Source organism: Geotrypetes seraphini, chromosome 8 (assembly GCF_902459505.1).
Source record: "Geotrypetes seraphini chromosome 8, aGeoSer1.1, whole genome shotgun sequence".
Lineage (NCBI taxonomy): Eukaryota > Metazoa > Chordata > Amphibia > Gymnophiona > Dermophiidae > Geotrypetes > Geotrypetes seraphini.
Window position 1 is genome coordinate 64,245,806 of NC_047091.1, and position 416,089 is coordinate 64,661,894.

General features: G+C 43.9%; 5 protein-coding genes across 10 annotated transcripts; 3 read left to right on the forward strand and 2 right to left on the reverse strand.

Annotated features, from left to right (window-relative positions):
* The first annotated feature begins 36,510 nt into the window (after nucleotides 1-36,510).
* CCDC85B (coiled-coil domain containing 85B) lies at nucleotides 36,511-40,975 on the forward strand. The gene is made up of 2 exons (XM_033953807.1): nucleotides 36,511-37,137; nucleotides 37,441-40,975. Exon 2 carries the CDS (start codon nucleotides 37,604-37,606, stop codon nucleotides 38,219-38,221), a length of 618 nt encoding a protein of 205 aa, XP_033809698.1. The 5' UTR covers nucleotides 36,511-37,137; nucleotides 37,441-37,603; the 3' UTR covers nucleotides 38,222-40,975.
* Nucleotides 40,976-86,387: 45,412 nt separating this feature from the next.
* On the reverse strand, nucleotides 86,388-110,134 carry FOSL1 (FOS like 1, AP-1 transcription factor subunit). The gene is made up of 4 exons (XM_033953867.1): nucleotides 109,886-110,134; nucleotides 96,944-97,183; nucleotides 90,827-90,934; nucleotides 86,388-87,962 (listed from the first exon to the last, which is right to left on the reverse strand). Exons 1-4 carry the CDS (start codon nucleotides 110,117-110,119, stop codon nucleotides 87,444-87,446), a joined length of 1,101 nt encoding a protein of 366 aa, XP_033809758.1. The 5' UTR covers nucleotides 110,120-110,134; the 3' UTR covers nucleotides 86,388-87,443.
* A 46,453-nt stretch (nucleotides 110,135-156,587) lies between these two features.
* On the forward strand, nucleotides 156,588-185,749 carry LOC117365707 (transmembrane emp24 domain-containing protein 10-like). The gene is made up of 5 exons (XM_033956406.1): nucleotides 156,588-156,937; nucleotides 175,827-175,950; nucleotides 176,422-176,495; nucleotides 180,671-180,797; nucleotides 184,713-185,749. Exons 1-5 carry the CDS (start codon nucleotides 156,758-156,760, stop codon nucleotides 184,832-184,834), a joined length of 627 nt encoding a protein of 208 aa, XP_033812297.1. The 5' UTR covers nucleotides 156,588-156,757; the 3' UTR covers nucleotides 184,835-185,749.
* An 11,005-nt stretch (nucleotides 185,750-196,754) lies between these two features.
* On the forward strand, nucleotides 196,755-293,044 carry LOC117364971 (cathepsin W-like). 4 transcript variants are annotated; one of them, XM_033954732.1, is made up of 12 exons: nucleotides 196,755-197,136; nucleotides 197,479-197,566; nucleotides 238,826-238,895; nucleotides 240,307-240,420; nucleotides 240,867-241,021; nucleotides 241,201-241,294; nucleotides 241,387-241,464; nucleotides 251,919-252,038; nucleotides 258,059-258,123; nucleotides 259,639-259,723; nucleotides 277,931-277,989; nucleotides 292,900-293,044. In XM_033954732.1, exons 3-12 carry the CDS (start codon nucleotides 238,835-238,837, stop codon nucleotides 293,008-293,010), a joined length of 942 nt encoding a protein of 313 aa, XP_033810623.1. In that variant the 5' UTR covers nucleotides 196,755-197,136; nucleotides 197,479-197,566; nucleotides 238,826-238,834; the 3' UTR covers nucleotides 293,011-293,044. The 4 variants fall into 4 exon arrangements, with proteins under 4 accessions (XP_033810623.1, XP_033810622.1, XP_033810621.1 ...); XM_033954731.1 differs by lacking the exons at nucleotides 196,755-197,136; nucleotides 197,479-197,566 and adding exons at nucleotides 208,786-209,554; nucleotides 220,947-221,065; XM_033954730.1 differs by lacking the exons at nucleotides 196,755-197,136; nucleotides 197,479-197,566 and adding exons at nucleotides 209,500-209,554; nucleotides 220,893-221,065.
* Nucleotides 293,045-293,083: 39 nt separating this feature from the next.
* Nucleotides 293,084-398,920, reverse strand: BBS1 (Bardet-Biedl syndrome 1). Of its 3 annotated transcripts, XM_033954728.1 has the most exons (19): nucleotides 398,425-398,443; nucleotides 390,678-390,817; nucleotides 390,365-390,474; nucleotides 383,175-383,251; nucleotides 381,194-381,228; nucleotides 378,895-379,167; nucleotides 374,312-374,358; nucleotides 365,986-366,024; nucleotides 365,735-365,807; nucleotides 365,127-365,258; nucleotides 351,757-351,863; nucleotides 342,436-342,556; nucleotides 341,264-341,422; nucleotides 340,817-340,886; nucleotides 335,320-335,478; nucleotides 312,907-313,040; nucleotides 302,074-302,208; nucleotides 298,752-298,838; nucleotides 293,084-297,179 (listed from the first exon to the last, which is right to left on the reverse strand). In XM_033954728.1, exons 3-19 carry the CDS (start codon nucleotides 390,436-390,438, stop codon nucleotides 297,093-297,095), a joined length of 1,809 nt encoding a protein of 602 aa, XP_033810619.1. In that variant the 5' UTR covers nucleotides 390,439-390,474; nucleotides 390,678-390,817; nucleotides 398,425-398,443; the 3' UTR covers nucleotides 293,084-297,092. The 3 variants fall into 3 exon arrangements, with proteins under 3 accessions (XP_033810619.1, XP_033810617.1, XP_033810620.1); XM_033954726.1 differs by lacking the exons at nucleotides 390,678-390,817; nucleotides 398,425-398,443 and adding an exon at nucleotides 398,767-398,920; XM_033954729.1 differs by lacking the exon at nucleotides 390,678-390,817 and having other exon boundaries at nucleotides 398,425-398,519.
* Between the last annotated feature and the right edge of the window lie 17,169 nt (nucleotides 398,921-416,089).

Below are 416,089 nucleotides of genomic sequence, written 5' to 3' on the forward strand. Positions count from 1 at the left end.
GGCCTTGAGTGCACAGTGTGTTTATTCGCCGCTTCCGGGCATGGCGCTTCCTACGGACTCTGAGCTTTCAGAGGTGGTCCTGGCTAACACCCCTGGAGATCCGATGATTGAAATTTACAATTGGATGAAGGAAATCTGTGAGGATTTGAAAGCTGTGAGATCAGAGGTGACTACCCTGGGAGCTGATTTCCGGGTGGAAATTCATGAGTTGGGAGCTAGAGTCGAGGAAATGGAACATCAACTTGATTCTCAGGCCGAGCTAACACCTCACGGGATAGTTCTCAGTCTATGCAAGACAAAGTGGAGGATTTGGATAACAGGAGCCAGTGCTCCAATCTTCGTTTTCGGGGCTTACCGGATTCGCCAATTTACAAAGTCTGTGAGCATGTGGTTCAACAAATTGTGGGCACCTTATTGCAGAAAGAAGCGTCTTCTATTCAGCTTGATAGAGCGCATTGCGCCTTGGGGGCGGCTACTAGTAATAGACCTAAGGACATAGTGGCCTGGTTTACTAATTACAAGATAAAGGAACGCGTATTGCATGCCATTTGTAAGGTGGAGAATTTTCCTTGGGACTCCTATTCTATAGAGGAATATCAGGATCTATCCAGTATGACTCTGCGCCAGAGAGCTGATCTTAGACCTTTTATGCAACATCTACGGGAGCAGAATATTCGTTATAATGGCACCATCCTTTTGCATTAGTGTTTTATAAGGATGGCAAATTGCATCAGATCCGTACTCTTCAGGAGGCCCAGCAGTTTTCATCTCTGGCAGATTCTTCTACTTCATCAGCTCCGGTTCTGCATCCTACAGTGCTGAATGTGCAGCCTCAACCCAAATGGCAGCGTGTTACCCAGGGGAAAGGTAGGCTGAGACGCCAACAATCAGCTTCATCTGCAGGACCCTTGAAAACTGGCACTTGACTTTTGTATGATGGGATTGCTGGGGGATCGCTTTTTTTATGGTCACTTTTGATACAAGATGTCCAGGGCGGTACTTGGAGAGACCTCCCAGGAAAGGGACTTGGGAGTTCTGATCAACAAGTCGATAACGCCATCCGTGCAATGTGCGGCGGCGGCAAAAAGGGCAAACAGAATGCTAGGAATAATAAAGAAGGGGATCACGAACAGATCGGAGAAGGTTATCATGCCGCTGTACCGGGCCATGGTGTGCCCTCACCTGGAATACTGCGTACAGCTCTGGTCGCCGTACATGAAGAAGGACACGGTGCTACTCGAAAGAGTCCAGAGAAGAGCGACTAAAATGGTTAAGGGGTTGGAGGAGCTGCCATACAGCGAAAAATTAGAGAAACTGGGCCTCTTCTCCCTCGAACAGAGGAGATTGAGAGGGGACATGATCGAAACATTCAAGGTAGATAAGGGCAGGTTGTTCACCCTCTCCAAGGTAGGGAGAACGAAAGGGCACTCTCTAAAGCTGAAAGGGGATAGATTCCGTACGAACGTAAGAAGTTTTTCTTCACTCAGAGAGTGGTGAAAAACTGGAACGCTCTTCCGGAGTCTGTCATAGAGGAAAACACACTCCAGGGATTTGAGACAAAGTTAGACAAGTTTCTGCTGAACAAAGACGTACACTGGTAGGGCAAGTCTCAGTTAGGGCGCTGGTCTTTGACCAGAGGGCCGCCGTGTGAGCGGACTGCTGGGCAGGATGGACCACTGGTCTGACCCGGCAGCGGCTATTTTTATGTTCTTATGATACCTTGATTTATATTTGTTGGTGTGATTTTAGAGTGGCTTTATTTTATTTATTTATTTTTTTTACATTTTTATTTTTGAGATGGCTTGCTGAAGGTAGCGGGGTGTTTTTTTTGCCCATGCTCCTCCTTTTTCCTGGTGGTGTCTCGAACCATTTGAGACACTGCTGGTTTGATTTTGTATTTGTATTAGGGATGGGATGGGTTGGAGGTATAGGGGTGGAATGGATGGTCCTCCTGGGGGATATTATTTTTATTTTTTGTATGTGTGGGTTGTCATAAGCCATTGCTTACATTGTTCTATTTATAGGAGGGGTGGGTTTCCAATTGTTTTTCTGTTTTATATATGAGTAGTTCTATGGCTGCTTTTATAGTGTCATGAAATGGTTAACTGTTGTTTAAAATATTGCTCTGGCCTACATAGCTGAAAACAGTGTACAATCTATTGACCTCATCTGCCTGAAATGTATGTCCCTGCCTTACCACATTGTAAACTAAATAGATAAGAGTTTGAGCCATGATGTACCCTGCCCTTCTGTACATGTAACATTTAGACCTGTAAGATTTAGATAAGCAGAGAAATGAGCTAGTTTCCTATAGGACTATAAGTTGTATCCCTGAACCTATCAAAAGTGCTGGCTTAGGACCAATAATAATTGTAGAAAAGTTATAGAAGTAACAAATGAAAATTGTAGGTTTTGCATATATTAGTTTGCGAAAAGGGCATAAAAGTCCATTTATTTCCTGTTTCTGACACTCTAGTAGGCAGGCTGTTAACTGCACTAGAGTCCGATATGCTGTAATAAATCTTTTGTACTTTCTTCATGCCTCTGACTTTGTGTGTCCAAGTGACCTTTCACTTTGACTTGTATTTCTATGAATGTGAGAGGCCTGAATTTGCCTCTTAAGCATTATCTATCTATTGTTTCGAGATGTATTAAGAGTTAAAGCACAAGTGGTATTTGTACAGGAAACCCATTTATTACCATCACATGAAAAGCTTTATCACCATAAGTCTTATCCTTTAGTCTATTTTGCATCTAATCAAGTGGGTAAAAAATCTCGTGGGGTTTTAATTGCATTAGCCCGGGATTTTCCCTGGCAGGTTCATAAGGTGATCAGGGATAAAGAGGGCTGTTACCTCCTCCTTCAGGTTACTCTTGGTGGGCAGAAATTTACTTTTGTGAATGTATACCTCCCTAATGAGGGACAGGCTGGTTTCTTTGACAGTCTTATGCAGCTTTATTTACATAATGTGGAGGGTTCCTTATTATTGGGGGGAGATTTTAATTTAACCTTAAGCCCTGTCTTGGATAACTCTGCCATTGGGGATTTAAAAAAAAAAAAAAAAATTATCTAAATGGTCTTTGGTGGATCTCTTGCAGGAGTTGCATCCTCATACCAGGGATTATACTTATCACTCCATGGTCCACAACTCCTTCTCTCGCATTGATTTTTGTTTGGGGATCCCCTTATTTTGGGTCATCTTCGTGATATAGTGATCTTGACCCGTACTTGGTTGGACCATGCCCCATTGTTGCTGGAATTCATGCTCTTGGAACTAAATCGTAGATTGTTTCGCTGGCGACTTGATGATGCTTTATTGTTGGTTCCGGAGTAGGTATTGCAGCTTGAGAACGAGTTGTTGGATTATTTGGACTGTAATGATACTGGGGATGTGGCTCCTACCACTCTTTGGGAGGGTCATAAGGCAGTGATGCGGGGTCGCTTGATATCCTTGAGGGCCCATTTGCATTACACCATGCATGCAAGGGAAACTATTATTGGATCGGCTGTCGGGTTTGGAGGCCCGGGCTAAGGGGGGGGATTCTAGTCCAACTCTGCTCCAACAACTTCATGAGAGGCATCTGCAGCTCCACCCTATTCACCTTGAGTCATTGGCAACTCGACTAGAAAGAATGAGGCAATCTCATTCTGAGTTTGGTAATCGGGCGAGTCGGTTATTGGCTTACCAACTGCAGACTCAAGAATCTAGGAATTTTATTCCTTCGATTCGTGGAGCTGCAGGTGTCTTATATAATACTGATGTCTCCATTTGTGAGGTGTTCACTCAGTTTTATGTTGATATTTACACTCCTTATCATGCTCCCTTGGAGGAGGATATGAGGGTTTTTTGGAATCTCTTGATTTGCCATGCTTGCAGGGGACGGCAGGAGAGGACATTTCTTGGTCTATAGATTTGGAGGCGGTACAATGGGCTATTGGGGACTTGCCTTTGGGAAAGTCTCCTGGACCTGATGGTTTTTCTAATCGATATTATAAGACTTTCAGTAATATTTTGGCCCCCTTTCTTCTTTGGGTATTTAATTCTTTGGATCAGGTTGCAATTCTTCCCTACTCTTGGAGATTGGCTGCTATAACTCTCTTGTTGAAGCCAGGAAAAGATCCTTATGCTTGTGCTGATCTCCTTGCTCGGGACTGATTATAAAATATATAAAATATTATATTATAAATAAAATATTATAAAATATTCACTAAAATTTTAGCTAAACCTTTGCAGCGGTATCTACCTGATCTTGTTCATGAAGACCAATCTGGATTTGTGCAGGGTAGACAAACATTTGATAATATTCGACATGTTATTCATGCTATTCAGTATGCCCAGGATACTAGCCTTCCGTTATTGTTTTTATCTTTAGACGCCGAGAAGGCATTTGATAGGGTTTATTGGCCTTTTTTGTTTTCTGTTTTGAGAAAAATGGGCATAGGGGGTCATTATGTGATTTGGCTTCATTTGTTAAATGCTGAGCCTTTGGCTTTTTTGAAAGTGAACCGATCTCAGTCGGATACCTTCTCTTTGCAAAGGGGTACACGGCAGAGGTGTCCTCTCTCACATCTCCTGTTTGTCTTGGTTATGGAGCCTTTGGCTCAGGCTATTTGAGCACTGTCAGCCTAGAGGCCTATGGGAGATTATATCAATCTGGCTCTGGCATGGGAAGGCAGATAGACCCTTAGTGCAGGGAGACTGTGTTAAGTTTCCCTGATTGAATCATGACTAGCTAAAAGGTGTTAATGTCTGATTAAGAGGGTGCTTAGGACAATGGTGCACAGATCAAGCCAGAGACTTAATCCCATCACCATGCTTGCAGGTATCTCACCCTCCTTTGTCAATTAAATTGACCATTGTCTCAAACAGTTTGCAAGTTCTAAACAGAAAGATACTGGGAGATACAATATTTTCTCTAGTCAGAATAAGATTCCAAGGTATAAAAGCCTGCTCTTTGCTCTATCAAGTTATCTCTCTTTTTCTATGGAGCTATCAATCTATCTCTTTTTCTATCAAGCTATCATGAGAGGGGTCTTGGCTCTCTCTCTCTCTCTCTCTCTCTTTCTATCTAGCTATCTCTTGGCTCTTTGCTTGGCACTCTGGTTCTGTCTTGGCTCTCCCTCTCTCTGTCTATCCTTCCCTTTATCTATGGAACACGAAGCTTCCTAGAACTGCAAGCTTCTATGTCCCTCTTTGCCTCTGACCTCTGTAAGGCAGGGAAACTGCTATGCTCTCTATTTAATTGTAATGATTATAAATATTGCTTTTCTGTAAGGCTATTTCTATAATATATTCTTTATGCAAACACCTCTGGCTATGCCTTCTTTATTCTTCTTTCTGGTGAGTCATCTGTGAGGGAACTGAACCTGGGACCTGGCGTTGGTCAGTGTGCATTTCACTTAACCCCTACCACCTAACATTGTTGGGGTGCGACCATCCTTACATTTTATTAAACTGACAAGCACATGCAAGTATTAGGTGTGTGTTGTGGGACGTGTATTCTTTAAAAATAAATTTATTTGCTGCTGATGTCTTATTGACATTCACTCAGCTGGAAATATCTTTGCCCCCCCCCCCCTTATGTCTTTGTTGACTTCTTTTGGTCACTTGTCTGGTTTTAAGGTGAATTTGTCTAAATTAGAGATTCTGAATGTTTCAATTGATCAGAGGACTGAAACTGCTCTTCATGTCTTATAACCGTTTTGTTGGGCCTCTTCTAGCATTAAATATTTGGGAGTTAATATAACCTGTAAGGTGGAGGACTTATATGCTGTGAATCTCCCTGCTAAATTGAAGGAGGTCTTTTTGTTGCTTGATAAATGGGAGGGTTTAGCCCTTACTTGGTCGGGTAGAATTCAGGCTCTTAAGATGATGGTCTTACCTAAATTGCTTTTTTTATTTATGGCTTTATGCTTCCCTATCCTAAGTTGTTTTTTCAGCAATTAAAATGGAAAGTTTATAGCTATATCTGGAATAAGTGGCCTCCCAGGGTGCGGGCAATGACTATGCAGCAACCCCATGTGGCAGGGGGCATGGCAGTTCCAGATTTTTTTGCTTACTATCAAGCTGCCCATTTGCGTATTTTAGCTGAATGGCATCGCATTCTTCTAAATTGTGGGTGAGGTTGGAGCAGAGTTGGATTCCCTCGACCCCTTTGTGAGTCCTTCCTTGGCTTCCATTGCCTTCTCTCTAGGCACTCCTTTCTCGGGTCCCCTGTGCACTTCAAAGCATACTGAGTCTATAGTTAGCTATATGGGGCAAGATTTTTCCACAAAGGGTTTATTTCCACCTTATCTATTTGGGGTATTTGCCTGATTTTGGTCCTGCTTACTCTGATCAGACTTTTTTGGAATGGGGAAAGCGGGAACTTTATGTTATACGACAGGTGTGGGAGGAAGAGCAGATAATTCCCTTTTGGGCTTTACAGGAAGAGTATGGTTTATCAGCTGTGAACTTCTTTAGATATACGCAGTTACGTATCTTCCTGGCTCATAGGGTGAGAGATAATTTGTCTCTTTCAGAGACTAATTTGGAGTGAGCATTGGGCCAAGGGAGAGGTCGGGGAGCGATTTCTAGATTATATTTGGCTTTGTTGGACTTCTCTGACCCGGTTTCTGTTTATCGAGAGCATTGGGAGAGGGATCTTCATTTAACATTGTCACCAGCGGGGTTAAGGCAATGCGTCCTGTGCCGCTGGGACATAGAAGTTTTGGCTCCTGTGTGCTGTGGCTAGCAACACAGGGATAATTAATGTCAGGATTCAACACGACCAAAAAAAAACACACTGCAAACTGGTAAGTATGGAAACAAACAAAAACTGGACTGGATTTAATGGAGCGATTCCCCACACAAAATGGTTACTTCACAAAACAACTTGATATCAGTCTTCAAAAATAAAGTAATCAAGCACATTAAACTTTGTCAGGTCATAGCCGCTCATCGGTAAGTCCTTGAACCTCCAGTTTAAGTAACTTTAAGAGTCTTATTGCAAACCAGTATTTCTCCAAACAGCAAAGAGGTTTTAAAACTCAAAAAGAAAAAAAAACAACAAATTTCTTCATCCTTTTTTCCCAGTAAAGGATTGCTGCACATCCAAAATAAAGTCCTGGCCTAAGTCTTTATTTTCTTTCAACAAACAATCAGACTTAAGCTTGAACCAGTGCACCCGCACTGATTCCTCCAGCCGCAGTAGTGCTGGAGAAGGTGGTGTGCTCCACGTGCTGGAATATTGCCAAGATATGGCCCTCTATCCCTCCACAATTAACGTGGGGCTAATCCCCCACCACCTTTCAACAAACACTGTCAGACTTGCTCAAGAATAGTCCATACTGAAAAACTGGTACATTTGTAATCCACAGTGACCACTTGCCTTTGGTTAGCAAACTTCCATGGGTGGTGGGTTGGCAGGTACCTCTGTGCAGGACTCCGGTACAAAGTCTAGTTCCATTTCCTGGAACTCTGAGAAAGGCTCTTCAGATGGCTCTGCCCCGGCCTCTACCAGTTCCATCTGCTCTGGAACATAACAGCCTTGCAGAGCCCTCAGCCCTGAGCTTGGTGACTGTTTGCCTTCACTGCCTGCTTCCTTCTCCCCTTCCAGCCAGGCAGCCCTGAGGTTTAGGAACTTGGGACCACGCTCCAAACTCTCAGGTGTGCCGGATATCCTCCCTTCCTTTCCCTGCCTAGGTGGGGGAAGGGAAATCTGCCTTCTGACACCTGCACTCCCTCTGCTGGACACAGGAGTAATAGAAGGCCCAGGGATATCCGCTCTAACAGTGGGATTTCTACTATGCACAGCCCTAGCAGGCATACCTTGCATATCACAACATTTACATCTCAACAATGGCGCAATATCATTTCCTATTTACTTAAGGTTTCCGTAGCTAGCCATTTGAATGAAAATGGGTATAAAGTACTTTTCCGTTGGTACTGCACCCCTGTCCGTTTGAGGAACTGGTTTCGCAGAGGGGATGGGGGATTGTTAGCGCCTTTGTGGTGCTCAAGGAGATATGTACCATATTTGGTGAACTTGCCCGAAGGTGGTTCCCTTTTGGCGATCAGTTCTTGATTTGGTTACCACTGTTATTGGGATGCAGTATCCGGAATGGGCGGAACACTGTTTGTTGAGTGACTGTCTGATGGGGATTTGCTCTCGACTTCATAAATTAACCACTTATATTTTTGTTTATCCCAGGACAAGCAGGCAGCATATTCTTTACGCATGGGTGACGTCACCGACGGAGCCCCGGTACGGACCTTTTTAACTAGAAAGTTCTAGTTGGCTGCACCGCGCATGCGTGAGTGCCTTCCCGCCCGACGGAGGAGTGCTTGGTCCCCAGTTTCTTCATTTCCGCGGAGCGAAGAAGACGCGTGTATGTCAATGACCGTTGAATCCAACTTTTTGCCTTCCCGCTCGCGATTTTCTCTTATTTTTTCTCATTTGCCCTTCGGGTTTTTTCTTATTTCATTTCTCAAAAAAAAAATAAAAATTTTTTTTGCTTTTTTTACTTTGTTTTCGATTCAGCCCCGGCGGGGCCTGTTGTCACCATACAGGCCTCCGGGTTTGATTTTGCGGAGGCCGTGTTTCCATTCATGCCCCCGCAGCCGGGTTTTAAGAAGTGCCAGCGGTGTGCACGCCCGATCTCCCTCACTGACCCACACAATTGGTGCCTACAGTGTTTGGGTCCTGAGCATCGGGCGGATTCCTGCACCCGCTGTGCCACTCTTAAAAAACATACTCTGAAGAATCGACAAATCCAGCAGAACATCCTCTTCGGCACCGCATCTGCTATGGAGCCGATTCCGTCGACTACGGTACCGCCAAAATCGGCACCCACCACTTCGACGACGCCCGATCCTTCATCGGTGTCGCTGGCGCCAGGTAAGCCGGCTAAGAAGCCTTCCACCTCCCTTGAGCGCCCTCCGGCCACAGTGGCGACACCGGCCCTACCGGCTTCACGCCGACCCCGGAAACGCTCCGCCCCGATCTCGGTGAGTGCCTCGTCATCGGCCTCCTCATCACCAGGGCGTGGAGTGACACCTAAGGAACCGAAGCAGAAAAAAGCGGTTCCGGTGCAACCCCTGGATGACCGCATCGCGACCATCCTCCAGGACAAATTACAGGAACAGCTGCAGCAACCACTCCAGCACCTGTTACCGACCCTCCTGGCACCGCTCCTTTCGGTACCAGACCGGCCCAAGCCTCGTGCCGTCCAACCGGTATCCACCCCATCGGTGCCCCTTAACTCTTCCATGCCGATTCTCTCGACTGAACACCTTCGTGCCCACCCCGTAGATCATACGCACGCTGATGCCGATCCTCCTCGGTACCAGGCGGGGCACCGGTCCTCCCCAGACCGAGACCGGCACCGTTCTTCCCGGGACCGAGACCAGCACCGATCTTCCTCTCCCAGTAATGTCTCGGTGCGCTCTGGCAAGTCTCTGTCTAAGACTGAGCCTTCCACCCCGATATCTCGACATGCGCACACTGATGTCAGGGACCCGGACCTATGGGAAGACTCCCCTCCCGGTACCGAGGAGGACGCATCATCATCGGACGAGGAGCCCTCAGCGCCCGATACCACTTCTAAGCCTGAGCAATCCTCCTTTTCAAGGTTCCTCAGGGAGATGTCAGTGGCTCTCTCTATCCCCCTAGAGTCTGACTCCAAAAAATCCCAGGCCTTTCTGGAGGCCTTGGATTTTGAACAACCTCCCAAGGAGTTTCTCAAGTTACCCGTCCATGACATACTTCGGGAAACTTTTTATAAGAACTGGGAGAACCCACTCACCGTCCCCGGGGCCCCCCGTAAGCTGGATAGCCTTTACAGGGTCATCCCGATCCCGGGTTTTGACAAACCTCAGCTGCCCCATGAGTCTCTCCTGGTTGAGTCTACCTTGAAGAAAACTCAGGGCTCCAGTGTTTATGCCTCCACCCCTCCTGGCAGAGAAGGCAAGATGATGGACAAGTTTGGCAAGCGCCTTTATCAAAACTCAATGCTGGCCAACAGGGCGAACAATTACACATTTCATTTCTCATTTTACATGAAACATCTGGTACAACAACTGTCCGCCCTTCAAAAATATATTCCGGAACGCAAAGTTCCGCTCTTCCAGCAGCAAATTTCCAGCCTTCTTCAACTGTGGAAATTTATGGTGCGCTCTATTTATGATTCCTTTGAGCTCACCTCCCGTGCATCTGCCATGGCCGTTGCCATGCGCCGCCTGGCTTGGTTGAGGGTATCTGATTTGGACATCAACCACCAAGACTGCCTAGCCAACGCTCCCTGTCTTGGGGATGAACTTTTTGGGGAGTCCCTAGACTCAACCACCCAGAAGCACTTGGCCCATGAGACCAGATGGGACACCCTTGTTAAACCTAAGAAAAAGGCCCCACCTACTCGCCCTTACAGACCACAGTCCTCGTATCAGCGCAGGTTCTCTGCCAAACCCCTCAATCCGCCTTCACAGCAACCACGGCAGCCCCGTCAACAACATCAACACACTCAGGCTCGTTCTCAGTCTAGTCAACCTGCCAAGCCTCTCCCTCCTTCGAAACCCTCTCAGCCCTTTTGACTCCTCTCTCCAGGGCATAGCCAGTCTTCCTCCCTCGTTGCCTCTTCCTCAACCTATCGGAGGACGTCTACAAATCTTCCTCAGCCGTTGGGAGGTCATCACATCAGACCAATGGGTCCTCAACATCATCCGCCACGGCTACTCTCTCAACTTCCAGACTCTTCCACCAAACAATCCTCCCGTAGAGTCTGCTTCTCACTCCCCCCAAACCCCCCTCCTCCTGAGGGAGGTCCAATCCCTCCTTCTTCTCAATGCCATCGAAGAGGTGCCTCCGGCCCAACGGGGTCAGGGATTCTACTCCCGCTACTTCCTGGTTCCCAAGAAGACAGGAGACCTTCGTCCCATCCTCGATCTCAGGGACCTCAACAAGTGTCTGGTCAAGGAGAAGTTCAGAATGCTCTCCCTTGCCACGCTGTACCCTCTTCTCTCTCAACACGACTGGCTATGTTCCCTGGACCTCAAAGAGGCCTACACTCACATCCCAATCAATCCGACTTCACGTCGCTACCTCCGGTTTCAGATACAGCACCGTCACTATCAGTACAAAGTGCTACCTTTTGGCCTCGCTTCATCGCCCAGGGTGTTCACCAAGTGCCTTATTGTGGTGGCAGCCTTCCTCAGGTCTCACAACCTCCAGGTGTTCCCCTACTTGGACGATTGGTTGGTGAAAGCTCCTACATCGCCGCTTGTGCTACAAGCCACTCATCACACCATCTCGCTCCTCCATCTCCTGGGGTTCGAGATCAACTACCCCAAGTCGCATCTGCTTCCTACACAGCGACTTCAGTTCATTGGAGCAGTTCTCGACACCACACTAATGAGGGCGTTTCTCCCCTCCGATCGTCAACGGACCCTGCTCCACCTCTGTTGTCAGGTGCTCCTTCATCACTCCATTCCTGCCCGACAGATGATGGTCCTCCTGGGCCACATGGCCTCCACGGTACATGTGCTTCCTCTGGCACGACTCCACCTCAGGACACCTCAATGGACTCTTGCCAACCAATGGTCGCAGACCACGGATCTTCTTTCTCATCCCATCTCTGTGACATCGTCTCTTCAGCAATCTCTTCAATGGTGGTTGAACTCCTCAAATCTTTCCAGGGGTCTACTCTTTCATCTACCCCCTCACTCCATGATCATAACCACGGATGCCTCCCCCTATGCGTGGGGAGCTCACCTAGGAGATCTATGCACCCAGGGACTCTGGACCCCTCAGGAGCGTCAACATCACATCAATTTCCTAGAACTCAGAGCCATGTTCTATGCTCTCAAAGCCTTCCAGCACCTTCTCTACCCTCAGGTTCTTCTCCTGTGCACAGACAATCAAGTCGCCATGTACTACATAAACAAGCAAGGCGGCACCGGATCTCACCTTCTTTGTCAGGAGGCTCTCCGCATCTGGACCTGGGCCATGGCCCGCAATCTCTTCCTCAAGGCTGTCTATATCCAGGGCGAACAGAACTCCCTGGCTGACAATCTCAGCCGCATCCTTCAACCTCACGAATGGACTCTGGACCCTTCAACACTCCACTCCATCTTTGCTCGCTGGGGCACTCCGCAGGTGGACCTCTTTGCAGCGCCTCAGCTGCCCCAGTTCTGTTCCAGACTCTTCTCTCCTCATCGTCTGACCCCAGATGCATTGCTGCTCGACTGGACGGATCGGTTCCTCTATGCCTTTCCTCCACTACCTCTGATGTTGCGGACGTTAGCCAAACTCCGCAGGGACAAGGCCACCATGATTCTCATCGCTCCTCGGTGGCCTCGCCAACACTGGTTCTCCCTCCTGCTTCAGCTCAGCTCCAGGGAGCCCATTCCTCTTCCTGTGTTTCCTACTCTACTTACGCAGCAACGTCAGTCTCTACTGCATCCCAATCTGTCTTCGCTCCACCTGACAGCTTGGTTTCTCTTGGGCTGACCTCTCCAGAGAATCTGTCTCAGCCTGTCCGTCGCATTTTGGATGCCTCCAGGAAACCGGCCACCCTCCAATGTTACCATCAGAAGTGGACCAGGTTCTCATCTTGGTGTCTACTGCATCATCACGATCCCACCTCATTAGCAGTGGAAACTGTACTGGACTATTTGCTCTCTCTGTCCAACGCTGGCCTCAAGTCTACCTCAATCAGAGTCCACCTCAGTGCCATCACTGCGTTTCATGAGCCTATCCTCGGAAAACCTCTCATGGCTCATCCACTGGTTTCCCGCTTCATGAGAGGCCTCTTCAATGTCAAACCACCTCTGAACCCTCCTCCTGTCGTCTGGGACCTGAATGTGGTTTTATCAGCCCTCATGAAACCCCCTTTTGAGCCTCTTGCCACAACTTCGCTCAAATTTCTAATATGGAAGGTGCTTTTCCTCATTGCCATCACCTCTGCCAGGAGGGTTAGTGAGATGCATGCACTGGTCGCCGATCCACCGTTCACTGTTTTTCACCATGACAAGGTGGTTCTGCGTACCCATCCTAAGTTCCTTCCCAAGGTGGTCTCGGCTTTTCACCTCAACCAGTCCATTGTGTTGCCTGTCTTTTTCCCTAAACCCCATTCTCATCCTGGGGAACAGGCATTGCACACGCTGGATTGTAAGCGTGCCCTTGCATACTACCTTGACCGTACCAGGGCTCACCGCTCGTCTCCTCAGCTCTTTCTGACCTTCGATCCTACCGTCTAGGTCGTCCTGTCTCTAAACGGACGCTTTCCAACTGGCTTGCTGCCTGTATTGCGTTCTGTTATGCTCGGGCCGGTCTCTCACTGGAAGGTGCTGTCACGGCCCACAGGGTCAGAGCTATGGCTGCTTCTGTGGCTTTCCTCCGTTCCACGCCCATCAAGGAAATCTGCAAGGCTGCCACTTGGTCCTCAGTTCACACGTTCACTACTCACTACTGTCTGGATGCCTTCTCCAGACGGGATGGACGCTTCGGCCAATCTGTGTTGCGAAATTTATTTTCCTAATGGCCAACCATCCCTCCTCCCCCTCTGTTAGCTTGGAGGTCACCCATGCATAAAGAATATGCTGCCTGCTTGTTCTGGGATAAAGCACAGTTACTTACCGTAACAGGTGTTATCCAGGGACAGCAGGCAGATATTCTTACGTCCCACCCGCCTCCCCGGGTTGGCTTCTTAGCTGGCTTTTCTTAACTGGGGACCACGCACTCCTCCGTCGGGTGGGAAGGCACTCGCGCATGCGCGGTGCGGCCAACTAGAACTTTCTAGTTAAAAAGGTCCGTACCGGGGCTCCGTCGGTGACGTCACCCATGCGTAAAGAATATCTGCCTGCTGTCCCTGGATAACACCTGTTACGGTAAGTAACTGCTATCTGATCGGTTAGTGTTGGCTCGGGAGTGGAGGAAGCATTCACTGCTGGCTTTGGCAGCTGTTTGTTGTAAATTAATTTTTGATGTCTAAATTGACAGCCTTGAAATCTAATAACCTGGCAACTTTCTCTAAGGTTTGGGATCCTTACATTGTTTGGAAAGCTACTTGCTCTCCCTCAGTTGTATTGTGAATGTATAAATTTTCTTGTCCCTTTTTGGGTTCTTTGTCTCGTTGGCTAGGGTATATTGCACTGGGGAGGACCACCCTGGGGTGGGAGGGGGGAGGGGTTTTTAATTTGTTTTAGTATGCTTCTGGGAACTGTGATATTTACTGTATTATTTTTGTTCTATGCTTTTGAGTGTTCTGAACTTGTGGATATTTTCCTTGTTGTGCTTGTTATTTTTGAAAATTTTAATAAAGAGTTATGCAAAAAAAAAAAACCAACAACATGGCTATTCGGTGAATTAAAAATTACGCATTATCTATCGTTAGACATTAGGCAGTGAAGAGATACCTGATGATTTGTGGAATTAGGGTTGGAAGGGAAATCAAAATCGTAAATAAAATAGTGGTAAATTCAGTTGTCTTTCCTTAAATTTCTTCAGTATAAAAGAGTAGTTTTTTAAAAATTTTGAAATTAACCTTGAATGTTGTAATTGTTTATAACAAAATAATTAAAAATGTGTTCAAATTATAATAAAGAATTCAATATAAGAAAAGAAACTGAAAGTTCAGAAGTTATAGCTATTTTATGTGAAATGTAATTTCCCATGTAACATTTAAAAAATTTGCCCACATTTTGGCGTAGATCAGCGAAAAATGCCTGCAAACAATGTGTTAATTATGACTATTGTTTGTGAAATGGGACATTTGAACTTGCTGTATTTTTTTAATTATAATTTAAATTTATCAGGAGTTGGAGTCGGTACATTTTTATCAACTCTGATTCCAGGTACCCAAAATTGTCTCTGATTCCTTGACTCTGACTCTACAGCCCTGTCCAAGGTGACAACTATAGGTGTGGTCCCCTGGGTGAGGACACATCTACGTGCTCTCCAGGATGTACTCTTGTCCCATTGGTTCTGCAAATGGATGCATTGCAGATGCCTTAGACAACAGGTAAATCACGGTTTGAACTGTTGGCAAGAGCCACAGTCTCATGCTAGATTCATGCCAGTCACAGTCTCTATCCCAGGGAATGCCTCTTTTCATCTCCCCATGGGTGATTCTGATGACCGATGACAGCCTATTCAGCTGGAAAGTGCAGGGATGCTGGTTCTCCTCACAGAGGAAGTGGCCAATCAACCAGTTGGAGCTGACGGCCATCCATCCACCTGGCATACAGGTACTCGGAAGCTTTCTGTAGGGCAAAGCAGTATGAGTTTTCTCAGACACTGTAACGGCAATAGCCTATGTCAACCCAGCAGAGAGGCATCAAGAATGCTCCACTAAATTTGGAGGCCCAAATATTGTTTCAGTGGGCAAAGGCCCACTTAGGAGCACATGTAGTGGGAATGGACAATGTGCAAGCAGATTTTCTCAGCCGAAAGACTAGATCCTAGAGAATGGGCTCTATTTCAGGAGGCGTTCAACAGCATTGTCAGTCGTTGAGGGTGCCCAGTGTTCGATTTGATGGCGTCAATGGCCAACAAGAAAGTGACTCAGTTTTTCATTTGAAGGTATGAACAAGGAAGCGCCAGCTTGGACGCCCTGGTTAGTCATGGCCACAGGCAGGACTTCTGTATGTGTTCCTTCCATGTCCCATAGTCCTGCAGAGAATTATGTCACACCTGGGGCTCTCCCCCCAGGAAAGGAGGGTGTGCAAGACCCAGAAAGCCAGTCAGGTAGAGACTGGAGGGATTCGGGGTCTCATTATATGCCTTTATTGTCCCAGAGTGACTAGTTACCCTTGAGAAACTCTGGTTCTCAGGCTGAGAGTCAGTCAAGAGGTGGTGGTAGCCCTTGATCTTGATAGGGGGAGGAACCCACAGTGCAACGGATTTTTAAGTCATCCATACTGTTGGAGATTATTATAGTTCCATTGCAGGAATTAAAGTTAGAATCTCCACAGACCTCGGTTGCTTAGTGCTCAGTTATGAGTGGTGCCAGGTATTTGACCACGTTTTTTCCCCCTCGTATTCAGACCTCATGCTGTTATTCACAGAGCATTGGGACACCCAGAGAGTTCCCTGCGGGTAGCTTAGACAGTGGCTAAGCTTTACTCCATAGATCCTGATTTTCAAAAGCTCTTTGTACAGCCTAAAGTGGACATAATGGTGGTGCAGGTTACCAAGTATACTTCTCTACCTAATGAAGGAGGGGTAATTTTAAACGATGCACAGGATCAAGGGGTGTTTTTTGTTCTTAAAAGACAATTTGAGGCCTTGGCTCTGGGGACCAAGGCTGCAGTGGCAGTCTCTATGGCATGAGTTTGAGTTTGTGAAGATGGAATGGGGGTGGGGACAAAGTTTGTCCCCATGTCATTCTCTTCTCCACTGTTCAATGTTGGAATTAAATGCAACACGCAACATTGTATGTTGGCACATTTGTTATTTGAGTTGTGATATCTAATAAAAATATGTAAAAACAGTATGAGGATATGAAGGGGAGATGTTGACTGTACCAAATCAGAAAGGATATACAGTACTGTGTTTCCTCTCTGTGCTTCAGACAATTGTTAGAAGCTCAGGCCCCTGTTCGGTATTATTGGTAAGCAGAGAGCAGCTCTTGGCAGTTCTGAACCCCTTCAGACAGCTTCCCTATCTTTTCATAGTTATTTCTTGGAAAAATGTTGTGATCATCCAATTTTAAAGGTAATTAAATAGAAATAAAACAAAATAAGATAACATCTATTTATTGGACTAAATACATTTTTATTATATTTTCAAGGCAATATCTTTTTCTTTAAATCACAAATGTAGCTATTTCTTGAAAGGATGGGGGAGGAGGGGTGGCAGTGTCTGCAGATTAGATTAGAGCCCTGAGGAAGCCGGCTAGTCTCATTGTTCGTGCAAAAGGAAATTAAACAATGAAAGCATCCTGGCTATTCATGGTTTTAATGCCATGATACTGGCCAAAACATGATCTTCCAGGAAGCTCCGCTGCAGCTCCTTCCCAACATACAACTGGATTCTGGGCAGACGTATCCAGCTGGAGGCCTCTAATGTGAGCTCACTGTTTCCGGCCTTTGTTAAGTGCTCTTGGGGTCTTACTCCTGGGTCTCCTGTTTTTGTTGGCCTGAATACATTTAATTCCTTATGATAAAAGGTGTATACAATATTATGGCCACACCTTCTCTTTTTAAGTAATCTTAATACAAATACAATATTTTTATTATTTAAATATTTTTTAATTGAAAACATTACAAAACAAAGACAGTGAACCCATGCAAAACAGGTAAACATTATATGAAATGTTAATTTGATATGTGTTCTTGTACTTAAGTCATACAATTGTAAATTCATATTTTATTTCCCCCATCCCTTTTCTTCTTAATAATAATTTTACTGTGTAAATGTGCTAATAATCTGAAATAAAAGAACTCGTAAAATCTAAACTTTATGGACTGAATTATTTGTGCCCTCCCCCTACCGTATCTAAAGTCTAACAGTCAAAGCAAGTGAAGGTATAGTAAAAAAACATTTTTCCATACACAAGAGGCTGGCTTGGCTGCCCAATCTGAAGGTGGAAATGATTGTTTTGTTAGTTGTTACTGACAACAAGGAGATTTGGGGTTTTTTTGTTTTTTTTAAATCTTCCCTTGGAAAGGAAAACCAGATTCCAGCTTGGCATCCTCAGTCAACCATATAATATAACCAGTCAATGCACTGAAAATTGCTCTACTAATTTATAACAAGAAAAAAAACCCTCCCTAAAAGCAACTAACTAGCTTTCAATCCTTAACCCTACTCCTCTGCCCACCAACCCAGCCAGCTGTTTAACCATTCCCCTTAACTATATCCATGGCATCCTGTTTGTCTGTCTTGTCTCTTTAGATTATAAGCTCTTTCAAGCAGGGACTGTTTTCTTCTTTGTGGCTCTGTACAGCGCTGCATACGTCTGGGGGCACTATAGAAATAATTAATAGTAATAGTAGTAACTTGTAAACTGAGATCTCCTTTTCCTGTTATATTACTGTGAATTAAGCACCAAACTCCTAGCCCTGGGCATCAGTGACTACATATACTTCCCACATTAGAAGAAAACGTTTTTTTTTTAAAGTATGTGGGAGGATTTAGTCCCGTTTTGCTCCATCAACATTAAATTATGTAATCTGTTGTGCCAACTCCAAATGATTTTATTTTACCAATCCAAAAGTGCCCCCACCCTGCTCTGCATGCTGAAAAACTTGTACTAATCCAGAAGAAACTCTGCCACCGAAAAAGGGATTGGAGAACCCAGCAAACTTTCCAAATAACGGACCACCAATCTCCAGATTTTTATTTTTATTGTTTACTCTTGGACACATCCAAAATGCATGAAAAAGTGTAGAATCTGTTTTTATTGAAAATAAGTAGCATGAACAATAAAATTGTAATGAAAAGCGTAATAAAATGTAGCAGGTGATGATTGCAAAAAAAAACAAAACAACAGTGAAAACAAGCGGTAATGCATGAAAAAGTGAATTAGTATCTTGATTATATTTAGGCAAAGCGGAATATCTATCTTCTCCATTTTGAAAACCTGAGCTTGGGGTAAGATAGGCTCCATGTAGGATTTGGAGCTGGCACACTTGTAACATACTCCTCCTTTTACGAAACTGCGATAGCAGGTTCTAGCGCAGGGAGCTGCGCTGAATGGCCCATGCTGCTTCCAACGCTCACTGAGTTCCTATGAGCGTCGGGAGCAGCATAGGCCATTCAACGTGGCTCCCCATGCTAGAAACTGCTATGGCAGTTTAGTAAAAGAGGGGTATAGTAACAATAAATGACAGCAAATAAAGTCCTGAATGGTCCATCGAGTCTGCCCACTAGTTACACGCCTTATAAATTCATGATTAAATTGTTTTGTTTTTTTCTTTGATATTTCTGGGACATAGACTGTAAAGTCCACCCAGTATTGTCCTTAGATTCCAATTACTGGAGTTGCCGTTGAAGCTCACTCCAGCCTATTCAACCATATCGTCGTTTGCATGATACATACCGTAAAGTCTGCCCAGCAACATCCTCATATTCCAAGTTACTAGAGTTCCCATCAATGCCCTCCCTAGCCCATCCAACACTGAATTGCTATATATGGACAGAGATCAGGTAAGTCTGCCCAGTACTGGCCTTAATTCTTCCGTCGTTTATATTAGAGATCCTCTGTGTTTATTTCATTCTTTTTTAAATTCTGTCACCATTTTCCTTTCTACCACCTCCTTTGGGAGGGCATTCCAGGCATCAACCACTCTCTCCATGAAGAAGAATTTCCTAACATTACTCCTAAGTCTTATCTCCCTGCAACCTCAATTTTTGCTATCTAGTTTTACCATTTTCCCTTCTCTGGAAAAGACTTAGTTCAAAACAAGCTCCCATCCCGTTTAGGGGGAGCACGGCCAAATCGGCTGAAGCCGTTGCGAGGGGGGGTAGGAAGAAGAGTTAGGGAGAGGCAGAGAAGGGCAGACCAGGATAGGGGAGGGGAGGGGCAATGAGGAGGGCCAATCAGGGAAGAGCGGGCCAAGAAAAGGAGAGAGGATAGCAGAGGACGAAAGAGAAGTCGCCCCTTTTAAATCCGGCACTTACAGGAGGCGGACGCGACTTCCCTCCCGCCCATCCGCGGTTACTGTCGCAGCCAGAATGTCGACGAGAGTACCAGATAGGGATCATAGGCACAGCATATGAATAACAGAGAAACACCTTCACATAGGTTAGGGAAAAGGGGCATGTTTCCTTGCATGGACAGCGGGGAGGTCAGGTCATGGTATGCACGGCAAAGTACAGCATATGGAAAGGACCCATCCTTGAACGGGCTGGGTCAGGGTGAGCAGTGGGAAGCTTGTACGGCACCCCACAATGTGAGCTGATGGAGAGGCATATGCTGTGCACCTGATCATGTGGTTGTTATATTGCATACTAGTAATAAGTGATATGTACATAGAGTGGTATGTTATGTTCATATGTTCAGTCTTGATGTAAAGTTGATTACTGTTCATGATTTGTTGTATTGTGCAGTTATGGCTGTGGCCAAATAAATTCCATACTTGTTGATGAACACTGGAGTATTGTTATTGTCTCGTGCTTGACGGTGAGGTTGGGGATAGAGCAACAAGTGCTGAGTGCACGATTTGTATATTAATACCTTTCAAGTATTTAAATGTCTGTATCATATATCCCCTGTCCCTCATCTTCTCCAGAGTGTACTTATTCAAGTCCTCCAGTCTCTTCTCATATTTCTATTGGCGCAAACCCCTTACCATTTTCGTGACCTTTCTCTGGACTGCTTCAAGTCTTCTTATATTCTTGCCAGATATTGCCTCAAAAACTGAACATAATACTCCCAAGTGTGGTCTCACCGACGATCTGTACAGGGGCATCACCACTTCCCTTCTGCTGGTTATTCCTCTTTTTATATCCTTCTGGCTACAGCCACTGCCTTATCACACTGCTTCGTCACCTTCAGATCCTCAGACACTATCACCCCACTCGTTCCCACGAGGAATCCCCTCCGGCTCACGAGGAATCCCCTCTGTCCCCGCCCAGCTCCCATAAAGGTTACCTGTCTTCATAAAAATCAGCAATTACTTCAGAAAGTTTTGATTTTTTTTTTTAAAGCCTTAGTTTATTTAAACCAACAATAAAATACAATCTTTTTTTTAACACCCCCCTCCTGTTTTTAATACCCCCCTCTTCTCTATAAAAAAATATTTTTAGTAATAATCCATGAGTCACAAAGCAAAGGTGCACCTAGGAAAAGGGAGCATCATAAACACTGCAGTGAGCATTAGAACATTAATATACCCATTAGCAGTGTTCCCTCTAAGGATTGATGAGGTGTGTGCAAAAAAAAATATGCATGAGCGACAAATTACATACTCCACAAATTTATGAGCAGGCGCAGAGGACGCATTTTTAAACAAATGTAGTTTATCCTTGTACTCCTTATGTAATTTTAATCATCTATGGATATGTTTGTATGTTTATTGTTCAAATGGTTTTATTTATTTCCCAAAATTTATTTTTGTTATACACATTGAAAATATTTGATATTGCGTTTAAATCAAAATCTCAATAAACTTGAAACTTGAAACGAGTGCCCATGAGATTGTGGGAGGGTTAAATACTCAAAACTTAGAAGAATAACAATTTACTTAAAGTTTTTGCTTCGCCAGCTTTCTGGTATCTTTACATAATGCAGTGGTGTACCTAGCATATGTAACACCCGGGGCCCATCATTTTTTGGCACCCCCCCCCCATCTGTACGAAAAACGTGATTTTTAGTAACAAGCCACACGTCACACATGAGTACCTAGGAAAAGGCAGCATCTTACATATTGCAGTGAACAGTACATCAATACACCCATTGTAAAACTAAACAAGCCAGACCAGCACAGATCAATCCTACACCGTCAATCCTAACAGAAAACCATGTCTTTCGAACACACAGAACACAGAAAACACCTTCGCCTAGTAAGGAATATGTAATCACAAACTAACCCCTCCCTCTTTTACAAAACTGTAGTGTGGATTTTAGCTACGGAGGTAACAGCTCTGATGCTCATAAAATTCTGAGCATCAGAGCTGCTACCACCAAGGCTGGTGCTAAAAACGCTTCACAGTTTTGTAAAAGGGGGGATAAAATAAAAATACATAGACAAAGGTTAAATTGAACCAGCAAGAAGCTGGACTCTGCATACAATGCTTCACAGAAACAGTGACACATGTCTCCTAAAGCAATAAATAAATAGAAATTTTTTTCTACCTTTGTCTTCTGTGGTTTCTCCTTTCCTCATCTTCTTGTAACTCTCTTCCTTCCATCCACTGTCTGCCGTCTCTCTTCCCCTATATGGCATCTTCTCTCCTTCTATGCCCCTTCCAGAAACTGTATGCCTCCCCCTTCCATCTCTCCTTTCACCCCATTGGTCTGGCATCTCTCTCCTCGCCTTCCCTCTCCCACACCTCTCCTCATAGTCTGGTATCTCCCCTTCCCTGATTCTCTGGCATCTCTCTCCTTTCCTTTTCTTCCATCTTTCGCTCCCCCTCCATGCTCTCACATCTCCCCCTTCCTTTTCCCTTAGACTGGCATACCTTCCTCCTACGCTCCAAGCCCTGGCATCTCCTTTAATTCCCTCCCTCATCTTCCTTCTCCCTCCAGCTGGGTACCGCAACACTCTTCCCTGCAGCTCTGCACTTCCCCACAATTGCCATGCTTCGGTTCCTCTTCTTCCTTCCTTCCTCCCCCCCCCCCGCGGGACCCTGCGGCACCATCAACTCTTACTCCCTCTAATGTCGGCCCTGCAGCTCCAGACTTCCTCGCACCTTCTCCCCTCCCCCTTTGGATCGCTATTATTTTAAATGTTATAGCCGCGGAGCTGTATCCATCAGTGGAGATGTCTAACCTCGGCCTGCCCCGGAACTCTTACTGCAGCAGCCGCCCGTCTAGGCAGGAACAGGAAGTCACTGTTGCAGTAAGAGTTCCGGGGCAGGCCGAGGTTAGACATCTCCACTGATGGATACAGCTCCGCGGCTATAACATTTAAAATAATAGCGATCCAAAGGGGGAGGGGAGAAGGTGCGAGGAAGTCTGGAGCTGCAGGGCCGACATTAGAGGGAGTAAGAGTTGATGGTGCCGCAGGGTCCCGCGGGGGGGGGGGGGAGGAAGGAAGGAAGAAGAGGAACCGAAGCATGGCAATTGTGGGGAAGTGCAATCCCCCCAATGCGTCCCCTTACCTTACCTCCCCTTACCTTTGCGACGCGTGTGTGCGCTGTGAAGAGAAACTTGTGCGCTGCGATGTAATATTTTGTGCGCGAGCGCAGGCCAGCGCAGCTTAGCGGGAACTTTATTTTTTTCCATTGTCCCATTGTTAAACAGAAGCCAGATTAATACAGATCGATCCTGCAGTCAACGCTAAAAGAAAACAGTCCTTTTCATACATACAGAACACAACCTCCCTACCCCTCACACTGGCCCACTTGCATCCTTGTCACCATCACCACACTCTTCTTACCCCTGATCCTGTCACCATCATCTCTGTGCCCCCTTATGCCTGTTCCTGTCACCAGATTCTTTCCCTTCCCCTTCATCCCATCCAGCCTGCCACTTCACTCACCCTACCTCTCTCTCTGCACAAGGTGGAAGGCTATCACCTTGGCTGGCCTGTCTTCCACCTTATTCTCTAGCCACCTGTCATCCCATGCTCCATGTCACCATTGCCTCATTCTCCCTACCCCTCATGATGGTCATCACCTGTCTCTTTTGCTAGTTCTCTTATTAGCCATACTGCCTGCATACTTGTCTCTGCTATTTTGTGCATGTCTCCATGTCACCTTTCTCATGCTAGCTCTCACTCTTTCTTCTCCTCACCCTGGCCTGCCTGTCACTTCCTTCTCCCTTCCCCCTAGCTGTCCGCCACAATCCCAAGCCCACCCCTGCCTAACCTGTGAACCAAATTGACTCTCCTCTCTTTCCTCCCCCATCTGTCACTTGCATGCCAAGTCACCCACCAAGCCTTTCCCCCTCCCTCACTAACCTGACCTCAGCAGCACCAGCCAGCTCCTGCCAAGTGGTTTGGCAGGGGGAGTAGGCCCTCTCCCAGCCAGCCACCCCAGTGCCCAGGAACTGCAGCCACCTTCACTACAGCAGCGGGGAGCTGTGGAGGGGGGAGGTGCAGGGTTCTGGCCTGGCCCGCCCCACCTCCCGAGGTCCTTCTGTTCTCCAGACCCAGTGCCCACTTACCCCGCGCAATTTTGGCCAGCTCAGGTGGGGGCAGGGCAGAACGCAGCTGGGAGCCAGAGAGCCATCCTGCTTCTCGCTTGGGCGGCTGCACAAAGGCAATGAAAAGTGAAGCGCCGCAGCTCCCCAGAAGCAGCAACTCAGTCGCCAGCTCTCACGTTTGTGATTGGCCTGTTGTGCTGCAGCTGAACCAATGTGTACCTATGCTGAGCTTACTGCCTACGTGATGAGCTCCATGCCTAAGTGACATGCTGCTGATTCATTGGGACTTGGAGCTCAGTGCAGCGCCGGACTGGAAATAAGGTAGGCCTCGAGTCGGGATAGGAACCCCAATTTCATCCCCATGGGAGTCCCGTCGGCCTTGGAGGGGTCTCCGTGGGAGTCCCGTGTGCCTGGGAGGGATCCCCATGGGAGTCCCATTGACCTAGAGGGGGATCCCTGCGGGATTCCCTTGATCCCCGTATCTGTGCAGACCTCTACTGTGCATATCAGCCTCTTACCTCCCAGCACATATGGCTCGCTAAAATTTCTACTCCCCAAATGCATCACTCTTCATTTTTTTGCATTGAATTTTAGTTGCCAGATGTTAGACCATTTCTTCTAACGTTTGCAGATCCTTTTATATGTTTTTCACTCACTCTGGGGTGTCCACTCTTGGTATCATCTGCAGAAAAAGCAAACCTTAATTCTAATCCTTCAGCAATGTCGCTCACAAACATATTGAACAGAATCAGCTCCAGCACCGATCCTTGAGGCACTCCACTACTCACCTTTCCCTCCAAGTGAAATCTAATAATCACCAACCTCTGGTGTCTGTCCCTCAGCCAATTTCTAATCCATTTCACCTCTCTGGGCCCTAAGTTCAGCCTATTAAGTTTATTTAAAAGCCTCCTATGAGAAATCATGTTAAAGGCTTTGCTGAAATCGAAGTAAATTACTTATAGCGCACATCTTCAATCCAATTCTCTGGTCACCCAGTCAAAGAATTCAATCATATTTATTTGGCACGATTTACCTTTAATAAAGCCATGTTGCCTCAGATCTTGTAATCCATTAGATCAGTGGTTCCCAACCCTGTCATGGAGGACCACTAGGCCAATCGGGTTTTCAGGCTAGCCCTAATGAATATGCATGAGAGAGATTTGCATATAATGGACGTGACAGGCATGCAAATCTGCTCCATGGCCTGGTGGTCCTCCAGGACAGGGTTGGGAACCACTGCATTAGATCAAGAAATTCATTATCATCAACACTTCCGTTATTCTTCCAATAACCGAAATGAGGCTTACTGGCCTATAGTTTCCTGCCTGATTTCTGTGACCACTTTTGTGAAGAGGGACAACATCTGCTCTTCTCCAGTCCCACAGAACCTCTCCCATCTCTAAGTATTTATTAAACAAAGGTGCTGTTTGAGGATCTGCTAAGGGGAAGAAAAGCTCCATTGGAATATCTTACCTGCTGGCATTCAAATTTGGGAAAAGATAAAACTTGGGCTTGTCCTTCTCGTTTACTTTTTAGTTCAGTACTCTGCTTTTACAGCAAAGTCAGTTTAGGCAATAGTGTAGCCTTTAAAGTCTCTGTTAGGGGTTTTATATGTATAAAAAGTATTTTAGTCTGGATTAGTATTTTAGGTTGCATTTCAGAGCATAAGATAAAATCAGATTAGGGCACAGATAGCAGTTGAAGAAAGTCTTTGTTTAGTGTTAAACAGTTTAAAATACAGCTAGAAAAAAGTAGCCCTGTAGAGCATATTTTTTTGCAAAAGTTTTTCAGTTAGGCAGTTAGAAACTGCTCTTTTTTTAGTTGCCTTTCAGGTAACATGTACCTGGAAGACTGAGCTTAACTTGGGCAAGTAATGTTAATAATGATGGTGTTCTTGTTTTAGTTTGATATTATTGTTATTGCATTGTAGTGTTTAAGTTTTCATTGTTTTCTGGGTGAGAACTAAAGATTTGTTCGTACGAGTTGAGTATGATAGATGATTATTTTTTGTTAAATCGTACAGTTTATGAAGAGTGGTAGGGAGAAGCAATAAATGTTCCACAGAATAATATACAGGTGTGTAATGGGTTTAGCTAGATGTAGAGATTTTAAATGTTTTAAGAATGATGTGTAGGGTACCAACTAAACTTTGATGGAAGTATTTTCATACACTTTGTGCCTGTAGGCACGTTGGAAGGTGGTGTTGTCCATGGGCATGCTAGAAGCACATTGGATGGTGTATGTTCTGTTACATGAAACACAGTAAAATACAGTGCAAGTTTTATGTCAGTGCAAACAGTTTTTGCACTGTCTGAAGTTGATAGGGTTGTTTTCATGAGCAGTGGTGATAAGCAAAAGCAGTCACAGAGAACATATAACTGTGGAGAGTTAAAAATGATAAAGTGAAAAAACAACAATGCTTCTGTGTAGGGTATGCCTGTGCATAAAAACAGAAGCATACTGTCTCTCTCTCTTAGTGTGTTGTATTAAATTTGCATGGATGTTAGGCAACAGTTTGTATGATAGAGCAATGATTATGTTGTGTTTTTGAAAGTTTTTTAAACTGAAAAAATAGGATGTAGTTAGTGGTTCCTGTAGAACTGTGGTGTGGGCACATGTGTGCTGTACGGTGGTGCTGTGTTAAGTGTTATTATCTGATTAATTTTCCTCAGGTTGTATGTTGATATCATGGTTTTATCAGCCTAACTTCTCTGCTGCATGTTTTGAAGTGCCCAGGTTGTGTGTTAAAATCATGGTTCTATCAATGTAACTGCCCTCCTGTGTGTGTGTGTGTGATGTGCCCAACCTCATTATTTAATTTTCCTCAGGTTGTGTGCTGAAATCATGGTTTTATTAGCCTAAATTCACTTCTGTGTGTTTGTGAAGTGCCCAGGTTGTGTGTTGAAATCATGGTTTATCAGCGTAACTACCTTCCTGTGTGTTTGTGAAGTGCCCAACCTCATTATCTATTTAATTTCCCCCAGGTTGTGTGCTGAAATCTTCATTTTATCAGCTTAACTTCCTTCCTGTGTGTTTATGAAGTGCCCAAGTTGTGTGTTGAAATCATTTTATAAACTGTCCTCCTGTGTGTTTGTGAAGTGCCAATCTGTTTAATTTTCCTCAGGTTCTGTGCTGAAATCTTGGTTTTATCAACTTAACTTCCCTCCTTTGTGTTTATGAAGTGCCCAGGTTGTGTGTTGAAATGGTGTCAGGTCAAAAGTGCGCCGGGACAAAGGCGCGCCCAGACAATTGAGCGCAGTGCGGAGGTGCGCGCCGCTCAAAATTACTGTTTTTAGGGCTCCAACGGTGGGGGGGCGTGTTTTTAGGGAAAAAGTTAAGTTTACAGTAAAATGTGGAGGGTTACAACCCCCCCATAACGCCGGCGCGATGTCTATTAAATAAAGTGGGTGGGTTCCCCAACAAAACCCCCCGTCAGAGCCCCTAAAAACTGTAATTTTCTTCGGCACGCACCTCCGTCTTGCGCTCAGTTGTCGGCGCGCGCCTTTGTCTTTCGCGCTGTTGTCTATGAACCATTGAAATCATGGTATCAGTCTAACAAAAGATTAAGGGCTCCTTTTACTAAGTTGCGCTAGCGGTTTTAGCGCGTGCTAGATGCTAACGCCACCATTGAGCTGGCATTAGTTTTTACGCGTAGTGTGGGAGTTAGCGTGTGCTAATTGGCAGAGCGCGCTAAAAACGCTAGCGCACCTTAGGAAAAGGAGCCCTAAGTTTTTTACCTTTAATAATCTTCTTTCTGTTAGTCCCTGTAGGATTCCATATACTTGGTGTTCAATCCCAACCCGCAATCCAGGATTTGCAGAAATCCAACACTTTTCTGAGCACATGCTCCTCCCCCTTGGACTGAGAGCTAGAGCCATATCCAGTTGAATCCTAAAGCCAAGCAACATACCTGAACAAATCCATGACAAGGGGGGTACAGGGGAAGATTCCCAGCAACATAATTTCTGAGCTAGTCTGCTCTGCAGAACATGAAACAAGTAATAAACAGGCACAAAGTCAATCCAGAGAAACATTGAGGAACAATTTAGAAATAACCTGCTGTGTGTAACAAGTACCCCACATGAAAGAGCCTTCAGTTAGGCATACTCACAGAAGTGGAAAATTCCCCACAGGATCTGTCAACTGGCTGGAAAGTCTTCAAGCCTGCAAGGAGAATAGTCAAGGCAGAAAGAATCAGGCTATTCCAAACAACTGAGCGTACACAGAGAGGGCGGGTCATATGGAATTCTACAGGGACTATCAGAAGATTATCGAAGGTAAAAAGCTAATCTTCCATTCTGTTACGTCCCTTCCGGATTCCATATGCTAGGTGATGTACCAAAGCAATGGTAGCAGCTAGAGACGAACAGAAGAGCCTGTCCTTAATACCAAGGTCCCAAAAACAACATCTGAGCGAGCTGCCACATCCACTCAGTAAAACCGGGAAAGGTATGAAGAAAGGACCAAGTAGTCATCCTACAAAGTTCATCTGGATGCATTGTGTGAGACTGTGCCCCCAATGCAGCAACACTTCTAGTCATATGGGCCTTTAGAGAAACCAACAGCTGTTTGATGTGGGCGATGAAAGACATGGAAAAATGGTCAGTCAAACCCACTTAGTGATTGAGGACTTGAATGCCAGTCAACTACGGTGAGGCACTGCAGTCAGGACAAATAGTTCATCAGACAGCTGGAAATCATTAGTCTTCTCCAAATAGTGGAGCAAAACTCTCCTGACATCCAACTTGTGCAAGATCTAATCCTGTTACTCTGAACCTGAGGAAGGAAACGCAGGCACAATGGTGTACCAAGGGGGGGGGAGGTCTGCCCCAGGTGCAGCCTTAGGGGGGGTGCACAGCCAGCCAGGTCTGGAAAATTCCTGGGCTGCAACGACGAAGGCACTCAGCGGCATTGGCGCCCTCCCCCCCCCCCCACGATGGCACTCAGCGGCATCAGCGCCCTCACCCCGTGACGGCACTCAGCGGCATCGGCGCCCCCCTCCACAACAGCACTGAGCGGCCTCGGTGCCCCCCCCCCCCCCGAGAGAGCACTTAAGTTCGGCCTCCTTCTCCCGGAATCAACAGAACTTCAGATCGGCAACAGGTGCTCAGTCAAAAGCTTCCCTCTGACTCAGCTTCCTGTTTCTGCCCAGGCAGTCAGAGGAAAGCTTTTGATTGAGCACCTGTTGCCGATCTGAAGTTCTGTTGATGCCGGACGTAGAAGGAGGCCCGTTGCCAATCTTAAGCGTCATCGCGAGGGGAGGGGCCTTGCCGATCTTGTTGCCAAAATCGGAAAGGTGAGGAAGGGAGAAAGATGGGTCTGTGGTGGATGGAGAGATTGAGAGAAGGGGACAGATGATGGAAGTGGGGGGAAAGAGAGAGAAGAGGGCAGATGATGGAAGTGGGGGAAAGAGAGAGAAGGGGCAGATGATGGAAGTGGGGAGAAGGGGCAGATGATGGAAGTGGGGAGAAGGGAGAGCAAATGCTGAATGGAAGTAGAAAAAGAGAACACATACTGGATGGAAGGAGGGATAAAGAAAAAGGACATATGCTGGATGGGGGAAGAAGATAGAGTTAGTGAGATAATGGAGGGGTGAAGGAAAGGGGTGGCATGCTGTGGGTAGACATAGTGAAAAGAAGGAATTTGAGGATTGCATCGTAAGAATGAATTTAATTTAGACAGAGGCAGAAAATAAAGAAGGAAGACCAGAGAAGGAAAGGGGAGAGAGAGAGAGATGCCAGAGAACGGGGAAGGAGACAAAGATATCAGATCTGAGCGGAGGAAATGAGAAGAGAGAGATGCTAAATACCACAGGGGGGAGGAAATGAGAGATGAAAGGAGAAAGATGCCAGACCATAAGGGAACAGAGGGAAGATGATAGATGCCAGACCAAAGGGGGTGGGGTCTAGAGGAGAGATGGCAGGGGGGAGACAGACAGTTTCTGGAAGGGGCAGACAGTGGATGGAACGGGCAGATGCTGGATTGAAGAGACAGGGCAGACGCTGGAAGGAAAAGAGTGAAAGAAGATAAAAGCAGAAACCAGAGACAACAAAAGGTAGAAAAAAAAATGTTATTTCTATTTTGTCATTAGAATATATCAGAGTTGAAATATGTATCCTGCTAGAGACATAACTGGGGACTGCAAAGCCCAGGCAGTACTTCTTTAGCTTCCAGCTGGTTAAGGGCTCTATCGGACCAGGGTGCACTCCCCTAACACTATTCCTGTCATGTGTGACTGCAGTATTCTGTTAGCATGATATTTCTGTGTAGCATTCTATAATAATTTGGCTTGTTTAGTTTTCTTGATAATAGAGGGGATATATGTGAAGGGGAGGGGAGACAGGGATTTTGTTGGTCCATGCTCTGTATATTTATATTTATAAAATGACAATTGTACAGAATATTGTTTCTTTTTATACTTTAATAAAATATGTTCAATATAAAATCATAACTGAGACTTGTGCGGATGGGATCAGATGGTTTGCGGGGACTGAGCTTGCGGAGACAGGGCGGAAATGTGTTTTTTAAATTTCAGTCTTAGTAGTTTGCCGGTCCACAAAATAATTCTTTTATTTCTGCCGGTCCACGGGTATAAAAAGGTTGATGAACACTGCTCTAGAGCAGAGTTGGCAGCTGAGCTGAGGTGCAGGAAGGTCCCCCGATGACTCGTTTGCTGGCTTTGATCCCGAAGAAGTAACTTATGTCGGAGGGGACGGACCCGGCAGACGCAGTCATCATGGGTCCTTGCCGCAACTCCCTGCGTCTGCCAGGTCAACCTCCTCCGACGTAACTTACTTCTTCCGGAGCAAAGCCTGGAGTCATCGCGGGACCTTCCAGCATGTGGCTGCCGACTCTGCTCCAGAGCTAGTACATCGGAGTGGGGTGGACCGGTCGGCGGCAGCTACAGTCATCGCGAGAAAGGAGCAGGACTGCTGGAATAAAAGAGTGGTGCAGGGAGAGAAAGGGGGTAGGGTGGTGTGGAAGGGTGGTGCTGATGGAATTGATGTACAGGGAAAGGGGAGAGAGACATAAGGGGGAAGGATACTGGATGGAATTGGATCGGAGGGAAAGAAAGGGGGCAGATGCTGATTGAAAAGGGGTGGATGGAGAGAGAAAGGGCAGACATTGGATGGTAGTGTGGCGGGTAGAGGGGGAGCCTATGCTGGATGGAAGTGTAGATGGGAGAGATAAGGGAGTAAATGCAGGAAGGAAATGGGAGGAGAGAAAGAGGGGAGCAGACGATGGAAGTGGATAGAGAGAGGAGAAGGTACTAGATGGAAGGGGTAGAGAAAGAGGGCACATGATGGAAAGAGGGGATAAATAAAAGGAGGGCACATGATGGGGGGAAAAGGATTGAGTTAGGGAAATACTAGAGGGGGTGAGGGAAAGAGGTGGCAAGCTGTAGGTAGACAGTAAAAAAGGAAATTGATGAGAGGGTAGTAAGAACGTAATCTAGATGGATGCAGAAAATAAATTGAAAAGGAAAATGAGGGAAGAAAGGGATTGCAGAAAAGAGGGCTGGGAGAGGGAAGGAGAGGAGAGATATGCCAGACCAATGGGGGTGAAAGGAGATATGGAAGGGGGAGGCATACAGTTTCTGGAAGGGGCATAGGAGAGAAGATGCCATATAGGGACAGAGAGATGGCAGACAGCAGATGGAAGGAAGAGAGTAACAAGAAGATGAGGAAAGCAGAAACCAGAGAAGACAAAGGTAGAACAAAAATTTTCTATTTATTTATTGCTTTAGGAGACATGTGTCACTGTTTCTGTGGTGTTGCATTGTATGCAGAGTCCAGCTTCTTGCTGGTTCAATTTAACCTTTGTCTATGTATTTCTATTTTATCCCCCCTTTTACAAAACTGTGGAGCGTTTTTTAGCGCCAGCCGTGGTAGTAGCAGCTCTGATTCTCAGAATTCTATGAGCGTCAGAGCTGTTACCACCGTGGCTAAAATCCACACTACAGTTTTGTAAAAGGGGGAGGGGTTAGCCTGTGATGACATATTCCATACTAGGTGAAGGTGTTTTCTATGTTCTGTGTGTTCAAAAGACATGGTTTTCTGTTAGGATTGACGGTGTAGGATTGATCTGTACTAATCTGGCTTGTTTAGTTTTACAATGGGTGTATTGATGTACTGCTCACTATAGTATGTAAGATGTTGCCTTTTCCTAGGTACTCATGTGTGACATGTGGCTTGTTACTAAAAATCATGTTTTTCGTACAGATGGGGGGGCGGTGCAAAAAAATGATGGGCACCGGGTGTCACATATGCTAGGTACGCCACTGCGCAGGCAAACAAACCTCCTGGCTGATATGGAAGGCGGAAACCACCTTCAGTAGAAAGGAAGGGACAGTATGGAGAACAACTGCATCTGGAATACGGAGAAAGGATTCTCTGTGTGAAAGAGCTTGAAGCCCCGAAATATGCAGTGCTGAGACAATGGTGACCAGAAGGACAGTCTTGATCCAGAAAAGTAGCTGCCATCAGTGACTCAAAAGGGGCTTCCACAAAGCCCTGAAGAATGATGTTAAGATTCCACGAAGGGAAAGGATGATGCAAGGGAGGCCGCAAACAAAGCATCCCTCTCAAAAATCTGGTCACATCTGGATGAGCAGAAAGCGAACTAGAGCCTTTGCGTGCTTGGAAGCACAAAAAAACCTGCACTCTGAACTTCAAGGGAGGCCACTGCAAAAACCCTCTCTAGGCCTGCCGGAAGAAAAGCCTGGAACAATAAAATGGAAGCCCTCTCAGGTTCCATCTGGCCCTTAGCACTCCACTGTGAAAAGCCTTCCAGGCTGTGGCATAAGAAGCCATAATAGAGGGCATCTTTAATTGCAAAAGTGTTGAGATAACTGCATCTGAAGAACTGCACTATATCAAGGCTGAGTGCTCAAGAGCCATGCCATAAGACCAAAGTGCTGTGGATGCTCAATGGGCACCGGACCCAGACTGAGAAGGTAGCGACGAAGAGGATGTTGAAGCCTCCTGTCCCGCTGAAGACCTCTTACTCTAGTCTACCTTAAAGGTGGTCTTCTACTGGACCTTGGCAGTGGCAGTGTGGCATATGCACTGCCTGTGACCTGGTCCAGAGCTTTTCCTCTGGCCTAACACCACTTCCTGTTTCTGCATAGATGGGTTAGAAGAAAAGCTTCAGAGCAGGTCTTAGGCAGCATATGTGTAACAATATTACTGCTAGGGACCAACAAAAGACCACCATTAAGGTAGACTGATGGGGAGGGGGTTGGATTGAGGGGGGACAGATGTCAAACCCTTGGTGGAAGGAGAGGAGTGAACTGCAGACCAATGAGCAGAACTGGAGAGGCCACCAGTGGAAGCTATGGCAGAGCCAGTGTGCTCCAGCAGCTACGAGAAAAGTTTGATGCTTCTCGCCATCAAGTTTGTGTTGGGAGTAACGGAAGGAAGGGAGAGAACGAAAGAGGCAGATAAAGGACCCCAGGAAAGAGAGAAAGATAATGGACCTGGGGGAGGAGGAAAGGAAGAGAAAGGGAGAGATGTTGGATCTGGAGGTGAGAGGGAAGGAGGATGGGATATGATATACTGCTTTTCTGTGGTTACAATCAAAGCAGTTTACATATATACAGGCATTTGTTTTGTACCTGAGGCAAAGGAAGATTAAATGACTTGCCCAGAGACACAAGTTGTGGCAGTGAGAAATAAATAAATAAAATTAAATACTTTCAATTGTGCAATTGAAACTTTTAATAAAAATGCAACCCTATAGCTATCAACCAGATTGCTTGTACTTGAATAAGTATGGATAATGCAGAAGATCTGTGGCCCCATCAGTTTTGTCTACTATTTACAAGTTTCTTTGGTTTACGGTTACTGTTGAGCAGCATTGGAACAGAAAGCTCTGAATGTGTTTTGTGTTTTTTTTTTTGCTGATTTTCAGGTTTACCTCCAGTGATAAAAATGTATTATTCCCTTTGGGTCAGTGTTTTTGCTCTGTCAATTTTGGCTCAGACCTGCGTGGTTCACTTATTAAAATATATATTTTGTGTATAAAAACACTTGAACACTGAGGAAAAAAAAAGGATTATAAAGGTAAGGAAGTGTTCTGGCTTAATCTGGTGTCACTGACCAACTCAGCAGTTTCTGGTGAGGCCAGGAATCTGGCTGATGGTGTCACCCAAGCCTATAGCTTTGAAATCCTATTTCAATTGCTGGTGCCATACAATTGCTGATCATAAATGAGGAGTGATATTTTTTTTTTTCTTTTTACCATACAAAAATCAGGCAGATATGGAGCTGAAAGTCTTTATCCCTCCACTGCTGTTTGGCAGGCACTGAAGGGGAGAGAGTAGTCCAAATATATATGGGGAAAACAAAAAAAAAAACCAAAAACCTGGTACTCTACTAAGAAGAGGGATTGAAGGGAAACATGCAGAAGTCAAAAAAAAATCACTCAATAGGTGTAATAGTGAAATTAATACTTCTAGAACACACACTTAGAATTCAAAAATATGCTCAGAGACACGAAGGCAACAACATGGAGCCACAGCCCCAAGAGAAAATTGCCTCACCACCCAATCATTGCATGTTGTAAATTCCAGTGGAAAACAAAATTCTTTGCTGCAAACTAGCATAGAAAAAGTTCTTATACTTTGAACAGTCACAGGCAATCACTTAGCTGGATCAAAGGTTCCGACGGGGCCCGTTTCGATCCTGCGTCAGGGAACCAAATGGAGCACTCAGCAAAGCTCTCAAAAAGTGGTGGTGTCTCAAAAATTAAAGTTTCATTCATATATATGAGCCTCCGCCACTGATTTCTCTGTTGCCTTCGTGTCTCTGAGCATATTTTTGAATTTGAAGTGTGTGTTCTAAAAGTATTAATTTCACTATTACACCTACTGAGTGATTTTTTTGACTTCTGTGTGTGGGGAGAGAGTAGTGGCACATAAAGGGGAGGCTTTGTTTATTCAGGAGCATATACCATTCCCCGAGGCTGAGAATGAACGCCAGGCCAACCATGTGGAAATTAATCCTAGCAAATGCCCTCTCCACAGGGTCTTTGCTATTGTTAAAGCTTGCTGCCTCCTGCCCCTCATTTTTTATCTTGGCCGGGTTGGAAGGAAGGATGGAGACAGCGAGAGATGTCCAACCACTAGCGCTTCTAGAGGCTGGGAAAAAAATGCTCAGGGCAACAGCTCTTGAGTTCAATGGCAAGAAGTGGGAAGATACACTCAGCCAGAAGACTTACTAGATGAATCAGGAGGAAGCCCTGCCTTTCAAAATGTTTTGCTTAAAAGCATCTGCTGCTTTGTCTCCTCTTGATCTTATTCTCAGCTCTCCTTTCAATTATTACATATGCTTTGGCACATTTTTGTGATAGCCCTATTATTTTTGGATGCAGCCTTTCTTTTACAAGATTTGGATTTTACATTTAATAGTCACCTCTTCCTAATTCAAACTCAAGGTGATTTACATATTCAAATAAATAACTTTATTTCTCAGCCTAAACTGGCTTACAACCTAGTTGTATCTGAGGGAGTGGAGGTGAAGTAATTTTCCTAGTTGCACTCCAGTCTCTTCTGTAGCTGGCCATACTGCATGAGGCTCTGATTAAAGAGCTACACTTCAACTGTCTGTGCTGTATTCATGCTTTACATTTATGGATGCAAAGCCTGCATGAAAATCTAATCAGAATATCAGCTCTTCAATTGACCAAACATTACTTGTGCCAGAAGGACACCAAATGCATTAGAGCTTTGGAGACAGAACTGCAGCATCTCATTCATATTGACAGAGCAGCTAACCAGGCCATACTTTCAAACACTTTATAAGCAGTGATATGTCCTTAGGAAAAAATATAAGAATGGAAACAACAAAGCTTGCTGATTTACCTTGCCTGCAAACAGAATTATTGCAGATTTAGAATGAGAAATTAAATTTGGCCAAGTAGGTGACATTTGCTGCTCTTTTCCCCTACACTCAGCACCAGAAGGAAGTCACCACTCACCACTCCCTGCAAGATTTATGTTTTTATGAAAAGTTTTTCAAAGGCAGAAAGCTGAGGAGGTAAAGGGTTGGGGTGTTTTGTTTTTTTTTTTTTGCATTGTGGCCATCAACTAATGGTTGCATGGGACTTAACTAACAATATCCCAAAGAACGTGAAGGTGCAGGAGCTGAAAATACCATAAGGAGGTGCTAGAAAAATGCACATGCAAGGGTTGAAAATTCCAAAGGAGACTAGTAAAATGTTGAGAGCCCATGGAGCTGAAAAATTACAGTAAAGACTCCAAGAAAATACAGAGTGTAGGGGTTAAAAATATCAAAGGAATTTTCAGCACCATATAGAAAGTGGGAGACTCCAGAAAAATTCAGTGCACAAAGGGTGAGAATATTGCAAAGGCTCCAGGGAAATGCAGAGAGCTTAAGGGATGAAAACAACAAAAGAGACTTGACAAAACACAGAGCCGGTTAAAATGAGGACAGGACAGGTGCTGAAAATCGTGGAGGAGACAGTGGGCGCTGCAGACTGCGGGGTTGAAAATACAGGAGCCTCAAAATGTTGAGGCCCCAGAGGGTCTGAAAATACCGGAGGACACTGTCCAAATGCTGAGCAGCGTGGGCTGAAAGTATCCCAGACTCCTCTCAGCTGCCATGAGCCTTGAAAGGGTGGGGAGGCGGAACAGAGACTAGTGTAGGGGAGACTCTCTGCGTCCCTGTTGTTCTGGCAGGGCGGCCCCCTGCTCATCGCCACCTTCCCTTTCCGGCAGAGGAAGAGGTATGAAAGGGAAGCCCCCCCTCCCCCCACCTTTCTATTGTTGTACAGCATACAAGGCAGGATATCCCGCTCGCTTGGTCTTGTCTCTTGTTTCTCAGCCCTGTTAGTTCCATCCTTCTGACGTTCTTTCAGCATGAGAAGGACCAGCAGCTTCCATCAGCATTAGCAAACACAGACTCTCCTCCTCTTCCTCCTCCTCAGCTTCTACCTGCAGCCCCCCCTCCCCCCCGCGCATTTCTCAGAATACACTTATTGTACAGATACGCTGAGTCCCTTTCATTAAATCTCTCAACCTCGGGGGATAAAAGATCATATGAGCTTCAAAGGAGAAAAGGGATCCAAAGACCACTAGAATTTGTGCGATCAGCACATTTCTCCCCCCCCCCCCTTCTTAGCGTTTCTTGGCGTCACGAATTTCGTTGGTAAAGGCATCAGGATTTGTGACTTGGAAGCGGCTGCTTTTGTCCTCCCTCCGAGCGCCTCCTGCTTCTTTTTCCTGCTTTTAGACGCACGTTCGCAGCTCAGATCCTGATGGATGGGGTGACGGATGGGAGCTGGCTGTAGGATTGTGTTTTCTGGCGGCCCGGAAGGAGCAGGCAGCATGGAGACCTCCTGGCTGGGACATTAAGGAACTGGCCTGATGGATCAAGCCCTGTAAGGTGAGAAACTGGTTTCATCTTTTTTTTCCCCTTCTCCCTCTGGAACACAGAGGTTAACACCAATTTTGTTTGTGCCTCTTTCTGTGAGGGGCATTTTTTAGTCTTAGGTCTGTATCTGTCAGTAAATCACAGCTTATTGTCTACTCCATGATGGGAATTTGTATCTATGTATATATATATATATATATATATATATTTATTTGGCAAAAGAAAAGATACGAAAAATCTTGGGGATTGTGGAGCTGGAGAGAATTGTTGCTGGTGTTTATCCATTTCTAAACTGACTAATGATTTATCTTACAGGGAACCCCTTCCTGAACCTGCTGTTTTCCAAGAGAGGAGAAAAAAAGGATAAATGTAGGAAAGAGAGAAGCGAAAGGGGGTGAGGAAAGGATTACGGAAGAGAAGGGAGTGGAGAGAAGAAGCTGTTCAAGAAACATCCTTCAGCTAGTAACAGCATCTTGGTATGCAGGAGGTGAGCATGAGCAGTGAGGGGGAGATGATACTCAGTAAGGACCTATCCAAGATGTCTGATGAGGAGATCCTGGCCTACAGCAAAGAGGAGCTGGTCCAGAAGCTGAGGATGGAGGAGGCTGATAAGATCGCTGCCTTAATCCAGAGGGGGAGACTGATCAAAGAGGTCAACAAACAGCTCCAGGAGCACCTCCTGGAGATCAGGGAACTGAAGCTGGTGAACCACCGGCTCCAAGCTGAGAACCAGGAGCTTCGGGAGCTCTGCTGTTTTTTGGACGATGACCGCTTAAAAGTGAAAACCCTGGCCCGGGAGTGGCAGCTATTCGGCCACCATGCTGCCAAGATCATGCGGGAGGACTTGGGAGGTTATCTGAAGAAACTGGCTGAGCTGGAGCGGCTACAGGAGGACCTGGCCAAGGAAAATGTGGAGCTGAAGGCACTCTGCTTGGTGTTGGAGGAAGAGTGTCTGGCTCGGGCTGGTGGTAGCCCAATGGGGCCTTCAGAACTGAACTTGCCCTGTGGGCCCAGGGATTTGGGGGATGGCAGCTCCAGCACAGGAAGCGTGGGTAGCCCTGACCAGCCACATCTAACCTGTTCCCCAGATGATTAATAGGATCTCCTGGGACTACATGCCCTTACATTACCTGCATGTGGGCCAGTAGTGGGGGATTACCATCTCTCAGCAGAAGCCAGTGTAGTTATGAAATTCACTGTACTGAGTTAGTTTGTTTTTCTGTAAGGAGTGGGGATGGAGTGGAATGTTTGTCTCCCTTCCTGCCTCACTCACCCCACTGAGGCATCAGAGCAGCTCAGCCACCCAAGGCTGGAAATAATGATTTAAGATGGGCAACCCCTTCTAAGGCCCAGAGGGCTGCTCCCACCTTCCAAGGGAGAAGGAGGCTGCTTGCTGCCTCTCAAATTCAAGGGATATGAAGTTCTTTGAATGGCACTTGTATGAAAGTTTTGGTGGGTGGGGTGGGAGTGCACCATAGGCAATGGAATGGGGTGGGCCGCAGGAGCCATGGCCCCACCAATATCTTGCCCAATACAGCATCAACAGCTAGAGCAGTGGTCTCCAACCTTTTTCACTGAATATGAGAAAGGTCTGAGAGCTACCAAAAGATTTCAAGCTTACTCATGATCACTAATTTTGTAAACCACCTCGACCTACTTGTTCAGATTGGATATTAAACATTAGAAATTAATATTAATTTTCAGAGCTAAATTTGTAGACATAAAAGGAAGTGGAACTCTGGCATCGGGGGAGGGGGGTGGGGCAGCAGTAACAGGTAAAGAGGGACTGAATTAGAGAATAAAGTGCTGTGTCAGGTCCAGTCCACACTTTTGCTCCTTGGAGGCGTATTGGAAGGGAGGTACTGGAGCAGAACACTCTGCTGCTCTGGAGTCTGAAAAGATGTGGTGGAACTGCGTTCCAGGCCGTTCCCCCCCTCCCCCGAATTTAAGCCCTGTTAATATTGATTCTACAACACTTCAAGGATATATTTTAAAAACTTACTTTATTTTTGGATTGTCAACAGTAAAAAAAATTCCATAAATGAGACACCTGAGTAACACACTTAAGAGATAGTTTGCAGTTACTATATCAGGTGGGCAAGATTGAAATTAACACACTTACAGGATTTAAAGAGCATTTCAAGCAACTGTTTGAAGGTGGCATTGGAGGGCTTTGAGGACTGCATGCAGCCCTGGGTCCACATGATGGAGACCATTGAGCTAGAGAGCCTGGGAGTGAGGCTGGTTTGTTTGTCTCCTCCAACCAAACACATTCTGCTGCATGGATTTCCCTCTCTTCTTAAAGTGGGATGCTAGGTATTGCTAGGATGCTCCCCAGCTGCTGATCTGATTTCAACCGTTATACACTGTGAACCGAGAAAAACCACACCAAAATGGGTTTTCTTGTATCGGCCACAGAACTAGGCCAATTCTTATGAAATTTAGTGCGTCATGTCCTGAATGAAATTGATGTAAAATGTTGTAAATATTCTGTGGAAGATACAACCAAAAACATTTTGGTGGTGGTGGTTTTTTTTATTTCACAGTGTATATACAGATACTCAAATACACAGCATCAGATATGACATTCATAGAGGCAGGCTCCTACCACATGTAAATGCACTCATCAGTAGAGATGGGAAGCCATAAAATTTTCATTTGTGTTTGTCTTTTTTTTAAAATTTTGAAACAAATATCATTAACGGTGTGCACTATTCCTCAAATTCTACATATGGCACCTTCAAAATTGGTGCTGATCAGAACATCGCTTAGCGCGATTCTATAAAATAGGCTCCCATTATAGATAGAATCGCACTAAGAGGCATACACAACATAACATTTAGGGCCTTTTTTATAAAGCCGCGCGGTAACGGCCCCGAAGCCCATAGAGATTTAAAGGGCTTCGGGGCTATTGCCGCGCAGCAGCCGCTAGTGCGGCTTTGTAGAAGAGGGGGTTTGATGCATCCATTTAGGCCAGGGAAAACCAAGCCTAAATACCTACGCCTAAGTTGTGCGTAGATCAGGTGTATTTTTGAACAGTGTGCCTAACGTTTAGGCCAAGCCCTCTTTTGAGGGCTGCGCACTAGAAGTGACACACACCACTTATAAAATGCGCCTACAGTGCGTCTAACTTCTAATTAGCGTCATTAGGTGTTACTTGCCAATTTAGGAGTGCCAATTGGCTTGTTGAACAATTAAGTTGCATGCCCAAATCGGCTATGCGCACTGATTTGCGTGCGCAACTTAGGACACTATATATAGAATTTGGGACTATGTGCATATAGGGGGTAATCCTCAAAAGGTTGCCTAAAGTTAGGCACCGGAATATGTGTGCTCATTGGCATAGCGAGGGTGAGAGGTGCCCGGGATGTTGGCAACCCTCCCCACCCTCTTCGACCCCTCTGCCATGCCCCTTCCCATCACCTGTACCTCTTTAACTTCCCCGGCACGAGCAGCATCACCAACCTGTTGCCCGTGCCGGTGTCGGCTTTCCCTCTGATGTCATTTCCTAGGCGTGGGACCCAGAAGTGATGTCAGAGGGAGAGCCAACGCTGCTGTGAGCAGCAGGTTGGAGTTGCTGCTCGCGCTGGTAAAGAGAGCAAAGGTGCGTACATGGCGGGGAAGGAGTGAGAAGGGGCGGAGAGAAGGAGTGCCGGCGCCCAGGGCGGACCCCCCCCTCCTTACTACGCCATTGTATGTGCTAAGTGCAAAGTCCTAAGTTACGCACTTAGTTTTAGGCACAAGCACGTGCGCAAGCTCAATGGCTGGTTTAAATGCTTGTGCCGAACTGCTGTTTGTTATGCATGTGACTTGATAGTATTCTATAACCCACATGTACGAAGGGTCACTGAAAAGTTCTCAGCCCAACCAGCAAAGTTGGGGCCGTCTCCATCGAGGGCTATACCCTTAGTCCAGCGATTTTCCACTTTTTTCGTATCATTTTTCCGACGGAACGAAAAAAGTGGGAAATCACTGGACTAAGTGTATAGCCCTCGGTGGAGACGGCCCCAACTTGGTTGGCTGGGCTGAGAACTTTTCAGTGGCCCTGACCCTCTCATGCCCCTCCCAGTTCCATACTTCCTTCCAGTTGCATGCTATAGATTTTGCACACACAATTTGTAGAATACCAACTAAGGGCAGCTAATTAACACCAATTATAGCCAATAATAGGTTGTTAATGCTAATTAGCTAATAAGTGAAGTGATGTGCATAACTGGCACTATTCTGTAATGTGGGTGCAGCTTTGCACGATAAGTGTAAAAATGTGTATGCAAGTTTATAGAATTAGGGGGTAGTGCACACTCTCTTGATAGTGTGCACATACATTAACCATTACGCAGGAGCTCATATCGGAAAAGTGTCCAGTATGTGCATAAAGGGTAAATTCTATATATGGTGCTGAAAAGAAAAACACTCGGCACTATTCTATAAACAGCACTTAGAGTTAGGTGTGGTTTATAAAATAGTGCTTACACCCGGGAATCGCGCCTAACATCCATTTGCACCAACTGAAATGTGGTACTACTGCAAATCCTCCTGCCTAAATTAGTCGCGGATCCTCCTTATTTTAAAGTCCAAGAGAAAGTCCCAGCCTGTCTGGCAGACATTGCTGCGTGGATGTGTCGCCGCCACCTGAAGCTAAACATATCCAAGACTGAGCTGATCCTCTTTCCTCCTAAATCCTCTGCTCTTTTCCATCTGTTCTCCATCTCTGTAAATAACACTAGTATCATTCCAGTCTCCTCTGCTCGCAACCTTGGAGTGGTTTTCAGCTCTGACCTCTCATTTTCTATGCACATCCAACAGACTGCTAAAGCCTGTCACTTCTATCTGTACAACTTCGCCCCTTCCCTTGTGAGCACATTCTCGTAACGTCACGCTTAGAACCGTTGCTCGGTGCAAAACTCAGCTGCACAACTTTATCTACTGCCTGCCTCGCTCCGCTCACCTTACACCCCTCCTCAAATCACTCCACTAGCCCCTATCCGCCTCCGCATACTTCAAACTCCTATTACTAACCTACAAGTGTTTAAGATAGTAACATAGTAAATTACGGCAGATAAAGACCTGAATGGTTCATCCAGTCTGCCCAACAGCACACTTTCTGTAAATTAATGATTTAATTTAAATGGTCCTTTTTCTTAAATATTTCTGGGCCAGAAACCCAGAGTTCTGCCTGGTAGTATGCTTAGGTTCTATCTACTGGAGTCTCCGTCAAAGCTCACTCCAGCTTATCTAAACCATCCCAGTTGCTGAAGCCCTCCCCAGTCCATCCTCAACTGAATGGCATGCAGTCTTCAAAGCTCTCCATTGCCGTTCTCAAACCATGCAAGTCTGTCCAGTACTGGACTTAGTTCTTCAATATATACCATTATTTTCTAATTAGAGATCCTCTGTGTTCGTCCCATGCATTTTCCTCTCCACCACCTCCCTTGGGAGTGCATTCCAGGCATCAACCACCCTCTCCGTAAAGAAGAACTTCCTAAGTTTTTCAAGTTTTTATTAGGTGTTTATATACCGCCTATCAAGGTTATCTAAGCGGTTTTACAATCAGGTATTCAAGCATTTTCCCTATCTGTCCCGGTGGGCTCACAATCTATCTAATGTACCTGGGGCTATGAAGGACTGAGTAACTTGCCCAGAGTCACAAGGAGCAGCGTGGGGTTTTGAACCCACAACCCCAGGGTGCTGAGACTGTAGCTCCAACCAACTCTTGAGTCTACCACCCCTCAACTTCAAATTATGCCCTCTGATTTTACCTTTTTCCTTTCTCTGGGAAAGATTTTGTTCTACGTTAATACCTTTCAAGTATTTGAACATCAGAATCATATCTCCCCTGTTCATGCTTTAGCCCCTCAATATCTCTCCTCTCTTATCTCTCCTTATATGCCTCCCCGAGAACTCAATTCTTCAGATAAGCTGCTTTTATCTTTACCCTTCCTCCACTGCCAGTTCCAGACTTCGTTCCTTTCATCTTGCTGTCCCGTATGCCTGAAATAAACTACCTGAGTTCATCTGTCACACCCCTCCCCTTGTTTAAAAACAGACTGAAAACTCACCTTTTTGATTTAGCGTTCAATCCATAACTCTATTCCCCACTGCCCACTAGCCAGCAGATTAACCATCCCTTCTAACTGTATCCCCACCCTGACATCCTGTTTGTCCTGTCTGTTTAAATTTGTAAGCTCATTTGAGCAGGGACTGTCTCCTTTGTGTCTGTACAGTGCTGCGCATGTCTGGTAGCGCTCTAGGAATGCCCCATAACCCTCCCATTTCTGCTCCCCGTTTTGGACTTGCACGTAAAATTTAGGTGCGGATTTTGCGTCTAAATTTACCCACATAACTTTGAATCCAATTAATGCTAATAATTGCTTGTTAGGATGCCAATTGTCAGCGCTAATTGGCTAATTATTCAATTAAGTTGTGTTCGCCCAAATTTGTAATTGCAACTCAAAGCACCATACATCCAAAGTACCCTGTAGTGTGCACTCTTTGAGCAAAGTCCTTACTATATTCAAACACTGTGCAGTCTTGCCAGCAAATGATATTTGTTTCAAATGACAGCCCATCCCTACTTATCTGACCCACGTGTGCGTCACACAAACCAATCACCACATACATATGGCTGACAGTCACAGGCACATGTATACTCCTCACACACATAAACATATACCTGCAGCTCAAACACGAATGCACACATGCTAACACACAGTCCACAACACACAGACAAACAAATGTACAAAGACATACGAATGCACAAACACCCACAAGATAGCCCAATATACAAGTGCATATATACATACAACCTTGTTCAATCTTGTTATATTTAATGCTCTTTTTCATGTTTTATGGTTTTAACCATTAACAAGCTTTTTGTGTGTAAATATCTCTTTTTCTGCCACCTGAGTTTCTCTGCTTTACTCAAAGAGGAAACTCACAAAATTGGTGCCAACAGCCAGGAAAAAGAATCAAAGACAACAAAAAAATATATAAATATGATTTTTTAAATTAAAAATGTATCTTTGAGACAATCCTCATTTAGTCTGCTTTCAGATTGAAAAAAAATAGCATAATTATGTATATAAATTGGTGTGTTGTGATTAGCTGAAACATCTTGGCAGGTATTATTATTAGTAGGGCATGGCAAATTAGGATCACTGCCCAGGTACTGCGCTTTCTTTTTTTTGGGGGGTACCATCAGCAGCTTCTGACAGACTGGTAAGCAAATGCTTCTGAACCAACCAGTGCATTGCTGGTCTGGCTGCCTGTGGCAAAATCCTTCCTTGCTATGCTGCAGTAGCCACAGCCTTTTCCTTCCTCCACCCCATATGCTTCCTTCCCCTGATTCTTGCAGTGTAATCCATTCGTTGCTCCTTCCCACTGAATGCAAGAGAGCTGTTTTTCTTTCCAGGGTCTGCTTTCTCTCTGCCAGCTTCAGGCTAATGTCTGATTGGAGTGGGCCCTGCAGTGTCGCAGCATCAGTATTTAAACTTCAAGTGGACGCTGGCAGAAGACCTGAAAAATGCAGTGCACTCCTCTTGCTGGCGTTGGGGAGGGGCAAAGAGCCATGGCAGGGACGGAAGAGAGTGGGTGATACTGGAACCAGGGAGGAAGAAAAGAGAAAGCCATGAGTTAGGGGTTCAGCAGAAATTGAACATATGGGTTGATTTGCCCTATATCCTTCCCCTAATACATAGTGGCATACAGTTTGATATTCAAGGCCTGGTTAGATCACTGTGCTTGGTGTAAATGTTAATTTTCAATTGCACTTAACTAAATAGTGCCACTGAATATTAGCTTGGATTACCATGGCACTGTCTAGTTGGTTCCAGATTAGTTGTGGGGCAGAGTCAGTGCAGACCTGGAAGTTATCCAGGTACCTCTAATATTTCAATGCTGGTGCCTGGATAACTAAGCAGGAAAGTAGGACTGCATAAAGGCCTGACTAAATCCAGCTTGGTATCTGGGTACTAGCTCTGAATATCAGCTGGCCCGGATAACTTCTGGCAGTCCACAAAAACTGGATTTTCCACACCAAGCACTAAATATCCAGGTCTTAGCCTGCAACAGCTAGCAGTTTTAAAAATACTGCCAAACGCTGAATATATTCAAAACATCGAGACTGTTCCCTTTTTGAAACAGACTGAACAGGATTGTCAACTCGATCCTCAGATGCACCACTCCACGTTCAAATAGATTTCATAACGCTAAGCTTAACGTGCACGAGTCTTCACCGGATCCTATATTATATCATAAGTATTTTATATTGTATTACTCTATTTCTTAACTTAATAAATATTCATTTTATGTAAACTGTTTAACAAAAAACTGTTTGCAAAAAGAGTCCCTGTAAAAGAGAGACCACAAACTGAAAGATAAGTTAAACAGTTTACATAAAATGAATATTTATTAAGTTAAGAAATAGAGTAATACAATATAAAATACTTATGATATAATATAGGATCCGGTGAAGACTCGTGCACGTTAAGCTTAGCGTTATGAAATCTATTTGAACGTGGAGTGGTGCATCTGAGGATCGAGTTGAAAATCCTGTTCAGTCTGTTTCAAAAAGGGAACAGTCTCGGTGTTTTGAATATAGTTGAATGATTGTTGAACGAAAGTTATATAAAGAAGGTGCAGTTAGTTTGATACGCTGAATATAGACAGCAGCTAAAGGCCCATATGGCCCATCCAATGTGTCAGTAAGGTAATTAGGGCTTTAACTGTTGCTTCATGCAGCTCATCCTCTCCCCATATGTCTTAGAATTGCAAAAGTAATTCCACAATGCTGCTCTGAACTGAGGTACCCAATACTTAGTTTCCATCTTTTTGCCATTCTGAGATCCAGTGTGTATACCATTCCTTTTAAAACTCCACCACCATTTTTGTTGATAGCAGCTCTCCTGGGGAGAACATTACAAGCATCCACCACCCTTTGCTTGAAGAAATATTTTCTGATGTTGCTAGGATTGGTCCTGCATCTCAGCACTGTTTCTCTACTTCCCGCATTCCATAATTCCTCTTACTAAATACTTGGTGGCGGGGGTCACTTTTCAGAGAAGTCAATTAGCACAAAATGTGCAGTGTTTCACTTTGGTGCTTAGATGTTAGGCATTTAAAATTAAGAAGATTTCCAGTTTAATTTAGGGACTTAAATTGAAATCCCTGTCCCCGCCGGAAACCATCCCTATGTCATTCTTTAAGGAGAGAGGGAAGAATCGGAATACGAATGGGCACAACCACTGACCCTCAAGCCATGCATTGAAGAATGCTGGTGTAGAAGGACTGAGGTTGAGATAGACACTAAAGAATGACACAGGATGGTCATTATTGCAACATTACCCATCTGGCAATCACCCGGAAGCAAATGCAGAGACTACAACTGATACAAAATGCAGCAGTCAGGTTGATCTTCAGACTGAAGAAGTCCGATCATATAACCCCTTCCTACCGACTCCTGCACTGGCTGCCAATGGAGGCACGTACGAAGTTCAAACTGGGATGTCTCTGCTTCAAGGTATTATCCGGTCTAGTCCCTAAATATATAACAGACCTCTTCTCATTCCCAACCAACAGACATGAGAGAAGAGCACACCAGAAATTCGTTTCCCCACCAGCCATAGGATGCAAATATAAGAGACACCATCAACAACTTCTATCATACCAAGCAGCCTTATGGGGCAAAGACTCGGAAAAACTAATTACACACACAAACAATTATGGTGAATTTAGGAAACACCTAAAAACATACCTGTTCTCGAAATACCTAGGTGACGAATCAGGACAATAGCCCCCATCGCAATCCCTCCCCAAATTAGATCTTGTAAACTGTTAACCTCTAATCTCTAACTATGAATGTTTCTTTCAATTTATGGAATTTTTCTAATTCATTGTATACCGCATGGAACTTCACGGTCCTGCAGTATATAAACTGTTGTTATTATTTTCATTGTTGCTACTATCAGATATTCACTGCTACACTCTGTAATTCGATGTCTGCACAGTTTCTCTTCATTGTAAACCGCCTAGAAGTCGCAAGATTGTTGGCGGTATATAAGAATAAAGTTATTATTATTATTATTATTATCCGCGGGGATGGGGATGGAGACAAATTCTGTCTCCGTATCATTCTCTAGGAACCTGAAACTTAGGCATCTATCCTGACACCTACAATCAATTTTCCTAAATTTTGGCACCCAAGATAGGTGTCCAGTGCTGCAAATTACTACTAAGCTCCTTTTATCTCACACCCTGACACTGCCTCAATATTTGGCCTCTTTTGGGCTCCTAAAGGTAGAACTGAGGCACAGTGAATTTTCACTTAAGCTTACTCATCTGAAAATTCACTGCACTGCAGATTCCATTAGTTAGGCTTACTCATCTGAAAATTCACTGCACTGCAGATTCCATTAGTTAGGCTTACTCATCTGAAAATTCACTGCACTGCATTGCAGATTCTATTAGTTAGGCGTACTCATCTGAAAATTCACTGCACTGCACTGCAGATTCCATTAGCTAGGCTTACTCATTTGAAAATTCACTGCACTGCAGATTCCATTAGTTAGGCTTACTCATCTGAAAATTCACTGCACTGTAGATTCCATTAGTTAGGCTTACTCATCTGAAAATTCACTGCACTGCAGATTCCATTAGTTAGGCTTACTCATCTGAAAATTCACTGCACTGCAGATTCCATTAATTAGGCTTACTCATCTGAAAATTCACTGCACTGCAATGCAGATTCCATTAGTTAGGCGTACTCATCTGAAAATTCACTGCACTGCACTGCAGATTCCATTAGCTAGGCTTACTCATTTGAAAATTCACTGCACTGCAGATTCCATTAGTTAGGCTTACTCATCTGAAAATTCACTGCACTGCAGATTCCATTAGTTAGGCTTACTCATCTGAAAATTCACTGCACTGCACTGCAGATTCCATTAGTTAGGCTTACTCATTTGAAAATTCACTGCACTGCAGATTCCATTAGTTAGGCTTACTCATCTGAAAATTCCCTGCACTGCACTGCAGATTCCATTAGTTAGGCTTACTCATTAGAAAATTCATTGCACTGCAGATTCTATTAGTTAGGCTTACTCATCTGAAAATTCACTGCACTGCAGATTCCATTAGTTAGGCTTACTCATCTGAAAATTCATTGCACTGCAGATTCCATTAGTTAGGCTTACTCATTTGAAAATTCACTGCACTGCAGATTCCATTAGTTAGGCTTACTCATCTGAAAATTCCCTGCACTGCACTGCAGATTCCATTAGTTAGGCTTACTCATTAGAAAATTCATTGCACTGCAGATTCTATTAGTTAGGCTTACTCATCTGAAAATTCACTGCACTGCAGATTCCATTAGTTAGGCTTACTCATCTGAAAATTAATTGCACTGCAGATTCCATTAGTTAGGCTTACTCATCTGAAAATTCACTGCACTGCATTGCAGATTCCATTAGTTAGGCGTACTCATCTGAAAATTCACTGCACTGCACTGCAGATTCCATTAGTTAGGCTTACTCATTTGAAAATTCACTGCACTGCAGATTCCATTAGTTAGGCTTACTCATCTGAAAATTCACTGCACTGCACTGTAGATTCCATTAGTTAGGCTTACTCATTGGAAAATTCATTGCACTGCAGATTCTATTAGTTAGGCTTACTCATCTGAAAATTCACTGCACTGCAGATTCCATTAGTTAGGCTTTCTCATCTGAAAATTCACTGCACTGCAGATTCCATTAGTTAGGCTTTCTCATCTGAAAATTCACTGCACTGCAGATTCCATTAGTTAGGCTTACTCATCTGAAAATGCACTGCACTGTAGATTCCATTAGTTAGGCTTACTCATCTGAAAATTCACTGCACTGCAGATTCCATTAGTTAGGCGTACTCATCTGAAAATTCACTGCACTGCACTGCAGATTCCATTAGTTAGGCTTACTCATTGGAAAATTCATTGCACTGCAGATTCTATTAGTTAGGCTTACTCATCTGAAAATTCACTGTACTGCAGATTCCATTAGTTAGGCTTTCTCATCTGAAAATTCACTGCACTGCAGATTCCATTAGTTAGGCTTTCTCATCTGAAAATGCACTGCACTGTAGATTCCATTAGTTAGGCTTACTCATCTGAAAAGTCACTGCACTGCAGATTCCATTAGTTAGGCTTACTCATCTGAAAATGCACTGCACTGTAGATTCCATTAGTTAGGTGTCTAGATCACCACTTTGAAAACTGGAAGTAAAGATCACTCCTATGATTGTATCTCAGCTGCCAGCTATAAAAACTTGCCCTTTTAGAGGTTATCACATCTTATCCAAATTAGATTTTCTTGCTTTTGTCTTCTTTTGGTTCCCTACATACAGATTCTTAGGGCTCCTTTTACTAAAGTGCGCTAGGGCTTTAACGCCAGCATTAGTTCTAGAAGCGTAGCGCACGGTAATTTCCTGCATGCGCTAAAACCGCTAGCGCACCTTAGTAAAAGGAGCCCTTAGTCTTAACACCCCTGACCTCCAGATGGTGTTAAGATGGGTGTTGGATTAAGTATGGGATCTTGTATGATACATAATCAGAGAGGATAAGGACAAAAGCTGACTTGGTTTAGGATTCGCATCCTACCAGCATTCAATTTTCAATGGCTTGCGGGTGGGATGTACTTATATAATTTTGTACATCACAGTGAATGATTGTTATTCAAAGTCAGGAAAGAGATAATAAATAAATCTTTAGCAGGGAAGAGCTGTGTGGATCCATTACAGTGGTCTCAAACTCCCAACCCGCAGGTACTATTTTGAGGCCCTCAGTATGTTTATCATAATCACAAAAGTAAACTAAAACAGTTTCTTTATCATATGTCTCTTTAGCTATAAATTATATTATTATTAAAACTTAGCCAAAAGGAAAGATTTATAAACTATAAAGAGTTTTACCTCATGCAAAATTGTCATTTCTTTAGTAAGACATTAACTATTTTTTCTGAGGCCCTCCAAGTACCTACAAAGCCAAAATGTGGCCCTGCAAAGGGTTTGAGTTTGAGACCACTGATCCATTATATGGCACTGAACACTGATTAATTATAAGGAAAGGCACAAGGTGCATTAATTAGGGATTTGCTGCAGTCACATGATGCAGTCTGTCCAGTTACATTGCCAGATCCTTCTGAACTCACTCACAGAAGATTTTAAAGAGCTCAGATGTTTCATTTGGTATAGAGAGCCCAGAAAAGGTTCATTATTAACAGAATCACAAGGGTGGGGAGGTGGGGGTTAGGGAGATGTTTTTTTAATTTAATAAGATTTGTGGCTGTGAAACACTGGTTAACATTACAGATGTAGAAGAAAACAAAGGTTTTGTTACAGCCTAAAATATCCTTTATTATGACACTGAGCAATACATGGAGATCAGCTTTGACAGGGCGATCATACTAATGATGCACCCAGACCACCCTTCGATCTGCCTTTATAGATTTCAGTTGCTCTTTGGACCCAAGGAAGACCGCAGGGCTTTTGATGACATTTCTATGATCTGTTTTTAAAGATTTGACCCTGGGTGTATAAGGCAATAAAATTAGGACCACCAGATTGATCCATGCCATCTGGGGATAGAGAGTAAGCCACTGTTCACTTTATTCTAGAAATGGGGAGGGGGGGGGGTCAAACTTGGGACTGGCAGTTTGCCACTACATTTCCCTAAATTGCGCCCTGGTATATTTCATTGTTTAATCTTTGGGTATAATTTTAATAAATCACTGTTCTGAATATTTTCTTATACACAATGTCCAGAAAAAAAAGGCCCCCAACATTTTTTCAAATAACCCAAAAACTTCTGCCTGAAATTCAAGGCACTTCTGAGTACAGTCATCCCTCTGTATCTATGAGGGATTGGTTCCAAGACCCCCCTCCCCCCCATGGATACCAAAATATCTGTGGATGTTCAAGATCTCTTAATTCCCTTCTTCTCCCCCCCCCAAAAAAAAAAAAATAATGGTCTGGTATCTCTACCACTCTCAGGGGACTGGACTGCAACTTGCTCTCTCAGGTCCTCCACATGCGGTGTACCTTTACAGCCAGTCTTCCGACCTGCAGCAACAGCCGTATTCAAAGGCAGTCTTCGGTCTGCACCGGACCTTTCCCTCTGACCCGGCTCACCCCTACTGACAGAAAGGTCAGAGGGAAAGGCCCTCCAAGTACCTACAGATGGGCTGGGTCAGAGACATGCTCAGTGTAGGCTGCACATAGCCTTTGAGTATGGCTGCTGCAGGGCTGAGGACTGGCTGCCAAGTTACTTGGGAGGTGAGAGCCAGCCGCGGTCCGACTATTTTGGTTTTCAACAAGATGGAGTTCCAGCACATCAGGTTCACAAAACAGTTGAACTTTTAACTAATGAAACCCCAGAATTCGTTGAGCCAATAACTCAGCATTGTTGAAGACTTAATGAATTTGTCAAGGCTGAAAGATGACACTTTGAACACAAATTATGAATTATGAAAAAACCATACTAATCTATTTTCAAAGGTCATACTAAATGTTTAAACTCTTGCAAAGAATTTTGAAACTATGAAAGGGTTCCCATTTTTTTTATCAGACACCATGTAGATACTCATACAGATTTATTTATGCATCTCTTCCTAGATGGTCTTCCTTCAGGTGTCCTTGCTAGATTTGTACTTTATAGCCCAAATTCTATATATGTCCCCTAAAAAAATCAGTGCCGACTAGTGCGGCACTTATGTGCGGTTCTATAAAAGTTATAAGCACTGTATAGAATCACGCTTAGTGCCATCTAAGTGCCACTATGCGTCACTAAGTATCCTAACATTTAAGCACACCTTATTTATGTCAAGGGTTTCTTGGTCTTGGTCTTGCCTAATTTGTACACATAAATGTGCCTAAGTCAAAAACACACCCACTATATACCCTAACCACGCCCACTTCTAGGTACGTGCTTAGGACAAGGTGCATACTTTATACAGAATTGTGCTGTCTGAGTTGTGCGTGTAACTTTTAATTAGTCCCAATCCGCATGAATTATGATGCGTTAGTTGCCAAATTATCGGTGCCAATTAGGCCTATTAAGTTGTGCGCGTACATCGGCTACGCACACCGATGTACGTGCACAGCTTTAGGTACATTATATCAAATTTGAAGGTATATATCTCAAGGTGCTATGTTATTCTCTCTTGCTTTCTCATGATGTATTCAAGTTCTGAGTGTCTTGGGATACTTCTGTTTCCTCCCTGGAGGTATCTCTCCAGCTCTACTGTATTCACACTACAGTTGTCTCGGAGTGCTGCTTTATTTTCCCCTGAGGTTTCTGCTCTATTCATATCTTGCGTGTCTTGAGATACTGCCATTTCCTTTTCTGAACATAAGTGCAGGAATTGCACTGAGAGGGCTTTTGCAGTGGCAAACAACTGGGTTTTTAGCTGTGTCTTGAAACTAATCAAAAGAAGAATGTAAAACAGGAGAACCAAATCCACAAACTCAAAGACGTAAAACTAGGAGTGGAAATGTCCTATAAAAATGGTGGACTCAATTTAATTCTAAAATGTACTTTTATTTGTCCCCAAAAAGCAGCTCGAAAGCTCAATGACTCAACATGTACATGTTTCGGCCAAACTGGCCCTGCCTCAGGAGTCTACAATCATAAATATACATACCAGTAAATTATTAAATATTTAATAATACACAATCATAAACCATATTAAAAATAATGTACAGTTCATCAAATCTTCATCCATTTATCTTCAAAAAAGGACAAATCAATGACACATGAAATATAAACATTCATATTTCAACATTGCAACCATGAAACATAATAATGTAAAAATACTTAAAGTTAATATCGATCAAGAGTGACATATAAAGACCTATGTTAATCATTAAGAGTGTAGTATGTATAAGAGGAACCAGCAAAAAGATATAGGGCTCCTTTTATCAAGCCATGCAAGCGGTTTAACACGCGTAATAGCGTGCATTAAACTGCCAGCCGTGCTAACCGCTTCCGCATCCTCCTGATCAGGCGGTAGTTTTTAGGCCAGCGCGTGATGAAAAGTCACGCGCGTTAACCCCGCAAGCGCGGCTTGATAAAAGGAGCCCATAATATCAATGAGAATACATTGTACAATGGCAAACTAAGAAATGCATTAATATGACCAGCAGTGGATTCTAAAATATATAATCCATTGACTATAAAACACCGTTAAAATATGCAAATAAATAGGTAAGAGACAATCATAATATAAGATAAATATGTAAAAACAGAAAGTGCATGAACTAATTCATAAACAATATATACATATATTTTCATAAATCCAGCTGCAAATAAACCGATCAAGACATTGTAAACAGCATAAGGAATGTCAAGTCAAATGCAAGGTGCTAATAAAGAAGGCAAAGAGAAACCTTGAAAAGAAAATTGCGCTGGAAGCAAAAACACACAGGGAAAAAAACCTTTTTAAGGTATATTAAAAGCAAGAAACCAGAAAGAGAATCGGTTGGACCACAATACAATTCACATGGCATCAATCCACTACTATCGTCACAATGAATGCAGATGAAGCTTTGTTGATTGCATGTCACTAATGCTGCATCAACCGCTATTGTTATTACATTGACCGAATGTACCGTATCACTACTCAGGATTGCCAGAATTGTACTGACTGCTGTCATTCAATGATTAGGGTTACCAGATGTCCTTCTTTTGAGGACATGTCCTGGGGTCCAGACTGCTTTTCAAAACCCGGCACTTTGGGTTGTGAAAAGCTGTGTCAGACAGGGAGGAAGTACGCGCATGTGCGGCTATCATGCGAACATGTCACGCAGCATCCGTGCATGTGTGGGGGTGGGGCTAGGGCAGGCTTGGGGTGGGGATGGGTGTAACTAGGCAGGCCTGGGGGCGGGGCTAGGAGTCTGGATTTTCCAAAAGGAAAATCTGGCAACCCTATCAATAATCATGTTACTTGACTAATTGCTGTTACCCACTCTGAACTCTGCTTGGGAGGATTTGGCAGGATATAAGCCACAAATAACATAATACAATACAACATTTATTTATATACTGCAAATACCTTAGCAAAGTTCATTGTGGTTTACATTGGATAAGAAATCAAAACAAAATCCAGAATTACAAAATTAAAATCAACATTAAATTCACTATTCCTTTAATACATAATCATTAAACAAACACGTTTTTAAAACCCTTTAAATCTTTTATAATTACTCACTGAAGTTACATAAATCTGGTAAACTTTGCCAAGATTTTGCAGCTTGATACACAACTGTGGAAATTAACAGTCTAGTATATTTCATTCCTCTTACCTCTGGAAATTTAAATGGAGAATTTTGTCTTAAACAGGCAATCCTGCTTCAGAATAACATGGTAAAAATGACATATAAAATGGAGCTTCTCATTGATAAATTTGGAACAGTATACAAAAAAAATTGAAACCATATTCTGGCTTCTACTGGAAGCCAATGAAGCTTTATCAAATATGGTGTAATTCTATCTCTTTTTTTCAATCCAAAAATAAACCAAATCGCTGTATTCTGCAAAGTTTGCAAATTATGCAATTGATTTGGGGCAGTTAAAATAAATTGTGATACAATAGTCTTGTCATAGACAAAAACAAAGATTGAACTAATAATTGAAAGTGATATTGTTTAAAATACTTTTTTATTCTTCTCAACTTCCATAACAACACAAAAAACTTTTTGATCAATAGATTGACATAGGATTTTTTTAAAAATTTAATTTTTATTAGATTTCCAAACTTGGAGACAAGAAATGCCAGAAACAAAAATAAGAAACTAACTCCCCCTTTTACTAAACCACGATAGCGGTTATTAGCGCAGGGAGCCGCGCTGTATGTTCCGCGCTGCTCCCGACGCTCATAGAGTTCCTATGTATTTTAACTTTATACAGTATAATCTAGAACTTTATACAGTATAATCTGGACAGAAAATCAATGAACCATGTTATAATATTCCCTGTATTTCCAATATAGTCTAATAATCTTAGTAGTAATGCATGATCTATCAGGATAAAAGCACTGGAAAGATCACACAGCAAAATCAGCATTCTATTCCCCCTTGCTGCTTGAATTCTTGTATTTTCAATCATTGCTTCTAAAACTGTCTCCATACTATAATTCATTCGGAATCCTGACTATGTAAAATGCCAAATTTATCTAAATATGAGGCATTTATCTAAATGTAATAGCAGGCATACAGTACATGTGTATGTTAAGTACAGTATTATGACATATAATTGTGCATAATGCATGTAAATGTGGACCCATCCATGCCCCACCCATCCGTACCCTTTGACTTTACACTCTTAAGCATTATGTGCCAATTTTGAGGCATACCGGTGAGAACATGGCTAGCATTTCCACATGTAACTATAACAATCACATGTGTAACTGCTAGTATTCTATAACTTACACGCACTAAAGTTATAGAATGAGGGGATACGTGTGTTGTGGCATCTATGGATAATTTTACTTGCATATAGGATGAGTAATTTTCTAGCCTATTTTCAGAGGGGAAGTACTGTTTCTATTTAATATAAATTTTGATCTAATATTTTTAAAAATAAGCTTTCCCACTCATAGGGCCAGCCAAGGGTATGGGTAGTTTTGTTTAAAGCAGTGTTTCTGAACACGCGGTAGGGGTATGTGAGCCACATGTAGGGGGTATGCAGCACTTTTTGTCTCCCAACTTCCTTCTTCCGTTGCATCTATGTAGCACCTGCGCTGTATGTCTCCCTTCTTCCTGCCATTGTTTATCTCCCGCCTTCCTTGTCTTCTCTCCCTAGCCTCCCTCTCTTCCCAAACAGTAGTAGCAGCAGCTCACTGTGTGACCTTTGCTAGGCCAGCCCGCCTCCGACAAAAGAGGAAGTTGCATCATCAGAGGCGAGCTGGACTAGCAAAGGCCCCGAGCTGCCTGATGGAGAGGGAGAATTAGAAGGCCTTGAGCATGCGCAGAGGCAGGAAGATCTTCTAGTGGCACCGGCACGTCCTGTGGACTGCATGCCGGTGCCAGATGGGGGGGTAAGTTCAAGTTGTTCGGGCGGGGGGTGCCGGTTCGAGTGGGGGGGGAGCCTTTGCGAGCGGGGGAGAGCGATGCCGGTTATCGGGGTGTGTGCTCGCAAATCGAGTCAACACTCAGTTTGCGAGACAAGTTTTGTGAGAATGTTTTGCTCGTCTTGCAAAACACTCGCAAACCGGGTTACTCGCAAACCGAGGTTTGACTGTATTTTCAAAATAATAAAGAAAGAATTTAAAAAAAAAAAAGAAGAGCACTTATCTTTTCAGCCTGATGGCTATCCAGCTGTTTCACTGTTTTCCTCAGGGGCTCCTATTCTTCATGTATCACCTCAACCTTTGTTTACATTTTTAACATGCTCTCCTCATACCACAATCGGCCCGGAGAGCATGTTAAAAATTTAAACAAAGGTTGAGGTGATACATGAAGAATAGGAGCTCCTGAGGAAAACAGTGAAACAGCTGGGTAGCTGTTGGGCTGAAAAGATAAGTGCTTTTCTTAAATACATTAGCTCACCACATAGATGTAATAAAAAAACTATTATGCCCGCATTGAATCAGAATAACATTCACGCAAAGACCGATGGTGAATATCCAACCATAGTCAGAGCACGAAAAATTATATAAGTAGTGCTTTGGGTGTTTGAGGTCTTGTGATAAATAGGATTGCATATACAGACTGTTCAGACCAAATACGGGACTAGGACATGACTTAAATATTAAGAGACCTCAGGGTAAATCTACTCTGGTAGATATTCCTGAAAAAAATGTGCTGGAAAATAATTTATCTTCATATCTGGAAAGCTCATTTGAGGTGGTCACGGATAGGACAACCATGCTGATTACTCTTGCCTTAGAAAGTGATAGGGAATTTTTACTTAGATTGTATTTTTGGCATCTTAATGATCAGTTCTTGGGCTCTAATGTAAAAATATTTCCAGACTTAGCTCCAAAAACCCAGAAACGTAGGAAGGAATTCTTGGCCATGAGACCAACCGCCTGTTTTACAAAGCCGCGCTAGCGGCTGTGCTGCGCAAATGGCCTCGAAGCCCATAGAGATTTAAAGGGCTTCGGGGCCATTTCCACGCGGCAGCCGCTAGCGTGGCTTTGTAAAAGAGGCAGCAAGAGTCCTTGCTCTGGGGGCTACATTTCTCCTTAAATTTCCTGTAAAATGTTATGTATCTTATTTAAATAAGATTTTTTTTTTTTTAGCCCAAGCAATTGATAGAATTTCTTGAGTCAAAGGAAAAGTTGGTAACCATGCTGGATGATATTGGACCTTCCATACAGCTGTAGGATAGGTAGTCCATTGCCGTTGTTCTGAATCCTAAATAATAAAACCCTAGCCGCGCATGCGCACTCCTACCTGCGTGTTCCATTTTCTATGTTCCGTGAGATGTAGGTCCGCGGTGGCAGGAGTGCGCATGCGCGGGTCCCCAGCCTTACAGCACCTAACTACACTCGCCGGCAGGACTGGCCGCCAGCGCTGGACTCCCTGCTCTGTTAAAAGTAAGTTCTTCACCTTGCCGCCCCCCCCCCCCTTCCCTTCCCTTCCCGCGGTCCTGACTCCAAACCTGCCAACTTGAGCAGCGTCTGCATCACTCTACACACGCTGCTTCGGGGCCGTAGAAGGCCCCGAAGCAGCGTGTGTACAGTGCTGCAGATGCTGCTGGAGTCGGCAGGTTTGGAATCGGGACCGCGGAAAGGGAAGGGGGGCGGCGGTGGCAAGGGACTACGAGAGCCGACCAGACTTCTAGCACCCATTAATGTAACGGGCTAAAATACTAGTTGTATATATTTTCCCTCCAAGTTTGGATGTGTTTCATTTCTTTTCTTGATCTCCTTTGATTGTGTAGTGGGCTAAATAAAGCTTAACAATATATTTTCTTGATCTGTAATCAAGTGGTGAAATGCTTGTAAGAACAATTTAAAATCTTATAAAAAAAAAAAAAAAAAAAGAGAGAGAGACAATGCTGGCTTGATTGTGGTTTATTGTCCTCCTGGCAAGTGGAAGAAAATCCAAGAAAGATTCAGAGTTTTTATTCAATCGGTTTGGTTTACTTCTCTCATCTTATTAGGTGATCTTAATTTACATTTAGAAGACATATCTAATCCTGATGTTACAGTTTTAAATCAATATTAAAATCAATAAATTTAACAGTTTGTCTCTTACAACCCACTCACGAGAAGGGTCATAGTTTAGGTTTTATAGCTGTTCCTCCGAAGTCATCCTCATCTTTATCAATCTCTGATGTGAACTGGAAACCTATTCCTTGGTCTGATTGTTATCTATCTGAATTTACTCTGAACTTAGAATCTGATTTTATTTATTCTCAAGGTGTTTCTAAACTCATTTAACGCTCGTTCTCTGGGGCCAGGTATAAAAAAATATTAACAGACTCTTGCCAGTATCAAGCAGTTCATTTTTGGCTTTCTCTTCCATCTGAGTTATGAGCTTTGTCTTCCAGTAAAATTTAAAAACTTACCCCCACCCCCTTTTTGCACAGCTGCATTAGACTTTATCACCGGCTGTGGTACTATTAGCTCTGATGCTGATAAGAATTCTATGAGCATTGGAGCTAATACTGCCATAGCCGGCGATAAAAAAAGTCTAACAGAGCTTCGAAAAAGGGAGTTGCTTATTTAATAGATTCTTCTTCTAATTATGTGATGTCTTTGCTGAATATTTGGTTGCATTCTTTATTATTTTGTAATCTGCTTTGAACTACTGTTGGTGAGAGTTGGCAGAACACAAAAGCTGTATAACATAACTAGATGCAGCATCAGTATCTGTACTGGTTAGTGCCCATCCATGTTAACATCTTGCCTACCAAAAAATCAATCTTAGCTCAGTCCAAGTCAAATCATTTGGGGAGGGAAGAAGCCAATCCCTTTCTCCATTATCTGCCTCCAGCCAAAGTGAGAAAATGTATGTTCATAGGGGGGATGGACACAACAGCCCCCCTCCCCTTTTCTATATGATTGAAATTGTTTTAAATGTTTGTGAAGGAAGGGAGTTGCCAATAACATCTTTCTATCCTCCTTCTCTCTTGCCCATAAAGTGGAGGTTGGCTTGGGGTGTCAATAGCCCCCCCCCCCATCCTTATGAAAGCAATAAGTGGAATCTTGCCATCCTTTTTTCTTTCTCCAAAACCCTCTGTACCCATAAGCCTGTATCTTCCCAGCTTTCAGGAATATGGAGGCAGGGGGCATGGAGCCTTTGTGGCCCCCATTTCTACTTTTTATATTACAGTAGATCCTCTGTAAGATGAGCACCCAAAGGACTGGTCAACATATGGAGGTGGTCAACATAAGGTCCATAGGAGGGGCCTTAGGCGCCTGGGCCAATCAGGCCCTCTGCCCCTGTGGGTTGGGCAGGGGAGAGGCGGGCCCGCTTCATTTGGACGGAGGCGAGGACCCATCCAGCCAACCTGCTAGGTGAGCACAGGGGGGAGGGGGGTGGTTCGGAGAGGGGGGTTGGGGCATTTCGTTGGGGGGGAGCTTGGGGACAGGGGCTCATGGGGGGTCCGGCAGGAGGGATTGGGCACCCTCCTGCCGCGATCATCTGGGGGGTGGGGGACCTGCCACGATCATCGGGGTGGCTGGGGGGCTTACCAGCAGGAGGGGTTGGACACCCTTCTGCCGGCGATCGTCAGGCTGGGTGGGTGGTCTTTTGGCAGGAGGGATTGGGCATCCCTCCGGCCTCATTTGTTTAGGGGGAGAGGGGAGACTGGCGGCTGCAACCGCTATACTAATCGTGGCAGGGAGATCCCTTGCCACGATTAAGTATAGCGGCCGCATCTACTTACAATGTAGGCCAGTATTTTGCTGGCCTACATTGTAAGCATCTCCCGCTCTACTAAGGAGATGCAAAGGGCCGCCTAGGTTCACCTAAGGCTACCGCCTAGCCTTAGGCGAGCTTAGACGGGCTTGCGGGCCTCCCTAGGCTCCCGGAGGTGCCTTCAATATAGGCGGCCTACCTGGGGAGAATTAAAAAAAAACCAAACGTGCATCCTGATTGGCTGATTAGACAGAATCCGGGCCTTACTGTTTTCTCATGGTTTAATCATTCTTTCTGGAAAAAAAAAAGAGTAAATCTTGGTCTGCTTCTTATTCTTATTACAATGATAAGTGGAGAAAGCACTCTCAATACTGGCTACACCACTCAGCATACCTGGGCATTTTTCCACACAAATGACTTCAACTGCATTATCAGATGCCTGACATCCTCTTCTTTTGGAGTCTCTGCAATTTCTGTGTCATTCTCACTTGTTTCTTCCACTTTCATCAGCTGCTTCATGCACTTTTACTCTGGTGTGTAATTTGGTCAAAGTGTTCTGCCATCTTTACTTGGCTGTTGCTTTCCAGAAAATGTAGAAGATCAACCTTTTCCTTCAGTGTCAGATCTTTGAGTTCTTTCTTTTGAGCCATCATCTATTGATTAACTGTAAAAATTTTAAGTAATTGTTGGATGTACCTACAATTCAGACCAGTCCTTCAGGTTAAAAACATTTTCAACAACATGTGATAAACAATAGGACATTAAGCTTAATCCATCATGTGGTAATAATAAAACATGAAAAAAAGAACTTATATCAGGGGTGTCCAACCTTTTGGCTTCCCTGGGCTGCATTGGCAAAAAAAATATGTTTCTGGAGCCGTGCAAACGCTGCAGCAAGACAAAGGAGGGAGCAGGCAAGATGGTAAACACCCGGGGGCAGCAGAGGAAAACACTGCATCACCCTCGACCGGGGCCGCACAAAATACTTCATGGGGCCGCATGAGGCCCTTGGACCGCAGGTTGGACACCCCTGACTTATACTAAGGGGCAAAGCCCACACCTTCTACCCCTTGGTGTAGACTCAACTGGTCAGGCTATATAATAATAATAATAATTTTATTTTTATATACTGCTAAAGCCGTGATAGTTCCAGATGGTTTACAACAAGAGGTGCTGGACAATCAGCGAAGTAGTTACATTACAATGTCGAGGAAGTTACAATGCAAAGTCATCGAAAATAAGGTACAGGTTGGGAGGAGAGATATACTAGATTCATAGGTTACAATCGGTTAAACAAATTCATTTTTATTGATTTTCAAAAGTTGAGGTAAGATGAGGAGTGGTTGATGATGTTAGCCAGCCAGTCGTTCCATTTACCTGCCTGGGAGGCAAGAGTTCTGTCCAGGAATCTTTAATGATGGAAAGGAGAACAAATGAATTCTGCGTGTGGACCTAATGGAACTGTCCAGATTGAATTGAGAAACTAGATAGATAGGGGCCAAGCCAAAAATTGATTTATAGCAAAGACAAAAAAATTTAAACAAAACTCTTGCTTCCAAGGGCAGCCAGTGAAGTTTTTGATAGTAGGGACTGATGTGTTCCCATTTTCTCAACCCCAAAATCAGTCGAACAGCTTAATTTTGAATGATTCGGAGTTGTTGTAGGTTTTTTTTTTAAGGTACCCAAATAGATGATGTTGAAGTAGTCAAGTGTGCTTATAATGGAAGATTGAACTAATAAGCGGAATAATACTGTGTTGAAATATTTTCTGATGGTTCTGAGTTTCCATAAGATCGAGAAGCGTTTCCTAACCAAAAAGTCCGTGTGTACATTTAGGGTGAGGTGTCGGTCCAGGGTCACTTCCAGAATCTTTATGGAATCTTCAATAGGGAAGGCCTGACCCTTCACAAAAATTGTTGAGTCTTCAATTTTGTCATTTGGGCTTGCTAAGAAAAATTTGGTTTTGTCCAAGTTGAGTTCTAGTTTGAATTCGGTCATCCATGATCAGACCTGATTTAAAATAAATGACAGGTGATTCTTTGTTTCAGATGACAGGGATGTAAGGGGGATGATTATAGTGATGTGGTCTGTGTAGATGTAGAATTTTACTTTTAAGCTTTGCAGTAAGTTCCCCAGTGAGGCGAGGTAAATGTTAAACAATGTTGGGGAAAGGGGGGAGCCCTGTGGTACTCCGCAAGAGTTTACCCAGCTACTGGATTGTTTATTATCACTGTAGACTTGATACGATCGTTTAGTCAAAAAGCCCTGAAACCATTTTAATACATTACCTGAAAGTCCAATTGACATCAAGCACTCAATCAGAATGATCGACCAGATCGAAGGCACTGCTTAAGTCTAATTGTAGAACTAGAGCACTTTTGCCTTGACTGAAAAGGCTATGGAGGAAATCTAGTAATGAAGCAATGACAGTTTCGGTACTGAACCCCAATCGAAAGCCTGATTGGTTGTCGTGTAGTATGCTGAATTTGTCTAAATATATTACTAAGTCCTGATTGACCAAACCTTCCATCAGCTTTATAAATAAAGGAGTGCTCGCAATGGGTCTGTATAGTGTGTCACAGTCCAAGTGGTCAAAATACAACTTTTGGAAATGGTCAATATATAGAGGTCAGTCTTCCATTGAATACATGTGGTACATGTCCGGCCTATGAAAATTAGGTCAACTTAAGGAGATGGTCAACTATGGAGGGAGAGTGAAATAGAGCCAATGAGTTCCTTGTTAGGGGGGTGGAGATGGAAGAGATGTCTGTACCCCAGCTGATCTTTGTTTTTCATGTAGGAAGAGAATAGAATGGGGCTCTCGAGCTTAGATTCTCTAAATGGCGCCATTGTCAGTGGCCGCCTTAAAAGCAATCATGCAACAGTGCCATTTAGAGAATCGTACCTCCAGCATAGATAGGCGCTGGAAATGAAGACCAGACAAGGCCTACATTTCTGGCGCCTGTCTTTGATGTGAATCATACCTCTGGAGATGTCAACCAGCACCTAACGTCACTCCTGGCATTAGCCATACCTAAACTCTGGAAGCACTAGTAAGTACCTCTGGAGCTGCGATTCCGGCACCATTTTTTAGGCACCAGGAAAGTCATATTAAAGTGTAATTTAAATGGTGTTTTTCACTTAGGTGCCAGTAGGGCACTTACCAGTACCTAAGTGTAGATGCTGTTATAGCAAACGGGCCTCAGTGCTGCTATGCCCAACCTTTACCTCAGCTGAAAGAAGTGATAGCTCCACGTTTTAAATTTAATTGGAAAATTAAAAAGGGACATAGTCCTCTAGTGCCGAGTTTCAGTGCTAGTTAGTTAAGGGGTCCCTTTATCAAGCTGCAGTAGGGGTTTAACGCACGGAATACCGCGCGTTAAACCGCCTGCCGCACTAGTCGCTAAAGTCTGCATTGAGCAGGCGTTAGTTTTTTAGCAGGCCACGGGGGTTAGCGCGTGATGAAATGTCCAACGCGCTAACCCCACTAGCGCGGCTTGATAAAAGGACCCCTAAGTTTAGGAAGGCATCCTGACATGCCCTAATACTTTCTGTCAAGATTCAGCTGCATATCAGCTTAATTTAAACACACAGGTTCTGGCTGGCTCAGTTCAGTGCTCCTGCAACCTTTGCAATACTGATTTTCAAAAGCCTAGTCCTACATCCTTGTGCTCTGACATTGTGTTTGCCACTGTAACCTCCACTGGAAGTCTGTTGCAAGAGCCCAACCCAGCCCAGTGAAAAAGTATTTTCTCTCATTCCTGTACAGCTTCCCTCCTTTCAGGATTATAGGTTGAGCCCCTTGTCCCTGAGCATCTTATTCTACAAAAATTTCACTTTACGAAGCCTGCCCCTAAAGTGAATATTTGTAGCTTATTTCCCCCATTTCTCTGTGTATGGCTTATAGTGCTGGCCATGGACTGTTGTGGTGATCCTCTTCTGAATTAGCTCCATCTTATCAATGTCCTTTTGCAGATGTGTTCTTCAGAATCACACACATTATTCAAGGTCAGCAGAGATTGGAAGATGCTAAAAAAAAAAATGGGAGGAGAGCAGGTGGCTTCTGCTGCTGAAATGAACTTTCCAAATCTTAGATAAACAAAGATCTCAGGGAAGGAGACAGCGGCAACCTGGGACATGCAGAATAGGAACACAGCATGAACAAATGAAGAGAGGCCTCAGAGACAGAGGCATTAGGAAAGTGTTTATTGTGAATGCGGAAAAACCCTTTTGAATCTTATACTTAATGCAAGTCAGTATTCCTATACTTCATGATCTGGGATGCTACAGGACTTTCAGTGCAATTCCTGCACTTATGTTCAGAAAGAATACCTCCTGTACTTGAGTGCAACTGTCTTTGAATTATTAAGAAAGGCATGAGCTAAATCCAAACTCCTTCACTTTTATATGACATCCAACATAGTTTAGGAGTTTCAAAAGTTTGTATAGTCTAGTCTGAAAAATATTTGCAGGTTGGCTATTTTAACATAGGCATGTTTTGAGTAAAAGTTCATATGTAATTTCAGTTTAAAAACTGGAGCATAGACTGTAGATACATAAACTGTGCAGTCTTGTAGGTGGTTTGAAAACTAGCTGCTTGTATGCAGCAGGGGGCACTCAAGTGTAAGGAATATTAATGTTCTGAGCTAGACACCTTCTTAAGTGCAAACGAATACTGGGGTCAGGGCACAGGTCCATCAAGCTCAGTAAAATAAAAGTATGAAAATCTGGACTTTTCCAGTCCATATTTTCTGGCTTCTTGGGTAGTACTTTTAAAATTCAAATTTAAGGAAGAATAAAGAAGAGATGAGCATGCACATTTACAGAATGCTTAATTTATTAAAATTGGTATATTTTTTTTTTCATTTTCATGTCTCTAAACTAAACTAAACTAAACCTTAGGTTTATATACCGCGTCATCTCCACGGAAGTGGAGCTCGACACGGTTTACAGGAATTAAAATAGAGAAAGGAACTCCAATGGGAGGAAGAAGGGCTGTTAGATAGGAAGGAAAGAGGGCTTTGAATAATGGGGGATGGGGGGGTGGTTACATTTTGGAGAAAAGCCAGGTTTTCAGATGTTTTCTGAAGTGTTGGAGGGAGGTCGAACTCCGAAGATGGGCGGAGAAGCTGTTCCACAGCTCGGTGATCCTGAAGAGGAGGGATGTTCCAAGTTTTCCTGTATGGGAAATGCCATTTAGAGATGGGAAGGATAGTTTAAATTTCTGAGTGGATCTGGTGGAGTGAGTACTCGAGAGCCAGGATAGTGGAAAGAGGGGAGGAAGGATGCCGTGAAGAGATTTGAAGGTGAGACAGGCGCACTTGTAGCGAACCCTGAGGGTGACTGGGAGCCAGTGAAGTTTAGACAGAAGCGGGGAGACATGGTCGAATTTGCCCTTTGTGAAGATTAGTTTAGCCGCGGTATTTTGAATCCGTTGGAGTCTGAGGAGACTTTTCTTTGTTAGGCTTAGGTAGATGGAGTTGCAGTAATCAAGTCTGGATAAGATGATGGATTGGACTAGGACAGCGAAGTGTTGTTGGTGGAAGCAGGATCTGACTTTTCTTAGCATATGAAGATTGAAAAAGCATTTTTTTACTAGGGAGTTGATGTGGTCGTTAAAGGACAGTGTAGAGTCGATGATGATTCCCAGAACTTTGCTAGAGTGCTCAAGCTGCAAGTTGGTGCCAGAGGGAAGTGGGATGTGGGAGGGTAGCTGATCCAGTTTCGGGCCGAGCCAAAGTAGTTTTGTTTTGGTCTCATTTAGCTTCATTTGAACGGTGAGGGCCCAGGATTGGAGATTTGTTATACAAGATGAGATGTTATCAGAGAGATTGGTGAGGTTAGAGTCGGTCTCTAGAAGTATAAGGATGTCATCGGCGTAGGTGTAAAGTGTTTCAGAGGTGGATAGTTGGAGGAGTTTCAGGGAGGACATATAAACATTGAAAAGAATCGGGGATAGAGGTGAACCCTGAGGGACTCCGCAGATCGGTTTCCAAGGGGAGGATGAGGTACCATTCGTGCTAACGAGGTAGGAGCGGGAACGTAAGAATTTTGAGAACCAGTCTAGGACTGTGGAACTTATGCCAATTTCAGAAAGTTGGAGGATTAGTATGTCATGGTGGACAATGTCTCAAGGGGCTTCTGCCCAGGAAGGGTTAAAACAGCTGTTGTAGTTGAAGATTTGATCATTAGGCATGTAGATAGCTGGGTGGCTGGTAGACCTGAGGTTCACCTGGTCACTTGCCTGCCTGGTGCAAAGGTGGTGGACCTCATGCATCACCTAGATAGGATTTTAGATAGTTCTGTGGTGGAGCCTGCTTTCTTGGTACCAATGGCATAGGAAAATGTGGGAGGGAGGTTCTGGAAGCCCAATTTAGGTTCTTAGGTAGAAAGCTGAAATCCATATCCTCTAGGTTAGCATTTTTGGAAATGCTCCCTGTCCAAATGCAGGACCTAAGAGGCAGGCAGAGTTCAGAAGTCTTAATGCATGGTTTAGATCAGTGGTCTCAAACTCAAACCCTTTGCGGGCCACATTTTGGATTTGTAGGTACTTGGAGGGCCGCAGAAAAAAACAGTTAATGTCTTATTAAAGAAATGACAATTTTGCATGAGGTTAAACTCTTTATAGTTTATAAAACTTTCCTTTAACAGTTTTACCTTATGCAAAATTGTCATTTCTTTAATAAGACATTACCTATTTTTTCTGCGGCCCTCCAAGTACTCTATTTTTTTCTGCAGCACTCACATTTAAAGTTTAATATCTTTTCTTTCTCAAAAATGGCACATTTCAATTACTAAATTGAAAATAAAATCATTTTCCTACCTTTGGTAATTTCATGAGTCTCTGGTTACACTTTATTCTTCTGACTGTGCATCCAATATTTCTTCCCTTCTTTCAGCCTCCTGTATGCTTCCTCTCCTCCAGACCTCATTCCCTCCCCCAAGACAAAGGCAAAGCCAGAGAAGAGCGTATCAAATGGACTAATGAGTGGCTTCGCAGATGGTGCATAGAGATGAACTTTGGATTCCTAGACCACGGAGAGGCGCTACAGGGACTACAGGGACCAGACGGACTCCACCTGACCAGGAGAGGTAAAAACGTATTTGGACATCGACTAGCCCGCCTACTTCGTAAGGCTTTAAACTAGGTAAGTTGGGGAGGGTATACACTCACATTCCAGAGCAGTAAGAAACTATCCTGAGGTGGCGAGCCACAACCACACTTCTGAGTCCAAGGTAAGTACCCATACTATACACGATAAAATGGGAGTCACACTAAATCAGAAGGGAATCTCTTCACAGGGACTTAACAACAATAAGGTATGGAGGGCAATGTATGTTAATGCACACAGTTTGAGCAACAAAATTCTGGAATTTGAGACTGAAATAATGAACGCAGACCTAGATGTGGTGGCAATATCTGAGACTTGGTTCACGGACTTGCACGGGTGGGATATGGTTATACCGGGCTACAACTTGCTTCGTCGAGACAGAGAGGGAAAGTTAGGAGGAGGGGTAGCACTATACATTAAAGAAAACATCAAGACTACCAGAATCACAGATGTTAGATACTCCGGGGAATCCTTCTGGGTGAACCTGGCCAGAGGGAATGAAAAATGCTTATACCTTGGTGTGGTATATAGACCTCCTAGACAACAGGAAGACAAGGACATAGAACTGATCGAGGATATAGAGAACATCACTTTGCGCGGGGACACAGTTCTGCTAGGAGACTTCAACATGCCCGATGCAGATTGGAACATACTCTTTACGACTACCTCTGGCAGCAGAAGAATATTAACCTCCATAAAGGGTGCACGACTCAAACAAATGGTACTGGAGCCCACTAGAAACCAGGCGATACTGGACCTGGTACTCACCAACGGAGACAGCGTCACAGAAGTATTGATAGGAGATACGCTGGCCTCCAGCGACCATAACATGGTATGGCTTAACCTCAGATGGGGTTTCTCTAGATCGAATACAGTGACGAGAGTCCTCAACTTTAAAGGCACAGACATGGGAGATTTTGTCCATCGGGAGCTGAAAACCAAGCACAAACCGACAACGTGGAGAATATGTGGTCGACTCTGAAATCCACCCTGCATGAAGCAACAAATTGCTAAGTAAAAACGGTCAGCAAAAGTCGGAGAAACAAGAGACCCCAGTGGTTCAGTACTGAAATTTCGGACCTCGTTAAGGAGAAGAAAAAAGCATTTATCGCCTACAAACATTTAGGAAAGCAGGAGGCAAAAGAAGACTATCAGGACAGGTCTAAAGCTGTCAAGAAGGCAGTCAGAGAGGCCAAGCTCCAAATAGAGGAGAATCTAGCGTGGAACATTAAGAAAGTGGATAAATCCTTCTTTAGGTATATTAGTGACAGGAAAAGAAACAAAGATGGGATAGAACGACTCAGGAAATCGGACGGGAATTATGCAGAATCGGATTCCACCAAGGCCGAACTACTAAATGAATACTTCTGCTCGGTTTTCACCTGTGAGGCGCCGGGATCCAGTCCACTTTTACAGACAAGGGAAAGCCAGAAAGACCCATTTCAAGACTTCAAGTTTACGCCCAGTAGCGTCTACTGCGAACTTTCAAGACTCAAAGTGAACAAAGTCATGGGACCAGACAACCTACACCCCAGGGTGCTCAGAGAGTTGAGAGAAGTCCTGGTGGAACCATTGTCTGTGCTCTTCAATCTCTCCCTAAGCATGGGAAGAATCCCCCTGGACTGGAAAACAGCTAACGTTATTCCACTCCACAAAAAGGGCTGCAGGACAGAGACGGCAAATTACAGACCGGTAAGTCTCACATACATAGTATGCAAACTCATGGAAACACTGATCAAACAGAAACTTGATACAATCCTGGATGAAGAAAATCTATGTGATCCCCATCAACATGGATTTACCAAGGGCAGGTCCTGCCAATCAAATCTGATTAGCTTCTTCGACTGGGTAACAAGACAACTGGATGCCGGGGAGTCCCTGGACGTAGTGTATTTGGACTTCAGCAAAGCTTTTGATAGCGTCCCACACCGCAGGTTATTGAACAAGTTGAAATCGCTGGGATTAGGGGAAACACTAGCTGCATGGGTTAAGGATTGGCTGAGCGGTAGACTTCAGAGGGTGATGGTAAATGGTACCCCATCCAAAACATCAGATGTGACCAGTGGAGTGCCACAGGGCTCGGTCTTGGGTCCAAACCTATTCAACATATTCATAAGTGATATGACTCAAGGGCTCAGAGGAAAAATATCATTGTTCGCCGACGCCGCCAAATTGTGCAACATAGTAGGTAAAAGCACTATGCCTGACAGTATGACGCAGGACCTACTACTATTAGAACAATGGTCATCAACTTGGCAGCTCAACTTCAATGCTAAAAAATGCAAAGTGATGCACCTGGGTATAAGAAATCTGTGCAGGACTTATACGTTAAATGGTGAGACCTTAGTTAGGACCACAGAAGAACGAGATTTAGGAGTAATAATTAGTGATGACATGAAAACTGCCAATCAAGTGGAAAAGGCTTCCTGCAAGGCAAGGCAAATGATGGGTTGTATCCGTAGAGGTTTTATCAGTAGGATGCCAGAGGTCATAATGCCACTGTACAGGTCCATGGTGAGACCTCATTTGGAATATTGTGTTCAATTCTGGAGACCACATTACCGGAAAGATGTGCTGAGTCAGTTCAGCGGATGGCCACCAGGATGGTCTCGGGGCTCAAGGATCTTCTGTATGAAGTAAGGCTGAATAAATTGCAGCTGTACTCACTTGAAGAACGAAGAGAGAGAGGGGACATGATTGAGACATTTAAATATATCACGGGTCGTATCGAGGTGGAAGAGGATATCTTTCGTCTTATGGGACCTTCGTCCACCAGAGGGCATCCGCTGAAAATCAGGGGAGGGAAATTTCATGGTGACTCCAGAAAGTATTTCTTCACTGAGAGGGTGGTCGATCATTGGAATGAACTCCCACGGCAGGTGATTGAGGCCATCAGCGTGGCAGATTTCAAAAATAACTGGGATATTCATGTGGGATCTCTAATGAGGTAAGGGCAGGAGGTTGGTGAGCAAACTCAGGGAGAAGGGTCACTGGAGTGGGCAGACTTGATGGGCTTTGGCCCTTTTCTGCCGTCATTTTTCTATGTTTCTATGTTTCTAACTTTTTCTTTCTTTCTCTATGTCTGTCTTTCTCTGATTCCGTGTCCCATTTTTTGCTTTGTTTCTGGCTCCCTGTCCCTCCCCCTTCTTTCTTTCTTCCTTCCTGCCCTCCCCCTTGCCACCGCCGCCGGGGAATAGGCTGCTGCTGCCGCCATCGGGAACAGGCCGAGATCTCCACGCTTCTCTTCTCCACGGGGCCGACCAACTCTCGCCACCCGACGTCAATTCTAACGTCGGAAAGGACGTTCCGGGCAGCCAGGCAGTGATTGGCTAGCCAGAACGTCCTCTTGACATCAGAATTGAGGTCGGGCGGCGAGAGAAGCAGGGAGATCAAAGAGCATGGTGCCGGCCTGTTCCCCGATGGCAGCGGTGAGAAGGGAAGGGAAGCAGGTTGGGCACCACTGCTCTAGACGAGCCGCACTCTAGGGAGAACAGTGGAGGGTGGCCAGCTGTGCGGACCGCCCCCCCCCTTGGTACGCCACTGGAGCAGCAGCGTGTCTGGCCGGCTCATTCCGTTCAAAGCCGTGAGTGGCGGCTCCTTGCGAGATCCGCGCCTGCGTCTGAAGCCTCTCTGATGTTGTGATGTCAGAGAGGCTTCCGATGCAGGAGTGGATAGCGCAAGGAGCCACCAACCCGCGGCTTTGAACGGAACGAACCGGCCAGACACGCTGCTGCTCCAAAAGGAAGAGAATGATCCAGTCCAGACTGCGGGCCGCAAATAAAACTTGGAGAGCCACATGTGGCCCGCGGGCCGCGTGTTTGAGACCGCTGCCCTAAGCATAGCTCTTCTGCGCCTTTAAATATAAGCTTTTCAATTTTTAGGTTTTTTTTTACTTGGAAGGCTTATATTCAAGTACAGAAAACAAGTGTCAATGTGTGCTTTCACTTTCAGGTTTGCTCAGACTTGCACACATTTATTTCTCAGTACAATGAAGAATTCACACAGGAGAGGCAAGCACATGTACAGGTGGGAAACACGGAGCAGACCAATAGTACCAGGAAAGTTGAGCTTTATTAAACAAAATCTGACATGGCCACATTTCACCTTCTGGCTGCGTCGGAGTAAATGCTAGTAGGGGATAAATACATACTCCCCCTTACAAGCAAAGTCTTTTATACACACAATTCAGGCAGCACTCGTCCTCTCTCAATCTACAGGCTTGTACGGGTTTTCTTATGCTTCCCCCCCCCAAAAAAAATCTAAACCATCAAATTTTAAACTGGAAATCATAAGAAAGCCTCTCTTCAAACTTTCCATCGCCAGCTGGCATTATTTTTTCAGTAGTAACAACAGGGTTTATTTATGCGCTTTTCTGTGAGCATCGGGAAGGCATAGCAAACGATATTAACTTATGTTTGACCATAGGATCACTGGCGTAGCGAGGATGGGAGGCACCCGGGGTGGTGGTGCCATCCCTTGCTCTTTTCTATGCCCCCCCCACTCCCCTGCTGTGTGCATCCCTTCCCTCTTACCTGTTTAGCTTCCTTGACGTGAGCAGCTTCTCCAACTTGCTGCCCACGCTGGTGTGGGCTCCGCCTCTCACATCACTTCGTAGTCATGGGACCCAGCAGTAACAGCAGAGGGGAGCGCCGAGGGCGGTGCGAGCAGCAGGTTGGAGCTGGCGAAGAGCTGGAGGGACATGAGGAGGAAGTGAAGGAACACGTGTGGCAGGGGAGGAGTGGGAAGGAGTAAATGATGGAGGGGAGAAGAGGTGTGCTCCCACCAAGATGGTGCCTACAAAAAAAGAATTATTAATCTTCAACACAATTTTTTAAATTTTATATATTTTTTTAAAACCATAACAATCAGTGTACCATACAAGCTTATAAGCACAGGATACCAGAAAATCACCAACAATACTCCTTACTTATAGTAATAAGAATCAGTCAGTTCATCATAATAAAGGAGTACTTATCTTCTGAAATCATCGTATCATCCTGGGCTCAGCTGCAAATTCCAAAGTGCTCAGTGCTCCCAAACGAAATCACAAGTGAAGAAATCCATCCAAAGACTGAACTGGTGATTTTCTGGTATCCTGTGCTTATAAGCTTGTATGGTACACTGATTGTTATGGTTTTAAAAAAATATTTAAAATTAAAAAATTGTGTTGAAGATTAATAATTCTTTTTTTTGTGTCTAAATATGACCATATTTCACTACATCTCAAAAAATTATATTGGCTTCCGGTTGCCTTCAGAGTCCAATATAAAGCAGTAATGATTTGCCATCAATTGCTGTATGGAAATATACCAGAACTACTTAAAAGTAATATTCTCAGTTAAGCACCAAAAAGATCTTTGTGTTCGGAGAGTTTAGCCTTACTGAAGACGCCCGTGAACCCATGACTCGTTGAGACTGGTAAAAGGACTTTCTGTTGCGCAGGATTTAAGCTATGGAACTCCCTGGTGGGTCAGATACAAAATTGCTGTGAAAAGGGTAGGTCCAGAAAATTATTCGTTGATGCCTTTTTTTAGGTATTTTCACTAAAATTGATGAATTATCTATGATCTCTACTATCCTCACCATGGTAATTTCCCGAGGATTGGATGTATATTCATTTTATTACATGTGTATTTTATTATGTACTTGCTTTTATTTTGTCCTTATTTTAATATATGTAAATTATGTAAACCATTTAGTTTTAAACGGTATATAATTTTTTAAATAAATAAATAAAAATAAATAATTATTCACCTTTTTCAAATTGGAGCTTTAGAGATGTTGCAATCAGGTTCACAAGCTCAAGTGAGCTTAAAATTAAGTGGTACCTGAGACAACAGACGGAGAATGAAGTGACTATGGAAGACATACGGGAGGGGGGGGAGGGGTGTCTGATTTGTAGTGGCTGTGTAGACCAGGGGTCTCAAACTCGCAGCCCGGGGATCACATGCGGCCTGCCAGGTACTATTTTGAGGCCTTGGGTATGTTTATCATAATCACAAAAGTAAAATAAAAGTGTTTTTTATCATATGACTCTTTAGCTATAAATTACAATATTATTATTAAGACTTAGCCAAAAGGAAAGATTTATAAATTATAAAGAGTTTTACCTCATGCAAAATTGTCATTTCTTTAATAAGACATTAACTATTTTTTCTGAGGCCCTCCAAGTATCTACAAATCCAAAATGTGGCCCTGCAAAGGGTTTGAGTTTGAGACCACTGGCTTAGGGTTACCAGAGCTCCGGGTTTCTCTGGATATGTCCTCTTTTTGAGGACTGTAGCGAGAGTCCAGGCAGCTTTTTAATTTTCTAACTTTTGTCCGGGGAAACCAGACATATAATACTCCTTAAGCAGCTAGTGCACCTATCGGGAGTCCTCCCTCCCTCCCCCACCCCCATCCTTGCGGGATCTGGTGCTTGCTCACCCGGCACTGCTGTAAGTCTTCGGGCCATCGGCAGCATGACTGAAGTAAACATGCTGCCTTCAGCGACCCGGAAGCTTCTCCTCTACTACTGCTTCCTGTCCCCGGATAGGCAGAAAGCAATAGCAGAAAGAAAACTTCTATATTGCCGAAGGTGGCATGTTTACTTCAGTCATGCTGCTAACGGCTTAAAGACTTACAGCGGCGTCAAGTGAGCAAGCATGGATAGATGGGAATAAGGGAGAAGAAAAAGGGAGGAGATGGCACACATAGATGGAGGAGAAGGGCAGAAAGAGGGAGGAGCAGGGCCAGTTTTAGACATGCTGGGGTCCAGGGCAGAAATTAAGGAGGGGCCCCTCTTCTACCTACTCGTCTCCCAATTTCCCCACCCACCTTTAAATGACTTCTTCACACACAAAACAGACAGACCTTCGCCAAATATAGAACAATGGATCACAAATTAGAAATAAAAATATGAATACCAAAGCTGAACTGGAAATCCTAAAAAAGTAAAATTTGGCAAGTATTATACTTCATTTTGACCACAATCAGTGGCATAACCATGACCCCCTACTATGAGCTTAATCCTCCTCAAAATAAACATCTCCCTTGCTATAGCTGCTGAGGATCCTCAAGCCTCACCAACTGACGGCTACCTCCCCCCCCACTTTCTCAGGTCCAAGTTCTGCAGCTGGCAGCAATATTGCAGAGTTGTTGCTGCTGCCTTCCCTCCTCCCAGTCCCCACTTGGCTTTCATACATGCAGTGGCAGCTTGAGGATACTGTATTGCCATTAGCTGCAAAGTTTGGAGATTTCTTGTTGCCGGACTGGAGGAAGATATGTTCAGTTGGCAAGGCTTGGGAATCCCCAATAGTTCAAGTATTCATATATTTTACTCAGGCCAGGAGAAACTTTGGTGCCCACCCACTAATTATGGGCTCCAGTCTCTCCCCCAAATCAGCTGTAAGACTATGCCACTGAACACAATATGAAAATAATTGTGATGCACATATCCCAAAGCTAACATATTCCAGTTAATAAATTCAAAATAAAACAATTTGTTCTATTTTGCTGTCTGGATATTTTGTTATTCCATGATCTTGATCCCAGTTTCTCTCTCTGCTTTTTATCTATCTTCTACTAATTCTCTTTCCAGTGTCTACTGTTCATTTTTTTTGCCTCTTCTCTCTTGTTCCATTCCCTCCAACATATTGATTTTTTCTTTTCAACTTTCCTAACTTTTTCTTTTCTGCCTCTATCCACTCAAATCTTGCCCTTTCTCGCCCTTCTTTTTAAATTTTGAACTTCCTCTCAATTCTCCATTTCCTCTCAGTTCCTAGCTCTCCCATTTCCCATCTCAGTCCTTTCCCAGCCTCATATTTCCTTCTGTGTACTCCCCATTACCACATTTCTACCACTGTACTACTCACTATTCTCTCACAAGATGTTGTCATCTCCCTTTTGACCTCATTCAAATGGCTCACCACTTTCAGAATACCCCACCCTCTCTCCACTGGTCAGGCTATATCTCCCTGTCCCTTTCTCTCCATCCTCTGGCATCTTCTTATCCCAGCTCTCTTCCCTCCTGCCCTCCCATGGGTCCATTTCCCCTCCCCCCCCCCAACCATGATCCAACATTTTGCTCCCTCTCTTTTCTGTTGTTGTTCTTCCCTTCCCCCTTGGATACTGAACAATAAGATGGGTGGGAAAAATAAATGTTGCATCTCTCTCTCCCTTGTACTCTCATACCTAACATTTCCCTCTCCCTTCCATTCCCAGGTCCAACTTATCTCCCTTTTTCTTCCCAATTGCCCCCCATCCCATATCTCTTCCTATCTGCCTTCCTCCCTCCCTTCCTCAGGTCCACCATCTCTCACTTTCTCTTCCCAACAGTCCTCCCTTCAACTATCTCTTTCCCCTGGTCCAACTTCTCTCCCTTCAGACCATTGCCCACCATCTCTCTCTCTCTCCTCTGTTTCTGGCCCCATAAGTTCTCCCTCTATGCCCAGTCTGGCACTGCTTTTAATACTCTTCCCCTTCATACATAAAAAAAGTTAGTCCAGGGGGCTTCTTTGGCCCAGCATGTTCTCCCTATTCTCCCCGTGCCGGTCCAATGTTGCCCTCACTTTCTGTCTCGCTGAAAAATCCACCAGCCTTGGCAGCAATTCAAAAACATTGCCCGCATCTCCTCTTCTTGCTTTCCGTCTGCCGCAGTCAGTTCCCCAATGATGCAACATCCTGTTTCTGCCTGGGTGGACAGCGGCAGATGGAAAGCAAGAAGTGGACCCTGTGGAATAACGATGCTCCTGAAATTGACTTTAATATAGAGTCAAAGTTCCAATTAGATAATAAATTGCTCCACATAAAATAATAAATAGTAAATAATCCACGTGCAAATCATAAGGATCTAGTCTGCTAGTAGCGCAGGACCCAACACAGTCCACGTTTTGACAAGATGTCTTCTTCAGGGGTCCCTATTTGCTTTGGTTTCAAGCAGCGTTCGTCTTTCCATACACCAGTTTTTCCACACATTTATCATCATAGGACTCTCAGGGACCCCTGAAGAAGATATCTTGTCGAAACGCGGACCGTGTTGGGTCCTGCGCTACTAGCAAACTAGGTCCTTATGATTTGTATGTGGATTATTTACTATTTATTTTTTATGTGGAGCAATTTATTGTCCAATTGGAACTTTGACTCTATATTAAAGTCCATTTCAGGAGCCTCGTTATTACAGTGGGTTTTTTTGCTTTGGTTTGGATTCTTCTCTCTGTGGACTTTTTTGGGATCAGTTCTCTTTGGTTTGAAGCAAGAAATGGAGCCACGAGCAATGTTTCTGAATTGCTGTCAAGGCCGATGGATTTTTCAACGAGACAGAAGGTGAGGGTGACATCGGACTGGAGCAGAGAGAAGGGGGAAGACATGCTGGGCCAAGGGGGCACCCCCAGAGCCTTGGGGTCCAGAGCAGCTGCCCTGTTTGCTCCCCCCTAACGCCAGCCCTGGGAAGGAGATAATGCGAATGGATAGATGGGAAGGGAAGACATGGAAAAGTAGATAGATCTGAGGAGGAAGCAGAAAACTGGAAGAAAATTGAACATTAAAAGTTAATGCCAAAGATGGATGTAGTCCCCCAGAAAAGACAGGGAACTAGTATTCAATACTAGAAGTCAGAAAGACATATATATGAAATCATGAAACTGACCTCAGTGAGTGAAACGGGGCCACGTTGGGACCCCCAGAGGATTCAAAAGAAAAGTGGAGTTTTTTCTACAGCTGGTGATATCTCTGTTTGTACGCAAATCAATATAAATTATCTATAAAGCAATATAAATTAATATAAAGAAAAGAAAAGCTTTATCAAGAAGAAGAAAACTTTAAACATGTGTTGTTGTCTCAGAGAGTGATTCAACATTTAGAAGTTCGCAATGACTGGACGGTAAACCTATTTTGAGAGCAAGGGTATCCCTACTCTCTTGGAGTTTCATATCTCTGAGCGGACCAAAATATCTTGTTGATCACTCACTGGGGACATTTCACTCACTGAGGTCAGTTTCATGATTTCAAAGATGGATGTAGGGCAGAAAGTGAAGAAGAGAAAATAGAAAATGGATAAGAAGGCCTTGGAAATAGAGTTAAGAGCACAGACAGAAGGAAGTGCAAACAGAGACTAGGAAAATATGAGCAGAAAAATAAAATCACCCGGCAACAAAGGTAGGAAAAGTGCTTTTATTTTCAATTTGGTGAATGAAATGTATCCGTTTTCAGAATTTACATCTGCTGTCTGACATATTTTGCACTGTTCAGGAAGAAATGTATTTCTGTTTCTCTGTTGTTGTACTGCATGTAGAGTCTGGCATCTTAGGGTTTCGTTTATGGCTATTAGGACTTTTAGATAATGATCCTATATTTGCATAGGGTTTATCTGGTTCTGCATGTGTGACCAAGGCCAGGTGTCCTGGTAGGAATTTATTTATTTATTTACGGTACTTGTATAGCCCGTCCTCCTCAGGAGCCCAGAACGGGTTACAGCAATACATTCACAATATATTGGGGGCAAAGCATCAAGAGTACATTCACAGTACAATGGGGAAATGGAGTGGGGGTTACAGAGGTATATTCACTCTATGCTGGGGGCTTTAAACTTAGATCGGCACAAGTTATAGAGGTATCTTTGGATGTACTAGAGGCATATAAGGATGTATTTACAATGAATTGGAGGCATTTGATTAGATTACGATCACATAGATTCGAATCAGGGCATTGGGGACATTTGGTTAGAGTACTTTTGTCATATATGAGTATTTGAGTCAGTACTAATGGTGACAGCCAGGGCCGCCATCAGAAATTTCTGGGCCCCTTACTGAGCAATCCTATTGGGCCCCCCCCACGCACCCCTTCCCCCCCACTTTTGTCCGGGGGAGTGCTATCAGGAAATCGGCAGGGGACAAAAAAAAGTATGACAGCAGTGTTTATTGTTTATTGTTGTGCACAGCAGAAGCATAATACAGGAATTTGTGCTATGGTGGCCTAGGACCAATGTTTCCTCTAAGGATTGATGAGGTGTGTGCAAAAAAAAATATGCATGAGCGACAAGTTACATACTCCACAAATTTATGAGCAGGCACGGAGGACGCATTTTTAAACAAATGTAGTTTATCCTTATACTCCTTATGTATTTTTAATCATCTATGGATATGTTTGTATGTTTATTGTTCAAATGGTTTTATTTATTTCCCCAAATTTATTTTTGTTATACGCATTGAAAATATTTGATAATGCGTTTAAATCAAAATCTCAATAAACTTGAAACTTGAAACGAGTGCCCGTGAGATTGTGGGAGGGTTAAATACTCAAAACTTAGAAGAATAACAATTTACTTAAAGTTTTTGCTACGCCAGCTTTCTGGTATCTTTACATACAGTGGCGTACGTAGCATATGTAACACCTGGGGCCCATCATTTTTTGGCACCCCTCCCATCTGTAAGAAAAACATGATTTTTAGTAACAAACCACACGTCACACATGAGTACCTAGGAAAAGGCAGCATCTTACATATTGCAGTGAGCAGTACATCAATACACCCATTGTAAAACTAAACAAGCCAGACCAGCACAGATCAATCCTACATCGTCAATCCTAACAGAAAACCATGTCTTTCAAACACATAGAACACAGAAAACACCTTCGCCTAGTATGTAATATGTCATCACAAACGAACCCCTCTCTCTTTTGCAAAACTGTAGTGTGGATTTTAGCCACGGTGGTAACAGCCCTGACGCTCATAGAATTCTGAGCATCAGAGCTGCTACCACCACGGCTGGCGCTAAAAAACGCTCCACAGTTTTGTAAAATGGGGGATAAAATAGAAATACACAGTTCCAATGCTCTAGCTCAGAGATGCCCAAACTTTTTGGGCTTGCGAGCTACTTTAAAATGACCAAGTCAAAATGATCTACCAAAAATAAAATTAAAAAACACAAAGCACACTATACGCTGAGAAAATGTTAATTATCATTCCTATTCTGGGTTTTTTAAAGAGGTCAAGGCAGATGACTCTATGCATTGTCACCTCAGTAACAACCATACAAAAATAGACAAATATACCCCCCATCCTTTTTATTAAACTACAATAGCTCTGCTTAAATCCCAGCGCGGGAGAAGAAAATTCAGCTGTCTTGCTTCAGATAGGCTTAATTTCAAAATTTCAACTTTCTGGCTGCTGAACAGCATGTGAGATTGCTCCGCCCCTGCACCTCGCCAGACACTGGCTTCAGTTAGGCTAAAGATAGGCTTCAGTTAGGCTAAAGATAGGCTTCAGTTAGACTAAAGATAGGCTTCAGTTAGGCTAAAGATAGGCTTCAGTTAGGCTTCAGTTGGGCTAAAGTTAGACTAAAGATAGGCTAAAGTTAGACTAAAGATAGGCTAAAGTTAGACTAAAGATAGGCTTCAGTTAGGCTAAAGATAGGCTTCAGTTAGGCTAAAATAGGCTTCAGTTAGGCTAAAGATAGGCTTCAGTTAGGCATCAGTTAGGCTAAAGATAGGCTTCAGTTAGGCTAAAGATAGGCTTCAGTTAGGCTAAAGATAGGCTTCAGTTAGGCATATGTTAGGCTAAAGATAGGCTTCAGTTTGGTATCAGTTAGGCTAAAGATAGGCTTCAGTTAGACTAAAGATAGGCTTCAGTTAGGCTTCAGTTAGGCTAAAGATAGGCTTCAGTTAGGCTAAAGATAGGCATCAGTTAGGCTAAAGTTGGCATCAGATAGGCTAAAGATAGGCTTCAGTTAGGCTAAAGATAGGCTTCAGATAGGCTAAAGATAGACTTCAGTTAGGCTAAAGATAGGCTTCAGATAGGCTAAAGATAGGCTTCAGTTAGGCTAAAGATAGGCTTCAGTTAGGCTAAAGATAGGCTCCAGTTAGGCTAAAGATAGGCTCCAGTTAGGCTAAAGATAGGCTTCAGTTAGGCTAAATATAGACAGCATATATAAATTCAGACACATTTTGATCACTAAATTGAAAATAAAATCATTTTCCTACCTTTGTTTGGTAATTTCATCTGGTTGCACTTTATTCTTCTGACTGTGCATCCAATATTTCTTCCCTTCTTTCATCCTCCTGTATGCTTCCTCTCCTCCAGACCTCATTCCCTCCCCCAACTTTTCCTTTCTTTCTCTATGTCTGTCTTTCTCTGATTCCGTGCCCCATTTTTTGCTTTGTTTCTGGTTCCCTGTCCCCCCTCCTTCTTTCTTTCTTCCTTCCTTCCTCCGTGCCCCATTTTTTGTTTTTTTTTCTGGCTCCCTGTCTCTCCCCCCCACACACACACCTTCTTTCTTTCTTCCTTCCTGCCTCCCCCATGCCACCACCGCCGCGGAATAGGCTGCTGCCATGCTGCAATCGGGAGCAGGCTGAAATCTCCCTGCTTCTCTTCTGCACGGGGCCGATCAACTCTCACCGCCCGACGTCAATTCTAACGTCAGAAAGGACGTTCCGGGAAGCCAGGCAGCGATTGGCTAGCCAGAACGTTCTCTCGACGTCAAAATTGACGTCGGGCCGCCGCGAGAGTTGGTCAGCCCAGCAGGGAAGAGAAGTAGGGAGATCAAAGACACGGTGCCGGCCTGATCCCCGATGGCAGCAGTGAGAAGGGAAGGGAAGCAGGTTGGGCACCACTACTCTAGACGAGAACAGTTGACCGCCCCCCCCTTGGTACGCCACTGGAGCAGCAGCGTGTCTGGCCGGCTCATTCGTTCAAAGCCGCGGGTGGCAGCTCCTTGCGAGATCCGCGCCTGCGTCTGAAGCCTCTCTGATGGTGTGACATCAGAGAGGCTTCCGATGCAGGAGTGGATAGCGCAAGGAGCCCCCAACCCGTGGCTTTGAACGAACGAGCCGGCTGCTGCTCCAAAAGGAAGAGAATGATGCAAATAAAACCTGGAGAGCCACACGCGGGTCACGTGTTTGAGACCGCTGCCTTAGAGGGAACACTGCCTAGGACCCTGGGGGAGCCCGGGCCCCCTGTCACCTCCGGGCCCCTGAATGCAGGACTGGTAGTACTGCCCTGATGGCGGCCCTGGTGACAGCAGTATATTCACTACTAAACTGGAGACATAGAGCTAGTGGACAGGTACCCTTGGTGAACAATACCTGGCCATCAGCAATGAGTCTTAAATGATCAGTTTTGGTTGCATACTGTAAGAGCCTGTGGCCTTTAAGGTTTCAGGGAGGATGTGCTCCGGTTCGAGAATAAAATGTTTTTTTTTACCACTTTCTAGAAGGTTAGTAGGTTATCTATAGCTTGAATGTCAGGGGAAGCTGGTTTCCGGGCAGTTTCTAGTTGAAGCTGATGAGCTGGTGTCATGGCCCCAAGTAGGAAGATATTTGTCGGCAGTTTGTCTGGGAGGCCCCAAGCTCGGGACCATGTCTGGAGGGCCTCTGCACATGTGCAGATGTCAACATGATGACATCACATGCATGCACTCGAGTGTGATGTCATTGTATTGACGTCCATGCATGCGTCAAGGCCCTCTAGATGCGGACCAGAGCTCGGAGACACGAAGTTTATGTGGGGGCGGGGCTGAGGGCATAATGGGGCAGGGCCAAGGGCGGAACAGGGTGGGGCTGGGGGCTGAACAGGGCAGGGCCACGTGTCTCTCTCTTTAAAGAAGAAATCCGGTAACCCTAGCTGTACTGATGTGTGCTTCACGGTTGGGTTTGCCTGGCGCATGCGCACAAGAGCTGTGTTTACTGCAAAACTCTTCTGTGCATATGCCAAGCCCATTTCTCCACCTTGCTTTCACTTTTACAGCATGCATATAATTTGAATATAATTTTTTGAGCATTGGAGTGCTGTTTTTCTGCGTGGTTCCAACAATATAGGATCTGCAAGGTTGGCTTGACTGCAGGAGTTCTGAGAATTAGCCTGCTGGCTCTTAACCCACTATATTAACCATTAGGCTATATTCCTCTAGTTTATAACTGTCACGTATAGTAACATAGGGCTCCTTTTACTAAGGTGCGCTAGTGTTTTTAGAGCACACTGCATTGCCACGTGCGCTAACCCCACGTTACACGCCAAGAACTAAAATCACTAGCGCAGCTTAGTAAAAGGAGCCCATAGCAAATGACAGCAGATAAAGATCCGAATGGTCCAACCAGTCTGCCCAACCATACACTGTCATTCCAAGCAGGCAAATGGAATAAATGTCTATCCATCCTCATTTCAAATACTCCCTCCTACCAATCCTTCAGGAAATCAATTAAAACCCACCTCTTTGATAAATTTCTCTAACCTCCTTCCTGCCTTGTTGTATCACCGAAATACTTGTGGTATCTCTGACATGTTCCCGACTTTACCTAACCACTCTCGTCTTCCAATGTAATTGAAATATAATTGGAAAAATTGGAGTAGATTAAATTATACTTTCTGGTGGAATTCCTTATGTCATGTTTATAAAATGGAGAGATTTATTGCAATACAACGGGGATGTTTCAGGAAATTTCAAGATGTGTGGGAACCATTAGCAAAGTATTGTACTGATTAGATGACATTTTTTCCCTTAAATTTACGAGTTCAATTGTGAGGGAAGGAGGGGAGTAATTTTATCATTATATATTGTACAAGGTATTTGATTATATGATAGGAATGGGTGGGAAGGATGGGAGGTTAGAACATATCATTTGTACCATTGATGATTATTAAGTGATATATTTATTGTTAATTTGTTTGGATATATTGTCACACTTATTGTAAGTTTGAAAATGAATAAAGAAAAAAAAAAAAAAAGAAATATTTTACTAATGTACCTGACAATATTTACTGTAACATCACTGTATATGTACAGTCTCTTCCTCTGTAAACCGCTCTGAACTGCTTGTGGTATTGCGGTATACAAATAAAGTTATTATTATTATTACACGCTCTATAAATTAACCATTTAATTTAAATGGTCCTTTATTCTTGGATAATTCTGGGCCAGAAACCCAGAGCTCTGCCTGGTAGTATGTTTAGGTTCCATCTACTGGAGTCTCTGTCAAAGCTCACTCCAGTCCATCTAAACCAGTGGTCTCAAACTCAAACTCTTTGCAAGGCCACATTTTCGATCTGTAGGTACTTGGAGGGCCTCAGAAAAAAATAGTTAATGTCTTATTAAAGAAATGACAATTTTGCATGAGATAAAACTCTTTATAGTTTATAAATCTTTCCTTTTGGCTAAGTCTTAACAATAATATTGTAATTTATAGCTAAAAAGACATATGATCTAGAAACTGTTTTATTTTACTTTTGTGATTATGATAAACATACTGAGGGCCTCAAAATAGTACCTGGCGGGCCGCATATGGTCCCCGGGCCGCGAGTTTGAGACCCCTGGTCTAAACCATCCCAACCGTCCTCAACTGAATGGCTATATACATCAAAACAGAACATGGATAAATTCAAGAGTAGTTTAAAATGCTTTCTTTTTAAAGATGCCTACAACTAATTTATCCTTTTTAAATAATCTTTATCTTTATTTAATTTTATTTCTCTCTTTCTTGCAATCCCTACCTGCTTCTATCCATTTCTCATAAATTGTAGTTCTCCCCTTTTTTCCCTTTTTGTTTTCTTGTCCTCTTCCCCTCCAAATTTGTCTGTCTCGTATGATTATGTTTATTTGTAGTTTGGTCCCTAATTAATATTTTAAACAACTTTTACTGTACAACGCTTTGAATTTTATGTTAAGTGTTTAATCAAATTTTAATAAACTATGAAATATTTGCGACATCCTTGCAAGTGTATAATTTGCTACCGTTCACTTAAATATGTTTTCTTTGAATTACAACAGTTAACAGCTTTTCTGGCTATGTCCAGACTGGATAAAGAGAAACCATCAGCTCCATAATTAATATATCTGCCCTATCTCAGTTTGTCTGTAATTTATCTTCTAATAATATTTCTTTAGCTCGCTTTAAGAAATCTTGGATCCACATTTTGAGGACTTGAGTTGAGTTGGTTGGAAGACTTTTCCTGTTTTAATTTTATTTGGATAGTTTATGATTTATATTGTTATAGGTCATATCTCTACTAACTTACTTTCTGTACAAATGATTACTTGTTGTGTCATTTGAAAATTAATAAATAATTATAACAATAAACTATGAAACTATGACACAGACTGTGCAAGTCTGCCCAGTACTGTGCCTGTACTAGTGACACTTAGGGCTCCTTTTATCAAGCTGCGGTAGGCAGTTAACGCAAGGAATACCGCGCGTTCAACTGCCTGCCGCGCTAGTCGCTAACGCCTGCATTGATGAGGCATTAGTTTTTTGGTGTGCCGCAGGGTTTAACGCATGATGAAATGTCCGACGCGCCAACACCCGTAGCGCACCTTGATAAAAGGAGCCCTTAGCGACTGTATTGTGTAGTTTGCTACTGGTTGCTATGTGTACACTTCTCCCTCCGTATTCGCTGTGATAGGGGATTAACAGGCCCGCGAATACAGAAAAACCGCGAATAACTTATCATATGTTATTCGCTGTCTTCTATTAAAAACTATCGTGAATATGGTGAAACCGCAAATAACATGGCGGGAGACCTGGCCTGTTGCTGAAGGAGAGGCAAAATACGGTAAAGAACACGCTGGGAATCGGCGATTTTCTATGTAAGCGCTTGGAATCAGCGATTTCTCTACGCAAGCTGACGTCATTTGGGGGGAGGAGCCAGCAAGCTAAAAACCGCGAATAATCGAAACTGCGATTTCTGAAACCACGAATACGGAGGGAGAAGTGTATTGCCTCACAGAGGTGAAGCCATGGAAGTCTAAGAGAACGTGAAGAACCATGGCGATACTACGTCACAAGATAACAGGTACCCTTTGGTAAATTCAAAATCCATCTTTGTTACATCTGATGTTTTGATATATTCACAGTTTTATTATTTTATTCTTTTCACAAACACACTCCATATGTTATACCCACTTTTTCCACTTTCTTCCTAACCTATCCTTCTGAAATAGATTATATACAGACACAGACAACAGTTCTAGATTTCAGTTTTTTTTAATGCTCATGGAGACATTTTGACTTTTGCATCGCAATGAGCAGTTTTAAAAATAATTTTTCAAAAAAATAAATTATATAAAAATATTTTTTTACATCAGCAAAATATAAGCTTTGAAATGCTGGTACATATTACACACATCAGCTAGATACAGTTTGGGATTTTTAACATTTCCTGCATAGTACCTTCCCTCTGCTAAAACAAGAGACATAACTCAGACCAGAAATGTCTTTTTTTTTTTTTTTAGTGAGAATGATCATGAATTCACTTTCTTGCCTGGATTACCTTTCTGTCAATCAAATATTGCAGATCTCAGGGGCTTAGTGTGTGTGTGTGTGTGTGTGCGTGCCTAGCTATTTCTGGGCTAGTCTGTGTGTACCGGGATATTTCTGGTGTTCTCATGAATGATTGTTTGTATCTGTGAAATACTGGTGCTTGGATATATTAAGAGGGGAAGAGGGGAGAGGGTGTATATTGAGGAGTTATATGTGACAGGTTCTGGGCTACTGGGAATTATTGTATATACTGAGGAGTATCTATACATGTCAGGGATAACTAAGGATTTTAGGGATATCCAGGAGAATCTGTTGGTATTGGAATTACTGTGTATCCCAAATCCCTGTGATTTGATCAGCCACCAATGAAAAGCATGGTGGGTGGGGGGAAGGACCTTGCAGCCCCCAGGACCATTCTGTGCTTGTCCTGCAAGGATCTGCCAACAGGGTAAACCTCGTGTGGGTTGATCACCACATTCCCCAGAAGTGGAATCATTCCAGTATAACGAGATGTACTACATGTGAGCTGACACAATTACAGTATGTCTCATCTTAGCAATGCTGAGCTGTTATGAGGTAAAATTTCAATAAACTGCCCAGTGGTAAGTTTGTGTTTGAAAATCTGGCTCGAAGTTTTACAGGTATAATTTTACTTTCTACTTTCATGTCTTACACAACAAAAAAATTTTGTGCAGATGCTGGAAACTAATACAGGTAGTTTTTCCCTGCTCTAAACACACCTTGAGGGATGCCCATTTTCTCTGCAGATAAAGTCTCTGAAATATACATGCACTTTTTACCCACCGAGTTAAGGATAAATTGTGAACTCTATTCACTTAATGCCCCAAATTACACAGGTCATCCCTGTTTAATGTTTTTTTAGCAAAGTGCTCCTCTCAAAACTATTTGTTGCATTAAACAGCAGGCTAGAGAATGACATGGGGGACAAATTTTTCACCGTCCCCGCAGGAACTCAATTTCCCTGTCCCGTCCCTGTGAGTTTTGTCGCTGTCTTTCTCCCTGCCCCATTCCTGTAAGCTGTGCCGTAGGCCTTGAACACTTATGATTTTAAAGTGTTTGTGGCTTGTGCAGATGAGGAAAGAGCTTGCAGGAATGGTGCAAGGACAGGAAAAGAACTCACGGGGACGGGACGGGAAAATGAGTTCCCGCAGGGACGGAGAAAAATGTGTCCCCCGTGTCATTCTCTACAGCAGGCTATGAATGTCAGCTGATTGGCTGGAAGCTGTTCTCCTCACTATGGCAGGATATACTACATGTAGGCTATTCTACAACATGAACACTTTCAGCCACACCCAATGGATCCATTCCTGGGAGCATTTTGGGCAAAATTTTTAAATGATGCATGTGGATTGTATTTTCATTTGCATTCCACAGTTTTCTTTTGTCTGGGGATCCTCCTTTTCACTGTGGAATCTATTGCGTTGAAAATCTACCTGCACAAAAGCAGGTGCTCAAATGATCTTCCTTGTGGCTAATTAGAAATTCTCCCGCACGCGTGTCACTACAATTCAGCCGTGGGTTTACAGAGCCTTCTGAAAATGGAGAGAGAGCACGGCTCTCCTGTCTGGAGCGTAAGGCTTGCTTGTCAGTGAGAACACAGGTTTCTCTCACTTGTGAATTATTTCCGCTGCAGTTTCTGATTTGTTGCACAATGTATTCTATCTTGGTGCATCCAGCATGTACCCCTCTCCCTCTGTTTCTGCCTCTGTGTAGACTTGATATAGTACAGCTACAATGGTGAATTCATGTTTTGGGATTTGGAATGTTTTCTTTCTTGGTTGTATGGATCATACTCTCACAGCCATAGAAATTATTCAGCTGCTGTAACAAGTTTGCGAGATTATAAATAAAAAAAATAAAATACACGTCTCATAGACCTGCCATCTTCCTGAGAGACAGGGTCACTTATTACATTCAAACCTGCATAACAATCCATCCGGAAAAGGAAAGGGACCCAGTGCTTAGTCTTTTGTCTCATCTAGAGGAGACAGCATAGTAAAGAGAATACAGGAGGGCAATACAAAAGAGAAAGCATTGATATTCTCTAGCTGAGATTCTTCTATGTTGAGGCACATGGAGGAATGTGGATTGGGCTGGGACTGGCCTGCTGAGGCCCACTCTAGTTTCTCACAGCGCCAGCAGTGTGGGTGAGTTCAAGTTGTCAGGTGAGTGGTCGCTGCTACTGCTGCTTCTTCTGTGGGCAGCAGAGCAGAGCTCCCTAGGGTAGGAAGAACTAATACAGGGCTCCACCTCTGGCAGGCCAGGATAAGTAAAGACCAAACTTGGTGTGAAGGGTGTGATGGAAGGTGTAATCATCAGGGTGGGTGTGTGCAGAGACTCTGGTTCCAGGAAGGTGCTGGTGCTCAGGTCGATGGCAGGCACTGGCTTAGTGGGGTGCTTGCGGGGCTGCTGGGTCCCAGATGTGGAGGGCCCCTCGCTGTCCAGCTCATCTTTGACAGCAGAAGCAGCGGGTGAGGAGAGGAAGGAAGAGAGTCCATTGGTCTCACCCTCTGATTCAGAGTCATCAGGCATCTTGCAGGCAGGTTTATGGGCTGCAAGAATCAGCTCTAATCTCTCTTTCTGCTTCTGTAGCTCGGAGATCTCCTTCTGCAGCAAAGATTTATCATCTTCCAACTTGTCTGTCTCCTATAAGAAAAAAAAAAAAGAACCGAAGGGAATAAGAACTATGGGGGCTAAAAGCATAGACAAATAGCCTGCATGAGTGCTGTGGCTTCCTAGAGAACAAACAAGTTTTGTCTGGGGGTCCAAACTGATGCTTGAAGAGAGCACAAAACTGGAATCATGTGGTTAGCATGGGAGGGGTCAGATTTGAGCTGGGAGAGGACAGATTGTTTATGATTGCTACTTGATGTATAACGAGAGGCAGTATAGCACAGATGTTTATAATCAAAATCAAGAGAAAAGAGCGCCACTGAAATGATAGAAAAGACAGGTAAAAAGAAAAATAAAATAATGGCAAAAGTATAGCTCTTTCTAGCTGTATGCCTAAGGGCTGCAGGCTGCACCCCAATCAACCTACCGTATTTTTACGCATATAACGCGCGCGTTATACACGATTTTACAAACCGTGCATAACCATGTGCGTTATATGTGTGAGTGCGTTGTACAAATTTTTTTTTTCATTCTGATCCGGCATTCCCCCTGCGAACCGGCGTCATCCCCCCTCCCCCGCAATCCTACATCCCCCCAGCACCGCAAAGACAACTCTTACCCGATTGGGCACCGGCACCAGCACCAATGCACAGGATATGCCAGTGCCCAAAGATCCTCCCTCATTTGGTTGGGCTGGGCTGGGCAGTGCGAGAGAGATCCTCCTTCTTCCTGTGCCGGGCTGGACTAGGCTTTGAGATTATCTCGGAGAGAGCGAGACCAGAAGGCTTTGAGCATGCGCAAATGCTCAAAGCTTAGTCCAGCCCGGCACAGGAAGAAGGAGGATCTCTCTCGCACCGCCCAGCCCAGCCCAGCCCAGCCCAACCCAACGAGGGAGGATCTTCGGGCACTGGCACATGCTGTGCATTGGTGCTGGTGCCGGTGCCCAATCGGGTAAGAGTTGTCTTTGCGGTGCTGGGGGGGATGTAGGATCGCGGGGGAGGGAGATGCCGGTTCGCAGGGGGAATGCTAGATCAGATTATCTCGGATCAGAGGGGGAGGGGGGTGACGCGAGCGGGGGGGGGAGGATGCCGGTTCGGAGTAGGCGGGAGGAGGTTTTAGCATGTGTGGTATACATAAGAACATAAGCAATGCCTCTGCTGGGTCAGACCTGAGGTCCATCATGCCCAGCAGTCCGCTCACGCGGCGGCCCAACAGGTCCAGGACCTGTGCAGTAATCCTCTATTTATACCCCTCTATCCCCTTTTCCAGCAGGAAATTGTCCAATCCTTTCTTAAACCCCTGTACTGTACTCTGCCCTATTACTCCCTCTGGAAGCGCATTCCAGGTGTCCACCACTCGTTGGGTAAAGAAGAACTTCCTAGCATTCGTTTTAAATCTGTCCCCTTTCAACTTTTCCAAGTGTCCTCTTGTTCTTTTATTTTTCGAAAGTTTGAAGAATCTGTCCTTCTCTACTCTCTCTATGCCCTTCATGATCTTATAAGTCTCTATCATATCCCCTCTAAGTCTCCTCTTCTCCAGGGAAAAGAGACCCAGTTTCTCCAATCTCTCAGCGTATGAGAGGTTTTCCATCCCTTTTATCAAGCGTGTCGCTCTCCTCTGAACCCTCTCGAGTAACGCCATATCCTTCCTAAGGTACGGAGACCAATATTGGACGCAGTATTCCAGATGCGGGTGCACCATCGCCCGATACAATGGCAGGATAACTTCTTTTGTCCTTGTTGTAATACCCTTCTTGATTATGCCTAGCATTCTATTTGCTTTCTTAGCGGCTGTTGCGCACTGTGCCGTCGGCTTCATTGTCATGTCCACCATTACCCCCAAGTCCCTTTCTTGATTGCTCTCATTCAATAATATCCCTCCCATCGTATAGTTGTACCTCGGGTTTCTGTTTCCAACATGCAATACTTTACATTTCTCAACGTTGAACTTCATCTGCCATCTCGCCGCCCATTCCCCCAATTTGTTCAAGTCCCTTTGCAATTCTTCGCATTCCTCTTTAGTCCCAGCTCCACTAAATAGTTTTGTATCATCCGCAAATTTTATTATCTCACACTTCGTGCCTGTTTCTAGATCATTTATGAATATATTAAATAGCAGCGGCCCGAGCACTGAGCCCTGCGGAACACCACTCGTGACCCCCATCCAGTCCGAGTAGTGGCCCTTCACCCCTACCCTCTGTTTCCTACCCGCCAACCAGTTTCTGATCCATCTATGTACGTCTCCGTCCACTCCATGGTTCTTCAGTTTCCGGAGTAGACGTTCGTGAGGCACCTTGTCAAAGGCTTTTTGGAAATCAAGGTGCGTGTGCGCGCTATATTAAAATTTTATTACATAAATTTCTGTTCCCCGCGCGCTATACCCGTGTGCGCGTTTTACACGGTATATGAGTGAAAATACGGTACTCACATGCGGCCAGATTCTGTATATGGTGCCACTATTGGCGGGCACCGATCATGTGTCAATCACACGACTGCCATATTCAGAATCACGCCTCCGGGAAAGATAGGTGCCAGCAATGTAGGCGATTTTTAGTGCCTATTGTCACTTCTGGTGTTAGCCTTGCCCATAGTAGCATTAGGCACTGGACAGCGCTTATGTAGGCACGATTCTGGCACCCTTTCTTTAGGCACCGGTAGGTGCTTGAACATCAGGGTTTTTCACCATTTCTTACAGCGTTTGTCAATTAACTTAGGCGCCTAAGTTTCGGCACTGGTTACAGAATTTCCCCCCCTGGTGGCTAAAGCTAATGAAAACTTTACTTAAGAAAGGTCTGCTGTACGGCTGAAAGGCAAATGAAAGGCCAAGAATCTCACTGTTGGCTTGAAGTGATCTAGTTGACACTAACAAGGGCAGAATTTGACTGGAAAAGACCTTACCGCTTGCAGGTAATCAGTCAGCTCCTTCCTGCGGTTGCGACACTTGGCAGCTGCCAGCTTGTTGCGTTCCCGCCGTACCCTGCGACGCTCTTCTTCCTCAATACTCATCTTTAATAGAGAAAAAAATCCTATTTTACCAGTTGTTCCAGTAAAGCCTTACTTATCGGAGTTTTTCTCTGTGCGCATAAAGATACAAGTTTAAAGCTTGAATTTTAATTGCTACAGCACCATCTAGTGGATAAACTCCAACTGAAGGCTGAAACACGGACCTTGTAGGGTCACTAAAGACAAAGGACATTATATTTATATATCTATCTATGTATTATATGTGTTCAGTTTTTAATTGAGTTTACATTAATAAACTTGTTGATTCTAAGGTTGATGTGCACTTTCCTACTCCCCACTTGGTGTTCTTTTCATTTTCCCCTTGCCCTCCATCACATCATAATAATTTATGCTGGGACCTGGAGAAGAGGGTTTTTTAATAGAAGAAATTCTTTCTTTGCTGGGTGGAACATTTCTTATTCAGAACCTGCAGAGATCACAAGCAAGATGCCTCCTGCAAATTAGCCCTGACATAAGTCACCCATTTGGTGAGTCATTCCAAGGATGCCTCATCCATGCTTGAACAGGGACTGCTGCATTTTTCTACACTGAGAAACGTCCTGCCTTTTGGAGCCCTGGAAGCCGACCTGCTCCCGCTTCCCTTCTGACTCAGTCGTGGTTGGGTGAGTTATCAGGCAGACATTTCCTGGCTCCCTGAGGAACTCTGCTTTGTGCCTGGCAGAAGGAACAGGAGTGCCACTCAAGAGCAGCAAGTATGAATCCTCCCCACCCCAACTCAAAAAATGGGACTTTTTGAAAACTTTCAATTCATTACATACTAGTGAGTGTAGCACTTTGACTGCTTTGCACACCTTGGCATCTAGTTCTGACCTCAAAGCTCACCTCCACCAAATAGAAATAAGTGTCATAGGGCTACTAACTCACTCTAGTTAATCTGAATAGTCTGATGTGCTCCAACCATGCAGGTTGAACAATATTGCCTTAGCTGCAATGGATCAAAACAAGGGCTCTGATTGACCCTGGGTGAGCTGGCAATCTCTGGCCCACTATACAAAACTTGAGCAGAGTGTCAAAGAAACTCCCTTCACTGACTGGAAAGATCAGTGGCCTTCACTCCCAGTCCAAGGACTGCCAAGTGGCCAGGCTTTCAGGCTATCCCTAATAAACAAACATTCATTGAGGCAGGGGGTTCTCAACCCAGTCTGTGAGAAACATTAAATTAATGTACACTTCCCCCTCCGAATCTGTGGTTTCAGTATCCGCGGATTCGGTTATTCGTGATTTTAAAACAAATAAAAACATTTTCATTTTTCGGGCCCTATAAGCCTTACCTGGTGATCTAGTGGGTTTTTGGGGCAGGAGCGATCTTCCCACGCTCCTGGCCCATGCAGATTGCTCATAGGAAATGGCTGCCTTGAGCTCCCGTAGTCTCTCGAGACTACGACGGGAGCAAGGCAACCATTTCCTATGAGCGATCTTTACAGGGCAGGAGCGTGGGAAGATCGCTCCTGCCCTGAAAACCCGCTAGATCATCAGGTAAGGCTTAAGGGGGGGCTTACAGGGCTTAAAATAGCCAGGGGGAAGCGGGGGTTAGGGGCAGAACCAGCCTGAATATTATTTGCATTTTTTTAATATTCACGGGCCGGCTCTGCCCCTAAGCCCTGTGGATACGGAGGAAGAAGTGTATTTATTTATTTGGTTTTATATCCCATCCTCCCAGGAGAACAGGTTACAAGATTACATGCATAACAAAGCATGTTAAAACATAACATGATAAACATGGTATGGTGTGATATAGCATGACGAGTATTGTATGACAAAACATAGCATAGCAAAAATAGCAGTATATATACAATATATATATATATATATAGAGAGAGAGAGAGAGAGAGATCCATAAATATGCAGAAGATAGATTTGCATACAATGCAGGAGGTGCATGCAACTCTATCTCGTTTATATTCATTGTGGGTATCCTGAAATCTGACTGTCTGGGTATTTCTCGAGGACTGATTTTAGAACCCCTATATTAGGTATAGCTTAGAAATATGATCTGTTGGCAACCCTGAAGAATTGTAAATGAGGACCAAGGCCTTGGCTATGACCATTGTCTTCAGCAAAACAGGCAATATAGTCAAGTATTTGCACTACAGTCCTGTGCTCCAATGACTGCATGTGCCTGAATTCTGATCCACAGCTCTACCCCTAACTGCATAGCTTAGGTGATCTGTCACGTTAAACCAAGTTTTCATTGGATAATATTGTTGTGGCATATAGAAGCTGTCTTGCAAGGTAATTTGTGCTACTCCCTCCATTCTAAGAAACAGCAACACATTATAAAAAGGTATGAAATAAGCACAGAGGATCACTATATAACAAGATGATGGAATCAAAGCAAAACTTAAATGACTTTCACTCTTCAAAAATGCATGGGGCAGGAGGAGGAAAAGGGAAAGGGAAATCTGCACACCAGATGACCTGCACATGCTATGACTTGGAGAGGTCCATAATCCCAGAATAGGCTCTGAGAGTTCTCACAACACACATAAATCACCAGGTAACATAAGAACATATGATATGATTGAAGTCTACAAAATCCTGAGTGGTGTAGGACAGGTACAAGTGGATTGATTTTATACTCCATCAAAAATTACAAAGACTAGGGGACGCTTGATGAAGCTGCAGGGAGCTACTTTTGAAACCAATGGGAGAAAATATTTTTTCACTCAGAGAGTGGTTGGGCTCTGGAGCATGTTGCTGGAGGTTATACTAGGAGCGGTTGATGTGGCTGATTTTGGGAAAGGTTTGGACACTTTCCTAGAGGAAAAGTCCATTGTCTGCTATTGAGAAAGACATGTGGGAAGCCACTGCTTGCCCTGAATCAGTAGCGTGCAATGTTGCTGCTTTATGTGGTTTTGTCAGGTGCTGGTGACCTGGATTTGTCACTGTAGGGATGGTCTATTGGGCTGGAAGAAACATTGGTCTGACCATGTAGGGCTATTCTTATGTCCTAATATAAGAATACGTAGTCTTACTGGGTCAGACCAATGGTCCATCTAGCCCAGTATCTCATCTTCAATCCAGGCCACAAGTACCTGGCAAAAACCCAAATAGTAGCAACATTCCATACTATCGATTTAGGGCAAGCAGTGGCTATCTCAAAAGCAGACTATAGACTTTTCCTCCAGGAACTTGTCCAAACCTTTTTTAAAATCAGCTACGTTAACCACTCTTACCACATCCTTTGGCAATACATTTCAGAACCTACCGTATATACTTGAATTTAAGTCAATCCAAGTATAAGATGAGGTACCTTTCCCCCCCCCCAAAAAAAAAGGAGGAAAAAAGGTTAACTCAAATATAAGATGGGGGGGTAATATTCATGTGCCCTGCCAGGATGTGTGCCCTGCCCCTCCTCACTCCCTCCCCTGCCAGGCTCTGCATTCAGCCCTCCTCACTCTTTGCTAGGCTCTACTCCCAGTCCTCCTTTCTCCCTGCCCAGCTCTTCACCCTGTCCCTCTTCCCTCCTTGCCAGGCTCTGCACCCAGCCTCCCTCCCTCCCTGCCAGGCTCTGCACCCAGCTCCCCTCCCTGCCCTGTGCCCTGTCCCCCCTCTCTCCCGCTGTCCTGCGGGCCTCCACAGGCCTGCCATATGACATGGTGATCCAGAACAGGAGGGATCCCTCCTGTCTCCTGTCCCAGCCAACTCTGCCAATTTTTTTTACCTCCCTCCTGCTGTCTCCCCCTCCCCCCGCCATGTACCTTTTTGAATTCTGCGAGAACTTAGTGCAGCCATTCAACGAGTGGCTCAATGCCAGGCTAGAGTGAGGAAAGCTCTCTCATGCCTGGTATACCACTGGGTCGTGAGAAATTGAGGCGGCCATTCAGGAAGGGGCTCAGCCCGGGGCAGGAGCGCAGAAAACTCGCTGCTGCACAGTAAACTACTGGACCACCAGAGAGATGGGAGGGAGGTAGAAAAAATTGGCAAGTCAGCTGGAACAGAAGTCAGGAGGGATCCTTCTTACCTGCAACAAGTCCGGGAGGGGGTGGGGGAGATGCCCCAAATATAAGCTGAGACCCCCATTTTTGGGCCCAAAAATCTCAGTTTATATTCGTGTATATACAGTAACTATTCTCTGAGTGAAAAAAGTATTTCCTAGTATCTTCATCAAGTATCCCCTAGTCTTTGTAATTTTTTTGGGAGTAAAAAAATCAATTCACTTGTACCTGTCCTACGTCTCTCAGGATTTTGTAGACTTTAGTCATATCTCCCCTCAGTCATTTCTTTTTCAAGCTTAAGAGTCCTAACCTCTTTAGCCTTTCCTCATATAAGAGGAGTTCTATCCCCTTTATCATCTTGGTCACTCTTTGAACCTTTTCTAGTTCCACTATATCTTATTTGAGATAAAGAGACCAGAATTGAACACAAAACTCAAGGTGAGGTCGCACCATGGAGCAATACAAAGGCATTATAACATTCTTAGTCTTGTTTACCATCCCTTTTCTAATAATTCCTAGCATCGTGTTTGCTTTTTTGGCCTCCGCCACACATTGGGCAGAAGGTTTCAGCATATTGTCTACAATGACACCCAGATCTTTTTCTTTGGGTGCTGACCCCCCAAGGTAACTGATTTGGGTTATTCTTCCCAATGTGCATCACTTTGCATTTGTCCATATTAAATTTCATCTGCAATTTGGATGCCCAGTCTTCCAGTTTCCTAAAGTCTGCCTGCAATTTTTCACATTGCATGCATTTTAATAATTTTGAACAGTTTAATGCCATCTGCAATTTAATCACCTCACTTGTCATTCCAATTTCCAGATAATTTATAAATAAGTTAAATAGCATCAGTCCCAGTACAGATCCCCGAGGCCTTCCACTATTTACTCTCCTCCGTTGAGAAGAATGGCATTTAATCCTATCCTCTTCTGTCTGATAATTCCTAATCCACAACAGAACATTGCCTCCTATCCCATGACTCTAATTTCTCAGAAGCTTCATTTGTCAAAAGCTTTCTGAAAATCTAGATACACTACATTAACCAGCTCACCTTTGTCCACATGGTTATTCACACCTTCAAAGAAGTCAAGCAAATTGGTGAGAAAAGATCTCCCTTGGCTGAACCCATGCTGACTATATCCCATTAAATCATATTTGCATATGTGTTCCACAATTTTATTTTTTTGAATTGTTTCCACTATTTTGCCCAGCACTGAAGTCAGTCTTACTAGTCTGTAATTTCCTCGATCTCTTCTGGAACCCTTTTTAAAAATCAGCATAACATTGGGCATTTTCTAATCTTCAGATACTACAATTTTAGTGACAGGTAACAGATCACTAACAGCAGATCAGCAATTTCATGTTTGAGTTCTTTTGGTATCCTGGGATGTATACCATCCAGTCCAGGTGATTTATCACTCTAACTTTTCAATTTGGCTTAGTACGTCTTCCAGGTTCACTGAGATTTCTTTCTGTTCCTCTGCATTACCCTTGAAAACCATTTCTGGCTCATGTAGATTTCTTACATTCTTCCATAAAGACCAAAGCAAAGAATTCATTCAATCTCTCCGCTATGGCCTTATCCTCCCTGAGCACCCCTTTTACTCCTTGATCATCCAATGATCCCACGGATTCCCTCACAGGTTTTCTGCTTCTGATGTACCTATAAAAATTGTTACTATGAGTTTTTGCCTCTTTGGCAAGTTTCTCTCATATTCTTTTTGAGCTTTTTTTTTTTTATCAATGAAGTCTCTAACTTGCCATTGCTTATGTCTCTTTTTATTTTCTTCATTTGGATTATTTTTCCATTCTTTAAAGGAGGTAAAGGTGTCAGAAGGTGACCAAAGTCCGCGTATAAGCACCCATCATGTGTTCTTTGCACTGCAGTTGCTGGGAGTTTTGTTTTGTTTTTACAAATGCAGACCTGTCTGGTTATGTCTGTTAACTTAGAAATCATTTCTGTGAGACCATTTTTACCTATCTTACCCAATCAGATCCCACAGCCAGGAGAGCCAAGACTGCATTAGCAGAACAAAGTAAGGTGCCACTTACGTGTTCATTGTGCCTCCTCCGTACCCCCACTGAAGGGCCGATGGCACGAATCACACCCGGTCGTGAGGAGGCGTAGGGGGAAAAGGCAAAAGGCCGGAGGTAGGAGGTGGAAGGTGAGGCGGTGATGACCGTAGGCTGCACCATCCACTGTAGATCTTGACTGGTGGTAATAGCATTGAGGGTAGGCACAAAGCCACTGGAACTGTCACTGGACCCTGCTCCCTGAGGCAAGTTATATTTCTGGGGAAGAATAGAGAAAGAATGTGTGAGTGAGTACAAGGGATCCATCATTAAAACTTCCCCCCCCCCAGGCCCTACATACTAATCATTCAGCCAACATTAAGAACATAAGAATATAAGAATAGCCTTACTGGATCAGGTCACTGGTCCATCTAGCCCAGTATTCCATCTTCATGGAAGCCAATCTAAGTCACAAGTACCTGGCAAAAACCCAAATAGTAGCAGCATTCCATGCTACTGATCCAGGGCAAGCAGTGGCTTCCCCCATGTCTGTCTCAACAGCAGACTATGGACTTTTCCTCTCGGAACTTGTCCAAACCTTTTTTTAAACCAGCTACATTAACTGCTCTTACCACATCCTCTGGCAACACATTCCAGAGCTTAACTATTCTGAGTGAAAAAATATTTTCCTCCTATTGGTTTTAAAAGTACACTTCTCCCTCTGTATTCGCTGTGATAGGGGATTAACAGAACCGCAAATGCTGAAAAACCGCAAGTAACTTTTTTTTATATTATTTGCTGTTTTCTATTAAAAACCATCATGGTGGGAGACCTGGCCTGTTTCTGAAGGAGAGGCAAAACACGGTGAACATAGTGCTGGGAATCAGCGATTTTCTCTATGCAAGCTGATGTAATTTGGGGGGGGAGGAGCCAGCAAGCTAAAAACCGTGAATAATCAAAACCGCAAATGCTGAAACCACGAATACAGAGGGAGAAGTGTATTACTCTGTAACTTCATCGAGTGTCCCCTAGTCTTTGTAAATCTTGATGCCTCTAAATCTATGATGTCACAGACATCAAAACAGTATGAGAAGAGTCATACTGGTTAGGAAAAATGATCAAATATCAAACACCAAACACTATACTCTGGGACAGGCAAACACCTACCTGCATCAGAGCAAGAGGGTTGAGGGAATCTTAGTGTTACAATATAGGGATGAGAGGGGAGTGGTACAGAGACACAGGGGAACTCCTCTAGTGTTACAGTATAAAGGTAAGCAGAGCCCAGCCCAGGAGGATGCAGACAGACAATTGGCAGCTTTAGGAGGCAAAGTGTGAATCTGCTAGCTTTCTTCCTCACTCTCCATGTCGACGATTCCCATGCCAGATGTCCTCTGTGTTATCATTATCTAACAATAAAGGCATTGCACAAGTTTTCATCATCTGTTGGCACCTTCCTGTCCTGCCAAACCTGCTCCGTCCAATGGTGGATTATGATTCCCCATAACCACAGAGCAACGCCCAGGCTCCAGCAGAGCCCCCCAGGGGTTGTGACTTAGGAGCTCCCCGTTGTGCGTTGCAAGTTAGTAAAACAAGAGACTACAACAAAACTGAGAGAGCAGCGAGGCTGAAACTACCATAAAGTTGCTGGTATAAGCTGAATTGCATTCGGGCAACGTTCCAATATATGGTTTATCTACTTCCACATTTACAAAATCCATTGACGTCTGTGTACTTATGCAATCATGCCCTGCCTTCTACCCTCCCTATGCTTCATTAAAAAAAACCAAACTTGTTATCATCAATAAAAGGAGATCTAAGGACACGCAATATCTGTCAGGGCACTGTTGGGATAATATTGACCGAGCCCCTGTGTATATTCCAGCCAGATCGTACTCATCTTAATAATGGCTTATGGACTTTTAGGAAATTATCCAAGCCTTTTTTAAACCCTGCTAAGCTAACTGCTTACTATTTGGCATATCCCCTACTGATATCTCCCTTTAAAGGAAGATCAAAAATAGAGATTAATAACACGCCCCAAACTCGCAGAGGGGCGCTTCCTACCCTTGCTACGCCACTGTTCCCAGGGCCTAACTTTGGGCGCCATTTACTAAATTCCTCCCTTTAACTCCTTGTAATTAATTTCTAATCCTCAGCTCTGCCTAAAGTCACTTGCATTAGATAATTAGGAATCAGCAGAGACTGCAATCTAAGATTACCAAGGATTTTATATGAAAAGAAAATGACCTTGAGCTCTGCATATTAGCAGAAATAATGCCACAACACTAAACTTAAACTATCCTTCCCCTCACTAAAAGGTATCCTCTATGCGGGAAAATTGGGAAAATCTCTCTTCTTCAGAATCACAGGGCTTTGGAATAACCTTACTACCCCACTACGGAATCAGGTCTCCTTCCAACTATTTGTAAGCACCTGAAAACTAAGTTTTTCACAAAAATGTAATGCTCTCCTCCCCCTATACTCAACCACCAAACCCAATGTGTCATACCTTCCTTTATTAAGCTCTTGTAAACCGTGCCGAGCTCTATAATCATGGAGAGGATGCGGTATATAAACTTAAGATTTAGTTTAGTTTAGTTTAACACTACAAAGTTTATGTCCTCTTTGCTAGCAAAAAAAAAAAAAAAAAGGCTTCAGAAAGTACGTAAGAGTTGACATACTGGGACAGACTGAAGGTACATCAAGCCTAGTATCCTGTTTCCAGCAGTGGTCAGTCCAGGTCACAAGTACTTGGCAAAATCCCAAAAGCGTAAAGCAGATTTTATGCTGCTTATCCTAGAAATGAAACAATGGATTTTCTCAAATCCATCTTAATAATGGCTTATGGACTTTTAGGACATTATCCAAGCCTTTTTTAAACCCTGCTAAGCTAACTACTTAGTATTTGACATATCCCCTACTGATATTATTGCAATTTGTCTCATACTACATGGCTTTTAATTTTATGATGGAGGGTAGTACTATCAAAAGAAATTGAGAAGTAGATGAGACATTTCTTGGTATATGCCACTGGCACCATCTGACATCATGCACAGCAATAGCAGCCAGAACACATCTCAGGTTTCCCAATGCACTTCCCCACCGTAGCATTTATGTGCACGTACAAGTGACTGTTAATGGGAAGTGAACATACGTATGAGAGCTAAACGACAGGAAGTAGCTGTACATGGGCATCTTTTGTAACCCAAAGTGTATTTTGGAGAAAGAAAGGGAGGCTTTAATCTTCACAGCAATGACAATGGATCCCTCTGCCTGGATGCACACCTTTTGGCCAGGGCACAGAGAATGGAAGTTTGCTGATACTCAGTTATAGTAAGGCCTATGGGTCAGCCTTAGAACAATGAAAACCTGAAATACACGGAAAACTCAGATGTTCCTTATTAGAAAAGAAAAAGAAAAAAGATCTCACTTGGATATTTTACAACTCATGGCACTTAAGATTTTGCAGTTATAGTAAAGATGCAGGAGAAATATACCCTATATTTATGCACAGAAACATGTGCAATGTGGAATTACTGTATTTCCCTCCAATCAGTGCTTAAAATTCCCACTCAGTCTGGTTACTTCACTGCTCGCAAGAGCATTCTGATACAATGAAAAGAGATCTCATCTGAAACTCAAAAGCATTTTAAATGATTTAAACATGATTGTTGAGATTTAGGAGCCTGTGAGAAAAAGATTCAAGAAAATCCAGAAGGAATGGAAGACATTGCATTTTGCCTTTCAGGGAGGGTGTCTTTTCTTTATTTTCAGAGAATAGAGACTAGGCTCCAGTGGAAGGGGGAGGCACCTTTGTTGCTGTAGAAGAGAACATGGCTTTATGATCCAGCTGCTAAGGCTACAGTTGGCCTGGCTTTACCTGCCCCAAAACAGTGTTGCAGGGCCAGATATGCAACAGCTACCGTATTTTCACGCAGATAACGCGCACCCGTGTAAAACGCGCACATGGGTATAGCGCGCAGAAACCACGATTTTATGTACAAAAACTTTTGTATACCGCGCTCACGGGTATACCGCGCATGCAGCCTGACTGTCCTTTCGCCCGCCCCGACTCTCCTCTGGCCACCCCGACTCTCCTTTCGCCCCCCCCGACTCTCCATGCGCTGTCCCGACTATCCGTTCACCCTCCCTGACTTTCCGTGCACTGCCCCGCCTCTCCGTACGCTGTCCCGACTCTCCGTTCACCCTCCCTGACCCAATCAGAATAGGCCCTGGAGCCTTAGGTCCCACCTGGGGGCGCGGCCTGAGGCACATGGTCGGGTTGGGCCCATGTGCCTCAGGCTGCGCCCCCAGGTGGGACCTAAGGCTCCAGGGCCTATTCTGATTGGCCCACACGCCTTAGGCCCCACCAGTAGGCGGAGCTTTGGGACGGATGGGCCAATCCGGCCTCATTCCGTCGTTGGCTGCCTGCCGGACAGGCGGGTTTGGCTCCCGTCTGTCCGGCCAACTACCAAAGGTACGGGGGAAGGGGGGTGGGGGTGTCGTGGGGGTCGGCCAGGGGGGGCGCGGGTCGGCTGGGGGGGGCGGGCGTTGGAGGGAGGGGGGTTTGCGTCGAGGGCAGGAGGGCCTGGGATCCCTCCTGCCCGTAATGTAGTGAGGGTTTGGGCTCCCTCCTGGCCCGATATTGTCGGGGAGTTGGGGAGTCGGCCGGGCAAGAGGGCTTGGGCTCCCTCTTGCTCCGATCGTGGATGCGGGTGCGGGTGGGAGCGCGTGCGAGCGGTCGTTCGGGGTGGGGGTGCGAGCGGTCCTGCTGGGGGGGTGAATCGGGCGTCGGGCGGGGTGGGAACTATGTAAAAAAATTTTTGTATACCGCGCTCACGCGTATAACGCGCGAGGGGTATGCGCGGTAGGTAAAAACGCGTATAACGCACGCGTTATATGCGTGAAAATACGGTACTTTGAAAGACACTTCTATACTCAGATGCGTAGCTAGGAAAATAATTTCCAAATTCATTCAATATACTAAAGGTATAGCACAGGTAAATATTTGAGCAATTAAATATCTTGACCCATTTCCTCACTAGCAGAAAGCAGCAAAACAGGACTCTGCTCTTTGGGATCTTCCAGGTACTTCCTAGTGGCCTAAACCGACCACTGTCAAAAACGGTGCAGGTTTTGTTGGACTTTTCGTTTGGTCCTAATATGCCATTTCTTATCTCTAAATCTAAGTTTTCTTTGTGACTCTTTACAGCGCTGTGTACGTCTGGTAGCATTACAGAAATAATTACTAGTAGTAGTAGAAGTAAATCCCTTAATATGGTAGAACTAGTCTAACATTGTCTAGAACAGTGATCTCAAACCCGAGGCCCAAGGGCCACATGCGGCCCGCCAGGTCCTATTTTGAGGCCCTCGGTATGTTTATCATAATGACAAAAGTAAAATGAAACAGTTTCTTGATCATATGTCTCTTTAGCTATAAATTATAATATTATTATTATTAAGACTTAGTCAAAGGAAAGATTTATAAACTATAAAGAGTTTTACCTCATGCAAATTGTCATTTCTTTAATAAGACATTAACTATTTTTTTCTGAGGCCCTCCAAGTACCTACAAATCCAAAATGTGGCCTTGCAAAGAGTTTGAGTTTGAGACCACTGGTCTAGAATGACAAAAAATGGCCAAAATCCAGTAAGGTGTTCTGTTCAAGCAACCCCCCTCTCTTGCCTTCATTTAGACTTCCAGCTGCTCCATATAGGTTGCTCCCAATATCTTCTCAGAAGTCTAAAAATGTAATTTCATTGCTGTTTTGAGCTGAGGTGCACATTGCTTGCTTTCTACCCTCTTGCCATTAAGAGGTCCTCTGTGTTTATAAAGTGCTGGGAACATAATTGCAAAAGATGCACATCAGGAGCGCCAGTTTAATGAAGAAACAGATCCTGTATTAGATCCAGCCCTTTGAAAGAGCCTAGATCAGAGCACAGGATGCATACAAGTTAAGATCAAGGTGGGAAAGAGGTTTTGCTCAGTAGAGCTTATAGTGATACCCTGTATAAATAAAAACAAAGCAACCGGAAGTCTATTGCAGTGGGATATTGGAGAGCAAGTGGTTAGTTTGATCTTTCTTGGAGACCTATCTCCCCTCTTTTCAACCTTTCAAAGTCCTTTAGATCATTGTAGTTTTATTAGAATGTTTATTTTCTTATTTTTCTCATCTATCTCTATTTTTATTTCTTCATTACTCTACTAATTGTCATTTTCCCAGGTACTTTAGTTAGATTGTGAGCCTTCGGGACAGTAAGGGAATTTCTAAGTACCTATCTTACTTATAATTTTAATGCACCCTATTGTCTATTTTCTGTAAACCGCTTAGAATCCTAACGGAATTTAGCGGTATATAAGAAATAAATTACATTACATTACATTACTTAGGGCTCCTTTTACGAAGCCGCGTTAGCGGCTTTAGCGCGCGTGAATTTTCATCACGCGTTAACCCCTGCGCTAGCTGGAAAACTACCACCTGCTCAAGCGGCTAGCGTGGCCGGCGGTTTAGCGTGTGCTATTACGCACGTTAAACCACTAACACGCCTTTGTAAAAAGAGCCCTTAGAATCAGGCATAGTGAGTTTGATTTGGAGGAATGTGAAATTACAGGGGACTCTAAGTCTTATTGGAAACTGGTGCAGGCTGGCTATTTTAATAATAATAATAATTTATTCTTGTACATAAGAACATAAGAATTGCCACTGGTCCATCATGCCCAGCAGTCTGCTCACGCGGCGGCCCTCTGGTCTAAGACCAGCACCCTAACTGAGACTAGCCCTACCAGCGCACGTTCTTGTTCAGCAGAAACTTGTCTAACTTTGTCTTTGTATACCGCCAAAGCCATAATAGTTCGAAGCGGTTTACAATGAGAAGTACCGGACAATCAGTAAAAACTATACAATACAAATCATCAGAAATACAGACAAAATAAAAGGATAAAAGATTAAAAACAGTGAATCAGGTTACAAATTGATCAAATAACTGTGTTTTTACTAATTTACTAAAAGTAAAATAAGATGGAGCACGCATAATAATATTACCCAACCAGTTATTCAATTTGCCTGCCCAAAATGCGAGAGTTCTATCCAGAAAACTTTTAAAGCGAACATATGGATTCTGCGTGTAGGCCTGTTAAAACGGTCTAGAAAAAAATGAGAGACCAGGTACTCAGGAGCCAAATATCGATTTAAAACAGATACAGGAAAATTTAAACAAAACTCTTGCCTCCATCGGTAACCAATATAGTTTTTTGATAATAGGGAGTAATATGTTCCCATTTTCTCAAACCAAAAATCAGCCGAACTGCTGAATATTGAATAACTCGAAGCCTTTTTCAGTGTTTTCTTATATGTACCCAAATAAATAATATTGCAACAGTCGAGCATACTTAAGATGGAAGACTGAACTAGCAGACAAAATGATGCTACATCAAAATTTCTTTCTTTTTTTTTAAATGGTTCGGAGTAACCATTCAACATATTACTGGAAATTGGAAGGATTATACTAAGCTTAATTATACCTTTTGGTGGAATTCAGTCTGCCATATTTATAAAATGGATAGAGTGCTTGCTATACAGCAAGGAAATTATAATAATTTTAAAAAGATTTGGGGGCCATTGATTACATATTCTAATGATCAGACACCTTAACCACCCCTTTTTTAATATAAGGTTATAAATAGGGTGGAATTGGGATATATGATATTTGTTTTAACTGGTTTATTACTAAGGGTGGGATGGGTGGGGAGGGATTCTTCTATGCTTTGATGATTATAAGTAAGAATATCAAGTGATTTGTAAAATTTATTTTTGATTGAATATTATACACTTGTTGTAAGATATGAAAACGAATAAAGATTTTTTTAAAAATAAATGGTTCGGAGTTTCCATTAGACCGAGAAACTAGAGTCCTGATTAAAAACTGTGCTGAGAATGTGAAGAAATGCTTTCATTTTGTTTCAATTACAACTTCTTTTGAAGAGTTAATTCCATAATATTAACACTTTTAAATGGACTTTCACTATGGTTTTCAAGTGTTACTGTTGTACTACGATGGAATGTTGAATGAGAATAATTCTTTCTGGAGATGGGGGTGCAGAGAAAGACGGAAGAAGCATACTTGCTGGAACAGAAAAATTATTGTTGAATCTCCCTTCCTTTGATGTAAGGATCTTGAGATTTGTTGGTTTATATTATTTGCATGGGTATGGATTTATCTGGAGTACAACTTCTCACAATAAACATTTCTGATTTAAAGAAAAAATGTTTAGATAATGTGGCTAGCTCCTCACATCCCTCCCCCTACCCTTTGGGGAGCCTGGAATAAGTAACAAGGATCATTAGTACGGGAGAAATGAAGGGAAAGCCACTGGACCAGGCAGCAGGAATACAATTAAGACATTCTGAGCATCCCTGTCCACTGAAGCACTACAGTAATAGCAGGGCAGAGTAACACAGAAGCAATAAGCCTAGGGTGCATCTGAGCAGCGAATCACAGAACAGATTTGCCATTTTACTTTGGCACTAACATGGATTTAGCAAAGGGAAGTCTTGCCTCAGTGACCTGTTAGATTTTTTTAAGGTGTTACTATGAGGAATTTCAGAAGGCATTTGATTAAGTCCTTTAGCAGAGACTCCTCAGGAAAGCAAAAAGCTATGGAAAAGGAGGCAAATATTTGACTGTGATTTAAGATAGTTATAAGGTACACAACAGAATAGGGCTAACAGATCAGCTTCCTCAACTGAAAACCCCAGGGATTTATGCTGGGCCTAGTTGATTTTTGGGGGTTTTTAAAAACATATTTATAAATGATCTAGAAAAGGGAGCGGGATTGTACATGTGAGGTAATTAAATCTGTAGATTGCACAAAATATTCAAAATCATTAACTTCTAACTTTACAAAGCCACGCTAGCGTTTTTAGCGCTGGCCGTGGTGGTAACAGCTCAAAGGTTCATATAAATTCTAAGAGCATCGGAGCTGTTACCGTGGCGGCTGCGCTAAAAACGCTAGCGTGGCTTTGTAAAGGAGGGGGGGGCAAATCACATGTCATTAAACCTCGCATTCTATAAATGCTGCTCAAAAATAGGCGCACGGTTATAGAATACAGGTCATTTACCGTCAAACCAATTGGCTCCTCATTGGCTTTAACTGTGTTAATTAGTACTAATTAGTAGTTATGTGCATAACTTAAAGATTCTTCTAAGTTCATGGAAAGATCTTTCCAAAGTTTCTCATTCCCAGTGGTGGAATCTAGTCTGCCTCACATATAGAACTGAAGCCGACCTGGCCAAATCCACTAATAGATTTTCTCAATTTCAGGAAAAATGGAACTCTTTAAAGTTATACTTAAATGATAACATTTCTTGACATATCGCTCCTTTTCCCCCCCCCCCACTCCATTCCATTTTACTTATTTATCATCTCCGTCTACTTCAGAATATTGCTCTACTTTGATTCACGATGTTACTGTTTTGCCGTTAGCTTTATGGCTGAGAAGTTATACTATTGTTATTTCCAGGGTTCAGAGGAGAGCGACACGTCTGATAAAAGGGAAGGAAAACCTTTCATACGCTGAGAGATTGGAGAAACTGGGTCTCTTTTCCCTGGAGAAGAGGAGACTTAGAGGGGATATGATAGAGACTTACAAGATCATGAAGGGCATAGAGAGAGTGGAGAGGGACAGATTCTTCAAACTTTCGAAAAATAAAAGAACAAGAGGTTATTCGGAAAAGTTGAAAGGGGACAGATTCAAAACAAATGCTAGGAAGTTCTTCTTTACCTAACGTGTGGTGGACACCTGGAATGCGCTTCCGGAGGACGTAATAGGGCAGAGTACGGTACTGGGGTTCAAGAAGGGATTGGACAATTTTCTGCTGGAAAAGGGTATAGAGGGGTATAGATAGAGGATTACTGCACAGGTCCTGGACCTGTTGGGCCAACGCGTGAGCGGACTGCTGGGCACAATGGACCTCAGGTCTAACCCAGCGGAGGCATTGCTTATGTTCTTATTGTTCTTCTTCATCTGCTATGTATAACTCCCTTAGACTGGTGCATCTACTTGCTCATTTATTCTACGTAAAACTTGTCTTCTAATAAATAAACCTTGACTTAAAAAAAAAAGAACTGTTCTATATACAGCACACAACTCCAAAGGGGGCATGGACAAGAGAGGGGCATGTGTGGGTTGTGGGGGAGTCCAGCATTTAGGCGTAGTGTTATGGAATGCTTGCATTTACGGGCATAAATGAGGCACAAAGACTTACATTTCTTCTGTGGTTGTGAAAAAGCCTTTGTTGCATTTTCCATTCATAACTCTGCACTAATGTTACCATTAAAGGGGAGAGTGTGGCGCAGAGGTTAAAACTATAGCCTCAAAAAATGTGAAAAATATATGTCAACCCACTATAAACCAGATCCCCAGAAGGTTAACTGAATACTTTCAATGCCTAAGTCAGGGATGTCAAAGTCCCTCCTCGAGGGCCGCAATCCAGTCTGGTTTTCAGGATTTCCCCAGTGAATATGCATGAGATCTATTTGCATGCACTGCTTTCATTGTATGCTAATAGATCTCATGCCTATTCATTGGGGAAATCCTGAAAACCCGACTGGACTGCGGCCCTCGAGGAGGAACTCTGACATCCCTGGCCTAAGTGAAGGAAAAGATCTCAGAATACCATCCCAAGGATCATAGTGCTATTCTCCTTTGCTTTTTCGGTGGTAGAGGGTATCTATCATTGATCAAAAACCTTTACTATTATAAAGACTATATAATTTAATCAGTCTTATACATTCCACTACTCAATTAAATATTAGACTTTTTCATGAGAATTTTTATATTTTCTGTTATATTGTATAAATCTTAACACCACTAATTAGAAATTGTGGGAATCTGGTTTATAGTGGGTTGACATATATTTTTCACATTTTTGGAGGCTGTAGCTTTAACCACTGCGACACACTCTCCCCCTTAATGGTAACATTAGTGCAGAGTCATGAATGAACAATTTACCCTGTCAAATAGACTAATGGACATTTCGCAAAGGAGGCAGCAGATTTTAAATAAGCCTCAAGCAGTAGATTTTGTTGCTGGAAGAGGTGATCAGGGCAGTTAGCTTAGCTGGGTTATGAAAGGCTTTAGACAAGTTTTAGGAGGAAATATTCATAAACTATTACTAGCCAGGCAAACTTGGGAAAGCCACCATCAATTTCTGGGTGTGAGGAACAAGGAATGGAGCTGCTCCTGGAATCCTTGTTCTTGTCTCATACAGTGACTAACTCAGGTCACAAGAGGCTAGACTTGATTGACCTTTGGACTCTCCCAATATGGCACATCTTATGTTCCTATTAGCAAAAGACTTTTGGAAAGATTAGTAACTGGGAAAGCTGGAAGTTGTTGAAGAGATACAAGATTTCCAATAGATATACGCAGCGTCAGACATTATTTGGAAAGGCAGGTTTTAAAAAGAAATGGCACCCTGACCTTGAGATGTTAGGAGCTCTCTTTAGGCCAACAAATCCTTTACACTTTATGAAACATTGCACAGATTATCCAGAAAGGATGTTGAGGGCAAAATTAGGGAAGCAGACACTACATCCTTATAGTAACAGGATCTTTCCTAGAGAACACGTATAGGATTCTACATAAATGCCTTTACCATGTGAGTTCTGGGGTAGGAGTACAACCTTCTCCTAACAAGACAGAATCTGTTACAAAACTTCTTACCAAGCAAAGTGTCCGAAACCTTGCTTCACCTGCCACAACTCAGTTTTAGTGAACCATTCTACATTGCACTGAAGATCCACATCAGAGAATAGGAGGGCCACTAAACAGGCAAATGTGACAGTAGTGACCCCAAGTGTGTGCTGATTTCTGGCCTGGTCCAAGCTAGGACATAAGAACATAAGAACATAAGAACATAAGCAATGCCTCTGCTGGGTCAGACCTGAGGTCCATCATGCCCAGCAGTCCGCTCACGTGGCGGCCCAACAGGTCCAGGACCTGTGCAGTAATCCTCTATTTATACCCCTCTATCCCCTTTTCCAGCAGGAAATTGTCCAATCCTTTCTTAAACCCCTGTACTGTACTCTGCCCTATTACTCCCTCTGGAAGCGCATTCCAGGTGTCCACCACTCGTTGGGTAAAGAAGAACTTCCTAGCATTCGTTTTAAATCTGTCCCCTTTCAACTTTTCCAAGTGTCCTCTTGTTCTTTTATTTTTCGAAAGTTTGAAGAATCTGTCCTTCTCTACTCTCTCTATGCCCTTCATGATCTTATAAGTCTCTATCATATCCCCTCTAAGTCTCCTCTTCTCCAGGGAAAAGAGACCCAGTTTCTCCAATCTCTCAGCGTATGAGAGGTTTTCCATCCCTTTTATCAAGCGTGTCGCTCTCCTCTGAACCCTCTCGAGTAACGCCATATCCTTCCTAAGGTACGGAGACCAATATTGGACGCAGTATTCCAGATGCGGGCGCACCATCGCCCGATACAATGGCAGGATAACTTCTTTTGTCCTTGTTGTAATACCCTTCTGATAGGCCCAAAGAAGGACAATATTCCAAAATGTCACCGAATCTGAAAACCTTGGAAAAACACCCTTTCCAAGGCAAACACAGAAAATCCAAGAGAGCCTGTATGGCACTCATTCCTCCTTCCATCTTTGTTATACAGTATGTGGTGCTTATGTTGGGTACTTGTCACTGGCTCCTGTCTTAAAACAGGGACACTTATATAGGAAGGGGACATGGAATATGAAAAGATGTTCTGCCTTGAAGATGAATATCGATATGGCTGTTAATAATAATGTTCAAAATAACACAGACGAAACGTGTTAAATATAGCATCCTTAATACTATCATTAGAAATCATAGAAGAAATGTTATGCCCCCATATAAAGCGAAGATTATAGCGTGCATTAATTTAATATAATCATAACCATGCCTGGAATAACCCCTCCAATATTGAAAGATAATAAATACCTGCTGCTGAGGGGTGCTGGGAGGCAGGATCCCGCTGCCCCTGTGGGCAGGATGCTGGGAGCTATCACTGCTGTAGCCTGAGCTCACGATGGGGTAAATGCCCCTGTAATCCTGGAACATCTCAGCTCTGCACTGGCTCTGGTGCTGCAGTCTCCCGCCTCTATCGTAGCTGTCTCGAGGCCAGACACTCATTCGCTCGCTAGGTTCCGCTTTCCTTTTTATGAATGATACCATGGGGCAAACTACTCTACCACTTCGGGTTGAGAGAGAAGTTGCGCTCATTGTCTAAACTGCCCCCTCTAAACAAACCCTTATTATTATTATTCTTATTTTTTATTATAAACATTGGTATATAGATATTAAGCGTCATTTGACGCTTTACAGACTATTTCTAACCTTAAATCGTTTGAGGAATAGACTTCTATTGGGTTATGCTCTCCCCTTTCCTTACTAGGACTTTGGTACAGTCTTTGGGAATGACTAATTCAGGATGACGCAGATGACCTAATATGGTATGATTTCCTCTCCTGCAGTACGAACCCCGGCAGGATTCCCCTTCCCGAAACCTGGGAGGGGGGGAAGAGGGGTTCTTTCTCCTCCCAGTGCCTGGCTGGAGTCACTGGCTTCCCCACCTTTCAAGAAGTGGGGGTCCTAGGCCACCCCATCACCTCCTCGTCAAGGGTGATCTCATTACCAATCTCTGATAGAAAGGCTGATTCAAAATAAGTACACAAGAAGCATACCGGGATTTTTTTTTTTGGGGGGGGGAGGGGTCTTAGCACACTATCAATGCGATGTATTCTTTTGAGTATTATCTTTAATTAAACATCATCTACGGTATGTATTAACGTCTATAATACTCTTCAAAACACCTATTAACTGTTATTATGTACCATAAGAGAGATCCCTCACACAACAGTTATTAACTTCTTACACACCATAAGAAACAATCATCGCAGTGCACAACACATTTGCAAAGCAGTCTTTTACACTGAGACTGTCACTGCTTTCAACTCTCCCCATATTGACTTTATTTGAAAGGGAGCAATGCAAGATGGCCACAGTTGTTTAGACTATTATTAACCTATTTTCTGTCTGTGTCCCTTTATATTTTTATTTTCTTTCATGATTTGCCTGTCCAGAAAATAGCATGAGGTACAATAAAAAAATATGAGGTGTATCGTCTATGAAATAAAATTACCATATTTTACATATTGATATTTCATTTAAGATTGTAATATGGAAATCTTTAATTCTTCCAATTACTTTGATATTGATAAACATATTTTTACTTTTTAATTTCAATTACACTGAAATGAAATATTAATTGCTGATAAAATAACACTTCCCTGCCCTTTTCTTCAACAAATATGAATACATTTCAAAAATTAAATAGCCGAATCTCAGTGCTTTTGTTAATAAAATGGAAAATAACTGGATAATTATATCTTGTTGACCTTGAGATAAATCTGTAGTGTATGCATCATTACTCATGTTTGTTATTCATTTGATGTTTCTGTTATATTGTGAAAAATAATTTTAAAAATTAGCTCTAAAATGAGGGCATAATCAAACCATTTTATTCCCAGGATCCAAGTGCTATATGCATAGCCAATATTATAAGAACAGGGCTAATCTATAGATATCTGAGATCATGTTCATGCCAGGTTACCCTGGTATTCCATAATGGAGTCTGGGCACTCTTTGTGTGTCTGTATTCTGTGCCAGGAACCAGTGCTGATTGTGTCACCTGTTTGTGTCTGGAATGTGTGAGGGAATGGGGTGCCTGAGGATCGTGTGCCAGGGGAGGGGAACACTATTTGTGGAAAATGTAGGCGCACACAGTATTTTTGGTGGGGATTGTGGGGGCACACCTGCGGTGGTGGGGAATGGATGCACTCAATGTACTGGTGTGAGTGGAAGCTATGCTGCAGGCGGAAGAGTTTTCAGGCCCCACTCCTTCTTGCTGGACCTCACAGACCAGGAATGCATAGACAGATATTGCTTTGACAGGGCAGCCAAACAGGATCTCTGTGAGCAGTTCAAACCCCTCCTCCAAGCCTGCATCTGTACCACCTCACCGCATGGTTACTGCTTCCCTCGCATTCCTGGCACTAAGAGCTTCCAGTCAGTCCTAGCAGCCAACAAAGGCTTCACCCAGCCTACCATCTCCAACTGCTTCACCCAATTCCTCTGAGCCTTCCTTGCCCACATTCCAGACTACATTACCTTCCCCAGCACCCTCCTGGCCCTAAAGAACACCATGGCATTGATCTATACCAGGAGTGTCCAAAAGGTCGAGCACGATCGACCAGTAGATCTCATAGGCAATGCAAGACGATTGCGGAGCCCAACCCGAGCTCCGTGATAGACTTGCGTTGCCTTTGCATTCTGTTCTCCCTGCTTCCCTGACGCCAGGTGGGTACAAGCACCGGGTCTACAGCCTGCCCCCCACGTCAATTCTGACATCTGAGAGGAAGTTCCGGGCCAGCCAATCACTGCCTGGATGGCCCGGAACTTCCTCTCAGATGTCAGAATTGACAGGGGGGGAGGGGGAAGGCTTGTGGGCCCAGCACTTGCACGGGCCTGGTTTTGCGGTGTCGGGGAAGCAGGCTTAAATAGATGGCGGTGCCTTAAATCGGTGGTGGTGGCTTGGGGGCAAGAAGAGAGAAAGAAAGGGGGGCAGGGAGAGAGAAAGAAAGAAAGGAGTGGTAGAGAAAAAGAAAGAAAGGGGAAGGGCAGGGAGAAAGGAAGAAAAAGTTGGACTCATGGAGAGACAGAGAGAGATGTTGGTTGGGGAATGGAATGAGGTCTGGAGGAGAGGAAGCATCCATGATGCAGAAAGAAAGAAAGAGAAATATTAGATTTACAGTCAGAAGAAGGAAGTGCAACCAGAGACTCATGAAATCACCAGACAGCAAAGGTAGGAAAAAAATGATTTTATTTTAAATTTAGTGATCAAAATGTGTCTGAATTTATATCTGCTGCTGACTATATTTTGCACTATTGCCCCCTTTTACTAAAATAGACAAATATACCCCCTCCCCCTTTACTAAACCACGATAGCGGTTTTTAGTGCAGGGAGCCTATGAGCATCAGGAGCAGCGCGGGGCATTCAGCGCAGCTCCCTGTGCTAAAAACCACTATCGTGGTTTAGTTAAAGGGGAGGGGTATATTTGTCTATTTTTGTATAGTTGTTACTGAGGTGACATTGCATATTTTAAAGTTATCTGCCTTGACCTGTTTGAACCCCCTCTCCCCCACCCCCCCGAATATAAATGATAATTAACATCTTCTCTGCGTACAGTGTGCTTTGTGTTTCTTTTTAAAAAATTTATTGTTGGTAGATCATTTTGACTTGGTCATTTTAAAAGTAGCTCGCAAGCCAAAAATGTGTGGGCACCCCTGATCTATACCATAGTTCACTTCCTCTCAGTCACAGGCATCTTCGACTGCACACACATCCCACTCAGACACCCCTGCTCCCCTCTCCCCCGGCTGGATGAGACCATCTACCACAACAGGAAAGCATTCCACTCCATGAATTGCAGGTTTCAAGTTCAAGTTTCAAGTTTATTGATTCTTAATGAATCGCCTATTATAAATTACTAGGCGATGTACAAAACCATAAAACATGTAAAATAAACAATGGTGATAATATAAAAACTGATTTTTGTTATAGATTAAAACAAAACAAAACAAAACAAAAAAAAAAAATGACAAATAAAAATACTTATATATTAAAACAAATATTAGTTTTAGACGCAATACATACAAGAATTGTGAGGAAAAATGGGGGAGAAATTACAATATTTTAGCAAGAAAAAGAGGGTTACAACTATGGTAAAAAAACAAATAGGAGGGGAAGTTAAATTTGGTAAAAAAAAAGAACAATTTGGTAAAAAAAAAAGAACAAGAAAAAAAAAAAACTTTAAGAATCATACGCATCTTTAAAGAAGAAAGTTTTTAATGCTTTTTTAAATACGGCTAAGTTTTTTAAGTCCCTAATATACTGAGGTAAAAGATTCCATGATTGAGGGGCAAATACTGAAAACATATCATTACGCCTAGTACCAATTACCTTTAAAGAGGGGACCGTAAGAAGGTTAGAAGAAGAGGAGCGAAGTGAACGAGAAGTATTGTAAGGGATTAACCATCTATTTATAAACTGTGGCTCATTAAAATTTATGGCTTTATGTGTGTCATGCTCTTGGAGAGAGAATGGAAATGTGTGCCTGATACCAAGGCTCCACTTATGATGCCTATATCTTCCAGCACTCTGGGATCTAAGAATATAAGAACATAAGAATAGCCTTACTGGGTCAGACCAATGGTCCATCAAGCCCTGTAGCCCGTCCTTACGGTGGTCAATCCAGGTCACTAGTACCTGGCAAAAACCCAAGGAGTAGCAACATTCCATGCTACTGATCTATGCTACTGTCTTTCTCAATAACAGACTATGGACTTTTCCTCCAGGAAATTGTCCAAACCTTTCTTAAAACTAGCTACGCTATCCTCTCTTACCACAATCTCTGGCAATGCGTTTCAATCCAGAGCTTAACTATTCTATGAGTGAAAAAATATTTCCTCCTATTGGGTTTTTTCTTCTTTTTTTTTTTTTAAGTTCAAAAAGTTTTATTTATTTTCAAGCATAAAATAAACAATAAGTAATGGTTATGTCACAACAGAGCAATCAGAAAACAGTAATAATTGTATACAAAACATCACAAAGGATTATACATCAAAATATTATAAGCAAGCGGTTAGCTATTGGTTTTAAAAGTATTACTCTGTAACTTCATCAAATGTCCCCTAGTCTTTGTAATTTTTGATGGAGTTAAAAATCGATCCAGTTGTACCCTTTCTACTTCACTCAGGATTCTGTAGACCTCAATCATATCTCCCCTCAGCCGCCTCTTTTCCAAATTGAAGAGCCCTAACCATTTTAGTCTTTTCTCATACGAGAGGAGTTCCATCCCATTTATCATCCTGGTTACTCTTCTTTGAACCTTTTCTAGTGCCGCTATATCTTTCTTGAGATAAGGAGACCAGAATTGAACACAATACTCCAGAAGAGGTCGCACCATGGAGCAACACAGTGGCATTATAACATTCTTAGTCTTGTTAACCATCCCTTTTTTAATAATTCCTAGCATCCTGTTTGCTTTTTTGACCGTCGCCACACATTGGGCCGGAGGTTTCATCGTATTGTCTACAATGACACCCAGATCCTTTTCTTGGGCCCTAACCCCCAAGGTAGACCCTAGCATCCGGTAACTGTATTTCAGGTTATTCTTCTCAATGTGCATCACTTTGCATTTGTCCACATTAAATGTCATCTGCCATTTGGACGTAGAGTCTTCCAATTTCCTAAGGTCTGCCTGCAATTTTTCACAATCCGCATGTGTTTTAACAACTTTGAACAGTTTAGTGTCATCTGCAAATTTAGTCACCTCACTCGTTGTTCCAATTTCCAGATCATTTATAAATAAGTTAAACAGCACTAGTCCCAGTAGAGATCCCTGCAGTACTCCACTGTTTACTCTCCTTCATTGAGAAAAATTACCATAACCCTACTCTCTGTTTTCTATTCAATAATTAATTCCTAATCCACAACTGAACTTTGCCACCTGTCCCATGACTCTTTCATTTTCTCATGAGGAACTTTGTCAAAATCTATAGGAGATTGAACTGAGGGGAGATCACTGGTGGCTGGCTGCTAGGTAATCACCACATGGACATACCAACCCCTGACCCTGTCCTTCTTACCATCCCCTGCCAGGTGGCCCATCCTCCCCTCTCTCCAGGTTAAGCAGAATTGACAAACTGCCCTCTGTTTCTCTCCACAGGTTAAAGAGGCTATTCCAAGTGAACCTGGCTCATGACCCCATGGTACACCTCCAAAAGATGACAGAGGAGGAGTATGATCGCCTACACAAGAGCACAAGAGACATCATTGAGTGCACCTTTGGTCAGTTGAAGAACAGAGTCCGATGTCTGAACTGTTCTGGGAGGGGGAACTCCTTGACAGATCTGAGAAGGTGGCCCAAATCTTCGTAGCATGCTGCATGCTGGAACAAGATGGCCCAGAGAAGAAGACAGCCCCTGCCAGACCCCACACAGCAACAACAGCAGCAGCAGCCACCAGACTCAGAGGGTGAGGAGCTCCACCACCACCAACCCTGTCCACAGAGCTGAGCTGAGCGCATTCCAGTGCATGTGAGGAAGTGCATGCGAGGGTGAGAGGTGTCCAGGGTGATGGCACCCTTCCCCCACCCTCATCTCTGCCTCCCCTCTCCTTCCCTAATCCCTCCTGCCCCGCGCGCCTACCTTCCCCCCATACCTCTAGTTGAAGTTGTTGATTGCCGCGAACAATAACTTCAACTAGAGGTATGGGGAAGTGGAAGGAGGGTGAGCGCATGGAGGGGAGGAATGGGAAGAATTTTCCTGGTGCCTACCTTTCACGAAGCTGAGTTTCTATAAATGGCACTGTTGCCTTTTTGGCACGCAATTGTTGGCCATTTCCTAGGCAGCCGCCACCTATGGAATCCGGGCCTAAGTGAGTAAAACTAGGAACAAAGTCAGAACATATTTATTCACATAAAGGATGATGGATGCCTGGAATTTGTTCCTGGAATATGAGCACATGGTGGAAGCTACATAATAAGAGACATCCCAAAATTAGAGCATAAATACAGAGTGGACCCCAAAAAAGTGACAGATCAAATTGAGATGAGATTATTTGCAAGTAAAATGAGGACACTAGGCTAGCAAAAGGGTAACATGCCAGTCCTTTAACCCAGTGTTTTTCAACCTTTTTACACCCGTGGACCGGCAGAAATATAAGAATTATTTTGTAGACCAACTACTAGGACTAAAATTTTAAAACCCCGTTTCTGCCCCATCTCCACGAGCTCGGACACCTCAGTAACTATAGAAAAATAGACAAATATAGTGCAAAATATAGACAGCAGATATAAATTCTCAAAACTGACACGTTTTGATCACTAAATTAAAAATAAAATAATTTTGCTGTCTGGTGATTTCATGAGTCTCTGGTTGCGTTTCCTTCTGTCTGTGTATCTTCAAGTTTCTTTATTTTTGATATACCATCTATCAAAACAAGTGTCTAGACGGTGTACAATATAAAAAGACTTTAAGGGACAATTAAAATAGGTAAATGAAAGAAATATTTTATCAAATATTAAAAATACTAGACGAATTCGGATTAGCTTACATGAAACGGAAGGAAAGTAAGGGAGGGAAAGGTTGTTTAAAATATATCAAAGTAAAATTAATAAAAAAGGACGGTAAATGTATCCTTTCTTTCATTTCTTTCTGCTCTCAGGCCCAAGAATTGTCCCTTTCTATTCCCTCCCTCTTTCCTTCCTATGTCCTTAATGTCCCCAGTGCCTCCTTCCCATGTCCTTAGTGCCCCTTCCTGTCTTTAGTGCCCCCAGTGCTTCCTTCCCATGTCTTTAGTGCCCCCAGTGCCTCCTTCCCAAGTCCTTAATGCCCCTTCCTATGTCTTTAGTGCCCCCAGTGCCTCCTTCCCATGTCCTTAGTGCCCTTTCCTGTCTTTAGTGCCCCCAGTGCCTCCTTCCTATGTCCCTCTCACTGCCTTCCAGACTTTGTCCCACCCCACCCCCGAAGACAGCCTGCCTACCTCCCTGGCCAAAGCCAGCCTGCTTGCCTGCCTACCTCCTTCCCCACCCTGCCACGCAAAAAAAAAAAAAGCCTCCTTCCTTCCTTTCCCCGGTCCGCTGCTATCTTACTGTTCTGCTGCTGCTACTGCTAAAGCCGACACGAAGGATGGTCTCAGGGCTCAAGGACCTATCGTACGAGGAAAGGCTGAAAAATTTGTGGCTGTACTCACTCGAGGAACGTAGGGAGAGAGGAGACATGATCGAGACGTTTAAGTATATTACCAGCCGTATCGAGATGGAAGAAGAGATTCTCTTTCTCAAAGGACCCTCAGCCACAAGAGGGCATCCGCTCAAACTCAGGGGCGGGAAATTTCATGGCGACACCAGGAAATATTTTTTCACCGAGAGAGTGGTTGATCCTTGGAACGAGCTCCCGGTACAGGTGATCGAGGCAAACAGCGTGCAAAAATTTAAGAGCAAATGAGATGCCCATGTGGGATCCCTTAGAGCAGGGGTGTCGAACTCAATCAGAGAAGGGGCCAAAATCTAAAATCCAGCCTAAATCGCGGGCCGAATGGTTTACTGAACAGTCATAAACTGACAATGTTAACCAGAAATGTGAATTTAAAATGAGTGGAACAATCTTTTCCTTAACAGTGCTGTTAACCAACTCACATGCTATCAAGCAAAACAGTAATATTGGTATCAAGCAAAACAGTAATATTGGAATGTACCTAAAATGCTCATTGTTTTGTTTTCTGGCTAGATGTCTGACACCGTTTTCCCCGTATCAATGAGTCAATGTTCGGTTTTATTTCTTGGGCTGTAGCAACCCGCAAAACAGCATGGAGGTTGTCATCAGTAATGCGTGATCTGTGCTTATTTTTGTTCAGATTCATTATTGAAAACATCTGTTCACAAAGATAGGTGCTCCCGAACATGGATAGAATACGGGCAGCATGAAGTCGGAGCTCTGGCATTGAGTCAGGGGGTAGTAGAGGGTAGAAGTCCTCAATTTCAACATCCTGAAACCTTGATTTCAGGCCACTGTCAGACTGAAGCTCGATTATCTCCATCTGAAGGTGATGGGGCACATTGTTGACATCAACTGTAAAAGGATTGGCAAAGATGTCAAAGCCTGAGTGCTGTGTTCTAAAGTCAGAGAAGCGCCGCTCAAATTCACTTAGTAAACGGCTAACTTTGGTAGCCAGCCGACTGCAAGGAAAAGTACCAGAAATAGTGGTTGAGATACTCAAACAAACGGGAAAGTGGGCAAGATTGTTCTGTTCCAGTTGGGACTTCCATAGTTGAAGTTTACGCTGGAATGCTGTGATCATGTCAGACATCTTCGTGATGACTTGTTTGCGTCTCTGCAGCTTCAGATTCAGTTGGGCGAGATACTCGCATATGTCACACATCATAGCAAAATCACATAGCCAGGCGGGATCCGACAGTTCAGGCAAGGGCTTTCCTTTACTTTCCATGAAAAGAGCAATTTATTCTCTGAGCTCAAAAAATCTTTTGAGGACTGCGCTCTTGCTCAGCCATCTTACTTCTGTGTGGTATGGCACGTCTCCATGCTCTGCACCCACCTCCTGTAAAAACTGCTGGAACTGGCGATGATTCAGGCCACGTGCCCTTATAAAGTTAATAGTTTTAATGACTGTGGTCATTATGTCATTCATGTCCAGAACTTTTCCACACATAGCCTCTTGGTAGATAATGCAATGATAAGTAATCAAGGGTGTGTGGCAGTGACTTTTTTGCATTCTTTCCTTCATTAGTCCAACCAAGCCTTTCTTTTCTCCGCACATTGAAGGTGTGCCATCGGTAGTTAGCCCCACCAACTTTTCCCAGGGTAATTTAAAATTATTTATAGATTTCTCCACAGCCTCAAATATATCTCTACCAGTCGTCGTCCCATGCATGGCAGCTACATCCAAAAGTTCCTCAGTGACAGAGAGGTCGGTCTTCGTAGCACGTATAAAGATGGACAGCTGCGCTGTATCAGTGTTGTCTGTGCTTTCATCAATAGCAAGTGAAAAAGCGAGATAACTGCATGCCTGTTCGGCCAGCTGTGATGATAGATTTCCTGAGAGTTCTTGAACTCTGTCTGCAATGGTGTTTCTTGACAAACTGACAGTTTGAAAACTCTGTATCTGGTCTGGGCATACTTTCTCACACACTTTTAGCATGCATTGCTTCAAAAAGGCACCCTCTGAAAAACACCTTGAAGTACGAGCAATTTCTTCAGCCACTATAAAGCTTGCTTTCACTGCAGCATCATTTTTCGCTGTAGCCTTTGTAAACATTTGCTGCTGTGATTGTAGTTTGCCTTTTAGTTCTTTAACAATTTTATGCTTTTCTTCCAAAGTATATTTGCCATACTTAACATTATGTTTGGTGTCAAAATTACGACGTATATTGTACTCTTTCATCACCGACACTGTCTCATAACACAATATACACACTGGTTTGCCCTCACTAAGCACAAACATGTATTCATTTTCCCATTTGTCATTAAATTGTCTGCCTTCACCGTCAACTTTTCTTTTCCTGGACATTTTGGGATCAATATTGGCAGTAAAAGATGTAGTTTATTGGAAATCTGCGTTAGAATGAAAAAGTCAGTCAATAAATGCCTGGCTGGGTACAGATAGCAGATTCTGTTGCGATTTTTATGCCTACACTTTATGCCAGGAACTGGCAGCTTCTGCTGTGTATTTTTTTTACATAGTTCCCCCCCCCGACGTCCGATTCACCCCAAGCAGGACCGCTCGCATGCACCTGCACCCCCACCCCGAAGGACCACCGACTCCCCGACTCCCAACACGATCGGGGCAAGAGGGAGCTCAAGCCCTCTTGCCCCCCCGACTCCCCGACACGATCGGGGCAAAAAGGAGCCCAAGCCCTCTTGCCCCGCCGATTCCCCAACTCCCCGACAATATCGGGCCAGGAGGGAGCCCAAACCCTCCTGACCACGGCGACCCCCTACCCCCACCCCGCACTACATTACGGGCAGGAGGGATCCCAGGCCCTCCTGCCCTCGACGCAAACCCCCCTCCCTCATCAACCGCCCCCCCCCCAAGAACCTCCGACCCCCCTGACCGCCCCCCACGACACCCCCACCCCCCTTCCCCGTACCTTTCTGTAGTTGGCAGGACAGACCGGAGCCAAACCCGCCTGTCCGGCAGGCAGCCAATGATGGAATGAGGCCGGATTGGCCCATCCGTCTCAAAGCTCCGCCTACTGGTGGGACCTAAGGCTCCCGGGTCTATTCTGATTGGCCCAGGTGCCTTAGGCCCCACCAGTAGGCGGAGCTTTGAGACGGATGGGCCAATCCGGCCTCATTCCGTCATTGGCTGCCTGCCGGACAGGCGGGTTTGGCTCCCGTCTGTCCGGCCAACTACAGAAAGGTATGGGGAAGGGGGGTGGGGGTGTCGTGGGGGTCGGCCAGGGGGGTCGCGGGTCGGCTGGGGGGGCGGTCGGAGGTTCTTGGGGGGGGCGGTCGATGGGGGGAGATAGATAGCAAGTACGGCCGGTGAGATCACAAGCCTCCTATGTCACCGCGCGTCATTGTGATGGAACGCAGCGGCGTGTAGTGATGACAGCGCGGTGCGGGCCACATTGCAAGGCCTGGCGGGCCGGATTTGGCCCGCGGGCCTTGTGTTTGACACATGTGCCTTAGAGGGTTAAGCCAAGGGAACCTGTCACCATGAGTGGGATCCCTAGGATAGTAGACTTGGGGGTGGGTCAGTAGAGTGGGCAGACCTGATGGGCTATGGCCCTTATCTGCCGTCATCTTCTATGTTTCTATGAAGCCTTCTTTCCGACGTCAATTCTGACATCGGAGAGGATGTTCTGGGCAGGCCAGGCAGTGATTGGCTGGCCCAGAACGTCCTCTCCGACGTCAGAATTGACATCAGAAAGAAGACTTCCTGTCGGCTTTAGCAGCAGGGTTGTAAGATAGCAGCGGATCGGGTGAAAGGAAGGAGGGAGGCTTTTTTTTTGCACGACAGGTAGGGACAGGAAATGATCGTCTGTCCCGTTGTCCCTGAGCACAGCTTCTGGATACTGTCCCTGAAAACGGGACATTTCAGCGTCCCAAAGCTGTGTGTGGGGACAACGGGACAGGAGGTCTGAAAACGGGACCTAAGGTCACCTTAATCTTGCTGGCTCTGCGCGGAGCAGCAGAAATTTCCTGCGGACCGACACCGGTCCACGGACCGGCAGTTGAAGAACAGTGCTTTAACCGATTCTGGTCATGCGTGGGCCTGAAATGGAGAGCAGTGCGACAGAGGAAGGGGGAGGGGAACCTTTGTGAGGAAGGGAATCTATTTGCGCTTGTACCCAACATGGAAGAACTTCAGCTAGACAGACTGGATCAATCAAGTCTCTTTTTCAACTGGCCATCACTATCTTACTATGCAATAGAGGGGAAAAAGGTCAGAGCACTGAATTCCGCTGAAGCTCTACCTGCCTGACCTGTCAGCAGGTGAGGGTGAGAGAGAACTTAGCTGAGGGAAGATGGAAGGTCAGGGAGGACAGTTTGGCTCAGTCCTCTGATTCTGAACTTAAGCCAAGATGCTAGGGAGAGGACTTGTTTGCCATGAGAGGTGTTTTCTGCAGTGTTTATCCTTCACGCCACCTGTCCAGCAGGACCTGCTATTTATACCATTCTCTCTCTTATCTCTTCTTCCTGGCAAGTTCCATTAACAGCACTGACTGAGAAAGAAGGAAGAGGTGTCCACCCCTATGCTCTGAGATTTTGTCCTAGGGAAAGGCCCATGTACGCAATGCCACAACCTTCACAGCAATTTAGAGCTGGTATCAGGCACAAAATCATTTCACGTGATGCTATTTCCTGTCTCCTGTGCTTTTTCAGGCTGTAAAGTGTTTAAAAATGAAACAAGGTTGGCATAGAGTGGCCAGGTGTTTGCATGACATAAACTGCCATGAGACAGCAGAGACTCTGCAGAAGGGTTAAGTGTTCTTGTAACATGTCTTTTTGCCATGAGAAAGCATAGAATGTGCAGAAGAGCCAAGAAGTCCTACAACAGATCCTGTGCCACACAAGAAGCAGATCCCAAACACAGGATAAGTAAAAGTTGTATAGTCGTTATTAATTCATAAGAAAACAAACCCTCAATATGGCCATGTGTTGCTACACCTTCATTGAGATTGCAACTGTAAATGACAAAAATATAAGAAAATATATTTTAAAATTAAAAAATATATATATAAACATAAATTTAAAAAATGCAAAAACTATTAAAAAGGAATACAAACATATCTAATGCTCATCGATGTAATCCGTAAATATCCGTGTCTTTTTTTTAATAATTATTTAACACTATGAAACTTTTACTTTACCTACCCTGTGTTTGAGATCTGCTTTTTTGTGTTAAACTTCCATGGTGTGGTTCCCTTGGCTTCTTTTGTGTGCAGAGAGTACATAGGAGGACTGAGGTTCTTTCGCTGACAAAACAGAACTCCTCCGCACATGAAGTGACCTATTTGAATTGTTATCACCCTCCTTCTAACCCCAATCATTCTATTCCTCATGTAATATCGAAATAGAAAGCTAGAACTGTCTGCTGCCTTATAGGAAACCTCACCCTTTCTGTTTCTGTCTCTCGGATCTGACTGTAGTTTCCAGGTCCTTAGTTATTAATTTACTCCCCCCCCCCTTTATAAAACTACGAAAGCGTTTTTTAGCGCAGGCCGGTGCGCTTAATGCTCTGTGCTGACCCCGACACTCATAGAGTTCCTATGAGCATCAGGAGCAGCACAAAGCATTCAGCGTGCCAGCCTGAGCTAAAAACTGCTATCATGGTTTTGTAAAAGGAGGGGGTTAATGTTTTTTTCTGTGACCAATCAAAGTGGCTCACATGGGTTACACATGCTGTAGGGCATATAAGAACATATGAGTTGCTCTAATGGGTCAGACCAAGATCATCTAGTCCGGTGGTTCCCAACCCTATCCTGGAGGACCACCAGGCCAATCGGGTTTTCAGGACAGCCCTAATGAATATGCATGGAGCAGATTTGCATGCCTGTCGCTTCCATTATATACAAATCTCTCTCATGCATATTCATTAGGGCTGGCCTGAAAACCTGATTGGCCTGGTGGTCCTCCAGGACAGGGTTGGGAACCACTGATCTAGTCCATTATCCTGTTTTCAAGTACTTGGCAGAGTTCCAAAATGTGGCAAGATTACATGCTATTTAACTTCAGGGATATACAGCTTTTCCCAGATCTTCCTTAATAACAATTTATGAATTTTTCCTCCAAGAATTTGTCCAAATTGTTTAAATATATGTTGCGTGAAAAAATATTTTCTCCTACTGTTTTGTTTTTTAAATACTGCATGTTCTACTTTGTAGCTCAGGGGTAAGTAACTCCGGTCCTCGAGAGCCGTATTCCAGTCGGGTTTTCAGGATTTCGACAATGAATATGCATGAGATCTATTTGCATGCACTGCTTTCTTTTTTTTTTTTTTATTATGCTTTTGAATACTTTACAATATCCAATATTTCCAAAAGAAAAAAGGAAACAAATTCATACAAAGCAATACATAATCAAATCATGCATACATAATTCCTTTCAAGCCCACATCAATGGGGAGAACATGTTACTATTTCTAATCAAATAAATTTAAGAAAACTAAAGGACAATAATTCTCGGTTTGTACTAACCTACCTTGAATCATTCCTTACTATGGGATATTAAATTAATTACTCCTCTTATTCTCAGCTAGATGAAACAAAATCATTTCTATTCTCTCGCAACTAGAAATTGTTGTAATTGAATAGGGTCCCAAAAAGCATATTCAATATCTTGTAACTTAATTAAACATTTACAAGGAAATTTCAGGTAAAAAGATGCCTCCAGAGCCAAACATCTATCCTTCAATTTCAGAAATTCTTTCCTTCTCAATTGAGTGGTTCTGGAGACATCCGGAAAAATCCTAACAAGATCCCCACAAAATTTCATTAACCTGTTCTTGAAATAAAGTTTCATAATTATTGTCTTATCCATCTCACTCATGCATGTTATCACCAGAGTGGACCGACTCTGGATCACATCCTGTGTATCTTCCAAAAATTCAGTCAGATTTACCTCTGGTGTGGCCAGATGGTCCACCTCCTGGGCAGATTCTATTTTTTTTGGAGGAATATAATAGTAATTATTTATTGGAAATTTCTCCGCATTAGCCATTCCCAGTACTTCTTTAAAAAACTTCCTTAACAAAATTTCAGGTGACAATAAATGAGTTACTGGAAAATTGACTAAGCGGAGATTTTTTGCTCTATTCATATTCTCCATAGATTCAATTTTAGAATGTATCACTGTAGAATCTTTAACAGCAGATACCGAGACAGCTTGTAAATTATTACATTGAGTTTCTACAATATTTAATCGTTTGTCCAAACAACCTAAGTTAGAGTCCACATTTTCTAATTTTGAAGAAACAGACTGAGAAAAATCTCCCATTTGTTTCATCATTGTCCTGAGACACCCTTCAACTCTCGATATTCCTAACCATAAATCCCTTAGGGTAATATCCTGTGTTTCCTCTGTACGTGGACTTTCCTCCACTCCTCCTGAGAGAATCAATGGTTTAGGTATTTCAGTGTAAACTAATTTACCTATATGAGTAGAGGAGACCCCTTGTGCATCGGATATAGTAGGGTTAATATTCCTACTATCACTTGATACTGGATGAAGGGGAGGGGTCCGTTCGAGGGGACTTATTGATGCTCCTGACAAGGATGAATCTATATTTGATGATGCAACAGGTGGATTTTGAGATAGTAATGTTAAATGTCTGTCCATAGGACCAGATACCACTGGTGTTGAACTCTTTGGTTTAATTTTTCTTTTCCCCATGTCCAAACAAACATACAAATATTAAAGTAAATTATATTACCAAAATGATCCTGCTCTCAGGCTCCTCGTGGCCCCTGTGGCTGCGCAGCTGCAGCCGCAACCGCGGCAGCGGCAACTTATCAAGGAGTTGGAGACGGACCCAATGACGTCAGGGGGTCCGTCTCTGGAAATGCCTGTCGGCAATGCAAACGCTGGCGAAGGAGAGCCGCCGCTGCAGGAGACAGGACCCAGGATCCACCAAACAGCCTCCTCCCGAATATCCACCAGGCTGCAACAGCTCCCGAAAATGACCCGCAGCAGCGGCAACTTATCAAGGAGTTGGAGACGGACCCGATGACGTCAGGGGGTCTGTCTCTGGAAATGCCTGTCGGCAATGCAAACGCTGGCGAAGGAGAGCCACCGCTGCAGGAGACAGGACCCAGGATCCACCAAACAGCCTCCTCCCGAATATCCACCAGGCTGCAATAGCTCCCGAAAATGACCCGCAGCAGCGGCAACTTATCAAGGAGTTGGAGACGGACCCGATGACGTCAGGGGGTCCGTCTCTGGAAATGCCTGTCGGCAATGCAAACGCTGGCGAAGGAGAGCCACCGCTGCAGGAGACAGGACCCAGGATCCACCAAACAGCCTCCTCCCGAATATCCACCAGGCTGCAATAGCTCCCGAAAATGACCCGCAGCAGCGGCAACTTATCAAGGAGTTGGAGACGGACCCGATGACGTCAGGGGGTCCATCTCTGGAAATGCCTATCGGCAATGCAAACGCTGGCGAAGGAGAGCCGCCGCTGCAGGAGACAGGACCCAGGATCCACCAAACAGCCTCCTCCCGAATATCCACCAGGCTGCAACAGCTCCCCGCATGCACTTCTTTCAATGCATATTCACTGGGGAAATCCTGAAAACCCGACTAGAATATGGCTCTCGAGGACCGGAGTTCCCTACCCCTGATGTAGCTTCATGGAGTGCATCCTAGCCTTTGTACTTTTTGATAGAATAAATAATTAATTTGGGTTTCCCTGCTCCGCTCCATTTGGCATCTTACAGACTTCTATCATATCTCCCCACAGCCGCCTCTTCTCCAAGCAGAAGAGCCCCAGCCTCTTTAGCTTTTTCTTATAAGAGTCATTCCATCACCTTACCCATTTTGGTTGCCCTTCTTTCTACCTTTTCCAATTCCACTACATCTTCTAAGTAAGGAGGCATCGTCCCTTAATGATTTATGAGGCAATTCTATATACTGGCTCCTAGAGGTAGGCACCACTGACTTGCATCAAAAGCACCACTGACTTGAATCAAAAATAGTTCGGAACCTATATGCACTAGGCAGTATTTTATAAGGAACCACCTAAGTTTTATAGTGCCTCACTGCAAGAGGTGATGCAAGGGTGATGCAAGGGTGGGCCATGGGTGTGTCTCCCAGTTGCACATCTAGTTTATAGAATACCATAAATTACACCCATCACTTGGCACACCATCTTACTCCTACCATTGGCATGGTATAAAAGGGTGTACCTATACACGGGCACTAAAATGCTGACTTATGCTAGTATTCTATAATGCAGTCTTGGCACTAAGGGTCTGATTCTTGAAAATGTGTGTCCTGGTGGCAGTAGGCATCCTACCGCCACCTGGCAGCCAATCGGGATGCACGTTAAAAAAAAAAAAGATCCAAGGCAGGATGCCCACATTGTAAGCCTCCAGAGCGCATCTATGGAGACTCAGTGCATTTACATAGACGCACAGCAATGCTTAAACACGCCCAAGGTGGAGCTTGGGTGTGGTTTCACGCGGGCATGGCCTTGGGTGAGTTTAATCATCACTACGCATCTAGGTAGATGCAAGGCCACTCCCAATGCATCCCAGAGTGCACTGGGAAGAAGTCCTAAGACTCCGGTTGGCCCAGTTGCCTAAAGCATCTCCTGTGAGAGGGGCCTTAGGTGCCTGGGCCAATCAGGGCCTTAGGACCCTCCCCAGTGCATCCCAGGATGCACCGGAAAGGGGAAGGCCCACCATTCTGAAGAGGGTGTGGTGTTCAGGGTGGGTGCTGGCAGGAAGGCATGGGCATCTCTTCTGATGGGAATGTTGGGGGGTGCCAGCAGGAGGGATTGAGCATCCCTCCTGCCATGGACAGTGTGTGTGTGGGTTCTGAGGCGGCGGCAGGAGGGAGAGGGCATCCCTCCTGTCGGCCGACCTGCGGTAGGGTCCCCTGCCACTGCTGCTTAGTTGATCACAGCAGGGAGATTCCCTTGCCACAATCAGCTCAGCGGCAATGCGATTCTCTAAACTGACATGGATGCCAGTTAGAGAATCGGCATGGTTAGGTGTCTGTCCATTAGGACAGATGCAATTTTGTAAGGATGCCCATGGGCAATTCTCTAAAGCAACTTAGGTGGCTGCTGAGACCAGGCGTCCTATACAGAATCAGGCCATTTGTGCACAACATTGGGGCATCTAGATTGAGGTGCTAATTTATAGAATTGCCCTAACGGGGAATTCATTGGTACAACTTTATTAAAGATGGGTGGAGGAAGAGGTGTCCTTTATCATTTATTTCAGTTTTGTTATACCTCATTTTTTTGCAATACAAGTTAAGGCAGTTTATCTACTATAATAAAATGCTAAGCGCGCTTACGCACTCTTACCTGCTTGATCCATGATCCGTAGGTCATTGGCCGGCAGGAGTGCACATGCACGCTTAGCTGTGACAATGGCCACCAGACAAATTCAAAAGCGATGGTTTCCATGCTCTCCACCTCACGCAGTCCTACATCCAGGAAATATGGCCCTACCGACCAAAGTTTATTTTTAAGGTAAAACCCACTGCGGCACCTCCTCTCACAAGCTGCACATGTGTCGGAGAAGACTTCAGACACAGGCGGCAATCGTGAGAGGAACCGCGGCAGCACTGGCTAGACCGTCGAGAGGGAAAGAGGAGGGTGGGGGTAGGGGAAAATGCTGCTGCTGCACAGGGACATAGAGGGGAAGGCAATAACGCTGCTGCTGCTGCTGCTGCACAGAGAAGTGGAGGGGGTGGGAAATATCGCTGCTGTTGATGCACAGGAAAGTGGGGTGGGGGAGGGAATTGCTGCTGCACAGGGAAATGGAGGGGTAGGGATTGCTGCTGCGGTTGCTGCACATGGAAGTGGGGGGAGGAAAATGCTGTTGCTGCTGCACAGGAAAGTGGGGTGGGGGAGGGAATTGCTGATGCACAGCAAAATGGAGGGAGATGGAATGCTGCTGCAACTGCTGCACAGGGAAGTGGGGGGGGCGGACATGCTGCTGCTGCTGCACAGGGAAGTGGGATGGGGGAAATGTTGCTGTACAGGGAAATGGAGGGGGAGGGAATGCTGCTGTGGCTGCTGCACAGGGAAGTGGGGGGAAGAAATGCTGCTGCTGCTGCTGCTGCATAGGGGGCAGGGAAAGAGACAGATAGAAAGAAAGACAGACAGCAGAAGGGAGGGAGACAGAAAGAAAGGAAGAAAGACACAGGGGCAGGGAGAGAGACAGACAGAAAGAAAGACAGCGGGAGGGAGAAAGACAAAGAAAGACAGACAGACATATATTCTAGCATCCGTTAATGTTGTAGGGTCATGAAATGGTTAACTGTTGTTTAAAATATTGCTCTGGCCTACATAACTGAAGAAAGTGTACAATCTATTGACTTCATCTGCCTAAAATGTATGTCCCTACCTTACCACATTGTAAGCTAAATAGACAAGAGTTTGAGCCATGATGTACCCTGCCCTTCTGTACATTTAACTGTAAGAGTTAGATAAGTGTCCTGCTAGTGACCTGCTAGTGTGAGCTTAGAACCAATGAGTGTTAAGAAAAGTAACACGTGAAAAGCTTTTTCTAGAATTCAGTTGTATAGCCAGAAAAATGAATAAATTTCTCTGTAACTTCCTGGTTTCGGCACTTCTGAGCCAGCTTGGAGCTCAGGGGTCCAGCATGCATGCTGTGAATAAATCTCTTGTACTTTCTTCACGCCTCTGACTTTGTGTGTCCAAGTGACCTTTCAAATGTAAGGAGCTTAAAGGCTAGTAATTCTTATAAAAATAGATCAAGGAAGGGGGGGGGGGAACTAAGACAGAAACAGTGAAACTAGAAGAAAACATACTCAAATGCTAGAACAGAGAAGATAACATAACTTTTTGCCCAAAAGGAATGAATCAATCTGCAGGCTAGAGATTAATTGCAGCAGGTTTGGCTACCCCTATAGGTATCAAATGGCACTCAAAGGCAGCACCAAAAAATGTGTTTCTAGGGTTGCTCTATGTTTCCTGTAGGAAATTTCTGATCATAAGGCTAAAGATAGGCAATTCCAAAGGGAAGGTGCTGTTTCTGGTATACTCCTAATTGGCATGGGAGGGACCAATCTATGATCTATGATTTAAGGAATGTAAAAAGCATGTGAAGATATATAGGATAGTAAAAGAACCGAGATAGCCTGTGATGCCTTTGTGTACAGCTCGATGGGCTAAAACTAGTATCTTAAATTAAATCCCAGACCAGATAGGCAACCAATGGAACTGCATGAGTAAAGGAATGATATGACCCCTTCTCTTGACTTTGCCCTTCATAGAAGGCAGGCAGTTTTATTTTGCAGAGACTATAGCTTTTACGTTTGATTGGGTAACACCAGCATAAATAACATTGCAATAGTTATAACAGGAGCTTACAAATGCATGAAATAGGGTGTGAAGAGCATCATTGTCCAAGTAAATTTGCACCAACTGTATTTGATGAAGGGTCAAAAAGCCTATTTTCTCAACCGAGGAAATCTGCTGGTTAAAAGAAAGCTGAGTTCAAAAACACTGAGATACTGTACCTAAGGGGTTTGACTGTTTGGATGGGTAATCCAAAAAGTATGGCCATAAGAGAGTGGCTAGTAAGCCAGCAGTTAGTAGTTTGTGCAGAATGTTACACAAGACAATACTCGTAAAGCCAGACAGCAATGCACTTCATGCACACTTGAAGAGATTGAAGATTGAGGGACTTGGTGATTGTATAGTAGATTAGATGGCTATCATTATCATATTAGTAAGCCCTAATGCCATGGGTTTGTATGAGGGTAGCTAAAGGATCAAGAAAGAGGTTAAATAGGATTTGGTGATAGAATAGATCCCTGGGGGACCCTGAACGATAGAGGATAAAGGAAGTGTTAGGAAATTCATTTTCGCAGAGGGTGGTGGATGCCTGGAATGTCCTCCTGAGGGAGGTGGTGGAGAGGAATATGGTGACAGAATAAAAAAAAAAAGCAAAAAGCATGGGATGAATACAGAGGATCTCTAATTAGAATTTAAATGGTATAAATTTAAGTTTCAAGTTTATTTTGGTTTGATATACCGCTTATAGTACATTCAAAGCAGTTTACATAAAATATAGCTATAAAATATATTTATAATAGGGAGGCTAACATAGATCATGCTGGACTAAGGCTGGTACCAGGCAGACTTGCATGATCTTACGTCTGTCCCCGGCAAGATGATTGAATCACTGATCAAGGATAGCATAGTTCAGCACTTGGACACACACGACTTGATGAAACCCAGTCAACATGGATTCAGGAAAGGGAAATCGTGTCTGACGAATTTACTCCAATTCTTTGAGACCGTGAACAAGCAAATTGATAGTGGAAAGCCGGTGGACATAATATACTTGGACTTCCAGAAAGCATTTGACAAAGTTCCACACGAAAGACTTCTCAGGAAGCTACAAAGCCATGGCATGGAGGGAGATATACAAAGATGGATAGGCAAATGGCTGGAAAACCGAAAGCAGAGAGTGGGCATAAATGGGAAGTTCTCCGACTGGGAGAAAGTGACTAGTGGTGTACCCCAGGGCTCGGTACTTGGGCCGATCCTTTTTAATATTTATATCAATGACCTGGAAAACGGAACATCCAGTGAGATCATCAAGTTTGCAGACGACACAAAACTCTGCCGGGCAATCAGATCGCAGGAGGACAGTGAGGAACTCCAGAGCGATTTGTGTCGGTTAGAAAAATGGGCGGAGAAATGGCAGATGAAGTTCAACGTGGAGAAATGCAAGGTAATGCATTTAGGCAGTAAAAATAAGGAATACGAGTACAGAATGTCAGGTGCAACTCTGGGGAAAAGTGAACAAGAAAGGGATCTGGGTGTACTGATAGATAGGACCCTGAAGCCGTCGGCACAATGCGCGGCAGCGGCAAATAAGGCAAATAGAATGTTGGGCATGATAAAGAAAGGAATCTCGAGTAGATCGGAGAAAGTTATAATGCCGCTTTATAGGGCAATGGTCAGACCCCACTTGGAATACTGCGTCCAACATTGGTCTCCCTACCTAAAGAAGGATATAAAACTGCTGGAGAGGGTGCAGAGACGAGCAACTAAACTAGTGAAGGGTATGGAGAAACTGGAATATGAGGATCGACTTAAAACACTGGGATTGTTCTCCCTTGAGAAAAGGAGACTGCGTGGGGATATGATCGAGACCTTCAAAATACTGAAAGGAATTGACAAAATAGAGCAGAGAAGATTATTTACAATGTCCAATTTGACACGGACAAGAGGACATGAAATGAAGCTAAGGGGGGGCAAGTTCAGGACTAATGTCAGGAAGTTCTGCTTCACACAGAGAGTGGTGGACATCTGGAATACTCTCCCAGGGGAGATTATTGCGGAATCGACAGTCCTAGGCTTCAAAAGCAAACTAGATGCATATCTCCTTGAGAGAGGCATATAAAGATATGGTTGGCTATAAAATAAGCCAGGTGAATACCTAGCAGGGCCTCCGCGTGTGCGGATCGCCGGACTTGATGGACCGAAGGTCTGATCCGGAGATGGCGCTTCTTATGTTCTTATGTTCTTATGTCGGGCTTGGGAGGGCTTTGGCGGCAGCCCCAGCAATTTTGAACATGAGAGCAGTGTTGGGCAGACTTTCACAGTCTGAATCCCACAAATAATGAGATAGTTTGGAAAGGCTGGAGTGAGCTTTGACGGTAACTCCATTGGTTGGAACCTAAGGACAGTACTGGGCGGACTTCTAAAGTCTAAAGCCCAGAAATAACAAGAAAAAAGACAGTTTAATTTAATAATGAAATTGTAATGCATGTAATTGTAGGGCAGACTAGATGGACCATTCAGATGTCATTTACTATGTATTTTCTTTCCTCCTCCAAACTCGCCACCTGTTCCTCTGATCCCATATCCACCTGTCTACTGATCACCATCACCTACAGGGAGGGAGAAGCATTAGGGTCCGTCAGAGCTAAAGTGTCACAGAGGTCTGTCAGAGCCATAACCTATGGTGAGACTAAAAGTGGCGGGGTGCTGGGTTAGTCTATTTTGTATTCTGGTTCTGCTCTGTTGTTATTCCACGGTTGCCTGTACTTTGTAGGTTGCTATTCTGTTTGAAAATAAAAATTGATTGCACATAAAAAGTGGCATGGACCTCAGATTTTTAAGGACATGCGGGTTTAGATACGTGAGGTCCGTGTTTTACCCCTTCCCCCATTTATCTAACTTATCTAATACCTACTGAATCCCTATATCAAACAGGTGTGTAAAACAGATTACCCAGTTGGGTGAAGGGACAGAAAAGCACAAATGTATTGTGTGTGTAGGAAGGGGGGGGGAGTTAGAGGCATGTTGTGAATAAAACATATTAAGGGGGAATCTGCATCTCTCTAGGATGACCCTGCAATTGATTTTCAAGTTTGGCCACTTCTGGCCGGAGGATGGCTAGATGGCAGGACTGCAGCAGGGTCAGGGCCCTTCTTTTCCAGGGATGTTCTTCATCTGGTTTCTAACAATTTTTCTGTTACTTCCGTTCCTTGGTTTTGCTATCCTTTCTGCATTTCCCTGAATGCTGGATGGCCATCCTGATGCTCTGCTGTGCTGTTAATATTTCCCTATAGGTACTTGTATTTCTCCAAAGCTAATTCTACTTCAGCTTTAACTGTGTTCCCTGTAAAACAGCTTTGGGTTCACTCTAAGATTTCTGTTCAGTGTCTCTAATTGTGTGTGTCTTTTTGTCTATGTCTATCACGTGAAACAGCTCATTTCCAGGAACTTGAGATCTCGTGAGCAGTGACTAAGAAGGATTAGCCAGGTCTCTCCCAGCTATTTAAAGTAACAGTAGCCCTTTTGTATGCAGGGTAGAAGGGTTTCCTGTAATCCACCAGAGAAGGATGAAAGGCCCTCTTCCACTTCCCAAAGTTTGCCTGGCTGAGATCCCAAATCCCTTTCCTCTCCACCTCAGTTTCCAGCAGTACTCTCCTTTACATTCAAGCATTTTCTTTTTAATTTTCTGCCTTCTAAGCTGTGTGTGAAATGCCAAATGTGTTTCTGCACATTAAAACATCTTTGGAATTTAGCCAGCAACCCCAATCACATTTCTGGGCTTCCTCCAGTCAGATGTGTTGCCTTTTCCAAGAAGGGTTATGATTTTAATATTGATTGTTTGGTCTTATGTTAAAAAAAGCACTTTCCTGTAGTGCAAGGTAATGAATCAACCCCTTTAAAATAAACCTGAGATTTGTTCGGTGCCTACAGAGTGGGAAATGCTGTCTGAGGGGTCACAGAGGCTGTACAAAGTTACAGCAGCATGACTTCCCAATATTATATTGCCTTCTGGCCAGGTGAGAGTGCCCAGAGCAGAGTTGACCTAAGAATTAGGCATAGGGTTACCAGATTTTACTCCAGTAAAATCCAGACCCATGGCCCCGCCTCCGAGGCCCATCCAGTTCACCCAGCCCTGCCCTGTTCCACTCAAGTCACACCCCATTCCGCACCAGCCCTGGCCCCAGCCCAGCCCAGCCCAGCCCCCCTCAACCTGTTATGCTCAGCACCGTGTCGGGAGGGCATCTGCGCATGCGCAGGTGTGACGCGGTGACATCACATGTGTGTGATGTCACCGCGTTGCAGCCGCCCAAGCGCAGATGCCCTCTTGACGTGATCTTGAGCTGGAAGCTTTTCAAAACCTGGACAAAGTGCCGGGTTTTGAAAAGCCGTCTGGGTAAATCTGGATGTCTGATAACGCTAATTAGGCATGAGTAGGTAATCACCTTGGGCAGCAGCTTCAGGGGGGGGGGGAGCAGCAAAGAGCAACTGTAAGTGAAAGCAAAACAATACATTCTTTCAGGAAACAAAATAGACAATTATCAAATAGTTCATATCCCTGAAGAAATGACTTTTGGAAATAGCCCTCATGATGGGGGTGATTTCTCAAAATTGCACTAAATGTTAGGCGCCTAAAAACACTTTAGGCTTGACCACTTATACCATGTCTATGGCAGGTGTAAATTTTGGCACCTAAATGATGCGGTTGGTTCATATAGATAGGATCTACAGCCTTTTCTATTTTCATTGCCAAAATTTCTTTGGAATTCTTTTAATTGTTTTTGGTTCAGTTTTGAGCTTATAGACTAACCATTTTTTGAGGCCTGAACTTTTCAAGACCAGAGACCATTTTGTCAGAGCCCTCAAAAGTTTAAGCCTCAATAAACTGGTTATGTATAAGGTGGCCTCTGTCACTTTTCTTATACTGTACCACACTAACATAGCTACTCTTTTAAAACCTTTTTCAATAGTAATTTAAAATCAGTTACATTCAGGTACAGAAGGTATTTCCTGTCCCCAGAGGATTTACAATCTTATACTGGTAGCTGATGCAATGGAGGATTAAGTGACTTAACCTGAGATAATAATAATAATAATCAGTTTATCACAAGGAGTGTCAGTGGGATCTGAACCCTAGCACTGTATGGAGTAAGTCACATAGTGTCACATGATGATAGTGTTCCTGCCTCAGTCTGCCCTTTTCATATCAAGTGGATGGTCTACTCTGATGTGGTAACAATGCTTTTTAAGATATACCTGTATATGTATGTGTAACCTCAGGTCAAGATCCTTTTTCTCTCTGCACTAAAGCCTAAAATTTGTTTTATTCCTTGGGATCTTGCCAGGTACATGTGACTTGGGTTGGTCACTGCTGGAAACAGGATATTGAGCTTGATGGAACCTTTGGTCTGTTCCAGTATGACAACCCTGTGTAGAGTTTTAATCCCAGCTCTACATTATCTGCAGTTAAGGACACAATCTATGAGAATTAGGCACTCCCTTACTTACATTCAGTGATACTTTGCTGTGTCTAGCTCAGGGGTGCCCAATACGTCGACTGCAATCAACCAATAGATCGGGAAGGCAACACGAGTTGATCGTGGAGCCCATCCTGGGCTCCTTGATAGACTCGTATTGCTCTCCCAATCTACTGGGCCAATCAGCCTTCCTCTCTCCGACGTCCCCCACCGCCGCCCCAAGCTCTCCCTGCAGAAGCGTCAGACCGACCAGCATTCTGCTCCCTGACGTCAATTCTGACGTCGGAGAGGAAGTTCTGGGCCAGCCAATTGCTGCCTGGCTGGGCCGGAACTTCCTCTCCGAAGTCAGAATTGACATCGGGGAGCGGAATGCTGGTCAGCGTGACGCTTCTGCAGGGAGAGCTTGGGGCAGTGGTGGCTTGGGGGCCTGTTCCCCGATGGTTGCGGTGGCGGCAAACCTAGTGGCTTGGAGGAGGGCAGGGAGAAAGAAAGAAAGAAAGGGGGCAGGCAGGGAGACAGAAAGAAGTGGGGGCAGGGAGACAAAGAAAGAAGGGAAACAGAAAGAAAGGGGGAACAGGGAGACAGAAAGAAAGGGGGCATGGAGAGAGAGAGAAAGAAAGGGAGGCAGGGAGACTGAAAAAAAGAAGGGGGCAGGGAGAAAGAAACAAAAAGTTCGGGGAGAGAATGAGGTCTGGAGGAGAGGAAGCATACAGGAGGCTGAAAGAAGTGAAGAAATATTGGATGCACAGTCAGAAGAATAAAATGCAACCAGAGACTGATGAAATTATCAAACAAAGGTAAGAAAAATGATTTTATTTTCAATTTAGTGATCAAAATGTGTCCGTTTTGAGAATTTATATTTGCTGTCTATATTTTGCACTTTGGCTCCCTTTTACTAAACCACAATAGCGGTTTTTAGCGCAGGGAGTCTATGAGCTTCCAGAGCAGCGCAGGGCATTCAGCGCAGCTCCCTGCACTAAAAATTGCTATTGCGGTTTAATAAAAAGGGAGGGGGTATATTTGTCTATTTTTGTATGGTTGTTACTGAGGTGACATTGCATAAAGTCATCTGCCTTGACCTCTTTGAAAAAAAAACCCAGAATATGAATGATAATCAGCATTTTCTCTACCTTTCAGTGTGCTTTGTGTTTGTTTTTGGGTTTTTTTTAATTTTATTGTTGGTAGATCATTTTGACTTGGTCATTTTAAAAAGTAGCTCGCAAGCCCAAAAAAGTGTGGGCACCCCTGGTCTAGCTATTGCTGGAGTGAAAGAGAAAGTGAGCCAGCAAACATCTTCAAAATTCTCCCTTCCTCTGTGTCCACAGCTCCTTGGCACAGGACCTAGTAGCAGGACACATGAGAAACCAGGAACAGAATTCAGAAAAACAGGAAAGACTTATGATGTTGGAATGACAATTTCAAGGGGCATGGGGTGCGGGAAGAGAGGAAGATGGGAAAAGGAGGTAGGGAGGAAGACAAAAGATGGAACATATGCCAACTATGACTTTACTCCACTAGTGATATTCATGAAGCACTGTCTCTATTCAAATAAATTAAAATTCAGAGAGAAGAAAACATTTTAGTAATATATCCCAGGCATATGTACATTCTTATCCCTTCTATCTTACGGTATCATACACTGTAGGGAATAAAGATTATCTCCATGCGTTTCTATCCCTCCCATCTCATTGTATCACATGGTACAAGGAATAAAGACCATCCCTCCGCATGTCTACCCTTCCAGTATTACTATACAAAATACTGCAGGGAATAAAGACCATCCCCAGGCATTTCTGCCTCTTCAATCTCACTGTATCACACACTGCAGGAAATAAAGATCATTCCTGGGAATTGCTGTCCATTCTTTCTCACTGTATCACACACTAAAGGTGATAAAGACCCTCCTTAGGTATTTCTATCCCTTTTTTCTCACACTGGTAAGGATTCTCCATAAGTATTTCTATTCCTTCTATCTCACTGTATCACAACTACAGGGAAAAAGATAATTTCTGGGAATTGTTTTTCCTTCTTTCTCACTGTATCACACACTGCAGGTGATAAAGACTCTTCTTAGGCATTTCTATTCCTTCTGTCTTACTGTATCATACAGAGCAGAAAAGTCACAATATCAGAAACCTGTTTTTGAAAAATTGTTATAAGCTGAATGCTCCTGTAGCAGCAGGAGCCAGTGCTCCAGACTTGATGCTGGAGTTCACCTTTGTTTCTCCCCAGCAAAATGGACACCTTTTGGGTTCTACTTTGCCCGGGTGAAAGGAGCTGTCCTTCTGTTTCCTGATTGTGACCGAGGCCAGACTAATACTTTATTGGGCCCTAGTCCAAAAATGCATTTGCAGGCTCCTGCCACAGATTCCCATTCATTCTTTTTCTCCTTCTTGTTCCTTGTGCTTTCCCTTTCACTCTCAGTGACTTTCATTTATGGCCTTTCTACCAGCTCACCTTTCTTAAAATACACTTCTCCCTCTGTATTCGCGGTTTCAGCATTTGCAATTTCGATTATTCACGGTTTTTAGCTTGCTGGCTTCTCCCACCAAATTACTTCAGCTTGCATAAAGAAATCACCGATTCCAAGCGTTTACAGAGAAAATCGCCGATTCCCAGCAATTTCTTCACCGTGTTTTGACTCTCCTTCAGGAACAGGCCAGGTCTCCCACCATGTTATTCGCGGTTTCACCATATTCACAATGGTTTTTAATAGAAAACAGAGAATAACATATGAAAAAGTTATTTGGGGTTTTCCTGTATTCGCGGTTCTGTTAATCCCCTATCACAGCGAATACGGAGGGAGAAGTGTAGTCCAAAGTGGAAGAGTAGACAAGTGTTTAGAAGAATAGGTTAAGAGCCAAGGAAGCCATAATTTGAATTCCAGTGACCGTGAACAATTTATTTATTTAGGGGTTCTTTTACTAAGGTGCCCTAGTCGTTTTAGTGCAAGCTAAATATTAGCACGTGCAAAATGCTAATGCGTCCATAGACTAAAACGGCTAGCGCACCTTAGTAAAAGGATCCCACAGTTAGTTATGTATTCAATTTTCTATACCGTTCTCCCAGGGGAGCTCAGAAAGGTTTACATGAATTTATTCAGGTACTCAAGAATTTTTCCTGGCAGGCTCACTATCTAATGTACCTGGGGCAAGTCTGACAAAGATGGCAAAACAAAGTTTACAAAGCATGGTAAAAATATAATATGACAGAACATGGTTCAGCAAAACAGCACGGTAAACATAATATTACAAACCACGGCTAGCAGAAATGGTTAGGCAAGCATGCATGACGAAACATAGCATGGAAGACATGGAATGGCAAACATGGTATGAGAGATCGTACACTGGTAGGGCTAGTCTCAGTTAGAGCGCTGGTCTTTGACCAGAGGGCTGCCACGTGAGCGGACTGCTGGGCAGGATGGACCACTGGTCTGACCCAGCAGCGGCAATTTTTATGTTCTTATGTTATGTTAACATAGTATGGTAAATATGGTGTACATTGTAAAGCATAATAGGACAAGGATGGTGAACATTGTGACAGAGTGTGGTAGAACACTGGATGACAAAACATGGTATGGTCTGACATAAGGTGAAGAACATCAGTGTTTGAGATGGTGGAGAGTTGGGTTCTTTGTCATAAGGTCCGGGGAATTTGGGTTGGCACACTCAAGGTCAGGGAGAGAGGGTCAGGGATAGAGGTCAGGGAGATAGAGGGTCAGGGGATACAGGGTCAGGGAGAGAGATGAGTTTTTACTGCCTTCCTGAAGTTCAGTAGATCTTGTAACAATCTTATGCAGGTAGTAGGTAGTTTGTTCCAGAGGTGTAGTAGGTAGTGCAAGATCTTTTTTGGGTGTTCTCAAGATGGAGGGCACGTCCCAAAGGAGCGCATAATCGCTTTTCTTCTACCATCATTGCCCTCTGTACCTTAAGCTAAAATGTCATTTCAATATAAACTCGGATGCAAAATGAGTCCCTATGTAGCCTTAGAGCAGGGGTAGGGAACTCCGGTTCTCGAGAGCCATATTCCAGTCGGGTTTTCAGGATTTCCCCAATGAATATGCATTGAAAGCAGTGCATGCAAATAGATCTCATGCATATTCATTGAGGAAATCCTGAAAACCCGACTGGAATTCAGCTCTCGAAGACCGGAGTTCCCTACCCCTGACTTAGAGGCATGCTAATTTACTCCTTGCATGCATTTGCCATGCCCTGGACCATTCCCTTCAGCTTCTCTGGGCTGCTCTGAGGAGTTCAGCTGCTGCAGGAGTGGAGGGGCGAAAGAGGGAAGCGGGCAGGCAGTGAGGCAAGATATGAATTCAAGAGGTCTGCAGAGGGACTAGAGAAAAGTATAAGGGAATAGTATCTTTGCTTCTAGAGACACAGATTATTGGCAATTGTATTGCTGACTGACAAGATCTGCCAGTCACTGTCCTCCGTAATGAAAACTGCTGGTTGACAATCTTACTTCAGCCCCAGATTTCCCACATCTGTCAGGCTTCCATTCATTCTCATGTAAAAGATGTGCTTTTGGGCCCTAAACATGCAATTTTTATCACCAAACATTGTCTCTATGTTAATCCTTCCCTGTCTATGATGGTCTCTGTGGTGCTGAGTGGTGGGACTGGAGAGGGTGAGTATGCACCTCTGCTGCTGAGACAGAATGTGGTAGAGCAGCTAAGTGTGAACCTGACAAATCCTTGCTTCCTATTTTCCTTGATGCTCCACTGTTCTCCCTCTATTCTTTCTCCACATTCTCATTTTCTCATTCTTCCCATTATCTCCCTTCATACTTTCAAATATTCTGATTTCTTCTTTATTTCCCTCCTTTTCTGATCTCTCTCTCCCTCCTTTTCTCTTTTCTGATCTCTCTCTGCTCTTCTCTGTGTCTCTAACCCTTCTGGTTTTTTTCTACACGTGTGTGAGACCTCTTGGGTGTGACTCACACACCTGGCACAAACTATCGGGCACAGTCATCCCTCAGAAATGCTAAGAATATGTCCCAGAGAAAGCGACTGAGTCACAAGAGAGGAAGGAAAGGCTCTGGGAGTGAAGAGATGTTGGGGAAGGAGGGGGGGGGGAGAGAAAGGTTTCTGTATGTGTGCTTGTGAGGCTTGCAATGCTTCTGCCTGGGTGTTATCTGCTGTGTTGGGGCACCTTGTGTGACTGGGAGAAAAGGGCAGTCTGAAGAAGGAAGAGAAAAGGGGAAAAACAGACTGGGTGTGTGAGATCCCTTGCTCACTCACACATGGCATCACACAAGCACGTGCATCTGAACACACTTGATCATGCCCTTTGCAGTTTCTACCTACCATTTCACTCCCAAGGCTGCATATGCTTTGTAAATAAAGCAAAAGGTGAGAGAGGTTTCCTGTTGAGGAGAACAGTTTTGTTTCATAATTAACCTGATAATTCCTTTCACATAACATGCTATTCTGGGCTTCCTCATGAATGCTTTTGGAAGCCAGAGATGGCAATATGTTATACTGGTGGTAGTAATGGGATTATTGGAGGCTGTTCTGTGCGTCTACCTGCTTCCCACCTCAGCAGCTTCACGCTCCAAATCCAAGAAGAAGCCATTTCAATTCAGTACAAACTTTTACTCTGGAAAGACAACAGTTAATACTTTGAAGGGAAAAATATAATGGGCTTTTCAGGGGCAGTGTAGATGGGGTGAATGAAGCTATAATATTATATTTCATCTTTATGAGTGGCACATCCCAGCCAGCATTGACTGGTTTTAACTCCATTCATTCGAGTCCTGCCCAAAGATCTGAGCATTACTACTACTACTCACTAGTGTCCCCCCCTTTTCTCCACCCCCCTTCCGCTCACGCTCACATCCTTCCCCTTTCCCATACCTGTATAGCTTCCCCGCCGTGAGCACCATCTCCAGCTTTCTGCCCGCCACCAGCGTTGGCTCTCCCTGTGACCCAGAAGTAATATAGGCGGGGAGCGCCGAGGCCAGCGTGAGCAGCAGGTTGGAGCTGCTGCTTGCGCCGGTGAAGAGCTAGTGGTACAGTAAGGGAGAGGTGAAGGTGCGTGCGTCGCAGAGGAGGAGTGGGAAGGAGTGGGGGAGGGGGGCAGACAGGGGAAGTGCTGGCACCCCCACCAAGATGGTGCCCAGAGTGGTCTGCCTACCCTTACTAAGCCACTGCTACCACTAGTGCTGAAGGGCATACTCATCGCTGTATATTTTGACATTAGACACTCCCTTTTCAGAAGAGCTTACATAGTAACATAGTAGATGACGGCAGATAAAGACCTGAATGATCCTTCTAGTCTGCCCAACCTGATTCAATCTAAAAATTTGTTGAGGTTTTTTTTTTTTTTTTTTTTCTTCTGCTTCTTCTCCTTAGCTATTTCTGGGCAAGGATCTAAAGCTCTGCCCGGTACTGTTCTTAGGTTCCAACTACTGAAGTCTCTGTCAAAGCTCACTCCAGTCCATCTACACCCTCTCAGCCCATGCTCCCCCCAAACAGCGATATACAGTCACAGACTGTACAAGTCTGCCCAGTACTGGCCTTAGTTCTTCAATATTTACTATTATTTTCTGATTCTAGATCCTCTGTGTTCATCCCACACTTTTTTGAACTCTGTCACCGTTTTTCTCTCCACCACCTCTCTTGGGAGCGCATTCCAGGCATCCACCACCCTCTCCGTAGAGAAGAATTTCCTTACATTGCTCTTGAGTCTCCCACCCCTCAGCCTCAAATTATGCCCTCTGATTTTACCATTTTAATTTCTCTGGAAAATATTTTGTTCTATGTTAATACCTTTCAAGTATTTGAATATCTGAATCATATATCCCCTGTCCCTCCTTTCCTCTAAGGTATACATATTCTGGGCTTCCAGTCTCTCCTCATACGTCTTTTGTCACAAACCTCCTATCCTTTTCGTTGCCCTCCTCTGGACCGCTTCACAATCTAACTTGGATTGACAAACATGACATAGAGGGTTGGGGATGCAGAACCCAAGGTGAGAAGAGTTAGGAGTTGAAAGCAGTCTCAAAGAGGTGAGCTTTTAACTTGGACTTGACACTGGCAGAGATGGAGCCCACCGTAGGGATTCAGGCAGTTTGTTCCAGGCATATGGTGTAGCAAGACAGAAAGGACGGAGTCTGGAGTTGGCAGAGGAAGAGAAGGGCACAGATAGGAGGGACTCACCAGCTGAGTGGAGTTTTCGAGGGGGGGGGAGACGGGGGACGGACATAGAGGGAGAGAAGTGAAGAGAGATAATGAGGGGCAGTTGAGTGAATGCATTAGTAGGACAGTAAGAGGAGTTTGAATTGCATTCGGAAAAGGATGAAAGCCAATGAAATGACTTTAGGAGAGGGGTAATGTGAATATAGCAGCTCTCATGGAATATGAGTCATGCAGCTGAATACTGGACGGATTGAAGGGGTGAAAGTTGGCAGACCTGAGAAAATGGAAGACCTGAGAGTAGTAAGTTGCAGTAATCTAAGCGTGAAGTGATGAGGGTGTGGATAAGGGTTTTGGTAGTGTGCTCAGAGAGGAAAAGTTGGATTTTGGTAATATTATAGAGGAAGAAGCGGCAAGTTTTTAGCAATATGTTGTATCTGGGTGGAGAAGGAGAGAGAGGAGTCAAAGATGACCCCAAGTGTGTGAGCAGACAAGACAGGGAGGATGAGAGTGTTGTCTACAGAGAATGGGAGAAGTGGGGAGGTGGGTTTTGGCGGGAAGATGAGCAGTTCTGTTTTAGCCATATTCAGTTTTAGATGGCGGTGAGACATCCAGGCAGCAATGTCGGACAGACAGGCTGAGACTTGGGTCTGGATTGCAGAAGAGATGTCCAGTGCAGAGAGGTAGATCTGGGAGTTATTACCATATAGGTGATACTGGAAATCATGGAAGGAGATTAGCACTCCAACTGAGCAGATGTAGATTGAGGAAAGGAGTGGTCCCAGGACAGAGTCTTGAGGTACACGAACTGATAGCAGGATGACTGTAGAGGAAAACCACCATTGCATACATTGAAGATGCGATGGGAAAGACAGGAAGAAAACCAAGAGAGAGCAGAACCCTGGAATCCCAGCGAGGACAGTGTATCAAGGAGCAGGTGGTGATCAACAGTATCAAAGGCAGCAGGTAGATTGAGAAGGATGAGGATAGAGTTGAAGCCTTTGTATCTGGCCAGGAACAGATAGTTGGAAACTCTAATAAGGGTGGTTTCTATGGAATGCAGCAGGCGAAAGCCCAACTGAAGTGGATCAAGAATAGGCTATAGCTTGGAATGAGAGGAAGTCCAGTTAATAGCGGTGAACAGCACGTTCAAGTAACTTGGATAAAAGGGGAGGTGAGAGATGGGGCAATAGTTGGAAGGGCATGCAGAGTCTAGTGAGGGTTTTTTGAGGAGGGATGTGACAAAGGCGTGTTTGAAGGCATCAATGGAGAGTGATAGGTTGAAGGTGTGACATATGGGAGGGATGACAGCAGGAGAGATAGCACTGAGTAAGTGAGTGAGAATCGGATCAGAGGAGTAGGTAGTGGGTTTGGAAGATGAGAGATGTGTGGTTTCCTCTTTAGTAATCTCAGAGAAGGAGAGGGTGGCAGGTGTTGAGGGGAGGCTAACAGAAAGGACAGATGGAGGGAGGAGAGGGGAGAATTATAGGGATAGCCATAACAGAGTTTTTTTTATTATTTATTTATTTGCTGAATTGATAGTGTTTTATGTAGTTACAGAGTAATATTTCAAACATTTTGGGAGTCCAGTTATAATTGTTCCAAGATCTCCAGTCACAACTGGTATAATACTTTTGCTCCAAAGTTTTTCTCTTTCATTTTGTAAACCACATTATTTTGTTATTTTTTTTCCAGCTGTTTTTCATTAATTCTACCAGCTGTTTTTCATTAATTCTACCACTAACTATTGCCACATCTACAAATCTTACTTTTTTCTTTTCTGTGACCATGATGTCAGGAATGTAGTGCTCCAAGGGGACAATTACATAAGTGGGTGCTTCCTTTTAGGTGCCACACAGTAAGAGCCTCTCTAGAATGTCATCTGGGTGCCCACATTCTCTTATACAATACTAGCATAACCCAGAATCTGTGCATCTTACATTCACATGCCTGAAGTTACATCAGTCATAGACCTGGCATTCCACCCAAGTGCAGAGAGTGGAGGGGTGCATGGAGTGGTTGTGAGACCATGGTCCCATGTCCATTGTACCCCTGACATGGGGCAGGGGACCAACAGATCCGACAGCCAAGCGTATGCGGACCATGGCCCCGCGACCGACCCTGAGGAGAAAGGGTGCTCCATCCTGGGTAGCCACCATACCAGGTATGCCGCAGGTATTTTGTAAGTTGCACATGTAAGTGGCAGCACTGCCCATGCCCCCTTGCATTTATGTGTTGTCCTCCAGATTCTATAAATGGTGCCCACGATCCTGAGCTCCAAGCACAAATAAATTGATGAACTATTAACAATCAGTAATTGATATTAATTGGCTCTTATTTGGTGCTGAAAATTAGGAGCTGGGAGAAATTCACTCATAGTGCTATTCTCAGTAGTGCTCAGCTCAAAGTGCCCTTTACAGACTGGCACTATGTGTAAATTTTTCACAGCTAACTTTCAGCACCATTTACTGAATCCAGTCCTACGTCACTTAAATACACACCTTACAGAATAGTGTTTTATCGCTTTTAGCTGTGAAAATGCTAGTATTCTCTACATTTCTGTGTGCAGATGGCATGTAAAGGTGGGCACCCAGTTATAAAAGTGCTCTTCATGCGTCTGTCAGTTTGTATTTTAAAGACCCACAAGTGCTTGATCTGTTCATTACCTTCTGTATAACGTTTTTAGAGGTATGATCCAAATAGATGTTTGCTACAGTAAAACCATACTTTTTGCAGAGATTCCAATGGATTAATTTAGCCACTCAATCAAAGCATTGTTTATAGTCTGGGCTATTTTGCTACTGAGACTTATTATTATTAGTATTTCATTATTAAATATCACCATTTCCACATAGTGCTTACAGCAATGTGCAGCTGTTACAATAAAACAGACATCATTTGTAAGAATCCCTTTGTAAAAATAATTGCAAGAATCCATTGCTCTGTTAGATGGAGAAATCTTCCATGCCTTTCTGTGAAATATTAGACCATGAGTATGTTAAAATGTTTATTTCCTGAGCTACTTTTTTGCAGAGGTTGAAAGTCTTCAGTTCTTTGAGCCTCTGGTAAGTACTTTATACTGGGCAACCTTCTTCCTTTTTGAAAGCTTTCAGGTTGTGCACATTTTTGATTTTAGTGTCTAGTGCAGTGGTCTCAAACTCAAACCCTTTGCAGGGCCACATTTTGGATTTGTAGTACTTGGAGGGCCTCAACAAAAAGTTAATGTCTTATTTTAAAAAAATGACAATTTTGCATGAGGTAAAACTCTTTACAGTTTATAAATCTTTCCTTTTGGCTAAGTCATAATAATAATATTGTAATTTATAGCTAAAGAGACATATGATCAAGAAACTGTTTTATTTTACTTTTGTGATTATGATAAACATACCGAGGGCCTCAAAATAGTACCTGGTGGGCCGTATGTGGTCCCCGGGCCGCGAGTTTGAGACCACTGGTCTAGTGTCACCTTACCCCTCCCCAAGCCTCCCAGAAACATACCTCAAAAGAGGTAGGAATGATGCCCAAATGCTCCTGCCTGCGGCTCTGCCATCTTGAGAAATGGTGGCACCTGCCTGGCCTCACATGTTGCAAGCTGGGAAACATCGGGTGGGTGTTAGTCTGCCATATAAGGGAAAATTACCATGATAAGGCAGACTGACCCCACCCAGTATATCCTAGGATGCACCGCATGGGGCTGGACTTCCATTTTTCAAGATGGCAGAACTGGAAGCAAGAGCATGTGGGCTTCACATCTACCTCTTATGAAGTACAAGTCTGGGAGACTCAGTCTGGGGGGCTCAGGAGAAGCTTTGGGAGAGGTTGGGGTGCTTCTAGACACTAGGAATTTTATTTTTTTTTTTTTGCTAAATTGGGGTCAGGAGGTTAGGTTGGGAGGGGAAGAGAGGGGGCCACTAGGCTACCAGGGATGTATAATATGGTGGGGGGGCGGTGGATGGAGGGATGGATGAGAGGGGCATCACTAGACTAATGGGAACTTTTAGTTATGTTGGGGACAGGAAAGGGTCATCAGTTTGGAGGTGGGAGAGGGGGCACTAGATAACCAGGGAACTATGCAGAAGGCTACTGGGGGCAGGAGGTTTGGTTGGGAACTCCTCCTAACCCTTCTACACTGCCTCAATAAATTTCTTGGTCTGCATGAGTCTCATAACACCATTACAGAAGCTCATGTAAACTGCTCTGAATTGACTCCCCAGTCATTAGTAGCGGTATAGAAACTTACAATAAACAATAAACCATACTTATAAAATCTATACTTCCTATAATTAAGAAGATGTTCTTGTAGCAAAGTATCTAAAGCTATACGAGTAGACTGGTATTCCTCAAATGTCTTATCAGTGGGATGATGAGCACATTTTCTCCTTGCTTTATGCAAAAGTTTTTCCATATTAACAAATACTTTGTGTTAGTTTCTTATGTTGTGCAATAACATAGGCATTACTGCTTTGGCCATGAACCAATATAATATGGGATTATCACTATGTTTGGCATTATTGGACTCTTAATCCTCCCACTTTTGAATAACATACCTTTGGAAAATTTTTATTGGCACCTCTTCATAAGTAAGATGATCTTTCTTGGTGCAATATTTCCTCAGTATTTCCACCTTATGTGCACAATTGAGAATCTTGGCAATCACAACACAAGATCTGGACTGACCATCCTGTCAATTTCAAAGACCATGTGCTTGCTCACTGACAAAGAGTTCCAGATGATCTGTTATTGTGAATTCTGATGAACTGCTCCAGTATCTAAGGGAAACGTTATTCAGGACAGTTTCCGGGAGGCCCACAAAGCGCATATTATTGTGCCTTGATCTATTCTTCAGGTCCTCCAATTTAGCAGCCTGCATTGCAATTTGGACATGTACTTCTTTAAGGGCTGAAGTCGTTGGCTCCGTGGTGTCCTCCAGAATGGAGACTCATTGTTGTAGCACAGATAGTCTCTGTGTTGATTCTATCATCAAAGTCTCCAAGGTCTGAAGCTGTCTGGAAAGTTTTTCCAATTAAGGCTCCAAAACCTGGACTACTGTTGTGGGAAGTTGTGAAATCTGAGCTTATTTGCAAAACCAACTGAAAATTCCCAGCCACCATATTGTCTTCTTGTGGCCTTTCTTTTTGTCTTTCTTCTGTTTTGAGGCCTTAACTCCTGATTTCTTAACAAATTTGTCTATAAAGCGAAGTCACATTTTTAAATGCAGTCTACTGTCTCAATTATCAAGCCAAAAGTTCTGATTATGCAAGATTAGGTAGGGAGGCTTGGGAGTGAGACACAGACCAGTCTACATCACATGATCTCTCTCAAAGATTTTAAAAAATGCAGAGGATACTGATGGAAGAGTGAATCAATTTTTCACTCCATCAAAAATTACAAAGACTAGGGGACACTTCATAAAGTTACAGGGAAATACTTTTAAAACCAATAGGAGGAAATATTTTTTCACTCAGAGGAATAGTTAAGTTCTGGAACGCTTTGCCAAAGGTAAGAGTGGATAGCGGAGCTGCTTTTAAAAAAGGTTTGAAAAATTTCCTGGAGGAAAAGTCCATAGTCTGTTATTGAGAAAGACATTGGGCAAGCCATTGCTCGCCTTGGATCGGTAGCATAGAATGTTGCTACTCTTTAGGTTTTGGCCAAGTACTAGTGATCTGGATTGGCCACCGTGAGAACGGGCTACTTGTAATTGATGGACCTTTGGTCTGACCCAGTAAGGCTATTCCTATGTTCTAAGAGGGAAGAGGAGGTGGGGAGAGTGGAAATATCAACACTTAATCTCAAAACCTGAATGGTAAGCTTTGCACCCCACAGGTAGCTGCACATCTGATGCTGGGTTCTACTGAGCTACACAGCTCCTTATGGATTTAAGAATCTAATTCTTATTGCAGCATCTATGTCAGTTCATGTTTCAAAAATCATAGTGGGGGGCTGATGTTTAGCAGGAGTTACTGGTCAGAGGCTGATCCTTTCCAGTTAACTCTCACTGACCAAGTTCTGACATTCTATTCACTAGTTACCTAACCAGATAGTGCCTCTGAATACTAAGTCTGATGGCCATGGCACTATCATATTAACCAGTGTGAAGCCAGAAGTTATCTGAGCCACCACAATATTTGGTGCTATATTAGTGGTAGTCCTAGCCTGCCCTGGCAGCTGAGTATTGGGGTAAAGATCTGGAACCATTGCTTATGCCTACTACTTATGGGGAATTTAGGAAACACGTAAAAACATATCTGTTCCTGAAGTATTTAGGCAACTGACCTGTACAATCTTATTCCACAATAACTGATCTCTAGAGCTGTTAATCACTAGCTTTTAACTTTGTTAATTCTACTCAATTTGTAGCATCTTTTAATCATTGTAAACCGCATAGAACTTCACGGTCCTGCGTTATATAAACTGTTATTATTATTATTATTATTATTGTGTTGAGTAGCCAGATGTGACCCAGTAATGAATATCTAGGTCTAAATCAGCCCATGGCAGGCAGCATTTAAAAATGCTAACTGTTGTGGTCTTCAATTCCCACAGCAGCTCCCTGTGGCTCTGGGCAAGTCACTTAACTCTCCATTGTCCCAGAAACAAAATAAGTACTTGTATTACATTACATTACATTAGTGATTTCTATTCCGCCATTACCTTGCAGTTCAAGGCGGATTACATCCAAACAAAAACAAAAATTACATACAAAATTTGAAGGAATAGAATAAGCGATGACATAGAATTTTTAAGGTAATATACGTTGGGTAAAGAGTTACCAAAGGGAAGTGGAGGTCTTTAGGAGATAAGAATAGGGTGAAATTATGGGTTTTAGATAACGTTTGGTAGATAAAAGAGAAATTAGAGAGATCTAAGGGTAAATAGAGTGTCGGATATTGGGTTGGGATTGGTTGTGCTGGATAGGTTTTATGTGTTTTTTGAAGAGTATGGTTTTAATATCTCTCCTGAAGGCTTTGTAGTCTGTAGTCGAAGATAACAGAGTGGTGATTTATCTGTCCAGTTTAGCTATCTGATTGTAATTACAGAAAGGTGGTATATCAAATCCCTTCACCCTTCCTTTCCCCTCCTCATATGTACCAGTAACAATCAATCACTGCCAGCTTTCTAGATTATGTACTTGTCTGGGCCAGTCATTTTGTGATTCTTTATATGGCATATCTTGCTACCTGTGAGGTAAACACTAAGAAGATTTCAGATTACCAGCCTGTTCCAGACATGCAAACCTGCGTCATTCATGAGCCCTTTGTTGCCCCACCCTACCTGTGAAGGAAGTTGAGACACTGAGGCAGCACTTTACAGTGACATAAACCAGAAGTCAGGAATTGCCCTAAAGGAGGGGAGGGAGCTCCTGGCACCGGTAAAATGATCTAAGGTGTAATCTTCAGCCTGCTCACGCTAGGCATACAAGAAAGCAATGTGTTAAAACTATTCCCAACCTATAGCATGATAATCACCATGTATAGAGGCCACTTTCAACAGTGCTGGAATCTTCAATTGTTCACCCAGATCTTCAACTAACCCCACTTCAACTAACTCCTCTCATATGAGGAAAGACTAAAATAGTTAGGGATCCTGAGCTTGGAAAAGAGACGTCTAAGGGGAGATATGATTGAAGTCTACAAAATCCTGAGTGGAGTAGAATGGGTACAAGTGGATTGATTTTTCACTCCATCAAAAATTACAAAGACTAGGGGACATTTGATGAAGTTACAGAGTAATACTTTTAAAACCAATAGGAGGAAAAAAAATTTCACTCAGAGAATAGTTAAGCTCTGGAAAGCATTGCCAGAAGTAGTGGTAAGAGCGGATAGCATAGCTGGTTTTAAGAAAGATTTGGACAAGTTCCTGGAGGAAAAGTCCATAGTTATTGAGAAAGACATGGGGGAAGCCACTGGTTGCCCTGGATTGGTAGCATGGAATATTGCTACTCCTTGGGTTTTGGCCAGGTATTAGTGACCTGGATTGGCCACCATGAGAACGGGCTACTGGGCTTGATGAACCATTGGTCTGACCCAGTAAGGCTATTCTTATGTTCTTGTACCAAAATACTATAGACATATCTTCACTGAAATTTCCCTCCCTGCAGACATTAGCATATTCTTTTCTGTGGGCACTTTTTCTAACCACAGCAATGTGCATATGTGGAAAACAGAAAAGTAGATAAATAGAAAAGTATGATCTAACTCCAGTCTGTGAATGGGAGTAAAATTACACCAGCTCTTCCACAGTGTGTGTACTTTAATCAGCATACAGGCAAAATACTGTTTCACCTGCAGGAATGATTTTGAAAATTGTTCTCAGGAGGATTTTCTCACAAGGATCACTTCTATAAACTTGAACATGTTGGGGCTATAGTAAGATACTCTTATAAGGGAACTGTTGTTATAGTGGAGATTACAGCCATAAAATGAGACAATTCTTAGATTGCACTGTGATATACAATTAGGGTGCTAAGCCTTGCAGAAGGGTACTGCAGTATTATAGAAGCTGAGAATGAGTCATGCTTTATTTTTCTTGGCTTCCAAGGGCTTAAAGATGACAATGCAGAACAAAGTGAAGGGAGTGATTTCCTTTGATCCTGACATCTCTTGGCTGACAGAAAGGGGGAAGTCCCACCCGTGTGTAAGGCTCCCCAGCCACCAGTACAAATGCTTCCAGTTTTTTTGTGTTTGAATTAATGGCTCAGACTGTGAGTCACTGGATGTACCTGGGGCAATATGATGATACCAAAGGTAACAAGGTTCATCTGAGTGCATTTACCATCAAGGGCAGAGGGACGGAGTATATAACAAGTGTCCTTGTGTACTGGGCACAGCTGCAAGGAACAAGGGTATATACAGTATTTGCCTTTTCTGAGCCTTTTTTTTTTTTTTTTTAAATTGTCTGTGCTGTATTTTGATGGGAGACCATTGTGTACTTGTTGATTTCGTCCTTTGGATTTTCTATGAGCCTTTCAAATGCTCTTAATATTTTTTTTTAGAATTTTTATAGTTTGTATTCTCAGCACTGGAGTGACACCTAGTGGGCCAACAGACACACCACTGAGGCAGGCCTCCATCTGGGGGCCGAAACATGGACCGTGTCGGGTCATTGGCTGAATCCTTTCAACATAAGGACATTATATCCATAGGACTTTTTATATATGTGTTTTTATTCATGTGCTCTTGTATTTAATTTGAATTCACAGATACAAAAGTTTGTTTGTCCCAAGGTTGACGTGTTCTCAGGGCCGCCATCAGAAATTTCTGGGCCCCTTACTGAGCAATCCTATTGGGCCCCCCCCCACGCACCCCTTCCCCCCCACTTTTGTCCGTGGGAGTGCTATCAGGAAATCGGCAAAAAAAGTATGACAGCAGTGTTTATTGTTTATTGTTGTGCACAGCAGAAGCATAATACAGGAATTTGTGCTATGGTGGCCTAGGACCAATGTTTCCTCTAAGGATTGATGAGGTGTGTGCAAAAAAAAATATGCATGAGCAACAAGTTACATACTCCACAAATTTATGAGCAGGCACGGAGGACGCATTTTTAAACAAATGTAATTTATCCTTGTACTCCTTATGTATTTTTAATCATCTATGGATATGTTTGTATGTTTATTGTTCAAATGGTTTTATTTATTTCCCCAAATTTATTTTTGTTATACGCATTGAAAATATTTGATATTGCGTTTAAATCAAAATCTCAATAAACTTGAAACTTGAAACGAGTGCCTGTGAGATTGTGGGAGGGTTAAATACTCAAAACTTAGAAGAATAACAATTTACTTAAAGTTTTTGCTACGCCAGCTTTCTGGTATCTTTACATACAGTGGCGTACCTAGCATATGTAACACCCGGGGCCCTTCATTTTTTGGCACCCCCCCCCCCCATCTGTAAGAAAAACATGATTTTTAGTAACAAGCCACGTCACACATGAGTACCTAGGAAAAGGCAGCATCTTATATATTGCAGTGAGCAGTACATCAATACACCCATTGTAAAACTAAACAAGCCAGACCAGCACAGATCAATCCTACATCGTCAATCCTAACAGAAAACCATGTCTTTCAAACACACAGAACACAGAAAACACCTTCGCCTAGTATGTAATATGTCATCACAAACGAACCCCTCTCCCTTTTGCAAAACTGTAGTGTGGATTTTAGCCACGGTGGTAACAGCCCTGACGCTCATAGAATTCTGAGCATCAGAGCTGCTACCACCACGCTGGCGCTAAAAAACGCTCCACAGTTTTGTAAAAGGGGGATTAAAATAGAAATACACAGTTTCAACGCTCTAGCTCAGAGATGCCCAAACTTTTTGGGCTTGCGAGCTACTTTAAAATGACCAAGTCAAAATGATCTACCAAAAATAAAATTAAAAAACACAAAGCACACTATACGCTGAGAAAATGTTAATTATCATTCCTATTCTGGGTTTTTTAAAGAGGACAAGGCAGATGACTCTATGCATTGTCACCTCAGTAACAACCATACAAAAATAGACAAATATACCCCCCATCCTTTTTATTAAACTACAATAGCAGTTTTTAGTGCAGAGAACTGCGCTAAATGCCCAGAGCTGTTCTCGACACTCATAGGCTCCCTGCACTAAAAAACACTATTGCGATTTAGTAAAAGGGGGCCATAGTGCAAAATATAGACAGCATATATAAATTCAGACACATTTTGATCACTAAATTGAAAAATAATTTTCCTACCTTTGTTTGGTAATTTCATCTGGTTGCACTTTATTCTTCTGACTGTGCATCCAATATTTCTTCCCTTCTTTCATCCTCCTGTATGCTTCTTCTCCTCCAGACCTCATTCCCTCCCCCAACTTTTCCTTTCTTTCTCTATGTCTGTCTTTCTCTGATTCCGTGCCCCATTTTTTGCTTTGTTTCTGGTTCCCTGTCCCCCCTCCTTCTTTCTTTCTTCCTTCCTTCCTCCGTGCCCCATTTTTTTTTTTTTTCTGGCTCCCTTTCTCCCCCCCCACACACATACCTTCTTTCTTTCTTCCTGCCTGCCTCCCCCATGCCACCACCGCCGCGGAATAGGCTGCTGCCGCTGCTGCAATCAGGAACAGGCCGAAATCTCCCTGCTTCTCTTCTGCACGGGGCCGATCAACTCTCGCCGCCCGACGTCAATTCTAACTCGGAAAGGACGTTCCGGGCAGCCAGGCAGCGATTGGCTAGCCAGAACGTTCTCTCGACGTCAAAATTGACGTTGGGCCGCCGCGAGAGTTGGTTGGCCCAGCAGGGAAGAGAAGCAGGGAGATCAAAGACACGGTGCCGGCCTGATCCCCGATGGCAGCAGTGAGAAGGGAAGGGAAGCAGGTTGGGCACCACTGCTCTAGACGAGAGCAGTTGACCGCCCCCCCCCCCCCCCTTGGTACGCCACTGGAGCAGCAGCGTGTCTGGCCGGCTCATTCGTTCAAAGCTGCGGGTGGCGGCTCCTTGCGAGATCCGCGCCTGCGTCTGAAGCCTCTCTGATGGTGTGACGTCAGAGAGGCTTCCGATGCAGGAGTGGATAGCGCAAGGAGCCGCCAACCCGCGGCTTTGAACGAACGAGCCGGCTGCTGCTCCAAAAGGAAGAGAATGATGCAAATAAAATCTGGAGAGCCACACGTGTTTGAGACCGCTGCCTTAGAGGGAACACTGCCTAGGACCCTGGGGGAGCCCGGGCCCCCTGTCACCTCCGGGCCCCTGAATGCAGGACTGGTAGTACTGCCCTGATGGCGGCCCTGTGTGTTCTATCCCACTCCTCGCTTGTTCTCTTTTTGCTGTATTTATGCTTTTCATGTAGCACTGTGATACCTACATGGGATGCTAGTTGCCCATGCTATATTCATAATTGATGTGGTTCAGTCTGATGCCTACATGGGATTCTAATGAAGATCTACTCTAGAACTGTCTGTGCTATATCCTTGATTTCTGATTATTACTGTGATACTTACATGAGATTACAACAATTTGCTGTATTCATGCTTTCCTTGTACAAGTCCAAAAATCCAGACTGCTCAGGGATTGGGTTAATCCAGATTTTCGGGATTCTCAGGCAGTATCTTTAAAATTCAGTCTTTTCCCCATCCAGTGTCTGTCTCTATTCCCCATTGAGCATCTCTTCCTCTCTACAGCTTAAGGACAGTACTGGACATGCCAGAGCCCAAAGGAGAAGGCCCAGGTCCCTGCACAATCCAGCATCTCTTCCTCCACTCCCAGCCCTGTCTCTCCACCTAACTCCAGTGCACCTTTTCAGAAGTACAGTAAGGAAATCTTCTGTGGTATAGCACCAGTGGCAGCCTTACTCACAAGCTGCCTCTGGCATGCACCAGGCCTATCTCTCTGACCCGTTCTGCCCTTTCTGATGCTACTTTCTGTTTTCAGAAGGGTAGGACAGGTCAGAGGGAAAGGTGTGGTGCAGGCTGGAGGTAGCCTATGAGTAAGTTTGCTGCTGCACTCTGAAAGACTCGCTTGTTCTGACTCCTTGACTCCTTCTTTATTCTCAATTGATGACAAAGCCTTTGATATCTCTGATTCTAATGAACAGTTAAGGATTTGGAATACCGCCTGTCGTTCCCTTCTAGACAATATTGCCCCAATTGTTACTCGCACTATCTCTTCAAAAAACTAACAAAATCCCTGGTTTAATTCATCATTACTCCTTCTTAAACAGCAGTTGCATTCCTTAGAACACAAATGTCGCTCCAATTTCAAAAATCGATTATTGTAATTCACTATACAAAGGGTTATATCAAAAGAATATTAGACATCTTCATTTGATCCAATACACAGCCATAAAAATTATTACGAATTCAAAAAAATACCATCATGTCACTCCCCTGCTAAAGAAGGCTCATTGGCTTCCCATCCCTCATTGGATTACATATAAAATTGCTCTCTTAACTTTCAAATCTCAAAAGACCAATGAGCCTGCATTCATTAATAGACTCCTGATCCCATACGAGCCTCCTAGAAAGAGACCTGGACCCAAAGGGGATGGGGTTGGAGAGAGTCCTGGGGCTCCTTTTATGAAGCTGCGGTAGGCAGTTAACGCGCGAAATACCGTGCGTTCAACCGCCTGCCGCACTAGTCGCTAATGCCTCCATTGACGAGGTGTTAGTTTTTTGGTGTGCCGCAGGGGTTAGCGCGTGATGAAATGTCTGATGCACTAACCCCCGTAGCGCACCTTGATAAAAGGAGCCCCTGGACACAAAGGGGATAGGGCGAAAGAAAGAAATATTGGATGCACAGTCAGAAGGAAATGCAACCAGACTCATTAAATCACCAGACAACAAAGGTAGAAAAAATGAATTTATTTTCAATTTAGTGATCAAAATGTGTCAGTTTTGAGAATTTATATCTGCTGTCTATATCTTGCACTATATTTGTCTATTTTCTATAGTTACTGAGGTGACATTGAATATTTTAAAGTCATCTTCCTTAACGTCTTTGAAAAACCCCCAAATATATAAATGATAATTAACATTTTCTCTGCGTATAGTGTGCTTTGTGGGTTTTTAAAATTTTTTTTATGGCTACCATTACGAATAAGGTATTATGTATACATGAAAAATGAATGGAAGAAATTGGGGGCAGGACTGAAAATGAATAGATGTCCCGTTTTGATGAAAAAAATAAATGGCCACGTTAATAAACAGAAATTAAGAATAGCAGGGATAAATTTATGCAGCTAATCTTTCTGTCAATGTTTACAGAAAATTATTGTTTTATATATGCATTGCACTTTGTTACATATTCTTAATAAAACATACATCACAAAAAAATTGCATACACATATCCACAGTTTAACATGTAACAAAGGAACAGTCATTCCGGAAACGATGCTTGGTGATATCCGCGTTACAGACGCGAAACGAGTCCTGACCCGGAAGTCCTCAATTGCATTCTACCGGGAGCAACACCCGCTTACTTCCTCTCATTGCAGGTATCATCGCGATAGCTCATTGGCTGGATGGAGGCGCGAGGAGAGCGTGGATCTGCGACCCAGAGGGAGGCTTGGAACGCGAAAGTGGGCCACAGACACAAGGCCACGTTAGCAGTGCGGAAGAAGGAGTAATCGGTGGTGGAGCCCGCAGTCTCTTCTTTGGCGTCACCTCATGGAGTGCGTCGGTTTTGTGCTGTTGCTGTCAGTCTTATCTTTTTCAGGGGTCGCCGCAATCTCTTTTCATCTACCGGCGCAGAGCCGCAAGTGCTTAAAGGAGGAAATCCACAAGAATGTGCTGGTGACTGGCCAGTACGAAGTGTCAGAGCAACCGGGCCTCAAAACCCACCTACAGGTAACAAAGACGTCATACAATTGGGTAGTGATGCCATTTATTGTAATGGCACACCACGGACGTGGATTTGTTTCTTGTGAGCTGGGGAAGTTTTGGAAGACTCTGAATAGAGAAGAATAGTTGCCATATCAATCAATTTGAATTGGTGGAATTAAAGGACTGCAAAAAAAACCCCCAAAACTGTAGGTGACACTATTTTATTGTACCAATTTAACAGTGGTCAGAAATTGATTAAATTATTTCAGTACAGTAAAATGGTATTAAAATAAATAACAAGGATCATCTAGTTTCTACTCACAGACTTTAGTTCATATCTGTATTGCCCCTCATTTTTATAACTTATTTCCTCGATTCTTATCCCTAGATTTACCCCTCACTCCCCCACTGCTGAGGACTCTCTGTGCTTATCCCTTCTCTCTCCCCACCCCACCAAGTACTGAGGATCCATTGTGCTCAAAGAGCCATACCCGAGTCCGGGGTGGGGGATGGACTAGAGCAGGGGTGCCCACACTTTTTGGGCTTGCGAGCTACTTTTTAAATGACCAAGTCAAAATGATCTACCAACAATAAAATTAAAAAAAAACACAAAGCACACTGTACGCATAGAAAATGTTAATCATCATTCCTATTCCAGGGTTTTTCAAAGAGGTCAAAGCAGATGACGCTATGCACTATCACCTCAGTAACAACCATACAAAAATAAACAAATATACCCCCTCCCTTTTTACTAAACCACGTTAGCAGTTTTTAGCGCAGAGAGCTGCGCTGAATGTCCAGCGCTGCTCTCGACACTCATAGGCTCCCTGCACTAAAAACCTCTATTGCGGTTTAGTAAAAGGGGACCTTAATGTAAAATATAGACAGCAGATATAAATTCAGACACATTTTGATAACTAAATTTAAAATAAAATCATTTTCCCTACCTTGTCTGGTGATTTCATGAGTCTCTGGTTGCACTTTCTTCTTCTGACTGTGCATCCAATCTTTCTTCCCTTCTTTTAGCCTGTATGCTTCCTCTCCTCCAGACCTCATTCCTTCCCCCAACTTTTCCTTCCTCTTCCCTGCCCTTTCTTTCTCTCTGCCTCCCTTTCATTTTTTACTGTTTCTCTTCTTTCCTTCTGTCTCCCTGCCTGCCCTTTTTCTTTCTTTCTCCCTGCCCTCCCCCAAGCCACTGCCACTGCCATTACCATCGGGGACCAGGACCCAAAGGCCACCAATAACAGGCCCCAAGCTCTCCCTGCTTCGGCCAACCAGCATTCCTCTCCCCGACGTCAATTCTGCCGTCGGGAAGAGGAAGGCTGATCAGCCCAAGATCGTGATCAACCTATTGGGGGAAATGCTGCCGGGTCCTGCCTTCGCGGAAACAGAAAGTAGGCAGGAAGAAGAACAAATGCTTCACTAACCTGTCTCCCGCATTAGCCCGTAGCGAACGCTTGCTTCAGGGCTCTCAACATGTGCGTGCCGGCTTCCCTTCTCCCCCCATCCCCCCCGGACATAACTTCCGGTTTCGGAGGGAAGAGAAGAGAAGCCGGCACGCACACGTTAGAGCCCGGAGCATAAGTTCGCTACGGGCTGAAATCTCCAAGCTGGTTTTTTGGGGGGGGTTTAATGTTCAGCAGCGGCAGATGACAGCTGGGCGGACCGCCCAGCTAAAAGGCCCTAGGGAGAACACTGGAGAGGAAGGCTGATCAGCCCGTAGATCAGGACGGCAACACGAGTCTATTACAGAGCCCGGGATGGGCTCCGCGATCGACTCGCGTTGCCTTCCTGAGCTACTGGTCGATCGCGATCGACGCGTTGGGCACCCATGGACTAGAGAGAGCAAGTCCAAAACCTGGACATACTCCCTCCAGTCCAGGAAACCATCTGCACATCTGGATAGTCCTCTGAAAAAATGACATCCAATTAAATTCAGAAACAGGGCTTGAAAGACTTCAGCACGTGCAATCTATCCCTAGGTCCACTGCCACAGGGCCTGGAAGGCTTCAGGTTCTACCTAAGGAGTGCAGATGGTGCTGATTCCCAATATAAAAGAAGCTGGCAGGAACTAGAGTGGCTGACTGCAGTCTAGGTAGGACATGGGGGTGTAGGCTTAAAGTCTACATGCTGTTCCATCACCTATCTCAGGAACCACCAGCACAGAACTTGGCAGGTAGCATCTACATGTTTCCAGTCAAAAGAGAACTCTATAATATTACTAAAATCTAACCTCTCCGAAAACACTACCAAAACCATTATCCACGCTCTCATCACTTCACATTTAGACTACTACAGGTCTCATGCGCATCCATCTCTCACTCCTTCAGTCCATTCAAAATGTTGCTGCATGATTCATGTTCCGTGAGAATCGCTATGCTCACATTACCCCTTTCCTCAAGTCACTTCATTGACTCCCCATTCATTTCCTTAATACAGATCGGACTCCTCTTACTGACTTACAAGTGCATTTACTCTGTAGCCCCTCAATATCTCTCCTCACTTATCTCTTCCCCACCCACCCACCCGTTAACTCCGTTTGTCAGGTAAGTCCCTCTTATCTGTACTCTTCTCCTTCACTGCCAACTCCAGACTCCGTCCCTTCTTTCTTGCCGCACCGTATGCCTGAAACAGGCTGCCAGAATCAATATGTCGTGCTCCCTCTCTAGCAGTATTAAAATCCTAAGCTAACTCCCACTCACTGTCAGATACCTGTAGTATCATTCCTTCTTCCAAATTAGATTGTAAGCTTTTCTGAGCAGGCACCATCTATTGAATGTTAAATTACATTTCTGTGTAAGCCTTTCAGCACTATAGAAATGATAAATAGTAGCAGAACTGCCCAGAGACATCTTTTTTCATCTAATCTCATCCAAGCCTTTCAGTTACACTGCCTGAGGAGTTTAGAGTGCAGAAATGGAGTGTGGCCTCTTACTCTTTTGGGGGAAGAGAGAGAGAGAGAAAGCTGTAAAGTTTCAGGTTTGATATAGAGTCTGAGATCATCCTATGTGGCTTCTGACTTAGGCCCTTGATCTGCTGGTACGCCAATCTCAAGGGAACTTCTAAATCTCTTTCAAAATGCATACCCGACAGTTGCTTAAAACTTCAAATGACTGCATGTATGCATTTTCAAAGAGATTTAGAAGTTTCCTTGAGACAGGCCGTTGATCTTCTGATACATTGGTGTTGGAAGATCAAATATTTTTACAACAATGACAATAATGCTGAGAAATGGGCATTGTTTGCAAAGTTATTGATTGAAATATCGCAGATCTTGCCAAGTTCTTTTGGACCTTATTGGAATTGCTTTAAGGGCTTCAGTTGATGGGACTTCATCCCGGGCCATTGTATTATTTTTGTTTGTACTGAATGTTGATGCAACAGTGGGCAAATTTAATCTTTTATTTTATTTTACAAACCTAGGCAGTTTGTTATTTAAAACATACACAGTAAAGTAAAAACACACAACACTCCCAGTTTTGTTGTTGTAAAGTTGAGCTGAGGACATATGGATACTTCATTATGCAAGTTCATCTTGGACAATTCTTCATGCAACACTTTGTCACTGCATCAGTTTATCATTCTGACACGTGACCCCCTTCATCAGCACTTCAAAAAATAGCACAAAACTTACCTTACATTAAAAATGCACTGTTTCAGAGCTGGTTTCATTATACCAAAATACTCTCTTCTGTTGAACTGTTTTAGGAGCCAGAAAAGACTAATGATCATATGGCATATATTTTCTCATGTCCAAAACTAAATAAATTGGTTTCTCATAGGAGGTCCATCACTGGACACTATAGGAATACTTCTAAGTGGAGAAAAAAGCCTCAAAGATATCACTCAGCAGCATTTTACAGTAAATAAGGTTGCCTGCTCTTTATCAAAGGAAAAAACCTCCACTAAAATGGTCTCTAATAATGTTTGAAATGAAAACAGCAGCCACTACCAGTGTTCACAAACAGATAACTTATCTGAAATCGCCAGAACTTGCTGTGGATCGATCAAAATTTTCCAACCTTTATTCTCTTGCTCCAATACAAAAAAATCACTTAAGTTTTGACAACAAATTTTACCAGCAGATCTCTGGGATGGCGATGGGTGCGACATTCACCCCCTCTATCGCAAATTTGTTTATGGTGAAATTCGAGGAGACATGGATCTACTTGGTTCATGAGTTCAAGTATGTCAAGATGTGAATTCATTATATTGATTTTTTTTTTTTTTACTGTGGACTAGGTATGTGGAGAATTTGCAGAAGTTTGTAGAGTATTTGAATGATTGCTATTCTACGATCAAATTTGAACTGAAATACTATGCTGGTGAAATTCATTTTTTGGAAGTTCAGATTCATCGTAAGAATAATGAGTTTTTAACAACAGATTATCATAAACCAACAGATCGAAATACTCTGTTACACTATTCAAGTATGCATCCTAGGCAGTTGAAAAATAGTCTCCCAGTTTACCAGTTCTTAAGATATCGAAGAATTTGTCATTCAGACAATAATTTTCATGAACAATCCACAGTTCTCAAAAAAAAACTTGTTGACTGTGGATACCCTGTGGATGTGATTAAAAAGGCAAAGAAAATGAGGGCTGACTGAAGCTGTTGCCAACATCTCCCTTCAGTCAGGCACCCCTGCAGCCACCACCCGGCACTTGCCATCGGGAGGAGAGGTCCTCGCTCCCAGGATTAAAGTCAGCTGTGAGCCGCGGAGAAAAGAGGGCTGACTGAAGCTGTTGCCAACATCTCCCTTCAGTCAGGCACCCCTGCAGCCACCACCCGGCACTTGCCATCGGGAGGAGAGGTCCTCGCTCCCAGGATTAAAGTCAGCTGTGAGCCGCGGAGAAAAGAGGGCTGACTGAAGCTGTTGCCAACATCTCCCTTCAGTCAGGCACCCCTGCAGCCACCACCCGGCACTTGCCATCGGGAGGAGAGGTCCTCGCTCCCAGGATTAAAGTCAGCTGTGAGCCGCGGAACACGGCCTGCGGACGCGACTTCGCAGCCGCGTGGCCAAAGGGGCAGGACACGCCCCTTTTGAGCCCCTTCAGAGCCCAGGAGGAGCAGGGAGCAGATTTGAGAAGTTATGGGCAAACGGAAGGCAAAGATTATTTCTACTACAAATTTAGGTCCAATGGATCGTCACTTATGCCATATTCCTGTAACAGTGTTGGAAGGTAAGCCTGATTTACAGACCCAATCTGTCTCTCTCTCATCTGGGGAACCCACGCCTCCACCTCAACCTGTTCAATTTTCTTCAGAGAAAGATGACTCTGATTCCATAATAGATTCGGACTCATCTCCTCTACACTCATTCGAACTTGAACTGGATTCCAAAAGCATAATAAAGGTGAAACAATCGTTATCTGTATCTCCTGTTTCTATGCCTACTGGACCTGTTAATAGGCCCGAGTTGGGCAATAAAGTGGTTACTCTTCAAGATGTTTGGACAGTTGTGAACAGAATTGAGAACTCATTACAAGGCACAGTAGTAAAATTATGTCAATTTTCCTCTGAGATAACAAGTAAAGTGACTGACCATGATGCTCAATTGGCTTTAATTGAGAAGAAAATTGATAAAGTGGAAGCATCTGTCTCTGTAATGCAATCTTGCGCAGTTTCTAATGTAAAGGATAATACTTTATTACATTTACAGATGGAAAAAATGGAAAACGCTATGAGATCTAGGAACCTCAGATTTCTGAATTTTCCTATATCTCATTATCTTTCTCATTTGGAGTTATTAAAAATGTATTTAAAGGATATACTCTCCTATACTAAGATAGAATCTTTTATATCAGATAATCTTTATTATATTCCTAGTGGAGTAAAAGTGGTTTCAGAAGAGGGGGAAAAGGATCAGTTAGTGTCTCCTGACAGTTTAAACATTTCTCAATTCCTGGAATCATCGAAGGATTTTATAGCCAAAAGAGCAACATTATTGTCACTTTTAAAACTGACATAGAAAAACAAGACATTCTTAAATTATATTTTATAAATAAGAATGCCCTGTTTTGTGGCCAACAGATAAACATCTTTCCAGATGTCTCTAAACAAACACAATACAGGAGGAAACAATTCCTACAACTCAAGACTCAAGTCTTGGGTGTGGGGGCTTCTTTCTTCCTTAAATTCCCATGCAAATGTTTGGTGACTTATCAAAATGTTAGATATGTTTTTGTAGAACCAGCTCATTTAGAGAATTTTCTTCAAGATAAAAGTAAAGTAAATATTTTACCTGAAACTAATACAGAGATTGAGGTTGAGTGAATATAGAAGTTATTCTTTTTTGCCTGATCTGAAGATTATTGAATAATTTATTTCCTGTTAATCTTTTTCTTATGATTTGGTGATACCAACAGAATAAGCAGCCCTCATATAATGTGGACTTGAAAAGATTTTCTTTTATGTTGAAGTATTTTCCTTGATTATTGTTTTCATGGAATTGTTATAAGTTGTAACAAATGAATAAATTTATAAAAATAAAAAAAAGGCAAAGAAAAGAACATTTTTCAATCCATGAGATCAGCTGTTATGATACAAGGCAAAGAAGGCTGATACATCTACATTTCCCTATGTATTGAAGTTTTCTTCACTCTCCCATTTGATTGGGAAAAATGTTAAACAAAATTGGCAGGTGTTGCAGATGTATAAGTGTTGTAGAAATGTGGAATGTTTCTTGTCTTATAGTAGGAATCAAAACCTTAAAGAGCAATTGTGCAAATCAGATGTGTGGACACATGTAGTTGATGATCAAACGGGACACTAGATGTGGGCGCTGCACCGCCTGCTGTATCATGATGGAAGGGGCAGACAGTACAAGTTCCGAACAGAAAAATAATGCTCTCGCACTACTTGCGTGGTGTACCTTATGGTGTCCCTGCCAATTGAGTTATATAGGGCAGACCATGCGTCCATTAAAAACGAGGATGTCGGATCACTGCTATAATATTGATCACGCAAGTGGACCACTTGAGTGAACACTGTTATGAAATGGGGCATGCTTTTCAAGATTTGAAATGTTCAGTCCTGGACTTGATCATGCATACTCAACGTTGTGGTAATTTAAAACGTAAATTGCACCAGAGAGAACAGCAGCTGTTTTTTTTGCCTTGAATACAGTTTGGCCCACTAGGTTAAACCAATGCGTTGAATGGAACACATTTTTTTAAGGTTCACATTTTTGCGGGCCCGGAAATGACGTCAACAGTTTGAGTATTTAAGGTCCAGTTTCCCTGTTCTGAGCCACCATGCAGTTTGTGTTGCTGCACAGCAAATACATTTTTTCCCCTAAAGCAGCCATTTTGAGATGGCAAAATGAGGTTCCTCTTGTTGGGAGTTCTATTGGAGCAAGAGAATGGAAGTTGGAAAGTTTTAGTTGATCCACAGCAAGTTCTGGTGACTTCAGATAGGTTATCCGTTTGCATATACTGGTGGCTGCTATTTTCATTTGGACACTTGGAGACAATTTCAGTGGAATTTTTTTTGCCTACGATAAAGAGCAGACATCCTTATTTACTGTGGTAAAGTGCTGCCGACTGATGTCTTTGAGGCTTTTTTCTCCACTTAAAAGTATTTCTATAGTGTCTCCTGTGAGTCAGCAGTTTATTTAGGTTTGGAATTTAGTTTTCAGCAAGTTTATTTCTTAATATTTGTGTAATACAAATTCTCTTATTCCAGATAAGTGGATAGTGCTATATAAAATTTTTGTTGTTGTTAAGGACTATAGAGGTGTAGCTATACCTGTAGGTATGCACCAGATGATTTGATTTTTAGCATTAGTATCTACCTTCCGCACTTTGAAAGATTACATTCCAATAAGGATCAAGTTTAGCTCCGCCTCTTTTAATTGGTTTCTGGACCAACTTCTGCAATTGCTCAGTCACTATTAGATAGGAAACTGAGATCTATTATTATTGTGCTGCCAAATGTATTAGCTTCCCAAATTTCAGTTATTGAGAACTCCTGTTAATCTTTCCTGTTTTATTAACATGTCTCCAAGGTGCTACCCCTACTTTCTGCTAGAAAATTGCATGGGGACAAAATTTGTCCCCATCCCTGCTCTGGCCCCCAAGGGCTCTTGTCTTCATTTGCACAAGCCTTGAACACTTATTTTATATTTAAATCTTTTTCTCCCCCTTTTTACTAAACTGCGATAGCGGTTATTAGCGCAGGGAGCCGCACTGAATGCTCCGTGCTGCTTCCGATGCTCGTAGAGTTCCTATGAATGTCGGGAGCAGTGCGGAGAATTCAATGCGGCTCCCTGCGCTAATAACCGCTATAGCGGTTTAGTAAAAAGGGGGAGAAAAAGATTTAAATATAAAATAAGTGTTCAAGGCTTGTGCAAGTGTTCAAGTGCAAGTGTTCAAGGCTATCGCAGTTTAGTTTAAAAAAAAAAGGGGGGGTTATCAAAGTATAAAAAAGGGACAATAGTCTGTTCAACTGTTGCTTGTAAATCACAAATAGAGCCTTCCATTTTGATCTGGTTTTGGTATAGCTTTGCCAAAGAGTTGGTTACCTGTGTTTTACATCAGTGTTCGTCAACCACCGGTCCATGGACTGGTGCCGGTCCACAGAAATTTCCTGCCGGTCCACAGGGCCGGTATGTGCATCAGGCCCAAAAATGTGTTCTTCAACTGCCAGTCTGCGGTGCGATTGATGCGTTGTTAATAAGATTATATTAAAGAAATAGATCATTATATATATGTGTATATATATATATATATATATATATATATATATATACACAGTAAAACCTTGGATTGCAAGTGACTTGGTTTGCAAGTGTTTTGCAAGACAAGCAAAACATTTTATTAAATTATAACTTGATATACAAGCAATGTCTTGCAATACAAGCACATATAGTATATACACATCACAACTGAACCGATGGTTCTTCTCTCTCTGACGCTGCAAGAGTGTAGTGACTGTTCTAAACGAGCGAGGTCTTGCAATACAAGTATGTATAGTATTTTGTATTAAAGTTTCTGGGGTGTGGAATGAATCGTCGAGTTTCCATTATTTCTTATGGGGAAATTCGCTTTGATTTAAGAGTGCTTTGGATTACAAGCATGCTTCTGGAACAAATTATGCTCACAAACCAAGGTTTTACTGTATGTAAGCATGTATGTATGCTCAAGGCCCGGCACAGGAAGCAGATTTTCGGGCACCGGAACCAACGCACAGGACATGCTGGTGCCAGTGCCGATGCGGAGGCTACACTGGAAGTAAGAAGAGGGTTGGGGTGGGTTGGGGGATCTCAGGTTTCGGCGGGGGGGGAGGTGCCCGATGGCGGCGGGGGGGATGCCGAATCGCTGGGGGGGGGGGGGCGCTCATACAGCGAGGCAAGCTCGGTTTATGAGGCACCAAGTTTGCGAATGTTTTGCTCGTCTTGCAAAACACTCGCAAACCGGTGCACTCGTAAACCGAGGTACCACTATATATATATATGAAAAATGAATGGAAAATATAGTGTTACAATTAGGACTATGGGGGCAGGGTCTGGGGTGGAGATTGGGTAGAGATGGGTAGGGTCTGGCCCACGACTTAGCCCAGTGTTCTTCAACCGCCGGTCTGCGGACCGATGCCGGTCCACAAAATCATTCTTTTATTTCTGCCGGTCCATAGGTGTAAAAAGGTTGAAGAACACTCTTTTACATCATCTGGGAAGATAATTGGATTGTCTTTCAGACATGGGTATAGAAGAGAACCAGCATAGTGTAATGGTTGAACAGCAAAATAAGTTCCTATTAAATTTTGGAAATGTTCCTCGACACCAGCAACGATGAATGAATCTGTTGCACTTGAGCAACTGGGTATGTGATGAAAGGATGTTGCAGGTGGTAGGAGCCTGACCAATGGACAACACTCTTGTTGCCACATCAAAGGCAGACAAGACACAAATTATGTCATCGTAATGGTGATTCGTTTAAATCAAAAACAGTTTCTGTAGTTTTGTTTTTTTTTAAATCATTGAATTCAGTTGCCAATTGTTTAAAATGTGTTAAGTTTTTGCGTATGCTTACTGCCATTTTATAGATGCACTGCAATCTGTTTAAGGATAGTCTCAATAGAGAATAACACAGGGGCACAGTTTGTCCTTGTGACTACGGCTCTCTCCCTGCCCCATGGGTACCCATTCTCTTCTTGATGTTCATATAGGCTCTTTATCAGCTAAGTTATGTGTTTGGGTATTCCCATTTGCACTAGAGTTCTCTATAATTTATTGTGATCCACACAGTCAAAAGCTTTGCTATAGTCGATGAAGCAAAGGTATAGGGGTTTTTGGTACTCTTTGCTCGTCTCCAATATCCTTCTAAAATTGGCAATAATGTCTCTTATTTCTCGATCTGTTCTAAAACCATCCTGAACTTCAGATAATTCTTGCTCAACATATGATTGAAGCCTTCGTTGTATTATTTTCAGCAATATTTTGAAATACTTTTAAAATCAATAGGAGAAAATATATATTTTTTTAAACTCGGAGAATAGTTAAGCTCTGGAATTTATTGTCAGAGGATGTGGTAACGGTGGTTAATGTAGTTGGGTTTAAAAATGATTTGGACAAGTTCCTGGAGAAAAAGTCCATATGTATCACTTTTTCTAGGCTGAGCTTGCGCACTTAATTGTCAGACCTCATACATCCACGAGTACTATTTGCCCAAACTCTAATTTTTGTTCTTTTTTGGATCATGTAAGCAACAAAACAAAACCCAGCAAAGAGATTTGCATTAGAGAATGACATGGGGACACATTTTTCCCCATCCCTGTGGGAACTCATTTTCCTGTCTCATCCCAGAGAGTTATTTTCCTCTCCCTGCCCCATTCCTGTAAGCTCTGCCCTCATTTGCATAAGCCTCAAACACGTTAAAATCATAAATGTCTGAGGTTTGTGCGGTTAAGGCAGAGCTTTCAGGAATGGGACAGGGACAGCAGACAAAACTCGCAGGGAAGGGACAGGAAAATTGAGTTCCTGCGGGGACGGGGAAAATTTTGTCCCCCATGTCATTCTCTAATTTGCATTTCAAATAGGATGTGGCTGGAGATCACATACCACATAATGTGCAATGAATAATTATAAACTTTGACAATCCTCCCCCCTTTTTTTTATCAAGCCCATAGGAATAGAATGGGCAGCTCAGCATTTAGCTCGCATTGCTTGTCAGTGCAGCTTGATAAAAGGAGAGGGAAGTCTCTCTCTCTTTGTTCATTGGTCACTTAACCCTTTCAGGACCAAGGGACATATTTGTCCCATAACTTTAAAATCCTATAAATTTTAATTGGGATAGTCTACAGTTCTAAATTTGATATGTACGGATTCCATATGATACTGCCTTTATGTAAACAAACTGGTTCCGACATTCATTCATTAGCGTCGTTGCCAGATTGACGAGAAGATTCACTTGCCACACTGTCCATAAGCCAGAAGTTTGATTTTTTTAAAAAAAAATAATGATATTTCACCAAAAAAATCAATTTTTTGGCATCTGCAAGCCCTTTTTACCATAAAAATGTCGTCAAAACCACAAAAATTGGCCTATGATCCTTATGGTCCTGAAAGGGTTAAAGACCCTTTCACAAGTCTTTCCTGTGCATTAAGGCCATTTATAGCGCAGCAGAAAATGGCCAATTTTTGATTAGCATGCGAGTCCTTTCCACCATCTTTTTTTATTGGTGGTATGAGCTCACACCTTAATCAGTACAACTATGCTGCCATGTGCTAAGTGATTACTGCAGAAATGCTCATTCTTCACCTCCCACACATGCCTCTTCAGTGGTAAAAATCATTTTTTTACTGTGTGGTGAGCGTACTCTAACACAGAACTTACCACAGGATGCCTGAGCTTGCCCTATGGTCAGCCCTTTTTAAGCTGTGAAAAAGCATGTGCTAGTGCTTCCTGCAGCTTGGTAAAAGGAGCCCTTAAACAGAAATCCAGGAAAGATATTTAGATTTTAAATGGGACTTAGTAGAACCTAAAACTAGGAGATATGATGTAATGCATGCTGAATAATTAAATGACTTTGTTCATTTTCAGTGATATAATCAAGCATAACCTGCAGTCTTGAAAGCTAAATGTATCCAAATTATATGTACAGAAAAATTTGCACACAAAGATGATTGATCAAACTGGTACATATGATGTAATGCACAAAGCTACTTTAGTTTGCCTCTGCTTTTTGTTCTTCTTAGGTCATGTAAACAAAATCGGCTCAAAGAGATGTGAATCTAAAATAGGATGCTTCTGATGTGATCATTTCAAATTTCATTTATTCAAATTTATATGTCACCTATATTCCAAGGCAGTGTACATATATATATACATACATAATTTCACTTACAACAGCAGGAGGGTTCAGATCTCAGGACCCAACATTACCTATCTTGGAGGAACAAATACTGCTTCAGCAGCCACTTAAATGGGATCAGAATAAATTAGAAAAATTATAAAATACCGATGTTGTCTTGTTTCATTTGGTCTTATATCCTGCCGAATACTCGCAAATTATAGTTCTAGGTGGGCTACAAATCACATAATACTACATAGAAGTACTGGGTAGGGTAAAAACATGTTACATAGCGTTATACATATTACCTCCATGCAGCATCCCTCCCTTCCTCCCCTCCATTATCATGTGCACCATTTTTCTCCCCATGCTCCATCTCTCCCTGCCCTCTACCCTATATCCAACATTTCTCCCTCTCTCTTCTCCATGCATATGCAGGCTATCTCCCTCTCACCCCTTTCTACCTCTTTTGCATATCTCCCTTACTATACTCCATCCCATCTCCACCAGTTCTCCCCCCCCCACCCAATGCAGCAGCTGCCCATCCCTCCTGTTCCCCTGTGCAGCACCTCCTGACCGACCCCCCCCCCCCCCGACTCCTTGGGCCTCCTAAAGTAACAGCATGGTGGCAGTGCAGTTAACAAGCTTCTTGTGGCCTGTTCACCAGGGCTTCCCTTTACTGCATCATCAGTGATATGGTAGAGGGAAGGCCCTGGCGGGGCAGACCAGGAGAAGCCTGTTCACTGTGCTTCCTCTGCCAAGCTGGTCACCACCACCATTGCTGCTACTTTTGTGAGGCCTGGAGCTATGTCAGGAGTCTGGACTCGCTGAATCAGTGAGTCCAATTGTTTTTAGAAAGTGAATCGATTCGAATTGATTCACTGAGGTGAATTGGTGAATTGATTTGAATTGGTGAATAGGGCAGCACTAGTATGCAGATCTGGTCTGTCTAAGGAGGGACCAGGGTCTCAGACTACCCTGTCATCAAGAGTTACTCTCACAGGGCCCAATTGCTCTGGAGGATCCGGAATGCTTTGGTCTTATGGAGTGGTTCCTGAGTGTGCAGCCTTAGCGCATGAGATAGATTTGCATCTCAAGGAGGCAGTGCATGCAAATCCATCTCATACATATTCATTGTGGATATCCTGAAAACCTGACCTGGCTCCAGCTCTCGAGGACCAGAATTGCCTACCCCTTTCCTAGGGCATCCTCTCCAACAGCAGTGAAATTGCTGGTATTAACGAGGTGAGCAGGGGTACGGAGTAGAGAGAAAAAGCATGTTTTTCACTTTTGCTAAATGGGAGTGAATTTTAGAATTAAGGAAATACAGTACTTTTGGAATGGAACAACAAATGGCTTCTTTCTCGAGATAACTCTGAGTAATAATACCCTGTTGTGTCTAAGCAATTTGAATATACCTATGACACCAATAATACCCAACGAAGCTATACAGTGACAATGTGGTCTGTAATAGTTCAAAATAATTGGTAACAATCAAGTAGAATACTCCTTACAATAATTTTAAATAACACTGTATTCAGGGACACACTATTCCTCAAAGAATTCACTTGCAATTCTCAATTTCCAGTGGAGAAAAGACCTCAGTGTCACGGACCAATAATTCAAAAAATCCTCCGGACATAACATCTTCAGATAAAAATCTGAAGGTGTGAACACATCCTCGGTCTAAAAAACTCCACATTATTCATTCAGTGTTTGAGTAAAAGTCTAATATTCATCAACTATTTTTCATACAAAACTCAAAACAAAGAAAAAATTGAAAGACTTATCTGTTGCAAAGGGTCTTCTCGGTATAGTAATCACATTTTGTTTACTAATAGATATTTCAGATCCTGTAACTATAGGTCTCATCCAACTATATACATATCTCTCTGAATAATCTTTCTCATCCCTTTTAAATTTTTTTGCAATTTTTGTTCAGCCCTAAACTTATCAGTTTTAGAATCTATCAGAGCTGATTGAATAGCAAAGTCTGAATGATCTTTCAAAGTTTGCATCTGAGTCTCAATATTTGTAGTATCACCACTACTACTCCACTCTTATCTGCATGTCTAATAATGCCTCATATTCCTCAGTAGTTAGATTCCACTGGGTATATAAACGTTTCTTTTCTAATTTATTAAATTCTTGAAGGACTAAGTTTTTGTATACAATTAAGGCTGGATCCAGAGGACCTGGAGGCATCCAGTTCGATTTATTCCTTACCACTGAACGATCTTCTTTACATTCCTCAAAATGGGTTGAAAAAAAAATAATCTCAGTTGTAGTTTTCTAAACAATTGCTCAAAATCAACCCTAAGTTGAAAATAATCTAATTGTTCTTCCGGTAAAAACGTTAAGCCTTTAGCTAATACTTGTCGTTCATTTGGAGTTAAAGAGTAGTGTGAAATATTCACTACTACATCTTGCTTCAGGTCTGAGATCGAGTGTTTGGATGACTTTCTTGAAATTGTCCTCTGTTCTGACGTTGTCTCCCTCGTCTCGCTTGGCCTCGTCCTAAAAAAGGCTTGTTCACATCATTACTAGAGGATGAATCAGATGACAGATGGAACTGCACATTTTGTTTACTAATAGATATTTCAGATCCTGTAACTATAGGTCTCATCCAACTATATACATATCCCTCTGAATAATCTTTCTCATCCCTTTTTAAATTTTTTGTAATTTTTGTTCAGCCCTAAACTTATCAGTGAAGCAGTACTAAGATCGCTAGCATCGCAATCTTGTTTGCAGGCTGTTCCTGGAAGGTAAACAGTGCGAGAGACCAGGGGGGTGGAAGCCAACATCAGCACTTCCCGACTGACCCTCGCCCTCTAAAGCAGGTGCAGCAGCTGCCGCTCCTGCTTTAGGGGGCATGGGGGGAAGGTCAGGCGAATCGGGAAGCCGATTTTTTTTTGTTGTTTTTGTTTGTTTTGTTTTGAACCGATTCGAATCGATTCACCCGAATTGAATCGGTGAACCAGGCAGCACTAGTTGGCAGATGGCACATTTAAGGTCATGTTGTCTATCTTTCAGCTTTACACCATCCACTTTGAACTTGTTCAGGGCATAACCCCCAAAGTCTTGAACTGCCTAACTAAAAATAGAAGCAATGATCTGTGTAGAACCTGATCTTTGCTGAAGTTAAGATCAGTTCCTGGTGCAAATCCTAATGGAGTTCTGCTGAATCTTGAAAATGCCATTATGAATGCTTTCCACAGTTCTTTTCCTCATAGTATAATAATGGCTGTTTTGGGTATGTTTTTTTACCTGACTCAGTTTGATTTGTTAGATACATGAACTGGGATTGAAATGTGATTACAAAGCAAATAATGAGATTTGTTTAGCTGTTCACTGTTTATTGGCCCTAACAATGGTGCCAGAACATGATGCACTGGAACTATATGAAATATTGGCAGAGAGCATGCCGCATCATGAGAAGATGTCAGAACTTTGAGCGCACACACTCATATGTTGGGGGGCAATGGATTGTTTGATTCCACAAGTTTTCCTATCGCAACATGTCTGCAGCTGATGGGATTGCTTGCATAATAAACACATAGAGGGGTGACATTTTGAGCTAGAGGCACTTTTTTAATGCCATTATCCAACACTATGGTGTACATTTTTCAGAAAACTCACTTCCTACAAGGTGTTCGGCCTACTGTACCAAAGAAATACAGAGATCTAACATTATGATGCAGATGACTAGTTTACTTATGCAGTACTGCATTTGTTACATTAAGCCTTTTTTTAAGTTATGAAAAATTAGATCATATTGTGAATATTGTTGAGCACTGGGGTCCTTTTACTAAGGCGCGCTAGTGCGTCTTAGCGTTCGCTAAATGCTAACGCGTCTATAGGATATAATGGACGCGTTAGCACACGCTAATTTTTAGCGTGCCTTACTAAAAGGACCCCTTAGTGTTGCAAATATGTACAGTCAAACCTTGATTTGCGAGTAACGTGGTTTGTTAGTGTTTTGCAAGATGAGCAAAACACTCTCGCATATCTTGCCTCGCAAACCGAGCGTTGACTCGATATGTGAGCCACCACCCTCGAGGACCGCCCTTTCCGCCCAAACCTTTACCGCGATCGGGCACCGGCACGCAGCACCAACCCACAGGATATGCTGGTGATCTCTGCTGGACCTTGAGCATCTGTAGGATATAATGGAGCTTCCCTGTCACAGCATGCTCAAGGCCTTCTGGCTCCTGCCCTCTCCGAGATTCTAATGAGATTCTAATGGGGTGGGATGGAAGCATGCCAGTGGCCTCGGGGAGGTTCTTTTTGGGATGTGGAACGAATCGCCTGCGTTTCCATTAACTCCTATGGGTAAAGTTGCTTTGATATACGAGCACTTTGGTTTACGAGCATGCTTCTGGAACGAATTATGCTCGCAAATCAAGGTTCCACTGTACTGTTAAACTTATGCAACATTAATAGTGGCATTCTCAGAAAGGGCAAGATAAAAGTGGCCCGTATATTCTCATGTACCATTTTGGAAGCAAAAACAAAAAACAAAAATTATCTGACGGACTAATTAAACCAAAAACCACAAACAGAAAAGCTGGTCAGCTTCTTTGACTGGGTGACGAGGAAGCTGGATATTGGGGAGTCCCTGGATGTCGTGTACTTAGATTTCAGCAAAGCATTCGATAGCGTACCACACCGCAGGTTGTTGAGCAAGATGAGCTCTATAGGTTTGGGAGATACCTTGACTACATGGGTGGGGGACTGGCTAGGAGGTAGACTTCAGAGGGTGGTAGTGAATGGCTCCCCCTCCGAAACGACAGAGGTGTTAAGTGGAGTGCCGCAGGGCTCGGTCTTGGGCCCAATCTTGTTCAACATCTTCATAAGGGACTTGGCTGAAGGGCTTCAGGGTAAATTAACGTTATTCGCCGATGATGCCAAATTATGCAATATAGTGGACAAGAACACAACAGGACCTGACAACAAATCCAAGACCGATAGTATGGCACACGACCTCCTCCTACTGGAGAATTGGTCCAGGACCTGGCAACTAAACTTCAATGCCAAAAAATGCAAGGTCATGCACCTTGGCAACAGAAATCCATGTAAGACTTACACTCTTAATGGTGAGATCCTAGAGAGAACTGTAGCGGAACGAGACTTAGGGGTAATCATCAGTGAGGACATGAAGACTGCAACTCAGGTGGAGAAAGCTTCATCTAAAGCCAGACAAATCATGGGTTGCATACGAAGGAGTTTCGTTAGCCGTAAGCCCAAAGTCATAATGCCATTATATAGGTCCATGGTGAGACCCCATCTGGAATACTGTGTACAATTCTGGAGACCACATTACCGCAAAGATGTGCTGAGACTTGAGTCGGTCCAGCGAATGGCCACACGGATGGTCACGGGGCTCAGGGATCTCCCGTATGAGGAACGGCTGAATAAACTGCAGCTCTACTCCCTTGAGGAACGCAGGGAGAGGGGGGACATGATCGAGACATTCAAGTACCTCACGCGCCGTATCGAGGTGGGGGAGGATATCTTCTTCTTCAAGGAACCCACGTCAACACGAGGGCATCCATGGAAAATCAGGGGAGGGACATTACATGGCGACACCAGGAAATACTTCTTCACCGAGAGGGTGGTGGATCGATGGAATGGTCTTCCGATGCAGGTGATTGAGGCCAGCAGTGTGCCTGATTTTAAAGCTAAATGGGATCGAAAGGTGGGATCTCTTCGCAAAGAGAGGTAGGGGAGGGTCATTGATGTGGGCAGACTTGATGGGCCTTGGCCCTTATCTGCCGTCACCTTCTATGTTTCTAATAGTTCTCAAGCATGAAAGGGCAAGATGTAAACCGCTTAGGAATGTAAAGTGGTATATCAAGCATTAATAAAACTTGAAGATTAAAAAGGCCATTTTTTTTCTCTTACTAGAAAAGTTTTGCGCTTTTTTTAGAGTGGTGATGAAAACTTTGTGTGATGAACTGTTGCGAAACCAAACTGAGAGATGGCTGGTTGACAATTAGACTTTTGTAAATGTAGGATTATACACCGAAGTGTTTAAAATATGGTGAACACCTAAAGAACAGTATTATACAATACCTCATATATACATATACACATATTACTGTATTTTTTTAATTTATTGCTATATGAACTTTGAATGATTTGGTATTCAGGAATTTGGTAGAGGTAGTTTTCTTATTTTTCTTATTGGTTTTCTTAGGTGAGTGGTACATCTTTGGGGGTTTTTTTTTGTTTTGTTTTACATTTTTAGGAGCTAGGGAAGGGATTTAGTTATATTTTTCTCAATTATTTTACTGTTTCTTGCTATTCTGCATACTATTTTGTTTTACTTTTCTTATTTTGCTTTGCTTTATAAAAACACTTTTTCGCTTCTTTTTCCTTTGTTTTCCTGTTCTGCATTTCTCAATTTTCAGAACTAGATAACCTGGTTCTGATCCTATAGCCTTAAGTGGATTGCTTTGCCCCCACCCCCTTACTTGTGCTTTTTTCCCCAGTAGATCTCTATTCCTTCTTCTGTCTCCCTGGATTAGCACTACTCCCGTCTATATCTGATTTAGAGTGAGGAAAATTTCTTGGTCTTCTGACAGTTTCATTTCTGGGGTGTTCTTTTCTTTTCCAGGTGACCGATTCATCTGGTCATACGCTCTCCTTCAAGGAAGATGCTAAGAAGGGCAAATTTGCCTTCACCACAGATGATTATGAGATTTATGAGATCTGCTTTGAAAGTAAAATGCAGCCTGCAGGTAGGTACAGTTCTTTCCTCTTCTCTCCTCCAGAACTTGTGTCTTCCTGTCGTACAAATCACCATACGTCACTGTAAGGCCCATGTGTTCTTGCTGTGTGACTCATGGCTCGAGTCTCTTAAGTTAGTTGGATAAAAATTGGTTTAAAAAAATCTACTTTTCAGTACAGTTGATAGAAAATAGAACAGGAAGTTCAGAATATGTATTTCCTAACTCCAGTATTCCAAATAATGATATACGCTCAAGTCACTGCATTGTCACCATCCCCATGCATCTTGAAGGCTCTATCAGATAATTATAGTCCCTTTTGGTAAATTCACATCCATATGCTCACTCGCTGCAGAAAGGAAGGGGAATTCAAAGCCCAGGATTTATCCCTCACCTTGTAGGTGGTATTATTTGTTTTAATGCTAAGTAGTGTTATGGGGTTATGTCACTTGCCGCCTACTTTAAACAATTGTTTTGTTTCAGGAAATTTTCGGGTGCCTGACCAATTGATCATTCTCAGTGTTAAACATGGAGTTGAGGCACAGAATTATGAGGAGGTGAGTATATCCTGCTTTCTGTTATATCTACTCCAGATTCTGTACATGTGGTGATGAATCCATTCTTGTGAACTGGACTTGCAGAAGTGAGAATACTTACAGCTTTGAGCACCTCCCTTATGGAGGCGGAGCCCAGTGCACCCTCCAGTTTTTCTTCTGCAAACAAACTGTGCAAAGATGTTTCTGATCTGCTCTGCTTAGATTTTGTTTTCTTTCTTTCATTCAAAGTTTAATTTTCTGAGGTTTCGGTGCCCTGAAACCCCATTCTTACTACATTATTAACTATGTATTCTCCCTGGAAATGCCCAGACCAACTCTTGTTGTAAACCGCCTAGAACTAAAAGGTATTGGTGGGATAGAAGACACTAATGAAACGTAATGTAATAAGTTCTGCTGAGCCTGACTGCAGCTCTGTAGGGTAAGCCTTTGGATGGACCTGGAGAGCCAGCCTGCTTTGTTTCTTCTGGGCTTGGGGTCCATTCCCCTGGGAGCCGGCTTACCTTCTGTGGCTTGATTGCAGGCTATTGGTGCCCTGTGTAAGAACCCTCGGGGTATCGGGGCACCGGTTGCTTATTTACCCATCCCTGTTGCGCTTCGACGTTCCCTAGGGGTGGAAGTTGGTGTTGGTCCGGCTAGTAGCCTGAAGATTCCTTGGTTTGAAGTATCTTAGGTAGAAAGTCCTTTCAATGTTTTCATCCCTTGTGGGCCAAATACAAAATTGTCATGAAAAGAGCACGTTTAAGAAACTACTCAAGACACAATTATTTGTAGATGCCTTTTTCTAGTCAATAATGGCCCTCCCTGGCAAAGCTGATGAACTTTTCATGACCTTTTTTAACATGGTTTTAGTTTGTAGAAATGATTTTTAAGGATTATTTGTATGTTTATGCTATGATGATTTTGTTTTAAATTATATGTGTAATTCTGTAAACCGTTTAGTTTTAAACAGTATATAAATTTTTAAAATAAATAAATCTAACGTGCCAAAAAGGAGGCATAGAAACATGATGGCAAATAAAGGCCAAATGGCTCATCCAGGCTGCTCATCTGCAGCATCTACTATCTCCACCTCTCCCTAAGAGATCCCAAGTGCCTATCTCACGATATCTTAAATTCAGACACAGTCTTTGTCTCCATCACCTCTACCAGGAGACTATTCCACACATCTACCACACTTTCTGTATAAAAATATTTCCTTAGATTATTCCTGAGCTTATCACCTCTTAACTTCATCCTATGCCTTCTCATTCCGGAGCTTCCTTTCAAAAGAAAGAGACTCATTTCATGCACATTTATGCCAAGTAAGTATTTAAACATCTCTTATCTTATCTCCCCTCTCCTGCCTTTCCTCCAAAGTATACATATTGAGATCTTTAAGGCTGACCATCAACCATTTTAGTAGCCTTTCTCTGAACTGACTCCATCCTGTTTATATCTTTTTGAAAGTGCAGTCTCCAGACTTGTATACAATATTCTAAATGAGGTCTCGGCAGAGTCTTATACAGGGGCATCAGTGCTTCCTTTTTCCTATTAGCCGTACTTCTCTCTATGCACCCTAGCATCCTTCTAGCTTTCATTTTCACCTTTTCAACCTATTTGACCACCTTAAGATCATCACATCCCAAATCCTGCTGCTTTTTCATGAAATGAAAGTTCTTCACCCCCTAAACCGTACCTTCCCTTGGGTTTTTGCAGCCCAAATGCACGAGGCAAAATTTACCTGGCAGCCTTACAGCAATATTATTTACAAAAATGTTTAAAAGAATAGGCCCAAGAACCGAACCTTGAGGCACACTACTGGCAACATTCCTTTCCTCATTGACCACTACCCTTTGTTGTCTTCCACTCAACCAGTTCTTAATCCAGTCTGTCACTTTGGGGCCCATACCAAGGACACTTAGCTTATTAGATGCCTGTGTGGAACACTGTCGGAGGCTTTGCTAAAATCTAAATACACAACATTTAGCACATCCCTCTATCCAATTATCTGGTCACCCAGTCCAAGAAATTGATCATATTTGTCTAACAAGATCTGCCTCTAGTGAATCCACTGGATACCAGAAACTGCACTATTCTGTTTTAAAAGTGTTTCCATTAATTTATTATCACAGAAGTCAGACTTACCGGCCTATAGTTCCCTACTACTTCCTTACTCCCACTTTTTGTGGAGATGGACCACTTCCACCCTTTTCCAGTTCTCCACTACTAGAGAAACATTGAAGAGGTTAGCCAGCGGAGCCACCAGAACTTCCCTAAGTTCCTTCAGTACCCTTGGATGTACATCATTTGGCCCCATCACTTTGTCCACCTTTAGTTTAGTTATCGCCTCACAAAATCAATCAGGGTCTACCACACCTCCATCCTTATTTGCATTTGTCTTCTGCTGTCCCGCTTCCGGCGTTTCAGCTGTGAACACAGAACAGAAATATTTATTAAGCAATTCAGCTTCTACATATTTCTCCCCGTCACCTTTGAGTCTCACAATGCCACCTTTGCAATTCTTCCTATCACTAACATATCTAAAAAAAATGTCTTGCCCCCCCATATTACTGTCAGCTTTTTTTTTTTTTTTCTTCCATTTGCAACTTTGCTTTCCTGACTACTCGACCATCCTCTCTCAACTTTTCCAGATATTTTTGCCTGTCTTGCTCGTTCTTTGATCTTTTATAGTTTATGAAAGCTAACCTCTTTTTTTTTTAGAACAAAAGCAGCTTTCTTTTCCTCTTACTTACAAAATGGTTTGTTACCCTTATAATAGCTCCTTTCTGTTTTGTCCATTGCTTTCCTACTACTTCTAGATGTTCCCATCCAGACAATTCTTTTACGTAATGCCCCATCTGAACAAATTTAGTTTTATTAAAGTCTAGAACCTTTACTTTTGAATGAGTGTTCTCTACACCTGTCTTAACATTAAACCACACCATGCAATGATCATTGGATGCCAGGTGATCTCCCACCATAACATCAGAAACACTTTCCCAGTTTGTAAGCACTAAGTCCAGTATGGCTCCATTACCAACTGCTGGAACAGTTCTCCTTGTAGAGAATTCAGGATCTTCCTACTTCTAGAAGACTCCACAATAGGGATATTCCAATCAACATCTGGTATGTTAAAATCACCTGTTGGCAATACTTTCTCTTGTAAAGCATATTCTAAATGTCTGCTATTAAATTTCTGTCCACTTCTTCTGTCTGTAAAGGAGGCCTGTATATCGCACCTATGTAAATACATTTTTCATTCCCTCTTTCCAGATTGACTTACGGTGCCTGATCTGCAGTTGTGTGGTTTTTAACATATAATGCCATTCCCCCATTCTTTTCTTCCTACCCTGTCTTTCCTGAACATATAGCCCGGTATAACTATATCACAGTCATTTTTCTCCATGAACTACATCTCTGTGATCGCCACTAAATCTAACTCAGCCTCTTCCATCACAGTCTGTAGATCCAGAGCCTTGTTTCCCATATTTTGAGCATTAATATATACTTCTTTCCAGACATTGCCCCCTTTTCTCATTTGTGTAGAGATATTTAGTGATTCACTTAACCTGAGGGTTTATACTCACCTGGGGGCTTTGATCACCCTGCCCCAATAATTCTAGTTTAAAGCCCTCTTCATAAAGTTAGCCAGTCTGCTGCTGAAGACATGCGTCCCAAAAAGGCCCTTATCTGTAGAATGCAAGGCTGTCACTGGTTGGTAGATTTTCAAGACGGTAGCAATACACAGAGGACTTTGTCACTCAAGGCTTTATAAATCAAAACCAAAATCTTAAATTCAGATTAATTGGCCTAACCAGTTTATTTATAATCCTGGAGTTTATTTATAATCCTTTAATATGAACGAAACAAGGAGCACATCCAGATATAATTAATTTAGATCTGAATCATGGCATAATAAATGCATTAAGAATGCTTTTATAGTGAACAGCACAGATTTTAGTGGCTGTGTAGTCTATGAATGCACAAAATAAATAATTCTGTAGGTAATAGTGCAGGCCGTCGCCAGGAATCTTTGTCTTGGTCATGTAATGCTTGTGAATTAGTGATTTCAACCATATTGTACTGAAGGAGAAGAAAGGTGTGTAGCAATTCTGCTTTCCTAGGAGCAGCTATCATTAGCCCTGTCCCTGGTTTGGTTCTGAAACTTGTTTCACACTTCTCTCTCTACTTCTCAGATTGCAAAAGCCGAGAAGCTGAAGCCGTTGGAGTTGGAGCTGAGGCGACTGGAGGATCTCTCTGAATCTATTGTCAAGGACTTTGCTTACATGAAGCAGCGGGAAGAGGAGATGAGAGACACCAATGGTTAGAATGAAAAGAAACACAAAATATGCAAGAGATCTCTGGATTTCTCTAGGCTCATCCTGATACAGATCATAAACTCTGCCTGCCTTGCTTCTTCTCCATCTAATCCTTTCTACTTTTCTGGATTTTTCTTCTCCAATTCCTCCCCGCTCCTACTTGGAGTGGGGGTGGTCTGTGCTTTTCCTGGGGGTTATCTATCACATCTCCACCAGCAGGGGGATCCTTTGTGCCTATCTCAGGCATTACACCACTTTCCCACCACCGAAGCTCCTCTGTAGTATTTCAGGCTTTAATCATTTCTGTAGTGCTACTAGGCATATACAACGCTGTACATGTTATATGCAGGTACTTTCTCTGTCCCTAGTGGACTCACAGTCTAAGTTTTTGGTGGATTAAGTGACTTGACCAGGGTCACAAGAAACTGCGGTGGGAATTGAACCCAGTTTCTCTGGTTCTCAGGCTACTGCACTAACCATTAGGCTCTTCTGGTCTTGTCCTGGACTTTATCCCTCACTCCTTCTTTCTGTCTCCTGTTCTCCATTTCTTTTTCTTTCTTTTTTTATAACTTTTAGCATATGGTTTACGAAATGTCCCTGATTTTGACTGGTTGACCCCCAGCTCATGGAGGACAAGCTCCTCCTGTCCCTGATTCATGCTTTTATCCTTTCGCTACAGTCTTCCCTCCTCCCCCAAGGCCTGCCATGGTGCCATACATATCTCTGCTTCAAAAGTCCCTCCATGCATTACTCCTTTATTTAGCCCAGTGGGGCAGTAAGAAGCACAGCACTAAGAAAAATAATAAGGTGCCCTGTGGAGGGTTTCAGCACTTGTGCTTAGTTGAAGCTCTGTCAACATTCCATCCCCACAACAATAGGAAGTATATATCAGGGGGTGAGACACTGGCAGAACACCACAGAGCTCAGGCACTAGAAGCTTCACGTGGCACTTTAATGTTTTACTTGTGCTGTGCTTCTTTCTGCCTTGGCCTCGTTGGGTAAAGGAACCATTCCAGGAAGGCAATTTTGATGGAGGGAAAGTGGTGCTGGTTGGTGGTGGGAGCAAAGAGAGAGGGGTGGAGTTGCTGGACTGGAAGGATGAGGAGAGTGTGAAAAGAAGAGTACCCGTAAGAGGAATGAACAAAATGTGGGAATAAAATGCTAGAGGAAGAGGATGAGAAAAGAACTCATAAGGAAAGAGAAGAGGAATTGGGAGGAGAATAAGAAGGATAAAAAGGGAGACCATCAAGAGGTAGGAAACACACATAGAGAAGGAAAAGATTAACATATCCACTGATGAAAGAGAAAATAAGGAAGACACAGAGTTGAAACTGAAAAGAGCAAAGAAGGAGATACCAGAGAATAAGAAAAGAAAGGGAGATGCTGAACAACGAAACCAAGCCAGTGATAGCAAAGGTTGGACATTTTTATTGTCTGATAGATAACTGATTGGTGTAAAATGTCTTGGGAACCAGTTCAGTTTCAGAACATGAACCTGTGTTCCACATGTTGAGGAGTTGTATTTTGTCAGCTGACTTAGCTTTTTCGTTGCACAATTAATTGTCTTGTATGTGGGACATATCACTTAGCATAAGATTTTGGTTCTGGAATCTAAATATTTTGTTTTAAGCAACTTAAATAATGTACTTTTAAGATATATGGAAGTAGAATGTTTGTTTTAGTAGATTATAGCTTTTGTGGTGGAAAGTTCCTCCTGGAAGACCCCACCCACACTCCCCCTGGCCTGGTGGTCCCAGATTTGCAAACCCCAAATCTGATGATTGCCTCAAAGTCTTCCCCGGCCTAATTCTGTCCTTAGATCTATCTTTTACTCTCCCTGTTGCCTGGAGCTTACTGAAACAAAGAGCGTGACAGCAAATAAGGGCCATACTATACAGCCTATTAGTTTGCCCGTGCTTTGTCTTTTCTTACCAAGATCTTTCTATATGCCTTAACAAAAGGCAAAGTGCATTGAATGAATGTAACTGAAATCTCTTGATACCCCCCCAACCAAAATAATCATTTTAGATGATGGAGAAATAATCCCTTCTTCATCACGACCCTAAACAGCAATAATGTAACAGTATTGGCCTTGTAGAAAATATTTGGGTAAACTGCTTTGAAGGTTCAGGGGTAAAACCCAAACGTCATTGACCAGGGGAGGTGGGATTTTTTTTATTTATTATGCTAGCCTCCCTGCTTTTAGTGACTGCTGATTTTTAGATCTGATTGGGTACCAGAATGTTGTATTTAGTGTCAGTCTTGTAAAATCCTGAAGAAGAGCTGCTGTTGACCCAAGGTTAGATGAGGTTGCAATCCCCCTTCCATGACTAATGTGCACTGCAAATCATGCTTTTTTAAGTTGGTAGCATACATGGACCATTGCTTCATAGATTATCAGAAAACTTAGTGATAAGACATTGAAGGGCACGTAGGGGTTGGATTTAATATCTTGGTAGAAGTAAAGGCTGATGTGGCTGACCACTGGAAGGGGGGGAGGGAGGCACTTTAAACAGATTCTATACATTCTTGGGACAGGGATGGAAAGCAGAGGTAGGAAAAAGGTTGTCAGCTAAAAACAACATGGGGGAGAGGTCTAGGCCCTCTGAAATGAAATATGGCCAAGGCTGAGCTGCTTATCTTTCCCCCTGAACCCACCTTTCTCTCCCCCGTATTCTGCCAGTGTTGCTACGCTCATATTAGCCCTTTCCTCAAGTCATCTAATTGGCTTCCTATACTTTTCCACCTACAATTCAAAACTCCTCTGCAGCTGCTCAGTATCTCTCCATTCTTATCTCTCTCTACGCTTCTCCCTGGGAACTCTGTGCATAGGATACATCTCTCTTATCTGTACCTTTCTCCTTTACTGCCAACTCTGTTCCTTTTATCTTGCTGTACTATATGCCTGGAATAGACTTCTGAGTCAGTAGTAGAGAATGACACGGTGGATGTTACCCGCAGCTAGCCACGAGTAGCCGCGGGTAACCCGCCAAAACAGTGGAGGGGGGAAAGGTGCTCACCGCAGGTATGGGGACAAGGCCATCCACTGCCCTGTGAAGTGTTGAATGGCCTTGTCCCCACAGTTAAGGGAGGGAATGCGCATGGTCACCTCCCTCCTTCCTACCTACCCGAATCTATCTATCTCCATCCCTCCCCCTTACCTTCGCAGCGTGTTTTAAGATTTCAGTCTTGTTGAAAGCCGCCGAAGCGTACGTGCAGTCTCAAGCTTCTCCTCTGATGCAATTTCCGGTTGCGTCAGAGGAGAAGCTTCCTCCCACACACGCATGCGACTGCACGAACACTCCGGCGGCTTACAACAAGACTGAAACCTTAAAAGACGCCGCAAAGGTAAGGGGAAGGGAGAGAGATTCACAGACCGCGTGAGGGGTGCTGAAGGGCAGTGAGGTGCCGAAAAGGAAGGGTGGATGCTGTGGGGACGGCGACGGGGCGAGGACGGGGCGGTGAAGAGGATGGTGGTCCGGTGAGGGGGCAGTGATGGGGACAGATTTTTTTCCCCATGTCATTCTCTGGTCAGTAGGTTAAGCTCTGTCTCTGGCTGGATTCAAATCTAGGCTAAAAGCCCACCTCTGTGAGGTTGCTTTAACTCCCTAACTCCTAATCACTTGTTCAGTACTCATGTCTGTTTTCTCATTCCTACTCTAAGTAAGTCCCTAATCCCTTATTTGTCTTGATTAGATTGTAAACTCTGTCCAGCAGAGACTTTCTTTCATGTTTAGTGTACAGTGCTGCATAAGTAGTAGATTAGTATTGGGTAAATAAGAGATCTTATAAGCTTGCTGGGCAGACTGGACAGGCCCATTAGGTCTTTTGTCTCCTTTCCTTTACTAAGTGTTGTTAAGTTTTGTCTATGACTGGGTTAAAGCCCTAAAAGCTAAGAGATTTATTTTCCTTTGTGCAGAATCTACCAGCCTGCGAGTGCTCTATTTCAGTGTCTTCTCCATGCTGTGTCTTGTGGGTCTGGCCACCTGGCAGGTCTTCTACCTGCGCCGCTTCTTTAAGGCGAAGAAACTGATCGAGTGACAGAGGGCAGCTCTTTCGTCATCAAGTTACAATTCTTTCAGGGATCCTTCACTGACAACAGGACTGCCCCATGCCATCGCCACTTCATGAAACCAATTTCATATTGATGATTATGAGTCTGGGGAATGGGGCGATAAGCTGAAATCCTTATCCAGGCAGGCAAATAAAGGAATTGGCCGGTTCCTGCTCCCCCCACCCCAGCAGTTGGTTAATGGTACCAGCTTGTCATAAAGGATAGTAATTGATCAGATACCAATATCTCCTTAAAATGAGGTTGAAAGACCTAGTCATGAAATGATCCCAGTACTTACTACTGAATAAAAATCAAAGGGCATCAAGGACATTCTGCAAAAGGAGAAATAAAGAAACTCTTCCCATCCATTGATTCTCCTGGTTTTTAAAGTTTTGGTTGCTTATGGAAAACAGTGACTGCATCTGTTGGGGTAGCCATTTTGTGCTGCATCTGAGCTTCGGCTTCAGGATACCCCCTACCACTCCTTTTAGAAGACAAGTGACTTAGACATCACTTGCTGCATCTAGTCTGTGATGTCAGCAAGCTGTTACATATGGGAATTAGATAATGTGCTGACATCACTGGCACAAATGGTTGCACCCAATGGTAGTAAAACAATGTTAACATTTTCAATCTACATTTTAAAATGAATTGTTTAATAATAAGAGTATTTCCATCTACCTGGACAGCTTAGCTGTACTTGAATTTTGATCTATGGGTTTCATCCTTAAAAGCGCCACTTACAAACTGGACTGAATTTCTTTACCTGCTTGGAATGGATTTTTGGTTGCTTTCCCCCCCCCCCCATTGGTGGGCAATTACTTGGACTCCAATCATGAATTTGTGCAAGGGGTGGGGTAAGGATTTTGCAGCTTTTAAATAATAAAAATCTTTAGAAAGAAGTTGTGATGTGTGCCTTGCTCATCAAGAATGCATGGGGCAGGCATGTGGGAACTCTTAGGAAGAGAAGGAGATAGTGGTTGCTGTGGATGGACCATGTGGCCTTTATCTGCCGTCATGTTTCTGTTTCCATGGTTTTGGGCTCAGATTAGCTAGGAGAAGGGAATGATCAAGAAACACCTCCTACTAGACAGATAGGTCATTTTTATTTAAGTCCATTACATTCAAATCAAAAGCATAAACTAAAAACATAAAACACACACTTCTTTATCATTTGACACTGTACAGAACTATTTTTATCTTTTTCCCCTCTTATCATTGTTGGTACTTGCATTGTCTAGAAAAGGGATCTATGCATATACTATAGCTACCAGTTTTCTGTCATGGTGAAAACCCCATAGAGTAACAAGCTGCTGCCATGTAATCATAGTCATTTTGTAGACTTTGTGACTTCCAAAGCAGCTGGTGCCTGGTGGAGACTAGTTATGAGAAGAGTTCAGCTAAGTCTGTCTCTGGTAGGACTGTGAAGCCAGGCACGCATACAAACTGAGCTGAATTTCTTTACCTACTTGGAATGGATTTTTGGTTGCTTCCCCCCGTTGGTGTGCAATTACTTGGACTCCAATCATGAATTTGTGCAAGGGGTGGGGGTAAGGATTTTGCAGCTTTAAATAATAATCATCTTTAGAAAGAAGTTGTGATTGTGCTTTGCTGAAGCTTCACCTTTTATTTCCATGTCATGGGAGGTCTTGTAACTAACTGTTCTTTATATACTTGACTTTCCTGCAGCTTTTGGATTGATTTATTCAGGTTGTGAAATTAGCATATTGGGGGAGTATGGTATCAAACTGTTTAAACTATGATTAAAAAAAGACTTATCTCTCTTAGAGACATCGGGGTGGATGTCCAAAATAATTGAATTGGGAAGTAGAAGCTCCTCCTACCTAGCCCATGAACAAATATTCTGCAGCACTTAACCAGACAGTGCTACTGAATATCTTTGTGACAGCTGAGAAGTCCAAGGGTGGAATCAGGGTAGAGTCAGGAGTTATCTGGGCACTGCTGGCTAGCTAACTTCACATTTGACTACATAAAAAGCAGTCCTAACTATGCCCAGTTACCTATGTGGGTGCAGCATCAGGACCAGTGCCCAGAAAGGACCTAATTTAGCTAGAGGTGATCAGCATTTAAAGAAACTCTGATTGCTGCCAGAGTAGAATTTAAGTTGTTGGTGCAGTATTCCTGTAAGTTAGTATAGTACCACCGTTCCTATTTCTAGCTCTCGGTGATTTTACTGTACTAATCTGCAGAGCTCTTTTGGGAGTTCCAAGCTGCAGGTAGTGCTGGGATGTCCAGGATTATTGGTATAAAAGTCCTCAGTTGAAGTAAATTGGTATGCCTGAAATACACAGGTTCTGTCTATTACAAACTTAAAGTACCTGGAAAACTGAAATCTGACTATAAGGCACTAGGCTACTCCACTCCTCTAACGCACACTTTCCCTCCAACATCTTCCAGCTTCCCTCTCCTTGACAGCTTTTCATAAAAACTCCACCCTTCCTCTCCCAGCCTATCCCTTCAGCTTATACTAATGTGTAGTGTGGAGAGTCCCAGTAAGCTGTAGTCTTCTAGTATGGATCTCTTGAAGTTGGACCTAGGTGATGCCCAAAGATCTGTATTCTCATGGGAGATTGGTCACTACTGACAAACTCCTGGGAATGGGGGAAGGAGAGTGGAGCAGTGTTGGCCCTTTGCATCTGGGAAAAGTGTGTTGCTAAACTGTCAGGGAGGTAGGAGGGAAGAGAGAGAGCAATAGATATAGTGAGGACCTCAGAAGCTTTTTTTGCACTTCTCTTTCCTGTCTGCCTCTACAGAATGCCCAAATTCAGCAGTGCAAAGAATTGATTATTCTAGTGCAATAGGTGTGTCATTCTGGACAGTAGGGTATTCTGTCCATGTTCATGAGCTGTGCAGAAGGCACCCATGTCAGGTTTTCAACTCCTTCTCCAGAAGGCTCTTGCTGCCCCCTTCAGTTTTTCCTTCTGAACGCAAGCTGGAAGGTGTCTTTCTGAGCTGCGCTGTAATTTCTTTATTCTAGTTCAATAGGAACATCAGTCTTGATCCACTGGGTTTATGCACCTTCATTTTGGGGGGGGGGGGGAGGTAGAGAGCCTCATTTGCATTTTTCTGTTCCACCTCCCTTCTCCCTGGGCTGTCCTGTACTCTTCAGTTATTTTCTCTACACATGAGATGGTAGGAGCCTGTCCTGCTCATGTTTCTTTCTTTTCAGGGTTTTTTAAATCTGATGAGACTTTTCAGTTCTATAGAAGTAGAGAATGACATGGGGGAAAAATCTGTCCTCGTCACCGCCCCGTCCCTTTCACCGCCCCGTCACCGTCACTGCCATCCCATTCACCGCCCCGTCACCATCCCCGCAGCATCCATATAAGCCTTCCCTAGCAACAGCAGCAGATGAATCCAGAGACCAATGGGATAGCACACATCTACCAGCAGGCGGAGATAGAGAAACTGATTAACAGGTGGTCCCATTGGCTGGCACTCCTCCTGTATCTCCAGTATTCTCTATCTCCCAGCAGGAATGGTCGCTATTCAACTAGCTCCTGAATTCTGGCTGTGACTGGAACTTTATTTTCTCCTGTTGAGGTTTCTCTTCAGTGAGACTGCCATTCTGTTTCTCCTGTTGAGATTTTCTCTTCAGTGAGACAGGGGTGTCAGGCTGAACAGTGCCGGCTTTAGGGATTACACCTGGGCCCCCCCCCCAGGTCCCTGCCTCACTCTCCCTCCATTGCTAGAGGGTCTGACTGGGTCTCAATTTTTTTCTTTCCCTTCTCTGTAAAAAAAAAGAGACCACAGTTGCTCCATTCTGCTCTGTTACTGCTGCTCAACCAGCTTTAACTGGCTTCAACCGGCCCTAACAACAAGCTTGTGAGTATGTTTCTGTTTTTTAATGTTGGTTGAACTTCAGGTTCTGTTTGGGAGTCTTAGTAATGTGGGTTCGGTCAGCGTATGTTTAAGGAATGGATATTTTATTGAGACTAAGTTTTATGACTGGAAATCCGTGGAGGGAGCCGGGACTTCCTGCCCTTTGCATTCACGCGCTTAGTTTCCTTGTTGGTTACAGCGCGGCAGTAGCGGTGCGATTTCATGCTCGCACTTGTTCTCATTGTTGGGTTTCAGTGCAGCAATAGTAGTCCTGTTAATTCTGAGGCTCTCTTTCATTGGTGTTTGTCACGGCCATGTGCAGCTGATTGTGCAGGTGCCGGTTTATAGCAGCGCGCATGAGATGGGACATGTTTTTTTCCAGCGCTGTGGGCCGTTCTTCTGGTTATTCCACGAGTCTGATTTTCTTTCTATACAAGCCGCAGCAGGGTAAATTTTGTGGGGCTTGAATCCAACTATGTTTCTAGGAGCGTTGATGCAGCAGCCACGTGTCAGCAAGAATCAGGCATGCGCTTGGGTCTCCGGCGATAGCGGGAGAGCTGCAGCGTTCCGGTAGTTTGTTTCCAGCTGTCTTTGGTCAGGGTATGCCGGGGCTTCTCTCCTTTCCGGTTCAGACAAGTTGTATGTGTTTCACCAGCTTTGGGACAAGCTTGGGCAGATTTATATGTCTATGTCTGTGTTCCTGCTGTACTCCCTTGAAGGAAGCTGCTTGTTTAATCGGACTCTGGGGTTAGCACTCAAGGGGTTTACCATAGAGACTCTGACCTGTGCTAGGTCACCCAGTCTCGGTTTGTCTCCGGACTGGGGCGACATACGGCATCTCACGGCACGGTGAGATCAGCAGTAAGATAGTGCCCTGTATTTCACGCAGGTATCTCATTGTCTCTCTTGGGGTCCCTGCAGATTGAGCCTTTGTCTGTTGGTAACTGTCCTTATTTGGGCCTCTGTGCTGAGCTGCATGTGTCCAGTAGTGGCACAGGATATATATGCCTAAAGGTAGTACAAACAGTTTCCAAGTTCGGGCTGTCTCTATGGGCATAATGACACTGCGCATCTTCCTGCGGCCAGGACTCTCTTTCTCTATTTCTGAGGGGGCCTGGACTTCAGATTTCCATGCTTATCACGCTGGTTTCTCCTGTTGCCATTTTCTCATGGCACATGCTAGACGCCCCCCCCCCCCCTCCCGACCAGACAGGAAGGGCTGTACAGCTCCTTTTAACCAGGAGCCAGTTATCTATTCTAGCAAACCCACGGAGGATCTCGCGCTATGTGGCTGTTAGCCTCATCCCTGAAGCTCTCATTAGCGATGTGAGCTTTGTCTGATACCTGTAAGGATGCTATTGTTTTCCATGGGGCAGTAGATGCAGCATCTTGATTGAGTCTAGTACGTTTTCACTTTAAAGGACATACGTATTTCGCTCATGTTGCATGGAGTTAGTACTGTTTTCATGGTTCCAGTATATTCCTCTTTACATTGTGAAGCTTGATTTTCTTAGGAGAATCTTCTTGCAGATCCTACAGTTCTCATCCTGCCATTCCCTGACATTCTGCACTTCATTCTGAGGGGATCTTGACTTCTTCCAATGACTCTTCAGGCTTTCTCATGAGGGAGAAGACACTATATTGTCAGGTCAGGGAGCTGTGAAGATTTTTCAGGATGCTTGCAACTTTGCATCCTCCTCAGGTTTCCAGTTCATTCTTGGAGTCTCTATGTTTTGTGTTTCCCTTTTCAGTGTTACTGGTCCTCAGGGCAGTTGTTGTAGTTCTTCGGAAACTAAGGGACGTTGTTCCACTTACTGCATGGTGCCCAAGACGGGGGCATTGGGCAGGCTGGATCCCATTCTGCTGAATTAGTTTCTCAGGGTCAAACAAAAAAAAGAAACTGCAGATATGTACAAGATGCAGGCGAAATTTATTGTGACAAATATAAATATATAAAAACCTTTTTACCAAACAAATGAACCCGACACGGTCCATGTTTCGGACAAACCTTCGTCGGGGGTCCAAGATGAAAAAAGGTTTGGAAAAATATGCCACAAAAATTGTAGAGTAAAAAATGTCATAAACCAAAAGGTCCGATGCGCCGAGAATCGCCAACTGCTGTTTGTTAAAAAGGTTTTTATATATTTATATTTGTCACAATAAATTTCGCCTGCATCTTGTACATATCTGCAGTTTCTTTTTTTGTTTGTTCCTGGTTGGTTTTTTCTGCAGACAAGGTTGGACCTTCCTCCCTTTTTGTTGCTCTTAGTTTCTCAGGGTTACACATTTCTGCAGAAAAACTGGTAGAATATTTACATTTTCCCTATGGACTCCGAATCGGCACTAGGTTTGCTTGCCTCTCTTTGAGCAGCGCTTTCGGTTTTGGCACATGCCATTTCACCTACCCAAGGCTTCAAGAACATTTTAGAAAATGTGGGCAGTGGTACCGTTTTGGCACTACCAGGTGATTCACCTAATTTCTTCTTGACTGACTGCTTGATTCGGATGTCTTCCAGTCGGGCCATTTGGCTGACACGAAAAGGGTGGTTTCTTTTCCTCAGTTCTTTGGACGTGAATCTTCGAATTTGCACAGCGCTCTTTTCTCCTGTACTATTTATAGGTATATCGGGGAGATGTTTTTATTCATATAGGAGAGAAATGTGTTTCTTCCCAGAGACTAGGGTGATGGGTCACAGTCTCAGGTTTGCATTCTTCTTTGGTCACCAAGTCCCAGAGTATGGGATTCTGTACAGGTTATAGGATCCATGTTGCTGACTCCAATGGGAACTTCGGCTTGCTTTCCCATTATAACGCTACAGCAGTCGCTTTTGTTCCGGTGGTTTCTGGTATCTCAGGGCTCCAATTATTTGGTAGGCTCCTCATGCATCGCTCTGTATGATTTGGTGGCTCAGCGAGATTTCTCTTTTCAAAGGCATGCCTCGGTCTTTGCTGGACTAGCTCAGGGCCACCAAACATCCCGGGCTGTCGGGTTGGGGGACTTGGTGCCTTCCATCCTCAGCTCCGGGAGTCTGGTCTTAAGAGGCGACTCAGTACTTGTTCATTCTTCTACTCTTGAGCATGGTCAGGCTACCTTTCTGGAGCTTCAGACCATTCTTCTGGAATGCCGCTGAGGGTCCTTTCAGTCAGTATTATGATGGGGGTATTTCTCTACAGCTTGGGCAGTAGGTGATGTACTCAGTTGCCAGGTACAGTTGTTGTTCTACTTCAGTGGGTGGACCCTCATCTTCCTCTTCTGTTGACAGATCATTTTAAGGGTCAGGAAAAGAGTTTGGATAGGCTTTCTCTCTGCGAAATCTGAGCATGGCCCATTTATTGTATGTTATAGTGTACAGCACTGTGTACGCTCTAGAAAGTGTAAACGTTAATAATAGTGAAATCTTCTACATCCTGGATATTGGGAATTTTGGCTCAGGCGTTCCAGCTCTTTTTATGGACGTGAGATCTCCTGGAACTAGACCTCATGGCCTCGTCTCACAATTCAATGCTTCCTAGCTTCTTCGGTGGGCACAGGGAGTGGGAGTTAGAGGGGGTAACAGCGTGGCTTCTTTCTCACCTCTGGTTTCTCTTTTTCAATGTTTCCCCTGGCTGATGATGGCTTGGATTTGCCATCTCAAGCTCGCTTTCCGGGCACAGTATTTGTAGAATCTCTGGCTTGGCTGCGCCATCCTTGCTATGCGGATCTGATGTGTCTTTCGACAGCTGGACTAAGAAATTTCCTGGTATCTCCGGATTTGCTCACCTAGGGTCCGATCAACATGGATATTCGTACTACTTTGGTATTACGACCTAGCTTTTGAGAAGTCATGACTGACGTGTAAGGGTTATGCGAAGCAGATTGTTTCTTCTCTTATCCAGGCGCTACAGATGTCTTCACCTGTGGCTTCTGCTTCCTTTTGGAGGTTTTTCCTTTCTTGGATACTTCTCAACATTTGCACCCTTCCAGAGTTCCTTTTTGGCACAGGTGTATTGCCGAGGGCTTAGCGTTCAATTCCCTTCAGCTTCAAGTGCCATTCTTAGCTTGTTACAAGGGCTAGGTATATTGCTCTTCGATTACTTCTCAGCTTCATGTAGTTCAGTTCCTTAATGGAGTACGGTATATTTGTACACCTCTTAGAAAGCCCTGTCCGGAGTACAATCTTCAGGTACTTCTTCGCAGTTTATCGAAGGCTTCATTTCCTCCTTGTGCCGTTGAACACGGGGTTTCTTGTGGCCATGGCTTCGGCTCTGCAGTTTTCCAAGTTGCAGGCTTTGTTCAGCGGGGATTCCTATTTCTGATTTCCAAAATCTGGGGTATCAGTTCAGACGGTACCATAATTCTTTCTAAGGAGGTGTCATCCTTTCTTTTATGACACGCTCACTTTTCCTTCCTTCTTCCTGGGAGGAGAAATGGGGGGACGTGCTTCTATTCACTGCATTTTTTTGAAAGTGCATAGCGTTCTCCGCGAGCAAGGTTTCTAATGACTTTTAGTTGTTTAGATCACCTTTTTGTATTCCTCAAGGGATGCCTCAAACATATGGCGGCGTCCAAAGCCTCCATCGCTTGATGGGTCCAGGAGGACATTCTTTACGCTTGCTTGATGGCAGGGAAGCAGTTGGCGAAAGAACTTCATGACCATTCAATCAGAGTGATGGCTACTTCTTGGACTCGGTCCAGAGGTTTTTTCCTTGGAGGAGTTTTGTCTCGCGGCTACTTGGTCTTTCTCTCAGCATTACTGGTTGGATGTGGAGGCGCATGCGGTAGATGCGTTTAGTGCGTCGGTTGTTGCGGAGGCAGCATTTGCTTCCCACCCAGATTGAGGATTGCTTTGCTACATCCCATTGGTCTCTGGATTCATCTGCTGCTGTTACTAGGGAAGGAAAAATTATGTTCTTACCTGTTAATTTTCTTTCCCTTAGACGCAGCAGATGAATCCAGAGCCCCACCCTTTCTGGATATTGCCGGTTTTTTCTTTTGCAACTTTCGAAGTTTGTTTATTATTGTTATTATTCTGTATTATTGCCTTTTGAGATTTGTTATGGGAAAGAAGTTTGTTTTTTTCCATGCTATGCCTATTGATGGTTACGGATGCTTGGGCAAGGAGCTATACGGAGATACAGGAGGAGTGCCAGCCAATGGGACCACCTGTTAATCAGTTTCTCTATCTCCGCCTGCTGGTAGATGTGGGCTATCCCATTAGTCTCTGGATTCATCTGCTGCGTCTAAGGGAAAGAAAATTAACAGGTAAGAACATAATTTTTCCTTAGTACTGCAATATTTAGTTTATTCCTTCCTTATAAATCAAAGTTCTGGCTGCTGAACTAGAGAAAGAGATGTTCAGCTGGCAGGGCTTTGTTTATAAATTTTTATCAATACAACTAATATACTACTTTATCCTAAAGCAAATAAATAAATAAATCAATAGAAAGGGGTGGCAAACCAAAATTATTTACTTTTTAAATTCAATAAAATTATGTTTACTAGAAAGCCTCTCGCATTTTTTTTATTGGGAAGGGGGTAATAGCAGAAATCAATAAAATCTATTTATTGGCCAAAATAAAAATTTTGTTCAGAAAATTATGGATTGTTATACCAAGCTTTTCTACACATTAAAAATTAGAAACAACAAACTCGAAATTGAGGAATGACTGAAATATTATTGTATGTGCATACATATACATATCCCGCAAAAGGGAAAACCAATAACCCGCCACCTGCCCCCCACCCACCCCCCAAAAAATGAATTAGCCCACACATTGCCTTTGCAAACTATATAACATAACCAATCAATTCTCTACGTGTGTGGGTCTTAGAATAGACCACTAGACGGAGAAGGAAGGGGAGGGGACAGGGAGCACCCAGAGAGCGCACATGCGCACATACTCAGCCTCCTTGCTCCTGGATCCAGGGCTGCAGGCGCGCGTTCAGGTACTCCGTCATCCAGCCCGCTATGGACTTCATGAGTGGCGCCATCTCGCGGTTGACACTGCGCACAGCACGCCACCGAACTCCAGGAAGGCCACGATGCGCCCCCCAGTTCATGCCGTCTTGGAACAGTTCGTCAGCCACTGCAGTGAATCGGGCCCGTGCAGTGCAGGGCGTGACGTGCAGCTGCTCAGACATGTGCGCAAAATTGCGCTGGTAGCGGCACGAGAACTCGTTGCCCACCTGGCGCAAAGTGCGGTGCAGTAGCAGCAGCTGAGAGGAGGCGGCGGTGAAAAAGAAAGCCAGCAAACTCGGCATATAAGGTGAGGTGAGGTGGAGGGAGGGAGCTGGCTAAATGCTGCGATCGGGCGGGTGGGTCTGCGGGGACTGCACGATCCTTGATGCCTCACTGCGGAGACAAGACCATTCACCGCTCCATGGGGTGGTGAATGGCCTTGTCCCCGCAGCGACTACTATATTTCTTTCCCCGTTTCAGCGGGTTACCTGTGGCTACTCGCAGCTAGCCGTGGGTAACAACCACCATGTCATTCTCTATATAGAAGCTCCCAGTCTTGGGACATCTCTGGCTGCGGGAGGACACAGACTTTCAGATCAGAAGTCTGTAGTCAAGAAGCTGCCTGCACTAATAGCTCAGGTACTGGTTCCCGCTGGTAAGCTCACCCCAGGTTTTTTCCACAGAGGGCATGAGTAAAGGCTGAACAACTCCGTGGCAGTTCTCTAGGATCAGGCCTGATTGCATTTCTTCTCCCCAGCACAGGTTAGTGAATTGGGTCGGAGGAAAACCGGATTGCAAAGGGCTTGCAAACTGATTGGCACACGATCGGTTTGCTTAGTGAATCTAGCCCTTAATTAGTATATGGGCTTCAATTATGAGCTTTAATAAGTGTGCCTAACCAGGCAACAGTAATCATGACACAATATGGTTTGATATAAGAGCTAAAGCTGAGTGTAGACACAAAAATACCGACTTCAGCAGAATGGACTGCTTTTGCCATGCAGGAAGTGCTACCATGGCTTTGTAAAAGGGACCCTATGAGATAATATTGCTGCTAAGAGTCTGCAGACGGACGGTCAGTTTAGTATGAAGCAGATAAATGTGGGAAGGCCTTCATAAACAAATATGTTTTTAGTAGTGATTTAAGTTTTAAAAGATTATTCATAGGAGACAACTACTGAAAAACATGATTTATAATTTGCAAGTTTAAAGGAATAGTAAAGAGATTCTGTTTTTAGGCGCAAAAGACACACACAGGAAAGTAAGGTATAAAGAAACTAGTGAGAACTACAGGTACACTTGCATGAGGAAATTTGGAAAATAAACAGGGAGCCAGTGATTGTCACTGTCAACAAATTTCAAAGGCTGTATTTTACAGTTTAACCACAGGGTGCCAGTGTTCCACAACAAAAGGTTATTGCCATAGGATGACTTTTATATGAGAAAAGGGTAGGGAAGTTAGAGCTCTTCAACTAGAGAAGAGACAACTAAGAGGAGTGGGTAAACATGAAGTTGGAGGACACACCATAAAGTTACTAAGCAGGATGTTCAAATTAAATTGAATAAAATATTGTTCCACTCAACTCTGAAATTCATTGTTGGAGGATGTGGGAAACTAGACAACCACCTCACCGATTTGCTGACCTCAGCACCAAACTACAAAACCTTCAGAAGAGAAATCAAAACCATGTTATTTAGGAAATTTATCAAGACAAGCTCATGATATAACCGGTTGCCTCAATCTATCTCCAGATCCTAAACGTGCCAACTAAATAGCTATCTTGTAATCTTCTGGATATGACCAGAATCTTCTCTTATTGTAATCCACCTAGAATCGTGAGGTAGTAGCGGAATAAAAGACACCAATGTAATGTAATGTTGAAAAGAGGAAATTCTTGGAGGAAAAATCCATAAACCATTCTTAAGGAGGACTTGGTCACTAGATGTCAATATATAACAGTGGTGTAGCAAGGGTAGGAGGCACCCCCTGCAGAAGGTATTGGTGGAATAAAAGACACCAATGTAACGTAAAAGTGATTAGCGTAGCTGGGTTGGTTTGGTTTGATTTGTGGTTAGTGGAGATGTCTGGAGAGCAGTCTTTCCTAGTGCATACTCGTTTAATCCAGCTGCAGGTCAGTGTCTACATTGCCTACACTGTTGCCTTGTTCTGCTGCAGCTGCTCATGTCAAGTATGTAGTCCTGTAGGGCCAGATGTCTCTCTCTCTGTTACAGTTTTCAGCAAGGAGATCCTGGGTACAGGTCACCAGTTCCTGCCATCAACTTGCAGGGCATATCTCCACCACCATCTGCTGCTGCCTTGGAATTCGGTTCTGAATCTACAAAAGAGGATGAGACAGACAAATTGACGTCCTCCAGTTGCTGTTTCCCCACACTCTCTGCCACACCTGCCTGGGTGTTGTCATCTGCCAGCGAAGCATGCTGTGTGGGCACAGCTGAATGTGAGCTTAGCCTAGCCTCAGCATCCGGACTCTGACTTTCAGTTGTTGGTAAGTGCAGAAAAACATTAGGGGCATGGTTTCCTTGGCTCACAATCACCAATGGACATCATAGACCGTTTATAGCATTTCCCCCTAACACATTGTGCACATATTACAGCTGGATCTAAGCTCTACATATGTTGGTGTTCATTGAGCATTTTAATAAACAGATTTTAACTAAAGGATTCATTGGAATTGGATCAAGCTACTCCAGTTTGTGCAGTGGTGGTTCGTAGGCATTATTAAGTTAAAAACGTATATCCCGCTTAAACCTAAGTGGTTCACAAGATACATAATCAGTTTTTAAAAGCAATACAACAAATATTTTTTTTTTTTTAAACTCTCCAACAGTATTATTACCCTTGTTCATGGAAGATGGCTCCATTATTGCAGCTGTGACGCGAATTGCAGCAGGCAGAAAGAGTATGGAGGAAGACAGGTGATGCAAAAGATAACTATAAGCTTTGTTTGATAGAATATTTGGTTGAACAATTATAGAAAAAGAGTGAACAAGGCCTTGAATAAGCTGCAAGAATTGTATCATATGGTGACGTTCTTGATAAATAGTCATGGAGATAGTCTACTGCATCTCCGTGACCATTTATCAAGAACTTTCCCGTATCACTGGCTGAGAAGATGCTGAATTTAGAACGGAGATAGGAGGTAATAAGATACTGATTAGAGAATATAAAGAGGAAGCTGTGTTGCCAAGTGGACGAGGTTCCCTTTAGTGACTGATGAAGAAGTGTCATGTGCTGTGTGTACACTTATGCCAAGTAGGTCACTGCTGGATCCTTGCTCTCTGGTGGTGGAGAAACTATTAGCTAATAGGGTGGCACCAGTGTTGAAATTTATTATTAATAAATCTTTGCTAGCTGGGCAACTTCCAGAAGTGTGTAAACAGGCCACAGTGAAGCCATTATTAAAGCAGGTGAATTTGCACTCTTTGGTACTAGGAAATTGTAGGCCGATTTAGATGCTGCCTTTCATAGTGAAAGTAATAGAGAAGGTGGTGCTGAATCAGCTGATTGGTTTGTGGAGCAGTCGCACTGTTTAGATCATTCTCAATCTGGATTTAGCTCCACTCATGGATTGGAAACTCTTTTGGTGCCAACTGAGGAGATGATGCGATGTGGTATGGATGAGAATCAGAGCTTTGTCTGGGATATTTTATCTGTCTTTGATGCTGTGGATGTGGTAACTTTGGGTTTTAGTCATGGCACAAATTCCCTTATTCTGGGGCCATTGGCTACCTTTCCCAGGGTCCAGTAGTATTCAGTAACTTTTATGTCAGGGCCACTCTGTATCAAAATGAGCTGAAGGAGAGCTGCCGATTTTCTTCCTGTGAAAGGCCATGACACTACTACTTTGCATTTCTATAGTGCTACCAGACACATTCAGCGCTGTACATTAGCACGTAAGAGATGGTCCCTTCTTGAGAGAGCTTACAATCTAATCATGACAGACAAACAGGACAAAAAGGGTGAATCAATACATACTGCTCAGGTAGGGAATAACAGAAGGAATGATAAGACAGATAAGGTATGGAACTGTAGAAGGAATGACAAACAGATATGGGTGCTTTACAAGTGGGTTGCAGTTAGGACATAAAAGCTGCTTCAAAAAAGTGACACAGCTGACCAAAGTGTGTCCATCCCCACCAGTCCCCCTTCAAAGTTTGCTTTCAGGTATTCTCATAGAGGTGAGCGTTTCCACATATATTTTCTTTATTTACAGTACTGAGAAATGCTTTGTACTCAAAGTATGTGGCTCTTCCCCCTTTTCTGTCATGAGCTTGGGTAAAGAGGCAGAGAGTATCGGGGGAAAAAAGACAGAATGATGATGGAAGTCACCCCAAAGGTCTCTAGGAGCTGCCATTGGCTCCCGGGCTTTGCACTGAAGAACACTGCTATAGTCCAACATCTCAGCAAGGCAAGTAAGACCAATAAATCTTATTCCAATTCTATTACACTCCCCTGCCAGCACTTCCGCCTCACTTTCAAACTTAAGCCCTTTGCAGATAGACTTGTTAAATATACATTCCTTTCACACAAAGACTCACTTACTTCAATGCCTTCTTACTGAATAGTCTTTAGAACTTTTGTGCCTTACAGAGACTCGGATAACTGACTCTGACTTTTCCTATCTATGTCAGATTTGTCCTCCTGGCTATCAATTTCTGTGCTCACACCACACAGTGAAAACATTGGTGGCTTCATGACCAATTGTTCCCCAATGCCAAACAACGTTGATACCTTACCCTTAAAACAGCAGTGTTTTCACTCCATTCCTTTCTCCTGTCTAGATTAAATTTCTCAGGAAACAATCTTCTGCTTCTCATCCCCTAGAAACCACAGGTCCCTCAGCAAATAGTCAAAAAGTTGTTTTCCCCCCATGCATCGTTGTAACTCTCCTCTCCTTCTCCCTCGTTGATTCAAACCACACCAATAGTTTCTCATTCTTTTTCCATCTCCTCAAACAGTGTGGCATCTTCTGCTTCCCTTACAGAAGGGCTATGGCTCTCTAGTTGAGCTGCTGTCTCTGCACCCAGAGACTGTGAGATCAAATCCCAGCGCTGCTCCTTGTGACCCTGGGCAAGTCACTTAATCCTCCAGAGCCCACCACTTTGAATATCAGCTTTGAAATGCCAAAGCAGCAAAAAGGCAGTATACAAGATCCCATTCCCTTTCCCTACACATGGCCCTTAGCAGCCTAACCATATCCATTGGGTATCTCTAGAACAATGGCCAGCCTGCAATCCCCAACAGATCCTACCACACACATCTCTTTAATCATTTTTCTGAAACCATCATACTCTCTAGTCTCCATATTGGCATATTCCCAGTTCAATGGTAGCAAGCCATGGTGCTTCCACAACTTAAAGATCCTAAAGCTGATACCTTAAACCTATCCAACTACCACTCTCTTTCCAATCTGCCCTTCTTGTCTAAATTGACTGAGAATATTGTCTCTAAACAATTGACATAATTTTTAGATCAAATCAATGCCCTCCACCCCAAACAAACAAGCTTCTGACAACATTCCAACATACCATGTTGGTGATCACAGATTTCGTCCATCTTACTCATGAATCTGGTAGGGAAATTTTTCTCTTGAGACCTATTCATAGCTGTTGTTATCCCAGGACAAGCAGGCAGCATGTTCTCTACATGTGGGTGACGTCATCCACGGAGCCCCGTCGCGGACAGCTTTTCAAGCAAACTTGATTGAAGATCTTAAAGTTTGCTAGTGCTGCACCACACATGCAGGTGCCTTCCCGCACCACTAGAGGGCGCATCTTCTCAACGTGGTCCTCAGTTCTTAGTTTTCCGTGGAGCCAGAAAGCCCTGTCTCTCTTCTCTGTGAATCTAAATGCCTTTCTTGCACCGCGGCTTCTTTTATTGTTTTAGCTGGAGTCACTGTGCCGCGTCTTTTCTAACTTTCCATCGAATTTTTGTTCAAAAAAAAATCTTTTTTGTTTTGTTTTTTGCGAAACCGGAGGCTCCCAGTTTTCCCTTGGACGCTGGGCCTCATTGTGGCTGTGGCCTTTCTTCCTATCTTATGTCCCGGCCTCTTACCGGGTTTAAGAAGTGCACACAGTGCGGTCGGGTGATCTCCATCACAGACCCGCACCGTTGGTGTATCTTTTGCCTGGGGGTTGACCATCTGACGGACTCTTGCCCTCGCTGTGCCACCCTCCAGCCTCGTGCTCTTTGTTGAAGGCAGGCCAAGATTGTGGAACTCTTCAACATGGACCCGTTGGCGGATAAGACTTGGACCCTGGTCTCGGCCTCAACTTCGGCCTCGACGTCAGCCTCGAAGACCTCTGTTCCAAGCAAGTCTCCCTCGACCTCAAGGGCCTCAGCTGCTCTGGCCTCGAAGACCTCGGCCATGGGTAAGTCTCCTCTTCCTTCAGGTTCAGCTCAGCTACCGAAGAAGCCGACTTCAGAGTCTCTGGCCGACCAGGCAGTGAGTGTAGTCCTGCTGGCCTCGTCGAGACCTTCTCCTAAGCGTGCCTTCATGCTACGGGACTACTCTACATCGAGGTCGCCCTCGGTGGAGTGCACTGCTGCACCAGTTCGTCCAAAACCTTCAGGATATGTTCAAGGATATGCTTAAGGCTATCTTAACCTCACAGATTTCCTCTGCCTTGGCCCAGCTTGCCCCGGCCTCGACTACGCTCGTCATTGACCAGCCTGATTATCGCACCAAGGGCTCTCAAGGCAAGGTGCGTCGGTCTCGACGCTCATCCTTGAGTGCCTTTTTGCCTACTCCCTCGAGACGGACTTCTTCCGCCGGCTGTCCTCAGTCGAAGCACCGGCCCAAACATCCATCTTCCTCGAGGCAGCGGTCCGCCAAATGGCCCAGGGACTCTTCCCCTAGGCAGGATAGGTCGCCGGGCTCCCGCACGACTGGGTCCATCAAGCCCTCAGACCTCGTCCTGTCTGACCCTCGTCTTCGACATTCCCCCATGCCCTCTCAGTCTCCGCTCCAAGGGGCTTCGAGGTCGAAGACACCAGCCTCTTCTTCCCGGGGCTCGCCGAGGCAGGCTCCCCAGACCTCCATTCCTCGGACCCCTGGGTCCTCGCCTTCCTGGCTTTATAGGCGCAAGCTGTCATCAACGCCCCCTCGTTCTATCAGCGGGGCCTCCTCGACGTCCATGCTTATGGACACTGACCTGCCGGCACAGTGCTTGAGGGAGGCTTTCCCCTCGTTTTCTGCTGCACCAAAGTCCCGCTCAGCTTCCCCTCTTTGAGGGGCATTCTGCGGGCAGGCCGTCCTCTTTCACCAGGTTCGTGAAGGACATGGGCAAGGCGCTACAACTGGACCTCCAGTCGGGATCCCAGTATTCCCAGGAATATTTGGAGGAGATGGAGCTTCCTTATCCACTGAAGGCATCTCTCCTTGAACCCAGTTTTGCAACAGACTTTTTCCGGAATTTGGAGATGCCTTACTCTATTCCGGCCATTCCGGCCAAGATGGAGTCCAGGTACCGGACGGCCCCCTGCAAGGGGTTTGAGAAGGCTGAGCTCTCCCACCAGTCTTTGGTGATGGAGTCTTCCTTGAAGAAGTTGAATCCTTCCAAGGTCTACACGGTTGTCCTGCTGGGCCGGGAAGGCCGGACTATGGACAAGTTTGGTAGGCGCCTGTACCAGAATTCAATGATGGCGAACAGGGTTCGTGATGGACATGGGTTCTATAATTTTACTTTTACATGGGACTATAATTTTACTTTTACATCATACCTGAAACGGTGCATTAAATCCATGCCCTCTTTTCAGGATGAATTGCCTGTTCCTCGTCGGGTGGAATTTTGCCGGTTTATGGATACGCTGTCGCAGATCTGACTCTAAATGTTTCAGGCAACCTATGATGCCTTTGAACTCTCCTCGAGGGTCTCCGCCTTTGCGGTAGCCATGTGCCGCCTAGCCTGGCTCCACATAGTTGACATGACCCGAATCTCCAGGATCAGCTGGCAAATCTCCTGTGTTTGGGCAATGAGCTCTTTAACGACTCCATCCAGGCTGCCACCAAGCGCCTATCCGAACATCAGCGCTCCTTTGCCTCCTTGGTTAAGCCCAAAGCGAAGCCTGCGCTCCCTAAGTCGTACAAGTTGCCTCCCCGGTGTTATCCCCAAAAGTCCATGCCGGCTTTATCCCATCCGCCTCCTAGGCATCCGCAGCAGCAGAGGGACCCTCAGAAACCTCAGGCCCCTGTGGCGGCTAAACCCTCGGTTGGGGTGGACCGGGCCCCTTCTGCCCCGAGCCTACCCACCTCCCTATTGGGGGTCACCTTCATGCGTTTTCTCACCGATGGGAACTGATCACTTCGGACAACTGGGTCCTCTCGGTCATCAGGGAGGGGTATTCCCTACGTTTCCGGACTCCTCCACCGGACCTGCCCCTGTCCTTCAAACAGTTCGTTACTCCCTCTTCTTCTCCGGGAGGCTCAAGCCCTCCTTCACCTCCGGGCAGTGGAGGAGGTCCCCTTGTGTCAGCGGGGCATCGGATTCTACTCCCGGTACTTTCTGGTCCCCAAAAAGACCGGGGACCTGCGCCCTATCCTGGACCTTTGAGTGCTGAACAAGTTCCTGGTCAAGGAGAAGTTCCGTATGCTCTCCCTTCCCACGCTGTATCCCCTGATGGACGAGGGGGATTGGTTGTGTTCCCTGGACCTGAAGGAGGCCTACACTCACATCCCGATCCATCCGGCCTCTTGCAGGTTCTTTCGCTTTCATCTGCAATATTGACCTTCATCTGCAATATTGGGTCCTCCCTTTCGGGCTCGCCTCGTCCCCCCGAGTCTTTACGAAGTGCCTCGTGGTGGTGGCAGGGCCTTCAAGTGTTCCCATACCTCGACGACTGGCTTATCAAGGCGCCATCACGGGGGGAGGTTATTTCAGCGGCCTGACGGACTATTATGCTCCTTCAGCATCTAGACTTCGAGGTAAACTTCCCCAAGTCCCAGTTGTGCCCCTCTCAGTCCCTGCAGTTCATCGGAGCGGTGCTGGACATGGTTCGCCTCCGCTCTTTCCTGCCTCAGCCTCGACGGGAAGCACTCGTTCATCTCTGCCAGAGGGTCTCCCTTCAGCCGACGATTTCGGCCAAACACATGATGATTCTGCTGGGGCACATGGCCTCCACCGTTCATGTGACTCCTTTTGCCAGGCTTCACTTCCGAGTTCCTCAATGGACCCTGGCGTCCCAGTGGAGACAGGATCGTGATCCTGCCTCTCAACACATTGCGGTGACTCCCTCTTTGAAGCGATCGCTCCGCTGGTGGATGCTCTCTTCCAATCTTTCCAGAGGTTTTCTCTTTCACACGCCCCCGCCGCAGAAGGTCCTAACAACGGACTCCTCCACGTATGCCTGGGGGGCTCACCTCGACGGCCTACGCACTCGGGGGCCTTGGTCCAGCGCTGACTGTTGCTGCCACATAAACCTGCTGGAGCTTTGGACTATCTACAATGCTTTGGTGGCCTTTCGGCATTTGCTTAAGGATCGCGTGGTCCTGGTGCGAACGGATAACTAGGTGGCGATGTATTATGTGAACAAGCAGGGGGGTACAGGATCCCTGTCTCTTTGCTGGGAAGCTCTTTGGCTCTGGGAGTGGGCGATACGTCACAACATTTTCCTTCGAGCAATCTACATCCAGGGTCGGCAGAACTGTCTGGCGGACAAATTGAGCTGCCTGCTCCAACCGCACGAGTGGTCGCTCCACTTCTCCACTCTGTGTCAGGTGTTCGCTCGCTGGGGGACGCCGCAGATAGATCTTTTCATCTCCCCCCTCAACCACAAGTTGCCTCTCTTCTGTTCCAGGATGTACTCCCCGGATCGTCTCGAGGCGGATGCTTTCTTTCTGGATTGGACGGACAGGTTCCTATATGCGTTCCATGCATTTCCTCTGATTCTGAAGACTCTCGTCCAGCTCAAGTCGGTCCAAGCCACCATGATTCTGATAGCTCCTCGGTGGCCCAGACAGCCGTGGTTCTCCCTTCTACTTCGACTCAGTGTCAGGGAGCCTCTGCTTCTGCCTGTGTTTCCTTCTCTGCTGTCTCAGAGTCAGGGTTCGCTGTTGCATCCCAATCTGCAATCTCTACACTTAACAGCTTGGTTCCTCTCCTCGTGCCTCCCTCCTTCAGTTTCTCTCAGTTGGTGACGGATGTTCTCGAGGCCTCTCGGAAGAGTTCCACTTGACAATGCTACTCCCAGAAATGGACTAGATTTATTGTGTGGTGTGCTACGCACCACATGGATCCACTGTCTGCCTCCTTGTCTTCCGTGCTGGATTATCTGTTGCACTTGTCTCGGTCTGGTCTCAAATCGACATCTATTCGAGTCCACCTCAGTGCGATTGCTGCCTTTCATCAGCCGCTTGATGGGAAACCGTTCTCTGTCTATCCGGTTGTTTCCAGATTTATGAAGGGCCTCTTCAATGTTCATCCTTCACTCAATCTCCCCCCCACCCCCCAGTGGTTTGGGATCTTAATGTGATTCTAGCTCAATTGATGGAGCCTCCATTTGAACCCATTGATAAGGCTCATCTGAACTATCTCACTTGAAATGTCTTGTTCCTGATTGCTCTCACGTCTGCTCGCAGAGTCAGTGAGCTGCAAGCTCTAGTTGTGGACCCACCTTTTACTGTTTTTCATCATGAAAAGGTGGTCCTTCGTACTCATCCAAAGTTCTTGCCTAAGGTGGTTTCGGATTTCCACCTTAACCAGACCATTGTTCTTCCGGTGTTTTTTCTAAGCCCCACTCCCATCCTGGGGAGGTGGCACTTCACAGTCTTGACTGTAAGAGGGCGTTGGCTTTTTACCTCCAATGCACCCAATCTCATCGGACGGCTCCTCAGCTCTTCATATCTTTCGATCCAAATCGGTTGGGGTGTCCTGTTTCCAAGCGCACCTTGTCCAACTAGTTAGCTGCTTGTATTTCCTTCTGCTACGCTCAGGCTGGTCTTCCGCTGCAGGGTCGGGTCACGGGGCATAAAGTCCGAGCGATGGCGGCATCTGTCGCTTTCCTCGGGTCCATGCCTATTGAGGAGATCTCCAAAGCCGCAACTTGGTCCTCGGTTCATACATTCACCTCTCACTACTGTCTGGATACTTTGTCCAGACGCGACAGCCTGTTCGGCCAGTCGGTTTTACGTAATCTGTTCTATTAACTTGCCTCCATCCCATCTTGGTTAGCTTGGAGGTCACACACATGTGGAGAATATGCTGCCTGCTTGTCTTGGGATAAAGCACAGTTACTTACCGTAACAGGTGTTATCCAGGGACAGCAGGCATATATTCTCGCAACCCTCCCTCCTCCCCAGGTTGGCTTCTTTGCTAGCTATCTGAACTGAGGACCATGTTGAGGAGACGTGCCCTCTAGTTGGGCGGGAAGGCACACGCATGCGTGGTGCGGCACTAGCAAACTTTAAGATCTTCAATCAAATTTGCTTGAAAAGCTGTCTGCGACGGGGCTCCATGGATGACGTCACCCACATGTAGAGAATATCTGCCTGCTGTCCCTGGATAACACCTGTTTCAGTAAGTAACTGCTATTTGGTTGATCACTCTATTCTCCTCCAGCATCTTTCAGATCTTACCATCACTGGCCCTGCTTATACATGATTTAAATCTTATCTTTTTGACAGATTCTTTTAGGTTTGATAGCATTGATATGCTTCCACCTCTTACTTCCTTCCTTTGGTGTACTACCAAGCTACATCTTGAAGTCTGTTCTCTTTAATATCTACCTTGCTCCACTTGCACTTCTAATTCAATCATTAGAATTAATTTCTTTTCATATATACAGACAACTTCCAGTTGCTCTCAATTGTTGAGGCAGACTCTCTAACTTTTGTTTCCAATCTGACCACTAAATTGGATGATATTGCTGATTGGCTAACACACAACCATCTCAAGATCAATCCAACAAAGATCGTTTATTTTCATTATTAAGAATTTTTGTACTATAAATGGCTCTGATCTGGTGGAAAAATAATAACTTCATTTTTATACTAGTCTTTAAGCCCATTATATTAACGGGTGCTAGAATAGATTCGTATGTCTGTCTTTCTTTCTGTCTCTCTCTCCTTGGCCGCTGTAAGTCTGTCTGTCTTTTTTTGCTGTCTGTCTCCTTGGCCGCTGTATGTCTGTCTGTCTTTGTTTTGGTGTCTATCTCTTTTAATCTGTCTCTGTAGCCCCTGTCTTTTTTTTCTGTTTGTCTCTCTCTCCTTGACAAATTTTTTTTTTTTTTCTTTAAATCTATCTCTTTAAACCCCTGTTCTTCTGTGTAGTTTTTTGACTGTCACCTTCTGTCTATCTCTTTGGCTGCTGCTGTCTGTTATTTCTTACTTTTGGTCTCTCTGTCTGTGTTTGTTTTGGTGTTTGTCTTTTTGGCTGCTGTATGTGGATTTTTTTTTTTTTCTGTGTCTCTCTCCTTGTCCACTGTTTTTTTATTTGTTTGTTTCTTTCAATCTTTCTCTATTGCTCCTTGTCTTTTAGGGTTTTTTTTTTCCCTGTGTGTCTCTCTCTCAGTGTGTGTATGGAGGTATCATATCTGTCACCTACCTTTTTTTTGTGTTAAAAAGGAAGTTTCACAGAGTAAGTTGTTTGACTTATTTCCCCTCCATTTCCCTCCCCCCCACTACTTCCCTGTGCAGCAGCAGCATTTCCCCTACCCCCCCTTTCCCTTCCCGCGGTCTGGCCAGCTCCCTTAGTCCCTTTCCGCCCCCCCTACCCTTCCCGTGGTCCCGACAATGTATTGCGACTCCAGCAGTGTCTGCAGCACTGTACACATGCTGCTTTGGGGCCTTCTACTGCCCTGATTTGCTCTGCCGCGTCTCTGATGATGTCATCAGGGATGTGCCAGAATAAATCAGGGCAGTAGAAGGCCCCGAAGCAGCATGTGTATAGTGCTGCAGGCTGCTGGAGTTGAGACCGTGGGAAGGGAAGGGGGAGGCAGGAAGGGCCTAAGTGAGCCGGTCGGATCGTGGGAAGGAAGGAGAAACTGATTAGTCTGTACAGTGTGTTCCCGCTAAGCTGCGCTAGCGTGCGCTGGCGCACAAAATATTACCTCGCAGCGCACAAGTTTATCGTCACAGCGCACACAGTGTAGAGCACAGTTCTTCAACCGCCGGTCCGCAAAAAAATCTTGCCGGTCCGCGAAGGATTCGGTCCCCGTCGCAACGAAAGGCCGGCGTCAGCTGACTTGCAACTTCCTGTTGCAGTCGCGGTGCCTGGACTCCTGCCTTCGCCGGGACTCCTGCCTTCCACCGCGTTTGCCTCCTGCCTTGTCTCCGCACCTCCAGACCAGCAGCGGCAGCTCTGTATATTTTTAACTTCGGCACAGAGCTGCCCCTAATCAATAGTTTAGCGCGGTTTCATGAGGCAGCTTCGGGGCCTTTGCTATGCCGGCCCGCTTCGATGATGCGATGTGGGCCGGCCTAGCAAAGGCCCCGAAGCTGCTTCATGAAACCGCGCTAAACTATTGATTAGGGGCAGCTCTGTGCCGAAGTTAAAAATATACAGAGCTGCCGCTGCTGGTCTGGATTCTTGGCCCACTGAAGGAGGGCAAAGAGCAGCTGTCCTGAAGGTTTCCCTTCCTCTCGCCTTTGCAGGTCCCTTTTTTCCACCTTTTTTTTTTTTCTTCTTCAAACGGCAACGGGCCCCAGCATCGACATCAATCAAGTAAGTTCCACTGTTCCTTGCAAGCGGTTCTGCTCGGCCAAAGCTTCCCCTCTGACATGAGCCACCTCAGGGGAAAGAAAGTGACCCGCAAAGGTAAGGGGAAGGGGGCAGATAATGGAAGTTGGAGGGGGGGGAGAGAGAAGGAGCAGATGATGGAATGGAGGAGATGAGAGAGAGAAGGGGACAGATGATGGAAGTGAGAAGAAGGGAGAGAGAGCAGAAGGCAGATGGATGTCAGTTGAGAGGGGAGAGCAGATGTTGAATGGAAGTGGGGAAAGAACACATACTGGATGGAAGGAGATAAATAAAGGGGGAAGAAAATAGTAAGATAATGGAGGGGTGAGGGAAAGGGGTGACAAGCTTTCCCCACTCCCTTTGCAGCAAGGGAAGGAATGAGAGAGAGAGAGGAAGACATTGCACATGGGGGGTGGAGTAGAGAGGAAGAAATGCTGTGCAGTGGTGGGGAGAAAAAAAAGAGTGCACTTTGTGTAGTTTAATTTTGTGATTACCATTGTGTATTATTAATAAGATTATATTGTATGTCTATGAAAAATGAATGGAAGAAATGGTGTATACAATTAGTGCTATTATTATTGGGGTGAGGTCAAGGGAGGAGCTTGGACAGGTCTGGGGTAGGGGTCTAAGGTGCAGCTTTTGGGCCTCCCAAACAAAAAAGCGTTCCGCTGCCTATGTATACTGTGTTCTTCAGTGGAGTCTGGCTGGTACTTGACAACAGTTTGGGGCCAGATACTAATCGGGTTAAATAGGGAGGATAGCTCTACCAGCATTGGATCCTTGTATCTAAACAGTTAAGACAGGTTAAATGATTAGTAAAATAGCCCTTCCATCTGCAATGAAACCTACTCATGCTTGAAATAGAATAGTTAATATCACCTGGCCGAAAAGAGACAGGGCTGAAGTTTATGTGGCTGAGAATACATATCAGTTTCATAAGCAAATCCCATGTGTTCTTTATGCCTTAGAGAGTTTCCCTTTGTAAATTTTCCTGTTACACTATACGGACTAGAGTATGTCCCCATGAACCTACAAATCTTAAATTCAGTTCCATAACTGGCCTGGAACTTAAGCTGGCCTGATGCCTTGACAACATATTTATTTGGCTCATAACTTGCTGGCGCCCGATATTTTTAGCTCACAGTGAAAAAAGTTTGCTCACAACACCCGCCCGCTTAGAGGGAACACTGCCGACTCTCTGCTGTGCTGGAGCTGGATAAGCCTGAAGCCGTGAGTGTGGGGCCGTTTCTGCAGCCGTGAAGTGGAGAGGTGGAGAGCAGGGAGGCTTGTCTGGCGCGCATGCGCACTCCTACCACCACAGCCCGACAGAACAGGGATCAGGGAAGCACGCGGTGAGAGTGCGCATGCGTGCTTAGCATTTTATTATTATAGATACCGCAATACCACAAACAATTCAGAGCGGTTTACAGAGGAAAAGACTATATACAGACAGTGATATTAGCAATGTTTAAAAAATAAACAATACATTTCAAGCCCAGTCCAGCTGCTACATATTTTTGGCCTTCCGTGTCCTACTTGTGTTTACTATTTTTGCCTCTTGACTGAACAGTATAGCTTTTTTTTCTTTCGTTTCTGCTTTTATAGGTTTTCATTTCTACTTTCTCTGTTCTTTCATTATTATAAACTGCTTTGATGTGTGTAAGGAAAGGCAGTACAGAAAGAATAAAACCAAACCTAACAATATACTGTGACCTACGTTCGGTGCGTTTAAATTTCAGTTGCTATGACTAAGTGAGGAGAGCTGCAATGGGTTCAGAAACCTATGAAAGAACCGAGGCGATAACCACATCCTGCCCATTCTTCTGAGCTTCAGGCTCTGGCACGTTCACTAGCAGTGCGGCTTTAGATGTTGTTGACCACATTGGTTTTCTATGCTGAGCGGCTCAAGCCAATCCTAAGAGACCTTAGCTTGATTTGCAAGCTAAAATAGGAATGACATGCTGCATTTATTTGTGCGAGGCACACTTCACTAATGCAAGCGTGCCTCTTGTTGATGGTGCATTTGTTTGTCTATGTGGCCCTCTCTGTGCACATATGCTGGAACTCAGAAGCTACTGGATAGAATTGGAAGCAATGGAACAATTCTATAAACTAGGCACTACAGTTTACACTTACTTTATGCATGTTTAGAATATTAGTGTCTATGCTTGTATGTGCACACGCAACCTATGTATGTGCACACGCAACCTATGGAATGCTGTAAGTTGTACATGTTCCTGCTGTGCTTTGACACCTGTACTTACACCACCAATGCCAGGTTATGTTAGCATTTTATAATGGAACCTGAGCATCCAGGTTCTGGTATATAATAGGCTCCTACCGTGCAATCTCAGGGCACCTATGTGGAGGTAGCCAGGTATAGAATTGTCCCACAATGAGCCTAGAGCAGTGTCGTACCTAGGGTATGTGACACCTGGGGCTGATCATTTATAATATCCCCCATAAAAAAGGGATCAGAGGAGCACCCACTAGGAACTGCACCTGGGGCGGACCATCCCATATTTGTATTTCAAATTTTTTTAGTTACTTATTCTGTATTTGTTGAGAATCTGTTTTGCTAGCAGTGCAGTTTATTCTGTTTCCCCTTAAGAAGTGATGTTGTATTGGTAATATTCTAGATCTAAGAACATAAGAAGTTGCCTCCACTTGGTCAGACCAGAGGTCCATCGCGCCCAGCGGTCCGCTCCCGCGGCGGCCCATCAGGTCCATGACCTGTGAAGTGGTTTCTGACTAATCCTATAACCTACCTCTGCTTCTATCTGTACCCCTCAATCCCCTTTTCTTTTAGGAACCTATCTAGACCCTCCTTGAACCCCTGTAGCGTGCTCTGGCCTATCACAGCCTCTGGGAGCGCATTCCATGTGTCCACCACCCTCTGAGTGAAAAAGAACTTCCTAGCATTTGTTCTAAACCTGTCCTTTTTCAATTTCTCCGAGTGCCCCCTTGTACTTGTGGCTCCCCACAGCCTGAAGAATTTGTCCCTATCTACCTTCTCTGTGCCCTTCATGATTTTGAAGGTTTCTATCATGTCTCCTCTAAGTCTCCGCTTTTCCAGGGAGAATAGCCCCAGCATTTCCAATCTGTCAGCGTATGAGAAGTTTTCCATACCTTTTATCGGCTTTGTCGCTCTTCTCTGGACTCCCTCAAGTACCGCCATGTCCTTTTTGAGGTACGGCGACCAGTACTGGACACAGTACTCCAGATGTGGGCGCACCATCGCCCGATATAGCGGTAAAATGACTTCCTTCGTCCTGGTCGTGATACCCTTTTTGATGATACCCAACATTCTGTTCGCTTTCTTTGAGGCTGTCGCACACTGTGCTGATGCTTTCAATGTTGTGTCCACCATCACCCCCAGGTCTCTTTCAAGTTTGCTCACCCCCAGCAACGATCCCCCCATTTTATAGTTGAACATAGGGTTCTTTTTCCCTACATGCATGACTTTGCATTTCTCAGTGTTAAAACTCATTTGCCATTTTCTTGCCCAGTCTTCCAATCTCGTTAAGTCCCTTTGCAGGTCTTCACAGTCTTCCTCGGTTCTAACCCTGCTGTAGAGTTTGGTGTCGTCCGCAAATTTAATGACCTCACAGTTCGTCCCTGTCTCCAAGTCGTTAATAAATATATTGAACAGGAGCGGTCCCAGCACCGACCCCTGTGGGACTCCACTCGTGACCCATTGCCATTCTGAGTAATGGCCCTTTACTCCAATCCTTTGTTTTCTGCCTGCCAGCCAGTGTTTGATCCATCGGTGGATATCCCCTTGCACCCCGTGGTTCCACAGCTTTTTGAGCAGCCATTCGTGGGGTACCTTGTCGAAGGCTTTTTGGAAGTCAAGGTAAATGATGTCAATGGATTCCCCTTTATCCATCTGGCTATTTATTCCCTCAAAGAAGTACAGCAAGTTCGTGAGGCATGACCTTCCCTTGCAGAAGCCGTGCTGGCTTGCCTTCAGCTGCCCATTGTTTTCTATGTGGCCGCAGATGGTGTCCTTAATCAGTGCTTCTCAGTGTGATAATTTTCTATGTGGCCGCAGATGGTGTCCTTAATCAGTGCTTCTCAGTGTGATAATTATTGAAGTGCTGCCTCTTCATAGACAGGGTTGCTGTTTAAGCTCTTTCAGTTCTGAAATAGCACGACAAGCTTGATTTACAGGTTCTAAGTGTGCTTTTACAGGATACTGTGGCCATTAGAGTAAGAGTTTGTTGCTTCTCAGTGCATTGGATTTTTATGGTATCATCCCAGTTTTGATTTGAGCTCTTCACACATTCAAGTTCAACAAAATGTAAGATTATTTCTTTTTTAGTGATGGTCGGAGGAAGGAGGATATCGAGCACCCCTCAATAATTTTGAAAAGTTGGCTCCTATGCACACAAGCATAAGAATGTAAGAATAAAGGAGCGTCACGTGCCTACAAACAAGATGGCTGCTTAGCTGTTTTGCTCCGCTCCAGCCCTGCCTATCTAGTGCCTTTATAGCCCTGCAGAGCGAGTGTTCGGGTCACCAATCGCTGCCTATACCCCTGGGAATGTCTTCCAAACCCAGTAAGTCGGACCCTGTTCCTGCCGCGAGCTCAGTCTCCTCTCACTCTGCGTCCAAGCGCTCCAAGCTTGAGCCGCCGTCTCCAGCTAAGGCCTCCGCCGCCAGCACCACTGAAAGCAGCGTCTCCATATCAAATGACCTGCAAGTTCTGCGTGAACTCATGTAGGAAAACCTCGCTGCCACCGCCGACATCAAGCACAAGATGAGTAATATCATGTCACAGTTAAAACAACACAACGCCCGCATAGACCTCGTAGAGGAGCGCTTAGCAACGCATGACTCTCAATACCTGACGGTCCAACGTGATCTTCTCAAAATCTCCTCACTACAAACTGAACTGGAGGACATTTCTAACCGCATGCGCTGAAGCAATGTACGCCTTATTGGTCTCCCTGAATCTTCTGAGGGGTCAGACATGATGATGTTTTTGCACTCCTTCATCCCCAAAGTTTTAAACATCCAGTTCTCTCCTCCACTAGAGATTGAGCGGGCGCACAGGGTCCCCTCGGGCCCTCCTTCACCATCCAAACCACCGAGACCCATCGTCTTGAAACTCTTACGTTACCCGCAGGCTATTCAAATTCTACAATCGGCGAAATTTGTTTCTGATTTAAAAGTGGATGGCAAGCGAATCATGTTTGTTCCAGATGTTTCAAAAGCTACAGCGCAAAAAAGAAAGGCTTTTCTATCCATGCGCACTCAACTCAAAAGTATTGGTGCGCAATATGGGCTTTTTTTATCCTGCCCGGATGAGGGTGACCTATCATAATGTTACCAAAAACTTCGACACTCCAGTAGACCTGCAAAAATATCTGGACGAATCTGTGGGTGCAATGACATGACTCACCAGCCTCATCATTCCATCTTTACCACTCTGGAGGGCTGTATTCACTCTATTTCCGCATTCACCATGAGGCGGGCTGCGGAGTGGCTTGCTGAGCTCCTCTTGTCTGCATGTGACCCCATCTCAGGAGCTTCGTTTGTTATGTTACTCTAGTTCTCAGTAAGCATGAAACTGTTGTTTCTCTCTCCCTCTCCTTTTTTGTTTTATTTCTACAGAGTGGTCACCCACCTTTTCCACCTCGGCTGTTTCAACTAGCTGTCTTCAGTCACACCTGGATTTCATCAAGTCGCGCCATACCTTATGGTTAAAATCCACCTTGTCTCCCTTAATGTTAAAGGGATAAACAACCCCATAAAGAGGAAAAAGATACTGCATTATTTCAAACATTTGGATGCGGACATCTGTCTCCTTCAAGAAACCCACCTCTCTTTAGAGGAAGCACAGAAATTATCTGGGGGCTGGGTCCAACATTGCTTTGCTGCGCCTGCTCAGGGTAAGAAAAATGGTGTTATCACCTTGATGAAGAGATCCCTCTATTTTCAGCTCTCATCTCACAAATTTGACTCCAACGGCCGATGGTCACTTGTGGAAGGTTCTCTTGCGGGTCAGCCCTTGAACATCTTCAACATCTATGCACCCAATGCTGATGATCCCTCCTTCTTCCAGTCCTTCAAGACTGTGAGCACAGCTTCTTTGACGTCTCATACCATCTTCGCTGGGGATTTCAACTTTCCCATTGACCCTTTCATAGACAGATCCTCCACCTGTTGCCTGGCTAAACTGGGTGTTCATACTGCAGTTCTCAAACTAATGGACCTGTATGGGTGGTCTGACATCTGGAGAATTTTTCACCCATCTACTAAAGATTATACTTTCTATTCTGCTCCCCACCAATCCCATTCCAGGACTGATTATATTTTGGGTTCTAAGGATGTTCTGAACCTTGTCTCTTCGTCGCGGATTCATAATATCACAATTTCAGATCATGCAGCTGTTTCCTGCACAGTTCATTGGTCTACATTCTCCTCCTCTCGACAATGGAGACTGAACAACTTCCTCCTCCATGACGAAGATTTCCTTTCACACATCAAAAAGGAATCCCAATCCTTCTTTGACATTAATCTTACCTCAGTCTCAGATTTCTCTCTTGTTTGGGAATCCTACAAAGCCTGGCTCAGAGGCGAGATAATCAGCTACTCTGCCTTCCAGCTCAAGAAACGCAAATCCACCTTATCTCAACTTGAAGCAGATATCCACTCGTATGAAACTTTGCTCTACAATCGCCACGACCCGTCCACATACAAAAAATTACAACTTCTAAAATTCCAGTATAATGAAATTTTCAGTTCCCTCGCCTCAGCTTCAATTTTTCGACATTCGGCTACATATTATTCCTCTGCTAATAAATTGGGCCATCTACTGGCCACATACCTTAAGGGAAAACACTCCAAACATAGGATTACCCACATCAAATCTTCCACTGGTCTCCTCCATACTTCCACTAAAGATATTCTGGACGACTTCCACACCTTTTACGAAGACCTCTACTCATCTGAAACCTCTTCAACTGACAACTCCATACCTGATTTTCTCCGCTCCTTGGATCTGCCTATTCTCACTGACTCTCATCAACAATCTCTTCAGCAGCCACTTTCCTCGGAGGAAATTTTACGTGCTATCTCCTCCTTACCCTCTGCTAAGGCTCCGGACCCTGATGGCTTAACTTTGGAATTCTTCAAAGCATTCTCCGCTCTTCTGACTCCACACCTACTTTCTTACTTCCAAGGCTTACTAACCAATCCTCACGGACTCCGCCGTTTTCTTGAGGCAAACATCATTGTTCTCCCAAAACCTAATAGAGATCCTCAGCTTGTGAAGAACTATTGGCCTATTTCTTTATTAAACCTGGACTATAAAATTTTTGCTACAATTTTGGTGTTCCGTCTAGAGAAAGTTATGCCTTGTCTGGTCCACAGAGACCAAGTAGGCTTCATGAAGGGTCGCTTTGGAGCAGACAAAACTAGATTATTATGTCATGTACTCCACTCCACCTTATTGGACTCCAGGCCTAAAGTTCTTGTCTCATTGGATGCTGAAAAAGCATTCGATAGGGTGGAGTGGAATTATCTTTTTGCTGTTTTATCTAAATTTGGTCTACCTCCTTCTTTCATCCATATAATCTCTCTTCTTTACCATGACCCCACAGCTAGGTTAATTGTGAATGATGAAGCTTCCTCTCCTTTCACTTTGCATAGAGGGACTCGCCAAGGTTGCCCTATGTCCCTCCTTTTGTTTAACTTGGCCCTGGAGCCCCTCCTTGTAGCTATTAGATCCTCACCAGTCATCAAGGGTATCTCCATAGCTGATATTGAATTCAAAATTTCAGCTTATGCAGATGACATATTACTATATCTCTCCGATCCAGAACCCTCCCTGACCTCTCTGATGCAATTAATTTCTTCTTTTTCTCTGATTTCAGGTTACAAAATTAATTGGGACAAAACTGAAATTATGCCACTAACTGATTCGTGCACCCCTTTTACCATTTCCACTCAGCCTTTCACTTGGATCACTAAATATCTGGGTCTAACATTTGGCAGAGACCTCCGCTCGTCCATACAACTAATTTCTTCTAAACTTCTTGCTCAACTTTTGCTCATTCTCTCTTCTTGGTCACCTTTCCATCTCTCTTGGTGGGGCCGGTTAGATACCTTAAAAATGATGGTGGTTCCAAAACTCACCTATATCTTTAATATGTTTCCCCTTCTATTCCCGCCCTCGCTGTACAAACAACTTGAATCAAAGATGTCTAGATTTCTCTGGAATGACAAGCCCCATAGGATCTCCCTCTACAAACTAAAGGCCCCCACACATCAGGGTGGTGTTAATTTTCCAGACCTTTTTTGTTATCACAAGGCTTTTATACTGAGACAAGGAGCGGAGTGGCTCTCTTCTCCTTCCTCATCGGATATGCCCAACTGGCTCCATTTGGAATCATCCCTTGCTAGGCCATTCCCCCTCCTACGCCTAATGGGTGCTTTGGGCTTTCCTAACCTTCTCAAGAATCCCATTCTTTCGACAACTCATAAAGTCCTTACAGAGCTCGACACCCATCTTGACATCCCCTGGAATCACTCCTCATTCTGTCCTCTATGGTTCAATAAACATATTTCCATTGACAAAAAACCCATCTCCTGGCCCCATTGGTTTACTCACCACATATGGGACCTAGGATCCGTGTGTCACTCTAATGGAACCTTTCTCACATTCCATGAGCTGATGGACTCCTTTTCCATTAATGCATCACATTTCTATAGATGGCTCCAGTTAAAGTCCTCACTTAAAAAATCAGGTCTCTTTCCTATTACTTTCAACTCCGCTCCCTCTCTATATACGCTCTCTCGGCAATTCCTAGCCCTAGGCCACACCGCTTCCCACTTTTATAAACTTCTCAAATCTCTGTACCCTGCATCTCTGTCCCACCTTCAAACCTCCTGGGAGGCAGATCTCGAGATCTCCATCTCCGATGAGGCCTGGTCCCATATATACCACTTCACCTTCCATACCTCTCGCTCAGCCTCGATTCTCCAACACATGGTCTTTTTGTTACACAGAGCGATAAGGACCCCGGTCAAATTGCATAAAATCAATGCCTCCTTTTCTAATCAATGCTGGACTTGTCAATCCGAAATAGGCTCATTAAAACACCTCCTCTTCTCCTGCCCTGCCATCTCCTCATTTGGTCCTCCACATGGGATTCCATTTGCTCCATTTTACATATTAATATCCCTCTGACCTACCAAATGCTTTTATTGAAATCCTTCCAGGTTTCCCCTCTGATTTCTGAGTCAGATCATTTTCTGTTTGACATGCTACTCTCCTTGGCCTTAAATATTTTACTTACATGTTGGAAAGATTTATCCAAGGCCTCCTACTCCCAATGGTGAAATCTAGTGTGCCTTACTTACAGAACTGAAGCTTACTTGGCTAAATCTTCTGACAGATTTCCTTCCTTTCAAATGAAATGGTCACTTTTGAAATCTTACCTGCACTCCATTTCTTCTTCTTGAGCAGACCACTCTCTTCTCCCCACTCCTTCCCCTTTCCCTTCCTTTGTCTCCTTATACTCTTTTCTCAAATCATTGTTATTTTCATGCTTATGATTGCAGATCGGATGCTTTCTACTTTTATATGAGACATGCCTTTGTTTTGCCCTGAGATTATGATTATGCATTCTTGTCTGTTATGCATCTGATATTACTATTGGTTTCTTGTTATGCATGGCTCTTGTTGATGGCTTCATATGTTTCTTTCTTTCCATGCTTTGTATATTCAAAAATTTAATAAACAAACCTTGACTAAAAAAAAAAGAATGTAAGAATAGCCATACTGGGTCAGACCAGTCCATCTAGCCCAGTATCGTGTTTCCAACAGTGGTGTCACAAGTACCTCACAGAAACTCAAATAGCAGCAGCATTCTCTATGCAAGTAATGGCTTCCCCCATTTCTATCTCAATAGCAGACTGTGACTTCTAGGAATTTGTCAAACCTTTTTTTAAATCCAGCTACACTTAACCACTGTTACCATATCCTCTGGCAAAAAGTTCCAGCGCTTAACAATTATTTGAATGAAAAAATATTTCTTCCTATTTGTTTTAAAAGTATTTCCATGTAATTTCATTGAATGTCTCCTGGACTTTGTATTTTTGGAAGAGTAAAAAACGGATTCGCTTTTATCCGTCTACACCACTCAGGGTTTTGTAGACCTCAATCACATCCCCCTCAGCCATCTCATGTTCAAGCTGAAGAGCCCTAACCTCTTTAGCCTTTCCTCATACTAGAGGAGTTTTTAGCGAACGTAAACCACGCGCTATATGAAAAACACTGGCGCAAGCTCTGTGGAGGCATTAGCGTTTAGCACGTGCGGCTTTGTAGCGTGCGCTAAAACCGCTAGCGCACCTTAGTAAAAGGAGCCCTAACAGAACAGTTCCCACTCCAGTGGCAATAACAGGACTCAGTAGCCCCAACAAAACACTTTACAATCCTCTTTTTTCCTGTAACAACTTCTTCTTCTTCTCTTTCATTCTTTGCACGCTCTTCACTAGTCTCCCACACTCTCTTCCTGACCCTCTCACTCCTATTACCGTCAATTCCTATATTAACCCCATCCTATACTCCTCTCTGTCTTTATCCCTTTATACTTTCTTCCTTATGTCCTTAACTTCCCTCACTCTGCCTACCATCCCCTCTATCATGACACCCCTGACCCTTCTCTTCTCCAAGCTGAAGAGCCCTAGCCGCTTTAGCCTTACCTCATAAAGAAGCCATCCCATCCATTTTATCAACTTCATTGCCCTTCTCTATACCATAAGAATTGCCACTGCTAGGTCAAACCAGTGGTCCATAATGCCCAGCAGTCTGCTTACACGGCAGCCCCCAGGTCAAGACCAGTGCTCTAAATGAGTCCAGCCTCAACTGAGTACGTTCCAGTTTAGCAGGAACTTGTCCAACTTTGTCTTGAATCCCTGGAGGGTGTTTTCCCCTATAACAGACTCCGGAATAGCGTTCCAGTTTTCTACCAATCTCTGGGTGAAGAAGAACTTCCTTACGTTTGTACGGAATCTATCCCCTTTTAGCTTTAGAATGCCCTCTCATTCTCCCTACCTTGGAGAGGGTGAACAATCTGATTCTATCTACTAAGTCTATTCCCTTCATTATCTTGAATGTTTGGATCATGTCCCTTCTCAGTCTCCTCTTTTCAAGGAAGAAGAGGCCCAGTTTCTCCAATCTCTCACTGTACGGCAACTCCTCCAGCCCCTTAACCATTTTAGTCGCTCTTCTCTGGGCCCTTTCAAGTAGTACTGTGTCCTTCTTCATGTATGGCGAACAGTACCTTTTCTAATTCTGCTGTATCTTTTTTGATGTATGGTGAGCAGAACTGCACACAGTATTCGCAACGTGGCAGTACCATAAGCGACACAAGGGCATTGTAACATTTTCATCTTTGTTTCCATTCCTTTCCTGATAAAGCCTTATATTCTATTTGCTTTCTTAGCTGCTGCTGCCGCACACTGAGATGAGGGTTTCCACGTATCTTCAACAATGACACCTAGATCCTTTTCCTGGGCAGTGACTCCTAACGTGGTGCTTTTTTTTTTTTTTTTTCTTGCTGGCAGCCTGCTCAACAAATCAAACTTCAGCAGGCAAAAAGAGAAAAAAAAGGCATGGCTATAGGACAGAGATTCTCTTAAGCCCCTGAATCTCCTAGGGTTCAAAGAAGAGCAGCTGAGGGGGGATATGACACAGGTCTATAAAATCTTGATGGTTAATTGATTTTTTACTCTTTCAAAAATTACAGACTAGGGGATACTCAATGAAGTTACATGGAAATACTTGTATGTTCCCTTTGCAATTGCTAATAAAGATAATTAAAAAAAAAAAAAAAAAAAGAAATATTTTTTCACTCAATGAATGGTTAAGCTCTGGAACTCATTGCAAAAGGATGTGGTACCGGCAGTTAGCTGGGGTTTTTTTAAAAAAAGTTTGAACAAGTTCCTGGGAAAAAAGTTCATAGTCTGTTATTGACACGGGGAAGCCACTGCTTGCCCTGGGATTGGTAGCATGGAATGTTGCTACTATTTGGGTTTCTGTCAAATACTTGTGACCTGAATTGGCTATGGTTGAAAACAGGTTACTGGTCTGACCCAGTATGGCTATTGTTATATTCTTATATTTTGTTCTTAGGATTGGAGGGTTCAGGGGATGAGTGCATGGATACAGAGTGGAGAATGACACGGGGGACACGTTTTTCCCCACCCCCAAGGGAACTCATTTCCTGTCCCTGCCTTGAGAGTTTTTTTCCTGTCCCTGCCCCGTTCCTGCAAGTTCTGTCCTCATCTGCACAAGCCTCAAACACTTTAAAATCGTAAATGTTTGAGGTTCGTGCAGTTAAGGCAGAGCTTACAGGAATGGGACAGGGATTGCGACAAACCGCGTGGGGGACGGGAAAGTTGAGTTCCTGCGGGGATGGGGACATATTTGTCCCCGTGTCATTCTCTAACAGAGCCTGTCACCTCTAGAGCTGGAGGGCTTAGGGGATGAGCATTAGCACCAACCATTGTAGTAATCAAGCCATTATTTTCTACTGTTCAATCATTTTCACAGCTCTGTTTAATTCCTGTTTGTGAAACATGTGGTTTTCACACTTTGTGCTCATAGAGCATAAGGGACTGCATTTACTGCTTCAAGGTCTCGCCATGGACTCAGTCACCATTCTGTACCACCTTCTCCAGCTCTCCCTTATCTCTTCCAGCCTCCAGCTGTGTGGTGTAAGCACGGTAGGTAGGAAATTATATTAATTTTTAAAATTCACAATCAGTGAAAAGCATGCTGTATCTTCTCCCTACCTCCTGAATATGCTGGGGCTTACCTGTACTGTACTGGCTGCATTAGAAAAAAGATGTTTAGAAGGAAATTATATTACGAAAGCTTATCACAGGATCTAACAAGGATCTCACATGATTTTGAAACATGTTTATCCCCAATAGCTATGATTTGTGTGTGCTGTGCTTTCATTCTAGGTCAGGGCAGCAGTAGGACTAATCTTTGTAGCTATTTATTGATGTCAACACAACACCATTTCTGCCTCATGGAGAGACCCTACATAAGTGCAGCATAAGCACTGCCATACCGGGACAGACCAAAAGTTCATCAAGCCCAGTATCCTGTTTCCAGCAGTGGCCAATCTAGGTCACAAGCACCTGGCAGGATTCAAACAGATTTTATGCTGCTTATTACAGCAGTGGGTTTTTCCAAAGTCCATTGTAATAATAGATTTTGGACCTTTCTTTTAAGAACTTGTCCAATCCTTTTTTTAAACCCTTCTGCTCTAACTGCTTTTATCAGATTCTCTGGCAACAAATTCCAGAACTTAATTGCACGTTGAATGAAGAAATATTTTCTCAGGTTTGTTTTAAATTTACTACTTAGTACTTTCATTGCATGCCCCCTAGTTCTTGTACTTTTGGAAAGAGTAAACAAGTGATTTACATCTACCCGTTCCACACCATTCAATATTTTATAGACCTCTATCATATCTCCTCTCATCTATCTCTTGTCCAAGCTGAAGAGACCTAGCTTCTTTAGCCTTTCCTCATAGAGAAGTCATCCCATCCCCTTTATTAAACAAGCAGTCATCTTAAATAGTTAGAGAAGACTATGCCATAAAATTTGATCATTAATCAGGTAACACAATAGCAGGTACTTACATTATGTAAATTCTCAATACAAGAAAGGCACTTACAAACAATTGTGTCTTCAACATTTTCTTAAAACCCAATCTGGCAGTGCAAAATCGCAGAACCTTTTCTGATTCGAATATGTCTTTTCTTGAGTTGTGATGACCAGAATTATACATAATATTCAAGGTGCAGTTGCAACCTGATCCCCTTCAGTTAGGAAATTACTTTGGATGGAGAGAGATTTGCAGCTCTCCTGAGAAGCAGTTGTTAAAACACATTAAAGAGAGTGTCACATTATAGGACCCTGGGGCTTTACATCCTTCACTTCTTATTGATCCAGGTATTCTGTGCGTTGATCTTCCCAGCCCCCCGCCTCTCTAATGATGACCTATATACATGATATATATGCTAATCAGTATTCAGCCAGAGTCGGTCAATAATTTTCAAAATGCTGACTGCCACTAGCGGAATTAGGCTCTGATATTCAGTGCCATGCCATGTCCAGGCACCGGCATCCAATACTGGCAGCTGATCAAAGTGTGTCAGACCACAGCCCTAATTGTGGCTCCCAGTTGATATTCATGTATGAGAGTCCAAGCTCAATACCAGTCAGGATTCACAGAAGTCCTGTGTCCTGGTCCCTACCCCCTCCCGTTAACACATCTTCGTAAAAGAAGCCCTAAGTGTCCCCTAGTCTTTGTAATTTTTGATGGAGTAAAAAAAAAAAAATTGATCCACGTGTATCCATTCTATACCACTCAGGATTTTATAGACTTCAATCATATCTCCCCTCAGCCGTCTCTTTTCCAAGCTGAAGAGCCCTAACCTTTTTGGTCTTTCCTCATGTGAGAGGAATTCCATCCCCTTTATCATCTTGGCCACTCTTCTTTGAACCTTTTCTAGTTCCGCTATATCTTTCTTGAGATAAGGCCACCAGAATTGAACCCAATACTCAAGGTGAGGTCGCACTCTATATGGAGAGATACAGAGGCGTTATAACATTCTTAGTCTTGTTAACCATCATTTTTAAAATAATTCCTAGCAGTGGTATAGCGAGGGTGAGAGGCACCCTTCCCTGCCATCTTCTCCACCCCTGCTCCTTCCCCACCTCCCCTATCTGCCTTCACCCACAGTTCAAGCTCCTATTGCTGACCTACAAGTGTGTTCAATATCTCACCTTTCTTCTCTCTCCTTATACACCCTCCAGAGAACTCCGTTCCTCAGATAAGCTGCTCTTAGCTTTACCCTTCTTCTCCACTGCTAATTCCAGACTTCATTCCTTTCATCTAGCTGCCCCCTATGCCTGGAATAAATTACCCGAGTTTGTCTGTCGAGCCCCTTACCTTCCATTGTTTAAAAGCAGACTGAAAACCCACCTTTTTGATATAGTCTTCAATCCTTAACCCTACTCCTCTGCCCATCAACTCAGCCAACAGATTAACCGTTCCCCTTAACTATATCCATGACATCCTGTTTGTCTTGTCTGTTTAGATTGTAAGCTCTTTTGAGCAGGGACTGTCTTGTGACTCTGTACAGTGCTGTGAACGTCTGATAGCACTATAGAAATAATTAATAGTAGTAACATTGGCCACCCTCCAATCTTCATGTACTACAGGCGATTTTAGCAAAAGGTTACAGATCACTACCAGTATGTCAGCAATTTCATGTTTGAATTCCATGGAAAAAGGAGCAACACACAACTTGTGAGATATGTTCTTTCATGCTCAAAGTTCAGTCTAAAATCACCCCTGAAAATTTTAATTTCCATTTCACCAGTGATGTTATCTCACCTATATTGACAAAATCAGGCCAACTCAACTCCTCAACCCTCCCAACCAACCATTTTACCATAGAATCACTAGGGGCAGGTTCAAAACAAAGTTAAACAAGTTCCTGCTGAACCGGAACGTACGCAGGTAGGGCTAGTCTCAGAGGGCCACCGTGTGAGTGGACTGCTGGGCACAATGGACTACTGGTCTGACCCAACAGCGGCAGTTCTTATGTTCACTCCTGTTGCCATCACCCCCCCTGAACTTCTAGTGAGTTCAAGGAGGCCCAGGGGCGTCTATTCTGACTGGATGGGGATGGGAGGAGGAGATGGTTATTCATCAGGAGTGGGAGAGGTAACTGGATCTTAAGGGGGGGGAAAGTTCAAAGGGAGGAGAAGACATTGAATCATATAGCAGCTGGTACCAACAGATATGTGGGTGCTAGCCAGAATTCAATCCTGGCACCTACTTAGTTAACTGGGCAAAGGTAGGACTATTTATATGCAGTCCTGCATTCCCAGTTAGCTATGCAGGTGCCGGGGCTGAACATTGCTGGCACCTGCATAACTTTTGGCTCCTCCCCTGAGCTGCCCATTTAAGACAGAGCCAGTGAGTGCCAATTTTATGTTTAAGTATTTTTTTTATTAATGCCATAGTGCAGAATAAACATCATAACGTGATAAGTACATTTTGATTTTTTTCATAGGCACAACATTTATATCCCTCCCCACCCCCCCTGAACTATTACAGAGTACACTTATAATCAACAAGTATCAATTCACATATTCAAAATGTGAATGCGGGCATGAGGAGTAAGATCCTTCCAGAGAGGCTCCCAGATCTGACTGAATATTCGGCCCTGGGAGGAATCAATGTCCACAAATTGTCTGTGTTCCAATGAAGCTTGTACAATCATTAAAGACCTCCATTGATTATAGGTCGGTGAATCAGAAGACAACCAGTTTATCAAAATAACCTTCTTCCCCTGCAACACCACTCTAGCCACAAACGCTAACATTCCTTTAGGTTTTGGTGACGCTATAGCATAGTATCCAAATAGTGCTCGTGTGGTTGGTGTCAACTGCCAACCCCAGATGGAGCGTATGAATTGTGTGAGTGCCTGGATAAATGTTGCTGAATATTGGTGGCTGGGTGGCCACAAGATTTAAACGTGCAGCAGTCTTTCCTGCCCACTTGCTTTGAATATCAACCCAATGGTGTTTCTTCAAATCATCTGATTCTTTGCTTGGTTAGTGCATCTTCAAGTAGTTGTTTCTTTGGAGAGTATAATGTATCTAGTCTATAGGTGGTGTTTTCAATTTTGGATGTCTCCCTTTTTTATGATGAGTTTGTCCGCTATGTCTTGATACTAACAGAGGAAAAGTTGAATTTGCTGCGACTTTCCTGTTGTGCTGGGAGTTTATGTCACTGCAGGCTGGCATAATGCTGGATAAATGAGTGGACTAGATTATGTTTACTGGCTAAAACCAGTCAAAGCAGAGTAATTCAGGGAGTTAAGGTATAAACAAACCAATAGCATAATAAATGATGGCAAAAACAATGAAAAATGGCTCATCTAAGTCCTCTTTGGGTAGACGCATATAAATTCCCAAATGGAACCCAACACCCACTCCCTTCCCCTGTACCCCATTGCTTAGGGCTGGAATTGCCATATTGTGCAGGTTACCCCATTGCTTTCTTGTAGATCTAGCAGTTTTACAATTGTATTGCCATTTGGTTGGTCCAAATGTCAATCTGGGCCAACTACATGGTATCATAGTCTTACAGTATGTATTCTAGCAGTAAAAGAGAAGAAAGCTTACAGGTATGCTGAGATCCCCTCGAGAACCCTAAAAAGTTCTTGGAAGGACCTGCAATAGGTGTGGAAATGCATGTGTTAGAAGGTGAAATAAATACATCATTAAGATCGCTTCTATTTTGATACTCGGCATATTGTATGTTGATTTTCTTTTTGAACGTCATATGTCTGTCTGATTTATGGGCAGGTCTGGCTTGGGACTAGCGATAATTGCTCCCTCTCCTATAATCGGCTTCATTTTTATTTTTTTCCCCCTTAACATTCTTGATCTCTTCTCTAAACCCATTCATTTTTTTTTTAACTTACACCTCACTAAAATATAAATCTTTTGTCCTTAAGGCATCCATTTTCTCATTTATGTTAGCTTCCATCAGATCAATTTTTGACTTTGAAGTTTCTATTAAAAGAATCATAAGATCCAGTGGCATAGCAAGGGTGGGCTTGACGGATGAGCTAGAGCAACAGGGCTATCAGGATTGTCAATGCCGCTTCCTTTCAGTGGAAATCTAGTTAGCTAAAAAAGCTATCTTGCTTAGGAGGATGGGTGCTGATCCTCCTGTTTTGCACATCTGGACAAACAGTACATTACATTTGGGATTTCTATTCCGCCATTACCTTAAGGTTCAAGGCGGATTACAAATGGATTGTCAGGACATTAGAATTATTTAGGGAGTAGTCTGTATATTTCTTTGAGTTGCTAAGGAATACATTTGAATTGTCATGGTATTAGAAGTACATATGGAGTAGTTGCAGGTGATGTTTGTGACATTTCTGATTGAGTTAGTTCGGTTTTATGTGTTTTTTGAATAGAAGGGTTTTTATTTCTTCTTTGAAGGTTTTGTAGTCTGTGATCGAGATCAATATGTTGTAGAGTTGGAGGTCAAGTGTTGCAGCTCGAATGGCTAGGAGGTTGTTGTACAGTTTTTTTTTCTTTTGACGTTTTTGGTTGGAGGGTGTGTGAATAGTGCATGGGTTCTCCTATGTCTGGTTGAGGTGGATTGAATTAGTCGATTGTTCCAATAAGCTGGGCTGTCTCCAATTATTGCTTTAAATAGTAGGCAGTAAAATTTGAAGTATACTCTCACTTGTATTGGGAGCCAATGTGAGTCGTGGTATGCCTCTGTGATGTGGTTGAATTTCTTCAGTGAGTAGACCAGTCTTAGGGCTGAGTTTTGTATATTAGAAATGGCCACTTGGGAATGCATGAGATGTTCTATGCAGAAGAGTACAGTGGCTGCGTATGCCTCTTTGTGGAGGCGGTTTAGAACTTTGTATACTGGGAACTCCACAGGCTAGGGAGGGAGCAGATAGGGGTTTCCGGATGAAAATGCAAAATTTGGCACTGAGGACTGCAGATAAGTGTTTCCCTTTCTGCGTGGAATTCTTGTAAACGGGGTCTCTTTTTGCCTTGAGGTGTTACAATACAACATGGAGCAAAAACAGCAGATGAACAGTCAAAGCAGTATGTTATTCTTGCGATTGTGTTTTGTTCTCAGTTGCTATAAATAAAGATTTTTTAAAAAGAAGCAAATTACACCACTACCTGCAAGGTGAGCTGGCTTACCTGACTGGCTAGCCATAAGATATTCTACAACACGCCCTCTTACCTCTTCTCCCGCCCCAACCATTTCCTGCAAAAAAATATGGAAGTGCAGTAACTTTTTGAAGAACCCTCGATGTATAAATTGTCCTCTCTCTTTTGCTGGTCGTGCATTTATCACCTCTATACTATGTCTGTCCCTATGTTTCTCTACCTTCTTTAACCTTGAGATGGTAATGTAGGTGGTGTATCAAACAAGACCTGAATAAAATTTTAAAAATTTTATATTAACCACTTGGCATTTATTCTGGCTGCCTCACTATTCACTCTTGAATCAAACATGTATGCTACTGTGGCCAGTTTTCTCTCTTGCTGATTGCGGGCCTTCTTTTTAAAAGTAGGGAGAACCTGCGACTGTCCAGCAGTGGCATAAAACCGGCACACACTTTGGCTGGTTTACTGTCTTGCCAGCACCGCGTACCCCTCACTGACGCCTCACAAATCTCTTGGGGTTTATGTGTGTTGGGGAACCTATATTTTAGGAAGAAGTTGTGAGAAGCTGTCATAATGGACAGAGTTTAGTGATAAGGGAGAGCTTTGAGAGATCGGAACTTTTTTTGTAGTAATTCTTGATTGAAAGGAATAGGAATACACCCTTTATACCTTTCATCCATGGGTGAAGGCATCAGAGCACCAGATATATATAAAGGGAGGAACTACAGAGTTGGCCCAGGGATACCTGTAAGGTGAGATTGCCACCCCTGAATCCAAGGAATACTCTGAGGGGAGTGTTACATAGGGTTACTAGAAGTTCGGATTTCCCCGGACATATCCTCCTTTTGAGGACATGTCCGGGGGCCTGGACGGCTTTTTAAAACCTGACACTTTGTCCGGGTTTTGAAAAGCCTCTCTAAAAATCGCCATCATCATCACATCACATCACATACGTGCATGCCCTCCTGCCCAATCAGAGCAGGGGGCGGGGCTGGGGTGTGGCTAGGATGAGATTGGGGGCAGGCCTGGGGGGGTGGGTCTAAGGAGTCCAGATTTTCTGATCGGAAAATCTGGTAACCCTAGTGTTACATAAATTGGTGGAGGTTAACCACTGGAATTATAATAAACTTCTTAAAATATGAATAGGACTGATATATATATATATATATATATATATATCCTATATATAATAGTCCTATATATATAGTGATATATAATGATATAATGGGTTCTGAGAATATGGTGATGTTGAGAAGCTGGTGTACAAGAAAAGGAGTTTAATCAATTTGGGCATTATTAAACAGCGGTTTGCCTGAATATATGGAATCAACTGATATTGAGCAGCCTTTTGAGAAATTGAAGATATTGTGAAGAATGAAAATAAGAACTAACCCTTTACAAAACCGTAATGCGGTTTTTAGCACTGGCCGTGGCGATAACAGCTCCGACACTCATAGAATTCCTATGAACATCAGAGCTGTTACCACTGCGGCCGGTGCTAAAAACTGCACTACGGCTTTATAAAAGGGTAAACTTTTTGATGAGGTTTAAGGAAATGTAAAAGTTCTCTGTATCTTCTATGAGGACACAATTCCTGCCAAGCTGCCCCTTACTGTCTTTAGAGAAGGGGATTTCTGCTCTCATAATTGTTGTTGGAAGGGAGGGGTACTGCCCTAGATACCTCTCAGTTGGCAGGATAAATTGCTGAGTTGGTTAAAAAGTGAAAATGTAGCAAATTTTTTACCCCAGGGGGACTCGGCAGCTTATTTTTCTGATGCACTTTTGGATGCATTCAAGGGGAAGGGTAATAGAAAAGTGTTTACAGCCATACTATGACATAGTCCATATAAAAGACTAGAGTACTGGTGAGAAAAACATTGAACACTGGTGTGACAGAGTGTATGAAACCCTGCCACTTCCCTTGCTTGACACTGCTGCTCAGACTCAGAATAAACCCTAGGAAACCCGGCACTCTCCCTCCTGGCTAAATTGTCCCACATAAACAAACAAACAAAATAGAGGACTAATAATAACAAGAATTCTTGCTATTCTATACCGCTCTCAGAAACCTGTAATGTTCAAAACACATAAGTGTCTAGACACCACTCGTACAGGTAAATGGTATCTTTCATTGAGCCGGTATTTTTATGTGCAAAGCTACAAATGTGCAAGAAGCTGTATTAAAGTGCTACGTGAAATAAATAACTTTAAAAGGTATCAAAAATTCGCACTTAGCTTTTGTATGAGCTTGATTTGTAGTCAATCATTGTAGTTAACAAAAAATGGCTAAACGCCCTACGGGACCCGTTTCGCCACAATGAAGGGCTTCTTCGGGGGTCTTGTATTTATGAACTACAATAAACAAAACATAAAATAACACTGCACAACAATTTTTTGGTTAAGTCTTGATTCCTGAAAAGTTTTTGGTGATTATGACAGGTACCAACTTGGTATGCTCAAATATGGTTTTGGTTTTACTGCATCACGTAAGAACTATGAGAAATAGACATTTTTATGTTTACTGACAATAAAATATATAGTCAAGTTTACGTTTCGCACAAGCGACTAAATGAAACAGAATTAAAAGTGTTTTGCTCCCGAGTTTCTTTTATATTCAGTGTCTGGTGCATCACGTTGTAGCATCCAACAATAGTCGGCAAGCATTGACGGATTCCAATTGCCCTGGTATCGTTTCTCCATCGTAGCTATGTCTTGATGAAACCTTTCACCGTGCTCGTCACTCACAGCACCGAGATTTGCGGGGAAGAAGTCCAAGTGTGAATGGAGGAAATGAATCTTGAGTGACATATTGCACTTCATTCTCTTGTATGCTTTGAGAAGTTTGTCTACCAGCTGAATGTAGTTTGGGGCTCTGTAATTGCCCAGAAAATTGTCAACAACGTCTTTCAAGGCTTTCCAGCCAATTTTTTCCGGCCCAACTAACAGATCTTCAAATCGCTTGTCACTCATAACATGTCTGATCTGGGGGCCAACAAAAATACCCTCTTTGATCTTGGCATCAGTTATTCTTGGGAACATCTGTCTTAAATAACGAAAACCTTCCCCTTCCTTGTTCATTGCTTTCACAAAATTCTTCATGAGTCCCAGTTTAATGTGAAGAGGAGGCAAAAATATCTTTGTCGGGTCAACAAGCGATTCATGTGCTACATTTTTCTGTCCTGGAACTAACTTTTTACGGAGTGGCCAGTTCTTTCTAGAATAGTGCGACTCTCTGTCTCGGCTGTCCCATTCGCAGATGAAACAGCAGTACTTTGTATAGCCAAGCTGCAGTCCTAGTAACAGAGCAACGACTTTGAGGTCTCCACAGATATTCCAGTTATACCTGGTATACTGGACATACTTTAGTAACATTTCCATATTCTCATATGTTTCTTTCATATGTGCTGCATAGCCAACAGGTACTGAAGGATAAACGTTGCCATTGTGCAACAGAACAGCTTTCAGGCTTAACATTGACGAATCAATGAAAAGACGCCACTCTTCCGGGTTGTGATCACAACCAAAGACCGAGAACAATCCTTCAATGTCACAACAGAAACAGAGACTGTCGACTTGTGCAAAAAATTTGGTTATATCATGATGCCGGTCTCGAAACACAGAAATTTTCGTACCTGGTGATAGCAAACACCATTCCTGCAGTCTCGAACCTAGCAGCTCAGCTTTTGCTTTTGACAGACCCAAATCTCTGACCAAATCGTTCAATTCGGACTGTGTTATCAGATGTGGATCGCCTGATGAGGATGGTTCAAAATCCGGGTCAATGTCACTGTTAGAACCCTGCACTGCAGTTTCTTCATCTGGTTCGTCTAAGGTCCAATCCTCTGGTGGTTTCGGAACTGGAAGACTGTCATCATGTGGCATGGGTCTCATTGCTGAAGGCAGATTAGGATATTCAATTGACTTCTTGTTTTTGGCAGAGAAACCAGACACATTAGTCAAACAGAAATAACAGTCCGTCACATGGTCTTTCTGTTCTCGCCATATCATCGGAACAGCAAATGGCATCGTCTTTCGAGTACCTCTGAGCCAGGCTCTCAGACTAACAGCACATGTCGCACAGCAAATGTGAGGCGCCCATTGCTTGTCTTGATCACCTATTTTGCAGCCAAAATACAGATGATAGGCTTTCTTTACAAGGGCAGTCATCGAACGTCTCTGAGGCGTAAGTGTATATTCCCCACAGATATAGCAGAATGTGTCGCGGCTGTTACGACACCGACGAGACATATTGCCCGACACCAAAACATCTATAGCATCAAGCTTACTTACTGTTATATTGCTACAGCCACTATACTACTATACTTTACTATACTGATACTATATACACACACGGACTATCTATATTAACCAAATGAGCAGGATCGGTGTATGGAAGCCACCATTATAGCATGGTGAGACAGCGCAAGCTCGTTCAGACCTGCCCAGACATGCCCAGGATGTCATCTTCCATAAAACAGCTTCCAACCTGGCTAGATTTTATGCATGGACATACCCAGGCGGCACAAACCGTTGTTGATAAGACACTTATGGGAGAAAAAATTGTTTGCATCCAAATATAAGAAAAAATCACGACAAAATTGAAGATTTCTCTGAAATGGTACGTGATGGGTAATTTTTGATGTAATATTCATGATCAGCACCCAAAATTCTATAAGAAACACCCAGCAGTGTTCAGGAAGCAAAAACTTTGTTGTGCAGTGTAATCAGTATATATGTGATACAATAATGCAAGAAAACTCTCTCTAAAAATTTATGCAGGAAGTACTCACTGTGCAACTTTGTTTCGGTTGACACATATCAAAAAATGGCGCTGGCGAAATTTAAACGCCACACATGCCCTTTTTAAACATCCCTTGCTATAGAATAGCAAGAATTCTTGTTATTATTAGTCCTCTATTTTGTTTGTTTGTTTATTTGGATTTGATTAAGAGGACTTAGTCCATTTTCGTGGTTAAGCATAAATTGTCCCACAACCACAGCAGCAGTGAGAAAGAGTTTTCCTCAGGAAGGGGGGAGGGGAGAAAAATAGGAAACCAGGAAGTTGCTCAGAGGAACTTAAAATGCCAAGCCAGACCCTGGAGGAGAGGTGTGCTAGAGGGAACCTAGGAGCTGGAGAAGCTGGTTGGAAGGGCTTGGCACTGACAGAGTTTGTAGGAGGTGGGACTCTACTGCATTTAAAAAACCTGTCTTTTTTCTAGTGCCTGCTAAGACCTGGGACCAAATGCTGCCTAGCTGTTTCCTGCACCTAAAATAAAGTCTGTTTGGGATGTGTCAAGCCCTGCAGAGAAAGGGACTCGTGTTTGGGAAAAGACTAGGGAAAAGCCTACTTGGTTTATTTGAAGAACACAAACTTATAGGAGCTTGTGAAGAAACAGGCTCTGTACTATTGTTTAATTAAAGAGTTTTTCTTGAATGCTCAGTGTGTGGTCTGTCTGTCTGTGCAGTCCTTCTCCGGAGCACGCTGCCCACCTCTATCACAACTGGATAACTTTAGCTTTAAGATGGTACAAAAATAGCAGTGTCAAGAAGATGAAAAGAAAAAAAAGGTGATAGAAAGTCTGAGTACTCCTGCCCTTGAAGAGGTAATTATTGGTCTAAATTGGGTGCATTTGTGGAATGATTACACTGGTCAACAAGCATTTTGCTACTGGCGTTCTGTCACCTGTACCTTAACAAAAGAACAGACTGACTCTAAATCTGAAAACAGTTTTCATCTATCACATCCTGTTTTTCAGTTATGTATCAGTTTGTGTTTATATCATTTTCGTCAATAACACTACCGTGAAGCATCAGTATTGTACTGTTTCTGTATCAAAATATTGCATTTTAGCTCAGCTCATCGATTACATATACCAGTAATTTGTAAGTAATTTGAAAAGTGATTGTGCTGCTTTGTCTACCTGTAAATTTTCATATTGTGTTTATTTTTGTCTAAGATATTATAATTATTATGAACAGACGAAGTTGTGTTAACCAGCAGCAGCAAATCTTATGTTCTTATCCTGATAATTTTTGTTATGTCTGCAGACAATTTAAGGCACAAGATCAGCGAAAGAATCTGTCCAGCAGACTTCAAAATGCATACAAGCATTATTCTGGCTGTAAAGTTGGCGGCCAAGATAAAGCGTGGGCACCTCATGTGTGCTGCACTGTCTTCTATTCCAGATTAACACAGTGGCTGAATGGGAAACAGAAGAAGATGCCAATGGTGTGGTGTGAACCAACAAATCATCACTCAGACTGTTATTTTTGCATGACAAAAATTGCTGGATTCACAAAGAGGAATAAATAAAAAATTATGCATCCTGATTGCCTGTCAGCAATTAAACCCATTCCTCAAGACTCAGAGAATTCAGTTCCAATTCCTCCTTCCACATCTGCAGCACAATGTGCCATAAGTTCAGATGAAGAATGTGCCTCTGCTGCTGTGGAGGAGTTGTATGAATCTAAACTGGATGAAAAACAACCTCACCTACTAACGCAAGAAGATCTTAATGATCTGGTTAGAGACTTGTCACTGTCAAAGTAGAAAGCAGAATTGTTGGGTTTAAGGCTAAAGCAATGGAATCTTTTAAGGCAGGACACCAAAATATCTTTTTTCAGTGATCGTCACACCATCCTAGCTTCCTTTTACCAAATGGAATGAAACATTTGTTTCTGTACTGATATTAATGGTCTCATGCGTGAACTGGGATATGAACATGTTTCAGACGAATGGAGACTATTCATTGATTCAAGCAAAGCAAGCCTTAATGCGGTACTTTTATACAATGGAAACCAGAAGTCACCTGTTTCTGTTGCTCATACAACATACGAGTTGATGGAGACATTTTAAAAACTCGCACACTATGCAGATCACCAGTGGAACCTCTGTGTTGACCTCAAAGTTGTGTCACTCCTTCTGGGTCTGCAACATGTGCTTCTTGTGTCTTTGAGCGTGATGATGCCAACCACTACAGGCAGAAACAATGGCCAAACCAAGATGAATCCATACCTGGCAGATACAATGTGAAGCACCTGCCGTTAGTATATCGTGAGAAAATTTATCTTCCAGCACTTCACATAAAACTGGGTCTGCTGAAAAATTTTGTCAAGGTGATGGACAGAAATGGTGATGTGTTTCAGCATCTAAGAAGTACGTTTGGTTTCGAGAAAAGTGAAGCCAAAATCAAAGAAGGTGTTTTTGTTGGACCCAAAATTGGTGAACTGATCCTTGATGATGTGTTCAAACAGAAGCTGAACCCAGCTGAATCAGCAGCATAGGAAGCATTTGTGCTGGTTGTTCAGAATTTTCTTGGTAATCACAGATCAGAGAATTATGCTGAGCTTGTGGAGAACATGCTGACAGCATATCAGCTAATGGGTGCCAGAATGTCACTTAAAATGCACTTCTTATATTCTCACCTCGACTTCTTCCCACCCAATCTTGGTGATGTCAGCAATGAGCATGGGGAAAGATTTCATCAAGATATCAAGGTGATGGAAAGTAGAGAATGACACGGTGGCGGTTTACCCGCGGCTACTGCGTTTAGCCGTGGGTAACCCGCCAAAAACGGGGAATGAAAATTAGCAGCCTCTGCGGGGATGGGGACAAGGCCATCACCGCCCCGTGGAGTGGTGAATGGTCTTGTCACCGCAGTGAGGCATAAAGGATCGTGCGGTCCCCGCAGCCCCCACCCGCTCACCCGCACGCCGGCTCGATCGTTTAACCAGCTTCCTCTCTCCACCTCACCTTAGTTTGCTGGCTTTCTTTTTCGGCGACCGGATCGCTTTCAAAAGAGCCGTGCACACGCAGCTGCTTAGTATTCAATCTTCTGCTTTGACCCAACCGGAAACAGGAAGTTGCAGTAGAGCAGAAGATTGAACTTTGAGCAGCCACGCTTGCGCGGCTCTTTGAAAGCGTGCCGGTCGCCGAAAAAGAAAACCGGCAAACTAAGGAGAGCTGGAGAGCAGTAGCGTACCAAGGTGGGGGCGGGGAGGGGGCGAAAAAAGTAATGGCGCCAGGCCTTGGAGCACCGAGGCAGACCGCTTCTCCCCCCTCCCAGCCGAACCCCCGCTGACCCTCCTATCTCTCCCCCCCAAGTGAACCTTTCCGACCCTCCCAGCGAAAGCAGCAAACCTCCCTCCAGTAGCGTCGGCTTTCTCCTCCCTCTGCCGCATCACTGATGACATCATCAGTGACGCGGCAGAGGGAGGAGAAAGCCGCGAAGGAGGTTTGCTGCTCTCGCTGGGAGGGTTGGAAAGGTTCATGGGGGGGAGGGGGGAGATAGGAGGGTCAGCGGGGGTTCGGCTGGGAGGGGGGGAGAAGCGGTCTGCCTCGGTGCTCCATTACCTTCTTCGGGCAGCAGCAGCGTTTACAATTCGCTGCTGTTGCCGGCTTCAGGCCTTGTTCTCTGCTGGGTCCTGCCTACTTCCTGTTTTCATGAAGACAGGACCCGACAGAGAGGAAGGCCTGAAGCGGGCAACAGCAGTGAATTGTGAATGCTGCTGCTGCCCGATGAAGTTCAGGACATCAGGACATCGGGGAAGGAGCAGGGAGAAATCGGCTGCTGGCTTGGGGGTGAGGGTAAGGAAAGAATCGTGAAAGTGGAGAAATTGGCACGATGGCACGGGGCTAGGGGAAGAGAGAAAGAAAGGAAAAAATAAAGAGGGGGGCCAGGGGGAGAGAGAAAGAAAGGCAGAAATAAAGAGGGGTCGGGGGGAGAGAAAAAGAAAGGCAGAAAGAAAGAGGGGTACCAAGGGGAGAGAGAAAGAAAGAGGGAGGCCAAGGTAAGCGAGAAAGAAAAGCAGAAATAAAGAGGGGGCCAGGGGGAGAGAGAAAGAAAGGCAGAAATAAAGAGGGGGTCAAGGGAGAGAGAGAAATAAAGAGGGAGGCCAGGGGGAGAGAGAAAGAAAGGCAGAAATAAAGAGGGGGGCCAGGGGGAGAGAGAAAGAAAGGCAGAAATAAAGAGGGGAGCAAGGGGGAGAGAGAAAGAAAGAGGGGGGGGGGGCAGGAGAAGAAAGAAGAAGGATCAGAAGAAGGACCAGAGACTCATGAAATCACCAGACAAAAAGGTAGGAAAAATGATTTTATTTTCAACTTAGTGATCAAAATGTGTCCGTTTTGAGAATTTATATCTGCTGTCTATATTTTGCACTATGGCCCCCTTTTACTAAAACGCAATAGCGGTTTTTAGCGCAGGGAGCCTATGAGCGTCGAGAGCAGCATGGGGCATTCAGCGCAGCTCCCTGCGCTAAAAACCGCTATCGCAGTTTAGTAAAAAGGGAGGGGGAATATTTGTCTATTTTTGTATAGTTGTTACTGAGGTGACATTTCATAAAGTCATCTGCCTTGACCTCTTTGAAAACCCGCGGAATATAAATGATAATTAACATTTTCTCTGCGTACAGCGTGCTTTGTGTTTTTAAAATTTTATTGTTGGTAGATCATTTTGACTTGGCCACAAAGGTAAGGGGGAGGGAGGGAGGGGAGCTGCTGAAAGACATCTAGTAATCCTTGCAGGCTTGACTGTGCAGGGAATTATTTTTGTAAAATCATGTTTTGTTATGTGACTGGCATTATCTAGACTTTAATTTCTATGAATGAATAGAATGAAAATGATATAAAATTACTTGCTTGCGGGGACCGCGTGTTCCGGCTCACACAAGGAAGGAGGGGGTGAAAGGGAAAAAGTTTCTCTTCCTTGGAAATAGATTCTGAAGTGACCTCATCAAAGAAGACAAGCACCAAATATACAAGAAATCCCTTAAACAATGTCAAAAGAGCCCAAAATAGAAAACTGCTACTGCCTTGAGACTCCATTATTGAAGGAATCAACTTGAAATCACAGAAGAGACAGGAAAAGGTTAAATGCCTCATGGAATCCTCAGGTACAAAACACAAACCAAATTGTGAATGAAATCAGAGCAGACAGTAAGAATTATAAAATTGATGTCATTATCCATCTGGAAAAAAAGGCGTACTAGAAATAATGCCTCAGCAATACAATTTTCAGAAGTTCTATTTGCTCATGGTAAGGGAGAAGAGAGACTGCTAGTGATGGTGGGGGGACTGATAGAAGATATGAAAGAAGTTTGGTAGAAAGGAACAGATGGTAAAGGAGGGAGGGAAGGGTGGTGGTGGAAAGGAATAGAACAGACATTGAAAGAGGGTAGAGAGGAACAGACCCTGAAAGGAAATGTGGAAGGCAGAGTGGGGACAAGACGCTGGAAGGGAAGAAGACAGATGCCAGACTATGGGGGAGCGGAGGGAAGAAGATGGGTGCTAGATGGGGACGGTGACGGGGCGGAGAATGGGATGGCAGTGGCGGTGATGGGGCGATGAAAGGGATGACGGTGACGGGGCGGTGAAGGGAACGGCGGTGACGGGGCGGTGCAGAGGATGGTGGGCCGGGGACGGTGCAGTGACGGGGACAGATTTTTTCCCCGTGTCATTCTCTAATGGAAAGCAGATATTAAGGAAAGTTCAATCTCAGTATATTGGTTCTATCAAAGAGAGACAAATGTACAGTTAAAGCATAAAAGCAAGTATCTCAAACTTTTCTGAACATGCTGACATCACTTTTGTGTAAGTTAAGAGAGGTGTAAATGTATGCTGTTAACATGTCTCCTTATTGTCTTCCTGTTTGTTTTCAGAGTAAACTCCTTAACACAAGTTTGGTGGGATAAAGTTCATTCTCACAATATTGTGCTGATATGTCAAACTGTCTAAAAAATCAGTAACGTGTATCTCAGAAACCTGACATGCTAGCTGAATTTCAATTACAGATCTGAAATCGGCATCATTAAATTAACTAAGAACACTTCTTAAGTTCTCAGAGGCAAAGAAAAACTTTTTTTGGGTTGACCAGTGTTATAGATGTGTTTTGGACTCTTGCACCTCTGGTGCCACTGTTTGTTTGTAAAGGTTTTAAATTGTTGAAAGCTATTAATAAAGATATTGGAATAAATATAAATAAAGCACACTGATAGATAATGCAAACATTATTTGCTCCCCTCCCCCCTTGGAGAAATTCCTCTTACACTCATACACCAGCAGTTAGCAAAATACCTGAATCTTCATTCGGGAGTGGTATGATCAGCTCTGGGCTTACTTTACATCTGTCTCAACAACAGTGTTGTCAGAGTCACAGTGGACTTACACATTTGACGCTTTTGTGTTTACCCCTATATATAGGGTTACCATATGGCTCCAGAAAAAGGAGAACAGATTGAGACATCCAAGTTTTGCTTCTATTGGTTTCAATAGAAGTAAAGCCCAGATGTCTCTATCTGTCCTCCTTACTTCCATTGCTTTCAGTAGAAGTAAAACCCGGATATCTCAATCTGGAGCCATATGGTAACCCTACCTATATAGAAATAAAACAAAACAAAACAGAATTAGAAATAAAAAGAACGGCCAGGCTTCACACACATCTCACCCTAAGGCCATTGAGCCCCATTTAGTGAGGAATTTTATAGAATACAGAGGTTTAGGCAGACCTTGAAGGGTTGGGAGGAGTTGAAGAGTTTGGGGTGGATAATTCCAACTTATGACTGCTATATACAACAGGTAACAGATCTTTGCCATCAATGATGTGACCTTCTCAAAATGCTCCAGCCAAGTGAAAGTGGGACAGTTCTGTTCTTATAATAAAGGGGAACCTCTTGTGTTAGTTATAAGGATGCTTCCCCTTTAATAATTACCTCCTTTCATCTTGTTTCATTTTTGCTAGGCACAAGTGATGGAGGAAATGTTCAAGGATTTCATGGTGAAGTTCAACAAAAGCTATCAGGACAAAGAAGGTGAGTGGCAAAATGATCTGCTGACATGTCCACCAGCTTTCAAACTGAACCACGAATGCATCATCGCATCTGTCAACTCACCAACCCAAGATTTTACTGGCTAATCCACCAACTCAGCCATCCACCAAACCCCATTCACTCGCTCATCTACTTATTAACTTTGTATGCTAACTGTTCATCTCATCCATTCACAGGCTCTCAAGCTGACCCATAAAACTCAATTCTCACCTTCCACTAACTTACCTATTCACATATGCCCCCATCTATACAACCATTGTTTCTCTCTCTGTCCAACTCATGACTTACCCTTGAGAGATCTGATAGTTTAATCACTCGCCCACCTATCAACTTTGCAAGCTGATCCATTCACTAACCCACTTATTCACTCCTTGACTGAATCAACGCCTTCCCTTCCACTGACTCTCCAGATGACCCACTCACTCTGCTGATATATTTCTTGTCTTCAGCTTTTACAAGTAATTCAGATTCTCGAGTCTCCTTTGCTCTTTAGAGGTTTGGAGGGGCTGATTTTCTGAGATGGGTTGAGGCCTTTAATCATGATCAATGCTTCCAACTGCAAACTCATCTCTTCATCAGTTCATCTAGTCACCACTGGCCCAATCTATCCATTCATCTACCACCTGACCAAGTCTTCCAGCTATTCATCAACTTATCAAATAACAGTCCACCCTGCTGTTTGCTCACCAGCCAACAAAATCTTGAAAACATCTACTCATTGATTAACACACCTGTCCTCATACATAAACCAGTACACCAAATGAACAGAGAAATGGCTGAATCAAAATTAAAAGACGTTTAGAGGCTTATTTTCATAGCACTTAGGCACATAAATTACCACAAAAACATATGGTACTTTGTGTTTAAAAGCTTTGAAAACAAGTCCCATAACCAGATAATGGTGACTGCTATTTAGAGAAATGCCTTAACCAGCCCTGGCCATGAATATTCAGTGGCACTGTGCGAATAGGGAGCCAAATATCTTTTCAGACTGCCTTGATTGTGCCGGAGCAGTGTGTGGCTGGAGCAAGGCCAGAGTCGGGAAGATAAAATATTTTTATTGGCAAATAAAACACTATCCAGATAATTACTTGGATAAAGTTAGGTCAGAAAAATTGCTTTCCTACTTTTATTCAGTTAGCTATTGGGATAGCAAGTTGAAATTGCCACTATCTGTATAGATGTGGCACTTTCTGTGCTGCCCAAATATTTAGTCCTGACTGAAGTTTGAATATTCATGATTTGGCATTTAAAAACATTAACTGCGGTAGCTGAATATTGACCCAGAAATGCTGCTCTACTCACTTTAAATGCTGTCCCCCTCCCAGGGCACCTATACATGTCATATTCTGTCCTATGCATAGTGCCTGATAACAGGTTCTTCCCTTCCCAGAACTGGCCTGGCGCTTCCAGATCTTCACAGATAACATGGAGGAGGCCAGAAGACTGCAAGCTCACGAACTGGGGACGGCCAAATATGGAGTGACAAAGTTCAGTGACCTCACAGGTAGAATTTCTGAAATGATCTGTCCTGATCTAGTTCTGTTCACTTTGTTCATAAGTGATATGAAGGTGACATTAATAACTACTAGAGAGAGAACACTCGGGATTGCATGAAAAGAAGATGACAGGTAATCAAAGATTATAGATTTAATTCACAAAAATCCAGTACTGGAGGATGGTATAAGCCTCGCTGACATAAGTAATGCCAACTAAAATGCTGAATGGTAGCGACAGCTAGGCTGACAGTACTCACTGCTGAGGATTTCAAGGTAATAAAACAGTACAAAGAGTGATCAGAGTTTATTCTTGCTGTATACTGCTTTGATGAATTTCTTTATAAATCCTAAAAAAAACCCAACAAAGCCAAGCAAACAAAGTCTCTGATTCATGTTTTAACTCCATTGGAGAGTTAACTGGGGATACTCATGACATCCCTCATCTCATATTTAGATAAGGAGTTTAGCAAATTTCATCTGAATCCAGGGCCTATCCAAGCTCTGCCTAGTACCAGGAAAGCCAACTGGGATCATTGGGCCAGTCTTCACCAACACCAAGCATTCTGTGACTGGAGAAAGAGAGGGGTGGTCTCGCAAGTAAAGAACCAGGTAGGGGAGAACCTACAGGCCCTTCTTTCCCCAGTAGGGTGGGCATACTCATTCTAGATCCAGCATTTGTTGCTGACAGTGCATTTAGTGGACTATATGGAGAGCCTTCTACTTCTCATCCTAGTCCAAGGCATAATTTTGAATGATGAAATATTCATATAGATTCTTGTTCCATTTAGGGTCAATGTGGATCCTGCTGGGCATTTGCAGCAGCTGCTAATATCGAGTCACTTTGGGGCATCATAGGACACCCGAAGAATGTGTCTGTGCAAGGTACATGTACTGTGTAAATAAGAAGAGGCCCCACTCATAGGTTCTTTGCAAATGCTCTGGGGTTAACGGGATTACTGATGCTTATATTGCAGAACTGATAGACTGCAGCAAGTGTGCAGACTGCAGTGGAGGATACACCTGGGATGCCTTTCTCACCGTCCTCAATCGAAGTACGTTCCAAGCAGCAAATACATTTCACTGGGAAATCATATGAAATGATGTGAAGTTTAATGAAACTTTTTATAGGGGGTTATCTCTCTCTCTCTTTTTTTTAATTTTTTTTACTGTTTTCAATCTGGCACTCTTCAAGGATTTTCTGTATGCTACAAAATTCCCCACTGAGCTCACATCATTCTAGTTCCTCATTCTTGTGATTTATTGATTGATTGATTTTTATTTATTTATTCAATTTTCTATACCGTTCTCACAAGGAAGCTCAGAACGATATCCATTAATTTATTCAGGTACTCAAGCATTTTCCCTGTCTGTCTTGGTGGGCTGTTGCTTTCCTTACTTCTTTCGCATTGATCTTGCACATCGAAAGAGCACACTCTGCTTGCTTAGTCACTCACCCAACCACTATTTCCACTTGTTATCCATATGGTACCTTAGTATGTGATACTCTCTAGGATCCCTGAGGAAGGAGTGTTTCTTTGAAACATGGACTGTGTCGGGTCCTGATTTATCTACTCCTTGGACCATATGTTGGATACAAACTGTTTTTCATATTGATGTTCATTGATTAAAGGCTTGGTATCTTGTACACCATTCCTGCAGTTTTTTCCTTACTTCTTCCCATCACCCAGTTCTCATCCAGAGCCCTGCCACTACCTTGTTCCCACCTTCTTCACATCATCTTGGAATGTTTATGTTTATTAAGAATTTAATTTTCCATTTTAAGCCAGGCCACACTCTTTTTATTTATTTATTCATTCAATTTTCTAAACTGTTCTCTCAGAGATGATCAGAACGTTTTACTCTTTCTCATCTGACTTTCTTCGGAGATTCTTCTTCCTTAGCAGATCTGTCTGTCGCTCTCTCTCCCTGTACATAACCTCTCTCGACCAGTGGCGTAGCAAGGATTGAATGGGTCCCAGGCAGAAAAAAATAAGATAGGCCTCACCCTATAACACCATCTCTCTCAAGGTAGTGGAATGGGGAGAGGGGGAAGTGAGAAGGAGAAAGTCCTTCAGAGTTCCAGTAAATAGACTCCACAAAAAAATGCATTCCAGAAATCCTGTCATAATAATACAAATTGAAGCTGAAATGTAAACTATCAGAAATTGATAATATAGCACAGGAGAGTCAAATCCACAATCATAAAATGCAAAGGCAAAGGAGTGAACAGGTTCAAAGAAGATTGGTGAGCTCACTTTATTTCTTCAATAAAACATCCAACAACTCGATATGCACATGTTTTGGCCCAAAAGGGTCTGCCTCAGGAGTCTACAATCATAGACAGACATATTAATATCAAGCATAATTCATAACCATAAAGAATGCTAATATTTTAAAAAATTAAATGACAACCTATCAGTTAAAAAGAATATCATACAGCCAAAAAGAGGAAGAATTAATATTTGAGGCTTACAGCACAGCGGGTTCTCTGAAGAAGCCGGTTTGGCGAAATGCGTCAGAACCCCGCTGGACCATCGCTGTTTAAGCATTCAAGCTAAATAGTTTGAATTTTGCATTTGTTAAGCACTGGACATTTATGCACTTTTTTGAGAGTAAAAATTATCTACCACTTCATGAAGTTATTTTATAACCTTTCAAATTAGACGGTGCAATGATAGATTCACTGAAAGCTTCTGTAGGGGTTAGGTCCCCACGCTGAACTTTCAAGTTCCATTCTTGGAGTCTGAGCGCCGCTCTTGAAAGATATTAATAACTTTCATTATTGTTCCTTTTTTTGCTGTTGTTTTGTTATACTCACTTTGGAACAATATTTAGTTTACTCATTTACCCAGTTGTTGATATTGGGCATTTCCCAAAGTTGACATATTACAATTAATAAATTCACAAAAATACATTTTTCTACCTTTGTTGTTATTGCTTTGTTCCCAGGGTCTCTCTTCTGATTTTCTGTTTTTTCCTAACTCTTTCCATGTTCTCTGTCCTTTTGACATGTATTTGCTATATTCACCATCCATCCGTCCTCTGCATCCCTTATCCATCCTATCCAGCATCACTCCACTGTGTCCCTGTCTCCATGCTCCTTCCATGCCCAGCACACTGGCTTATATAATTGTGATTTGGATGTCCATGCAATATGGATGTCTGAGAGGGTGTCTACATTCCCTCATGTAAAGGAATCCAGAAATATAAGATAAAAGTGATGACCAAATATCAAGAATCAAGTCCAGACCCAGTAGGAAGTTGCAAAACAGGCTTGATCTATTAATCACAGGATTAAAGTCTGAGGGAACAGTTAAAAAAGAGAAAACACCTGAGCATTAAAGAGAGGTCCTCCAGCCCCTCCAATAGGAACAACAGGAAGGTATTCCTCTTGTGATCCAGTCCCACTGGCTACCTATTTTTGAGTATCTTTTGAATAAATTTAAGTGACAGTATTTTCCTGCCAGTGGGTAGATGTAGCTGCAAGTAGAGCTATGCAAGTGGTGGCAGGCAGGCAGGTAGACTGGGACAAGGTCTGACCCTAACAACACAGTATTTGTTTTGGGTTCTTTTTGTGTGCCCCAAGTGAATTTAAGATAAAGGACAATTTCCTGAATATTTTTGGTTTATGTATACAGAACTGTTTGAACTTTGCTGGACTTTTTTGTTGAACCCTACAGAGGGGAAAGAGAACAGGCTGACTAGAGGCCGACCGAACTTTGGGTTTAAGTTATGGTGCCAAAACTGGCTCCCAAAGCCTTTTTCTACCTGGTTTCAGTTTTAGCCAAAAGGCTATGGCCATAGTTTCGGCCAAAACTGACCATTTGTTTTCAGTGGGAGCTAAAAATTTGTACTTTGTCCTTTTTATCTCCCTTCCTCCTCCTGCCCTCTGAACAGGAGTTGCCTTTCCCCTTGCCCAAATGAAGGAGCCCCCCTTGGGCCTATTTTAAAATCCCTGGCATTCTAGGGGTATAGTCAAGGCTAGGGTTAACAGATGTCCAGGAAAACTTGGACATGTCCTCCTTTTAGAGGACTGTCCGAGTGCCTGGAGTAGGGTTTTGAGGACATGTCCGGGGGTCCGGATGACTTTTCATGTTTAAATATTTTTATTAAATTTTTCAACAAAGTGCAAGAAAAATTATACAGATGGGTATACCAAATTCTCTCACATGTGCACAAACCATTCCCCCCCTCCCCCCCCTCGCATGTATAGGAATAGAGTCCAGTAACATCGCAGGTAGCCTATGGTCATCTTCACAAATTAAGTAATCTACTTCGAGCATGGGGAGTAAGGTCCATCCAGAAACGTTCCCAAGTCTGACAGAAGCGGTGACCCAGACCACAGTCCAGATCCCCAACCTGTCTCCTCTCCAAAGAGGCATGTATGATCCCGGATGACTTTTCAAAACCCGGCACTTTGTGCATTTGTGTGTGTGCGTGTGTGTGAGGGTGGGGAGGGAGAGGCAGGGAGGAAAGAGATTTAAATTTCAAGTTCTTTCATTTCAATGCTTCGACATCTCTAAGAGCCAATTACTTAAATGTGTCCAAGGCAGCACACATAAGGACCGGCGGGGTCCATCTAGACCAGTGGTTTCAAACTCAAACCCTTCGCAGGGCCACATTTTGGATTTTGTAGGTACTTGGAGGGCCTCAGAAAAAATAGTTAATGTCTTATTAAAGAAACTAGTCTTTAAGCCCGTTACATTAACGGGTGCTAGAATAGATGTGTGTGTCTGTCTTTCTTTCTCTCTCTCTCTCTCTCTCTCTCTCCTTGGCCGCTGTCTGTCTGTCTTTTTTTTTTTTTTAGCACACCCCTCCCCGCAAAGCAGCCCCCTTTCCCTCTCCCCCTGGCCCCCTGTTGTGCCATGCCTGCCTGCTCCGTGTGCAATTCTGGAGGCCACATTACAGTAAAGATGTGCGCAGAATTGAATCAGTTCAGCGGATGGCCACCAGGATGATCTCGGGGCTCAAGGGTCTCTCATACGAAGAGAGACTGAACAAATTGCAGCTCTACACTCTCGAGGAACGTAGGGAGAGGGGAGACATGATCGAAACATTTAAGTACCTCACGGGACGTGTCGAAGTGGAAGATGATATTTTCTTTCTCAAGGGACCCTCGGCCACAAGAGGGCACCCGCTCAAACTCAGGGGCGGAAAATTTCATGGCGACACCAAAAAGTATTTCTTCACAGAGAGAGTGGTTGATCATTGGAACAAGCTTCCAGTGCAGGTGATCGAGGCAGACAGCGTGCCAGACTTTAAGAATAAATGGGATACCCATGTGGGATCCCTATGAGGGTCAAGATAAGGAAATTGGGCATAGACAAGGGGTGGGTAAGCAGAGTGGGCAGACTTGATGGGCTGTAGCCCTTTTCTGCCGTCATCTTCTATGTTTCTATGTTTCTAATTAGATTTATTGAATTCATAATGGCATTTCTCCTCTTCCTTTCCCTCCCCCCATGGGAGAGTGAGTGGTTAGAACTATAGCCTCAGCACCCTGAGGTTGTGGGTTCAAATTCCATGCTGCCCCTTGTGACCCTGGGTAAGTCACTTAATCCCCCCATTGCCCCAGGTACATTAGTTTTTTTTTAATTAATTAATTTATTCAATTTTCTATGCCGTTCTCCCAAGGGAGCTCAGAACGGTTTACATGAATGTATTCATAGATTGTAAGCCCACCAGGACAGATAGGGAAAATACCCTCCCCTCCCTATCTCCTGCCCCTCAGCATCATTAAATAGAATATAAGACATCGATACTCTACCCCCCCCCCCAAAAAAAAAAAAAAAAAATCTGCTATGGCTCAGTGACCCAACTAAGGATTGTATTTCTTATATTTAAGCTGTTTGTCCTGGGGTGGGAAGCTGGTAATATCCTAGGAGGGCTGGTCCTTAACACAGCTATCTGGTCTCAAGGATCCTTGCAAATTAAGCTCTGTACTGATGTCCCCTTGTGGCACTGGGATGTAACTCACAATCACTATCCTCCTTGCACTCTAACTTGTCCCAAGTTTTCCGGATCCCTTAATCCCTTGCCGCCTCCCCCCTTCCCGCGGTCCCGACAAACTTCCCGGCTCCAGCAGCGGTCACAACACTCTGCTGCTTCGCGGCCTTCTACTGCCCTGATTTGCTCTGCCGCGTCTCTGTTGTAATTTGTTGTAATTTATAGCTAAAGAGACATATGATCAAGAAACTGTTTTATTTTACTTTTGTGATTATGATAAGCATACCAAGGGCCTCAAAATAGTACATGGCGGACTGCATGTGGCCCCCGGGCGGGCCACGTATTTGAGACTACTGATCTAGACGTATTCCTTACAATTAAGTTGGAGGAAACTTTCTTAAGAGTTTGAAAATGTTGAAAAAATATTCCTTTAGGTACAGTTTGCAAAAAACCCTCTCTAAGTCTACACATACCTGGAAATGTTTCAAGCTTCTTGTTGGTATAAATGAAAGTCCCTTATGTAAGACTTTTTCTTCAACAGGAGTTAAGACAAAAGAGGACTATTTCGTCCTTTGTTGGGATCAGGTGGCTGGGAAATTCTGTTCGACGAATCCTCGGCCTCTTCCTCTGCAATTTTTCTTCCATTTGCATTTGTCTAAAAAAAATCCTCACCTGAACCTGATTGTGACATTTCTGATGGAGCCGAGGTTTTCTGTGGTTTTCTCTCCCTCAGTAATCACCCCACTCCTGAAAAATGACTTGGTATCTGAGTATAAGCATCTCTTTTGCTAGAAAAAATACACCAATTCCTGTCCTGTCAGCGATTATAAGAATGGGCCAAGGGGGACCCCTACAGGTAGACAAGGGGGAAGTCAACTCCTTTTTGGAGAGGAGGGGGAAGGGAGAAAGATAAAAAAAAGACTACAAATTTTTGGCTTCCACTGAAAACACACAATTTTGGCTGTAGCCTTTTGGCAGAAACTGAAACCAGTCAGAAAAAAAATTTTGGGGTCAATTTTGGCACCGTAATCGAAAGCAAAATAGAAATTCAGTTGGCCTCTACTTTCATCCATTCACAGAATTCCCCCCACTTTAAATGAATTCTTCCCCCCTCCCTTTCATCCATGTTCAGCAGTCCTCTCCTCTCCCTCGTCCTTCAAATGCTGCACCTCTCCCTCCCTTCCTTCTCTTCTATCTTAGTGCAGCATTCCCCCTCCTTTTCCCTCCATTCCATTCCATTCCCTTTCCTTCCGTCCTAGTACAGCATTCTCTCTCCCTTCCATCCATGTGCAGCACATCCCTTTTCTTCCATTCTTTCCATCCTAGTGCAACACTCCCCTCCTCTCCTACTCCTTCCATCCTAGTATAGCATTCATTCCTCAGTACCCTCCTGTGTGTTCAGCATCTTCCTTCTCCTCCTCCTCCCCCTCCCCCCCCACAGAACAAGCCCTGCTGGCAGCCCAGCATTGCTTATATCAGGTTCTCCTGGGCACTCTGAATCTTCTTTCCCTCTTCTGTGTCCTACTTTAGCGCAGCAACAGGAAGTTGTGACAGAGGGGAAAGACCTCGGGGCTGGCCAAGACAGCCTCATGTAAAACAGTGCCAGGATGCTGGCAAACATGCAAATTGGTAGGGCTCGTGGGGAGGGGAGCAGAGGGAAGGGAGATACCAGACTTGTAGGGGAGAAGGAGCTGTGGGAAAAATATGCTGATTTTGGGGAGGCAAGACAATTTTTGGGAGTGATAGCCCATATCAACACCTATGTCCAGTGATCAGCTGGGGCACCTTTTTCTGACTTTGTTGTGATTGAAACAGGTCTAGATTTAAAAAAAGCACTTCTTTTTTGCCCAGGACCTTTTTTTTCTGTTCTGTTATCACTGAAAAGGTCCAGATTTTTTAAGTCTTCTGATACACATTGCTCCTTGTGACCTTGGATAGGTCACATGGTCCCCAGGTATATTGGATAGCTTGTGAGCCCACCGGGACAGACGGGGAAAATGTTTGAATACCTAGAAAATTGAACGAATGAATTAGCATATAGAACAAAGTACCACAGTAGCAAGACACATGGGCCAAAGCAGAATAACAAGAAAGCAACATCTTAGAAACTTACAATAAACAAGCAAGCTATGCTGTCTGAATTACATTACATTACATTAGTGATTTCTATTCCGCCATTACCTTGCGGTTCAAGGCGGATTACATTCTAACTAAAAAAACAGGAATTACATACAAATTAAAAGGAGTTGAATAAGCGATGACATTGAATTTTTTAAGGTAATAAACATTGGATAAAGAGTTACCAAAGGGAATTGGAGGTCTTTAGGAGGTAAGAATATGGTGAGATTATGGGTTTTAGATAGCATTTGATAGGTAAAAGTGTTGTTAAGAGTAAGAGGTTTTAAGAGTGGGTGTGGTTAGGACTGTTTCAGGGCTTTCTTGAAGAGTATAGTTTTTATTTGTTTTCTGAAAATCTTGTAGTCTGGGGTGGTTAACAGTAGGTTGGAGATTTGGTTATCCATTCTTGCAGCTTGAGTGGCTAGGAGGCCGTCGTATTGTTTTGACCGTTTTACTTCCTTGATCGGGGGAGGTGTGAAAGGGGAGTGCGTTTTTCTATGTCTGGTTGAGGTTGCTTGGATGAGGCGATTGTTTAGGTAGGCTGGGCTGTTTCCATTTAGGGTTTTGAATATCATGCAGTAGAATTTAAATAGTATTCTTTCTTGGATTGGTAGCCAGTGTGAGTTGATGTAGGCTTCTGTGATATGATCATGTTTCCTCAGTGAGTAGATGAGTCTCAGAGCAGTATTTTGGATTGTTTGTAGTTGCTTGGTCATCGTGGCAGGGCAGGGGAGGTAGAGGATGTTGCAGTAGTCTAGCAATCCTAGGATTAGGGATTGCACTATGAGCTGGAATTGTGATCTTTCAAAGAATTTCCGGACTTGTCTCAGGTTTCTCATTATTGCAAAGGATTTCTGTATGGTTTTATTTATTTGCAGTTGCATAGTGCAGCATCTGTCTATTGTCACTCCTAGTAGTTTTATGGTGGTTTGGATTGGGTAGTTGATTGAGTTAAGTTCTAAATTGGTTATGGTTGGGACTTTGTCATTTTCGAGGAGGATGAATTTGGTTTTATCTGGGTTGAGTTTTAGTTTGTGTTCTTGTGTTCTCAGGTTTTTATGCTGGAAGCAAAGACTCCTCTGAGTTCCTAAGCACTATTGAACTCACTCTGAGTTATTGGTAACTGTTAAGAGGCTCCTATTCAGCCAACCCTGTAATCTTAGTGTTATCAGCAAAACTCTGAACTGATTAGAACAACTTTCTTTAATAACTTGAATAATAAACACAATTAGATGGATTCAATGCAGTTCAAGATTGTCAAAAATCTTCTTACTCTATCAGTGCATAGAAACATGATGGCAGATAAAGGCCAAATGGCCCATCTAGTCTGCCCATCCACAATAACCATTTTCTCTTTCTCTCTCCGAGAGATCCCACGTGCCTACCCCAGGCCCTCTTGAATTCAGACACAGTCTCTGTCTCCACCACCTCTTCTGGGAGACTGTTCCACGCATCTACCACCCTTTCTGTAAAAAAGTATTTCCTTAGATTACTCCGGAGCCTATCACCTCTTAACTTCATCCTTCAAATGAAAGAGACTCGACTCATATGCATTTACATTACGTAGGCATTTAAATATCTCTATCATATCTCCCCTCTCCCACCTTTCCTCCAAAATATACAGATTGAGCACCTCAGAGGAAAGCTGGGGAAGTGTCCACCCTGTGGAAATAACACTGTTCTCCAGACTTAGATATAAACCTAAACTGTGTTAGATTGTTAGAAATAAAGGCTGAAAAACCTGATGGGAGAATAATGCTAACTCAAGGTTCTCATGCAGCCATGCAGTCTCAAATATGGCAACAATTCTCTCTCACACTGGAGAAGGACAGGGCCACAGCTCTGTGAATGCAGCCTTGCTCTCTGGGAGAAGCAAGGCCCTCTGGGGAACCAAGTCTACAGAGAAACACCTTACTCATATATCTTAACATAAAACACTTTCACTTGTTCTGATATAAGAAACTGAGCAAATGCCCGCACAAAGTGGGGGCAGAACACAAGCGAATAATTATTGTTGAGCCACTCATGAAAAGAGAAAAGCTCAGTGCAGAGACCCTAATCTCAAGTTCAAAATGAATCATGACAACAAAAACATGCCTTTTCTTGAGAGCAAAATGCATTTGCTGAACTCGGGAAGACTTTAGACCCCAGTCTCAGGTGATGACATTTAAGCTGGGCATTGTAATTTATTTGTGCACTAGTCTTATAGCCCGTTACATTAACGGGTGGTAGAATATATGTGTGCGTGTCTGTCTTTATTTTTTTTTCTTTCTCCTTAGCCGCTTTCTGTATTTTTGTCTTTCTTTCTTTCTTTTTTCCTTGGCTGTCCACCACCACCCCTTGCCTGCTCCCCCTGTCCATTCTCCCTTCCTTTTACCTCCCCTGTGTCCTCCACCACCCCATCATTGCTCACCTTATCCAGCAGCAGCCCTTCTCCCTTTGTTTTACCTCCCCCCTGTCCATCATCACCTCCTTCCTGCTCCCCCTGTCCAGCAGTAGGCCTGCCTTCATTTTTCTGCCCCCCTGTCCATCAACCTCTTTTTCCTGCTCCCCCTGCCCAGCAGTATGCCTCCCTTCCTTTTTCTGCCCCTCCATTTCCCTGTGCTGCAGCATTTCCCTCCCACCCCACTTCCCTGTGCAGCATTTTCCTCCCCCCCATACCTTCCTCCTTACCTCCGTGCCCTACCATTCTCTCCCCCTCAGCTCCCTTTCCTCCTTCAACTTCATCGGGCAGCAGCAGCAGCATTTTAATTAATTTCTGTTGCCGGCTTCAGGTCTTCCTCTCTGGCGGGTCCTGTCTTCATGAAAACATGAAGTAGGCAGGATCCGCCAGAGAGGAAGGCCTGAAGCCGGCAACAGTAACGAATTTTAAACGCTGCTGCTGCCCGAAGAAGCCAGGCCTTAACCACAAAGCTGGGGGTGGGGGTGGGTGGAGGGTTTTAAAAGGTAGAGCGGCGGCGGTGGGGGGGGGTTTGAAAAGCCATCGGCCATGAAGTATGCCGCCTGCATACTTCATGGCCGACGGCTTTTCAGGACTTTAAAAACTTGCCTGTTTTATTTTTAAATGCCGTCTGGGCTCGGCCGCCGCAGCCTGCAGCTGCCGACAGCTGCCGACAACCGCCGACATCCGCCTCGGGCCGCCGACAGCTGCGGCGGCCGAAGTTCACCTCGGGGGGAGAGAGAGAGAGAGCTTTGCGCGCATGCGCACTCCTACCTGCGGTGCCCTACAGCACACAGAAAACAGAACACGCAGATGGAGTGCGCATGCGCGGCTAGCGTTTTATTATATTAGATTAAAGCTTCTGTACTGTTGCTACTTTGCAACTGTTTGGCAGTCTGTTGTCATTTCTGCTGGTCAAAGCCTCCCATTTGTCCCAGTTTATTTTACATTAGCTGCAGTGTCCTGATTGGTTGCTTGTCCCCAAATTGTTTGTTCTTCCCATAGGTGGCCTGATGAGTGAAAAGGACTATCCCTATGTGGCAAAGAAGAAGAAATGTCGAAAGCAGAAAAAACCCTCTGAAGCCTGGATCCATGATTTCGCAATGCTGTTAAAAAATGAGACCTGTGAGTCCCAACTTTGGACCAGAATACCCTGTCTATTGGATTGGACTTGAAGAACAACCAGGCACCGAACCCGAGTTAATCATTCCCCTGAAAGATCAGTTTGGCAATCTAAGGGCCACATATTGGTTAGCTTGTTTGATCTACACAAAAAATGTAGAATGACAGCATTATTTCCTCTCACTTATCCCCTCTGCAAGTTTATATATTGTCTGCACACCAGAAATATGTTGCCCGTTTGTGCACTGCAGAGGTGGTTGCACATCTGCTTCAGATGTATTTAATCTCAGAGACTGCAATGGCCCAGGCATAGCAGAGGCGGCCCAGATCCTAGTCTATAAGAATTTATGAGACCCAAGATCTTAAACATGTGTATCCTAATAAATGGAGAAAGCATGTGGCATATGACCGATTGAATTTTTTTCAACCCCTCTGTGATTGAGACTTTTTGATCAGTCTTGGTTTTGACCTATATCCCCAATTTTATTAACTGAAATCAGTGCTTCAGGTCTCTAATACATTAAGGGCTAGATTCACTAAGCAAACCGATCGTGTACCGATCAGTTTGCGATCTCTTTGTGACCCGATTCTGTAACCTCTCCTCTGATCCGATTCTGATCCGTGCATGCAAATGAGGGGAAAGGGCATGCAAAGTAGGAAGGACGCGATTCACTAAACATTTTTCTGGCACACCGACTGGCTGGACTATAAACATGCAACTGGTGAGGACCAGTCGCTTGTGCAAAAACCCTGCTTAGCCCCAATTCTTTTGCTCTGCCTCCCTTCCCTGCAGTGCGAGCCCGTGGTTTTAACCCACTTTAAACCCATGGGTTAAAACCACAGGCTCACGAGTAAAAAAGTAAAGTAAAAAAAAGTAAAAATAAAAAAGCATGGGCAGCAAACGCATGCGCAGATCATATACAGGCAAAGAAGATGGCCTGCGCATGCGTCGGGATCGCTTGGTAGTGATCCATGCGGTCGGTGGGGGGCATTCCTCCGATTGCCCCCATTTGAATATTTTCCTGTCATGAATTGGTCGGCCCTGCACGCAGTGTTCCCTCTAAGCGGGCGGGTGTTGTGAGCAAACTTTTTTCACTGTGAGCTAAAAATATCGGGCGCCAGCAAGTTATGAGCCAAATAAATATGTTGCTTTCTACCACAGAACTTCCTTACGTTTGTATGGAATCTATCCCCTTTCAACTTTAGAGAGTGCCCTCTCGTTCTCCCTGCCTTAGCTACTAAGTCTATTCCCTTCAGTACCTTGAATGTTTCTATCATGTCCCCTCTCAATCTCCTCTGCTCAAGGGAGAAGAGGCCCAGTTTCTCTAATCTTTCGCTGTACGGCAACTCCTCCAGCCCCTTAACCATTTTAGTTGCTCTTCTCTGGATCCTTTCGAGTAGTACCGTGTCCTTCTTAAAGTACCAGTGCTGGACGCAGTACTCCAGGTGAGGGCGTACCATGGCCCGGTACAGCAGCATGATAACCTTCTCTGTCTCTTCAGTCCAGCATCTGCCCCTTCCATTCACTGTCTGTCTTTCCCTGCCATCTCTCCTCCTGCCCCCCCCCACACCCCAATTTGGTCTAGCATCCATCATCTTCCTTCTGTTCCCCTCATGGTCTGGCATCTCTATCCTTCCCTCCCCCCTGTGGTTTTTAGCATATCTCTCTTCTCATTTCCTCCACTCAGATCTGATCATTCTCTGCTCTCTCTTCCCTTTTCTTCTCTGGTCTTCCTTCTCTATTTTCTGCCTCCATCTAAATTAAATTCTTTCTTACTATTTAGTCCCGTTTCCCTCTTTTCACTGTGTCTACACACAGCTTGTCACCCCTTTCCCTCACCCCTCCATTATCTTACTATTTTCTTCCCCCTTTATTTATCTCCTCCTTCCATCCAGTATGTGTTCTTTCCCCACTTCCATTCAGCATCTGCTCTCCCTTCTCAACTGACATCCATCTGCCTTCTGCTCTCTCTCCCTTCTTCTCACTTCCATCATCTGTCCCCTTCTCTCTCTCTCTCATCTCCTCCATTCCATCATCTGCCCCTTCTCTCTCTCTCTCTCTCTCCCCCCCCAACTTCCATCATCTGCCCCCCTTCCCCTCACCTTTGTGGGTCACTTTCTTTCCCCTGAGGGTGGCTCATGTCACAGGGGAAGCTTTGGCCGAGCAGAACCGCTTGATTGACAGTGGAACTTACTTGATTGATGTCGATGCTGGGGCCCGTTGCCGTTTGAAGGAAAAAAAAAAAGGTGGAAAAAAGGAACCTGTAAAGGCGAGAGGAAGGGAAACCTCCAGGACAGCTGCTTTTTGCCCTCCTTCAGCGGCCCAAGAGTTCAGACCAGCAGCGGCAGCTGTGTATGCTTTTAACTTCGGCACAGAGCTGCCCCTAATCAATAGTTTAGCGCGGTTTCATGAGGCAGCCTCGGGGCCTTTGATAGCCGGCCCGCTTCGATGATGCGATGTGGGCCGGCCTAGCAAAGGCCCCGAGGCTGCCTTATGAAACCGCGCTAAACTATTGATTAGGGGCAGCTCTGTGCCGAAGTTAAAAGCATACACAGCTGCCGCTGCTGGTCTGGAGGTGCGGAGACAAGGCAGGAGGCAAACGCGGTGGAAGGCAGGAGTCCCGGCGAAGGCAGGAGTCCCGGCACAGCGACTGCAACAGGAAGTTGCAAGTCAGCTGACGCCGGCCTTTCGTTGCGGCGGGGACCGAATCCTTCGCGGACCGGCAAGATTTTGTTTGCGGACCGGCGGTTGAAGAACTGTGCTCTACACTGTGTGCGCTGTGACGAGAAACTTGTGCGCTGCGAGGTAATATTTTGTGCGTCAGCGCACCCCAGCGCAGCTTAGCGGGAACACTGCGTCGGGTCACGATCGGGCAGTTATGTGAATCTAGCCCTAAGTTAGTTGTCAGAATTCCAATTTCGCAGCTCTGTAGGCCAATGCAGAAAGCTTTGTTGTAAAGCCACAGCTCTAGAGTAAAACTAGCTCCCCTAGCTTATTGTAACATGTTAAATGCAATGAGTATGCAAATTACTGCTGCATTAAAGTCATAGCAGTAATTGACAGATCTTTGAGACATGTCACACTTCCTGTCAGTGCCCAAGCAATGAATGGCAAGAAGGGTGACTTTAAAAAAAAAAAAAAAAAAAAAGTTATCAAAGGACAAGCAAGCAGTATATTCTCACATATGGGTGATGTCATCCATGGAACCCAGCATAGAGAGGCACCAAAGTATACTGTTTCTTTAAAACTTCAACACCGTCCGTACCATGTGTATGCCTTCCTACCCAATGGCACTTGGGACCCTCAGCTCTTTATTTTTTGAGAAGTGAAGAAATTGTTTTTCCAAACATTTCTGGGTATGGTCAATTTTCGCGTTGTTGGTTTTTTTCTGTGTCTCCTGTACCTTTTTTTCCTCATTATAAGTCATATTTTTTTCATTTAATTTACTTATTTTTGTTTTCTTTCATTTTTCAAAGTTTTCATTTTTTCGGTCCTTTGGATGGTTCAAAGCCTCCGGTTCTGCTGGGAGTGTCAACTGATTTTTGTTTACCTTTTCACGCAACCACCCCAACAAATGAGCCTTTTGAGTTAGCATCAGAGGTTTTTCCATCAATGTCTCTGACACCAAGTGGGTTCAAGAAGTGTTCTTGGTGTACAGGACCATCTCAGCTGGTGTGTGCAGTGTCTTGGTCCTGAACACTGGGGTATTTTTTTGGTAACCTTTACGGTCGATTACAAAAAAGTTTTGTCAAATTCAATTTGAAAAATTTTTCAGTTCAATTTCAACAATGTCAGTGGAGTCAGTTCCAGCATCTCAGGTTCTGCCAGCATCGACTCCTGCTTCAGAGTAGTTCCTAGCTATGTATTGAAGAGGTTCTGGGTCCTCTTTGTCGGCACCATTCACCATCCAGTTAGGCCTCTGCTTCATCTCCATGCTGCAAAAGTGTCGATGTCCTGCCAGTGCATAAGCTGTTGATATTGCTTATGTAGTATCAGTGCATAAGCAATATCAACAGTTTATGCACCAACAGTCCAGACTGCTCTCAATCTTTACAGGTGATCTCTCCTTCAATGAAGACACCTTCACCTTCACGTCAGCCCGAGCCTATTGTACCTTTGGTTCCATTGGTACCAGCTCCTACATTCCAAGATCAGATCAGAGTGCTACTACAACAAGAGTTAGCATCTACTTTGCAGTCACAAACACTGCTACCACGATGCAGCAGACCTCAGCCTCAGCTTAGCCTGACATAGAGCACCATGAGTTAGCTTCACACTTGGCAGCCATTTTTGTTTGCGGCTCTGCACAGAGCAGGAGCATACAAAGATCACTCCTGCTCCACTTCACTACTAGACCATCAGGCTTTAAAAAGTGGTGGAAGGGTTCGGGAGGCAGGAGGGAAGGGGGTGGGTCAGAGTCAGACCTATATAGGTTCTGGAGGAGTCTGGGAGGTGGGGGCTTTGCCCCTAACTCCCGCAAATATTGAGGGGAAGTGTATATAGAATGGTTTATTATTTTTAAAATTTATATACTGTATATAACTACATAGTTTCCATATACACTTCCCCCTCCGTATTCGCGGGAGTTAGGGGCAGAGCCAGCCCACAAATATTAAAAAACTGCAAATAACATTCAGGCCGGTTCTGCCCCTAACCCCCAATTCCCCTGGCTATTTTAAGCCCTGAAAGCCCCCCCCCCTTAAGGCTTACCTGGTGGTCTAGCGGGTTTTCAGGCAGGAACGATATTCCCACACTCCTGCCCCGTGCAGATCGCTCACAGGAAATGGCTGCCTTGAGCTCCCGTAGTCTCTCGAGCCATTTCCTGTGAGCGATCTGCACGGGGCAGGAGCGTGGGAAGATCACTCCTGCCCCGAAAACCCGCTAGACCAGGCTTAAGGGGGGGGCTTACAGGGCTTAAAATCGCCTGAAAAATGAAAAAGATTTTTTTGTTTTAAAACCGCGAATAAGCGAATCCGTAGATATGGAATTCGCGAATATGGAAGGGAAGTGTAAACATACCGAACAGTGTTGGGGATACAAACAAATGGAATTCAAGAGAACCTGGGATAAGCATGAAGGATCCTCAGCAGTGGGGGAAAATGTGAAGTAAATGTTGGGAAGATGCACAGAACATTCAGCTGTGGGAGAGGGATAAAGCCTCAGATAAGCACAGAGGATCATCCATAGTGGGAAATGTACAGCCTAGGATAAATAGAGCATTTTCAGCACAGGGGGAGTGAAGGATAAAGCCCGGTATAATCAGAGGATCCGTAGTGGTGGGGGATGAGGAATGTTGGTTGTGTCCTCAGCAGAGGGGGAGTGAGGGAAATGCTATTGCTACTGTAGCTATCACCAGAATAGTATATACTGCAATAAATTAGAAGAAATAAATAAAGCTAGACTAGACACTAAGGATCCTCAGTAATTTAGATTAGAGAATGACACGGTGACAAAATTCATCACCGTACCTGTCCCCAGGGATAATCACAGGAAACCATCCTATGTCCTTCTTTTGTGTCTATCTCAACCTCAGTCCTTCAATGCAAGGCTTGAGTATAAGTGGTTGTGCCCATCCATACTCTAATTCTTCCCTCACTCCTTAAAAGAATGACATGGGGATGGTTTCCTGTGGGGACAGGAACAGTGACTAAATTTGTCACCATGTCATTCTCTAATTGAGATATTAAAGGGAATAGTAGGGTCTGCAGTAGTAAAACAGGAAGAGAGAATGGGCCAAGGTGTGAGCAGGGGTAAGCAATCCCAGTCCTCGAGAACCACATATAGATCAGGTTTTCAGGATATCCACAATAAATATGCATGAGATAGATTTGCATATCAAGCAGGCAGTGCATGCAAATCCATCTCATATATCTTTATTGTGGATATCCTGAAAACCTGACCTGCCTGTGATTCTCAAGGACCGGAATTGCCTACCCCTGGGCTAGAGGACTGCATCTGCTATTAGATTCTCATTGCAGGAACACTTTCTAAAAGATTTTTTCTTTCTTGTTTTTGCGAGAAGACATGGCCAACTGGGTAGCATCTTCGGGTCCCATCACTGTCACCATAAATATGCCAACACTGAAGGTTAGTACAAGCATCTACTGCCTCTATCCTCAACCATTTTGGCTCCTGTACTAATAGCACAAGGTTTCTCAACCTAATATATCCAAAATAAAAATAAAAATGCATGAGATTGTTATACAATGCCAGTAGTGCATGCAAATCTCTCTCATCTATATTCATTATGGATATCCTGAAAACCTGACTGCTTAGGTGTGTCCCAAAGACTGGGCTGAGAACCTCTGGTCCAGCAGTTGTTTCAGTCAGCTCATCACCACTACATACTGGGTTTTATAGTTTTCAAGTGCATAGGGGGCTCACGTATATTAATAAGAGGAACAACTCAGCCTTTCCTGATGATTTTAGAGCTATTTGATAACTCTAACCCAGTTCAGGCTCAGGGCCACCCAGCACCTCTGCACCCTTGACCACACTGACACTCAATCCTGCATCTCCCTCCCTTCTTCTTTCACAACTTTTTCTATCAAAGAGTTGCCAGCGGCAGTAGTGCTTTCTATATGCTGCCCGGGGCTAACCCGGAAGCTTCACCTCTGCACATACTGCTCCTACTGAAGCAACTTCCTGGTTAGCTGCAGGCAGAATTTGAGTATCAATGCTGGTGCTGGCAACCCTTTGATAGCAAAATATGTGAAGGGATTGATGTGTGTGTGTAACAGGGGGGGGGGGGGGGGAGGGGAGGGGAGTCTGGTGGAAAATGCATGGGAGGAAAGGAAAGAGGTGCTGCACATGAGCGAGGCAAAAGAGAGGGTTAATTTCTCAGCATTGGGTAGGATGAAAGGGAGAAATGCTGCAAGGGGTGTAGGGGAAAAGGGAGAGAATTGTTCAATATAGGGTGAGGTGGGAGGGAGAAATGCTGTATGGGATATAGGGGAAGAGAGGAAGAATTGCTGGACATGGGGTGGAGTGGGGCAGGAGTGAGATGCTGCACGGGATATAGGGATAGAGAGAGGGAGAAGTGCTAGACATGGAGTTGGGTAGGAGAGATTCTGCATGGATTGGGGAGAGGGAGGATTGTTAGAGCTGGGGCAGGAGGGAGAGATGCTGTACAAGGGGGTAGAAATGTTATACATGGGGGTAGAGAGAAGGAAGAGAGAGAAGCTGGAACCAGAGTACAAGGGGGGGGGATAGAGAGAGACATGGAGAACTGGAAAGAGAGAGGAGAGAAGCGAGGTTGTTCATGAGGACAAAGAAGTGGAAAAGAGAAATATACACAGGGAGGGGAAGGGAGAAAGAGGGATATGGATTAAAGGACAGAATGGAATAAGGGAGAGAGCTTAGGGATCCTCATTAACTAAAGCATTTAGATTTTGAGTTGTGAGGTGGCACGGGGTAGGGCAGAGAAAATATCATACCCACCAAAACTGGCTGTCAGGCTATACTATTACCCTTACCCTATAATACCTGTTAAAAATTAAGATTGGCTGTTCCCCTCCATCTGTAATCTTCCTGAATACATACTTCTGTTGTCATTAACACAGTCTGTAATGCAGCACTTTCACTACTTCTATGTCTTTTCAGCATTACAACGGAGGTGTAGCTCGGCCCAGAAATGGAGACTGTGATCCAAACACTGCACATGTGGTTCTCATTGTCGGCTTTGGTGGTGAGTCTGAGTACAGGGTGAGAATTCACAGAGGAACAGAAGGGGGATCCATAACCTGACTAGATAAAAAAGAGATTATGCACTTACCCTGGTAAGCTCTTTTCCAGTAGATAGGTGAGACATTCTAGACCAGGGGTGTCAAAGTCCCTCCTCGAGGGCTGCAATCCAGTCGGGTTTTCAGGATTTCCCCAATGAATATGCATGAGATCTATTAGCATACAATGAAAGCAGTGCATGCAAATAGATCTCATGCATATTCATTGGGGAAATCCTGAAAACCCAACTGGATTGCGGCCCTCAAGGAGGGACTTTGACACCCTGACGTAGAGCCACCCAATACCTGTGAAGTACAGGCATCTGTAGCAACAGGCTTAAACAAATTGTTCTGCTCAAACAGTAACTAAACAGTGCCATTAACTGCCAACATAGGCTTCAAAGGAGCTCAGAAACTACTCCCAATAAATGGAAACATACAAATTCTTCCCAGTCTCCAAGAGCTGACAGGCATCCAAGAATCAGCTTGGAGAAGCATAAACAGACTGAAAACTGTAAGCAGATACAGTAAAGACAGGGCGAGAGTCTAAAATGTCTCACCTATCTACTGGAAAAGAGCTTACCAGAGAAAGTAGATAATTTCTTTTTCCAGTGCAATAGGTGAGACATTCTAGACAGTAGGGACGTACAAAAGCAGTCCCCCAAAAAGCTAGGGTGGGCTTGCTGCACCAACCCTTAAGACTGAGGTCCCGAAGGCAGAGTCCTGTCTTGTTGCCATGAGCACCTGGTAGAACATAGCAAACATGTGAAGAGAAGACCACATTGCTGCTCTGCAGATCTCCTCAAGAGAGACAGATCTAGCTTCAGCCCACAAAGAAGCCACACTCCTGGAAGAATGCACCTTGATGGAAACAGGAGACTGTTTCCCAGAAAGAATGTAAGCTCATACATTGGCCCTACTGATTCATCTGGAAATCGTGGCACAAACAAATGGTCAGAGAGACAAAACTCTTTGGTGACCTCCAGATAACACAGAAGAACTCTGCCCACATCCAGTTTCTTCAACAGGCAGTCCTGTGTCTTGGAACCTGTCAGTTAAAAGGCAGGCAAACACACTTCCTGATTAACATGGAAAGCTGAAAACCACCTCTTGTATGAGGAAAGACTAAAAAAGTTAGGGCTCTTCAGCTTGGAAAACAGATGGCTATGGGGAGATATGATTGAAGTCTACAAAATCCTGAGTGGTGTAGAACTGGTACAAGTAGATCGATTTTTTACTGCATCAAGATTTACAAAGACTAGGGGACACTCGATGAAGTTACAGAGTAATAATTTTAAAACCAATAGGAGGAAATATTTTTTTTACTCAGAGAATAGTTAAGCTCTGGAATGCATTGCCAGATGATGTGGTAAGCAGTGCTCCCTCTAAGCGGGCGGGTGTTGTGAGCAAAATTTTTTTCGCTGTGCGCTAAAATATCGGGCGCCAGCAAGTTATGAGCCAACTCGCCCGATTCTCCTCTCGCCGCCCTGCCCGCCGTGCGCTGTGACGTGAAACTTGTGCGCTGGATGTAATATTTTGTGCGCCAGCGCACGCCAGCGCAGCTTAGAGGGAACACTGGGGTAAGAGCAGTTAATGTAGCTGGTTTTAAAAAAGATTTGGACAAATTCCTAGAGGAAAAGTCCATAGTCGGCTGTTGAGACAGACATGGGATGGTAGCATGGAATGCTGCTACTATTTGGGTTTTTGCCAAGTACTTGTGACTTGGATTGGCCTCCCCAAAAACGGGATACTGGGCTAAATAGATTATTGTTCAGACCCAGTAAGGCTATTATGTTCTTATGTTACCTTCTATTGAGGAAATAGACTGACTCAGTGATATACACAACCTAAGAGAAGGGCTCGCTTATACAAAAACTTAGCTCAGAGATATAGAACTCTGAAGAGGGAGAGGTTACCCCCTCTTGGAAAAAGAGTTTGTCTTCCAATCATTGCTTAATCAATGTTAAAAAGCGAGACCAGCTCAGAGGTGTAAAATTGGTTCAACTGAGTTTATGTCACTTAATTACTTAATTGCATTAATTGAAAATACTGTATGCATATAGGTCAAAACAAAAAGAAATTATTTTTGCAAATCAGGTTGCCACTAATACTTTCAACTTAGCTTGACTTGATTTTACGAAGCAAGAGCTCATCAGGGTCCCGACGCGGCCCCGTTTCGGTGTCTGCTTCAGGAGACCCCGCCAGAAAAAGAACTTAATTCTGAAGAAAGGTAACAACCATAGCACTGCTCAAAACGTAATCGTGCAAAAATGAATCAATGGAAGCTTTTTTCATTTTTGAGCATCAGAGCTGCTACCACCACGGCTGGCGCTAAAAAACGCTCCACAGTTTTGTAAAAGGGGAGATAAAATAGAAATACACAGTTTCAACGCTCTAGCTCAGAGATGCCCAAACTTTTTGGGCTTGCGAGCTACTTTAAAATGACCAAGTCAAAATGATCTACCAAAAATAAAATTAAAAAACACAAAGCACACTATACGCTGAGAAAATGTTAATTATCATTCCTATTCTGGGTTTTTTAAAGAGGTCAAGGCAGATGACTCTATGCATTGTCACCTCAGTAACAACCATACAAAAATAGACAAATATACCCCCCATCCTTTTTATTAAACCACAATAGCAGTTTTTAGCGCAGGGAACTGCACTAAATGCCCAGCGCTGCTCTCGACGCTCATAGGCTCCCTGCACTAAAAACACTATTGCGATTTAGTAAAAGGGGGCCATAGTGCAAAATATAGACAGCATATATAAATTCAGACACATTTTGATCACTAAATTGAAAATAAAATCATTTTCCTACCTTTGTTTGGTAATTTCATCAGTCTCTGGTTGCACTTTAGTCTTCTGACTGTGCATCCAATACTTCTTCCCTTCTTTCAGCCTCTTGTATGCTTCCTCTCCTCCAGACCTCATTCCCTCCCCCAACTTTTTCTTTCTTTCTCTATGTCTGTCTTTCTCTGATTCTGTGCCCCATTTTTTTTGCTTTGTTTCTGGTTCCCCCCCCTTCTTTCTTTCTTTCTTTCTTTCTTTCTTTCTTTCTTCCTTCCTTCCTCTGTGCCCCTTTTTTTGCTTTTTTTTCTGGCTCCCTGTCCCCCCCCACACACACCTTCTTTCTTTCTTCCTTCCTGCCTCCCCATGCCACCACCGCCGCGGAATAGGCTGTTGCTGCTGCTGCTATCGGGAACAAGCCATCTCCCTGCTTCTCTTCTGCACGGGGCCGACCAACTTTCGCCGCCCGATGTCAATTCTAACGTCGGAAAGAATGTTCCGGGCAGCCAGGCAGCGATTGGCTATCCAGAATGTCCTCTCGACGTCAGAATTGACGTCGGGCCGCAAGAGTTGGTCGGCCCTGCAGGGAAGAGAAGCAGGGAGATCAAAGAACACGGTGCCAGCCTGATCCCCGATGGCAGCAGTGAGAAGGGAAGGGAAGCAGGTTGGGCACCACTGCTCTAGGCGAGCCGCATTCTAGGGAGAACAGTGGACCGCCCCCCCCTCCCTTGGTACGCCACTGGAGCAGCAGCGTGTCTGGCTGGCTCGTTTGTTCAAAGCCGTGGGTGGCGGCTCCTTGCGAGATCCGCGCCTGCGTCTGAAGCCTCTCTGATGGTGTGACATCAGAGAGGCTTCCGATGCAGGAGTGGATAGCGCAAGGAGCCGCCAACTCGCGGCTTTGAACGAACGAGCCGGCTGCTGTTCCAAAAGGAAGAGAATGATGCCTCCATACTGCGGGCCGCAAATAAAACCTGGAGAGCCACACGCGGGCCGCGTGTTTGAGACCGCTGCCTTAGAGGGAACACTGCCTAGGACCCTGGAGGAGCCCGGGCCCCCTGTCACCTCCGGGCCCCTGAATGCAGGACTGGTAGTACTGCCCTGATGGCGGCCCTGCAGTGAGCAGTACAACATCAATACACCCATTGTAAAACTAAACAAGCCAGACTAGTGCAGATCAATCCTGCAGTCAAGACTAACAAAAAAACATGTCTTTCGAACACACAGAACACAGAAAACACCTTCGCCTAGTATGGAATATGTAATCACAAACTAACCCCTCCCCCTTTTACAAAACTGTAGTGTGGATTTTAGCCACGGAGGTAACAGCTCTGACGCTCATAGAATTCTGAGCATTAGAGCTGCTACCACCACGGCTGGCGCTAAAAAACGCTCTACAGTTTTGTAAAAGGGGGGATAAAATAGAAATACATAGACAAAGGTTAAATTGAACCAGTAAGAAGCTGGACTCTGCATACAATGCTCCACAGTGACACATGTCTCCTAAAGCAATAAATAAATAGAAATTTTTTTTCTACCTTTGTCTTCTGTGATTTCTGCTTTCCTCATCTTCTTGTAACTCTCTTCCTTCCATCCACTGTCTGCTGTCTCTCTTCCCCTATATGGCATCTTCTCTCCTTCTAAGCCCCTTCCAGAAACTGTATGCCTCCCCCTTCCATCTCTCCTTTCACCCCCATTGGTCTGGCATCTCTCTCCTCTCCTTCCCTCTCCCACACCTTTCCTCTGCAATCCCTTTCCCTTTTTTCCCTCATTTTCCTTTTCAATTTATTTTCTGCATCTGTCTAGATTACGTTCTTACTACCCTCTCATCAATGTCCTTTTTTACTGTCTACCTAAAGCTTGCCACCTCTTTCCCTCACCCCTCCAGTATTTCCCTAACTCAATCTTTTTCTCCCCATCATGAGCCCTCCTTTTATTTATCCCCTCCTTCCATCATGCACCCTCTTTCTCCAACCCTTCCATCTAGTACCTTCTCCTCTCTCTGTCCACTTCCATCCAGCATCTGCTCCCCTCTTTCTCTCCTCCCATTTCCTACCTGCATTTGCTCCCTTATCTCTCCCATCTGCACTTCCATCCAGCATAGGCTCCCCACTACCATCCAATGTCTGCCCTTTCTCTCGCCATCCACCCTTCTTCAATCAGCATCTGCCCCCTTTCTTTCCCTCCAATATCCTTCCCCCTTATGTCTCTCCCCTTTCTCTGTACATCATTTCTATCAGCACCACCCTTCCATACCACCCCGCCCCCTTTCTTTCTCTCCACCACTCTTCCATTCCAGCAATCCTGCTCCTTTCTCTCCCTTTATGCCGCAAGGTCCCATAATGACTGTAGTTACCGGCTGCCAGTCCACCCCACTCCAACGTACTTGCTTTGGAGCGGACTCAGCAGCCGCATGCTGGAAGGTCCCGCGATGACTCTTCTGCTGGCTCTGCTCCGGCAGACGCAGGGAGTTGTGGCAAAGTCTCGCAATGACTACGTCTGCTGGGTCCACCCCCTCCGACATAACTTACTTCTTCCGGAGCAGAGCCGGCGGATGAGTCATCGCGGGACCTACCTGCACCTCAGCGCGGCTGCTGACTCTGCTGCAGAGAAAGTAAGCCAGAGGTAACGTGACCATTTATTTTTTTCATCATAAGGGGACATCTATTAATTGACTATGTATCCTTTCTTTCATTTCTTTCTGCACTCAGGCCCAACAATTGTCCCTTTCTATTCCCTCCCTCCTTCCTTCCCATGTCCTTAGTGCCCCCAGTGCCTCCTTCCCGTGTCCATGGTGCCCCCAGTGCCTCCTTCCCGTGTCCATGGTGCCCCCAGTGCCTCCTTCCCATGTCCATGGTGCCCCCAGTGCCTCCTTCCCGTGTCCATGGTGCCCCCAGTGCCTCCTTCCGGTGTCCTTAGTGCCCCCAGTGCCTCCTTCCTGTGTCCATGGTGCCCCTAGTGCCTCCTTGCCGTGTCCTTAGTGGCCCCAGTGCCTCCTTATGTCCCCACTGCCTTCCAGATTTTGTCCACCCCCAAAGCCAGCCTGCCTGTCTGCCTATCTATCTCCCTCCCTCCCTGCTGCGCTAAAGCCAGCCAGCTTGCCTACCTACATCCTGCCCTCCCTGCCGCAGAAAAAAGAAGAAAAAAGCGCCTCTCCCTTTCCTTTCTGATGTCGGAGAGGACGTTCCGGGCCAGCCAATCACTGCCTGGCTGGCCCGGAACGTCCTCTCCGACGTCAGAATTGATGTCGGAAAAACTTCTTATCAGTGGGGGGAGGTAAGATTGCAGCAGCGCAGGCCGGGGGATAGGAAGGGCAGGAGGACCCGGACCTGGCCGGCTGTGCACCCCCCCCAAGCCGTGCACCCGGGGAGGACCGCCCCTCCCGCCCTTTCTTTGGTACGCCACTGCAGTACAGTGAGAGATTAGAGAAAATGGGCCTCTTCTCCCATGAAAAGTGGAGACTGAGAGGGGACATGATCGAAACAGTCAAGATAATGAAGGGCTAGCTGAGCATTTGGTAACCTGCTTCAGTAGTAGAGAAGCTAAGATGGATCCTGCCGCCCCTCCCCGCTGTGCCACATAGAAACATAGAAATAGACGGCAGATAAGGGCCACGGCCCATCTAGTCTGCCCATCCCAATGACCCTCCCCTACCTTTCTCTGTGAATAGTCACTAAATTTGTGCAATCCTGGCAAGAATCTACATGAAGAGAGCCCAAGGACTCCATCCCAGAAAGTTTCCAGGAAAAATTTACATTTTTGAAGAAGCAGGGAGCTTTAGAAAAAAAAAAAAAAATTGCTAAAAATCCAAGATGGACGCCGTCAAGAAATTTGCATCAAAATCATAATATTTTTCACACTTCCCAAACTCTACATACAGCAACTTTAAGCTTTTTCAGAAGGAGGAACACAGGGGAACATAAAAAAACACTGAAAACCCCACTTTTCCAACCTCCACCAATGTCTCTCACAGGCTTTTAACCTGTGTACTTACTGTGACTTGGCAGGATCAGTGCTGGAAACCTGCTTTCAGTGCTACAATGTTGGGAATACTGCTGCAAAGCTGGTCTTTGGGCTTCCAGTCAAACTCCAATGTCTGACAACTCCACCCCTGTGACCAACGGATACACACTGGAATGGGTGGAGGCGCAATGACGCAGCCGACACCCTATGAGACACCACCGAGCCTCCTAAGGGCGCCTAACAGCCTGTGCTTGACCCCTGATTAACAGAAGGGGAGACCACCTCAGAGATGGCCCTGAGCTCCAGAGAAAACTATGCAAACTGACTAACAGGTACCCAGTGGGATTGGCCTGTCAGCTACAGACCGAAGTCTGTGAATTCTCATGCAAGCAAAGCTTTAAAAGTGCTTTCAAGCACCAAATTACCCAAAAAGGGATGAAATTACATTGAATTAAAAATAATAAAATGGGGAGAGCAGAACATACACATCTGCAGTCATGTGTGCAGAAGGAAAGAATTGAAAGTGGAGCTAAGTGAAGTATAACAGAGGCAGAGTGAAAAATCCGGAGTGGATTCCTTCTGCAGCATGTAGCTAAAGGGAAATAACCCTACTGTCTAGATTAAAATGTCTCACCTATTGCACCAGAAATTCCTTTAGTTAAAGAATATAAACAAAGTATGTGGCCTAAATGGGGGATTCGCTCTCTTTACCTGTACAGTAACTTTGCTGGGAGGATTGGGCAGTGTGGGGGCTTGGTTTCTGCGAACATAGGGTTAGTTGCCCGAGACAGAGAGGCAGGTTGAGGTGTAGGTTCCTACAATTCTTCTTTGTAAGGCTTGGTAGCCATGGCAACTCACATGGACCCTCTCTCCCCCAACTCCAGATGCTTGCTGCTAACCTTGCTTTTGCAGTACAGTCAGCATTGCTGTTTGAGAGACTGGGGATAATTTATAAAGATGACACCAAGATTTAAGGTGGCAGAATGTGCTTAAATGACCTGAAAACTGGTATACTCGTGTCAATATTCTGACTGTACACAATCCTATAACCTGGCATTTACAGACAATGACAAAGTAATTTGAAGGTGGGCATACATATGGATGGAATTTAGGAAGAGCATTGGTGAGGAACACAACTACATGAAATGTAGAGTCTTAAAGAAAATCATTAGCATTTTAATCAGCACACAATATCTAATTGATAGTAGAGAGTTGCGCGGGGACAGTAATCCCACCCGTCCCCACCCGTCCCCTCCAAAGTCCCACCTGTCCCCATGAGGAATCCCACCCATCCCCGCAAGGAATCCCCTCCGTCCCCACCCATCCCTATAAACTACAGAAATAGTTATTTCATTTAATTATGCTACTGAATTAAAGGCTCTGGTAGAAACCCATTTACAAATAAGCAAAAAGACTTTATTAATTTGGAAATATTAATTGGGAAGAATACATACTTTGTAAGCAGGTTTCTACCAGAGCCTCTAATGTTTATAAATTTTTATCAACACAACTAATATACTACTTTATCCTAAAGCAAAAAAAAAAAAAAAGAAATAGAATTTTTTTCCTACCTTTTGTTGCCTGGTTTCTGCTTTCCTCATATTCTCATTCAATTCCTTCCATCCACTATCTCTCTTCTCTCTGCATCTTCCATTTGCTCTGTTACTGTGCCTCTCCCTTTCTCCCCCCTTCCAAATTGGACTGGAACCCATCTTCTTCCCTCCGCTCCCCCCATAGTCTGGCATCTCTGTCTTCTTCCCTGCCAGCATCTTCTCCCCACTCTCTCTTCCCAATGTCCTGTCAGTGTCCTTCTCCCCCCTCTGTCTTCCCCATGTTCTTTCAGTGTCCTTCTTCCCCATGTGCTTTCAGTATCCTTCTCCCCCCTCTGTCTTCCCCATGTCCTTTCAGCGTCCTTCTCCCCCCGTCTTCCCCATGTCCTTTCAGCGTCCTTCTCCCCCTCCGTCTTCCCCATGTCCTTTCAGCGTCCTTCTCTCCCCCCATCTTCCCCATGTCCTTTCAACGTCCTTCTCCACCCCTTTGTCTTCCCCATGTGCTTTCAGCGTCCTTTTCCCCCCCTCTGTCTTCCCCATGTCCTTTCAGCGTCCTTCTCCCCCCATCTTCCCCTTGTCCTTTCATTGTCCTTCTCCACCCCTTTGTCTTCCCCAGTGCTTTCAGTGTCCTTCTCCCCCTCAGTTTTACCTTAAGCGTCTTTTCCTCTCCACTCCACCTTTCCTCCCTTTCTCCCTCCCTGCCCCTTACCTTTGTGGCGCTTCCCTGCCCGATTGACAACAGAACAGGTCCGGTCCGACAAACCTCCCTGCCCTGTAGCCGCGAATCTAAATTACCTTCTTACAGCAGCTGGAGTATTGAAGCTGCTGTAAGAAAGTAATTTAGATTTGCGGCTACAGGGCAGGGAGGTTTGTCGGACCGGGCCTGTTGTCGGTCGGTTGGAGGAAGCGCTACAAAGGTAAGGGGATTGGCCGGCTGTGCACCCCCCCTATGGCTGCACCCAGGGCGGACCGCCCTCCCCGCCGCCCCCTTGGTACGCCACTGTCGATCGCAGCACACAGCCGATCGGAACGGAAGTCTTCCCGATGTCAGTGCTGATGTCGGAGGGAGGGAAGGCTTTGCTTAAGCCCTCCCTCCGACGTCAGCGCTGACATCGTGGAAGACTTCCGTTCCGATCGGCTGTGTGCTGCGGCAGGGCAGGTAGGGAGAAGACGAGCCTCACATCCAACCCCGCAGGAATCCTGCGACCCTCGGAGGCGTCCCCACCGGATCCCCGCGACCCTAGGGAGTGTCCCCGTGATCCGAAGGAGGAACCCGCAGGATCCCCGCGGGTCCCGCGGGATTCCCGTTCCCCCCGTTCCCGTGCAGCTCTCTAATTGATAGTCCATGCAAAGATGAAAGCAGCATTTTGAGCCAATTGTATTGCTATTAGCATAGTACCTGGAAGTATAGTTAGGTTACTAGATGTCCAGGAAAATACAGACATGTCCTCTTTTTAGATGACTGTCTGGGTGCCCATTCAGACTATCCAAAACCCGGCAGTTTTGGAAAATTCTGAGCTCCAGCCGCATCTGAAGGGCCTCTGAGCATGCATAGATTACATCACACACGTCCGTGTATGCTCAGAGGCCCTCCAGATGCATCCCAGAGGTTGGGAAAGAATAGACAAAGCTTTGCAGGGGAAGGGCTGGAGGCATATAGGGCAAGGTTGGAGGTAGAACAAGGGCGGGTCTAGGGCTGAATGGGGTGGGGCCATGCATTCGTGACTTCACAGCTCTAAATATGGTAACCCTAAGTATAGCACAGTTACTTACCGTAACAGGTGTTATCCAGGGACAGCAGGCAGATATTCTTGACTGATGGGTGACGGCACCGACGGAGCCCCGGTACGGACACTTTTAGAGTGATTGCACTCTAAGAACTTGGAAAGTTCTAGAGACCGCACCGCGCATGCGCGAGTGCCTTCCCGCCCGACCCCGACGCGCGGTCCCTCAGTTAAGATAAGCCAGCTAAGAAGCCAACCCGGGGAGGTGGGTGGGATGCAAGAATATCTGCCTGCTGTCCCTGGATAACACCTGTTACAGTAAGTAACTGTGCTTTATCCCAGGACAAGCAGGCAGCATATTCTTGACTGATGGGTGACCTCCAAGCTAACGAAAAGAGGGATGGAGGGAAGGTTGGCCATTAGGAAAACAAATTTTGCGAAACAGATTGGCCAAAATGTCCATCCCGTCTGGAGAAAGCATCCAGACAATAATGAGATGTAAAAGTATGGACTGAGGACCACATAGCAGCTTTGCAGATTTCCTCAATAGGCGTGGAACGGAGGAAAGCTACAGATGCTGCCATAGCTCTAACTCTATGGGCCGTGACAGAACCTTCCAGTGTCAGTCCCGACTGAGCATAGCAGAATGAAATGCAAGCCGCAAGCCAATTAGATAGCGTACGCTTAGAAACAGGACGTCCCAATTTATTCGGATCAAAGGACAGAAAAAGTTGGGGAGATGATCTGTGGGGCTTAGTACGGTCTAAATAGTAAGCTAAAGCCCGCTTACAGTCCAAAGTATGAAGAGCCTGTTCTCCGGAATGGGAGTGAGGTTTGGGAAAAAAAACAGGCAGTACAATAGATTGGTTGAGATGGAACTCAGAGACAACCTTAGGGAGAAACTTTGGATGTGTACGTAGAACCACCTTGTCATGATGAAAGACTGTGAAAGGTGGGTCAGAAACTAGTGCATGGAGCTCACTGACCCTCCTGGCAGAGGTGAGAGCAATAAGAAAAAGTACCTTCCAAGTGAGAAATTTGAAAGAGGCAGTAGCCAAGGGTTCAAATGGAGGCTTCATCAAGGTGGAGAGAACCACGTTTAGATCCCAGATCACAGGAGGTGCTCTGAGAGGTGGTTTCATATTGAAAAGACCTCGCATGAATCTGGAGACTAGGGGATGAGCTGAAAGGAGTTTCCCCTGGACCGGCTCATGAAAGGCCGTAATGGCACTGAGATGGACTCTGACGGAAGTAGATTAAAGACCAGAGTTAGACAGAGAAAGCAGATAATCCAAAAGAGTCTCCACTGCAAGAGACTTGGGGTCATGATGATGAAGGAGACACCAAGAAGAAAACCTCGTCCACTTTTGATGGTAACATTGTAGAGTGGCTGGTTTCCTGGAGGCGTCCAGAATGGAGCGAACAGGCTGAGATAGAATAAGATCAGTTGAAGTCAGCCCGAGAGATACCAAGCTGTCAGGTGTAGGGACTGCAGGTTGGGATGGAGAAGGGTTTCCTGATTCTGTGTAAGCAGAGAGGGAAACAGTGGAAGTAGAAATGGCTCTCTGGAACTGAGTTGAAGTAGAAGGGAGAACCAATGTTGCCTGGGCCACCGTGGAGCAATCAGGATCATGGTGGCCCGTTCCCTCTTTAGTTTGAACAAGGTCCGAAGCATGAGAGGTAGAGGAGGGAAAGCATAGAGGAACAGACTGGACCAATCCAGAAGAAAAGCATCCGCTGCTAGACGGTGGGGAGAGTAAAGTCTGGAGCAGAATTGGGGCAACTGATGATTGTGAGGAGCTGCAAAGAGGTCCACCTGAGGAGTGCCCCATTGGGCAAAGATGGACTGTAGAGTCGATGGGTCGAGAGTCCATTCGTGGGGTTGGAGAACTCTGCTGAGCTTGTCCGCTAAGTAATTCTGTTCTCCTTGAATATAAATCGCCTTCAGGAATAAGCGGCGAGTGGTTGCCCAGGACCAGATTCTCTGAGCTTCCTGGCATAAGAGGCGAGAGCCTGTTCCACCCTGTTTGTTGATGTAGTACATGGCTACCTGGTTGTCTGTGCAGAGTAGAAGGACTTGAGGAAACAGAAGGTGTTGGAAGGCCTTGAGGGCATAGAACATTGCCCTGAGTTCTAGGAAATTGATGTGATGCTTCTTTTCCTGAGGAGTCCAAACGCCTTGAGTTTGATACTCGTTCAAATGGGCTCCCCATGCATAAGGGGAGGCGTCGGTGGTGATGACCAGTTGATGAGGAGGCAGATGGAACAGAAGGCCCCTGGAGAGATTTGAGGATGTCAACCACCATTGTAGAGACTGACGAAGAGACGATGTCACAGATATGTGTCGTGAGCAAGAGTCTGTCGCCTGAGACCACTGTAGAGCCAGGGTCCATTGAGGAGTGCGTAGGTGAAGACGAGCCAGAGGTGTGACATGAACTGTGGAGGCCATGTGACCCAAGAGAATCATCATCTGCTTTGCAGAAATGGAGTGCTGGGGCAGCACCTGCTGACAGAGCGATTGGAGGTTGTGAAGACGGTTGTCCGGCAAGAAGGCTCTCATCTGGACAGTGTCCAGCACCGCTCCAATGAATTGAAGTCTCTGTGTAGGAAGGAGGTGAGACTTGGGTACATTGATTTCGAACCCTAGAAGTTGTAGAAAAAAGATGGTCTGGTTGGTGGCCAGAAGAACAGCTTGAGATGAAATGGCCTTGATCAACCAGTCGTCCAGGTAGGGAAAAACCTGAAGGTGGTGGGAGCGCAGGAACGCTGCCACCACCACCAGACATTTTGTGAACACTCTTGGAGAGGAGGCAAGACCGAAGGGGAGCACTCTGTATTGGTAATGACAGTGATTGATCATGAAGCGAAGGTACTGTCTGGAGGCCGGGTTGATTGGAATGTGAGTGTAGGCCTCTTTGAGATCGAGAGAGCATAGCCAGTCGTTGTGATCGAGGAGAGGATAAAGTGTTGCTAGAGATAGCATCTTGAATTTTTCTTTGACCAAGCATTTGTTGAGGTCTCGCAGATCTAGAATTGGTCTGAGGTCCCCTGTTTTTTTGGGAACTAGAAAATAACGGGAGTAGAATCCCTGCCCCCTTTGATCTAGAGGAACTTCCTCTATGGCGTTCAGAAGGAGGAGGGATTGAACCTCCTGACGAAGAAGGGCAGATTGAGGAGTGTGCAAAGCAGACTCTTTTGGTAGACTTTGGCCTGGAAGGGTGTGAAAGTTGAGAGAGTAGCCGTGGCGGATGATGTTGAGGACCCATTGGTCCGAAGTGATAACTTCCCACCGGCTGAGAAAGAAAGAAAGTCGTCCTCCTATCAGTTGAGGGAGGAGAGGAGATGTGTGAACGCTGGCTATGCCCTCGAGGACTAAGTCAAAAGGGCTGAGTCGATTTTTGCTGAGGAGGCTGCTTGGCTGGTTGTTGCTGCTGAGGTCTAGGCGTTTGCCTCTGTTGTTGACGCTGCCTCCGAGGTTGCTGAGTGGAAGGCTGCAAGGGGCGAGCCACAAAACGCCGCTGATAGGCCGATTGCTGTCTAAATGGCCGTGGAGGTGGGGGTTTCTTCTTGGTCTTAAGAAGGGTATCCCAGCGGGTTTCATGAGCCGAGAGCTTCTGAGTCGTCGAGTCCATAGATTCTCCGAACAGCTCATCCCCTAAACATGGGGCATTAGCCAACCGGTCTTGATGATTAACATCAAGCTCGGAGACTCTAAGCCAGGCCAAACGTCGCATGGCTACAGACATGGCTGTTGCTCTAGAGGTAAGCTCAAAGGTGTCATATATAGACCTTACCATGAATTTTCTGAGCTGGAAGAGAGACGAGGAGCATTGATGGAAAGCCTCACGATTCCCCACAGGAAGGTACTGCTCAAAGGAAGCCATGGTGGTAAGGAGATGCTTTAAGTAAAAAGAAAAATGAAAAGCATAGTTACCAGAACGATTAGCAAGCATCGCATTCTGGTAAAGTCGCTTACCAAATTTGTCCATGGCTTTTCCCTCTCTGCCAGGAGGAACAGAGGCATAGACACTAGCTCCTAAGGACTTCTTGAGGGTGGATTCTACAAGGAGAGACTCATGAGGGAGCTGTGGTTTATCGAACCCAGGAATAGGGATCACTTTATATAGGGAATCCAATTTGCGGGGAGCTCCCGGGACAGTAAGAGGAGTCTCCAAATTCTTGTAAAAAGTCTCCCTCAGGATGTCATGTAAAGGGAGTTTCAAGAATTCCTTTGGAGGCTGGTCAAAATCAAGAGCGTCTAGAAAAGCTTTGGACTTTTTAGACTCAGCCTCCAAAGGAATGGAAAGAGATTCACACATATCTCTTAAAAAAGAAGAGAAAGAGGTGGAATCAGGTTTGGAGGAAGTATCCTGAAGAACAGGCTCGTCCTCCTCTGATGAACACTCCCCTTCTGACAGAAAAGGTTCTTCAGAGTCGCCCCACAGATCAGGGTCTCGAATATGGGGACCACGGTCCCGAGACTCAGGGGTGGATGGTTCCCGGTGTCGGGACTTCTGTACCGACTTACCCGACCTCATCGACGCGGTACCGGGAGATGTTATCGGTTGCACCGGAGCCGAAGTCTGTACCGATTGGTGATGAGACCTGGGCTCCGGTGCGAGGACAGGCATCGATGCCGATGAGGCCAAGTGTACCGGTACCGAAGGAGTGGATGGTGACAATATAGACTGTTCCACAATCGGTACCGGTTGCCCAGTGGGGACCGACACCGGAGGGCTCGGTGTCAGGAGAGCTGGAAGGAGTTGTTTGAGCTGTTCCTTCAGCTGCACCTGTAAGATGGCCGCAATGCGATCATCGAGGGAGGGCACCGGTACCGCTTTTTTCTTCTGCGGTACCTGCGGTGCCGCTCTACGCCCCGGAGATGAGGAGCCCGATGTCGAGGGACTCACCTCAATAGGGGCGGAGCGCTTCCGCTGGCGCCTCACGGTCGGCAGGATTGGACTCTCTGCAATGGAGACCGGAGGACGTTCCAGCGGGGAAGGCTTCTTAGCCGGCTTACCTGCATGCTGCGACGCCGACGCGGTATCGCGTGGCGTCGATGAGGTGGGTGCCGACGAAACAGGTACCGAGACCGGCGCCGAAGACGTGGGGTCGGACATGTCGGTGCCGAAAAGCAGTCTCTGCTGTATTTCTCGATTTTTGAGAGTCCGCTTTTTCAAAGTGGCACAGCGGGTGCAGGTAGAGGCCTGATGTTCCGGACCCAGACACTGAAGGCACCAGTTGTGTGGGTCTGTAAGGGAAATAGGCCGTGCACACCGCTGGCACTTCTTGAACCCGGGCTGAGGGGGCATGAACGGAAAAACGGCTTCTGCCAAATCGAAGGCCGAGGCCTCGATGATGGCAGTAGGCCCCGCCGGGGCAAATCAAGAAAACTCGAAAAAAATAAGAGATTTTTTTTTTTTTTTTTTACAAAAGAAAGAAAAAAGGAAGGGCAAAAAAACCCCGAAAAAGTTTACGCGAGCGGGAAGGCGAATGAAAAAATTTTCAACAGCCGTTGAAAATGCGACTTCTTAGCTCCGCGGAAACTAAGAAACTGAGGGACCGCGCGTCGGGGTCGGGCGGGAAGGCACTCGCGCATGCGCGGTGCGGTCTCTAGAACTTTCCAAGTTCTTAGAGTGCAATCACTCTAAAAGTGTCCGTACCGGGGCTCCGTCGGTGCCATCACCCATCAGTCAAGAATATGCTGCCTGCTTGTCCTGGGATAAAGTGAATTACAATAATCCAGTACTGGAGCAACCAATACATGAAAATCAAGCACAGGGTTTAAAGGTTTTAGTCTAAGCACTTGTAGCAGCTTAAGGCAACACATTTTGCTAACATTTATAGGGATTATAGGAGACAGAACAGGACTGTGGAGTCAGTATAGGTAACTGTGACCTGCTTCCCTGCCCCCCTCCAATTTTAATAATAATAATACATTTATTTATAGACCGTAATACCTCCCAGCTCAGTGCGGTTTACAATAAGAGGTAAGAACTGTAAAAACACAGCAAATTTACACCACAAAATACAGTACATTATATATAAAATATAACATTAAGAAATTATTAACTTATCAAGATTATACATATTTATCAAACAGTTAAGTTTTTAATTATCTTCTAAAGACCTGGTAAGAAGAATTTAAGATAAACCACTAAGGGCTAGATTCACTAAACCCACCGATCAAGTCCCGACCACTTAGCGACCCCTGTGCGACCCGATTTTCCTCCGACCCATTCACTAACCTCATGGCCGATCAGATCTGATCCGCGCATGCAAATGAGGGGAAATGGCATGTAAAGTAGGAAGGACGCGATTCACTAAACAAATGCAGGCACACCGACTGGGCTGGCCGATCCAAAAACAAGCAACTTTTGAGGACCAGTCAATTGTGTAAAAACCCTGCTCTCTGCTGCGATTCTCCTGCTTTGGCTGCCCTTCTTTTAGCCCCGATCTCCCGCTTCTCTGCCCCGAATCTCCTGCCCTTTCCTGCATTGCAAGCCCCGTGGTTTTAACCCACGGGTTTAAAGTGGGTTAAAACCATGGGCTCACGAAGTTAGAAGTAAAAAGGGCTTACGAAAAATAAAGCTAAAAAAAGTTTTTTCCAGCTCTGCTGGGCAAGGAGGGCCAGCGTATGCACAGACCATCTACAGATGGTCTGTGCATGCGTCGGGATTGCTGGAGAGGGTGTCATTCTGATCATCCTCATTTGCATGAGGACACGTCCTGAATCAGTCCCCCAGACCAGGATCGGGACCCGGATCAGATTGGTAGGCCGTTTTGTGAATCTGGCCCTATAACGTTTGTTCCAAAGTCCTGCCTGAAAGCATAGGGTTCTATTAAATCTTTTGTATACACAACCTTTTATTGAGGGGAAAAAATAAGGTTGTGTTTCATGAAGAACGTCTGTTTTCTGCTAAAAGGTAACTAGGTATAAGATCATATAATGTTTTATAACAAATGCAGGCCAATTTAAAAATTATTCTTGCCTCTACCGGAAGCCAGTGCAACTTTCGATGGTATGGTGTTACATGTTCTGATTTTTTGCATCCTCCTAATGATTTTTTGATAAGAACCTAGATAAATGATGTTACAGTAGCCTAAAGTACTCAGAACTAAGGACTGCACAATCAATCTAAAAGACGAAAAGTCAAAATAAGATTTAATTGTGCAAAGCTTCCATAGTGTGAAAAAACTTTTCTTTACTAAAGCATCAAATTGAGCATTGAACGACAAGTTTCAGTCAAGATATACTCCTAAGATTTTAATAACTGGACTGATAGAATAATTAATTCCATTCAACTTTAACAATTTTTCTTTAATCTTAGTTGGACTTGCCAAAAAAAAATCTTAGTTTTATTAGAGTTTAATTTTAGTCTAAATTTTTTTGACCATTGCTAAACAAACATAATTATGGATGATACAAAATGTTGAGTTTCCAATGTTAATGAGGAAATAGGGACTACAATAGTTATATCATCTGCATAACTGTATAATTTCAAGTCTAGACTTGTTAGTTTATTGTCTAAGAATATTCAAATAAATATTGAACAGTGAGGGAGAAAGTGGAGAGCCCTGCAGAACTCCACTTGTGTTACTCCAGACATGAGAATATTGTTCATCACTACAAACTTGATAAGTTTGATATTTTAAAAACCCTTCAAACCATTAGAGAACACAATCCGAAATACCAATTGCATTTAAACATTTAATCAGAATTCCATGATCCAGGAGATCAAATGCACTGCTCAAATCAAACTGTAAGATCAGTGTACACCTACTTATACTGAACAATTTGTGAAGATGATCCAGTAAAGAAGCTAAAACTGTTTCTATACTATGGAGGGGACGAATGCCAGATTCCCAGATTCTCTCTTCAGGAGGCCAAATTTTCAAAACAAAATAGCACACTGGTTGGGAACCACTAAGATAGGAGATTGGGAAGGAAGGTAGCACAGGAGGCTCTTGTAAGATCTTGAAAACTTGGGATGTCTGTGAAAGGAACAGGCTAGGTAGTGCCTACATATTGCTGTGTCTGAAAGGTAACCTGTCTGGGAGGGATAGACGGTTTAGGCAATGCATTTTGTCAGGCACATTGCTGTTACTTACTGGAAGACCCCTTTTATATTCTCTTGTACCTTAACAGGCAAAAGGATCCCTTACTGGATTCTGAAGAACAGCTGGGGAAGACACTGGGGAGAACAGGTAAGGAAGTATCGTCTCCCTGGCATATAAACACTGCTGTGAAAAGCTTTACAAACCTCTTAGGATAGATTTTTAACACAATTTATGCTAATCTCAATCTTGATAAAGAAATCAGATAAAATTATATTATCCCAGGACAAGCAGGCAGGTATTCTCACTAGTGGGTGATGTCATCAGACAGAGCTCCGGTACGGACGTCTCACAAGCACGTGTTGCTTGTAGAAACTTAAAGTTTCTAGATGCCCGCACCGCGCATGCGCCGGTGCCTTCCTACCCGGAGATCCGGGCGTGTCTCCTCAGTTCTTTCTTTTCCGCGGAGCTGAGAAGTTCAACTTCTTCATGCGCTAGCTGAATTCAGTTAAATTTGCCTTCCTTGTCCGCGTTTTCGTTTTCTTTTAATTACAGTTAACAGTTCTTTTCTTTTTCAAAAAAAAAAGAGAAGATTATTTCCTCCGGCGGGTCGAACGGGCCGGCCACGTGGCTCAGGCCCACTGGCTTCGACCTCGCGGCGGAGATTTTCCGGCCTATGTCCCGGCCAATCACCGGGTTTAAAAAGTGCAGCAAGTGCCAACGCGCGATTTCACTCACGGACCCTCACTGGCGCTGTTTGCAGTGTTTGGGCCCTGACCACATCCCGAAATCGTGCGGGCCTTGCTCTACCCTTACGGCACGTTCATTCAAGCGGCGTTGCCTATTGTGGGAATCGATGTTCAAGATGGACGCAGCTAAGGATCCCACAGCCTCCACTTCATCTGATACCTCCCCGGTTCGGGCGAAACCGGCATCGACCACCCCTGCATCGAGTGTGGTGAAACCGGCATCGCTCACCCCGACACCATCCACGAGCTCGACGTCGGTGCCTGCCCCGGTCTCCTCGGTTCAGGTACCTCTTCCTTCCACAGTGCCACCAATGGTCATCAAAGTGCCGAAAGCTACTAAGCAGAAGCACTCGACCTCGAAGGAGCGCGATGTCCGTGCAGGAGGACCCCCTTTCGGTGCGGATCCCTCCCTATCGGCTTCGCTACGGTCCGTGCTGGAAGCTCAATTCGTTGAGCTCATGCAGACCATCGGACCCGGGCTCATCGCTGCCATACAGGGTGACCTCCCGGTACCGATCCAAAGGGGCGGTCCGCCCCCTCCCCCTCCCCCACACCGTTTGACCTCGACAACCGACGAGGACAAACGGGGGAGGGCGGCGATGCCCACGCGGCAAGCCTCGCTTACCGATATGCCGCCATTAGAACCCATTACGCCTCCGCGCCAACATGGGACCAGACCTTCGCTCGATACTCGAAGCCCTGGGCATAGTCAGGAAGAGTTCTTCCGTACTCCTTACCAGACTTGGGTAGCATCGCAAGAACCCGCATCGCACACCCAGTTGCGATCCACCGCTTCCAGCCCTATCCACTTGGGGGCCTCGGGAGACCATGCGATGCACAGACGATCCCGATCCCCGTCCCGCCACCGAGACGGGCACCGATCGAGACACTCATCCTGGCACTCCTCACGCCATTCGGAGGTGTCACCGCAGAAAAAAACTGCAACGTAGGGGATACTCCTCATCAGAGGTGTCCCCTCCGAGGGGCCCGGAGTACGAGGAGACACCGATACCCGATTCTCCTTGTCACTCCCCGATGTCCACGGACCTGGAGGCCTCATCCTCCTCCAGCCCGTCCCACAGACCGACGCTGGCGGAACAATTGTCCTTCTCATCATTCCTCCGACAAATGGCGGATGATCTGGATGTGACCCTTGACACGGGCTCCAGATACTCCAAAGAGTATCTGGACACCATGCACTTACCTAACCCTCCAACGGAGTCGCTTCGGCTCCCATTGCATAAATTACTGGACCAGACCTTCATGCAGTGCTTCGAAACGCCGTATTCCATACCGGCGATCCCCAGCAAACTCGATGCTCGATACCGCATCGTGCACCATAAAGGGTTCGAGGGCCCCCAACTCTCCCACCAATCCCTACTGGTCGAGTCCTCCCTTAAACGCTCTCATCCCTCCCAGGTCTACGCCTCTGTACCGCCGGGCCGAGAGGGAAGAACGATGGACAAATTTGGTAGAAAATTCTACCAAAACTCCATGATGGCGTCACGGGTGCTAAACTACAACTTCTTTTTCTCTTCCTATCTGGAGTTCTTCTTGCCGGTACTCCGCAAGTTCACTCCGTTCATAGACAACCAAGCTCGATTCGAGTTCGAGGAAGTGGTAGCCTCCCTCTCCCAATTACGACTCCAGCTAATGCAATCCTCCTTCGATGCATTCGAACTCTCGGCACGCGCCGCCGCAAGCGCGGTAGCTATGCGTCGACTGGCATGGCTCCGTACTATCGATATGGATCCCAACCTACAGGACAGACTCGCCAACGTACCATGTGCTGGAGCTGACCTGTTCGATGAGTCTATCGAAACTGTTACCAAGAAGCTGTCGGATCATGAAAAATTCTTTCAATCCATCCTACGGCCCAAACCCAAACCTCAACAGTCTCGACCTTCCAGGCCACCCCTGATTTACCAGCGGCGTTACATGCCCAGACAAACGCCCGCTGCGAGACAGCCTGCGAAGAGACAACCCCCCCAGAAGTCTCAGCAAAAACTCCAGCCACCGGCTGTACCTAAGGCTCCCCAGCCCTTTTGACGCCCCTCCCGGGAGCATAACCTCGGCCTCTCCCATAGGGGGCCGCCTCCATCTTTTTTACCACCGATGGGAGGCCATAACCACGGACCTATGGGTCCTCTCCATCATAAGAGAAGGATACTCTCTTCAATTCCACCGGGCCCCCCCGGACCATCCTCCAAGAGAGTATCCTTCAAGCTCGACGCAGACCGCCCTTCTTCTTCAGGAAGTCCAAACCTTACTTCAGCTTCGGGCTGTCGAGACGGTCCCGTCAGACCAATTGAACCGAGGGTTTTACTCCCGGTACTTCCTCGTCCCGAAGAAAACGGGCGACCTGCGACCCATTTTAGACCTTCGGGCCCTCAACAAGTTCCTGGTCAAAGAGAAGTTCCGCATGTTAACACTGGCTTCTCTATACCCCCTCCTCGAGCAGAACGACTGGTTATGCTCCTTGGATCTCAAGGAGGCCTACACTCACATCCCCATTCACCCGGCCTCCCGAAAGTTCCTCAGATTTCGGGTGGGAAATCTGCACCTACAGTATCGAGTGCTACCATTCGGCCTATCTTCGTCCCCCAGAGTCTTCACAAAGTGCCTGGTGGTAGTGGCCGCAGCACTCCGGGACAGGGGTCTACAGGTCTTTCCATACCTCGACGACTGGCTCATCAAGGCCCCGTCAGCCCCAGAGGTCACTTCGGCGGCCTTGGCTACAACCTACTTCCTCCAGAATTTGGGCTTCGAGATCAACTTCTCCAAGTCCCATCTACAACCCACCCAGTCCCTCCCCTTCATCGGAGCGGTCCTGGACACCACCCGACTCCGAGCATTCCTGCCCCGGCAACGCATGGAGTCTCTTCTTCATCTCTGCCAGTCGGTGGTCACTCACCAAACCATACCGGCGAGACAACTGATGGTGCTCCTAGGCCATATGGCCTCCACAGTACACGTGACACCCTTTGCCAGACTCCACCTCAGGATCCCCCAGTGGACCCTGGCATCACAGTGGAATCAGACATCCGATCCACTATCCAAACGCATCGTAGTCACACCTGCTCTTCGGCAGTCTCTACTCTGGTGGATGACCTCTTCGAATCTATCCAGAGGTTTGCTGATGCACTCTCCCCCCCATCAGAAAGTTCTCACAACCGATTCGTCGAATTACGCATGGGGGGCCCACCTGGAGGGTCTCCGCACCCAAGGATTCTGGACCAGTGCGGAAAGACTACACCAAATCAATCTACTGGAACTCAGAGCCATCTTCAATGCGCTCCAAGCTTTCCAACATCTACTTCACGACATGGTAATCCTCATTCGCACAGACAATCAGGCTGCCATGTATTACATCAACAAGCAAGGGGGCACGGGCTCGTCCCTCCTTTGCCAGGAAGCTCTACGAGTCTGGGACTGGGCGGTGCGCCACAACGCCCTACTCAGAGCAGTATACATCCAGGGGGAGAACAACGTCCTAGCAGACAAACTAAGCCGTCTGCTACAACCGCACGAATGGACTCTCCATTCCAACCCCCTTCACCAGATCTTCACGCAATGGGGGACGCCTCAGATAGACCTCTTTGCGGCTCCCCACAACGCCAAACTGCCTCAGTTTTGCTCCAGGATCTACACTCCTCATCGCCTCGAGGCAGATGCTTTTCTACTGAACTGGGGGAAACGATTTCTATATGCGTTCCCACCATTCTCGCTGATCCAGAAGACCCTGGTCAAGCTGAAACTCGAACGGGCCACCATGATCCTAATAGCCCCTCGGTGGCCCAGACAACCTTGGTTCTCCCTCCTACTTCAACTCAGCAGCAGGGAACCCGTACCACTTCCAGTGTTTCCTTCACTACTTACTCAACATCAAGGATCACTACTTCATCCCAACCTGCAGTCTCTCCACCTGGTTCCTCTCAACGTAACCCCTCACCAATTCTCACAAGAAGTGAGGGAGGTCTTGGAAGCTTCCAGGAAGCCCGCCACTCGACAATGCTACTCCCAGAAATGGACCAGATTCTCCTCATGGTGCGTTTCTAAGTCAAAGGAACCTCAGCGAGCTTCCTTATCCTCCGTGCTGGACTATCTCCTGCACCTATCTCAATCTGGGCTCAAGTCCACATCCATACGAGTCCACCTGAGCGCGATTGCGGCGTTCCACCAGCCTCTACAAGGGAAACCCCTCTCGGCCCATCCGGTGGTCGCCAGATTTATGAAAGGACTCTTCCATGTTAACCCTCCTCTCAAACCACCCCCAGTGGTTTGGGACCTCAATGTAGTCCTTTCCCACCTCATGAAGCCCCCGTTTGAACCACTCAACAGGGCCCCTCTGAAGTATCTCACCTGGAAAGTGCTTTTCCTTGTAGCCCTTACGTCCGCTCGCAGAGTGAGCGAACTCCAGGCATTGATGGCGGACCCACCATTCACAGTATTCCACCATGACAAGGTGGTCCTCCGCACTCACCCGAAATTCCTGCCTAAGGTGGTCTCCGAATTTCATCTCAACCAATCCATCGTACTTCCAGTATTCTTCCCTAAGCCTCATTCTCACCACGGAGAATCGGCCCTTCACACTCTAGACTGTAAACGTGCCTTGGCTTTCTACCTGGATCGCACCAAGCCACACAGAACCACTCCTCAACTTTTTGTCTCCTTCGATCCTAACAAGTTGGGAAGACCCGTATCAAAGCGCACCATCTCTAACTGGATGGCGGCTTGTATCTCTTTCTGCTATGCCCAGGCTGGATTATCACTTCCTTGTAAGGTCACAGCCCATAAGGTCAGAGCAATGGCAGCCTCAGTAGCATTCCTCAGATCAACACCAATCGAGGAAATTTGCAAGGCTGCCACCTGGTCCTCGGTTCACACATTCACCTCACATTATTGTCTGGATACCCTCTCCAGACGGGATGGACAGTTTGGCCAAACAGTATTGAAAAATTTATTCTCTTAAGTCGCCAACTCCCCCTCCATCCCACTGAGGTTAGCTTGGAGGTCACCCACTAGTGAGAATACCTGCCTGCTTGTCCTGGGATAAAGCAATGTTACTTACCGTAACAGTTGTTATCCAGGGACAGCAGGCAGCTATTCTCACGTCCCACCCACCTCCCCTGGGTTGGCTTCTCAGGCTAGCTACCTGAACTGAGGAGACACGCCCGGATCTCCGGGTAGGAAGGCACCGGCGCATGCGCGGTGCGGGCATCTAGAAACTTTAAGTTTCTACAAGCAACACATGCTTGTGAGACGTCCGTACCGGGGCTCTGTCTGATGACATCACCCACTAGTGAGAATAGCTGCCTGCTGTCCCTGGATAACAACTGTTACGGTAAGTAACATTGCTTTCTCTGAGCTGCCAGTGCCGCCAGCAGCACATTGTTTTCATTGGGCAGGCAGCCACTGCTGCAGCCCGATGCCCTAGCAGGCAGGAGAGGTGTCCTTCCGAGCCCTTGAAAAAGACCCAAGAGCCATGGTACAAGGCCATGTGCCCAATGGGGTGTGGCCAAAGGGGCAGGACAAGCCCCTTTGGAGCCCTTTCGGAGCCACAGGGATTAGGGGACTCTCCCCAGTTAAGTCCATGGGGAAGAGAAAAGGCAAGACTCCATCTTTATCATCTATATCTGCCACAGGGCCAATGGACAGCCATCTTAGGCTCCTAAATACATCTCCGCTGGAAGAAAAGGTAACTCTTTTCTCACAGTCAGTCTCCCTGTCCTCTAGGGAACCGTCACCTTCTTCCCAACCTATTGTTAAATTTCTTGAGAAGGTGGGACATGCCTCCAGAGTTGGAGCAGGAACTCCTTTTGAAAATTTAGTGGAACTAATTGAAAGAAAAGATCCAGATCAATCCCTGTCTCCAGGGGCACAGTCTCTGACTCCTGTTCAGATGATAATGGAGTCAGATAATATTGTGCTACCTTGAATGATGTCTGGTTGACAGTTAAAAAAATTGCATGTTCATTACAAGGTACTGTACAAAAATTGTGTCAATTTTCTTCTGATATAACTTCCAAAGTGAATGACCATGAAACTCGGTAACTTGATTTAGGGAAAAAGCTGGATAAACTTGATACCTCAGTAAATATTTTATAAGAACAGCAAGATCCAGCATAAAGGATAGCTCAATTCTCCATGTTAAATTAGAGAAAATGGAGAATTTGGTTAGAATGAAAAACCTTTGTTTTCTAAATTTTCCAATCTCTCCCTACAGAATGTCAGGTGCAACTCTGGGAAAAAGTGAACTAGAAAGGGATCTGGGTGTACTGATAGATAGGACCCTGAAGCCGTCGGCACAATGTGCGGCAGCAGCAAATAAGGCGAATAGAATGTTAGGCATGATAAAGAAAGGAATCTCGAGTAGATCGGAGAAAGTTATAATGCCGCTTTATAGGGCAATGGTCAGACCCCACTTGGAATACTGCGTCCAACATTGGTCTCCCTACCTAAAGAAAGATATAAAACTGCTGGAGAGGGTGCAGAGACGAGCAACTAAACTAGTGAAGGGTATGGAGAAACTGGAATATGAGGATCGACTTAAAACACTGGGATTGTTCTCCCTTGAGAAAAGGAGACTGCGTGGGGATATGATCGAGACCTTCAAAATACTGAAAGGAATCGACAAAATAGAGCAGAGAAGATTATTTACATTGTCCAATTTGACACGGACAAGAGGACATGAAATGAAGCTAAGGGGGGACAAGTTCAGGACTAATATCAGGAAGTTCTGCTTCACACAGAGAGTGGTTGACATCTGGAATACTCTCCCAGGGGAGATTATTGCGGAATCGACAGTCCTAGGCTTCAAAAGCAAACTAGATGCATATCTCCTTGAGAGAGGCATATAAAGATATGGTTGGCTATAAAATAAGCCAGGTGTATACCTGGCAGGGCCTCCGCGTGTGCGGATCGCCGGACTTGATGGACCGAAGGTCTGATCTGGAGATGGCGCTTCTTATGTTCTTATGTACCTGGCCCCCCTAGAGCTCTTGAAGATGTATTTCAAAGAAATATTACAGTATAGTCAGGTGGACCTGTTCCAACCAGATAACTTATATTACATCCCGAGGAACTCTAAGGAGACAGATGAGGAGGGAGAAATGGATAAAATGGTGTCTCCAGATAGCCTGGATATCTCACAATTCTTGGAATCATCGAAGGATGTAATTGCTAGACGTGCTACTTTGATAGTTGTATTTAAAACTGAAATGGAGAAACAGTCTATTCTAAAATTACATTTTGAGAAAAAGCAGGATTTGTTTTCTGGTCAAAGAGTGAATGTTACGTCTCCAGGCAAACCCAACTCAGAAGAAGGCAGCTCCTTCAGCTCAAGCCATAGGTTTTAGCAGTGGGAGCATCCTTCTTCCTTAAATTTCCTTGCAAGTGTTTAATAACTTATGCAAATGATAAATATATATTTATGGATCCTATTCAGTTAGAGGAATTTCTTAAAGATAAATCTGTATCATAATTAGTTTCTTTTTTCAGGCCAAGTTTGAGGTTAATTGGTGACAAATGGAAAGAAATGGTCTTTAAGCCTGATTCAGACGATAACTGATGTGATTTGATTTGTTTTGTTTTACATATTTTCTTTGTTAGTGGTCACAGGGCGGCTCCCATAATATGGACCGTATCACTAAAAAAAGAGTTTCTCTATTCTTTTTGAGTTTTTTTTGTATTTGTTTTGATATTCCTGTATCTTGTTATATTTTGTATGTAACAAAGGTTAAATAAAGAAATAAAATACAAAAATTATATTCTCCGAGAAAAAGCATAGTAATATAGTAACTGACAGCAGATAAAGACCTGAACAATCCATCCAGTCTGCCCTGTAATTACATGCATTACAATTTCATGATTAACTTAAAATGACTTCTTTTCTTTGTTATTTCTACACTTTAGACCTTAGCAGTCCACCTGGTACTGTCCTTAGGCTCCAACTACTGAAGTTGCCATTGAAACTTACTCCAGCCTATCCAAACATCTCTTTTGCAGGATTCAAACCATGAAAGTTTGCCCATTCCTATGCTAGAGATCTGTGTTCATCCCACGCTTTTTTGAATTCTGCCACTATTTTCCTCTCCACCACCTCCCTCGGGAGGGCATTCCAGGCATCCACCGCCCTCTCTGTGACAAAGAATTTCCTAACATTACTCCAAAGTCTACCACCCCTCAACCTCAATTTATGTCTAGTTTTACCAATTTAACTTCTCTGGAAAAGATTTGGTCCTATATTAATACCGTTCAAATATTTAAATGTCTGTATCATATCACCCCTGACCTTCCTCTCCTCCAGAGTATACACGTTGAGGTCTTCTAATCTCTCCTCATACTTCTTTTGGCGAAAAACCCCTACCATTTTTGTCGCTTTCCTCTGGGCTGCTTCAAGTCTTCTTATATCCTTGGCCAGATATGGCCTTGAAACCTGAACATAATACTCCAAATGGGGCCTCACTAACAACCTGTACAGGAGCATCAACAGCTCCTTTCTTCTGCTGATTATGCCTCTCTCTATACAGCCTAGCATCCTTCTAGCTACAACTACCGCCTTGTCACACTGCTTCATCGACTTCAGATCCTCAGATACTATCACCCCAAAGCTCCTCTCACCTCTCAGCACATACATCTCCATTAGATTCCTACTCTTCAAATGTATCACTCTGTACTTCTTTGCATTGAATTTTAGTTGCTAGACATTTGACCATTCTTCCAACTTGATTTGTTGATAAAATGCTTCTGAAAGCGAAAATAGTTTTTAGTGAGAGCTATACTTGCTAATGTCAAAATTAGGTAATTTGGAATACGCTGATGTGCATTACGCTTCTGTAACGTGTGTTCAATAACAGAGAGAGTCTCCAACTGTGTTATCCTATATAATAAAAGACTAAGCGCACATGCGCACTTAGGATTTCGTGTTGCCTGCCACTGTGGGGTGTGATCCGTGGCAGCCAACCCAGCGGCAGGGAACATTCTGGCCACTCCCCTCCTCCCGCCCTCACTCACCCTGGAAGCCAGGCAAGCTCTCTCCCTGCTGCGTCCTCGGCAGGGAACACACCTCGGCCCTCACTCGCCACCGCCGCTGCTGCTGCTGATCCTCCTGTAAAGAGCAGCCTGCGATGGTGGCCAGCTTTAGCGAACCTCGCAGGCCGCTCTCCAACTCGGTAGCATGTTCCCTCTGACGCGATCCCATGCGTCAGAGGGAACGTGCTACCGAGGCTGGAGAGCGGTCTGCGAAGTTTGCTAAAGCCGGCCACCATCGCAGGCTGCTCTTTACAGGAGGATCAGCAGTGTGAGAGGAGCCGCCGGCGGCACTTTTAAAGCTTAAAACAAAAACCTTCGGCCGCAGCAGGCCAGCCCGCGGGAAGGGAAGGGGGAGGGGCCGAACGGAGCAGGCCAGATCGCAGGGAGGGGCCGAACGGAGCAGGACAGCTCAGGTAAGAGAAGGGAATTGCTTCACAGGGACCTGGAGGGGAAGGGAAATATCACTGCTGCTTCTGCAAAGGAAAGTGGGGGGGGGGGGAGGAGAGAAGGGAATGGGGGGGTGGGGGAAAATGCTGCTGCTGCTTCTGCAAAGGAAAGTGGGGGGTGGGTGAGAAGAGAATGGGGGGGAATGCTGCTATTACTTCACAGGGATCTGGAGGGGAAGGGAAATATCACTGCTGCTTCTGCAAAGGAAAGTGGGGGAGGGAGGGGGAATGCTGCTACTACTTCACATGGACCTGGAGGGGAAGGGAAATACCGCTGTTGCTTCTGCAAAGGAAAGTGTGTGGGGGGGGGGGAGACAGAAAGAAATACAGACAGATAAAGGGTGCCAGGGAGAGAGAGAGAAAAATAGCAGGAGGGAGAGAGACAGAAAGAAAGGAAGAAAGAGACAGGAGCAGGGAGAGAGACATAAATAAAGAAAGACAGACAGGCATATATTCTAGCACCCGTTAATGTAATGGGCTTAAACACTAGTATTAGTATATAATGATTCAATGTCTAAAGTGACCAGATAGACATTCTGAAGATCTCCATCAAATTGGTCCAATATATTAATAATGTAGCAGAATCACATACATAAGAACCTATTTCTGAAATAAATGGTTATAGATACATTGATGATGTGTTGCTCCTTTGGAGATGTGACTTGGTTCAATTACATTGTTTTTTAGATTGGGTCAATTCCATAAATCCCAATTTAAAGTTCAATATGCAGTACGATTTCACTGAAATTTCATTTTTAGATATTTTGATTAAGAAAAATCAATATAGGTTTATTAATTCTGTTTTTAAGAAACCTATGGATCCTAATAATTATTTACATTATATGAGTTTCCATAATAAACAGTTCAAACATAACCTTTATTATAGCCAGTTTTTGAGGCTTCGTAGGCTTTGTTACAAACCTCAAGACTACTATTTATAGGTATAAAAAATGGCCCATAGCCATCAAAATGTATAAACAAATATTTCAGTTGAGCTACTAATCAGGGCAGGGAGAGTATTCTAGTAAGAAGAAACCCACCGAATCTAGTTTGTACCCTATGATTTTCTGGCACCACATACAAGTTGAGATTAACTTCTAATTATAATAGCGCTTGTGTTGTCTGCCCATGTGATCTTCTGTATGTGGGTAAAACTAAAAGAATGATAAGAACAATAATCGAACACAGAAGTTGTATCATCAGGGGGTGTATTAACATCACCATTGTCTCACACTGAACCAATGCTAGTCATACTTCAGCTGACATCTTTTTTTTTTGTATTATACAAACTTAAACCCAGATGTAGAAGAGAAGATCTTGATCCTTCTCTCCTCCATGTGGAACAATGGTTCATTTTTGAGATAAGAACTGTGACCCCTAATGGGCTTAATATGGAACTTGATTTAGTTCCTTTTTTACAAGTGTGGAGGGGTATAATAAAAAATTACGTCTAAGTCCATTTTGGGTCTAAGTCGCTAGTTGCCCACAGTTGGACATGTCCAAAATCCATTCTCAAAAAATACATCCAAAATATATATTTTTTTCAAGAATTGTCTACTTGTACGTCCAGCCGTTTGATCTTCCAGACTGCTAAGTCTATCTTTATACCCCATTCTCGTCCAAAAATTTTGTCCAAGTCAAAAATTCCTAGAACAAGACCTTTTGGATGTGGGAGGGATCAGCAAAGTGATGGACTGGACACTGGTAACAGAGTAGTCACCTTATAGGGCACTGCTGCAAATGTTACAAAAAGGGTGCCACATAAACATCTCATAACTCTCTTATAGGTCATGGTGAGCCCCCCAAAACCTACTAGACCCACATATCTCCCCAATAGCCCTTATACAGTAGGATTTTGGTGGATGCATATTTCACCATGAATGCAGTGGTTAGAGTGGCTTATGGGCCTGGGTCCTCCTCTCTATGATTCACTAGCCCACCCCCAGACTACTTAAGCCACCTCTGTGCAGCTGTACTAGGCTTTCCTATGCCAGGTGCTGATGTGATAGCCCACAATATGCAGGCTATGGCAGCCTCAGTAGCTTATTTCCACTTTGCTTCTATTGAGAACATCTGCAAAATGGATACATGGTCCTCAGTTCACACATTACTATTTGGTACAGAATTCCAGAAGACAGTCGGTTTGGAAAAGGAGTTCTACAGCATCTCATCTCTTCCTGAGTGCCAACTTTCCCGCCAGCTCCTTTAGGTTATGCTAGGCTCATGTTTATTCAATGCTTAAACTCTCCTGGAGACATGATCCTGGCAACTAGGGGGGTCCCACATGTGAGAATATGCCTGCTTGTCCTCAGAGAAAACAAAGGTACTTACCTGTAGCAGGGGTTCTCCAAGGACAGCAGGTATATTCTCACATCTCATCCACCTCACCTAGTTAGCTTCTTAGCTTTACTATACTGATGCTCCCTTGTGTCAACTTTGGGCAGGAAGGCACCTGCATGCACATAGTGGGGGCACTGCCTCAAAGATTTAAAGTGATAGTACCCATGGCATTGTTTGCACCAGGCTCCATAAATGATGTCACCTGCATGTGAGAATATATGCTTATGTTCTCAGAGAATGCCTGCTACAGTTAAGTATGTTCATTTTAATTACTCAATATAATATTTAAAATCAGTATGCTTTTGTGAAAAAGTATGTGCAACTTTCATTCAGTAACTACTGCCATCTCTTTGAGCAGCAATAACTTTGACTACATGTTTCCTATAACTATTGATCAATTTATATCCTTCTTGATGAATTCTGGCTTCATCTGTACAGAACTGTTTCAGTTCTAAGATCTGAGAGTTTTTTTTAATGAACAGGTTGCTTCAGGTCTTTCCACAATATTTCTAAAGCATTCTGGTTTGGAGTTTGACTTAACCAATCCAAAACACAAAATCTTTTTCTTCAGCCATTACAAAGATTTATAGTACTTAAATATTTAGGATCACTGTCTTTCTGCATGAACCACTTTTGGCTCAACTTCAGCTCAAGGATATAGGCCCAACACTCCCCTCTAGAATTTTCTAATATAAAGCAGCATTCATGAGCCCATCAGTGATGGCAAGCCATCCAAGTCCTGATGCATCAAAGCAATCTTTCATCATGAGACCTCCATCACTATACATGACACTCAGGATAAGACTTTTACTTTTGAAGGCAGTGTTTGCTTTTTGTCCTAAAATTGAAAAAAATTCAATTTTTGACTCACCTGTCCAGAAAATGTTATTCCAGAATAAAGATTTTGTGTTTTGAATACTAGGAAACCGAGGATTGCTGCAGGCTACTTAATCCACCACTCTAAAAGCTGATGAACCGCTTGGTCAGCTCTGGGCACTCCTGGCCAGTCCCTCATGGGCACGGCTGTGCCCGGTAACAACAGACATGCTCTTTTATGAGAGTGGTGGTTTCTTCCTAGCCATTTTCCCATGAATAGCATTCTCCATTCATTTTTTTTCCTGAAGGTTGATTCATGAATCCTCATATCACTGCAGAGCTTTTGATGTTAGTCTGGAGCTCTTTCTGTCACTATTATCTAATCTAATCCTTAAGTTTATATACCGCATCATCTCCATGAGTATGGAGCTCGACACGGTTTACAAGAACTTAAAATAGTAGGTAGAAAAGAAGAAAAGGGATTACATGAACTTATGTACTGAAGAATTGATATAGGCCATATAATAATAATAAATGTATTAATATACCACAATACCTCATGGTTCAGTGCAGTTTACAATAAGAGATAAGAACTGTAAAAACACAGCACATTATATATAAAATATAACATTAAGAAATTATTAACTTATCTAGATTTATACATATTTATCAAACAGATAAGTTGATATAGGGCAGTGGTCTCAAACTCAAACCCAAACCCTAACCCTTTGTAGGGCCACATTTTGGATTTGTAGGTACTTGGAGAGCCTCAGAAAAAATAGTTAATGTCTTATTAAGAAATGACAATTTTGCATGAGGTAAAACTCTTTATAGTTTATAAATCTTTCCTTTTGGCTAAGCCTTAATAATAATATTGTAATTTATAGCTAAAGAGACATATGATGAAGAAACTGTTTCATTTTACTTTTGTAATTATGACAAACATAATGAGAGTCTCAAAATAGTACCTGGTGGCCTGCGAGTTTGAGACCACTGATATAGGGGGAGTAAGGATGTTTTGTATTGGCTAGAATTGTTACTACTGTGTAAAGATTGTTTTATTAATTGTGATGGAAACTGCCAGTCATATAGGAGACAGAAGCAGGTTATAAATGTCCAATTAAATTTGTGGATGATTTTCCTATTTGCTCTGGAGTGGATCTTAGCAACAGAACTACTATTAAATAAAGTTGCTGTTTAGAAATGATCTTGTAACCTAGCTCAGATAGATGAGTATCAGCTACTCTTTATCATACTGCAGGTCCTCTGAAATGTAGTGATCATGGCATGATAAATTTCCACTTTTATGGTAAATATCAAACTCAGAACCTTTTGAACTATGATATGACAAGGTTGCCTAAACTCAGTCTTATAGGTTTACTATACAGGATGGTTGGCTTATTATGACTCTAATCAATTAATTCTGTTAAAGAAAAGGTTCCCTTACTATTTCACACACACATTCTGGATTAATCTTACCGAGGCTCATATTTAAACATAGGTATACATTCACAGTTATCCTTCATTATCCATGGATGTAATACTATATATATAATTAAAGAAGGCCTAGCAAGAGTGGGCTTTCAAATTATCCAGATAGCAGTGAGGTAGTCTGCCACCTAAAAAGGGGTTTTGCTTACTCATTTTCATGGCTTAATGTATTCATGTATTGGCAGGGGTATCTCCGCCTCCACCGAGGAAGCAACGCATGCAATATTAACAAGTATCCAGTGACAGCCATTGTGGAAAAAAACGCAGAGCAAATCACTTCTCCTTGTCCATACTAAGCCTTTGCTGCTGATGGCTAATTTCATTTCTAGTGCAAGAATAATAAAAAGCTCAAAAGAAATGACAAAGAGGTCCAGGATTTTTGTGTTTTTTAATCAACCTATTGTAATTTGCATTCAGAATGTTGTGGACTACAGACAAGATAAAAAGCTGAAATAAATAAAATTATTCCAGTTAATTGACAGCTGAGAGCAGTTAGTATTTTTTAAAATGCTGAATGGCATTGGAAAAATTAGGCCCAGATATTTGATGCCAGGCTATGTCCAGGGACTAGTGTTACATATTCAGGACCATGCTGGCATGTGCTGACTGCCAGATCTTATGTAGGTCCCAGCAGGCATGCAGCTGGGACCCCCAAAAGATATTTATAGAGTCCCAAGCTGGATATCAGCCGGGATCTGCTTAAGGGGAAGTAGATGCCCTCACCCTCTTCCTAGCTCCTTCCACCCCTAAATACAAGAAGAACCCCCAGGTCTACCTTTAATATCACTGACAACTTCTAGCTCCTTCCCCAATCTACCCTCATAACGACCATCTCTGGCTAGATTCAATTTGGCTATTTGTGCCAATATTCAACTGAACTGCCTTATTACGTGGGCCGCCTAAGACTGGTTTTAGAACTCCTATTTTTAAAGAATTATTGGAAATTTTTGAGACATAGATCAAAGGTATAGCATGAAATTTTCTTTCCACCCCTGCCCTCCTGCCCCTCTCCCCCAAACTAAGAAAGCAAAGTTACCTGTAGCAGGTGTTCTCCAAGGATAGTAGGTATATATTTTCACAGATGGGTGACATAATCCAAAGAACCCAGTACAGACAGATACCAAGTGTACTGTCACTTAAAATTTTAAGACACTGCCTGTACTGCACATGTGCCAGTCTCTTCCCACCAGACGTCAGCTCGCAGGATCTGCGAGAAGCTAGTTAGGGAGGTAGGTGGGTTTTGACAATATATACCTGCTGTCCTCGGAGAACACCTGCTATAGGTAAGTAGCTGCTTAGTCCGAGGACAAACAGGTATAATATTCTCACAGATGGGATTCCCAGACTGCCAAGATCATGAAAGAGAGTTACAATGAACAAACATGAGCCTGGCAAAACCCATAAGGGTTGAAAGAAAATTGCCGTTTAGGTAGAAAATAAATTTTGCAGAACTGCTTGCCCAAACCACCTGTCTCTTCTGAAGTTCTACTCTAAATAGTAGTGTGAAGTGAAGTGAGGACCAAGTGGCAGCTTTGCAGATGTCTTCGATAGGAGTGAAATGCAAATGGGCTACTAAAGTTGTTATAGCCCATACATTATGAGCAGTAACCCAGCCTTCAAGTACCAGCCCAGCCTGAGAATATGCATGGAAGATACAGTCCGCTAGCCAACTGGAGATGGTTCTTTTGATAACATGAACTCAAAGTCCGTTAGAGTCGAAAGCCACAAAGGGTTGAGAAGTAGTTCTGTGAGGTTTAGTGCGATCCACGTAGCATGCTAGAGCACATTTACAGTCCAAGGTGTGGAGAGCTGCTTCACCAGAGTAAGAATTCAGTCTTGGGAAGAAGACATACAGAACTATGGACTGATTGAGATGAAATATGGAGACAACTTTTGGAAGGAATTTCAGATGAGTCCGGAGAACAACTATCATGGTAGTATAGGGTGGATCTGAGACAAGTGTTTGGAATTCACTAACCTGGCATGCAGACGTAAGGGCTATGAGGATTACAACTTCCCAAGTAAGATGTTTGAGTGAGCAAGTTGAGAGTGGTTCAAAGGGAGACTTCATGACGAAATCTGCATCCAAGTCTCTCAACTCTGAAAGTCTCCCTTCTTATGAATGGGATCCTGGAGGCTGACCTGGCATCACTGAGACTTCTAGGTATTTGCTGCTGAGCGATAGACAGCTGTGGGGGCTCCTTGGGAGCCTCCAAACCTCTGTCTAGAGCCCTGAAAGGACTGTTGTGTTAAGGAACCCACTGCACCCATAACACAGTTTTCTGTAGCTGCGAAATGAACCACAGCAGAAATTCCTGGAGGCCTATGGTTTACTGTCCAGCAAAGACTTAGGGCGATGATCCATCATGCCAGTTATTAAGTTGTCCAGTCCCTTTCCCCAAAACACCTGACCCTTGAAAGGGATCTTGCTGGCAGAGGAATGTAAACCCATCCATTTCTGTGCCTGTCTGGACAGATGCTAAAGAAAAAGCGCTTTGCTGGCGATGCTGAGTCAGTTTAGAGGCTCTAGCAGGGCTTTACAACTAAGATCTTGAGCTTCCTGCCCTTCCTGACCTGTGGAATGATCAGAGGGGGCTAAGTCCATGATTCCCACTGCATAAGGATGCTTCTCAGCCAACCATCCAGCACAAAACTGGCATGTTAAGAGGTCAAAACTACTTAAGGAGTCTGTCATAATTGAGGCAATTTGAGGCAGAAGGCGGCTTTTAAAGTAATATTGGGAAATCCAAGACATCCACTGTAGCAACATTTTAGCGCCATAAAACAGCCCCTGGGAGCAAAACTAAAAGACCAAAATAGGATTTTAGAGGTGGGGAACCCTAGGATAACCTCAGAAACACTTAGTTTTGCTAAAATCAGACCCATCCAGATTTTCTCATAGACAGTAATGAGCTGTACTCACAGACCTGCCATGTGCTATACCTGCATAAGCTTCTCACTGCAGCTGGAAATGGAGGAGGGAATTTCTGCCTCAGACAAGCAAAAGGTAGCTCAAGCAGCTTGTCTCTTCGGACTGCCTTTTATTCACGTTCCAAAAACCTGAAACCCTCATCCCCTCACTCTTCCACACGATTCTTCAGGGGGGTGGGGGGGGATGCAGACAACCTCTGCCAAGCCAGTCGCAGGAGTCAAATCAGCTTGCGCTCAAGCACCTGACACCAAAAAGGCAAACACTGCTCCTAGGGGACCTGACCCCGAGCTCTCAAGAGTTATACAGGTAGGTACCTCCTGGCTAGAGACCCCAACGTCTGACCCTTCTCCCAGGCAGAGCTGTCCCAGGACTTTGGGAACTTCTTAGCAAAGGGAAGCCTCGATAAAATATCGGATTAAGACCTGAAAATAGAAAATTGAGTGCAGAACAGATGAAAAGCATCTTCTAAACGCTTGAAGAGTTAAAACTGAGGAGAAGGGGCGCTACCCAGAGAGAAGAAAATGATTGATGTCTTCTGCATGCAACTTGTGAGTTGGAGTGCTTAACTCATCTGTAAACAAGCACATGCTATTTGTACAGGAATCCAAGCTACTGATCCAGGGCAAGCAGTAGCTTCCCCCATGTCTGTCAAGTCACAGACAGAAGAAGAAAAAAGGTTTATTTCTACACCAACAGATGGAATATATATAACGATTGCTTGCATTTGTCTAACACTCTATTTCTAAGAAAGACCTACAGCAATTTCATGTGTAAAATAAACCACAGCCAGCACTCTGATCCATCGCACTGGTGCCAGAGGGTGCCTTTACATTACTGGGCTGTCAGTAAAGCTGCATCCCTGTTCTAGTTGTGCACTATCTTCAGAGGGGCTTAGGTGGATGATGGTCATCCCTGAAACAGCTTTTAAGACATCTGAAACCACAACACCAGGATTTCTTTCCAGAGTTAAAATGGTCCCAGCAGACTGTGGGAGTTCGCATATAGAGGGTGACCTTGGTCTTTCATCTGACTGCACTGGATCAAAAGGAGAAGAAACCAAAATTCTACCCCTGTCCCCCTGCAACCTCAAGATCTTGGGGTGTCTTGTGCCACTCCAAGTGAACTAGTATACAGGCAGCCCTGCAGCAGGGAGGTAAGGGCTCAATTTACTAGCAGAAACAGATTTGACAACCAAACATACCAGCTACAGCTAATTAAAATCTCTAACCTAGGATGTGGAGATACTTTTAAGAAAATTAGCATGAACTCCAGCTACAGTAATATTAAAATACTCTTGCTGATGGGGACATATTTTCTTCTTTGTGAGCCGAATCCATGAACAAACTGGATCCTGCTGCATTTCTGACCTAATGCCCGCTGCAGGATATTGCCTACTTCCAAGAGATGGTGCTGTAGAGGAAGCACTTTGTGCTGTTATCTCCTGCCTCAGGCTGCAGCAAGGCCTTCACTCACTGGCATGTTGATGTGAGCTGTCAGTAGAGGAGCACTTTTCCCTTCTCTCAGCACAAAGACCTAGAACAAGAGAGCAGAGACAGCAAAGCTAACACAATGGAGGGATGTCAGGACCAGCTCTTTGAATGATCTTGGGATAACTTGCTCTCTGGCACTAGATCTTAAACCCCAGCTTTGGTACTGACACTTTGAATTTACCCTCTATATGTCACTTTGGCCCTTATTTTAGGAGTATCCTCAGATGTAAACAATTGCTTTTAAAAATGTGGTAAAAGTAGCAATTTTAGAAAGCTGCTATTTACATGTAGGGATTCACACCATGCAAGAATTTCAAGAAGGCATGTATGTTCAGGATGGGTTCAAAATATCGATGTTTATGACCAAGAGAACACATGCAAATATAAACGTGTGCAAATGTCAGTCTTTTACACTTGGGCCAAGGCATGTTTTAGTGTCAGCTCACAGGGACAGGTATGATGGCTGATGCCAATCATCCAACACCATTCCAGGCATTAGAACACCCCCCATCTAATAATCACCACCACCCTTCATTTGTCAAGCATCCTCATAGATACTCCTTAGTTAGCAATACCCACCACCACTACACCTTACCAGGATCTCTATGGTGCAATGAGAACAGGAGCAATCCCTAGTCGTTCCTGCAGTACCAGGTTCAAAATAGCACCTGCAACACTTAATAGTGGTATCACAAGACTACCACTAGGGGTCACAAGCACCATTTTGAACCCAGCAATGCAGAAGCATAAGTGACTGGGAATTGCTCCTGCTCCCACTGCACCATCAGGGATCACAGTACAAGCCAGGGCTGGGATCAGGATCACTGATGTTGTTGAAGAGGGGGGAAATGGGGCATAAGGGAAAAGAATGCCGTCAGGAACAGTAATTTTACAAAGCTGCTCCCATTCAAGAGGACAGACCACACAATTTTCCTCCCATGTGCAATTTTCTAAAATTGTTACTCTTGTCAAATATGGGAAGACATGAACGTGACGTCCTGCATGTCCTTATACATATTTTACAAGATACTGTGCATTTGGCAAAGCCTTTATTAAAAACCCCAGGAAAGTGTGCACATCCCAACCTGGATATCTTAATTCTCATTTCCACATCATTTCTGAAATAGGGCTTTTTAGGTCTCTATTCCTCAAGTCTAATCCCTGGCTTTTCCACCAACTGTGGTGGATGGAAAATAAGGAGCATTCAGCTTCTCTCCTGCAACTTCAAGCTCTGAACAATTTGGCATGTTCGTAGGCAAACACCAATACAGCCTTTTCAGAGAGAAAAAGGAAAAGGAACAAAAGCTAAGAAAATTTAAAACACAAACTGTGAATATTTTTAGCAAAGCTGAGATATGCTGTGCCTCTTATAGCATAAAAAATGCTGCTGCTTAAATTGTATGTTTAATCTGACAATTTGTTGCCTTCCATTTGGTGACCCTCTTATTAAGAAGTAGTAGCCTCAGTATATGTTATAGATTAATTGTTGACTAAAGGCTGCCAGAATGGTTAAGAGCAGAAGTACTAAGAGAGCTCTGAGTGTTCAGAAGGCTAGTACTCTCAGTAAGAAGTGCTTTGGGACACTTGAGAAGACCCTCATTTGCTTGAAACTCACCTTAATGAGGTCAGAAATGCCCTTATCACTCAGGCAGTCCACAAAAGTTTCGATGGGATAATTCAGGCCTGGAACCAGCAGAGGGATCTGCAAGAGGGAAGGGCAAAAAAAAGGAATAAAGAGGTGAAACAGGAACAAAAAAGAGAAACAGAAGATCCTTTTTCTTTTTTCAGTGTTTTTATTAATTGATCAGTCACCATTTATATACAGTGGTGCCTCACACAACGGACGCCTCGCACAGCGCACGCTGCGCACAACGAACTTTATGTCTTGATTCGTACAACGAACTTCGTTTCACACAACGAAGTCGCCCGAGCTGCATCCTTCCGCGCAGGCACTGCGCTTAACTGCCCTCTCTCCGCCTGGCTCCCTCTTGCCCCCCCGACTCCCCGACACGATCGGGGCAAAAAGGAGCCCAAGCCCTCTTGCCCCGCCGATTCCCCAACTCCCCGACAATATCGGGCCAGGAGGGAGCCCAAGTCCTCCTGGCCACGGCGACCCCCTAACCCCACCCAGCACTACATTACGGGCAGGAGGGATCCCAGGCCCTCCTGCCCTCGACGCAAACCCCCCCCCCCCCCAACGACCCCCCCCCCCCAAGAACCTCCGACCGCCCCCCCAGCCGACCCGCGACCCCCCTGGCCGACCCCCACGACACCCCCAACCCCCTTCCCCGTACCTTTCTGTAGTTGGCCGGACAGACGGGAGCCAAACCCGCCTGTCCGGCAGGCAGCCAACGATGGAATGAGGCCAGATTGGCCCATCCGTCCCAAAGCTCCGCCTACTGGTGGGGCCTAAGGCGCCTGGGCCAATCAGAATAGGCCCGGGAGCCTTAGGTCCCTCCTGGGGGCGGGGCCTGAGGCACATGGGCCCAACCCGACCATGTGCCTCAGGCCCTGCCCCCAGGAGGGACCTAAGGCTCCCGGGCCTATTCTGATTGGCCCAGGCGCCTTAGGCCCCACCAGTAGGCGGAGCTTTGGGACGGATGGGCCAATCCGGCCTCATTCCGTCGTTGGCTGCCTGCCGGACAGGCGGGTTTGGCACCCGTCTGTCCGGCCAACTACAGAAAGGTACGGGGAAGGGGGTTGGGGGTGTTGTGGGGGTCGGCCAGGGGGGTCGCGGGTCGGCTGGGGGGGCGGTCGGAGGTTCTTGGGGGGGGCGGTCGTTGGGGGGAGGGGGGGTTTGCGTCGAGGGCAGGAGGGCCTGGTATCCCTCCTGCCCGTAATGTAGTGCAGGGTGGGGTTAGGGGGTCGCCGTGGCCAGGAGGACTTGGGCTCCCTCCTGGCCCGATATTGTCGGGGAGTTGGGGAATCGGCGGGGCAAGAGGGCTTGGGCTCCCTTTTGCCCCGATCGTGTCGGGGAGTCGGGGGGGCAAGAGGGCTTGAGCTCCCTTTTGCCCCGATCGTGTCGGGGAGTCGGGGGGACAAGAGGGCTTGAGCTCCCTCTTGCCCCGATCGTGTCGGGGAGTCGGGGGGGCAAGAGGGCTTGAGCTCCCTCTTGCCCCGATCGTGTCGGGGGTGCCAGGGACCACACGGAGTCACCCACCGTACCACCCGATTCGGGTAAGCGCAGGTATCGGTGGGTGGCTTATTTGCGGGGGGGGGGGGTGCCTTATTTTACATTTTTTTCTAAAAAGGGGGGGCTGTCTTATTTGATGGCCCTGCCTTATCATCGGGGAAACACGGTAGAAAAAAAAAAAAAAAATGAACATTGAGTTAAGTCCCAGTTTTTGCCGCTGAGACTCTGCCCTCTCTCACTGTAAAATTAGACTCTACTTAGTCTGTCTTTAAATTTAAAAAATGTGTGTTGTTTTAAAAAACAATTATGTTTTTAGATGTATCTAAATAAAAATAATAACCAAAAATTTATCTTTTTTTATGTCATCTTAGCATATTTTATGCTACAGAACGAATTATTTTTTTTAACATGTATTGTTATGGGAAAACGCGTTTCACATAACGAACTTTTCGCATAACAAACTTGCTCCTGGAACGAATTAAGTTCGTTGTGTGAGGCACCACTGTACTCCTTTCAGTAAATGATGTGTGCAGAAGCTATTTTTTTAAAATTCTTTATTCAGTTTTAAAACATAAACAATAAGTGGAATACAGAATGAATTAATCATTTTACAATATAGACGTCACTTACATTTTTCAAGAATCATACAAGAAAACTGTAAAAATAACCCGTAGCCTGATACGCAGGAGTTTTCATTTGGATTGTCCCCTGATGGTTGCTACAGCCTTGTGTTTCCAATCTCCACAGACGGTTCCCGTTTTTTTGCTATTTTATCAGGCTATGGGTTATTTTTACAGTTTTCTTATTTGTGGTTTTATATGATCCCTTACTGACCTGGGACCCCTGATGAAGGCGTGTTAACCAAAACACAGACCGTGTCGGGTCCCTAGGTTTGTTTTTAAGGTGGTATTATTAACCGCACTCAATTATTTTATACAAATAAATTTAGCCTGCATCATTGAGCAATCTCATCTAAGATATTTATGCTTGTAAACTTCCAATTTCTTATTGTTTTTTTTAGTTGCATTGCGCTGTTAGTGACTTATCAACCCTATTCCAGGATTCTATTACTGTTTCATTTTTTGCTTCCAATAAATAATGATCGTACCAAGGAACTGGTTGTCATGGATCTGGTTGAATAAGTAGGTTTTGGGACTGGAGAAAGCCATCAAATCTAGCTGATGCTCTTTGCATACTGCTAACCACTTCCTTTTAATTTCCACAGGGTTTCCTCTCCCTTGACCTGACTTCCTGATCACTGGATGCATGACTTCGATCAGGAATCAGAAGTGTAGTGAGGGCAGGAGTGAGCTGACCTAGTGGTTAGAGCTGCTACCTCAGTAACCCAAGGTTTTGAGTTCAATCCCAGCCTCTCCCTGTAACTCTGTGACCCTCCATTGCCGCAGGTACCACAGTTAAGATTGTAAGCCTGCTGGGACAGATAGGAAAAATACTTAGGTACCTAATTACTATTGTAAACCGCTTTGGGTGAATCTCTTCATGAAAAGGAAGTTAATATCCCAATAAATAATACAGGCTCATGCTTATGCAGGACCTGCAGCAGTTACTCCTTCTACCCATAGACAAAAGTGACCTTGGCCCGAAGACAGAGAAGTGAGGGCGGGGCAATATCTAAAGATGCAAGAACTGCAGAACAGAGACAGGGAGCAGGTAAGTGAAACAGATACAGAAAAAACTGAGGAGACAGAAGGTAATAGCAGGGCAATAAAGAGAGGTCACTTAATTTACCGTACAGACGCTCTATAATAGCAGAATCAATACTGAGATTTCTTCAATACAGTACCTTAAAGAAGGAATTTTCCATAGAGTAGAGGCGCTCATCATACAGAAAGCTGATGAGCAGGTGAATGGAGGGATGATTGATTGAGGTGTTCTGGATGTTCAAGGTCAGTTTGAACTTGGGGCCAATTCCCTGAACCTAAAAGCAAATTTAAAAAAACCCAAAACAACTTAACAGCATAATGTATAGAACTTCTCTTCCAAACCTATTTCTGACAACAAAGACCACTAATCTCCTCATATTTAAGATCAGACTGAAGGGGAAGGGAAATGATTGGCAGTATGCTCTCATGTCCCTATTAAAATAATATTCACTAATGTATCTAGAGATGAAAATGATCTCTATTGTATCACAACAGTGGAAACTGGAATGCTTGCAAAATTTAATTTATACCAACAGTTTTGGGGCTTTGAAAGTTTAATTTCAATATGCTAAACATGGCATCTCCTACTATATACAGGTGACTTGGCTTTTTCCATGTGTTCTGAGCTTCAGTTGCTGCTGAGGAAACTGGGTGAACTGACTACAGCAGTCACTCAGCAATAATACAGGTGGTGACATTGATAACCTTTGCTAGAAATAGAGATGTAATTTGCCCTTTTCAAGTCTTAAGATCCTGAAGGGATTGCATTAATATTTTTGAGGGAAAAAATAAGATTTCAATGAGCTGAACAAACAGCAACATATTCCACACATCTAAAAAGTCAGCATGAAAAGTTATGGGAGCAATTTTCAATGGAATCTAGGCAGCAAAGGAAGAATTTATATACTGATTAGAGTGAGTAACCACATTTAGCCTGCTATGTTTCCCTAAATGGACAGCTTTAGATGTCCAAATTCTGAAAAGGCTTAGTCACGTGGGAAGGTTAGTCAGTGATCTTGGTCAGCCATATTTGGGCAATGCTACTAGAAAGCCTAAATCTGGCTAGCCTTCTCTTTCAAAAGTAAATACTTAATGAGTGGCAGCACCCTCCACACAAAATGGGGAAGAGATAGATAGGGAATTTTACACATAAAATGGGGCAGTGAGCCACTAGCCTTCTTCACAATCTTCCCAGCTCTCAGGAGCTCTTCAATCTCTCTCCAACCTGTGCCAGGAAGAAGATACAATTTCATCTTCACCCAGGTAGGCATCAAACATTCCTCTAACAATGGGGAGGGCAGGGTTCCCTTTGAAAATGTGGTTGCGGGGCTAGGGTTACCATATAGCACAGTTACTTACCGTAACAGGTGTTATCCAGGGACAGCAGGCAGATATTCTTAACTGATGGGTGACGGCACCGACGGAGCCCTGGAACGGACAATTTTAGAGTGATTGCACTCTAAGAACTTGGAAAGTTCTAGCAGGCCGCACCGCGCACGCGCGAGTGCCTTCCCGCCCGACGGAGGCGCGCGGTCCCCAACCCGGGGAGGTGGGTGGGACGCAAGAATATCTGCCTGCTGTCCCTGGATAACACCTGTTACGGTAAGTAACTGTGCTTTATCCCAGGACAAGCAGGCAGCATATTCTTGACTGATGGGTGACCTCCAAGCTAACAAAAAGAGGGATGGAGGGAAGGTTGGCCATTAGGAAAACAAATTTTGTAAAACAGATTGGCCGAAGTGTCCATCCCGTCTGGAGAAAGCATCCAGACAATAATGAGATGTAAAAGTATGAACTGAGGACCAAGTAGCAGCCTTGCAGATTTCCTCAATAGGAGTGGAACGGAGGAAAGCTACAGATGCTGCCATAGCTCTAACTCTATGGGCCGTGACAGAACCTTCCAGTGTCAGTCCGGACTGAGCATAACAGAATGAAATGCACGCTGCAAGCCAATTTGACAACGTACGTTTAGAAACGGGACGTCCCAATTTATTCGGATCAAAGGACAGAAAGAGTTGGGGAGTTGATCTGTGGGGCTTAGTACGCTCCAAATAGTAAGCTAAAGCCCGCTTACAGTCCAAAGTATGCAAAGCCTGTTCTCCAGAATGAGAATGAGGTTTTGGAAAGAATACAGGTAGAACAATTGATTGGTTGAGATGAAATTCAGAGACAACCTTAGGGAGTAACTTTGGATGGGTACGCAGAACCACCTTGTCGTGATGAAAGACTGTAAAAGGAGGATCCGCAACTAGTGCATGCAGCTCACTGACCCTCCTGGCAGAGGTAAGAGCAATAAGGAAGACCACTTTCCAAGTGAGAAACTTGAAAGGAGCTGTAGCTAAAGGTTCAAACGGAGGCTTCATTAAGGCGGAAAGAACCACATTGAGATCCCAGACTACCGGTGGGGGCTTAAGAGGTGGTTTCACATTGAAAAGACCCCGCATGAATCTGGAAACCAAAGGATGAGCTAAGAGAAGTTTCCCATGAACTGGCTCATGAAAAGCAGCAATAGCGCTGAGGTGGACTCTGATGGAAGTAGACTTGAGACCAGAGTCAGACAAAGAAAGAAGATAATCTAACAAGGTCTCCACTGCAAGGGAAGTGGGATCATGATGATGAAGAAGACACCAGGAAGAAAACCGTGTCCACTTCTGATGGTAACATTGAAGCGTGGCAGGTTTCCTAGAGGCATCCAGAATAGAACGAACGGGCTGAAACAAAAGAGTATCATTGGAAGTCAGCCCGAGAGATTCCAAGCTGTCAGGTGCAGAGACTGGAGGTTGGGATGCAGAAGGGTGTCCTGATGCTGGGTAAGCAGAGAAGGAAACAATGGAAGAAGAATAGGCTCCCTGGAACTGAGTTGAAGTAGAAGGGAGAACCAATGTTGCCTGGGCCACCGTGGAGCAATTAGAATCATGGTGGCTTGTTCCCTCTTGAGCTTGGTCCGGAGCATGAGAGGCAGAGGAGGGAAAGCATACAGGAACAGATTGGACCAATCCAGAAGAAATGCATCTGCTGCCAGACGGTGAGGAGAGTAGAGTCTGGAGCAGAAGAGGGGCAGCTGATGATTGTGAGGAGCTGCAAAGAGGTCTACTTGAGGAGTGCCCCATTGAGCGAAAATGGACTGGAGAGTCAAAGGATCGAGAGTCCACTCGTGAGGCTGGAGAATCCTGCTGAGATTGTCCGCTAAGGAATTCTGCTCTCCCTGAATGTAGACAGCCTTCAGGAATAATTGGTGATCTGTCGCCCAAGACCAAATCTTCTGGGCTTCCTGACACAAGAGGCGAGAGCCTGTCCCACCCTGTTTGTTGATGTAGTACATTGCCACTTGATTGTCTGTGCACAGTAGGAGAACTTGAGGGAAGAGAAGATGTTGGAAAGCCTTGAGAGCATAAAACATCGCTCTGAGTTCCAGGAAATTGATGTGATGCTTCTTTTCCTGGACTGTCCAAAGGCCTTGAGTTTGGAACTCGTTCAAATGAGCTCCCCAGGCATAAGGGGAGGCGTCGGTGGTGATGACCAGTTGATAAGGAGGTAGATGGAACAGAAGACCTCTGGAGAGATTTGAGGATATCAACCACCATTGTAGAGATTGATGAAGAGATGATGTCACAAATATGTGTCTTGAGCAAGGATCCGTCGCTTGGGACCACTGGGTAGCTAGGATCCATTGAGGAGTGCGCAGGTGAAGACGTGCGAAGGGGGTGACATGAACTGTCGAGGCCATGTGACCCAAGAGTATCATCATGTGCTTGGCAGAAATGGAGTGTAGTGGAAGCACCTGCTGGCATAGAGATTGAAGAGTTTGAAGACGGTTGGACGGCAGGAATGCTCTCATGAGGACTGTGTCCAGGACTGCTCCTATGAACTGAAGTCTCTGAGTAGGGATGAGATGTGATTTGGGTAGATTGATCTCGAACCCCAGAAGCTGTAGAAAAAGGATGGTCTGGTTGGTGGCAAGGAACAGTGCCTGAGAGGAAGTGGCTTTGATTAACCAGTCGTCCAGGTAAGGAAAGACCTGAAGGTGATGCGAGCGTAGAAAAGCAGCCACCACAATAAGACATTTGGTGAACACTCTGGGAGAGGAGGCAAGGCCGAAGGGTAGCACCTTGTACTGGTAATGACAGTGATTGATCATGAACCGGAGGTACTGTCTGGAGGCCAAATTGACCGGTATGTGAGTGTATGCCTCTTTGAGATCGAGGGAGCATAGCCAGTCGCCTTGATTGAGAAGAGGGTAAAGAGTGGCCAGAGAAAGCATTCTGAACTTTTCTTTGACCAAGCATTTGTTGAGATCGCGAAGATCTAAAATGGGTCTGAGATCCCCTGTTTTTTTGGGGACAAGAAAGTAACGGGAGTAGAATCCCTGCCCCTTCTGATCTAGAGGAACTTCCTCTATTGCGTTCAGAAGGAGGAGGGATTGAACCTCCTGAAGAAGGAGGGAAGATTGAGGAGTGTTCAAAGCAGACTCTTTTGGCAGACTTTGGGCAGGAAGAGTCTGAAAGTTGAGAGAGTAGCCGTGGCGGATGATGTTGAGGACCCATTGATCCGAGGTGATGATCTCCCAACGGCTGATGAAGAAAGTAAGACGACCTCCTATGGGTTGAGGAAGGTGGGCAGATGGTAGAAAACTGGCTATGCCCTGGAGAACGAAGTCAAAAGGGTTGGGTAGACTTCTGTTGTGGAGGTGGCTTCACTTGTTGCTGCTGTGGTGGCCTAGGAGTTTGTCGTTGTTGCTGACGTTGACGCCTAGGTTGTTGAGGAGCTGGTGGTAAAGGGCGAGCCACATAGCGGCGTTGATAGGCCGATTGTTGCCTAAAAGGCCGGGTAGGTGGAGTCTTCTTCTTGGTTTTCAGAAGAGTATCCCATCGAGTCTCATGGGCGGATAGTCTTTGGGTGGTAGAGTCCATGGATTCGCCAAAGAGTTCATCCCCCAGGCATGGAGCATTAGCCAGGCGATCCTGATGGTTGACATCAAGCTCCGACACTCTGAGCCAAGCTAGACGACGCATGGCTACAGACATGGCCGTGGCTCTGGTAGTAAGTTCGAACGTGTCATAGATTGAACGGACCAGGAACTTACGAAGCTGGAGGAGAGAGGAAAAACACTGGTGAAAAGCAGGTCTCTTGCGGTCAGGGAGGTATTTTTCAAAGGAAGCCATGGTGTTGATGAGATGCTTGAGGTAAAAGGAAAAATGAAAAGCATAATTACCTGACCTGTTAGCCAGCATAGCATTCTGGTATAATCTATTGCCAAATTTATCCATGGCCTTTCCTTCTCTGCCAGGAGGGACGGAAGCATACACACTAGCTCCTGCAGACTTTTTAAGTGTAGATTCCACCAAAAGAGACTCGTGTGGAAGCTGCGGCTTATCAAAGCCAGGTATAGGGATGACTTTATATAAAGAATCTAATTTACGAGGGGCTCCTGGTATGGTCAAAGGAGTCTCAAGATTTTTATAAAAGGTTTCTCTCAAGATATCATGGAGGGGTAATTTGAGAAATTCCTTTGGAGGCTGGTCAAAGTCCAGTGCATCAAGGAACGCTTTGGACTTCTTGGACTCAGCCTCCAAAGGAATAGAAAGAGATTCACACATCTCTTTCAAGAAAGAAGTGAAAGAGGCAGAATCTGGCTTAGAGGATGGATCTGGAACAGAAGGATCCTCATCAGCCGATGAACACTCACCCTCAGAGAGAAGAGGCTCTTCGGAGTCACCCCACAGATCAGGGTCCCTAATTTGGGAACTGCGATCCCTAGACTCCGGTGTGGAAGGTTCAAGGTGCCGGGATTTGCATACCGACTTACCCGACCTCAAGGAAGCAGTGCCAGGAGAAGTTAAAGGCTGAATCGGTGCCGAAGTTTGAACAGCCTGATGCAGCGCTCTCGGCTCCGGTGCCAGAACTGGCATGGAGACTGAGGAAGCCGAATGAACCGGTACGGATAAGGTGGAAGCAGACAATAGAGGCTGCCCCACCGTCGGTACCGGGGGCTCAGACCAGACCGGGACTGGAAGGTTCGGTGCCAATAGAGCAGGAAGGAGCTGTTGCAACTGCTCTTTAAGCTGCACCTGGAGGACAGCCGCAATTCGGTCGTCCAGCGAAGGCACCGGTACCGCTTTTTTCTTCTGCGGTACCTGCAGTGCCGCTCGACGCCCCGAGGATGAGGAGCCCGAGGTCGAGGGACTCACCTCAATAGGGGCAGAGCGCTTCCGCGGGCGCCTCGTGGTCGGCAGGACTGGGCTCGCTGCCACAGAGACCGGAGGGCGCTCCAGCGGGGAAGGCTTCTTAGCCGGCTTACCTGACTGTTGCGACGCTGGCGCGGTGTCGAAGAGGTGGGTGCCGACTGAGATGGGGCCGATGCCGGTGTCGATGTCGCAGGGTCAGACATATCGGCACCGAAAAGTAACTGTTGCTGAATTTGACGGTTTTTTAAAGTTCGTTTTTTTAATGTGGCACAGCGGGTGCAGGTGGAAGCCCTATGCTCGGGACCCAGGCACTGTAAGCACCAGTTGTGCGGGTCGGTCAGAGAAATGGGCCGTGCACACCGCTGGCACTTCTTAAACCCTGGCTGGGGGGGCATGAAAGTAAAAACAGCTTCTGCCAAATCGAAGGCCGAGGCCTCGATGGTGGCAACAGGCCCCACCGGGGCGAAACCGAAATAAAATAAAAAAGAAAAGGATTTTTTTTTTTTTTTAAAACAATAAAATAATAAAAGAAAAAGGAAATATTATTTCCTCACAGGTTTCGCGAGCGGGAAGGCAATACAAAAAAATCTTTTCAACAGCCGTTGAAAAGGACGCGTCTTCTTAGCTCCGCGGAAACTAAGAAACTGGGGACCGCGCGCCTCCGTCGGGTGGGAAGGCACTCGCGCGTGCGCGGTGCGGCCTGCTAGAACTTTCCAAGTTCTTAGAGTGCAATCACTCTAAAATTGTTCGTACCGGGGCTCCGTCGGTGCCGTCACCCATCAGTCAAGAATATGCTGCCTGCTTGTCCTGGGATAATAGTAAAGACAAAAAAACCCTACATGACCCCGCCCATACTCCACCAATAGCCCCGCCCATTTCCTTGGTCCCCCCTTCCCATCCTCTCTACCCTTTAGTGCTTTTCTTTTTCTCTCCCTTCCTTCAACCATCCTCCCTCATGAGTGCTTCTCTCTCTTTCTCCTTCCAACCCCCACCCCCGGGTGCCCCTCTCTCTCCTTCCAACCTCCTCTCCTGCTGTTTGTCTCAACCTTACCATTCAGCACTACCCTACTCCATGCTCTTTTCTACAGCTCTCCCTCTTTTCCATAATGCTTCTCCAGCCCTCCTTCTTCCATCTGTGCTATTTCTCCAGCTCTCCCGCCCTCAAAGCTGTTTCTCCAGCCCCCTCCCTCACTGCTTTCCCTTATGACCTCTCTAGCTTCTGACTCCCCCACCCACCTCCTCCCGGGTGCAGCCGCTGTAATTTAATCTAGGCGACTTAACAGTACCACAATCTGATTAAAGGAAATTCCGAAAAACAACTTTATTGAATAGCAGAAAGGGTAAAAACATATAAGACATACACATCTTTAAAATTAACAATAACAACTTATTGCATTGTTACTGCCCCTAACAGCTGGGTCTAACTTTTTGAGATATTCTGGATACTTGTGTGACCTGGACTGGCTACTGTCAGAAAGAAAATGCCAGATTCAATTGATCTCCACCTATACCAGACAGGTTTTCGAGCTCACCACTCCACCGAACTTTCACTAATTGGACTAGTTACAAATATTTGCTACTTCCAAGACCACCGTAAGTCTGTCCTCCTGATATCACTTGACCTGACATCCGCTTTTGATACTATAGACCACACCCTACTAATTAACAGATTACAGTTCATGGCATCACAGGGATCACACTACAATGGTTCACATCTTACTTTCAGAATCGTAATTACAAATTTCAATTTAATAATACCATATCTTCAACAATAACTCAAACCTATGGCGTTCCACAAGGATCCATTCTCTCTCCTCTTCTTTTCAATATCTTTATGAGCCCTCTCTTACCCTGAAACAATCTATAGGTTTTACTATCTTTGCATACGCCGATGATATCCAATTACTTCACCTCCTAAACTCTACTACACCAGCAGAAATAGAAGAAATCAACAATAAACTCAACCTGATCAACTCTTGGCTTCGGCAAAACAAGCTTTCCTTAAACATCTCCAAATCCAAGAGCGTATTTTTCTCAACTTCTCCAAAAAGCACTCTGAACCATCCAATCAGCATTGATTCATGCACCATCCAACATGACAATAAAATCAAAATCGTTAGAGTTATTATTGATGAAGATCTTAACTTTCATCACCAAATCAGCAATGTCACTCAGTAATGCTTTTACAAACTAAGACTCATCCGTTCTATTCTTTCTTTGTTAGATCCCCTTTCCATCAACATCCTAATTCATTTCCTTGTCATTTCCAACACTGACTACTATAATATCTTGTATCAAGGAATTACACAAAAGGAAATTTGCCGGCTTCAACTATTACAAAACACCACAGTCAAGCTCATCTACAAAGCTAAAAAATTTGACCACGTGACTCCCTTCTTGCGCAAAGCTCACTGGCTACCCATTCTTCATTGAATCACTTACAAAATACTTCTGCTAACATTTAAAACCAAGCAGTCCAATTCACCTGCATTCATTGACAAACTACTTATTCCGCATACCTTTCTCAGAATCTACGTTCCACTACTCAAAATCTATTTTCTGTCCCTTCTACTCAAGAATTATTTTTTGATTCTACCCGCAAAACCATTTTTTCAGTCATTGCCCCCACGTTATGGATCACCCTTCCATCAGATCTTAGACAAGAAACATCTCTTGAAAAATTCAAAGGTAAATTTAAAAAATTCCTTTTTAAAGATGTTTTCTCAGTTTGACTCTATTCTCCCAGAGCCCTAATAGCTTCTTTGTAGTCGGCAGTACCGAACTGAAACACTTCCTTCGAAGCGACCCCTAACCTAGTATGCTAAAACCTCTTAGTTTATTCCCTCCCTTTTACATTTTATTTTTTCATTGTATTTAAGCCCATTTTTCCTTTTCATTCCAGTAAATCTGTATGTTTTGTCCTCCCCCCCCCTTTTTATTTTGAAGTTTATATTTTATTTTAACAATACCGTTTAGGTATATTTTTGATAAACGGTATATCAAAGATTAAATAAACTTAGAAACTTGTAAATCTTAGTCTAACTCAGGATGACTCATCTTGTGTATGTATCTGACAGACTGCAAGCCACTAATAAGGCCAAATCAGAAATGCAGGTACGGTACTCATGTAACTGTTCAGTCTAGCATGCTATTCAAGTGACCTATTAAGCTACCAAGAGGTAAATTTAAAATAAACCAGAAAAAAATATTTCTTCGCTCAATACGTAATTAAACTATGGAATTCATTGCCAGAGAATGTGGTAAAAGCAGGGCTTTGAAAAAGTTTGGACAAGTTCCAAAAGTCTATAAACCTCTATTATGATGGAATTGAGAAAATTCACTGCTTGTTCCTGGGATAAGCAGAATAAAATCTGTTTTCTCTTTTAGGATCTTGCCAGGTGCTTGTGACCTGGATTGGCCATTGTTGGAAACAGGACACTGAGCTTGCTGGACCTTCACTTTGTTCCAGTATGGCAATGCTTACCGTAATTAGTTATGAAAAAAATATGAAGGAGCTCTTTTTACTTAGCTTGACCCTAATTTTGTCAATCTAAATAAAAATAGCTCTTTCATATATTTTCATATTATTCATGTTTTGGAGATTTTTGTATGATTATAAGAAAACCTTGTGTGCAATGATTATACTTTGAGCCTAAATCTGAGACTAGTAACACTTCTGCTGTCTGGGTCATTGAGCTCACTTCATTCAATGTTTTTTTTTTTTTAATTCTTTATTCATTTTACATCTTACAACAAGTGTATCATAAAATAAAATTTGAACTTATACAATATCACTTGATTCTCTATCAACTTAACTTAATTATAATATTTAAACCCTCCCTCCCTACCCTATTAATTCATATGTAGTTGCATATATCATATAATATATTATATAATCTGTCATATTAATCTAATCATTTAATATCAAATCAGAAATCCTATCCCCCCCATACTCTGCAATTATACCTATTAGGGAAAAATGATAATCCAATAATTATTCATTACAATATTCTATTAATAGTCTCCAAACCTCCTGAAAGTTATTAAAATTTCCTTTCTGCAAAGCTAACATTCTTTCCATCTTGTACATATGACATAATGAATTCCACCAGAAACTATAATTTAATCTATTCCAATTTTTCCAATTAAATGTAATCTGCTGAATGGCAACTCCTGTCATAAGTAATATCTTATTATTCTTTGCAGAAATTTGACTTTTCTTCCTCATTGACATTCCAAATAATATAGTATCATAGGATAGAGCCACAGGATTTTCCAACAAACAATTTATTTGACCCCCAAATCAATTTCCAAAAAGCCAAAATGAATGGACAATAGAACAATAAATGATCTAACGTCCCTGCTTCGAGAGGACAATGCCAACATCTATTAGACTTAGAGCTATCTAATTTTTATAAACGAACAGGGGTCCAGAAAGCTCGGTGCAACAGAAAAAACCAAGTTTGTCTCATTCAATGTTTAATTCCTTTTGATACACCATAGAAATTGTAGGAATTAAGGGTGCTGAACACTGTGTTGTTTATGTATTCACATATCCCATTTACTAAACACATAACTCACTTTAATATGTGTTAACATATTAGTGAATCAGGCCCAGAGTTTCCACCTGAGGCAACAGAGGGCTAGCTGAAGTGAGTTGCCAAGCTCAAAGAGCTTATTAACAGGATTGGAACCTTGGCTTCTCTGGTTTTCAGCCTGCTGCTCAACTCACTAGGCTGCTCCTCCAACTCATGACATCCTAACAAACATTCAAAGGTGTGGACTCACCACTGCATTCATCTGGAGAGGCTCCTGCTGGACAGAGGAGATTGGTGCTACACTGCCTTCCAATGCCTTCACATAGGCTCGAGCTGCCATCAGCCGCAAACGATACAGGTCTGCCTGGAAAATTCGATGCATTGCTCCAAGGGGGAAATTAAGGAAAAGGCTCAACTTATATAGGGGAAGATTAGGTTCTTACCTCAACTTTCTTTCCAGTAGAAAAGCACATGTCCTCAACCTGTGGGTAGCACTTCACCCGCAAGGATTGCAAAAGGCATCATCTACATTTTCAATTCTGCCTCCCTTCATCACCCGGCACTGCCCTCTCTCCTCAGTTTGTACAAAAGAAGAGATAACCCATGAAAGAGGAGAAATAACAAGGAGGGGCATGGGGAACTCCCAGATCACATACTTTTGATCTGCTCTGCAAGAAAACACAACTCATAAACAAATGCAACATAGAATCAATAAGGAGGAATGAAATCAACCACTTACTTGAGTGCAACCAGTACTACCACTTGTTCGGCCATGACTTTGTCAAGAGCAATTCTGTATAGACACTCCTGTACCTCTGAAGCCGTAGCTTCATATTGCTTTGTTCTGCTTAGACTGCCATTAGACAAGTCTCTGCAGAAACATACCCATCTGAGGCTACACTGAAAACCGATAGGGCGTGGCTTCAGAACTCAAGTGCTTTTCTACTGGAAAGATTACCCTAATCTTCTGTTCTAGTGCAAAAAGCAAATGAGTCCTGAACCAGTGAAACACACCAAAACAGTCCCTTGAGCTTAGGGTGGGATAGAAGAGCTTGCTAAGAGCACCACAGATCCAAAAGACAAGTCCTTTTGTGCTGCCGCATCCACTCTGTAAAACTTAGTAAAGGTAAGTACAGTGGACCATGTAGCTGCCCTATAAATCTCGTTAGGTGGAACTGTCTTGAACTCCACCTATGAAGAAGCACTTTCAAGGAAATGGGCAGACATTTACCATATCTGATGTACAGGGCAGGATTAATTCTTCGAGGGCCCCTAGGCATACAAGTACACTGGGCCCCCTGCCCCGCCCCCATGTATTTACCCATTTTCTTATTTACTTCTTTATTTCCACTTTATTTCTTTTATTTTAAAATTCAAAACAAACAACAAAGATTACCAGTGCCAGTGTACCGTTTTTCTTCTATGCAATCTCCAAACATCTCTGAACAAAACTCCCCTTCCTTCCTAAGGAAGAGATCTTCAGCTGGCGGGCCTTGGGAAGCCCACCAATTTATATTTTGCACATGGGTAGGAGCGCCCATCATTTTATTGGACTAATACATTTCTCACTTAGCTTTCAGAGGTTAAAACCTCTTTCTTCAGATCAGTAACCTATACTGCTGTTACAGTATCCCTGTCCTGATTTGAGGAAAGGCGTTATGGTCTCTGAATTAGTAAAAAATGTATTAAAATTAGTTCAATAAACAGTATCATCTTATTTCCATTTTCTATTAATAAACTATTAACAACACAGCTACAATAATATCTTATCCTAAAGCAAAAATAAATAAATAAAACAAATAGAAATTTTTTTTTCTACCTTTGTTATCTGGTTTCTGCTTTCCTCATCTTCTCATCATTCTCTTCCTTCCATCCACTGTCAGCCCTTTTTCTGCATCTTCCATATGTAATGTAATGTAATTTATTTCTTATATACCGCTACATCCGTTAGGTTCTAAGCGGTTTACAGAAAATATACATTAAGATTAGAAATAAGAAAGGTACTTGAAAAATTCCCTTACTGTCCCGAAGGCTCACAATCTAACTAAAGTACCTGGAGGGTAATAGAGAAGTGAAAAGTAGAGTTAGAGGAAAAATAAAAATAAAATAAACATTTTAATAAGACAGCATTGATCTAAATACTTTGGAAGGTAGAAGAGAGGAGAGAAAGGAATAGAAGCAGAAGGGGGAAATTTAAATGATAGAAATAGAACAAAACAAAGACAAAAGGCAAAACAATAGATAAGATTAAAGATAAATCATAAGCTGGAAAGAAAAATGGCATTTGCTCTCTTTCTATGCCTCTTCCAGAAATTGTCTGCCTCTCCCTTCCATCTCTCCCTCCCCCCCCACTGGTGTGGCATAGATCTTCTTCCCTTCCCTCCTCAAATGGTCTCTGTCTCCTCTCCTTCCCTCTCCCACACCCTGAGCAGTAGTGGCTCGTTGCCAGTAGGGGGTGATGTCTATGGGACGGTAATGGAATGGATGTCAGGACATGATAGTGCAGTATTTTGTGGAGTTTTTCTACAAAAGCGCCTGCTTTTCGTATGATTCTGGGTAACTCTAGTTAGATACAAGCATATATGTTAGTTAAGGCCACACCCAATAGAAGCATACGAAAAATTGGTGAATAAAAATCTGATTATGGATATAGCCAAGGCCAGAAAAACACACTACAGATTAATATTAAGGAAAAGCATAATATTCTTTTTATGTACTTTGCTATTAAGCCAGATCATAGAAGAAATTACATTACATTACATTAGGGATTTCTATTCCGCCTGTGCCTTGCGGTTCTAGGCGGATTACAATATAGAAAATATCTGGGACATTCCAGTAGAGTTACATTTCAGGATAAGAGTAAGTTACAGGAACAGTAATGAGTTATGATACTACAATTTCACAGAAGATAATACTTATTACAGAAGATATTACATATAATAGAAGATAATGCATTTTACAGAGGTAATACATGTCAACTCGATCGGTTAAATCGGGTGTAGTGTAGAAGAAATTACAGTACATTCTAGATCACAGATAAAAAGATGATATAGGTGGGTATTTCCGAAGTCGTTGATTGGGAGCTCATTGGGTGGTGGTTAGAGTGATGGGAGATATTTTTTGAACAGTAATGTTTTTATTTCTTTGCGGAACTCTTTTATGTCTGTTGTTTTGGTCAGTAATTTTGAGATGTCAGAGTCTATTTTAGCTGCCTGTGTCCCCAGGAGGTTGTCGTAAAGTTTCTTACGACGAGTACCATTGAGTGGAGGGTAGGTGAAAAGGTTCTGTGTTCTTCTTCTTCTTGGTGGGAGGTAGTGGTGAAAACGGTTATTTAGGTAACTGGGTGCCATGCCGTGGGTTACTTTGAAAATGAGACAGTAGAGTTTGAATTGTGTTCTTGCTTTTATTGGTAGCCAGTGGGATTCAAGGTATGCATTGGTAATGTGGTCGTGTTTGCTGAGTGAGTATATGAGTCTGAGGGCTGTGTTCTGGATGGACTGCAGTTTTTTTATCGTGTTGGTCGGGCAAGGTAAGTAGAGGCTGTTACAATAGTCTACAATACTTAGCACAAGGGATTGGACAATGATCCTGAATTGTTCTTTGTTGAAGAATTTTCTGATTTTTCTTAGATTTCGCATTGTGAAGAATGCTTTTTGGGTGATTTTTTGGATTTGTGTTTGCATTGTGCAGCGTCTGTCTAGATGTATACCTAGGATTTTGAGGGCGCTCTGTATAGGGTACTTGATTGAGTTTACTTCCAGTTCTGTTAGGGATGGTTTTTTGTCCTTCTCTAGTAGTAAGAATTTAGTTTTGTCAGAGTTCAGCTTCAACTTGTGATCTGTCATCCATTTTTCCACTGTTTCCAATGTAGTTTTCAGGCGTCCTGAGGAGATTGGGTTGTTTATGTCGAATGGGAGGAGGATGGTTATGTCGTCCGCATAGCTGAAAGAAGTAATATTTAGGGCATCCAGGGTGGTGCCTAGGGAAGCTATGAATAGGTTGAAAAGTGTGGGAGAGAGGGGAGAACCTTGTGATACTCCGCATGGATTGGACCATGGTTCAGATAGAATGTCTTTTGATTTGACTCTGTATGTTCTAGTTTTAAGGAAGCCTTGGAACCAGTTATGAACTTTACCTGAGATTCCTATTGCGTCTAGTATTTGGAGAAGTATGGAGTGGTCCACCAGATCGAATGCAGCTGAGAGATCAAATTGGATGATTAGCAGTCTGTTTCCTTGGCTGAGGTGACTTTGAGCTATGTCTAGTAGAGATACCAGAAGGGTTTCTGTACTGTGGTTGGTTCTGAATCCGGATTGGGATGGATGTAGGATGTTGTGCATATATAGAGATATTGATGACTCCATTTTGGGTTCTCTGTTTTTCTGTGTCTTCTGCTTGGCTGTACTCCATTTTGTGTTCAGTCTATATGCCTAGTCTTTGTTCAGGTTTTTCCAGCTTCTAGCCTCGTGGTTCTAATTGATACCAGATGTGCCTTAGGCTGGTTAGGAAGAGCATATTAGATTACGTATCCCATCCTAAGATATAACATGCATTAAATATGAATGAAATACATGGTATGAATGGATGGAGGGGCCCCTGAATATGTGATATGTGGTGATATGAATGATTTGTAAAAGAAGGGGTACTTAAAATGCAGTGGTTTATAAAAAGAACACTAAGGAAAAATCCTGAGCACAGCATCTGGAAATGGTTAAGTTAGAATCAGAGACTTGTACCAGTTTCCAGCATAGGAAGGGGGGGGGGCATTGGAAGCCTACACTTAGGATTGTGTAGGTGTAACATGAAGCTGTCAGGTTTCAGAGAAAGGGGGAAACAGCCCCTCCTTCCTTTACTGTGCTGACAGGAGAGCTGAGAATTTCTCAGCACTTTTAACAAATGCAGGTTCTCTTAAGATACCTTTTTGAAAAGGACAAAAAGAATATTGAATATGTTAGATAATGTTAATGTATATTCAAGGATGAATGTAAAAACCAAATATGAATTCTGAAACTTTTAAACATGTAAATGAATTTTCTTTGTCTAAATTTAAAGACCACCTCTGTTTTTGATTGGCCCACGGCCAATGATGTCACACTGGACTGAAGGTATATAATGGGGAGCTTCGAAGTATCGGGTTGAGTTCGTTATTAGAAGGCCAGCATTTTGGCAACTATAACGACCTACCGCTAACGCAATTGGCCTTTTGAGTTCCATGATGGAAAAATAAAAGCAATATTATTTTGGTAAACCTTGCTTTATGCGTCATTTCCATATTTTTGTTATTTTGCACACCTTGAGCTAGCAGCTTAATTGGCAGCTGCAACTTTATGAGTGCGTTGGTGTCTCATTATCCATGCTCAACCCCCATGGTCTGGCATTTCACTCTCTCCTCTCCCTTCCCCCCACTTCCATCAGCATCTGCCCCCTTTCTTTCCCTCCAACCCAATTGTATCCAGTATTCTTCCCCCTTTATGTCTCTCTCCCCTTTCCCTGCACACCAATTCCATCAGCAACTGCCCCCTTTCTTTCCCTCCAACCCAATTCCATCCAGTATCTTTTCCCCTTATGTCTCTCTTCCCTTTCCTTGCACACCATTTCCTTCAGCATCTGCCCCTCTCTTTCCCTCCACCACCCTTCCATACCACCCTGCCCCCTTTCTCTCCTTCTACCCACCCTTCCATACCATCCTTCTCACAACCCTTCCATACCATCCTTCTCACAACCCTTCCATACCACCCTGCCCCCTTTCTCTTCCTCCATCACCCTTCCATAACATCCTTCTCAGAACCCTTCCATATCACACTGCCCCCTTTCTCTCCCTCCACCACCCTTCCATAACATCTTTCCCACTACCCTTCTATACCACCCTGCCCCCTTTCTCTCCCTCCTCCACCCTTCTATGTTCCTTTCTCTCTCCCCCTCCAAATATTGCAGCTGCCGCTCTGCCCTCTGAGCTCCTTTGCAAAAGGCAGCCCAAAAGCAAAATTAAAACAGCTGACGGCAACAGGCCCTCCCTCCCGCATCAACGATGCACCCTTTTGACATCTAGCTGCACTAGTAGTTTGTCCTGCTTCTTTATGCCTGTTGTCTGAATGCCGGCAGTTTGACTTCTTGATTCATATGAAATGCTGACACCATCTTCGGCAGAAAGAAAGGAACCATATGCAGGGATACTCCTATTCAAAAAGAAAAACTGTCTTTACAGTGAAATCTGAAATTATGGCCTCCTGTAAAGGCTTGTACAGGGCCTTGCTTAGAGCGTTCAACACAAGGTTAAGGTTCCATGAAGGACAAGTTTGACACACAAACACAATCACCCTGTTTCCTTCAAGAACCTGGAAACATCAGAGTGAGAGGCCAAGAATCCTCTCTCCAACCATGTTCGAAAAAGGAAAGATTGGCCACCTGAACCTTTAAGGAACTAACCGCAAAACCCTTCTCTAGACCTTCTTGAAGGAAAACTAGGATTGTGGCTATTGCAGCCCTAACTGGCTATATCTGTTGCTCTGAACACCAGTGCTTTCACCAACCAATCGTCCAAGTAGGGGAACACCTGGAGGTTGTGAGACCTGAGGAAGGCCGCTACCACTATAAGGCACTTGGTGAAGACCCTGGGCGAGGAAGCGAGGCCGAACGGTAGCACTTTGTACTGATAGTGGTGGTGCAGTACCTGGAACCGCAGGTAGCGGCGGGAACTCTGATTGATGGAGATGTGAGTGTAGGCCTCTTTGAGGTCCAGGGAACATAGCCAGTCGTGTTGAGAAAGAAGAGGGTAAAGCGTGGCAAGGGAGAGCATTCTGAACTTCTCCTTGACCAGACACTTGTTGAGGTCCCTGAGATCGAGAATGGGACGGAGGTCTCCCGTCTTTTTGGGAACCAGGAAGTAGCGGGAGTAGAATCCCTGACCCCTTTGATCTGGAGGTACTTCTTCGATGGCATTGAGAAGGAGGAGGGATTGAACCTCCCTCAGGAGGAGGGGGGTTTGAGATGAGTGTGAAGCAGACTCTACGGGAAGGTTGTCTGGTGGAAGAGTCTGGAAGTTGAGAGAGTAGCCGTGGCGGATGATGTTGAGGACCCACTGGTCCGACGTGATGACTTCCCAACGGCTGGAGAAAATGGTGAGACGACCCCCGATAGGCTGTGGAAGAGGTCGTGAGGGAGGATGACTGGCTATGCCCTGGAGAGAAGAGTCAAAAGGGCTGAGACTGTTTAGCAGGCTGAGGCGGCTTAGAGGGTTGAGTGGCCTGAGATCGAGCCTGGGCATGGTGCTGCTGTTGACGAGGTCGCCGAGATTGTTGTGGAGGCGGATTGAGTGGCCTGGCTGAGAACCTCCGCTGGTAAGATGATTGAGGCCGATAGGGTCGAGCAGGCGGAGCCTTCTTTTTTGGCTTGATCAGGGTGTCCCACCTGGTCTCATGGGCCGAGAGTTTCTGGGTGGTGGAATCCAGGGACTCTCCAAAGAGTTCATCCCCGAGACAGGGGGCGTTGGCCAAACGATCCTGGTGGTTGATGTCCAGGTCGGAGACTCTGAGCCAGGCTAGTCGACGCATGGCTACGGCCATGGCAGAGGCCCGAGAGGTGAGCTCGAAGGAGTCGTATATTGAGCGGACCATGTATTTTCGCATCTGGAGAAGACCAGAGATGTGTTGCTGGAATAGCGGGACCTTGCGCTCAGGAAGGTACTTCTGAAGGGCAGACAGCTGTTGGACCAAGTGTTTTAGGTAGAAAGAAAAATGGAAGGAATAGTTGTTTGCCCTGTTGGCCAGCATGGCATTTTGGTAAAGCCTCTTGCCAAATTTGTCCATGGTCTTACCTTCTCTGCCAGGAGGGGTAGAGGCATAGACACTGGAGCCCTGAGTCTTTTTCAAAGTGGATTCCACTAAAAGGGACTCATGGGGCAATTGAGATTTGTCAAATCCAGGTATAGGGATGACTCGGTAAAGGTTGTCCAGCTTACGGGGGGCTCCCGGTACCGTGAGGGGAGTTTCCAAGTTCTTGTAGAACGTTTCCCGTAGGATGTCATGTACGGGAAGCTTGAGGAACTCCTTAGGAGGTTGCTCAAAGTCTAAAGCCTCTAGAAAGGCTTGAGACTTTTTCGAGTCAGATTCTAGAGGAAGGGACAGGGCAGCAGACATTTCTCTCAGAAATTTAGTGAATGAGGACTGCTCTGGTTTAGAGGTGGCATCGGGTGCCGATGGTTCCTCATCAGATGAGGAGGGATCCTCCTCGGTACCGAGTGGAGTCTCCTCCCACAAATCAGGGTCTCTGACCTCTGGTGCATGTCGAGACACCGGGGTGGAGGGCGCGGTGTGGCGAGTCTTGGACAAAGACTTACCAGAGCGCACTGAAACGGTACCAGGGGAGGACGATCGGCGCCGTTCTCGGTCCCGAGAAGAATGCCGTACCGCCTGGTGCCGAGGAGGATCCACTGTGGTCTGAGAATGAACCACCGGATCGGCGTGAAGGTGTTGAGCCGAAAGGATCGGCATAGAGGTGTTTACCGGTACCGAAGGAGTGGACACCGGAGGCTCGGTGCGGGGCTCGGGCCGGTCTGGTACCGGAAGGAGCGGTGCCAGGATAGAGGGTAACAGTTGTTCAAGTTGTTTCTTCAACTGCTCCTGAAGCTGAGCCTGAAGAATGACCGAGATACGGTCATCTAGGGGTGGCATCGGAACCGCTTTCTTTTTCTTCGGTTCCTTGGATGCCGCTCCACGCCCCGGCGATGAGGAGGCCGATGACGAGGCACTCACCGATATCGGGGCGGAGCGCTTGCGGGACCGGTGCGATGCCGGTAGGGACGGTGTCGCCACCGTAGCTGGAGGGCGCTCGAGGGAAGAGGAAGGCTTCTTAGCCGGCTTACCTGGCGCCAGCGGCGCCGATGCGGGGTCGGTCGGTGTCGAGGTCGACGGTGCCGATTTTTGAGGTACCGCCGTGGAAGGTGAGGAGTCCATCGCCGACTCGGTGCCGAAGAGAAGAGTTTGTTGGATTCTTCGGTTTTTAAGTGTTCGTTTTTGCAGGGTGGCACAGCGGGTGCAGGAGTCCGCCCGATGCTCCGGACCCAGACACTGCAAACACCAATTGTGTGGGTCAGAAACGGAGATCGGGCGTGCACACCGCTGGCACTTCTTAAAACCGACCTGCGGGGGCATGAAGGGGAAGATGGCCTCCGCAAAATCGAAGTCCGAGGCCTGTATAATGGCAACAGGCCCCGCCGGGGCAAAAACGAAAGAAAAAGGAAAAAAATGAAAGGTTTTTTTTTTTTTTTTTTGCAAATCAAAGAAAAATAAACCCGAAGGTAAAGAGAGAAAAAATTAGGAAAAAACGCGAGCGGGAAGGCGAAAAAGTGATTTCAACGGCCGTTGAAAAAATACACGCGTCTTCTTCGCTCCGCGGAAACGAAGAAACTGGGGACCACGCACTCCTCCGTCGGGCGGGAAGGCACTCGCGCATGCGCGGTGCGGCCAACTAGAAACTTCTAGTTAAAAAGGTCCGTACCGAGGGCTCCGTCGGTGACGTCACCCATGTGTTAAGAATATGCTGCCTGCTTGTCCTGGGATAAAATAATAATAACTTTATTCTTATATACCGCCAACACCAACAGTTCTAGGCAGTTTACATAAAGAACTGGACAATCAGTGAAAAATACAAGTTATATAGGAAATACAATAGTACAGAAAATACAAAAATGCCGCATTATCATTAGTCAAGTCAAGCTAAAAATTTATCAAATAAATTAGTCTTAACTAGTTTTCTAAAGGAACAGTAAGACGAGGCCTGAAAAATAATTTCACCTGAGTATGCAATTTACCAGTCTGATACACCAGTGTCCTTTCCAAGAACGTCTTATGGTGACAAGCTTTTGGATTTGGGTAGGCAAAAAACTTCGAGTAGTCTTAATAGACTTATACAGCTCAAAATGAGAGAAAAGGTAAATTGGAGCCAAGCCAAATACAACTTTAAAGCAGATGCAAGCAAATTTAAACAGGACTCTTGCTTCCACCAGTAGCCAATGTAATTGCTGATAAGGGCATCTTCAGCCCAAAAATTAATCTGACAGCTGTATTTTGAACTAACCTAAGTCTTCTTAATAAATTCTTGTAGGAACCCAGATAGAAATGTTACAATAATCTAAAATGGACAAGATTGTCGCTTGGACTAACAATCTAAAAGATGCAGAGTCAAAAATTTTTTTGATGGTCCATAGCTTCCATAAAATGAAGAAGCATTTCTTAACTAATAAATCAGTAACAATCTAACGTAACTCCCAGAATTTTGATGGAGAACCTATTGAATATTCCTGCCCATTAAGGAGTATCGTATCTGTAATTTTATCGTTGGGACTTAAAAAGGAAAATTCTAGTTTTATCTGTGTTTAGTTTCAACTTGAAATCTGTAGTCCACTGCTTGATTTGTTTCAAACGATATTTGGTTTTTAATTTTCATAGAAAAAGAAGTAATAGGTATCAAAATAGTGTCATCTGCACAGATATGGAATTTTACACTTAAACTCTGCAGCAGGTTCCCTAATGAAGCAATATAAATATTAAACAGCGTAGGTGACAAAGGTGACCCTTGGGGTACACCACATGGGTTACTCCAAGAATAAGAGTACTTACCATCATTGATCACTTGGTAAGATATTTTTTCCAGGAAACCCTGAAACTAATCCCATACCTTCCCAGAAATGTCCAGGCTTTCGTATAAACCACTACTGTTGCTGGTTTCTTGGAATGAAGGAATGTGGCTATGACCTCCTCTGAGTACCATTTTTGTACTAAGGCTGCCCGATCAAGAGCCATGCCAAAAGCCCAAAATATTTTGGATTCTCTAAGGTGATTGGACCCTGCAAGAGCAGCATCGGATGGAGAGGGAGTCTCAAAGTCTCAGCAGTCAGACCACATCCGTATATCATGGATGATGCGGCCAATCTGGAGCCATGAGGATCACCAGCCCTAGATGCATCACTATTCTTTGAATTACTTGGCATATCATTGGCCAAGGTGGAAACATATATAAGAGATCCCTGGTGGGCAAAGGTTATACTGGAGTGTCTACACTGGCGCTTCCCTGCTTGCTCCTTTGACTGAAGTATTGCACAGTCTTGTGATTGCATGCTGATGCCATCAAGTCGAACGTCAGATGCCCCCAATACTGAACAATCCTGTCGAATGCTACCAGGGATAAGGATTACTCCTTTGAATCCAGCATCTGTCGACTGAGAAAGTTGGCCTGGACACTGTTCACTTTTTTTTTTTTTTTTTTAAATATCTTTATTCGTTTTTACATTATGCAAACAAGTGTACAATAATTCAAGTCATACTATACATTCTTCACTTGAAACTCTACATTCATTTTATACCATAAACTATCTCCCCTCCCTCCCTTTCCATATATTACCCCTCATAATGTCATAAAACCCATCCATCCCTCCTCCCCCCTACATATATTTAATGGGGATAAATATAATTATTTATTTATTATAATACTCAATTAATGGTCTCCACACCTCTTTAAATTTCTTATAATAACCTCTCTTGATTGCCAATGTTTTTTCCATTTCATACACCTGACAAACCGAACTCCACCAGAAACAATAATTCAATCCTCTATAGTCTTTCCAGTTATGTGTTATATGTTGGATGGCAACTCCTGTTAAAATCATTAACAGTTTGTTATTATTCGATGAAATTTGACTTTTGGCCCTCATAGACATTCCAAACAAAACTGTGTCATATGATAGGGCCACAGGATTCTCTAACATACAATTTATTTGACCCCAGATCAATTTCCAAAAATTATTAATAAAAGGACAATAAAATAATAAATGATCTAGAGTTCCAGCCTCAAGATGACAATGCCAACATCTATTAGATTTAGAGCAATCCAATTTTTGTAAGCGAACAGGGGTCCAGAGTGCTCTATGCAACAGGAAAAACCATGTTTGCCTCATAGACGCAGACATTGTACATCTTATCCTCCAAGACCAAATACGTGGCCATTGAGATGTATTAATTTGATGCTTAATCTCAATGCTCCAAATATCTCTAAGTACAGTCCTTGGTTTTTTATTTAAATATCCAGATAATGTTTTATACCACTGTGCGGCCTGGTGACCCATAAAATCTGCCTGGAAGCATAAGAATTCTAGAGTAAAATGAGTATTTAAAGACTTCCATTCAGGGAACCCTGCCTGAATAGCCTGCTTCAATTGCAACCACTTATAACTTTGTTTTTTATTAAGTCCAAATTTATGTTGCAATTGTGAAAACTCCAGCAGCTTACCATCATTAATAACATCATCTAAAGTACGTATTCCTGCTTCAATCCAATCCTTCCAGACAATCATAAAACCGCCTATTTGTATCTTGGAGTTCAGCCATATATTTTGACAAGTAGATTTTTGAATAGTAATAGGAGTTAAGTTGTTTACATACTTTAATGTTGTCCATGTGTCCATTAATATCCTATTGGTTTTCCTTATTCTAGGCATTTTAATGCTAAGCAGATGACGAAGCCTGATAGGAGACATGAGCTGCCACTCCAACCATAACCAATCTGGAAGCTTCTCCATGAGTTCTGGGAGGACCCAATACATACCTTGGCGCAATATATATGATTGATGAAACCTATAAAAATTTGGAAAATTTACCCCTCCCTCCTCAATTGGTTTTTGTAAAGTCACTAGAGCAATTCTTACAGCTTTACCCAGCCAAATAAATTTACTAAGAATATTATTTAACTTTTTGTAAAAAGACCCCTGAAAAAAAACTGGTATCATTCCCATTTGATAACAAACCACAGGCAATATCATCATTTTGACAGTTTGAACTCTTCCCCACCAAGATAAATGTAAAGGATTCCATTGCTCACATAACTCTGTTACTTTTTGCAATAAACTTTTTTCATTCATTATAATTGTCTCATCAAGCGTGTTTTTTATCCATATACCTAAGTATTTTATTCCTTCTTCTTTCCAAATAAAAGGTAATGAGTCAAATAATCCTTTTGTGCAATGCACATTTAAAGGAAGAACTTCTGATTTAGTCCAATTTATTTTATATCCTGGAAACTTTCCAAATCTTTCAATCAAAACCAATAAATTTGGAATGGTTGTTTCCGGATTCCTCAAATGAAGTAATATATCATCCGCATATGCAGAAACTTTATATTCTTTATCTTTATGCGGTATACCCTGTATCTCCTCCTCTTGTTGAATAGCTAATAATAAGGGTTCAAGCACTATATCAAAAAGTAAAGGAGACAAAGGACATCCCTGTCTAACTCCCCTTTGCAATTTAAAACAATCAGAAAAATTATTATTGATATATAATCTAGCAACAGGAGAGCTATACAGAGTTTTAATCATTTGTATAAATCCCGAACCAATACCAAACCACTCCATGGCCTGATACATAAATGTCCATTCCACACGATCAAAAGCTTTCTCTGCATCTAGAGACACAGAAAAAGCCGGATCTCCAATTTCTTTTGTTAAATATAACATTTGCAATGCCAATCTGGTGTTATTAGAAGAGTGTCTCTGAGCAACAAACCCTGTTTGATGCATACCAACTATGTGAGGAAGAGCTTTTGCCAAACGTGTAGCCAAAAGTTTGGCTAATAATTTACCATCTACATTTATCAATGAAATAGGCCTGTAATTTGAAACCAACATGGGATCTTTATTTGGCTTCGGCAAAACAATAGTTAATGATTCTGCCATAGTGCCTGATATACAACCTTTCTTTAGTTGATTCTGATATAAATTTAATAAATGAGGTAAAAGAGTATTTTGAAATGTTTTATAAAACTCTACCGTAAAACCATCACCACCTGGAGCGGTCCCTACTCTAAGAGATTTCAATGCTGTTTGTAATTCTTGTAAAGATATTGGATTTTCCAAACTTCTTTTTATATGATCAGGAATCTTCGGACCTTCAATATTATTTAAAAACACTATACCATCTTTTTCTTTATTTAAATAAGACTCAGAAGAATACAGGTTTTTATAATAATTTAAAAACTGTTTTAAAATAGGACCAATCTGAAAATGAGTTTCACCTTTTTCATCTTTTATTGCATTCAATTTCATCTTTCTTTTTTTCACTTTAAGATAATTAGCCAATAATCTTCCCGCCTTATTTGAACTACCATAATACAAAGCTTGCTGACACATAATATTTTTTTTAGCCAAATTAGAAGAAATCTCATTATATTTATATTTTGCTTTTAATAAAGTTTGCAACGTAGAATTCTCCCACTTATTAATCAATTTTAATTCTAAATCTTTTATTTCGTGTTCCAGTTCCGTAAATTGCTTATTTAATTGTTTTTTAGAATAAGTGAAAATGATATAATTTGCCCTCTCATCGTTGCTTTAAAAGCATCCCATATTATTTCTGTAGATATTTCCTCTGTAATATTATTTTGAAAATATTCATCCATTTTTAATTGAAATTCTTCACAAAATTTTGGATATGCAAGCAATGCATTATTAAATCTCCATACAGGCCTACCATTATCCGGGTCATTAAAATTTAAAGAAATCCACACTCCTCCATGATCTGATAAAATTATTGGTTCTATAGAGGCTTGTGTAACATCTTGTATTAGCCCATCAGAAACAAGAATATAATCAATTCTAGAAAAAGATTTATGAACATGTGAATAAAACGAAAAATCTCGATCATTAAAATGAAGAATTCTCCATATATCTTTTAAATTGCAAGAATTTATAAAATTATCCAACCCTAAAGATTTTAAAATTTTACTAGGTTTTTTATCCAATAAAGGGTCCACAACAGCATTAAAATCTCCTGCTACTATCAAATTATTAGCAGCCAGTGGTAAAATTATTGGTTGTAGAGTTTTAAAATATTCAATTTGATTCGAATTAGGTATGTACACATTAAATAGCGCCACAGTATTATTGCCCATACTCATGTTCACATGCACCCATCTTCCTAATTTATCTGCTTTCACCATATTAAATCCTGCTGAACATTTTTTATTTATTAAAATTGCTACCCCAGCTTTTTTCCCCACCGCCGGTGCAAAAAAGCAATCTCTCACCCAATTACCAATTAGCTTTTTTGATTCATCTCCATTAAGGTGAGTCTCCTGTATGAAATAGACATCCGCATTTTGTTTTTTTAAATATAGCAATACTTTTTTCCTTTTTATCGGGTGGTTGAGACCATTAACATTTATTGAAAAAATTTTTAAAGTCATTATATCAAATCAAAACAATAATCAATAATATTCTTCACATCAATATTATAACCTCTTTTCCCCTTTTTAAAATTATTATTAGAACCCATCCCCTCCCCTATACCCCTTCCCATATTCTTAATCCCCTCCCCCTCCCATCCCTCCCTTAAATTACTTGCCAACTTTGAAACGCACACCTTGACTAGCAATAGATAAACTCCCCACAAGCTATATTTATAATTTTAAAACCATTAGCCAGATCATTATCATATTAAAATGAATATCATTTTATCACACAAGACTTCTTTATCAAGGATTACCTCTTTTTTTTTTTTTTCCTTTCCTTTCCCCCATCTCTCATGAACCCTCCCTTCTCTACTCACTCATTTCCATTAAGATATTATTGAAATACATAAATAATCACACCAAATTTTAAAATTACATTCATCCAAACCACATCCATCTTTCATGTCAGATTACATCACATTCCCTCAAGTTAAATATCACTTTTAAATATTATTAAATATATAATGGAAATCTTTTTTCCTAACTTTTCCTATTCAAAAAGTCAATAAATTCCCCAAAACAACAATTTTTATCCCTTTAACATAACCCTCCTAACATTCCATACCCATTTCCACACTAGCATAATTTCCACTCCATTCACAACATTCTCTTATATCATATGCTTTATATTATAACATCCAAACTTTCCTACATCCTTCGCTTTTACCAAAACTTCTAATTAATTTTTTTTTTTTTTAATCTCCTCGTATATCCACCATTATTTATATTAAGTTCAGACCAATTTTTATCCCAAACAACAATATTATGACTCTTGTTGCATTAATAGATTTGCAATTTTAAAACTATAGTCCATACATAACAACAAATTTCCTTTTCTTGTAATAAGATGCTATATGTCTCATAAAGTCTCATTTCAAATCTCCTCTTGCTTGCAGATCCATATCAAATTCTATCCTCTCACACTACTGTTTATACATTCTCAGTCTCATCTTTTGATCCACCTTAAATCTCCTTTCCAATTGTTTTGCATAAAGATTTACAATGACCACAATTTCAAACTTGTGGTGCCAATCATAGATCCTTCACATTCTACATATACAAACCCTGTTCCTTTTTTTTTTTTTTTTTTTTTTTTGACCATCGTAGCTCTGTCATTTTTATTTTAAGGTCAGGCCAACTATTTACCAGAACCATCTTCAAAAAATCCTCTGCTGCATTTAGAGAATTTCCATTACAATGTCTTATTCCATATATCACAGCTGACTTCCCCTTTTATGCAAATGAAAATTGTAAGGCTTACAAAGTCACAGTCTAACTCTCATCTTGCTTGCAGATCCATTCTATTTAATGTCCTCTTGCTTGTAGTTTATATCTTCTCAATACTATTTAGAACTTATTTCCTTCAATCTGTTTTGCACAATCCTCTATCGTTTCTCAGTCTGTCTGTCCAAACAGCAAGTCAGTACAATCCATCTTATTAACCTCTGTCCTTTAAAAGGTCTGTAATATTGCATCTCTTATACTCTTGCAGGCTACATTCCATTTGCCTCATGACAAGATAGAATGTGGAATGTATTTGAAATCCAACTGCAGCCATGCCTTCAGAATCCTATTAACTCTTTTTTTTTCTTTTTTCTTCCTTTAACATAGAAATTTCCAAACAAAAATAAACATTTCAACCAAGAACACAAATACTTCCATCCAAGTCTCTATTAAGTAGCCATTGGTGATTCACACTGCTCCAAAAACTCCTTAAGTTTATCTGCAGTATCAAAATTCAAAGTTTTATTTTTATAAGTGACCCGCATAGTTGCCGGGTATATGAGCCCATATCTAGCTCCCAGACTTCTCAGCTGTGGTCTCAGGTCTAATAGCTGCTTTCTCTTTTGTGCCGTTGCTCTGGCAAAGTCAGGCACTATGTAAATCTTTGAATCCTGACACTTTAAGTTTTTATTATCTTTAGCTAATTTAATTATTTCAGCTACCTGTTGATATCTAAGTAGCTTAAAGATCAGTGGACGTGGTCCTTTTTGGCTGTTTGATAATCTCGTTGGGATCCTGTGTGCACGTTCTATTTCCAATGGAAACTTGTTTTGCATCGGGAGCACCTTGGGCAAAAAATTAATCAAAAATCCAATCGGATCCGACTTTTCAATTCCCTCCGGGACCCCAAGCACCCTTAAATTGCTCCTTCGTTCCCTATTGGACAAATCTTCCAGCTCCCTTTTCAGTGCTTCAATTTCCTTACTGTGTTCCATGTGCTTTATACTTTCCTCCTCACACTTTTCCACTCTTTTCTCAATTTGATCCACTTTCAATTCCATTGCTTGCAGTTTATTTGATAAACATACCACCTCTTCTTTCACTTCTTTTATATTTTTAGAGCATTCCAATACTATTTCCTTTACCGCCTGTATTTCCTTCATTATGTCTTTATTTTCTACATCCTCCGGCGGCAACGGAACTGACATCGGTGAAGCCGTATCAAGTTTCGATCGCTTCCCGCTTCCTGAGCTGCTCCCCGCCGCCAAATTTTTGTTTTGCTTTCCCGAAGCCATTATCCACCTCTACCTCACTTTTCAGAGTGAAATTTGAATTTTTTCTGGCTATGATCTCTGTCAAATAGCTTGTCTTCACAGAGCAACTCCACTACCCAGCCATTTAGTTCCGCTCCAAAGCCACGCCCTCGACACTGTTCACTTTTGCTGCATGCACTGCCAAGATGGCTAGCAGATGGTTCTTTGTCCATTGAAATAACAGCTAGGCCTCCAGTTTTAATGGTGCACTCTTAGTGCCTCCTTGCCTGTTGATTTAAGCCACTGCTGTGGCATTGTCTGAGAAGATTCTAACTGCTTTCCCTTTCAGGGTCTCCTGGAAGGCCTATAACACTATTTGAATAGCTCTCAGCTGCAATCTGTCGATAGAACATGTTCTCTGCGAAGGTTCCCAGTGGCCCTGGACCTTCGCAATGACCTCCTCAGCTGTAAAGGCTGGCATCTATAGTCGGGATCACCCACATAGCTATGTGGAGAGACAATCCTTGGGACAGTCTCTGGCCTTAACCACCATTGAAAACTGACTGTCTTCCACTGTCCACACCAAAGGCATCTGAAGGGAGTTTGTCTGCTGCAACCAGCAGGATAATAGTGTGCTCTGGAGAGATCAGAGATGAGCTTTCGCCCACAGTACCACCTCTATTGTTACCACCATAGACCACAATAACTATAGATAACACCACACCATGGGGGCTAGCAGTGCCAGAATCTTTAGTATCTACTACCTCAACTTTTGTCTGCAAGTCTCTGGAAGAAAAACATGACCCTCTGTCGTGTTGAATACAATCCCCAAGTACTCCAGGGATTGTGAGGGATCCAGATGACTCTTTCAAAAACTGATGATCCAACCCAGGTCCTGCAAGAGGTGAACTACTTGTGTTACTGCCTTGTGTCCCCTCTGCCTGGGACGCAGTCTTGATGAGTCAGTTGTCCAAGTATGGATGAACCTGAATCCTGGCTCTGCGTAAATGTGCTGCCGCCACCACTACCATTACCTTTGTAAATGTGCGTGGTGCCGTTGATAACTCAAATGGGAGTGTTGAGAAGTGAAAAAGTTTCTCCAGCACATGGAATCTGAGAAATCTGTGATCCAGAAAAATGGGGAAATACAAGTAAGCCTCTGTCAGATCCAGAGAGACTAGATATTCCCCTTGAGCAACCGTGGTAATAACTGATCGTACTCTCTCCATTTGGAACTTGGGAACTTTTAAAGTTGCATTGACTGACTTGAGGTCCAGAATTGGCCTCCAGCCATCTGACTTTTTCTTTGGCATGATGAAGTCTATCGAGATCTGCCCAAGCCTGATTCAACATACAGTAATTCTACCACCCAAATCTGCAGCAGCCGCTGCACCATTGCTCTTACTCTGGCTGTTTTCTCTGGCCTACCGGCTGGGGAGTCTATAAAAAAAAGTCTCAAGGAGGCTGAAATAATCTGAGCTTGAACCCCTCTGGAATGATGTCAAGCACCCATTGTTCTGCGCAAATCCGATTCCAGGCTTCCAGAAACTCAACAAGTCTCCTGTCTATATGGAGAAGATCAGGGAGGGATTTGGCATCACTGGAACTTTTTGGAATTGGTTGCTGAACAGGCACCTGATGTGGGGTTTCAACCAGAGGTTCCAAAACTCTACCTAGACCCTTGAAATGACCTCTGCATAGAAAAGGTTGCTGAAGACCGTCGAGGCTACCTGTAGCTTTGAAAGGAGCCAAGACTTGATCCTCTAGACCAGGGGTGTCCAACCTTTTGGCTTCCCTGGGCCGCATTGGCTGAAAAAAATGTTTCTGGGGCTGCACAAACAATGCCGCAAGGCAGGAGGGAGCCAGCAAGATGGTAAACACCCAGGAACAGCAGAGGAAAACACTGCATCGCCCTCGACCAGGGCCGCACAAAATACTTCCATGGCCGCATGCGGCCCTCGGGCCGTAGGTTGGACACCCCTGCTCTAGACGCATGTGGCTTGCTTTCCGGGAGAGACTTAGGACACCTGTACATTAAACTGATCATAAGGTCATCCAGCCCTTTGCCAAAGAGCATCTGCCCCTTAAAAAGTAGCTTGCTCAACGTGGCTTCAGAAGCCAGATTTCCCACCCATCGTCTGATCTACAGCATCCTGTAGGCGGAAATATAGTAAGCAGACACTTTGCTCTTGACTCTAAATACATCATACATAGTATCTGCGACATAATCCACCCCCGACAGTACTGTTTGGGGGGTATGTGCTCGCCTCTGAAGTTGGAGCCTGGTGTAGCAGGCGAATACCATGAAGGAAGCCACTGTCTTAAGACTCAAAGTCAAGACCTCAAACTGCCTTTTGAGGATCTGATCCAGCTTGCAGTCCTAAGCATCCTTCAGGACAACTCCGCCTTGACTGGGAAGAGAAGTATACTTTGTAACCTGTGCCACCAAGAGTCCACCTTAGCTGGTGTAAACGGTTGCCAGAAATTGGGAGCCATGGAATTTAGCTTTGTCATTGCCCTAGCCCTCCCATAGGGGCCAATCTGGTGTTTCCCAGTGCTCCATCAGCATCATCGTGATCTCAGGATGTGAAGGAAAAAATATGGACTGGGTCTTGGAGCTGCTCGACAGCAAGCACTGTGTAGAAGCAGTTTGCAGAACCTCTAAATCTAGTTCTTGCATAGAGACTGAAATGACTTCATTTAAGTTGACTAGTTTGAAAAGCCTGTACAATGTCGGATCCTCTCCCTGGTCTAGGGCTGCTATAGCCTCCTGGCTGGAATCACCCTCCCAAGAACCTGCATCCCCTACAAGGGAAGCATTTCTGGAGAGTAGAGGTATCAGTTCAGATCCCCAATCATCCCAGTCCTTCTCTGACTGGACCTCAGGCTCCTGAAGACCCTTTTCATATGAAGGAGCTAGGTTCTGCAGGGATAAACCCTCTTACGTACTAACAGGTACAGACTCAGCTGGACCTGGAGACTGCTTGTACTTCAAAATAGGCATCATACATGACAGCCACAAAACCAGAGTCAAAAACCTGACCTGAATCCCTGGAGGAACATTTTAGGATTCCTCTGTAGCTGAGGCATCCATGAATTTTCACTTTGCTGGCAGTGCTGGCTCACCAGTAGAGAGCTCTAGGAAGGATTTATGTTCCACTTCTTGAGCTTTCTGTGCCTCTGAGCCTCTGAAGCAGGGGTCTCAAAGTCCCTCCTTGAGGGCCGCAATCCAGTCGGGTTTTCAGGATTTCCTCAATGAATATGCATGAGATCTATGTGCATGCACTGCTTTCAATGCATATTCATTGGGGAAATCCTGAAAACCCAACTGAATTGCGGCCCTTAAGGAGGGACTTTGAGATCCCTACTCTGGAGGGTCCCGGGATGGGGATAAGCTCACAGCTCTCTCCCCTCCCCCCCTTGCATGCCAAGGCACGTGGTGCAAGGGCTCTCCTCAGGCACAAAATTGGCATGATATAATGGTTAAACCACCTATGGAGTCCATCCTGATTGGTTTTAGACCCACCAAAGTGTTTTGAGGCAGAAAGAAGCTTTTAAATTAAAATAGGAAATCTAAGATGGCCACCATAGCAGCGATTTTGGTGCCAAAAACTGCCCGGGGGGGATCTACAAAACAGCCCCCAAATTCCAAAAACAGGATTTTAGAGTACCCTCATGGAAGCCCCAGAACTCTCAAACTCACCCCCCCCCATCTTCTCCACCCTGATGTCTCCCATAGACAGTAGTGGGCTGTACTCACAGTGCTGCCATGTTCTTTGCCTGCATCAGCTCTCATTGTAGCTGAAGGGAAAAGCTTCTCTGCTTCAAACAAGCAAGCAGATGTCCAGGAGTTAGTCTTTGCGGGCTGCCTTTTACACAGGCGGAAGAGCCTGAAACCCTCTACCTCACCAGTCTCCACACAATTCTTCAAAGGGATGGGGGGGTGTAGTCGACACCCACAAGATCTCCCAACCAGCATAGAGCCAAATACAGCCTACATTTATGCGCTTTGCACAAAACCAGGTGAGCAGTCTCCCCGAGGCCAAACCCCAAGCCAATCCAAGTGTTAGGGCGAGCTGGCCAGACAGTTGCCCTGTAGCAAGGGTGACCCGCTCAGCTATAGTTCTTAGAACACTGAGGGCTCCTTTTATCAAGCCACGCTAGCGGTTTAACACATGTAACAGCGCGCGCTAAACCGCCAGCCGCACTAGCCGCTACCATCTCCTCTTGAACAGGCGGTAGTTTTAGGCCAGCGCGGGGGTTAACGCATAATGAAAAGTCGCACGGGTTAACCCCGCTAGCGCGGCTTGATAAAAGGAGCCCTGCGTCTGCAGCTTTTTCCAGACAGAGTTGTCCCAGGACTACTGGGAACATCTATAACATCTGAAGCCTCGAACAAACATCAGATAAAACCTGAAAATAAGAAATTTAAACAGAGCAGATGAAAAAAACTTCTTCCCAATTCACTTGCAGAAGGAAAAAACTGAGGAGAGAGGGCAGTGCCAGGTGATGTAGGGAGGCGGAGTTCAAAATGTAGATGAGGCTTTATGCAATCCTCGTGGATGAAGATGCACTACCCACAGCTTCAGGACTCATGTGCTTTTTGCACTGGAATTGTAGGTTACACAGACAATTTATCCATATTCATCACCTTTCATCCAATGTCTCCATACATTCTGGCTCTGATCTCAGTATCTGCAATATACTGTCCACACTGATATAAACCCCACATTTATTTTTAACTGTAGCTCCTATCTGTAATGCTAAAGCACAGTCACTCATTTCAGGATTGCTACATTGTGGGCCAGACCAACTCCTGAGAGAAATGGGCAGTCAAGGTCTTGCTCTCCACCTCACTGCATCTTTGTGTATGCGCAAGTGTATATGTGTATGTTTTTCTCTGCACTCACCCACTGCATTTTCACGCTCACGTAAGGTCTGGTCAACATAGAGCTTGGTCTTTTTTGGCACACTGAGTTTTACACCCTGAGCTAGCGGTGGCCCTGGTGATGTATCTTTCTCCTCAAAAACAGCTGTCCGCTTCAGAATTTTTATAATCAGGCCCCCACCTGTGGAAGAAAAATATGATTTAAGGGGCTGACTTGGTAGCTTAGTAACAACAAAATTGCATGCCTGTAAGAGTGATTTTCTGTGGACAGCAAGATCCTGCAATTACTCTATTGGGTATCATCACCGGGGCAGAGCTGATTCAGGAACAGCTTCCTAAATATGAGAAAATTATGGAAAAGCTTTTTGAGGCTGCACAGGAGCTCCCCCTCTATAGTATCTACTGTAACAGTAATCGTCAGTCCAATTCAAATCATGCTTCAAGCTCAGGTGCACTATAAATCAGTTATGCTTATTTCCCTTGACCTTTCAGCGGCCTTTGACACGGTTCACCACTCTTTACTGCTAGCCAGATTGGCCTCCATTGGAATCTCAGATACAGTCCTAAATTGCTTTCATTTGTATCTTGCAGACCGTGAATTCAAGGTAATTTTTAATAGTACATCTTCTGACTATGTCCCAAATACTTTTGGTATTCCGCAGGGCTCAATTCTTTCACCCCTCCTTTTCAACATTTTCCTCTCCCCACTTATGACGTTAAACTAATCAATTGGTCTAACAATGTATGCGTACGCAGACGACATACAAATTCTGAAAGCCCAAATGACATACTTGATTTGAATGCAAAACTTGATCAAATTAGTTGTTGGTTGAGAGACAATATGCTGGCTCTCAATCTCAATAAAACAAAAACAACATTAATCCCTTGGAAGGATGGCCTTACACAAAAAAATTCAATTATAATTGATAATTCTATTATTAAACCTGTTAGTTCAGTCAAAATCTTAGGTATCATTTTAGATTACTAATTAACCTATCATGATCAGATTAGCTCTACCGTTAAAAATTGCTTCTTTAAATTAAAAATGATAAGATCTCTACAAATGGTTATGCGCAACTGGAAGAACTGGGATCGCCTTAACTTTAATTTTTGGTGGACAAATTTATGTTTAATTTATAGATTTGAAAAAAATGAACGCGGATATACTGGGACATACTAAGAGATTTAAGTTAATCTGGGGCCCTTTGATATCTTTTATGGATTCATTGTAATTATTTTTTCCTTTGTTCCTGTTGGTATATTGCACACACACCCAGGGGGAGGGAGCGTGGGAGGGGGGTATTTCTTTGTATGGTTCTATTCCCTTATGAAATGTTGGTTGGGTGGGGGTTTTTTTGTATGGATTTTGATTGATTATAAATGCATATACGATTAATATTATTTGTATAGATATGTATTGCATTTTTGTTAGCTTTAGAAACTCAATAAAGATTTACAAAAAAAAAATAAAAATAAAGACATTTAGCACAAGAACTAGACTTAGCATCTCTTAATGTGTTAATACACTCTGATTATTTCTAAATTGGATTACTGTAATGCTTTATACAATAACTTGCCTCAAAAGGAAATATGACATTTACAAATTATTCAGAACACAGCAATAAAAATTATTATTAATTCAAAAAAGTTTGATCATGTCTCACCCCTTCTAAAAAGTGCCCAATGGCTACCAATTCCACACATGATAACTTATAAATTAGCATTCTTGACATTTGTTTCTTGTAGGTCAGTATCAATATTAGTATTGTTTAGATGTTTTCTTTGTAAATTACTATTTTAATATTTTTAATGTAAATCGCTTAGAAATTATATAAGCATTTAATCAAATTTTTTTTTTTTTTTTTTTAAATATCTTTATTCGTTTTTACATTATGCAAACAAGTGTACAATAATTCAAGTCATACTATACATTCTTCACTTGAAACTCTACATTCATTTTATACCATAAACTATCTCCCCTCCCTCCCTTTCCATATATTACCCCTCATAATGTCATAAAACCCACCCATCCCTCCTCCCCCCTACATATATTTAATAAAGCTTGGTAAACTTGGGGCTCCTTTTACTAAGGTGTTCTAGCGTTTTTAGCGCACGCAGGATATGACCGCACGCTACGCGGCTAGAACTAATGCCAGCTCAATGCTGGCGTTAAGGTCTAGCGCATGCGGCAATTCAGCACGCGCTATTCTGCGCATTAATGCCCTAACACAGCTTACTAAAAGGAGCCCTTGGTAAGTTTGGCTCTAGGATCCTGTTGTCCACACAGAACATCTATCACAGGTATGCAATTCTTCTTTTCTTCATGGACAGCGAGGATATTGATTGTGGAGTCCCACAAGGCTCCCTCTTAACTCCTACACTTTTTAGTATTTTCATGGTTCCATTTTAACAGTTATTCAATCCCTTAGCTTTACTGCTTTGATATATGCAGAGGAATTCAGATTATTGCTACACTAGGTGACTAAGGGCTAGATGCACTAAAGTCAGCGATCGTCGCTAAACCTGTTTTCACGGCTTTAGAAATGATTGCTTTTACTAACCTGATGCACAAAGTGGCCCATTATGGCCCACCGCATGTTTTTTCCCCTCGATCACCCATTTTCCGATCTGGCCATGCAAATTAGCTAAAACCCCATGCAAAGTAGCCAAGTGATTGATGAACTAACAAACATCACTTGGCTATGCAAACCCCCCCCCAACAAAACAGGGGTTTTAGGTCTAGTCCTGTCGGTTTCTTCCAATAGTTGTCGGCAACTGTGTAATTGATAGGTCTGCATGTTTTTTCATTTTTTTCAATGGCACAGATATTTTGGACATAATGGTGGGAGAGGCGTGAGGTACAGATGCATGTGGACGAGAGAGATGAGAGGGAGAAATGTTGGATGTGGTGGTGGAGAGGGAACAGTGGCAGGGATGCCACCCTTTCTGTAAAAAAGTATTTCCTTAGATTACTCCAGAGCCTATCACCTCTTGACTTCATCCTATGCCCTCTCATTGCAGTTTCCTTTCAAATGAAAGGGATTCGACTCATGCGCATTTACATTACGTAGGTATTTAAACGTCTCTATCATAGCTCCCTTCTCCCACATTTCCTCCAAAGTATACAGATTGAGATCTTTAGTCTGTCCCTATACGCCTTATGATGAAGACCACATACCATTTTAGTAGCCTTCCTCTGGACCAACTCCATCCTTTTTATATCTTTTTGAAGGTGCAGTCTCCAGAATTATAAATAATATTCTAAATGAGGTCTCGTCAAAGTCTTATACAGGGGCATCAATACCTTCTTTTTCCTACTGGCCATACCTCTCCCTACGCAACCTAGCATCCTAGCTGTTGCTTTCACCTTTTCAACCCATTTGGCCACTTAAGGTCATCACATACAATCACACTCAAGTCCCGCTCTTCTGTCGTGCACATAAGTTCTTCACCCCCTAAACTGTACCGTTCCCTCTGGTTTTTGCAGCCCAAATGCATGACTTTACATTTCTTAGCATTAAATTTTACCTGCCAAATTTCAGACCATTCTTCAAGCTTCACCAGGTCTTTCTTCATGTTATTCACACCATCCAGCGTGTCTACTCTATTGAAGATTTTGGTATCATCCACAAAGAGGCAAATCTTATCCGACAACCCTTCAGCAATGTCGTTTATAAAAATGTTAAAAAGAACAGGCCCAAGAACAGAACCTGGAGGCACACCACTGGTAACATCCCTTTCTTCAGAGCAATCTCCATTGATCACTACCCTCTGCCACCTTCCACTCAAAAGTTCTTGACCCAGCCCATCACTTTGGGACCCATCCCAAGGGCACTCAATTTATTTATTAGACGTCTGTGTAGAACACTGTAAAAGGCTTTGCTAAAACCTAAATATACCAGACCTTAGACCCCCCCACCCTGTGCATTACAAGGGATACAGAGGGAGGAGCCTAAGGCCCTGATTGGTTCAGATGCTTAAAGCCCCAGCCCTTGGGCTTTAGGCACCTGAGCCAATCAGAGCCTTAGGCTCCTTCTCTTGCATCACATGGTACACTTAAGAGGGGAGGAGCCGTAGGCATCAAGGGGTCCAAGGGGAGGAGCCAATCAGAGACTTCCTTAGACTCCTCCCTAAGGAAGTCCCTGATTGGCTGAGGTGCCCCAGGCCCCTCCATAGGGAGGAGCCTGAGGCGCCTCAGCCAATCAGGGCCTTAGGCCTCTCTCCGTGCATCAGATGATGCGCCGGGGCGGTGCCTAAGGCCGCTGTTGCGGAGATGGAGGCCTCGGGGAGCAGGAGCAGTAAGATTTTACTCCTGCTCCCGAAGATTGTCGTAGGAGCAGGAAGACTTTACTCCTGCTCCCGAAGATCGTCATAGGAGCAGGAGGGTCCGGGTACCCCTCATGCTCCCGAAGATGATGGCGATCCTTGGCGGAAGGAGCAGGAGGGACCTGGCACCCCTCCTGCTCCCAACTATTGCAAAGGTACCAGGGTGGGTGGGCTGGGCCTGACCACCTGGGCCGACCAGGGGTGGGCCCAAGGGTGGGAGGACTAGAAGCAGGAGGGACCAAGCACCCCTCCTGCTCCCAACTTTTTCATGCCGGGGGTGGGCCGTGCAGGTCAGGGGGGGGAGCAAGGGCCATGCAGGTCGGGGGTGGGGGGGTGGCCATTCTTGGTGTGTGCGTTTTAGTGAGGGGGTACATATTTATTTGATACAAAATATCTGTGCCATGGAAAAAAATGAATAAAAAGACAGGCAGGCTTGTCAAAAAGCCTGCAGACCTGACGGTAAGCCAGTTAATGTTTGCCAACAGCAGTCAGGTTTGCCAATAGTAAAACCCGACTCAAAATAGCCAAGCAATTGTTAGTGAATCAATCGCTTGGCTATTTTGCATGGGGTTTTACAAATTTGCATGGGACGATCAGGATTGGATCGCTACAGGCGTTAGTGAATAGGGTAGGAAGGAAATCTGGTAGTAAAGAACTAAACCGATTGGTACACGATCGGTTTGCTTAGTGAATCTAGCCCATCACTAGTTGTGTGGTTTTAGGATCCTGATGTCCATGAAGAACCCTTGTAACAGGATAAGCAACTATGCCTGAAGTTATTAAATTTACTGAGAGCTTTTACAAATTATTTTAACTTCTGGTGACCTGGAACTCCTTTTACAAAGTGGCACTACTGATTAGCATGTGCTGAATGTGACAAAGCCCATGGGAACTGAATGGGTTTCTTCACATTCAGCGTACAACTAATCGGTAGCACTGCTTTGTAAAAGGAGCCCATGATGATTTCATCCTTATTTGACCAGTTCTTATTTTTAATGTTTTATTCTATTTTATAGGGGGTTTGTTATCTGCTAGGAGTTAGTTTCTTATGATTGGAGGATTAAAAGATTTTGATATATGATTTCCCTTTGCCCAAGAGAATTTCTACACTGCACAAGAGATCATGCAATTGCGTTTTAAATTAAGTAAAGGCACACTAGGAAAGATTAAATATGCTGGATGCTCATTCCTACCTTTCGTTGTCATGATTAACGTGTTGTCTTCCCGGCCGTATCTGCCAAAGCAAACGCTGGTGACAACATCCTGTAAGTTTGCAAAGACTCAGTGGTTAAACAGGCTCAATCAAGAGCATGCTGCAAAGGTGTGCCTACATGCTGGCAGACTCCAGCATAAGGCAACTACCTGTCCATATATAAAAGAAAATCAGGTGACAATATGATATAGGACGGGATTGGGCACATTTCTTTCTTGAAATTTATTTTTCTGTTCTGCCAGTCATGATAGCATCCCATTAAACATTCTGCACAGTTCTTGTGAATCCAATTTTACATGGACTTCATGTGTTAGGAAGGGATGGAAGAGACAGATGAAGAATTAGACTGAAGGATGTAAGGAGAGAAAGCAAGGGAAACACATATAAAGAGACATTAGGATTCTCTGGAAGTCACCATGACCCTCACCGGAGTCCTGATGATGTTGAGAAGATTTTTATCTCGATAGAGATGCACCTCCTGGCTGGCGAGGCCCACCATGACAGCCTGGAAGCCTCGAGACTTCTGGTCCAGGAGGCCCATGGTTGTGATAGATGACGGGAGATAGACAGTCCAGAGTTTCTTCCCCTATAGCCAAAATTAAATATGGAGCATTAATGGGGTCTTGTACATTCTGTATAGGAAATTATTGGGGTGGAATGGGTAAAAGAGTCATGGGGATTAGGAGCCTTTTTCTTCTCTATATTGCAATAGTATAGCAGTATACAGTGGAAGGTGCTTTGATGCTACTTTGCAATTAGTGATATATCAAATATCTGTAAATAAATATAGGTCTTACAAAGTAATAAACTAATTTTCTAGTATTTATTTTTCTCCATGGATAAGCAACCACACACTGGTGACATCGTCTGATGTCACTATAAAGAATGGCTAGAACAAACTCTAGGAGAGCTAATCCATCCATGCTACCAAGGATGTTATCAGTATATGACTGACTTATCTTGCTGTCCAAAGAGAACCTCCATTACAGGTAAGCAACTATATTTTCAGTTAAGTAGTAAGGGAAAGGGATTGGGACTTATATACTGCCTTTCTGTAGTTATACAACTACACTCAAAGTTGTTTACATACAGGTATTTCAAGCATTGCCTCTATCTGTCCCAGTGGACTCACAATCTATCTAATGTACCTGGGGCAGTGGAGGATTAGGTGACTTGCCCAGGGTCATAGGTTTGAACCCACAACCTCGGGGTGCTGAGGCTGTAGCTCTAACCACTATGCCACTATGTCACGGGGACAGGGCGGTAACAAATTTTTTCCCCATGTCATTCTCTAAAACCTGTTGCAGGTTAAGTAACTGCTTTTTCAAAGAAAGGTGCCAAAACAGTGTTAAAATTAAGACAAACGAAACAGACAAAGGGATCTTGGCAAACAGGGAAGACCTTAAGACTAAGTAAAACTTATAACAGCACAGCAGGTAGATATACATAAATGAGGGAGGGGGGTGGCAAAAAACAAGTTATCTTTCTTTTCTAGAACAATGGGGTGTAAGGAGATAAATCCAGGGGCTATGCATAAGCAAGAGAGAAGAGAGACAGGAAGGACAGGGTAGATTGGGGAAACAGGCTCGGTGTTCTGACCTTTTGGGTATAAGCATGGAGGGTCTCCTCTGAGCAGCCCACCACAATGTTCTTCTGAACCCTTACTAGCCCCACCGGTTGGGAGCTCAGCTCGATGCAGTATTTGGGACGCTTGGAATCCCTGCCAAAAAGGTTAAAAAATTAATGGTTAAAGATGAATGGACTTAAAACAGAACAGTGATAGAACTAAAGTGCTGATTCTGAAAGTGCCTGAACCTAATACATTGGGGATTGAGAATGACTGTAGTTGAGGTGGGACGTGATATAATTCATGGAGTTAAGAAACCAGGGCTGCTGTTTTATTTTATTTGGAATGTCAATGAGGAAAAAAAGTAAAATTTCTGCAAATAATAATAAATTATTACTTATTATGACAGGAGTTGCCATTCAGCAGATTACATTTAATTGGAAAAACTGGAATAGATTAAATTACAGTTTTTGGTGGAATTTACTGTGTCATATATATAAGATGGAAAGAATATTAGCGTTGCAGAAAGGAAATTTTAATAAATTTCAGGAAGTTTGGAGACCATTAATAGAATATTGTAATAAATGAATAATCATTTTTCCCAAGCTGATATAATTGTATAGGGAAGGGGGGGTGGGAGGAAGTTTAATTATAAATTGATGGGTTGGATTAATAAAGAACAATATATATATGTAATCACATGTGTAAGAATAGGGTTGGGAGGGAGGGATTTATTTTTATTTTTAATTGTGAAATTACTAAGAATAGATACTCAAGTGATATTGTATAAGTTTAACTGTTAATATTTGAACTTGTTAGTTGAAAAAATGAATAAAGAATATTAAAAAAAAGAGAGAAAGGCTCCCTCAATATGGAAACATGACTTAGATTACATTTAAGTTTCATTCTTGGATTAAAACCTTATCTGACTCAAAAAGTGTTACAAATGATACTGCTAATAACAACGCTGCTAGATTATTGTAATGGTTGATCTGCTATTTCAGTATTATAGAATGCAGCTATCTGATTTAGAGAAGCTGCAATGACAAAATAGCACCATTGCTCAGATTTCTTCATTGACTCTTGATGACAGTACCTATTAAATTTAAATTGCTTTTACTTTTAATTAATATGCTTAGGGGCCAATGCAGTTATCTTCCATTCGAACCAGGGCTAAAGCTCAGCACACAGTTTCCTAATGGAAGCATAGTGCAATAATTGCTCTCTCTCACACTGTAAGAAAACAGAAAGCAAATAGGCAAAGTGCAAAAAAATGTGCACTAGTATGGGAAAGCATACTGGACACACATGCACATGGCTCTGTGCAAGTACACAAAAAAAATTATAATCAGCATACATCAGATTGCATGCACATATATCTGAAAGATGATCTGTGCATAAAATATCTAAACTGTCCTTATACACAGATGTATGTGCATGTATTCTGTCATCAGTCCAGTACCTTACCCTTTCTTAAGCACACCTCCCCTCAGCTCTTTTTATTTTTTAGCCATGCTGTTTATGGAAGGCCCAAAAAAGTTGCAGATCCTTATGCTTACAGCAGTAAAGGGAAGAAAGAGGCATGAAATTCTCACCAATGCTACCAGAAAAGGATGAGCTAGGCTTTTGCACCTCCTCAGAACTGGCATTAACGCTCCCATATATCTTGAAAAGGACCAAGACCTGGATCAAAAAACAACCACGCTTGAGCCAAGACAGAGCGATGTGCATTTTCAAAAAAGGGGTCCCTTTTCTGGGTACAGAAAGCTGCTCCTCCTCCAGCCTGAGAAGCTGCAGCACCCAAGAAGTCAATAGAGGCAGCTCTTGCTGGTGAAATATTTGAACAAAGGGACTATCCCCCAGGGGAAGCTCAATCCCATCCTCTGGGGTTCCTGGAAGCCAACCCTCCTCAGCTTCGAAACCTTCCTCTAATTGGGGAAAAGAGGATAAGATGTTATGCTCCTCTTATCCCAAAGCTGCTTTTCTCAGGCACTTGGCCCCCTGAGAGCCCCTCTTGGTCCTGGGACCCTCCTGGAGCCACAAGATCTGACAGTCCCCTCTTCAAACAGAAGGCCTGGTGGAGAAGCAAAAACAAATTCTGTCGAGAAGGGTGGTGGCCCACAGCATCCTGCCAAGGACTAGAGAGCTATCACCAGCGCCTGCGCAGTTAAAACCGCTGTATATATTTATATTTCGTCTGGACCTTCAGAATGTAGCTGGACCATATGTTATAACCAGCTACCACACGTCTTCGTCAGTCCACTTTATTATTTATTTCTAACAAATCTGTAAAATCAGCTCTTAGCTTCAAAAGTTCATAGTAATTTTCACTCAAACTTCATATATATATATTCTTTCACTTCATTTTCAATTTTTTTCATTCCATATAATTAATTTCATTTCTTTGTCATAAGTTTGACCACAGTTAATTAGCTACTTAGCTTTGAGGTTAGCTCTCAGATTTCATCAATGCCACCTCTCCCAACATGCATGTTTCAAACAGAAATTTTCTTCAGGGTCGAAGGGAACAGTTGAGGGAGCAGTCATCAGTTACAAACATCTTCTGGACTGTGCAGTCTTTTGATGTTTTATACACTGTGCTAGCGCTGCCACATTAGATTATGTTTTAGTGTTTTTTCACTTATTAAGTTTGGCTCTAATTTGTATCTCACAGGGAAGACGCTATGATGGTGGGGTGTGTGGTGACACACGGATTGCAGTATTGAACGTTTTTTCGTTCATTTGACTATATAATACTGCACTGAAGTCTTCCTTTCACTTAAAATTTATAAAAATAAAAATTTAAAATATCATTTATATTGACTGGGGCAGCGCTGCAAAATATATTCCGGAACTAGGAGGCAAGGAGGATGGCAGTTTGAGTGCAGAGCTCCTCTCCCTGGACAATCTGCCTGCTTTTAAATATCAGCAGCAGTGGGAGATCTATTGCTTTTACACCTAAGCAGCAACGGGACCAACCCACCAACATCTGCAGTCCATTGGAGAGATCAATCTACCTGCTTTTAAATATCAGCAACAGTGGGAAATCAACTGCTTTTACACCTCAGCAGCAGCGGAACTATCCGCAACTACCAAGAGCCCACAGATTCGATCCAGCCAAGAGTTTGAGCTCCACCTCCCCCTGCAGTACACTAGGAAGATCAACTGTTTTTTACACCTAAGCAGCAACAGGACCAGCCATCACTACCGAGAGCCCTTTGCCCTGATCCAGCCAGACAAGTAAGCTCTTCCCCCAGCATTCCGTTGGATAAATCAATATGCTTGCTTTTAAATATCATCAAAAGTAGGAGATCAACCGCTTTTACACCTAAGCAGCACCAAGACCAGCCGCCACTATCGAGAGCCTTTGTCCCAATCCAGCCAGATGTGTGTGCTCTTCACCATACAATTTGTTGGAGAGATCAATCTGCCTGCTTTTAAATATCAGCAGCATTGGGAAAACAACTGCTTTTACACCTAAGCAGCAGCGGGTACATCCGCAACCACCAAGAACCCACAGACCCGAACCTGCCAGGAATGTGAGATCCACCCCCCCTACAATCCGATAAGAAGATCTACTGTTTTTACACCTAAGCATCAATAGGACCAGCCGCCACTACCGGGAACTCTTTGCCACGATCCAACCAGACATATAAGATCTTCCCCCAGCATTCCATTGGATAGATCAATCTACCTGCTTTTAAATATCAGCAGCAGTGGGAGAACAACTGCTTTTACACCTAAGCAGCATTGGGACCAACCGCAACTACCAAGAGCCCATAGACCAGATCATGACAGGAGTGTGAGCTCCACACCTCCTGCAGTCCGCTAGGAAGATCAACTGCTTTAACACCTAAGTAGCAGCATGACCAGCTGCCTATAATAGGAGCCCTTGCCCCGATCCAACCAGGCATGTGAGCTCCTCCCCCTATATCCCGTTTAAGAGATCAATCTACCTGCTTTAAATATCAGCAGCAGTAGAAAAACAACTGCTTTTACATACAAGCAGCAGCGACCACCAAGAGCCCACAGACCCGATCCTGCCAGGAGCGTGAACTCCTCCCCCTGCAGTCCATTGGAGAGATCAATCTGCCTGCTTTTAAATATCAGCAGCAGTGGAGATCAACTGCTTTTACACCTAAGCAGCAATGAGACCAGCCACAACCACCGAGAGCACTCAGACCCGATCCTACCAAGAGTGTGAACTCTTCCCCCCCTGCAATCCGCTAAGAAGATCGACTGTCGGCTCCGGGCGGCTTTCCCGCAGAGGAGAGAATCCTGCATTCACCGTGGACCTCATCTGGGGCAGCCTCCTTGGAGCGGCTGGGGCACGGGCAGTGTGTCTGGGAGGGAATGCATGGATGGGAGAACATCGCAGGGGAGGAGACATAGGCATCCTGGGACTGTCGGCCAAGTCTCTTCCCTGAAGAAGCCCTTTCTGGATACGCCAATCGCTCCTCCTAAACTTACTTGCTCCACTTCATCACTGACGCTGACCCATTCTGCTTCTATTCCTTTCTCTCCTCTCCTCTACCTTCCAAAGTATTTAGATCAATGCTGTCTTTTTAAAATGTTTATTTTATTTTTATTTTTCCTCTAACTCTACTTTTCACTTCTCTATTACCCTCCAGGTACTTTAGTTAGATTGTGAGCCTTCGGGACAGTAAGGGAATTTTCCAAGTACCTTTCTTATTTCTAATCTTAATGTATATTTTCTGTAAACCGCTTAGAACCTAACGGATGTAGCGGTATATAAGAAATGAATTACATTACATTACATTACATATTCTACATTTAGGTTATAGAACTTGTCTTTCTAGCCTTTATTATTGTTCTATACAAACTCGGGTTTTGTAAACTTTGATTGCCCTGTATCGGTAGCATGGAATATTGCTACACCTTGGGTTTTGGACAGGTACTAGTGACCTGGATTGGCCACCGTGAGAACAGGTTATTGGGCTTGATGGACCACTGGTCTGACCCAGTAAGGCTATTCTTATGTTTATTATAGACACTAGTGATAGTATGTCAGTCCTCCATTAAAGCACAGTGTTGCGGCATTTGCCAATGTTTGTGCTTGTTGAGTCTTTGAGGCTTCAGTTCTTAGTATTTGATGTCTAAATATCCTGCCCAATTCAAAAAGTTGGCAAACAAAAATGTATGATATAGTATTGTTTGCTCCCTGTTTGTATAAAACATGGAGAATTGTTATTGTTATAAGCGATTTATCAAATAAAGATTAAACTTGAAACTTGAAACTTGGAGAATTAGGGGAGCGTGGTTGAGGCCATCCGTGCTGCAGACACTTTTCTGACTGCCTTTGACTGACGCCAGAGGGACTTCCCAGAATATTACAACTAGCACCTGCGCCAAGGGCACGTGTCCAGTGCTCTTAAGTGCACCTTTGGAACAACTTAAGAGCATTAAGCAGAGCTCTGCACGGTATTTTGATAGGAAAGAAGAAAGGAGAAATAAAGGAGAAATCTGGACCGCAAGAGGGGCCTAAGACAACTGGGCCGATTCCGGTTGGCCCAGGCGCCTCAAGCCCCACCTGTGGGTGGGGTTTGAGCTGCCTGGGCCAATCAGACCCTAAGGCCAGCCATTTCGGAGATGGCTGGCCTGTCGGATGGACGGGCTTGGCACCCGTCCATCCGACCAACAATTTTTAAGGTACGGGGAGGGGAGTGGGGGGTCGTGGGGTCGGCGATTGGGGGGGGCGGGTTGCATCGAGGGAAGGAGAGCCTGGGATCCCTCCTGCCCGTATTTTAGTGGGGGGGTGGGGTTTAGGGGGTGTCGCCGGGCCAGGAAAGCTTGGGCTCCCTCCTGGCCGGATCGTGGGGGGGAAGGGGGTTGGAGATCACCGGGTCAGGAACGCTTGGGCTCCCTCCTGGCCCCATCGGACTCGGCGGGGGGGGGGGGGGGGTGTGTGTGTGGGGGTGTTGGGGATCGCGGGGCAAGAGGGCTTGGGCTCCCTCTTGCCCCAAACGTAGTCGGGGATTTGGGGAGTTGGTGGGGCAAGAGGGCTTGGGCTCCCTCTTTCCCCGATGCTGTCGGTGGTTCGGGGTGTTGTCGGGCAGGAGGGCTTGGGCTCCCTCCTGCCCAGATAGTAGTAGGAGGGGGGGATTCTGTAACCAGTGTTGTTGTTGACAGACACCGATTACAGGACTGGCTCCTCCTTTGCCTAAAAGCCCTTGTTTTGGGTGTTTGGGACTTAGGCTTTTTGTAGGTTGATTATATGGTGTAAGTTTAGACGTAGAGGTGGTCTGGGCGTTTAAACAGCTGAACGTAGAGGCAGGCCATTATCAAAAAACCTTCCTTTTGGACGTTTTTTTTTGATAATGGACATTTTCACTGCTTCTACTTTCAACGTTTAAGACCTTAGGCCCAAAGGGGACTTAGACGCTTTTTTTTATTATGCCCCTCTGAGAGTTTAAGGTTAAATAAAATGTCTTTTATAAATTCTTCCATTGAGTTTAAAAGGGTAAAATGATTTATTTTCTGCAGCAGTCGAACTCTCTTCCTCTCAAGTTTATTTAAAATTTCTTATACCGCCCAATCAACCTTCTAGGCGGTGTACAAAATCATAAAAACATAATTTAGCTCAAATACAAATTTAAGATGACAGAGTGTCACCTAACAATAACAATAACTTTTGGAGACTTTTAAAACAAAGACAAAACGGGAACAAAAGGTAAAAGGGCAAGAACTACAATAGTCGAAGTAAAAGAGAACAATCAGGAGAAAAACAATAGGAGGGGCAGCTATAAATAAAGTTGAACTCAATGATGTGGGCTTGAATTTTGTATTTTTCTGCTATTCTTTTGTTCTGTAATTGATGTGAATTTCTGAGTTTTCTTTATGATTTCTAATTATTGAATTATAAGAAGAAATCTTAATAAAAAAACCCCAAACAAACCATGGAGAATGAACCATTTGAAGATATTGCCCCTTTTAGTAAAGTTATAGATAGAAAGCTCCTAGAGGCCCTATTCATCTTACTGCACCACCTTTAACTCATATATTTTTCAGTAGTAGCTCATGCAGCATTATATTCAGATATAGTAACTATTCTCCTATCTCTGGAGGGATTATAATCTGAGCAAATGGAGGGTTAAGTGATTTATCCCAGATTATAAGGAATAGCAGTGAAATTTGATCCTTGTTTTTCCTGGTTCTCAGGCCACTGCTATTCCCAAGTGCCCTGTGCTTCTTTGTGGAAAGTGATATCTTGCTGAAACCATGAGTTGAAACTTCCACTTCCCAGGTCAAGTAATACTGGGGATTCTGCAAAGACAGTAAACATAGCTGCCTGGGAGGAGGAAACAGTGGTCATCGCATTGGAGCAATAGAAAGATCAAGGGTCAAATTAGGTCACAATGACCATATTTGTTACATGGTCAACTTATCTAGCCTACAACGGCAGGTGCAGGAAGAGTGATAGGCAGCTTGTGGTGATGGAACACATTTCACTGCTGCTACTACTACTGGATCTGGCGCTGTCTATGATGCATGACAACAGCAAGGAGAGGAAGCACCTGCTGAAAATTTTGAGTATGATCATGACCTAAGTTCTGGGGGTGAGCACAGAATGGGTAGCAGTGGTGAATATGCTCCTCTCACTCCTTCTGACACTACCACTCACTAGTAGAAGTCTGGAGCAGCTCAATGATTTGTCAGGAATATGAGATTGGGTGGTACACTAAAGCCAGTGTTAGCACATTTCAGATTGCACCACTGTGAAACCCTCTTAACCTGGCTTCATGCTGCCTCTGATCTTCCAGCACCTCTGAGTAAGGAGAAATGTGGGCAGGGTTCCCTAAAGGGATGTGGTAGGGTTGCCAACATCCAAGAACATACACAGTATTGCTACTAACAGTCTACCATATGCTACACACCAGAATCCCTCCCCAAAACATCTGCCTCCTATACCTCCCCTTCCAAGCATTTCAAATCAGCAAAAGAGACTCCTCCACTGAATGAACTCCCACATGATCCCCCCCTACTCATAACTCTGCAAGAGGGGACAACCTCCCACCTTTTGGCGCTCTCAGTGATTTGGACTGCTCAGTATCTATTCTCCACCTCCCCAAGTGAAAGGTAGCAATAATAAACTTTTATTGATTATGACAGGAGTTGCCATACAACATATCACCAAGAATTGGAAAAATTATAGCAAACTTAACTATAGATTCTGGTGGAACTCATTATGCCATATTTACAAAATGGAAAGAACAATTGCCATACAAAAAGGAAATTATAATAATTTTAAAAAGATCTGGGGGCCATTAACAATTTATTGCAATGATTAGACGCCATTTTTCATTGAAAGAACATTTTTAATATGGGGGGGTGGTATAAAGTTTTATTTAAGGTTTAATCAATAGATAAGAATGTAATATTTATATGAAATTTATGATTAAAATATTGGTGGGAAGGGTGGGTGGGGAGGGAATAAATTTATGTTTTTAAGATAATAATTGAAAGAAATTCAAGTGATGTGTATAAATTTAAATGTTGTAATATTGTGCACTTGATGTAAGATGAAAAATGAATAAAAATTTTGAAAAAAAAAAAAAGAGAAAGGTAGGCCTATGGTTGTAAGGCTCCAAAGGGAACCAGGTTGCATAACACCTAGTCCAAGAATCTCACTGCAATGCCTAAACTATGGATTTCTGGGGAGGGGAGTAGTAATATAAAATAAGGGGAAATATCCATGGGTAGGCTCATGCCTACATTACATCCAATCTCCCTTAATATACTCCCGCCCACACACTCCGCTCTGAGGCTGAGAAATGACTATACATCCCTGCAGGAGGATCCCTTCAAATGGAAACAGCTCATAAACATTCCTACAGCCACTTCATTCCCTGACTTTGGAACCAATTGCCTGCCCAGATAAGATCTCAAGGCTCGCTGATGACCTTCCGGAAAAGGCTGAAGACCCATCTCTTCAACTGAACAGTCCTAACGGACAGCCCCCTCTTTGCTCTCTTTCCTTAATCTCCTGCTCCCTCCCTCTCAACCCTCCTCCTTTCCCATGCTCCCCTTCTCCTCACCTGGCTCTCTACAAATGCCTGTAAATTTTGTCCTGTATTTAACTGTGAATGTCATTTGTAACCTGTTCTGAGCTTCCGGGAGAACTTGATAGAAATCCATATAAATAAATAAATAATGACAGATGCCAGTCTGGTTTGTGATCGAGTTGGAGAGAAAGAAAGATGGAGAGAATTTACAGGTTAAAAAAAAGGTTTGGGGAAGCGGACATATTCACAAGTTTGTCAAATTTGTTATCCAACCTTGAGATAAAAGAAGGGAAAACATACGAAAGCTTGACTGTGGGTCACATAAGTCACCTGCGCAGAATGTAAAGGCTGCCATTCCTACAAGCCATAGTGATCCGAAATTCCACGTCATACTGGCCGGTGACATCCAGGAATGCAGGTACACTCGGAAGGTTCATCTGTAATAGGGAAAACAATGGTCAGGCACAATGAGGGGTATGGCTTCTAGCTGGAACAAGCATCGACTGCTCAGACTTGCAATCACAAAAAAAATACAGCATGTAAGGCCCTTCCTAGCCTGTTTAGCTTCATTCCTGGTATATTGTACTAGCTTCCCAGCAGATTAGTCTCTCTCCTCCCCCCACCCTTCACAAATAAGGATCCCCTGGGCTCTATCATATCACCCCTCAGTCATCTCTTCTCCAAGCTGAAGAACCCTAGCTGCTTTAGCCTTTTTTCATAAAGAAGTCATCCAATTCCCTTTATCATTTTTGGTATCCGTCTCTCTACCTTTTCTAATTCTACTATATGTCTTGAGATGAGGTGACCAGAATTGTATACAGTCTACGAGTGCGGTCACACCATGGAGTCATACAAATGCATCATAACAGGAAGCAGTGGCCTAGTAAGGTTGTGGGTTCAACCCCCACACTGCTCCTTGTGACCCAGGGCAAGTCACTCAATTCTCCATTGCCCCAGGTATGTTAGATAGATTGTGAGCCCATCAGGACAGATAGGGAAAATGTTGTAAACTGCTTAGATAACCTTGAGAGGTGGTATATAAATGCCCAATAAAATAAAAATAATATTCTCAATTTTGTTTCCATTCCTTTCTTAATGCAGGTAGTCCCCAGGTTAAGAACGAGTTCCATTTTTAAAACCGTTCTTAAGTTGAATTTGTATGAAACTCAGATCATATGTGTATTTATGTTCTCCTGTACAGTACAAGAAATAGTCCTCAAAATAAAGTACAGTACTGTAGTTTATTTATTTTTTCTCTTCTATTTTTTTAATATTTATTTATTTATCTTTTTCAAATGAAATCACAAGTATCCACTTGTTACAGTAACACAGAGTATACCATAAAAGAAAAAAAAATCCCAAGGTTATAAAGGATTCAAAGCTAAAACTAATCACAATTTAGGAATCGCCATATCACAGTGTTCTTATGGTTTGTTTTGGTCCATCTCAGGATCACCTTCATCATACCCAACAGAACCTGGAAATTCTTTAGAATTATCCAAATAATATCCTAGCCAGAAATAATTTAAATAATAAAAAAACATAATTTACCTCCATGCAAAATAGCCTCTGCACATGTGGACATCAGGTAATAAAAAACTAGTTTTTTTTTACAATGTGCATCACATTTGTAGTGACAGGTGATGTTATATCTCCCCCAAGAGGCTGATTCCTAAGGAGTTTACCCCAAATTTATAAACTTCAATTCCTGCTAAATTTGTGAGTCAAAATCACTTATTTTGAACACCATATTTACTACTATGCATTACTGCATCATTTTCAATCACATTGCACACACATATGCAGAAAACTTTTTATTTCTGTGAAGCATTTGGGCAAGATTCTCTTTTGTCAAAAATAATTTGTATATATTAGTGGAAATGGGCCTTTTAGTGAGAATCCTGCGATATAAAATTAAAACAGGAAGTTCTGGATTTGCATGTGGGGTTGAATGTATTTGTATAGGTCTGTCCTATTTTAAAATAAAGTTCTTTTTCTATATATTTGATATTTGTTAACCACTTGGACCTGTTGTAAGAAAAGTGGTATAACAAGTTTTAATAAAACAAACACATAAAAAAAAGAATGCAAAGAGTAGCTCCCCCCCAGACTATCTTACAATCCCTTGTAGTCTAGTGGTTTAGGGCTAGATTCACTAACCCACGATTCCATGTCTGATCCATTCCCGATTGCATGTAGGCTAACGAATTCACAAAAGGCCTGCATGCAAATGGGGACGATCGTTGACACGCCCCCCCCCCACAGCACAGATCACTAGAGAGCGATCCTTGAGCATGCGCAGACCCTGACAGTAGTGACAGGAGAAGCAGCCTCTTTTTTTTTAATAGGCCGCAAAATATCAGGCCTATTAAAAAAAAAAAAGAGCCTCCCCCTACTCGACAATACACCCCCATGCATAACACCCCCCCCATGCACGCCCAGCCCGGAACTCCCCCCCGGCACAGCACAGCCCGACCCCCCTACACCTAAAAGTTGGGAGCAGGAGGGGTGCTCAGTCCCTCCTGCTCTGTAGGCCTCCCACCCCCCGACCTGGGGTAGATGTAGAAGTAGAAGGGACGCTGGGAAGCAGCGATCACAATATGATCTGCTTTGATCTGGACGCAGGGGAGAAACATCGGTCCAAAAAGACAGCCACGGCACTGAACTTCTGAAAAGGGAATTACGAAGGGATGAGACTCATGGTAGGGAAGAAGATTATACCGCATATCAACAAGGGATCCAAGAGGAAAAAGAACAAAGAACCTGCATGGCTCACTGTAGAGGTGAAGGAAGCGATCAGAGACAAGAAAACTTCATTTAAGGAATGGAAAAGGTCAAAAACGGATGAAAACTGGAACAAGCACAAACATCAACGCAGGTGCCATAAGGCGGTAAAAGGGGCCAAAAGAGACTACGAGAAAAAAATATCTCAGGAGGCAAAGAACTTCAAGCCGTTCTTTCGATATATTAAGGGGAAACGACCCGCGAAGGAAGCGATGGGACCGTTGGATGACCATGGAATAAAGGGAGCGCTAAAAGAGGACAAAGCAATTGCCGACAAACTGAACACATTTTTTGCATCTGTATTTACCGAAGAAGATGTACACAGCATACGGAACCCATCAGAATATATGCTGGAAATGAAGACGGAAAGCTGACAGGATTGACGGTCAGTCTAGAGGAGGTGTGTAGACAGATTGATAGGCTTAAGAGCAATAAATCGCAGGGACCGGATGGCATCCATCCAAGGGTCATCAAGGAACTGAAAGGGACCATAGCAGAACTGCTTCAACTAATAGCCAATCTGTTGATCAAATCGGGAAAGATTCCAGAAGACTTGAAGGTGGCGAATGTTACGCCGATTTTCAAGAAAGGTTCGAGGGGAGATCTCTGTATCGGGTCTGACCTCTGTACAGAGTCTGACCTCAGTACCGGGAAAGATGGTAGAGTCACTGATAAAGGACAGCAACATTGATCACCTTGACGAACACAGGCTGATGAGGACCAGTCAGCACGGTTTTAGCAAAGGTAGATAGTGTTTGACAAACTTGCTGCACTTCTTCAAGGGAGTAAACAGACAGATAGACAAGGGCGATCTGGTCGACATTGTATATCTGGATTTTCAGAAGGTGTTCGACAAGGTTCCGCATGAATGACTACTTCGGAAAATTGCAAGCCATGGAATCGAGGGTGAAATACTCAGGTGGATTAAAAACTGGCTGGAGCATAGGAAACAGAGAATGGGGGTAAATGGACAATACTCAGATTGGAAGAGTGTCACCAGTGGGGTGCCACAGGGCTCGGTGCTTGGACCCATGCTCTTTAACATCTTTATAAATGATCTAGACATAGGTACGACGAGCGAGGTGATTAAATTCGCAGATGATACGAAGTTATTCAGAGTGGTGAAGACGCAGGGGGATTGCGAAGATCTGCAACGTGACAATCAGGCTCGAGGAATGGGCATCGACATGGCAGATGAGGTTCAACATGGATAAGTGTAAAGTGATGCATGTCGGTAACAAAAATCTCATGCACAAATGCAGGATGTCCGGGGCGGTACTTGGAGAGACCTCCCAGGAAAGGGACTTGGAAGGTCTGATCGACAAGTCGATGAAGCCGTCAATGCAATGTGCGGTGGCAGCAAAAAGGGCAAACAGAATGCTAGGAATGATAAAGAAGGGGATCACAAACAGATCAGAGAAGGCTATCATGCTGCTGTACCGGGCCATGGTGCGCCCTCACCTGGAGTACTGCGTCCAGCACTGGTCACCGTACATGAAGGACACGTACTACTCGAAAGGGTCCAGAGAAGAGCGACTAAGATGGTTAAGGGGTTGGAGGAGCTGCAGTACAGCGAAAGATTAGAGAAACTGGGCCTCTTCTCCCTCAAACAGAGGAGATTGAGAGGGGACATAATCAAAACATTCAAGGTACTGAAGGGGATAGACTTAGTAGATAAGGACAGGTTGTTCACCCTCTCCAAGGTAGGGAGAACGAGAGGGCACTCTCTAAAGTTGAAAGGGGATAGATTAAAGTTAAAGTTAGACAAGTTCCTGCTGAACAAGAACGGGTGCTGGTAGGGCTAGTCTCGGTTAGGGTGCTGGTCTTTGACCAGAGGGCCGCTGCGTGAGCGGACTGCTGGGCATGATGGACCACTGGTCTGACCCAGCAACGGCAATTCTTATGTTCTTACAATTTCTGTATGTTTACTAACACAACTCTATTAAGGCCTTTTTGCTTCGACTAGCTCTCTTCTTTAATCCTTGTGAGGAGCTGGTAGCCTTAGCTCTGACCAGTAGATTGGCTGAACACTCTGAAAGCTTGCAAAACTGAGGCTGCACTGCCATTGCGGCCATCTTTGCCGCTGAGATTGAGCACTAACGTTCATGTGCCGACCCGCAGTAAGTTATTTTGTACCAGAATGTAATCAGATTATTTAGATCAATAGATAAGAAGGTAAAAAGTTCAGATCCACATGGAAGATGGATACATATCGATATAGGTATGGGAAATGATACCCTGACGTTATTTAATATATATGCCCCTAATTCGAATCAATCAGAATTTTTCAAAAAGCTACAAAATATGTTATTACCACTGGCTGCCTCTAATTTAGTGGTGGCTGGAGATTTTAATGCTGTAATGGATCCATTATTGGATAAAAAACCAGGTAAAAATATTAAATCTTTAGGTCTAGATAATTTAGTTCGATCATGTGATTTGAAGGATATATGGCGTATTCTTCATTTTAATGATCAGGAATATTCATTTTGTTCACAGGTTCATAAATCATTTTCAAGAATAGATTATATTTTTGTTTCAACAAATAAAGTGCAACAGGTGATCAAAGCCTCCATTGATCCTATTATCATTTCGGATCATGCGGGAATATGGATAGAATTACAATTAGATCAATTAGAAAATAATAGACCTCTTTGGAGATTTGATAATGCATTGCTTGTGGATGACAAATTTTTGGAAAATTTTAAAACACAAATTAATGATTTTTTTCAAACAAATTTAGTGGAAGATACATCTACAGAGAATGTATGGGATGCATTTAAAGCAACTATGAGGGGTAATATTATATCATATTCAGCTTTTATTAGGAAACAGATCAAAAAACAATATATAGAATTAGAAAAAGAAATAAAAATATTAGAAGCTAAATTGATAAGTAAATGGGAATATGAAGTTTTACAAGCTCTTTTGAAAACAAAAGGTAAATATAATGAATTAACTTCAAAAATGATAAGAAAAGATTTGTTTTCCAAGCAAACAGTGTATTATGGAAATTCTAATAAGGCGGGAAAATTATTGGCAAATTATCTTAAGGCAAAAAAAAGGAGAACTAATATTAATGGAATAAAAGATGATAATGGTATAATAACAAATCAAACAAATATAATATTAAAACAATTTTTAAAATTTTATAAGGACCTGTATTCTTCCGAACCTTATTTGGAGAAACAAAAAGATGGAAAAAATTTTTTAGATTTAATTAATGGACCTAAAATTCCTGATCATATAAAACGAAGTTTAGAAGAACCTATATCATTAAAAGAATTAGAAACAGCATTGAGATCTCTTAGAGTTGGATCCGCTCCAGGTGGTGATGGTTACACAGTAGAATTTTATAAAACATTTCAAAATATCCTTTCCCCACATTTATTAAAATTATATCAGACACAACTTATAAAAGGTAATATAAAAGGTACTATGGCTGAATCAATAATAATTGTTTTGCCTAAGCCAAATAAAGATCCTACTTTGGTTTCAAACTACAGGCCTATATCTTTGATAAATGTTGATAATAAACTTTTGGCGAAAATTTTGGCTTTGAGATTAGCCAAAGCTCTCCCACATATTATAGATATGCATCAAACGGGTTTCGTTGCTAAAAGACATTCCTCCAATAACTCTAGACTATTATTTCACATGCTAAACTTATCAAAAAAAATGGATGAACCGGCTTTTACAGTTTCATTAGATGCTGAAAAAGCATTTGATAGGGTAGAATGGAATTTTATGTATCAGGCTTTAGAATGGTTTGGTATAGGTTCTGGATTTATACAAATGGTAAAAACATTGTATAGCTTCCCGATTGCAAGATTAAATATTAATAATAAGATATCTGATGGTTTTCAATTACAGAGGGGAGTTAGACAAGGCTGTCCTTTATCTCCTTTGTTATTTGATGTTGTATTAGAACCCTTATTGTTAGCAATACAGCAAACGAGGGAGATACAAGGTATTCCATATTCAGATATGGAATATAAAATTTCGGCTTATGCGGATGATATTTTGCTTTATTTGAGAAATCCAGAGTCTACCTTATCTTCTTTATTGGAATTAATTGATAAGTTTGGCAAATTTTCAGGTTATAAAATTAATTGGAATAAATCTGAAATTATACCCTTGAATGTTCATTGTGTAAAAGGATTATTTGATACTTTTCCATTCATATGGAAAGAAGAAGGATTTAAATATCTAGGCATTCAAGTTAAAAAAACAATTGAAGATACTGTAAAAGAAAATGAAAAATATGTATTAAAAAAAGTTACGGAGTTATGTGAGCAAATGGAACCCATTACATATTTCTTGGTGGGGAAGAGTTCAAACTATTAAAATGATGATGTTGCCTGTAGTTTGCTACCAAATGAGTATGATACCTATTTATTTTCAGGGGTCCTTTTATAAAAAGCTTAATAGAATTTTAACAAAATTTCTTTGGCTTGGTAAGACACCTAGAATAGCTTTAGTAACCTTACAAAAATCAATTAAGGAGGGAGGGGTAAATTTTCCAAATTTCTATAGGTACCATCAAGCCTATATTCTACGTCAGGGTATATATTGGATCCTCCCAGAACTTATAGATAATGCACCAGATTGGTTATATTTGGAATGGCGCCTTATGTTTCCCCTAAATTTAGTTCATTTACCAAGTATTAATATACCTAAAAGATACAAAGAAAATAAAATAATAATGGATACTTGGAAAACATTGAGATTTATTGATAAATTAACACCCATCCCAATATACAAATCAACTAATCAATCCATATGGATAAACTCCAAGATCAAAATTGGCGGAGCTCAAATCCTTTGGAAGAACTGGATTATTGCAGGCATTAGATCTCTAGATGATGTTATTTCAGAAGGTAAACTGCTGGATTTTTCACAATTGCAACATAGATTTGGTCTTAATAAAACACAAAGTTTTAAATGGTTGCAATTGAAGCAGGCCATTCAGGTTGGGTTCCCTGAATGGAAATCATTAAACAATCAATATAGTTTAAAGTTCTTATGCTTTAAAGCAGACTTCCTAGGACATCAAGCCGCATTGTGGTATAAATTAATATCTGGATATTTGAATAAAAAACCAAAAAATGGTCTAAGAGACATTTGGAGCATTGAGATTGGACATCAAATTAATGTATCTCAATGGCCACTAATTTGGTCTTGGAGAATGAGATGTACAGTGTCAGCATCTATGAGACAAACATGGTTCTTTTTATTACATAGAGCTTTTTGGACCCCTACTCGTTTGCAAAAATTAGACAGTTCTAAGTCTAATAGATGCTGGCACTGTAATCTAGAACCAGGGACATTAGATCATTTATTATATCATTGTCCTTATATTAAAATTTTTTGGAATTCAATTTGGCCACAAATTAATAAATTAATGGAAAATCATATTGCAATATCATATGATACAATTTTATTTGGAACAATGATGAGAATAAAAAGTCAAATTTCACCAGAAAATAATAAGCTTTTATTAATTATGACAGGGGTTGCCATTCAACATATAACTAACAATTGGAAAAATTACAACAACCTAAATTACACATTTTGGTGGAATACAATATGTCATATTTTTAAAATGGAAAGAACAATAGCAATACAAAAGGGGACATATACTAAATTTATAAAAATATGGGGGCCATTGACAAAATACTGTAATGAATAAATAATATGATGTTTTCTTCTTCTTTTCTTTTTTTAAGGATCTTTTTTATGACACACATAAAGGGGGGGTAAGAAAAATTAATTTATACATAGTATGTTATAATATATTATACAAAATGTAACGTATGAATAAAAGGTAATAAAAGGGTGGGGGGAGGGAAATGGGAAAAAATTTGTTTAGATTATATTGTATTAGATATAAAAAAGTTATTGAATATTTATCAATTGTATTCTAATATGTTGTATACTTTTTATAAAAATTTGAAAATTAAAATATTATATTAAAGTAATGAAAGGGAGGGGGGAGGGTGAGGGGGAAAATCAAATTCAGATATATAATGTATTAGATATAAAAGTGAAAAAATGCATTTATCAATTGTAATTTATTATTATGTACACTTTATGAAAAATTAGAAAATAAAAAATAATGGGAAAAAAAAAGATCAATAGATAAGAATACAATATTTATATGATATTTTTGATTGAAATTTTTGTGGGAAGGGTGGGTGGGGAGGGAATAAATTTATGTATTTACGATGACAACAGAAAGAAATTCAAGTGATGTGTAAAAGTTTTAAATGATGTTATATTGTGTACTTGATGTAAAATGAAAAATGAATAAAGAATTTGGAAAAGAAAAGATTATTTAGACCATTACTTAGCTCACTTTTTTGATTTATTACAGAACACGCTTCATCTTCTCATCCCCCCTGATGCAGCCAACAGCGAAATGCTGGTTACCACCGTCGGAGGAGGAAGATCTCTTTTGAACAACTAGCTCTGCAAAACTACTGAGCCATACAATTAGGTGCAGCACATAAGATAAGTAGCTGTTGCCTTTCATAATAGCTTCATATGAACTGTGACTGATTTCAAAGTAAGCAGAACTATTCATTAAGTTAGCTAGAGTCTTTTTGACATTTATGAACATTTAAGATTGAAAAATTTCATTGACTAGGAAGTTTTTTTACAAGCTGGTGAGTTGTTTACCCTTTCTAGTCTTTTAGCAAGATTCATTCTGGCTAAAGACAGGGATCTGAGGCTTCTTCCTCCTTATAAGAAAGACAATTTTGGTATACATTTATTTTTTGTTTTTTGTGTAACCATTCTAAGAGAATAGAGTAGGTATTTTTTGGAGTCAGAATATCTGCCCCTTGTTCGACTCCCGCCTTTTTTTTCCATGGGAATTAGTAGCAGTTTAATATAGGAAAAGTCTCAGAATTTGAAAACCCCACTATCTCTTTAAAATATTTCTGAATAAGAATATCAGGTGCTAGTAAATGAGATAGAGGGAAATTAACAAATCTGAGATTTTTAGAATGGTAAGCATTCTCCATAATTTCTCATTTAGAATGAATAACACATGAATCTTTTACAGCAGAAGTAGAAACCTGCTGTAAAGTTGAAATTTGGGTTTCCATTAGAGTAGATTTCTTATCCAGGATTACTAGGTTGGAATCAACATTTTCAAACTTTCGGACAACTTCTTGTGAGAAAGAAATTGATTGCTTAACAACTGATTTTAACAAACCTTCCATCCTCATATTTATTAACCACAAGTCTTTTAAGGTAATATCCCAAGGATTCTCAGTTACATAGAAACATGATGGCAGATAAAGGCAAAATGGCCCATCTAGTCTGCCTATCCGCAGTAACCATTATCTCTTTCTCTCTCTGAGAGATCCCATGTGCCTATCCCTAACCCCTTGAATTCAGACACAGTCTCTGTCTTCACCACCTCTTCTGGGAGACTGTTCCTTTCTGTAAAAAAGTATTTCCTTAGATTACTCCGGAGCCTATCACATCTTAACTTCATCCTATGCCCTCTCATTGCAGAGTTTCCTTTCAAATTAAAGAGACTCGACTCATGCACATTACATTACATAACATAGGTATTTAAACATCTTTATCATATCTCCCCTCTCCTGCCTTTCCTCCAAAGAATACAGATTGAGATCTTTAAGTCTGTCCCCATACGCCTTATGATGAAGACCACATACCATTTTAGTAGCCTTCCTCTGGACCGACTCCATCCTTTTTATATCTTTTTGAAGGTGCGGCCTCCAGAGTTGTCTCCTTCTCTTCACTTGAACCCTCTAATACCGATAAGACTTTAGGTAGTGAGGAAAATATTAATTTAGAGGAAAAATGTGAAGCCAAAGGAGACTCCGAGATATCAGTGGGATCTAATATATGACCCACTTCACAAAGATAATGGTGGAAAGTGGAGGAGTCCTTTCAAGGGAACTTAAAGAAGCTCCTGAAGATAAACTGGGATCTTGATTTAAAATTTGTACATTGGTAGTTGGAAGCAAATGACGATCCATTGGACCAGATATTGCAGGAGTAGAACTCTTTGGTTTTACCTTTTTTCTTACCCGTTGGAAAAAATTAAATTAAAAGATCTTTTTTTTTTTCCAATTCTTTATTCATTTTTCATCTTACATCAAGTGTACAAAATTAGATCAATTGACTCATATACATCACTTGAAATTCTTTCCTATTATCAATTTCAATACATAAATTAAACCCCTCCCCCACCCTCCCTTTCCACAAATATTGTAAATCAAACATATCATACATGTAATACATTCAAAAATATTGTTTATACCAATAATATAGCAATATATCCCCCTTTCCCATTATTATAATTATATTTTAGTGTAAAAAGGTGTCTAATCATTACAATATGTTATCAATGGCCCCCAAATCTTTTTAAAATTATTATGATTTCCTTTTTGTACAGCAAGTTTTCTCTCCATTTTGTATATATGGCATAACGAATTCCACCAGAAGGTGTAATTAAGTCTGGTGTAATTTTTCCAATTTCTGCTAATATGTTGAACGGCAACTCCTGCCATTATTAATAAAAGTTTATTATTGCTAGATGAAATTTGACTTTTTATTCTCATGGATGTCCCAAATAGAATTGTATCATATGATAGAGCTACATGTTACCGAAGTAGAATATTTGCCACAATCCCTTGCGGTTCCAAGGGGCCTAACATGCCCCAGAGGGCACGCCCCTTTGGCCATGCCCTGCACCAAGACAGAGCCCGATGACATCATCGTCTTCTCAGGTGCCTGCAGGAAACTTCAGGCAAAATTCCCAGCAGAGAGAGGAAAAAGCAAGCTGCTCTGCTGCTGCTGTCCAGGTAAATCAGTCACCTCTGTTTACCAGCACTGTAGGTAATTCCACAAATGGAAGCATCTGTGGCATCTTTTTCTGCACCAAGGTGACGGACCCCAATGACGTCACCATCCATCTCCTCAGGTGCCTGCAGGAAACTTTGAGCACTACTCCCGGCAGAGAAAGGAAAAAACAAGCTGCTCTGCTGCTGCTGCTGTCCAGGAAAATCAGTCACCTCCGTTTACCAGCACTGTAGGTAATTCCACTGTCTTATGTATCCTTGAAAAATCACTCCACCTTCACCAGGCAGAGAAATGCAATTTGTAACTTATGCTATCAATGAATCCACTTTAGGAGGAACAAACAGCTGTTGAAAATCAGGAGTTTAATAAACAAAGTTGGAAAAAAAAAAGAAAATCAGGAGCCATCGGGTACAATTTGGCCATAGTTCTGGCAACCCTCAAGAGACCCTCCTGGGACTCCCAATACTCCATCAGCATCTTTATAATGTCAAGATGTGAAGGAAAAAATGTGGTCTAAGCCTTAGAACTGCTCATGACAGAAATCCGAGCATCAGAGGTCTGCGGGGATTCAAGCTTTAACTCCCACAAAAATCCTGTAATGACTTTCAGCAAGACTGCCGGCTTAGAAAAAGGCAGCACACCAAAGGGTCCTCTCGCTGGTCCAGGGCTACCACAGACTCTCTTCTGGTGGCCCTCACATGAGACCCTGAACCTGCTAAAACTGAAGATTCACTCTGAGGGAGTAAAGGCATAGATTCTGATCCCCAGTCCAGTTCTTGCGGATGAACTTTCATCAGAGAAATGGCGCTCTGTGAGGATAAACCCTCCAATGGAACCACCGGCGAGACCCCAAGAAGGGTGCAGGTTGCCCCCAATAATTCAGATAGATTTCAAACATTAGACATACAAAATCAGGGGTAAAGCCCTGAACAAGATGCTGAGAGGACCCCTTCAGGGACTCTTCTTGTTTTCTCATGTGCTCAGTGACAGCTGCATATTTACACTGCGCTGAAGACGTCAAGTCCCCAAAAAACAAAGCCACCTGCGATTCCATCGGCCCAGAGGGGGCTAAGCCCATGGCTCTCATCCCCCTCATGTGTCCAGAGGCATGTGAAACATGGATGCTCCTCAGCCGGCCATCTGGTGCAAATCTGGCATGAATAAGAGGTAAAACAGCCTGAGGAGTCCATCTATAGTAATTTTAATCAAACATAGAGACTTTTAAAACCAATCTGGGAAATCCAAGATGGCTGCCACAGTAGAGTTTTAGCCCCAGAAAACAGCCTGGAAGCTCTATATTAAAACACAAAAAATAGTTAAAAGAGGTTTTTGGAGGTAGGGAACTTAAATACTTGCCCAAGAAACCTTTAAAATTGAAATTTGAGACCCTCCTGATGTCTCCCATAGACAGCAATAGACTGTACTCACAGTTCCACATGTTGACGGGGGAGGGAAAATGCAGCCAGCACCTAACATGGGCCAAACAGCCTGCACTCCAGCTCTGGAACCCAGCCAGGAGTGATCTTTGCTATTAAGGGAACAGTCCCCCTGTGCCTCCCAGTTTGTTAAAGCAGGCTGGCTATGTGGGTTCCCTGTAAAAGAGCTGCCCTCTCAGCTACAGACTTCAGCCACTACAGTCTGTATCTTCTCCCAGACAGAGCTGTCTCAGTAGCTTTGGGGACCTCTGGAGTACTGTGAAGCCTCAAAATTCAGACAAAACCCCCCAAATAATAAATCAACAGCACAGCAGCAGCGTGTAGAAAAAACAAACAAACTGAGGAGCTACACCACAGCCAATGAGGCAGGAAGTGGAGCCGAGAGAGAAAAAAATGTAAATGATTCCTTCTACACACCTTGCGACTAGACATGAATAACCTACTGGTTCAAGACTCGTATGCCTTTTGCACTAGAAGTGGTAGTTAGTATATGGTCTAGTATTAATCTTTCTTAATAATTATCTTGTCTCTTACTTGACACAGATGTGGAGATTGCATCATTTTGGAAAATGTGGTTGACCATATTTTGTTGAATAAAAATAAAAGATTACCTTTGCTTTATTTTTGACCTCTTACCTTGGTCAGGATAGTAAATGCTTCTGGGTCAAGGATAAGAACCTCAGCACTCTCTGTGCCTATCACCAGGCAGCTGACAGCATCCTCATCTGCCATGTTCTTCTTCAGGGTGCCCATGCAGGTGATAACAGTCTATGTGGAAAGGGACAAGTGCTTAAGATACAAGCTATGAATAACAGACCACAAAAGCATAATAGTAGGCAGGACATTTTGCTAAATGATTCCCCAGCATGCACAAAAGCAAAGAATTTCTAGAATGGGAAGTAGTTATGGAGAAGTTGCAGCTGGCTTTTGGTCATTCTGGAGATGAGGACAGAAGAGGAGCCAAGGGGTGGCTGGTTGCGGTGCTTGAACATGGGAGGAAAACGAATTAGGGGAATTGAGGGATATTCCTGATGAGACAGATGGGAAGGAAACAGGAGAGAAGCCTCACAGCATGAGGAATGCTCACAGAAATAAATGGGAAAGAGGTGAGAGGGAGATCTTGCAATAAGAGGATGCTTGATGAGAGCCAGATGAGTAGTAGCAAAAGTAGAGAACCCGATGGAAACTGGATGGGAGCAGTTATAAAGACAGAAATAATGTTGGTAGGTGCACTGTATCCTTACCTGGCGCTTAATTGGGTGGTGTTTGTGCAGATTAACAAATGACTCCATTTCCTCCTGCTCGAGCATCAAGAATCTGAGGGAGGAGAGCAGGGTATTAGGGCAGAATGCAAAATCTCCACAAAATACCCAACTCTCTAATTCTTGCCCCCTCCCAACAAAAAAGCAATTTCTGTACATCTTCACTCATGGTGCAGGGTGTTTTGTTATATTCTAGTGCCCCAACATGTGTGTCTCAAGCAGGCCACCTTTACCTTAATGAGCGAACAGATAGAGGAACATCAGCCTTGTCCCTGGAGGAAGATAAAAAGAGACAGACAATCTGAAAACTTCTCTGTTGCACAAGCATGATCAGGAAAATATGAAAAGGTGGACTGAGTCCAAGGTATCAGACAAGGAGCAAGATACCACAACATCCTGATTCGTATGTTATCAGATATTGGCTTAAACCAGGGGTTTCAAAGTCCCTGCTTGAGGGCCGCAATCCAGTCGGGTTTTCAGGATTTCCCCAATGAATATGCATGAGATCTATGTGCATTCACAGCTTTCAATGCATATTCATTGGGGATATCCTGAAAACCCGACTGGATTGCGGCCCTCAAGGAGGGACTTTGAGATCCCTAGTTTAAACCAAGTTGTACTGAATTGGTTTAGTAAATTCCTCTCATTGAGATCTTACGAGATATATTTAGATGGTGAGACTTCCTCCACTTGGAACTCCAGCTGTGGAGTGCCAGAGGGCTCTCCGCTGTCACCTATCTTGTTTAATGTATATATGACTTCTCTGAAAAATTTTTGCCTTTCATCAGCAGAGACTATATATACCTATGCAGACAATATTTTCATTTTATTAGACATTGATCCTAATCATAACAACCTGGTCCCTAGTATAGACTGCTGCATTTCTAAACTTCAACTTTGTCTATTCAAATGAAACTGAATGCTGCCAAAACCAAATTGCTTTGGATTGGGCCAAAATTAGAAAACCTCCCTTTCTCTGTTACATTAAAAACAGGTATCGCATTACATATAGATTTTTCATCTAGAGTCCTGGGTGTCATCTTGGACTCATCATTTACATTTAATAAACAGATAAATTCCTTGATAAAAAAGTGTTTTTTAGTCTGCGCATGTTGAGGAAGGTCAGATCACTATTCCATCAAGAACATTTCTCAGTACTGGTACAATCCACTGTGCTTTCTCAGCTAGATTATTGTAACTCAGTTTATCTGGGCATTAAGCAGAGCAGTCTAAAACAACTTCATTTAATACAGAATACTGGAGCTAAGCTCATTTTTGGGAAACGAAAGTATGATCATGTTTCCCCTTTGTTGATAAAGCTTCATTGGCTCCCAGTTCGCTTTAGGATCCAGTTTAAATGCACATGCATAATCTTCAAGCTTCTCTATGGAATATTTGATCCTTTTGTCCCCTTATGTTGGAATACCCTTAGCTTTGCCATTTGAGAAACACACAAAGATATAAGTTAGCCTTCCCTTCCTTTAAGGGAATTAAATCTGCTGGGAAGTTCAGTCGATCTTATGTTTTCAAGTTTGTAGAGATCTGGAATGAACTTCTTGACTCCATTAGGCTTTTAGGCCAGCTGCAATTATTTCGTAAACTCCTGAAAAAACTTTGTTGTTCTCGCAATTTTTAAATGGTTTAACTACAACCTCAACGAAATGATAATATTATAGTTATTTTTCTTATGCTTTTCTTATGTACTTTAGTTTTTTTATGTTCAAACAATTTTTATTGAAGGAAAGGACATGTACAACAGGTACCCACAGAGTAAGATATGCCATTCACAAATAAGAGTTTGCAATACGCAGGGCCAGAACTCTGAAGGCTCCACTTCTTCAAGCTCTACATACAACATCATTCCTTCAAAATTTATATCTTATTATCAAATAACCTATGTCAAACCCACAAACAAATAAACCATAATAACAGGAGAAAATAATCAGGTACAGGTCATCAAATCCCACAGTCCCACCCAAACCACCCCCACCCCAAAACCCCCTGGTCTAATACAGACACAAGGACTCCTTGCCAAAACAGAAGTAAATGCCCCCAGGGATAGAAGAAAGAAAAGAGATAAGAAAAGAGAAGAGAAGAAAGAGAAAGGAAAGAACACCTGGTGCCTCCTCAAAGATGGAACATGCCCGGGCCTCAGAAAGAATTACAAAGAATTCAAAATGTCACTTCGAGCCCTCGGAGATAATGAAAAAAGGTAAGAATTCCAGATTCGAAGGAAGAGACGCTTTCTGTGTAAGCTGAAAGACGCATCCTTCCGCTCCAGCAGCAGCAGAGCATGCAAGCGATTCCTCCAAGCCCAAAAAGAGGGCAAAGTATCTCCAATCCAAACAGATAGAATTACCTTCTTCCCCAGCACCCCCACCCGTCTCATAAACTGCCGCTGCCCCGAATCAGGTAAACAGAAGGCCTCATATTTATCCAGCAGGAGACCGGCTGCCGAAAAGGGAAGCGTCAATCCCAAAACACGCTCCACATAAGATAGAACCTGCCTCCAAAAACGCTTGATTTTCACACAAGACCAAAAGGCATGAATAAACGAGTGAGGTTGCTGGAGACATTTGGGGCACAAAGGAGAATCCGTAAAACCTGAATAATACAACTGACTCTTCGTGAAATAGCCTCGATGTATAACCCTAAACTGACACTCCCGAAGATCAGCATTGACAGACACTCCTGGTAGTCTAGCAATCAAGGAAGAAAGATCCAAAGCGTCCTGAGCTATCCCTAGATCTCGACACCAATGATCCTGTAATACGGTACGATCAGTCGTTCCCAACCAACGCCTGAAATCTCTATAAAGGCCAGAAACCGTAAATCCATTTTCCAAATAAGGATCTAAAAGTGTTGTAAATTTGTCCTCAATAGGAAACGCCAGCGCAGCTCGGGGAAGAGAATGAATATAATGATGGAGTTGTCGAAACGCAAAGAAGTCACCCACAGCAAAAACCCCAGACCGGACCAAAGCATCCCAAGACATTAAAGAACCATCAACTTGAAGCACATGGGTAAGTAACGTAAAATCCCGGGACGCCATCTCACGAAAACTAGCATTCTCCATGCCGGGGCTAAATTGCAGATTTCCCTGAATAGGTAAGTATCTAGTAATCGTGGGAGTCCCTTTCCAGGAGTCCAGCACAAAAGACCAGACGATGCGTAGAGAGTGCAACAACAAACTTCCCCGAAGTGACACCGGTAATTGAGAACGAGGGGCCTGTACCAAGGACAAGATGTGCCAAGGGGCAAAAAATTCCTTCTCATAGGGTTTCGGAGTAAAATCCTGGCGGTCCGAAAGCCACTCACCCAAATAACGCATCAAACAAGCAGCATTGTATAACCGAAAATGCGGTAGCCCCAAGCCCCCACCCTTCCAGTCACCAAACAGGTAACGCAACGCCACCCGCGGACGCCGTCCCCCCCAACAGAATCGAGAAAGCATAGAATGCAATTTAGTAATATCCCGTTTCAAAAGCCATAACGGGAGTAACTGCAAAGTATAAAGCCATTTAGGAAAAAGAACCATATTAAACAAATGAATCCTGCCCGACAGGGACAAAGGATATGGAGCCCACCGAGCAAAACACTCAGCCGAAAAACTTAACAGGGAGTCAATGTTGACACGATATAACCCAGAGGTACACGGTGTCAGTATTATCCCTAAGTAACGAAACGAAGAGGAAGCCCATTGAAGGGGAAAGGACCCAGGCCAAGAGTCCCGTACTGATGAAGACGTGGCCAACGCTAAAGATTTGTCAAGATTAAGCTTAAACCCTGAATAATCTCCATATTCCTGAAAAGTGGCCATCAGATTGGACAGAGAGACAACGGGGTTCGAGATATGAACCAGGAGGTCATCCGCAAAAGCCGAGATTTTAAATTCAGAAGAACCAATGCGAATACCGGAAATAGTTTTATTAATCTGAATATCCCGAATCAAAGGGTCCAACGACAGAGCAAAAAGCAATGGGAAAGAGGACAGCCCTGACGCGTACCACGACATATGGGGAATGAAGAAGAACAATGTCCATTAGCCCAAACAAAGGCTGTAGGGGAATGATAAAGTACCTGAACCGCATCCTGAAAAAAACCCGTTATGCCATACCTAGTCAAAACCTCAAATAAAAAGTTCCAGGAGACCCGATCGAAGGCCTTCTCAGCATCAAAGCTGACCAAAAGGGAAGATATATTGGTTCTCTCCACAAATTCCAAAGAGGCCAATATGGATCTAATGTTTTTCACACTAGTACGCCCCTGCACAAACCCCACCTGCGGGGAAGCAATCAAATCAGGGAGAACACAGGCCAGCCTGTTAGCCAAAACCTTGGCGAACAATTTAGCCTCCACATTCAGCAGCGAAATAGGGCGATAAGAGGAAGAAAGGGTAGCATCTTTCTGGGGCTTCAAGAGCACTATTATTTGAGCAGAAGTGAGAGAATCCGGGAGAGCACCCCGATGAATGGCGGCTGTGAAAGTATCCGCCAAGACTGATGCTATCGAAGGGTGTAGGAGTTTATAAAATTCCATCCTGAAACCATCCGGTCCAGGGGCCTTCAGTAAAGAACCCTTCTGTATGACACCGGACACCTCCTCAGCCGTAATAGGGGTATTGAGGTTAGCCACCGCCTGAGCGGATATACACGGAAGGGTAATACCGTCCAAATACACAGAGCCCTCCATTAAATCAGATGGTTGAGAATAGAGCTTCCTATAATAATCATAAAACACTGCATTAATCTCGGCATCCGTCCTGACCATATCCCCCCTTGCCGAGCGGAGCTGTAAGATATGAGTACGACCCGTAGATCGACGGACCACCCTAGCCAAGAGTGCCCCACTTTGATTCCCATGTCTGAAAAATTGATACTTATAATAAGCAAGCGACTTGACTGCCCTAGCATGCAACAGCTCCTGAAGTTGACTCTGGGTGGCTAAAAGCCGAGAACGCAATGAAGAAGTGTGAGATTGACTGTAAAGCCGACGGAGGTCACCAACCCTACGTTCCAATTGCAAAATTTCCCTATCTCGAGCACGACGTTGATGACTGGAATAAGCCAAGATCTCACCGCGGAGCACTGCCTTCGCTGCCTCCCAGAAGAGAGTAGAATCATTCCGATGTTCAATATTATGGAATTGATAGTCAGACCATTTCTGAAGTAAGAACTCCTGAAACTTCGGGTCCTTGTACAATCGAAGCGGAAATCGCCAACGGAAGGAGCCCGGGGAAGAGATATCCAAATGTAGGGTTAACAAAAGCATGGTATGATCAGAGACGTCAAAGGAGCCAATTGTGGCCGATTCAATTTGAGAAAACAAAGAGCTAGAAGTCAGCCAGTAATCAATCCGTGATAAAGAGGCATGAGCCCTAGATATGTGAGTATAGTCACGCTCACCTGGATGAAGCGTCCGCCAAACGTCAAGAACATCTAAAGAAGAACAAAGTAAAGAAATACCCCTAGTAGGCTGCATCCGATCCTGAGGAGCAGGGAGCGACTTATCCAGCAAAGGATCATGAACACAATTGAAATCCCCTCCCACAAGTAATGGAATATCAGAATGTTGGCCAAGAAGACGAATAAGTGAGGAGAAAAATCGAGATTCATAATTGTTAGGCGCATAAACATTACAAAGAATCAGGGGTTGACGATGAAGAAGCACCTTAGCAATGATATACCTACCCCCCGGGTCTGCCCACTGCTCTTGGATGACAAAGGGTAACCCCTTCCGAATCAGAATCAGAACCCCCGCCTTCCGATCGATCGCCGGTGCTCCCAAATGCTGACCAACCCACCAAGTTTGAAGCTTAGCATGCTCTGCCGCTGACAGATGTGTCTCTTGCAAGAAGGCTAAATCAGCCTTCTGACGGTTCAAGGCTCGTAAAATTTTTTGTCGTTTAATAGGTGAAGTGACACCATTTATATTCCAGGAAATACATCTAAGAGGCTTCATGAGAAAATGTAGAAGGATAATGAGCCGGTACAGAACCAGAAATAAAACCGAGAGCAAGGTCGTCCCAGCCAGCGACCCGCTCCCAGCTCCTCAATCCAGACCCGAGTTGCCACCAATGGACAGAAGGCCAAATACCAGGTTCCAGGAACACGAAAGAAGAAGAAGAAGAAAGAAGGAGGAAAAAGAGAAAGAGAAAAGAAGAAGAGGTAAGAACAAGAGGAGAGCCCAGCACACCCTCCCCCCCACCATCCCTCCCCCCCACCATCCCCACCCCTTCCCTCATACGACCCACTAGTGGTCTAAGGGCCCTGTGCAGCAACTCCCAACCCCCTCCCTCCGCAGACTATATCTGCCAACCTCCAAAGCGGGAGAGAGAAGGAGTCACGCACAAATGTGAACAGGGCCCCGAGTCCCCCCAGTCCCAAACCTTCTATCCCCATACTCCACCCGCCCAGATCACAATCCACATAAAGAATCCCCGGAATAGTTCACACCTGACCATCCCACTGTACCCATCCAGAACCAACCATGAGCATATGATGGATATAACATCTCAAGTAACAAGCAGAAGCATAACCCAACCCAAGTAGCGCCACCAGACATCCAGTAATAGAAATGCGTCTCTCAAGGTACACAGAAAGAAGTCCCTAAGAGTCCCCTACAGACACCCACTGAGACACACATACTCCTTCAATGGCACTGTTTTCACCATCCACTCCCAAAAGGTCAAATCCAATATAGACATTCGTACCATAACCCCAGCCCAACACCAATCGTCCATCCATACCCCCAACACACAGGACCAAACCGCATCCATACAGAACATAATAAATGACTGTTCATCCAGAGAGTCCTGCGATTCAAAAGAACGAAGAACCAAAGTCTCGAATTTAACCACCGGACCCAGCTCCACAGGTGGATCCACGCCAGGTGAAGTCTGCATCAACCCAATCTGAAGCAGCACAAGTCCTGGCCAACGACTAATCGCCAAGCGTTCAGATTATGCAGCAATAGGGGGCCATCCGGAAATACCCCGGTTATTCAACAGCAGCAGAGGCCAGAGGGGCAAAAGCCCGGACCCCATAAACAGGACTTCAAGTGCACGCAGAACCATCAAGCTGGCCCTCAAACAAGGATCCACAGGATAGAACAAGCAACAAGCCAACAAGGAACAATTGTGAATCCATGTCTAAAAGGAGAAAGCCGCTCAGCATCCCGCCCTCTGGTCAGCCAGGAAAAATCTAAGGTCCTTGCTCAAGCAGCGCCAGGACAACACCTCAGAAGCAGAAATACCAGCACAGAAAGGAAAGTTTCAGGGGACCGAGGAAGGTCCAGCCTCCCCAGGCAAAGAATCCAAATATGCCTGAGCATCGTCCGCTGATGTGTAACTTTTCCATCCTGTAGCAGTCCAGATCCGCAATTGTGCCGGATAGAGCAGCTGGAACCTTTGCTGACGATCAAAGAGAGCGGAGCAGACTCTAGAAAACCGCTTCCTTCGCTCCTGCAGTGCTGGAGAGTAATCCTGGAAAAGACGAATCTGTGTTCCTTCAAAGGTAAGATGGTTGCGCTTTTGACGGTACTGTTTCATCAATTCCACTTTATGCGCAGAGTTATGGACTTTGAAAATAGTGACCCGTGCTCTGGTGTGGTCTTCACTGCGCCTCCCCAGGCGGTGGGCCCGATCCAGCCGCAAGATGCCCATACCTTCAGGAAGAGGTAATGCTGTGCGAAGCCAGGATTCTAAGGTAGTGTGCAGCCGGGAGTCAGACACCGTCTCAGGTAGACCTATTAGACGAAGATTATCCCGTCTCGAGCGGTTCTCGAGGTCTTCGATTTTATCTGCCTGTCGAGCAATTAGTGTTTTAAGTGAGGTCAGATCTGCCGACGAAGCAGAGTGGGCCTCCTCCACGTGCGCCACCCTGGTTTCCAGTTCTCCGGTCCGGCGCGTTGTTTCCGTGACCAGGGACTCCAAAGAGGAGAGTTGACCCGACAGCTGCTCAAACCTGGCATCTAGAGCCCGCACCACCGAAGCGGAAAGAGCAGCGATATGCGCCTCCGACAGCGGGAGCTCAGGACCCGCGTCTGGTGTCCCGGTCGCCATCTTAAGTTCAGCGCGGTGCAGTCGCGCCTCCCGATCCTTCGCTCCCCGGGTCACTTTGCCGCTCATTACAGGGCTTACAGGCTGGGCAAAACGGTCCATGAACTACTCCCACCAAGACACAGGGAAATCGCAAGAAAATTTGCACTCGTTGGGACAAAAGAGGACCCGGGACCCCGGAGCTCGAGCAGAGCACGTCTTGCTCGGCTCAACACATCACGTGACCCCCTGTACTTTAGTTTTTAATTAGTTCTTCCTTCTCCTATGTTTTCTGCTATGTACTCTAGTCAAGCTCCACTGGCAGATGACCCGGTATATAAACCAAAGATTAGACTAGATTAGATACCACAGGCAGGGAGTGTCAGCAGCCTGCTGGGCTGAGTGCAAGGTACTGCAGGCTGAAGCTGAGATGCTTCAGCGCTCTAAAAACAAAGTTCTACACTAAATGCCAGGACATGATTACAATTCAGATTTGTAAACGGATTTCAACTATCACGTACCTGATCCCCTCCAACATCTCTTTGAGAGTCATGGGGTCGATCATATCCTGCAAGAAGACTAAAAAAAATTATTGTTTGCTTATAAGATATCCATAACTGAGAATCTGTACTTAACAGTCAAAACTACTACAACAGACTCCGCCAACTGTGAACTGGAAATGAGAGAAAATGGTGTGCTACCGTGTAAGATGAGGACAGAGCTAAGAAAGGTCATAAGAGCAAGTTTGATGCATAGTGCTTTACAGAAAATACCTGCTAATTTTCCTCGAGTACAATCAGACCAGTCCAGAATGCATGGGTTTTTTCTGTCAGCTAGCAGATGAGAGACTTAATAGCTATGAACTCTGTGTTACAAAAAAATTCACACAGGCAAGAGCCCAATAGTACCTCTATAACAAAGCCAATGTTGAACATCCTAACTGTGAACAAAACTTGCTGTAAACTGCCTTGGGTAAATCTCTTCAAAAATGTGTCAAATAAAATATACAGCCTATTCAATATGTATAAACATACCACTTCATAGGAACAGTGCCTCCACTAGCATCGTTTTTTCTATAAGAAACAGACTCAGGAAAAGGCCAAAGGCCTTTACCCGAGTCTATTTCTTATAGAAAAAACGATGCTAGTGAAGTATTATAGAGGCAGTGCTAGTGAAGTATTATAGAGGCAGAGTGAAAAACCCGGAGTGGATTTTTCGACTAAGAGAAATAACCCTACTGTCTAGAACAGTGGTTCCCAACCCTCTCCCACCAGGCCAGTCGGGTTTTCAGGATAGCCCTAACGAATATGCATGGAGCAGATTTGCATGCCTGTCACTTCCATTATATGCAAATCTCTCTCATGAATATTCATTAGGGCTAGCCTGAAAACTGGACTGGCTTGGTGGTCCTCCAGGAGAGGGTTGGGAACCACTGGTCTAGAACACAGGTGTCAAAGTCCCTACTCAAGGGCCGCAATCCAGTTAGGTTTTCAGGATTTCATCCAATGAATATGCATGAGATCTATTTGCATGCACTGCTTTCATTGTATGCTAATAGAACTCATGCATATTCATTGGGGAAATCATAAAAACCCAACTGATTGCGGAACTCGAGGAGAGACTTTGACACCCCTGGTCTAGCATGTCTCACTTACTGCACTGGAAAGTTTATGCACATCATCTCCTACTCTTAAGAACTGACTCCAGAGTATCCCACTCCCCAAGATGACCACTTCAATAGCATGATAAAGCCGGAAAGCCTTAGAAGATTTATGCATACCCTCTAGAATAGGATCTCCAGAAGAACTAGACTCCTGGAATGCAAGCTCTGCAATATTTAACTTTCAAACCTGGGAGTTTCTCTCTTGAGCAGGTGGACCACTGTTGATCAATGGATGAAAGAATTCAAGCTGAAGCTAAATAAGGAAAATCAAGTCTTTTGTGCTACTCCAACTAAACTTAAAGAGGAAAATTTATTATTAGGTTTACATTATCCTATTCTTTCTACTATAAAAATACTAAGAGTTTATTTGTACATAAATTTGACTATGAAAACACAGGTTGATTCGGTGATTAAGAAGAGTATTTTTGTACTTTGGAAGTTGCGCTTATTAAGAGCTTGGTTCCATGATTATGCTTTTCAATTGTTAGTGCAATCTTTGGTTTTATCTGTATTAGAGTAACATTGTTTATTTTACTGGTTATCAAAAACACTTTCAAAGATGCAATGAATTCAGAATGCAGCAGTTCGATTAATTTTTAAATGGAAAAAAAACTGATCATGTCACACCTTATCTTTTAAAATTGCATTGCCTTCCTATAAAAAGCCAGGACAATTTTTAAATCTGGTTGTTTTTGTTATAAAGCACTTTATGGTTTACTACCTAGTTATCTGATTAAACAATTTTCTTTTAATGTTTTAACATGTTCTTCCCGAAATTACACCTTTTTTTGTATTCCCTATAATAAGGGGCTGTCTGAAAATGAAATGTGGAAAAATGTTATCTTAAACGACATTGAGTAAGCCGATTCCTTTGCGGGCGGATATTTTGGGTTTTTCCCAAGTTACTACATTGGGTTTGTCTAGAGGGGGTAACTTGCTGTTCCACAAGGCATCCTTTTGGCCAGAAAATGTATCCTTGTGTTGTGGCGACAGCACGAGGCGCCTAGGGTAACGATGTGGAGAAATGAACTGTTCACTCTATTAAAATTTGAATATTTGGATGTGCGTAAGGGTGGCCCTGGTCCCTGGCCGATATTTCGGAGAATCTGGCCCCTGTATGGGACGGTCTGTCCCATAGAGCCAGAAGTTCTCTCCTGAACTTCTGACACTGGAGTGCTGGGGTGGGGGGATGGGTCCTTTAGGTCTCCATGAAGGATCAACATGGAGGTTCTTGCGTTGTCTGCTGTTGACTTTGCACTGTTGTTTTGTTTGGCGTGTATGTTTGTAAAGCACAGTTACTTACCGTAACAGGTGTTATCCAGGGACAGCAGGCAGATATTCTCACTAATGGGTGACGTGATCCAACGGAGCCCCGATGCGGACGCCTCACAAGCAATCTTGCTTGAAGAAACTCAAAGTTTCGAGTCGCCTGCACCGCGCATGCGCGAGTGCCTTCCCGCCCAATGCAGGGCGCGTCTCCTCAGTTCAGATAGCTAGCAGAGAAGCCAACCCGGGGAGGTGGGTGGGTCGTGAGAATAGCTGATTGCTGTCCCTGGATAACACCTGTTACGGTAAGTAACTGTGCTTTATCCCAGGACAAGCAGGCAGGTATTCTCACTAATGGGTGACCTCCAAGCTAACTAAAGTGGGATGGTGGGAGAGTTGGCAACTTAGGAGAATAAATTTTGCCATACTGTTTGGCCAAACTGTCCATCCCTTCTGGAAAAAGTATCTAGACAATAATGAGAGGTGAAGGTATGAACTGAGGACCAAGTGGCAGCCTTACAAATTTCCTCAATCGGTGTCGATCTGAGAAAGGCTACAGAGGCTGCCATTGCTCTGACCTTATGGGCTGTGACCTTACAGGGAAGGGGTAATCCAGCCTGGGCATAGCAGAAAGAGATACAAGCCGCCATCCAGTTGGAGATGGTACGCTTCGATACAGGTCGTCCTAACTTGTTAGGATCAAAGGAGACAAAAAGTTGAGGAGCGGTTCTGTGCGGTTTGGTGCGTTCTAAATAGAAAGCCAAAGCACGTTTACAGTTCAGAGTATGAAAAGCTGATTCTCCAGGACGAGAATGAGGCTTTGGAAAAAATACTGGAAGTACAATGGATTGGTTGAGATGAAACTCCGAGACTACTTTAGGAAGGAATTTCAGATGGGTGCGAAGAACCACCTTGTCATGATGGAACACTGTAAAAGCTGGGTCCGCAACCAACGTTTGAAGCTCACTGACTCGTCGAGCAGAAGTGAGGCCAATGAGAGACACCACTTTCCAAGTGAGATACTTCAGATGAGCCTTGTCCATTGGTTTAAATGGAGGTTTCATCAGTTGAGTAAGAACAATATTGAGGTCCCAATCCACAGGAGGTGGTTTGAGAGGAGGTTTGACATTGAAAAGTCCTTTCATGAATCTGGAAACCACAGGATGAGCAGAGAGAGGTTTCCCTTCAATAGGCTGATGGAAAGCAGCAATTGCACTAAGGTGGACTTGGATCGAGGTAGACTTGAGACCAGACTGAGAAAGGTGCAATAGATAGTCCAAAACTGAAGATAAGGAGGAAAGTTGAGGCTCCTTATGATGAGAAAAACACCAAGCAGAAAATCTAGTCCATTTTTGGTGATAGCATTGTCTAGTGGTAGGCTTCCGTGAAGCTTCCAAAACATCCCTCACAGATTGAGAAAACTGTAGAGGAGCTATGTTTCTCAATCTTATCAACATTATTATAGAGAACTTTTGAAAACCTATTTGTTTAGACAATTTTTGGGGAATGATTAACTGAATGTTAAGCTGTATTATTTAAATATGTACTTTGCTGTAAATGTACCATTTTCTATGTGAACGGCATAGCATTGTAAGATTTTTGTGGGAAAGAAATAAAGGGCTCCTTTTACTAAGGTGCGTTAGGGCCTTAACGCACAGAATAGCGTGTGCTAAATTGCCCCGCACGCTAGACCTTAACGCCAGCATTGAGCTGGCGTTATTTTAGAAGCGTACCGCGCGGTAATTTCGTACGTGCGCTAAAAATGCTAGCACACCTTAGTAAAAGGAGTCCAAAGTGTTATATGTTATATTGTATGTTATTTGTTATGTTATGTTATCTCCTTCAGCAACTGCAATCACTCCTTCAGCTAAGGAAGTTCTACCCCAAGCACTGCCCACACTACAGTAATCTAAAATCCTGTCCACTGACATCATTGAGCGAACTCCAAATACTCTAAACTTGCCAGCCATGGTCTTTTTGTCAGGCTCAGTCAGATGATGTCAGCTCAGAGTGTCTGTCTCCATCTGCTGGCTGATAAATGTAATCCACATGTTCTGGACTAGTCTGGTGAATCAAAAAGGAAATACGAGCTATGGATAACACATCAGTGTTTTCAAATCATTAAAAGGGACAATGACATAACCATACTTCTGCTGCACCATTTGAAGTCGGTACCTGTTTGGCTTGATTCCACACATCCTGTTCTAGCAGGTTGACATCCAGAGCAGGCAGCGTGAACTTGAAGTAAGGCCTCAGATTTTTGTAGACGTAGATATAAGGGCCAGATGCCACAGCCACAGCTGGAGTTCGGGGCTCATTCTGGTCCATGAGGAAGGTAACCACACCAGTTGGCAAGTCCAGGAGGGCATTCTCAGTCATCAGGCTTGTACCCTTGTATACTTTCAGCTTCATGTTACACAGCCCAGTCCCCAGATCCCCCACCACCAACTGTAGAAAAATGAAATTTTAATAGCAATAGGACTCTCCAAAAGTAGCAAACGAATTGGTGGACATTACGTTACATTACATTCTGACTTATATTCTGCCAATCTATTAAAAATCGTGAAAGTGGATCAATAAATAGAAATAAATAGAAATACGCCACTTACTAACTAGAAAGCACTAACACGACGGAAGAAAAAGGCCTCAGGTATTATTACGGCAGAGGTGAAGCTCAAACCACCTCCACCCACATCATTGGCCCAAAAAAACTTTAGTACAGATATTGCCACCGTTTAAAGAGCACGATTTGAAACCACGTACCATGTATCTGTAGTTAATATTTTCCTGTTATTCCGTTCATATTACATCATGGATCTTATGGTGGACTTGAGAGATTATGCAATATTTCCTATGTAAAATTATGAGATTTTTTTTTTCTGTTTCTTTTGCTGTAATCACTTTCTGTACAAGTTTTATCTTGATTTGTTATTTGAAATCTATTAAAAAAAAAGCACAATTTGAGATTGGCATATAGAAGAGGAGCGAATTTAAAGGAAGAACTGAGCCCTGCTGTTTTAAGGGGCATAGATGTTGAAGATGAAAGACACATAGGACATTCTGCTTGTGGTCACTGCATGAATTGTGCAATTATGGTGACATCATCAGTATTTATTAACCCTTTAAACCATAAAAAATATGTTTTTAAGCATAATACAACCTGTGCTACTGATTTTGTAGTATATTGCATAACATGTCCTTGCTCTAAAGTTTATGTGGGCCAGATAAGTAGACAACTAAAGATAACATTGAACGAGCATAGAAGTGCTATCCATAAGAAGGTTATGCATGCACTGATGGTACAACACTGCTTGGATTACAACCATGATTTTTTTCAGCTTCGGTGTAGTGCTCTTGATCATACAGAATGAGATCAACGGGAGGGGGGGGGGGGGGGGCCACAGACAGTTGCTTCTTCAGCGAAAGGAGCAACGGTGGATTTATGAGCTATAAAGGGATAAAGGGTTAAATGTGTGCATTGATTAGTATTATTTCTACTAAATGTTCAATTTGCAATGCTTTTGACAAATGATAACAAATGAGCCGCGCTTCTTTGAAAACCAATCCTTGTTTGCCAGAGCTGAGCCAGCCTATTACAAAGGAGCGGCCGACGTTCTCCACGTGGTTTGCGTGGAGTAGATTGTATGCTAGAGGAACCACTATTCGATAGGACGCTGATAAGAATAAGAAAGCAAGCAAGTATGGCAGTAAGTACAGCGGCTGCTATATTCATCATCTTTTGAGATATCATAGATATATACATAAAAGGATTGTATATGCTTTTTTACAGAAATATGTGGGATAGTGAAAGTGCATAAATCCCTGAAGAAACGGTTGTTTACCTTGAAACGTTGGCTAGTATTCTGAATCACTAATACCGACATAATTTAAAAGGCTGCTAATAATCTTAGTCCTGCTAGTGTACTGGCAGTAGCACATCACCTCAGAAGTTTTTTTGACCAATGATGTGGGTGGAGGTGGTTTGAGCTTCGGCTCTGCCGTAATAATACCCGAGGCTTTTTTCTTCCGTCGTGTTAGTGCTTTCTAGTTAGTAAGTGGAGTATTTCTATTTATTTATTTATATTCTGCCAAAACACTTACATGTTCATGGCAGATAGAAATATTTCTATTACTGGGAACAAACCCAGTTAAACATAACGTAATGAGCAATATTCAAATAGAACATTAACAGCAGATGATAAATTTCATGATAAAATTTTTTAAAATAAAAATATCTTTAAAAGTTTTCTAAAAACAGTATCTTACTGAGCTTATTAAGATAGGGAGATCAAAATTTCTGTTTAGGTTGTAACCAGTATGTCATGCTTGTCCCTATAAATTACAGGACCCCCAAAGACAAGCAATATGTCCTTGGGAAAAATCCACCATTCCCTCCACTCTTAAGATAGATCACATCCAACACTCCACATCCAGGAAAGTGGCTCAGAAAGCATAGACAAATACAAGCTCTCACCTTTGCTTCTCCATCCCTGTGCAGGTCCAATAAAGCTGGAACACAAAGCGGAAATCAAAGTAAACTTTTTCACATAGAAAAAGACATTGCATCCCCTTCTCCCATGGCAACTCCACTGGGACTGGGAGAGATGGAGAATCACTAAGAACTGGGGACAGGGTGGGTCACAATTACAACTGACAATGTGAAAAGGCAGGTTAGCAAACAAAGGGCTAGATACGCTAAAGTTAGTTGGTAATACCGACTGGATCGCTGTTGGCTGATTCTCTGGCCGATTGTGGAAGAGTGATCAATGTTTCCAAGTTTATTTAAAATTTGATAAAATCACTTTTTCAAAATTTCAAAGTGATGTACATTAAAAAAATGGGGAAGACAAACAATTTATTGGGGGGAAACGCTGACTTCAAACGAGAGGAAAGAATAGGGAGGAGCTACAATCAGTATAGGAAAGAGAATGAGTAAGGGAAAAACGAAGGGGAGTTACGTTGATCGTTGCTTGCCTGCTTTAAATATCACTGTCTAATTAGCACTGGGATGGGTTATTCAAAAGTGTCCCTAAATAGGTAACTTTTTAGCTTCCCTTTAAACTTGTCCAGGGTTTTTTCTTCTCGTACCTGGGCCGGTAACAGATTCCAAATTTGAGGAGCAGTGACTGAAAAATGTGTGTTACTCCTGGTATTGATTGTACGCAAGGATGGAATTGCCATTGAAAAGAAAGAAAACAAAAAACAGGCAGACCTGTCGGAAATACAGTTATTGTTTTTTTCTGATAGCTAAAACCCTTGGATTTGGGGGGAATAACCAAGCGATGTTAGTGCATTAATTGCTTGACTACTTTGCATGGGGTTTTAGTTAATTTGCATGGCAGGATCGGAAAATGGGTGATCAAGAGGAAAAACACACGGTGAACCGTTTTGTGAATTGGGTTGGTAAACGCGATCATCGCTAAAGCTGTGAAAACAGGTTGAGCAACGATCGCTGACTTTAGTGAATCTAGCCCAAAGTCTGAAAATATTCAATAGAAAAACCCTGTAATCCTAGCACTGCAAGACCTAACCCATTTATGTTTCTCTTTAACTGTAAATATATGCAAAGGTACATATGCACTGAGGGAGCAGGGAGAGAGTAGCTGCCTATACCGTGTTTCCCCGAAAATAATACCTACCCTGAAAATTAGCCCTACCCCCAAAATTAGCCCTAGTCCCTGGATTTGCCAGTAACAGTGCTTTCCCCCGCCCTCACACCCTGCCGTGCAGCTGAACCCCTGCTGACTCTCCCATCATTCCATCTCTCCCTCCCGTCCGAACCCCGTCGACCCTCCGACTGCGAGACCTAATACTTCCCTCCACAGATCAGTGTCGGCAGCACTCTAAACAGGCTGCTTCGCGGCCTTCTCCCGCCGGGGCATTCTCTCTGCCGCATCACTGATGATGTCATCAGCAACATGGCACATGGAAGGCTCCGGCGGGAGAAGGCCACGAAGCAGCCTGTTTAAAGTGCTGTCAACACTGCTCTGTGGAGGGAAGTATATAGGTCTCGCGGTCGGCGGGGTTCGGATGGGAGGCAGAGATGGAAGGATGGGATGGTCGGCGGGGGGGGGGGGCGGGGTTCGGGACTGCTCAAGGGTTCAGCTGCACGAGGGACGGGAGGGAGGGATAGAAAGATGCTGTGCACAGTGCAAGGGTTCTGCTGCAGAGGGGGATGGGAGGAAGGGATAGAAAGATGCTGCAAAGGGAAGGCACAAGGGGATGGGTGAGAGGGGAGGAAAGAAAGGAAAAAGGAAGAATTGGGGTGGAGGAGAGGAAGGGAGAGATGATCATTGTACATGAAAAATATAAGACCTACGCCGAAAATAAGAGCTAATGTGTTTTTGGGCCCAAAATTAATATAAGACACTGTCTTATTTTCGGGGAAACACGGTATCAAGTTTATATCAGTTAAAATGCATAAGAGAAATACCTCCATACTCTGAAGGACTTACCTGTGCAGGAGGAAAATGTGTATAGGTTAGCCAAAGGGTCATAATGTGCATCTAACCATTTTGAATTGGTTTCATTGCTAAGGGGAAGGTGAGAAGAGAAAGGAAGCAATCAGAACTAGTAATATAAATACAGTACAGTCTTGATGATCTGACCTCCACTAATCTGACTACCCAGCGTATCTGACACAGTTCCCTCTCCCGGTGATATCAAGTTTCAAGTTTATTAGGATTTTATATACCACCTATCAAGGTTATCTAAGCGGTTTTTACAATCAGGTACTCAAGCATTTTCCCTCTCTGTCCCGGTGGGCTCACAATCTATCTAACGCACTTGGGGCTATGGAGGATTAAGAGACTTGCCCAGGGTCACAAGGAGCAGCGCGGGGTTTGAACCCACAACCCCAGGGTGCTGAGGCTGTAGATCCAACCACTACGCCACACACTCCTCCATATCACTGCATCACCTTAAGACGCGCACGATTTCTCTGTTTTCCAGCTTCACACACTGCAAGGAAGCCGTGTTTTGTGGAGCTGAGACCATGATTTTCCTGTATGTGCAGCAATTGTTGGACCTAGTTTCCTGTTTCTGCAGGGAGGAAACCATTTTTGATCAGAGATTGTGCTTCTTGCATGGAAACCATGCTTTGCAGCTGATATTCCTTCATGCACCCCTCACTGTGTCGCTGTTAAGAAGTGCACAGGTTCTCTTTCAGTTTTCTGGCTTTACAGGCTGCAAGGAAGGGAAGACCAGATACTTACCTCAGTAATTTTCTTTCTAGTAAATAGTCATATCATTCCTGAACTCTTGGGTAGTCAGTTCCTTCCCAAGAGATCTGTGTAGAGCAGTGTATCGCAAACTGTGTGCCATAGTACACTAGTGTATCTCCTGAGATTTCAAGTGTGCCACAGCACATAGTTTGAAATACACTGCCTTAGAGCTTCAATTTCCTATTTATTGCTGTTCTGTGTCAAGAGCGTATCTTAATTGGATTCAGATTAAGCAAGGTGAGAACTCAGATTTGTCATGGCACACTGGGCAGGAAGAGAGGCTCCGGCGCCAACATCAGCTGACTTGCAACTTCCTGTCTTCTGCTGCCGATATGCAGCCAGGACTCCTGCTTTCCTCTTCTTCTCTCCTTACCCCTGGACCAGCAGCAGCAGCTCAATGTGCTTTTAACTTAGCCACACAGCTGCCGCTAGCTTTAGTTTAGACACAGTTTCATCAGGCAGCCTTGGGGCCTTTGCTAGGCCATCCAGCTTCGATGATGCGAGGCGGGCCGGCCTAACAAAAGCCCCAAAGCTGCCTGATGAAACTGCGGCTAAACTAAAGTTAGCGGCAGCTGTGTGGCTAAGTTAAAAGTACATAGTGAGCTGCCACTAGGATAGAGAAATGAGAGGCATTGTTGGACAGGGAAGGAGGGAAAGGGAAAGGAGGAGAGTTACTGCTGGACAGGGGGAGGAGGGAAGGGAGAAGGGGTACTGCTGGATATGGGAAGCAGGAAATGGAGAAGGGGTACTGCTGGACAGGGGGAGGAGGGAAGGGAGAAGGGGTACTGCTGGATATGGGAAGCAGGAAATGGAGAAGGGGTACTGCTGGACAGGGGAAGGAGGGAAGGGGTACTGCTGGACGGGGGGGAGGTAAAAGGAAGAGAGAAGAGGTGCTGCTGAACCTGGCAGAAAGGGAGGGAAAGGAAAGGTGGTACACACTGGAGGAGAGTGTGAGATGGTGCATGGGGAGTGAGCATGTTGGGTTGGGGGGTGGGAAGGAGGGATGCCACTCGAGGGAAGAGGCAAGGACAGAGAGATAAAGCGTGCAGGAGGCAGAAAGTGTTGGACTCATGGAGAGGGCAAGGTGGATGGGGAGGACAGAAAGGAGGGAAGGAGAAATGTTACATTGAGGGAGAGGGCAGAGAATGAAAAGTTGGACTCATGGAGGGAGAGAGAGATGTCGGTTGGGGGAGGGAAGGAGGACCAGAGGAGAAGCATGCAGGAGGAAGAAAGAAAAAAAATGTTGGACTGGTGGAAAGGAGGGAGAAATGTTGGACTGGGAGGGGGGCCAGAAAGGAGAGAGATGGACTGCAGGGGGCAGAAAGGAGAAAGGGAAAGTTAAAAGCACAGAAAAATAAAGTCACCAGACAACAGATGTAGGGAAAATGATTTTATTTTCAATATAGTGATAGAAATGGGTTAGTTTAGAGAATTTATATCTGCTGTGTATATATGAAAAATGAATGGAAAACAACTGAGTACCCCCAACCACAGACCTCCCAAGCTCTTCCCCAGATCCCACCCCCTTTACTAATTGTAATGCAATTATATTTGTTAGACTTCCCTGCTGGCATTTCAGGGCCTGTCTGGAGGGCCTCTACGCATGCGTGATGTCAACGTGATGATGTCCGGTGACGTCCGTGCACTTCTGGATGCCTCAAGCCATGGCCACTACCTTTAGTATGCACCTTTAGTATGCCCCGGTTTGAGAAAGTTTGAGAGACACTGTGCTAGAGCATGCACCTCCGGGATTTCACCGATGGATGACAAACTTTGTTAACATATGCTTGAGCAGTAGCACGTATCCTAGAACAACATCTGTCATCACCCTAACCCCCATAACTAAGGCACTGGGATTAGATCTGTCCAAAGTTGAAATCTTTAGGCCAGTTGCAGGGATACCATGGCCTGCAAAACTGCTAGAATTCTGTGCCAATATACAACTGACAGACTTCTTAAACCAGACTGATGGATTTCACTGTTCACAGCATGGTTTCAGGGAGTCACACAGTACAGAATCCCTGCTTGAATTGATGTCAAAGGCAAAATCATATTTATGTAAGGGGAGACAATCCGTGTTGCTACAGTTTGACTTTTTTGCTGCCTTTGACGCGGTAGACCACTCACTTCTAAAATTGAACGAATTGAGTATTTATGGACCTGGTGTAAAATGGTTTGCCAAATTTCTAGGAAACAGGATCTACAAAGACATTTTTCTACTTTTTGTGGCCAGTCTCTTTTGAGGCCACCCTGCAACACCTAGGGCTCCTTTTATGAAGGTGCCTAGGATTTTTAGCGCACACACAAAATTACCGCCGAAAATCTACCGCCTCCTATAAAGGAGGCGGTAGTGCAAGAGTAGGGAACTCCGGTCCTCGAGAGCCGTATTCCAGTCGGGTTTTCTGGATTTCCCCAATGAATATGCATGAGATCTATTTGCATGCACTGCTTTCAATGCATATTCATTGGGGAAAACCTGACTGGAATATGGCTCTCGAGGACCGGAGTTCCCTACCCCTGCGATAGTGGCTAGTGTGCTTGGGAATTTAACGCGTGCGTTAAGGCCCTAGCACACCTTTGTAAAAGGAGCCCCTAGTGTGGATTATAGAGGACCTGAGCACATTGACACAAAAGAACTTCCTCTAACTTAATAAACAGAAGATCAAAGTGCTTTGGTTTGGGGATTATAACTCTCTTCCACGCACAGATCACGTCTTACTTCTTGATAGACTGAAGTCCATAGGCGTTTGTGACCAAATACTTGATTGGTTCAGCTCTTTTCTCTCTAATCGATCATCTATAGTTACCTTTAATGACACTGTCTCTAAACCTTATACTCTTAATTATGGTATTCCTCAAGGATCCATTCTATCTCCATTATTGTTCAATATTTTTCTGTCACCTCTACTAAGTCTATGTCAGTCTATGTCAGTATAACAACTGGGTAAAAGTACAAAAGCAATGTCCCAAAAGGAATAAATCAAAACAAAACAAGGGACAGTGAATCTTATTTAATTGCTTTTAAACCTAGATGGTGCTCAGATTCCACGAATGGAACAGAAATTCTCAAAACAGGGGACAAACCCCTAAGAGAGATTTTCAGAGTCTATCACTGCACCAACTTCTTAAGGTAGAAAGGTAGTTAAAATATGTCATAGTGACACCAATGTGTAGAAAGTTTTTTTCTTCCTTTTTTTTGCAGTTTAAATTATATGATGAGTGCAATAAGGTGAAACTTAACTTGAGTGTTCATACAGCATAAACTGGCAAGGTTCTAACGCGTTTCGCCAGGATGGCTTCTTCAGAGAACCTGCTAGCACTGAATGTAGCTCCAGTCTTTAATTCTTTCTCTCACATGACCCGTAACTTTTCACGTCCTGTTGCCGGTTTATGCTGTATGGAATCTGAGCACCGTCTAGGTTTAAAAGCAATTAAATAAGATTCACTGTCCCTTGTTTTGTTTTGAGTCTATAGGCTTCACCACCTTTACATACACCGATGATATTCAACTTTCACACCCTCTAAATCCAGAAAATAAAGAGGAAATACTCGAGATTAATAAAAAGCTTAAGAGGGTTAAACAATGGCCTAATTCCAACATGTTAGCTCTAAACATACAGAAAACAAAAGCTTTACTTTTTCCATGGAAAAAGGGAATAAGCTTGAGTGCTCCTTTCACTCTCGATAACATTCACCTGGATTTGGTAACATCTTTAAAAATACTGGGTGTCATCATCGATGATAAATTTTCTTATCATGAACACATAAGTAATACCGTCAAATCTTGCTTTTATAGGCTGCGAATGATTAGCTCGAATTCTAAATTTCTGGAGCCAAAATCACTAAATGTATTAATTCACTCTAATTATTGCTTAACTTGATTACTGTAATTCTTTATTAATAAATATCACACAAAAAGAAAAGAAGCGCTTCAGATAATCCAGAATACTGCTGTCAAACTCATTCATAATGGTAAAAAATGATGATGATGTCACTCCTTTTCTGATTAAATCTCCGTGGCTCCCAATTAACCACCGTATTACTTTTAAAATTTTACTCTTAGTATTTAAAACCCTTTCCACTAATGAACCTCAATTCATTAATAAATTACTTATCCCTTATAGTACATTGCGTTCTCTCCGGTCCACTAATCAAAAGCTCATAGTAGTCCCCTCTCTGAAAGTTATTGGAACTCGACGACATGATATGTTTTCAGTGATGGCTCCGCAACTTTGGAACACTTTGCCCCAGCATGTAAGAGAGAAAAATGATTTGAGTCGTTTTAAAAGTAACTTAAAGAGTTTCCTTTTTAAAGATGCTTTTAATCTTTAAATTATGTTTAAATTTCATATTAGTCTCCTTCCAGGTTTCCACTTTTCACTCCCTAATGTTCTTCCCATTTGTGGTTTTCCTCTGTACTTTAAAGCATTGAATTGTAGTTCTGTCCCTTTTTACCTTGTGTATTGATTAGTCTTTAAGTCTGATGGACTAACCCATTATTTTAAATTTTGAATATGTCTAAATATATGCTTATATTTTTTTTATTAATGTTGTATCTCGCTTAGTAAAACTAAATAAGCGATTCATCAAACTAAAATAAAACTTGAAACTAGCCACCGGAGAGATCCTCAAAATTGAAAAAAAACTTCAAAAATGTTAGGTATCTTTCTTGACTCCCAATTGACCTTCAAAGATCAGATCAACTTCCTAGTCAAAAATTCTTCTTCAAACTAAGACAACTAAAAACAATACACTCCCTTTCAAGCCACAGGCAGTCTTACTACCATACCAAGACTACTGTAATTCCTTGTATTATGGCATTACTGAAAAAGAACACACGAGACTGCAGTTACTTCAAAATACCTTGGCCAGATTAATTTTTGAAGTAGGCAAATTCGAGAGGGCTAGCCCACTACTGGCAGAATTGCAATAGTTGCCAGTGAAACAAAGGATTCTCTTCAAGATCGCCTACATGGTCTATGAAGCGATCTATAGCAAAAACTCTGCCACACTAGTAATGGACATCGAGATTCCCTGCTCATTCAATACCGCAAGAAAGAAGCAATGTCTTAAGCTATCCTTCCCCCTCCCTCCACCTAGTTCAATGGTTATTCGAAACCACCTTTAAATCCCTGAGTCCTAAAATCTGGAATAGACTATCCCTGTTATCTGTATCAGGTCCCTTCTTATTACAGCTTCTGGAGAATGTTAAGGACATATCTATTCTCCTTATAATGAAGGATTTCTATCCAATATACTCTCTAGAATCTAGTTGCTAACTGTAATGATTCCCTGCTGAAAATTGTGGAATATAAGAAACTATATAGTATGTTATGGAGTCTCATGAGAAAGGACTGATTACCAAGAATTCAGAAATGAGATGCCTATTGCACTAGAAGCCATGTTTTTTTCAAGCTGAGACCATACTTTTCCAGTATAAAATATACAGCAATTTTTGGACCTGGGACCCTGCCTTTCCAATGAGTGAACCATTTTGATCTTAGACCAGTGGTCCTTAAACCTGTTCTGAGGGACCCCCAGAGCCAGTCAAGTTTTCAAGATATCCCTAATGAATATGAATGTGATAGATTTGCATATAATAGAGGTGACAGGCATGCAAATCTGCCTCATGCATATTCATTAGGGATATCCTGAAAACCCGACTAGGCAGGGGACCCCCAGGACAGGTTTAAGTACTACTGTCTTAGACCAGTGATTCCCAACCCTGTCCTGGAGGAACACCAGGCCAATCGGGTTTTCAGGCTAGCCCTAATGAATATGCATGAGAGAGATTTGCATATGATGGAAGTGATAGGCATGCAAATTTGCTTCATGCATATTCATTAGGGCTAGCCTGAAAACCCAATTGGCCTGGTGTTCCTCCAGGACAGGGTTGGGAACCACTGTCTTAGACCATGCTTCTCTGAAAGTAGTGTTATTAAACAATATTTTAAATACACATACCTTATATCTGTTTTATATGCTGTTTATATGCATTTTTAAGGGATTACCGTTGCTTTCTATATTATCTAAATTTTCACTTATCCAACAACAGGTCAGTCTCATTTGCATCAAGGGATCTCAAAGTCCCTCCTTGAGGGTCGCAATCCAGTCAGGTATTCAGGATTTCCCCAATGAATATGCATTGAAAGCAATGCATGCACATAGATCTCATGCATATTCATTGGGGAAATCCTGAAAACCCGACTGGATTGCGGCCCTCAAGGAGGGACTTTGAGATCCCTGCATCAGATAATCAAGACTTTATAGTAAATAATAAAAATTCAGTTGCAGTTCATTTTATGTGCTTCAGCAGTTATACTATTTATGCAGACATTAATAGAAATAAACAGACAATTTTCCAGCTTTCTACAGGAGATCCATTCCATGCCATCAGCACAAAAAAATGTTTTCATACCCACCTCCTCTCCACACTCACTGGCTCCCTCTCATCTCTGTGCTGGACTCCCCGCACTGCACCAAGCGATGAGGTCATTATGTCCACTGGATGCCACTGTCAGGTTTATGGTGGCTAGAAGGTTGCAGAAAACATTAATTCACAGCAGTTTAAATGAACTATATCTGTATGCTTCCTAAGTATATCAAAGCTATTAATCTGCCTGGCTTCATCTGCTATCAAAGACAAAAGAATATTATAGATAGCCTGTTGGGTTTTTTTTGTTTGTTTTTAACTCTTCCAGGGGCTAAACCTAAAAATCACACTACACAGCTTACCACATCCACCATCTGCTGGAAACAGAGGTACCGACTCCTGGATGAACATAAGGCACATCCCAACTGTTGTCAGGAGCTGGGTCTCATTCTCCATCTCCATTTGCTGGTGGGAGTGCATGGCCCATCTGTCTGGAGGGACTCTATGGAAATATGTTTTACACTTTTAGGATATTGCCAGGTACTTGTGACCTGGATTCGCAATTGCTGAAAACAGGATACTGGGCTTGACGGACCGTTGGTCTGTCCAAGTATGGCAACCTAAATCTACTATAGAATTCTGTTTAGAAAGACTCTGTACTCTACATACAGGATGTTATCAAGCCATTTCTGCTCATATTTTATGATACATCAGGCATGACTAAATTAAGTCTATAGCTATTTCCCATCTATTGGCTAGCCATAGTAAGAAATCCCTGTCCAAGGACCTGCATACATTTGAACCTATGATTGGGAATCCACAAAATATTCAGTCCACAAAACTTAATCATGCAACAGTGCATGACTGGGCTTGAGCAGAAGGATGTTGGGCAGGCAATTTTTGGTTCTGAAAGCTCTCTTTCGGAGATTTCATTACTCAGTTCCAGGAGGAAGAATTTTTGTCCAGTCCTGCTTTTGAATTTATACTTCAAAGCAGTGTGAGATTTATAGTCCCCGATTCCATGCTGAAGTTCTCATAATGCATCATGATGATGTTTTCTAACAATTGTGAGGATTGGCCTAAAATCTACCTCTTGTAACTAGGTATCTTGGCAGCTCTGCTCACTGTCAAAAAGTGTCACAATACAAAATACAAACATCTGCATTGTCTGTACCATGGAGAGTTTCTGGGAGTACCATCCGTTTTCAACTGATTTTATTTCTATATTCTTCAGAATTCACAAGAAATTTTTGTCCATAGGATTAGACCAATGGTCTCAAACTCGCGACCCTCCAGGTGCTATTTTGCGGCCCGCGGTCTGGACGTGATGATCAACTGCTCCCTTGCTGCAGTTGATTGTTCCGGTCAAAGCTGCGGCCGCCGGTGGCTTCTCGCGCCATCCACACCAGCATTTCTCTTCCCCCTTCCCTTCCTCGTGGAGCAGCAGCATGTCTGGCCGGCTCCCTTGCTCAGTTGATTGTTCTGTTTAAAGCCGCGGGTGGCGGCTCCTCACGCTATCCACTCCTGCATCAGAAGCCTCTCTGACGTCACAACATCAGAGAGGCTTCTGACGCAGGCGCGGATCTCACGAGAAGCCGCCACCCGCAGCGTTGAACGGAACAATCGACTGAGCAAGGGAGCCGGCCAGACAAGCTGTTGCTCCACAAGGAAGGGAACGGAAGGGGAGGGGAAAGAAAAATGCTTCTGCGGCATAGGAAAGGGGGGACCCTAGAGAAATGCTGCTGCAGCTGCACAGGGAAAGGGAGAGGGAGGGAAAGAGGAAGAGAAATGCCTCTGCTGCACAGGAAAGGGGGAAGGGAAATGCTGCTGCTGCGGCTGCACAAGGAAAGGGAGGGGGAGGGAAAGGGGAAGAGAAATGCTTCTGCTGCACAGGAAAGGGGGAGGGAAATGCTGCTTCTGTTCCTGCTGCACCCAATTGGGGAAAGAGAGGGAAGGAAGGAGAAGGAAGACAAGGGAGATGAGAGGAACAAGAGATGCCAAGTTCATGGGAAGGAGGGAAGGAAAGGAGATACCAGACCATGAAGGGGGAGATGGGGGGAGGGAAGGAGACAGATGCCAGACCAGGAGAAAGGAAGGAAGGAGGGAGGGTGCGAGAGAAAGGAAGGAAAGAGGTGTCAGACCATAGAAATAGGACAGAAGAAGAGAGAGATAGGAAGGGAAGGGAAGACATGGAAATGTAGATTTTGAAAAGAAAGCAGAAAAATTGAATATTAAGTTCATACCAAAGATGGATGCAAGGCAGAAAGTGAAGACGGAGAGAAAAACAGTCAAAGGACAAGAAGGCCCTGAAACATAGTTAAAAGCACAGAAAAATAAAGTCACCAGCCAACAAAGGTAGGGAAAATGATTTTATTTTCAATATAGTGATTAAAATGTGTCAGTTTTGAGAATGAAAAGATATTAAACTTTAAATGTGAGGGCTGCAGAAAAAATAGAGTACTTGGAGGGCCACAGAAAAAATAGTTAATGTCTTATTAAAGAAATTACAATTTTGCATAAGGTAAAACTCTTTATAGTTTATATATCTTTCCTTTTAACTGTTAAAGGAAAGTTTTATAAACTATAGAGTTTTATAAACTACCTCATGCAAAATTGTCATTTCTTTAATAAGACATTAACTATTTTTTCTGCGACCCTCCAAGTACCTACAAATCCAAAATGTGGCCCCACAAAGGGTTTGAGTTTGAGACCACTAAATCAGACTGACCCATAGGCGTCAGAACTGCAGGGGGGGCACACAAGGATCGTGGCCTCCCCAAAAATTGGCGGTGGCTCTGCTCTCCCACTTGTTACTGTGTATCACATATTCTTTCCTTCCTTCCTTCCTTCCCCTCTAGCGGGACCATGCCGAACGACCTCTTTCTTCGGCTGCCGACTCCCCCACACAACCTCCTCCCTGGTGTTTGTTATTTTAAATCTTCGGGCAGCATCAACGAGATCAGCGTGCTGCCGTTGGCCTGCCCCGGAAGTCTTCATTCAGCAACGATTTCCTGTTTCCGCATAGGCAGGCTCCTGCTGAATGAAGGGTTCCGGAGCAGGTCGACAGCAGCACGCTGATCTCGTTGACGCTGCCCAAAGATTTAAAATAACAAACACCAGGGATGAGGTAGGTGTGGGGGAGTCGGGAGCCGAAGAGAGAGATCATGGGGCATGGTCCCGTTAGGGTGGAAGGAAAGAAAGAGCATAAGATACACACCACGAGCTGGGGGTAAAGAGTTGGGAAGGCAGGGAGGACAGATGCTCAGGGGCTTGGTGGGGGGGGGGATTGGGAATGACAGATACTGCACATACTGGGAGAGGGTTGGAGTGGGAAAGCAGGGAAGGACAGGTGTTACAGGGGCTGAGAGGGGTTTGGGAAGAACAGATGCTGCGCATAGTGGGAGAGGGTTGGGAAGGACAAATGCATGGGCTGAGTGAGTGGGGTTAGGAAAGGAGGAAACGAGAGATGCTGCACAAGTGGGGTAGTGGGAAGGGAGGGAGAGAAAGAAATTATGCCAGTAGGTGAGGGAAAAGAAATGGAGAATTGTTGGACATAGGTGTGTGGAGTGATAGGGAAAGAGAGATGATGTATATGGGGAAAGGAAGAAAGGGAGAATTGTTGGACCTGATAGTGGTGCAGAGGAAGGAGGGAGAAATGTTATACTGGGAGGGAGGAGAGATGACTTAAAAAAGGAGAGATGTCCGAGTCCGGAGAAGGGTGATGGAAGAAGGTAAGAGAGAGATGACAGACCACTGGAATGGGAAGGAGAGAGAGAGACCACAGAAAGAAGAAAGGAGAGAGATGTTAGACCTTGGGACGAGGGAGGGAAGGAGAGAGAGACCGAAGAAAGAAGAGAGGAGAGAGATGTTAGACTTTGGGAAGAGGGAGGGAAGGAGAGAGAGATGACAGACCATGAGAGAGGAGATTCCAGGCTATGGGGAGGAGAGAGATGCCAGATCATATGAGGGGGAAGGGGAAAGACAGATGTCTGATCATGGGAGAGGGATAAGATGGTGCACAAGAATGGAGGGGAAGGGGAGACAGAGGGAAGAGATAGTGCACAGCAATGGGTGAGGCAGGGAAGAGATAAGAAGAAATGCTTCTTATGGATAGATGGGAATAGGGGAGAAGAGGGAGGAGATGATACATATGGCTAGATGGGAAGATATGGGGAGATGACCCATTTGTCCAGAAAGACACACCTAATACACTGGAAGGATTAAAGACTACCTAGAGCAGGGGTAGGGAATTCCGGTCCTCGAGAGCCGTATTCCAGTCGGGTTATCAGGATTTCCCCAATGAATATGCATGAGATCTATTTGCATGCACTGCTTTCAATGCATACTCATTGGGGAAATCCTGAAAACCCGACTGGACTACGGCTCTCTAGGACTGGAGTTCCCTACCCCTGACCTAGAGGTTTCATCAATTAGGCTGGTTCTTCAGAGTCTTATTTCTCAACTTGACTACTGCAATATGATATATGCTGGCCACCGTGAGGTGAGAACGGGCTACTGGGCTTAATGGACCTTTGGTCTGACCCAATAAAGCTATTCTTATGATCTTATATAATAAAATAAGTTCAGTATAAAACTATTCGAGGCTTGTACAGATGGGATCAGAATCCGTCCAGAATTGAACTGCATGACTCATATTCTGTGAGAGCCACTATACTCACGTTACCCCTCTCTTAAAGTCACTTCATTGGCTTCTCATCCATTTACGAATACAATTCAAACTCCTCTTACTGACCTACAAATGCACTCACTCAGCTGCCCCTCACTATCTCTCTTCTCTTATCTCCCCCTATGTTCCCCCCACGACTTCCGCTCAGCTGGTAAGTCCTTACTATCTGTGTCCTTCTTTTCCTCCGCCAACGCCAGACTCCATCCTTTCTACCTTGCTGTGCCATATGCTTGGAACAAGCTACCTGAATCACTATGGCGGGCTCCGTCTCTGGGAGTGTTCAAGGCCCAGTTAAAAGCCCATCTCTTCGAGATTGCTTTCAACTCCCAACTCCTCTCACCTTGGGTTCTGCATCCTTAACCCTGTATGTCATATCTGTCCAAGTTAGACTGTAAACTCTTCTGAGCAGGGACAGTGTATTAAATGTCAAATTATAACTTTTGGTGGAATTCAGTATGCCATATATATAAAATGGAGCGTACATTTGCAACACAAATAGGATATATATAGATAAGTTTAAGAAGATTTGGGGACCATTAACAGACTTTTGCAATGAATGATTCAATTTTCCCATAATAAGATATTGGATAAGAGGGGGTGTGGGTGGGTTTATTTTATTCATATCATAATATAAACAATTCATCATTATATCTTGTCATATTGTATGCAATTTTCAAAGGAAGGGGAGGGGGTGGGTTTATAATTAGAGTAATAGTTGGTATACTTATTAAGTATGATATGCTTTTTCAATATTATAGTACAGTATTATATAATAATATGTTGTATTTACAATGATCTATGAAGGATTATCAAGTGTGTACTCAATGAAATTGTATAAATTTATGTGATACACTTGTTGTTATATGAAAAATGAATAAAAAACTAAAAAAAAAAAAAGAAAAAGTCAAAATGTACAGCGCTGTATATGCTTTTCAGCACTATATAAGTGATAAGTAGTAGTAGTCTGTTTAAAATTTTGTAATCTGCTTGGAACTCACAAAGATATAGCGGAAAATATAGAAATTGAAAATAAAGACCATAAGGCTCTTTAAATGTAAAATACAAACAATTCTTTATGTAGCTGCTTTATTCTATGGCCTTAATTTTTATACTTTCTGGACCTTGACCTTCTGTCTCCAACTCTCCTGTATCACTTCCCCTCTGGGCAGGGGTAAGTTTTAAATATGGCTCTAAAACTATGAGGGAGTACTATCTGAAGACAGCCAGCATCCTGTAGATTCCCTCTCATAAACTATATCTGTTGTACACTGAATCTCTTCACAATTAATAAATCTAATTAAACAAATAAATAGGTTAAAATTAGGACTGAATTACCCTGTTCCTTATATAACACGGCATTAGATGGAAACCATAATGTTGATCCAAAATAGAGGGACACAGTACAAATCAAGTAGGAAAAACCCAGCACAAAGGGCCTTAAGGTAATGGACAAAAAATTGTGTGTTTATTGAAAGACAAGACAGGGGCCATGTTTCGGCATGTCCGCCTGTGTCAGGGGGGTCTCTATATAAGAGGGCTGTTCAAAAAGTATCAGACCTTAAATTTTCTTGCATAATCAAATAAAGCTAGGGAGGTGTGGTTTGATGCACGTATGTAGGTGACCCTAATGCGCATGCTTGAATTTTTTTCTCATCTACATAAGCTGTCAGTCGCCGGCAGACCGCCAATGAGTGAGGAAGTGTAAGTGAGCGCCATCCAATTTTCATTTTTGACAAAATGACAGAAAAAGTTGAACAACACTACTGCATTACATTTTGTGTAAAGCTTGGCGATTCCCAAGTGGAAACAATCCGCATAATTCAACAGGCCTTCTGGGACAAAACAATGGGCAACACACAGATAAAGGAGTGGTTCAACCGCTTCAGAGATGGCTACACATCAGTGGAGAGTGAAGCACATTCTGGTAGGCCCTCAACATCCAGAAATGAGATCATCATTGACCAAGTGAGGACCCTGGTGATGCAGGATCGTGAAATCACCGAGGAGTTTCCTAGCCAAACACAACACACCTGTGATTCCTCAGGCTCCCTACTCTCCCAACATGGCAGGGGGAGAGAGCGAGCGAGCGAGAGATTTCACGGGAGGAGTGGCCAGGTAGGGAGGGAAGCTTTCAAAAAGTCCACAAGTGGGTGTGGAAATAGAAAGGGGATCGAGATCTGGGCAGGAAAGTCCAGCGCTGCCTGAGCAGAAGGGAAACCCCTCATTTCCATCAGCTGGCTGATTGGGCTGCCAACACTTACTGATGTTTGGCTGGAAAGAAAGTGACCACCACCACCCAAGGAATGGCCAATGTTTTGATCGAAAGGGCTTTTACCTGAAGGCTATAATCCTTAAAGACTGTTCTTTGGCATTATCCCAAGTTTGCGGGTGGCTGCCTGTGGGCTGAACTCTAGGGGCTGCCAGAAGGAGAAGAAAAGGAACAATCTCCGGGGACTCCTGACTGCATCCCATGCAAATGAAAGGTCCAGACCTGCAGCACCCATCCCTCTCAGGGGAGGAGGAAAAATGGAAGGAAACAGCTGGCATGGAGATTAGAGGAGGGGAAGGGGCCAGAGTGGAATGGAGAGATCAGATGAGGGAAAGGGGAGAGACAGAGGAATAAGAAAGAGATAAAAATGAAGCTGGGAAAGAGGGTCGGCAGAGAAATAAGGAGAGGGACAAAGATGCTAGATTTGGTGTAGGAGACATAAAAATAAAGACGGCAGTGAAGCTGGAATGAATCATATGAAAAGGAGAGAGGCTGGATGAAAAGGGAAGAGGGCAGAGAGTGGATGGAAGGGGAAGATGCTAGACTGAAGAGACAGAGAGAGCAGATGCTGGAAAGAAGAGAGTGAAAAGAAGATGAAAGCAGAAACCAGAGACAAGTCTGCCTTTTGGGAGAGTTTCTTTCTTTCTTCCTGCCTTAGCCCTTTCTCTTACCATCATCATTCTGAAGTGCATCAGACCCCCCCCCCCCGGTCGCCTGGCCCCTCTGGCAAATTAAAAAACCCATTGTGGCCCACGAGTCAAAAAGTTTGTCCACCCCTGCCCTAACTACATTAACTATAATAAGCAAGGCTACAAGACCTGCACGCAATGGGGTCAAGATCATATTAGCTCTGTGAGGCAAATCCGATTGAAAAGGTGGGATATAGCATTCAAATGAGATAGTAGTAAATCCAGGACTAGCTTCGACTAGAAAACTAGCTGTTTTTTTCTTAACTGCAAGAGATGGCAGGGAGAGCAGCAAAAGCCACCCCCCCCCCCCAAAAAAAAAACAACAACAACCCAGTAGTCTAGTGAGCTGGATGGGTCAGACCCCCCTTCCCAGCTCCAGGATCCTCCCCCGACACCCCGCAAGCCCCCCCCAAACAAAACGCTGGAGATCAGACTTCCAAGCTCAAGGACCCCCCCCCCGGTACCTTTTTCTAGAAGATGGGCAGGACGAATGTTCACTGCCTCCTGCCTCAAGCACTGGGAGGGACCTAAGGTTATGATTGGCTCAGACACCTAAAGCCCCTCCCATCCATTTTGAAGAGGCGGCCCTTGAGGCAGGAGGAAGTAGGCACCCATCCTATCCAAAAGGTACGGGGGGGGGACGGCGACCTGACCACACCACTTGGTGGGTGTCGGGGAGGTCCTTGAGCTGGGGGGGGGAATCCAACCGGACCCACCCATCCATCCCACTAGCTTATGCCCGTGACGGTAATACAACACTGCCACCAGATTTCGCCTCTGGAAGGGGTTAGAAACTTGAATCTTACTGCAGCAAAAGGGTCCTGAGACAAATATTGAGAATTCCACTGGCTCCGCCGCAAACAGCGTCCTTAGCTACTGCGCTCAGTTGAAGTCCAACGCCATGACGTCACCACGCGCGTAGCATCCGCTTGTTAACCCTGTGCTAGCAGTTGGACGGCTGTCTTGACAGATTGATTGGACTATTTTTGCAGGTTGACTGAGGGATTTTGATTTTTGAGGGGGCGGGCTGCGGTGTTTGGTTTTTTTTTTTTTTTTTTGGGGGGGGGGCTGTTTGCTATTAAACCAATGAGTGTGCCAAAGCTCGGTCTAGTGCAGGGGTTGGGAACTCCGGTCCTGGAGAACCCTGTTCCAGTCGGGTTTTCAGGATTTCCCCAATGAATATGCATTAAAGCAGTGCATACAAATAGATCACATGCATATTCATTGGGGAAATCCTGAAAACCCAACTGGAATACGGCTCTCGAGGAACAGAGTTCCCTAACCCTGGTCTAGTGTCCTGACTGCCTTGGAATACAGTATCACGCCTCTTGGCGCTCCAATAGCATCACTTTGTAAGGCCACCTACGTTTTTGTGTTTCACAGAGTGCTTTGCGGTACTAAGCAGTAGCTTGGAGGCTAGACGTTTCGTGGCTAGGAGAACTGCATTCTCTTCAGAGTTACATATACTGTATGTTTTAGTGAAGTAGGTATGTCATGCTGGATAGTAAGGTAGGGTATTCTCTGTATGCTTGCAAGCTGTGCAGAAGGAATTCATTCCAGGTTTTCAACTCTTTCTTCCAGGGCTCTGCTGTACATGAGCCGGAAGGTGTCTTTCTGATCTGCTCTGTATATTTCTTTATTTTTTTCTACAGTTTTTGCAGCTTTCGGTGCACCAAAGCGCCCCAGTGTGTGAGGAAAGCTCCGCCTGCGTGGATAAGTTGGGGACCTATTTGGGCAGCCTGCAGAAAACTTTGTGGACCTCGGAGTCGGTATCATTAGTAGCTTAGCAGCTCACCTACTGAATTGCAGGGGCTTGAGCACAGGCTGTTAGACATCCATAAGGGGGGGGGGGGGGGGGTCAGCAGGGGTCTTCGGGGCCTGCAGCAATTTTGCATCCCTCCTTCCTTGCACAGTTCTCTGGGGCTTGAGGATCAGACCAACCTTGGTCTGACTGGCAGCCCAAAGATCTCAGTATTTGAAGACTGACTGAGGCAGCTTCTTCTCCCAGATCCAGCTACCTCTTAGAGCTGAGGCAGGCTGTAGCACCTTAAGAGTATCTGTCATAGTAAGTCTATTACAGCCTATGGACAAAATTGTTGGGGGCGGGTGTCTGAAAATCCTGATTTTAAAGATTTCTGCCATTTCCTATAGGATCCCCCAACTCTAAAACCCTGTTTTCTGGGCTTTTTACTTAGTTTTGAACTATTTTTTGTGCTAAAATGCTACTGTGATATAAGTGACAGGGCAGGACTCCAGAATGACACATCTGTCTATCTACTAAATAAGATATTAGCAAGGTAAGAACCTAATCTCTTTTTCTAGTGCAATAGGTGTGTCATTTTAGACAGTAGAGACGTACAAAAGCACTCCTCAAAATTTAGGGTAGGACTTCTGTGCCTGCTCATAACACTGAGGACCCAAAGATGGTGTCCTCCCATGCTGCCACGTCCACTCTGTAGCACTGGGAGGACATATGCAGAGTTTACCAGGTCACTACCCTACAAATTTCCCTGGGCAAAATCATCTGAGCTGCCCACGAAGAAGCCACGCTTCTTGCCAAATGCACATCTGAGAAGACCAGTGATTGCTTGCCACAGGCAACATATGCTGATGAGATGGCCATGTGAATCCATCTTGAAATGGTAGCTTTGGACACCGGTCTACCATGTCTATCCTGACTGGTGAGCACAACCAGATGGTCAGTTTGAACTCATTAGTAACCTCTAGATACCATAAAGGACTCTCTGCACATCCAGCTTTCTCAGTCTGATCCTTTTTCTTTGACTTTATGGTCTGGAATGCTGATAATTTTACATCTTGATTGACAAGAAAGGTCAAAATGACCTTTGACAAAAATGATGGGACTGTACATAGGGAAATTCCTGCCTCCATGATCTTGAGGTAGGGCTCCCTGCATGAAAGTGTTTGCAGCTCCAAGACTCTTCTCACTAATGTAATGGCCTTGAAAACGGTCTCGACGGTAAGTTCCATACGGACACTTCTTGAATAGGCTTGCACAGAGCCTGATTGAGGCCGTGTAGAACCACTTTAAGGTTTCATGATAGAAACAGCTGCTTTACTGGTAGTCTGAACCTTAGTGCCTCTTTTAGGAATCTGGCTATGTCTGGATGAGAAGCCAAGGGAGCTTTGCATTCTTGGTTTCTGAAACACATGAGTCCCACTTTATAACACCAGGTGAGGGCGCACCATGGAACAATACAGAAGCATTATAATATCCTTAGTCTTGTTAACCATTCCTTTTTTAATAATTCCTAACATCTTGTTTGCTATTTTGGCTGCCACCATACATTGAGCAGAAGGTTTAATTTTATTGTCTACAATGACACCCAGATCCCTTTTTTTGGGCTCTAACCCCCAAGGTGGACCCTAGCATCTGGTAACTGTAATTATCCCAGGATAAGCAGGCAGCATATTCTCACATATGGGTGACGTCATCCACGGAGCCCTGATGCAGACAGCTTCACAAGCAGACTTGCTTGAAGAACTTTTTAGAAAGTTCACGACTGCCGCACCGCGCATGCGCAAGTGCCTTCCCGCCTGACGTAGGGCGTGCGTCTCCTCAGTTCTAAGTTTTACGTGGAGCTGAGAAGCCCTCGTTTCAAAGCTCTGTGCGAGAGTTAGTTTTACTCGTGCCTTCTTTCAACGCGGCTCATGTATTTTCTTTTTATTTACTGGGTTGCTGTGTTAACACGTGTTAAAAATAAAGTCTTTGTTTAATTTTTTTCAGTTGTGTTATGGCGGGGCCTGTTCCGCAGCCTCAGCCTGCGAGCTTCAATTTAGCTGCGGCCGTGTTTCATTCCATGTCCTGGCCGGTCACAGTATTTAAGAAGTGTAGCGTGTAGCCTGTGTCGACGCATAATCGCCATCACTGACCCACATAAGTGGTGTGTGCATGTGTTAAAGAACCTGATCATCGTCCGGAGTCGTGTGCCTGCTGTGCTACACTTCAAAATTGAGCTCTTAAACTTTGTCGAATTCAGATTGAAAAAATCTTCGGGGGAATGGATCTTTCTTCAACTAAAGCCTCGACCCCGATTGCGGCCTCGACCTCGACTCCTGTGTCTTCTGTGGGGCTCGAGTCTTCTGTGGGGCGCAAAGCTTCATCCTTGACCTCGCTAAAACCTCCCTTGAGGGGGAAGTCTTCATCGGGGAAGTCAGCTAAATCCTCTCAAGAGGAGTATTTGGAAGAACTGGATATGCCTAATCCTCCTAGGGATTCTCTCAAATTACCCATGAATAGCATTCTTTCTCAAACTTTTAAGAGGAACCTAGATACACCATACTCCATTCCTGCTGTGCCAGCAAAGCTGGAATCTCATTATAAGATGGCCCATTCTAAGGGATTTGAGAAGTCTCAACTATCCCATCAATCTCTTCTCGTGGAGTCTTCTTTAAAAAGATTCAACCCTGCCAAAGTTTATACCACAGTCCCTCCTGTTCAAGAGGGCAGGACTATGGACAAGTTTGGCTATTGGCTGTATCAAAATTCTATGATGACAAATAGAATTTTAAACTACAATTTTGTCTTTACATCATATCTCAAGCATTGGGTCAACGCTATGCCTACTTTCTTCAAGTATCTTCCAAAACATCACCTACCAAGAGTTCCATTCAACTCTAGGTCAACTTTGCTTGCATATGGTTCAGGCTGCATATGATGCTTCTGAGATGTCATCCAGGGTCACTGCATTCTCAGTGGCCATGTGTCGTCTAGCCTGGTTACGCACTGTAGATATGGATCCAAATCTGCAGGATCGACTGGCCAACATCCCATGTCGGGGAAATGAGTTGTTTGATGATTCGATTGAAGCAGCTACAAAATGCTTGTCTGAGCATGAGAAATCGTTTGCCTCTATAGTTAGGCCGAAGCCTTCCACTGCTAAGAGTTATAGGCCTGCTTCATCTTATCAGCAGCGCTATCCTCAGAAGGCAGCACCTTATTCAAGGCCACCTCCTAAGAAACAACAGCAGCAGCAGAGTAAGCCTCAGACTCCTGCTGCACCTAAGTCCACTCAGCCTTTTTGACCATCTAACACAGAGCATAACCTCAATCGTTTGCCTCTGTCCTCTCCTCTTCCCATAGGAGGTCGTCTCCATCATTTTTATCAACAATGGGAACTAATTACAACCGACCTCTGGGTCCTCACAATAATCAGGGAAGGTTACGGTACTCTCTTCACTTCCTTCAGGTTCTACCAGATCTCCTCTCCAAGAGAGTATCCTTCCAATGCGTTGCAGACCACCCTTCTACCCTTCTTCAGGAAACTCAAGCTCTGCTTCGTCTCTGTGCCATCGAGGAAGTTCCTCTGGAACAGCAGAGAACGAGAGGGCACTCTCCAAAGTTAAAAGGGATAGATTCCTTACAAACGTAAGGAAGTTCTTCTTCACTCAGATAGTGGTAGAGAACTGGAATGCTCTTCCGGAGTCTGTTATAAGGGAAAACACCCTCCAGGGATTCAAGACAAGTTCCTGCTGAACCAGAACGAACGCAGGTAAGGCTAGACTCAGTTAGGGCACTGGTCTTTGACCTGGGGGCCGCCGCGTGAGCGGACTGCTGGACGCAATGGACCACTGGTCTGACCCAGCAGCGGCAATTCTTATGTTCTTAGTACATATATCTATGTTGATGATATTTTGTTTGGATATGATTTATCCTCTTAAACGTTGAATCTGAGCCCTCTTTTGGATGGTTTGGATAGGATAAAAGAATGGTTGGGGAAACATGGACTAGTATTGAATATGTCGAACAGTAGCATGTTATATTTCCGGTGACAAGATAACTAGATCTTTCACTACACCATCAGTCTATAGAGATAGTTTTAAGTATTTGGGAATTATAATTGACTGTCATTTGAATTTTGAGAAGCAGATTTCACCTACAGTTGCAAAATAATTTGGAACATTAAGACAACTTAGAGCTATTTGAGATTTCCTGGATGAGAAATCATTACATACTTTAATTCATGCTTTTGTTCTATCTAAGTTGGATTATGGCAACTTGGTATATGCGGGAATAACAGTTGGGCAACTGAAACGTTTACAAACAGTACAAAATGCAGCAATTCAGCTGTTAGATCACACACACATCTATGATCATGTAACTCCATTATATTTGAAATTCCATTGGTTACCAATGGAATTTAGAATTAAATTTAAAATCCTGATGCTGGCACATAGGGCATTTTTTGAGTTACAACCATTATAGCTCTCTAATCTAGTGTTATTTTACACACAGGGCTCCTTTTATCAAGGATGGTAAGGGTTTAATGCACGGAATACCGCGCATTAAACCGCCTGCTGCGCTAGCCACTAGTTTTTTGGCTTGCCTCGGGGGTCAGCACGTGATGAAATGTCCAACGCGCTAATCCCCGTAGTGCGCCTTGATAAAAGGAGCCCATAGTCGCTCGTTGAGATCTTTAAATGACAATAGAGTAGCTGTTCCCCATATCTCAAAGACTCACCTTGCCTCAACCAGAAATGGTACATTTTTCTACTTAGTTCCAATATTGTGGAACAATTTCCAGTAGAGTTAAGGAAGGATCATTTCAAAATTTTAAGACATCTAAAAGCACATTTTTTTTTCAAATGGCTCTCCTGAATTCAATAAAGGAATGGGGACTGCAATCTGCCTTCATTTGTATTAATTTGTACTGATTCGTATTGATTTGGATTTTATTTCATATAACAGTTTTCGTGGATATGTTTTTCAAAATGTTAATTTCTTTGATGCTCTCAAGCTCTGCCAGGGGCAGATCTGTGAAGCGTGCTGTGCCGGGAGTTGTATTAAGACCTGCACTAAAATATGACTGTTTGCTATCAGGCCACTTCAGAGACTTTTCTATCTCTTTAAATTTATTTTATTTTTTAATTTTTTTTCTTCTTACATTATTTCTATTTTTTTGATCTTGGAAATGTATTATATGTTGTCATTCACAAATACAGTGCATTTATGAAAACACCCCCATGGGAAGAAATACCAATCAGTTATTCTGAAAAGTGGAGAAAAGACCTCAGTATCACGTTGGATCTAGTAAGAAAGCAGATCCTCCGGACAAGATAACCTCAAATAAAAATTTAAAGATGAAGACACATCCTTGGTCTTGGAAAAACTCCACATTCTATATTAATTCTTTACTTGAGTAAAAATCTAATGTTGGTAAGTAGCATATAACTTCCCAAAGCTACAGGCTATCTTCTTGACAAAATTCAAAACAAAGAAATAAACAGAAAACTTATCTGTTGCAGGAATCGCTTCTACATGGTGTGTAAGCAGGGTAACAAACAGAAGGATGTCAAAGGGTCCGAGTCTATCCGAATTCATATGGTATTCTGCAACGTACCCCCCTCAGCAAACTCCCGACAAGGCCCCTGTTTCGCTATAATAAGCTTCGTCAGGGGAATGAGCTTCAATTTTAGCTAGATTGTGAGTCTTTGGGCCAGATAGGGTAGTTTTTTTCAGGTATCTAATTTCATTTTAGCTTGATAAACTTTGTAAACCGCTTAGGTCAGTAAAATGCAGGAGCGGTATATTAAATCGTAAATAAACATAAGTCAGGAAAAAAACATTAAGTGAATATGTTTGTAAAAATCTGCAGTTTAAGCTATTCTGTTATGCTGTGCCTTTTATTGTCTCCTGCTTAAAGCTTGACAACTCGTGGCTGGTACTTTGTCTGGCTAGCGGGAGTGATCCCTAGATGATAGGGTTGCCAATTTTGCTGAATTGGCAATGGCTCAGCCACCATTGACCAATGCCAGGTAATTAACTTAGCACTGTTTCATAATAACTTTGAATAATTTATGAAAATTATGTCTGAGTAAAGATGCATCATAAGCTTAAAGCATAGTAAGCACAAGCTTAGCTGCATTGTAAAATGACACAGCTGTAGTTCATTTTCATGCTACACAATAGGGCACCAAAGATGGCTCTATAACATAGTGTGTCTGTGTAAGCAAATGATGCATGTTTTTGGGACATTAATTCTAACAAAAGGCCAGGCCAAGATGAAACATGGTGGCTTTTGCAGAAAAAAAAAAAAGTTCTTTCAAATGACACAAAAAAGAAAACAAAAACTACGAAATATATTTGAACCCCAAAAGTGGTGAAAATTTGCATAACAAAATTACATCATTACTGTATATCTTTGCTTCCAGTTGGCTGCAAAGCCTAGATGTATGTCATAGGCTATGACTACTGGTCCAATTATGGCCTGAATCAAAGTATAGGTCAGGAGCAATGAGGAGTCAGTAGAGAATGACGCAGGGAAAAATTTGTCCCCAGCCCCACCCCTGCAGATTCTATCTCCATCCTCACGGACTCTGTCTGATCCCATCCACACAAGTCTTGAATAGCTATTTTATATTGAAATCATTTTATTAAAGTATAAAAAGGAACAATATGCTGTACAACTGTGATTTTATAAATCACAAATACAGAAAAAGGATCAACAAAACCCAACTCCCCTCCACTTATCAAGAAAACTGAATGGTACATAGAAAATTCATCCTAACAGAATACCTCAGTCACACACACAGAACACAAATGCCAAATACATAATAACTGACCAAAAATGATAAACATAAATTAAACCAAAATCCCAAGAAGCCACACCTTCCATATAGTACAACACCAAAGAAATACAAAGATTAATTTCCTCCTACACTGTGCAAAATATAAAGATCACACAAGCCAGGGATGGTGTTAGGCCAAGGACTGCAATTCGAGCAAGTGCCCCGTGGCTAGAGAAAGCCCTAAGGCTGCTGGAAGCTGAAGATGGCATGGGCTAGTAGAGGGCTTTGGGGTCCCCTCCCAAACTTCTGCCCTTGGCCCTATCCATGTCTAACACCAGCACCAGCAGCATAAATGTTTGAGTTCTTATATATTCTAATCATAAATTATTTTTCTACCTTTTGTCTGGTCATTATTCAAATCAGGTTGGTCCCAGGTAGAGAATGACACGGTGACGGTTTACCTGCGGCCACCGCATTTAAGCCACGGGTCACCGCCAAAAACGGGGAAGAAAACTAGCAGTCGCTGCGGTGACGGGGACAAGGCCATTCACCGACCGCGGAAACGGTGAACAGGTTTGTCCCCGCGGGCCAATGTACCCCCTTCTAGGAACCGCTATTTACCTGTGTTTCACCGTGCTCCTCATTTGTCAGATCAACCCTTCCTGCCAATCGCAGCAGAAGGGTACCCAACCCCTCCTGCCGGTCCTCCCAATGGCCTCCCCTAAGATCGCCGGCAGGAGGGTACCCAACCCCTCCTGCTGGACCCCCCCCAACGAACCCTCCCACCCCGGAACCCCCTTAGTCTTACTTTCCAAGTTGGACCGGACGGCTCCTCACACGTATGGCCAGCAGGCTTGCCTCCGTCCAAATGAGGCGGGCCCGCCCCTACCCTGCCCAACCCACAGGATCCTAGGGCCTGATTGGTCTAGGCACCTAAAGCCACTCCCGCTATAGGAGGGGCCTTAGGTGCTTGGGCCAATCACGGCAGGAGGGCACCCAACCCCTCCTGTAGACCTCCCCAACGGCCCTCCCGACAATCGCAGCAGAAGGGTACCCAACCCCTCCTGCCGGTCCTCCCAATGGCCTCCCCTAAGATCGCCGGCAGGAGGGTACCCAACCCCTCCTGCTGGACCCCCCCCCAACGAACCCTCCCACCCCGGAACCCCCTTAGTCTTACTTTCCAAGTTGGACCGGACAGCTCCTCGCTCGTCTGGCCAGCAGGCCTGCCTCCGTCCAAATGAGGTGGGCCCGCCCCTCCCCTCCCCTGCCTAACCCACAGGATCCTAGGGCCTGATTGGCCCAAGCACCTAAGGCCCCTCCTATAGCGGGAGTGGCTTTAGGTGCCTAGACCAATCAGGCCCTAGGATCCTGTGGGTTGGGCAGGGTAGGGGCGGGCCCGCCTCATTTGGACGGAGGCAAGCCTGCTGGCCATACGTGTGAGGAGCCGTCCGGTCCAACTTGGAAAGTAAGACTAAGGGGGTTCCGGGGTGGGAGGGTTCGTTGGGGGGGGGTCCAGCAGGAGGGGTTGGGTACCCTCCTGCCGGCGATCTTAGGGGAGGCCATTGGGAGGACCGGCAGGAGGGGTTGGGTACCCTTCTGCTGCGATTGTCGGGAGGGCCGTTGGGGGGGTCTACAGGAGGGGTTGGGTGCCCTCCTGCCGTGATCGCTGGGGGGAGGGGAGACTTGCAGCACTGCTTATACAGCGACTCTGGCTGTGAGGAACTACAGTAAGGCCAGTGTTGAACAGACTTCTATGGTCTTTGTTCCATGTGTGGTAAGACAGATTAGGATGTGTTAGATAGGGCTTCAACAGCAATTTCAGTAGTTGGAACATTAGAACAAAGTCAGGCAGATTTCTACATTGTGTGTCTCATGTATGGCAAGACAGATTAGAATATGCTTCAATGGCAACTCCAGTAGTTGAGACTTAAAGAGAACACCAAGCAGACTTCTACGCTCTGTGTCCCTTCATGGGTTCTAATTTTGGCCATTGGGGTTCCTTGGAATAATTGTACCTAAAGGGAGGCCCTACATTCTTTGGGCTAAAGTACTTTCGGAAACCCTTTTGGCCCAAATGAGGTGTATGGGATGGGAGCTTGGGGGTTTGAAGGAGCTCAGTAAGATCTCTAGTAAAGAGGTGGGACTTTGTAAGCATTTAAAGTACATGTCGTGTTTGTTTTTGCATTGCTAGCCCCAGGGGTGGTGGAAGATTAGTGATTGAAAAACTGTATGAAAAATAACTATTTTAAATTTAGTGATCAAAATGTGTCAGTTTTGAGAATTTATATTAATTAATTTTTTCTCTGCGTGTTTTGTTTTTGTATAGTTATTAACTAATATTTAACTAAGTTTTAAAGTTTTAAAGAATGTTTCCTTTATACGTAAATAAAGAAAAGTGAATGGGATTGCAGTGGCGGTGACGGGGCGGTGAATGGGGTGGCAGTGGCGGTGACGGGGCGGTGAAGAGGATGGTGAGACGGGGACGGGGCGGTGATGGGGATGGTGAGACGGGGACGGGGCAGTGACGGTGAGACGGGGACGGGGCGGAGACGGGGACCAATTTTTTCACCGTGTCATTCTCTAGTCCCAGGCTCTTTTGTTAACGCACTTGCCAGGGTCTCCTGCTCATTTGACATTTTCTTCTTTCTCTGTGCTCACCATCCATCTTCCATCTCTGTCCTCCCCTTCCCTGGATGTCTGGTATCTTTCCTTTTTTTAGTCTCCATTCCCACAGTCCAGCATTTCTTTAATGAGCTCCCCCCCCTCCCCGCACGTTCTTCTCCACCATGGGATCCAATAAGGCAGTACTCATGCACTCTTTCCCTCTGCTACTGCTTTGCACTTTAGTGAGCCCAGGAAGCAGTAGCAGAGGGAAAGCTTCCAGCCTCAGAAGGCAGCAAGTTTGTCACTCACGCTGCTGGCAGCCCGAAGAATGAGCTGCAGCGATGGATCCTACTATCCCCAGATCCATCTCTCCTTTTCATCCAGCATCTCACCCTCCTTCCCCACCACCCCAGGGTCTAGCATCTCTCCCTTTCTCTTCCTGACTGCCCTCCTATCCATTATCTCTATCCCCTCTCCCTGCAACACCACCCCTTGGATCCAACTTCTCTCCCTTTCTTTTCCCTCCTTCCATCCCATTGTCCATCATCTCTCTCCCTCTCCTCTGTTTTCAGCCCCATTCTTTCCCTTCATCCCCCTCAGTTTGGCATATACCCCTTGCTTTGGCCCCCCCTCCCTCTATGTACTTCTAAGTTAATACACCAGGGAGCCCCCTAAAGGCCAGCATACTTCCCCCTTCTCTCCACCATCATTTGGTATTCCCCTGGTCTCTCAGTCTCACTTTAAAAACTAATTGTGGCCTGTCGAGGATTGCTGATGCACTTTCCCTCGCTCGGAGGAAGGAAAGATGAGTAGTGGAGTCCCTCAGGGTTCGGGTGCTGAATCCTGTTCAGTATGTTTGAGTGACATGCTGAAGGGTTAGAAGGAAAAGTTTGCCTTTTTGCGGATGATGCCAAGATTTGTAACAGAGTAGACACGGAAGAGGGAGTGGAAAACATGAAAAATGATCTGTAAAAGTTAGAGGAATGGTCTAATATCTGGTAACTAAAATTCAATGGAAAGAAATACAGAGTAATGCATTTGGGGATTAATAATCGGAAGGAACAGTATATACTGGGAGGTGAGAGGCTGATATGCACAGACAGGGAGAGGGACCTTGGGGTGATAGTGTCCGAAGATCTAAAGGTGAAGAAACAGTATGACAAGGCTTTGACCTCTTTGAAAAAACCCCAGAATAGGAATGATAATTAACAATTCTATGCGTACAGTGTGCGTTGTGTTTTTTTAAAATTTTATTGTTGGTAGATCATTTTGACTTGGTCATTTTAAAAGTAGCTTGTGAGTCAAAAAAGTGTGGGCACCCCTGCCCTAGAAGAAAGGAGGGACAAGGGAGATACGATTCAGACTTTCAAATACTTGAAAGGTATTAACATAAAACAAAAATCTTTTCTAGAGAAAGTAAAATGGTAAAACCAGAGGACATAATTTGAGGTTGAGGGATGGTAGATTCAAGAGTAATGTTAGAAATTCTACTTTATGGAGAGGGTGGTGGATGCCTGGAATGCGCTCCCGAGAGAGGTGGTGGAAAGGAAAACGGTAACAGAGTTCAAAGAAGCATGGGATGAACACAGAGGATCTAGAATCAGAAAATAATAGTAAATATTGAACTAAGGTCAGTACTGGGCAGACTTGCACGGTCTGTGTCTGTATATGGCCTTTTAGTTGAGAATAGGCTGGGGAGGGCTTCAATAGCTGGGAGGGTGTAGATGGGCTGTAGTGAGTTCAGCAGTTGGAACTCAAGTACAGTACTGGGTAGAGCTTTGGATTCTTGCCCAGAAATAGCTAAGAAGAAAAAATTTTTTTAAAAAAATTACATTGAATCAGGTTGGGCAGACTGGATGGACCATTTGGGTCTTTATCTGCCATCATCTACTAAATTATGTTTCCCTCTGCTGCTGTCCACCCCAGACCAAAACAGGACGTTAGGTCAGAGGAGGGGCGGGACCATGACAGAGGGAAATGTAATGTAATTTATTTCTTATATACCGCTACATCCGTTAGGTTCTAAGCGGTTTACAGAAAATATACATTAAGATTAGAAATAAGAAAGGTACTTGAAAAATTCCCTTACTGTCCCGAAGGCTCCCAATCTAACTAAAGTACCTGGAGGGTAATAGAGAAGTGAAAAGTAGAGTTAGAGGAAAAATAAAAATAAAATAAACATTTTAACAAGACAGCATTGATCTAAATACTTTGGAAGGTAGAAGAGAGGAGAGAAAGGAATAGAAGCAGAAGGGGGAGCCGTTGAACAGTAGAATTCTGGAGAAATTTAAATGATAGAAATAGAACAAAACAAAGACAAAAGGCAAAACAATAGATAAGATTAAAGATAAATCATAAGCTGGAAAGAAAAATAAAATAAAACTTTGTCTTCAATCCACGGTTTCAGCGTCAGTGATGAAGTGGAGCAAGTAAGTTTAGGAGGAGCGATTGACGTTTCCTTCACAGGCCACAATCAGTTTTTAAAGTGAGACCGGGAGGCGAATTGGGCAGCACTAACTGATGGGTGCGTCATAAGGAGGAGCCCGGCAAAGGGAAGGCCACTGAGTACTGTCCAGCAACCCTGTATAGAGATCGGCTCGCTCTGTAAGGTGTGTGTCAGCAGCATGGAGAGAGGAAAGCCATCTGGAGCTGCTGGACTTATGAGCAAGGAGAATGGGCTAGAGCTGCTGGACCCACGAGCGAGGGAAAGGCTGGAGCCATCATACCCATGAGCGAGGTGGGGAGGCCTCTGCTGGTGGGATACTGGGGAGCTGTGGTGGGTGGGGTTTCCCACAGGGACAAAACTTTTTACCACTCAGCAGAGCGGTGAAAAGGTTTGTCTCCATGCCAGCGTTGAGCAGATCTAGATGTTACCCATTCTTGCGGTTTTACTGCAGTCACCGTGTCATTTTTTGAAGTCAAAGTAGGCCTTAAATTTCTTATTGTGACATTTTTCACATAGTTTGCTGGCCCATAAAAAGGGAGGCAAGGTCATTGTAGGTTCAAAACTTTGCACAGGAACTTAGTACCAGGAGTTGAACTAATCCCCAAAATTTTAGTCCCCCGACAGGTTTTGTTGGGCTGCAGCGCCTGGACAAAATGGCTTTTGTGTTATGTAGAATGTGGTACACTAAAGGTGACCTCCATTCATTTACCTGTATATCTCGAACCAATAGAAATCCAGCTGAACAAATTTTGCATGGTTTAGTTTCAGATCCTAGTGAATGTCCACACAGATGTTTATTCAATTTTGAGGTCAAGAGTGGATGGTTTTCAAATTGATCCACTTGAGATGGAATGACCCTAACCTCTTTTTCCTTACATTTTCAGCTACTACTAAGAATGAAGGCAACCTTCTTTCCTCTTACTTTTATTTACTTTCCTTATAAAAAGGCTAGTTGCCCTTAAAATATCCTTTCAATTTTGCCCACTGATTTCCTACTTCTTCCAGATGCTCCCATTTAGCTAATGATTCCTTGAGGTAATTCTTCATCTCAACAAGGTTGGTTTTGAAGTCTAAAACCTTCACTTTTGAACTAATCCACTCCACACCTTCCTTAATATTGAACATACCATGATAACTTCTGAAACACCCTCCCTGTTTGTAAGCACTAAGCCCTGTATGGCCTATCTGTATGAGTTACATTACAAGTGCCTGCTGTCCAGAAGAGATTTCAGACAGTGGTCCTGGACACTAGCCATGAGATCATCCAATCCCTGGCCAAATAACATATTGCCCCTGACAGGACAAATGCTGAGAGTGGCTTTGGACATGGAGTCCCCAGTCCAATGCCTGATCCACAAAATCCGGCAGGCAGACACAGAATAAGCAGAGACCTTGCCTACTACCTGAAGCAGGTCATACAGAGTATCAACCACGTAGTCCACTCCCACCAGCATCAGCTAAGATGGGGGCTCTAAAGTTGCTCCTCCATCATGTAACTTAGAATGGCATGCTTGAGCAACAAAGGAGGCTGCTACAGAGGCCTTAAGCGCCAGTCAAGGCTTCATACTACCTTTTGAGCAACATGTCCAGCCTGCCATCCTATTGATCCATGAGCACCATGTCTCCCTCACTGTGCAGGGGCACATGCCTTTATCACTTGAGCCACCAAGGAGTCTACTTTAAGCATAGCAAACAGCTGCTGGAACGGGAGCCCTCAGGGTTCTCACAGTGCTCAAAAATCAGAACTTTCATATCCGGATGGCACAGAAAGGCAGTAAACTGAGAGCGGATCCTGCTAAGCAGAGAACATTGGATAGTAGACTGAGGAGGATCAATTTTGAGCTCCTTCAAACACTTAATAAAAAAGGCCCCATCAGGGCAGCAGACTTAAACAGTTTTCGAACAGAGGAGTCTTTGCTCTGGTCTACAGCAGTACTTACTCACTGATCTACCTCTCACAGAATTGCATCGTCCTTGATGGAGGCTTCAATATGGGAAAGAGGAAAAGCGTCCAGCTCATCATCTTCAGTGATCCCATCTGACTAACTGTCGGAGTCCGGGAGAGATGAAAGTCTTCTTAGAGGAACAGATGCAGGACAACAGGAAGTCTGCACAGCCGGTTGCTCTAAAGCTGCCCCAGAAGACGTGCTAGCACTGTCAACAACGGCTTGCAAGAGCAAGTTCACAAAGTTGAGCATAAAGGGCATAGACAACCTAAAATCCCCTTCAAGGGTTAGAGCACTTTCCTTTTTATTTGGGGCTACCAGCACCCTTACCAGGCATTGGTGCTGCACTCCAGTCCTCCGATAGGCTAAAATTGTCCCCAACCATTCCAACAATCTCTTGGTAACCTTAATGAGATGGTCAGAGGTTAAACCTGAGGTTCCCGCCTACCCATCTTGCACAGCAGAATACATGGCACAAGGGCGCTCTTCTGGTGCCCAACCAGAGCAAACCATATGAATTCATGATATTGGAGACTGAGGACTCCAATCCCTGGTGGTCAGAATAAAAAACGAGGCTTTTTAAGGAAGTATGAGAACTTAGAATTTAAATCTGGATTTCTTACTGAAAAAAACAGCTGTAACTCCAATGGAGGACGGCCAAAACCATCAATTTTAGGATATTTGGGGTGGGGAAACAAAGTTACATCAAAATATAACCACAAAAACAGTGAATTAAGACCCCCCCCTCCCATTGTGTTGTAGGCTGTGACAGTCCTACTCATAGACCAGCTGTTAGGAAGAAGTGCTGCAGCCTCCTCTAAAGGTAGCTGGAAACCGGAGAGACCTCTGCCACCAGGAAAACTGTCTCTTCTGAATCTTCAGCTGCCATTTGGGGCACTGCCGGACTGAGCCTCAACCTCCCGGACCAGGATCCAAACATCAAGAGGAGGGAGGAAAGTGCAGCCGACACTGTGTGCACCCCAAAAAAAATGCAATTGGTAGCCGAACAGTCTGTGCTAGCACTCCTTTTCAAGTCAAGGAGTAAGTAAACAGTTGGGGAAAACCCTGAGCTCCACAGTAGAGATTGGCACATGGACAAATTTTTCCCCGTCCCCACAGGAACTCAAATTTCCCTGTCCCTGTGAGTTTTGTCACTGTCCCTGTCCCTGCCACATTCCTGTAAGCTCTGCCTTAACCGAACAAGCCTCAAACACTTATAATTTTAAAGTGTTTGAGGCTTGTGCAAATGAGGACAGAGCTTGCAGGAATGGGGCAGGGACAAGAAAAGAACTTGCGGGGATGGGAAAATGATTTCCGCAGGGACAGGGAAAAATTTGTCCCCGTGTCATTCTCTACTCCACAGTTTAAGAAGGCTGGTTGAGCAGGTCCCTTGCAGGATGCACTTGTCAGCTGCAGACCATAGTCTGCTCCTCTCAAGCAAGCTAGGCAGTCACAGGAGCTTTACTGGAACACTGCCCCAGGTACATTAGACAGAGTATGAGCCCACCGGAACAGATATGGAAAAAATGCTTGAGTATCTGAATGCAAACCACTTAGGCTATAAGTGGTATATAAATGCTTAAATAAATAAAAATAAATAAGTCCCATGCAAAAAGCTTGCAAACACCAAATAAGACCAAGCAGATCAAAGTTGATCCTGCAGGCTCACTTGCAGAAGAAATAACTGACTGGGGGCAGCAGGGAGGAGGAGGTGCTGAAACTGTGATCAATATCTCTTGCAACGGACTCAAGGGAGTGGATGGAAAACCTTTGGTTCTGAAAACCATCCCTATTGCACTGGAAATTATAGTTTATTAAAAAAACCTCCCCTTTTTCCCCCCTAAATAAGGGCTAGATGCACTAAGAGGATTGGTAAGACTGTGTGGATCAGCACCGATCTGATTTTTTGGCCGATTCAAAAAGAGCTATTGAAGCACTAAAATGTTTGCATGCAAATGATTCACATGGATGTTCGTTGTAATCCCCGACTCTGGCGTCCAATTGACTGCTGTGAAAGCAACTTCAAACATGAGCAGAGCTGGCAGGGGAAGCCCAAAAAGCTGAGAGGCAGGGGAAGCCTGAAAGCAGCCCCCTGCCACTCAGCTGTTTGGGGCACAAAACCTTTTTAAAAAAAAAAAATGGGCACAGATGCTATGCGTGTTACCTTATTTGCAAGGTCGGATTGCAGAATGAGCGACTGTGCAGAAAACCAGGCAGTAAGCCGTTTTCTGCATCAGATCGGCAAATGCGATAGTTGCTGAAGCTGTCAAAATAGGTTTAGTGACAATCGCTGGCTTTAATGCAGCTGGGCCTAAGTCAGAAGAAAATTCTCAAATGTTCTATTCCTAATTTACTGAAAAGCTATATAAATCAAAGATCAGCCCTAAGATGGGAGGGAGGGAATTAAACAGAGGCTTCTTTCAGCTGCTAACTGTGCTTTAAACTGATTTTATGGTAAACTCTAAAATGCAACCTGTAATACTAAACTAGACTCTAAACTTTATATGAAACCCTAACAGAGAATTTAAAGGCTACACTATGCTCTAAACTGGCTTTGCTAACTAAGTAGAGTACCTTAAAAAGACAATAAAATTGCCTATTTGA

Bases quoted from the DNA above. Each gene is read 5' to 3' on its own strand.
- LOC117364971 (XM_033954730.1), top strand. From the start codon at position 220,919: ATGTGGTTTTCACACTTTGTGCTCATAGAGCATAAGGGACTGCATTTA. The intron at 221,066-238,825 runs GTAGGTAGGAAA...CATTTTTGCTAG, and splicing joins AGCTGTGTGGTGTAAGCACG to GCACAAGTGATGGAGGAAAT. The intron at 238,896-240,306 runs GTGAGTGGCAAA...TTCCCTTCCCAG, and splicing joins AAGCTATCAGGACAAAGAAG to AACTGGCCTGGCGCTTCCAG.
- CCDC85B (XM_033953807.1), top strand. From the start codon at position 37,604: ATGCAGGAGGTGAGCATGAGCAGTGAGGGGGAGATGATACTCAGTAAG.
- LOC117365707 (XM_033956406.1), top strand. From the start codon at position 156,758: ATGGAGTGCGTCGGTTTTGTGCTGTTGCTGTCAGTCTTATCTTTTTCA. The intron at 175,951-176,421 runs GTAGGTACAGTT...GTTTTGTTTCAG, and splicing joins AAGTAAAATGCAGCCTGCAG to GAAATTTTCGGGTGCCTGAC. The intron at 180,798-184,712 runs GTTAGAATGAAA...TCCTTTGTGCAG, and splicing joins GGAGATGAGAGACACCAATG to AATCTACCAGCCTGCGAGTG.
- FOSL1 (XM_033953867.1), bottom strand. From the start codon at position 110,119: ATGGTATCATTCATAAAAAGGAAAGCGGAACCTAGCGAGCGAATGAGT. The intron at 97,184-109,885 runs GTATTTATTATC...ATTCTTCCCCAG, and splicing joins CCAGCACCCCTCAGCAGCAG to AAATATAACTTGCCTCAGGG. The intron at 90,935-96,943 runs GTAAGTGGCACC...TCTCTATTAAAG, and splicing joins GGAGGAGGCACAATGAACAC to ATGAGTATTGAGGAAGAAGA.
- BBS1 (XM_033954726.1), bottom strand. From the start codon at position 390,438: ATGACCTCATCGCTTGGTGCAGTGCGGGGAGTCCAGCACAGAGATGAG. The intron at 383,252-390,364 runs GTGGGTATGAAA...CCTTCCCCTTAG, and splicing joins CCAGTGAGTGTGGAGAGGAG to CAATGAAACCAATTCAAAAT. The intron at 374,359-378,894 runs GTACCGACTTCA...GTCTTCTTGCAG, and splicing joins TGTGGAATCAAGCCAAACAG to GATATGATCGACCCCATGAC.